General features: G+C 36.5%; 4 protein-coding genes and 3 long non-coding RNA genes across 12 annotated transcripts; 5 read left to right on the top strand and 2 right to left on the bottom strand.

The window, feature by feature from the left end:
* The first annotated feature begins 118,793 nt into the window (after nt 1-118,793).
* On the top strand, nt 118,794-119,598 carry LOC128557491 (uncharacterized). The gene has a single exon (XM_053544885.1). It carries the CDS (start codon nt 118,923-118,925, stop codon nt 119,370-119,372), a length of 450 nt encoding a protein of 149 aa, XP_053400860.1. The 5' UTR covers nt 118,794-118,922; the 3' UTR covers nt 119,373-119,598.
* A 42,740-nt stretch (nt 119,599-162,338) lies between these two features.
* On the bottom strand, nt 162,339-497,848 carry LOC123557401 (probable asparagine--tRNA ligase, mitochondrial). 4 transcript variants are annotated; one of them, XM_053543755.1, is made up of 12 exons: nt 497,709-497,848; nt 461,076-461,185; nt 426,898-427,018; nt 415,388-415,528; nt 369,372-369,452; nt 349,254-349,384; nt 331,813-331,945; nt 301,359-301,498; nt 279,955-280,021; nt 231,350-231,481; nt 180,481-180,605; nt 162,339-162,541 (listed from the first exon to the last, which is right to left on the bottom strand). In XM_053543755.1, exons 1-12 carry the CDS (start codon nt 497,841-497,843, stop codon nt 162,397-162,399), a joined length of 1,461 nt encoding a protein of 486 aa, XP_053399730.1. In that variant the 5' UTR covers nt 497,844-497,848; the 3' UTR covers nt 162,339-162,396. The 4 variants fall into 4 exon arrangements, with proteins under 4 accessions (XP_053399730.1, XP_053399731.1, XP_053399732.1 ...); XM_053543758.1 differs by lacking the exon at nt 162,339-162,541 and adding an exon at nt 192,241-192,285; XM_053543756.1 differs by lacking the exon at nt 231,350-231,481.
* LOC123551301 (uncharacterized) lies at nt 207,851-211,249 on the top strand. Its single transcript, XR_008371028.1, has 3 exons — nt 207,851-209,398; nt 209,702-209,880; nt 210,326-211,249. It is a non-coding gene; the product is annotated as an uncharacterized LOC123551301 (long non-coding RNA).
* On the top strand, nt 268,671-270,759 carry LOC128557099 (uncharacterized). Its single transcript, XR_008371032.1, has 3 exons — nt 268,671-269,077; nt 269,389-269,508; nt 270,625-270,759. It is a non-coding gene; the product is annotated as an uncharacterized LOC128557099 (long non-coding RNA).
* LOC123557402 (uncharacterized) lies at nt 287,303-290,829 on the bottom strand. The gene is made up of 2 exons (XM_045348850.2): nt 289,215-290,829; nt 287,303-287,437 (listed from the first exon to the last, which is right to left on the bottom strand). Exon 1 carries the CDS (start codon nt 290,153-290,155, stop codon nt 289,220-289,222), a length of 936 nt encoding a protein of 311 aa, XP_045204785.2. The 5' UTR covers nt 290,156-290,829; the 3' UTR covers nt 287,303-287,437; nt 289,215-289,219.
* A 96-nt stretch (nt 497,849-497,944) lies between the features above and the next one.
* On the top strand, nt 497,945-568,366 carry LOC123557404 (ragulator complex protein LAMTOR1-like). Its single transcript, XM_053543759.1, has 4 exons — nt 497,945-498,174; nt 550,794-550,864; nt 556,281-556,370; nt 568,207-568,366. Exons 1-4 carry the CDS (start codon nt 498,127-498,129, stop codon nt 568,349-568,351), a joined length of 354 nt encoding a protein of 117 aa, XP_053399734.1. The 5' UTR covers nt 497,945-498,126; the 3' UTR covers nt 568,352-568,366.
* LOC128557098 (uncharacterized) lies at nt 505,346-523,776 on the top strand. 3 transcript variants are annotated; one of them, XR_008371030.1, is made up of 4 exons: nt 505,346-512,104; nt 516,604-516,702; nt 518,117-518,326; nt 518,909-523,776. It is a non-coding gene; the product is annotated as an uncharacterized LOC128557098 (long non-coding RNA). The 3 variants fall into 3 exon arrangements; XR_008371031.1 differs by lacking the exon at nt 518,117-518,326; XR_008371029.1 differs by lacking the exons at nt 505,346-512,104; nt 518,117-518,326 and having other exon boundaries at nt 515,734-516,702.
* Nucleotides 568,367-576,716: the final 8,350 nt, after the last annotated feature.

The following is a 576,716-nucleotide window of genomic DNA, read 5'->3' as shown; positions in this document are numbered from 1 at the left end:
TTAGTCAATTAAAATTATAAATCTAAGAATCCGTTTTAACGGATACGAAAGTCTTACCTTCGAATGAAAGTAGTTGGAAAATAAATACTCGAGTCTCTTTCAGTACCCGCAAAAGTAAATGTCTTATTGTTAATAAATGTCAATGAAGTATTCCTTATTTAAGTAGTTCATGTAATTTAATATATAAAACATAGTGTCTAAGCAAAAAAAAATACACGTATCCCCTCCAGAGCTAAAAGAAGAAACACTTGAGGAATTGTTTCAAGATTTCTAGAGTCAACAGAATGGGTTTTCCACCCATTATTTTAAATGATGTAGATGAAGAAAACAAGATGTACCATGTAAATTCTAAAAATATGTAACGTACAAACGGCCACGATTCACTATAATCACCATATAATCAAAGTATCTGGTACTACATAAGCAAGTCACAAATGTTTGTTTGGTTAAGAGTCACAACATATTGAAGGTGTCCTCCGAGCATTGTTTAACACATGTACTGGTACCTTGGTAAAACCAGCGACCTTCTGTAAAAGCCAACTCGATGGCTTCCTCACACAAACAATTCAATAAACCAAGCGATGTTTCGAACTCACATCGGTGTGGGGCAAGTGGTTCGAAGTTAGCAACCTAGCTTCACCGCGGCAACAGACAGTCTATTTAAACTTAATAAGCATTTTCCTTATATTTTTTTCTACTTGATATTGACCATTTTTAGGTGAGAAAAAGTATAAACGATACTGCAGTTGACATAAGTGTATTTGTACTAATTGCTGACATTGAATTAAAGATGCGAAAGAATATCGATAAAGATACCGAAACTTCCACAGTACATCTGAGTACAGTTTTGTTTCATTTATACAATTCTTGTATTCTCTTAAATTGTAATGCTGTCCATGTTACAGCAGTTATAGCAGTATTGCCTATAACATTTTTCATAAAAAGTTTGAATTTTTATTTTAATACTTAGTTTGTATTCTGAAAAGTTTAATCATTTAAAATCACACGATAATGTGCGAGTCATTATAATTCTTGAAATGGTTTTAACTTGAATATTTCGTAAGATGCATGCTTCACTATGTTTGATATGTCGAGACGAGGTCTTCAGGATTGCGTGCTGGCAACTCTCGGCTGAACACTATTGACATTGTGATTATCAAAGCTTAATATATCATAGACTTGCTTATGAAATTGCCCACTAATATTTCTAAGTCAATTTTCTGGTCTATTGTTTAGGAGGTAATGTCTGATGAAAGAAATGCTGTCATTCTAGACACTTTATCAATATGAGACATATATAGATATCTGCGTAAAGTTTCGAAAGCTGATTTACTCTGGACATCAATACCGGACACATCTTTATTATGTACTTATTTTCGTGTTCCTAGTTTAGAACAATACAATAAATAAAACAATAATAAAACAATACTGTAAATAAGCGTATGCACTTATAATAATTTTAGAGAGATTGACAGGACAATCATTAGGTGTATATAACCAGTTGAAAACTGATCGTTGTAGCTTACCTTAAATTCAGACATATTCAATAATCATCTTTATCTAAATTTGAAAATATTTTCCTATGCCGCCAACAAAAGAGAAACATAATAATAGAACTGTGTTGTCCGATTATACTGACAGTTATTATCTGGAATAAGTAACCGCTCTGACGGAGAGTGTTAAACAATTTACCGAAGTTCAAAATAATAAAATAAATATAAAAAAGTTTAAATAATCATAACAAATGTTGCTCCTTATTTGGAAACACAATTTCAGACTCAAAGGTATATAGTTAAGGATGTAGTGTTTGTGCGTCGGTGCGGGTGATGGTAGTCGAAAAAAAATACAGAAATCTTCCAAGTTGTTTAATTTACATTTCCGATTCTTTTTAAGTCGTAAATATTACTTATTTTGATGACTTTATGATGAGTTTCAAATCTTTACACTTCTGTAAATTTGACTTCACGTGGAACGGGCCTTTGCTAATGTTGCAACAAATCATGGCCAGATCCATTTGTATGTATGTTGTGTATATTGTTTGTCTACATAATATTATCTTAATCTAAATAAAATACATGTACAATAAAATATCATTAAACTGGATTAATTCTCTTAATTAAGGAGGTAGGTTACCTTGTTACCAGGGTAAATTCAGATTAGTTAAACCGCATTTTTTGTATTTCATGTAATTTAATGTTTTAACTGCTACAAACTCCATTTCGTTTATCTCTGTCCCTTCAAGTACAATTTTTATCCAGGTTTGAAGTACATGACCCTCCAAAGGTATTTTATATTGAAAGAAGAAGGAAAATACGGATATTTAACACTTTTCAGTGTACTTCAGTTTCATTGTTATCCGTAGAAGTCTGCATAATTGATAATTTTATTAGTATGCGCGTTAGCTTTCTAATATAAGCTAGAAATGTGCGGGGCTCGTGTTTCCACGGTAATGCATTTTCTCTCATTTTTAAACAACTATGTATGAAAACGGGTTTTTCGACGGCTTCAGTGCCATTCTGTTAATGACCAACATGGAATATTTCGGCAATATTATTAACAAAATACCAAGCACTTTACATGGTACCCTATTTTTCTTAAAGTTTAAAGTAACCATGGCAACAGAGATATTTAAAATAGCTTATATCTTGCTTTTTATCGTAATTTCTTGTAAAAAAATATTAAATAAAATATTCTTTCTTGTTAATGTAGCTTTAAAACATCTTATTTCTAACGCAAGTAATATTTTCGTCTTATTTGCATTTATCTAAACAAATTTCACAGCAGTACCCTTCGTCTGACATTTTTTTTATGGAAAAATCGTTCTGCATGCTACTATTATTCTCATGGATATTGTTGAAATGCAAATAAAAAGCCGACGCTGAGTTCCTTAAATAGACCAGTGTCAACGCTTTTGAATTTTACATTTAAATATATAGGTCACGGGCTTTGTTTCTATTGTAACATCAATTTAATTCAAGAAACCACAATTTTCTACTGAAATTTGAAAAATTTTAGAGCTTAGTTTTAGTATATAAGTAACACATTTTCAACGGAAACTGAAAAATATGTATTAAAAATCAAACTGCCCAATTTTTATTTGAAAATGGCCGTAATAAGTAACCTTTCATCCAACTGTATTCCCAATAACATCAGTTACCATCATCCATTTTCTTACATTCCGCATATTTCAATATAAAATGCACAGAATTACGTACTTCCAAAAGCTATTAATTTTGCGCGGTAACTGACACGTAACGACATGGCGCCAATGACGTCATTTTTGTGGGGGGAAAAACTATCGTTCTGAGTTTTACGCTTCATTTCATTAGAAAAATCAACGTTCAAATTACTGCGAGACCTCCGAAGGGTTTCTCGCGATTTCCACGGTGAACAGCTAACGTGCTTTGGCCAGAAGCCTTCTCGCATTACAAGATTTGCATTTTGATCTGCTGCGACATTTAGGCGTACAATAACTTTATTCGGCGACCTGCGCATAGGAAACGTCCGAATAGTGAAGACTTTAGGCCTTTGTTCAGCTTCGTTTTCCTGGTTATGGAAGCCACCCATGGAAACAAATTTGTGAAATCTGTCAATATTTAGTGATTTCTTAAATCAAAGCAGCACACAAAAGTGCTTTGTTCTTTTACGTTTAGGATGCTGAAAGTCAAAAGTACTATTTTAGCGTTCATGTGTTCTCTGTGTTATACGCCACGAAATTGAACGCAGATAATCTGTGGTAGAAGGGGACCCTGAAGCGTCAACGGTGTGTTTTCTACTCGTGCCCTTGATACGGCTTCCATCCCATCACATCCCGACAAGTTATGTACCCCAAGATCCTTGGGTGTTCCATTTTATGAAGATAACTGAGGAATAACGTCAATTGCATCATTGTACGTACAAATAGTATGGCTGCTAGATGAATTAACATTACCGAATATATCAAACTCAGTAGGTTCATTGTACAAGTCGTCATTCTGCAGGCTACTAAGTCTATTATCATCTTGAACCTGGAACAAAGTGTTATACTGAGTGCGTGAGATCGACAGTAAGTTGTTTGTGTCAATAAAAGTCTCAAGGCCACTGACACGTGTTTCAATGTCCTTCACTTTTGATCTTCAAATTCCCTTTTCTGATCACAAAGTGCAGATTCAGACTCTAGCATACATCTGCGCACTTGTTGGCCAATTTCTAGTATATCCACCTTGATGTTCCCTAATACTGCCTTAACATAGTTCATTTGCTCTGTTCTAAGTATGTTACTAGCATGAAGTGACTACTTCAGCAACAGTAGGCCTGCTTGTAACGTTGAAACAGTGTCTTTCAACAAGGCCACTTCATTTGCACGCTGACAAGTTATGGAAGTCCGACTAGGAATTGATTTAGTCGGTACCTCCGTCAACGTTGGAGCCGCCACTGATACTACTCGGGCTCTTGATGTGCTAATCATATCACGTAGTATCACATAGTATTCCCCTTCAGCAACAGTTATAATATTATATATGTCTTTGGCAAGTTTAACAATCACTGGATCGCCTTTACGCGTAAAAACTCTACGTTTCAGCTCAGCCTGCAGGCCAAACGGGAAATCATCGTGTTCCTGTTAAAGGACTTCCAAATATTCTAGCCGGAGTCTCTCTAAGTCAGGTTCACTGGACGCACAGATTCTTAGAAGCTGGGTAATAAACATTTCTTTCGGAAAATCACAATATAAAGTTCCTAGTTTGTGGTATTCATTAACACTACAATAGGTCAAATCAGTTGAAGGTGCAGATTTTTCAATATCTTTATGTTGCGACAAAAAGTCTTGCTCTTCTGAGCTTACAGAGACAGGCACCTTAACTTCAGTGTTATCATCCATTAACGTGGGCTCAAGCTCTACAATCAACTTGTTACAAAGCAAGTTCGCCATCATAAGATTTAAATGATCACAGGCTATTTATATAAGCTACACAGCACACTAGAACAGTTATATCATTAGATTAGCCAGAGGCATAAATCCTGTCTCTAGGTAAGCGGATATCTGGTAAGCAAACTGTTCACTATCCTTTGTTTTCTTTATTTCTCTAAATTACAACAATATTACATCCTTTAGTCCAAAACCAACTCACGATTATCTCGATATAAAAATATCCAACATTACTTTATAATAAATCTATTTAAATCCAAATTTGTACAGAGCCATAAATATACACCTTCACACCACGATAACCAAACACGTAATTACTGATGCCCAGTTTGGATTCAGAACAGGTCATAGCACCACCGATGCTATATTCATTTTGCAGTCTTTGATAGATATGTATAAAAGCAAGAATAAACCTTTATATGCGGCTTTTATTGACTACCAGAAAGCATACGACAAAATATACAGAAATGGTCTCTGGTATAAACTTGTAAAAGAAGGCTTTGACGGGAAAATGTTAAGACCATCGTTTCATGATGAAATTTCGATGTAATATCGCGTTTTCGTCATCGTACCATCGCGTTTTCACCATCGTATCATCGTACCATTGCGTTTTTATCATCGTACCATCGCGTTTTCACCATCGTGCCACCGCGATTTCATCATCGTGCCATCGCGTTTTCAGCATCGTGTCATTGCGTTTTCACCATCGTACCATCGCGTTATCACCATCGTACCATCGCATTTTCACCATCGTACCATCGCCTTCCGGTGTTCATGTGCAGTGGTACAGTATATGTGTCAGTAATATACAGGCTTGATATAATCTCATTTTCACATTGCACTATGTACCTTCTACGTCCTAACAGGAATAAGCTGAGTTTGAATAATATCATGTGACTGTTACACCCAGCTTTTTTATGTACTTTCGAACATAAAATACAAAGGACGTGGCCTTGAAGATTTAACGCAGGTTTAATGAACTGAGCACTGAACATTTTGTAAAACATTTTGCAAAACAGCAGAATCTAAATGTTAAATTTCTTCTCACAAAATACATTGAGATACATTCATCTATTGTTGACAAAAATACAAGTGTACGGAACTACGCATTTCTAACCGGAAGGCGATGGTACGATGGTGAAAACGCGATGGTACGATGGTGAAACCGCGATGGTACGATGGTGATAACGCGACGGTACGATGGTGAAAACGCGATGGCACGATAGTGAAAACGCGATGGTACGATGGTGAAAACGCGATGGTACGATGACGAAAACGCGATATTACATCGACATTTCATCATGGTACCATCGCATCATCGCGATTTCACCATCGTGCCATCGCGTTTTCACCATCGTACCATCGTTGTTTCATCATCGTGCCATCGCACCATCGCGTTTTCATCATCGTACCATCGTACATGGCGGTTTAGGATTCACTAAAAAGTCACGATTGTCCAAACAGAACACCGTAATTAAGCGATACGCCCCAGTGCCTACAATCGCATTTAGACTTATTATATGGCTATTGTGAACAGTGAATATCGAGAAATCGAAAATCATAGTTTTCAAAAAGTGTCATTGGCTGGCCGTATTTATCCTCTGTATTATGCTACTCATTAGAAGTCTGTGGATTTTCAAAAGCAGAAACACTTGAGAGACTGCATAGAAAAATTATTATTAAGTTGGTTTTGAATGTAAAACGAGTAATTTAGCCATATATGGTGAAACAGACAGATATCCGTTGTGTATAACATGGAAATGTAGAATACTGAAATACTGGTTTAAGCTTGTAAGTACTAAAAACTGTATTACTGGATATATTTATAGCGCTATGTTAGAAAGTTTCGAAAACGGCGAAAAGAATTGTAGTTTACCAATTATTTTCATATATGTGGCTGGAAAACACCTACGTAGGCATTTCGTGAAGATGAAAGTTTAATGTGTTATATGTGAAGTATATGATATGAGTAGTTCATTGATGCCGGTAGTCACAATTCTAAGGTCAAATTAAGGTCAAGAAATTAGGTCAAAGGTCATTAAGTGCAGTTTTTACTAATTTCACTTATTTGACATCATATCTTCGCCATTTTGATGAAAGAAGTGAGCAAAAATGGTATTTAATTGAAGCCAATGTATTTAACTATGAAATAAAATCACTATATGCAAATTAGCTCATTTGCATATTAACTAATATTAATGAAAGCGACAAAATCGTACAAAATTACGATAAAAATTGGCATGTATGTACAGCTGTACAATATTTATTGTCTTATGTATAATTTGCATGATTTGAAAAACAGAAAGGTAACAAATGATATGTGGGATACTCATTTCTTGATAAACGCAATTGTTTATATCGCCATCATATGTGTTTTATGTGTAGATACTGCTAGAAGTGGGTGGGTTGAGTTGACTTCGTACCAACAGTTATCTTTAGCATAATTGTGTAGTTGTTTTCACAAAAGCAAGGCAATTCTTTTGTATTAGGTACATATCTGCCGGCTATTTCAAACTGTGAACCTATGTCACACAGCCAATATGGCTGCCATTTTTTTTTCAAAATGGCGACCAAAACAACCACCAAAGGTAAGTATGTTCAAAAGTATACATATATATGAGCGTTTACATAAGTTTTAATGTAATTTATTGCAATATTAAGATTGATAAATACAATTGATAATACGACCATACCCCATGTAGGCAACCTCAGATAACCACAATGGCGCTCATTTTTCAAAATGGCTGCCAAAAAAAAAGTTAACGTTTCTTTGCATACATTATAGATTTTACATAGTTGTTTTATGTAGTTTAGCATAGTATTGTGATTGGAAAACATTACTATTTTAAATCAGGTTGACACCATCTCAGACAACCAATAAGACAGCCACTTTTCACAATGGCCGTCAAGAAGTCAGTATGTTCAGTTTTTCTAATATACTGGAGAATGTACAAAGGTTTTATGTAAGGTTTTGCAGTATTTTGACGGATAATTAAACAATATACTATTTAAAACATACATTGGGTTTACAGACAGGATTGCCTAAATTGGTATCAATAGTATACTTGGTATAACGAAATATGTATTTCTTTGGCATATCGGCAGGCAAACTTGGCTTTTCATACATGCCACTATGGATATTCTTAGGATACTTAATGTTGTTGGATTTAACGTCGCACCGACACATGATAGGTCATATGGCGACTTTCCAGCTTTAATGGTGGAGGAAGACCCCAGGTGCTCCTCCGTGCATTATTTCATCACGAGCGGGCACATATTCTTAGGATACAGACAGGCAAACTGTGTATAAGTGATATATATATTCAGGCCATTTTTTTTGGAATCATTTGTTTACAGACACGTCATCCGAGCCTAAAATTGATGCCACTATCGTTATCGAGGGTTTACAGACATACCACTCTGAGTATCCTGCGTATACAGACTGGTCCTACTTGCTAAACATACAGACATCTAGGGAAAACGTGGCTATACATATAGACAACAATAGGTAGCCTTAATACAGAGACAGATAAAATGGGTATCTCAGTTATACAAGAAAATTATCCTGGGTATACATACATGTGCATTCCACTATGGGTATCTTAGTTAGGCAATCATTCACTCTGTGTGCTTTGTGCATACATAATAGCCACCCTGGCTATACATACAGTCCACGTTGGGTACCTTGGCTAGGAATACAGGTCATGGGTATACAGAAAGCCTAATATTGTTGCCACTATCGTTATCGAGGGTATACAGACATGCCACTCTGGGTATCCTGTGCATACAGACAGGTCATATTGCCTACTCATTCATACATACTGACAAATACTAGTATACTAAATAACAGACAGGCAATTCTGGGTATTCTGGACATACAGAAGGACCAACCGAGTTTCCTTGCAACTCTGGATATTCTGGGTATACAGGCATGTCATCCTGGCTTTACAGTTGTATATAAAGGCTACTAAGGGTATCTTCGAATTACATACACACCATTCTGGGTATCTTGGGCATATAGAAATGCCATCACTGCTATACATTCAGGTCACTTTGGATGGCACTGGTATACAGACAGGTTTCCTATGTATCCACAGTTTAAAGCCATGCCACTCTGTGTAGCTTGGATATACAAACATGTCATCGTGGCCATTATATACTGTCCATTATGGATATCTTACATATATGATATATTTTACATAATAAGCCTTTCTGGGTAAAAAAATAGATATACAGGCAGACCATCGTTGCTATACACTAGGCCAGTATATGCTTTGAGTATGCTTGGTATATAGACAGGTCACCTGAGTGCATCCTAGGTAGGCCACCTTGAGTATCCAAAAAATCCTGACCGTTCACCACTATGAATATCCTGGGTATAAATACATGCCACCGATGTACCCTAGGTATAAAGGCAGCTCTATATGGGTATCTTTGGTATTCTGTCAGGTTTTCTTAGCTATAAATACAGGCCAATATTGGATCCTGGGTACCGCTATTTGTAAACTTGCTATACATAAAGACCACTCTGGGTATACTGGGTACATAGGTCTTCCTGGTTATATATACACAAAAAACTATGGGTATCCTAGGTGTACAAACAGGCCTCTCGTGGTACCCATTGTATAAATACAGGCTATTTGGGCTGTATATGTATGCCAATACGGATATCCTTGATATACAGAAAGACCGGCAATGTATCCAAGGTAGACAGGTCACTCTGGGTGATATGGATATACATACAGGTCAGGTTAGCGATATAAACAGATATACTTTGAGTGGCCGTGGCATAAAAAGAGGCAACTATCGGTACCTAAGGTATAGATGCAGGACATTTTGGGTAACTGGGTTATACAGACTGACAACATGTGTATCCTCTGTATACAGACAGACCATCATAGTTATTATATATGCCAGTTATTTATACTAATTACGCTTCACAACTTTGCATCGATAGCGTAAAATAATGGATCTAAGTTTGCATGCATACAAAGGATACCACGGGTGACATGTATGACTGTATTCCTATAATACCCAAAGTAACATATCATATACTAATGTGGATTGCAAAACGAAATGTGGCAGTTAAATGTGCAAATGCTACCGATCCAACCAGGTTTGCATGTTTTGAATGTGCATGCGAGGCTATTTATATACCAACTGTAGAAATGTACATGGCAACAAGGACAATAAAGTTGTGACATTTTTAAAACAATGTCCGATGGTATTGTGTATAGAGAAGACTATGAGCAAGATTGAACTGTGTAAACTACGTTGTGCAGTATTTGTAGAAGTGTTAAATACTAATTATATAATATTCTTAATGCATGGAATATTTACAAGCTTTACTTGGACATTTATAAAACTGATACAATTCTTATCAATGGTTAAGAACAGATATATGTGTACTAAATGAACGTTTTAAATGCATATTTGATACATTCAATTAATATTCATGAGTATGCAAATGAGCTGAAAAAAATATAAAATTAATATTAATGAAGAACATTTTTCCAAATTCAAAATATCTTACTATCTCAAAATATGGTTTATATTTGAGAAATGTAAATATTGTCAGTTCTTTTAATATTTGTTTTTTTAATGATTAATATACCCCACCCACTTTTGACAGTATTTACTCTTGCAAACAATAAATAATGCTACAAACAGATATATATTTATATAAAGTAATGTTTCAAATGTAATATTGCTTATTTTTGTCCATTTATAAACACAAATAGTGAAGATTTGATCTTTGTATTATTTGAAAATAACATTTTTAATGAATTATCTGCTCATTTTCTAAGTTATCATAAATATTCATAAGTATGTAAATGACAAAATTTTTGATTAAGGGTTTGTAGATAAATATACAAAGTCCTGGCTTCATTTTGATACCAATGTTGTTATATTCTACACCAATAAATGACCAAGATACAAGGTATTATATGTGACACACATGAAAATATGCACCGAATGACCTTTGGCCTCGTTTATTTCACTATAAAGACCCTCTCAAGCGTGACTACCGGGCAAGTCTTTCTTGTGACACCTTGTAGATAACGTTTAACATGGTAGTCGTCCATCTTCAGAGAATGCCTACGCAAGTCACAATTTTGAAAATTCTAGGTATACTGTTGGGTATATAATGTTAAAATGTTATTGAATCATTTAGGTTTTGGTGAAGTGTGGTTGTTTCCCACGTCAAAATGTTAACTGTTTCATGTCAGTTCTCAAGGCAAGATTGTTGGATAATTTTATTAATAAATGGCAGTTAGGAATATGGAAGCACTAGTTTGATACTCTTTAAAAAATTGAAAGACTGTTTTGAATTATCTCTTTATTTGCTAATAGTTGAGAATTATAAATTATCAAACATTAGATTATCTTCACACTGTCTGAATATAGAATACGGTCGGCACAGAAACATTGAAAGGCAAAATAGACTCTGTGAACTTTGTGAACTTTGTGACAAGCTTATAGTGAAAGATGAGTTTCATTTTACATTAGAGTGAGATGCATTTAAAGTAGTACGAGCAGAATATATTCAAAGATATTACAGACAGAGACCAAATATGTTTAAGTATGTGGAACTATTGAAATCAGGTAACAAACGTTTATTGCATAAAGTGGCATTATATCTAACCAAAGCTAAGAAAAGACAGAATTTATTAAATCGTGCATATGAGAAACACTCTCGCATAATTACATGACTCTTTGACTAATTTAAACATGTGTTATTGAATCTGTATGTTATTACTATGCATATGCTTTAAATTTTACTTTGTATTGGTAATGTCAATATGCTGTATATGCATACGACTTGAATAACTATCTGTTCTGTTCTGTTGTCACTTCCAGTGATAGCTCATGTGTTTATGATAGTTTATTTACTACAGTCATTCCTGATAAAATGCTCTACACTACATTTCAGAAACAGAATTTCCATATTATATACACCTAAATAATTAGATCTATTATGCATTGTAGTGATCAAAGATAATAATAAAATTTAATTGATATCTTGGCAAAATGATATATGTGCACAATTAAACATCTAGTGCGAAGTATATCATTACATAAGACTTTTTCTTCATTAGTAAGGAAGAGCAGCATTTCCATCAACGTTCAAATATTGAACACTGCTGAAGAATGGTGCGTGATTGATCTGAAAGTATTAAAGCTCTGTGGTGATTTTTGACTGCAATAATTTATTTTTATGTTAAAATGTTCATTTCAGTATATGAACAGTAATCTATACTGTATACACAGGCACAAGAGTTAATATATAATTTAAACCAAAAGTAATCTACAACCATAATTTTCAGTGTTCAAATCTCCTTAGAAATTCATGGTTTGGCATGCAGGAATATAAGGATCTTAGGCCTACATGCCTGCCTGTGTAAGACGGGTTTTTACCTACCCGAGGGATAGTGTGGAATGAAAAACCTTAGCGAGGTTTTTTATCCAAACTGTCCCGAGGGTTGGGAAAACAGCTGTCTTACACAGGCAGACATATAAGATCATTTTTCTTGCCTATCATGCTCAAAATAGATCGTGGTGACAAATAGATTTGGGTATTTCCTTGCATTACTTTCATAGTTTATGACCTCATAATAGTGCCAGTACTGTGTGACGTCACAAAAGTGCACGCTATATTAGACAAGGTATTTCCCTAGGGAAAGACAGGAATATCTATCCCTGGCGCGTACTCAGACAAATGTATACTTTATCCTGTCACCTGCAGTATTTTCGACCCGTATTTATTTCTTGATATACCGTCAGTTGACACGTGGCCAGTGATATACGGTCAGTTAATCATGTGACCTTATGATCGATATTGTTGTCATAAGAAATTTTGCATTGAAACCATCACCATTGTGTTGGAAATGTCCGAACTAAGAAAATGAGTGGTCAAGTAATGAGTTTTTATTCAAAAACGAAGAAGTTATTGCGATTTTGTCGGTGATTACGTTATTATATAAGTGACGTCATTACGAATATGACGTCATTAAAACGGTTGTCGCACACTTATTTTTTTTTAAATAAATTGCTTAATATCGGAAAATGAAGTAATGACAAGATAAATAGAATAATAGGTTAGTGCCTAAGATGGAGAAAGTTTATCTGGCTCGGCTCCGGTCGTTATCAGGTTCGCCTTCGGCTCACCCGATAACCTCCTCCACCTCGCCAGATAAACTTTCTCATCTACGGCACTAACCTATTATTCTCTATTTCCCCGCTAGGTAGGCAAGAATTGCAAAATTTTACTGGGGAAGACCCCCATACCCCCATCATAATATTACAACACTTTCTCAAAATAAGACAACCATTTTATTGAGAACAGCTCTCGAACATAACGGTATTTTTCATTTTTATCTCTTTATAATAAAAATTTCTTTTAAACTACAAACTTATCTTCAGGTAGGAAAACTAAAAAACTTGCGAAACTTCAGTTGACTTTTCCTTAAAACTCAACAGAATGCACGATTTAGTATTTAAATTCCAAAATATTGCAGGATGAGGTTCCTCCTCGAATATAGTCTCCTCCACCCTCCTGTAATCATATACATACACACATATATAATACTGTGTATACATTATCTGACCCAGCGCACCCATGATAGTTCCTAAAACACTGCAAGCATACCTGAAGTCCAGTGGAGCAGAAAACCGACCCACTGTCTTCTGGTTATACAAGATATTTTGCTTCTTCTCCCTTTCTCTACCCAGTAGACTGCTTGTACCTTGTATTAGATCAAGACAGCTATCACCTTTGTTTTAACTAAAAGAAAATATTATTCAAATAAATGGGTGAACTTTATCAGACACTTATTGCTTGCATTTACATCAGATACATGTCCAGAGGCCAGGGCAGGTATAATTATTATATAAAAAAAATCAAAAAGTTGGAAGCGTACATCTCCAAATGTAAACAAAAATCTTCGGTTAACTCTGAAAAAAAAGATTCTGTCTTTCAAGTTCTGAAAAAAGATCTGACTTTCATAGGGCAAAAAAAAAATTCTTGGCTCCAAGTAAAATCCCAGGCCCCCACAAAAGTTCAAATGGTCGGCCCCTAAGTCACCAATTCTTTGTTTACGCGAACAACACTCTCAATGCCAAGGTGTTTTCTTTGTGTCCTATTTAATTATGTTCCTATTAATGATGAAATTCTGTTTTAACAGTTTTAAATTGCCATATTGCTTTTACCTTTAGGACTTGAGCTATCTATCATGATACTAGTTCAAATTCTTTGTCCTGGTTTCAAAGGGCAGGAGAACTACTTTTCTATAGAAACTTTACGTGTACCTGATAAGTGCACGTTTAAGTATCCACTATATTTGTCGAATAGTCGTTATTGTATTACTACATATACATATGCTCATTTCGTTATGATGTTACTACATATAACCGGTGTAGCTAGTGACTTCCATGTAGCGAAATTACATGACAGCCACTAACTTAACACATTTATTATTGAAATTACATTATTCTGTGGTCAGTTGTTAAAGGCTGATTCTAATTAATTGATAGACCCCTGGTGCTCATGTTTGTTTCACAGCTGTTTTCCCTTTATTTTCAAGTTATTTTGTCTCTCCCACAAAAAGCAATTTCTGCATTTTTGGAACTAAATGATTTTGGAGTTTGAATTTACAGGGTATTAAATAGGAAATATCTTGCCATCTTGCCACGATTTTTGATTTTTAGATAAACTGGATACATGTACTCACAGATCTTATAAGATTTAATGCATAATAAAGATTCTTCTTCATGAATTTATTATTCTAAAATATTTCCTTTTGTTCTCTGTTTCAAAGGGTTTACACAAATGAGCAATGTCATCTACAAAACTATTACTGATAAAATCACTTGACAAAAGTGTAATTAGAAAAATAACTGTAAATATTTCTTGTCCTCTCAATTAAATTCTAGGTGGTGATAAATTTTAACGGTTGTGGCAAAAGCATATTGACTGACAGTCTGTTTTAGAGGTGTTGTTTGAACACTGAAACATAAAATATGACAAATGGCTATGAGATTTAATCAACAAGATTTAATAAACGTTTCTATGTTCTTTAATAATTCAGTTGTACTTATTTCAGTATTTCTACTTATTTCAGGTACAGTATTTCTACTTATTTCAGGTACAGTATTTCTACTTATTGTGCTAGAATGGCAGTTTCAGTTTTTATATCTTATTTGTTGGAAGTTTCTGGTACCTGTGTGCAGATAATTGAAATAATTTTGAAATTAAAATTTTATCTGGCATAACTCTTTTTATCAGATATTCCTCCATTTCGAAAGACCACAAAGGTTTATCTGTATAAAACAATGAAATCCTTTTTTAAACATAGGACCATACTTAAAGAAATCAAGAGTGATTAATGAAATAAACGATAAGGTATCAAACGCCTTCTCAAAATCAGTCTGTCATCATTAAAAGACCTGGTATAATTTTTTTCAGTGATATGCATTATATCATATATTTTCGCCTATAAACCTTCCTGTAAATATCCTGTTTGATCTGTATTTATCAGGATATAGTCATCATTAAAAGACCTGGTATAATTTTTTTTCAGTGATATGCATTATATCATATATTAAACGTGAATTTTCGCCTATAAACCTTCCTGTAAAAAATCCTGTTTGATCTGTATTTATAAGGATATAGTCATCATTAAAAGACCTGGTATAATTTTTTTTCAGTGATATGCATTATATCATATATTAAACGTGAATTTTCGCCTATAAACCTTCCTGTAAAAAATCCTGTTTGATCTGTATTTATAAGGATATAGTCATCATTAAAAGACCTAGGGCCGTATTCATAAAGCATCTTAAGTATAAGTTTTGACTTAAGTTTAAGATTTTACTTAAGTTTGTGGTGATTTCAACTTAAGTCTAAGTAAAAACTTAAGTTCCAGTCATAAAACAGCTAAAACTTAAGATACGTAAGAAATGACTTAAGTCAGAAAATAAAATAGCGTGGTGAGTACGATTAAAGTGTTGTTTTCAGATAAAAGCACTTTAAACATAATTGTGCATGTTGTATCTGTCTGAAATTAATGTTGTTTTTTTAATGTTTTCGTCCACAATAAAAAAAACAAGAATTACTTATTAAGTTGTTTTATGAATAACAAATATACTTAAGTAAAATAAATTTCTAACCTAAGTAATACTTAAGTAAATAATCAATTTCTTATACTTATACTTAAGATGCTTTATGAATACGCCCTCTGGTATAATTTTTTTCAGTGATAAAAATTATGCATTATATCATATATTAAACGTGTATTTTCGCCTATAAACCTTCCTGTAATAAATCCTGTTTGATCTGTATTTATAAGGATATCTAGTACCGATTCAACCGTTTTGCTATAGATCCTGAAGCTAATTCATATACAGTGTTCAGTAAAGTTCTCCAGCTTTTTAAGTACTGTTTAGGTTTATCTCCTTTAGATATACAAATAATAATGCCTTGTTTTTGTGTAGTTGACAATTCACCTGTCATAAAAGCATGATTAATTGCTCTTACAAACAAAATGTCCAATTTGCTTCCAAAAAACTTTAAAGAAATTTTAAGTAAACGACCCCGGACTTTTATCATTGATGTTTCAGAAACCTCGTTATAAGAAAGAAAACCTTTTAAACTGTTTAGGTGTATTTATATCGGTTAGATAGTCATCTAGATTTTTCACAATAATATTATCATCCTTAGCATATAATTTTTTATAGTAGGTTCCAGCTTCTTTCAAAATTTCTTGCTGATTGTATATAACAGTTCTGCCATCCTTTTCCAAAAAAGGTATAGTTTTATTAGTATAATGTTGTTTTTTTTCTAAATCACAAAAATAGTTTGACGGTTTCTCTCCGTCATCTATCCATTTAGCTCTAGAACAAATAAAGTATCCTCGCAATTTTTCTTCTCTTAAAGTTTGTAATTCTGTTTGAAAGACAGGAAATCTAATTTTTCTTCAAGTTCTTTCATTTTGGAAATTAAATAATGTTCCCTGGTTTTGCGATCTTTATTTTGTAACTAGAATATGGAATAGTCTGTCCTCTTATCTTCATTAAAATATGTTTTTTTAAAAAAGCTGATCATTGCAAACAATCATTTCTTATTCCGGCAAGATTAGATAAACAGGTAAACAGTACTATAATTTAACTTCGTCTATTTTTTTTATTATCCCCCGACGAAAGTCGGAGGGATATAGTTTTGGCGTTGTCCGTCCGTTCGTCCATTCGTCCGTCCGTCCGGAGCCATATCTAAAAAATGGTTGGGAATATTTATTTAAAACTTCATATACATGTTCATCACTATGAGTTCTTGAGGCCCGTCAAGTTTCAGTCAGATTGCCCAAGTAACACCAAAGTTATGTTCCTTAGAAATTTCTAGTGTTAACTATATAGGGTACTATAAATATGGCAATTTCTGCATCATAATTTTTTATATATTTGACCTAAAACTATGAATTTAGATCACCATAATGTGGTTGTGTACACACAATTTCGTTCGGATTTATATGTAAATTAAGAGTTATTGCCCTTTAATTGTATAAAAATCCACATATTTGTACATAACAAATTTACCATTTGGCAGAATTTCATTAAATTTCTTTCATTCTTTCATTCTTTTCCATGAAAATTTATTGTTAACATGTGAAGTTGTGTACCCACACCTGATCACCCCATTACCTTGATTACATCCCTCCCTATCCCCGACCCCCCCCCCCCCCCACTCCCAAAAAAAAATAAAAAAAATCCTTATTTAAATTTTTTTAAACAAACTTCATATACATGTTCACTACTATGAGGTTATGGGGCCCATCAAGTTTCAGACAGATTGCCCAAGTAACGCCAGAGTTATGGCCCTTAGAAGTTTCCAGTGTTAACTATATAGGGTACTATAGATCTATAGATATGGCAATTTCTGCATCATAACTTTTGATATATTTGACCTTGAACTATGAAACTTTAACAGAATTTAGAGAACTATAATGTGGTTGTGCACACACAATTTCGAACGGGTTTCTTTTGTAACTTTAGAGTTATTGCCCTTTAATTTTCTAAAAATCCACATATTTGTACATAACAAATTTACCATTTGGCAGAATTTCATTAAATTTCTTTCATTCTTTTCCATGAAAATTTATTGTAAACATGTGAAGTTGTGTACCCACACCTGATCACCCCCTTACCTTGATTAGATCCCTCCCTATCCCAGACCCCCCCCCCCACCACTCCCAAAAAATAATTAAAAAAAATCTGCAGAATCCCGAGGGATTGGTTGGTGCCCGAGCCGTCAGGGCGAGGGTACCAACGCATTCCGAGGGATTCTGCAGATGTTATAAACGAAATGAACATGCGCTAACGCTATTCTAACATAAAACGCGCAAAAGCTGATAAATGAATACAATGTCTAATTCTAATCACTTCGCTTGTTTTATCTATGAATGCCAGGATTGCACCTATGATTTATATTACATGGAATGCAAAATATGAGGTAAGGAATGAGTTTTTTATTGTCAAGAATCCTTTGTAACTGAAATCTTGTTATATTATCTGAATCAAGCAAGGGCGTAGGAACTTACCAAATCAGTAAATATCTGTTTTAACATAACTGTGTCATTGACAGATATAATTAGTTGCAGTATAGAATATTAGGTTAACGTACTACCCTACTGAACTTATAAGTTAATCCCTACTGAACATATGTAGCAAATTCTGCAACATGTAAAATACTAAAGTGAACGGAATCTAATCTCCAAAGACTCTGTCCAAGAATCTATCAGAGAATGGCAGCATTTCACTTAGAATAAACAGACGATATAATCCCAGTAACTTGGGTATTGGCGCGTACGAGAATTAAGTTTTTACTATGTAATAAACATCGACATTGTTATAGATAATTCCTCGTCCAATCAGATTTCATAAATTGCATTTGTTTGGCAAAAGGGATTCGGGGATAAGTTTGTTTAGGTTATTTTTAGATAAGAAAATCCTCGGATATTTGTTTTTTCCATGTAAGAAGTTGGATTCATACCTAAAGTCTGTCATACCTAATCTTGGACCTTCGATAATTTATTTAAACTGTATGAAAAATTGTCAAAAATGGTATTGTTAATACCAGAAGGTTAATATCGGCATGAAATATTTCATTTTGTTGAAAAAAATGTCAAATGAAGGAAAATCAAGATTTTGTGATTTTCCCCATCATAGACATGTTGTAACATCCATTTCATTCCAAGATGGCGGCGTCCATACAAACGTCATTTGGGGGTTTGCTCAGAGTTAGCGACGTCTGATCTACTATTGTTGAATAAGAGACGTTGAAGAATAATACTAACTTGTGCAAAGCCTTTTTGATTTCAGTTATTCCCGTTTCACTTTTTCAGCTTTTTTATGAAATTGTGTTTTTACTTTTAAAATTGTTAGCGATGACGCAAAATAGATGCATGTGAGGTGCGTATCATTGTTTCAGCCATTAATAATTGAGATGAGGACAATGGTCTCAGAAGTGGTTCATGCATCTCATTTAATTTATTTTCATTATGGGTGAATGATGAAATGTACGGTCTCATGGCACAATTTGCGTGCTAACTAGACGCTTCACAAAAGCTTTTTCCAATAGTTATTGTAATCAACAAAATTGCCTGTATATGGGCCTACTTTATAACAAATATTCTTTATAATTCTAAAAAAAAAACACAACATAATATCAATTCCATCCTCGCGTCTTTCGTTCTCCATTTGGTGAAATTTCAAAGCAGAGCGGCACGGGATTCCAATTGAGGGGGAAAAAATAAATAAAAACTTTGATTTAACACTGATTGAAGTGAGGTTATTCACCAAAATTTGTGCCGCCGCGTGACCTAATGCAAAATCTCGCGTGACCAGTGGCCCCGAATCAAGGTACTCCGCAATTTTAAGGACCCCGACGATATGCATTTGAAAAGTACTGTGATTAAGATATTGATTTATATGCATAGTTCAGTTATTTACCTGAAGTTCTTCAAAATACTGTTTAAATATAGGGAGTGGTAAATAAGCAATATAAAATAACTCATCCAAAAGTTTAGGGAGTGGTGTATGTATCAATAGATTAAATATATTTCGTTACTGGAAAAAGGATGAATGTATATTTATAACTTGAAACAGGCAGAAAGCAATAGTTAAAGAGAGTAAATTAATTGTTTTTAACCTCATTTTAGGTTAATTGAATGCATACTTTTCGTATGTTCAGGAGCGAATTGAAGAGCCCGTAAGTTGTATATCTTGTTTTACTAGATTAAGGTTATAATGCAGTAATTCGGTCCAAAATGTGCTTCCGTGGTGTAGTCGAAAGAAGTCCCTAATAAATAGATCCTAATTTTTCCATTTTTCGCGCATTTGCGCGTAAATCGGGGGCCAAATGGGCATTATATCACTCGAATGAATTTTACATAAAATAGGACACGTTTCATGCTGATACTCGCATGTTTTCGAGTTGTTTACTTGAAAACGAAAGCAGGGTGTTTATTCTGCGGACCGCTTTCTGAAATGCGGCAATATGAGGGTACCTGACTTCAGCTGACTTGCATTTCACTGCATACTATTCAACACCCCTTTTTCTTTTCGTTTTCTTGAAGCAAATGTATGGATATCTTGTGGAAAATAGGTCTACGGCGTAGTGAAAATCTAGAAAGTGTAACAAAATTGGTCTGAAGTAGCTGAATTTTATGTGAAACAAAGAACAATTTCTTTTATTGGTATATAGCCTTAAATGTCTAACAAGATTTATATTTCCTATCCGCCATTCGTGTTTAAATATTTCAATAATACTATATATATTTTTCTTTTTTACCTTAATAGCGGATTTCTCCCGTTAAAGCAACAAACAGTAATGCTTTCTGTTTTTATCGAATAAGTATATCATTAAATGACGAAAAATGTTTCCTTAATGGGTCAATTATATTAGTTTCAGAAAGAACACTTTAGGTATCCCAACTGTCTGGTCATTTCCTTTTCAATAGGTATGAAGGACAAAGAGTACTAGACGCGTGGCCACTACAGTAACATCAAATATTAAGCTCCTTACACGGAGTCGTAGCGTGAAAAGTAAATTTAGATAAGCATAGACCCCGCGTGGTGAAAGCATTATTCTCTTCAAGGATTTGTAGCATAGACCCCGCGTGGTGAAAGCATTATTCTCTTCAAGGATTTGTATGAATGATACTTCTAGAGTTAGTAACTAAAACCGAAATCTAATTCGCCCTTTCTTTGTCTCGTTTCAGCTGGACCAAATCCTGGAAATATTGAAATAGTTCTTTTGTATGTAGAACTTGAAAATTTTTTTATCAAATTTAAATCATAGTTGTTATCAACGCGAAAGCATCAATCTGCGAGATGAGTTGATATGTCTTTAGCATTCGTTTGTTGTTTTTACTTTAAAACGCGATAATAAACGGATCATGGATACGTATCGAGCACTCGTATTATACCCACTCTTTATTCGGTGTAATCCTCTTAACAAAAGCAGTCCTTTAATGATATTGAATATAACGATAGATACTACAGCCGAAAATTGGTACCCGACTGGGATTTATGAACGTTTAAATAAAACAGGGTGTCTTAACACTTGGTTTTGCAGTAACTCTGATTCCAGCAGGTATGCAAATTTTGATTCCATACCTCATGCTTTTATTTCGATGTAAATGAGATGTGGAACCAAAATTTGTAGTCCTGTTTGGCGCCATATACTGTGTTACCACATATACCTATACTGTGTTGGTGCGCCGTAAAACCCAAATAAATAAATAAATGATACCCCAGTTGTCCTCCAGTACAGTAATCTAGTTTCATTCCCTTATATTTTAGACAGTCATTTTGTGACTCTCGCATAAATGATATATAACAATGCTGAACATTTTCCTGCATCTGCGTATATATTTAAAACTGTAACATTTCTTTTAAAAAATAAAAATTCATCTGGATAAATCTTTACATGCTTCGGAAGTCTGAAAACGACCAGGGCGGAGAACTTAATGTTTGTATAACAATAAATGGTCTTACTAATGGCCGACACAACTCTTCTTGTATTGAATTATGCACAAAGACATATGCATGAAGAAAATGAAATACTAGTAATATCCTGTATATGTATAAAGGAACACGTCTCCAAATGAAAGCTAGTACATCGTGTACTAAGCCGTTAAATACATACAGCAAAATCTATTAAATACTAGTATAAAAATTGCTTTAGAGCGTCAAAAACGGTCATTGCATTATTTGTGATAAAGTTTACAATAACCTGCTACCTAACATCGCCGCAATTTTTTTTATCCTGCGCCAAACATCGCCTTTTTCGTGTATATGGCGTATAAAAATCTTCACTAAAACACCGATTTAGATTGTCAATTTTGTCTATACACAATAATGTGAATCAATGAAAACCAGATCCCTTCCAGGGTTTGAAGATAGAAAGAGGTATTCTGAATAAAGAAAGACCACCACACACAGATGGCTAATACACGGCCAGACTTTCATTGCTTTGCATATTGAACAGAGGATTTTTTTTCTCATTTCCGAGACAATAAGCTTGGCATTACCCTCAATAAATAGCCTAACATTCTATCTCTTTGTCTGCCAAATATCCCGGCGAAATCTCCATTACTTCCGAAAATACGAGGTGTTCAAGGCGGATGGGTAGACCACAAATGTTCTGTCTGATACCACATGATTCGCAGGGAAGGTTCTTACTATTATAAGATGTTCTGTCTGACACCAACATTTGATCATACGTTTTCTTGCCTTTTAATAGTTCGCTCGGTTTGCAGTCTTTTGTCGAATTTACGCGTGTTTTCGGCTATAACTGTTCGTTAAATTCATTTTTCTAAAATATAGCAATTCACCGTAAATCGGTCGAGAATGTGCCTTCATGGTGTAATTCAAAGAAATACTCATAAAAAAAAGACCTAAAATTTTCATTTTTGGCACTTTTGCGTGTAAAATGGGGGCTTATTTCATTCGCAGAATGTGTTTTCAGTAAAATAAGACAGATTTCGTGATAAATTTCGCGTGTTTATGGCAAATGATTCACAGAGAAAACGAAAGTAGCGCCTACTTCTAAAAAGTCTTAACTCATATAACGCAGCTGCTAAATGGCATTTTGTTATGTTAGTAATTATATTGCACATTAGTCAAGTTGGTATGTTATATGAGGTAAAAGTCGCATGTGGTCAGCAATTAATCAAACAATCGATATTGTCATTTGATATTTTGTATATATTTAGGGAAAATGTAGTTAAAGAAATCTTTCATGCCTTCAATCAAAATGTAGGTGTATTTGGTACGAAAGAACATGGTGTTATTTCTTGGAAGTAGATTTAGTAACATAATCATGGTTCAAAACATTAAGCTTACTTTTCGTGTATGTATTCAAACGGATGGGCAAATCAATAGTATATTTTAACTAAACATTCAGTTTCTATTACTGTCTAATGTCAAAGTGATTTCATGGACCTACCCAAATCAAAATCCCGGGAAAAATGCTGTTAAAAGTCCAGAACGAACATTAAAGAAACAAGATACACCGTAATACGTTCAAACTGTATCTACCGCACACTGCGTTGGAATCATTTTCGGTCGATTATATTATATGCCTGCAATTAAAATTCACTGATTACTAAGAAATAGTTGTTGTTTGACAGTGTTGTACTTACGATTTCGCTTTGTACAATATTTTACCACTTTTTTATGGAAATTCTGCAAAAACGGCAGTCCCTCGTCAAACTATTACACTGAACAAGTGTTTGTGGCTGGAACAGTACTCATGTGGGCTCCCGTCTCACTGGTTGTTTCCATGTAGATAGTCGTGGGAATTTACTTCTTAACATTATGTTTCGCAATTATGTATTTGCAGTAGAAGGTATGAATCGTTATATTGGTGCACTTTACAGTAACGTGCCGCATAATAGTTTGAGAGAAACTCTAGTCGCGTACGCTAATAGGCTGCGAGTTCGCTCCCAGGGGCACATAATCTTTTATTATTATTATTTTTGAATTATTTTCATATTTTTTTCAAGAATAAAAAAAAATCATTAAAAAAAAAAAAGATTATCCTCAGCAGGGAGCGAACACGCGGCCCTGACAAAAACAGAGTTTTCTGAACCGAAGCCTCAGCTTTCTATGCCACTGTGGCAGCTGAATTTTAGAGTGAGTATTTTTATTTTTACCACTGATGATATCGTCAGTGTCCAGGTTCTGTTGGTAAATTTCTGTGCGCAACAATCAAGCTCGGAACTATTTACGCATTCCTAGAACAAGAATATGCAGAAAAGAAAATTGTTCCAGTTTTAAAAAATATGAAAATGTATATAAAATTTTAAACGGATTTTTATACAGTTTCATAGACCAGCAAGTTTGTCGAAAGTGTAGAGGAAGAAATTGATACTGCCGCCGAAGTAGATAATAAAGTTTTTATTATAACCACTGATGATATCGTCTGTGTCCAGGCTCTGTTGGTAAATTTATGTGCGCAACATCAAGCTCGGATCTATTCCTAGGACAAGCAATTCGTGTTGGTTTTTGCTCGGAGTAAGTTGTTATTCGTTGTTGTTTTTTTGGCATGTGCAGAGCTTCCATCTTGAATTTGTGTGCGAATAACGTCATTCAATTATGCGTCCTTCCGAGTTATTACGAACTGTCATCGGAAAGACCCGCCGATTAAATTTTGTCATCCATACAACTAAATGGCGTTATGCGGCGATTATTTTTCGAAGGATAAAGTGTCAACATATTCCAAATATATGCTGTTTCTGTACCATTTAAGGAGCTCTACAATCTGACAATGTTTCATGGTCTTCTTTCTAAGGAAAATAATGATAAACAGAGAAATGTGGGATTTAAGCCATATAGGACTAATGACTTAGAAAAAGCCCATAAGAATTATGCAGAAAAGAAAATTGTTTCAGTTTTAAAAGTTATAAAAAATTTAAACGGATTTTTTTACAGTTACATAGACTTGCAGTCCAGCAAGTTTGTCGAAAGTGTAGAGGAGGAAATTGATACTGCAAAGTTCAAAATTGACGAATGTATGGCTAGAAAGGAGCTTAGCACTTGTAAAAATGGTAAAGCATGTGGATACGACCGTGTTAATTATGAACGTATTGAAAACGGGGGCGATTTACATATATCCACTTTGACAAAACATTTCCAGAAAAATGTCAGATATTTGTCATGTTCCAGAAGGAGTTATCACAACACTTTCTTTTCAAAAGGAGGGAATAAAAGAAAGAATGATCCAAGTAGTTATAGTCATCTCATCATGCTCAAATATCCTCACACTATATGAAAAGGTAATCTCGAGATCAATGCAGGGTGGGTTCCAAAAAGGATTCAGTTGTACAATGATATCATTCCTGTTGCGAGAAAGTATTAACTTCGCTATAGAAAATAGATTGAAACTTTACGTCTGTTTTCTTGACGTCCGCCAAGCTTTGACAGGGTTACACATTCAACTGCTCATGTTAAAGTTATACAACGTATTTATAAAATATTATCAGACATGTTCACAAACGTGAAAAAATTGTGTTAGAACTCAAGGCATAACATCGATTGTTTCCAAATAGCACAAGGCACGCGCTAAGGTCAATGTCTGTATTTACTCTTTGCGAATGACATGATGAATATCATTGACTCAGCTGAATATAGTTTTAATGTATATCAAAATTCCCTATACTTTTCGCCAAATAACTGTGAAATTATTTTTTGTTTTATTTTTTGCTTATATTTCTGTTTATATTTCTCATCTTGTGTAAAAGATATGTCTATCATAGTGTATTCATTAGGCAAGCACATACAGGAGCTGATCCCATGCTATTATAATTGCATGAGTTTTTCGTTGTGAATTATCCTGTCTCAGCTCTCACACTGTCAATGTAGCACATTCACGGGGAAAGAGCCAACATAATGTTGTAATTGTCCTGCGCCTGCTTAAATTTTGCCCTCGAAATCTTCCGTATGCTAAACCCCACCCAGAGGAAAAACTATATCGCGATCACTTCGCTAGAAAAATATTTAAAGGCGCAAAACCGAATGGTATACACATATTGTGCATGGGCTACATACGTGGTGCATTAATTTTTTTAAACTCCTCAGATTTTGAGCTTAAATGGTACCTGGATAATGAAACGAACTGGAAATACGAGCAAAGTATTTGTCGCATCATTTCAAGTATTATATCTGTGACCTCGGGACAATTAGAAACGAACATAGCGTAAAGGACACCTAATAGTAATGTTTAAAAAATGGCATATGCTTGGTGTATTCTTAAAGCTGAACGTGTATCGCAGTGTTGCAATTTTTAAACAAGTTTTACCGTGCCGTTTTTTTTATATATATATATTTTGTACAATTTATGGTACTTCAATCAAAAATAACCTTGGGGGGGGGGGGGGGGGGGGGGGGAACTGTTACACGAGACTCGGTTGTGGAGGATATCACGTAACAGATTTAGGATGCTGCTGCTACAGTTTTCCTTGATAACGTTACAGCATATGGAGGATAATAATTGCTGGCGGTGGTTTGTTTGCCAAAGAAATGGTAAAGATTTACTTCTTTTTTTGCAAAAAAAAAAAAATGAATTGTATTTCTAGATCAATATATGTACGTCATTTGAGACATCGCTAAACACAGCATATTGAAGTCTATGGAGTCTATGGAGCGTTTATGACAGAATTTGAAATTTTGATATAAAATTATCAAAAAGGAATTGATTAAAAGATATTTCAACCATATTTTATGCTCATTTGCATCGATAAAAATTCTCTTCAGGCATGCACTTATACGAAGTAGAAAAATTACTTTGGGTCTAATTTTTCGTGGTTTTATAAAATGTTACAGTTTAGCATGTTACAGCTGCGGGGTGCTACTTCTGGATGTGTTACAGATTTAGAATGATATTTTTTTCTTCTTCAGGATTATGCAGTTAGATGTAAATACTGCCACACAACATTTATTTCGTCATTTGAAGAAGTCAGGCCCATCTGTTTATTTGATCTTTTATATTCCTAAATCGACTAACGCTTAACCTAACCATTTACCACTCCGATTTACATAAACTATAGACTATCAAACCTAATTATTTATATTGTATGTAAAATTGTCAAAAATGGCATCGTTAATACCGGAACGTTAATATCTCTAGGCACTTTTTTCATTTTTTTTGAAAAAATGTAAAATGAAGTTAAAATTCAAAATTTTATGTTTTTTCCCCATAGACTTGCGTTGTAAAATGACGTGACGTCCATTCCAAGATGGTGGCGTTCATACAAACATTTGACGTAAATTAATACAAGTCAAATCAAGTGCGTATCATTGTTTCAGCCATAGATAACAAATGATGCGCTCAACCTATATAATGATGCTGTTTTGATATATTTTAATTTGAGACGACGGCCTATATAAGGGACTACGTTATTTCCTTTATCTTTAACAATAACATAATATCTATTTTATGAATTCCATCCTCGCGTCTTTATTTCTCATGTTTGATCGTTCAGTCAAATTCAAAGCAGAGTAGCGGTATGTTAAAGCATTTTTGTGCTATTGATAGGCATGGTAGATCTATAGACGAAATAAAAATATGACCTTTTGAAGGGGTATTTTGTCCTTCAGCTTGAGATAAAAGAAGCAAGTTCAAGCGTGTTAGTTACTTTCATTTTCGATGGTATAAAACACACGTGTTTCCCCCACCGCCAAAAAGTGCGTATACGAAACATTTACTTCTGGTTCTATTACAAACAATGGGTATGATGGGGGAAGTACATAGCTACGCGCCAAAAACTCATTGACAGCGACAAAAGAGTGTTTCAATTAAAAGTGGTTTGTGGCAATTCAAACTTCATATATATTCAGTCGAAAATTTCATAATTGTGGGAAACTAGCCTATTAAATACATATATACATCTACCCATTTCATTTAAAAAATAAACTGGTAAAAATGAAGGTACTATCAATTGTAACTACTGCAAAATGTAGATCTACACAGAATATCAGTGCGGTCATGTATATGCCGAGATATAGTTACATGCCAAATGGAGTTTCATTGTATATGTCATACGAAAGTTCATGAAGCTTCAAATTTAACATGCTTTTAACAGCGATATATTTGTTGTTTGTTTTTGTTTTTTCGCTTGGTTTTACGTCACACCGACACAATTTAGGTCATGATGGCGATTTTCCAGCTTTTGAAGGCTGAATATCAAGACCCTAGGTGTTCCACCGGGCATTATTTCATCACGGAAGAGAACCTAAGTGGATCTACAGACCTTCCGAAAGCCAGCTGGATGGCTTCCTACCATAAAAGAATTCTGCACACTAAGGGACGTTTCGAACCTACGGCGTATAGGGGCAAGTGATTCGAAGTAAGCGGCCTCAACCACATTGCCGAGAAGCCCCCTTAACGGCGATCAATTGAAATACACTCAAAATGCCCAAAAACTGATAAAAATCTAATTTAAACATTTTACAAATAAAGCAACAAATAGATTAAAACTTAAACTTCCCATTAGATTTGACACTGATCTTGTGTTGAAATATCCCACCAATAAATTAGTTATATATCGATGACTTTTGTTTTCTTGCATAAAAACTACTTTTTGTACCCCCCGACAACAAAGTTGTAAGGGGGGGGGGGGTATACTGGTTTCAGGTTGTCTGTCTGTCTGTCCGTCTGTCTGTCCGTAGACACAATCTTGTGCGCACCATCTCTCCTCATCCCCTTGACACAATTTAATCAAACTTCACACAAGTGATCAGTACCAACAGTAGTTGTGCATGGGGCATGTTAGGTTCTTACAGAAAAAAAACTTGCAGAGTTATGGGACTTTGTTTTTTGTTACTATACTATATACATAGACACAATCTTGTGCGCACCATCTCTCCTCATCCACTTGACACAATTTAATGAAACTTCACACAAGTGATCAGTAACAACAGTAGGTGTGCATGGGGCATGTAAGGTTCTTTCAGAAAAAAAATTTGCAGAGTTACGGGACTTTGTTTTTTGTTACTATACTATATACATAGACACAATCTTGTGCGCACCATCTCTCCTCATCCACTTGACACAATTTAATGAAACTTCACACAAGTGATCAGTAACAACAGTAGTTGTGCATGGGGCATGTTAGGTTCTTTCAGAAAAAAAATTTGCAGAGTTACGGGACTTTGTTTTTTGTCACTAAACTATATACATATTTATTACATAGACACAATCTTGTGTGCACCATCTCTCCTCATCCCCTTAACACAATTTAATGAAACTTCACACAAGTGATCAGTAACAACAGTAGTTGTGCATGGGGCACAAAAATTGCAGAGTTATGGGACTTTGTTTCTTCTTAACATACTACGTACATACAGTCTGCATATGCAGTCTTGTGCGCGCCTAATCTTCCGAACCCTTGTACACAATTTAATGAAACTTCACACAAGTGATCAGTACCAACCCTAGTTGTGCATGGTGCATGTTACGTTCTTTTAGATAAATATTCTGCATAGTTATGGGACTTTGTTTTTTGTTACTAAACTGTATACATACAGTCTATATACATACAGTCTACATAATTATGCAATCTTGTGTGCGTCAAATTGCAATGTACTGTTGTCAGTGCATGCGGGGGTACATTCATCACCTTTAGTGATAGCTCTAGTTTTACTTGATCCGTCCATGTATTAACGGGAGAAAAATCGTGTGCAAACAAGGCAATTCACGTGCTGTTAATACATGATTTTTACTTTTGAAATGCTTTGTCAGCGATGTATATATGTATTTCTGTGCAGATTGACATCTGGTATCTGCGTCTTGTTTCTTCGATAATATTCTCTTCGTGTAGCATAAAAGATGCTATCTAATCCATAGTCTGTTTTGCTGTATCAGTTACCAAAACCAAACGCACTACCCCCAAAAATGTACGTACTCGCTCCACCCTTGTTTACACCCCTTTTAGAAGTCGGAGTCGATTCATTTTTTGTTGATAACCGTGAATGTATAAGAACTGCGTGTAACTTGCGCAATTGTTTGTTTTTAGGAATCATTTTAATGATTTTTGTAAGTATCAGTCGGATTGTTTTTATCTAATTTCGCGAAGAATTCGGATAAAACATTTGAAAGCTTGTCACTACGTTCGTACTCATCCGTACTCTAAATGTGTTCGTACTCAAAATAATTTGAATGTAAAGTTATTTACTTTTGAAATTGTGTTCCTGTTTACCAAATTTTTAAGTGATATGTAAAAATATGAGTAATTTTATGCTTTATTACAATAATGACAGATTAAAAAATTGGTTAAAAACCTTCATTACATGCTTTTGGAAGTGTTGTTGATTTCTGGGCCCTGGTTATGTATATTCAAAACATGTTTACCGTTTCCAAGAACATCTGAATGGTAATTAAAAATGTACCGGAGTCGTAAAGTCATCATATATGTGAAAACAATGCATTTAGTCGTCGTGTAATGTTTTTTATGCAAGAACTGCGAGAATACACGTTTGTTTTGTGTATTAAAGTCTGCAGAAGCTCTTGAGATGTTTATGACCTCGACCTTCGGTCTCGGTCACAAACAATCCCGCAGGCTTCTGCAGATGTTAATACACAAAAAAACGTGTATTATCCCTACATTGTCGTTTTATTTATAGACATCCTTTTTTTATTTTAAAAATAGTAAATTTTGATGCGACTACACGCTTTTAGAATATTAGATGAAATTCAATAATCCTCGAAACTTACAATTTGAAATGATCTGTAATAAATAGAGGATATTTGTTTGTTTTGAGTGAATATGGAATATATCTCACTGAGAAGTGCGAAAATTTCAAATACGCGCTCGTGAAAATGTGAAAATTTTCTCACTTCGAGGTGAGATATATTCAATATCCACGAAAAACAAACACATTTTCTTTTTATTTTATGCTCAATTACGTTGAGATGTGCATTTTCCTGCAATTTTTATCTCAGCGCGGGAAACAGACGCGCGTAAACAGACATGACGTCAGACGTGTTGTGACGTTAGAAAGACGCACACAACATAAAGTTCCATATTATTTTATTTTTTGCTGCATAACGTTATGAAATTCTCATTAAGTGAAATAATTTGAATCGAGAAATATACTATAAAGAACAAAGTTCGACTACAATTTTCATCCTGTTTTAAGCAAATAATTTAAAATTCATACACAATGTATGAGGGGGCGGAGCTATATCTCTCATAGTGTGAAAATATAGATTTCATATTTTCACAGTGTGAGTGATGAGATATAAAAATATTTAACTGATAGAATACTATGGAATGATATTTAGGTAAATATTACACAATGCCTGCTGACTGTTACAATTTACTCACTGACAATCCCATTGTGCTTACTGGTATAGTAATCATGCATGCTGGCACCTTTAACACGCTTGTTGACAATGATACACGCTTGTTGACAATGATACCATGCTTGCTGACAATGATACCATGCGTGCTTGAAGTTACAACTTCTTTGCTGCTTAGACCCTGATGTCTATATCATATTTTCATTTGGCAAAATGACAGTGCCGTGTACCGTATTGGAATATTTCAACATGTTATGGTTATACTGGTTAATCTGTAATGCATCCAAGAACGAAATTCACGAAGTGATCGACCAGTAAGAAAAATGTCATCAGGCACTAGGCAGAATAGGAGTTAGCATAATGTCATTTCAAAAGTATATGTCACATTTTGATAACAGGGGGCGCTATGTTCAAGTGGTCGTGCTTTTCCGTACTTTGAATAATTATTTGCCGGAAAGATTATCGAGGATATCCGAATATGTATAAAGATCTAACAATAGTTACTTCCCCTTTTTGCAAATCGCCATCTGTCTTAACTTTATTATCCCCCGCCGATGAAATCGGGAGAGGGTATTGAAATGGCGTTGTCCGTCCGTCCGTCCGTCCGCAGCCATTTCTCAGTAACTAGCAGGTAGAATTTCATGAAACTTGAAATAAACATGAACCAACATACTGCGATGATGCCCGTCAAGTTTTTTTTAGATTTATCAATTTCCGTTAGAGTTATTGCCCTTGATTTAATGAAAAATGCCCAAAAATGTCCGTCCGCAGCCATTTCTCAGTAACTATCAGGTAGAATTTCATAAAACTTGACATAAACATACAATAGCATACTGCAATGATGTCCGTCAAATTCTTTATCGGATTGGTCAATTTTCCTTAGAGTTATTGCCCTTGATTTAATGAAAAATCTACATCTGCAGCCATTTCTCAGTAACAAGCTGGTAGAATTTCATGAAACTTGAAATAAATATGAACCAACATACTTCGATGATGCCGTTCATTTTTTTTTCAATTTGTCAATTTTTCTTAGAGTTATTGCCTTTTAATTGTTTAAAAATCTACAGATTTGTACATAACAAACCAACCATTGGTAGAATTTCATTAAACTTCTTTCATTCGTTTCCATGAACATTTAGTATAAACATGTGAAGTTTTGTACCCACACCTGGTCACCACCTTGCCTTGGTCACACACCCTCCCCCTCTCCCCTCCCCCCCCCCCCGCCCCCGCAAAAAAAAAAATCATTCCTTTTTATTTTTTTATTTTCAAACGTTCCATGAATATTTATTAGCATGCAGAGTTGTACCATTCCCCCACCTCACTCTCCACTCGTCCTTGCCCGCCACCCCGATCATACGTCCCCATCCCCCAACCAGTTTTTTTTTTTTTTTTTTTTTAATTTTTAATTTTTATCAATATCTATAATCAACAGGTGAAATTTTGCATCCCACCCCGCTCCCACCCCCCCCCCCCCCCCCCCCCCCCCCCCCCCCCCCCCCAAAAAAAAAAAAGAAGCATTCATTTTCTGTTAAAATGATTTTGACGAAATTATTTGCTTCTTAGTAACATCCTTAACTTTTTGCCAGTTATATTTGTTTGCCATTCCTAACCTCAAGCCCTTTCGGCGGGGGATACCAATTCATCGAATTTGCTTGTTTATTTTTAATGTTGCGTTTATTTACAAGTGACGTGTTATATAAATGGAAGACTTACAGTTTGAAATTCCTGAGATTTCACAAATTAAACTGGCTGTTAAGGACAGAATTTTGCAGATAATGTGTCAAACTGTCATTTTGAACATGTAGAATATGAACTTGAGTCAGTGATGACTGTTCTGACACTTAGCCAAGAGCTAATTAAAATCCGTTATAGGCCGGATATTCCCGTGACCTTTCGTGAAAACTACAAACTTGCGCCCCCTGGTATCAAAATGTGACGTGCAATGTTGCACTTTGCATAATGCTTACTTTCAACTTGCTTAGTGGCTGATTGCATCTTTCATATTGGGTGGTCACATCGTGTATTTTCTTCTGTGAGCATTGTAACTGTGCAATGTTGCTTATATACAGTCCCGGCATGTTGAAATATTCCAATAGGGTACACGGCACTGTCATTTTGCCAAATGAAATTATGATATAGACATCAGGGTCTAAGCAGCAAAGAAGTTGTAACTTCCAGCACGCGTGGTATTATTGTCAGCAAGCATGGTATCATTGTCAACAAGCGTGGTATCATTTTCAACAAGCGTGTTACAGGTGCCAGCATGCATGATTACTATACCAATAAGCACAATGGGAGTGTCAATGAGTAAATTGTAACAATCAGCAGGCATTATGTAATATTTACCTAAATATCATTTCATAGAATACAGTATTTCATTAGTTAGCATAAAATAAATGTTTATATTTTTCAAAAATATTTATTTCTGTGAAATACAACTATTAATACAGAACTTTTGTATTATTCTTGAACTTTCTATGTGACATTTATCTGTCCAATTGTATTATGTGAGTCGGTTTAAACATGAATTTCAGTTTAAACATGAATTAAATGTGAGGCAACGTATATCTTTTGTTGATCTTTGACAGTCATTTCGGGTATTCTAACTAACAATTTTAGATCTACACGTTACAGGTAAGAAGTAAAAATGTGGAATTAATAAATCTATAACGCACCTTTCGTAACGAGTAACGTGACGGTTGTTGGTTTTTGTCGATGACAGAAAAATCCACTTTTTACTTTTTTATTGAAATTAGCAGTATTGATATGTAATAAAGGAAAAATTTAATTCTTTTGTCTCATATTTAGGTCTGGGCTCAAACTTAAAGCAACCCGAACCATCCCTGCCTTTGACTTAAAATTTATCCTTGTAGCCAGACCGGCACAGCCGACAGTTAATTTACAAATACCCTCTTTAAATTCGGGACTCAGTTAGCTTCAATAATAATACTAAATTAATTGACATTGGGATAGCTTTGCGTAAGAGAGCCCACATATCGTGCCGCCTATGCACTTGATCGCTCGAGATATTCAGTGACGTCATATATTGTATGACATAATCTACTGGTCCAGTGCCTAAATCCGGACGGTGCTTAATAATTCGGACATCTTTAAAAACGCTTTACGGTTGTCATTATTTACTGGAATGAACATGATCGACGCAGACGAACGCTTTGATGACCAGTTGTCAACAACAGTGTGTGGATGTAAGTATTTCCAGAAAAAATAAATTTTCAATCGAACAGAGACGTCTGCACTGAATCTGACTGCTTTGTTTCAAACAAAGTCGTGTTCATTATTATTTTTTGTGCACAGATTCGTTGCATTTCATACCGAAATAGTGTCCGAATATTTACGGCTTTTACTGTGGATGACGTTTTCTATGATGAAATCAGCAATATACGATTTTCTGCATAGATATTTATAAAGAACCTAAAATTATACATTTGAAATGTGATGCAAGTGCGGTTGCGGAATGCAAAGTTATCTTCATAAAACCACCAAAAGTTTCCGGATTTAGGCACTGGACCAGTATTGAAATTAGAACTGCGTTTGAAAAGTTATTGTGTCATGGCGAGTTTATTTAAAGGATGCTGGCTTATTCTAAGAAGGCTGAAGCAGTTGACGATTTTGTACAGGTTTGTCTTGGATTATGCATTTGGAAAATACTGTGATTAAAGATATTGTTTCATATGCATACTTCAGTTATCTACCTGAAATTCTTCGAAACACTGCCGCTGATTGACTGGATAAATTTTCGGATGATAGATTTTTTGTGTAAAACTTTGTGTATTGAACTGGACATCGATTGGAAGGATTTAAGGATAAATGGAATTATGATTAAAGGAATTTTTAACAGTGAATAGATCTTCTTAATGGCAGGATTCTTTCGTGCAAAGTAAGTTCTTTTTTCTAATTTTCATTTTTGCACTTTTCAAAACGTCGTTCCTTAAGACTATATTGTAGATAATACTAGACTCTGTTTGAAACTTACGGGAGGAAAATAGCTAGATTCTCTAAGTGTAAAAAAAAAGTGTGAAACGTCCCCGAGTAATATCACGTGAAATTTCCCGAAAATCTCCAAAATAGAGATTTTTTGGCAATGGCGACCAGAAATAAACAACAGCGAATTTCCATAGAGAAAATGAAATTTAGTCGCACGGGAAAATCAGACGATTGTTGCAAAAATCCTTGGAATTCCCGAGGGTGCCTTTCACAAAAACATGTTTTATGCTCTTTGATCCCGTTCCATTTCTTCATATCAGTCCAAAGTTGAGGTCCAAAATTAGGTGGGACAGAATATAATACATGTAATGAGGTGTTAATGGTTATGCGAGCTATTTAAACACACTGTACAAAATCCAGTAATTAATTTATAGGTTTAATATGTTTAAAAATTATTGCTTACTGTAAACAACACCGATAGTAATATTACCACATAAACGAATTCCAACAAGCGTTTCAGTTGAACATTTTGAGGAAAGTCTCAACAAAAATGTGCATCTGAACACAATGTAATGGCGCACCTTGTTTACACTACTAATAAACTCGCAATTCTCAAGTTAGAAAAGTGTCAATTTCCAATATTTGTATTTTTAACAATAAAATTTGTATATAGATCCTTCGGAAGCAAAGAATGCAACCAAGAAGAATAATAGCAGACTCGGTTTGATTGAGTCTGTTCATGAGAGGTAATGTAATGTGCAACACCTCTTACGCCCCCTAGCATCGGCATAAGCGGAACACAACATATGTTGAATGGACTCTATGATCCCAAAGGAACAAAAATATAACAACACTAAAGCAGGCATGTTTTCATGATTATGAGGCATATTATATTAATCTACAACTGAAAAATGACTGAATGATCATGATGTGTGCTGATATTGGAGACAGTAGTAGTTGTTTTGGTTGTTTTAAAATTGAATGAAACATTAATTTCATTGTAAATATTTTTGTTTGCTTTTAGTTTAGGAACTGTTCTGTGTCTTTTATCTATGTAATTTATGTATAATATATTCCTAGCCTAATTTTACCAAGATGAGATCTCATTTGAAAAAAAAAAATCACCTGTCAATGTCACAAAGGCCTGAATATGGAAACCCGTTTCTGATAAGTATGTATAACCCAGAATGTTGAAACTTCATAGGAAGATTGGACATGTAGAGTTGATGACCCCTATTGATTTTTAAATCAATAAAGTTATGGTCACAGGAACCAGCACTTTGAAAACAGTTTCCAACCAACTACTCTAGAATCATTTGACCCAGAACCTTCAAACACGATGATAGGAATTACAAAGTCAATGACCCTTAATGTTTCTGGGGTCACTTGACTTAAGGGTAAGGTCAGAGGGGGATGAAGATGGAAAAACTCTTTCTGGATCAATAACTTGAGAATCACTTGACCCAGAATATTGAAACTTAATAGGATGATTGGACATGCAGAGTAGATGACCCCTGTTGATTTTGGGTTCACTCGATCAAAGATCAAGGCCACAGGGGCCTGAACATGGGAAACGGTTTACTTGAGAACCACTTGACCCAGAATTTTGCAACTCCATAGGGTGATTGGACATGCCAAGTAGAAGTTCTCTATTGCAGCCAATCATTAGTGTCTCTTTGTCTTTCGCTCCTATCCCTCTATTGTCTTCTTGCCTATTACGTCTATGCATTGGGGGAATAGGAATACAGGAGGGGTAAATATTGTTCGATGATGGATGTCGGTCGGTCTGTAGACAAATCAGTTTCCGGATGATAACTGGAGAACGCTTGGCCCTAGGATCATGAGATCGGGAGATTTGTCATGACCAGCAAATGACTCCTATTGATTTTGAGTAGGTCAAAGGTCAATATCACATAGACAATAGAACTTTTTTGCCAGAGAATCACTATTATCATGCCCATTACCAGAAGCTGTCAGCCGCTGCCCACATCAGTTCTCTCAGTGCTTTGATTTTCTTCCGTTATTTTCCAACACATTAGGTACGCTCATTCTAATCTGGTTTTGGAAGACATTTTATGACCCATTGTTTCTGGTAAATCATTATTTTATAACCGTAGTTTAATGATCTCAGCACAAAGTATGTAAATGTTAAAACTTGTCTACGTAATATTTAGCATTATTTAGGATATTTTTCCTTCATCCAGAAAACATTTAGTAAACATTTTGGATTTGTGCATGTTTTTGAAGTTCTCTTGTAAACTAGCTGTCCACTGCCCAAACACATTTACCTGTTCTCTCCTCCATAACACACTATGTTGATAAATATAATGAAAAGCATTATTACTGAAAAAACTTCTTTGAGAAATGTGCTCTTCTACAAAAAAGAAACTGGTGAAATCATAGACAACAAATAAGAGACATTCGCATTGCATCAAAGTCGATCCCAATTTGATACCCATTGAACAAATCTAGCAAGTAATACTTAATGAACGACAGTGTAATCTCCAAAAGACTAAGACCAAGCATCTTTCGGGGAATGTCTGCCTTTCTTTTGGTATAAACAGATGATTTAATCCCAATAACTTCAGTAGTGGCGTGTACGAGAATTAAGTTATTACTTTGTAACAAGCATCGACATTGTTATTGATACTTTCTCATACAATTAGATTTGATAAATTGCATTTGTTTCGCGAATGTGATTCGGGATAAATTTGTTTTGATTATTTGTAGAAAAGAAGATCCATATGGATGCTTTTTTTGTACGTGGACTTCAACGTTAAAGACTTCAATATTTTCTATATACGGCAACTGATTAATCTATGAATAATCAGATGTTTGTGATAGATACCATCGTCTGCAATATTATTGAAATTGTCGAGTTCAAACTGAAATGAATCGTACCTTCGAGATTATATTTCCTTACCTGGAAGGAATTTTATATAATTAATTAGCTTGTTTTTATCACTTTTTAGATCAGTTAAGTATCTTTTTATTCAAAACTAAACGTCATATTTGTCGCTCTGACGACATATTAACGTAAATATCGACTGCAACGTTAAACTGATCTCCACAAATTATACACCATTTCAAAGATATTTTTAAATGAAAATATGATGAGAAACAAGCAAACCGATACTTGTTGTTTGAACAGAACGATTTACGAAAACAGTCTGACGGCCGTGAAATCATGGTTCATCAAAAATGGACGTCAATGGTCGTGTTTGAAGGTTTGCAGAGGAAAAAGTTACAGAAATATAAAAAATGTAAAATACGCATTATATGAGGAATATGTTGGATTTTAAATTAAACAAAATTTCGAAACGGAACCCAACAACTTCAAATTAGGCGCATTCCACCTTAATGAAAATAAAACGAGACGAAAGGACATCACGATAAATGTTTTCATTGCACGTAATCAAGTTGATAAGAAAAATATTAATTATTCGAAATTTTATAAAACTATATTAGTTTCCGCCCATTTGATATTTCATTCATCGGCATATCTCATACTCCAGTTCTTCCTCAAGATAAATGTTTTGGTTCTGACTCCAAAACCGACTTATGGGTCATAAGTGCCATGTCAGGGAGCAATAAAATGCTATAAAATACACCTTATAAAAATTTATATTAAATACAATATTCCTGTGTGTAACTGATTTGTTTTATTTATCCTTATGCATATTAATGAATTAAATAGTTGATATTTATGCAGATGTTCTTGTACTATATTTTCTTGTTTTATTCTTTGAACTATAATACATTTATTTATCAAGTTATACAGCAAAATAATATTTTTAAAACAAGACGATTTAATGTATCGAAATAGCTTGTCATATAAGTCATAATTACGTATACCGACTTAAGTGAAATTGTAGTTACAAATGCCATTACTACCTTTCTCCATACATACGCTATAAAAGTAGTTCAGTACTTTTATGAAATTCAAGGGTCAGAGAGTGAACAGATCGATACCATTTATTTAGCATATGAATGAATGTGAACATTTATGATTTGTAAATGAAAAATATTGCAGGGATTATAAGTTCTTGTAAAGAAATTTGTCTACGCGTTGTACTACGCGTTTTACGACGTAAATGTTTATCACGTGACCAAGGCCAAGAACACATGATTCTGGTTCAGCGCTATCTTTCTCCATACATGCGCCGTAAAAGTATTTCAATACTTACAAGGAATTGAAAAATATGAAAGTAAACAGATCGATGCAATTCATTATGGATATTCAATACTACTGTTTGCAGATCAAATTGCCCCTTCAACTTTTTTCAAATCGATAGAGTTGCACGTTTACGTCACAATAGCTGTGAACCTGAAGCTCTTTTTGGAGTAACCCTGACAGGTTAACCCCGCCTCATCCGCAATAAATTATTCATTCACCTTGTCGTGAATTTTTTTTTCTTTACCTTGACGTCACACAAAGCACGAGCTCTGATATTTTCGAAGTATCGCCGTACTTGCATACATTGTAAATTTAAGTGCAATAAGATGATAAATTGATGACTGATAGTATGGTTATCTTTTAAAAGTAGAACTATGTTCAAATGAAAACAGCGTTTTTTGTTTGTTATGACAATTATTATCGACGAAATTTCCAACCACGCAAGGTATATAAGGTTTTATAGAAAGGTATCATTGAACCTTCAAGCACGTAACACTTGTAGGCCCTAGATCTAATTGTCATATCCATAAAAACAGATTTATTTGATATTCAAACTTTTGCAGTCTTCCGTAGCTTAACTGTCGCAGATCTAACTCCATTATAGATTTTTTTTTTTTTTTTTTTTGTGGGGTTTACGTGTATGTGAACTTATCTACTATTAATTTGAAGTCGTTAAAACACTATTTCAGTTATTTACATACAGACAGTTGATAAGCATTGTCTTCGTTCAAAGAACCAGTTATAGACTCACATAAGTCAAAATAATTCGATGTTAAGTTTGTTTTATATTTGTGACAGTCACTCTAAAAGGACCAAAATAATTGAGGATAAATAACAGCACACCGTCATGTAAAGTTATTGTTTTGTTTTTTTCGCTTGCACTGTATGTGTAACGTTAATCGTGTTAAGGGGAATTATGATAATTTAACTTTTACATAAATTAATGAGGAATTGAATCCGCCTTTTGATAAGTCTAAATTAAATGAGACCTCGAGAAGACCGATTTTACATTTTGATATTTTACGTTGTCTACCTAAAGGGGATATCGACCAGTCAAAAAATAAACAATATTCAACTCTTGAGTACAATTATTTGGACTACCTTTTGATACATGTAAGTTTTATTTGAATTTATCTCATATTCGCAACAAAATCAGCATTTCAACCCAAATCTAGCGATGACAATTTTTTCTAGTGGAGAAAACAACTCGTAACTGTTTCCTAGGATCTCGTGAAATTAGTTAGACTAAGACTCACATATTCCGTACGAAATTGTCGACTTTTTTCAACTTAAGAGGCATGGTCGATTCTTGGATTCGAACTTATGCACTTCAATCAATGATGAGCGAATCCAACAACTCGAGTCAGGCACGTTTTATAATTATAGTGAAAACTACTTCTTCTTCAATTAAGTTTATTTATACTCGCTGCCGGGTACAAGCCCATATGAGCGAGAATATCTGCGCCATCATCTTCATCGTAGAGTGTCGACGGGCGTCTTTTCATGCTGATCTGTCGTAATCCTCTCGGAGTACCATGTTCTGCGTTCGTAGACAACTCTGAACTGAGGAAGGTAAACCACCCTTCTTAGGACCACTGCTCCCGCCCTTCGTTGCGACTCCAACCGCTGACCTCAATATAATTATGATGACTTCCGGTGGAGCCGCATGCCTTCTCCGCGATGTGCGCGTGGCGGGAGCTCAGGAGAAGAGTGAAAACTAAACACGAGAACTATTATTTAAAAGAAAATTCTGCAGCAAAAGGTACTGAAATTTAGGCAGAAAAAGGCCTGTAATGTATAAGGGTATCTTTTTTTTTCACATACACACTACCTAAATATAATGTGCATTGTGGCAAGATTCATTTAAATTCTAAATAAGGATTAGATCTGGTACATCTGTTACAATCCGGTTAAACACCCATTCCAACAGTATTTATATTTAAATCATCATTTCTCGGTCACACAGCCTATGTAAACAAGTTCATTCAGTATTTTTTTACTAGTATCGGAAAGGCGGAGTTACCTGTATAGACGAGATCCAAAAATAGCTTCAGCATCGCTGATTTTGTGACGTAAAGATACAAGTCTATCGATTTAAGAAAAGGCGAAAGGGCAATTTGATCTGCAAACAGTAGTAAATGTTTTGTTTGTTTGTTCGTTTTGGGTTTAACACCATTTTTCAACAGTATTTCAGTCATGTAACGGCGAGCAGTTAACCTAACTAGTGTTCCTGGAAACTGTACCGGTACAAACCTGTTCTCCGCAAGTAACTGCCAACTTCCCCACATGAATCAGAGGTGGTTTCAGACACAATGTCGTTTATCAAATCGTCACGGAGAACATACGTCCCCGCCAGAGGATCGAACTCACGACCCCGCGATCCGTAGACCAACGCTCTACCTACTGAGCTAAGCGGGGGATTATTTTTTAAATAGAAAATGTGGTTTTGATCGGATACACTTGTAAATTTCATAAATGATTTGATTTTTGACTACGCGTTGAACTACTTTGATTACGCGGTAAATATTTGTCTTGTGACCAAGGCGAATAAAACACGGAAAATTATATTAATCCGCTAAAAATATAAATCGTCGGTAGCACCAATCTTTATAACGTGAAAATCACGTATATAGATTTTTTTATGAAGTATTTGCAAAAAAATAGTAGTTACTCATAACTAAAAATGCCATTTGGGCCCTTTTCTTATATATTACTGATATGATGCTAGTCTTGCCAACCCTCTTGTGGTATTTTGTTAATATGCTGCTAGTCTGGCCCAATTATTTTCAAGTGCGCACACAATTCTATTAAGTAATTCAGTTGTAGAAAATATTGGGCCTTCAACATACTGATTTTTTAATCTCACTTTATTTTATATTTTTTGTAAGATTTTTTAAAATTTTTTACAGTTTTAAAAATTCGTTACACAGTTTTGTAAGATTTTTTAAAATTTGTTTCACAGTTTTCTAAATAAATATTTTAACATTTTCTCTGGTTTGTTCTCTTATTGATTTTGGTGCCGAGGTCAACGCGACCTTTAAAGCCTTCGTCTGATTTTACTGATGATCAGACTTCATAGATACAGACATTGGTTCCCTATTAGATCTAGAGCAAGTTATAGATTGTGATTTGAGTAACCTTTACTGACTTTGGTCTGGATGTGGGTTACATTTTGGGTTCAATGAGTTCAAAAAACTGGAAGCATCTAGTGAAATATTGCAAAATGATGGAATCTTTTCTTGCCTGGTTTCTCCATTTAAATGTATACCAGTTCAGTTACGCTTCACTACAGTCCTCTCAGGGCTTTGATTAAATGACTCTTAGAGATAAAAAGATAGTTTGTAACATTTCACACTTCTATGATATATCTAAATGCGATACACGGAGGATTAAAATACTTTTCACATATCCAACTGAGTTAATTTGGGCCTCTTGTATTAATTTCGCAATAAGATTATTTTTTGAAGTCCCAATTTTTTCTATCCTTAAGAACCTTTGCGTGTAAAGAAACTGTAAAGGAAATTTCTGTGCCCCTTTTTTTTTACTCCCATACTATAACCTGCAGCCTTTTTTCACATCAAAAATAAATTTATACTTTACATATAAACGTTTTAGCTACTTTTGGTGTTTTTACTTGTATTTCATCAAATTATTACCAACAGGTTATTAATTTTAATCATCCGCTACAAAGTGCATATTTTTTCATACCTTTTACTTTTAGCTTTCAACTAGCTTTAATATGAAGTATATTTATAATGACTTTGGACATGAATGTCTATATGTCTTCTGTTTAAAAAGATATTTTCATTGGAAAATATATTTTTTCACAAGGTCAATGTTTTATGTGCTGTTATTATTAGCATAACAAGAGAGCTGTATATAAAATATGTCCATGCGAATAGTTGGATATTACATTTAAGCATAGAATTGCATATCAAATTACGATGCCCTTCTTTCACTTTCTAAAATGTTTGGAACAGAGAAGTTAGCAAATGTGCCAAAAACAGCATCTCAGCGTTCAGCATACATAATATATATAAGTCATTGTTTGATTCAATTACATCATAAAACTTCTCCATTAACGTTTATTTGTTCTAATACAAACACGTTACCCCACTAGACTAGCTCATATATATTTTTGAATTTTTATTTTTACAACAATATAGCCAGTCTATATCTTAGGTCCAATATCATGATAATATTAGAATCAGTTCTCTGAGAAAATCTGTAAATTTGACTGGCATTTGTCACAATAACATGAATAACATTGAAAAAAATCACATTTTTTTTTAATTTTGTGACAAATTCGTTATTATCAGTCTAGTGGCTTGTATAAACCTTGCCATATATGATGTAAATCTTGTTACAATTATGACTTCATATATATTGAAGTATAGTATAAAATGCATTATGGTTAGTGCCTTTATTCTTAGTATTTGTGTTTCAGCAGATTGGAAATCAGTTCATCAAATAATATAAAACTTTAAAATATTTAATATTCACATTAGCTTCCATTTTGACACCCTTCGAACAGTACTTATAGTATCTCAATCTCTATATGTATTTTATTCGTGACTCTTCAAACTAGTCATTTTTGGTTTTGTTATTATACAATTTACACTAAAATTTTTACTACACATACATTATGTTAATTGAAGAATACCTGTAAGGCCTCACCAAATTAAAAAGTTGTTCATCGGATTTGCCGCTCGTATATTTTCAGAAACACAAAAAAATATTTTTTTTTGTTTTTGGCTTGCGCTCGCCCCTTTGAAAAAAATCAATCCAAAATTCTTTGCTGCGCTACTTTTTACGGACGTAAAAGTGTATAAATGCTTATAATTTCAGTCCTAGATTGTTCTCAAATGGATTTTAATCAAAATATATACATACTACGCACACATCGTCTATAATAAATCATAACACTTATATTTAGTTGCATTAAAGTTGTTTCCCCTTTATGCAGTTACGCCATTTTCTTCAAATGTTTACCAAATTACATGCTAAAAAATCGATTTATTTCATTGAAAACTGGATGAAGAAAAGCTTACTAATTTATTTGATAACATCAATCTACATTATTTTGGTAAGGGTAAATACTTACTGATGCATGTCTATCTGTTTCCTGTTTTTCCTGTCCAAATGATCAGCATTTGGCGTGGAAGAGTTGGTGGGGTAAGGAATTTACATTATGAGTTGTTTTCAGAACCGTTTCGATTTTCAAATTTTCCAATAATTTAGTTGACTAATGTTAATGCTAATGCACGTAAATCTCCATTTCAGACTTTAATTGAGACTTTGTTTCAACAAATTTAATATGTTATGAAAGTTTGAAGTTAGAAAAAGAGCTGTAGGCTACAAGAAGACATCAGGCTCGACTTTTCTGAATTAGAGCTTTGCCAGTAAAAGGGGCATGATAGTCAGAAGCTTTGAAAGTACAGAGCTATTGGTCATTATATAAAACTTAATATTTGATGTATCAAAAACTTTGTAAAGTGAGCTAAGAATGCTACATTTTCATAGCAGTAAATATTCAAGTCACATATGTATGCGATAAGTATGGTGTAAGGTTATGCATTGTTGTTTATTACATATTTTCTAACAGCATTTTCAAAAGCATGGATTATTTGATTACAGTGTACTGTTTGACACTGTTATTACATTTTTTTCACGAGTTTGCTTTGTTAGGCATCTGCAGGTCGGATTTTCTCAATCCCTGGGGACTTACTTTTTAATTTAAAAGGGCTATGCATTCTATTTTAAGGTTTTTATTAGTCAGCCGAGAGCCAAATGAAGATAAATATATTTCTTCGCTCTTCGCTCGCTCCTGATTTTCTCAAAAACCCAAACAAATATTTAAATTATTTTTTCGCTCGCCGCCTCAATTTTTTCAGAAAAAAAATCCGATAAACAACTTATCAATTTGGTGTGGCCTAAGGATCGAATGTAATCTAGCAAGTAACAACTATAACTATTAATTATTACGTAGCAAAAAATACTTTTGTTTAAACTACTGACTATGTAGCAAAATTAGCCACTTCTATATCTTTATAGTTATTATGTTACTAATACATCATACATTACAATTCTCCAGATCCTTGCATTTAGTTTCTAGATGTTATACAGTTGTAACTACGGCGTGTTGACTGAGTTAGGTTGTATTGTTTGATCTCTTGTACATAAAATGTGAAAAAATGGCTGTAAGATTAGATCAACAATTACAGAAAAGCTAATAAGCGTTTCCCCTCGGATTCCCATTTGGATTGAGATTATAATATTTTGACGTGTTACTTGTCACAGATGTCTTTTTTCTGTCTTACATAAAACTCAACTCACAGAAAAAAGCAGTATTCTTTGACTTTTTATTTTAATTTGGGTCGAACAGCAAATTACCTGTTATATAATTTTGCAACTTCTTTGTACACACACAATAATAAGCTTAATGAATTCGTAAAGATCGTGTTTACAACAGAATAACAATAACAGTAACAGTAGAAAAATATTAGCTCCCGATTTGTTTTGGTTTGATGCCTGCAATATATTAAGTTCTCGACAAGAAGTAAACCCAAAAGATTCAGTTGAAGCATCCACCAGAAAATGACTGAAAAAAAATGTTGATATAATCCAAAAACTCCCGGACTGCCATTATCACGAATTAGTAATGACTTTGTAATAAGTATCGACTTGTTGTCGATAATTTCTCATTCAGTTAGATCTGATAAATTGCATTTGTTTGGCAAAGGCGATTTGGGATAAGTTTGTTTTGATCATTTGTCTGAAAGACAATCAAGGGAAGTCTATTTCATACTTAAGGATTTTTATCCATATATGACAACAGAATCATGATTTAGGCTCATCGTTGTAAATATCATTGAATATCAATGTTAAAAAACCTGAAGTGAATCCAACATGAATGTGTACATCTACCTTTTCTTAAGCGACATTGATTACTGTTTGAATTTTATTTGGATAATGGCATTGTGGAGGCTGTCATGTTAAATATGTTAAAAATCATAAAAGATAAAAGGTAAGGGTATAGATATCCCAGACGCACAGAGCACCAAATTTGTAGTACGGTTGCTTCGAAAATCCAACAAGTACATTATAAATATATGCAAAATACAGAAAAATGGGGGTGGGTGGTAAGTGGTAGATAGAAGGGAAGCACGCACGCACGTGCACGCACACACACACACACACACACACACACACACACCAAACACGCCACGCGCTGACGCACACACACACACACACCGGCGGTCAAAATTATCAATAAAAGCGTAGCGATTAATTGTAGAGGGGTTAGTCACCAAACATGCACTGTGCTGAACGATTTTCGCATTATATCCCCTGTTTATCAATTTTTTGACACATTTTACAAATATTTGATTAAATGCATGATGTTTGATTTTTCGAATTGTGTAAAACCATGTTTTAGAAGTGTTTTAATGTTTGTAATATATTTCTTTTAAAGTTCAGACGATCTGTAGTAGAATTTAGTGAAAGTCTTCCGTAGTTTATGACATCGGTTACCATGTTCTAATAAATGAAGATTTCTATCAGTTAAATCCTCTAAGTTGGAGCAAGCTCTTGCAAAACGAATAAGTTGTGAAATATAGACACCGTATAATGTCGCTCTCCATCAAGGTGGGGGAAGTTGACACTTTCAAAATTGAAATCGTCTCTTTTATCATATATTTTCGTTTCTAGATTCACAATTCGAGGGTTCAATGCAATAAGGGCGTATCTACATATGATTATTATATGTAGATACGCCCTTATTGCGTTGAACCCTCGAATTGTTAAAACAAGTCTTTGGTATCAGCCTTGTTAAATTGTAACTCTTGGATAAATGTGTTTCACCATTTCTGAAAAATATAGGTTGTCCACATTTAAAATATCATCAAGGTTCCTCGAGGTTCCATTAAAAGCTTCGATAATACGTGTCTAAGTGGACAAACTGAGCATGAAATCTCGTTCAGTATAAGAATAAATCAGCAATGAATGCGAATACATGTTTTCTACAATACAGACTTGGGAAATGTAAATCTGACACACGGTCTTAAGTAAAAGAGTAATATATATGTGTAAGAAACTGTTTTAATTATTGAATCACTTATGGGAAATTGCTTACTTGTTGCGCTTGTTAAAGTACTGTATTTTACGTCAAATTTGACGACGTGAAATTGACGCTATGAAATCTTTACTTGAAGGTCATTTGAAATCCGCTCAAGCCGGTGCTAGGGGGAGTGTTATGTTAGTGTTGAACATGAACATACTCGATCAAACTGAGTCTGCTATAATTTTGCTTCGTTACATTCTATGCTTCCCAGGGCATGCTGCATGAATTTTATAACATAAATATTAGAATAAGTATATACACAAACATAAAAATGACACAACACAAGATCATTCGATCAGTTTTCAAATATGGTACAGAGAAATGGTCAAAACAATTTATACAAGACTTCAGCCATACAATGCGATCAACCAATAACGCAATACTTTTCGATCTTAGGTCTTTTGCCGATCTGATTACGTCAAGCATGTAGACTCAGTACTGATCTCAGTATAACCTTAGAGGTGTACTAGAAAGAGGTTTGTGCAGACTCTTGCATCTCACGAGTAACCATTGGAATTATTTCAGTTTGTATAACGATGATATGACTATGTTTATCTTTGTTTAAGAACTTCGGTGTTTTGGACATGTGTTGAATATAGTGTTTAGGAATGCAACTAACGAAATACAGTCGAGTTGTACGATGACTATCCTACTTACAAGGGAATATTACTGTTACGTAGTGTCTGATAATTTTCTTGACTTCTTGGCTTTCAGTAATGCCGACTATTGTGAAATAGTAACTGTAGTACATGATTTGATTAAACAAATCTAGATACCAATCTAAATGGGGATTAACTACCTTTATCTGAAACATTTGGAAGAATACATGGGCCAATTCGTTTCACTCAACCGGGGTATTCCGGGTCACGTGGGCGGCTAGAAAAAATATATCGCCAGTTTATTAATAAACGAACGTTCCGGCGTACGCCGGCCACTTCAGCTGCAAATACAAATAAATAAATTTTCAATTTATGATGATTTCCTCTTGTGGCCTATTCTACATAACTTAGCAAATAGTTCTTGCAGTATCTTTCTACATTTAACTGGTACTAACCCAAATTTCCAAATGTTTACCCGATTTTATATCGCGAAAATATATGATTTGCAGCTTTGCCTATCTCGCAAGACCGGCGCACATTGGCGTACGCCGGATAGACCCGGGCAGTGTCGGCAAGCCAAACGAACGCCAGTTGCATGCGGCGAAACGGCGTACGCCGCAAAAGTGAAACGAATGGGACCAATATCTACCAGTGTATGCGCCGAGTGTTGGCTGCAAAAAATTTAGCTCTGACATTGTTGGATTATTTTGAGAAAAAGAGTGACAATTAACATTCTGATTTTTGGCAGAGGTGACTATTAATGTATGAGAAGCTGTTTCTACAATTATAAAACGGAATATTCATTAAATACAGAGATATAGACAAAAATAATTGTATATATATAATCTTACATGAAAATTTTATAACCTGGATTTACATAGTTTTAGTGAACAACTTCTCAAAGGATAAACTATTACAATGTGCCTAATTCAATATAAAAGGGGACAATTATTGGATTTTAGAGTATCGGGAAAACATACAATACCAGACAAAGGAGCTTTAACAACATTGAAACATTTCAATCTCTTGAAATATAGAGGTGCCCGAGGCGGAAGGGAATAAGGAGATTTGTGTATGGGACACAAATAAAGGTGTAAAACTGGACAATTTGAAAACTTTACCTGAGCAAATCCAAACTGTAACTCTAAATAAAAGAATCAATACACCAAAACAAGATGATGGAATTAGAAATCTCACTTCAATAAAATATGAATCATTAACTGTATTGAAAGGCCAGGCCAAATTAGACATATGTTGTATCCATGCAAGATCAGTCAAAAACAAAACTGCATCATTGTGTGATTTCATCCTCTCAAACAATTTGATATTGTCGCAATCACAGAAACTTGGCTAGGTTCTACTATAGACTGATAAGGCATGCATTAGCGGACTCGTACCATATGAATACCATATAAAACATGCCCCCCCCCCCCCGTCCTGGTAATAGTGTACAATGTACCGACGCTGAAGAGATAGTAGAGGCATATACCACTGGACTCTCGGTGCTCATTGATAAGCATGCACCATTACGAACAAAAACGATAATGCAAAGACCTATATGCCCGTGGTACACGGAAGAACTTTCACAACTTTCACGACGCCAAACACACCAGACGAAAACTTGAACGGAAATGGCGTACTAGCAGACTTGAAATTGATCATGAAATATACAGAAACCAGTGTGCTGTTATGAACAAAATGCTACGAAAAGCTAGAATTGATTACTTCTCGGACAAAGTTTCATCCTGCGGACGGGACAAAAAGAGTAAAACATCGCAGGCCCTTGCACAGGAACTTAGTGATTCTTTATTGAAAAAGTTGAAGGTATTCGGAACAAAATAACATCACAAATTCAATCAAATTCAAACACAGACGATAAAGAAACGGAAACGCAATCGAACACTGATATTAGCCGCTTAACGAATTTCAGTCCAGCATCAGAAGAAGAAGTCAAACAGCTGATTAGCAGTTCACCGAATAAATCATGTGAGCTCGACCCGATTCCTACTTGGCTTTTAAAATCATGCACAGCCGAACTTTCACCAGTTCTAACAAAAATAGTGAACTTATCATTGGAATCTTCAACCGTACCAAAATCTTTCAAGAGAAGAAACAAAATCTTGATGAAAATATGTTGAAGAACTACAGATCAGTGTCAAATTTACCATATGTTTCCAAAATTGTAGAAAAAGTGGTCAACTCTCGCATTGAAGAACGTTTGACACAAAATAATCTGCACGAAGAGCATCAATCAGCATACAGGAAATTCCATTCAACCGAGACGGCCTTAGTGAAAGTACAAACTTGGGACAATGCTTGACGCGAGATTAGACATGGAACAGCACATAAACTCGGTATCCAGATCGTGCTATGGTCAGATCAGACATATTGGTCACATAAGAAAATATCTAACAATTGACGCAACAAAATCTCTAGAAAACTCCCTAGTAACATCACGGATGGACTATTGTAATGTGCTGCTGCATGGAATACCGAAAACAAATCTTAAAAGACTACAGCACGTTCAAAACACAGCAGCCCGCCTCATCACAAAATCGTCCCGCTATGATCATGTTACGCCTATCCTGAAAGATCTCCACTGGCTACTTGTAGAGTACAGAATCAAATTCAAAATCCTAACACTTTACCTATGAAACATTACATAACAAAGGTCCAGTATATATCAAGAAAATGCTGAATTTGTACCAACCAAAAACGAGACTTACGATCCCAGAATGGTTCACTAAGACTGGAGTTACCTACGAACATTCGAACAGCAACTTATGGTGACAGACGTTTTGAAACAGCAGCTGCAAAGCTTTGGAACGCACTCCCTCCAGGAGTAAGGGATTCAACATCATTGCGTTCATTTAGAAATACGGGAGATAATTTTTGAGATGACTGGACGAAATCTCACACTTGTAAAATGGAACTGTGATATTGAAAGTGTGGTATTTCTTTTTGATACAGCATATGATGACACCATTAACCGGGTGTTTGAACCTCGATATGCAGCTCGTTTGGGCGTACAGATGCTTTAAGCACTGGTATTGGCAATAGGGGTAAAATGACCTCAAGTAGAGGGGTGCAGTCATATGACTGTTTGTTACAATAAGGCTGTAATTATTATCATTGTCATTATTTATATTGTTATAATAACTATTGTTATTTATTACTGTGTACAACGCCATTGAATATATCATTTAACCGGGGGTTTTGAACCTCTATATGCAGCTCGTCTGGGCGTACCAGTTGCTTTAACATTTTTATTCGTCTTTATATATTGTGTTTAATATGAAATGTGCAGCAAATAGACTGGTTAAAACAATGTAGACAAATTGTTGTTACTATTTTATCAAAAATGCCACTTTTATGTCTCATTTGTCATAACTGAAGACGGGAATCTTTGAGCGGAAAATGATTTAATTAGCAATAAATTACAAAAGCTCACAAACATTGTCGTCTGTTGCACAGACTCTATGAAACCAGCCTCACACGATTAGCTCTTCACGGCAGAACGTTTACAAGAGATTCCTATAAATATTGAACTGTCCTCTCTTGACACTTATTAGACTTTTTTATAGTTGTTCCTATATCTCCATATTACAGTTTTATTTCAACAACGTTTAAAGTATATGTGTTGTACCCGATGTAACTTTACATATTCTGTCATACTTATTTTACTTTATTTTTATACTAATCCGTTTAATGGTAGTTTCGTAGTAACTTGGCAGTTTGTGGACATCACTAAACGGGCCTGTTTAAGCAGCTGCTAATTTTCTTTTGGCATTTACAGAAAATTACATATTGCTTTCATTTGTTACCATTTTAAGATAATGTTTTGTATAAATCCCACACGATAACTTAAACGATAACATGTTTGATAATTATGATTTTTCTTCATTAAAACGTTTCAATACTTTCTAGAAAATATTTTTGTATAACATTACATTATTACTTAACTTCTATCATTGACAACCTTTTTGTGTTCAACGATGCATGAGAAACATAACAATGCTGTCGTTTGAATTATCGTGCGGGAATAGTAACTATCAGAACGTACAATATTAGATAATTAAGAAATCTGTTAACATTTAGCACATTTCACATATGAGCTGCAAATTTCTTGCTTCAAAATGTTTTCTCTTTTAGTACATCGTTTGGTATGTATTTTAAGGAATTGAAAGAATATTTCACAAACTGTGGGCACAAAATTTAGTGTTTTTTGTCAAAACGGCTATTTCGTCGGTATATGAATTTGTTGAATTCAAAAGTTGAAGGGCATTTCTTTTCATTGTTAGAATTAAATTTCATAGCCGCGAAATCCATGAAAAGTTATTCCCCAACGAATATAATGATTATCACAGTACAGAAACTGTATCGAAATACATTCTTCCTGCAACCTTGGAAAACTGTATCGAAATACGTATACATTCTTCCTGCAACCTGGGATAGTACAGAAACTGTATCGAGATACGTATATACATTCTTCCTGCAATCTGGAAAAACATAGTACAGAAACTGTATCGAAGTACGTATACATTCTTCCTGCAACCTGGGATAGTACAGAAACTGTATCGAAATGTACACATTCTTCCTGCAACCTGGGAAAACATAGTACAGAAACTGTATCGAGATACGTATATACATTCTTCCTGCAACCTGGAAAACATAGTACAGAAACTGTATCGAAGTACTTATACATTCTTCCTGCAACCTGGAAAAACATAGTACAGAAACTGTATCGAAATACGTATACATTCTTCCTGCAACCTGGGATAGTACAGAAACTGTATCGAGATGTACACATTCTTCCTGCAACCTGGGAAAACATAGTACAGAAACTGTATCGAGATACGTATATACATTCTTCCTGCAACCTGGAAAACATAGTACAGAAACTGTATCGAAGTACTTATACATTCTTCCTGCAACCTGGAAAAACATAGTACAGAAACTGTATCGAAGTACGTATACATTCTTCCTGCAACCTGGGATAGTACAGAAACTGTATCGAGATGTACACATTCTTCCTGCAACCTGGGAAAACATAGTACAGAAACTGTATCGAGATACGTATATACATTCTTCCTGCAACCTGGAAAACATAGTACAGAAACTGTATCGAAGTACTTATACATTCTTCCTGCAACCTGGAAAAACATAGTACAGAAACTGTATCGAAATACGTATACATTCTTCCTGCAACCTGGGATAGTACAGAAACTGTATCGAGATGTATACATTCTTCCTGCAACCTGGGAAAACATAGTACAGAAACATTCTTCCTGCAACCTGGGAAAACAAAGTACAGAAACTGTATCGAAATACGTATACATTCTTCCTGCAACCTGGGATAGTACAGAAACTGTATCGAGATGTATACATTCTTCCTGCAACCTGGAAAAACATAGTACAGAAACTGTATTGAAATACGTATACATTCTTCCTGCAACCTGGGAAAACATAGTGGGAAAACATAGTACAGAAACTGTATCGAGATACGTATATACATTCTTCCTGCAACCTGGAAAAGCATAGTACAGAAACTGTATTGAAATACGTATACATTCTTCCTGCAACCTGGGATAGTACAGAAACTGTATCGAGATGTATACATTCTTCCTGCAACCTGGGAAAACATAGTACAGAAACTGTATTGAAATACGTATACATTCTTCCTGCAACCTGGGAAAACATAGTGGGAAAACATAGTACAGAAACTGTATCGAAATACATATACATTCTTCCTGCAACCTGGGAAAACATAGTCATGGATTTACAAACATTCATCAAATGTACTGTGAAAATGAGTGATGTAGCTTGGCAAGGATGAAAATGTATAATAAAATTATCGACGCACTTCTGTTACAGAAGAAAACGTGTACAATGAGTCACTTACTGTACATTTTCGATGAGACAGACTACATTTCCGACAACATATATTTATATTAACACTGGCCGGATTTCAAAGTGTTGAAATCAGCATTTAATAACAAATTTTTACTCTGCTGCTAAATGATTTTCGTCTTTCTCACTTTCCAAAAAACAAAAGCATGTCTTTAATACTAATCTGATAACATACGTAAGTCTTCGCAAATCAATCTAGACATTTAGTGATTCTATCATAAACAGCAATATATTATCGTATTCTGCAGTGTCAGTCGTGTCGTGACGATTAAAAGAAACAGTAGAAATTGTGTGCAGCAGACTAAATTGTTTGATCTTTCTCGTAAATTCTTGTATTGATGGTATACACTGTTTTCGTCTTCCACAAGAACAACCCGGTGATATAAGACCATTTTGTGTCGATTCGCCGTAAAACCCAACTCACTCACTCCACAAGAACATTCATTTAATTTTCATGCATTTGTTTATTATCTACGATAGAATACACATACTAAACGGCAATGGCGGGACTAAACCTACATTTGCATAAGGGCTTTGCCTGATTGCTTATATGCTAAATATCAGTTAGGGAACGTAATTGCCGTTCATCAAGTTTTTTTTATTATACACCATTTCTAACCAGACACCTATATAATGCCATGTTGTTCGATTATTTGTGAACGCATTTCATTCAAATTTTATAATTTAACACATTAGTCCCGGTAATTTAATCCCAGTTGATAAACATATAACGCATGGCATAACGTAAACTTCGAACAATTTTCGACTGGAAAAAGTTATGACGGCTAGCTGTCTACTTTGCTAAACCAACTATTTATTCACAGTGTTGACGTGGTTGATAACGGCATCACATCTACCATATATGATAATATGTGAAGGTCCCTACATAATTGTTAAAAGGTTAAAGTACTTAGTTCCCAAAAAAGTTCATTTAGGTCAGACAGCCTTTAATTATCAGGCGACATGGAAGCACTCGTGAACCTGCTAAATATAGGTGTATACAAGAAGCGTTCGGCACACCATTCTTTTTTTTTTTTTTTAAGAAAGTGAAAGTAGATTGATTCTCGGTGACTACTATGTACAAATAATTCACTTAGATTCATTAGAAGGAATGTAAATAAAAGAACAAAACAGGAAAGTATATGTGGCTGTACTTATCAATTATTTTGAGCGGGATTACAAAACGCAGTGCACTACATGGGCCGGTGCTCCGTCTTGCAGGAATTCCATACCACGTCCACCGGCTCGAAGGTCCATACCATCAATATTTCAACCTCGACGTCTCTACACTCGCATCCTTCGGTACAAGTTAAACCGATTCTCGTCCGTGAACGGGACATTTGTCCACTCAGCCCTTGTCATAAGCTGGTGCCGGCGGGCCCATCGTTCCCGTTGTTGTCAGTAAAAGTTCCCTTTTCGCGGAGCTGCCTGGCGACTGTTTGTCGACTTACGTGTCTAGCGTGCGTTCCATTGCTCGCCCTCGCAGTGCATGTCGCGGTCTTAAACCTGTAAATCTGATTTAGTTATCCTAACCATTACAATTTTAATACATAAATTATGGGGTTTTTTTCAGGGTGAATAGAATCCTAGAATAATTAAATGAAAATAAAAATCGATATTTTTGCTTACCAAGATTTTCTCGTACAAAATGTTGAAATTGTGTACGTACCAGGCGCAAAATCGCTGGATCAGCGCAGCTAAAAGATTTTATAATTTCTGTATACAGCTAATGTTGTCAAACAACTTTATGTTTAGTTTCAAACTTATACATTGAATGGAATTAAAAAATCACAAAAACAGGCGTCACGAAGCGCGAAAAAAGTTTGAAATCGACAAAAATGCCAGTTTCTGATCTCGTGTGTCTTATTTGAGGACATCTGACGTCAACTGTCATACACTAGCGAATATGACATTTATTTTGCTCCAGATCCTGCTTATGGCCCGTTGGCAAAGGCCAAAAAAATATACTATCGGAAACTTTTAAGTGTGGATGTCGGTCTGAGCAAAATGTCAATAAAATTTAATGATGATTTTAAAAACGTTGGTGTCTAATGAATACAATTTAGCATTGCACAGGGATAACGCTGATTTGGATGTTGAAAAAGAAATTTTATCTTTTCATGCCTGAAGTAATCAATAATTTACTTTGGTTTTCAAATAATGCTACGCTATGTATTACATAAAATGTAAAACGTAGGGGTTGATGTACACTCGCAACACATTAGTACATTTACTTACGCAAGAAATCTTAAGAAATTCTTATCCTTTATAAAGGAACAGAACCCTCATGCTTACAATAAAGAAAACAACATGAACGAATAATTAACTAAAAAATCAGATACCTTTGCACCTTAATGTCAGTTGGCCAAACCAATGGTTCATGTTTCATTTCTGGGCGATTTGAATACTGACAGTAGTGGAGTAGGAATGATGAAAGTATTGCAAAAGCTGATACAACCGCAAAATTTTCAAGGAAGTTCCCTATAGGGAACATCAAAAGGTAAGCAGATCCAGCAACATGTCTTTATTCAAGATGAGAGCTATTTCATATTAATCGGAAATTATTATACATATAGTTAATGCCACCAAAATTTTCATATTTTGATGACTTTAATTCTCTTCTAGGCTAGCTTAGGTCTTTTAGTAGTCATTATGTAAGTAGTAATTAAATCACCCAAAATTTAAGTTTGTTAAACTACCAACAAAGTAGGTTCTTTAGTTACAAATAAAATTTGGAAAGTAGATCCCTCGGAAGCACCGAGAAGAAGGCAAACCGTGTAAATTGCAGACTCGGTTTGAGGTTATAACACACTAAATAGTTGTTGTTCTTTATTCTATATAAAATTGACCTATTTCCAATGACCGCAGCACACATCAGGACCCATTTTAAATTTCTGTAACTTACATTTTCTTGAAGAATATTGTCAGTGCTAACTAAAAATCAAAAGAAAAGTGGGGGTCATGTTTGATGCAAGAAAAATAATTTCAGTCAAACACACAAACTGCAAAATCAGCTAAAAAATGAGACCCCAAATTATACTGGTGGTGTATGATCTAAGTTTCCATGAACAATTTTGTCATGGTGTTATTTCATGATCAAAATGCTATCTTCATGTCAAGCATAGATCTGTCATGTGATTTTACCAAAAAAAATGCAAAGAAAATAAGGAAAATAGCTCTACACAGCGAAAAAACTGAGGACTATTTGTATCCGCCATTATGCGACTACCATTTTTTTTCGCGCCATTTTTCTATTTAGTGTCTGTATGCCTTGATTGAGCCTGTTCATGGAAAATGCAACACTGCCCACGCCCCCTAGCACCGGCAGTATTCAATCTTCAAATCTAAAGCAATTAAAATCAGTGATCCCGAAAACTATTCAAGTTAAGATGGCCACCATTTTTCAAATTTCCAAATAACTGCCTGAAGGAATTCGATCAAACATGTACATATGAAAGAGGTATAGCTCTTCAAAAGTCAAAGCTGTAACAGAAATCACCTGATATAGATGTAAACATGTTACAGAGGATTTACCCGATCACAAAATGACCACCTGAAATCGGTTACACGTACAAATATTGATGAGCTACTAACTGTTTAAATATTCAGTATATTAAACAAATCAGTTTTCAAGGGATTGAAATTTGGTTATTCAGATAAATCTTATGAAGATGCTGGCCACCAGAAATAAATTTGCAAATACAGTCGAGTCCACTTAATACGAACTCGCTTAATACGAATTTTCGGCTATAACGAACAACATCCGGATGCCCCGGCTGAGTCCTTCTATTTCTTTGTAAAATTATTTCGGTAATAGCGAACTCGCTTCATACGAATTTTCGGAAGATACGAACACATGTTGGAAGTCCCAATGAGCTAAAATGTTATAAGTTTCCATTTTTTGATACGAACTTATTTTAGAAGTCGGCGGCCATTTTTTATTTTTTGCTACGCTTGATCTTTTAACAGTTTGAACCTTTACAGTGCTAATATTTAGTCGAAGTGATTATCACCTGTATTTAATAAATTCATAATAAAGAGATTAACACTATGTATGCAGTTATTTTATTCATTACAATCGAGTCCAAGTAATAATGTCTTTAGCAATTCAGCGATTATCGCTTTCATTTGTTATAAACCCTTGACGAGTCAATACATTTGTATAATAAAATTTATTTTTCATATATTTTCACGTGTTTCAGTATGAATTTTGTTGAGTTATTTCATTGCAAACTGAACACACTCACTTAATCAGTACTTAACCTACTAATGAGCATCTATCCATTACTGTTTTTGTTTATTTATCGGACGCCATTCACCGGAGATACTGGTGATACTACCCAACTTGCTCGGGCAAATTACCCGAGTCATACATTCGTTAATACGAATTTCGTTTGATACGAGCACATTTCCCAGGTCCCGAAGAGTTCGTATAAAGCGAGTTTGACTGTATACATAATATTATGTATATACTAAGTAGTCGTTGCCTGTAATAGAAGTCATCTAATTTTGTTAAAATAATTTCAATTGAAAACTACGTTACCAATATGAGCTACTTCTCTTGTTTGTAATTACGATGGCGCCATTTTCAAAATGCATAACGTAACAAGAGCTGTCTCCATAGGATGACACATGCCCCCGATGGCACTTTGAATGAATAGAGTTTAGGACCTTTGACCTACGGAGCTGGGTCTTGCGCGCGACACGTCGTCTTACTGTGTCACACATTCATGCATAGTTATTTTAAAATCCATGCATGAATGACAAAGATATGGACCGGACATGCCCATCAATGCACTATCATGAAAAATGACCTTTAACGTCTAAGTGTGACCTTGACCTTTGAGCTACGGACCTGGGTCTTTCATGTGACACGTCGTCTTACTGTGGTACACATTCATGCCAAGTTATTTGAAAATCCATCCATCGATGACAAAGATATGGGCCGGACACGCCCATCAATGCACTATCCTTTAACGTCTAAGTGTGACCTTGACCTTTGAGCTATGGACTTGGGTCTTGTGCGCGACACGTCGTCTTACTGTGGTACACATTCATGCCAAGTTATTTGAAAATCCATCCATCTATGACAAAGATATGGACCGGACACGCCCATCAATGCACTATCCTTTAATGTCTAAGTGTGACCTTGACCTTTGAGCTACGGACCTGGGTCTTGCGCGCGACACGTCGTCTTACTGTGGTACACATTCTTGCCAAGTTATTTGAAAATCCATCCATCGATGACAAAGATATGGACCGGACACGCCCATAAATGCACTATCCTTTAATGTCTACGTGTGACCTTGACCTTTGAGCTACGGACCTGGGTCTTGCGCGCGACACGTCGTCTTACTGTGGTACACATTCATGCCAGGTTATTTGAAAATCCATCCATCGATGACAAAGATATGGACCGGACACAAAAATTGCGGACAGACCGACAGACTGACAGACCGACAGACGGTTCAAAAACTATATGCCTCCCTTCGGGGGCATAAAAAGACATTAAAATGATATAATTTAAATGCTGCTTTTATTTGAAACTAAACATGTTAATCTGAACTTTTATTCAAAGGATTTTGAATGTAGCTACAATGTAATATTAGTTTGTATAGGAATGGCTGCCTGATAGATGTTATATATACAGTGTATCCTAGTAAAATAATGAGAAATAGAGAATCGAACATATAATGAAATTGTTACTTTTTTTAAAAAAAAAATCATTGTACAAACAGTGTTTTTTTAATATTTGAATGCATTAATAAAGTCTATGTTGAAAACCAAACTGAATTTTTCTGTCACAGTTCAGCTAAGTATTTACGATCTTTTTTAAAGTACAAAGCGCTATCTGATTATACAAACTGAAATGAACTCTACAAGTATGGAAATCAAGAGATTTAGCGTATCATGGAAAAATTCTTATTTTACAATATCTTGTCGTGTCGCGTATTAACTTCGAAATAGAAACAAAAGGAATTCCATTAAAATACATTGACGAACTAGAAATGATAATGAGTAACTTTTATCGAATAATAAGAAACCTTTAGTGTCCAAAAGTACAATTTTACTAGACAAAGAAGACGGAGGTCTTAATATGCGTAATATTCCTAATATCTATGAAGGTCTAAACTAAGATGATTTATAAAATAATACATTCGGATCCATAAAACTGGAATGCAATTGGCAAATACTATTTACAATCATATGATAAGAATGTTTCACAACATTTTTTTTTCTCTGTAAATGCTCCACAGTAGAAAATATGATTGTATCAAGGAATATTTGGAACTACTATAAAGCAGCATTAAAGCATTGGGCTAAATTAAGTTACTGCTCAAGTCCAGAAACAATAGCGGACATAGGAAATATGTATATTTTTGGCAATAATGAAATAAAAATCGCGGCGATCCTTTAAATTTCGAATCATTTTTAAAGAGTAACATCATTTCGTTAAAACAAATCTGTGATTTTTCCAGAAATACTTTTATTTCATCTGAAAACTTGTTAAAATTATCAAAAAAATAAGCGTAACTCGATCTCCAATGGAACATTATTAAATCGAGCATTCCGAAAAAAATATATTGCAGCACGGATTTCGGAGCTGATAAATTATCAATTTATCTAGACGAACTGCAATTAAAAGCCGGAAAATCTAAAACTAAACCAAATATCCGCGATATTGAACAGGAAAAGGTTAAATTCAAGTCGGAACATAAATAGGAAAACGCGCTTATTTAATAGCACCCTACCCTGGGAAAAAATCTGGATTCAGATTCCACCTTCTTACTCTTCAAAAAAGGCGAAACAGTTTCAGTGGAAATTTATACATATGGAATACAAATCAGATGGGAAATGTTTCATATTATAAACAACACCCGGAAACTTTAGTACATTTGATATGGGAATGTGACTTTGCCAAAGATATTTGGAATGTTTTGACACAGAAATTTCCGGACCTTTTTTTTAAACTTAATTCTCAACATTTTTCTCTAAAAGTCACTCTACTTTTCGGCTTATAATGAACGGCCTCCTTTAAAGTTATAATCCTGTTCAAAATCACCGTTAAAAGAAAGCAAATAACTTTGTAGATTTGTAGAAAAGTCTAATGAACAAATTCATCCGTTAGTTAGTCTTGGACGGCCAAATATTATTGAGATATTTAATGGCCCGCTGGTCCCTAATTAACTCGCCAGGCATCGCCGATTTCTGTAAATCAACGAAGACAGTGTCACGTGACAAAAATTTAAATACGTCGAAAACAACAATGGCTGATTCTGCGTGATAGGATTTTGTGTAAAGACGGTGGATAAATGTAGAAATTTACAAATATTTTGCTTTTCTCTGCCATTTCTACAAAAATACATTTATGTTATCAAATTAAGCCTGTTGTTTAATAAAAAGAAAGGCAGTTTACCAGAAAATACGATACGAATGTGCTAGGGGTTGTTTATGTCTTTGGCAAGGTTCTAAGAAAACCAAACGGACAAGACAGACAATGATGGCAGGATCTTCCAAAGTGAGATGTCAATGCATAAAACCAAGAGAACAAACCAGAGAAAATGTTAACATATTTATTTAGAAAACTGTGTAACAAATTTTAAAAAAATCTTACAATCCAACAGTCATGGTCAAATGAACTGAATGCAAATTTACATGAAAAGCTATTGAGCATCTGTTTTATACAAAATAAAAACAAACCACTATTCTTTGTACTTTTTTAATTAAAGTGAGTTTGACATGAATAAGAAATAATTTATTTAAACTGACAAAAGATGTGATACAACTGTTCCTGTAATGGATAAGGCTGTGACTTTTTGCATACTGGTCTTTCATACTGATACACTGATCAGAAATAAGAGTGAAAACTGTTGTGGAAAAAAGTTAGCTTCCTGACAGCTTTCCCCCCCCCCCCCCACCCCCCCACACTTATTTGGAGGATATTGGAGGGGGTAATTTACAGATAAAAGAAACGGTGGAGGGGGAAAGAGGGGGTGTATTTAGTTTATGTAGTGTGGAAGCAGTTTTCAAGCTGGGGAAGGGTGTATTTCATATGACAATGGGAGGGAAACGCACGAACTCGTCTAGACATGTTGTTGTTGTGTTTCTTAAAATAGATTTAGCGTGGCTCTTTGTACGGTCCCGTACGAACAATCAATTCATCTACATCTGCACGATAGTCCCCACAGATGATAAAAACATATATTTCAGGTTAGAACAACAGTAATCTAGGCCACTCCTGAACTCATTAAGACGCGCGTTAGGAAATACCACGGACACGAGCAAATAAAGAAATTTTAAGTCAATAAGTCAATATAATTCCAATATGTATCTAGAAATTCAATAAATCCACCTTTTTTTCGTCGCCATTTTCATCAAATATTCAAATGCTTATAACTTTCTTATCTTTTAGCCGATTTTGAAAATTCTTTCACTCCTTTAAAGGATTTAAGAAATCCTAGCAGATGGAATTAACATAAGAACATCGTTGCCTTTCCCTTTAATCACTAACGCATCTACGTCGCACAACTCAGTGTTTGATCCATTTCCGGCATCTCAGAGACTTGTTCGGACCATACGATGGGGACTTCATCATCATTTACAGAAGAAACAGTTGACGTCGGCGCGGTGACTGGTAATTTCAGTTTATTTTAATATCCGACTCCAGAGCACCGCTGATACCATTCAAAATCAAGCAGATCGAAGCTAACATCCAGGTCTTTCTCATTTTCATTCATAATTATTGCAGTATTCGCTACAGAACAAACCGAAAATGACCCGGCTCTTAGTGATTACAATGAATAAAGCTACCATCGCCTTGGAAGATAGGTGAGCGGGACTCGTTTTAACTGGACACTTTGACTCTACCAGGTAATCAGGTTTGGGAGAACGAGGTACAAAACAAGATGGCTGAATTAAAAAAAATGAGAGAAAAATACGTAAAAAAAGTGTATGGAAACGAGCAAAAACAATGTAATTAAAATATAATTACTACAAAAATACAGAACATATAGTTTTACAAAAACAACAGGTAAAAATGGGCAAAACAAGCAAGCCAAATCGTCCAGAAGGGCCGACATCTACAAAAGTGGGTGGGGTACGAGTACGTCCACATTTGTTCAGAGAGACCAATATCTCCAACAACCCCTACAATCAGTTGTTGATTCACCCCGAAGAACTCCAACTGGTATTCAACAATATTTCACTCCATTTTATCATTCTATGGTACCCCCAGATCCCAACACCCAAATTTTGATTGAAATGTTTCACAAAATGGATAGCAGACTTTTTCACATAGGGCAGAGTGTCTCAAAATTAAATGTAATTGAAAAAGAAAGTGAATTCAGATATATAAATGAACAATTCAATGCTCCAATTACAGATGAAATGTCAAAAATGGTAAATGCCTTGAAAACTAATAAAGCTAGTGGGATTGATGGAATCTTAAATAAGCATATAAAGATGTCTTTCCCCAAAACTAAGCATATATTTTTGAAGTTGTTCAATGTTATTTTTAGTACTGGTGTAATTCCTGATGCATGGACTATTAGGAAAATTAATCCTACATACAATCAAAGTACTGAAAGTACAGAAAGGCTGGCTACCACAAAACACTGGATGAAATCTGTGTGGGAAAGATGTTTGCAAAATCTTAGATATTATGGGTTTTCCATATCAAACTAAGGCGATCATAGGGTATTGATGTGATGAACCATCTTGATTAACTTGTGAAGGTAGTGTAAGGATATTCAAGACTACAGATGGTGAAAAAATACACTGTGTTTGCTTCATTGGGGATAACATAATTAGTGAGACAAACGGCACATAATGCTCACTTGGGAATCTGAAACCACAAAAATTAATATCTTACAAAATAGTCAGGTTCCGAGAACGTAATCCAACCAAACCACATAGGATAATGAACGAAATTTATAGTTTATTCGAGAAACGTAGTTTATCAAAATTAAACCATGGTTTACGGTCGATATATTAGGATTAAAAAATCAACCATGAATTTCGGATGTGAACCTGCGTTTACGAATCTTGAACCCCTGTATTGTACCCCGTCTAGGTTTATGATCTAGAACCATAGTTTACAGACGTGACTTGTATGGAAATCGTCCAATAATTACATGAACCCAGATTCACAGTCGGAAAACTAGGATTAACGATTGATAAACTAGGTTATTCAAACTTAAAAGCATGTAAACGTATTCTTTCGAGCGAAAACAAAAGATAACGTCGTAAACCATAGTTCACACTCGTAAACATATGTCCACGTTTGTAAGCCCAAGTTAAAGTTCAAACGAGAAACCTAGTTTATCGAACGTAAACATGGATTCAGCGTAAACTATGATTTATGCCTGTTGTCCTATGTTTTCCCACGAAAATATATATTAGTATTCGATAATCCTAGTTTTTCGACCAAGAATGTAATTATTAGATTGCCGCGAACCATTGTTTATGGGCGTCAACCTATGTTTACGACCATGAACTTGAGTTTACGAGTTGAACCATAGTTTACGAACGTGAACCTAGGTTTACGTTAGTAAAATTGGTTTCTCGAACAAAACTATATTTCTTGGTCGTAATCCTATGTTCACGAGCCAGAACCTATGTTTACGGTCGTAAACCCATTTTCACTGTCGCAAACTCAAGTTCTCGATCGTTTACATATGTTCTCGTTCATAAACTGGTTTACACTCGTGAACCCTTGATTACGCCCGCAAACATAGGTTCACACTCATGAACTTAGATTAACGACCGAAATTCATAATTCAGTTGAAAAAAAGCTAGTTTAAACCTAGGTTCACGGGCATAAACTATGGTCACCGCCCGTTATATTATGTTTCGCTCGAAAATATCGGGAAGTATTCGAAAAATTTGGTTTTACGTTCGAAAAACCTAGTTTGTCGATTGTTGACTCTAGTTTTTCGATCATGAACCTGGGTTCACGTTATTATTGGGCAATTGGCGTGCCATATCCGTTTATATATGTTTATAAAGAAGCAATAATAAACATTGAGGGACATACTATCAGATAAAGTATAAAGGTAGCAAACACAACATCTATACTTCGATATGCAACCCCCCTCCCCACCCACACACATACACAAACACATTTATGAATGTATGAACACTGATCAGATGGGGTGATTTTCTTGTCGGTATGAGGGAATACCACTAAAAACAGGACTGTTAATGATAATGGTCTTGTCCTGTTCCTTCCCTAATACGATAATTAGGAAAATTGCCGGACCCGTAATAGTGTACCTCCTTTTTTTGAAAAGTATTCCATTCCTACCATAGGCTGCTTTAACTATTTTTTTCAGGAAGGCGTAGGTTCAAGCACCACTAGGACCAATCTTTGTTCATTATATTTCTTCTTTCTAGTAAGAAAAACTGTTGTTTTTTTACAATACTTATTATCATTGATTTGTCGTACAAAAGCTGACATTTTTCATTTGATTAGCCATTTTTTGCTGTTTAAATTGAATTTAACCTGAAGAGTGAATGTTTAGACATCTTTGAAAATACTTTGTTACATTTTGCATAAGATCTTGATTTTGCATCTACTCTTTAGTTTACAAAGTTTGGAAGAAATGTAGGTAAGTTTTACTTCTGCCCTATGGTTCTTTTTGAATGCAGAGATCAAGGCTATAATTCTTAAGAGTTGGAACTTAATTTCTGTCCGATTAAATTCTCTTACTCGAGGCTCTCAAGAAAAATTGTTATCGACAATTTTATTTTGTGTTTTATAATTGTTACGCAATACTTTGAGGTTTCATTTAGAAACATATGAGGTAAAATGACTTCTCTGCGATCGTTTTGCGCAATGCCTATCACTCTGAAACTTGTCTCTGTTTCAGCTGGAGGAAAAAACATAATTTATACAAGATTTACAAATAAAAGAAACAATCAAACAACAATACGGTAAAACACGTTTAAAGATGCAAACACAGTGCGAAACAGTGTTAAATTCAGGACTGTATCAATTAATGCATTTGTTAAACATTACCGTTACGGGTCCACTATCTTAATAGACCCTGAAATACAGCTGAAAATGTGTGTTAAAACAAAAATCGCTTACATCTACACCCTTTAAACAAAATGGTGACAAGGCACTTTTTGCAATATATCTTTCAGCATTCGCCAGAATGTTTCTAAAATGAATTTAGTATAGAAATAGCAAAAAAGAAAAAAAAGAATGAAAAAATATATAGCATGGTCACTCTTTAGACATACAACTCGTAGAATATGGTCATTTGTTCCTTCTCACGTTACTGTGGCAATTCCACACAGCGATTACGTCCCTTAGTACCTGATAGCAAATGATTTGAAAGAATAGAGTCTTACAACTTTAGCTTTAAATATAAGACCTGGCATAACTCGTATCACTATAAGTTCATTTTAATTGATATTTCATATTTCTCATTTTCCATGTTATGTCAGGTCGTCGAATAATGCGCAAGGTAACTCAAATCGACAATTGTTTCTCGGAACCAGCGTTTGTTTAATTAGCTATTTACAGACCGGGGTCATAATCTATAACGAAACGGTCAACAGTGTTGGGTTACGAAAAAGTTCCATTCATACAGACATTTCATTCATAGGGGCGAATTAATTTACCATCATTATGTTATATTTTCTAATATTATCTTTCAAGTATTTACCGTTAGAAAAATAAAACATTAATATAACATGTTAAAGCAAATAGATTTACTGAAACAGGTAAGTTTAACAATCTTTATACAACTCTGTTAAACTGATAAACGTGGCGAACTATTTGAATTGCGCATGAAATGGTTTTGTGTTGTCAGTCTCAGCACCTCTGAACTTTTGTTGAACTTTGCGGAATTCCGATTTATGGTTATAATAGTCTGGCGAATAAATTCACCAGCCTAAAAATAAAGGTGACCCTTGTGATCCCGCAAATTACCGCCCTATTACGTTACTTAGTTGTCTTGGTAAATTATATACCGGAGTTCTAAATAATAGATTACAGAAATACATAGTTGAAAATGATATCATCAATGAATATCAAGCAGGGTTTCGGAAAGGGTATACAACAGCAGATGATATGTTTGTACTATCATCTCTTATTGATATTCTACGTAATACACGGCTACTAAACCCTAGCGCCACCACCCAAAAGTGGTGATAAGAGAAAGAGCTATCGACATTTCCGTGGTGCAGCTATCACCGGTTTCAAAATGTAAACAGGTGAATAAAATTTATATTTTACGTTACATTTTCGTTGATATAAATTATTTCAAAAATCGGTGAATGTAGTGCTGCGTAAGAACATAATTACTACAGGTTGACTGTAATTTCGTTAAGATATAATGTACATTGTGGTGCCAAGAATTTTTCTCCTGATTCCGACGTTTGTAAATTTTGACATCTGTATGCATTGACATCTGTATGCATTTCAGCTAAATGTCAATGCATAGACACACTATATGAACATTATCGCGCTTGCAAATTGTCAACATGTGTATGGTACTCAAACAAACATACCGTATTAACAAAATGTCCTGTAAATGAAATACACCAGCATTTTTAAAAGTGGGGGCGCTTTCACATCAGTGATGGCGCTATATAGTAGTGGGTGGTGGCCATTACTCAGTACAAGATCATTTAAATATGAACCTTGTAATACATGTTCAGCTAGAATTTGTACGGATCATTACTATGACATTGTTTTCAAATCCTGCTATTTATGAAGCAGTTTGGATTCATTCAAAAACTACTTTTAAGGGACCCTAACTCCACAAAAAAAAAATCGAGGATACGCACAACAAGGCTTCATAATATCATGTCTGTGAAGTTCCGTTCAAATCCTAGCAGAGCATTTTGAGAAGCTAGATCAGACTATATGAAGACGGACAGACGGACGTACATGTAACGAAGGCAGAAAATGTATCAATTGAAATGGGAAACATAGTTTATGGAACTTTTGTAGAATTACTGTCTTTTTTAAAAGAAATCTTATTCTAAGTATATGTATATTTTGGAGAGCTCTTGATAAAACACTTTACTCATGCTTGGTTAAAGTAACTCTTCTAATGTCTTATGAGAACATTCCTATACTAACATTCATTTAAATTGTCCCAAATTTAATTACTTCCTAAACAAGCATAGAACATAACCAAGACTCAGTTTCATTCAGTCTGTTTATATAATACTTGAATGACGTTCTGTCATGAAAAAGGTGAGCTACTGTAACAGTTAATGAAATAGAAGTATGTCTTGAGAAGACCCCCAGGATTTACAGCACATTCACAGTTCAATGTCCACATCAACTTAAGCCGACAATGTCTAATACTCGCTGAGTGACACATTTTATCGAGTATAAAAGATTTTCTATGGATAATTGATATTACATAATCATTTTATGTGTGGTAAAACGCATTATTGAGATAGCACTCGTAGTTGAGTCAGACGGTAATGATGTATGACAAAGTAGTATGTAGCGGCGTAATGTATGTAGGCATTCTTATTTCCCCACAGCATTTATGTGTTCAAGCATTAGCAATGAAATGATCGCAATATTCATTTACTAATTCTCTATAAAATATTGAGAACATTTTCTGTGTGACTTACGCTGTAGAGTTTTCTTACGTATTCGAAATTACATATGCTGAAATATACTAGCAGGATATGGAATATATCCTGTCTCCACGTGATGTCTATTGACCAATAGAAATACAAGAAACTTGTAGGAGGCAAGATAAATATCAATATTATTCTGTGTGGAAAATCATTAACTGACTTTGAATAATTACTGTCGTATCTTCTTGAACTAAGTTAAAAATATCTGTGAGATTTTCCCAAAAATCTTAAAAGGTTACATGAAATAAATCAAACGCAGCTGTTTATATACCGATTACATGTTTCATTAGTCTACGCCCAAGACTATTATTAATAAGACATTTTCGGAAAAATAAAAGGCGAGTACACGAAAGGACAAAATTGCACATTTGTCGTGTGTTCGTGTCGGCGGGTCGAACACACGAAAACACGAAAAGTCGAAAACTGCTTATTTGTCGTGCGTTCGCCTTACAAATTATAAAAATACATTTTTCAAGACAAAAATGTTTCAATCATAAAAATATTTCAGTTAATGATTTTCCACACAGAATAATATTGATATTTATCTTGCCTCCTACAAGTTTCTTGCATTTCTATTGGTCAATAGAAGTCACGTGGAGACAGGATATATTCCATCTCCTGCTAGTATATTTCAGATATAAATTTTGATTAAAACAGAATGGCTGTCACACTGCTGGCTTAATTGAATCAAGCCAGATTATTTGTTAGCCACCAACAAGCTCTCGCCTGATATGGATTTCCTCGACAGCGTATATCCCGTATCCTGTCACCAACAAGCAGTGTAACTAATAATATTTTGGATGAAATATGTCATACCGGAAACACAAACAGACATGTTTCTTATATCTTGAAGGTAGAAGTCAAGCTAAAATTGACAAGTGGAGGGCAGATATAAGGATGGGTTTGAAACTTTAACGGTATTTCAAACAAGAATAAATTCAAACAAGATCTGCACCATCGTTCGCCCATCTTGTCCGAAAAACGAAACGACACGGTTGACAGATGGCAAATCCGTTTAGATGTTGTGACTACAGTTTAGCTTACAGTTGGCAGGGATGGAGAAAGGGTGGAGTAATGCCTTTTTATTACTGGCCGACGTGGCCGTTGTATGCCGGTCTAAACGAGAAACAAAAGCCATATTTCTCGGTCAAGAAAAGCCCAAGCTAGTATGCACTTGAATGACTCTACTAGCGATTCAAATATTTACAATTACTGGAGGAAAAAGAATATTGTGTTACAGAAGTTATAACATACACTGACATTTTTTAAAAAGCAGGTACACTCTACTTAATCTTGTCAAATCAATTCTGTTCAATAGGAGACAGACTGAACATAGGATTTCGGGAAATAAGCAATATGGTCACTAAGTGCATTTCATTTCAACCAATTACTATATAGAAAGAGAAATGAGTTAGGATGTTACATCGTATTACAGGAAGTGCAAAATGGTATTGATAAGATGAGCGTGTCTATACTAACAGAGATGTCTTGAGTGTCTCTTATTAGACAATCCGAGCATATTTAGTATCAGCAATTAGTTTTCCTCTCGGATTAAACATATATCCGTAGTAAAATGTTTTTGCTATGAAACAAGTAAAAAATATTGCTTGGTAACCCTCCTTCTGAACATTTTTTTAAAAATGTGTCACATAGAACAAAAAAAAAAGAAAATTCTGGAAAAAAATCCTAACTTTTAAAATAATGTTAACACCCTGTCTGTCAAGTATTTGTGATGAAACCTTCCAGAATTTCTAGAATCCCATACATTCTTAGCATAAAACTGCTGTTCTTTTCACTTTTCGGTGGGTGTTTTAACAGGAGAGAAAATCACAAAGTACACTTCTGGAAAAATGCAGAATAATCCAGACTTTAAAAATGCACCGGGTTTATCAGTAGTTGTGATGGAACCTTCTTAGAAACCAATACATTCTATCGGTTCCGGAAATCAAACTTATGACTTTCAGTCAATAATTTAAAATGAACGACTCCAACAGCTCGACCACGAGTCAGTCGTGTTTTATATTGTGAAAGATAAACACGAGACACATTATTTCAAAGAAAAGTCTGCAGCAGGTTCCGTTTTTTTCTTACATCCACGCGACCTAAATGTTGTGTACATGCTCAACGTAACATTTTGTGGCAAATTCATTTACACTTTAAATGACGATTAGTATATCAATCACTTTTCGGTTAAACACCCGTCTCAAGTCTCAACAGTAATCTTGTAAAAGTCTAACGTTAGCAAGTTCATTCAGTGTATTTATCGACTTGTTGCGTAAATTAATCTCACCTCTTGCTGAAAGGGCGGAGTTACCTATATAGACGAGGTCCAAAAATAGCTGCTTTTGTGGCGTAAACAAATCGATTAAAAAAAGGCGATGGGGCACAGTAGTAAAATCACCATCCCGGCTATTCTGTTAAATATCTATCAGATGTGATCTAAGGAATGTTCTTCATACGCGGACGTCGTCAAAACTCTGGTCCGTTATCACTAAGCAGGGTTGTCGTAACATTTGGCGCCATTCCTTTAGCCTGTTCATGCAAAATGAACTTAATAATTTTCAGTAAGATTGAAGGATCTGGATCAGTTGTAAAAAGTAAAATGTTGTCAACAAATAAAATAATATACATAGACAATAACTCTATGTCTTTATATGTCAGTGTTAGTATTGGCAAGCATATCGTTGATAAACAATATAGAATGTAAAAAGGAGATGAGATCATGGTTATCCTTGCTTTAAGCCAACTGCGACACATCAAAAAAGTTAGGATGATATTTTCATACAACATTTTACGGTACTGTATATACTTTTAAACAGTTTTCAGTTGACGCCCGACTGAAATCATTTTATCCACAATGCGTCTCTTAAAATAATATTAAAGCTACTTTCCACAAAACAATGAAATTTCGTTATAGAATTTTGTTTTTAAATAATTTTGTTTTCAATGTTTAAGCAACGCAAATTGCCAAAATCGGCACATTTTTCGATGGGAAATAACCAGAAAACCACTAGTCGACGACACATGCAACAATAAAAACACAGTTATCCTTGGCGTACTCGCAGACATCTATTTCAGGATCTTGGGCCGTTAGAAACGATTATGTGGAAAAATAATTAACATTTCTTAAACCAAAACATACAAAATTACGGTCAAATTATCTTACTAAAATCTCGCAGTACTATAGTGCTTACGGTGTTTCCTTTGTTGACTATATTTACAATTGGAGATTTTTTGACATTTCACGTTTTAAACTCCATGTTTACAGCGATTACAAAATTAAATATAACTATTGCTATTTGCATAGTCTGAAATCGTAACTAAATGATATAAATGCTTACAATTCCATGGACGGTTAAAGATATGCCCCTTTTTCGATTTTTATATTGATTCATTCAAGCTGTTGGATTCTTGAGCGTTGCTGTCCTCCGACAGCTCTTGTTCATTCATTCAGACAACTCTGATAAGATTCACGAATTTTCAACGCCGTGTTCTTAATGCGCATTGCGCTCTTCACGTGCGGTAAAAAGGTCGAACATAATATAAAAATTATCATCGTTTTACGAACTGAGTTGTCACATTAAACAAGATGTGTTTGTAAAACACACATGACCATCCCCCTCCAAGCTTTGACGCCTGCAAGCAAAAGCATTCTTCAGTTATCGATCAGAAACCGTTTTCAGTCTTAAGATCACTACGACCATGACTGACGCATAAAAGGTTAGATCTACTGACCACAGGCAATCGACTAGGTTGGCTACCGACTGGATAATCTTTTTTTTTTTTTTTTTTTTTTGTAATAATTCTGTAAAAAATTCTGACTTCATCAGTCCTGGCTCTGATTATCTCGTATGTTTTGAGAAGGTAAGGGAAATAAGTATACAAAATTTGAATAGCCTCATGAGATAGGCTCCTTCCAACAAAACATACGGTCTGAACACAGACTAGCAATCGACGCCTGTATATGCAAAAGTGTTATCAAGTGAATGATCGACTGTAGGCCAAATTTTTCTTCAGTCATCGATCGGAAACCGTTTCAGTCTAAAATTCACGACGATCTTGAGCTTTGACATAATGACCCTAAAAACAATAAGGTAGGTCTTCTAGTAGATAGTAATGAAAATAAGCAATAGTTAGTTCCTACAGCCCCTTCGCATATATAAGAGTTTTGAATTGTTGGCGGCCATCTCGACAGCCATTTTGGATTTTCTTGAAAGATGTTCTGATCATTTCTACAGAAATTTTCTTTAAATCTCTTGTGTACACAGACACTCCTTCGATGATTTGACTACAGCTAATACGTCGCGTGCAGAGAAAATAGAGGTCAAAGAGGGTTTTGAAGAGTCTAAAGTTCAAACAAGTTTTGCCATTTCTCTTGACTATGACGATTTTTCAAAGCACATGGCCTACATTTTTATAACAACAGATGTGTCGCGTTCAATACCGGGACTCCTAGCTCAAATGTCAACGTCACTAGGGTTAACATCTTCATTTCCAGACTCAGCGGGAGTTGTAGTTCCGACTTTCAAACTTTTAACAGTAACTTAATACCACAAAAAATGAATTTTGTTTTGTGTCAGGTGATCAAGGTCACTGAAACACAAATGGTTTTGTTTTCATCAATTTTTCATGAATATTTTAGTTATATTTCCACTGAAATTGTGTAAAACTAGGATATCATACATTTATTAGTTTGAAAAAATATAACTCTGGATATCCAGGTAAGCATTTTCAAGTTGAACTTTTCTTCATTTAGATAAACTTCATTTTATTTCTTTTTCCCTTTATCGCCATTGTGTCAAAATTAATTTAGTGTTTACCAATCACATGCGATACAGTTTCAAAATTCCACAGAATTTATTCATTTTGGTGTTCTTTACCTGTACAAATCCAAGAAGTGTCTTCTAGCTTTTCTATTTAGAGGTACATTGCAGTAGGAAAACACAAGTTTTGAAAGTCGCCTCGCTCCCTTCATACATTAGGTTTCAAATATATTGATAATGTCTGACATTTTTCAGTGTATAGTTTTCATTATTATTTTCCTTTAAAATGCACAAATTTATCAATGCAGTTTATTTTATAGTTTTCTCACCATTGTTTACATAGTACTATATTAAATGATTATTATCACTCTTTCACTAGTTTCCCGCATTTTTATTAGCCCGATTTGCTGCGTGTACATTAATTATACATGTATATACATGTACTCTGATTTGACCTAGTCACCTAGTATTTTTTAGCAAAGATGAACCTGGTTCAAAATCTCCAAAGAGTTTCATAACACAAATATCAAAAAAAAACTGAACGACGGACGACGTCGGACGACGACGGGTATGTTCTACTAAAATAGCTCACCGTGTGCTAAAATTTAGATGCACAAACTCCTCATGTTGAATAACATTCCTATATAAATTAATGTCGGTCATACGTGGTGATATGTGTATTTTTTCTGATGAAAGACGGAATCCAAATTTATATCCCTTCTAAAAAGCCATATATTACCACTTTGGATATTAACTATCATTGTGGATTTAAAAACTTATCTTTAAAGAGAGGATTTATATATTTTCGATATACTAAATTCAGTTTGGATTCTGTGAGGAATGTGGAATCATTACTGATTTAGATTTAACCAGGACAGGAATTGGACTATTCTTGCATATAAGATTGAACTTAACAGCTAGTTAATATGTTTAAGGTATTTGAATGGTTACTTTTTCGAAATAAATTCTGTTATTGTTAATAGTTGCTGTTTTTTTTTTTTTTATTAGACATTTGCGAATTAAGACGAAGTGGACTGTGGACGATCGATATTTTAAGGGGGACATCTCTTATATTTAAATTATATTATGAGCAGACGAAAATACATGTCCATAATAACGATAAGGTGTGTCTTATTATCCCCTGCTGAATGATTTGTTTGTTTGTTTTGGGTTTAACGCCGTATTTCAACAGTATTTCAGTCATGTAACGGCCGGCGGGCAGTTAACCTAACTAGTGTTCCTGGATTCTGTACCAGTACAAACCTGTTCTCCGCAAGTAACTGCCAACTTCCCCACATGAATCAGAGGTGGAGGACTAATGATTTTAGACACAATGTCGTTTATCAAATAGTCACGGTACGCCCAGCCCGAGGATCGAACTCGCGACCCCGCGATCCGTAGACCGACGCTCTACCTTCTGAGCTAAGCGAGCAGGTTCCCCTGCTGAATGAGAAGGGATATTGTTTTAACGTTGTCCCTCCGGATGTTCGTTCGTCCGTGCGTCTGTGCTTCCGTCTGTCAGAAATTGAAAATGCTTATGATCTAAAAATTATCCAAAAAATGTTTCAGCTAGAAGCACCAGACCTCAAACAATTATAAAGAAACACACGACCTTTGCTCATTCGTAGAATTATTCTCCTTGACCAAGAAAAACAGAGTTTTTGTATGAAAGAAAATGCTATAATTAAAAAATTATTTCAGCTAGAACAACCAAACTTAATGTAAGTATTAATTAGCACATGATCTTTGCTCACAAACAATATTATCCTCCTTGACCTAGTAAAATCAGGTATTTTCCCTTAATTTGTTTGCAATAAAAAAAATGAAAATCCTAATAAGTAAAAAAGTATTTCAGCTAGAATCACGAAACCTTGCATAATTATTAATTAGCAAATGGCCTTTGCTTATACATAGAATTATCCCTTTTTACTCAGTAAAAACAGAGTTTTCCCGTTGATTTGGTAAAAAAAAGAAATTGGTTAAAATTCAAACAAGTACTTAAGCTACAATCACCAGACCTCAAATAATTATTAATTAGAACATGATCTTTGCTCACACGAATCCCCCTTTATGCAGCACAAGCAGACTATTTGCCTTGATTAAGATTTGGTAAAAAATAGGGACTTTCGACAGTATCTAAATAACCTATTCATGGATCTTCATAAAACTTTACATACAATTTTATATAGATCATTATAAGGCAGTGGTACACACGTAATTTTGTCAGGATTTCTTCATTAACCAGAGTTATTGCCCTCTGATTATTTTACATTCCATAACGTCCAACATAACAATGCGACTTCATGAAATTTAACATTAATATAGATCACTACAGGACGCTGATGCATGCGTACCTTCATCAGAATCTCTTCAGTAACTGCAGAAATATTGTCTATTAATTGTTTTAAAAATTCATAAATTCGCACAAAACAATATATACGTTATCCATTGATAAATCCTCAGGAAACTTATAGATCACTACGGAGTTTTTCCCCTTCATTTTGTACAAATAATAGGAAACAACAAAACGTTGGACGGTCCTTTTGTACATAACTTGTGTATATCGTGAAATAAATATACTTCAAAATATACTCCCCTCATTCACAAAAGAACTTATTTAGCGAGGGATATAAATTCACTGAATTTTATTGTTATGCCATTATTTTGCATAGGGGAAATTATAGATTTGGGGATTATAGATTTAGTTTTGTCTGTCCGTCCTTGAACAATTTTTTATACATATTACCAAATGTTTGTGGTCTAACACGTTATTGAAATGTTCTTCAAAATTACAAGTCATGCATCTGAGACAAAGTAGTCAAGTTAAGCTAGAGTGATCGCCCAGTTAACCGTCTGACTTAAACAGTTTCGCTTTGATAACAATAATGACCAAATTGTATTGCGACTTGGTCAGAATCTTTGTCTTAACAAAATGACGGACGACATAGATAATAGGTTGGAAGAGTGTTAAGTATCATTTCTATTATATATTATCTCCTAGATATCAGTGTTCCTATATTTATAAAAAGAAATGTTCAGCCTCAGTTTCATGTATAAATATGACATCTAGAGTGTAAAGAATGTTTTTCTACGATTTCATTTACTGTCCTAACGTTAGATGACAAAGTTTCAAACTTGACCTAGAATAAATAAAGGCAAATATTATGACTGTGTTTCATCAGGTAAACTATTGAGTCTCAAGGTGTTTACAAGACTTGCTTTGTTATTTGGCTTAATGACCTAGATGTTCACCCCGTCTCAAAGTTAACCTACATTTCATAAAGGCAAACCCTGTCGAAATTTTCTCAACACAACATTCTGACTACGTTTCATTACGATTGGACTAAAATTGCAAGCGCGAGGGTTTTAATCGTGAAAATATGAAAGACGTACGACGACGGACGACACAGTGCTTCCGCAATAGTATATACTTACATCGTAGGGGTATATATTTGAATAACATTCCAAAACAATTTTATGCCGGTCGTTCAATACTTTTTTGCGATAGTTGTTCAATACTTTTAGGTAAGTGTATCAAAACTTTTCTCTGACCGGCAGTCGGACGGACGAACAGACGAAGCCAAATCTACATACCCTACCCAGGGACTCCTCTGCCATTCGCCAATGTAGCCAAATACTATAAATTCAAAGAACTGGCTACAGATTTTTGAAAGTGGGGACAGGATTGTTATTAAAATGTGGCCAAATTTCAGCAATTCAGATTCAATTTGGCACTTTCTCTTAAAAAAAAGGCTACAACTTTATAAGACCAATGGGAAGCCATGCCTACCGCGTAGTAGTGGCATAATAAGCCAGACGTATCAATGTAAGCACATTTTCCCACCGCACATAATATAATGATGTTGAGATGGCCCCCGTGAAAAATCAATCACCTTAGGTGTTCACACTCAACTTCGTCTTAAGGAGGTAGGTTACCTTAATAGTTGTATGTGCGCATGTCCAACCGGAAGCTAACGTGACGATTTACGACAACGTTTACGACAAACTAAATGTTTTTGTATATCCATTCTTCCGAAAACAAATCTGTCTCCGATTTGATGCTTTATGGTTTAATAATGCAAAAATAATGAATAAATTGCCACAGAAACGCTTCAAAACAATGTTGCCTTAAAATGACATCATTGCCGTCATGACGTTACGTGTCAGTTACCGCGCAAAATTAATAGCTTTTATTTTGAAAGTACGTAATTCTGTGCATTTTCTTTATTTGAACTATTTTCAAACAGCCATTATTGGCTGAAATATTTGTATGAGTCCATTTGCTTTGAATAATAAACAATATTTTGCTTCTTTTATGTAGTTATATTGAAATGTTATGCGGAATGTAAGAAAATGGATGATGGTAACCAATGTTTTTTGGAATATAGTTGGGTAAAAGGTTACTTGTTACGGCCATTTTCAAATAAAAAACTAGCAGTTTGATTTGTAATACCTATTTTTCAGTTTCCGTTGATAATTTGTTACTTATATACTAAAATTAAGATCTAAAATTGTTCAAATTTCAGTAGAAAATTGTGGTTTCTTGAATTGAACTGATGTTACCATGGAAACGAAGCCCGTGACCTATATATCTAAATGTAAAATTCAAAAGCGTTGACACTGGTCTATTTAAGGAACACAACTTCGGCTTTTTATTTTCATTTCAACAATATCCATGCGAAAAATAGCAGCATGCTGAACGATTTTTCCATGAAAAATGCCAGACGAAGGGTATTGCTGTAAGTATTTTAAGCTGTGAAATTTGTTTGAATAAATGCTAATAACACAAAAATATAATTTACGTTAGAAATGATGTGTTTTAAAGCTACATTAACTAGAAAGATAATTTTATTCAATATTTTGTAAAAGAAATTACGACAAAAAGCAAGATATAAGCTATTTTAAACATCTCTGTTGCCCTGGTTACTTTAAACTTTAAGAAACATAGGGTACCATGTAAAGTGCTTGGTATTTTGCTAATAATATAACTCAAATATTCCATGTTGGTCATTAACAGAATGGCACTGAAGCCGTCGAAAAACACGTTTTTATACATAGTTGTTTAAAAATGAGAGAAAATGCGTTACCATGGAAACACGAACCCCGCGACATATACATTTTTATCTTATATTAGAAAGCTAACGCGCATACTTGTAAAATTATCAATTATGCAGACTTCTACGGATATCAATGAAATTAAAATGTACTGAAAAGTGTTAAATATCCGTATTTTCCTTCTTCTTTCAATATAAAATACCTTTGCAGGGTTATATTCTTCAAACTTGGATAAAAATTAAACTTGAATGGACAGAGATAAACGAAATTGAGATTGTAGCAGTAAAAACATCATATTACATGAAATACAAAACATTTCTTCGGTTCAACTAATTTGAATTTACCCTGGTAACAAGGTAACCTACCTCCTTAATTCGCAAATGTCTATTACCACAAATTGTAAGTCACAAAAACTGCTGAGGCCGAGAACACAAAATAATTTCAAATAGTTCCGTGCTGTATATTAATTTTACCATTAATTTGTTTAAGAAATAATATATCTCATCCAGTGATTTGTCGTTGAATAAATCATTGTTTGGAGTTCAGATGCGAAGGAATTATATCACGAGGGCGTAGCCCGAGTGATATAATAATACGCATCTGAACGACAAACAATGATTTATTCAAGAGCAAATCACTAAATGAGATATATTATTTCGATTCTAACACGTTACCAAGGACTTTAAAGTACATCCTTGACGGCATTTATTAAATATTTGCCCGTTTTCAATTGGTTTCTTTTCCAGCGCGCCGCTATATGCCGTTTAACGCTATGACGTAATATTGTGACGTCAGAACAGTGAATTGTCGTATAATAATTCACTGTTTACAGTCTTCTTTGTTTAATAGGAAAATGAATTGGATCGTGTAAGAATTAAAGATAGTTAAACTTACCTGTTTCAATAAATCTAATTTTTCAACCATTTTATAACCATGATTTCTTTTAAAGGAAAACTATTTGAAAGTAAAAACAGCTCTTTATAAAGGCGTTGCTAATTACATATTCAAACTTACTACGCGTTCCTCCATTAAGCTGCTTGTTCATTAACTTTTGTAATGCTTGCGATCAAGTTTATTTTTAGACTGTGGGATAATCTATTTTAAGCAGAAATAGTGGTTAAGTTCTTACTTAAAATCTTGCAATAAGAGTTTTGTCAACAGTTTTATAAATATATCTATTTACGATTCTAAGATATAATATGAAATAAGGCAAAGCCTCTGAGCGAGCGTAGCTTAAACGGCAAAGAAACTATTCACTGCTTAAAACAATTCCGAGATCCTATTCACTTGAAAAGAAACAAACATTTAGTGTCATTATACCTGCAATAGCGAATATAATACGTTGCAAAATTTATGGAAAGCCGGTGTCACGGTGACGTCATTACCTGTTTGTGGCGTTCTTATGGCTTTATGCTTATTTATGACATTTTATCCCATTTTCTGGCCAATGCTTGATCTTTTAAAAGAAAATCATATTTTTTTCTACCAACTGGAAATTTTTCTTGCATTATTTTTGAGTGATGGATAATATTCAGCAATCAAATGAAGTTCTGTATTCACTGCCAACAAAGCATCTGTCCTCTAGGGACACGCACTTTGTAAAATAAAAGCAAAATTGAAATTATTTCCATAACATAACTTTTTAAAAAATAAAGACACCTAATGAACATAGAGATTGTAACTCAAATATAAAATAAAAAAAGCAAACAATTTTCCCGACTTTGACGGAAGTAGAACAAAATGGCAGCACCCAAAATGGCGGCGCCCAGACGAGAGGAAAATTTTCAGCTACATCACTTTGCCCCATTCGGCACACCTTTGTTTATATATTCGCCTACACATTGCCGTAAGGCGAGCTACGCGCTCGCTATTATATATTTCATGGTATTAGAAACATCGAAATAAAGAGTGAGATACCAAAGTTACTTTAAAACGTAATGGACTTTTCCCCAGGCATAATCTATTGTTAGATTTCCTTAGATTATTTAGGGTTTTCCGTGTTCTATTTTAGGCTATATGCGACTAATGATAAAAGCCGTACCGTTTCTTCTACCTTTATATTGTGCTATGTATATGTATATATGTTTATAGGAATTTATTACTGAAACCGAAACTGAATAATTTGATTAAACGCCTATTTCTATACAGTAACATATTCAATGGCGTGTACATAATATCAATAATAATAATAATAATAATGATAAAAAATTTTTTTAGACAAACTCTAGTCATGACCGCCCCCTGCCCCCTGAGACCCCTTACCCCTATTGCCGGATATTAGTGCTTTGGCATTCAATTCATAATTTATTAGAACTTGATAAAAAAAAAATGCAAGTCTTTTCAACCTGATTAATGTTTATACATAATTTTGGGAATGGCATATCGAAGTAAAGATGTGTGTTTGTTACTTATATATTTTATCTGATATTATAAATGTCCCTATTTTTTAAAAGTAAAATATCATTATAAAAATCGCGAGTAAAAGCAGTGAGCTTCCTCACATTACATATATATATATATGTAGAAGGCCATACTGGAAATAAGTTGTATGTATACTATCAATATGTCACCTTCTTAAAATAAAGTTATTATTATTATTATTATTATTATTATTATTATTAACGTTGACTGAAATTAATGTAAAATAGGCAATATAGTTATCCAAATTCAACAGTAAAAGCCGAGAGTTTATACATAAACGGAGACTTAATTTGGCAACGTAGGGAAATTTATTTGTTTTGAGTGAATATGGAAAATATCTCACTGAGAAGTGAGAAAATTTCAAATATTTTCATGAGCGCGTAGCGCGGGTAAAATTGTGAAAATTTTCTTACTTCGAGATGAGATATATTCCATTTTCACGAAAAACAAACAATTTTTTTTATCTTATGCCTAATTACGTTGAGATGTGCATTTTGCAACAAATTGTAATCTCAGCGCGGGAAAATTTGAATCGAGAAATATACTATAAAGAACAAAGTGCGACTACAATTTTCATCCTGTTTTAAGCAAATAATTTGAAATTTATACACAATGTACAATGAGATCGACATTTACAGTGAGTGATATATATCTCACTGATAAAACAGAGTATTTCATCTGTTAGCATAAAATAAAATTACTTACTTACAATGTATATGCAAGTCTATATTAAACTCAATGATTCAACTTGCCTTGGAACCATGGTTGAGGTTAAGGATACAAACGCAGCAGAAATGGTTTAAATTTACCATAGTTGTGTTTGCCACAGACGGTTACAACATGATGACAGATTGTGTCTATAAGTTTTACTTCGTCTATATTGTTTAAATATGTTTATGTGTACACATCCATACATACACTGCCATGGGGTTGCGGTTTGATGCGTTCTTGGAACATGACTTTTCCTAATAGATATTAATCCTTGTCTTCTTTTTACAGAATCCCAAGTGAGGATTGCATTCTGTGTGTCTCACTAATTGTGTTATCCTCAATGAAGCGAACACTATGTGATTTTCACCATCTATTACCTGTAATATCCTAACCATACCTTTCTCAAGTTAATAAAGATGATTCCTCTCAACAGTACCTTATACTCGCCCTAGTTTGATACGGAAAACCCATAATATTTCAGATTTTGCACATATTTTTCACACAGAGTTATTTAGTGTTTTGTGGTAGCCAGCCTTATCGTACTATCAGTACATTGATTTGTTACTTTCAGTATTTTAAAAAACCTTAGACAAATTGGGGACTCGTCCGGGCTAGAACATTCATTACCAGCAGCTATCAATATTTCGTTTAATACTGGTAATTTTGTGATGAGCTATCCAAAGAGGTATTCCAGTTAGCTAGTAAATCTGATTTACTTCTACTTGCCAATAAAATAGAAAAAGTGGGAAAAAAAACACAAGTCGCCCAACATGATATAAATGTTGCAGACTGTTTGATTGAGCCTGTTAATGGACTGTAGTGGAACTGCAAGCTACCGGTCACGCCCACCAGCCCTCCAGCCCAGGATAAAGCAGAACTCAACATTTATACATGTTATAAGTACCAGAATATAATTTAGATAGTATTCATACGGCGGTGCACGTGGAACTACGATGATATACAGAGTTCAATTCCACGAAAGGAGGCGTATGGTCCCAAGAAAAAGTAACGGTTTTGCCCTTACCGAGAAAACAATGGGCAGAACTTAACAAACTAGAATTTAGAGAGGGTAGCTGATGTTATGTAGTCTGCATGTCACAAAAACTACCAAACGACAACATGAAAAAGCAGGCATCATATCCAAAGGCTGATTTAAAGCACAAAAGCATTTCTGAAGTAAAGTCATCCATGGTCAGACAAGAAATTAAGAATATAATTTTTCGATATTTGATGGATGAAGGCATTTTGTTTCAACCGCTAAGTCACTTATTGTTGAAACTCAGTCTGATTAACAGAAATGCAAATAAAATTGAATTTGAAGAAAGAGAAATCGAGAGAGAAGAAAGAAAATGCAATTAGAAGATTAAATGGAGAGAGAAGAAAAAGAAAGGGAAAAGGAGAGAAAAGAATAACGAATTAAAAATGAAAACGTTAGAACTGGCAAGTAGAAAAACAGAGCCTGCTTCGAATTCTTCTTACTTATCACATATCATGCCCCGTGTTCACATTTTTTGGTCTCAGCTGAGTTTGAGTCTGAAATTTTAATATCAATTTTACTAAAACTTCAAGGTTAAATTCCAACTGAGAGTGACCATCAATACTGAATAGCCACTTGAAAACAGTTAGTTTTAAACATGCTGTTTAGATATAAATGACAAATTAAATTCCGTTATCAAGCTCAGCTGAGACTGAAAATGTTTTGTGTACACGGGGCCTGGTAAGTACCAACTTTTCCAGAAAAAGAAAATGATAAATAATTCATGCATTTTCAAAAAGTAGCGGAAAATCTTAAATGAATCAGGGAAAACTAGAATCTTCTGTTTCAAAGTGTCACAGCTCATGAAATTTACACACAGCTTGTCTGTAGATCATTTTATATTGTTGAATTCATGTTATAAAGCTTGTTCCTGGGGCTTAACAGATTGTAAAAAGGATTCTGACCCGACCCATGTTGAAAAGACCCAGTTAAAGAGCGGTTATTTGATAGGTGGTGTGTACATCAAAGAAGAACTTGTGAGGCAGCTAATGTGAATTAAAGAAAGTTTAAAATGTGTATTGGCACCGAGGTTAAAGCTGTCTTGGATGAAAAATTTGGTACATTGGCTGATGATTATTTATACTTTAACTCATAAACCAAATGTTTTCAAGAAAAAATCATCTTTTTCACAAAATACATATAGGTTTTCATCTGGTAATAATTGTAATGAAACTATTGAAAACCATTGTATCTACCTACTTTGCAGCTATTTGGACACATTATCTTCGAATGCTTCGCTCTTAAGAAAAGGCAGAAAAGAGAAAATGGCTTTAACATAATGCTATTTAAAGATGAATGTCAGATCAAGTATTAGTTTTCGTGAATCTAAATATTGAAAGAAACAAACAGAACAATAATTTATTTTCTCGCATTTTGTCTAAACTATATATCTCATATTAGTGTGATTACATTTTCAAATAAACAAAGACTCCAGATGATCAATGATGTAATGTCAATGAAGTAAGAGACACTGTCAAATTAAATCAAGAATTTATCAGTAATGTAAAATATAGTACTGAATTAGTATTATCTTCAAGATTTGTTTGGTACTAAAACATACCACCATACTTGATTAACATTTCTGAATGGATCTGGCACAGAACATTGTGCATAAAACAAATTACAGGAACGTCTTTATATCAGTTTTTACAGATATGCAGATGAACATAAAAGGAAATAAGAGTCGTAGAAATTAAACGTAAATCAGTTTTGTCAAACCGCAAACAAGTTTCTAAGTACATACATGCAAGAGAAGGCTATAGATATTGGCCAGCTTTACATACCTAATGATCATAAACAAGCGCACAAACTTTCAAAGGAGTTGTTCTTATGGTATTAAAGGCACTGACCTTCCAGATTTTGGCTAAAAATGAACATTGGAACATGAGTTTTTCTTTATTAAGAGAAAAAAACATGTCCAAGTCGGGAATCGAACCCGGGCGGCTTCCTCAGTGTCTTTAAAGGCCTAGATCTTGGCACTGGGCCAGGGAATTTCTGTCTTCATAGCACATTTAGGGGCTAATGACTCTAACAGTATGGATCCAATAAACAGGGATCATTGTTTATTTGAAAGTCAGTCTACCCTATACTTGTGAGAAGAGGAAACAGCGTATTTAATTATCAAATTTTTATTTAATAATTATGTGATCACTTTAAATCATATCTTTTTTTGTTCAATAAAAAGAAACTTATTTAGGAATATATCACAAATTTCACCATGCTTTCACACGGCTACTAAACCCTAGCACCACCACCAAAAAGTGGTGATAAGGTAAAGAGCTATGACATTTCCGTAGTGCAGCTATCACCAGTTTCAAACTGTAAATGTTTACATTCTGTCCTATATTTTAATTGATGAAAATTATTTTAAAAATCGGAGAATGTAGTTCCGTGTAAGAACACTTTTACTACAGGATTAAAATATTATAAAAACTGTGGTGTCAAGAGCTTTTCTTCTGATTCGCGAAATTGTACTTCTTGATATCTGTCTGTATTCCAGCTGTAATTTGATGCAAAGACACACTATAAGAACATTGTCGCGCATGCAATTGATCTAAATATGTACGGTACTTAAACAGGCAAACATTAGCAGTAATGAAATCTCCCTTACAAGAAATATACTAGTATTTTTAAAAGTGGTGGCGCTGTCGCATCATTGATGGCGCTATACAGTAGTGGTTGCGCTGTGACTATGGTATGCGCTTTCAGTTCAATTGCGGCTACCAACGTACAAATCTACCTTGTTTAAGATCTGAACAAATTGAACAGTTTTATTTCTCATATAACCAAAACATCTCCAATAAAATAAATCACACACAGAAAAGACAACAATTCGTAGCTAAGCATTTCCGAAATAAAAGTGTCTACCACATAATGTTTCCTATGGCCACCCCCACCCCCCCCCCCCCCCACCCCCGAGAAATGTATCGTTGCATCGTTGTACATATCTAATCAGCTGAACTCCATCTGCCTTGAATCATTTTATTACATTTAGATACATGTAACATCAGCATAGGGAATTTTCCTGGTTGCGACTCCAAAATGACAGAAACTCAATTTTTACATTTTCTTTTTCAAATATTTCCAGAACATCTATTTATACTTCTGAAAAGGTTTTCTTTTTTGTTAAGAAGGATGGAATCAATCGACTTATCTGCCTAATTAATGACAGTCTTCACATGTCCTAAATTAATACAATTAAGTGTCGCATTCCTCCATTTTGCTAATATTTTCAAGTACTTCTCCATAGTCATTGTCATGGTTGGAATCGTCTCATTTCTTGAAGTATTTCTTGATTTGAAAGTAGCTACGCTTATAAGTCATTCGATCTTGCACTTTTCAGTAGAGACAAGCCATGAACATAAAATTATTGAAGTTTATCACCGTGTCCAATGTATACGTCGCATTTACGGCGGGTACGCTACATACGTTCCACTACCGGCATTTCCTGTTCACGTCAATTTACTCGAATGTTTGAAGAAACTGGAGAATTACTGGCCAACACCACATTATCATGGGGAGCGTGAATGATCTTGCAGCTCGTACTGAATATATCGCTTCTTTAAACTCGTTGAACTTCAATGAAAATAAGTAGTTTTTCTTACCTCACCATACAGGATGTTGACAAAATCAACAGGAAATGCCGGTAATGGAACGTACAATATACCGTGTATGTAGCGTACCTGCCGTTAATGAGACGTATAACGCTGGACACGGTGTTAAAGTCAAAAATAAATAGAGGATATTACATGAGTGTCTTTTCGTTTAATAAATTCAGTGTGGCAAGTCACAAATGTAATGTTCTTTTTATAACATGTCAGCTTTTCCACCCGAAATATCAAAACTTCTACTTTCCTTTACTATATAAACAAGTCAATTTGACCAACGTCTCCGATACATAAAGACGTCGACGTCAAAAGCTTTATTACACTTGTATTTATTTTAACTAATGGTTATAATCCTGAAAATACAGTGAATATGATATGAACGACTTCACTCACTTGCACAGAAACTCTTAGTTTTTCCAGAATATTCTTAATCGTCCAATTGAAATATTATTTTTAATTACCTCCTTTGGGATTTAAAGGTTACTGGAATATCTATTGATATATCAAAGCATTACTCCAGTTATCATGCAACGACTCCTTATTTATAAAAACAGCTCTTATATTAAATTTATGAAAAAACAAAATTGTTTATACTTGATCTTGGCATGCTAATTGCCTTAAGCCATAATTTCAATAAGCAAAAGATATATTGTGTTTCATCAACTATCTTTCCATTTTTTTTCAATTCCGTATGGGTGTTTATGGCAAACAAATTAGTTGGTTTTTCATTAATAATTATCACAAGACTATTAACCAATTTGTGAATATGCCGCATATTACTTTTCCCTGAAAACCCAGACTCATTTAAGGCCAACTTCCTACCCGGGAATGGTTTTCATGCACCTCCTATGATCATAATTTCCTTATTATACTATTGAAGTTATAATGTATTTGAATTAGCAACTTGATATTCCATTACAAAGCAAAACATATGGCCTTTCTTCGGTTGTTTTTATTAAACAGACCTCATGCATGTTTTTGGTAGAACAAAGCAAGTGTGCGGGATAATCAACGAACTAGAATTGAGCGAAGAAATGTAATTAATTTCAATCAAACTATCCTTGACAGTTTGTCACAATGTTCTTACCGCTGAATTTAAAATATCTTATGTAACACAAAATGTTAAATGGTTTTATTTCCAGTTCTGTTTTCAAAAACAAAATGGGTCGTGCTTATTTACACCTAATTCACCAATTGTCGATAATTATTTAATTCCAAGAAAAAGACGCTGCAAGTTTCCAGATTTAACATTAGTAAATAAATTAGATTCTACATAAATATTGGGATTTATATGAACATTATTGCACTAATAAAATAAATATGTTGTCTTTACACTGGCATAAAATAAAGAAGAATTGTTTGTTATCAGTAGATATCGAAATATATCATCACCGATAAGGGAGACAATTCTGATATTTTCACTCAGGCTCCGCCTTCGTGAAAATATTCAATTGTCTCCCTTATCGGTGATGATATATTTCGATATCTCACTGCAAACAAACAAATATCCTCTATGTATTATCATTTTTAACTAATGGCTTTATTACCCTCCCGCAACGTCAAACATGTGATATATCTGGATATGGAACACTGACTTTTCGCACCTTCTCTTGCCAGGGGCAGACAACTCATATAAAGGATATTTTCAGCAAATTTCTTCTTAAATCGTCATATTTCGCTCATTTTTTAATAAAAGTTTAAGATTTTGGGGATTTAAGTGTTCTGTGTTAATATCTTTCTGTTTATAGTAATAAAAGCATGCTTGCTCTCAAGTTTATTCATGCACAACGACTTCCGTTATTTTGATAAAAACGCTCTTAGTAGTTATATTTTTTTAATGAAAACTAACAAAATTGTTATATAATTGATCTTTATAGGCATGCAAAATTGAAACAATATAAATAAATCATATATTTCAGAAAAAGACAAAAGATATTATTTGTGATTTATATACAACTATCAATCCTTCCTTTTTTTATCAAAATTACCGTAAAATGGGTGTTATATCAATACAAAATATTGTTTTTCAATACAAAATCCTTAACACAATACTATTTACAATTTTGTGACATTATCCGCGATCAAATATATCATTTTTCTGAAAAACATCAGTTAACTCAATTTAAGGCCTACCTTCCGTACCCGGGGGAAATGGTTTTCACCTTAGCATGATCCATAATATTTCCTTATTATCACCTATTTATCAAGTTATTAATTGTAGCTTATGATAAGCAGAACTCTAGTATACATTATCAAAAGCAAAAACATATGGCCTTTGCCTACAAACCACCGCTATCAGATATCTAATTACAACAGGAGGTCCATCATGGTCAAATGATTTTATTTTTTGTACAAAACATGGGTGAGTAAGGCGAATAATCATCAAATCATAAAATATTGTCAATGAAATAGTAAATAATTTCAAAATCAAAGAGATGTCCTTGTAACAGTTGTGACACATACAGAATGAAATTTAAAAGTAAGTACATTACATGTACACCATGTTCAGGAGAACTGTCCTGTATGTCTACTTCAGTTCTTCCAAACACAAATGTGTGTGGCTTCATTTACACTAATTTTCTTTATCCGAATTGTCCGATAACTTATTTTTCCAAGAAAAAAGAACCGCTTGCAAGAGTTTCCAGCATTTAACATTGTCAAATGAAATTATAGATGCATACTATACTTTAGCAGTGCATTTCTTAGTTATGAAAAGCATGTATTGACATTTATATCAGATAATAAATATGTTGCTATATTTTATCAGTGAATAAAATATAGGCAGGAGTTCGGACGCATAGTAATTAAATCATGAGTAAATAGTACGTAGCACGAGTGATTTAATAAATCGCGTCCAAACGTTTGCCTATATTCTAGCATAAAACTGCTGTAATTGTCACTTTTTGGGGGTGTTTTAACAGGAGAGAAAACGTGTGTTAACAGAGAGATTCTCGCGCTCGCGTGCTGTTATAACACCTTTTTATATATGCGCGTTCCGTGGCAAAGCGTAAACGTATTACGGCCCCAAAACGGATAATTCAAAAGGAAATGACGTCAACGTGAAAAAACAACGTAAACTTTACAGCGCATTTCATGGAAAATTAATGACGTTGAGGGACAATATATTCATTTACTTGGTTTTTACGCGTTTTATGCTAGAATAGCGTTAGTGCATGTTCTTTTCGTGTTATAACATCTTCAGAATCCCTTCGGGTACCAACCAATCCCTCGGGATTCTACAGATGTTATAACACGAAAAAACATGCGTTATCCCTATATTATTCTCTGATAAAATATATAAACATATTTATTATTTCGATTCTAAAACATTTTTTAGAAATATCCTGAATTATGTTGAACGCATCATTTCATTGTAATTTCCAAATACAGACTGTGATTGGACGCGCTTGTTTACATAAGTTTGTCATTTCGTAAGTCATATTTACCGAACGCATTACCTGTGGAGAAGCTAAGTATATTTTATCGTAGAATAAAGTATTGGGTGGTTTCCCTATATGTTTGTACAGACATCACAATGTTGCAGGTCGTGTTAGAACATTGACAAAACAAAGTGGCTATATATTATATATCAAAGAAGGGGTGATACAATTACAGGAAAATCTCACACGTAACGCCGATGATTAATAGGCAAAAGATAACACTAAGTATTTTAAACATTTCTCATATATAGAGGATATTTGTTTGTTTTGAGAGAATACGGAAAATATCTCACTGAGAATGAGAAAATTTCAAATAATTCCATGAGCGCGTAGCGCGAGTGAAAATGTGAAAATTTTCTCACTTTGAGGTGTGATATTCTATATTCACGAAAAACAAAACAAATTTTCTTTTTATTTTATGCTTAATTACGTTGAGATATGCATTTTGCAACAAATTTTAATCTCAGCACGGGAAACAGACGCGCGTAAACGGACATGACGTCAGACGTGTTGTGACGTTAGAAAGACGCACACGACATCAAGTTCCATTTTATTTTTTTATTTTTTTTGCTGCATGCGTCATTAAATAAAATAATTTGAATCGAGAAATATACTGTAAATAATTTTCATCCTGTTTTAAGCATATAATTTAAAATTTATACACAATGTACGAGTAGATCGGCATTTACAGTGAGTGATAGATCTATGCAGTGAGTGATATGGATTATATTTCACTGATAAAACACAGTATTTCATCAGTTAGTATAAAATAAATGTACGGAAGTTATAGCTGAGTTTTAGGTCACCTGAACACACTTTGCAGAAGTGCTTATTTCATGTTTATTTGCAGATTTTCATCTATCTAGCTTAGAACAATCAATACAAATACGCCTAGATATATTACTGAAAATACCATAAATGTTTATTAATTACAAGACGACATTTATTTCTACACTGATCTGTCTTACTAAGAACCTACAGATTAATTTTCATCATCTGTTTGGTCATAGTGGTCACTTGCAGCTTCAACATCTCGTAGGCCATCTATTTCCTCACCATTTTGTACGACTTCATATAAAAGTTGCCATATCGAATTTACAAAGTTATAGGTTTTCTTTTTGTATGCTTTTTGTTGGAAGTGGTCAAGTTCGATGTGACTATAATAGTGCGATCAGAAAAGAAAAGTATGGAAAATACTGAAAGGTTATGGCAAATATTGGAGGCTGGAATGATCCACGTTATCTTGCAGTCAAACAGGAAAGGGCAAATGGTGGTGAATGGGCAATTCAACATCGCAGAGAAGTCATGCCTAATTGTGTTCTTCAGCAACTTCGTAATCTATATCCAAATCCAAAAGGAAAATCTTACATGGACCACAAATGGGAGTGACATCAAATGTATATGTGAACATACCCATATAAAAGCCAATGCTATTTCACTGAAAAAAACCATAATAATACAAAACTAATACAAGGAAAGATACAACATATTTTAAGTTATTTGAAAGATGCGATGTGTGTAGAAAAAAGATCATTGTTGTTTATGAAACAAAGTTTACATTGTACCATTTATTAGAAAGTTAAAGTAAACTTAAACTGTCATTTTTATACATTTCATTCCATTATTGTGAAAACTTAAGGTATAAAGCTATACATATTCATTTTAGCATAAAAGTAATTCTCTGATCTTTCTAAAAATCATATTCTATGATACAAAGAATAATTACATGTACATGTACACAGCTGAGAATATTTGGCAAGTAATACCTAGTTCACATTTGGCCTGCGATGCATCTGCGGAGCTAGTAGGCTGCCCGTACCCTCCTTTCCGCAGATTCACGGGCTCCGCAGCCTCTACGATTTTGTTTAGTGAAAAGTTATACAAGTTTGAAAAAATCGTAAGCCCGTAAGCCCGTAGACATGTCGCAGGTGGCATTGCACAATCCCCGCATCTTTAGGAGGCCGCGCGCTGATCGTGCAGCCAACGCACGATTTTCCGTGGACATGGTACCCAAAAGTTCGCGGAACCTTCTCATGGCCCTCGCACAGCTGCTGCAAGGTTGCTGCTTGCTGCCCGTGTGGTACCCGTGAAATCGTACGGATATTAAGCAATCATCGCATGGCAACCCTACAGCGTCCGCTCCATTGCCGTGCGGTGGCCTTGATATGGACAAAACATTTTTCAGATGGTTATATATATTGGCTCCAACATGTTTTTTCATTATTCGTCTCCTCAGAGAAATGATAGTACCATTAAGACTGAGAGCGGCATACCTGCGGTTGCAGTTGCGGCAGGTCAGGAGAAGAGAACAGGCAATTGTTACAAGCCTCGCCGTCCCTGATGAGCAGCAGGCCCGACAGAGGTACAGAAAGAGGACGGTGTGCGTGAAGCCCTAGCTGTTGAGACGGGTCACGCTGGGACACTACGACACCCTGATGCAGGAACTGATGCGGGAATCGCATGGGGACTTCAATACTTACCTCAAAATCGAGCCACCCATGTTTCGGGAGATGGTGGACGGACTAATTAAGCTATCTTCTCCGCGTAGCCTCTGCATGCACGGAAGCAGTATGGGCGTCGTACGATTTCCGAGACTGCCCGGCAACTGCACTGAAATTGCATTGATTTCCACATAACCTCCGCGCCGCGTCCCGTACGGATTTCTCCCGGCCTTCCCCGAGAGCCTGTACAAATCAAAGTACTGAGAGGACTGATGGGGGCAATGCATTGCAGTTTCAAGACTTGATGTAACCCGTTCGTGTCAGGGAAGTACATGCAGGCATTATATAATGCCCTTGAGTGTGACAAGAAATTGAGTGGTCACAACGTTAACAGTGCACAACAATAAAATTTATTAACTTTGTGTTCAATACACTTCTATATTTTGTTCAAAAGGTAAATATAAAAATCTAGTCTGGTTCAATAGCAGTTGTTCATCGACAAACGAAAACCTTTCATTGCCAGGTTTGATAAAATAAAAAAGATAAAGCTATACAATGTATTTCAATTTCTTCAGTACTTCTGTTTGCACTCTATGTCCTGACATCATGTGTTCTTAAGAGTCTAACAGAAACAGACAAACTTTGTAACACTTTATGAAAGTTTGGAAAGAAAGTCAAAGTATTCCAATACGTGAAAGTTTAAAGGAATAGGATTTCCTTGAACTGACATTGAAAAAATCTAGGCTATGTTTTCTAATGTGTACAATACTTATCAATTAAAAAAGTCAGGAATGTTTTTTTTTTTTGCTTTTTTGTTTTTTTGTTACAAATAAGCATCATTTGAATAAGGAGTCGTCATTAGTTAACACACAAACACCTGCAAAAATATTTTTATAGATCTACCTTTTTTTCATTCCAACTATTGCTAAAGTTCAGTAACTGTTTTCTTAAAAATATAAATGATATATGATGATATTATTATTCATATTGTTTGTTATGTTTGTTGATCAAAATAACATTGTTTCAATTTTAGGTTATTTAATATACACCTGTATTTCAAACTAACAATATCATAATATAGAAATACAATAAACACTATGAAAACCGTGATTCGTCATATCAATGAATCTACCGAACTGGCGTATACAGTAAGGTTCGAGTAAATTAGGATACGAAACTCCCGTGGAACAAGATTTCTGGTGGTTCTGCCTTCGAATATCACCATCAGAAACCATTGGCACCCTCAGATAGATGAAATACATTAAACTGGTAACATAAATGTACATCTGCAGGGATGATTACCAAGAAAATGAGGTCAAAATATAACGGGCACCTGTGGCAAGTTATCATCGCGGAATGGTGGATTACCTCCCATAGCAAAAATTGCTCGGTCAGAGAAATGATGAAATACGTATATGTACACGCAATTATAACAGTATTTAGCGCACTTTTTGCGCTAAACGATAATTTTCCTGCGGATAAATACCAGTTTGATCAGCGTATAGGGCGTTTCTTTTTTAGCTCACCTGAGCACGAAGTGCTCAGAGGTGAGCTTTTGTGATCACCCTGTGTCCGTCGTCGTCCGTCGTCGGCGTCGCATCGTCGTCAACAATTTAACTGTTAACACTCTAGAGGTCACAATTTTGGCCCAGTATTAATGAAACTTGGTCAGAATGTTACTCTCAATAAAATCTTGGGCGAGTTTAATATCGGGTCATCTGGGGTCAAAAACTAGGTCACCAGGTCAAATCAAAGGAAAAGCTTGTTAACACTCCGGAGGTCTCAAATTTGGCCAAATGTGAATGAAACTTAGTCAGAATGTTACCCGTAATAAAATCTTGGACGAGTTTGATATTGGGTTATCTGGGGTCAAAAACTAGGTCACCAGGTCAAATCAAAGGAAAAGCTTTTTAACACTCTAGAGGTCACACTTTTGGCATAATCTTCATGAAAGTTGGTCAGAATGTCAACTTCAATAAAATCTTGGACACGTTTGCTATTGGGTCATCTGGGGACAAAAACTAGTTCACCGTGTCAGATCAAAGGAAAAGCTTGTTTACATTGTAGAGGCCGCATTTATGACTGTATCTTCATGAAACTTCATCAGAATGTTAATCTTGATGATCTTTAGGTCCAGTTTGAATCTGGGTTATGTAGGATTAAAAATTGGTCACCAGGTTAAATCAAATGAAAAGCTAGTTAACACTCCAGAAGCCACATTTATGACCTTATCTTAATGAAACTTGGTCAGAATGTTAATCCTGATGGTCTATAGGTCAGATTAAAATCTGGATCAGGTGGGATAGAAAACTAAGTCACTAGGTCAAATCAAAAGGAAAAGCTTTTTAACACTCTAAAGGCCACATTTATGACTGTATCTTTATGAAACTTTGTCAGATTGTTAATCTTGATGATCTTTAGGTCAAGTTTAAGTCTGGGTCATGCCGGGTCAAAAACTAGTTCACCAGGTCAAATCAAAGGAAAAGCTAGTTTAACACTCCTGAGGCCACAATTATGACCATATCTTAATGAAACTTGGTCAGAATGTTTATCTTGATGATCTTTAGGTCAAATTTGAATCTGGGTCAGGTGGGGTGAAAAAACTAGGCCACTAGGTCAAATCAAAGGAAAAGCTTGTTTACACTCTAGAGACCTCATTTATGACCATATCTTAATGAAACTTGGTCAGAATGTTAATCTTGATGATCTTTAGGTCTATAGGTCAGGTGAGCGATACAGTGCCTTCATGGCCCTCTTGTTTTAAATAAAAATCTGGGAATTAATATTTTCTTCAGTCCTTTTTCAAGGATTTCCCCAATCTGACTAAAGTACATCTCCTATTACGCTACGCTTAGGATCTGACAACGAGCTACTGATAGCCTCGTTCTGACGACCCTTCCGCTAACAAATCAAAAGCTAACTTACAACATTCTGCAAGCTTTAAAAAGCCTTGGTTTTTGATATCTACAATTTTTATGTCGAAAGATATCAGATAACCGGTTAGCTCAGTCGGTAGGGCACTTGCTCTGTAAGCGAGAGGTCCCGGGTTCAAGCCCTGGATTGACTGCAAATTATCTTACTCTTTGACATTCGAACAAGTTACCTGGTTGAAATAAAAATAGATTTGCGAAAATAAAAATAGCAATATTGGAAATCCAAAATATACAGAAGACGAATGTGAATGGGTCGTTCTCAGATCTTCGTTTAGAAGATCAAGTACTTTAGTCAGATTGGGATTTCCCGAACATTATAATTATGTTAAACACGTCATATACATAATGTTCTGATCTTTAGACTAAAGAATCGGCACATGTTCAGTTTGGAAAATGCTGTACTTTTCCAGAATAAGCGCGTTTCTATTTGCCCTATTGTGAGGTCGAATTTCAGGAAAAGGTAAACAAAAAAATATCTCTCCTGATTTGCGGTGGCGTGTTGGTTCCAACTGAAATTACTGCATGCCCGCAAGATTCTGATGCCATAACTTTTGACAACATCTCCATGGATTCAAACCTTCCCTAGATGACATGTATATTCAGAGTGCTCTCTCCAATTCACAGTACATATCCATATCGACGCACTCTTTGCGAAATCTGCTATATCGGCGGTTTCTTTGCGTCGGCACTGGCTATTTTTTGCTATAAACAGTGCCCAGGTCGGTATGGGAGGCGAAAATCCGGCTGCCATCCATGATCATAGGTATGTTGCTCAAAATAAGTAGAGCACGGAACATAAGATTGTCTTCTCCATATTTTATAGTGTTTACTTTTTAATTATCAGCGATTTTGCTCGCAACTCGATGAAATTTGTTGATGCTGTACTGACATGGAACACTAGTCCGACTTTTTCCACAGTCTTTAACCAGCTTTTGCTTTGATATCATACATATCAAGCGCACTATTTGTATTCATTTATCAATATTCTTCCAAATAATAAAGATAAATAGGCCGAAAAATGGATTTTTTCAAAAACCACTTACTTTCCGGGTTTTGCCGTGGCACCGGCGGTCTCTCTGCACTGTCTGCATACCAGTTTTTAGCTCACCTGAGCAATGCTCAGGTGAGTTTTTCTGATCGCTCGATGTCCGGCGTCCGTCGTCTGTCGTCCGTCCGTCGTCTGTCTGTCGTCCGTCAACATTTAGCTTGTGTATGCGATAGAGGCTGTATTTTTCAACTGATCTTCATGAATTTTGGTCAGAATGATAACCTTGATGAAATCTAGGCCGAGTTTGAAAATGGATCATCTCGGGTCAAAAACTAGGTCACTAGGTCAAATCAAAGAAAAACCTTGTGTATGCGATAGAGGCTGTATTTTTCATTAATCTTCATGAATATTGGTCAGAATGATAACCTTGATGAAATCTAGGCCGAGTTTGAAAATGGGTCGTCTCGGGTCAAAAACTAGGTCACTAGGTCAAATCAAAGAAAAACCTTGTGTATGCATAGAGGCTGTATTTTTCAATTAATCTTCATGAATATTAGTCAGAACGATTGCCTTGATGATACCTAGGCCGAGTTTGAAAATGGGTCATCTCGGGTCAAAAACAAGGTCACTAGGTCAAATCAAAGAAAAACCTTGTGTATGCGATAGAGGCTGTATTTTTCAATTCTTCTTCATGAATATTAGTCAGAATGATAATCTTGATGAAATCTAAGCAGAGTTCGAAAATGGGTCATCTGGGGTCAAAAACTAGGTCACTAGGTCAAATCAAAGAAAACCCTTGTGTATGCGATAGAAGCTGTATTTTTCAATTGATCTTCATGAATTTTGGTCAGAATGATTGCCTTGATGATATCTAGGCCGAGTTTGAAAATGGGTCATCTCGGGTCAAAAACTAGGTCACTTGGTCAAATCAAAGAAAAACCTTGTGTATGCCATAGAGGCGGTATTTTTCAATTGATCTTCATCAATTTTGGTCAGAATGATTAACTTGATGAAATCCAGGTCGAGTTTGAAAATGGGTTATCTCGGGTCAAAAACTAGGTCACTAGGTCAAATCAAGGAAAAACCTTGTGTATGCGATAGAGAACGTATTTTTCAATTGATCTTCATGATTTTTGGTCATAATGATTACCTTGATGAAATTTAGACCAAGTTCGAAAATGGGTCATCTGGGGTCAAAAACTAGGTCACTAGGTCAAATCAAAGAAAAACCTTGTGTATGCAATAGAGGCTGTATTTTTCAATTGATCTACATGAAATTTAGCCAGAATTATTATCTTGATTAAATCTAGGCCGAGTTCGAAAATGGGTCATCTGGGGTCAGAAACTAGGTCACTAGGTCAAATCAAAGAAAACCCTTGTGTATGCGATAGAGGCTGTATTTTTCAATTGATCTTCATGAATTTTGGTCAGAATGATTGCCTTGATGATATCTAGGCCGAGTTTGAAAATGGGTCATCTCGGGTCAAAAACTAGGTCACTTGGTCAAATCAAAGAAAAACCTTGTGTATGCGATAGAGGCGGTATTTTTCAATTGATCTTCGTGAATTTTGGTCAGAATGATTACCTTGATAAAGTCTAGGTCGAGTTTGAAAATGGGTTATCTCGGGTCAAAAACTAGGTCACTAGGTCAAATCAAGGAAAAACCTTGTGTATGCGATAGAGAACGTATTTTTCAATTGATCTTCATGATTTTTGGTCATAATGATTGCCTTGATGAAATTTAGACCAAGTTCGAAAATGGGTCATCTGGGGTCAAAAACTAGGTCACTAGGTCAAATCAAAGAAAAACCTTGTGTATGCAATAGAGGCTGTATTTTTCAACTGATCTTAATGAAATTTAGCCAGAATAATTACCTTGATAAAATCTAGGCCGAGTTCGAAAATGGGTCATCTGGGGTCAAAAACTAGGTCTCTAGGTCAAATCGAAGAAAAACATTGTGTATGCAATAGAGGATGTATTTTTCAATTGATCTTCATGAAATTTGGTCAGAGTGATTGCCTTGATGAAATCTAGGTCGATTTTGAATATGGATTATCTGAGTCAAAAACTAGGTCACCAGGTCAAATTAAAGAAAAATCTTGTGTATGCGATAGAGACTGTTTTTTTCAATTGATTTTTAGAAATTTGGTCTTGATGATTGCCTTAATGAAATCTAGGTCGAATTTGAATATGGGTCATCTGAAGTCAAAAACTAGGTCACTTGGTCAAATCAAAGAAAAAACTTGTGTATGTGATAGAGGCTGTATTTTTCAATTGATCTTCATGAATTTTGGTCCGAATGATTGCCTTGATAAAATCTAGGTCGAGTTTGAACATGGGTCATCTAGGGTCAAAAACTAGGTCATATCTAAGAAAATGCTTGTTTTATCGCAAGAGACCAATTTTTTGGTCCAATCTTAATGAAAATTGGTCAGAATATTTGTTTCCATGAAATCACTAGGTCAAACATGTTTTACACCGTTATGTAGTGCTGCTTAGGTGAGCGACCTAGGGCCATCTTGGCCCTCTTGTTTGATGCACAGGCAGGCTCTCTGCATAACGCACAGAGAGGCTCTATGCTAATGACTATCTGGAAACATTATAGCTTAATTAATTTGGTGTGTTTATCTGACTTTTTATAACTGCCAACCTGTTTATAGCAAAGAATCGCCGGTGCCGACGCAAGCAACCGCCGATAAAACATAATTCGCAGAGTCTGCCAATATGGATATGCACCCAGCAATTGTGTATTAAATTTTAGTAACTATCTGAAATTCAATTCATTTTTATTCAACTTCTGTAGACAAGACATTTTGATTAACGATTTACAGCTGATTTCGAGATCAAAATATATAATTGTAAATAATAAACAATCACGAATAAGGACGGTCCGACCAGGTACATAAATACCTTTAAGCTTTAAAATGTTCTTAATAGTTGATGTAAAACAGAAGTAATCTGTTCATAGTTGATTTTACGAATTCGAACAATGAGAGAATAAAATCTACTGACGATTATTAGATTAGATAATAATTACAAAAAATTAAACTGTCAAATTAACCCCCCCCCCCCCCCGCCCCACTCCCCTCCCCCCGCCCCGAACCAAATAAGTCATAAATTCAAACTGACGAATAAGTAATGATTTTTTCTACCTATTGTATTTCAATTAAACCACTGTTTTTTTTTATTTTATCTTTATTATTATTAACTTTTACGTAGTATTAATTTTTATAAATAACATATCTCTTGAAAATATTTTCTTAGACATGCGAAAAGTATTTCATTTCAGCACTCTATTGTCTGAAATAATATTTTAGAAATAACACCTGCACAGAAAAGATATTTTAACACATTTCGAATTGGGATCTATAGGATGTTGCCGCATATTTATAGATTCGCCTACTGATAAACGGTACTGATCGCCGCAAACTGATAAATTTTCTCCATAAGGCACAAGACCACAGTTACTTGCCCTTGGTTGACCACAATAAGGAAGTGCTTACTCGGAAAATAGTTCCTCTGTTTGATGGTGAATATTGGTGAAAAATTGAATGAAAGACATGCACTAAAAGGCATAATTTAAGAGAGGAGATGTGAAATAATAGTAAGATGTGAATTTTGATAGGATTAAATTGTCTGAATATGCAAAACCGGTCACTTGAAGAAGACAGATTTTGCCTGTTTGCAGCCGTCAAAAGACTTTTTACCATAGGCGTATGATTTAGGTAAACATACTGAAACAAGGCAGCTAAATCCCCCGCCACTGCTATGGATAGTGAAAGGGTAAAACCTTTGATTTTAGCTGTGACCTTGACCTTGAACTGACACGGCTGACTCATGAATTCTGCACAACGTCTTGATGAGGTGATCATTTGACCAAAGTTTCATGAAAATCCTTCAAGGGGTTTAGGAGATACAGAGCTGAAACCTTTGACCTTCAGTTGTGACCTTGACCTTGAGTTGACATGGCTGACTCATGAGTTCTTGATGAGGTGATCATTTGACCAAAGTTTGATGAAAATCCTTCAAGGGGTTAAGGAGATACAGAGTGGACACCAAATGGAAGGCTCAAACCTTCGACCCTTAGTTGAGACCTTGACCTTGAGCCTGCATGACTGACTCATGGGTTCTGCACATCGTCTTGCTGAGGTGATCATTTGACCAAAGTTTTATAAAATTCCTTCAAGGGGTTTAAGATATATAGAGCGGACACAAAATGGAAGGCTCAAACCTTTGACCTTGAGTTGTGACCTTGACCTTGAGCCAGCATGGCTGACTCATGGGTTCTGCACATCGTCTTGATGAGGTAACCATTTGACCCAAGTTTTATAAAATTCCTTCAAGGGGTTTAGGAGATATAGAGCGGACACAAAATGGCAGGCTCAAACCTTTGACCTTGAGTTGTGACCTTGACCTTGAACCGACAAGGCTGACTCATGGGTTCTGCACATCGTCTTGATGAGGTGATCATTTGACCCAAGTTTCATGAAAATCCTTCAAGGGGTTTAGGAGATATGGACCGGACACGAATTTGTTACGGACGGAAGGACGGACGGACGGACGGAAGGACGGACACAGACCATTCCTATAATCCCTCCGCCACGGCGGGGGATTAAAAAGGAGCCGGTCAACCCATAATTTCTTGTGGCTGGAATTTTTTCTCTTGGATAGTTCTATTCAGTGCAGGTAATTTTTTTTGGATTGGAATGCAGACAAAATTGCAATATTGTACAGTGTCTATATAGAACATATAGTAAAAATAACTGTGGTCTTTGGCCTGATATAGCGTGAAATGGAGAGAGGGTGACCCACTTTAAAATTTAATATCTTTTTCAGTTTTGCTTGTATTTGGATGAAACTTTTACAGGTGACAGTTATATGATGTGGAAACCTGACATTTCATTGATTTCAAGAAATTCTAATTTTTATTTGTATTATTTAATATTATATAATCATTATATATTTTAATATGTAATTTTTCCAGAAAATGTGACAGATTCTACTTTCACTTTGAATGTTTGGCTAATTATAGCCCAGATATTTTTTGGTACACAGTCTACAGCCTCATTTCCATTTCTGGAGTTAAAAATGGAGGCATTTTTTGAAAAATACACAGAAATAATAGACATTATATGTTATTATAAATAAATATAAATGTTTAATCTTCATATCATTGTTTGGATTTTACTGTAAACAGTAAAATTTTGTCCTGATGTTCATGTTTAGGACTTATATGATATGTAGATCAGATTTCATTTAACGTGAAATTGTGTTATAATTAATTATGTTCTTTTGCAGAGCGTACCGTTTTGAATTTTTGAAATACAATGTCGAGGACGACATTTTCACAAAGGAGGGAATAAAGTCATAGGTCATAAAATAAGAATTGTCAAAGGTCTATAGTATCAATACAATTTATATATTATATTCCAATATTTTATGATGCATTCTCCTCTACGACCTATACATCCCAATACAATAATCTACTGACGGATGCCGTACCATACTAATCCTATAACGTTATATAACCTTCCCGTGAACCCCTTTGTTATTGTTGTCCGCCATTATCTAATAGATAGATAGATAGGCATTGTATTGCAATAAATATATTATATATATATATATATATTTTTTTTTTTTCAGGTACGTTCATATAATATGTAACACACACTATATATGTAATGTCTTAGTTAAGGTAGTTCTGCACGTTTGATAAACCGGAAGTGATGGCGTAACGTCATTTATCCGGAAAACGTAGAATAAAGTACGGAAATGAAAATAATTTATTGATTTAATCGAAACCTGTGAATAATTTATTACAATGGCACTGTTGCTTTATTACTAAAGTCAAAATATGATATTAAAATATATGACACGTTAAAAAATTCAAAAAATGTCTTAAAATTAGCGTGAAATGTCCGGTTAACTTTAATCTTGGTTAAATACCTCAAAAATAAGCACACGGACCTATATATTTTATTTCACCAAACTATAGGCCATATATTCATTTACAACTGTGAGAAGTTTCATCAAAATCTACATTGTAGAAAAAATTCTATTCGCGAATATGTTATGAAAGTTATGATTTTCCCATAGACTCCAATTATGAAATATTGCGTGAGGTCCAAATTTTTCAAATCAGTCTAGCAAAAAATCAAGCACATGACCCTATCTTTTTTATTTGCTGAATTTCCTAGGTATAATCTGAAGTTCTGAAAAATCAGAGTTTAATCAAATTCTACATTGTAGAAAAAATTTCGATCTAAACGTGCAGAACTACCTTAAGTCATACATTGTTTTATACTGCAGTTGTATTATGCTTTTAATGAGAAATCGTATGTAATGTTTTACGTGAACATTGTTATTGTTGTCCGCCATTATCTAATAGATAGATTGATAGGCATTGTATTGCAATAAATATATTATATATATATTTCCAGACTTCCTCATACAGAACCCATATTACATAAAAATCCCCCGTGACAAAAAAAGGAAAGATTATCTCTTTATGTCAGAGGGAAGCAACTAACGAGGCCTCTGATTGGTTAAAAAAGTATATGGTATTCCGCAGTGTATATCTACCATGTAAAGTGATCTCACATTGGTGCAAAATATGTTGGATGTGTTTGAAAACTATCTTATTTCATAAAATAAAACTGTAATCCATGATTACTGGCTAAAATAATATGAAATGATGCATTTTGTGTGAGAAATATGCATGTTTTATCAGTAGGGCATTTTTATGAAAAATAAAAAAAAAATCACTGCCGGACTATGGGTAACCGAGTTCAAAGAGAAAAAAGTGCCCAAAAGTGATAGTCAACAACTGCAGTTTTTCGATAGTTCTTGGATAGTTCTTTAAACCTGAGTAGGTGGCATCAAAAGTTTAAATGTTAGGAAAGGCCCATGACCGGAAACATTACAATGTGGGCCTATGGAAATTCAGTTGTTTCCCTACGACCAGAAGAGTTAATGGGGAGGTAGCAGACAAAACAACAAGACACACATGTCAGACAGTAAGACATACAAGTTGTAGTGATAGCAATCTGGTGCATGGATTACTACGACAGGATTTTCCCGTGTTTAGAAAACGTGCTTTCCCGTGCTGGAAAAAAACTCATCTTACACCTCGGGTCACGTGCTGAAAATATATGAATGAATGCGTAAATTTATACGCTACTATATTTATATATTTCTTGTATTAATTGAAGAATCCGGTACGCAAGAAAAAGAATTTATCACTAGTTGAAGGTGCGAATGGAAATATCGGGCAGAGCCTCGTTACTGCCTAAATAGTTATCGTATTTCTTGTATTAATCGAAGAATACGAGCCGGATATTTCCATATGCATCTTCAACCAGTGCAAGATTCTTAAAGTAAGCCATGCAACAAAATAGTATGTTTGGGAAACCGAAAAGAGTCTGAAAGAAAGAACAAGTGGACACTTACATGACATCAGACAGCAGATTGACAAGCCGATCAATCGCCATTTTGAAAGTCATACAGCTAGGGTAGTACTGCAAAAGTTGTTTCACCTTAAATCCGATGCCTGAGCTTTGCAAAGAATCTACAAACTGCTCTTTTGATAGTCTCCTTAACGTCGGATGGAGCAGTCGGATAGGCCAGATAGGTCAGCTTTCGTATGTCTTGTGGAAGCTCAGACAGACTTTCTGATGCATTCTACTGTCTTTCACAGAACTGGCAACGATGCAGCTCGGTTTGGTTTGGAGAAGGAACCCGTTTTTGTAAGTCTGTCACAAGCTTAGCATAATAATAAGTGGCTAAGTCCCAGAACACACCTTGCGCTTAACCTCGCAAAGACACTGCCAAATACGATACCTTTTTACTGTCTGACCATTTGTTTATTTGAGCTAAAGCTTCGAAATGGGCTTGATTGTCTAGCTAGGAGCCAGTCCTATCACGTGTTGCAGGTTATAACACTTCGTTTGGAAGGCATTGAATCGTTGACCTTTTTTGTTGCTGACGCTTAGGCCTGCCGTTTCGAACTTGTTTCACCTCTGATCAGTACGTTTAACCCTGTCTCGAAATCTGTCTTCTGTTTGAAATTAATGTTATTCAAATACTAGAACTGTTATATAAATCATTTCTTGGCATTAAATGAAATTATATACTAATAGAGGGTTGACATATGGTACAGACCTTTTTATTTACGAAATCTTTTGGAAAACATATTTCATAGCATTCATTTATCCTATACATTTCTCTAAGACTTTTAGAGAGTGCGGGCTTAACGATTCAAATGTGCATAACATACTTATGTGGAAATCATGATTTATTTAGCTTACAAATTAACGAAATAAAACCGAAAATTATTGTCCGCTGTACATTCTTATAATATTACAAGTCTTTACTTCCAGATTCCGCTCACACAATTAGTCCAATAAGTGTCATTGTTTTAAGGAATGTATCGTAATCGAAACAATATAAACTCCTTATCATGATCATCTGAATAAAGCAATGTCGGCGCATCTAACTGAGAGTTTATGCAGTAGACGAAAATGATTGCTCGCTCTGGTGATTTATTGTAAACCATTTTCCGCTCAAGATTTCCGTCGTCAAAAATGACAACTCAGACATTTAATGTTATATGTTTCTTACTGCTCTTGTCTCCGTTGATTAAACAGCCAAAGCATAAGTAAGTGCATGTACCTCTCGGAAATGTTTTAGCATCAATTTAATAACAGCATGATCTATACACAGTTACTGAAGTACAATGCCGATATGTTTCAGTTCAATATTATATATCAAGAAAGCTGGAGATATCGCTCAAGTGTTTAATGACTCCAATGCGGATGACGATATTGGACAATAGTAGGTCACAACTTGAACCTGAAAAGAAATATTGTTTAAGTAGCAGGTGATCGCGTCGTGTATGCAGCATAATATTATGTTTAAGCCTTTTGGAAAGCCTTTCACTAATAGATGGTTCTCGTGTTCAGCTGTGTTCGGGCTTTGTCTTCAAAATATTCAGGGTCAAAGATCATCACAAAAACAGCTTATTTTCAGCTTTTGAAACTTTGTGAATTGTACTTATAAAAGACAGTGTGTCTAGTTTTTATTTTGCTACCTAATCAAATATTTCTTTGACCTCATTTGAAGAAGTATGTACATGCAATTTGCTTAATGTATTTTGTTTCACAAAATTAATGAAGAATGCGAAATAAAATCTGCTATTGTAACGTATTACTTTATATTTGATTTTTGTGGGCAGCGAAGCGTGACCACAGATTTACCATACCACAAATTTACGGTCAAAACTCTTATCCGAAACCGAAGAACAAGTAGTTCCATGTCCTCCATAAATTCTACGTAATTCAAGTCTGTTTAATTTTCAGAAAGCTTCTGAGATTCAACTTTATAAAATATGCACTGCTTAAGTACGAATTTGTCGTAATCTATATTTCATAACAAAAACAACGCGTATAAAAATGAGCATGCTTGCTTTGATCACATGACTAAAACAATTCTTCATCACGTGACCAAAATAAACTGTAAATAACCTACGCAAATACTACAGTACTTCAGCACCATCCGCGTAGATCTATAATCGGTATTAAAACCAAGTTACGTCTTTTGTAAACGTTTTAAATTAAAACTCAGTTCCTGCTGGAAAAGTTAATATCGAAATTTTATTATTATAACAACACCAAAAAGCTTGTTTTGGTCACATCTAACTAGCACGGCGTGCGTTCTATTTTCGGATAAAATTGCACCCGTGTATCCGTTGAACTTTGTAGCGTAGAAATGAAGTTATGGAAAGATGTATAGCATGAAATCAACAGTAGAGGTGTTATCCTATTTATTTTTCATAGGGAAAGATACGATCCTTTCATAATATTTACGTAAACAATTTTTATTTGCACCACAAAGGAAAATAATTGCAGCCGTAACGGAGGGGGCGAAAAATTCGTACCTGTTTCCCGAAAATCCGAACGTATGCACTTAAATTGATTTAATATTACATTCCAGCTGGTGTTTGTGATTGACATATCATTAAAGGGTATAATTAATTCAAAACATAGGCCCCATCTAACGGTATCCTTATGGTATAGCATTATATAGTAAGAAAAGAAAAGGTAGGACACTTCCGAAACACCAAATCTGATTTGAAGCTAATATAGAACGTACGGTTCAAACGATACACTTAATTAATTGATATTATTGTAATAAACCTACGGCATAAGTTTAACCTTTATCACTACAGTATTTTTAAAGAAATAAGCGATTTTCCACGAACTTCAGATTTCTACATCTTCCCTGCTTGTATACATCCGGTTTGCAACGGAGTGAATTTGTAGTCCTTATTGCGGTGGTCAAAAATAAACCTTCGGTATCGAAGGTATAAAATTTCGTGAAAATAAATCGAAAAATTTATATTCTGTACCGGCTTGGCCCGATGTAATAATGTTGTGGTCACGCTTAGCAGCGCTCCTTAGTTGTTCTAACTGAATTGACATTTTTGTTTATTATTGTTTGTCGCTATTTTTTCATTCAGTTCTATTGAAGTAATGATGATGAAGGTATATAGCCGAGGTATATCGATTTTCCCGGTATCTGTCAAACTATACCTATTAACCAATGAAATCGCAGAGGATATTCGCACCGTAGATCCGGAAACAGCGGAGCAAAGCAAATGTTGGACTCGATTCAAAATGTAAAACATCGATTTTATAGCTATAATAGGACTTATTTGAATATTTTTTGTGGTAAATTTGTTAAAATTAATATTTCCAACTAACGTTTAAATTTTATTCTATTGAAATCGATCATATATTAATGAACAAGAGAATATGGGTATTCGGAAGTGTCCTACCTTTTCTTTTTTCTTACTATATAAATGCTATACCATAAGGATGCGTTAGATGGGGCCTATGATTCAAAAGAAACACTATATTTTAACAAATTCGCCTTTTAATCGCCGGTAGATCTGCGGTGTTTTCGTCCCCAAATATTCACGTTCTGGCGTACGTTTTCTTCTGGGATAATTATACAATAACGGAATTCGGAAGACTGCAATGAAATAATTTGAGATCATTCAAACTAAATAAGAAAAAAATCAGTTTTCAATATTTGAATTTGAACAATAATATTCGTACAAAGATCTTTTTGAAGCATAGAATGCAGCCAAGAAGAATAATAGCAGACTCGGTTTGATTGAGTTTGTTCATGAGAGCTGGAACAACTGATACGTATTAGACCTTCCTGATGAGAGGTAATGAAATGTGCGCCCTAGCGCCGGCTTAAGCAGAACTCTATTACACATATGTTGAATGGACTCCATAATCCCAAAGGACCAGAAATTTAACAACACTAAAACATGCATATTGTCATGATTATGCGGAATATTATATTAATCTACTGCTGAAAAATGACTGAATGCAACCTGAAGATCATATGATATGTGCTGATATTGGAGATAGCAGTAGTTGTTTTGGTTGTTTTAAAATTGAATGAAACATTTAATTTCATTGTAAATATTCTTTTATGGTTACTTTTAGTTTAAGAACTATTCTGAAGTGTTTTATCTATGTAATTTATGTATAATATATTCAAAGTCTGCTATTACCAAGATGAGATCTCATTTGAAAAATAAAAAAAAAATAAAAATAAAAATCACCTGTCAATGTCACAGGGGCCTGAACATGGAAACCCGTTTCTGATCATAACTTGAGGACCACTTGACCCAGAATGTTGAAACTTCATAGGATGATTGGACGTGTTGAGTAGATGACCCCTGTTGATTTTTTAATTACTTGATCAAACCTTAAGGTTACAGGAACCAGAACTTTGAAAACGGTTTCCAACCAATAACTTTAGAATCATTTGACTCAGAACCTTCAATCACGATGGTAGGTATTACAAAGTCGATGACACTTAATGTTCTGGGGTCACTTGACTTAAGGGAAAGGTCACAGAGGCATGAAGATGGAAAAAAAATCTGGATCAGTAACTTGAGAATCAGTTGACCCAGAATGTTGAAACTTCATAGGATTATTGGACATGTAGAGTAGATGACCCCTGTTGATTTTTGACTCACTCGATCAAAGATCAAGGTCACAGGGGCCTGAACATGGAACACGGTTTACTTGAGAACCATTTGACCCAGAATTTTGTACTTCATAGGGTGACTGGACATGCCAAGTAGATGATCTCTGTTGCAGCCAAACATAAGTGTCTCTTTGTCTTTCGCTCCTATCTTCTATTGACTTCTTGCCTATTACGACTATGCATTGGAGGACTAGGGAGACAACGGCATCTTCTAATTTGAAATTTAGTTGCCCTCATTCGAAGGAGGAGGGGTATATTGTAAATATTAATGTTTGATGATGGCTGTTGGTCGGTCTGTAGACAAATCAGTTTCCGGATGATAACCTGAGAACGCTTGGGCCTATGATCATGAGAGCGGGAGATTTGTCATGACCAGCAAATGGCCCCTATTGGTTTTGAGTTCAGTAGGTCAAAGGTCAATATTACGTTGACAATAGAACTTTTTTGCCAGAATACTAGCATAATAGATTATGCTTTGTCTAAGATCACATTTGATACGGATGTCATTTAAGACTGGTAAATGACCCATGATTATTGATTTAAGATCAATACACTAATTGTCCAGTAGGCAGTGACCAAATAATTTGTTCCTTCTTGTCAGTGAATTCATGCAAGTGCTCTACAAGCTCTTGTTATAACTATAAAAACACATAATTATCAATTAGTTCATGACCTTTGCTGTTATTCCCTCTGTTCTAGTAACAGCAGGGTGTTTCCCATTGATTTGTTGAAAAAATGCTTATAATTCAAAAACGATTTTGAGCAAAATTAACCAAACCTCACAAAATTTTCAATAAGCACACGAGCTTTGCTCATATATTATTTTATCCCCTTTGACAGAGTAAAAGCAGAGTTTTACCTCTTGATTTGGTAAAAGAAAGGCTGAAAACGCTTATTAATCAAAAGTAGTTTAACTAGAATCACCAAACTTAAGCTAACTGTTCATGCCCATTACCAGAAGCTGTCAACCGCTGCCCACATCAGTTCTCTCAGTGCTTTGATTGTATACAATTACAGAAAATATAAAATGCTTCTCTTATACTTTTGGACAGCAGCTGTAAATGTTTAGTAGATTTACTACAATACTATGTCTTAGAAACAGTTGTGAACATTTTTTTCGGTGGATTTACTTAATATCCATGTCGTTTTCAAATGTAGCAATATATCATTTTGTATATACTGATTTTGACATATTAATGGGGAACTACTTCCTTTTTTATCAATATATTTGGAAAGGTTCATTTTAAAGTTATAATCCTGTTCAGAATAGATTCCATAGCGAATACAGTTTTGCACATTCTTTTCGGCGGATTACTTCAAATGTAGCAATATGTCATTTTTTATAAAATGAGTTTGACATTTATATTAAACTATAGCCTGCTCACGGCAAGTGATTCTGCCTTTGCGACCAGTGCAGACCAAGATAACCCTGCACATCCGTGTAGGCTCATCATGGTCTGCACTGTTCGCTATCCAGACATTAAATTTTCAGTGCACACAACTTAGAATAACAAATAGGACTGCCCAGATTCCATTATAAAAATTTAGCAGGGTAAAGGTTAATGGGGAACGACTTCATTTTCTATCAATTTATTTCAAAGTTCCTGCTCAGAATAGATTCCATAGCGAGAAAGGTCATTTATTCTACAACGCATAAAACTTCCGTTAACGAAGACATTGGCTGGATAATTTAACTTGTAAATGGATAGATTCCGCCGACGGAGACGGATTTTTGATTTCAGTGACACAACCGCCATCATTCGGATACGTCCGGAAGATTTCCGTAAGGAGTCGGAAACGGCTAATTTGCATACGCTAAAGGAAATGGCTATTCGTACGGTCCCGAATATTGAAATAGCCCGGACGGCAGTTTTGTATTACATTGTAATGAAGTCATTCAACTGATATATTTTCAACTGATTACAAAAAGATGCCGTTCAGCTTAAAATTTGAAACTAAAAGAGTGACTTTGTCAAAACTGGGAAGAAGTATTACATTTATTGTATGCGCAGGATACCTGTCCTGCGCTAAAACAAATCCGGAAATTACGTCGATATTGTTTGTTAATTTTAACTTTTTTTATGTCATTATAGTTAAATATTGATAAACTTAAATGGTATTTTTTGTAAAACCACGAAAACATTATCTGCGAGCGAGGGCTGCTAGTCTTGCGCTTTTAGCAAATTCTAAAATGACGCGGATTTTTAAGTATATACTTCATTTTTGGGGCGATTAGCCCGAGAGTGAACAATACGGTTCAGATTCTCTTAATACTATATGCCTACAAGCAACAGTAAACAATCGCCCCCGAAATAGTCCTAACATTTCCACAGAACAGTAATAACATGTATGGCATGTACATTTGTATAGCTGTCCAGAATGCATAGAATACTATAATTTCTACGTGATTCTGTTAATGATTATGTCATGCAGCTCTCTGTTATCCTTTCAGATAACATTAGAAAATATTGCACAATGAAGGTAAATTAATTCGCCCCCTATGAATGAAATATCCGTATGAATGGAACTTTTTCGTCTTTGGTAATGTATAACTCAATGACATAATATACACACTGTAATATGCAGAGATAAAGCTAACAAATCATGCGAAATGTAAGACGTATTTAACAAAAATATACAACACATTGAATTAACATTTTATCGAAACACTTAGATAATGTTTATGTGTTAATGTTGTGTAAATCAAAGAGCTATCAAAATAAATAGATCGGCAACTTGAAAAGCATATAGAGCAAATCTCGCCAACATCCCGTGACTACTGAATGAGATCTCGTTTACCGGAAGTGATGCGTTCTCCACGCGCCATTTTGTATGCGAAAGCAATCATTCATCGGTAAATTAATTAAATTATCACCGTATGACCACACTTCTTTTGATGGTAAGAAACGTACGTGTACTTTGTGTCCTAAGACTATTTCACATTAAACAAATGTTGTTTTAGAAGCTAACATGTATTTTAATTGTAGTTTTAAAGGTACAAGTTGTAACTCCATGCTCGCCGATGTTTGTTTTTACTAAGATAACGCCGATTCACGCTCTGTCACGAGATCACGCGAGATTACAGCCAGATGCCATTCTGTGTATTTTAGGTGGCAGGGGAGTGCAAATTTGCGAATTCCACATTGACGTGTGGGTACCAGTGTGGAAATATCCATAGAAATCTCGTTTTTGCTTATTTTTCTTTGAAACTACTATGGACTATTGCAGATACTATAGACTACATAAAGACGACTCTTCAGTCCTATGCACCTGTCGCTTTCCATGCCAGATGTAGTGAAAATTGGCCAAATCACCCAAATTTTATAGACCAAAATTAGCCTAACCGGGCCTCACTTTGAACTCTGCCATTCATCCATTTTGTATTTTTAAATCCAATTTCGTAGCATATATGTATAGTGCGAACACAGATGCATACCCAGGTGGTGTGGAATGTGTCTCCCAACCACCACTTTATTTCCTTAATTTTCACTTGAAAAAAAGTGGATGGATAACAGCCGAGCGTCTGGCCGACTTTTTGTTCTGATGTTTATGTTTTAGCCCCAACCGGAAGTACGGAGCTAGGAATTTTAAAACACCCGCCATGTAGAATCATTAACCGTTCCTCATTCCCCAGATATATTAAAGAATTAATAATGATAAATTACCAGTAAAATATATATGCCTTTATATCTACCCTGTCCTGTTTATACAGAAAATCGACCGGGGCCAAACTACGAAACCGCTCCCCTGCCACCTTAAGTTTTTAAGATGTTTAAATAAAATAAAATGTAACCTGTCCTGAATCCTAACACACTTATAGTGATATCAACTGAACAAAAAGTGTTGCCGTACCTTGCAAGATAGCCGGTGAATAAGCCAACAAAAGTGCCCACCCCTCCACGCAAAAATCAGCCAAAATTTGCATTCTGAATCAAAGTAACCCCGAAAAACTATTTACTGCCTTTAAAGTTAATTTCACATGATATTTACATTTTAAAGCCTTTCAAATGTTAAAACCATGTACTTTTAACATAATTTTGGTATACAAATGCAGATTACCGTACTTATCCTATCGGGACACCTTTTAAAGGCCACCCATCCATCCTTTGGGGCCACCCCAGGCACTATATAGCTTAATGGCATTGCTAGATATAGACACATGTGTTGCTTTAAACAAAATGGCATGAATAGTCATTATCTAGGCACTAATTTCTTCTTTTGGCCGTTTTATGATATGAATCCTACTGACTGGGGGTCCTTAGCTTCATTATTATATGGCCACCTACTGCCATTTTGGGACTCGCTAGGCCGAATTTAGTACTCAGAAATGAATAAAAACCACTATAGGTTACAGTTCATTCCGTAATGGGTTTAAATACATGCAAAAAGTCAATATTTGAGTGGTTTGAAAATTTGTCTATTTTCCTTAAGGTGGCAGGGGAGTGCAGATTTGCGAATTCCACATTGACGTGTGGGTACCAGTGTGGAAATATCCATAGAAATCTCGTTTTTGCTTATTTTTCTTTGAAACTACTATGGACTATTGCAGATACTATAGACTACATAAAGACGACTCTCCAGTCCTATGCACCTGTCGCTTTCCATGCCAGATGTAGTGAAAATTGGCCAAATCACCCAAATTTTATAGACCAAAATTAGCCTAACCGGGCCACTGGCGCCAGATCAGAAAGAAAAATTGTCTGTACATATTATACCCTACCTAGGTATTCTATAAGAACCATGGTCGTGAACGGGAAAATATACTAACCCGTTTCAATCGCACATTTCATACCTTAAACACGCAGTGGGGTAAATGTGTACTATGGATATCAAACAAGTGGTAATTTATCTTCCATTGTGCACCGGTCACATTTTTCAATACATCTTATCTTAGAAAAACAACGCGTAGTTTATAGTAATTTCAACATTACACAAAAAACTTGCTTGAACTTCCCTGGTGAAGTTCCGTTCTAGATTACAAAACCATTCTGATTGGCTGTTGTAAAAATGTATGTCAATCGTCATTTTACTACACGTGTTCGCTAAAATGTGAAAATGCAGCAAAATGTGCAAAATGAATAAAATATACAGAACAGACGCAGACCAATGTACGATTTCAAATTAAAGATCATATACAAGATGAATTTCATTCATCATTTCGAGTTTTAGTGCAAAATTTTGATTTTTTTAAAATCTGTTTTTGTTTGTTTACGTTTCGCTAAACATGTGCGCACTGCCGTGACCTCTATACCGGATGTTCATTAGGGAAGTTCAAGCAAGTTTTTTCTGTAACGTTGACGAAAGCATAAAATATGTTGATAATCTCAGCAATATGGAATATTGAGACAATGTGACTGGTGCACGATGGAAGATAAATTATCGCTTGTTCAATATACTAGGTACCAATTCACCGAACTGCGCGTTTAAGTTGAGAAATGTACGATTGAAACGGGTTAGTGCACTTTCCCGTTCATGACCATGGTTCTTATAGAATACCTAGGGGTAGGGTATAACATGTACAGAGGCATTTTCTTTCTGATCTGGCGCCAGTGAACCGGGCCTCACTTTGAACTCTGCCATTCATCCATTTTGTATTTTTAAATCCAATTTCGTAGCATATATGTATAGTGCGAACATAGATGCATACCCAGGTGGTGTGGAATGTGTCTCCCAACCACCACTTTATTTCCCTAATTTTCACTTGAAAAAAGTGGATGGATAACAGCCGAGCGTCTGGCCGACTTTTTGTTCTGATGTTTATGTTTTAGCCCCAACCGGAAGTACGGAGCTAGGAATTTTAAAACACCCGCCATGTAGCATCATTAACCGTTCCTCATTCCCCAGATATATTAAAGAATTAATAATGATAAATAACCAGTAAGATAGATATGCCTTTATATCTACCCTGTCCTGTTTATACAGAAAATCGACCGGGGCCAAACTACGAAACCGCTCCCCTGCCACCTTATACTTCTTTGTTTAAATGGAAATGGGATTCCAGCGACTACTTCGTTATAGCTTATGACCACGGTCTGTAAATAGCTCATCAAACAAACACTTGCTCCGAGCCCAGTTTCATTCATAACAAATGTCGATATGAATTATAGTGCGCATTATTAATTATATGTTTAATAAAAGTATTACTTTTACTAGGTATGACTTTGCATACAATACAATAAATAATGAACACAAAATATGAATAATGTAAAAAGGAAGCATAAGTTTTAAAAATAAATTCTTCTAGATCAGTTGCTATAGGTTCAAGGGGACGTAAGCGCAGAAACATATCACCACATTCTACGAATTGTACTCCCGCCAATTTTCCTAACCATCGTATTAGGGAAGAAACAGGACTAGACCATAATCATTAACAGTCCGGTTTGTAGCGGGGTTCGAACCCAAAATTTCCCTCAGACCGACAATAAAATCGCCCCATCAGTACTTCAGTGCTTTGATTTAAAAATCTTGTCAATTCTATTTCTAAAGTATTTTAGAACTTAAGAGTGGCTTTCCTCAAAACATGAACGAAATGATATATTTGTTATTTGCGCAGGATCTTTCATAAACCATGTTGTCCTTAACTTAAACAGTACCTTCTGCAATGACGGATAACTTGTGCATGACGCCGGTCCTGGATAACCTGTGCATGGCGTCCGTCCTGAGCTTATAGCAAATCCTAAAATGACGCCGATATTTCAAAAATATTACATTTCTAAAACATCCTATTGTCTTTTAAATGCTTTTATAGTAGAAAATAAATATTAAAATAAAGCGTGTTTTTCGTCAAGACGTGAACGAAATATTAAATTTGTTATCTGCGCAGGATGCTGTCATAAGCTAATAGAAAATCTGGATTCAATATTTTGAATATCTTTCATATAAAACCATGTTAAATTTAACTTTGTTTCACCAATATATACCGCCGGTTTTTGTAAAATGAATGTACATACTGGGCGTTTAATGTTTTCATTATTTTATTTACATCGCACTTCACGGAAAACCGGATTATAAGCTATTCTGGTAGGGCAGCTCTGTGGTGTCATGCTTCTAACTAATGTACTGATGCTTCATGCAGGGGCTGACCTGCGTTTTATTTTTCATTTAAATTCGGACTATAATGACACACAATGTGAAAATTTACAAGTTTTATGGATAATGCTTAAAATATCGGCGTTATTTCATTTGTGCCGGTATAATGTTGTAAACTGACCCCCATAAAATAATGACCCCGGTAATTATTTTATATAGAATAATGACCCCTTTTCTATAATATACTGACACCCCTCATAAAATAATGACCTCCCCCCCCCCCCCGATTTTATCTATAAAATATTGACCCCCACCTAACCTATTACTAACATACTCTATATCAATTCAAGTCACTGTCGTGTTTCTATTGCTTATATTTGTTGTTGTTGTTGTTTCTGCTGCTGCTGCTGCTGCTGCGTCTACAGCTGACACAACAGCAGTAAAACTTAGAGGCCCCGTTAAGAAATAAACGTATATCTATTGAAAAATGAAATTTAAAAGGGTTTTCATTTGAATTATCATTATTGTACTTAAAGAGAAGTATTAAAGTAATAGAAGATATACCTAAGTCGTTTTAAGGTTACTATAAACCTTTAGGCCTAACTGGTGGTAATTTAAGGGATCGAGCAGTTAACATTCAAAATAAAAGCGAACACTTTGTCCCAGTGCTAGAGGTAGATGGCGGAGTTCCCAAATTCGGAACCACATTCCAGAAAAATATCACACACTAATAAACAATGACCTATTAGATGCTGCTTTAGTGCAGACGAAGCGTTACTATTAAAACTTGACAAAAGTGTAACGATTGTACTAACACGCCTTACTATGTAGAAGGGTTGCGGGGGTTATCTCAGGAGATGGATGCAAATATTTTCAATATAGTATGCGACTAGGGCGATGTCGAAAACAAGCTTAACTGATATTGTGAAACATACACATAATGAATCAGTGGAGAACTGTACAATTTATGCTAAATTTTGTTTAAAACATAGCATCTGATGAACAATTAAGGCGTGACATTTCGCACACCCTGGTACACCTGTAATGAAGTATTTCGACCCCCATAGAATAATGACCCCCGGTCATTATTCTATAGAAAAAGTGACCCCCCGGTCATAGTATTATGACCTCCAGATCATAGTACTATGACTCCCCCACGTGAAGTAAACTGAACCTCACGAAGAATATTGACTCCCATAAAAAAAACGACCCCGGTCATTTGGTCAAATTTAGTGATAACTCATGTATCTAAGGCCTAATTGCTGCATTTTATGCCCCCACTCGGGGGAGGGGGGCATACAGATTTGCCCTTGTCCGTCCATCCGTTTGACCATTAGCCCCAGATACCATCACTTGACACAGAAATCAGAGCATTCCGCAACAGGAAAAGGGATTCTATTTCTAGACGCTGTATCTTGGTGTATACATTTTTTTCAGGAAAATAACAATTCACAATACGTTCACAAAACACACCAGTGTCAATAATCCCTGCAAACTTCGGTATGAAGTAATTCTTCAGAAGAAAACTGCACAAGAAACTGCTAGCATAGAACTTAGTATTAACAGAAGTTGCAATACTTAGCAATGGCAGTAAAGTACGGTAGCGGCAACAAAAGAAAGTAGCAGTAGTAGTAGTAGTAGTAGTAGTAGTAGTAGTAGTAGTAGTAGTAGTAGTGGCAGTGGTAGTGGCAGTTGCAGTAGCAGCAGCAGCAGCAGCAGCAGAGGAATAAGTGACAGCAACAACAGCAGCAGGAGAAGAAGAGGTAGATGTACAAGACGTATTAGTGGAAGCAGGTATAGTAGTATCAGTACTAGCAGTTGTAGCAGTAGTAGTAAAAGTAGTAGTAGTAGTAGTAGTAGTAGTAGAAGAAGAAGTACATGTAGTAATAGCAATAGAAGTAGCGGAACCAGTAGTAGTAGTACAATCAAAATGTTAACTATTGGCAATGGAGGGTATTAGAGTTGTAGATCTAGTAAAATTGTCCGTTATGTTTGGTGGGGATCACTTTTTAATAGATATTATCGTCGAAAGTCTTTTTAGGAGCCGTTGTTTTACACGGAAAGAGCAACTTTTTTAAATAGAATAATGTCCGGGAATCGATATTGTATGAGAGTTCGAATGTAGTAATTTCGGCAGTGAGTATTTTACATGGAAGGAGTCACTTTTTTATAGAATAGTAACCGGGGTCGTTATTATATGAGATTCGAAGGGTGTCATCTTTAGGGAGTCAGTATTTTACTTGGAGGGGTCAGTTTTTCTATAGAATAATGACCGGGGGGTCGTTATTCTATAGAGTTTTCAAAGGGAGTCAGTTTTTTATAAGGGGAGTCAATATTTTACAGGAAAGGAGTCACATTTTCTATAGAATAATGACCGGAGGGTCGTTATTCTATGGGGGTCGAAATACTTCATTACACCGGCGCTCCCAAGTACAGGTGGCACTCCCACATACAGCGCTCGATAAGCGATTTTTGAGGAGCGGTGGTGTAAGTATTTCTTATTGTATGTCCGGTAATTCAAAACTTTTTGTAAAATGAAGGATATATGCGCCCTGATGAATAATTGATGACTATGTTCTGTGAGTGTCACAACATTTCATCTTGAAATCAACAAAATACGGCGAGTTAAACGTGAACGTTTGACTCAAAAATGTCAAATGTCAAAAAAAAACACGTAAAATACTCAGTAAATACTCCAAATGTATTCATTTTTGATACAGTATCGTATAGTCATGTCTTCCTACAATAACCAGTTCAAATTCCAAGACTTAATTTGTTATATTTAAAGAATGACTCGTTTTTAAAGATGGTAAGGGGTTTCAAAACGGCACTCACATGGCACAGGTGTGTATTTTTTTGACGCTCAACAAGAACAGCTAGAGAAAAGTCTTCGGAAATGTGGAAAAATCGTCAGCTCTAAGGCAACTACAACGGAAAAGAGTTATGAATCGGACTGGTTAGTTATGTGTGGTAGAGATAACACCATCAAAAATAGTCTGATGTTGGATTAAACAGTAGTTAATGGAACTAGTCATTATGTCTCATGTCTGCTCTTAAATCGGAATGACTCACATCAATTCCTGAGAGAGCCAAACAAGAACTCATTAATTGATAAATACATTGAGTTAATAAGATATTAAAATATGAGCGTCTTTCGAACCTAACAGACATTTTAACAAAATTCTATGGTGACTGATATATGCCATTCCGTCTTTCCGCCAATTCTGGGCGCCGATTTATAACGTAAATATCGACTTTCCGCTCAGCGCCATCCCCGCTCCCGCCATTTTTTATTCCTAGTATTTTCTCTACGGAGAATCACAGACCAAAAGTTTAGATTTAATATGTAAATCGTTGGGGGAGCCGAGCGAAAACTGGCTGATCAGCGGGCGCCGAGCAAGAAGTTAAGGTTTGAAAGGCATAACATTGGTGGGGTCGCCGAACGAAACGACGATAATTAGCCTTCTTAATTATCGGCACAGCCCCCGGGCACCCAGCCGCTTTACATCCTGAATCTCGCTCAACGCCAGCTTTCCCCCCCCACCCCCCCCTCCCCAACACACACCGCTAATAATCGTGTTTTCGCTCCGCGTCGCCACATGTTATCGCATTTTTGATTGCTAACCACTGCGCGTTTCATTGTAAGAGCTGTGAACAGACTATCCCGACCTTAGAAAATATTGATCAAAAATTATCCAGAATTGAAAAAAATCAAGAAATCAGACTGTCAACACTTGAGCAAAAAGTATCCAGGCTTGAATTAGGATCAAAAGATGTAATCCGTGAACAAATGAAGGGTGTTAAAGAAGATATTATGAAAGACTTTGAGGGCAAGATTAATGACATTGTAGATAAAAGAACTAAAGAGCTTGAGGACAGAAGGAGGAGAGAGCTGAATCTGGTAGTTTTCAAATCAGAAGAAGGAACCAGCCAAAATGGTCTTGATAACAAAAAATTTGATGAAGACCAGTTGAGAAAAATAGCAACATCTCTCGGGGTACCAAACTTGGAAATAGTTACATCATACAGACTGGGAAAAAAGGTTATCAATAAAAAGTCCATGAGAGTTCTTAAGGTCATACTCGAAGACAGAAAACAAAGAAAAAGTCTCCTAGAAAACTCCAAAAACATATCTGAAAAGGTGGAACCCAAATTTAAAGATGTAGTTATATTTAAAGATCTTACACCAGAGCAAAGAATAAAGAAGAGCAAAAAGAAAAGCTACGGAAGAGATAAATGACAAAAAAGAAACTAATGTATTACTAGCACCTCCATTACAGTCTATAGGTAACAGCCCAATGGGAAGTGCACGTTATGTCCTAAGCCAGGAAGCAAAAGACCCCTTCAGTCAGGATACCTTTGTCAGTACAGCCTATGAAAACACTATCCTGGATTTGGAAATTGATAGAAATGAAGAAACTATGGTGGGTGGTATAGATGTAGGTCAATGTAAGGGAACATCAAGGGCAGTGCAAGCAGGTGTGACTGACAGCAGTACGCTGCCCAGCCAAATGCCAAAAAATATAGACGTTTTATCCCCACAAACTGTAGAAAGTGTTTTTAATGTAAATACAAATTTTAGAGTGATAGTAGAACACAACAATGATCATAATTCCAGGGACTACCATATAAAATCGAAAAGTAATTTAATAATAATGTATACAAATGCAGACTGTCTCACAAAAGAAAAACTACAGGAAGTGATAATTATAGCTGAGGGAAAAAAATTGGATGTCCTAGCCATCACAGAGATATACCCTAAGAACTCTTCATTCGACTGCACACTTGAGGAAATGTATAAAATCAAAGGATATGACGCGTTTTTTGGTAAGAATGGAAACAGGGGAACTGTAATCTATGTAAAGAAAGAAATCCGGGCTAATATTGTGGAAGTTCCAATTCAATTTATTGAATCAGTCTGGATAGAAATCGTTCTGAATGGTAGTGACGTGTTACTCATTGGGTGTATATATAAAAGTCCAAACACTAAAAGGGAAAATGTTGAAAAACTTTATGAATTATTGGACTATATGTGTTCTTTAAATTATTCACATTTTTAACAATGGGGGATTTTCACGTTAGAAATACAGACTGGGAAGTAATGGCAACTGATGCTGGAGAAGAGCAGCCAGAATCAGAATTTGTAGAAAAAATAAAGGACTTGTTTTTATTTCAACATGTAAAGGAACCAACAAGATTCCGGGAAGGAAGTGAACCTTCACTCCTTGATTTGATCTTCACCAACGAAGAAGATATGATTGCTGACCTGGCATACCATCCAGGATTAGGTAAAAGTGATCATTTGACATTGACATTTGAATTCATATGCTACAAGGAAATAAGGGTAGATGTAACACCAAGATACAACTACAATAAAGCAAATTTTGCAGCAACTGAAGACCTTAACAGTGTAGAATGGGCAGTTATTGACAATCTAGGAATCCAGATGTCTTGGGAGGTATTTGTTAGAAACCTTACCAATAGTATTGAGAAACATGTTCCAAAGAAAATAGCTAATCCAAGACATGGGACAAGACTGCGGGCGCCATTAGGGAGAAGAGATCAAAATGGTTAAAATATAAATATAACCGGAATCATTTGTCATATAATAACTATAAGATAGCAAGAAATAGAGTTGGTAGTCAATTGAGAAAGCCAAAATATACTGGTCGGGGGCCACCAACCGGACACTTTTAGAGGTTTTTCGCCATTTTCTCTTTCATTTCCTTCATTACAACTGTGAAATTTCAAATGAACATAGTTAGGTGCACCCTCAAGAAGCAGACTTAATTTGTTTACCCCTAACGAATGATTAATGCCCTTTCCAGGGCCGAATGTAGGGTCAACTAAACTACTTACTTTCACTGCTTGGCAGTACCATATATCTGGACAGTTTTTTTTACAACTTATGGGAACCTCTGTACTGATGACATTTTGCTATGTAATGTAAAAACGAGTCAAAGTATTCATTATTGGCCTGAAAGATATAAATTTTATTCAGATTTTTTTGTTTGGAAAACTGCTATATGATAGTAAGAAATGCATGTGCGGATTTCCAAATCCCCCATGGTAGTTTCATGCTTCAGTATGAAGGACGAAATCAAAAAATGAAATTTCCTCCTCAATAAGTTATTTTTGTCAGATATAATTCCACATCATTGTTAAAAAATCAAATGTGTGTTTGACTTATAAAAGATTGCTAAAAATACAGCAAACTGTAGCAGCTACGAAACTGTCCGGTTTGGTGGTCGTCCGGATTTGGTGGTCCTCAACCAGTAAATGTTAAAAGAACATTGCAGATAGCATAAAATCCAACCCAAAAAATTCTGGAAATATGTCAAAACAAATTCAAAGTCAACATCAGGGATAAACACAATTTAAATTAATGGAGTAAAAAGCACTGATGACCTTGAAATAGCTGAAGAATTCAAGTCACTTCACATCGTTGTTCACCTTAGAAACTGAACCTGATAATACAGTAAATGAAGCCATCTTTGATATAGAAATAAATAGCCAAATTACCACGAAGATGATTCAAGAAGTAAACCCAGCAAAATCACAAGGACCAGATGAGATACACCCTAAAATTATATATGAATGTAAAGATACAATTTGCGGAACCTTAACAAGAATATTTAGAAAATCTTTAAGTGAAGGAAAACTGCCTAAACAATGGAAAGATGCCAACGTCGCAGCAATACATAAGAGTGGGAATAAAACTAACGTTGAAAACTATCGACCAATTAGTGTTACATCAATCTGTTGTAGAATAATGGAAAAGATCATTCGTAATGCCATAGTCCAACATATTGAAAATAGTGATCAACTGTCAAATCACCAACATGGATTCAGGAAAGGCAGGTCATGCACCACTCAATTATTGGAATGTATTGAAGATTGGACTACTGCAATTGATGAGAAGTATGACGTTGATATTATTTACTTAGATTTTAAAGCGGCCTTCGATAAGGTTCCGCACAAGAGACTGTTGAAAAAAATCTGGAGTATTGGTATTAGGGGGAATCTATATAATTGGATTAAAGACTTTCTGGACAATAGGCAGCAAAGGGTTCAAGTTGATGGTTCTGCTGATGACACCAAACTGTATTCAAGTTGATGGTTCTGCTGATGACACCAAACTGTATTCAGTCATAAAAAGTTTTGATGATGAAGAAAGACTACAAGATAATATCTTCAATGCGTGTGAATGGGCCTCGAAGTGGCAAATGTTGTTTAATGCAAAAAAATGCAAAATGATGCACGTCGGCAATAAACCATGCAATGAATACTTTATGAAGGATAATGAAAACAAAATAGTGAAAGTCAAACAAGTGAAAGAGTAAGAAGACCTAGGAGTAATCTTTGACGACAAGATGACATTTGATAAACATATAAACTCCAAGGTCAATATTGCCAATAGAAACCTAGGATTGGTATTCAAAAACTTTACCTTCATGAATAAAGAGATGTTTTTGCAACTTTATAAGTCACTTGTGCACCCCATCTCGAATATGCTTCAGTTATCTGGACACCAAGATTTAAAAAGCAAGCTATTTTAATTGAGAATGTACAGAGAAGAGCCACAAGAATGCTGAAAGACATCCATGGGTTAGAGTACAGTGATAGGTTGATACGATTAGGAATACCAACGCTAGAATATAGGAGATCTAGGGCAGACGTCATTGGGGTTTACAAACTTACGCACAAACTTGACATAACAGCCACTAACATGTTAACTGTCGGGGAAGAAACAAATACAAGAGGCCACAATCAGAAACTATTTAAACCTAGAGTGCGAGTAAATATTAGAAGAAATGCTTTTACGCATCATGTTGTGGACAGTTGGAACTCGCTTCCCAATAGTGTCATTGAAGCACAAACTCTAAATACATTTAAGGCTAGGTTAAATAGACACTGGACAGGCGATTATAAGTTTCATGCCAAATGTTACAACCCTTACTAAAATTAAATGTGAAGTGATAGGTGTTTTATCATGATACAAGTGACAGATAAGTGCTTTACAGATCAGGAAAGCTATAAGAAGCTAAATATCCATCAGTGTGAACAATTTTAAATTTTAACTGTGTTGTGTAAATAAATATATAGTGAATAATTGACTGAAAAAAGAATAAAAGTGAGTGAATTACTAAAATAAGCGATAAAACAACAAAAAGTGAAAACTGAATATTATGCTAATATGGGAAAACAATTGCCAAAAGGGCCTAAGAAGCTAAGTAGCTTAGCATCCAGAAGAGGATGTTCCGGCCTCAATGACTAAGTAACTAAGTAACAAGTAGCGTTAAACTTTTTTAATTCTCGTGTTTTTGCTCGACGGGGTCGCGTTGCGAATTGACGAAATGGTATAAATCAGCCACCGTAAAAATCTTCCATTTCTCTGTTATGAGTGTTTACTGGATCTTATATCTAATAAAAGAAGTAAAATATTATTCGTAAGAAGTTCGATTTAATTCAACATTTATTATAGGCTACATTCAATGTAGATGTATGGTAAGTTGTTAAAATTAAAATAAAGAAAAGAATAGAAAACTTGTCAGTCCGTTATAAATGAGTTTTACTAACCCTATAATCAAACATTTATTTCACACCCCCCCCAAAAAAAGAAGAAAAAAATAGCGCATGCAAAAACTTGCTAAGTGGAAACATTATACGCTAAATCAAGGACTTTAACCGCTTATGTTGTTCAGATATTTAAATCCAGCTACAGAAAGTTAGATTTTGCTTAACTTTACAAAATGATTGGCTTTTATGCAGTGTGGTGAACTTTAATATGTTTCTTGCAAGACCGCCCCGTATTCTTGTTGTTAAGATTTCAGTATCGACTTGGCTGTACATATATATATATCTCTCTCTCTCTCTCTCTCTCTCTCTCGTACGGATGCTCATAGCATTTTACTGGTACTCAAAAACGTTGAGATTGACCTGAAATATTGTTTAATAACGGCGTTTAACCAAATGCATACGAACACACAAACGCACGCAAGCACACACATATCTTGCAAACCTTACTGTCCACTGATCCTTCTGAGTCCCTAGCTACGACTGTTTTGAAGCACGTTTTTCATTTTTCACCGAAATCCCAGGACATATTAAATTTTAGCATCGATCAGTTTTCAAGAACCTTTTTAAATAAAAAATAATGTTAAAATATTGTAGCCGTAAGTTTTAACATAAAAAGATCGACTTCTAGGAGTCAGCTTTTTAACGGTACAAAGATTTATGATCGTACAGGCACCACACTGAGAGTAAACAACAAGGTCTACATTTCTGAAGACTTTTCTCTAGCTGTACTTGTTGAGCGTCAAAAAAATACACACCTGTGCCATGTGAGTGCCGTTTTGAAACCCCTTACCATCTTTAAAAACTGGTCATTCTTTAAATATAACAAATTAAGTCTTGGAATTTGAACTAGTTATTGTAGGAAGACATGACTATACGATACTGTATCAGAAATGAATACATTTGGAGTATTTACTGAGTATTTCACGTGTTTTTTTGACATTTGACATTTTTGAGCCAAACGTTCACGTTTAACTCGCCGTATTTTGTTTATTTCAAGATGAAATGTTGTGAAACTGACAGAACATAGTCACCAATTATTCATCAGGCCGCAGATATCTTTCATTTTACAAAAAGTTTTGAATTACCGGAGATACAATAAGAAATACTTACACCACCGCTCCTCCAAAATCGCTTATCGAGCGCTGTATGTGCGAGTGCCACCTGTACTTGGAAGCGCCGGTACAAGGGTGTGTTTCGTAGTGCTTAACAAATGTTGTGTGTTTTACTAGTATAATAGCCTAATTTCTAAACAGATGATGTGATGTGTTAAATCAAAAGTTCAGCAGCTTTAAGCTTACCTGAAAATTGTGTCTTACAGGGGACAGTGTCATTAAAAGGCACCCCAAAGTCCCAGACATGACCCTGTAAGCGACGTTACCCGATGGTTCACAACAATATCTTGTATAGATTGCTATTAAAATTACAACATTTATAAATCCCGCAAGGTCACTGCTTCATTGGCTTCTGACCAGGACCCGTATACATAACCATACCCAAAAAAAACAAGAGGGTCATGATGACCCTGGAACGCTCACCTGAGTAATATGAGCTACATGTTTCAAAATTAATGTCAAACTGATAATTTTTAGAATTTTTTTGGAAGATTTTCCGATGTACAATCAAGTAACCCCTGGGGCGGGTCCAATTTTACCCCGGGGGTCATGATTTGAACAAAGTTTGTGGAAGTCTACTAGGCAATGTTACATATCAAATATCTAAGATCTAGGCCTTCTGGTTTATTTTTAGCACATTTATGCAGATTTCTCTATGTACCATCAAGTAATCCCTAGGGCTGGGTCAATTTGACCCTGGGGGTCAAGATTTGAATAAATTTTGTAGAGGTCCACTAGACAATGCTACATGTCAAATATCTAAGCTCTAGGTCTTCTGGTTTATTTTTAAAAAATTTTGAAGATTTTTCTATGTACAATCAAATAACCCAATGGGGCGGGGTCAATTTGACCCCGGGGGTCATGATTTGAACAAATTTTGTAGAAGTCTACTAGGCAATGCTACATGTCAAATATCTAAGATCTAGGCCTTCTGGTTTATTTTTAGAATTTTTTTTAGAGTTTCCTATGTAAAATCAAGTGACTCCTGGGGCGGGGTCAAGATTTGAATAAATTTTGTAGAGGCCCACTAGGCAATGCTACATGTCAAATATCTAAGCTCTAGGCCTTCTGGTTTATTTTTAGAAAATTTTGAAGATTTTTCTATGTACAATCAAGTAACCCAATGGGGCGGGGTCAATTTGAACCCAGGGGTCATGATTTGAACAAATTTTGTAGAAGTCTACTAGGCAATGCTACATGTCAAATATCTAAGATCTAGGCCTTCTGGTTTACTTTTAGAATTTTTTTTAGATTTTCCTATGTAAAATCAAGTGACTCCTGGGGCGGGGTCAATTTTGACCCCGGTGGACATGATTTGAACAAATTTTGTAGAGGTCCATTTGGCAATGCTACAAGTGAAATATCTAAGCTCTACGTCTTCTGGTTTATTTTTAGAAAATGTTTGAAGATTTTCCTATGTAAAATCAAGTGACCCCTGGGGCGGGGTCAATTTTGACCCCGGGGGTCATGATTTGAACAAAGGTTGTAGAGGTCCACTAGGCAATGCTACTTGTGAAATATCTAAGCTCTAGGCCTTCTGGTTTATTTTTAGAAATTTTTTTTATATAAAATCAAGTGACCCCTAGGGTGGAGTCAATTTTGACCTCGGGGTCATGATTTGAATAATTTTAGTAGAGGTCCACTAGGCAATGCTACACGTCAAATATCTAAGCTCTAGGGTTTCTGGTTTTTGAGAAGAAGATTTTTTAAGATTTTCCTTTGTAAAATCAAGTGACCCCTGGGGCGGTGTCAATTTTGACCCCTGAGGTCATGATTTGAACAAATTTGGTAGAGGTCCACTAGGCAATGCTTCACACCAAATATCTAAGCTCTAGGGCTTCTGGTTTTTGAGAAGAAGATTTTTAAAGATTTTCCTTTCGGTTGCCATGGCAACCAGAGTTCAGCATGGAATTCAATTCTTTGAATAATTTTGAAACGGGGCCACCCAAGGATCATGCCTGTGTAGTCTGGTGTAATTCTGCCCAGTGGTTTTCAAGAAGATTTTTTTACAAATTGTTGATGCACGACGCGCGATGCATGACGGACGACAGACATCAAGTGGTCACAATAGCTTACTCACTAACTTATTCACTTAAAATAAACCTACTAAACCTAAAAACTGAGTTATTGAAAACATAGATATTATGGGTAGTCTTAGCTTATACCAAATTTTATTTAAAGTTAGGAATGATTGTGGACACGGTCCCTCGACAAGCACGTGTTTATGGTTTGAAGAGGCTTTGATGAAAAAAATCTTATTATGGGCGGGTTCTGAACCCACGACCTGTGGATCCGAAGTCCGCCTCCCGTCCTCTCAGACTCGACCATGAAGCTGTACCGGATGGTCATTTTAGACCTTATTCTGTATTAAAAGTTCAAGTTTCTGGTTAATCTGAACACTTTTACTCGGACAATGATGAACCGCTACAAACTTCACAACATTATACGAACATTTCATTAATATTGACGGTCCACGAACTCAATGGATTATTTTGGGGAGTACAAATATTTGGTGTGTTGAAAGATCAAGAAAATCCCAGATTATAACAGGGGTCAGTATTTAAAGAAAACAGATAATATTTTGTTGTTCTATAGGATAACAATTCTTCATTTTGCCTTTGGAGTCATGATATTATTAGGACAGGGTGTCATAATATGATGACCGGGGGTCATAATATTATGATCCCCAGTCATCATATTATGACAGGGGGTCATAATCAGGGGGTCATAATATTATGTCCCCGGTCATAATAATTATTACGGTTATGATATTAACTGGATAATTGGATAACTATTTTTTAAGCAATAGTGACCGAGGGTCGTTATTCTGTGTGTGTCACATCACTTCAGTTAGGACGAAGAGTAACCTCGATAGAATTAACGCTCTCATGGTCATCTTTCTAAGGAAAAATGTACAATTTCATTGCCTAGCAATGGGCTTTTTTGTGCAACTGGTGAACATTTAAGAATTCTTTTGCATGAATTGCTTATTTTTTTGTGTTAAATGATTTCTAAAACTACTTTTCGAATGCTCGTGAAAAGGGAAACAGAATGATAACTGTAAGTTTGTTATTGATAGTTCCATTATTTTCACTGTGTGGGGCGTTTAAACGTAACAAAACGCGCAATTTTGGGGATGCAAAAGCATCACCATACAAACTTTGGTGAGAGATTTGGTCTACGGAAACACTTGTCACTTACAGTGATTTTGCTTAGATATTTGGTTGGAGTTGCCGAGTGGTTAAGGTCGTTGACTCCTAATCCAGCGGCCCGGGTTCGATTCCCGGGCAGGGAAGCTGGAAATTGTGAAACACATGTTTCCCACTCAACTAGAGGAGTTCTGGTAAGCAACCCAGCGTTACTGGATTGAAACCCAGGCATCCTCGCCGCCTGAAAAGTAGCCAGTTCTGGCTATCTGAAAGAGGGCGTTAAACTGAATATGAATAATATGAATATGAACAAATTTATGAAATAGAAAATAGGGGTCTTACCGTGAAAGATTTTGTAACGTTGAAACTTGTGTTACATCGAATGATGTTTAGGCTACTTCAATGATGCACGCCATATAAATATTTGCTTCTACCGCATTTTGTGAAATATTTCACGGAAAGACCCCCTTTTTTAATTCATAAACTTGTTCGGAATTTTCCCAGCAAAAAGACTGCATAAGTCGTTAGTAAACTGTACCGTTTTCCGTCGACCAAATCGTTCACCGAAGCTCGTATGGTGCTACTCTAAGATCAAAAGAATCGCGCATTTTTTAAAACATTTAATGCCCATCATAGTGACATTTTATGAAATTTCCGATTGACAACACTGACTTGTATCATTCTGTTTCCCTTGTCAAGAGCATCCGAATGTTGTTTTTGAAATTAATCCAGTGAAAAAAAAAAAACCATTTTTTCTCCAGATATTTCAATTTTTCATTAATTGTACGTAACAGCCTTTTGCAAAACAAAGAAGGAATATAAAAGATCTGAATCGTACAAAATGAAGGAGAGGTGTCCTTGTATATGAATACCAAATATCAGGGCAATACGGTATCTTTACTTTTCGACCATTATTACGTCAACCGACGTCAAAGAAGACTGGCAAGCCACCTTAATTCACTCTGTTCTTCGAACTGCGGCGGCATAACAAGGCATCTTAAAAACCAGCTATATACCGGTTGAGGCCGAATTACGCATCCTCTTTTAAATACTTACCACCTTTGTGAGCCTTTAAAGGTGCATGACTTTTTGTTTAGAACATGTTTAGGATCTAAATCTTTTTGTTACCTATAAAAGTTTCATGCTTTCAAGTATTTCAACAGGCTTAAGTTTTATTTTTCCAAGATTCGATGAGATAGTACCTTTAACAGCCTCGTAACTTTGTGACATCGCATTATATGCAAGGTATAATGTATTATTATGTTACGCATACATGTATATAATTATTAATTTACCTTCTGTACAATGTAGTGTAAGCATTCTGGAACTTATAATAATGGTGATTTTGTCCGAAATTTTAGAGGAAACATCATTTTGTTATTGCATCCTACACGTTGCACTAATTTCGTAATAGCATATGAGCTTGCGTGCTCATTACGAAAAAAAAATGCTATTGACGGTAAAATAGTTCATTTTCTGGAGTGCAAATTGTTTACATGAGATCACAGAGTGATCTTGGTGCCCACCAATGTGCCATTTTTGAGTGTTCCAAATTTCAAGACTTGTTGACTAGCTCAAGGTCAAATTTCATTTCCGTACACAACACTGTGCATGTGGTCCAAATTCGAAAGCTGTAGCTTGAGTAATGTGTAAGTAGGTCATTAGATCAATTTCAAAGACAAAGTTCTTTCTACACAAAACTATGCATGTGCATCAAGTTTGAAGGCTGTAGCTTGAGAAATTTGAAAGTAGGTCACTAGGTCAATCTTAAGGTCAAAGTTTAATTCGGTACACAAAACTATGCAAGTGGTCGAAATTTGAAGGCTGAAGCTTGAGAAAAGTGTAAGTAGGTCATTAGGTCAAAATCAAGGTCAACTTTCACTTCAGAACACAAATCTATGCATGTGGTCCAAATCTGAAGCCTGTACCTTCAAAAATCTGAAAGTAGGTCACTAGGTCAATGTCAAGGTCAAAGTTTGTTTCGGTACACAATCCTATGCATGTGGTCTAAATTTGAAGCCTGTAGCTACAGAAATGTGAAAGTAAGTCACTAGGTCAATCTAAAGGTCAAAGTTCATTTCGGTACACAAAACTATGCAAGTGGTCCAAATTTGAAGGCTGTAGCTTGAGAAATGTAAAAGTAGGTCACTAGGTCAAAATCATGGTCAAATCTTACTTCGGAATACAAAACTATGCATGTGGTCCAAATTTGAAGCCTGTACCTTCAAAAATGTGAAAGTAGGTCACTAGGTCAATGTAAAATTCAAAGTTTTTTTCAGTACACAAAACTATGCATGTGGTCCAAATTTGAAGGCTGTAGCTTGAGAAATGTGAAAGTAGGTCACTAGGTCAAAATCAAGGTCAAATTTTATTTCGGAATACAGAACTATGCATGTGGTCCAAATTTGAAGCTTGTACCTTCAAAAATGTGAAAGTAGGTCACTAAGTCATTGTAGGTTCAAAGTTTGTTTCGGTACATAAAACCATGCATGTGGTCCAAATTGAAGGGTGTAGCTTGAGAAATGTGAAAGTAGGTCACTAGGTCAAAATCAAGGTCAAATTTTATTTTTGGAATACAGAACTATGCATGTGGTCCAAATTTGAAGCTTGTACCTTCAAAAATGTGAAAGTAGGTCACTTAGTCATTGTAAAGGTTAAAGTTTGTTTCGGTACATAAAACCATGCATGTGGTCCAAATTGAAGGGTGTAGCTTGAGAAATGTGAAAGTAGGTCACTAGGTCAAAATCAAGGTCAAATTTTATTTCGGAATACAGAACTATGCATGTGGTCCAGATTTGAAGCTTGTACCTTCAAAAATGTGAAAGTAGGTCACTAAGTCATTGTAAAGGTCAAAGTTTGTTTCGGTACATAAAACCATGCATGTGGTCCAAATTTGAAGGCTGTAGCTTGAGAAATGTAAAAGTAGGTCACTGGGTCAAAATTAAGGTCAAATTTCATTTCGGAACACGAAACTATGCATGTGGTCCAAATTTGAAGCCTGTACCTTCAAAAATGTGAAAGTAGGTCATTAGGTCAAAATCAAGGTCAAAGTTTTTTCCGGTGCACAAAACTATGCATGTGGTCCAAACTTGAAGGCTGTAGCTTGAGAAATGTGGAAGTAGGTCACTAGGTCAAAATCAAGGTCAACTCATGTCTAGGTTCATCTTGCCACTCAAAAATATACATGTGGTCCAAATTTGAATGTTGTAGTTATTGACAAGTAGATTTTTGAAGCCTGTACCTTCAAAAAAGTGAAAGTAGGTCATTAGGTCAAAATCAAGGTCAAAGTTTTTTCCGGTGCACAAAACTATGCATGTGGTCCAAATTTGAAGGCTGTAGCTTGAGAAATGTGGAAGTAGGTCACTAGGTCAAAATCAAGGTCAACTCATGTCTAGGTTCATCTTGCCACTCAAAAATATACATGTGGTCCAAATTTGAATGTTGTAGTTATTGACAAGTAGATTTTAAAAGCTTTTCCCTATATAAGTCTATATGAACCATGTGACCCCCAGGGCGGGGCCATATTTGACCCTAGGGGGATAATTTGAACAAACTTGGTAGAGCCACTAGATGATGCTACATTACAAATATCAAAGCCCTAGGCTTTGTGGTTTGGGCAAAAAGATTTTCAAAGTTTTTCCCTATATAAGTCTATGTAAACCATATGACACCCAGGGCGGGGCCATATTTGACCCTAGGGGGATATTTTGAACAATCTTAGTTGAAGACCACTAGATGATGTCACATACAAAATATTAAAGCCCTAGGCCCTGTGGTTTTGGACAAGAGGTTTTTCAAAGTTTTTCCCTATATGTCTATATAAACCATGTGACCCCCGAGGCGGGGCCATATTTGACCCCAGGGAAATAATTTGAATCATCCTGGTAGAGGACCACTAGATGATGCTTCAAACCAAATATCAAAGCCCTAGGCTCTGTGGTTTTGGACAAGAAGGTTTTCAAAGTTTTTCCCTATATAAATCTATGTAAATTATAGAAATAAACAAAGGGCCATAACTCACTCATAAATTGTTGCACCAGTCTAATTTTCAGCGGGACACAACTAGGGTACCAATACATCTTTCTGACTAAGTTTGGTCAAAATCCCCCCAGTAGTTTCTGAGGAGATGCGATAACGAGAAATTGTTGACGGACGGTCTTTATGTGACACCCCCATTGTTCTCTCCATTGTTCTATCAGTCACATAAAAAGAAAAAAGTCACATAAACAGAACGGAATGAATGACATCAAAGAGAAAGTACCGTTATGAAGTCACTTAACCATCATTTCGCGGGCACGGATGGACGGACGGAATGACGGATGGACGGACCATGGAAGCAGAGTGATTTGAATAGCCCACCATCTGATGATGGTGGGCTAAAAAGGCAATTTACACGTGGAAAAGCACAAGGTTTGATGCCACCCCTGAAAGTGATGTCAAATACCCTTAACCTTCATTATGTCACCTATATGTCACTCATATATACCTCCAAAAATAGGCAAAACAGGTGTGGGGTAGCCCAGTGGTTTTATTACCTGTGACACTCCTCGTCGTTAGAAATTATTCAAATTTCAGTATATTGTTGAAGAGACACCCTTCTTTGGATTTGGGGTATTTTTGTCACTTTTCAGGCGTTTTTAAGTAGAAAAAGTCAACAATTATATCAATATAAGACATAAAATCTTGAGCAATAATTATACCCCTTTATAACAGTCAAAGCCATTGCGCAATATGTTAACTAAGTTTCTGTTATGATACCAGTCACGACTTATATATAAAGTTGTAATGTGTTTTCAAAGAAACCAGGGAAGCCAGGACCACTTCTTAGAAAAAAACAAGGGCTTCAGTTGAATGACAGCCATATCTCCGCTGATGCCATTTGGAAAAAAGGCCATAACTCCAGAACGGGTTGAGCATATCTAAGATTTGTTTCTTCCTCCACAACTAAGCATTAGTAGTAGTAATCCCTGAAAGTTTGAATCAATTCCATCCATTAAGGAATGAGGAGTTGCAGTCACAAAAATTTGCAGTATATATATATATATATATATATAAGTTCAATTTCCAAGGAAGTATATATATATAAGAAAAAAGTAACAAAGGGCCATAGCTCCCGAACAGGTGGAGCAAATTCAAAATTTTTTTCTTCCTGCACAACTAGGCATCGGTAGTAGTAATTCCTGAAAGTTTGAATCAGTTCCGTCCAATAATGAATGAGGAAGTTGCGGACACAAAAATGTTGCACGGACACGGACGCACGCACGAATGGGTGCCATTACCATATTCTCCTCCGATGCCTATCGGCGGGGGATAATTATGTTGCAAGTGTACTTTAGATGGGTTTAGGGTTTGGGTTAGGGGATCGTAAGTCTATAGGGGATAACAATTCTATGCGAGGGTCATTTTTCTATGTGTGGGGGAGTCATAATATTATGAACAGGGAGTCACTATTCTATATAAAATAATGACCAGAGGTCATTATTCTATGGGGGTCAGTTTACAATGTTACACCGGAAAGTCATCCTCCACAGATAACAAAGTAGTATTATATTCATGTTGAAGTATAATGGAACAACAAAATTAAAATTTATAATTTTTTATTTGAAATAGTTGACTTATCCATGTTATGACAGGATATGCTACTAGCGCAGGACAGGCAATCAATGCATTTTCAGAGGATTTCTGCGCAAGCAAGTTTGTTAATATTTCTGCCCGAAATTAATCAATAAACGTTTCGATTTTTAGGTAAGTATAAAACCATGCCAAACAAAAAATTATAATCTATTCATATTTTATTTGGTTGATGTTTAATTTTGTTTAGTTGTTAATTGCTGGACGATACATGGTGGCATAACCAAGTTGAAATTAATAAGTATTGAAGAAAATTAGCAAAAACATCGGCGTAATTTTGCGATTTGCTGTTAGGGCAGGCAGTATTGTAATAAACCAATAAATAAAGAAATATGAGATTTATTGTTCCTTCTCTTGAGAACAAACACTTAGATTCGGTAAGTCACACTTAACTGAGCAACTGACCTCGAAAACTGTTGTCAATTACAAGTTGGCCAATCAAACTCCGTGACCTTAGAAATAACATCTGATGTTAAAATCATTCTTTCCTAATTGAGGCGACTCTCTGGCTGAACGCGCTCTGCGGATTACACATTACTAAACCCGAGGATGGAAAAGTGGAGTTGTTGAAACAAGCCAAACATTTCATTTGTCACAAAGGTTAACATACGTCGTTACCTTCGAATGCATGTTTAATATGTGAAAACAAACCCCACTGCGACCCTCTCATTGTGCGCAACAAATTCACGAATCAAATGCCCAGATGTCACATTCACGAGATTTAGGACAGAATCTACTAAATTACACGCTATTAAATTACATCTACTGAATTACTTGATCAATGTCCACTAAGTTTATTGTTTGCGAGGTCGTAGACTGTTAACGCATCAAATCACTAGTACATTAGGATCCCACCATATATCTAGCATAAAAATGACTAAATACTAGCTTTGAAGGGGTGAACATTTTACTTCCAAGAAGTCAGGCAAAAAGTAACTGATTAAAATCAAACACTTCCATAAAATATCCATTTTACATGTTAGAAAAAAAAAACACCAAGTTCTATACAATATCCACAATTCACTTTTAATTCCGCTACTGTCATAGTCTGCTATCATCTCTATAAACAGCCAGTGTTTCTTAATTGCCGTATTTACTCAAATGAAAGTGGTAACAAATTTACTTTTTTGTTGGATTTAACAACTTATGTTAGCGTAAATACTGTAGAAATAGCAGACTTGACATTTTTCTCAGGCAATAGAAAACAACATAGATCCTTTTCAATAGTTTTTTTTGTATTTTGGTGCAGAAATAAACGCCCCCTTGGTGCAAAATGTAACACCCCCGGGGCACTTAAATGCGAGATACGGAATGTCAATAAGGTAGAATGGTCTTGTCATTGCGTCCAATCCTAAGGTTCCACACACTGATGACCAATATTTAAAACAGACATTGCAACCAAAATTTTACAAATGATCATTATATATTTATACAGATGTGCCCTAGAAATAACTTTTATTATGCTTTAACTTGTGTAAGTTGTAACTTGGTAAACTGAGAACATACAGGAATTTTAAAATTTCTTTTGGCACAGAACCATATGTAGTTACAATTTTACCTGTTAAAGCGATTAACCCACACATTGTGATTTGTGATTTTTAGGTTGAAACCGCGAAGCGGTCGAGACCTATAATTACCGTATTCTGGAGCTTGCAAGAATATGGCCGAAGACCACAGTTATTTTTACTATATGTTCTATATAGGCACTGGACACTATTGCAATTTTGCATGCATTTCAACCCCCCTAAAAATACCTGAACTCAACAGAACTATTCAAGGGAAAAAAATCCAGCCACAATAAACATGGGGTTGACCAGCTCTTTTTTCCACCATTTTGAACCAAATCACATGCGTATGAAAAAACTCTCTAGATGGCCGCAAACAGGCAAAATATGCCCTATCAAAAAGTCATGTTATGCATATTCTGACATTCTCATTCTGTCAGATTGTACATGTACCTACTATTTCATATCTCCTCTATTAAATTATGCCATTTATTGCAGGTCAAAAATTCACCATCAAACAGAGGAACTATTTTCCGCGTAACCACTTCCTTATTGTGGTCAACCAAGGGCAAATAACTGCGCACTTGTGCCATATCGTTCTGACAGTTTTCACTAAAAGGCAGATTAGTCTGCCGTAAGGTATTTACCTGTTTTTCAGGCTAATCAACAGATATTTTATTGATATAAACTGTTCTCTGAACATTGTTCTACAGTCCGTTGATATTTTCATACATATGTAAATACAATAAAGTAAAAGAATGCATCATTTCGCACGAAAAATATGTTTTTAGGCCTGTTGACCCAACGATCATGGCTAATTTGAAAAGTGAAGGTGTATTCCTTTAAAACATTTCAGAAAACCCCGAATGTGACCGAAGCGCATGAAAATATGCCGATAAAAATAGTTCGAAACATATTATAAAGATTTCTCTAATTTAGCCTTAATATAACATATTGCACTCCTCAGTAAAAAACAGCATTTTATCTGAATCATTTTTGTACATGTATTTTCCTGCGATTCTTCCTACCTCCCAACTCTTACACAGTTCTTCGAGTGGCAAGGAAGATCACTGCGTAGGACTTTGCAATATAAGAAACTGTTTGATTTCGTCTAAAAATGGACTAATTTTTGAATTACCTCCCATTATTCTTAAATTTTTCCTATTTTAGTACAGCTTTGATAAAGACTGATTCATATTATTTATTTCCTATATCTAACTAGAAATTGCTTTTGTAAAAAAGCACATGTCTCCCCCAATGCAAAGTCCTATAGGCAAGAAGTCAATAGGGGTCAGGAGCGAAAGTCAAAGAGACACTGATAGTTGGCTACAATAGGGATCATCTACTTGGCATGTCCAGTCATCCCGCTAAATTTCAACACTATTGGCCTAGTGGTTCTCAAGTCACTGTTCAGGCTCCTGTGACCTTGACCTTTGATCAAGTGACCTCAAAATAAATAGGGGTCATCTACTCTGCATGTCCAATCATCCTATAAGTTTCAACATTCTAGGTCAAGTGGTTCTCAAGTTATTTTCCAGAAATGATTTTACATGACCAGGACCCTGTGACCTAGACCTTTAATAGACTGACCCCAAAATCAATAGGGGTCATCTACTCTGCATGTTCAATCAACCTATGAAGTTTCAACATTCTGGGTCAAGTGGTTCTCAAGTTATTGATCGGAAATTGTTTTCCATGTTCAGGCTCCTGTGACTTTGACCTTTAACAGAGTGACCCCAAAATCGATAGAGATCATCTACTCTGCACGTTCAATCATCCTATGAAGTTTCAACATTCTGGATCAAGAGGTTCTGAAGTTATTGATCGGAAATGGTTATCAATGTTCAGGCCCCTGTGACCTTGACCTTTAATGGAGAGACCCAAAAAACAATAGGGGTCATTTATTCTGCATGAACAATCATCCTATGAAGTTACAACATTCTGGGTCAAGTGGTTCTCTAGTTATTGATCGGAAATGGTTTTCAATGTTCAGGCCCCTGTGACCTTGACCTTTGATGGAGTGACCCCAAAATCAATAGTGTCATCTACTCTTCATGCCCAATCATCCTTTTGAGTTTCAACATTCTGGGTCAAGTGGTTCTCTAGTTATTGATCGGAAATGGGTTTTCAATGTTCAGGCCCCTGTGACCTTGACCTTTGATGGAGTGACCCCAGAACCAATAGGGGTCATCTACTCTTCATGACCAATCATCCTATGAAGTTTCAACATTCTGGGTCAAGTGGTTCTCTAGTTATTGATCGGAAATGGTTTTCAATGTTCAGGCCCCTGTGACCTTGACCTTTGACGGAGTGACCCCAAAATCAATAGGGTCATCTACTCTTCATGACCAATCATCCTATTAAGTTTCATCATTCCGGGTCAAGTGGTTCTCTAGTTATTGATCGGAAATGGTTTTCAATGTTCAGGCCCCTGTGACCTTGACCTTTGACAGAGTGACCCCAAAAACAATAAGGGTTGTCTACTCCAGCAGCCCTACAACCCTATGAAGTTTGAAGGTTCTAGGTCAAATGGTTCTCCAGTTATTGCTCAGAAATGAAGTGTGACGTGCGGACGGACAGACAGGGCAAAAACAATATGTCTCCCCCAGAGGGTGGGGGGGGAGACATAATTTTATCTTTTGATATTTTTTTCACAATTGAATTGAGTCAAAATATTTGTTTAAGTTTTACTATTTTTATTTTAATTTACCCTTACAGAAGCAAGCCTCTGTGGCGTACATGCTGCGTATTTGCTGTGTATATGCCGCGAACACAGTAGTACGCCAGAGGAGTACATTTTACGTACACCGCATGCCGTGTACATGCCGCGTACTATTTCGACGAGTACACAGCATGTACGCAGGAGGTCACTAGTACACTTCAAGTACGCAGCACAGACTCTGAAAATTTAAGGAGTACACTGCATGTACGCAGGAGGGACTTGTACAAGAAAATAGTACACTGCATGTACACCGCAGATACTTTGAAATTTGTGCAGTACACTTCATATACGTGGGAAAGACTTGTACAGTTTCTTTTGGCATTTATACTTAGTTTTTTATGCCCCCGAAGGGAGGCATATAGTTTTTGAACCGTCTGTCTGTCGGTCTGTCCGCATTTTTCGTGTCCGGTCCATATCTTTGTCATCGATGGATGGATTTTCAAATAACTTGGCATGAATGTGTACCACAGTAAGACGACGTGTCGCGCGCAAGACCCAGGTCCGTAGCTCAAAGGTCAAGGTCACACTTAGACATTAAAGGTTATTGCATTGATGGGCGTGTCCGGTCCATATCTTTGTCATCGATGGATGGATTTTCAAATAACTTGGCATGAATGTGTACCACAGTAAGACGAAGTGTCGCGCGCAAGACCCAGGTCCGTAGCTCAAAGGTCAAGGTCACACTTAGACATTAAGGGATAGTGCACTGATGGGCGTGTCCGGTCCATATCTTTGTCATCGCTGGATGGATTTTCAAATAACTTGGCATGAATGTGTACCACAGTAAGATGACGTGTCATGCGCAAGACCCAGGTCCGTAGCTCAAAGGTCAAGGTCACACTTAGATGTTAAAGGTCTTTTTTCATGATAGTGCATTGATGGGCGTGTCCGGTCCATATCTTTGTCATTCATGCATGGATTTTAAAATAACTACGCATAAATGTGTGACACAGTAAGACGACGTGTCGCGCGCAAGACCCAGCTCCGTAGGTCAAAGGTCCTAAACTCGAACATCGGCCATAACTATTCATTTAAAGTGCCATCGGGGGCATGTGTCATCCTATGGAGACAGCTCTTGTTTTTTATAAGTTAAAGTCTGAAGTAATCTTCATATACGCGGGAGGGACTTGTTCATTTTCTTTTGGTGTTTATACTTTGAATTTTTTTCGGTAAAAGTCTGAAGTACACTTCATGCAGGAAGGATTTGTACATTTTTTTTTTTTTTTTTGGAAGCAAGAACTTGATTTCCAAGTAACTTTTATCTTAATAGCATAGAATAGTTCAGATTACCGGTATTCTGAACAATGAAAATTTGCCATTTACTATTTGCAATGTTCATTTGTGAAGCTTACATCTTAGTGATTTCTGAGCTGCACCTTGCATGCAGTGTAAAAATATATTCTTTTTCATTTTGAATTAATCCTGGAGTTTTCTAACTTGGATAATTGAAAAGCCTTATTTGAACTTCGTTGCATTACATTTTGTAATACATGAAATAATTACCAAGATAATGCCTCAACAGCGCCCGAATGAGAAGAATTAATAGCTCACACTGTTATTTGAATACTCTTAAGCAAAACACCATTCTATCATGTTTTATAAAGGCTTTAATGCTCATTATGTTAACTCATTAAGGCCTCACCAAATTAAAAGTTGTTCATTGGATTTGCCGCTCGTATATTTTCAGAACGTTTTTGGCTAATTGCGCTCGCCCCATTGGAAAAAATCAATCCAAAATTTTTTGGTGTGCTACTTTTTACGGACGTAAAAGTGTATAAATGCTTATATAATTCCAGTCCTAGAAAATTGTTCTCAGACGGATTTTAATCAAAATAAATACATACTACGCACACATCGTCTATAATAAATCATAACACTTACATTTAGTTGCATTAAAGTTGTTTCCCCTTGATGCAGTTACGCAATTTTCTTCAAATGTTTACCAAATTACATGCTACAAAAATTGATTTATTTCATTGAAAAGTGGATGAAGAAAAGCATACTAATTTATTTGATAACATCAATCTACATTATTTTGGTAAGGGTAAATACTTATTGATGCATGTCACTTATCTTTTTTCTGTTTTTTTCTGTCCGAATGATCAGCATCTGCATACAAAAGTTGGTGGGGTAAGGAATTTACATTATCACAGCAGTTTCGCCACAAGAGTACACAGCATGTATGCAGCAGGAGTACACAGCATGTACGCCGCAGGACTCGAGCCAGGAGTACACAGCATGTACACCGCAGGAGTACACAGCAGGAGTACACAGCATGTACGCCGCAGGGGTAGTACACCGCAGGCTCATTTGCATGTGAAAAGTGTATGTGCCGCGTACATGCTGCGTACTATTTCCCGCATACTAAATTCCTCCAGCGTACATCCTGTGTACTATGTAGTCCACAGCATGTACGCAGCAAGTAGTACGCAGCAGAGCTCATCTGAATGTCAAAAGTGTACTACAAACGTACTATCGGTGTGTGTGCGGTGTATATCCTGCGTACTATTTAAAGCCCTTGATTTCAGTACACATCATGTACGCATCATATACGCTGTATGTACAAAGCAAGAGTACGCAGCAGGCCTTTTTCTTCTGTAAGGGTGTTTGACACGAGTAGGGATATTGCCCATTTGAAAAAAATATCTCAGTATTTCCTAGGATCGCTTCAAATTAGTTGGACTATATCTAGTAATTGAAGTGCCCTTCTGTTTTAAAAGGCACATAATTCTGTTGCAGCTTGTTGCAAATAATAGAACATTTGGCTGTTGTTACATAGGGAATGGAAATCTATGACCATGCACACGATTTTGTAATAAAAAGTTTATTGCGCAGGCGCCACTGGATGCATTGCTATTTCAACTGAACATGCTTTCATGTTACTAATATTATTATAATACAATAGCACTAAGTCTAGTTCAGTAAGTCGTTTCTTCTACACATGTGTATCGGACCGGCGGACCACAACGCACGCTGAGTGCGACCAGGTAAATCGCGTGCAGTCTTAGCACTTTTTATTTTTAGACTGCTTCAAAAATTGCTAAATGGTGCAGATAAACACGCAGCCAATTTTCATTAAACATATATACATTTCCTTTCCTGGGTATGAATTTACGCAACAATCGTCGGTAAAAAATACAAAGTGATGCGGTCATTATAACTATACGTCCATCTGAGTCTGATTACTACTTCCAGTCTTCCATTTTTACCGATATTTTCTCTCAAACTAGAATACCAAACCAAAGAATTAATATTGATAAGAAAAGATTCCATATGAAAACATATACATTATTTCATAGAAATCCGTCAAATAATTACTGCCTACTGAAGACATGTGGTATGCGATGTCATGAAAACTTTAGTCAAACAAAAAACATGTAGAGATAAAAGTAAGCTGTTAGTCGAACCCATCGACATAAATCTATTTGAAAGTTCTATGTCGACTTCAGTCTGGCATTACTGCTACTATGTACCCATGTTGTTTCTAGATTCCGAATTGTAGTAACCATCCATCGTGTGATCGCCCTTGTACTCGAGTGGTTAGTCGCTGACTTGAAATCACTGTAACCTGTCGAAGATGGGTTCGAGCCTTGCTACCGGCCATATCTCTTTATGTGAGAATGGTTGGCAGATTCTTAGGGAGGACGGGAGTCTTGTACTGGGTCTTCCCAGGAGCGATGGTTAGGTAAACTGCCCACCCGACATACAGGAAGAACTGTTGAAAACATGCGTTAAACCCAAGAAAAAAAAAAGAAGATTTTTCCGTCGATAGCAAATTTCTTGGCAAGGAAACTTACTTAGTCATGAATCCCGAATCAAGTTTTAATTCCCTATTATATAAAGTTAAATGAGGGAGTCCAGCACTTATTTTTGTTTGGGTTTAAACGTTGCATCGTCACATTCATAGGTCATAATTATGGCAACTTTCCAGCAAATAGATGGTAGGAAAACCCAAGGTGCCCCGCCATGCATTATTTTGTCATGAGTGGACACCTGGGTAGAACCAACAACTTTCCATACGTAAGCCAGCTGAATGACTTCCTCACTGTAACCGTATTATGCTACTTGAATGAACTCTAGTAAAATTCCACTACATCACGCTCTGCTGCACTGGTCAGCATTTCTGGATATTGTTGATTTCCCGCCTATAGCTTCAGTCCATCTATTAAAGTTGCAGTGAAAACACACTTGTGTTCTTAGCTTCTTTATCCCCACATTTGTGGTACATGGATCCTACAGAACTGTATTACTATTATAATACCAACAACACTAAAACATTACATGGTGTCAGAATAAAAACAGATTATTTATCAAAGCTACTGGATTAAGTGTTCTTATCACATTTGTGAAAATGGAAGGCATACCGTCTCCACAGATTAACTGGAACAGTTCAAACTTGCCAGATGAATGGCAGAAATTTGAAACGCACGCTAAGCTTATCTTCAACGGTCCACTCAGTGAAAAAACGGAGGAACAAAAAGTAAACTACTTACTTATATGGGTAGGGGACAGAGGAAGAGAAGTGCGCCAAACTTGGAAGGCCATTAGCGCCGAGGATGAGAAGAAACTAGACACATATTATACGCGTTTCAGGAATTATGTGCAGCCGAAGTTGAATCCAATTTTCGCGCACTATAAGTTTTACAACGAGTCCCAGGGCTCAGACAACTTTGACACATTCCTAACCAGATTGAGGATTAGAGTAAGGGACTGTCAATTTGACAAACCAGAAGAAATGATACGTGACAGAATTGTGTTCGGTACAAACAGTTCTAAGGCCAGGGAGAAATTAATTAACAAGGGCGACAAGTTAACACTAGACAAAACGATCCAAATTATGCAAAACATGGAGTACTGTCAGGAACAATTACGGACAATTGGTAAAGAAAATGTAGATGCCATCAAACAAAAACGTCCACATCACCGCCATCATCATCATCAACAACAACAACAACAGCGACAGGTTGATCGACGGAGAGCGACAACTGCCACAGAAGGAAACTGTACAAATTGCGGACAGAAGAAAAACACACAGAATCACACATTTCCAGCGAAAAATGCAACATGTCACAACTGTGGAAAACTGAATCATTTTGCCAGTGTGTGTAGATCTAAAAACAGAAGTGTTCATAATGTTAGTTCAGCAAATAGATTTAAATCTAGTGACTCAGATACTGAGGATATTACATTGCGAAAAAAGAGTTAATATACGGGAGTGTACGGGATCCCGTATATTACCCGTATACGGGAAGAAATACGGGAAAACTAAAATACGGGCGTGTACGGGGCTTGTATATCTAAAAGTCTGTATACTAATAAAATACGGATTTCCGTATACTATGAAATATGGAATTCTTAGTATACGATACCCTGTATATTATTGAAATACGGGATATTCTAAAAAGGGTTATTCTGATCGTATACAACACCGTATGTTCCCGTATATGTCTGGTGTACGGGAATACATAAATCCGTATATTACGAAAATACGGGATGTATATTTCCCGTATATGTTTCATATACAACCCCGTATATTTCCCGTTTATTCTAGATATACAGGATATGTATAGTTTGTATATTTCGAAAATACAGGGATTAAATTTCCCGTAAATTCTTTGTATACAACTCTGTACATTTCCCGTATATGTCGGAATTACAGGATTTAAATAATTTGTATATTTCGAAAATACGGGACATATATGTCCCGTATATGTTTCATATACAACCCCGTATATTTCCTGTATATACGGGGTATGTATAGTTTGTATATTTCGAAAATACAGGGATTAAATTTCCCGTATATTCTTCGTATACAACTCCGTATATTTCCCATATATGCCGGAAATATGGGATTTAAATAATTTGTATATTTCGAAAATACGGCACGTATATGTCCAGTATATGCTTGGTGTACAACTCCGTATATTTCCCGTATATGCCAGAAATACCGGATTTAAATAATTTGTATATTTTAAAAATACGGGACTTATATTTCCCGTATATTCTTAGTATACAACTCCGTATATTTCCTGTATATTCTGGATATACGGGGTATGTATAGTTTGTATATTTTGAAAATACAGGGATTAAATTTCCCATATATTCTTCGTATACAACTTCGTATATTTCCCGTATATGCCGGAAATACGGGATTTAAATCATTTGTATATTTCGAAAATACGGGACGTATATGTCCGTATATGCTTGGTATACAACTCCGTATATTTCCCGTATATGCCGGAAATAAGGGGTTTAAATAATTTATATATTTCAAAAATACGGGATGCAATCAATTTGTGTAGTGAAAATTATATTCTCCGGCCATTTCAAAGGTCAAACGTTTTGCATGTTTTCGAACTTGTATGTGTATGTAGAATGAATGTCAATATTGAAAGAAAGAAATGTTTAATACTAATATGACATGAACTGAAAAAAGCATTCACGGACCAAAACAGGTATAAATTTAAAATCAAACATGAATGAATCCATCATTTCATCTAGCGCGTTCCCAATTTATTTTAACATTTAATCTAAATAGCCGGTTGAGAAAAGAAAAGGATTAATCAATTCATCCCTATTTATTTGTAGTGATAAATACATCCGTGGATCATCGCCATTGTAAAAATCTAATGCAAGCATAAATTAACTCTTTTTCTGCACATTTCCAACGCTTGTGCATACAAAGCAAATATTTATAGAAAAAAAGAGGAACTAATCCATTTATATTTTGTACTGAAAAAATATATAAGACATGTATTGATACTTTACTTGTGAAAACAATTCTAATATTTTTACAGACGAAAAATAATCGATATAATGTGTCTGCGTCCAAAGATTCGAACAAACGCCTTTCGTTCGATTTAATACAGTATCGTCTGCTACCGACCGAATAGGTCGTTTTTTGTGTTTTTGTTGGGATTAACGTTGCGCTGACACACTTATTGGTCCTTTAGCGACTTTCCTGTTTTCTTGGTGGAGGAATACCCCAGGTGCCCTAATGTGCATTATTTCATCGTGACGAGCGAGCACCTGCTTAATGTCTTCCTCACATGGAGAATTTTAACACTCTGAGTGAGGCTTGAACCCGCATCGGTGATGGGCAACTGGTTTGAAGTCATCGATCTAAACCACTCGACCATGGAAACCCACTCCAGGTGGGTCGAGCCCGCCCGCTTAGCTCAATAGGTAAGAGCGTTGGTCTACGGATCTCGGGGTCGCGAGTTCGATCCTCGGGCGGAGCGTATGTTCTCCATGACTATTTGATGAACAACATTGTGTCTGATATCATTAGTCCTCCACCTCTGATTCATGTGGGGAAGTTGGCAGTTACTTGCGGAGAACAGGTTTGTACTGGTACAGAATCCAGGAACACTGGTTAGGTTAACTGCCCGCCGTTACATGACTGAAATACTGTTGAAAAAACGGCGTTAAACCCAAAACAAACCAAACCAAACCAGGTGGGTCGAATCTTTAAACCATTATAGCATTTTGGTAATAAAGAAAGCACATAATCTACCGAAGTCATTCAGTTTAATATAATTCAAAGAGCTATAAAATATGTATTTTATACCTTTTTGTTCAATGTTCACTTTCAACTGTTACTTAATTATAAATCATTAAGCGAAAAATATTTTCATATCCGTTGACTTCTGTTTCGAAGTAATTCTGCAGATTTTCTATGTATAGTACGGTGGCATAGCGAGGACATAGGAAATATTTTATTTTTTCTGTGCGCACGTGTTAGCTACCACATGCTTATGTGGTAATTCACACGTGCGCGGGTGATAACTATCACATGCGCAAGTGACAGCACGTTATACTACCATGTGCCCATGTGATAACTAACACGTGCGCGCGTGTTAGCTGATCAATGAAAAAGCAAGAAAGATCTGCAATTTTTCTAAATGGATGTCTTTCATAAGGAAGTGTTATCTATAGTTAGCTGTAATTTACGAAGTAAGTGTTTCTTGTTTTTGAAAAAAGGCTGATATCTCGATTAGTTTCGTTGGTAATATTTCACGTTCGCATGTGTCAGCTAACAACTGCGAATGTGATAGCTATCACATGCGAACATGTTAGCTAGTGTTAATCAACACATTCGCACGTGGTATCTTACATGTGCGAATGTGGTGCTAACACGTGTGCACGTGATAAATAAAATGTTTCCTATGTCCCCTCTATTCCACTGTAGTATACACTGTGGCAGACTATTTTATTTCTCATGGATGTAGGGTCCTTTAGTATTGACCTAGCACATGTGAATATTTCGTATATTTCCATAAATTCATTTTCAATGTCCAAACATAAATAGCAATACAGATATTACATATATAATTCTTAGTTGATATTATACTATCGCATGTGCAGGTAGCTGGGCGGCAAAGCGTTTAGCTGCCAATATCAGGGTAGTGGGGTTCGAGTTTTGGCCATACCTTTTCCCCTAAATTTATTTGCAAACTTTCCACTTATTTGTCAAACGCATCGTGATATTTATGGTCCATTTATTAAAAGTTATCGTATTCACCTGTTGTAAAAAAGTCAATTATTTAAAATATTCTAGACAAAAAGAAAGACACACTACCAGTCGAAAGCATACTAAAAATAAATACTTTAAGAGAAAAAATAAAATTTATAAAGATAAAACAGGTAGCGATAACATCACATTACTTTACTTTAAAGCAATGATAACCGTGGTAACGTGGATGGCGTGACACTGATTGACTGTATAAAATACAAATATTGCTTAAAATCAACGAAAACACTCGAAAAATATTGGCAAAGATTAATGAGTGTCTTTCATTAAATCAAATGATATAAGCATTTACACTGATTTACCCATCTCCAAGAAAATAAACTGTACATATAATTTCTGCCGAACGTTTTTACTGCAACACTAACTGATAATAATTGTATGCATATTAACTAAATCAGATAGATAGCCCTTGTACCCTAAGCCTGGTAATCCAGTCTGACAATTTCTAACATTTTTTCTACCTGCAAATTGACAATATCAGAAACTCGATGAATGCCAGTTAACACAAATTAGCGCAAATTAATTGGGATCTTTAATGCATAGATATTAGGTATCCAATCAGTTGCCAACACGCTTCGTCACGCTTCGCGCGTTCATATCCCGAAGCGATAACATCTGGCTCAAGTGACCGCACGCGATAATCTGTATATTGCATATTTCAGAGGGAAAGGAAGTCATGAGTAAGTACTTATTTGATTTATATGTTTTAATTTTTAATAAACTGATTTTTTTTTGTGACAAACCAGACCATGAATTACATTTCAATTAATCGGAAACACGGGTTGCCTTTTATTGCTTTAACAAATTCAGAAGCGTCAAAAAGGTCAGCTTAATTTTGTAATCTTAATATAAAAAAGAAATTCAGAATAGCCGTTAAATAGTTCATTCATTCATTCATTCGATTGATCATTTCTTCACAACTAATCATTTAACTATTATTTCATTCATACTTTCATCCGATAGTCTACAAGGATGTCAGTCACTAAATGTTGACGTTGCAAGTGTTTGAAATAAAAAAAAAATATTGTGCAAAAATCATTTGATGAATACCATTGTGGTTAAAGGAGGTTAAAGTTGAAAGGACAAAAACAACTCCAGATAGAAGTTTTATTTCGTAGAAGCTAGGTAGCCGAGGCTAGCTTTAAGAATGAATAAGGCGGCACGCACGTTCATTCATTCGATTAAAACTGGAATCTCGGAAAAGCATTAATAAAGTTAATAATTACAATCATTTATTTTTAAGAAAATGGGTACCGGTAATTTGACAAAATAACGCTTTTTTCTAGATGGCACTTTAATTTGCAAAAAATTACAACATCTCTTGCCTCTGTCTAGAGAGAAAATGTTTTTCTCTGCGAAAATATCAGTGTCAGTATGAAGAAATTAATACTATTACAGATTATTTTATCTCTACAGACTTTGTAAGTCTATGTAAGCAGTTGTGATGCGTATTTTTTTTTCAAAGTACAGTCGAATACCGTTACCTCGATATTCAAGGGACTGTAAAAATTGCATTGACGTATCCGAAGTTCGACGTAACGATATCGACTATCTGGGACTACTTTGTACTTGTGTCGGACATCTATATTTTCATAATATCCAATGCATTTTCAAAGGGTTTGAAAGCGGAAAGAAATAATATAAAATGTAAATACGATTTTAATTTTATTGACAAATAAAACACCTTATTTAAATAGTACATACATACATACATACATACATACATACAACTTTTTAATTTATCAAAACATATGTGTAGACATTCGCATTTTTATTCCTACCCTAAACAAGTCTGAATGTAGCCGCAATGTTCCTAGGTGAGTAGTCATTTTGACTGTGCTTCGATAACGAAAATTTGCCAGTTAAATACGCATATTATTACTCAACCCTAAATAGCAGATTTTTACTCCGTCGGACAGAAAAAAATATTTCATCCAAATTAATTGTTATATTGGAAAACAGCTTGCCCGCATGCACGCTGTTTTATAAGACTTATTATTGGGAATTAAGGTATTAGGTCACTAATAGAGAACCTCCTTTTTGAAGAGTATTTAATTCCTACTATAAACCTACTTTTACTGCAATTCTTAGGGGGGCGTAGGTTCAAGTCCTACTGGGTCCAAAATTTTTTTTCTTTATTTTCCTTTTTTACTAGTAAGTTTTTACTTCTTTCAAGACTTATTATTGATGTTTTGTACAAAAATGGAAAAGATGAATCTTATAAGCGATTTTTTGGTGTTCAAAGAGACTTTACTACTTAAACAGAAGGGGTAGAGTTACACATCTTTAAAAATATTGAGTTACGCACGGTGAAAGTTCTCTATTTTGCTTTCACTCTTAGATTATATATTGTTGAAGAAATTTAGGTAGGTTTTATGTCTTCCCTAAGGTTATTTTTAAATGGAGTAAGCAAAATTCAAAACAGAAACACATCATTCGACCTTATTTTTTCAATGTTGAAGTATGAATTCTGTCCCATTAAATCCGTTTACTTGAGGCACCATAGAAAAAATGATATTGACATTTTTATTTTGTGTTTTATAACTGTTTACCAATAGTTTGATGATTCTTCTATTGAAATTAATGGTGAAATGAGTTCTCTGCAAACGTTTTGGATAGTGGCTATCACTTTGAAATTTGTCTCTACTAGATCTTGAGGAGATACCATAAGTTATTCAAAATTTATAAAAAAACGGCACTGTAAAAGTTGTTTAAAATTTGCAAAATAGTGCAAAACACGGTTACCTTTCAGAATATACCAAGCAAATGCCATTTTGTAAACATTACTATTAGTGACCTAATACCTTAAATGCAATTTCCTAACATTTAAATTAGATTTAAAGGTTAAATAACAAACACACAAACTAACATGATTATGATTATACATCGCTGGACAACAATAGGTTGATTTTCACACCTTACACATAACAAGGATATTTTTGACAAGCTGTGATATCAACGAAACCAGGTGTAAAAACAGTACAGGTAAGTTGACGGGACTGAAAAATCTCATCGAGCTAAACAAAATATCAAGCTAATCATATCGAGGTAATGATAAATAATTACATTGAAATATATAGGGGAAAATCGGGACTGACTAAAACACATCGTGCTAACCGGAGTATCGAGCTAACCGATATCGAGGTATCGATATTCAACTGTATTATAAAAAAAGGTTGGTAATGATAAAAATTTATATTATGTAGAATTTGATTATTAATCTGAAAGTTATAAGAATTTTATAGTGACCTAAAATACATACATACTATAGATCTTTTGCGTTACCAATTTTTAGTAACATCTTTTAAACGGATAAAGCAGGAGAACAAATAATCCGATTTGTCGATTTCCGTACAAAGTGTTGTTGTTGTAACACGGGGGTGGGGGCTTTGTAATAGCTTTGGTCATTATAATTTTTTATCTGATGCATTTACAGGCAAACGGTTTACTAACGATGTACTTGAATGAAGTTTAAATTAATACTAAAATGAAATGCGGAACAAGTCGAATATGTATATAATACTTTATTTATTGTCAAATAAAAGTAATATTTAGTAATATGAATATGGTATCTAACATATTTAAAATCGTTACATATTATACATCTAAAACAAACATTTACTTTCAGGACCATACATGTACAAACAATAAGTAATTGCTCAGCTTAGTCTGTTATTTTAAATCGATTTTCAACGGACCATTTTGACATTTTAACAAATTAAAGTTATTTCCGATTGACTGGTATTTTTTCAGTTCTCTGTTTTACTCCATTTTACAGCTGTAAATCTTCAAATATGACCACAAACGTCTTTTTTTTCAGCAGGGCGCAAAATGATGTACTTAACAGGTTAACCATAAAACCATAAAATAACCTATCACTTGTAGTAAGTGGGTTAACATATTTTTATGACCCAGCTTGAAACAACACTGACCGGATATTTCTTATCCCCAGGCAATATTGTAATACATAATGAAATTTAAAGGGTGATTAAACATTTGACACAATTAAATTATCTTATTTTTAGTGTAACTGTATGCAATCTTGGAGTTAAAATAAATTTAAGAAATAACGCAATGTTTAAACGAATACAAAAAAGGCACTGGCCTCCAGATCATCCGACAAGAACAGAAAAAAAATATAACTGAGCCGTGCCATGAGAAAACCAACATAGTCTTAGTTTTCGACCAGCATGGATCGAGACCAACCTGGGCATCCGCGCAGTCTGCTCAGGATCCATGCTGTTCGCTAACAGTTTTTCTAATTCCAATAGGCTTTGAAAGCGAACAGCATGGATCCTGACCAGACTGCACGGATGCGCAGGCTGGTCTCGATCCATGCTGGTCGCAAACCCACTATGTTGGTTTTCTCATGGCACGGCATTATATATTTTTAGATACATGGATATTAATGGTGTATAATTATGCTACATATACTGACAGACTATAATGTTGTGGAAACACATGAGAATTAGATGTTTTAACTAATTTTTACGATAAAAATTGTATATTCAACGCGCATTAAACACTAAACCCTCCCTTGCGTTATAATTGGTAACGACAGTGGAAAACTTCTTTATTGCCGCTGCGGTCAGGGTTCGTTTCCCGGCGCGACCATCTTTTTTTCTATATATGACATTTTTTAATAGTTTATAGAAACAAAATGATTCCTATTTTAAGTTTCATAATGTGACAACTTCAGCTTAAAAGGTATCCTTGATGAACTGATAATTGTGCTTTTTAATCGAACCTCCTTTCAATATTTTACTCCGTAGATGTTATTTGTAGAATTTTATCGTCAAGCATATCCTGTGCATTTAAGGAATATTGATTAAGGAATATTAAAGCCTGTTTGCCTGGGGTCTATATATTTCGAAAAAAAAAAAAAAAACTGTGAGAACAATAAACATCTCGCGGGAAGGTCTATCTTTGCATGTCTACCGTTTTTCTGTTACTCTGGCCAGGCCTGTTCACGTGCACGAATAGACAAGTCATGCGCTCGTGCAAAACCAATCATTCTGAAAACAAAGTGGTCATTTATTAGGAATGAAATCGAGTATGTCTGTAAATTCGATCTTCAAACATTCAATCAAACTAGTACCATTTCTTTCATTTTACCACAGATTAGACATGTATACACTGTTACATAATTATTATCGAATACTAGTGTTCGGCAACTCTAATATGAAATAATGTAAATTATATTGATACCCTGATATTATTTATTATATTTTAGTTAGGTTAATCTATGAGATTTGGATAATTTTAAATCCAGATTTACAGATGCATTATATTTATTTGAACATGATAAAGAGATGGGACGTTTATGATGAATATTTTACTTGTCTAAGAATACACTGACCGCGAGATTGGAAATTCTGGAAACTCTTCAGATTGTTTAACCAAATATTAAAATGTTTAGAGGCAAATATATCGTTCAGAACTTGTTCAGTCACAAAGTTTAAAGAGATGTCTGAAATATTAAATTAAAAAAAAAAAGCTTAACAACGCGACTGTTATGCATTCTCATCAGTCAGATGTTCGTCAAAATCCCGGGAAACCACAGTAGACATCTGGTATGCGAGAATGCTGTTATGTCACTCTGATACACTTTATCCAAACTGTACAAAAGATTTATTGTGCATTTTGAATAAGTTCTAACACGGAGGATTGCGTAATGGCGGACAGGTTAAGGAACACTAATTTAGCATAGTTTACATTAACACTAGCGTTGGTTTAAATTATACGTGGCTGTAGTTTTGACATTTTGGTAGGAATAAAATGGGGAAGTATTATTTAGATCCCATTACCGCACTTTATGTGCTTTTGAAGTTTTGTGACAGGTAAAATCTCTCTTGAAAAAAGTCTCTCCCGTATTTATGTTATTACTGTATGTCAGTTTGAAGACAATTCATCAAAATGAGGTGAGGATTGACCGGACGTGTGACGGCACTATGAACACCATGCATTTTATATTAAATATAATTTGGGAGATAGATTTTAATGTAATATAACCATAAAATGCAAATAAAACACTACATAGATAACTTGTATTAAATATCAACAGGCACGTTTAATGATATCTAATTTCTTTTCGCGACGAAATGAGTATGGGCGTTCTGACACTTAATGATGTCATCATCCCTGCCCACATGTCATTTTATTTGTCATAATTTTCACATCATTTAATAGATATAATTATCAGTATCTATGAATTGCAAGAGTCCATTTTTTATAACTTTTAATGCGTGCATTTTTTTTATTCCAGGTTGACACAAGAGTTGTTTACTGGAATCAGAAAAACGGGACGACTGTTTATTTTCACGATAGAGAATATACTTATGTGTGAAGTTTCTATTAGTTTGATCAACAGATGCAGACAGACAGCCCAGATGAGCCATTCGTTCTCAGTGACATTCGTAACAACAGATAAAAGCTTTTACTTATTGAGATCAGGAAACTGAATATTTCCATGTGGTTCATCATTTGTAACCTGCTTACATATTGTGTTCAAGTACAGAACCAACATGGGTCTTTTTAAAGTACATCTTCGGACATTAGGAGGGGTGTACTGCTCTTTTTAGAAGACGGCAAATCGAAAAGCCTATAGCGGTAATCAGCATTCATGGGAATAACGAAAACATGTACAGACAATAGTAAAAGAAGTGATACTCAACTGATTTGTTGGGTCAACCGCGCAGAATTAAATGTTGGAATTGCTAGTTTTTCAATTAGAAATGAACATAATAATATTAAGAAATGCTTGATGTTATTGATTACTCACATTTTAATTCTGCTTATTTCATTTGGACAAGAAATGAAAATGATTCATAGCCGTTTGAAAAACTGATTTAAAAAGTATTTAAGTTAGGGCTGTCATTGATTGGGTCTTTGGCATATCGACGATACCGATATATCGGAAGGCAAATATCGACGATACATCGATATATCGATTATTAAGTTTGATTAACAACCTATTTGTCCATGGGCATGCTATATACATTCTTGTTAATGTTATGTTTAGTTTTATTGCCTACTTTTTATATTACTGTTTGATTGTGTTGTATTTGTATCTATGAAATAAATAAAATAAATGAAAATTATCTTCACTGTGCCTTCACTCCTCTTTTGCATTTATCCTATTTTACAACCTAGTGAACTATAATACCAGGCACTGGAGTCGGGTTTCAAACAGCTAAAATTCTGCATTTCTCTTCCACAGATATCTGCTTATTTAATAAATTAATTAATTTATTTATTTATTTATTTTCAATGTTTTTATTTATGTTTAGCCTGTTTCATACCCTGTCTAATTCTTAGCTTGCACTAACATTCGGTACTGGCACCGCGTGTTTTTTTCTTTTTTTTTTTTTCTTTTTTAACTTCTGCCCAAGTTTTCGATGGGCCTCAAGTTTGTAGCGTTTGACTGTTTGTTTGTTGTACTGAAAGGCATGTTTAAGCAATACCCTGTGTTTCTACGAACCCAAACAAAGCTTTTCTTTCCGTCTTTTGACTCTTTTTCCACTATTAAGCCAGCGATGGCTTCCTCTTCGGCCATCTTTGATTGTTATTGTTATGGGCACTAGCTAAATTCTGTACCTTTTACTGAGTGATCAGCTATACGCAAACAAGTAAAAAGCCGAGATTGGTGCAGACATTATGTTTTTACATGCACAAACAACGAAGTGACCTTTCAAGACAGAACAACGTAACTTTTTGCAAATAGATTCTGAAGTTGAGCTCTTTTTACTTTTACTTCTACCCATATAGGTAGTGCCGGCTAGTGGGAAAAGACTGCTACGGACAAGTTTAGACATGACCTTTTTTGACAACTTCCGTTTCTTACGGCACATTTTTGCAGGCAGAAAAAGTTGTTTTAGAGGGTCTGAGTGTTTATCTAGACAGTTTTTATTCTCTCTGTAAAATATCAATTTTTGAAAATGGGAATCGATAATCGATCGACCAAAAAATATCGTTGATAAATCGATATCGTTTCTATCGATGACAGCCCTAATTTAAGTTGAATAAATGTTAGTTTAATCTGACATGTCTCCAATTAATAACAATATGATTTTTTTCTCATACCCTGTCTTTGTCTTGCTTTTTTCTAACATACCGTATTCTGCTGTAGGTATCACCAACATTCATTTTGTCATCTTTCAGTATGTGCCCATATACAAAATCAGTTCACATAAAAGAAAAATATGGGATTTGTATACTACACATGCATATATGGGAAAAGTCTGGTAAATGTATCTTTTAGAAATACTGGTCTGTGAATTCCCCGAATACGAAAACCAAATTCAGTCTAAATGTGATACAAATATGGAATCTGTATACTCTGCATATCTTGCATAAACGGGGAAAAACCTGGCCCGTATATCAAAAACTACAGGTTCGTATATCCCCGTATATCAGATGCAAATACATTCGATATACGACACAAGTACGGGATCCGTATATTGCGTATACCATGGATATACGGGACTAGTCCGTAGCCCGTATAGTAAAAAGTACAGTTTTGTACTTTCCCCGTATATGACACAAGTACGGGATCCATATATTGCGTATACCATGCATATACGGGACTAGTCCGTAGCCCGTATATCAAAAAGTACGGTTTCGTATATGCCCCGTATATGACAAAAGTACGGGATCCGTATACTTAGTATATCATGCGTATATGGAAAAAATCCGAAGCCTGTATATTAGAAAATACAAGTCCGTATACGCCCCGTATATTAGATGCAATCACAGTCCGTATATGACAAAAATACGGGATCCGTATACTACGTATATCATGCGTATACGTAAAAAATCCGAAGCCCGTATATTAGAAAATACAAGTCCATATAATTATGCCCCGTATATTAGATGCAATCACAGTACGTATATGACAAAAATACGGGATCCGTATACTACTTATATTTGGAATATACAGGCTCGTATACGTGTTCCGTATATTCTAAAATACGGAAAGTATACGGGGAAAAAAAAGTCTCAAGACCCTTCGAATACATGAAAATGAAACTTATGTTAAAGCAGGACACGAATAAACACCATTTCTAGGGATTTTTTTTTTTTAAAGTTCGTATATTGCATATATAAGGGAAATATACATTTATGTATATTCGGTGTATACGGGATCCCGTATATGCATGATAAATATACGGACTTCCCGTATACTAGATGTTCCGAATACGGGATCGTATATTAGGTCCGTATATTTGTAATATACATCCCGTATACTCCCGTATTTTCGAAATATATGGGACCGTACACTCCCGTATATTGACCCTTTTTTTGCAGTGATAGGGAATTTTTCATTGATACGGTAAATTTTTCCTCACTTACTGAACGTGCATTTGTACAAGTAAATGTTGGCCCCTCCCACACCCCTATCAAATTTAAACTAGACACCGGTAGTGCGGTAGACTTCATTCCCTTAAGTCACTTTCAAAGACTTAATATCAAGCACCCTCTTGAGGCCCCTGATAGTCATTTGACCTCTTATACAGGGAATAGGTTACCTGTCTGTGGTATGCTCAACTTGCACATGAGTTACAAAGATAAGAGCTATCAGTCAAATTGCTATGTAGTAGATAGCAGTACTGTTCCCCTCCTGAGTTTACAAACATCAGTTAACCTTAACCTGATTCAGATAACCTGTTCAGTAGATGCTTCTGTGCCACTTGATAAACATAAGGTTATGTCAGAATATGGGGATTTATTTCAAGGTGTAGGGGTCATCCGGGGTGAAAGCAAATTGCACATTAGGCCAAACGCAATTCCTATAATAAACCCGCCCCGTAGAATTCCCGAAGCATTAAGAGATAGGTTAAAGGCCGAACTCCAGCGTATGGAGAAAGAAGGCATCATCACAAAAGTAACGGAACCTACAGATTTCGTTAATTCCCTTGTGATTGTTGAGAAAAAGTCAAGGAAACTGAGGTTATGCCTAGATCCAAAAAACCTCAATGACGCCATAAGGAGACCCCATTACCCTATGCGCACTATTGATGATGTGACATCGCGTTTAACCGACGCAAAATACTTCTCCATACTTGACATCACACATGCATACTGGAGCGTCAAACTTGACGAAAAGTCATCCTTCTTGACAACATTTAGCACGGTATTTGGCCGATACCCCTGGCTAAGACTGCCTTACGGCATCTCTGCATCAAGTGATATCTTCATGCAGAAAATTGATGAAATTTTTGAGGGACTTGAAGGACTTACTGCCATGGTTGACGACATTTTGATCTATGGAAAGTCTTGCGAGGAACATGACGCAAACTTGCGCAAAGCCCTTGAAAAAGCAAAATCAGTGGGAATTAAGTTCAACCCAGACAAATGTGTCATAGGTGTCACTGAAGTGCCATTCTTTGGACATCTGATCACATCGACTGGACTGAAACCAGATCCTTCAAAAATCGAGGCAGTAGTAAACCTCGAAGCACCTAAGACAAAGCAAGAGTTAGAGAATGTCCTTGGCATGGCTAATTACTTGCAGAAATTCGCGCCTAACTTGGCCGAGGTTACCAGTCCCATGAGAGCTTTGATAAAAAAAGACATAGAATTTATGTGGGACGTACCACAGTCGCAGTCATTTGACAAAATGAAGGAAATCATAACAAACAGTCCTGTGCTGGCCTACTTTGATTCCAAAAAGCCAGTGACGCTTGAGTGTGACAGTTCCAAATATGGCTGTGGAGCCGCCATTTTTCAAGATGGCCAACCGGTGGCATTTGCCTCCAAGACATTGACTGAGACTGAATCCCGCTATGCAAACATAGAACGAGAAATGAATGCAATAGTATTTGCATGTACCCGGTTTCATCAATATGTGTATGGCAGAACTGTAACTGTACACAGTGACAATAAGCCCCTGAGTGCAATCATGCAAAAAAATCTGTGTGCATGTCCTCCTAGACTACAAAGGATGCGACTGACACTGAGCAAGTATGACCTTGACGTCAAATTTGTACCAGGTAAAGAAATACCTGTAAGTGACCTGCTTTCAAGACAGCCTCTCAAAGAGAAATTTGAGAATGAAGGTTTTGACCTACATATACACACTGTACTCAAAGGTTTACACATTACTGACCGCAGACTTGAGTCATTGAAACATGACACAAAGAATTATGTAAACATGAACTTACTGAAGCAGACGATTACTGACCGATGGCCAATCTCCCGCGCAGAATGTAATCCTGCAATTGTGGAATTTTCTAACCACAGAGATGAACTCTGTGTAGCAGACGACCTGATATTCAGAGGCCAAACAATAGTAATTCCCGCCCCTTCAAGACAGCAGCTGATAGAATCAGTTCATCAAGGTCACATGGGTGTGGAAAAAAACCTACGAAGAGCCAAAGACGCACTATTCTGGCCTGGCATGGCGAAACAAATCACTGACTATGTTTCCCAATATGCCGTATGTCAAAAACACAGGTATTCAAATGCAAAGGAGCCTTTGATGTCACATGACGTACCAGACAGACCGTGGCAAAATATTGCCGCTGACCTATTCTCCTTTGACAACAAAGACTACCTTGTTACTGTAGCTTATTACAGTCGATACTTTGAAGTAGACGCTCTCCCAAATACTCAGAGTGTCACTGTAATAAGAAAACTAAAAGTTCATATGGCCAGATACAGCATATGCGACAAACTTGTGACTGACAATGGACCACAATTCTCTGCAGAAGTCTTCTCTGACTTTGCCCAAGAATGGGGCTTTTCACATGTCACATCAAGCCCCATGCATCCTATAAGCAACGGTCTTGCTGAGAAAACAGTATCCATTGTTAAAAGAATATTCAAAAAAGCACAGGAAAGTCGCAGAGACCCCTATCTGTCAATTTTTTGAATATAGAAACACACCCCTTGAAGTTGGGTTTTCCCCAAGTCAACTGATAATGGGTAGAAGAACAAAATCTATTCTGCCTATCACCAATGCCCAACTAAAGCCCAAAAGCATAGACCCAAAAATCGTGAAGGACAAAATGCAAGATATCAAACAAAAACAAAAATCTTGCTATGATAAATCAGCACAAAAAGTTGTAGAAATACACAATGACCGTTCTTACACAGTACAAACTAAATCAGGCGGTACATATCGCAGAAATAGGGTCAAACTGAATAAAACTAAGGAAAAATTCCCAAAAATTCAAGAATTTGCACCTAAAATTCTGGAAGACTCCCCCACAAACAACCCTTTATTGTGCATGTATATATTACATGTTCAGGCAGGGAGGTAAAACGGAACTAAAGATACTATAATGAGAACTGGATGAACAAATGAGAAAACGATTATGCATTATGCAGAGAACATTCAAAGACGTTATATGGAAATAAAATGCAGCAGATAAACTTTAATTATAACTGTTAATAAGACTTGTGCTAAAATTGTTTAAACTGAAATATACTACCTACTTACTTATTATTATTATTATTTCATGATTTACCATGTTTATTCAATAATGATATGTTGATAATTTAAACCAATGATAGTGACCTATCAATTATTATCATCATCTGGAAACAATCAATGTACATGTATTTAATAGACACAGGTTCAAAATTTCTCAACCTTTCAGAGAGAGGGAGATGTAACCGTATTATGCTACTTGAATGAACTCTAGTAAAATTCCACTACATCACGATCTGCTGCACTGGTCAGCATTTTCTAGATATTGTTGATTTCCCGCCTATAGCTTCAGTCCATCTATTAAAGTTGCAGTGAAAACACACTTGTGTTCTTAGATTCTTTATCCCCACATTTGTGGTACATGGATCCTACAGAACTGTATTATTATTATAATACCAACAACACTAAAACATTATACTCACATGAAGAATTCAATGCCCCGAGTGAGACTCAAACCCACTTCGATAAGGGGGATGTGATTTGAAGTTGGCGACTTTAACCACTCGGCGTTTGATTTCATGTACAACGGCTACAGGACCGAAAGTTGAATCGATGATAGGTGTAAATACATGTTCAATGTACAAAAATAAAATTCCAGTTGATTCAATCGCATGCTTACTAGATTCTCAAACACATAAAACTTTATTACCTACGGAAACATTTATGGGCCTCACAATGTCGCTTTAGGTAACGCAAAAATCGACATATTTTCGCAAGAAATCAACATATTATCACAACAAGTCGATATATTTTATTGACATATTGCATTCATTTTTCCAATGTTTAACCAGTTTTTCTCGTGATCCGTGTAAGCTATAAAGATATTTCGACATATAATGACGATATGAAACGACCCTTTCTTGATTTACTAAAGTGAGTTTTCGTAATATATAGTAATTGCTCTCTTTTGAAATATGGAATTTGGGTTTACAGGCCCATACGAAGTATTTTCATATTGGGTGGACATTTCCAATACCATGCTAGTAAGACAAATCAACTAGCTGGAAGTTTAATCAGTAGAATAAACACAATTTTGGAAATTATTTCAGGAAATGTTGCACTGACCCTGTTCCTAGAAGCCTGGCTTACCGCCAATATAAAGTGACGATAGGGCAGGTTAGACTGTACTTTTACAACTATAAATCAGCACTTTGTTTGCAATTTTTGGGAGCGCGATGTGTTAAAAAGCGGTCTAAAAACAACAGTAACGTTCATAATCCTTGATTCTGACAACACACTCTACCCAGTGCCGCTCGGATGAATAGTGCACGAGGCACCTGGGGTCTTCCTCCACCATTAAAGCTGGAAGTCGCCATATGACCTAAAATGTGTCGGGCGACGTTAAACCAACAAATAAATAAAAATAAATAAATGACAACACACACAAAAGATATATGAATGTACACAAAAAAAACAAGTTCCATATTTCCTGTCATGAATAAAACATGCAGAAATTATCGATGAAAAAGTATACACTATTCAAGCTGACCACTTATAGTATGTAAGTTCCTAATCCATGTGAGATGACATAGATAGCAGATAGTGTTACAAATACATTGGTCCGTCAAATGCAATGCAACAGATATTTTAGCAAACCCAAGCAGTCTTAATCTACTTCATAAAAAACTCAATATTTGATTTATTTATTTCCCTTAATCATCTTTTTAAAGAAATCCGACTGTATTCTAGATGTACTTCATAAAAATATTAAAACTTGTTTATATTTTTAGTTTAAGAAAGTGCTGTTATTTTCAACGTTCTTTAATAAAATACATGCATAAACAATGTTAAAACATAATCATTGTATTTTTTTTAAATTTGAATATTTACTTTTTATTACGAAATCCATGTTTAACCTAGATCTACTTTATGAAAAAAATTTTTGTTATTTAATATAAAAGTGTCTTGGTGTTCATTTATGAAATCCATAAAAATAGAAAAAAAAATCAAAGAACTGTTTCACTTTCACAACACCTGACGGATGTCTGTTGTGAAAGTAAAACTGTGGATATTTTACTGTGAGACTGTTTTTTTTTTCTAATTTTCTTTATCTGTTTATTTTGTTAGTTGTTGCTTTTTTTGAAAGAATATGCACTCAGAAAAGGTTAATAAAAATGTGTTATGTGCTAGTGATATGTTATTTGTTCACAGACAATCCAAACTGTGTATGACGTTATTCTCTGCTTCAAACTATCTGTCAACGAGTAGCATTAAGGCACTTACAAATTGCCGTAAACCAGAAATAAATTTTTAGTCTTGCTATTACTAGCAGCTCTGCCGAGTCTCTTTATAGAAAGGCAAATGATCCGGCGAGTGAAAATTTGGTGCCTAAGTACTCGTAAACAGCCTACACAGTGAATCCGCATTTTTTTCTAGAGACACTACACGTTTTTATTTTATGTTTATGTTCATTGTGTATTTGTATAATCTGCTTGACGAGACCCCTGATCCACGCATACATACTGAATCCTAACCAAACACACCTTTCCTACACCCCTGCTCACTGTCATTGAAGTGACTTTGTATACATATAGTCGGGTTAAGTCGAGAACTTGCGTTAGAAAATCAAGAAATGGATGGTTTATATCGACATAATATGTCGAGATATCATTACAGCTTACGTGGATCTCGAGAAAAAATGATTAAACATTGAAAAAATGAATGCAATATGTCAATTAAATATAACAACTTGTTGTGATAATATGTTGATTTCTCGCGAAAATGTCGATATTTGCGTTATCTTACACAACATTGCGAGGCCCATAAACGTTTCCGTAATTACCTTTATAATATGAGTTACGTATATAAACAGCGCATTTATGTTTAAATCAAATATTGTATTTTCAACCTGAAAAGTCCATGACCTAGCGACAGAAATACACATGTTGTTTAGGACATGTGTAATTTTACATGTATAAAGACATCTTTTGATCTTAAAACTTATATGCACCTGCTGACTAAATTTGCATTTTGTAGTGAGTGATTTCTTTTATGAATTTGTCACAAGGAAATGTTTATCAATTAAAGAAAATCTATTCTGTACCTTTCTGGATAGAGATTGTAGAAAATGTTTGACTTGAAACTGATTCTGAGACACGGCTAAAAACTGCAGTATCATCAGTTTTTAAAAACCGTAAACACATTGCATAACTGACTTTTCAGTTTTATGTGTTGTTTAGACAATTAACGGGAAAAACCCACATAATATTAAATCATATAAATGTACATAACTTGTCTCGCGTCTTGGGCGGTGTTTATGTAAATGACTGTTACAAAATTAGCCACTCACGATAAGAAAATCGATATCAGTCAGTCGCTCCATGTGTATGGTGCAAACACTGAATCGGCACACTATTCTGAAATTGGCAGTAAATAAACTGTTTTTGGACTTTGTTTGGCAAGGGCTGGCAAAAATTAAATATTCAGTAGCAGTAAAGGAATATGCAGAAGGCAGATTAAAAATGGTTGACATGTACACATACATGAAAAGTTTAAAACTTACCTGGCTTAGAAGGATGTTAAAGGGGACAAATAACAAATATTACAGTCTTACTGGTAATTTATTGAATTTGGAAAAACTATGCAATTGTGGAAGAATATCACAATGAACAATGGTGTGGCCAGCGGGGGAATGGTATAGTATCTTTTATATTTGATATTCCTAGGAAGCACTGGAGAAGTCTCTCAAAGCCCATTCCAAATCCACCATGTGTTACACTTCCATATCTTCGTAAATCAAGGTACCTAAATAAATAATCAACAGTTCATGAATACATCAACAATGATGACCCTATATCACTCACCTGTTAAATTGGCCTTGGAATCATCAAGATAAACATTCTGACCAAGTTTCATGAGGATTATGACTGGGTTATAAATGTGGTATCTGAAGCGTTAACAAGCTTTTCCTTTGATTTGACCTAGTTTTTGACCCAGTATGACCCAGTTTTGAACCTTGCATAGGAATTATCAAGGTAAACATTCTGACCAAGCTTCATGAAGATAAGGTCATAAATGTGGCCTCTAGGGTGTTAACAAGCTTTTTCTTTGATTTGACCTGGTTTTTGACCCCACATGACCCAGTTTTGACCTTGGCCTAAAGATCATCAAGATAAACATTCTGTGCAAGTTTGTATCGAATCAAAGCATAAATGGGGGTCTATCAGGGGCCGTAACTCTATGACTGGATCTGACGGTATCATCATGGAATCAAATTTCTATTTTTGTTAAAGATATCGTGCAAGTTTGTATCAAATCAGACCATAAACTAGAAATTGCTTTTGTAAAAAAGCACATGTCTCCCCCAATGTAAAGTGCTATAGGCAAGAAGTCAATAGGGGTCAGGAGCGAAAGTCAAAGAGACACTGATGGTTGGCTGCAATAGGGATCATCTACTTGGCATGTCCAGTCATCCCGCTAAATTTCAACACTACTGGCCTTGTGGTTCTCAAGTCACTGTTCAGGCTTCTGTGACCCTGACCTTTGATCAAGTGACCCCAAAATCAGTAGGGGTCATCTACTCTGCATGTCCAATCATCCTATCAAGTTTCAACATTCTAGGTCAAGTGGTTCTCAAGTTATTTTCCGGAAATGATTTTACATGACCAGGCCCCTGTGACCTTGACCTTTAATAGACTGACCCAAAAATCAATAGGGGTCATCTACTCTGCATGTTCAATCATCCTATGAAGTTTCAACATTCTGGGTCAAGTGGTTCTCAAGTTATTGATTGGAAATTGTTTTCCATATTCAGGCTCCTGTGACCTTGACCTTTAACAGAGTGACCCCAAAATCGATAGGGGTCATCTACTCTGCATGTTCAATCATCCTATGAAGTTTCAACATTCTGGGTCAAGAGGTTCTCAAGTTATTGATCGGAAATGGTTATCAATGTTCAGGCCCCTGTGACCTTGACCTTTAGACAGTGACCCCAAAAACAAATAGGGATCATTTACTCTGCAGGAGCAATCACCCTATGAAGTTTCAACATTCTGGGTCGAGAGGTTCTCAAGTTATTGATCGGAAATGGTTTTCAATGTTCAGGCCCCTGTGACCTTGACCTTTAACAGAGTGATCCCAAAATCAATAGGGGTCATCTACTCTGCATGATCAATCTTCCTATTAAGTTTCAACATTCTGGGTCAAGTGGTTCTCAAGTTACTGACCGGAAATGGTTTTCAATGTTCAGGCCCCTGTGACCTTGACCTTCAACAGAGTGACCCCAAAATCAATAAAGGTCATCTACTTTGCATGTCCAATCATCCTATGAAGTTTCAACATTCTGGGTCAAGTCGTTCTCAAGTTATTGATCGGAAATGGTTTTCCATGTTCAGGCCCCTGTGACCTTGACCTTCGACAGAGTGACCCCAAAATCAATAGGGGACATCTACTTTGCATGACCAATCATCCTATGAAGTTTCAACATTCTGGGTCAAGTTGTTCTCGAGTTATTGATCGGAAATGGTTCTCCATGTTCAGGCCCCTGTGACCTTGATCTTTGACGGAGTGTCCCCAAAAACAATAGGGATCGTCTCCTCCATAAGCCCTACCAACCTATGAAGTCTGAAGGTTCTAGGTCAAATGGTTCTCCAGTTATTGCTCTGAAATGAAGTGTGACAGACGGACGGACGGACAGGGCAAAAACAGTATGTCTCCCCCAGAGGGGGGGAGACATCATAAAGTCTCTATATGGCTTCAAAAGCCAAAATGGCCCTTTATGGGGTCATAACACAGGAACCCATGATGGGATCTGGCCAGTTTTTGAAAGGAACTGAGATATTATGCCAATACAAGTTGTATGCAAGTTTGGTTAAAATCCAATCATAAATAAAACTGGTTTTGTGCAGACAAGGCCAAAATAGTCAATTTCTGGCCCTTACAGGGGCCCTAACTCTTTAATCCATTGTGGAATATGGCTGGTTCAAGAAAGGAACCCAGATCTTATGGTGATACAACTTGTGCAAGTTTGGTTAAAAATCCAATCATAAACTAGAAGATGCTTTTGTAGAAAAGCGAATGTCTCTCCCAATGCATAGTCGTATAGGCAAGAAGTCAATAGGGGACAGGAGCGAAAGTCAAAGAGACACTGATGGTTGGCTGCAATAGGGATCATTTACTTGGCATGTCCAGTCATCCCACTAAGTTTCAACATTCTGAACCTAGTGGTTCTCAAGTTTTGAATTGGAAACAGCTTTCCATGTTCATGCCCCTGTACCTCTGCAACCTTGACCTTTGATCAAGTGACCCCAAAATCAGTAGGGGTCATCTACTCTGCATGTCCAATCATCCTATCAAGTTTCAACATTCTAGGTCAAGTGGTTCTCAAGGTATTGATTGGAAAGAGTTTGCTATGTTCAACCCCCTGTGACCTTGACCTTTGAAGGAGTGACCCCAAAAACAATAGGGGCCATTTACTCTGTAAGTCCTATCACCCAATGAATTTTGACGGTTATAGGTCAGATGGTTCTCAAATTATTGACCAGAAATAGATTTCCATTTTCTGTATTCTGCGACCTTGACCTTTAATAAAGTGACTCCAAAATTAATAGAGGTCATCTACTCTGCATATCCAATCATCCTATGAAGTTTCAACATTCTAGGTCAAGTGGTTCTCAAGTTACTGACTGGAAATGATTTTACATGTTCAGGCCCCTGTGACCTTGAACTTTAATAGAGTAACCCAAAAATAAATAGGGGTCATCCTACGAAGTTTCAACATTCCGGGTCAAGTGGTTTTCAAGTTATTGATCGGAAATGGTTTTCTATGTTCAGGCCCCTGTGACCTTGACCTTTAACAGAGTAACCCTAAAATCGATAGGGGTCATCTACTCTGCATGACCAATCATCCTATGAAGTTTTAACATTCTTGGTCAAGTGGTTCTCAAGTTACTGACCGGAAATTGTTCTCCATGTTCAGGCCCCTGTGACCTTGATCTTTAATAGAGTGACCCCAAAATCAATAGCGGTCATCTACTCTGCATGTCCAATCATCCTATAAAGTTTCAACATTCTGGGTCAAGTGGTTCTCAAGTTATTGATTGGAAATGGTTTTAAATGTTCAGGTCCCTGTGACCTTGATCTTTAACAGAGTGACCCCAAAATCAATAGGGATCATCTACTCTGCATGACCAATCAACCTATGAAGTTTCAACATTCTGGGTCAAGTGGTTCTCAAGTTATTGATCGGAAATGGTTTTCCATGTTCAGAACCCTGTGACCTTGATCTTTAACAGAGTGACCCCAAAATCAACAGGGGTTGTCTACTCCAGCAGCCCTGCCACCCTATGAAGTTTGAGGGTTCTAGGTCAAATGATTCTCCAGTTATTGATCAGAAATGAAGTGTGACGGACTGACGGACAGACAGGGCAACAATATGTCTCCAGGGGGGAGACATAATGAAACTGCTATTGTGAAGACAAGACCAAAATAGCCAATTTCTGGCCCTTTCAGGGTCCTTAACTTTAGAACCCATAATGGAATATGGCTGAATCAAGAAAGGAACCTAGATCTCTGTATGGTGATACAACTTGTGTGCAAGTTTGGTTAAAATCAAATTATAAATTATTATGCAGACAAGCAAAATAGCCAATTTTTGCCTTTTTAGGGCTGTAACTCTGGAACCCATGGTGGGATATTGCTGGTTCAAGAAAGAAACCAAGACATTATGGTGATACAAGTTGTGTGCGAGTTTGGTTAAAATAAAAAAATCATAAATGAAACCACTATCGTGTAGACAAGAAATTGTTGACAGATGGCCAACAGACATCAAGTAGTCACAAAATCTCACCTTGAGCCATTGGCTCAAGTGAGCTAAAAGCATCTTCCTTTTAAATTGGTGGTAATTCAAGGGCCATAATTCCAAAGTGCCTGGGCTGATTTGGCTAGTTATCGAACCTGGCCGAGGTCTTATGGTCAGACACATTCTGTTCAAGTTTGGTGAAGATCGGGTGAGAAATGTTCGACTTAGAGTGCGGACAAGCTTTGTGACATACAGACAGACAGACAGACACACAGACAGGAGTAAATCAATATGTCTCCCACACCACTGTGTGGTGGGAGACATAACAAGAAATATTGGTTGAACAGATGGATGCTCCCCGAAATTAGCATATTAAAAGAAGAAAAGTGGAATTTACTGACTGGGCACATATAAATTATGATGTTGAATAAACAGATAATGAAGAAAACATGTGCATCTCCTCTTTAGAGTGAAGAGTCCTATGAATTTTTGCTGAATTTCAGGCAGTGGTTGCTGAGAATTACTCCTGGCTACCATGGTGCTATAGTTTACTGTTGAATAATCAAAGGGCAATAAATCCATTAACAAGAGGGTCATCATGACCCCATATTGCTCACCCGTTAAACTTGGCCTTGGAATCATCAAGATAAACATTTTGACCAAGTTTCATGAAGATAGGGTCGTAAATGTGGCCTCTACAGTGTAAACAAGCTTTTCCTTTGAGTGGTGACCTAGTTTTTGACCCACATAACCCAGTTTCAAAATTGGCCTAGGAATCATCAAGATAAACATTCTTACCAAATTTCTTGAAGATAGGGTCATAAAAGTGGCCTCAAGAGTGTGAACAAGCTTTTTGTTTGATTTGAGTGGTGACCTAGTTTTTGACCCACATAACCCAGTTTCAAAATTGGCCTAGGAATCATCAAGATAAACATTCTGACCAAGTTTCATGAAGATAGGGTCATAAAAGTGGCCTCAAGAGTGTGAACAAGCTTTTCCTTTGATTTGACTGGGTTCAGAACCTGGCCTAGGAATCATAAAGATAAACATTCTGACCAAGTTTCATGTCGATAGGGTCATAAAAGTGGCCTCAAGAGTGTGAACTAGCTTTTCCTTTGATTTGACTGGGTTTAGGACCTGGCCTAGCAATCATCAAGATAAACATTCTGACCAAGTTTCATGAAGATAGGGTCATAAAAGTGGCCTCAAGAGTGTGAACAAGCTTTTCCTTTGATTTGAGTGGGTGACCTAGTTTTTGACCCCACATCACCCAGTTTTGAACTTGCATAGGCATAGGAATCATCAAGATAAACATTCTGCCCAAGTTTCAAAAAAAAGATAGGGTCATAAATCTTATTGTGACTTAAGTTGTGTGTAAGTGTGGTTAAAATCGAATGTTTAATGTCACTTCTATCACAAGAGGGCCCTGAAGGCCCTGTATCGCTCGCCTACATTCTGACCAAGTTTCATGAAGATAAAGTCAATAAGATTGGACCAAAAATGTGGCCTGAGTGTAAACAAGCATTTTCTTTCTTTTGACCTAGTGACCTAGTGACCTAGCTTAAAACTTGTCCATGGTTTCATGAAAACAAACATTCTGACAAAGTTTCGTGAAGATTGGAGCAAAAAAGTGGCCTCTAGAGTATAAATAAGCTTTTCCTTTGATTTTACCAAGTGACCTAGTTTTCGACCCTACAAGACCCAGAGTTGAAGTCATAGAAAACTTCATGATACCAAACATTCTGACCAAGTTTTGATTTGACCGGGTGACTAGTTTTTAAACCCACATGACCCAGATTCGAACTTGGCCTAGAGGTCATCAAGATAAACATTCTGACCAAGTTTCATGAAGATAGAGTCATAAATTTGGCCTCTAGAGTGTTAACAAGCTTTACCTTTGATTTGACCTAGTGACCTAGTTTTTGACCTCACATAACCCAGATTCCAACTTGACCTAAATATCATCAAAATTAACATTTTGGCCAAGTTTCATGAAGATACAATCATAAATGTAACCTCTAGATTGTTAACAAGCTTTATCTTTGATTTGACCTGGTGACCTAGTTTTTGACCCCACATGACCCAGATTCGAACTTTACCTAGAGGTCATCTAGACAAACATTCTGATCAATTCTCATGAGTTTCAAACTCAAAATTAGGTTTCTAGAGTGTTAACAAGCTTTACCTTTGATTTGACCCCACTTGACCCAGATTGGAACTTGACCTAAAGATCTTCAAGATTAACATTCTGACCAAGATTCATTAAGATATGGTCAAAAATGCGGCCTCGTTACAGTTAACTAGCTTTTCCTTTGATTTGTCCTGGTGACCTAGTTTTTGACCCCACATGACCAAGATCAGATTTGGACCTAAAGATCATCAGGGTTAACACTCTGACCAAGTTTCATGAAGATATAGTCATAGATGTGGCCTCAAGAGTGTTAACAAGCTTTTCCTTTGATTTTTTGACCTGGTGACCTAGGTTTTGACCCCACATGACCCAGATTTGAACTTGCTAAAGATCATCAAGATTAACATTCTGACCAAGTTTCATAGAGATATTTCATAAATGTGACCTCTAGAGTGGTTACAAGCTTTCCCTTTGATTTGACCTGGTGACCTAGTTTTTGACCCCAGATGATCCAATATCAAAATCGTCCAAGATTTTATTGAGGGTTACATTCTGACCAAGTTTCATTAAGATTGGGCCTAAATTGTGACCTCTAGAGTTTTAATAGTCAAATTGTTGATGACGGACAACGGAACACAGTACTGGGCAATCACAAAAGCTCACCTTGAGCACTTTGTGCTCAGGTGAGCTAAAATTAACAAATTCTGGCTCTGTCAGGGGTCAATCAAGGGCTGTAACTCCAGAAACTATGATTTGATCTGACCGATTAATCAAGAAATCCAAGATCTATTGTTGTTAAAGATATTTTGCAAGTTTGTATCAAATCAAACCATAAATAAAGTCTCTATATGGTTGCAAAACCAAAATAGCAAATTCTGGCCCTTTAAGGGCCAATAACTCTGGAGCCCATGATGGGATCTGGCCAGTTTTCGAAAGGAACCGAGATATTATGCCAATACAAGTTGTGTGCAAGACTGATTAAAATGGATTGCAAAATGTGGTCTCTATCATGTTAACAAGACAAAATAGCAAATTTTGGCCCTTTTCAGGGGCCATGACTTTGGAACCCATGATGGGATCTGGCCAGTTTTTGAAAGGAATCAAGATATTGTGCCAATACAAATTTTGTGCAAGTGTGATTATAATCAGTTGTAAAATGTGGTCTCTAGGGTGTTCACAAGAAATTGCGGACAGACGACGATGATGGACAGACGACGGGCAATCACAAAAGCTCACCGTGTCACTGCGTGACAAGTGAGTTAAAAATCATCCAACCAAAACACACAGATAATATGCGCATCTCCTCTTGACAGTAAAGCTTCCTATGAAGAAGCAGTGGCTGCTGTAAAATTCTCTGGACAAGAATTGTACTACTACTGTTTAATAATCAAAGGGCAATAACTGGGTGAAAAATCATTCGGCCAAACATGAAGATGCGCATCTCCTCTTAAGAGTGAAGCTTCCTATGAAGTTTCACTGAATTCCAACCTGTGGTTGCTGGAAATAATCCGGAGAGGAAATGTACTATAACATGTGCATAACCTCTTGATAGTGAAGTTTCCTAGGAAGATTTACTAAATTCCAACCTGTGGTTGCTGAGAAATACTCAGACAAGAACTGTACTATAGTATACTATTTTTGGATAATCAAAGGGCAATAACTGGGTGAAAAATCATCCAACCGGAACATGAAGATAATAAGCGCATCTCCTCTTGATAGTTAAGCTTCCTATGAAATATGGCTAAATTCCAACCAATTGTTGCTAAGAAATACTCCGGACAAGAATTGTACTATAGTATACTACTGCTGAATAATCAAAGGGCAATAACTCGGTGAAAAATCATCCGACCGGAACATGAAGACAAGGCCATAATTAAACAAGAGGGCCATCATAAGTCGCTCACCGGAGAAACACATCATAACAAACATGTTTGACCTAGTGACCCAGTTTTTGATACCACATGACCCAGTTTCAAACTCGTCTGAGTTTTCAAGGAGATAAACATTCTGACCAAGTTTCATGATGATTGGAGCAAAAATGTGGCCTCTAGTTGTTGTTTTTTTTCGATTTGGCCTAGTTACCTAGTTTTTTATCCAACCGGACCTAATTTTTAACCTGTCCGAAATTTCATTGCGACAAAATTTAATATTATGACTAATTTTCATTAAGATTGGACAAAAAATGTGGCCTGAGTGTAAACAAGCATTTTCTTTCTTTTGACCTAGTGACCTAGTTTTTGACCCCACATGACCTAGATTAAAACTTGTCCATGGTTTCATGAAAACAAACATTCTGACAAAGTTTCGTGAAGATTGGAGCAAAAAAGTGGCCTCTAGAGTATAAATAAGCTTTTCCTTTGATTTTACCAAGTGACCTAGTTTTCGACCCTACAAGACCCAGAGTCGAAGTCATAGAAAACTTCATGATACCAAACATTCTGACCAAGTTTTGATTTGACCGGGTGACTAGTTTTTAAACCCACATGACCCAGATTCGAACTTGGCCTAGAGGTCATCAAGATAAACATTCTGACCAAGTTTCATGAAGATAGAGTCATAAATTTGGCCTCTAGAGTGTTAACAAGCTTTTCCTTTAATTTGACTGGGTGACCTAGTTTTTGATCACATGACCCAGATTCAAACTGGACCTAGAAATCATCAAGACAAACACTCTGACCAATTCTCACGAGTTTCAAACTTAAAATGTGGTCTCTTGAGTGTAAACAAGCTTTCCCTTAGTTTCTGACCCGATATGACCCAGATTCGAACTTGGCCTAGAGGTCATCAAGATAAACATTCTGACCAAGTTTCATGAAGATAGGGTCGTAAATGTGGCCTCTAGAGTGTAAACAAGCTTTTCCTTTGATTTGACCTGGTGACCTAGTTTTTGACCCCAGATGACCCAATATCAAACTCGTCCAAGATTTTAGTGAGGGTAACATTCTGACCAAGTTTCATTAAGTTTGGGCCAAAATTGTGACCTCTAGAGTGTTAAAAGTCAAAGACGACGACGGACAAGGGGCGATCACAAAAGCTTACCTTGAGCACAATGTGCTCTTGTGAGCTACAAATTGTTTGTTTGTAGTGCTCCGACTCACCCATCAAAAGGGTCCCAACCTAAAACATTTTACAGCCATCCAGGGGGCAAAAAATTTTTTTTCATATGTTTTGGTCCTTTCTGATGCAAAATGCAATTTCCGCAAATGTTTTCCTGTCCAATTCATAATATGAAGGCGCTCGTCAAATCATTCAGCATTTGATATACATGACCACAGACTGCCGACTTTGTCCTTGTTTTGGAAGTCACAAATCATGATGCTAATGCAACAGCTGCTCAGACCTTCTGACTTCGCTTTTCTCTGAAGTGCTGTGTCGAGCTCTAAGTTTCTTATTACTTACTTTAAATATAATTTGAAGGAACTTAAAATGTACTTTGTGTGAACTTGACTCATGTTTACAAATGAAGTCTTTCAATTTTCGTTTAGGTTGGACCACTAGGCAGAGATAGACAATTTTCCTAGGGACCTGGTTTTTGTGCGTGACACTCCATCTCATGGTTGTGAATATTTGTGCAAAGTAATATTAAAATCCTTCAAGGATTGTTGAGTTACAGACTGGACAGGAAAAAAGCCCTTTTTGCCTTTGACTTCCAAGTGTGACCTTGACCTTTCAGCTAAGCTTGTTATAAATTTAAGTATGAAAGGGGCATAATTTGGTCAAAAATACAAATAAGAGTTATGGGGCTTGTTATCACACATGTAGATGATGATGATAAAGATACATTTTAAGTGTCAAGTCTTTATCTTATATTGCATTAAAGTTATATCCAGAAAGCGAAGATTGCAAAAAAACTTCAAGTACAAAAGGGGCATAATTCTGTCAAAAATACAATTAGAGTTATGGGGTTTGCAAACACACATGCAGATGATGATTATAAAGAAATATTTTTAATTTCAAGTCATTATCTTTTAAAGTACCAAAGATATGTCTATAAACAAAGTTTTCGAAAAAATTTAACACCTTGGTGACCTTGACCTTGGATATAATGGGCCCAGCCCCTTTGTTTGCATGCTAGACAATGTTTATGTAAAGTTACAGTAAGATATAAGCAATAGTAACAAAGATATGACAGAAAAACAAAAGTTGCCGAAAAACTTTAATCTTAAAAATAACCTAAGTATAACACCTTGGTGACCTTGACCTTGCGTATAATGGGCTCAGCCCCTACACATACTTTATTTGTATACTGGACAATGTTTATGTGATATTACAGTAAGATATAAGCAACAGTAACAAAGATATGACAGAAAAACAAAGGTTGCCGAAAAACTTTAACCAAGGAAGGTCATGCCGATGCCAGGGCGAGTAGAATAGCCCCCCTATTCTCCGAATAGTGGAGCTAAAAATTCCTATTAACGTTTGACCTCCAGTTGTGACCTTGATCTTTGAGCTAGGGGTCCGGGTTTTGCACATGACATGTCATCTCATCATGGGGAACATTTGTGCCAAGTAATATTAAATTCCCTTCATGGATGGCAGAATTATGGACCAGACAGGAAAAAAACCCTCAATTGTGACCTTGACGTTTGAGCCAGGGGTCCGGCTTTTATGCAAGACACATTGTCTCATCATGGGGAACATTTGTGCCAAGTGATATTTAACCCTTTCCCACATGGATACGTTTATCACCGTATCTCTCGATTACCGAACAGAAACGTATTGACCCGAGTCTATCGGTTCCCCGATAGAAACGTATTATACCGATTAACGGCCATTTGAACAGAATCGTTTTATCCCGTGTCTCATAATCAATCGCTTTATTTTCGTTCTTTTCCTAAAGAAACAAATTCCGGATGTTTACTAACTCAAAATATGGGATTTCGTCATCATTATTTACGTACAAGATCATGTGGATACTATTTAAATTTATCGAGTACTTTGCAAAGAAAGACACCGGGGTTTTTTCCTACATGTGCACGACGCTACGTCATGGAAAATTACTGAGAAAACTGCTTGCAACTGGCCGGTTCGCGGGCTTTCCTCGTTCTAAAAATAACAACCATTTAACATCAAAGTATTTTTAAATGTGTTAGGTCATGAAGGTCACGCGTGATACATGCCAATTTCCCCTAAACAACAATTTGTGTATACGATGGCTTGGAATTTATGGCCTTACATAACGGGAAGTGTTAATCAAAACAGAAGGACCGCGGCTTTCAAATATTTTAAGACACCCCAAGAGTTGATTGCTGCGGAAGTCACCCGTGATGTACCGACGTTTGATCATCAAAATATTACGTAATATTATCTTAAAATTTTTAATTTTTAGCACAAGAATACTGTAGTCGGTTACGAGTCTCGATCTCGGCGATCTTTTTGCACTTTCAGAAATTTTATGATCCGTTATTTTTGTAGTGTTATTCAGTTTGATGGTTGTTTTTTTATATAAATACTTACCGATTCCGATTCGGAAGATAAGTCTATTAACTATAAATCAAACTTTCAAACATCAAAATGAAATTGTATATGAATTTCAATGTGAAAGTAATCCAAAACAGAATTTTATGCCTAAAAATATATATTCCCGTACTTTAACACTTTATATCTTCGAAACTCAAAGAGAAACTACAATAAATTTTGTATCATCGGAAAGACAATTTAAATTGCTACAAACTTTATATTGACAAAAATAATGTCAAACTTACAGAAAATATTAAAATAATGACATTTTTAACATAAGTGTGTGTAATCACAAAATAATGCTAACACCTCTGTTCAGATAAGACAGTCACCTTTATCAGCCATATACCGATTATTGATTATTGATTATCACTTATCAGTGTTATGTAAAAGAGGTTACTTTGGCTTCTGTTCTGTGTGGTAAAGGGTTAAATCCCTTAATGAATGACAGAGTTATGGACCAGACACGAAACGGACCCTGTTCATGCCATGTTTACATTTGACTGCTAAGTGTGACCTTGACCTTTGAGCTAGGGGTCTGAACATTGTGCATGACACATCGTCTTATTATGAGGTACATTTGTGCCAAGTAATATTAAAATCCCTTCATGGATAAAAGCCCTGTTGACCTCTGACATCCAACTGTCACCTTGACCTTTGAGCTAGGGGTGTTTTGCGCATGACATGTCGTCTCATCATGGGGAACATTTGTGCAAAGAAGTATTAAAATCCCTTCATGGATGACAGAGTTATGGACCGGACACGAAATTGCAGATGGACAGACGGATGGAAGGATGGACGGAATGACGGAAAAGCGCATTCCTATAGTCCACGAAACTGGTTTTCAACCAAGAGAGATAAAGATAAGGTGTATCCAAACACTAAGTAAGTCTAATTTTAAGGAAACGGGGGCATAATTCATAAAATATTGGTGCACTTTGTGTCATATGATATGGGTGATGATGTGGAACAAATAATTCAAGTCTGAATCAAATTCATTTAGTAATAACTAAGATATAGTGAAAATGCATCAAAATTAACCTTAAATTCTAAATAAAAGGGGGCATAATTCATGTAAAATTGGTACCAGAGTTATGCCCCTTGTGTCATCTGATGTGGGTGATAAGGTGGAACAACTATTTTAAGTTTGAATCAAACCCATTTAGTAATAACCGAGATAGAGTGAAAGAACATCAAAACTTTAACCTGAAATTCTAAGTGAAAAGGGGAGATAATTCATGAAATATTGGAGCAAGTGTTATGGCTCTTGTGTCATATGATGTGAGTGATGATGTGGAACAACTATTTCATGTTTGAATTAAATCTATATGGTAATAACTGAGATAGAGTGAAAGTGCATCAAAATTTTAACCTGAAATTCTAAGTAAAAATGGGGGATAATTCATTAAATATTGGTACCAGAGTTATGGACCTTGTGTCATATGATGTGTGAGATGATGTGGAACAACTACTTTCAGTTTGAATCAAATCCATATAGTAATAATTGAGATAGAGTGAAAGTGCATCAAAACTTTAATCTGAAATTCTAAGTAAAAAGGGGGGATAATTCATAAAATATTGGTGTGAGAGTTATGGCCTTTGTGCCAGATGATGAGGAATAAATATTTTAAGTTTAAAGCAAATCCATCAGGTAATTACAGAGATAAGGAGAAAAAAAGAAAGTGGAAAAACATCTTTAACCAAGGTGGGGACGTGGAAAGACGCCAATGCTGACACCGGGGTGAGTAGAATAGCTCTCCATATGCTTCATATAGACCCTCCCCCCGGGCATGGCATATACTGACCCCAGGGTCATTATTGGAACATGGTAGAGAACCACTAGAGCATGCCACATACTAAATATCTAAGCTCTGGGCCTTATGGTTTAAGACAAGAGGCCATTTTTAACCCCAGAGAATAATCTGAACAGTCTTGGTAAAGGACTACTTTACGATGCAACATACCAAATATTAAAGCCCTAGGCTATGTGGTTTTGTGCAAGAAGATTTCAAAGTTTTCCCTATAGAAGTCTATGTAAACCATGTGACCCACAGCGTGGGGCCATAGTTGACCCGAGGGGGATAATTTGAACAAAGTTGGTAGAGGACCATTAGATGATGCTACATACCAAATATCACAGCCCTAGGCCCTGTGGTTTTGGACAAGAAGATTTTCAAATTTTTTCCCTATATAAGTCTTTATTAACCATGAGACCCCCAGAGCGGGGCCATATTTGACCCTAGGGTAATTATTTGAACATTCTTAGTAGAGGGCCACTTGATGATGCTACATACCAAATATCAAAGCCCCTGTGGTTTTGGACAAGAAGATTTTTAAAGTTTTTCCTTTCGATTGCCATGGCAACCAGAGTTGTGTATGGAATTCAATTCTTTGAATAATTTTTAAAGAAGACCATCCAAGGAACATCCCTGTGAAGTTTCATCATAATTGGCCTGGTGGTTTAGAGGAGACGCGGACGGACGGATGCTGGACTGTGAGCCTGCGGCTCAGATGAGCTATTAATCAAAGGGCAATAAGCGGGTGAAAAATCACCTGATCGGAACACGAAGATAATATGCGCATCTCCTCTTGGTAGTGAAGCTTTCTATGAAGTTTCGCTAAATTCCAAGCAGTGGTTGCTGAGAAATATCCAGGACAAGAAATGTACTATACAGTAAACCTCACTTATAAGGAACTAGGATATAAGGAACACTCGTTTATAAGGAACGGTTTTCAATTCCCTGTCTTATTCCTTCTTTATTCAATGTAAAAATCCTCGGTTATAGGAACTTGGTTATAAGGAACACTCGGTTATAAGGAACACTTTTTCTAGTCCCAAAGTACGGAATTCAATGGAAAACCCCTCGGTTATAGTGAACAGACATAAAGAATACTGGAAATAAACAGGAGAATCGCTGATGACGTCAGAGTAACGTCGGCACTTTCACGAGCTTTTATGCTCATGAATAAACACATGTTATTTCATTTCTATGATCTTTAGTTTGTTACTTCACAGATATGATAAAAAGAAAATAAATAATATCATCATTAACTTACTCGAGATTATGTTTGAGAGCTACATGTAATAGGTATTTCATGTTAACAATAGTAAACGAAAATCAGTCGTGGACACGGTCATGTCATACTATCCTAAATAAATGTGTTAATTACGCGTGATTAACAATGGCAAACAGTCCAGTTTACCAAATGTTCAATTGTAAAAATTATAGCAGGTGCTAAAATGGACAATAGCAAAACTATAGGTATAATTTACGCTTTAGTCTGTATGTATGGCGCCGTTGTCTAATCGTAATGCACTGTATGTCATAAACACTCTACTTTTAAATTTTAATTGGTAGAACGAATGTTCTAATTTAACATTTTTGTATTAATTATTTGAACATTTATTTTATACTAGTATTGATGCCTTTTCACATAACATGCTGTCGAGCAAGGTAAGAGCTGCAACATATCTTATAATCATAATGTAGTGCTCTCCTAAAAAAGAAGATAGAAATAGCCGACAAAAAATAAACACAAATCACGTCATTCTTACCGACGTACATTTTGGCTTAGTTTAGGTTTAAACGCCATGTTTCAACACTTTCAGTCATATACACGCAGTCAGTTTACCTTACCATCTCTCTAGGAAAGGACCGGTACTATACTCACAACTTCTTACATAAAGATTCATGGTCGACCCGGAGCCCTTTTCAAACGTCAGTCAAATAGTGTTCGCTATACAAATTGTGTTCGTTATACAAACCTCGGTTACAAGGAATTAATTCGCTATACAGATATAAGGAACCTCGGTTATAAGGAACAATTTTTAGAGGTCCCAAGCTGTTCCTTATAAGCAAGGTTTACTGTAGTATACTACTGTTGAATAATCAAAGGGCAATAACAGGGTGAAAAATCAGCCAACCGGAACATGATGATAATATGCCCATCTCCTCTTAATAGTGAAGCTTTCTGTGAAGTTTTGCTAAATTCCAACCAGTGGTTGCTGAGAAATATCCCAGAAGAGAAATGTTATATAGTATGCTACTGTTGAATAATCAAAGGGCAATAACTGGGTAGAAAATCAGCCAACCGGAACATGATGATAATATGCCCATCTCCTCTTAATAGTGAAGCTTTCTGTGAAGTTTTGCTAAATTCCAACCAGTTGTTGCTGAGAAATATCCCAGAAGAGAAATGTTCTATAGTATGCTACTGTTGAATAATCAAAGGGCAATAACTGGGTAGAAAATCATCCGACCGGAACATGAAGAATATATGCATATCTCCTCTTGGTAGTGAAACTTTCTGTGAAGTTTCGCTAAATTTCAACCAGTGGTTGCTGTGAAATATCCAGGACAAGAAATGTACTATAGTATACTACTGTTGAATAATCAAAGGGCAATAGGGTGAAAAATCATCCAACCACAACATGAAGATAATATGCGCATCTCCTCTTGGTAGTGAAGCTTTCCGTAAAGTTTTGCTAAATCCCAACCAAATCGGGCAGCAACCAATCCCTCGGGATTCTGCAGATGTTATAACATGAAAAAACATGCGTTATCCCTACACACATAGTTTTTCTTTGATTTGACCGGGTGAGCTAGTTTTTGACCCTAGATGACACATATTCGAACTTCATCTAGATTTCATCAAGACAAACATTCTGACCCAATCTGACTAAAGTGCATCCTCAATTAACGCTATGCTTTGGATCTGAAGACGTGCTATTGATAGCCTTGTTCTGACTACCCTTCTGCTAGCCAATCAGAGCCTTGCTTTCAACATTTTGAAAGTGAAAGTAGAAGTTTAAAAAATCTATTTTTAGCCTGAGTTTTTCATGTTTAAAATTCTTATGATGACCACATCATGACTGCGCTCTCGTGTTTTGAGAGGAATTATATGTCACAGTACGGACTTGGTCATGTAAGGTGTCAGGCAGCTGGTTAGCTCAGTTGGTAGAGCACTCGCGTCCTGAGTTCAAGCCCTAGATTCTCACCCTTAGACATTCGACGCTATTTTGATGGTTCAGCCGAATGCTTGTTGAAATGAATCGTCCGATTGGTTCAAATAAAAATAGATTTGCGAAAATAAAAATAGTAATACTGGAAATCCAAATATACAGAAAGATTAATGTAAATGTGTCATCCTCAGATCTTTGTTTAGATCAAGTACTTTAGTCAGATTGATTTTGACTAATTCTCATGAGTTTCAAACTTAAAATGTGGTCTCTAGTGTGTTAATACAGTTTTCCTTTGATCTGGCCTAGTGACCTAGTTTTTGACCCTACAAGACCCAGATTCAAACTTTTCCTAGAGATCATCAAACCAAATATTCTGACCAAGTTTCATGAAGATATAGTCATAAATGTGGCCTCTAGAGTGTTAACGAGCTTTTCCTTTAATTTGACCAGTGACCTAGTTTTTGAACCCACATGAACCAGGTTGGAACCTGACCTAGATGTCATCTAGACAAACATTTTGACCAATTCTCATGAGTTTCAAACTTATAATGTGGTCTCTAGAGTGTTAACAAGATTTTCCTTTGATCTGGCCTAGTGACCTAGTTTTTGACCCCACATGACCAAGATTCGAACTTTGCCTAAAGATCATCAAGATATATACTCTGACCATGTTTCATGAAGATAAGGTCATAAATGTGGCCTCTAGAGTGTTTAACAAGCTTTTCCTTTAATTTGACTGGGTGACCTAGTTTTTGATCCCACATGATCCAGATTTGAACTTGGCCTAAAGATCATCAAGACAAACATTCTGACAAAGTTTCATGAAGATAGGGTCATAAATGTGGCCTCTTAAGTGTTAACAAGATTTTCATTTGATCTGGCCTACTGACCTAGTTTTTGAACCCACATGACCCAGTTACAAACTTGACCTAGAGATCATCAAGACAAATATTCTGACAAAGTTTCATAAAGATTGGGTCATAACTGTGGCCACTAGAGTGTTAACAATGCAAATGTTGACGCACCACGTGACGACGCTAGGCGCGGGACAATGACCGGTCACAATAGCTCACCTTGAGCACTTTGTGCTCTGGTGAGCTAAAAATGCCTGAGCAGGAACCTCTATTAAACAGCCACTTGCCTTAAGTAGCCATTTAGCTTACTTCCCAAACTGAGTTTCTGTTCTAATATCAACTCTCTTAAGCAGCCACCTGCCTTTAGCAGCTAGATTATGCTGCTCCCTTGGCTGACTGCTTAACACAGGTTTGACTGTATATGTAGTTCTGTACAGAACCTTTTCTGTTCAGAGGAATTCACCTGCATATACTGATTTTGATGCATAAAATGGCAAAACACTTCCTCTTTGTTTTAAAGCAACAAAATATATTCACCACTGATAAGATGCTGTCATCCCTAATTCATCCAATCTTGATTTGATTACATCATATCTTTCCTCTCTCAGACTTCCTCCAATTAGTTCACCTACTTCTGGTACCAGTAAATCTACTGCAGCCACCTGAAATACACCGGCATACAATTATATTAACAACTCCTGCAGCCACCTGAAATACACCGGCATACAATTATATTAACAACTCCTGCAGCCACCTGAAATACACCGGCATACAATTATATTAACAACTCCTACAGCCACCTGAAATACACCGGCATACAATTATATTAACAACTCCTACAGCCACCTGAAATACACCGCATACAATTATATTAACAACTACAGCCACCTGAAATACACCGGCAATACAATTATATTAACAACTCCTACAGCCACCTGAAATACACCGGCATACACACTAATAAAACAATTAACTCCTACAGCCACCTGAAATACATCGGCATACAATTATATTAACAACTTCTGCAGCCACCTGAAATACACCGCATACAATTATATTAACAACTCCTGTAGCCACCTGAAATACACCGGCATACAATTATATTAAACAATCTCCTGCAGCCACCTGAAATACACCGCATACAATGGAAACATTAACTGTCTACTCCCGATGTAATATGTAACCGCGCAATACCAAATATTAACATCATTTGGCATGCCCTGATATCATAACCTGATACAATTGGATTTAACAAATATCTTCATGAGTACGTGAAATAACAGATTAAGCCAAACCTGAAATTAACAACGGCCAAATTAAAATAACCTTCTTACTAGCCACCATGAAATTAGCTATAGATATTCATTTAACAATTACAGACCTGAAATACAACCGGCATACAATTATTTGGACAAATCCGTAGCACTGAATACAACTGGTCTACAATTATATTAACAACTACTTAGCCACCTGAAATACACCGCATACAATTATATTAACAACTCTGCAGCCACCTGAATACACCTGGCATACAATAATATTAACAACTCCTGCAGCCACCTGAAATACACCCATACAGCCATGAATACACTAATTATATTAACAACTCCTGCAGCCTACCTGAAATACACCGGCATACAATTATATTAACAACTCCTGCAGCCACCTGAAATACACCGGCATACAATTATATTAACAACTCCTGCAGCCACCTGAAATACACCGGCATACAATTATATTAACATCTCCTGCAGCCACCTGAAATACACCGGCATAAAATTATATTAACAACTCCTACAGCCACCTGAAATACACCGGCATACAATTATATTAACAACTTCTGCAGCCACCTGAAATACACTGCATACAATTATATTAACAACTCCTGCAACCACCTGAAATACACGCACATAAACATCCTGACACGGGCATACAATTTATATTAGTATAACATGTTGTAGCAGCTACTGTAAATTTTTCAGCATATAATGTATTATTTAAATATCTATATCATATTTTTTTACTGAGTTTCATATGCAACATTTCTTTGTAAAACGTTGTACTGGCATTTCAAGTTTTGAATTTTATTATTGGTCATACAATATATTTTTATAAATTATATCCAATGTAATAATTATGTAAGGGAGTTTTACACATACATGTTCAACTGTACTCGATACATTACAAGATTTAATATTCCGATTAATTTACAATTCAAATTTTACACACTGACGACCGATTTCAATTATTAAAAGGGCTGCGCATGAACATAAGTGTACAATTATCATATAATAAAATAACACATGAGGCCACCTAATACTCCTGATAACAATTAACGTGTAACATTTTACCTGAGCATTCTGGGAAAATATCTACCCATTCAAATTAAATTGACAAAATCATGGCCTCGTGTTTTATTACGGCATTTACACATTTTTCAACAGACATACCCTACCAGTTCCCTGAATCTTACCGCATACAACTGTTTGAGTGTAAACAAGCTTTCTTTGTTGAGTGACCTAGTTTTAGACCCTGCATGACAATAATATTCAGATATTCTGACAGCACAACTCATGACAGTTCTGGACATGAACAAGATTTAACAACTTTCCTTGATTTATGGTGACCTGATTTTGACCCCATAACAAGTTTCGAATTACTAACTCATACAAGATAAACATTCTGCTAATTTATGAAAAGGTCCCTAATGCCTCCGAGTTAACAGCTTCATTTGATGGGTGACTAGATTTGACCATAGACCACGTTTCAAATTCGCCATAAATATTAAATAAACATTCTGACAGTTCCATGAAATACATAAAGGGGATCTAGTTGTTAACAATCCTTGATGCCACTGAATGACCGTTTTTACTTATATGAACAATCTCTACAGCACTGAAATACACCGCATACAATTTATTATCAACTCGCAGCCAACCTGAAATACACGGGCATACAATTATATTAACAATCCCTGCAGCCACCTGAAATACACCGCATACAATTATATTAACAACTCCTACAGCCACCTGAAATACACCGGCATACAATTATATTAACAACTCCTGCAGCCACCTGAAATACACCGGCATACAATTATATTAACAACTCCTGCAGCCACCTGAAATACACCGGCATACAATTATATTAACAACTCCTGCAGCCACCTGAAATACACCGGCATACAATTATATTAACAACTCCTACAGCCACCTGAAATACACCGGCATACAATTATATTAACAACTCCTACAGCCACCTGAAATACACCGGCATACAATTATATTTACATCTCCTGCAGCCACCTAAAATACAGTACAGCCAGTGCGGAACCTTCAAAAATCCTTTGACCCTCGCGGTAAAAAAAAATTACGGGTGTTCAGTAGTGATGGCCGGACACCTGATCGGCCCTCGCGGTCATGATCACAGCAGTTCGTGGTGGACGGTCATGAGGATTCGCAGTATTCATGCAAGTGACCATCGTGGTCAACATTTTATTTTAACATTAACTGTATAACAGTGTATGGTAGCAGTTAACTGTTAAATTTATCATCTATAATGTATTTATTATAAATATATCTATATCAATTATTTATTTTACTCGTTTACATTTATTGCACATTTCTTTTGTATAGGAACTTTGTTAACTGTGTCCGATATTTTCAATGTTTTGATTTTAGTTTATTGTCATTGACAATAATACTTTTTTCAATAAATTATATCCAAATTGTAATAATTATGTGAAGGGATGTTTTACACATACAATGTTTCGAACTGTGATACGTTGATTACATTCACAAGATACTTATATATAATTGCCTGTTATTTACAAATCAAATTTTGACACGTCGTCGACGTATTTAAATAGAAAGGGCTAGCGCATAAACATAAGTGTTAATTATCAAATAATAAAATAAACACAAGAGGGCCAAGATGGCCCTAAGTCGCTCCCCTGAGTAACACACAATAACAGTGTAAACATGTTTTACCTAGTGATTTCATGGAGACAAATATTCTGACCAATTTTCATTAAGATTGGACCAAAAAACATGGCCTCTTGTTTGTTTGTTTTGGGTTTAACACCGTTTTTCAACAGGCAGGCAGTTACCCTAACCAGTGTTCCTGGATTCTGTACCAGTACAAACCTGTTCTTGAGTGTAAACAAGCTTATTCTTTGATTTGAACTGGTGACCTAGTTTTAGACCCTACATGACCCAGATAAAAATTCATGTGATATTTCATGCACACAAACATTCTGACCAAGTTTCATGCACAACAAATGAACAAGAGTGTTAACAAGCTTTTCCTTTGATTTGATTGGGTGACCTAGTTTTTGACCCCATAAGACCAAGTTTCGAAATTAGCCTAGGAATCATCAAGATAAACATTCTGACCAAGTTTCATGAAGATAGGGTCATAAATGTGGCCTCAAGAGTGTTAACAAGCTTTTCCTTTGACTGGGTGACCTAGTTTTTGACCCCATATGACCCAGTTTCAAATTTCGCCTAGAAATCATTAAGATAAACATTCTGACCAAGTTTCATGAAGATAGGGTCATAAATGTGGCCTCTAGGTTGTTAACAAGATTTTCCTTTGATTTGACATGATGACCTAGTTTTTGACCCAGCATGACCAAGTTTCGATCCAGGCCTAGAAATCATCAAGATAATCATTCTTTGCAAGTTTGTATCAAATCAAAGCATAAATGAAACCTTTATATGGCTGAAAGGGCCAAACTAGAAAATTTTGCCCATTTCAAGGGCAGTAACCCCAGAACACATGATGGAATCTAGCCGGTTTTCAAAAGGAACTGAGATCTTATTGTGACTTAAATTGTGTGTAAGTGTGGTAAAAATCAAATATAAAGGTAAAAATCAAATATAAAATGTCACTTCTATCATGTTCACAAGGTAAAAATTAACAAATTCTGGCTCTTTCAGGGGTCAATTAGGGGCCGTTAACTCCGGAACATACGACTGGATCTGACAGATTCATCATGGGATCCAAGATTTATTGTTGCTGAAGACATTTTGCAAGTTTGTATCAAATCAAACCATAAATGAAGTCTATATATGGCTGCAAAAGCCAAAATAGCAAATTTTGGCCCCTCTGGAACCCATGATGGGATCTGGCCAGTTTTCGAAAGGAACAAGTCTGATTAAAGTTGATTGCAAACTGTGGTCTCTATCGTGGTCACAAGCCAAAAATAGCAAATTCTGGCCCTTTAAGGGGCCATAACTCTGGAACCCATGATGGGATCTGGTCAGTTTTCAAAAGGAACCGAGATATTATGCCAATACAAGTTGTGTGCAAGTTTGATAAAAATTGATTTCAAACTGTGGTCTCTATCGTGTTCACAAGCCAAAAATAGCAAATTTTGGCCCTTTAAGGGGCCATAACTCTGGAACCCATGAAGGGATCTGGCCAGTTTTCGAAAGGAACTGAAATATTATGCCAATACAAGTTGTGTGCAAGATTGCAAAATGTGGTCTCTTATCGTGTTCACAAGCCAAAAATAGTAAATTTTGGCCCTTTAAGGGGCCATAACTCTGGAACCCATGATGGGATCTGGCCAGTTTTCGAAAGGAACCGAGATATTATGCCAATACAAATTGTGTGCAAGTTTGATTAAAACTGATTGCAAACTGTGGTCTCTATCGTGTTCACAAGAAATTGTGAATGGACGAAATTCAAATCATAAATGAAGCTGCTATTGTGCAGACAAGGTTAAAATAGCTAATTCTGGCCCTTTCAGGGGCCATACCTCTGGAACCCATAATGGGATCTGACCAGTTCAAGAAAGGAACCGAGATCAAATGGTGATACAAGTTTGTGCATGTTTGGTTAAAATAAAATCATAAATGAAACCACTATCATGCAGACAAGAAATTGTTGATGCACGCACGCACGCACTGACAACGGATGAAGGGTGATCACAAAAGCTCACCTTGTCACTATGTGACAGGTGAGCTAATTAAAAAAGACATGTTAATTCGCTAGTGTTGAGGTCAGTTTACATAAAACACCAAGAATATTACGTTTTAATGCATAACCATAGCAAAACAACTGCTCTGTCCCATCAGGTTTCTGAAAGCTTTGATTAGTTCTAGTAGCCCCTAAAAGGCCAAGTGCCCCCATTTGAACAAACTTGGGAGAGGACCTTATAATAATGCCACAAACCAAGTCTGATGAAGATCCTTCTAGCGGTCCGTGAGAAGAAGTTGTTTTAAGGTTTTATTAATTTTGGCTCAAGCGGCCCCTAAATGAGTGCCAAGTGCCCCCATTTGAACATACTTGGGAGAGGACCTTATAATGATGCTATAGACCAAATTTGATGAAGATCCATTAGGTTGTTCATAAGAAGAAGTCTTTTAAAGGCATTTCTATTTCTAGAAGGGGTTAAGTGCCCCCATTTGAACAAATTTGGGAGAGGCATTAATTGTCATGTATAAGATGGACTCCTGATCATCCTTTGCTTGGACATTTCTTATTGTAAAACTTTTTCACTTTCTTCAGTACAGAGTTCTTAATTGTAGAATCGTCCAGTGACTGTATGACCAGATGGACAAGGCACTTGAACGACTTGCCCATAAGGCCAGAGTTCTTTGATTTTTCGTTACTCAGACCCGCCGACCCTATTTTCCGTCATTTTCGAAAAAAATAAAAATTGAATTTTCAAAATTATTTTCCGGCGATGACTGATGTTTTGCTGCATTCTGACGACGACGACAACGTAAATATTTGTCAGCGCATTATCCGTCAGTGTCATATAGGCGCAATTTCCGCTCAAATGGAAGCGTCTTCCGTACGTTAACAAAAACTTGAGTGAAATTTAAGATTGTCTTTGAACGATTTATGCGCGATGGAAAAGCGGAATATTTGGTTTGTGATCTAGTATACAGACAATAAAACAACGAATAACAAGTTCTGTAAAGGTTACGGTCAGTAACGGTGTCTGAAAAGGTTAGAAAAACATAGATTTACCCGACGTAAATAACAGCGGCAACATTGAATGTGAATTTGACATTCCTTTGGCGGTTATATATTACATGAGGATGAGGTATAGGAGCAACAAAGTGCTGCCAAACAAAGGAGTCATCCATTTCAGAATTTGGGTTGTTTTTTGTTTTTTTTACCAGGAGGGAAAGGGGCCCAGGCTTGTGATTTGGAGCAAAAACAGCTCGGTGTTTGGGCAAAGGGGGATAAAAAACCTGATGTAAAGTCAGTTTTTTGGGAAAACTGCATAATTTAAAAGATATTTTCTGAGGGAAGGACCCTATTATGAAGGGGATAAAACCCTGTGATATGCTTATGAAGACATATATATATATTACAAGTTGCCTGATTGGAGGTATTTATCTATATATTCCATTGCATACAAATCCTTTTCAGGGACCTGTCTAGCTACTTATGCTTTCAGTCATTTTCTGGCCATCGAATATAAAATAAAGAGTGGCCCGACTTTGAATCACTTGCCCCTAATCACTGTGGGATCGAGCCCCACACAGGTCATCATGTGAAAAAGATATCCAGCTGGCTGACGAAAGGTAGGCCATTCTACCCAGATGCCAATTCTTGCCTGAGATGATGCCGAGAGGAGTACCTGGGGTCTTCCTGCACCATTTAAGTCTGGAAAGTCACCATATGACCTATAAAATTGTGTCAGTGTGACTTATAGCACAACAAATAAATATTAAAATGTATTAAATAAAGATCTTGGTCAGAAAAGTTTATGAATTAAAAATAAAAGTATGCACATGCTAAAAATGAAACCAGCTGATCAGACCATTGAAAATTGCTATTCAGTCATCAATTTAATACTCGCCGAAGATGTTATGACTAAGGGCAAATAGTACCCATGCCCAAAGAGTGATTTTGTTAAAGTTTTTGAAATCATCAATTTTATGTTCAAGAATCAAGATAATAAAAAAGTTAAACACAGAAAGGTAATTTTGTTTGTATTAGTGTTAAATGCGTATTAAAGTAATGTTAAAATCCTTTCAGGCAACACATTTAAAGTGATCGCTTATCGTCTGTTGTTTTAGTAAATTTTACTGCCTTTTTTATTTTTATTTTTTTCCCTCCTCCTGTCAACATTTTCCTGCCCAAAATCCGAGTAACAAAAAATAAAAAAACTCTGGCCTAACTGAAGAAAACTGCGTACAACGTCTTTTTTTAACTTATGGTTCCCTTGGCAATACAGGGGCGTTTTTTTTCTTTTCCCTTCCATTGCTTATTATCAGTCCTTGTCTGTGGCTCAAAACATGTGCACCCAGGTTTCGTCACCTGTTAGCAAGTTAGAAATAACCTGACTATCACAACCTTTGTATGTTATCAAAAGTTCCCTGGCACATTTAAGGCATTGAGCAAATGAGGTAGCCACCTAACGCAAACCTTTCTCACGTCTAAATGCTTCTTCAGAATTGTTTGCACACTGCCTTCTGATACCAGTACAACTGGCTATATGTTTCACCGACAATCGCGCATCCTGTTCGACCACAGCTTTAATAACAGCAGTGGTGTTTGCCTTGGTAACAGAGGTTTTAGGCCTACCAGAACGGGAATCATCTTCGACAGATAATTTCCCAGCTTTAAAAGCTTTAACCCACCTAAAAACTGTGCGCACTGAAATGGCCTGAGGTCCATATATACCATACAATTCATCAAATATCTTGCTTTGAATCTGTATCAAGCCTAATACGGCATTTAATATAGCTATGAATTTCAGTCTTTTCGTCCATTTTGCAATGTGACAAGTAAATTGGTCAGTGTATATGACTGCATGTATTTCAATTTGAAATAACTCGGTCATTTGAAAAGCAAATAAACGGATATCGTTACCTATTGGACACTTCATTCAAGTGCAATGAAGCATTTTAAAAAATAATTTGGATAAAACTACGGAAGCCCATTAGTGACAGAAGTTTTTTGCAGGACCCTCATAACACATCTTCGGATATACAGTGTTCGTCTAGGAAATAATCGTCCTCCGACTTTGATATTAGTAAGCTTTCTTCCAAAGATATTGTAAGTCTTGGGACTTTGCCAGGTATAGTACCTCAGCAAGTTGACTCTTGATTTTTATAGAGATGGCTTTCAATTTTCGCAATGAAGAACCTCCAAATCTTTGGGTGGAAGTTAATGCTGATGATACTGAAGGTGAACAGGCCCCTGGGGACCTTCAGAAATTTTTTTCACATGCTCTGTTTGATGAATCAGCTGGTGTTAGTGAATATAAAATGTAGATTCTTTGTCGGATTTGCCAAAGCTAAAAGTGCCCGAGAAAGATGGTTCAGTGTTAGAATGTTTGGTAAATTTAATTAACACTGCATTTACTTCTCAGTGTGATTTGGAACCTTTGCTCAGAAGATACAGACTGCCAGAAAATCGTGACAAGGCTTCACCGCCATTAGTTAATCAAGAAATATGGAAAACATTAGATAAGAAGGCAGTCATCTTCAGGATTAGTCTGTACTAGGCATACAAAATCTAGTTATGAAGTTATCAAGCTTGTTGACATTATGAAGAAAGAGAAGTTCTTGAATCAGGAAATAAAAACATTGTTTTCTGATGTTATCACCATATTTGGTCAGATACAGTACAATTTAAGTCTGAGAAGGCGTGTTTTCAACAGATCGTATTTGAAAAAGAAGTATTCTTCTTTGTGCAGTAGCGCTATGCCTATAACCAAATTGTTTGGTGACGACATTTCGAAAGAGGTCAAGAGTTGTGACACATTGTCCTATTTAGGGAGTGAGTCTTCATACAACAGTTTCAGTTGGGATGTTTACCATTCCTGTGGTTGTTATTGTCTTGGAAATTATGGTAACACATACCAAAGTCAAGGATTTAGGGCTCAGCCATACCCTATGTGGGGCACATCATTTAAATTTGGCCAAGCGATTGGAAAATCTAGACCTCCTAGGAGGACAGCTACAGCTACCAGTGCTTCAGCTGCTGCCACAAACAGGCAGGAATAGTTGAGAAGGTAAGTTCTGTAGGGCAGATAAAATTTTGCATAGAAGTTTGAAAAAAATACATTTCTGACCCTTTGATTTTGAATGCTGTGAAAGGTTACAAATTGATTTCATTGAACAGCCATTCCAAAAAAAAGGGTTCCAAAAGAAATACCTTTTTGATTTATCTGATTCGTATTTCTCTATACCTATACATCAATTTTACCCCGGGGGTCATGATTTGAACAAAGTTTGTAGAAGTCTGTTAGGCAATGTTACATATCAATTATCTAAAATCTAGGCCTTTCGGTTTATTTTAAGCAAATTTATGAAGATTTCCCTATGTACAATCAAGTAACCCATGGGGCTGGGTCAATTTGACCCTGGGGTGTCAAGATTTGAACAAATTTTGTAGAGGTCCACTAGGCAATGCTACATGTCAAATATCTAAGCTCTAGGCCTTCTGGTTTATTTTATAGAAAATTTTGAAGATTTTTCTATGTACAATCAAGTAACCCCATGGGGCGGGGTCAATTTGACCCCGGGGGTCATGATTTGAATAAATTTTGTAGAAGTCTACTACTAGCAATGCTACACATCAAATATCTAAGATCTAGGCCTTCTGGTTTATTTTTAGAAAATTTTTGAAGATTTTCCTATGTAAAATCAAGTGACCCCTGGGGTGGGGTCAATTTTGACCCTTGGGGGTCATGATTTGAACAAATTTTGTAAAGGTCCATTAGGCAATGCTACATGTTAAATATCTTAGCTCTAGGAATTCTGGTTTATTTTTAGAAAATTTTTGAAGATTTTCCTATGTAAAATCAAGTGACCCCTGGGGTGGGGTCAATTTTGATCCCGGGGGTCAGGATTTGAAATTTTTTTGTAGCGGTCCACTAGGCAATGCTACATGTCAAATATCTAAGCTTCTGGTTTATTTTTAAACATTTTTTGAAAGTTTTCCTATAGAAATCTATGTAAAATCAAGTGACCCCTGGGGCGGGGTCAATTATGACCCCAGGGTCATGATTTGAATAAATTTAGTAGAAGTCCACTAGGCAATGCTACATGTCAAATACCTAAGCTCTAGGACTTCTGGTTTTTGAGAAGAAGATTTTTTAAGATTTTCCTATGTACAATCAAGTAACCCCATGGGGCGGGGTCAATTTTGACCCCGGGATCATGATTTGAACAAGCTTGGTAGAGGTCCACTAGGCAATGCTTCACACCAAATATCTAAGCTCTAGGGCTTCTGGTTTTTGAGAAGAAGATTTTTAAAGTTTTTCCTTTCGGTTGCCATGGCAACCAGAGTTCTGTATGGAATTCAATTCTTTGAACAATTTCTGTAGAGCTCATACATGCCATATTTTCAGATGGTCAATAAGGGAGATTTGCCTCAGCAGGGCTTTTTTTAAGGAATATTTGGGTAAAAATAAGGGAGACTTTTATTTGCTCATTTTTTACACGCTAAATAGCCGTTTTCATGAAAAAAATCATCAAGTTTTTTTACATTGAATTGATGAGTGGAGCCAACAGTTGAGTACAGAATGCATGATTATTACTTATAGCACTTAACTTAATCCAAGGAAATTCAGAATTCCATGAAAGTTGTTTTTGCTTTATGTGTTGATGCTTCTGCATCTGGAGAGAGTGATCTTTTTGACATGTTTAAGCATACAATACTCAAAAGATTGTGGAGATACCATGTCAAAACAGCCTTTTAAGGGCAGTCATTTCTTTTCATAAATGAAGTTGTTAAAACAAAAATGAAAGTTGTTCTTTTGCTGGATTGTCCATATTTAGATCAAACTACATGTATTTAACCTGGGAATTCTTCTCCCATTAATTATTGCAACATGACAATATCACAAAGGAATGGCAGTCAATTATTCGGGCAGTATGAATTGCAATTTATATCATAAAATTCACTTATCCGAATTCATGTTTGTCCGAAATTCTGTGTAGTCTGACATTAACTTGCCAATTTCATTAAGTCGTTGATTTTTTGCATTTTTAGCTTCTCTCATTAGATTAATAATCAGTGCATTTCATGCAGTGTTAGAAACACCATTGCACTATAGAGCTCTTGAGGAATAAACTGCTTGGTTTGAGTAAATCCGTGAACTATGACAATAAAGTTTTTCTTTCTAAGAGTAGAAGATTATGAACTAAATTGGTGGATAGAGAATATTAGAGTTAAATGGCAAGAGCATAAGAACTGATACAGTCTTGAGCCTGTACACATGCGTCATTTGATGGTTTTGGTGGTATAGACCTAGATACACAGTTGCACAGAAGCGGTAGATGGAGCTTTCAGCAGTCGCAATACAATATAAATTACCTGGAACTTCTTGCAATCTTTTATTCCTTACAGGCATTTTATAGTCTGTGAAATAGAAATTCAGTCAGATAATGTATCTGCCATAGCTTACATAAATGATTTTGAGGGTATGCAGTCTAGGGACATGTATGATTTGGCAAGGCATGTTCTAATCTCTGGCCTGGCCTGGCCCGGCCTGGCCTGGCCTGGCCTGGCCCGATGAGCCTAATTTCCGACTGAGCCGGGCCAGGCCAGGCCAGGCCAGGCCATAGATTTCAATTTCGTGAAAGTGATTTCTATAGCAACTTTAAAATCTGACTTTTGGAATAAGTTTGGATATTTCAGACATTGTATAAATACATTTTGAACCACCACTCTGTAAAATTATACACCTGGGAATAAGCCTGTAGCTAACAAAACTATTATGTCTAATCTAAAGGTGATGCCTAATTAATTGTTATGACTATTATCAGGGGATCTCCACCTCAATTGACCCTTGACTGGTGGTTTGGTTTTCCCCAAATTGAATAACCTAACTAATTTTATTATTTTGTCTATTGAGGATTATTTAGTACTGTCCGAAATTATTGAACTAGCACTCAAGAATATATTTTGTATGCTTCTGTAAAAAAAATTGTGCCCAAACATAAATAAAAATATAAATATTGAAAATCAAATAAAATATAAACATTTCTTTACTGCCAGGTCGTACATGCAGATAAAGTTGTGCTGATAAACGTTCAGCTGCCAATCTCGGGACTGTAAGTTCGAAACACCTGTTTGATCATTTTCATTATCATTTTTTTTTTAATTTCCTCCGTAAACTTAGAATGCAGGAAAATTACCACTTATCGTGATTTATTGTTCATTTATTGAAAGAAATACACAAATATTTGACATTATTCTACATACAAGTTATTACCATAAAATGTTGTAAGAATAAAACCAGTATCAATAAAATGACATTATATTGATTTAATGAAAACAATCTGAATTGAAATCGAACCCACGGTAACATGTGTGAAAGTCGGAGAACTTATCACTACGCCACTGTGCCATTGGTAAACTTTGCATGTTATTTTGGTCAATTTCGGTTACAAAAATGATGTAAAATAAAGAGTGGCACCTGTCAATACTAACGGACAACAACTTTCAATTTCTAAAATAATGCTACCTCCGTTCTAGAACCTGGGATAGTATGGTGCGGGGAAGCGATATATAAATTTTGTAGTTTAGGTTATACACATACTGAATATTTTTGTAAGATTGTTTTTATATTGATCTAAGTATGTGGAAAAAAATCATACAAATTCTTGTGAAACAGGCTCAAGAGCATCTTTTAGCATGAAATATATCACTTAGAAATAACATAAACACAATGCACCATTATTTTTTTGTGCAAGAAAAATATCAATAATCTAAAATGCCAACACCCTGACAATGAGTTAGAGGTCCCACAATTAATGAATATTATTTTCATTACTTTTCCATAGATTGAACATCAGCTTAACTAAACCAAACACATTAAAAGTTCAACTGAACAGTTAAAAGGTCAGCTAAGGATAGTAGGGACACAACCTGTAATTACAATTCCCAAAGAGATGTGTCCTCAGTGCATGTAAATATTCAGTTATATTGCAGCAGGTAAACTTATCAATGAAATTAGCCATTAGTTTTAAAACCAAGTGTTAAAGCTGACTTTAAATAATTTAATTACAGAAAAAATGGGTAGTTATCATTTAGTTACACCATTTTCTTCAGTGCAAATCTGTGTTTCAAATAAGATGAATGACGACTAATTAATGATTCTCCAGAGGACTGGTTGACATGCAGCAAGTAAACAATGCAGGTTAATACTGCCTGCTATTGTAATTGTATATTTAGATTTTATGCCATTCATTTGTCTATGTATAATAAAATCTGGCCTGGCCTGGCCTGGCCTGGCCCGGCCCAGTACAAAATAGAGCTCATCGGGCCAGGCCAGGCCAGGCCAGGCCGGGCCAGGCCAGGCCAGAGATTAGAACATGCCATTTGGCAAAACGTATTTGGGAGTGGTGTCTACACAGACAAATTTACATTTCCACCATTCATGTCCCAGGAGTATTGAATACTGCAGATTTCTACTCTAGGAATTTTTTCAGATTCCACAGAGTGGACTCTTAAAGAGAATTCCTATAGTTTTTTTCCTTTCAAATTCATAGATTTTTTTTAAAATCACATAAATGATAAGAAAATTTATGCTGAGAACAATGAACAAATAAAAACAATAGGTCACCAGGCTTGTTTCTGTGAAAAATTGTTTTGAACACACCCACTGTTGCTGAAACTGCCAGCATTTTTTTCAACATTTTCATGATTTTCTGCTTTTTTATAAATACCAACCAAAATAAACATCAAGACAGCACAATAAGGTTTTTTCTTTTTACAGATTTTATTATATACCTATTTGATATCATAGTCATATTTGTAATACTCTATCCTTAAAATAATGGGTACAAAAAAAAAAAAAAATATTGTTTCATATTTACTTTTGTGAATTTTTTCCAATTAGGTAATGTGAGACTTTTTTTTATTTCGTTTAAACGAAATCATTTCGTTTAACTTATTTCGTTTAAATGAAATCATTTCGTTTAAACGAAATAGTTATTTAAACGAAATGATTATTTCGTTTAAACGAAATGATTTCATTTAAACGAAATAACTTATTTCGTTTAAACGAAATAAAAAAAGTCTCACATTACCTAATTGGAAAAAAGTGTGTAACATGTCACTTTAGGGGCACCGTAGAAAAATACCCATAGTGAAGATTTTTTTTTTAATTTTGAAAAAACTCTTTCATAGAATATTTTCTTGTTTTTCTTGTGTATAGATAATTGTATTGTGAGCATAAAAATGGCTAAAAATGTATGGGTCACCAGGCTAAATTTTATATTAAGACCGCTATAGGGCCAGAGTTTTTTAATAATTTGGGTTACGGGAGATTTTCCAAAAATGAGCATTAGGAGGAGGGAATAAAAATAAAAATAAAGTAGGAAAATGTTAGCATCGGAAAAAAAAAAAAATAAAATGAAAAAAAAAAAAAAAAATTATTTTGTAAAAAATGCTACTGGCATACATGCCATAATTTTTCCGGACCTTTCCGTGATTCTGAGTTAAAATTTCCGGGATTTTTACCCTTTGTCCGGGACATACACAGTGACATTAGTATTCGTCTGTTTCAGGCATAAATATCATAAAATTATATGCAGTTTCCGGAGATAAACATTGTTCCCTCGCTTAGGAAATTCTTATAATTTGTTGCAAAATGTAGTCTAGCTTTCTAAGGGAGGTAAATAGGGCAATTTACGTCTATAGTTCGGCACGTGAATTGGTTGCGTTCCCGAGGTGAACTGAACTGGGAGACTTGCTATATACGAAGAATTAACCTAGTCATCGTGATTTAGAATCCAGCTTATTTGGTATCTTTTTAAAGCTTAAAAGTTTACCTAATTATTAATAAAATGGAATCCTCAAAGGAATGAAATAAATCTTGTAGATAAAATCGATATAAAATCGGGTTGAGTCAATTTTCAAGGATCGGCCGGCAAAGGCATTCAATAGTCAAAAGTTTAATTTAGAATATGTGTGACAATCAATCTACATTTTGAAAGATTACAACCTTTTAAAATAACTATCGTTTAATTGACCGTTATCAGCCATTTCTTCCAATCAAGGCTACATGTAGCTTCACCGCCTACGTGCTAACAACAACGAGATTTTTGGCTATTGTTCCTAATAATAAATTATCATAAAACTGTTACTGATTGCATAATTTTGTCAATTCATAATCAGGGTCATCAAAATAGCTGACTGTAAATTAATCTGGGTCATCAAAAGATCGCAGTGCGCAATATGAGTGGTGATCGGCGCTAGCTTAATCAACATGTGTCCCGCTGGAGGGCATGAAACTGATTATCGGATAATTTGGAAAGACAATGTGACACCGGTGACTGTTTACTGTGTTTTATTCATGTAAAATTCAACAATTTATAGGCCAAAAAAACTAGTTTTTTGGGGGGTTATTTTTGTTTTTCTGTATTTTTAATTTTCCGGGACATTTCAACACTGTCCGGGACACCGGGACGAGTATGTGATTTCCGGGACAATCCCGGACAATCCGGGATGATGGCCACTGGGTTAAAAGAAATTGTTGTTTCAGGCAAATGTAGATTCACAACACAGTCTAGATAAATCAGACAAGTTATTTTCCCAATTTGAAGCATTTTATTCCCACTTTCTTTATTAAAGCCTCCATGTTGTATGTTATAATATTATGTTGTAGAAACTATTAAATACTTGAAATTTTTTGCATGTTGCTTGCCTGCTTTAAACATATATATAGCTTGCTAATAAATTGAGACTAAACACGCCTGGCATTGTATTCTGTTTCTGGTGTTGGTGTGATTATATATAGTGTAGTGTAGTATTGTTGTCACATCCTATGCATATTGTGTTTCTGACCTTTTAACCCTTAGCACGCTAAGTTTCTAAAATGGACAGGTCCATTCATTCAATTTGGGTAATACCATTTATCATTCGAAGGGGGGGTTCACTCAAAATGTACTGACTGAATAGCGAACAGTGCAGACCATGATCAGTCTGCACGGATGTGCAGGCTGATCTAGGTCTGCACTGGACGCAAAGGCTAAACCAATCGGTTGTACCATTGTAAGGGTTAAGGAAGACGGAAATAACTTTTCACATTTTTCTTTTATTTCTCCATTTTCATTTATGCTCGACATGGGCCATTTTTCACTTACATGCCAGACAGTCCAAGCCTGTTAAGTGTGAGGGGTCTCTTAAAGTTACTGAACTCCATTTTCTGGCTACAACTTTGAAAGTAATTTGTGGTAGACTAAGATTTAAATTGCGAATTTTAAAAACAATCAGCAAAGGTACTACATTCAAACTTACACATACTTTTTCTTTAATAGTTCAAGATTTTGTAATATTGCTCAGTTTCAAATGTTTTAAATATTAAAAGTAATTGGTCCATATATTATGACGCTTCTTTTTTCTTACATAATATTATGTAATGTGTCATAATAAATATGAAAAAAACATTAGTCAATAAAAACACAATATGTTAAAAATTTTGACTTTCATAGTCAAATTTAGTATCAAAATAATTGTCTTTAAATCAGGATTATGTTTTTCATAATTTCAATATTCAATTTTGAACTTTGTTCCAAAGATCTTAAAACTCACAAAAAATTCTTATATATTTTTCATAAAATATTGTCTGGTATGTAAGGCAGCTTTTTAATCCTTGAATGTTGTTACTATCTTATGGCTTCCATTAGCACCTCTAATTCTGTCAAGGATATTAGTCTTTAGAATAGGCTTTCAGCTTTGTGTAAGTTGATAGGTTATCACCTTGTCAGGAATTAAGTTAATTGGTGTAAATCCCCTTTAAGCCACAGAATCCTCAAATTCTATGACACCTCCCACTCTGTACCATGTGACATTGGACCAATCATTACGAATTCCTTTTGGAAATGAACCAATCGGATTCTGACCAGAAAGCGAAGACATTTTTTAAAATACCTAAATTTTGGAGCCAAAGTATCATTCTTATGCTTTACTTTGGACGGAATAAATTTATGTTAAACTAGCACTGTCTTCGTCTTTCCAGGGATTATATAATCAAACATTTCACGGCTCCGACCGACATAGGTTCGCCTAGATCCGACCAAGAGGCGCTCATAATATTTCTGGTGGAGGTAACGATCCCTATGAATACGCCTCAAAACAGGCACTTCCTGAGGAGCCTAGATAATCCACGGAAAGGTGCTGCTGCAGGGTACTTTGTCTCGCCGGTGACGTCAAGACCACGCCGATCAAAGTCTGCAGGAGCTAGAGGCAGAAGGACAGCATCAACAGCTGAAGAACCTGAACCAGCACTTGTACAGCCAGTTACCACAGAACCCGAGGTACCATTAATTGTCTTTCCTGAAGAAGAACTGGAGATGGCTTCACACCCACATGTCAGCATTGTGACCTTCAGCGGCCAACCAGGTGAAAAAGGTGAACCTTGGCTTAAGAGATATACAAAAATTTGCAAATCAGTATATAACTATAACGATGCAAAGGTTAAGGCAACGTTCCCGTTCCATTTTACAGGCCAGGCGAAGACGTGGTATGACTCCCTGCCTGAGGAAGTAACAGACAATGCCGATGAACTTGTTAGAAAATTCCTGGCGAGGTTTGATGGTTCAGATGGTGGGTTTGCTGTGGGAATGGTACGACAGAAGCACAACGAATGTGTGCATGATTACACGACTAGGTTTCAAGATCTTTTTAATGACTCTGGTATGCCAGTCAAATGGATAATAACAAATTACGTAGATGGACTCCTACCACCTCTCCGCAGAATTGTTAAGCCACAAGAACTCGCTTCTTTGGACTCGGCACGACGTGCAGCTTTGAGGGCTGAGCAGAGTGAATCAGATAGTGTGGAAGTCAATGCCGTAAGCTCAACAAATACACCAAATGACAAAAAACTTGACACTTTAATTGAACTTTTAACACACCAAATGCACTTAAACTTGCAGAACCAGACAGCATCACAGAATAATCTAGGGCCTAAAAGAAGCAGACAAGAAAGAAGGGATACCCCTCAAGAAACAAGCCAGCAAAGTCAAAATCAAGGTAGGAATTCTTATATTTCTCGTAGGGAAAATAGGCATAAGTGTAAACTTTGCGACGAGACAGGTCACTTTGAACAAAACTGCCCAAACACTTCAGAAATTAGACAAATGTATTTGCAATCTAAACCAAGGTCTGACCAATAGGGGTGCGAGCCTGTTCATAGACTGATGTCTGTGAATAGGCACAAAGGGAATGTAAATGATGGAAACTTGGATTCTTTTGAATGTAAAACCCATGAAAATGAGTCTAATAGAACTTTAAGTGCTGAACATAGATTAGGTCAAAAATGTGATGAAGGAAGTACTTGTGAACAAAATGCAATGAACACTGACATACATTTAAATTCTAAACAGTCCTCAAACTCTAGTGTTGAATCTGAGATTAAAACTCATGTTTGTTTAACAACACCTTTACATAAGAACACTGTACAAGTTAGGGTATTAAGTGCTAAAACTCAAGCGTTAATAGATACAGGAGCTGGAGTTTCTATTATTTCAAAAAACTTTTTAAGAAAGGCAAATATAGATCTTAGTGCTTTAGAACCTTCTACGTTAACAGAAGTTACTGGTGTGAGTGGTAAGAAAATAAATGTGCTTGGCATGATTGAAATACCAATTGTTATAGGTGGTCTTTGTTTTCTATTTAAGTGTCACGTGTTGGAATCAGTTCATCATTCTTTGATTATTGGTGTAGACTTCCTTACCAAAAATGCATGTTGTGTTGATTTAGGGAATGGCAAGTTAAATATTAAAGAAGACTTAGTCTCTGTTTGCTTAACAATGAGCTCAGGTTGTGCTAAAACAAACAGACCTATCTGCATACCTGCTCGAAGCGAAATTGACGTTCCTGTTTCTGTAAGCAAGGCTTTTAAAAATGAAATAGTGCTACTGGAACCAGTTCCAACTGATAGGGAATTTAAAGCTGCTAGGTGTCTTGTCAAAGCTAAAAAAGCAAAAAATTCAAATGCAAAAAATCAACTGGCTACTATTAGAGTATTAAACCCAACCATGGAAGAAATAAATCTGCCAATTAAATATACTTTAGCCTCTGTGAGTAGAGTTGACATTGAGAATATTCTGCCCTTCGATGAATCCTCTTCAAAAAATTGTGAAATCAATGTTGTTGTGGATGATAAAGAATCAAATGTAGAACCTGAACAAAATGATAATATAGAGTTCCATATTTCAAATTCAAATCTTTCACCGGAGCAATGCTCACATTTGGAAAAATTTTTGAATCAAAATAAAGATGTTTTCTCAACATCAATGGCAACTTTGGGCAAAACTAGCCTCTTTACTCACAGAATTGAAACTGAACCTGGTGCTAAGCCTGTTCATATGAATTACTACAGAACAGGGCCAGAACAAAAAGCTGAAATATCACGTCAAACTAAAAATTTTGTAGAAACTGGTATCGCCAGTCCGTCCTCATCAGTTTGGAACAGTCCAGTAGTTCTTGTTAAGAAAAAGGATAACACTTTTCGTTTTGCCATAGATTACAGGAATTTAAACAAAATAACAAAATCAATTTCACATCCACTTCCCAGACTTGAGGGTGTCTTTGACAGCATAGGTGAATCTTCAGCGACCATTTTTTCAATGTCTTTCCAAATGCTCATGTCACAAGTTTTACGGGGCATACATTGGAAGTTTGTTCTCTGCTTCATTGATGATTTGATCGTTTTCAGCCGAAACTTTGAAGAGCATCTAGACCATTTAGATCAGGTATTTTCTAAATTAAGGGAGGCAAATTTAACTTTAAAGCATGAAAATGTCAATTTGGACTTGAACGTGTCATGTACTTAGGACACATTTTGTCAAAGGACGGCGTCTCTGTAGACCCTGCAAAAATAGAGAAGGTCAAAAATTTTCCTGTCCCTAAATCAAAAACAGAATTGAAAAGCTACTTAGGTTTATGCAATTATTATCGTCGTTTTGTCACAGGGTTTTCGTACATTGCCACACCTTTAAACAGGCTGCTAAGGGGAAATAAAAAAGGGAAATTCAAACCTGGAGAATGGACTGAGTCTTGCCAAATAGCATTTCAAAAACTTAAAGATGCATTAACATCTGCTCCCATCCTAGGATTTCCTAACATGAATAAAGAATTTTTCCTTTCCAGCGACTCTAGTGGTAGTGCTTTAGGTTATGTGTTGGGTCAAAAGGACGAAACAGGAAAAGAGAATGTAATTGCATACGGGGGTAGGGCTCTTTCCTACGATGAACGAAAGTGGTCTGTGACTGACCAGGAATGTTTGGCAGTGATTGAAGGCATAAAAGCTTATCGCCATTATCTATCACACAAAAAGTTCACGGTCTATACAGATCATAAAGCACTGTCATATCTAAATAGTATCAAAGACCCTAAAGGTAGAATGGCTAGGTGGATAATGTTTCTAGAAGGCTATAATTTCGACATAATACATAGGCCAGGCACTCAGAATGGTAATGCTGATGCAATTTCTAGAATCCCTTACGAAAATGAACAAACAGGAAATTTCGAAGCTGAAGATTCCCCGGCTGTCACTGATCAGACAACATAAAGTACTACTGTTGTAAATGATGCCATTTCTGATCAGTCTAAAATATCAGGTTCAAAACAACCATCTGAAAATCAGTGTAAGGCTGGTTTGGAAGAAACTACTCAGGAATCTTATGAAAATAAATATAAGTTGGACATGTGCTCTACTGCCCATGGGCCTGGAACACACATAAACTCAGTTAATGACAATGCAGCTGACAATGCATGTGTTGTTGAGGTAACTCTGGAATATGGTCAGTCAGAATTAGTTGGTGTGGTCGACAAGGTCGAAACAACCTCTGACTCTGAAATGGCCAAACTGCAAAGAGACTGTCCGCAGTTAAACTTTCTCATTGAGTTTTTAGAAAACAGGGTAATGCCTGATGATGAAAAGAAACAGAAGATGTGCATCAAAGCAGAACAACAGTTTGTTATTAAAGATGGCTTATTATATCATTATTATCAGCCAAATTTTAAGGGTAAAATAGATCCAACAGGTCATTACTTCTTTCAACTAGCTTTGCCACAATGTAAAATTAATGATATTTTGTATCATTACCATGATAGCCTAGCTGGCGGTGGTCACTTTGGAGTTACTAGGACATTTTTCAAGGTTAGACAAAAATACTGGTTCCCAAGAATGCATCAGGAAATAAAAAACTATGTAAATTCATGTAATTCATGTCAGCGTATTAAAACTGACAGGCGTCAACAGCCACCTCCATTAAACCCATTACCTGTTGAAGACACAATGAGCCGCATTCATATTGACATCCTGGGACCACTTCCAAAGACAAAGGAGGGCTACCAATATATCTTACTGATGATTGATAGTTTCTCCAAGTGGTCTGAGGCATTCCCACTTGTCAGTCAAAATGCGCAAGAAGTAGCAACAATACCTTACAATGAATTCATATGCCACTTCGGTGCTCCTCGTTCAATTCTGTCAGACAGAGGCCGGAATTTTATGTCTAAACTTGTTAGTGCCCTTTGTGAACTCTTTCAAATTAAACGATATTTCACAAGCTCATATCATCCGCAGACTAACTCTACTGTAGAGCGTGCAAATTCCACCCTCGCTAAAACCTTAGCAACATACGTTGATGAAAATCAAACAAATTGGCACAAGCTAATTCCCAGTGTTATGATGGCATTTAGGTCAACTCCAGCAACTGAGTCAACCAGTTTCTCACCCTTCCAATTAGTGTTCGGCAAAGAAATGACACTACCTGTCGATATTGGTTTGCTCCCCAAACCCTCCTTGCCTTCTCAAACTAAGGAATGGATTGTCTCACAAACTAAGTAAGAAGTGGGTTGGACCCTACATCATAACAAAACTTGGTCCAAATTTCACTTATAAGATAAAAAACTGTGACACTAACAAGGTACAAAAGCCTCTTGTTAATGCAAGCAGACTAAAGCATTACCAGGAGAATATTGGACCAGATTTAAATGTCCAGGAACAAAATGAAGCTGTGAATGATCCTCAGCCTGAGCATGATCAGTGGTTGACTGCAAACTCTGATGAGCAAAACCATCACCAACAAGCTCAGACTGATGAAAACCCTCAGTCTGTTGAGGCTAATGGTCCTCAGAATGTTCCTGTTCCTGTAGAGACTGACTGCACTCAGACTACTCCTCCCCAGCCTATTGAGCAACAAACTCAGCCACGAACAGTGACTGATGCTTGCCAGGTACCCAATAGACCTGAACCTACGAAGCAGCTCATTAGGCCCAAACGTGTTTTTAAGGTCAGTATGTACAAAGGTGAAAGGTGGTTAAAGTGTTATTTAGAAGGATGCAAGTATTCAAAATGGTATCGTGAATGTGACATTGACCCTGATTTTCTTTGTCAGTATTGGGAATCTTATACTAAGTCAGGTCGCAGACGCAAGAGGAAGGATAAATCTTTGGTTTTCTGGAGAAAGAGGCAGGCTGAAGAGTAATCTGATAGATATCAGGCATCCCTCACTTGATTCTGTCGCCAAATCCTAACTGGACCTGTTAGGTACTTTAGGCTGGTACCTCTAAATTCTAAATTGTTTTTTCCTGTTAGTGCCGTTGTCTGTAGAATATTGTGGCCAAATGTTCTGCTTTCAGTCCAACCCACTATCAGTCTTTTTTTTATGTCTTTTCAGATGGATTCTTGTTGAGTGCCTTTCTGATCCTAGTACTTGCTCTTGGTATCATGCCTGCTGCATCTGCCTCCAACATCATTCCCAGACTTAATTATGGAGTGATTTTCCAAAATGAAGCCAAGATTACACTCTCACGTGAATATTGGTTGCATACATATGAGATTACTCTGCCACAACATGTTAACCTTCCTTCAATTGGAACGTGCCACAAAGACAAGAATACATGCCTCTTGATTTCACATGTTCTCTCACAAGTAAATGCAATTCGACTGGAAACAGAAGCTCGACTCAAAAACACTCTGGGGACAGTTCATAAACTTGTACCCCATGCCAGTTTCGTTCATAAAACAAGGTCAAAGAGAGCACTACTAGGTTTCATTGGAAAATTTTCAAAAACTTTGTTTGGGACAGCCACAGTAGATGATGTGAATGTACTTGCCAAACATATCAATGCTTTAACTAAAAGATCAAAAAGTCTTGGAGATGCACTTATACAGCACAATCAGCATCTGAGCTCATTTATGCAAAAAGCAAATGAAAGAATGGATAACTTAATGCATGGCATACAACAAAATGAGGAAGCAATTCACTATCTTTCAACGCAGATTGAACAAACTACTTCAACTTTACAAAAAACCTTTGAGGATATGACTTTAGTTTTAGTACACCAGTTACAAAATGCTAATGAACTAAATCATCAACTGGATGAACTCAAATTAGGTATTGTGGATTTGGCAAATGGGAAATTATCACCTCTAATAATTCCTTTAGAAACACTTCAGTCTACTTTAAATGATGTACAAACAATATTGTCACAAAAATATCCTGGATTCTTTGTCGCAACCAAGGCTGCTTCAGAAATGTATCACAACTCTAATTTTTTGTACACCAGAAACAACTCTATTTTGTATATTACTATAAAAATACCAATTACTAATTTCGAACAGGCATTAGATTTGTATAAGGTAATCTCTAAACCTGTACCCATCAATGATACCTCAAAACATGCAACTCAACTACTCAATTTGCCAGACTATTTTGCTGTAAGTCAAAATCAGCAATTTTATGTCCAAATGTCTCAGTTACAGATAGATTCATGTAAAGGTACTCATCATAAGTACTGTCATCTAAATGTGCCACTTATTCCTGTTTTGAAAGACACTTGCACATTAGCTTTATTTGCAAATTCAAGAAATAAAGTTCATCAACTCTGTCAATTTAGATTTGTACATGATATAATTAAACCCGAAATAATTGAACTTTATTCGAATCAAGTATTGTTGTATAATACCGACATTTTAACCATGGAATGTAATGGTGAACACCAAATGGTGAAAGGGTGCCATTTTTGTATTTTTGATTTGCCATGCCAGTGTTCTTTAAGCTCTACACATTTTTATTTGCCGCAAAGACTGATATCTTGCCGTAATAATACTCAAAGGTATATTACTAAAATGCATCCTGTAAACTTAGTCCTTTTACAAGAGTTCTTTGATAATAAGCAGTTCCAACATATTTTTGCGGATTCAACATTTCAAAACCCTCTTAATGTGTCCGTGCCTAAATTTAAGTTATACGAACATGAAATGTCAAATGTACTTGCGGCAGATACAAAAGATCACTTAAATTTGTCAAAAATGGTTGAAATAGCCAAAAATGATGGTATTGTATTCCAGACTTTGGCAGAACCAATTTTAGATGGCCATGTAGCGATTCAGTCTGAATGGCCAGACCTAAATGGAATACTCATAATTGTTGCAATAGGACTTGCTGGAACTGCTACATTAATCTTAATATTTTTGTGCTGTAAAGTAAGGAAACTCTCAGCTGCTTTAATACTATTGCAACAATCTGTAAAAGTAAAAGCTTTACCAACAACGTTGCCATCATTTATCTATACTCATGTAAGAACAACACCTGAGACTAGCTTTTATTTTGAAATTCCATTGTCATGGGAACATGCAAATTTCATATTTTTGTTGATTAACTCAGTGCTTCTATTGACTTTATTTGTTCACATTTGCAAAATCAGAAAGACACCAAATTTGATGCTGGAAATTACTAACATGAAAGATTGTGTATTTGTTTCCATCATGACGCTCCCTTTGTGTCCTTCACATTCCAACATCACAGTTCCTGAGGGAATTTCTGATCTTAAAATATTTGGATCAAGTTTTAGACCAAAGCTTCATATTACTTGGTCAGGCTTTACTGTTGAAAATGAAATAACAGAAAAAGTAACCCAAGTTCCAGAAGTTGTAGCTCTCAACCCGTTTCAAGCATATAAGCTTGGTAAAGTTTTGAAAACACCATTCTTTGTTCATGTTCACAGTGAACATCATGGTTACCTGTCTCCAGTCGCTTTTGATAATGCATAACCCTACGAGAAACATACTGAGTTCCTACCACCAAAGTTTACTGACCAGTAAACTATTTTATACCTTTGTAAACTTATAATGTAGTACCATTTACCTACATTAAACTGCAGAATTTTTTTCTGTTTATATAGTGACATATAATGTCGTACAAGAAAGTGACATCAAATGTCGTTCTGCTAGCTATGTAGTGTCTAATGCATACACAATAAACCGGTCTAAAGGTTGACACTATGTCCCTAAAAAGAAAGTACTTTTATACTTTTGTGCACACTTGTATATATGTTGTTTTGATTGAGTGTATATCAAAATCCCCTTGATCAAAATCCCCTCCACTGAAAAATGACTGGGAGTTACAAAATCCCCTTCATACTTTTGCAGGGGGTATCATAATCCCCTATGTGATTTTCATTATAGATATATAGATATCAGTGCCCCAAATTAAATTATGTTTGCTAAAGGCATTGTATTTACGTGCTTTATGTAATAGACTTTTAAACTGTGTATAGTTGTATTTGAACTTGATGAAATAAGTAAAAATCACAGAGGGGATTATAATACCCCCTGCAAAAGTATGAAGGGGATTTTGTAACACCCTGTCATTTTTCAGTGGAGGGGATTTTGATCAAGGGGATTTTGATTGTCTCCCGTTTTGATTAGTTAGCTTGACTTGTATATTTTTCAACTGATTGTACATAGGTTAATTATAATGCTGACGCTTCTTTTTGAAAATAACTTTGAGGGTCCAAAGTTACAGAAGTCGGGAGGAATTATTATGACGCTTCTTTTTTCATACATAATATTATGTAATGTGTCATAATAAATATAAAAAAACATTAGTCAATAAAAACACAATATGTTAAAAATTTTGACTTTCATAGTCAAATTTAGTATCAAAATAATTGTCTTTAAATCAGGATTATGTTTTTCATAATTTCAATATTCAATTTTGAACTTTGTTCCAAAGATCTTAAAACTCACAAAAAATTCTTATATATTTTTCATAAAATATTGTCTGGTATGTAAGGCAGCTTTTTAATCCTTGAATGTTGTTACTATCTTATGGCTTCCATTAGCACCTCTAATTCTGTCAAGGATATTAGTCTTTAGAATAGGCTTTCAGCTTTGTGTAAGTTGATAGGTTATCACCTTGTCAGGAATTAAGTTAATTGGTGTAAATACCCTTTAAGCCACAGAATCCTCAAATTCTATGACACCTCCCACTCTGTACCATGTGACATTGGGCCAATCATTGTGAATTCCTTTTGGAAATGAACCAATCGGATTTTGACCAGAAAGCGAAGACATTTTTTAAAATACCTAAATTTTGGAGCCAAAGTATCATTCTTATGCTTTACTTTGGACGGAATAAATTTATGTTAAACTAGCACTGTCTTCGTCTTTCCAGGTATGTACAATCTTACTTGTTTAAATTTCAGTTTATTTTAACAAATATTGATGAAGTAATTTTTTTGAAAGAAGGCATTTGTTAAAAGTTGTGCCTCTGTTGATTTATTTTAACAAATAAATCTTTTTGTATCATCAAAATGTTGTCCAGCAATTTTTGCACTATTGTCAGCTGTAAACCTGTCATTTACTTAAATTTACTCTAATATTAAATGTGAGCTGATTAATTTTTGCATGTCAGATTAAATGCAAGGCTTATAGTTTGAATCCATTATAATTTGGAAGTAGGCTAAAGTTCATATCCATGGCTTAGAACTTGTATATTCTGATATGATGTTAAAGGCTCACAATTCTAGGTATTCCAACTATAATATGTTAAAATCAGGTTTCAGTGATATTTACTGGCAACAATTTGTAAATATTTTTAGTGGCAAGCATGAATACTGATCTTTGCTACATTTGGCTGGACAAGATGTTATTAGGCAGTAAAGCATCATTTATGTCATCCCATACGAAAAAGAAATTTAATAAAAGGTCAATAAAAGGCAAACAAAGGGCTAGCAAAAGGTACTTCTATGTTTTGTTAAAACCTTTTATAAGCCTTTCATTTAACAAAATACTAACAAAAGACTATTAAGGATTTTGTGAGTAATACATTTTGTTTACCTTTTGTTTCAGATACTGCCTTTTATTAATGTTTCATTACACTTAGAATTTGAAATTTACCTTTTATTAGCATTTGACTGGACTTATATTCTTAAATGTTGCCATTTGTTTGTATTTCATTCCACTTAGAATCAACACTTACATATTTTGTTTGTATTTCATTACACTTGCTTTCAAAAACAAGAAGTTTTGTTCATATTTCAATACATTTGTAGGTTTGGACGACTTGTTTCACAAAATCTAGCATAAACAAATTAGTTTCATATTTCATTGATATTGGCTAAATACTGCTGCTGCTGTTTTGAATTTAGAGCTACATCTACCATTCACTATGTTCTTCATATACATAATTACACTTCTGACGATTGCAAAGGTTTGTCAGTAAGTAAATGGCTACTGAGCACTTGCAAATGCATAATATTCTTTATCATACATAATCAGCTTTAAGAGAGACAATCTATAAACAGAGACCACTTAAAATAATAATTAAAACTTCTCCTGAAAAAACAATTCCAATGTTTTTCTCATTCCATAGAATTCCTTAGAATTTTTTAAGATAATGCAAAGTTTTCCTAGTAAGATTTTTTTTATTTAAATTGCAGCAAAGATTATATTGAAAATCTTAAGATCTGTTTGGATTATACTAGGTATCCAAATTAATTGAAATGAAACAAGGAATCTAACTAATTAAAATTTATGTCAATGTTTTCATTTTGTATATTAAAATGATGTTAATTAGAATTTTATTTATAATTAATATAACAAGATATATCATTGAAAATAGGTCCTATTTATAAATTATATAAGCTATTTATTTTTTGGTTACTGAACACCTCAAACAACAGCACCAGATAATAGGCATTAAAAGTCATTTCATAAGTACAACAAATTGTAAATGATATTATGCTTTTGATGTAATGTTACATCCTCATAAATGAATTAGTCTATTCTTTTGATGACTGGCAGTGATTAATTATCCTGCTTTTACAGCCACTTGATATACTGCTGTTCAATGTATACACATGTGTTAACACACAGAGATACAGCTTATCTGATCAAGATAAGGACCAATGAAAATACAGGCTTCTGAACCGTTTTACACCTGTACTGCAAAAAATAATCCCCATCTTTCTGCTTGTTTTTTTTTCTCTGAGATCTTTGCAAATGCTGTGAGCAAATAAATGGTCAAATTTTCCCATGAACTGTATACTTATATATTTTAAGAACATAGATATTCCCTTCAGTAACTATATATTGTACCAAAGAAAATGGCTCATGAGTACAAAAATTTGAATGTAAACAGGAAGTTCGTTGTTCATGTTGTTGGAGGTAAATGGAATAAAGCTAACTTGAAACTCTAAAATGCTTTTAGAGAGATATCAGGTAAGAGTTTCAAACTTTCTAATGTAAAATTTAAGTTTTACAGCTATATGTCACAGATCTTGAATAAATAGTCTGAAGCAGGACCTTTATTCATCTCAGTAGATTGAACTTTCGATCGCCTGGTTACAGGTAACTTTTTCAGGTAAATGTGAATGATAGATAATTTATAATGCTTCTAAGAAAACAGTTAAATATTCAATACTTAATTGTTGCAGTTCTCAATTATTTTTTTTAAAAAAGTACAAATATGTTAGTAAAATCACTCTGAACCTAGGACTTACAACAGCCTATAAACATTTTCAGATGAAACAGTACCTGTGCATATATCTAGTTATTAGAGGTATATGCCTATATGTATGAATTGATGTAGTTGGAGAAATCAGATCGCTTCAGTACATGACTATGCTACAGGATGATACAAGATCACAGACAGAAATTCGATCAAGGATCAAACATAAATTACATAATACTTCAACTAAATTGTAAGTTAAATTTGCAAACAGTCTTATACTATACAATTACTATAAAAGGTTGATAAATTGTTTATTTTGTTGGGGTTAGCCTCACACTGAATTTAAAGGTTGATCATAATACACCAATATTTTGTCAGTTCTAAATTCTAAAATTTCTTTTTACGATTGTCTGATAATAAAAAAAAAAAAACAACAAAAAACTTGCATTATTTTATGGTGAAGCAGATGAGAGATAGTACCCACAGATGGTGCTCTCAATATTTTCATTTCAGTGTCCAATAAATAAATAAATAAATAAATGGTTTTGATACATGTAGAATGTTTAAAACTGGCTTTAGAGTTGTCATTTCACATACTACTGTACTAAGTTAGGAATATTGTATTGCCTAAAATTATATTTTAATCGCAATTACTAATATAACTCATTTCTGTAATTATGTTATATCATTTTCAGAAATGAATGGCTGGAATGAAGTTCCTGACCCTGGTGATGATTTTGGAAAAGCAAAGAGACATTCTGATGCCACCTTGTATTGAGCCTGCAATACTCCAAAATGATTTTGTTGTATTCATAATTTTCTATCAAATAATCTTTTAGTTTAATTTTCAAATTTAAGCTAAGTGAGTTTTTATTATTCTTAACCACAAGTGTAAAAGCCGCTGGCAGATGTGTTATTCCCCTTTGAATTTTATTCTTTTTGTTTTTTATGAAACCCAGATCTGTCTCAACATTAGATTAAAATAATTTTGTAATGATACTATTTCTTCTTTTTTTGTTTTGTGTCAATATCAGCAATGTTTTCCAATGGTTTTCCATCAAACCTTTCCAAACTTTTGCAAAGAATTCTTCTAAAAAATTCCTTCAACTTTAATGCGATGATTTCCAATGTTCAAAGAGTTCCATGGAATTTCAACTGCATTTTCACAGGGCTGCTCCCATGGGTATGTGAGTTTAAATTTAAATTAATTTTCAGACTTTTTTTTTTCATGCCGTTTTTCCAAACTTTTCCATGGAACATGTACAGACGGGTGTTTTTGTGACATAAACACTTTCTAGTTTTAGTTTATGTTTGGGATCATGCAAGATATCTGGACAGTTTTTTTTACTTCAAAATAAAGAATTTATTTAATTCGGCAAAACAAACATTTTGGTTATCTTACAGTATTTGTTCATTGCTGTGAAATTGATAATTGCATGCATTTAAATAACTTTTTACATTATTCTTTTGATCATAAATATATGTATAAAAATGTATATATTGATTTGTCAATAGTGTTTCATTAATGTGTTCTTACGAAAACTTAAATAAAAGGCAATTGATGATATACCTTTTATTTATGTTTTGATAAAAGGTCTCTCTGCCTTTTATTCATATTTTGTTTCCTATATTTTATTTGCAGTTTGTTTCTCATATATAATGAATGTGAATGCCTTTTATTAGTATTTTGTTACTACCTTTTATTCATGTTTTGTTTCTTTGAAACAAAATATTAATAAAAGGTCTCTCTGCCTTTTATTCATATTTTGTTTCCTATATTTTATTTGCAATTTGTTTCTCATGTAATGAATGTGAATGCCTTTTGTTAGTATTTTGTTACTACCTTTTATTCATGTTTTATTTGCCTTTTGTTATCTCATTTGCATATCATTTGCTAGGCTAATAAAAGGTCTTCAAAACATAACATTTTATTTGCCTTTTGTTTCAGCCTTTTGTTACCCATTTTTTTTCGTATGGGATCATTTTGAACTTCGTACAAATTCGGTTGAAAGAGGACATTTTGTGAATCTGTCAAAATTATGTTTGTTTCTTTTGTTCAAAATTACATTTCGACTTCTATTAATACTTATGTGTGAATCCGACTTGTAAATTATGAACTGTAATGAAACAGATATATATGTTTATATTTAGTGAAAGATGTTACTCTGTTTTAATCGGTAACACAAGATCAAAAGAAGTAAATTCTCAAGCAATTTTCCCCAAAATTGCTTAATATGTTTTGGTACCTTTCATTTTTGCAAAGCCAGTATTCCCCATTAAACACTTTGAAAATGTATTGACTTAGGTACTAATCTTTGAAATGTTTGTGTCTAAAAATACAATTTACATTTGGTACATTTATGTTAAGGATTAAAATAATATACATTTGTATGACAATATAACGTATATTATCCATAAATGCATATTTGTCATTATGTAATGATCATTCTTATGCTTTACTTTGGACGGAATAAATTTATGTTAAACTAGCACTGTCTTCGTCTTTCCAGGGATTATATAATCAAACATTTCACGGCTCCGACCGACAAAGGTTCGCCTAGATCCGACCAAGAGGCGCTCATAATACATACATGGAGTTCAGTACCCTTTCAGGGCTTCCATTATGAGTCAGGACTACCTAACATTCAGATTATGGAGTCCCTCTTAGATTTTCTTGGATTCTTACATATTTTCACTTTGTACAGTTACCTTCAATACCATCATCACCATCATCATCATAATCATTACTATCATCACCATACTAATTGGTTCAGAACAGTGCATAAAGTAATAGAATTTACAGAAAAGGACCACTAGATTGATTAGAAAACATCTTATTTTAAGTTAACAAAAAATATTTTATTGTTTTTTAAATTTATAGCAACAGTCAGCATTTTATTAAAATCACCAGACTTACTGTTGTTCAGCTACAAAACGAAATTCCACTTAAAAAAATCTGAAGTACATTTTACTTGGAGTAGAATTATGTCAAATTATGCATGCACCTTGCAATACCCAACCAGTTAACTTTTATCCCACATCAAAGAAAATCAATAAAGGAAAATTTTGCCGACACTCCTTTTGATGTCAGCTGCCATGTGCTGGTCGAAATGTGTCAAAGATATCAGTTTTTAATAGGTCAGGAGACAAACTGAATGTTTTTTTTTTTCTAAAAATACTGTAAAAGGATTTATCATTGATGAAAATCCCAAGTACCGGTCGGAAAAAATGTATTAATTTAAACTGGATGTGAAATGTCATTTGCTAAAATATAGTTACTTGCTGAGGCTTTTGTGCTGAAATTATCGATATATTTTCCACAATTAAGTTACTTTGTCTTCCGACTTAGGAGCTTGTTTCACCAATTTAATCCAAGCCTTTTGTTGTCTGCAATTAACGCCTTCTAAACATGTCAGCTGATCTGGATAACGGTTTATATTTACGGACGTTCTCTATCAGACACGATACTTTCACACTGTCACACACTTCAAACACTGTCGGCAGTTTTTACGAGGCTGTCAATCATCAAGTGTTAAACCCCTTTGATTAGTTACGGGGCAGAGCTAGTCACGTCATTCTATTAAAGTTACGTCACGGTGTATTGATTTGGTCTTCCTTTGAGAATATCGGAAGTCCTTTGCACGCGCTGTGATATTTATTGTAGGTTAATAGACACTGTTTTATTTTCCACCACGGAAAGTAGATGCAAGCATCGGGGAAAATAAAAATAAAATCGCAATTTTGAATTTTATTTTTATTCGGATTTTGGAGAATTAGGACCCGGCGCTCCCGTAACCCAAGTTATTAAAAAACTCTGGTTTAGAATGTATAACCGGCTCATATTCGTGTCTTTATATATTATGACTGTTCTTACTCATTTTGGGGAATTAACACATACAACTCGCTTTCTGTGTTCTACTATATTTATTTTCAATATTTAATTCCAATCTCCATTTCCATCACTTGTAACTTTGCATTTATTTCCGTCAAACTTCTAACACTACTTCCTTCTATCATTACCTCTTTTTTCTAACTCCTCCACAACTCTTTTCATTCATTCTTCAGCCCTTAAGATTTTCATGTTTTAACACACCCTTTTACAAATATTAGCCAATAGACATGTAGCTTCCCATATCAATCATAATTAATTATTCTCATCCCAATATGGTTTCTGCTACTAGAACTCCCAGACTCAAAGAACTTGATAAGTAGGTGTTACTTTCTTTGAACCTTAATCAGGCATAACTATCCTCAATAGTTGGTCCAGTATTGTAGACACAGATTATATGCATCAATTTGTAACACCTGTATGGAACCCACATTCAAAGACTTATCAATTACTATCAGCCTGAAGCTAATGCTTTATAACTAATTACCTTTACATAAATCTCATTGTCTAAATGTTAAATGTATCTTGAATATTTATTTTAAACATTATATATAATTTATCGCATAGTGTGGCAATTTTCCTTTGATCTTTGCAGCATGTTATACATAGTAACACACATTATTACTACATGTTATACATAGTAACACACATTATTACTACAAAACTGTGCTGATATCTTACAAAACTGTTGCGATATATATCAACACGGAAATTTCTATGGAGTTTCATAAGAAAAAAAGTGTTCCGATATATATCAGCACAGTAAAACTGTTCCGATATATATCGGAACACTTTTTCTCTGTTGAGGTCCTATCAAGGGAGTATAATTTTTTCCTTTCAACGAAAAGAAGATTTTAGCTCCAATTTACAGTTCAGAGAAAGAATTGTCACAAACACCTACATTTATAAAGTAAAAGAATAAATGAACTAGAATATTTCAAAAACTTGATAGTTATTGCCAAATTCAGAAATACATGAAATATATGAAATTCTGAGATTTCTCAAATGTTTCTTTTTCTTTGATTTTTTTTACAAACAAAACAACAAGTTTTACAATATGTCTGGCCAATGAAATGCAAAGATTTAAAACCAATGCAGAAATTTGTTGGGTACTTTTATCTGGGGAACACATTTTCTTAAACAGAAGTTTTAGTGTTTCAGTCAGCGAGGCGCAGAAAGGGAATCAAAATAGTAAAAATAATAATAAACAAATTTAAATGAAAATAATATATAAATTTTAATGATAAACTATACGATAAAACAGTTATAATATGTAGTGCTCATGTGTTACCAGGCTATATCAGAGCTAGGGGTACAACTCGTTATTTTTCTCTTCACATATCTGTCTCGGCCTACCGGCCTCGACGATATGTGCAGAGAAAAATACCCTCGATGTACCCCTAGCTCTGATATATCCTGGTAACACACTCTCACACATACTATAACTATTACATAAAAATTTACATCATAAACATCACCCTGTCACACAGTGTGACAGGGTGATGTTTATGATGTAATTTTTTATATTATATATAATGTTTAAAATATTACATCATAAACATCACCCTGTCACAATGACCTTAAGGAGTCTTTTAAAAATCGTTTTGACAATGTCAGTAACCGTGCCAACTTGTACGCTAAATTCATTAACTTGAGTCAAGAAAACAACTCTGTTCAGCAGTATATCGAGAATGTGACCTCCTGTGGAAGACTTCTAAATAAAACTGAAGATGAAATAATGGACAGAATTATATATGGTATGAAGGCAGATATTAATATGCAGGTTATCATGAAGGAGCCTAAAACTATGGGTGAATTAGTGAAATTTGCTAAAATGGCGGAAGACGTATAAGAGGTATACGATGCTAGAATACCTCTTAACCAAACACCTGAATCAAATGGGCCAACGGGGCAGGACTCAACAGGCAGTCTATCTGGGCAACAAACCTACAGACAACAACAACCATGGCGGCACAACCCCTACAGAAGACAAGGATTTACTCAGAAACAGAAGAACAAGTGTATTCATTGTGGTAGGTGCAACCATTTGTCTTCTGATTGCTATTTTAGGAATGCCACTTGTCATATTTGCAAAAAAATAGGGCATACAGCAAGGGTACACCAGTTAGCTAGTAAATAGGGATACGAGCCTGTCCCACAAAATTTGGGGGATGGGCATAGTAGGGAAAATATAAATGATGGCACAAATATTGGGAAAGCCTACCAAAATCAAACTGGGAATGAGAAAAATTTAGTTGATGTAAGATTGGGAAAATTTTCAGTAGCTGCTATGTTAGATAGTGGCGCCTCAATTTCATGTATTACTTTATCAATGTACAAACATGCTGGCCTTAGTAAAGAGTTCCAAATGTCGGATTCTGAAATTAAACATGCTGAAACTGTGGATGGTACGTCAATGTCCATTATTGGAAAAATTAGTGTCCCAATGACGATTTGCAGGCTTACATTAATGCAGACCTTCTATGTTTTCAAAAAGCTTAATCAGTCTGTGATTTTAGGTCGGGACTTCCTAAAAGACAAAAAGGCCTGGGTTGATTTTGACAATGATATTTTACAGATTCAAGGGGGATTGGTGGAAACACAAATGTTTTCAAATCCGAGAAAAAGTAGTCTAGTGAGACTGATAAATAAAATCAGTATTCCTCCTCAATCATGTTGTATTGCTAAGGTCAAGGTCAAAAGTTCAAATGTAGAGGGATTAGCATTGGTAGAGCCCATAAGAACATTGCCCAATAAAAACCAAGTGATAGGAGCAAGGGCCATAACTGAGGTCAAAAGAGGTAAAACTTGTGTACAAGTGTTAAACCCAACAAATGACTGGGTGCATTTAAGGCAGTATGAACCAATTGCTCGAATTGATAGGATTGACAAATTTGCTGTCATTGAAGATTTTGATAAAAATGAAAGTTCGGTAGAAAATGAAGGGGACCAAGAAAATAATGATGCTAATGATGAGCAGCAATATGTTGACATAGCCAAGTCCATTGGTATAGATTTGTCAGAGGCTTGTTTAAGTGAAGAGTGAAAATTCAAATTGCTCAAATTGATAGGTCAAAATAGGGATGTATTCGCCACGTGCACTGCAGAATTAGGGCATACTGATATTTATCCTCATAGAATTGAGACAGGTAATGCTGCGCCAGTAAGAAGGCCTCAATATAGGATGACTCCTGAGCAAAAATTAGAAATTGAAAGGCAAACTGAGGACCTTGAAAAACATAATATCATTAGTAAGTCTACCACTATGTGGCAAAGCCCTGTTGTTCTTGTGAAAAAAAAATTACATCATAAACATCACCAGGGCTCCGGAAATTTTGATAACTCAATCGGTCCGAAACGAAAAGTCCTGACATCGCCGCTACCCCACCCACCGCATTCCCAATATTACATATTTTGTAAAACGTGATAGGGTAAAGAAATAAGCATGTCATGCATTAAAACTGAGTTACCAGTCACCGCGCGTTACCATACAATGAAGACAGTTATTCAGTGTTATGTGAGATCGTTACTTTGTTTAAATTTCGATGTTTTTCCGAGATAATACGAGGCATGAACACCGTGTGGGTAACTAGTCTAAAAGCCAACGCACGTGACTTCGATACCGTATACACGGCAGATACTTTGTGATGTTTCTTCATTTTTTGACGGAATTCTATAAAATACAATGTGTCAAAGTGAGTTACACGACACATATTCTCTGCTAAACAGCTTCAGTATTTAAAGAATACTCTGCCGCGGACCGAATGTGTACATTATTTGAACGCTGAGATCGAATTTCCCGCATGTATAGTACCAAAACGTCACGCGGGTTGGCCACGGATATTTCATTTCACTTACGTTGTACTTCAATAAGCAACTACATTTTATAAAGTTATATGTTCTCTTCTGATGTAAACAAAATTTCATTTTGAAACGTTTTTTAAAAGACCGATTTAATAAACAGTGCCACTCCGGTTTTCTTTATCATTCGTGGTTGCCCGTCCATTTTTTCCTTTTTTGTACAGTCGGGTTGCAAAGACGATTTTCTGCATTTGTTTCAACTGGAGCCCCAACAAATGAATCATGTAATTTTTTCAAATCAAGTAATTATAAAAATTATTTTTATCGGTTTTCCGTGTGATGTCTCATTAAATCAAAGACCTATAATGTACAATTATAGCTCTTTGATTAAATGCAGCGACCATTTGTTTGTTACCGTGATCAAACATAGCCTTTTAAAATAAACCATCCGTCGGATTCTAAATAAAAGAAGTGGATCCCCGTCGAAATAATTTTGATCCAGCCAGAAACGTTAAGAAACCAGTCAAAAATGTTTAATACACCACAGTCGGCTGTCTGCAAACATTAAAGGATGTGCCGCGCGAGCACTGATTGCGTCACGCGCTAATTACGGACCGATTATCAAAGTGACACTCAGACCGATTGACACGTTTATTGATTATCTGAAGGTGCGACCAACAATTTCCTACTTGTCAGGTGATCGTGTATTGAGATATCAGACCGAAATTTATACTTTTCTCCATTTTTACGGGACCGATTTTTTACGTTTTTTCACTTCACGAATCGGTCTGAAAAGTCAAAAATCGGTCCAAAACCGACAAACCGGCAAATTTTCGAAGCCCTGAACATCACCCTGTCACAAATACAACAACTGTTCGGACAGAAAATGGCGCGAACCTGGCCAAATTGATTACATGTATGTGTGCTAGAAGTTTAAAAAAAGTTTTAAAAATTCTTAATTCTTTCTAAAATTGAATACTAAATAATCTGAAAGGTGATACTGTCTTATCAGTACTAAGTCAATTATCTTACATTATATAAACAGCACTGTCTTTGTACTAAAATGCGATGTGAAAACACAACCACAAAAATAGCAAGATATATAGTAGACGCAACTTGACCGCGATGGTTGACCTTAGGCTGATTATTCATATCGGTTATTTCATTATAGAAACCAGCTTAGGGTAGCCGTGTATATTTATATGGAATTAGTTTGTATACAGTGCAGTATCAAAGTATATATACTTACATTTGATCAATTAAAACTTTCTAATACACTGATTTATATTTACACAAAATTATATTTCCTTTTTCTCATGCAGCTCGTGTTTTACGTACACTCCTTTTCAATAATAGGTTGTGCCTCATTATGTATTATAATGCAAAGTTCAACCATCGGGGTCAAGTTGCGTCCACTATACCTGTCAGGCATGATACTTGTCAATACAACATAAACCAGTATCAACATTTGATTACTGATAAAACTTACCAACAAGAGCTGTCGGATGACAGCGCGCTCGACTATTCGAAGAATTGATTGAAGAATGGGGTCAAAATATTTCCATAGTTTTTCAGACTAAACAAAAAAATGGATTAAAAAAAAAATGTTCCTATATTTGTGGATTTCGATTAGTCTTGCACTAACTGGCAATGTGTGACCATGATGGCAAATATGTTAAGTTATGTCTGGCAAAACATGGACTTATATGAAAAATTTAACTAATTTCCAAGTCCAAAAAGGGCCATAATTCAGTCAAAATAGTTGACAGAGTTATGTACTCTTGCCTAGAGATGGAAATCATGTTGATAAACTAGTGTTAAAAGTTTCAAAGCCACAGTTCAAATAGTTTTGACAAAACGCTGACTTGTTAAAAAAAAACTGAACAAATTTCAAAGTCCAAAAAGGGCCATAATTCAGTCAAAATAGTTGTCAGAGTTATGTACTCTTGCCTACAGATGGAAATCATAATGATAAACAAGTGTTTAAAGTTTAAAAGCCAAAATGTCAAATAGTCTTGACAAAACATGGACATATATAAAACAAAACCAATTTCCAAGATCAAAAAGGGCCATAATTCAGCCAAAAAAGACGAGAGAGTTACGTACTCTTGCCTATTGATAGAGACTATTATACTGAACAAGATATAAAAGTTTCAAAGCCATATGTCAAACACTTTACACAAAATATAAACTGGTACGAAAAACTTAACCAAGATTTCTAAGTCAAAAGGGGCCATAATTCAGTCAAAATGCTTGATGGAGTTATGTACTCTTGCCTACAACTGGACATTGTGATGGTAAACAAGTGTTGATAGTTTCAAAGCTTTATCTCAAAAGACTTTGTCAAAATGTGGACTGGTACGAAAAACTTAACCAAGATTTCTAAGTCAAAAAGGGACCATAATTCAACCAAAATTCTTGATGGAGTTATGTATTCTTGCCTACAACTGGACATGGTGATGGTAAATAAGTGTTGAAAGTGTCAAAGCTTTTTCTCAAAAGACTTTGTCAAAATATGAACTGGTACGAAAAACTTAACCAAGATTTCTAAGTCAAAAGGGGCCATAATTCAGTCAAAATGCTTGACAGAGTTATGTACTCTTGCCTATAACTGGACATGGTGATGGTAAACAAGTGTTGAAAGTTTCAAAGCTTTATCTCAAAAGACTTTGTCAAAATGTGGACTGGTACGAAAAACTTAACCAGGGTGTGACGCCGACGCCAACGCCGTGGTGAGTAGGATAGCTCTACTTATTCTTCGAATAGTCGAGCTAAAAATGTTATTTCATTCAAGATTCCTCATATTAAGATTGTAACATGTTTCAACAAATGTTGACTTCATTTCTGTCTTCCATAGAAAGTGTCGGCTGCGCAGAAAGATGCGCATAAAAAGCTATAGGAATTCCCTTTCAGCAAGACATTTTAGACAGTTTGTGCAAGCAGTTATTTTGACCAGATGTTGATCTTTTTGAGATCTGAAGGCTGAATTACAAGTTACTAAATTTGTTTCATGGTTTCCTGAACCAGGTGCAATGGCAGTAAATGCTTTCTTATTATCCTGGAGTAGCTCTCAGCCATATCTTTTCCACCTTTCAATCTTGTGGCCAAAGTGATCAATAAAGTGGTAATTGATAAGGTGGAAAGGGCCTTAATTATAGTCCCTTACTGGTTTACAAAACCAAGATTTCGAGTACTGTTACAAAACATGTATTTTTTTCCTATCAGGTTACCAAGGCACAGAGATTTGTTAGTGATGCCTTCACAATAGAATGTTCCACCCTCTACAAAAGAAGCTAAAGACGATTGGTGTAGTGGCATCAGGCAATCCTTGCAGAGTAAAGAAATTTAGAGAGAGAGCTTGTCAGTTTCATTACAATGTCCTGGTCTGGAAAAAGTGGTATTTCTGGAATTATATCAGGAGTTCCAGTCCATTTCGTTCGTTTGAAACATCTAAGAGGGGACAGTGGTTTTCTTTGAAAATCAAACATTTCAAAGATGAAAAACTATGTGCTATGCACACCTTATTATATAATACAAGAGGGTCATGATGACCCTGAATCGCTCACCTGAGTAATATGAGCTACATGTTTAAAATGGCAAACTGCTAAAATATTAGAAAATAGGTCAGTAGGTCACATTCATGGTCACTGAATGTCAGTTTTAATATCAGTGTGCAAAACTGTACATATCATCCAAATTTCAAGACTGTATCTTAAAAAAACAAGAAAGTAGGTCAGAAGGTCAAGGTCACAGTCAAGTGACCCCCTAATCACTTGGGGTCATCAGGTTATTATAATTAAACAGTCTAGGAAATATGATCTGATAATTTTTGAAGTATTTATCCCTATATAACTCATACAACAAGTGACCCCCGGGGCAGGGCCTCTTTTCAACCCAGGGGCATAATTTGAACAATCTTGTTAGAGATCCACTAGGGTATGCTACATACCAAATATCAAAGGCCTAGGCCTTGAACTTTCAGACAAGAAGATTTTTGAAGTGTCTTTTCTATAAAAGTCTATGTAAAACTTGGGACCCCAAGGGCAGGGCCTCTGTTCAACCCAGGGACGTAATATGAACAATTTTGGTAGTGGACCACTAGGCAATGCAACATACCAAGTATCAAGATCCTAGGTTTTGTAGTTTCATATAAGAAGATTTTTAAAGATTTTTCCTATGTAAGTCTATGTAAAATTTGTGATCCCCGGGGCGGGGCCTCTTTTCACCCCAGGGGCATAATTTGAACAATCTTCATAGAGGACCATTATATGATGCCACATGCTTAGTATTGAGGCCCTATGCCTTGCAGTTTTGGACAAGAAGATTTTTAAAGTTTTTTCCTATAAAAGTCTATGTAAAATCTGTGACCCCCGCAGCAAGGCCTCTTTTCAACCCAGGGGCACAATTTGAATAATCTTCATAGAGGACCATTAGATAATGTCACACGCCAAATATCAAGGCTCTATGTCTTGCGGTTTTGGACAAGAAGACTTTTAAAGTTTTTCCTTTTGGTTACCTGTGAAGTTTGGTGCAATTTTGCCCAGTGGTTTTCAAGAAGATTTTTTTAGAAAATGTTGACGGACACATGACGGACGACTGATGGTGCACGACAGACGTTGAGCGGTCACAAAAGCTCACCATGAGCCTTTGGCTCAGGTGAGCTAATAAAGAAGACTGAGTAAGTTAGACTGACTTTGAAGATATAGAGGATAATTGTTGGTTTCGGTGTAATATCACGTTATAATTTCACCGAGTGGGCACCAAAAGTGATATTTTCATGAGTGGCGCAGCCACGAGTGAAAATAACAACTTTTGGTGTTCACGAGTGAAATTACCGTGATATTACATCGATACCAACAATTTTTCTGTTTATTTTATGTCTAAAACTCTACTTTTGTTGTGTTTATTTCAATAAAATGTCGAAATTTGCGGGAAACTTTATCAGGAAGCATCGCAAAGATGACGTCATTTTAACGATGTCATCATCATATTGTTTCCGGCTTTCAGTATGCTCGGTAAACTTTTTGACGTTAACCCGGGTATCAGATTTGATAATTTTCACTGAGTGGCCAGTGAGTTTATCAGGATATAATTCACCGTTATATTTCGATAAACCACCGAAAAACATAAAATAAATTTGTTTCTTTAATTACTTTTAAAACTGTGTCTAGTTGTACTTTAGCTAGATGGCTTGAAGGCTTTCTGGAAAATAATGTCCCCCCGTTCAAGATTTAGTGTAGGATGGAGGGCATTATTTGAATAAAGCCAAAGGCTGAGCATGTATATCTCTTCAAGGGTTTTCCCTCTCTGCTATGTAAAGCAACAAAAAGATTCTTTAAATTAGGACACATGGATACAGTTGCTTCCGGTTATCAGTTCCGGTTGTTACACACATGTGCTAAGCAGTGCTGGGAATTTTAAAGTAAGTCCATAATGGAATGCTATCTGTACATGCTCAGCCTCTGGCTTTATTCAAATAATGCCCTCCATCCTACACTAAAGCTTGGATGGGGGGACATTATTTTCCATAAAGCCTTCAAAGGCAACAAAAATGATAGACTGGACATTTTCATGTGGGCTATGTACTCATGGGAGTATTTAAGTATTTATAGTGGACTCACTTCCTAGTGAGATATACTGCATATTCACTAAAACACAAAAATATTCTCTATGACAGATATATTAATGTACAGAAAAGAAATAAAAGTAAAATATCCAATTGGATTTCTTTCTGTTTTTTTTTCATACTGAAAAAAATCTGATTGGAAGATATTCCAATCAGAAAATCGTCCAAGCTGACATTTTTCAAGCAAAAAAAAAAAACTGGACAAAATTCCAATTGGATTTTAAAAGAATTCTCAGAAGACACCTATTTCAATATGTTATCGTTCTTACATACCATAATAACATTATCCAACTTTTAGAATTTGCGTTGCATTGCAGTGCTCTTGTTTTTATTTGGCAGATCCTTCTTTTGTTCACTTACAATATTTTTTTTTTAATTACTTCCCTTTTATGTTACTATAAATAGCTTATGTAGTAACTTTTTTATTATTGGCCGTAGGGAAAAACTGTGACCACTTTTCTGTGGTACATGGATGGTACCTCCAATTGTTAGGTGTATTTTGACACATCTGTACCTTGTAAGAATTTTTTTTTTCTTTTTGGTTAAATTTTCCCTATATGCCTATATAGAACTTTGAAAATCTTTTTGTCAGAAACTGCTGGTCCGTTTTCAAATAATTTTACACAGATGTTTCTTGGGTGACCCTCTACCAAATTCCTTCAAATAATTTTGATTCATTGAAAAAGTGGCCGCCTGGGGGAGGGGCTCATTTTCCCATATGGCTAAACAGAAAACTGCTTGTATGGTGCTACTGGCCTGATTTTGAAAATAATTCTATTTGAAGTAACTTTAAGAAAATTTCAACTATATTTTCTCAGAATTCTTTTGATTGATCTTGATTATGATTTTTTAGCTCGACCATTCGAAGAATAGGGGAGCTATCCTACTCGTGTCGGCGTGAGCGTTAGCGTCACACAAATGTTATAGTTTGCGTACCATCCAAATATTTCCAAGTCCCTTGAGATATTGCTTTCATATTTTCATACTTGTTTACCAACATGACCCAGTCTGTAAAAACGAGGAGGCAACCTATCAAGCTTTTGACGGAATTATGGCCCTTTTCAACTTAGAACAAATGTTAAAGTTGCGTACCACCCCAAATATTTTCAAAGTCCATTGAGATATTGCTTTCATATTTTGCATACTTGTTTACCATCATGACCCCAGTCTGTAACTAGAGCTATCACTAAAGGTGATGAATGTACCCCCTGCATGCACTGACACAGTACATTGCAATTTGACGCACACAAGACTGCATAATTACGTGGACTGTATGTAATACACGTATGAACAGTAAGTAACAAAAACAAAGTCCATAACTATGCAGAATATTTATCTAAAGAATGTAACATGCACCATGCACAACTAGGTGGTACTGATCACTTGTGTGAAGTTTCATTAAATGTGTGTAAGGGTTGGTAGATTAGGCTGCACAGATTGCATATGCAGCGTATGTACATAGTATGTTAACAAGAAACAAAGGTCCCATAACTCTGCAATTTTGTCGCTGAAAGAACTAACATGCCCCATTCACAACTACTGTGATACTGATCACTTGTGTGAAGTTTCATTAAATGTGTCAAGGGATGAGGAGAGATGGTGCGCACAGATTGTGTCTATGTTAGTACAGTAACAAAAAACAAAGTCCCATAACTACGCAAATTTTTTTCTGAAGAACCTAACATGCCCATGCAAACTACTGTTGTTACTGATCACTTGTGTGAAGTTCATTAAATTGTGTCACGGGGATCAGGAGAGATGGTGGCACAAGACTGTGTCTATGTATAAGATAGTAACAAAAAAACAAGTCCCATAACTTCGCAAATTTATTTCTAAAGACCTAACATGCCCCATGCACAACTACTGTTGGTACTGATCACTTGTGCTGAAGTTTCATTAAATGTGTCAAGGGGATGAGGAAGATGGTGCGCACAAGATTGTGTCTTGTATATAGTATAGTAACAAAAAACAAAGTCCATACTTTGCAAATTTTTTCTAAAAGAACCTAACTGCCCCATGCACAACTACTGTTGGTACTGATCACTTGTGTGAAGTTTCATTAAATTTGTCAAGGGGATAGGGAGATGGAGCGCCAAGATTGGTCTTACGGACAGACGGACAACAGACAGACAACCTGAACAGTACTACCCCCCTTACAACTTTGTTGTCAGGGGGTACAAAAAGGAGGAGGCAATTGTATCAAGCATTTTGACTGAATTATGGCCCCTTTTCGACTTAGAATAAATGTTAAAGTTTGCGTACCACCCCAAATATTTTCAAAGTCCATTGAGATATTGCTTTCGTATTTTGCATACTTGTTTACCATCATGACCCCAGTCTGTAAAAAGGAGGAGGCAACTCTATCAAGCATTTTGACTGAATTATGGCCCCTTTTCGACTTAGAATAAATGTTAAAGTTTGCGTACCACCCCAAATATTTTATAAGTACAGTGAGATATTGCTTTCATATTTTGCATACTTGTTTACCATCATGGCCCCAGTCTGTAAAAAGGAGGAGGCAATTGTATCAAGCATTTTGACTGAATTATGGCCCCTTTTCGACTTAGAACAAATGTTAAAGTTTGCGTACCACCCGAAATATTTTCAAAGTCCATTGAGATATTGCTTTCGTATTTTGCATACTTGTTTGCCATCATGACCCCAGTCTGTAAAAAGGAGGAGGCAACTCTATCAAGCATTTTGATGGAATTATGGCCCCTTTTTGACTAAGAATAAATGTTAAAGTTTGCGTATTGTTAAAATATGCTTATTGTAATGTTAAAGTTTTACTCATTGCTTATTTTATACTATCAAGCACTGAGAATAGTCGAGCGCGCTGTCCACTGACAGCTCTTGTTGACCTTCTTGTCCTTAGCTATTTTGACCTTGTCTGCACAATAGCAGCTTCATTTATGATTTGAATTTAATCAAACTTGCACAAAACTTGTGTCACCATAAGATCTCGGTTCCTTGATCCCATTATGGGTTCCAGAGTTATGTCCCCTGTCAAGGGCCAAAATTAGCTATTTTACCTTGTCTGCACAATAGCAGCTTCATTTATGATTTGATTTTAACCAAACTTGCACACAACTTGTATCACCACAAGATCTTGGTTCTTGTCTTGAACTGGCCAGATTCCATCATGGGTTCCACTGTTATGGCCCCTTAAAGGTCTAAAATTTACAATTTTGGCTTTTACAGCCATATAGAGACTTCATTTATGGTTTGATTTGATACAAACTTCCAAAATATCTTCAACAACAATAAATCTCTGATTCCATGACGAATCTGTCAGGTCCAGTCGTAGGTTCCAGAGTTATTTTATATCTGATTACCTCCCATGATTGTAATCAAAATGGATTTATATCAGTAAGTATTGATAGGACTTATTTGAAATTTCATTTTGTCATTAGTTGGACTGAGACAATCAGGGTAGATAACTAAGGACTAATTTTATGTCAAATTACCTCCCTTTATTTCAAATTAAAATGGGTATTTCTCCGTAACTAATGAAGATACTGATCTGAAATTTGACATATCTGTTCCTTGTAAGATTTTTTTTTTCTTTTTTGGTTAAATTTCTTCCCTTTGTTTTCCTGTCCTTTGGACTTCGATATTTTTTCTGAGGACTTAGATTTATTTTTAATTTCTTCCCTTTGTTGTTCCTGTCCTTTGGGCTTCATGTATGAAACTACAATAGCAAATTTTGGCCCTTTCAGGGGCCATAACTCTGGAACCCATTATGGGTTCTGGCCAGTTCAAGAAAGGAACCGAGATCTTATGATGACACAAGTTTTATGCAAGTTTGATTAAATTCAAATCATAAATGAAGCTGCTATTGTGCAGACAAGGTCAAAATAGCTAATTCTGGCCCTTTCAGGGGCCATCACTCTGGAACCCATAAAGGGATCTGGTCAGTTCAAAAAAGGAACCAAGATCTTATGGTGATACAAGTTGTGTGCAAGTTTGGTTAAAATAAAGTCATAAATGAAGCTGCTATTGTGCAGACAAGGTCAAAATAGCTAATTCTAGCCCATTCAGCGTCGATAACTCTGGAACCCATAAAGGAATCTGGCCAGTTCAAGAAAGAAACCAAGATCTTATGGTGATATAAATTGTTTGCAAGTTTGGTAAAAATCAAATCATAAATAAAGCTGCTATTGTGCAGAAAAGGTCAAAATAGCTAATTTTGACCCTTTCAGGGCCCATAACTGGCCAGTTCAAAAAAGGAACCAAGATCTTATGGTGATACAAGTTGTGTGCAAGTTTGGTTAAAATCAAATCATAAATGAAACCACTATCGTGCAGACAAGACATTGTTGACGGACGCACGGACGAAGTGTGATCACAAAAGCTAAAAACAAGAAAGTAGGTCAGTAGGTCACGATTAAGACTATTCAAGATGAGTATTGAAATCTGTATATCAAAAATTATACAGGTGGTCCAAATTTCTATCTTATAACTTCAACAAGAATTTTATCAAAAGTTTTTCCCTATACAAGTCTATTTAAACCATGTGCCCCCCTCCCCCACCCCCCAAGTTTTAACTCCAGGGGATAGTTTGAGCAATCTTGGTAAATTGTTTGTTTGTTTTGGGTTTAATGCTGTTTTTCAACAGTATTTCAGTCATGTAACGATGAGCAGTTAACCTAACAAGTGTTCCTGGATTCTGTACCAGTACAAACCTGTTCTCTTCAAGTAACTGCCAACTTCCCCACATGAATCAGGGGTGGAGGACGAATGATTTCAGACACAATGTCTTTCATCAAATCGTCACGGAGAACATACGCCCCGCCCGGGAATCAAACTCACGACCCCGCGATCCATAGACCAATGCTCTCCCTATTGAGCTAAGCTGGCAGGCGCAATCTTGGTAAAGGACTAATACACAATACTACATACCAAATATTAAAGTTCTAGACCAAGTGGTAATGTACAAGAATATTTTCAAAGTTTTCCAAATATTAAAGACTATATAAACCATGTGACCCCCAGGGCCGGGCCATATCTGACCCTAGTGGGATATTTTGAACAATCTTGGTAGAGGACCATTAGATAATGTTATGTATAAAATTTCAAAGCCCTAGGCCCTGTGGTTTTGGACAAGAAGATTTTCAAAGCTTTTCCCTATATAAGTCTATATAAACCATTGACCCCCAGGGCGGGGCCATATCTGACCCTAGGTGAATAATTTGAACCTTGGTAGAGGACCACTAGATGATGCTACATACCAAATATCAAAGCCCTACGCACTGTGGTTTTGGACAAGAAGATTTTCAAAGTTTTTCCCTATACAAGTCTATAGAAAACGTGATCCCAGGGTGGGCCATTTTTGACCCTAAGGGGATAATTTGAACAATCTTGGTAGAGGACCACTAATTGATGCCACATACCAAATATCAAAGCCCTTGGCCCTGTGGTTTTGGACAAGATTTCCAAAGTTTTTCCTATATTAGGCTTTATAAACCATGTGACCTCCAGGGTGGGTCATATTTCACCCTGGGGGGATAATTTGAACAAACTTGGTAGAGGACCACTAGATGATGCTACATACCAAATATCAAAGCCCTAGGCACTGTGGTTTTGGACAAGAAGATTTTCAAATTTTTCCTTTACAAGTCTATATAAATCATGTGACCCCCAGAGCGGGGCCATATTTGACCCTAAGGGGATAGTTTGAACAATCTTGGTAGAGGACCACTCTACCATATTTGACCATAGGGGGATAATTTGAACAAACTTGGTAGAGGACCACTAGATGATGCTACATAACAAATATCAAAGCCCTAGGCCGTGTGGTTTTGGACAAGAAGATTTTCAAATTTTTCCTTTACAAAGCTATATAAACCATGTGACCCCCAGAGCAGGGCCATATTTGACCCTAGGGGGATAGTTTGAACCATCTTGGTAGAGGACCACTCTACCATATTTGACCATAGGGGGATAATTTGTACAAACTTGGTAGAGGACCACTAGATGATGCTACATAACAAATATCAAAGCCCTAGGCCCTGTGGTTTTGGACAGGAAGTGGACAGACGGACGATGGACGTGAGCGATCACAATAGCTCATCCTGAGCCTTTGGCTCTCACAATAGCTCATCCTGAACCTTTGGCTCGGGTTAGCTAAAAAGCTGATGCCAACACTAATGACTGAACAGGGCGTCCGCTGCCTATCGCATTTGGAGCCAGTGGCTCAAACTTTGACTAAAGTGGCTAAAAAAAATCTCGAGTGGCGAAACATTATGGCTCCATATATATTTTCATTTTTTTCCCACGGTGTGTTATTGTGTATTTGATCCGAAAGCGTGGTTCCCGTTTCGCGCATCTCGGATATTCTCAGGCTTAGAAAAACCGATAGCAAGTAATCAGCTGATGCGATGACGCATGTTTTGAGTAATTTGACAGGTGTGTATATTGCATACTGTTGTGACACGCGCGTGCGAGTTAATTAGAAGAGTGTGGGGGAGACAGATGCGATCAATTATTAAAGAAAGCACATTTTCAATGGAAATGTTTGAAGTATCCGTTACTGTTTATTTTAATTGATCCAGTTATCGACGACCCAACCAATTTTATTGATCAAAGAGCGGCGACCCATTTGTTTTAAATGATTGTTTTCCATGCTGTTTTCCCCGACGATTTTTCGGTTCTTTTTATGAGATTAACTTAATCATAAACAATGTCGTCTGACATGACGCCACAGACCTGACCAATAAGTCTGTTAATATGACTATGGTCTAAAAATTTATTCTGATTTTCTGTTTTAAAGTTTATAAATGAAAACAGACATCTAAAATTTTTATCATGCAACAGAATAATCGCCAACTTGAGTGATAACTATTCACATTGATATGTATTAATTGAGACCTTTCTCAAACACTAATAAAGCCACTTAACGGGATTTTTCTTTTTTGTAAATCCTAATTTTCCTGTATTTTTAAACATAATTTAACTTTTAAATCCAAGTATTGAGTATCATCCAACACATTCTGTGACAAGATTGCATTAACATCTTGAAATAAACACAGGCACATGGTGGCTGAAGTTCAAACGAAAGGTGCCGATTGGCATTTGGCCTTTGATGTAGGATGAAAGGAAGCCCGGTTTGACAGCTAAATGTTGTGATGTATGTGATATAATTTGACCTAATTCTACAAGATCTGTACAATATGTGTATTACCTAATACACTTTTGATTTAAAAGGACTGAGACGATTTATGGATTTGCAGTTGAAGTGCTGTGAACTTCATTTCTTTTTCCTTACTTGAAGGAACTAAATCACAATTTGACATGCATACACATACTTCAGCTTGTGTTTAAAAGTGAAGCCTTTCAGTTTTCAAGCCTTAATTTTCACTAAACAGAGACTAAAAAAATAAGCATGAGAGGCTCCACAGCTGGTCAAAGTCACCCTCGTCTACACAGGCCTGGATTCAAAGGGGTGGGGGTGGAGGGGTTGGGAGGCCTATGCTCCCCTGCCCCTAGTGGCCCGAGAAGTTACCTTTATTTAACAAAGTTTTGACTAAAAAATGAACCAGAACCCACTGTTTCACACTTGTATTAAAAATATTCCTGGACCCTCTATCTTCTATACCTACCGCCAAGAAAATATAATACACAAAAGATATGACATTAAATAGATAGTAAGTGTAACAAGTGTTACATTGTTTATTTTATATACATATCCCATCTTTATGCATACAAAACAGACCACGGTTCTAAAAAAATGGATTGGCTCCAAAGAGGCTCCAAAATTTTGAAAGTGGCTAAACTGGTGGCTCCAACTTTTAAAATCCCAGAGAACGCCCTGTGCTCAGTTTGTTTTGGGTTTAACGCCGTTTTTCAACAGTATTTCAGTCATGTAACTATGGGCAGTTAACCTAACCAGTGTTCCTGGATTCTGTACCAGTACAAACCTGTTCTCCGCAAGTAACTGCCAACATCCCATCATAAATTAGAGGTGGAGGATGAATAATTTCAGACACAATGTCTTTTATTAAATTGTCACGGAGAACATACGCCCAGAGAACATACGCCCTGACCGGGGATCAAACTCATGACCCCGCAATCCGTAGACCAACACTCTACCTACTGAGCTAAGTTGGCGGGCGCAAAATGCTCAGATGAGCTTAAAATGGAGTAAATATATGTGCGTGTTCTACTGTCAATGTTACCAAGGAATAATGCAAATATTTGTGCATGTTCTATTGACAATGTTATCAATAAATGGGGTAAATATGACTGTGTATGTTCTATTGACAATGTTACCAAGAAACAAAGTAAATATATGTGCATACTGTATTGACAATGTCACCAAGAAAAGAGCACATATATGTGCATGTTCTATTGACAAACAACCTGTTACCAAGCAATGGAGCAAATTCTATTGATTTAACTCACCGTCTCTTCATCTTTATTTCTTCTAGCATAAAATGGTTTTAAACTTGTTGGGAAGTCTGTTACAAACACTGGAATGTTGTTACAATATTTCACCAGATATTTTTCATGCTCTTTGTGCAGATCACAGCCCCACTGTAATAAATGAAGTATCATGTATTTGTGATAAATGAAAGATGATCTTAAGTGGCTTTTTATTATCTTGCAAAACCAGTTCATTGTCATTTCAGGGGTCTAGCTAGGTCCAATTTTTTGGGAGAAGTCACTTCTCAACCTGGGGAGATTTAGGGAGAAGTGGGAAGATTTTTTTCTATCTCAACGCTGTTGAGTGATTCGAAAGGTGGCTATAATTTTCTTGTTTCTAGATAAAAAGCATTGATGTGACCATTCATTTTCTTAGTTACATCATTTCCCATACAGTGGTTATAGCCCGGCTTATAAATAAATAGGGGTCATCTACTCTGCATGTCCAATCATCCTATTAAGTTTCAACATTGTAGGTCAAGTGGTTCTCAAGTTATTTCCAAAAAATGATTTTACATGAACAGGCCACTGTGACCTTGACCTTTATTAGACTGACCCCAAAATCAATACGGGTCATCTACTCTGCATGTTCAATCATCCTATGAAGTTTCAACATTCTGGGTCAAGTGGTTCTCAAGTTATTGATGGGAACTGGTTATCAATGTTCAGGCCCCTGTGACCTTGACCTTTAACGGAGCGACCCAAGAACAATAGGGGTCATTTACTCTGCATGAACAATCATCCTATGAAGTTTCAACATTCTGGGTCGAGAGGTTCTCAAGTTATTGATTGGAAATGGTTTTCCATGTTCAGGCCCCTGTGGCCTTGACCTTTAACAGAGTGACCCTAAAATCCTTAGGGGTCATCTACTCTGCATGACCAATCATTTTATGAAGTTTCATCATTCTGGGTCAAGTGGTTCTCAAGTTACTGACCGGAAATGGTTTTCAATGTTCAGGCCCCTGTGACCATCACCTTTCATAGAGTGACCCCAAAATCGTTAGGGGTCATCTACTCTGCATGACCAATCATCCTATTAAGTTTCAACATTCCGGGTCAAGTGGTTCTCAAGTTACTGACCGGAAATGGTTTTCAATGTTCAGGCCCCTGTGACCTTGACCTTTAATGGAATGACCCCAAAATCGATAGGGGTCATCTACTTTGCATGTACAATCATCCTATGAAGTTTCAACATTCTGGGTCAAGTGGTTCTCTAGTTATTGATCGGAAATGGTTTTCCATGTTTAGGCCCCTGTGACCTTGACTTTTGATGGAGTGACCCCAAAATCAATAGGGGTCATCTACTCTTCATGACCAATCATCCTATGAAGTATCAACATTCTGGGTCAAGTGGTTCTCTAGTTATTGATCGGAAATGGTTTTCAATGTTCAGGCCCCTGTGACCTTGACCTTTGAGGGAGTGACCCCAAAATCAATAGGAGTCATCTACTCTTCATGATCAATTATCCTATGAAGTTTCAACACTCTGGGTCAAGTGGTTCTCTAGTTATTGATCGGAAATGGTTTTCAATGTTCAAGCCCCTGTGACCTTGACCTTTGACGGAGTGACCCCAAAATCAATAGGGGTCATTTACTCTTCATGACCAATCATCCTATGAAGTTTCAACATTCTGGATCAAGTGGTTCTCTAGTTATTGATCGGAAATGGTTTTCAATGTTCAGGCCCCTGTGACCTTGACCTTTAACGGAGTGACCCCAAAATCAATAGGGGTCATCTACTCTTCATGACCAATCATCCTATGAAGTTTCAACATTCTGGGTCAAGTGGTTCTCTAGTTATTGATCGGAAATGGTTTTCAATGTTCAGACCCCTATGACCATGACCTTTGAGGGAGTGACCCCAAAATCAATAGGGGTCATCTACTCTTCATGACCAATCATCCTATGAAGTTTCAACATTCTGGGTCAAGTGGTTCTCTAGTTATTGATCGGAAATGGTTTTCAATGTTCAGGCCCCTGTGACCTTGACCTTTGACGGAGTGACCCCAAAAACAATAGGGGTCGTCTACTCCAGCAGCCCTACAACCCTATGAAGTTTGAAGGTTCTAGGTCAAATGGTTCTCCAGTTATTGCTTGGAAATGAAGTGTGTGTGACGTACGTACGGACGGACAGGGCAAAAACAATATGTCTCCTGGGGGAGACATAATAAAATCATATATGAAACCTCTATTGTGCAGACAAGAAATTGTTGACGGACGGACGGAAGGATGACGGACAAAGGGTGATCACAAAAGCTCACCTATGTCATTATGTGACAGGTGAGCTAATAAAATAGTGACATAAAAAAGAGGAAGCATGTGTTTATAAATAGATTATATCGATTTAGAATTCTTCCGACTATAAATGCCTTTTCGGGTCATTTTAAACTTGTCCACACATACAGGAGAGATGCCTCATTTTTTTGCACATTTTAAATGTTATCTATTTTTTCTTGTGAATACGAACCAAAGCTCGTATTTATGTAATAATCAATACATATGTAGATCTTAATTTGAATTAAATACTTCTCTATACTTTTGCAGCGATATGTTAGTTGATATAAAATATAATGAAGAACAATGTAGAGTGGTTAATTTCACGACTATTTCACAAAAGAGCTAGGACTAAGGGACCACATATAAAATATTAAGAAAAGCAGACCCTAATTGTTAAAAATTCAAGGAAGGTAGATAATACTCTGTGTGTGTTTGTGCATGTGTGTGTGTGTGGGGGGGGGGGGGGGGGGGTAACCTATCCGAATATACTTTTTAACTGATGATTGAAACTGAACATTTGCGTATGTTTGAAACGGTTTCCTTACTAAATTTCAGTTTTTGGGGTGTTTTTACCTGTCAGAGATACATTATTTCATTATATAAATTTAATTTGTAGACTCTTACTTTTCTCAAAGCTATGCTCTTAAGATTACATTTCTGTCTCACTTTGTCAAAACAATTGTGTTATTGCACGTTTTATGATTTGTTTTTGTATTAAAATTAAAAAAAAAAATGTATTACTGTTACATCAACATATATATTTGTGTGACTTTAAAAACACACGGGTTAGGTCATCTAATGAGAAAAAAATGTATGATTGCTAAAATTTGTTTTTTTTTTTAAATTTCTATATGGCATTAACAATATTATTGTTTAAACGTTTGCTAGCTTTAAGTAACGTTTAAGCAAAAATAAGTTGTTGCGTTAAAAGCTTTGTTAGATGTATTAGTATCTCAATGCCTTAGAACATGCCCTCATAATCACAGAGCATAAGCGGTGTTATTATAACATGTTTTCATGAATTGCACAATTACAGAAGATCTAAACTGAAGATGTAATGTTGTATTTGACAGCAGAAATGCTTGAAATGTTTAATGTTTTCTTATAGCGGGGTGACTTTTATCTAACCTATTTATATCAAACTGTATTTCCCCAGTGAGATGATATACTGTGCTAGTCTGTCGTATGACTGTAGACAAAATATATATAAATGTACATTTTACATAGGTGTCAAAGTCCGCAAAGTACATGGCTATTTGGACAGGCTACCTCATTAGTATATGTTAAAATTGCTTCTGCATTATAAACGATAAACCTATGTACCATAGCTATGACATTACGTAAAGACGGAACAATTGCGGTATGGTAAATGTGTATGTTACTGGATGTGACCAACAGGAAAACTGCATTGTGACACGACATTAATACGTTTGCTGCAGCGTTTCCGAGAAGTATAACTCCCAAAATATGTAAAGTTAGACTGAATATTTCAAGTAGTAGTTATAAGATATACATCATCACCGTGGTTTAGAAATTTACATTTTGGTATGAAATAAATGTTTTTTGTTTAAAGTGCGTGTGAAGACTACTGGCCTCTATAAACTAAACACGCCCATATGTTTCATACCCAAAAGCCTCGGTTTGATTGAGTCTGTTGATGAGAGGTAATGAAATATGCAACACCTCTCACGCCCCCTGGCAGCAGCTTTAGCGGAACTCTATAACACATCAATTGAATGGACTCCATGATCCCAAAGAACCAGAAAATAAAACAACACTGAATCCACTAAACCACAGTCTATTTCTTAATGAAAGGGAATGTAAGGTGGACATAAGCATTTTTCTACATAACTTTGTACACTACAACGATTGCATTTGATGAAATGAAATGAAATAAATAGTTCTACCGAAGTTTGTTGGCTTTCCAAAACGGGGCTACAAATATCACAACAATTGGATGTACAATTGCTTAGACGTCTCGTCGTCATTCTTTTCGATTACACTGGACATAAGTCATAAGACACTTTCATGATGATGCATGCTAGTATAAATATATGCCATAAGTTGATAAGTTTATCGTTAAACAAACATAAAAGTAATGCAAAACTGAATCAGTGTAAACAATGTTAAAGAAAGACCAAACAAAAATGTATTTTTATGATATAAATAGCAGTTTAGCAGTTTCCATTTTGGTATGTACTACATGGGTGCATTTGAAATATGCACCCCTAAACACTTAAAATATGTAAAAAATTATACTCAAATGAACAGTACTAAGTTGCGATTTATTTCCTTAGTTAATCAAACTGTGTTTATATCTGACAAATGCATATTTTTAGATTGAATGAGTCACACAAAGCATGAAAAAGTCTTACAGAGTAACTATTGACCTATCATCTCAAAGGTCTATGACCATGGTGTAAATAAAAATCAACTCAGAAAAAAAAAACATAATTATTAGGTCACAATCTGTGTTGGCTTATAGTTTGATTTGTTATCTGAATATAAATATTTTGTTACGTTAGTTTGCAAAAATATACAGAATGATACACACATCATGACGTTACAAAGAGTAAAACAGTTTTGTTAGATTTATAGATACATTTCACTTAAAATATTACACCCCTGTCTTTATATAAGTCACACTGTTAAAAATATTGCATTTTAGTAAGATATATTAAAAACATTTTGGGTTCAGTACTTGCGCATCTGAGCTCTGAACTGTGATAAATCAGGTGAAAATCCACTCGAATGCCTTATTTATTTTTACTCTTACATGGTCATTGAAATGTTATGATAAAATTTTGTTAGGCTTCATTTATCAAAGTAGTAATAAACCAGATGTCATGCGACCATTTGACATCATAATGGACTTCATAATGCTGTCTTACCGGTCCGCTCATCAAACGTTGTTTATCCCAGATTCTAACACGACCCAATTCATTTTCCTAGCTGAATATTGTGTATTATTATACAACAATACATTTTCCTGACCTCACAATTATTATGTCAAAGCGTTAGATGGCATACAGTCGCGCAGGAAACAAAACTAACAGGAAACAGGTCAATATGAGTATTTGACGGATTGTTGTCAAGGATGTACTTAAGAGTCCTTGGTAACGTGTTAGAATCGAAATAATATATCTCATTTAGTGATTTGCTCTTGAATAAAATCATTGTTTGTCGTTCTGATGCCTATTATTATACCACTTGAGCTGCGCCCTCGTGATATTATTCCTTATTTCTTAAATATACAGAGATTGACTACATTTTCTTTGTTTAATTGGCAACCAAATCTAGCCATGTTAGAATGTGCTATTTATTTAATGGTAAATCGCTCGATTTTTATATATGAGATCGATTTATTAACTGCAACTAGACTAGTAAGACTTTGTGAAAACATGTACGATATAATAATGTTTGTATTTTTCTATGAAAGATTCCACTCAGTTATTCTTTTTGTGACCACGAACCTTTTAATCTAAATACATAAGCACCTGGATACTCGTAATTAACCAATATAATAACACATTAATCACAGTAACGCGACAAATATACACAATCTATTTCCATGTACCGATTACCTCCCTTTTAATTGCGTTAACTGATGTTTTTCAGAAAAATGCTATATTCGATCGCGGATAATGTGACAAAAGTGTAATAGGTATTGTCTTAAGGGTTTTGTTTTGAAAATGATTATTACATTACACACATTTTACGGTAATTTTGATAAAAAGGAAGGATCGATAGCTGTATATAAATCACAATGAATACTTTTTGTCTTTTTTTTGAAATATATTATTTATTTGTATTATTTCGGTTTTGCATTCCTATAAAGATAAATTGTATAACAATTTTGTCAGGTTTCATTAAAAAATATAACTGCTAAGAGCGTTTTTATCAAAACAAGAGCCATGTTACACATGGCTAATCCCCCCGCCGGGCATTTTATAATTGAAGGCTAAAGTTCCTGGCAAGTTAGTGTCTGAAAGTATTAATTTTGGGGAAAGCTTTGAAGAACCGTTTAGTTGTGGTCCGCATCAGGGGTTTTAAGATGTGGAAGAAAGAATAAGTCAGTAGTGAGGTGGTTTACTTCTAAATTTTTATTATATATTTTTTATTATGAAAAGAGATAATAGCTCATGTATGTCTTTTCTAATATTTTGGCTACTGTTAAGTTTGAAATGAAGGAATGGAAAAGCCCCAAATAAAACAGGGAGAACAAGAGTTTTCAGAAATGTCACATATCAACATGCCGCGTTCAAAGAATATTCTCTTTTTAACTACTAGCAAGCTGTATCTTGCAAAATTGGAAAATGTTAAGTTTATGTGGTTGTATTAGATAATACATTGGGATAATTTGTCGGGTTTTTGTTTTTGAAGTCCACAAAAAAAAAATCCTTACTCAGAATGTTAGTCAAAGGGGCAAAATTCAAACAACCGTTATTTTCTTATAAGGTAACAATTGAACACATTAAACATACTTATATTTAGATGTGACGTAACATATTCTATGATTTTGGGCTAAACCAAAGCAGATAACTGTCAGGGTCTGCTTTGTGGGTATTCCCCTACGTATGGGGCCTAACAATTAACTAGAAAGAATAGTCGTAAACAAAACAATATATGTTTTCTATTTATAGTAAAAAACTTAAAAGGTTTGAAGTTAATCTTTAAAAACACAAAAACAAAAAAAATATGAAATAACTCATATTTTTTTCAAAAATAGATGACTAAAAATGTTCAATATAAGTTATTTAAGTAAAACTAATTACAAAAAAAAAAAAAAATTGTCAAATAACAAAATTTATCAGGTAGAGGTTGGTCAAAATACACCTCAAAATTGGATTTAGCATGCTTGTTGTACTACAGAAAAGTGGTCTCAATTTTTCCCTACGACTAGTAATGAAAAAGTTACAATAAAAGCTATTTAAAGTAACAACAAAGGGAAGTAATTCTAAAGAAGGGAATTGCGCATGACACTTCGTCTCATGATGGTGTATAATTGTGCCAAGTTACATCAAAATCCCTCAATGCATTAAGAAGAAATGCTTCGGACAAAGTCATTCTTGTATCTGACCTTTGGCCTCTAAGTGTGACCTTGACCTTAGGCCTAGTGACCTGGATCTTGCGCATGACACTCCGTCTCGTGGTGGTGAACATTTGTGCCAAGTTATATCAAAATCCCTCTATGCATGAAGAAGAAATGCTCCGGACAAGGTTTTTATTCTTGTATCCTTTGATCTCTAAGTGTGTCCTTGACCTTAGACCTAGGGACCTGGTTCTTGCGCAAGACACTCCGCCTCGTGGTGGTAAATATTTGTGCCAAGATATATCAAAATCCCTCCATGCATGAAGAAGATATGCTCCGGACAAATTTTTTAAAGAAAATATGATAAAGGGGAATAACTAAAAAAATAGGCAAGGTAGAGTTATTGTTCTTGCACAATGCACTTCCTCCCAATGTGTTCTATCAGTGTATGAAGTTTGAAGAAAATCCCTTCAGTACTTTTGGGGTTATGCTCCGGACAAAATGTTTTAAGAAAATATAAAGGGGAATAACTTAAAAAATAGGCAAGGTAGAGTTATTGTTCTTGCACGCTACACTTCCTCCCTATGTGTTCTATCAGTGTATGAAGTTTGAAGAAAATCCCTCAAATACTTTTGGAGTTATGCTTCGGACAATTTTTTTTAAAGAAAATATGATAAAGGGGAATAACTCAAACAAGAGGGCCAAGATGGCCCTAGGTCGCTCACCTAAGAAACACTCCATAACAGTGTAAAACATGTTTGACCTAGTGATTTCATGGAAACAAATATACTGACCAATTTTCATTAAGATTGGACCAAAAAATTGGTCTCTTGCGATAAAACAAGCATTTTCTTAGATATGACCTAGTTTTTGACCCTAGATGACCCATGTTCAAACTCGACCTAGATTTTATCAAGGCAATCATTCTGACCAAAATTCATGAAGATCAACTGAAAAATACAGCCTCTATCACATACAGAAGTTTTTTCCTTGATTTGACCAAGTGACCTAGTTTTTGATCTCAGATGACCCATATTCAAATTCGACCTAGATTTCATTAAGGCAATCAACCTGACCAAATTTCATAAAAATCAACTGAAAAAAACAGTCTCTATCGCATACACAAGATTTTTCTTTAATTTGATCTAGTGACCTAGTTTTTGACCTCAGATAACCCATATTCAAAACCGACCTAGTTTTCATCAAGGCAATCACTCTGACCAAATTTCATGAAGATGAATTGCAAAATACATCCTCTATTGCATACACAATGTTTTTCTTCGATTTGACTTGTGACCTAGTTTTTGATCCCAGATGACCCATTTTCGAGATCAGCCTAGATTTTATCAAGGTAATCATTCTGGCTAAATTTCATGAAGATCAGTTGAAAAATACAGCCTCTATTGCATACACAAGGTTTTTCTTTGATTTGACCTAGTGACCTAGTTTTTGACCCCAGATGACCCATTTTCGAACTTGGTCTAAATTTCATCAAGGCAATCATTCTGACCAAAATTCATGAAGATCAATTGAAAAATACAGCCTCTATCGCATACACAAGGTTTTTACGTGATATGACCTAGTGACCTAGTTTTTGACCCCAGATGACCCATTTTCGAATTCGGCCTGGATTTCTATCAAGGTAATCATTCTGACCAAAATTCATGAAGATCAAATGAAAAATACCGCCTCTATCGCATACACAAGGTTTTTCTTTGATTTGACCTAGTGACCTAGTTTTTGACCCGAGATGACCCATTTTCAAACTTGGCCTAGATTTCATCAAGGCAATCATTCTGACCAAAATTCATGAAGATCAATTGCAAAATACAGCCTCTATCACATACACAAGGTTTTTCTTTGATTTGACCTAGTGACCTAGTTTTTGAGCCGAGATAACCCATTTTCGAACTCGGCCTAGATTTCATCAAGGTAATCATTCTGACCAAAATTCATGAAGATCAATTGAAAAATACCGCCTCTATCGCATACACAAGGTTTTTCTTTGATTTGACCTAGTGACCTAGTTTTTGACCCGAGATGACCCATTTTCGAACTCGGCCTAGATTTCATCAAAGTTATCATTCTGACCAATATTCATGAAGATTAAATGAAAAATACAGCCTCTATCGCATACACAAGGTTTTTCTTTGATTTGACCTAGTGACCTAGTTTTTGACCCGAGATGACCCATTTTTGAACTCGGCCTAGATTTCATCAAGGTTATCATTCTGACCAATATTCATGAAGATTAATTGAAAAATACAGCCTCTATCGCATACACAAGCTAAATGTTGACAGACGACGGACGACAGACGACGGACGACGGACGCCGGACATCGAGCGATCAGAAAAACTCACCTGAGCATTGCTCAGGTGAGCTAAAAATAGGCAAGGTAGAGTTATTGTTCTTGCACACTGCACTTCCTCCTAATGTGTTCTATCAGTGTGTGAAGTTTGAAGAAAATCCCTCCAGTACTTTTGGAGTTATGCTCCGAACAAAGATTGTTGTGGATGCACGGACGCACGCACGGACAGAGAGCATTTCTAATATCCCCTTCGCCTTTGGCGGGGGGATAATAATGGAAGTCGTTGTGCATGAATAAACTTGAGAGCAAACATGCTTTTGTTACTATAAATAGAAAGATATTAACATAAAACACTTAAATCCCAAAATTTTTTTAAATTTTATTAAAAACCGAGTGAAATATGAAGATTTAAAAAGAAATTTGCTGAAAATATCCTATATATGAGTTGTCTGCCCCTGACAAGAGAAGGTGCGAAAAGTCAGGTGTTCCATATCCAGATTTTTATTTGACATAACCTTCAATCATTTTATGTTCATGGCTTGCCTCTACTAAAAAGTGCAAGATTGAATGACTTATAAGCTTAGCTATTACTGTTTCATTACAAAATTCTGAAGTCAATTTAACGTAGTTAATACATTACATGTCGTTCTTTTACCAGGGGTGGTATAGTACGTCATCAACAGGTGCGCGCAACACTTCCCGATGCGGCTTTTTTGTGTCAAAACATCTCGATTCGGTGAGTTAACTTGCGATTATTACATTGATAACTAATAGATTCGGAAATGACATGTAGTCGAAAGTACCCGCACATGCGTCTAGTTTATCATTTACGTTTGCATTTTTCAAGAAAGCCTTCCGTTTAAGAGAACATTCGTGCACAATGCACTTCATGGAAACACTTCCCTATTCACCACACCATATTATGTCGAATAACAAGAGTTTACATGCATTTCTGATAAATCCAAGCATCGACGGGTGTTCTTTTATGGTAAACAGATGTCAGTGATACCTTGATTACTCATTGGAATCTAAACTTTCCGAAAAATCAGTAAACTAAAATTTCGCCTTCCCGATTAACCAACTGAATTGATGTCCTTCCCGGCTCACCAATTTCCAGCATGACTAACATCGGGCTGGTGCTCATGTAAATGTGATCACACTTGCCTGGAAGTTCTATTAATTCGAATAACTAATTGTTAGAGTGCTTGCACTAGATGGTCTGTAAACTTCATTTAAGCATTTGAAGATAATATTGAAAGAACGAGGCATATCTTGAACATATGTTGTATACTATAAACATGCATATGTATGATATAATTATGTTCTATCATGTCCTTGTATTTGTTATTTTAGGTACATGAAAAATGAAAAAGGAAACAAAACTTCTAGTCTGCATCAATGGAATTGTCAATATACGTTAAAAAGGAATGCTAAGTGATCTGCATGCAAGACATTATTGACATATTATATTTTCCAAAAGCTGTACGACATAATATTTGAGAAGTGGAGAACATCCTCTAACGGAATTACCCCAGACAAGGATTTCAACGCTCAACTAGGTCTCCGTACCAAACTTTGTCATGACTATGTTGGTTGCTGTTTGAAGGTATGGATATAAATAACTGATTTAATTTCAATAATGTTACAGTAGATAAACCTTAATAAGGGGTATAGTTAGATAGACACTTCGACACATGATAATATAAATAGAAAGTATTTTGGGAACCATTAGTTAACTTGTTACTGTAATTATTTTTTCATGATAACTATTTATGGCGTGTCATCGAAAATAGTCGAGTATGATGGCTTTGATTCGGAACTTGAGTTCAAGGCAAGACTCGATGAGACAAATAAGAATATGCATTGATAATCTGCTAAGTAAAGCAAAATTATAGTTAAATTATTATCATGTGCTGATTTTTAAAGTAGCAACCTTTTAATATATTTTTAAAGGTATAAAGTCGCACCAATGCAGTTTAGTTTTTAATGAAATGCTACTATTTAGTTTTGTTTCACATTTCAGGGCCACGTGATCATCACAATTGCTCTGGAAAAAATGAGAAATTACTGTATCGCGCCAACGAAATGTTCTTATTAAGGAGTTTTAGATGTGCGCAGGGAAAGACCAAGAGTGACTACAACCGAATTATAATTACCACGTAGTAGAATGGGACATTGAATCTACACTAGAAAGCGGTTGAGGATTTAACATTTTACTAATGTTCAGATTTTGCTTGCAAATCTTAGTGCACCCAATTACATGTTAAAACTCGAAGTGAGCTTGAACAGTGGTAGAACAATTTTACTTGCAATGTAAATTACTTTGCTTTTCTTAAACTGTTTAGTTGTTGAAAATGTTGTTGTATAAAAGATTATTTAAAATTGGAAATTTTACTGATTTTTTGTTTAAACCCTTACACAGTGGAAGCCGTTGTGACATAAACATACGCACATACACTTTCAAGACATAGCAATATCTTCCTTTTATCAGCTAATGTTATATATTTACACAAATCAACAAAGTAGATTTATTACTTGATTGTAGCAATTCTAAATTTTATACACTTATAAATATGAATATAATGAAAACGTTTCTTTAACTTTGGACGTAATTCTTTATAATTCAGCATTTAAAAAAATGAAATTCACCTTAAGTTTCATTAAGATCGCATATCTGACAAATTCTTTCCACATTGTATTCTTTAATTTTCTTCAATCAAGAAGCAATGTACATCTCTATGTCACATATTCTCAACAACTGGAAATATTCAGACACGACAGAAAGACGCGAAGTGAAGATGGACTGCCTAAACTTCAAAATCAACAAAAATCAGAATATAATAACTCTTGAAACCATTAAACTGGAAAATGTTGAGGTTTTGCGCAACTACACTAATTATAACTCAGAAATTTCATTAAAAACACACAAAACTTGATAAAGTGACAATGTAGTATAATCTGTGAACGTTTATTGACCGAAACATAGAGATAACAAGAATATTTACATTGTTGTGTTTTACCCGTTATGCGCATTAGTGTCAACTACATTTCATACAAAGTTTAATACTGCTGTTGCCTTTCATCAAAATCTGTCAAATGTAATTTAGAAGAAAGGAGAGGCACTGACAAGACTGTGACACAGACAGACAAAACAAAACATGTTTTAATAAAAAATCACAATTGTTTGAAGTCACACAAAATCACATTAAATTCCGTCTACAAAAGCTGTTCATGGCTAAATATTGTACGATAGTGGTCACACGTAACAGTGAGCTGTTTCAAACAGTGTCTGCACATATTGCCAGTGAGTGAACCTCAAACAACAACTACTTTTGTGGTCTTCATTTCTGACTTTTTCACAAACATCCTCAACAAGCGGGTATTGTTCTTTCTCCAATTCTGATTTTTTGACGTGTCATTTTATTCCCGAGAAATGCATGAATTACTATATGCAGTTTATGTTCATCTGTCTACGGAACCCCAAGTGTTTAGCTTCATAATTTAATTCTGATAAACAGAATATCTCAGGTGTTTCTGTTGTGATCTGAAAAAGAAAGAGTAAATCTGTCATAATATAGCCCTTGAAAGTAAATTAAACACTGTTTTTACTGACATAAACGTTCATTGCTAAATACTAGTTTTGCTGGTATGACAACCGAAGTACCATTCGTCAAAATCAATTGAAAGGCTACATATAATTAAGTCAAACACGATGCCACACGGGCGGTGAGCCGGGAAGTGCATCGTTTTACCTGGTGAACCTGGAAGGCGAAATTTTATATTACTGATTTCTTTGAAACTATAGATTCCAATAATTAATCAAGGTATCACTGACCTCTGTTTGCCATAAAAGAACACCCGTCAAGGCATTTAGTCATAAGAAATGCATGAAAACTCTTTTTATGCAATATAATATGGTGTGGTGAATGGGGAAGTGTTTCCATGAAGTGCATTGTGCTCGAATGTTCACTTAAACGTAAGACTTTCTTGAAAAATGCAAACGTCAGTGATAAACTAGAGACACATGCGGGTACTTTAGACTATATGTCACTTCCAAATCTATTTGTTACCAATGAAATAATCGCAAGTTTACTCACCGAATCGAGGTGTTTTGACATAAAAAAGCCGCATCGGGAAGTGTTGCGCGTACCTGTTGATGACGTACTATACCACCCCTGTTTACCATAGGTAACAAAATAAATGTGTACAATATTCCAATTAACCACATGGTTAATCAGCAATTTCTTTATAAAAAATTGTTTTTTGCTCTCGAACTTGCTGACAATTAAACACAAAGTGTGAAAGACGTAACTGCGGTGCTAATTGGCTGAACACAACCGACTGTAGTGTATCGGATAATTTGATTTACTTTCACACTTCTCGGGAAAATCTTGCAAGTACCTGAAGTAGGCGGAGCTTAAATTATGCTAATGGTGTGTGTTCGTGTATTCAACACTCATTTTGACACCGTGCAAATTGTCAACAGTCCGGGTAGCGTTAATTAGCGAGTGTGGACCACGCATGATTTCATCATGGGCAGGCACCTGCGTAGAAAAATCGATCTTCCATAAGCCAGCTGGATGGCTTCCTTACATGAAGAATTCAAAGCCTCAAGTGAGGCTTGAACCAACATCAGTGAAGGGCAAGTGATTTGAAGTCAGCAACTTTACCCACTCTGCCGCAGAGACTCCCCAAAGTCACCCGTCTAGGGACATTTTTCATATAACATATTCTTATGTTGTACTTTATATTGAATACGCTGTACCTCCATAACATGTGTCAGTGTGGGATGCAGTTTTAACAAGATGAAGTTTTTGATGTTTATTAAAAGATTGTCCAACTAGAAGATGCTTTTGTAGAAAAGCAAATGTCTCCCCCAATGCATAGTAGTAATAGGCAAGAAGTCAATAGGGGATATGAGCGAAAATCTTACTCTGTAAGTCCTATCACTCTATGAAGTCTGAAGGTTCTAGGTCAAATGGTTCTTTAATTACTGATCAGAAATGGATTTCCATGTTCTGGCCCCTGTGACCTTAACCTTAAATAGAATGACCTTAAAATCAATAGGGGTATTTTATGATGTTACACCTGTGTACCAAAATTTATGATCCTAGGCCCAAGCATTTTTCAAGTTATCATCCGGAAACTGTTTAACTGTTCAAGGTCATTGTGACCTTGACCTTTGACCTACTGACCTGAATGTCAAACTTGACCTGCATTTTATGATGTTACCCGTACCAAAATTAATGATCTTTGGCACAAGCATTCTCAAGTTATCATCAGGACACCATCTAACTGTTCCGGGTCATTGTGACCTTGACCTTTGACCTACTGACCTCAAAGTCGAACATGACCTGTATTTTATGATGTTACCCCTGTGTACCAAAATTTATGATCTTTGGCCCAAGTGTTCATCATCCGGACACCATTTAACTGTTCAAGGCCATTGTGACCTTGACCTTTGACCTACTGATCTCAAAGTCGAATCTGACCTGTATTTTATGATGTTACACCTGTGTACCAAAAATTATTTAAATCTGTCAAGCCCTTATTGAGTTTTTGTTTGGAAACCATGAAAACCAACAGACCGACAGACAGACCAACCGACAAGCTCACTCCTTTATACCCCACCCCCTCCCCCAAACTTTAATTGTGGGGTATAATAAAGACCTGTGACAGTAATGTTTCACTGGGCAAAGAATCAAGATTTGTAAACAGGGGCCATAGTTATGCCATTAGATTAAGAGGCTCTGCTAGAAGGAGTTATCAATCAGCTGCAGGTTATGATCCTAAGCAATATGGACCAAATTACGGGAATCACCAGTATAATCCTCATGTCTACAGAGGTCAGAATAGAGGTCAAAGAATGATGACCAGTCAGCGAGGCAGAAAGATGCCCACTGCTACTGTTACTTCTGAACAGTAAAAAAACTAGAGGTAAGCAGTGTACGTAGGTTGAAACATTATTTACCAGGGTGGCGAATCACGTGATCGTTGTACGTCATATCGCTATTCCGCAAAGAAGAAATTATCAACAAAAGTCATCGATTCAAATCTTTAAATCAATGTAAGTTTTTTTATTCCTCAACCAATTTCTATGAAATAGGTTGCATGTGAAGGAGAAAACAGTATTCTATCTCCCATGTTAATGGTTTCCTTCTAGACTGTCACTAAATATACAAACACCCTGGAAAACCTTTTCTACTCGGCCCGATCGCATTGGCTTATCCACCAAGAAAATGTTATTTTTGACATGTATTTTATAAAAATCCTGTCCCAGTGGTCATGTATTCGCAAAGAAAACTTCCAAAGTTTTCTACATTTACCCGAATGAAACATATTTAATACAAAATCAGAGTATCAATGAAAGGGAATACGTGTATTTTGTAAATATGCTAATCCATAAAGAAAACAATTTTACGCTAATCCACCAAGTCATTTTTTTCAGGAGCATGGCCGATCCAGAAACGGGTGATTTAGCTAACCTCTGTGGAACTCGTGGAAGAAGTTTTAAGTACAAAAGAAATCTATATACCCATGAGAAAGAGCATGCTGGTACTTTGCCGTTCCATTGTTGTGGAAAGTCATTCGCTTCTCACCAAATTCTATGACGACACAGGTAATAAGCATGTTTACACTAGTACAATTCGCAGACATATTAGTGATCGATCTGTTTGGCAACTGTTGGTATACTTTGTTACTGCTGTCCTTCAGTTTATAAACTACGAATCCAGGCTATATCTTATACAGTTATAAATCGAATTTTATATAACTTTATAAAGCCTGAGAGCATACGATGTACAGTAGGGCTGTGGATCGTCGGATAAGTGGCGAGTCGCGAGTCAGGGCCGACGATTCATAGTTCGAACCATGGATCACCAGCAACAACTTATAATGATACAAAAATGCAAGACTGTTCTGTAAGTACCGTTTCTTTATGGAATTTAAACTTTGCAGTTCTCATAGTGCTCAATTTTACAGTTATGACTTATGTTTAATGTTTTGCTCATTAATTAAAGTCAGATTTAGCTGGTGGACTTCATTAATGTTCGGCCATTATTGTTCTTGCAGATGAACGATATGACGCCAGTCATTAATATCACAATATTTAGTAACAGTTTCGCATTTTTTGATAAGAAAACTTTACTTGTTGGAAAGAAATTTTGTAATTTAACTTTTTATTGAATTTAATTTCTTAAATGATAAATGTTTATTCACTGTTATGACAGATTTCATATTGATTTTGGTTCGAATATAAGACCGATGCTAACTCTACCTAAGACATTTGTTTACATCCGGTTAAGAATCTGACAACGCGTTATCATCTTAGATGTGCAAGAACATTCATTAAAGACGTTCAATCTGTCTTTTATTTAGTTTTATTGATAGAATTTTACATACTGCACGTATTAAAGAAAAAGATCGCGATCCAACGATCTTGACAATGACGAATATCCGTACTCGAACTTTTGGTCGAATTCGTGGATATCCGAGTACTCGGATACTCGTTACAGCCCTAATGTACAGCACTGCGCTGACTAAATCAAATGTCAAGTCGCATCACGGGGGATTCAAACCTATTATATAGAGTTAAATACCAATATTTCGTGTCCGGTATATAGCTTACACATAATGTACATGTCCGCTAGTGTTGAAATATACCACACCATCCAGCATGCAGGATGGGCCTCGGACCTTGATAGGAATGAAATATACTTAGGAAATAAAATTATGTCTCTATATTTTATCAGGTGAATAATATATGGGCGGGACTTTGGATGCGTATTAATTGAATAACGAGTGCGTAGCACGAGAGCTTTAATTACTCGCATCCAAACGACCGCCGATATATTAATCATCGATAAAATATAGAAACATGTTTATTATTTCGACTCTAACACAACAAAATCCGAACTATGTTTAGTGCATTGCATCATTTCATTGTAATGTCAAAAACCCCCAAAAACACGGACGGCAATTGGACACGCTTGTTTATATAGGAAATGTTGCGGGTCGTGTTAGAACTCTTGTTTCTTCACGTAAAAGTATGGCTCTGGCGATAATTGTCACGTAATAAGTATTGTAATCATGGGTTCCATAGACACAATAGTCATCCATCATCCATGTACGTAGGGGTTAAACTCTGAAAAATTTAGAGGCTTGTAACATTTTTTTCAGTATCTCTTGTATAGAACATAGGTACTCAATTGCCAAGGACAGATTCTTTTATATCGAGGGTTCAAAGGTAAAAGGTGATAACGGCCATTTTGGCCGAAAATGACATTTTGTGATTTTTCAAATGTACTTAGTGTCCTTTATATCTGGCAAAATTTTTGAAGTAAACTTCAGTCCTTATTTGGGCAAAAATCAAAGAGGTATTTTGTGATAACTTCTTTTCAACAAACTTTGTAGAGGTAAAAGGTTGTAAGTGTACTTATTACCCTCCATTTTACAGTTGCTGAAGAATCTGTAGTGGAAAAAGGTAATAACTGATTTTATTACCTTTTACCACTGACAGAATATTACATTCATACAATCCACAGTGCACTATCTGCTATCTCTTTTTCCCATGAAATTTCTCGGCTTTTATAAGTCCTAAACGTAAAGTTTCAGTCGTAAACGTAGTGTTAACAGACATTTGTGGAAAGCAAATATTAGAAAAGAGCAGCGGTCGAAAGGACAGGAGTACACAAGTAAAACTGGGAAGACAATCAAAGCGAGAAGCGTTAAGTCAAAAGATTCCTCTAAGTGCAGATTCAAGTGCAACGAGAGTATAATCGAAGATGTAAGACAGTCAATATTCAGAACATATTGGTCAATGGGTGATTATACAAGTCAAAGGCAATTTATTTGTTGACCAGAAAAGATTTCAAAAAGGAGAATAAAACAAAGATCTCTTTCAAATTCTTTTTTCTTCACTGTTGATGACAAAAGGGTGAGATTGTGCAAAGACTTTTTCCTAAGACACTAGATATCGGCAAAAAAACAGTTCCAAATGCAGTAAAACAGAAGGCATCGGGGCTATTTGTTGGAAATGACAAGAGAGGGAAATCAGTACCTGGAAATAAAACCTCGGAATATCACAGATCATTTGTAAAAAAGCATATCGAAAGCTTTCCAACTGTTGATTCTCACTACACAAGAAAAGACTCCAACAGGAAGTATTTAACACAGGATTTAAGTATAAGTCGAATGTACTTACTTTATGTAGAAAAGTGCAAAGAACAAAACAGAAGCTGTGTTTCAGAGGCTGTGTACAAAAATATTTTTGTACAGAGTACAACTTGTCTTTTTTTCACCCAAAGAAAGATCAATGTCTGGTCTGTAATCATTATGACACTTAGAAGATGGAAGATAAACTAGATGTTGCAACAAAAACAAAATATCACGCACACCAAGAAAGGAAAAGAGAAAGAAAGTGATAAAGAAAGAGCAAGGAAAGATCCAAAATTTTCTGCGTCAGCATATGACCTCCATGTTGTACTCACAACACTGTGCAGTTTAATTGGAGAATTTTATTACAAGAGAAAACTGTGTTGTTATAATTTGTCATTCTATGATCTTGGGAATGGAAATGGGTCATGTTATCTATAGGACGAGACGCAAGGGAAACGAAGTTCATGCGAAATAGGAACGTGTGTGTTCATGTATGTGAATTCTGTTGCAAGTAAGACGTCTGGTATTGAAGAAGTGACACTATACAGTGATACGTATTGGGGACAAAATCGCAATCAGTTTGTAGCAAGCTGCTTAGTTCACTGTCTTCAAGAAATTCCCCATCTCAAAATTATAAATCAAAAGTTTCTTGAAAGCGGCCATTCTGAAATGGAATGCGATTCCATACATGCTTCTATCGAGCATGCAAAAAGCCTAACAAAAGTACATGTTCCATCTCAATGGGAAACAGTTATAACATTAGCATGGCACAAGCAACCATATACTGTCGTTCCCATAAAGTACACGGACATCACAGACTACAAGTGGTACAAAGACCAGAACTTTGGCACCATGAAAACCGACGTTTATGGGGAACGTGTTAACTGGCTGAATATAAAATGGATACAAGTTCGCAAAGACAGTGGACAAAGTATTTTTGTGAACTATGGATTTGATCCTAGTGATTTCAAGAAATAAAGTTGATCCAGAAAAAGAGCAGAAGCAAAGAGAAATCTCTCAAGGCGCCACGAAAGGCTTACAGAGAAAAGCTTCCAATATTCGCTACAAAAAAGGCAGATCTGTTGTCACTTGTTGCTTCCGGGACGATTCCAAAAGAATATGAATGATACTATCTGTCATTGCCCTGCAGCAAATCTGTGAAGGACAAACTTCCGTTACCTTCTGTTTGTGAGAGTGAAGATGACGTGTGAGGTTCATTAAATTTAAGAACAATAGTTCTCCCATCCAGTCGGACGACTGATATTATCAAATCGGCAACCATTCTATTAGAGATTTGTGTGAATAGCATGCCCTTGGAATTGATAAGTTCTGTCTGATAATATTAACGGACAGTGTAAAATTAATTTTTAAACATTATGAAACTTTATTTGAATGAGGTGTTTTTGAGCAATTGACTTTGTCAATCATTACTGGTGTACAACAGTACTGGTGTTTGTTTGACCTCAAAAGTTTGATAATATACATTTCAATTACACTGTACAATTAAAACCATGTAAAACTTTAATGTGTGTGAGGTTTTTTGTGAGTATTTTTCTAATAAGCTAATAATCATGTAGTTAGAAAGTAATACTTTGAGTTGGGAAATATTTCTGTGAATGAGAATATTAGGTTGTGTACAAGTTTCAATTTGTTACTATGTTTTGTGTTCTTAATGACATTACGCAACATTGTACCAAGCAGTGACATAATTATATCGCAACAATTATAAAACATCTTAATAATTCACAGAGGTAAAAGGCAGTAAGTGCACTTAACACCTTTTACCACAATTTGTCTATAACTTTCATTGATACCACTTCAAAGGTAAAAGGTGCTAAGTGCAGTTATCACCTTTTACCTTTCCGAAATTGTGGTTAGTCAGGATCTAAGTACACTTAGAACCTTTTACCTCTGTAAAATGCCACTATTTCATTTTATAATTTCCAAACAAACACTAATTATTGTTTGCAAATCATACCCTGCAAGGAAAGATTTACAAGATATAATCCAAAATAGTCAACAAATATAGAAAAATCAAAATTTGTATGTATATTTTTCGGAAATAAAAGTTTTACTAAAATTTTTGTTTTTTGCGTTTTTCTCAAAATGCTGAAAATGGCAGTTATCACCTTTTACCTTTGAACCCTCGAATTATATTATACAACAATATATAGACAGACGGACGCCATGAATTATGGGAATGGACATGGATGACTGGTTTCTATCCCAATAACGTCAGTTTTATGCGTAACCGAGCCCAAATGAATAAGTGGGCGCAGTTACACATACAACTGTCACATTGAGATATGAACCAGCTGAAAATGATTGCGCTTGTGTAGCCTTCTTTATGTATTTTATAGAGAGTAGTATCAGGAAATAATTAATCCAGGTAATTCAGCGCCTATGATTCTTTTACTATGTGTCTCACTTATTCTATTACAGGTGCAGCGTTCACAGAGAAAACAAACAGTTTGTTTGTACCACATGCCACAAAGAATTTTCTACACAATCAGGCCTAAATGAACAAGAAAGAAATGAAAAAAAAAGACCAGAAATATTCATGTGCCATTTGTGGACTGAAGGCAAGCAAGTACTCTGGGCTGTAGTCTCATATGGCAACACATCAAGAAGAAAAATGGAAAAGATGCCCTGTGTGTAATGCTGCGTACAAACATTTAAGTTCCTTATCTCGAGTAGCTGTTAGTACATGTAACTAATGTTTTATACGACGTATGTTTTAAACGAATATATATCAATATATCCTTGAAATATTTATCTCTGCTTTTACATTTTGTATCTCTCCATTTTAAAAACTCATTTCTGTAAATAGCAAAACCACTTTGCAAGTCAAACTGAACGATTATGGTAGCTGACTTGGTGGATTAGCGTAAAATTGTTTTCTTGGTGGATTAGCATATTCACAAAATGCACGTTTTCCTTTTCACTGATACTCTGATTACGTATAAAATCAACGTTATGAATCTTGTATCATAGTATGGTGACAAAGAGTGACAAGTCTACATCAAGGATATAAATCTTGTATCATAGTATTGTGACTGACAGTGACAAGTTTACATCAAAGTTATGAATCTTTTATCATAGTATTGTGATCGAGAGTGACAAGTCTACATCAAATGTATGAATCTTGTATCATAGTATTGTGACTGACAGTGACAAGTTTGTTTTGAGTAATTAGAAAACTTTGGAAGTTTTCTGTGCGAATACATGACCACTTGAACAGAATTTGTATAAAATACATGTCAAAAATAACATTTTCTTGATGGATAAGCCAATGCGATCGGGCCGAGTAGAAAAGGTTTTCCAGGGGGTTTGTATATTTAGAGACGGTCTAGAAGGAAACCATTAACATGGGAGATAGAATACTGTTTTCTCCCTCGCATGCAACATATTTCATAGAAATTGGTTGAGAAACAAGAGGGCCATGATGGCCCTGTGTCACTCACCTGAGTACTATTGCTCAAAATGATATGATCGTTTCAAACCAATCTCATTAGAAGCTGCTAAGGTGTATTCATTTAGATAAATAATAAAGGAGGTAATCTGTCATAAATTCAGTCAATATGTATCTTCACTGATTGTCCAAGTCCATCTGCTGACATAAATGAAATTTCAGATCAGTATCTTCATTAGTTACGGAGGTATACTCATTTTAATTTGAAATAAAGGGAGGTAATTTGACATAAAATCAGTCCATAGTTATCCACCCTGATTGTCTCAGTCCAACTAATGACAATAATGAAATTTCAAATAAGTCCTATAAGTACTTACTGATATAAATCCATTTTGATTACAATCAGGGGAGGTAATAAGATATAAAATAACTGGAACCTATGATTGGATCTGACAGGTTCGTCATGGAATCCGAGATTTGTTGTTGTTGAAGATATTTTAGAGGTCTGTATCAAATCAAACCATAAATGAAGTCTCTATATGGCTGCAAAAGCCAAAATAGCCAATTTTGGACATTTAAGGGGCTATAACTCTGGAACCCATGATGGAATCTGGCCAGTTCAAGAAAGGAACAAAGATCTTGTGGTGATAGAAATTGTGTGCAAGTTTGGTTAAAATCAAATCATAAATAAAGCTGCTATTATGCAGACAAGGTCAAAATAGCTAATTTTGGCCCTTTCAGGGGCCATAACTCTGGAACCCATTTTGGGATCTGGCCAGTTCAAGAAAGGAACAAAGATCTTATGGTGAAACAAGTTTTGTGCAAGTTTGATTAAATTCAAATCATAAATGAAGCTGCTATTGTGCGGACAAGGTCAAAATAGCTAATTCTGGCCCTTTCAGGGGCCGTTACTCTGGAACCAATAATGGGATCTGGCCAGTTCAAGAAAGGAACCAAGATTTTTGGTGACAAAATTTTGTGCAAGTCTGATTAAATTCAAAACATAAATGAAGCTGCTATTGTGCAGACAAGGTCAAAATAGCTAATTTTGGCCCTTTCAGGGGCCATAACTCTGGAACACATGATGGAATCTGGCCAGTTCAAGAAAGGAACCAAGGTCTTACGGTGATACAAGTTGTGTGCAAGTTTGGTAAAAATCAAATCATAAATAAAGCTGCTATTGTGCAGAGAAGGTCAAAATAGCCAATTGTGGCCTTTTCAGGGGCCATAACTCTGGAACCCATGAAGGAATGTGGCCAGTTCAAGAAAGGAACCAAGATCTTACGGTGATACAAGTTGTGTGCCAGTTTGGTAAAAATCAAATCATAAATAAAGCTGCTATTGTGCAGACAAGGTCAAAATAGCTAATTATGGCCCTTTCAGGGGCCATAACTCTGGAACCCATAATGGGATCTGGCCAGTTCAAGAAAGGAACCGAGATCTTATGGTGATACAAGTTGTGTGCAAGTTTGGTTAAAATAAAATCATAAATGAAACCACTATCGTGCAGACAAGAAATTGTTGACGCACGGACAGACGGACGGACGGATGCACAGATGACGGACGAAGGGTGATCACAAAAGCTCACCTTGTCACTATGTGACAAGTGAGCTAATAAAAAACTTACACTGATTTTAAGATTTGAATTGACGACTTTTGTTGATAATTTCTTCTTTGCGGAATAGCGATATGACGTACAAGGATCACGTGAATCGCCACCCTGTTTACATGTCTAGAAAGAGTATACTAATGACCCATGGATTCTAGAAACTGTAAGTGGGTACAAAACTGAGTTCAATCAGTATCTGTACCAGTCTCGTATTCCATTTGAAATACCTTTTAATGATGATCAGTGGTAGATCATACGTGATGAAGTTAATACTTTATTAAATAAAGGAGCTGTAGTTTATTCTGAGGATGAACCAGATCAGTACACCTGGACAATTTTATAGTTACAAAACCCAATGGCAAATTTAGACCAGTGATAAATCTCCGGTATTTAAATGAGTCTGTTCACTACTTTTATAGTTTATATTATGTGAATATATGTTTAAATGTGTATGTATATGTTTTGTTCTGTATCATTTCATCCTGGCATCATCCTTGAACTATAAAGTTCCACCTGCATTTACAGCGCAAAAATCTTACAGCAGGTGGATTGATGAGATTAAAGTATGGCAGGCTTTAACGGATCTAGAGAAGAAGAAAATGGGCTTGGCAATAGCGTTGTCACTTCCAGAAGAAGGACAAAACTCAGTTAGAGATAAAGTGTTCAGTGAAATTACAGTTGATGTGTTGAATGCAGATGATGGTGTTACCAAGCTGATAGAGTTTTTGGACAAAATATTCAAAAAAGATGAACTTAGTGAAGATTATGAAGCTTATGTTGAATTTGACAGATTCAGACGGAGCAAAGTGTCTTCAATGGAAGACTATGTTACAGAATTTGAGAAATTGTATAACAAGACAAAAAAGTTTAAAATGGACTTGCCGCAATCTGTATTGGCTTTCAAATTATTAGAATGTTCAGAGCTGGAAATGAAAGATAGACAATTAGTACTGACTGGTGTAAACTATAAAGAAGTTGATTCTCTTTTCACACAGATGTCTGCGTCTCTCAAGAAATTCTTCGGACAACAGGCTGCATCTAGTAAAGAAATGGCTGATGCTAGTGGGTGGGATTAAAGTTGAATCTATTAATATGATGTCTGAGGATGTAAACTATGCAAGAAATAAATTTGGAAAATATAGGGGCAACCAGAATTACAGAGGAAACTCAGCCAATAGAGGAAAGCGTTGGGGATACAAAGGTAGTTTCAGCCGAGGACGTGGTTTAGGTGAGAGCATAAACAATTCAAAGCCTGTTAATCCAGATGGACCTGATGGTTAACCACTACGATGTCTGAGCTGTGATTCAATAAGACATTTAGTTAAACATTGTCCACATTCTTATGAAAATATGGCTAGGCAAAGTGTTGAAAAAGCTGTTCTATTCAAAGGGAATAAACCCCAAGAAACTCTTGTACTACTGGCCGAATCAGCTAATTCAGCAGTGCTTGACAGTGCATGTACATCCACTGTTGCAGGTGAAACATGGATGAACTGTTACATGGACTCACTTGACACTTCTATTAGAAACAAAATTGTTGAACAGCCGAGTGATACAATGTACAAGTTTGGTGGAGGTACAGTACTGAAGTCAAGAAGAAAGATGACATTTCCATGTTCAGTTGCTGGTGTCGAGTGTGAAATACAAGCTGACGTTGTTGAAAGTGATATTCCTCTACTACTTAGCAAAGACTCGATGAAAAAGGCAAAAATGAAGATTGACCTTGAAAATGACAGTGCTTCCATTTTTGGAAGAGAAGTTCAGTTACAATGCACATCATCTGGTCATTACTGTGTACCAATAGATCAGGTCAAAGTTGATGTAGATGAAACATCATCTGTTCTGATATCAACTAGTCAGTCAAAAGATAAAAAGCATGTAATTGTCAAATTGCACAAAAAATTTGCTCATCCTTCAGCAACGCGTCTTAAGTCACTTCTTAGAGATGCTGGTGGTTACACAGAAGAGCATCTAGATTGTGTTGATGAAGTAACAGAGAGCTGTGAGATCTGCAAGCGTTACAAGAAGGCTCCAGCAAGGCCAGTGGTATCTCTTCCACTAGCAAGTGAATTCAATGAAGTTGTCACTGTTGACTTGAAAGAGTGGAAACCCAATGTTTACTTTCTTCATATGATTGATCTAGCAACTAGATTCAGCCTGTTATCAGAAGAAAAACTCCAGATGCGATTGCTGAGAAAATCATGACATTGTGGATTGGTAGTGACATGGGTCCTCCCAAGCGTTTTTTGGCAGATACAGTGGAGAGTTTGCTAATGAAATATTTCGTGACATGCGTGAAAATTTGAACATTGAAGTGATGAACACAGCTGCTTACAGTCCTTGGCAGAATGGTATCTGTGAACGTAATCATGCCGTGGTTGATGATTGCGTGGAAAAGATTCTGGAAGATCAACCAAGTTTGGATTTAGAAGTTGCATTGGTGTGGGCTGTGAATGCAAAGAACAGTTTATCTATGGTGTATGGATGGAGTCCTTATCAACTTGTGTATGGCTCTAATCCAAATCTTCCGGGTGTTCTCACTGACAAGTCTCCTGCGCTCGAGAATAAAACAATAAGTGAAAAATTTGCACGTCATCTGAATGCTCTTAACTCTAGCAGGCGTGCATTTATACAAGCTGAATCATCTGAAAGACAGAGCTTTAAGGCACAAAATCCGGGCATCAGGAGAGTGTTATCAGCATGGTGATAGAGTATATTATAAGAGAGATGACGATAACAGATGTAAAGGACCAGGGACTGTTATTGGACAGGATGGTAAAGTAGTATTTGTGAGACATGGGAGTATCTATGTCAGGGTACATCCATGTAGGCTTATAAGATGTGGTTCTGAATTCGGAATGGGTGAAAAGAATGCTGACATCGAAAATTCTGATAAACTCAATAAAAGCAAATTTTCAAATCATGAAAGTGACTTTGACAATAATGAGGAAAAAGAGACTGTCAGTGGACCACCCTCAGATAATGAAGAACATGAAAATGAACCTGGTCCAAATAGGCAAGTAGAGCCTGTCCATGAAGTTGAAACTGGGGCAACTTTACAAGCTGAGCCTGCGGTGAAGCCAAAGATACCAACAGTAGGAAAAACAATTATGTACAAGGAGAAAGGTAGTGACACATGGGTAAAAGCTAAAGTTATAAGTAGAGGTGGTAAAGCTACAGGAAAAAATTGGGCCTACTTGAATGTTCGAGATGAATGCACAGGTAATTCTTCTGGAAAAGACTTTGTGAAAGATATTGATGAATGGCAAAATTATAGTGATACTGAAGAAGTTAATACTGTTCATGTACCAATATCAAGGCATACTGAAGAAAGTGTTAAACATGCTAAGGAAGTTACTAAAGATAATCAGTCATTGATGTCAACGCGATGGGTAGTCACTGAAAAAGTAACAGAGAGTGGAAGAATCACAAAAGCTAGGCTAGTAGTAAGAGGCTTTGAAGAGCAAGGTGATGTTATGTCTGATTCGCCGACAGTACACAAAGAAAGTTTGAGATTGTTTCTTGCTGCAGCCTCCACCAAAGGTTATAGTATTCATACGATTGATATCAAAGCTGCATTCTTACAAGGGAAACAAATTGACAGAGAAATTTTTGTGCAACCCCCAAAGGAAAGTGGTCTTGATGCTTCAGTTGTGTGGAAGTTGAACAAATGTGTGTATGGACTTGTAGATGCTTCTAGAAATTGGTTTCTGAGTGTAAAGAAAGAACTAATTGAATTGAAATGTGAGCAGTCAAAACAAGATCCGGCATTGTTTTATTGGTTTCAAGAAGGGAAGCTAGAAGGACTGTTTCTTATGCATGTGGATGACTTCTTATGGGCTGGTAGTGAGCAGTTCAAAGATTCAGTAATATCAATTCTCAGAAGGAAGTTCTGTTTCAGAAAAGAATTGAATAGTAATTTTAGGTATATTGGACTCCATATTGAACAGGACTGTGATGAACAAGGTGGAATATTTGTACAACAACATGATTACATTGATGAACTGAAACCAGTGAACATGAAAACTGATTCAAGAAACGTGAAAGATCAAATATACCCTGAAGTAGTGGGCCAGTTGCATTGGATAGCAACGCAAACTAGGCCAGCTATTTGTTTTGATGTGTTAGATCTTGCAACAGGCACTCATTTGTGTGACACAAAACTACAATCAAAACTGAATAAAGTTATAAGGAAAAGCAAGAGCATCCAATACAAGTTAGCATTTCCATCAGTAGGTTCACTTGATCAATCTGAATTGTTACTTTTCACAGATGCATCATACGCTAACTTGTCTGATAAGGTTTCTAGTGCAGGTGGATATTTGATTTTGTTGAAAGGTCCAGATGGCAAGCTCTGTCCCATATCTTGGGCATCTAAGAAGATTAAGAGAGTAGTTAAGAGTACTCTGGCTGCTGAAGCTCTAGCCTTAGTTGAAGGGCTGGATGCCTGCTTCTTCATTAGAAGCATCCTACATGAAATTATAAAAGCAGGAAAAAGGAAAGTTATACCTATTAAATGTTAAACGGACAACAAATCCCTGAGTCAGAATATTCATTCTACCAAATTGATTACAGAGAAGAGATTGAGAGTAGATCTTGCTAGTATTACAGAAAATGTGAACTCAGGGGACATTGAAGTGATACGGGTTAAGACAAACAAACAGATTTCTGACTATTTGACTAAGGCCGGTGCAGACTCTAGACACCTTGTGGAAATACTCAGTAAATGGTGGACTGTAGTGATGTTGGTTACTAAATGACTAGAATGTATGAAAATTAAGGACTGTTGAGTTTTCACTTAAGTAGAAGTTCAGGACTTGTTCACATAAGCTACTTGTTCTCTTTGTTTACATGTTATTACTTTTTGCTACTTTTTGATTTCTGATGATTTTAAATGTAATGCTTGTTTTGTATGTATTTGTAGTGTGGTTGTTTTTATGTTTTACCTTGTAACATATTTAGTATTTTCATTACATTTTATTTTTCTTATTTGAAAGAAGACACGGGAATGTGTTATAGCTTATATTATGTGAATATATGTTTAAATGTGTATGTGTATGTTTTGTTCTGTATCATTTCAGTTGCTGGAGCCTTCATTATAGTGTAATCAATAAAGAGTAATGTGTTAATGTAGTTCGACTATTTTACAACTACGAGCATTTTAAACAGGAAACTTTCAAACTTGTCTTTGATCTTATGCAGGAAGGTGATTTTTTCACTAGTATAGATCTTAAGGATGCATATTTTTCTATACCTATTCATCTGGAATACCAGGAATTTCTTAAGTTTTGGTTTAATGGCTTCTTAATTACTAAAGTTCATTTGTATACCATTTGGTTTGTCATCGCCGCATAGGGTTTTCACGAAAGTCCAGATTTGAACTTGGGCTAAAGATCCTCAAGATCATCATTTTGACCAAGTTTCATGAAGATATGGTCATAAACATGGTCTCTGGAATTTTATCAAGCTTTTCCTTTGATTTGACCAGATGGCCTAGTTTTTTACCCTACATGACCCAGATTCGAGCTTGACCTAGAGGTCATCAAGACAAACATTCTGACCAATTCTCATGAGTTTGAAACTTAAATTGTGGTCTCTAGAATGCTAACAAGATTTTCCTTTGATCTTGCCTAATGACCTAGTTCTTCAACCCACATGACCCAGTTTCAAACCTGATCTAAAGATCATCAAGACAAACATTCTGACAAAGTTTCATAAAGATTGAGTCACGACTGTGGCCTTTAGAGTGTTCACAAGCTTTTCCTTTGATTTAACCAGGTGACCTAGTTTTTGATCCCACATGACCCAGGTTAGAACATTAACTATAAATCATCAAGACAAACATTCTGATCAAGTTTCATTAAGATTTAGTCACAACTGTGGCCTCTAGAGTGTTCACAAGCTTTTCCTTTGATCTGGCCTAGTGACCTAGTTTTAGACCCCATATGACCCAGTTTCAAAAACAGACCTAGAGAGATCATCAAGACAAACATTCTGACCAAGTTTCATAAAGATTGAGTTCCAACTGTGGCCTCTAGCGTGTTCATAAGATTCTGCTATGATCTGACCTGATGACCTAGTTTTTGACCCCACATGACCCAGTTTCAAAACTGATCTAGCGATCATCAAAACAAACATTCTGACCATGTTTCATAAAGATTGAATTACAACTGTGGCCTCTATAATGTTCACTAGCTTTGCCTTTGATTTGTCCGGGTGACCTAGTTTTTAATCCACATGACCCAGATTCGAATTTGACCTAGAGATCATTAAGACAAACATTCTGACCATGTTTCATAAAGACTGGGTCACAACACTGTGGCCTCTAGAGTGTTCACAAGCTTTTCATGTGATCTGCCCTACTGACCTAGTTCTTGTCCCCACATGACCCAGGTTTGAACTTGACCTAGTGATCATCAAGACAAACATTCTGACCAAATTTCATAGTCAAGTCAAGTCAAGTAAATTTTATTTACAAAGTCGGTGCAAATATTACAAATAACATAAGCTCTAGTGAGCGTTTAAAACCGACTTAACATAGCACATAACAAATAACTGGCATTTAAAAGTATTATGCAGGACATAAATTATATACATACATCAATATGAACAAACTTAAATATAAGAGATCATCGAGTATTAAAAGTCCATCAGTTAAATAAGTAAAATGTGCGGTGTCTACTTGTAGCAGTGAGCACAATGCCCAACTTTATAGTGCTGCCTCATTGGAACATCACGCTGTAGACACATGACATGATACCCCACCCAGTCACATTACAGTGACACCAGGCTGACCAGTACTAACACTACCCTCTTAATGCTGAGCGCCAAGCGAGGAAGCTACTATTACCGTTTTTTACGTCTTTAGTATGACGCAGCCGGGGATCGAACCCACGACCTCCCGCACAATACACATAATGAGTATCAGTTACCTATCACATAATTATCACAGAACATTATTTTGTAGTATTGATACTCTAGACTCGGTTATTACAGTAGTGATAATATCTATAAAACCCGAGAAATCCATGTTTATAAAAGTTGCTGTTAAATGTTAAAATAGAAAACGACAAGCATACAAAAGATGGCACAGTATGCAATTTACAATTTAGCAAAGTTGAGACATAAAGTGAGCACCCGTACATAAATTCAGACAACATGACTGCTTATCTACCGCAAGAACTGCACGAACAGTCAGGCCCATCCCAGCTAGCGATTAGGGAGCGGAACTGAGGAAAACTCGACGTATCTCTGAAATCTTGAGGAAGAGAATTCCATAACTTACTAGCACCAAATCTGAATGATTTTCTACTATAATGTTCTGTTTTAGGTTTTGGAAGTGATGTCATACTTTTATGCCTAAAATTATATGACGAGTGTTTGAACTTTACTAGATCATGCAAATAACTTGGATTTTGGGCATAAAGGATTTTAAATGTTTCCAAAGCAATATTCCTCATTCTACGAACTTTTAACATTGGAAGTCCAGATTTGACCAAAAGCTCCTCATATTGACTATGATAATCAGTAAAAATGAACTGGAGTGCTCCTCAATTTTTTCTACTTTTTATCCCCCATCGATGAAATCGAGAGGGGGGTAATTAAATGGCGTTGTCCATCCGTCAGTGCGGGCGTGCATCCGTCCGCAGCCATTTCTCAGTAACTAGCAGGTAGAATTTCATGAAACTTGAAATAAACATGAACCAAGATACTGCAATGATGCCCGTCAAGTTTTTGTTTGGATTGGTCAATTTCCCTTAGAGTTATTGCCCTTGATTTAATGAAAAATGCCCAAAAATGTCCGTCCACAGCCATTTCTGACAGTAACTAGCAGATAGAATTTCATGAAACTTGAAATAAACATGAATCAACATACTGCGATGATGCCCACAAGTTTTTGTTTGGATTGGTCAATTTCCCTTAGAGTTATTGCCCTTGATTTAATGAAAAATCCACTTCTGCAGCCATTTCTCAGTAACAAGCTGGTAGAATTTCATGAAACTTGAAATAAATATGAACCAACATACTTCGATGATGCCTGTCTTTTTTTTTCAATTGATCAATTTTCCTTAGAGTTATTGCCCTTTAATTGTTAAAAAATCTACAGATTTGTACATAACAAACCAACCAATCGGTAGAATTTCATTAAACTTCTTTCATTCTTTTCCATGAACATTTATTATAAATATGTGAAGTTTTGTACCCACCCGTCCCTAGATTTGCCACCTAATGCCATGCCACTTATTTCCATGAAAAAAGGGTGGCAGTTGGTGTAAATAGGTGGCATTAGTTGGCGTTTGGTGTAATTCAGCTCTTTTTTCCATCTAGGTGGTAAATTTGCCACCAAAAGCCACTTTATTTTGGTGGCATTTAGGTGGCATTAGGTGTAAATTTGAACATAGTTTTTCTTTATGGTGGCAGAAAGGTGTAAATTGGTGGAAAGTAGAACATAGCTTTTTTTATGGTGGAAATTGAGTGGCGTTTAGTGGAAAATAGGGACTTAGCAAATTTTCTTGATGGCGAATAGGTGGAAAAAAAACTTAGAAATTTTTGTGATGTTTGATTTAAAAGAGAACTGTAAGACACTGGATTACCCTGTACAAAAATCTTCACATGGACTCAGGTTGGAATCAAGGTATAATGCTAAACTTCAAACTTCAGGCCTAATTGACACGGAACCTGACTTTGCTAGAACTCTACATTGACAACAGCTCATAGAACACAAAATGCTCCCTGCCCCCTTGATGCATTTAGTAACTGTACAAGAAACAGAAATCACTTGGTCACTGTGCACTGGATATTTGATGTACTACCTTTAAACCAATAATTATGGGTCATTTACCAGTCACAAGTGACTTCTGTATCAAATGTGATCTTAGACAAAAGCATTCTCTAGTTATTGGGCAAAAAAAGTTCTAGTGTTCTGGGTCAATGTAACCTAGACCTTTGACCATCGACTGACCTCAAAATCAGTAGGGGTCGTCTGCCATTCATGATCAACCTCCCTATTTAGTTTCATGATCCTAGGTCAAAGAGTTCTCAAATTAACATCTGGAAACAGCTTAACTGTTCCAGCTCACTGTGACCTTGACCTTTGACCTACTGAACTAAAAAGCTTTAGGAGTTATCTGCTAGCTATGTTCAACCTTCCCATTTACTTTCATGATCCTAGGCTCAAGAGTACTAGAGTTATCATCTGGAAACTGTTTAACTGTTCCAGGTCACTGTGATTTTGACCTTTGACCTACTGGCCTCCAAGTCAATATGGTCACTGCTGGTCATGACCAACCTACATATAAAGTTTCATGATCTTAGGCCCATGTGTTCTTGAGTTATCATCTGGAAACCGATTGGTCTACATACCAAATGACCGACAGACTGACCAACATCTGCAAATCAGTATACCCAGGCTCCTTCTTCAAAGGGTTTCATTAAAATGAGAATAAGTCTATGCTGACTCTAGCTGGACAAAAATAATATTCAGAGTGGTATACAGAAAATTTGAATTTTTGTTATTTTGTGAGACAGAATATTTATTACTTATTATATCTTTGCATTATATTCAATGAAAGACAGAAAAAGGTGGAAAATAGGTGGCAACTAGTGGAAATTGGCTGAATCTGAAAAGATCATTTTTAAATGTGTCTGCAGTGTATTATTTCTGCCTGAGTGAAAGTTGGTTAAAGATAAGATTAACTAGAAAATGCTTTTGTAAAAAAGCGCGTGTCTCCCCCAATGCAAAGTTCTATAGGCAAGAAGTCAATAGGGGTCAGGAGCGAAAGTCAAAGTGACACTGATGGTTGGCTGCAATAGGGATCATCTACTTGGCATGTCCAGTCATCCCGCTAAATTTCAACACTCTTGGCCTAGTGGTTCTCAAGTCACTGTTCAGGCTCCTGTGACCTTGACCTTTGATCAAGTGACCTCAAAATAAATAGGGGTCATCTACTCTGCATGTCCAATCATCCTATCAAGTTTCAACATTGTAGGTCAAGTGGTTCTCAAGTTATTTCCAAAAAATGATTTTACATGAACAGGCCACTGTGACTTTGACCTTTAATAGACTGACCCCAAAATCAATAGGGGTCATCTTCTCTGCATGTTCAATCATCCTATGAAGTTTCAACATTCTGGGTCAAGTGGTTCTCAAGTTATTGATCGGAACTGGTTATCAATGTTCAGGCCCCTGTGACCTTGACCTTTAATGGAGTGACCCCAAAAACAATAGGGGTCATTTACTCTGCATGAACAACCATCCTATGAAGTTTCAACATTCTGGGTCGAGAGGTTCTCAAGTTATTGATTGGAAATGGTTTTCCATGTTCAGGCCCCTGTGGCCTTGACCTTTAACAGAGTGACCCTAAACTCGTTAGGGGGTCATCTACTCTGCATGACCAATCATCCTATGAAGTTTCATCATTCTGTGTCAAGTGGTTCTCAAGTTACTGACCGGAAATGGATTTCAATGTTCGGACCCCTGTGACCTTGACCTTTCAAAGAGTGACCCCAAAATCATTAGGGGTCATCTATTCTGCATGACCAATCATCCTATTAAGTTTCAACATTCTGGGTCAAGTGGTTCTCTAGTTATTGATCGGAAATGGTTTTCAATGTTCAGGCCCCTGTGATCTTGACCTTTGACGGAGTGACCCCAAAATCAATACGGGTCATCTACTTTTCATGATCAATCATCCTATCAAGTTTCAACATTCTGGGTCAAGTGGTTCTCTAGTTATTGATCGGAAATGGTTTTCAATGTTCAGGCCCCTGTGACCTTGACCTTTGACGGAGTGACCCCAAAATCGATAGGGGTCATCTACTCTTCATGACCAATCATCCTATGAAGTTTCAACATTCTGGGTCAAGTGGTTCTCTAGTTATTGATCGGAAATGGTTTTCAATGTTCGGGCCCCTGTGACCTTGACCTTTGACGGACAGACCCCAAAATCAATAGGGGTCATCTACTCTTCATGACCAATCATCCTATGAAGTTTCAACATTCTGGGTCAAGTGGTTCTCTAGTTATAGATCGGAAATCGTTTTCAATGTTCAGGCCCCTGTGACCTTGACCTTTGACGGAGTGACCCCAAAAACAATAGGGGTCGTCTACTCCAGCAGCCCTACAACCCTATGAAGTTTGAAGGTTCTAGGTCAAATGGTTCTCCAGTTATTGCTCGGAAATGAAGTGTGACGTACGGACGGACGGACGGACAGGGCAAAAACAATATGTCTCCTGGGGGAGACATAATGATAGATCAAGTTACAAGCTCCCACACAAGTGTATAGAAACAATCCCAGGTGGAATTTGGGTCAGTTAAGATTTATATATGCAGGCAAACATCAGGTCAGATGCAAAAAAATAGTTCTTGCCTTTTCTCTTAATTAATTGAAAACAAGAGATCACAGAGTGATCTTGGCGCCCACCAATGTGCCATTTTTGAGTGTTCCAAATTTCAAGACTTACTGACTACCTCAAGGTCAAATTTCATTTCTAACACAACACTGTGCATGTGGTCCAAATTCGAAAGCTGTAGCTTGAGAAATGTGAAAGTAGGTCACTAGGTCAATGTCAAGGTCAAAGTTTGTTTCGGTACACAATCCTATGCATGTGGTCTAAATTTGAAGCCTGTAGCTACAGAAATGTGAAAGTAGGTCACTAGGTCAATCTTAAGGTCAAAGTTCATTTTGGTACACAAAACTATGCAAGTGGTCCAAATTTGAAGGCTGTAGCTTGAGAAATGTAAAAGTAGGTCACTAGGTCAAAATCAAGGTCAAAATCTATTTCGGAATGCAAAACTATGCATGTGGTCCAAATTTGAAGCCTGTACCTTAAAAATGTGAAAGTAGGTCACTAGGTCAATGTAAAGGCCAAAGTTCATTTTGGTACACAAAACTATGCAAGTGGTCCAAATTTGAAGGCTGTAGCTTGAGAAATGTAAAAGTAGGTCACTAGGTCAAAATCAAGGTCAAAATCTATTTCGGAATACAAAATTATGCATGTGGTCCAAATTTGAAGCCTGTACCTTAAAAATGTGAAAGTAGGTCACTACGTCAATGTAAAGGCCAAAGTTCATTTCAGTATACAAAACTATGCAAGTGGTCCAAATTTGAAGGCTATAGCTTGAGAAATGTAAAAGTAGGTCACTAGGTCAAAATCAAGGTCAAATTTTATTTCGGAATACAAAACTATGCATGTGGTCCAAATTTGAAGCCTGTACCTTAAAAATGTGAAAGTAGGTCACTAGGTCAATGTAAAGGTCAAAGTTCATTTTGGTACACAAAACTATGCAAGTGGTCCAAATTTGAAGGCTGTAGCTTGAGAAATCCAAAAGTAGGTCACTAGGTCAAAATCATGGTAAAATTTTATTTCGGAATACAAAACTATGCATGTGGTCCAAATTTGAAGCCTGTACCTTAAAAATGTGAAAGTAGGTCACTAGGTCAATGTGAAGGTCAAGGTTTTTTCGGTACACAAAACTATGCATGTGGTCCAAATTTGAAGGCCGTAGCTTGAGAAATGTGAAAGTAGGTCACTAGGTCTAAATCAATGTCAAAGTTTTTTCCAGTGCACAAAACTATTTCATTTTGAAACACGGAATAATGCATATGGTCCAAATTTGAAGCCTGTACCTTCAAAAATGTGAAAGTAGGTCACTAGGTCAAAATCAAGGTCAAAGTTTTTTCCAGTGCACAAAACTATGCATGTGGTCCAAATTTGAAGGCTGTAGCTTGAGAAATGTGAAAGTAGGTCACTAGGTCAAAATCAAGGTCAATCTTGTAAGGCTCATCTGTGCACTCAAAAAATATAGCACTGTGGTCAAATTTGAAGGCTGTCTTACAAAATGTGAAAGTAGGTCACTAGGTCAAAATCAAGGTCAACTCATGTCAAGGGTCATCTTGCACTCAAAAATATACATGTGGTCCAAATTTGAATGTTGTAGTTATTGACAAGAAATTTTAAAAGCTTTTCCCTATATAAGTCTATATGAACCATGTGACCCCTGGGGCGGGGCCATTTTTGACCATAGGGTGATAATTTGAACAAACTTGGTAGAGAGCCACTAGATGATGCTACATTACAAGTATCAAAGCCTTAGGCTTTGTGGTTTGGACAAGAAGATTTTCAAAGTTTTTCCTTATATAAGTCTATGTAAATCATATGACCCCAGGGCGGGGCCATATTTGACCCTAGGGGTATAATATGAATAATCTTAGTTGAAGACCACTAGATGATGTCACATACAAAATATCAAAGCCCTAGGCCCTGTGGTTTTGGACAAGGGGGTTATTCAAAGTTTTTCCCTATATAAGTCATTATAAACTATGTGACCCCCAGGGCGGGGCCATATTTGACCCCAGAGAAATAATTTGTATCATCTTGGTAGAGGACCACTAGATGATGCTTCAAACCAAATATCAAAGCCCTAGGCTCTGTGGTTTTGGATAAGAAGGTTTTCAAAGTTTTTCCCTATATAAATCTATGTAAAATATAGAAATAAACAAAGGGCCATAACTCACTCATAAATTGTTGAACCAGTCTGATTTTCAGGGGGACACAACTAGGGTACCAATACATCATTCTGACAAAGTTTGGTCAAAATCCCCCCAGTAGTTTCTGAGGAGATGCGATAACGAGAAATTGTTAACGGACGGACGGACGGAATGACGGACGGACGGACCATGGACGCAGAGTGATTTTAATAGCCCACCATCTGATGATGGTGGGCTAAAAAAGAAGTTTTTATAAAAAGGGTGTTTTTACAATAGCTTTTCAACTTAAGGACTTGACACCTTCTTTAGCTGACCAAGAAAGTGTATGTGTGGAATCAATTTATCTGTGTAGTAATACCAAATTTTGAAATCTGGCATTTGATGAGTCAGCCAGGAAGAAAATGGAAACACATTGTGAGAGGTAACAATATTATATTGTTTATTTTTTTTTTAATTATTACTGTCTTTAACATTGTCTTAATTACTTACTCTTAACAAATACTTGAATTTGAAACAACATTTACCAAACTGCTTTAAATTAAAATCAACAAATCTCCTTTTATGTCTTAGGAAGTTTGGCAGATGGATAAATCCCAGATATATTTTCTGGAATATAGCTCAATCATGTTTATAACACTGCTTGTAAAATTGTATCATTTTGTAATTACATTTGTATTTACATTATTGATTAGCACTTAGGATACAATATGTACTTTAAACTGTTCATACCAGGTTCCTTCTGTGAAAAAAGTGCAACTTTGTGACATGATATGCCTTCCTGACTGTATATACCTGAGCAGCATACAGCTTATTACTGCATAAAAGAAACATATCAAAATAATTTTGAATCAGGTAAATATTATATGTTTTTATAAAAGCTAATGTTTAAATAACCCTTAATTTTTAATGAAATACACTAATTAATAGAATTTCCTGGCATATATATGATAAATATTAATTATAAATGTGATGAAAACCCAAGTGCTACTATTACCTTTTGCCAAAGGCGGAGGGATATTATTTTTGACGTTGTCCTTTCTTTTTTATCTGTCCGTCAGATTAACTGAAAATGCTTGTAATTGGAAAAATATTTTTATAGCTTTGTCTACAGAATCACTAAACCTCATGTAATTATTATAAGCTCATTAAAACTGCTTAACACTGCTCAATTATTTACCTAGTAAAAGAAGTATTTCCCCTTGATTTGGTAAAAAATGGGGATTTTCCTGTACCTATTGATGGAACTTCATGAAACTTTACAAAAATGTATATCACTACAGGACAGCATTGCATGTGCAATTTCCATCAGGATCACTTCAGTAACTAGAGTTATTGCCCTTTAATTGTTTTTAAATCCATAAATTCTTACATAACAAGTAATCCATTGATAAATATTCATGAAATTTGACACAAGGTGTAAATCACCTTTGAGCAATGGTGCTTCCACATCTTTCATCAATTCTCAAGTTCTTGTTATTGATTCAAGATGCATATATTTCCACAAAACAATGTAACTGTTTGAGTGAATAGAATTTTTTCTACAATGTAGGTTTTGATGAAACTTCTCACAGTTATAATAAAGATGTTGCATATTACTGTGAAATCATTTTTATTCGTGTAGGACGAATTTTCGCGTATTTCGCGCTAGAACGGATGCGTGAATTTAAGACTGCGCTGTGATTTTTTTTTCAATTTATTTTTCATTTATAAATTGAAAATGTGCGAATTAAAGCCCACACGAAAGTCCTTTTTACGTTTGCATGAAATTTCATGCCAGCAAATTTAAATGATTTCACAGTATTTTACATAGATTAAGTTTGACAATGTAGAGTTTTTTGTTATGTCAGTGAGTTAGTTTAGTCTTTCAATTTTATATATTTCCTAGAGGAAATTTACAAATTTTCTGCAAAATTATTCAGAATGTTAGAAAAATATATCTATTAATAGATGTATGGTTTGCTGTTACAGATTGTGTGCTGGAAAAATGGCCTTACATCCAAAGGAGTGAAATTTGGAGAGTCATTTGCCATCTACTTAAGCCATCCTGGAATATGAAGAAATAAGACTGCATTGACAACATCCTGATCCTCGTGTTCAGATCTTTTGTGATTTCTTGTGATGGGTCTTTGATTTTTCATAAAAATAAAAAATATATTAATATAATATGATTTTTGCTTATTACTGAGTTTTTTTCTGTTTCAGCAGGTGCAGCCGATTTCCACTAGTTGCCACGTATTTTCCTACTATTGCCAGCTATTTGGTGGCATTTAGTGGAAAATAGGACTGCCACCATAGTGGCGTTTTGGTGAAATTTTGTCCGCTTACTGCCACCTGTTAGGTGGCGATTGGTGGAAGTAAGTGGCGTTTAGTGGAAAATAGATTTTACACCATAATGGTGGCATTTTAGTGGTAATTCGTCTAAATACTCCACTTACTGCCACCATGAAGGTGGCTATTGGTGTAATTAAATGGCAAACAAATTTTCAACCATAATGGTGGCATAATGGTGTAAAACTGTCTAAATACTCCACTTATTGCCACCTAAAGGTGTACACAAGTGGAAAGAGGTGGAATTTAGTGGAAAACGGGTTTACCACTGTCCTGTTCATTTTTTCACCATTTTCGTGGCAATTTTAAGGTGGCATTTTGGTGGAAAATTGTCTAAATACTCCACCATTGAAAAGGGTGGCATTATAGTGGCAATTCTAGGGACGGGCACACCTGGTCACCACCTTGCCTTGGTCACACCCCATCCCTCTCCTCCACCCCCACCAAAAAAAAAAAAAAAAAAAAGGAAAAAAAAAATCATTCCTTTTTAATATTATTTTTTTTTCAAACCTTCCATGAAAATTTATTAGCATGCAAAGTTGTACTGTTCCCCCACCACCCCGATCATGCATCCCCATTCCCCACCCATTTTTTTTTTTTTTTTTTCATTTTTTACATTTTTAATTTTTAATCAATATTTATTATCAACATGTGAAATCTTGTACCCTCACCCGGTCATCCCCACTGCCCCCCCCCCCTCAACCCCTCACCCCAAAAAAAACCCATTCATTTTCTGTTAAAATGATTTTGACTAATGAAATTATTTGCTTCTTAGTAACATCCTTAAATTTTTGCCAGATATATTTTTTTGCCATTCCTCACCTCAAGCCCTTTCAGCGGGGGATACCAATTCATCGAATTTGCTTTTTTGGTATTAGTTTCCCCAGTGAAATGCCAAGTTAATGGACAATAGTTAAAATTTTATATGATAAATGAGTGGTACATAGTTAATCTACCTAATCTGTTCAAATATTTGCCAATTCTCTTCATAACATTTAATTGCCTTGAAGCTTTCCTAAGATATCAACAATGTGATTATTTAAACTTAACATAAAATCAAATGTGACTCCAAGTAATATGACTTCATCGTCACAGTGAATTTCTATGTCTTGAAAATTAAAAGTAAGATTTAGCGAATGCGTCTTTTTGCCTAGTGGAATATCCTGAAACTTTTCAGGGTTTGCTTTCATATGTTTTTTGAAAACCAGTCAATAAGCACAAGACTTCTCCTCCAACGTTTTTACAAGGTCACTTTCTGAGTTACTTGCATATGAAAGAGTAAAGATTGAGTCACAACTATGGCCTCTAGAGTGTTCACAAGCTTTTCCTTTGGTTTGACTGAGTGACCTAGTGATCTCTAGGTGGGAGGGAGGGATCTTAGTGATGGGTGAACTTTGCATGTTGATAAATATTCATGGAAGGTTTGAATTATTTTTTTTAAATGGGGAGGGTAGAGGGGAGGGGAAGGTGACCAGGGCAGTGGGGGTGACTGGGTGTAGGTATACAAAACTTCACAATAAATGTTAAATGTTCATGGAAAAATATGAAAGAAGTTTAATGAAATTCTACCAATTTGTTAGTTTGTTATGTACAAATAAATTATGTGGATTTTTTAACAATTAAAGGGCAATAACTGAAGTTACAAAAGAGATCCTGACGAAATTGTGTGTGCACTACCACATTATAGTGGTCTGAATTCAATTTAAGTTTCATAGTTCTAGGTCAAATATGTCACAAGTTATGAAGCATAAATTGCCATATTTAATAGTACCCTATATAGTTAACACTAGAAACTTCTAAGGGCCATAACTCTCATGTTACTTAGGCAATCAGACTGGAACTTGATGGGCCACATTTCCCTACAGTGGTGAACATGTATATGAAGTTTTATTTAAATATTCCCAACCACTTCCTAGATATGGCTCCGGATGGACAGGCGGACGGACGGATGGACAATGCCAAAACTATATCCCTCCGCCTTTGACGGGGGATAAAAAATGATTTTCCTAATATCCTTAGGAAGACAGGCACATTTTTATACAATCTCACCAGGCACGTGTATAATTTTGACATCACAGAAAGTGACGTCAGACGACCTTCAGCTTTTCAAGAAAAGAAAACAAGAGCTCGTTGAACACGAAATGCCCCCCTTGATGCATTCAGTAATTGCATAAGGAACAGAAATAATATGCTCACTGTAAACAAAGGTTCTACCATTCTGGTTTAATCTGACCTTGACCTTTAACCTATTAACCTAACAAGAGATTACAAAGTGATCTTGGCACCATCCACTGAGCCATTTTTGAATGTTCCAAATTTCAAGACTAGCTCAAGGTCAAAATCAAGGTCAAATTTCATTTCGGACCAAAACAATGTGTATGTGGTCCAAATTTGAAAGCTGTAGCTTGAGAAATGTGAAAGTAGGTCACTAGATCAATTTCAAGGTCAAAGTTCATTTCAGTAGACAGAACTATGCATATGCTTCAAATCTGGAGGCTGTAGCTTGAGAAATGTGAAAGAAGGTAATAGGTAAAAATCAATGTCAAATTTCAATTCAGAACACAAAAATATGCATGCAGTCCAAATTTGAAAGTAGGTCACTAAGTCAATCTCAAGATCAAAGGTTATTTCAGTACACAAAACTATGCATTTGGTTCAAATTTGAAGGCTGTAGCTTGAGAAATGTGAAAGTAGGTCACTAGGTCAAAATCAAGGTCAAATTTTATTTCAGAACACAAAACTCAGGTCAAAATCAAGGTCAAATTTTATTTCAGAACACAAAACTATGCAAGTGGTCCAAATTTGAAGCCTGTACCTTCAGAAATGTGAAAGTAGGTCACTAGCTCAATCTCAAGATCAAAGTTCATTTCAGTACACAAAACTGGACTTGTGGTTCAAATTTGAAGGCTGTAGCTTGAGAAATGTGAAAGTAGGTCACTATGTCAAAATCAAGGTCAAATCTTATTTTGGAACAAAAACTATGCATGTGGTCCAAATCTGAAGCCTGTACCTTCAAAAATGTGAAAGTAGGTCACTAGGTCAATAACAAGGTCAAAGTTTTTTTCGGTACTTCGGTACACAAACCTATGCATGTGGTCCAAATTTGAAGGCTGTAGCTACAGAAATGTGACATTAGGTCACTAGGTCAAGATCAAGGTCAACTCATGTCAAGATTCATCTTGCCACTCAAAACTATACATGTGGTCCAAATTTGAATAATGTAAGTTATGGACATGAAGATTCTAAGCTTTTCCCTATATAAGTCTATATGAACCATATGACCCCTGGGGCGGGCTCATATTTGACCCTACAGGGATAATTTGAACAAACATGGTAGAGAACCACTAGATGATGCTACATTACAAAATATCAAAGCCATAGTCTTTGTGGTTTGGACAAGAAGATTTTCAAAGTTTTTCCCTATATAAGTCTATATAAACCATATGACCCCCAGGGCGGAGCCATATTTGACCCTAAGGGAACAAGTGAATGAAGTATTGCCATGCAATACAAAGTCCCCTACTGGAAGGCACCTAATTTTCTCTACTGCAGTATAACATAATGAACTGATATCTGTCAATGTTGTATAAACAATATTGTACTATATATACAATTTGCTATAACAAAACACTTGGATTAAAATTTATATATATATAAAACCTATAGTTGTTTTCATATTGAATTTTTTTGGCTGATTATAAAAATGTTATCATGTAAGTTATTTATAGTAACAACAAAGGGAAATTAATCTTTAAAAAAAAAAAAAAAAAAAAAAAAAAAAAAAATCTATATAATATAAGTCCACAAGAAACTCTTTACCAGGTAGAGATAGGTCAAAATACACCTAAAAATTGGATGTAACATGCATGCTGTACCACAGAAAAGTGGTCTCGATTTTTCTCTACCGCCAGTAATAAAAAAAGTTACAATAAAATCTATTTATAGTAACAACAAGGGACGTAATTCTAAAAACAAGGGTGCCTCATGGTGGTGAACATTTGGTCCAAGTTACATCAAAATCCCTCCATGCATGAAGAAGAAATGTTCCGTACAAAGTCATTCTTGAATTTGACCTTTGACCTCTAAATATGACCTTGACCTTAGACCTAGGGACCTGGTTCTTGCACATGACATGTTGTCTCATCCAGGGGAATATTTGTGCCAACTGATATCTAAATCCTGCTTTGCATGACAAAGTTATAGACCGGACAGGAAAAAAATCCTCTTGACCTTTGATCTCAAAGTGTGACCTAGGGCACTGGGTGTTGCGCATGACACGTCGTCTCATCATGGGAAACATTTATGCCAAGTAATATTGTAATCCCTTGATGGATGACAGAGTTCTGGATCGGACAGGGAAAAAACCTTATTGACCTTTGACCCCCAATTGTGACCTTGACCTTTGAGCTAGGGGTCTGGGATTTGCGCACGACACGTCATCTCATCATGGGGAACACTTGTGCTAAGTGATATTAAAATTCCTTAATGAATGTCAGAGTTATGGACCGGACACGAAACAGACCCTGTTCATGCTATGTTAACATTTGACTGCTAAGTGTGACCTTGACCTTTGAGCTAGGGGTTTGAAAGTTGTGCATGACACATCGTCTTATTATGAGGTACATTTGTGCCAAGTAATATTAAAATCCCTTCATAGATGGGAGAGTTATGGACCGGACAGGAAAAAAGCCTTGTTGACCTTTGACCTCAAATTGTGACCTTGACCTTTAAGCTAGGTGTCTAGGTTTTGCGCATGACACGTCGTCTTCTCATGGGGAACATTTGTGCCAAGTAATATTAAAATCTCTTCATGGATGGGAGAGTTATGGACCGGACAGGAAAAAAGCCCTGTTGACCTTTGACCTCCAACTGTGACCTTGACCTTTGAGCTAGGGGTCCGGGTTTTGCGCATGACACGTCGTCTCATCATGGGGAACATTTATGCCAAGTAATATTAAAATCCCTTCATGGATGGGAGAGTTATGGACCGGACAGGAAAAAAGCCCTGTTGACCTTTGACCTCAAATTGTGACCTTGACCTTTGAGCTAGGGGTCCGGGTTTTGCGCATGACATGTCGTCTCATCATGGGGAACATTTGTGCCAAGTAATATTAAAATCCCTTCATGGATGACAGAGTTATGGACCGGACACGAAATTGCGGACGGACGGACGGACGGACAGACGGACGGACGGACAGACGGAAGGACGGACAGACGGACGGACGGAATGACGGAAAAGCGCATTCCTATAGTCCCCGAAACTGGTTTTCAACCAGTAGGGGACTAATAATTTGAACAATCTTAGTAGAGGACCACTTGATGATGTCATATACAAAATATCAAAGCCATAGGCCCTGTGGCTTTGGACAAGAGGTTTTTCAAAGTTTTTTCCTATATAAGTCTATATAAACCATGTGACCCCCGGGGCGGGGCCATATTTGACCGCAGGGAAATAATTTGAACAATCTTGGTAGAGGACCACTAGATTTTGCTACATACCAAATATCAAAGCCCTAGGCCCTATGATTTTGGACAAAAAGATCAGAAACCGTTTAACTGTTCCTGGCCAATGTAACCTTGGCCTTTGACCTAATGACCTCAAAATCAATAGGGGTCATCTGCTGGTCATGGCCAACCTAACTATCAATTTTCCTGATACTAGGCCCAAGCATTCTTGAGTTATTGCCCAGAAATCATTTTACTGTTCCTGGTCACTGTGACCTTGGCCTTTGACATACTGACCTCAAAATCAATAGGGTCATCTGCTGGTCATGACCAACCTCCCTATTAACTTTTGTGACCCTAGGACCAAGCGTTCTTGAGCTATCACCCGGAAACCGTTTTACTGTTCTGGGTCACTGTGACCTTGACCTTTAACATACTGACCTCAAAATCAACAGAGGTCATCTGCTGGTGATGATCAACCTCCCTATCAACTTCCATGATCCTAGGCCCAAGCACTCTTGAGTTATCATCCGGAAACGGACTGATCTACATTCCGACCGACAGACCGACATCTGCAAAACAATATACCCCTCCTTCTTCGAAGGGGGGCATAATGAAAGTAAACAGGCTAAACTTGAAAACAGAAGTTGCATTTGCACTGGTCTATAGTCTGGGGTCATGCACAGGGGTCGCCCCATCTAAATATATGCGCATATGGATTTCTTTTTTTCTTTTTGCTAGTGGGGAGTCAATTTTCAGCACTTTCTAATGACATGTCAGCTTTTCATCAAAGAAACGAGAGCTGTCTCCATAGGATGACACATGCCCCCGATGGCACTTTAAATGAATAGTTATGGCCGATGTTCGAGTTTAGGACCTTTGACCTACGGAGCTGGGTCTTGCGCGCGACACGTCGTCTTACTGTGTCACACATTTATGCGTAGTTATTTTAAAATGCATGCATGAATGACAAAGATATGGACCGGATACGCCCATCAATGCACTATCATGAAAAAAGACCTTTAACATCTAAGTGTGACCTTGACCGTTGAGCTACGGACCTGGGTCTTGCGCATGACACGTCGTCTTACTGTGGTACACATTCATGCCAAGTTATTTGAAAATCCATCCATCGATGACAAAGATATGGACCGGACACGCCCATCAATGCACTATCCCTTAATGTCTAAGTGTGACCTTGACCTTTGAGATACGGACCTGGGTCTTGCGCGCAACACGTCGTCTTACTGTGGTACACATTCATGCCAAGTTATTTGAAAATCCATCCATCGATGACAAAGATATGGACCGGACACGCCCATCAATGCACTATCCCTTAATGTCTAAGTGTGACCTTGACCTTTGAGGTACGGACCTGGGTCTTGCGCGCGACACGTCGTCTTACTGTGGTACACATTCATGCCAAGTTATTTGAAAATCCATCCATCGATGACAAAGATATGGACCGGACACGCCCATCAATGCAATAACCTTTAATGTCTAAGTGTGACCTTGACCTTTGAGCTATGGACCTGGGTCTTGCGCGCGACACGTCGTCTTACTGTGGTACACATTCATGCCAAGTTATTTGAAAATCCATCCATCGATGACAAAGATATGGACCGGACACGAAAAATGCGGACAGACCGACAGACTGACAGACCGACAGACTGACAGACCGACAGACCGACAGACAGACGGTTCAAAAACTATATGCCTCCCTTCGGGGGCATAAAAATATTTGAACTCCGAATAAACACAAATCCCACAGGGATCTGTAATGGAGCAAGGGTATAATATGGAGATTTTTGGAACTTCGTCAAATTGTTCAAAAGGTCCTTTCCTGATGTTATCTAAAAGTGTCAGTATATGCCTCACATGTTAGGTATTTCCATATTTGAGAGCTGCAGGCCTAGACATTTAAGAAATAGTTTCAAAATGAGTTACGTGTAATAAATGTTGATTCTACGAAAGCATGAAAGGTCATCAGATGCTAATATGTTTTATTACGTTACAGGCGTGGAAAGGATATAACAACTTTCCATCTTTAAGCTTACTGCCAAAAGTGCTTCAAAAAAATAGAACAAGACAGGACAGAAGCAGTTATAGTGGTACCATTTTGGCAAACGCAAGCATGGTACGTGCCGATCCCTTCTCCATCAGATCAGCGGGCCATGCTTTCAACTACCATCGCCACTAAAAACTCTATACTTGCCACACAGATCAGAAATAAAATGAAATTGGCATTTTTTTGGTTATCAGGAAATCCCTTAAATACCAAAGGAAGCAGCAGATATCATACTAAAATCATGGAGAAAAACTACTAAACAAGAGGCCCAAATGGGCCTAAGTCACTCACCTGAAGAAAATCTTAACAATCTGACTTTGCTTCCAACTAAGTTTGGTAAAAATCCTTTAAGCTGTTCGATTAAACGAAAGTTATTTAAAACAGGAAGCTGCGTTCAATAAACGCTTGATGCCCCCGGTGGCATCCTTGTCGATACAAAGCAACCTAAGTCCAAAACAAGGTCAAGTTCAAGGTCAAACTGAATGGTCACAGGTTACATTTGCATTAGTATCAAGTCATTCTAGTAAGGGATATTGATGCTACACGAAATGGTGCCATTTGGTTAACCAAGAGATGGCCCATACAAAGCAACCTAAGTCCAAAACGAGGTCAAGGTCAAGGTCAAACTGAGGTCAGGTGATGTTTGAAGATGTGGAATGGTCACAGGTTACATCTGCATTAGTATCAAGTCATTCTAGTAAGGGGTATTGACACTAGACGAAACGGTCCCATTTGGTTAACCTCGTACGGACGCATGAAAGGACAGACGAACGGACGGACAGGACAATCACTATATGCCTCCCGTATCAGTAGATGCCGGGGGCATAAAAAAATCTTCTATATTTTGCTGTCACGCACAAAAAATGTAGCGTACTTAAGCATGTATATTACTCACACCCGATCTTGTATCAAAATCTTGGGAAAAACACATAAATTGGAATATAATTATTATTATGAGGGGTGTTCGAAAAGAATTGCTTATTTTGATCTGGAACGTTCAAAATGTAAGTAATCACAACTTTCTTTATTTCATGCCCTCAAAGTACTTCCTATGACTAGAAATGCACAATTTCAGTCGATGAATCCACTTGTGTCACGGTATGCTGATTTAGGTATACTAGTACTAAGATCTTACTACTCACTGACGTCATTTCTGCCAATATAAATAATGACGTTTGCATAGTGACCTGTATCTAAACTATCAATACCATTAACTCTTGTCCTCATATTTCCTTTTGTTTGCTGGGACAGAAAGATGCAGCTCATTTCTATGTCCACCTTTTTTTCTTTGAAAAAGGCAAGGGATGAAAAGGATTCCTACAAATATGTTATGAACAGAAGTCATACTTTCTAACACCTTCAGCAACTTTGAAACTCTTGCTCGACTTAAGCTTTCTTTGCATGGTATCAAGGAACTTTTAAATAAAGCTCTTACAGTAGAAAGGAAAAATGTTTACCTTCAGTTTATAAACAAATTTGTCATTGTTTCTTTCCAAAACTTTGATAGCTTCTGTGTAGGTCATCCTGAAATGACAAATCAATACCATAAAATTGCTGTCATTTGAGGAAACAATTAGTTTGTATTAAATGTCTTTGATAGTCAAATATATTAACTTTTTGATAATCAAAAAATTCCCATAATATTTATGATCTGTTTGTTGTTTTTTTGAGTTGGCTTATGCTGAAAGCATTCTGTGATTCATTACTGTCGAAAGCATTCATGGATTCGTTACTGTCACCTGAATTCTCATTAAATGGACCAAACAACACAGTGCAGACATGTTGTTCCATTGGAATGTCTAGAACACCAAAGAGTTTATCACATGGATGAAATTAAAATATGTCAGTTTCATTTGATATGACCAGAAAACGATATTTATTGATTTATTTGTTGGGTTTAACGTCCACCAACACTATTATAGGTCATATGGCGACTTTCCAGCTTTGGTGGTGGAGGAAGACCCCAGGTGCCCCTTTGTGTATTATTTCATCATGAGCGGGCACCTGGGTAGACCTTCTGCAAGCCAGCTGGATGGCTTCCTCACATGAAGAATTCAACGCCCCAGGTGAGACTCAAACCCACTTCGATGAGGGGCAAGTGATTTGAAGCCAGTGACCTTAACCACTCGGCCAAGGAGGCCCCCCAAAAACGATATGTTTTGTCGAATTTATGAAGAATATTTGTGCCATACATAAATAAAACCATATATTTTCTTCAACGAGACCCTTCTGTGGATGTCTTGTTTAAAATATCCGTGAATCCTGATCACTTGATGGTGTTTCCTAATATCATATGTCATTCATGGCATTTATTGTTTTAGCTAAATACGACGGTTGTCCCAGAAAATTGTGAACTTTGTTTATTATTTCGAAAATAAGCCACACATCAAATAATTATTTCAACTGGTGTTATATCAATGTATACTCTCTAGGACTATAAAGTTTAAAATTAAGTATCTGTCATATTATTCGAGTATTTTTTAAATAATGGACGTCAGTCAGTGCTAGTCGGCACACACTCAGTTTTCCTCCTACAAAAAGAAGCGGCTTCCTTTTCAAATTCATGTAACTTTCCCATTTTACATTTTACACGATTAAAATTTATATCCTCGTTAATGGTAACGTGTGGCGCATAATTATGTTGCGTTTCAAGTCTTTGGTATCACTTACGTTAAAATAGTGATATAACTCTGAAAGTCACGGTCGCAAGCACTTTCAGATATGACTACATCAGATAAGTTTGTGGCGCAGAAAGTTTTCGAAGCATTTTGTCGCCCTCTCTTTGGATCACTCACTCAACTTTCCTTAAAACATTTGTACCACGTAAAGACAAAATGTCCTGCTTATATTTGCCTGACTTCCAGATTTTTCCACTTCCCGTTTTGTTTGTGAAGGAGTCACAATGCGACCTACACAATATTCTATTAATACTTCCTGCGCCGTGAACTTTTCTGACGTCGTAATTTCTGAAAGTTCGTGCGACTGCTACTTTCAAATTTACATCACCATTTTAAAGCAAGTGATGTCAAAGACTTGAAACGCAACATAATTACGTGCCACACATTGCAATTAACGTTGTTATAAATTTTAATCCTATGAGGTGTATATCGGGTAAGTTACATGATTTTAAATGGAAGCCGCTTCTTTTAGCAGGAGGAAAAATTAGTTTGCGCCAACTAGCACTGACTGCCGCCCATTATTTAAAGAATACTCAAATAATATGAGAGGTATTTAATTTTAAACTATATAGTCCTGTCCAGTATACATTGAAAAACCATCAGTTAAAATGATTATTTCATGCATCGCTTATTTTAGAAATAATAAAAAAAGTCTACGATTTTCTGGGACAACCCTCGTATATGCATGTATGGAAATAAAATGTGGAGTTCTGTTTTGAGGCGGACAGACAAAATATGTCTCATTTTCAAATAATGAATAATAATACAATTGGCGTTAAAACAACATGAAATCAAAGTAAAGTAGTACCATGAGCACTGAACCAAGGATACCGCATTCTTTATATAAAATAATAATTGGTTAAATACTTGTAACAAGAGCGCCGCCAAGCGGGGCAATATACACCCAAAGGCTTACATCATAGGATGGGAGCAAAATTTTAAGAACTTGACTGTTGTAGCCCCAAAGGACTGGAACAACAAAAGGAAAACTTCAAAAAACAAATTTAAGTCCACAAAAAAAAAATATTCAAAGTGTACAAAAAAATCCTTATCAGGTATAGGTATGTAAAAATACACCTTAAAATTGGAGGTACCATCTATGTTGTACCACAGAAAAGTGGTCTCGGTTTTTCCCTACGGCCAATAATAAAAAAGTTTCAAAAAAAACTATTTATAGTAACATAAAAGGGAAGTAATTCAAAAAAAAAGTTATTGTAAGTACAAACAAGAGCACCGCCTTGCGGGTGCTGACGCTCATCTGATTTTTTTTTGTGTAATAGAAATATTGTCCTACCCATGATTTTCTAAGTCTAAAAAGGGCCATCATTCTTGCAAAAAGCAGGATAGAGTTATGTTTCTTGATGTACAGTGTCCACTTATGATGGTGAAAAACTGTTGCAAGTTTTAAAGCAATAGCTTTGATAGTTTATGAGAAAAGTTGACTTAAACATAATACTCAACCAAGAAAATGATTTTCTAAGTCCAAAAGGGGCAATAATTATTGCAAAAAGCAAGATGGAGTTATGTTGCTTGCTGTACAGGGTCAGCTTATGATGGTGAACAAGTGATGCAAGTTTCAAAGCAATAGCTTTGATAGATTAAGAGAAAAAGTTGACCTAAACATAAAACTTAACCAAGAAATCTGATATTTTCTAAGTCCAAAAGGGGCCATAAATCTTGCAAAAAGCAGGACGGAGTTATGTTTCTTGCTGTACAGGGTCAACTTATGATGGTGAACAAGTGTTGCAAGTTTTAAAGCAATAGCTTTGATAGTTTAGGATAAAAGCTGACCTAAACATAAAACTTAACCAAGAAAACTGATTTTCTAAGTCCAAAAGGGGGAATAAATCCTGCAAAAAGCAAGATGGAGTTATGTTTCTTGATGTACAGGGTCAGCTTATGATGGTGAACAAGTATTCCAAGTTTCAAAGCAATAGCTTTGATAGTTTAGGAGAAAAGTTGACCTAAACATAAAACTTAACCAAGAAATCTGATATTTTCTAAGTACAAAAGGGGCCATAAATCTTGCAAAAAGCAAGATGGAGTTATGTTTCTTGCTATACAGGGTCAGCTTATGATGGTGAACAAGTATTCCAAGTTTCAAAGCAATAGCTTTGATAGTTTAGGAGAAAAGCTGACCTAAACATAAAACTTAACCAGGCAACGCCGACGCAGACGCCGACGCCGACGCCGACAACCGCTCAAGTGATGACAATAACTCATCATTTTTTTTCAAAAAATCAGATGAGCTAAAAAGAGATCTGCCAAATAAAAACAAGAGCACTGCAATGCAGAGCAATATACACAAAGCAGTCATATATGACCTTTGACTCCTAAGTGTGACCTTGACCTTGAAGCGAGTCATCCGGAACATGCCCTCTGCACATCGTCTCGGTGAGTGAACATTTGTATAAAGTTTCCTTGAAATCCTTCATGGGGTTCAAGAGTTACAGAGCGGACACGAAATTGCTAACAGACAGACGGACACCAGCGTCATAACATAATACCTCCCTTCGGGCGTATAAAAAGGAATAAGAATGTCAAAATGCAATTCTTCTCGGATGACATTGGCCTTTATTCTGTTGACAAAAAGAAACACTTAAACACTGTGTTCATCTACAAACATTATGGCATACAGACACTAAATAGAAAAATGGCGCGAAAAAAAATGGTAGTCGCATAATGGCCGATACAAATAGTCCTCAGTTTTTTTGCTCTGTATATTGCTATTTTCCTTATTTTCTTTGCAATTTTTTTGCTAAAATCACATGACAGATCTATGCTTGACATGTAGGTAGCATTTTCATACTGAAATAACAACATGACAAAAATTTTCATGGAAACCTAGATCATACACCACCAGTATAATTTGGGGTCTCATTTTTTAGCTGATTTTGCTGTTTGTGTGTTTGGCTGAAATTATTTTTCTTGCATCAAACAAGACCCCCACTTTTCTTCTGATTTTTATTTAGCACTGACAATATTCTTCAAGAAAATGTAGGTTACAGACATTTAAAATGGGTCCTGATGTGTGCTGCGGCCACTGGAAATAGGTCAGTTTTATATAGAATAAAGAACAACAACTATTTAGTGTGTTATAACCTTATAGAATATTAAAATAGTTGATACAGAAATCGTTTTATATAAAAGTATCTAATGTATCATTTTTTTCAAAACTGGTTACATGACCTTTGACGTGGAAACAACAAAATGTCCCCTCATCCAAACTTCAGTGCAGGATGAAGCGCATTATTGGAACAAGAGATCACAGAGTGATCTTGGCGCCCACCAATGTGCCATTTTTGAGTGTTCCAAATTTCAAGACTTACTGACTAGCTCAAGGTCAAATTTCATTTCCGTACACAACACTTTGCATGTGGTCCAAATTCGAAAGTTGTAGCTTGAGAAATGTGAAAGTAGGACACTAGATCAATTTCAAGGACGAAATGTGAAAGTAGGTCACTAGGTCAAAATCAAGGTCAAATTACACTTCAGAACACAAATTTATGCATGTGGTCCAAATTTAAAGCCTGTACCTTCAAAAATGTGAAAGTAGGTCACTAGGTCAATGTCAAGGTCAAAGTTTGTTTCGGTACAAAATCCTATGCATGTGGTCTAAATTTGAAGCCTGTACCTTCAAAAATGTGAAAGTAGGTCACTAGGTCAATGTAAAGGTCAAAGTTTGTTTCGGTACACAAAACTATGCATGTGGTCCAAATTTGAAGGCTGTAGCTTGAGATATGTGAAAGTAGGTCAGTAGGTCAAAATCAAGGTCAAATTCCAATTTGGAACACAAAACTATGCATGTGGTCCAAATTTGAAGCCTGTACCTTCAAAAATGTGAAAGTAGGTCACTAGGTCAAAGTCAAGGTCAAAGTTTTTTTTTCAGTGCACAAAACTATGCAAGTGGTCCAAATTTGAAGGCTGTAGCTACAGAAATGTGAAAGTAGGTCAATAGGTCAAAATCAAGGTCAACTCATGTCAAGGTTCATCTTGCCACTCAAAACCATACATGTGGTCCAAATTTGAATGTTGTAGGTTATTGACAAGAAGATTTTAAAATCTTTTCCCTATATAAGTCTATATGAACCATGTTACCCCCCAGGGCTGGGCCATATTTGACTCTAGGGGGATAATTTGAACAAACTTGGTAGAGAACCACTAGATGGTGCTACATTAATAATGCCAAAGCCCTAGGCTTTGTGGTTTGGACAAGAAAATTTTCTACGTTTTTCCCTATGTAAGTCTATGTAAACCATGTGACCCCCGGGGCGGAGCCATATTTGACCCTAGGGGGATAATTTGAACAATCTTAGTAGAAGACCACTAGATGATGTCATATACAAAATATCAAAGCCCTAGGCCCTGTGGTTTTGAACAAGAGGTTTTTCAAAGTTTTTCCCTATATAAGTCTATATAAACCATGTGACCCCCGGGGCGGGGCCATATTAGACCCCAAGGAAATATTTTAAATCATCTTGGTAGAGGACCACTAGATGATGCTTCATACCAAATATCAAAGCCCTAGGCTCTGTGGTTTTGGACAAGAAGATTTTCAAAGTTTTTCCCTATATAAATCTATGTAAATTATAGAAATAAACAAAGGGCCATAACTTACTAAAAAATTGTTGAACCAGTCTGATTTTCAGAGGGACACAACTAGGGTACCAATACATCATTCTGACAAAGTTTGGTGAAAATCCCCCAGGTAGTTTCTGAGGAGATGCGATAATGAGAAATTGTTAACGGACGGAAGGACGGACGGACTGACGGACGACGGACCACGGACGCAGAGTGATTTGAATAGCCCACCATCTGATGATGGTGGGCTAATAAAGCCGGAGGCCGAGCATGTATACACAGCATTCCTTCCTGGACGAATATTTATGTCGATCCGCACATTAAATGGTACAAATTACCCATTAAAAAATGGAATATTCCAACGCACATGCGCAGTATATAACCGGAAATATCATTCGGAAACCTTCATACCTTAAAACATAGTTTTTGTTGCAAAATAATATATATGGGTGAAGGGATAATATAAACATAGGGAGGGTGTATACATGCTCGGCCTCTGGCTTCATTCCAATAATGCCCTTCATCCTGCACTAAAGCTTGGATGAGGGGACATTATTTTCATAAAGCCTTTGGCTTTCGCATGTATACACAGCATTTTTAAAGGCAACAAAAACTAGAGATATGTGCCAAAAACAAGGTAATCATTATTTCACAATGTACCAAAATTTAATACACATGTCAATCACAACAGTTATTTCATACTAACACTACTGTAAAACAGCTTCCATATAAGACAATTGTTTCTTATCAAAAGATTGTCTACAGTAAAATGCAGCAGATGCAGAAGCACCAGTCTGTAAAAATGTGCCTTAAACACTTCTGAATTTATTCCTAATAACTCTAGTACCAACTTAAGCCACCTGGCTATAGTGTTAGAAGACACTTACCAAATGTTTGATAATACACAAAAACTGCTCTAGACAGCCTTAAGTTCTTAGTGGCTTTGATATAACACATTAAAGTGTGCATTGCACATAAAGCTTCACAGTCATAGTGTTCAATTCTTAATGAAAAAGAGTGACCCACTCTTGAAGTTTTTAACATGTCTGGAAATAAAAACACTACCGCTGTCTTTTCCAAGACCATATTATCAAGATTCATCGAAGTTAATGTCTGAGCTCTAGGTGCAGTCGCAAGTGCAATGAGAGCTACAACCTTTACTGTTAACATTTTGAGTGAAAGCTTATCAAGAGGCATCAAGGTTTTTAAGAATTTTAACACAACTGTCACATCCCATAGCACTACATATCTAGGTTTAGGTGGCTTATGATGAAATACACTTTTCATAAATCTAGGAATCAAGACACTTGTTTTACACCAATCATTCTTGAAAAAGGTCAAAGTTTGGAGAAGCATAGGTTTATGGCTATTTATAACTGAATAAGACTTACCAGACTTGAATAAGAAAAAAAAAAAACTTCACTACAACTTCTTCAGTTGTTTCAAATGGATCTCCAAACCTGATACGGTTCCAAGTATACCATGACTTCCATGCTGATAGATATTGCTTTTTTGTTCCTGTTGCCCATGATTGGAGAATGAAGTTTGCAAGTTCCGTCAAAATTCCTCTACCCTTAAGTGATTCCCGGATATTATAGTTGCGATCAGATTCAAACGCTTTCCAAGCAGATGTGGTTCTTGATTGTGCTGTAGTGTTAATAAATCCCTGTGACGTGGTAACCTAGTTGGAAAAAAACAAATATTTTCTAGGATAACACTGGGAACCACGATTGTGAAGGCCAAAATGAAAATACAAGTAATGCATGTTCTACTTTGTCTTGCATTACTTTGTTTACAACTCTACCCAATATGTTAAAAGGAGGAAATAAATATGGACAAAGTTGAGACCAGGACATGTTAAAAGCATTCACAAAATATGCCCCGGGTTCTGGAAGCCAAGTTACAAACTTTTCAAGTTTCGTATTTAAACGTGAAGCAAAGAGATCTACATCTGGACGAAAATAATGCTGACAGAGACGATCAAAAACATCTTGTTTAAGCATCCATGCGTTTGAGTTAGAAAAATTTCTAGAATAGAAGTCAGCAGTATTTAGTTTTCCTGGGATATGAATGGCTGATAAATAAATATCTCTTTGCAAACACCATTCCCAGATACTCTTTGCCAAATTGTCCATTGATACAGACTGCATACCCCCAAACTAATTTATGTATGCCACAGCAGACACATTGTCACACTGTACCTCAATATGTTTGTTATTATAGTTTTTGTACAAAGCCTGCAAGACATAATAGATAGCCAACAGTTCAAGGTAATTTATTGAATTATTTGACTGTTCCTGTGACCATCTAGCATTTGTATGAAGATCTGTAAGTAAATCAATACCGCCATATCCGGCCAAGCTGGCATCCGTTCTACATTGAATATCAACAGCCTTGCCTCTTATGAACTTACCATTCTTAAGAGCAATATTTTTAATCCACCATGATAGTTCAGTCAAACTTGCCTGAGTCAACGTAACTGGTAAATCAAAGTTCATGGAACCATCTAAGGCAAAAATCTTATTTCTCTCTAAGTTACGATAGTGAAGTTTTGCTTCAAAAACAGCAAAAAATGCATTAATTACAAGGCCAATAAATTATGCTAATTCACGAACTGTAATGATTTTCTTTTCCAGGAGCTGTTCTGCTTTGTGCAAGATTTTCTGCACCTTTTCAACAGATAGATATACCTTGAATTCAACTGAATCAATCAAAAACCCAAAAAATACTATCCTCTGGCAGGGTATCAGAATAGACTTGCTTTCATTTATCACAAAACCTAATGATTCTAAAATTTCAACCAATGTCAATGAGTTTTTAGCACAAACAACCTTATCTTGATTCATATTTAAGGAATCGTCTATGTAATAGGAACAACAAATATTCTGTTTCCTAAGCCAAGCAAAAATTGGTTTCAGAATTTTTGTAAACAAAAAAGGTGCTATGGAAAGTCCAAACGGCAAGCAAGTGAACTCTAGAAGCTTACCGTTCCACATAAATTTTAGGTATTTTCTATAATTTTGATGTATGGGAACTGAAAAGTAAGCTTCAGACAAATCTACTTTTGTAAAGTAATCATTCCTTTGAATCAAGTCTAAAACTATGGAAAAAGTTTCTTGTTTGAAGTGATTATAACTAACAAATTCATCGAGAAATTTCAAATTAATGACTGATCTAAACTTGCCATTGGGCTTAGAAACTATGAATAGAGTGGATATAAACTCATCTTTTTCATGGATAGATTCTATAACAGCACCTTTTTCCAAAAGATCTGACACTTCTTTGTTGACAATATTCCACTGATCACTATTAAAAGGAATTTTCCCAGGTATTTTTACCTGATAAGGTTGTTCTATGAAATCTGTTTTGTAACCCTGCACAGCATCAAGGATCCAGGGGTTGTCTGTAAATTTTTGCCATTGATTTAAATGAAACTGCAAATTTCCTACAGAACTAACCTTGTTTACTCCAGATCGTTTGGGGCCGTTGCTGTGGCAATTCTCCTGAACGGCCTAGGCCTGGACATACTTCGATATCCTGGTTGTCCTCTCATTGGATATGGCTGTGTTCTGTAAGAGGTATTGTACCCTCTACGAGAAAATCTGCCCCTACCACGAAATCCTCCACCATACAGACCATACAAGGGACTACGCTGAGTAAAAGAATTTCCCAAGGAGGAGAGATTGTCACAATTTTTCACTTCTTTAGAAATGTCATCCCCAAATAATTTGGTTGTGATAGGCATTGAACTTTGACACAAGCTAGCATACATCTTTTTCAAGAGAGGTCTAATAGCATATCTTCTCCGAAGAGACAAATTATACTGTACCTGGCCGAGGACAGTAAAAGTATCTGAGATGACCCCTTTTGCTTCAGATGATATGTTACCCTTGATTAATTCAGTCAATTTAATAACCGTTCCAAGGCCGGCAGCAACTAAATTTTGAATACCAACTAGAATTTTATCATTCATGTGAGATTTTTTATCTAGCACCTTCCAGACTTCCTGGTTAATCAAAGGCGGGGAAGCCATTTCACAGTTTTCGGGTACTTTATAAGTACTAATCAAAGAATCTGTCTCACAGAGAGCAGTACAAGAAGTACTAACAAGTTGTGCCAATTTGTCAGAAACCGGCTTACCTTTATCTGGTGCTTTCAGTTTTGGCATCGCACAGTCAATCTCCTCCAAAGAGAGATTATTATTATTGGGATTAGTAGTTTTATTCTGATCTTCAAATATGACTGCTGAAAATTGTTTTGAAAAATTTTCCTGCTCTTGCCCATAATTGTCATAAGATTCATCATCAGAAATATCAGCAGCATTAACCTGAACATGGATATTTTGTCTATTACCAAGAGCTGAAGTCTCTTGTTGGTCAACATCATCGTAATATGGCATTTCAACCTGTTCAGGAGGGGCCTGAATTCCAAGCAAACTCCTAAGAGATGCTACGTCATTTGCTGTAAGTTCTGAAATGTCAAACTAGAACTGTCACAGGAGTGACTCATACCCTACCATACGGTCTTGTCACAGAAGAATGGCAACCATAAGGAATCTTAAAAATACTTTGGAGTACTTCATCCTGGGCTTCCACATATAAGTAATACTAGTATAATACTAGTATAGTAATACTAGTAAATATATTGAATCTCTAATATTAGAGATACACTAAAAGTGAATACAAAAAAGTGTCTTACCAACCCATGTTACCACGGAAAAATGTTTTTACTTTTTACATAGGACTTATAATAAAAAAGTTAGAAAAATACCTAAAATATTGAAAATCTAAAAATAGGATTTCTAAAAATAGACTAATTCCTCTGGAATTTAAGGGGAAGAAACTCAGTACAAAGGTTAAACAAGAGCTGTCGGATGACAGCGCGCTCGACTATTTGAAGAATTGATTGAAGAATGGGGTCAAAATATTTCCATAGATTTTTAGACTAAACAAAAAAATGGATTAAACAAAAAATGTTCCTGTATTTGTGGATTTCGATTAGTCTTGCACTAAATGGCAATGTGTGACCATGATGGCAAATATGTTAAGTTATATGATAGGCAAAACATGGACTTATATGAAAAATTTAACTAATTACCAAGTCCAAAAAAAGGGCCATAATTCAGTCAAAATAGTTGACAGAGTTATGTACTCTTGCCTACAGATGGAAATCATGTTGATAAACTAGTGTTAAAAGTTTCAAAGCCACAGTTCAAATAGTTTTGACAAAACGCTGACTTGTAAGAAAACTGAACAAATTTTAAAGTCCAAAAAGGGCCATAATTCAGTCAAAATAGTGTCAGAGTTTATGTACTCTTGCCTAAAGATGGAAATCATAATGATAAACAAGTGTTTAAAGTTTAAAAGCCCTATGTCAAATAGTCTGACAAAACATGGACATATCAAAACAGAACCAATTCCAAGTTCAAAAAGGGCCATAATTCAACCAAAAAGATGAGAGAGTTACGTACTCTTGCCTATTGATAGAGACTATTATACTGAACAAGATATAAAAGTTCAAAGCCATATGTAAAAACACTTTACATAAAATAAACTGGTACGAAAAACTTAACCAAGATTTCTAAGTCAAAAGGGGCCATAATTCAGTCAAAATGCTTGATGGAGTTATGTACTCTTGCCTACACTGGACATTGTGATGGTAAACAAGTGTTTGAAAGTTTCAAAGCTTTATCTCAAAAGACTTTGTCAAATGTGGACTGGTACGAAAAACTTAACCAAGATTTCTAAGTCAAAAAGGGGCCATAATTCAACCAAAATGCTTGATGGAGTTCTGTACTCTTGCCTACAACTGGACCATGGTGATGGTAAACAAGTGTTGAAAGTTTCAAGGCTTTATCTCAAAAGACTTTGTCAAAATATGAAACTGGTACGAAAAACTTAACCAAGATTTCTAAGTCAAAAGGGGCCATAATTCAGTCAAAATGCTTGACAGAGTTATGTACTCTTGCCTACAACTGGACATGGTGATGGTAAACAAGTGTTAAAAGTTTCAAAGCTTTATCTCAAAAGACATTGTCAAAATGTGGACTGGTACGAAAAACTTAACCAGGGTGTGACGCCGACGCCGACGCCGTGGTGAGTAGGATAGCTCTACTTATTCTTCGAATAGTCGAGCTAAAAAAGGTTACTTCCCTTTGGCTTACATCAAAATTAACCTTAAATTCTAGGTAAAAGGGGACACAATTCAAGAAAAATAGTTTTCAGAGTTATGCACCTTGTGTCACATGATGTGGGTGATGAGGTGGAACATCTATTTTAAGTCTGAATCAAATCCATTCAGTAGTAATTTAGATATAGTGAAAATACATCAAAATTAACCTTAAATTCTAAGTAAAAAGGGGCATAATTCATGAAAAATTGGTGTCAGAGTTATGCACCTTGTGTCACATGATGTGGGTGATGAGGTGGAACATCTATTTTAAGTTTGAATCAAATCCATTTTGTAATAATTGAGATATAGTGAAAATACATCAAAATCAACCTTAAAGTTAAAGTAAAAGGGGACATAATTCATAAAAAATTTATGTCAGAGTTAAGCACCTTATGTCACATCATCTGGGTGATGAGGTGGAACAACTATTTTAAGTCTGAATCAATCCATTTAGTAATAACTGAGATATAGTGAAAATACAACAAAATTAACCTTAAATTCTAAGTAAAAGGGGACATAATTCATGAAAACTTGGTGTCAGAGTTATGCCCTTGTGTCACATGATGTGGGCACATGATGTGGGTGATGAGGTGGGAACATCTATTTTAAGTTTGAATCAAATCCATTCAGTAGTAACTGAGATAAAGTGAAAATACATCAAAATCAACCTTAAATTCTAAGTAAAAAGGGGCATAATTCATAAAAAAAAAAATGGTGTCAGAGTTATGCACCTTATGTCACATGATGTGGGTGATGAGGTGGAACATCTATTTTAAGTTTGAATCAAATCCATTTAGTAATAACTGAGATATAGTGAAAATACAACAAAATTAACCTTAAATTCTAAGTAAAAGGGGACATAATTCATGAAAACTTGGTGTCAAGAGTTATGCACCTTGTGTCACATGATGTGGGTGATAAGGTGGAACATGTATTTTAAGTTTGAATCAAATCCATTTGGTAATAACTGAGATAATAAATTTCGGGACGCGACGGGACGGGACGCGACGCAACGCGACAAAACTGACTCCTTTATACCCACCTCAAACATGTTTGGTGGGGGTATAATAATGGCTAGTCCAAAGACTTCTCCGAAGAGTTTTGGCCTTGTTTTTCAACAGTTTTTACCACCGACTTAACCTTTGGTTTCAAAGATTTACCTTTATTTTTGGAAATTTTTCCCTTGCCTAAGCGTCGGGAATATTTTGCATGCTTATTCTTTTTCGGTTCAATATCCCCTTCAGAAAATCCTGAAAAGGTTTCCTCTGAAGAGGACAAGCCCGAGACAACAACTTGTTCGTCGGACATCTCAACTTACCGAATAACTTACCAATTAACTGTCAAGAAACGAAACTTCCGTTGAATAATTGACTACTTAGTAAAACACGTGCAGTCACTTAACACACCAAGAAAGATATGAAGGTTTCCGAATGATATTTCCGGTTATATACTGCGCATGTGCGTTGGAATATTCCATTTTTTAATGGGTAATTTGTACCGTTTAAAGTGCGGATTGACATAAATATACGTCCAGGAAGGAATGCTGTGTATACATGCGAAAGCCGAAGGCTTTATGAAAATAATGAGATAACGACGGCTCTTAAGCAACCATAAAAGCATATTTCAAACGTAACAACGCGATTACCTTGTACGCATGTAAATTTTATACTTTGTGCTTGCGGATACTACAGGATTATTTTTGCCTTTGATTCCTGATTAACTTGAATTTGAAACATCACGTGTATAATATTGTTTTATTAAATGGTTAAATCTTATAAAAACCATGTCCTGCAAATGATAAACTTACATTAAGGGAACATCTGAAAGCTTTTGTAACATGACAAGCTTATGGCTAATGATTATGTTTATATAATTTATTGGCCTTTATTCATATCTGACCTTGATCTGAAGGTTTGAACCTGTTCCTGACCCTGAGGAAAAATTGTTGAATATTTCTGTACTGTAAAATGGAATTATACTTATGCAAATTTAAACAAATCTGAAATAACGGTGCAAAAGGCAAGAATCTGATAAATGTGTTAGGACATTGACAGGTATAGAGACGGACAGACAGACAGACTGTAATATAGAACTAGAGCTATCACTAAAGGTGATGAATGTACCCCCCGTATGCACTGACACAGTACATTGCAATTTGATGCACACAAGATTGCATAATTATGTGGACTGTATGTATATAGACTGTATGTATACAGTAAAGTAACAAAAAACAAAGTCCCATAACTATGCAGAATATTTATCTAAAAGAATGTAACATGCACCATGAACAACTAGGGTTGGTACTGATCACTTGTGTGAAGTTTCATTAAATCGTGTGTAAGGGTTTGGTAGATTAGGCAGGCACAAGATTGCATATGCAGACTGTATGTACATAGTATGTTAACAAGAAACAAAGTCCCATAACTCTGTAATTTTTGTCGCTGAAAGAACCTAACATGCCCCATGCACAACTACTGTTGTTACTGATCACTTGTATGAAGTTTCATTAAATTGTGTCAAGGGGATGAGGAGAGATGATGCGCACAAGATTGTGTCTATGTATATAGTATAGTAACAAAAAAACAAAGTCCCATAACTCTGCAATTTTTTTTTCTAAAAGAACCTAACATGCCCCATGCACAACTACTGTTGGTACTGATCACTTGTGTGAAATTTCATTAAATTGTGTCAAGGGGATGAGGAGAGATGGTGCGCACAAGATTGTGTCTATGTATATAGTATAGTAACAAAAAAACAAAGTCCCATAACTCTGCAAATTTTTTTTCTAAAAGAACCTAACATGCCCCATGCACAACTACTGTTGGTACTGATCACTTGTGTGAAGTTTCATTAAATTCTGTCAAGGGGATGAGGAGAGATGGTGCACACAAGATTGTGTCTATGTATATAGTATAGTAACAAAAAAACAAAGTCCCATAAGTCTGCAAATTTTTTTTCTAAAAGAACGTAACATGCCCCATGCACAACTACTGTTGGTAATGATCACTTGTGTGAAGTTTCATTAAATTCTGTCAAGGGGATAAGGAGAGATGGTGCGCACAAGATTGCGTCTACGGACAGACGGACTGACAGACAGACAGACAACCTGAAACCAGTATACCCCACCTTACAACTTTGTTGTCGGGGGGTACAACAAGAGCTCGTAGAACATGAAATGCCCCCATCCCCTGATGCATTTAGTATTTGCACAAGGAACAGAAACTATTTGGTCACCGTGCACTGGACGTTTGACGTACTGACCTCAAATCAATAATTGTGGGTCATTTACTAGTCGTATTAGTGACCTCTGTGTCAAATCTGATCTTAGACCAAAACATTCTCTAGTTATTTGTCAAAATATGTTCTACTTTTCTGGGTCAATGTGACATTGACCTTTGGCCTACTGATCGCATAATCAACAGGGGTCATCTGCTGGTCATGATCAACCACACTGTCAAGATTCGTGATTCTAGGCCCAAGCGTTCTTGAGTTATCGTGCGGAAACCATTTAACTGTCCTGGATCACTGTGACCTTGACCTGTGACCTACTGATCTCAAATCGATAGTGGTCATGACCAAGTCCTTCTTATCAAATTTCATGATCCTAGGCCCAAGCATTCTTGAGTTATCATCTGGAAACCCTAGACTGGTTTTTGGTCAATGTGACCTTGACCTTTCATCTACTAACCCCAACATCAATAGGGGTCACCTGCTGGTCATGATCAACTTTCCTATCAGGTTTTGTGATCATAGGCCAAAGAGTTTCTAAGTTATCATCCAGAAACGGTTCAACTGTTCAGGGTCACTGTACCTTTATGTTTGACCTACTAATCTCAAAATCAACAGGAGTTATCTGCTGGTCATGATAAACTATCCTATAAAGTGTCATATTCTTGGTCAATGTGACCTTCACCTTTGACCTACTGATCTCAAAATCAATAGGGGTCACCTGCAGGTCATGATCAACCTCTCTATTAAGTTTTGTGATCCTAGGCCCAAACGTTTCTAAGTTATCGTCGAGAAACTGTTTTAACTTTTCTGGATCACTGTGACCTTGACCTTTGACCTACAGACCTCAAAGTCAACAGGGATAATTTGTAGGTCATGTTCAACCTTCGTATCAAGTTTTATGATCCTAGACTTAAGTGTTCTCAAGTTATCGTTCTGAAACTATTTAACTGTTTCGGGTCACTGTGACCTTGACCTTTGACCTACTGATCTCAAAATCAATAAGAATCATCTGCTGATCATGACCAACCTCTTTATCAAATTTTAAGATCCTAGACCCAAGTGTTCTTGACTTATCATCCAGAAACCGATCGGTCAACATACCGACTGATAGACCGACCGACATCTGCAAAACAATATACACCTCCTTCTTCGAAGGGGGTCATAAAAATTGGTTTTCACAACCCATGAGCATGCCCTTTACTACTTATAACATTGTTTTTGGAAAGATAGCTGAACAAAACTATCCGAAAACCAAACTATACTTGTACCAGTATAAGTGTTGTCCAATTTTTTCTATAATTTGACAAGTTCAAGTGCCGTAACTCTCAAATATGCACATTTTTTTCATTTCTGACACCCTGACTGATTAATAATTTTCCTCCGACTACATTTCACATAAAATAATGGGACATTTGTATTACATAAATAAGTATATGGTGGGTTTTGTATACCAATGCCTTTATAATGATTTCAAGGGACAGAACTCTGACCCTTATAATTTACCAAAAAGGGTGGGTAGAGGTGGGTTCTACATCTAAAATGTTTCCTTATATATAATAGTAATGTATCAGATAAAGATCCAAACTCTTCTAAAAAGTGCACAATTCGAGCCTATTTTCAGTCTTATAGCCTCCACTATATATATATAGTAGAGAGAATTTATACAAAGTAAATCACTAACACACTTGTCATGACCAAGTCCTTCTTATCAAATTTCATGATCCTAGGCCCAAGCATTCTTGAGTTATCACCTGGAAACCCTAGACTGGTTTTTGGTCAATGTGACCTTGACCTTTCACCTACTAACCCCAACATCAATAGGGGTCACCTGCTGGTCATGATCAACTTTCCTATCAGGTTTTGTGATCATAGGCCAAAGAGTTTCTAAGTTATCATCCAGAAACGGTTCAACTGTTCAGGGTCACTGTACCTTTACGTTTGACCTACTAATCTCAAAATCAACAGGAGTTATCTGCTGGTCATGATAAACTATCCTATAAAGTTTCATATTCTTGGTCAATGTGACCTTCACCTTTGACCTACTGATCTCAAAATCAATAGGGGTCACCTGCAGGTCATGATCAACCTCTCTATTAAGTTTTGTGATCCTAGGCCCAAACGTTTCTTAGTTATCGTCGAGAAACTGTTTTAACTTTTCCGGATCACTGTGACCTTGACCTTTGACCTACAGACCTCAAAGTCAACAGGGATAATTTGCAGGTCATGTTCAACCTTCGTATCAAGTTTTATGATCCTAGACTTAAGTGTTCTCAAGTTATCGTTCTGAAACTATTTAACTGTTTCGGGTCACTGTGACCTTGACCTTTGACCTACTGATCTCAAAATCAATAAGAATCATCTGCTGATCATGACCAACCTCTTTATCAAATTTTAAGATCCTAGACCCAAGTGTTCTTGACTTATCATCCAGAAACCGATCGGTCAACATACCGACTGATAGACCGACCGACATCTGCAAAACAATATACACCTCCTTCTTCGAAGGGGGTCATAAAAATTGGTTTTCACAACCCATGAGCATGCCCTTTACTACTTATAACATTGTTTTTGGAAAGATAGCTGAACAAAACTATCCGAAAACCAAACTATAATTGTACCAGTATAAGTGTTGTCCAATTTTTCTATAATTTGACAAGTTCAAGTGCCGTAACTCTCAAATATGCACATTTTTTTCATTTCTGAACACCCAGACTGATTAATAATTTCCTCCGACATACATTTCACATAAAATAATGGGACATTTGTATTACATAAATAAGTATATGGTGGGTTTTGTATACCAATGCCTTTTATAAATGATTTCAAGGGACAGAACTCTGACCCTTATAATTTACCATAAAAGGGTGGGTAGAGGTGGGCTCTACATCTAAAATGTTTCCTTATATATAATAGTAATGTATCAGATAAAGATCCAAACTCTTCTAAAAAGTGCACAATTCGAGCCTATTTTCAGTCTTATAGCCTCCACTATATATATATAGTAGAGAGAATTTATACAAACTAAGTCATTAACACACTTGTCATGACCAAGTCCTTCTTATCAAATTTCATGATCCTAGGCCCAAGCATTCTTGAGTTATCACCTGGAAACCCTAGACTGGTTTTTGGTCAATGTGACCTTGACCTTTCACTTACTAACCCCAACATCAATAGGGGTCACCTGCTGGTCATGATCAACTTTCCTATCAGGTTTTGTGATCATAGGCCAAAGAGTTTCTAAGTTATCATCCAGAAACGGTTCAACTGTTCCGGGTCACTGTACCTTTACCTTTGACCTACTAATCTCAAAATCAACAGGAGTTATCTGCTGGTCATGATAAACTATCCTATAAAGTTTCATATTCTTGGTCAATGTGACCTTCACCTTTGACCTACAGATCTCAAAATCAATAGGGGTCACCTGCAGGTCATGATCAACCTCTCTATTAAGTTTTGTGATCCTAGGCCCAAATGTTTCTAAGTTATCGTCGAGAAACTGTTTTAACTTTTCCGGATCACTGTGACCTTGACCTTTGACCTACAGACCTCAAAGTCAACAGGGATAATTTGCAGGTCATGTTCAACCTTCGTATCAAGTTTTATGATCCTAGACTTAAGTGTTCTCAAGTCATCGTTCTGAAACTATTTAACTGTTTCGGGTCACTGTGACCTTGACCCTTGACCTACTGATCTCAAAATCAATAAGAATCATCTGCTGATCATGACCAACCTCTTTATCAAATTTTAAGATCCTAGACCCAAGTGTTCTTGACTTATCATCCAGAAACCGATCGGTCAACATACCGACTGATAGACCGACCGACATCTGCAAAACAATATACACCTCCTTCTTCGAAGGGGGTCATAAAAATTGGTTTTCACAACCCATGAGCATGCCCTTTACTACTTATAACATTGTTTTTGGAAAGATAGCTGAACAAAACTATCCGAAAACCAAACTATACTTGTACCAGTATAAGTGTTGTCCAATTTTTCTATAATTTGACAAGTTCAAGTGCCGTAACTCTCAAATATGCACATTTTTTTCATTTCTGAACACCCAGACTGATTAATAATTTCCTCCGACATACATTTCACATAAAATAATGGGACATTTGTATTACATAAATAAGTATATGGTGGGTTTTGTATACCAATGCCTTTTATAAATGATTTCAAGGGACAGAACTCTGACCCTTATAATTTACCATAAAAGGGTGGGTAGAGGTGGGTTCTACATCTAAAATGTTTCCTTATATATAATAGTAATGTATCAGATAAAGATCCAAACTCTTCTAAAAAGTGCACAATTCGAGCCTATTTTCAGTCTTATAGCCTCCACTATATATATACAGTAGAGAGAATTTATACAAACTAAATCACTAACACACTTATGGCACGCCAATTGTCCAATAATTACGTAAACCCAGGTTCACGGTCGAATAACTAAGATTAACGATCGATAAACCAGGTTTTTCGAAACGTAAAACAAGGTTTTTCTACTACTAACCTATATTTTCAAGCGAAAACATAGGATAACGCCGTAAACCATAGTTCACGCTCATAAACGTAGGTTCATGCTTGTACTGGGGTTCACGAGCGCAAACATAGGATAACGAGCATAAACATAGGATTACAAGCGTAAACATAGGATAACGATTGAAATCTGTAGTTCAATCGAGAAACCTAATTAATCAAACGTAAACCATGGCTTACGGTCGATATATTAGGATTATAAAATCATCTATGAATTTTATGTTTACGGATGTGAACCTATGTTTACGACCTTAAACCATTGTTTACAGACGTGAACCTATGTTTATGAACATGAACCTATGTTTACGAACGTGAACTTAGGTATACAAGCCTGAACCTAGGTTTACGTTCGATAAACTAGGTTTTTCGAACAGAACTATGGTTTTCGGGCGTAAACATAGGTTCACGTTCGTAAACTATGGTTCATGCTTGTGAACCCAGGTTTACGCCCATAAGCAAAGGTTCTTGCTTAATCGAAAAACCTAGTTTATCGAAAGTAAAATTGGGTTCAAGAGTGTAAACTAAAGTTTATGGCTGTTATCCTATGTTTTTGCTCGAAAATATAGGTTAGTATTCGATAATCCTAGTTTTTCGACCAAGAACGAAATTATTTGATAATTGGCTTGCCGTGAACCATAGTTTACGGACGTGAACCTATGTTTATGAACGAGAACCTGTGTTTACGACCTTGAACCATAGTTTACAAACGTGAACTTAGATTTACGTTCGATGAACTAGGTTTCTTGAACAAAACTATGATTTTCGGTCGTTATCCTATGTTCACGAGCGTGAACCTATGTTTACGGTCGTAAAGCCATGTTCACGGTCATAAACCTAAGTTCACGGTCGTTAACATAGGTTCTTGTTTGTAAACTATGGTTTACGCTTATGAACCCAGATTTACGTCCGTAAATATAGGTTCACGCCCGTGAACTTAGGATAACGACCTAATTTCATAGTTCAATCGAGAAACCTAGTTTATCGAACGTAAACCTGCCTTCACGAGCTGAACTATAGTTTACGGCCGTTATGTTTTCGCTCGAAAATATAGGTTAGTATTCGAAAAACCTGGTTTTACGTTCGAAAAACCTAGTTTATCGGTCTTTATTCCTAGTTTTTCGACTGTGAACCTGGGTTCACGTAATTATTGGACAATTGGCGTGCCATACACATTAGAGATAATTTGCATAGTAGAGAGAATTTATAAGAACTAAATCACCACCACACTATACCAGACCAATTACGGCAAAGCCCCTAGCAGTACAAACGAACATGTACATGCCACAGCAGGTCCACTAACCCAATAAGATAAGTTTTGACGCTGCTTTATACACTAGCCCCAATTGTACTACAGATTCGTACTGGTTTAACATTTGCATATATATACTCAAATCTCCGTTTTCATGTCTCATAAATCAGTTGTGACGTTTTAGTCTTTTTAACTGATTGGGTCCAGAAAAGCTATATTTTCTCTCTCTGAAAGTTAACTGGATCTAGAGGATACATTGAATATATAGAGATAGTTTGCATTAAGGGATATAATTAAATTCAGAACAGTTGACTTTCCCATACATGAGATCCGCTAGGATACAAGTTCATATATATATATATATATATATATATATATATATATATATATATATATATAGTTAGACTTTCCCTACCTTACATAGTGTCTGTCAATAAGGCTCTTAGCTATTATGCTTTGTTCAGGATTAGTGGAAGATTTCCAAAAGTAGTCTACCATTTCTGCATTTTTCTCCAACACATCACAACAAGTAGTCTTTACTAGAGATTCCATCTCCTGTATGATAATAAAGTTACTGTGTCAGCATCTTAAGGATATGTAAGGATTTCTGCCATTTTGAAAAATGTTACTTTAAATATTTCTTTCTAACAATATTTGTACCAACTAGAACTGTCACAGGAGTGACTTATACCCCAACAATACGTTCTTGTCACAGAAGAATGGCAACCATAAGAAATTTTATAGTAATATAACAAGAGGGCCATGATGGCCCTATAACGCTCACCTGAGTTAAGGTGCTGGCTTGAACAAATTTCTTTGCTAAAGTTTTAAAAACATGAAAGTAGGTCAGTAGGTCATATGCATGGTCACTTAAAGTCAGTTTTCAGATTAGTGTGCAAAACTGTACATGTCGTCCAAATTTCAAGGCTGTATCTTAAAAAACTAGAAAGTAGGTCAGTAGGTCAAGGTCACAGAAAAAATCCACTATTTTGGCTATTTCAAGGGCCATAACTCTGTAATGAGAGCTAAGATTCTCAAGAGGAATGCCAAGTGTGCAAGGTCACATCACGTTAAAGACTCCAGCAAGATTTCCTGAATTTACATCTAATACTTTTTGAGCTAGGCACATGATAAGGTGAAAAAGTGCATTTTTTTACTATTTCAGGGGCGATAACTTTAAAAATAGGGGGTGGAGCCAGACGGAAAATTAGAGGTGTGCAAATTTATATCATGGTAAAGATGTATGCAAGTTTTCAACCATTTATATTAAATACTTTTTGAGCTAGTTGTGTCACAAGGTGAAAATGTACATTTTTGACAAATTCAGGGGCCATAACTCTAAAAATAGGGGGCAGACCCAAATGAAAAATAGGAGGTGCACATGTTCATATCATGATTATGACTCATGCAAGGTTTCATGAATCTATGTCAAATACTTTTTGAGCTAGGCATGTCACAAGGTGAAAATGTGCATTTTTGACTATTTCAGGGGCCATAACTCTGAAAATAGGGGGTGGACCCAAATGAAAAATAGGAGGTGCGCAAGTTCATATCATGATTAATACTGTTGCAAGGTTTCATAAGGTTAAAATGTGCATTTTTGACTATTTAAGGGGCCATAACTCTGAAAATAGGGGGCCAGATGAAAAATAGGAGGTGCACAAGTTCATATCAGGATAAAGACTCATGCAAGGTTTAATGAATCTATATCAAATACTTTTTGAGCTAAGCATGTTACAAGTTCATATCATGATAAAGACTTATGCAAGGTTTCATCAATTTATATCAAATACTTTTCGAGCTAGGCTCATCACAAGGTGAAAATGTGCATTATTGACTATTTCAGGGGCCATAACTCTGAAAATAGGGGATGGACCCAAATGAAAAATAGGAGGTGTGCAAGTTCATATCATGATTAAGATTCATGCAAGGTTTCATGAATCTATATCAAATACTTTTTGAGCTAGGCATGTCACGAGGTAAAAATGTGCATTTTTGACTATTTCAGGGGCCATAACCCTGAAAATAGGGGTTGGACCCAAATGAAAAATAGGAGGTGCGCAAGTTCATATCATGATAAAGACTTATGCAAGGTTTCATCAATTTATATCAAATACTTTTCGAGCTAGGTGCATCACGAACCTCGGACGGACGGACGGAGGATGCACGGACGGTTACCCATACGATTCATGTATTAGGTGGTTATTCCATTGTTTGAAAACAACAGAATGACCACTTAAGGAACAAAAGAATTAAGTGGTTATGGAATGAATACAAAGGATTTCTATTGTCCTAGGCCACACCTCCTACCACCTAAGGTACCAATCGTGTGCTCGGACGGACGCACGGATGCACGGACAAGACCAAATCTATATGCCCCCACCACTCATGGGGGGACAAACAAGAAAGTAGGTCAGAAAGTCAAGGTCAGGTGACCCTTATCAATTGGGGTCATCAGATAAATATAATTAAACAGTCTAGGAAATATGATCTGATAATTTTTGAAGTATTTTTTCCTATACAACTTAAAGCATAGCAAAAGTTCCTTCTAGGGCATATCTATATAAATATATAATGATCATCTTGTAAATTTTGGTTGCAATTTCTTCTTTAAATATTGGTCATCAGTGTGTGGAACACTAGGATTGGACGCAATGACAAGACCATTCTACCTTATAGGCATTCTATAACCCCCGTTTAAGCGCCCCGGGGGCGTTACATTTGCACCAAGGGGGCGTTTATATCTGCACCAAAATACGAAAAAAATGTCAAGTCCACTATTTCCACAGTAATTACGCTAAAATAAGTTGTTAAATCCAACAACAAAGTAAATCCGTTACCACTTTTAGTTGAGTAAATACGGCAATTAAGAAACACTGGCTGTACACGTTGACCCGATTTGAACTCATAATGTCCACATATTATTGGAAAATGGTACACGCGTGTAGATTTTTTGAGAAGTTTATAGAGATGATATAGCGGACAATTAAAAGTGAATAGTGGATATTTTTACGGAACTTGGTGGGTTTTTTTCTAACATGTAAAATGGATATTATACGCAAGTGTTTGGTTTTAATCAGTTACTTTTTGAAAAATGTTCATCCCTTCAATAGCTGGTGATGGGATCCTAATTTACTAGTGATCTGGGCCGCCGTGATTTGATGTGCTAACAGTCTTTGACCTCGCACACAACAAATTTAGCAGTCATTAATCAAGTAATTTATGGCTGTAATTTAGTAGTATCTGTCCTAAACATCCGGGCATTCGATTCATGAATTTGTTGTGCACAATGAGAGGGTCGCAATGGGGTTTGTTTTCACATTATTTGACATGCATTCAAAGGTAATGACGTATGTTAACCTTTGTGACAAATGAGATGTTTGGCCTGTTTCAACAACTCCACTTTTCCATCCCCGGGTTTAGTAATGTGTAATCTGCAGAGCACGTACAGCCAGAGAGACGCCTCAATTAGGAAAGAATAATTTAAACGTCAGAGGTTATTTCTAAGGTCACGGAGTATGATTGGCCAGCTTGTAATGACAACGCCTTCAAGGTCAATACTCAGTCAAGTGTGACTTACCCATTCTAAGTGTTCCATCTCAAGAGATGGAACAATAACTCCTATATCAAGTGACCCATGGGGCAGGGTCTCTTTTCACCCCAGGGGCACATTTCGAACAGTCTTGTTAGAGATCAACTAGGCAATGATACATACAAAACATCAAAGGCATAGGCCTTGGACTTTCAGACAAGAAGATTTTTGAAGTTGCTTCCTATATAAGTCTATGTAAAACTTGGGACCCCCAGGGTCCCGCCTCTTTCACCACAGGGGCATAATTTGAACAATTTTTGTAGTAGAATACTAGGCAATGCAACACACCAAATATCAAAAGCATAGGCCTTGCAGTTTCAGGGAAGAAGATTTTGAAAGTTTTTTCCTATATATATATATCTATAGATGTAAAACTAGGGAACCCCGCGGTGAGCCTCTTTTCACCCCAGGGAAATAATTTGAACAATCTTGGTAGAGGCCCCACTAGATGATGCTACATACTAAATATCAAAGCCCTAGGCCTTATGGTTTTGGACAAGAAAATTTTCAAAGTTTTTCCCTCTATAAACCATGTGACCCCCGGGGCAGGGCCATATTTGACCCTAGGGGGATAATTTGAACAATCTTGGTAGACGCCCACTAGATGATGCTACATACCAAATATCAAAACCCTAGGCCTTGTGGTTTTGGACAAGAAGATTTTTAAAGTTTTTCATTTCGGTTGCCAAGGCAACCAGAGTTCTGTACAGAATTCAATTCTTTGAACAATTTTTAAAGAAGACTATCCAAGGATCATCCCTGTGAAGTTTCATCAAAATTGGCTTGGAGGTTTAGGAGGAGATGTTGTTTAAAGGGAAGTGTGGCCAGACGCCGGACAGTGAGGGATCACAATAGCTCACAGGTGAGCTAAAAACGTAAAAAAAAACTTACTTAAAAAAATTTATTTTTACTCGTCTTTGGAGTACTTCATCCTGGGCTTCCTTGGCACATATAAGTAATACTAGTATATGTGCCCAGGATGAGGGATGAGGTAAATATAAAAATCTCTAATATTAGAGATACACCAAAAGTAAATTAGAAAAAAGTGTCTTACCGACGACATGTTACCACAGAAAAATATATTTACTTTTTACATAGGACTAATAATAAAAAAGTTAGAAAAATACCTAAATATATTGAAAATCTAAAAATAGAATTTCTAACAAGGAGCTGCGTTCAAAAAACGCTTGATGCCCCCAGTGGCATCCTTGTCGATAGGTTTTGCACCTAAGTCCAAAACGAGGTCAAGGTCAAACTGAGGTCAGGCGATGTTTGAAGATGAGGAATGGTCACAGTTTACATCTGTATTAGTATCAATTCATTCTTGTAAGGGGTACTGATGCTAGACGAAATGGTCCCATTTGGTTAACCAAGAGATGGCCCATATAAAGCAACCTAAGTCCAAAATGAGGTCAAGGTCAAACTGAGGTCAGGTGATGTCTGAAGATGAGGAATGGTCACAGGTTACATCTGCATTAGTATCAAGTCATTCTAGTAAGGGGTATTGATGCTAGACGTAACGGTCCCATTTGGTTAACCTTGTACGGACAGACAAACGGACGGACGGGACAATCACTATATGCCTCCCGCATCAGTAGATGCTGGGGGCATAAAAATAGACTAATTCTTGGAATTTAAGGGGAAGTAACTCAGTACAAAAGTGAAACAAGAGGGTCATGATGACCCTGGATTGCTCACCTGAGTAATATGAGCTACATGTTTCAAAATGTCAAACTGATGATAAAATACTAGAGATGCTTTTGAGAAAAGCGCATGTCTCCCACAACTGCCCCTATGAAAAATGTTAGTTTCTCTGGATGTTTTAGACGAGTGGATCCAATTAGATGGTCTGGATGAGTGGATCCAATCAGTAATTCAAGGGCCATAAATCAAAAGTGCCTAAGTGGATTTGGCTAGTTATTGAACCTGGGTAAGGTCTTATGGCCAAACAAATTTTGTTCAAGTTTGGTGAACATCGGATGAGAAATGTTCGACTTAGAGAGCGGACAAGAGTAAAAAGGACGATTTTTCGATAATTCAAGGGCCGTAACTCTAAAATGCCTGGACCGATTTGGCTAGTTATCGAACTTGGCCAAGGTCTCATGGTCAAACACATTTTGTTCAAGTTTGGTGAAGATTGGATGAGAAATCTTTGACTAAGAGTGCGGACATGAGTAAAAAGGCCGATTTTTCGATAATTCAAGGGCCGTAACTCCAAAATGCCTGGACCGATTTGGCTAGTTATCGAACTTGGCCGAGGTCTCATGTTCAAACACATTTTGTTTAAGTTTGGTGAAGATTGGATGAGAAAAATTCGAATTAGAGTGCGGACAAGAGTAAAAAGACCGATTTTTGGTAATTCAAGGGCCATAACTCTAAGACGCCTGGACCGATTTGGCTAGTTATCGAACTTGGCTGAGGTCTTATGGTCAAACACACTTTATTTAAGTTTGGTGAAAATCAGATGAGAAATGTTCGACTTAGAGTGCAGACAAGCTTTGTGACAGACACACACACACACAGACACACAGACAGACTGGAGTAAATCAATATGTCTCCCACACCACTGTGTGGTGGGAGACATAATTAAGAAAGTCAGTAGGTCACATTCATGGTCAATGAAATTAAGTTTTACGGTTTGTGTGCAAAACTGTGTATGTCATCAAAATTTCAAGGCTGTATCTTAAAAAATAAGAAAGTAGGTCAGTAGGTCAAGGTCACAGTCAAGTGACATCATATTACTTGGGGTCATCAGGTAATTATGATTAAACAGTCTTGGAAATAGGATCAGATGATTTTTTAAGTATTTTTCCTATATAACTCACATAATAACTAAGTGACCCCAGGGTGGGGGCCTCTTTTAACCCCAGGGGCATAATTTGAACAATTTTGGTAGAGGACTACTAGACAATGCATCATATCAAATATCAAAAGCCTAGTTCGTATGGTTTCAGACAAGAAGATTTTTAAAGCTTTTTCCTATATAAGTCTATATAAAACTTGGGACCCCCAGGGCAGGGCCTCTTTTCACCCAAGGGGTACAATTTGAACAATTTTGGTAGTAGACCACTAGTCAATGCAACAAAAGCCTGAGCCTTGCAATTTCAGGCAATGCTACAAACCAAATATCAAAGGTCTAAGTGTTGTGGTTTAAGACAAGAAGATTTTTAAACTTTTTTTCCTATATAAGTCTTTGTAAAACTTGGAACCCCCGGGGCGGGGCCATATTTGACCCTAGTGGGATAATTTGAACAATATTGGTAGAGGACCACTAGATGATGCTATATACTAAATATCAAAGCCCTGGGCCATGTGGTTTTGTACAAGAAGATTTTCAAAGTTTTCCCTATATAAGTCTATATAAACCATGTGACCCCCCGGGCGGGGCCATATTTGACCCTAGGGGGATAATTTGACCAATCTTGGTAGAGGACCACTAGATGATGCTACATAGCAAATATCAAAGCCCTAGGCCATGTGGTTTTGTACAAGAAGATTTTCAAAGTTTTCCCTATATAAGTCTATATAAACTATGTGACCCCCGGGGCGGGGCCATATTTGACCCTAGGGGGATAATTTGAACAATTTTGGTAGAGGACCACTAGATGATGCTACACACCAGATATCAAAGCCCTAGGCCCTGTGGTTTTGGACAAGAAGATTTTTAAAGTTTTTCCTTTCGGTTGCCATGGCAACCAGAGTTCTGCATGGAATTCAATTCTTTGAACAATTTTGAAAAGGGGCCACCCAAGGATCATTCCTGTGAAGTTTGGTGTAATTCTGCCCAGTGGTTTTCAAGAAGATTTTTTTAGAACTTGTTGACAGATGAAGCACGACGGACATCAAGCGGTCACAATAGCTCACTAAAAAAAAGATAATATGTAGTGAAAATGCATCAAAATTAACCTAAATTCTAAGTAAAAGGGGGCATAATTCATGAAAAATTGTTGTTTGAGTTATGCACCTTGTGTCACATGATGCGGGTGATAAGGTGGAACATCTTTTTTAAGTTTGAATCAAACCCATTTAGTAATAACTGAGATAATAGATTTTGCGACGGGACGGGATGCGACAAAACTGACTCCTATATAGCTCCCCTCACAAACATGTTTGGTGGGGGTATAAAAATTAATGCTAAATCATCAAAATATGGCTAATAATGTACCAGTCAACCAAGCAGATTCTACTTGCTGTGAACATAAAACAAGAGCTGTCAGTGGACAGCGCGCTCGACTATTCTCAGTGCTTGATAGTATAATATAAGCAATGAGTAAAACTTTTAACATTACAATAAGCATATTCAGTCAAAATGCTTGATAGAGTTGCCTCCTCCTTTTTACAGACTGGGGTCATGATGGTTAACATGTATGCAAATTATGAAAGCAATATCTCAATGGACTTTGAAAATATTTGAGGTGGTACGCAAACTTTAACATTTATTCTAAGTCGAAAAGGGGCCATAATTCTGTCAAAATGCTTGATAGAGTTGCCATCTCCTTTTTACAGACTGGGGTCATGATGGTAAACAAGCATGCAAAATATCAAAGCAACATCTCAATGGACTTTGAAAATATTTGGGGTGGTACGCAAACTTTATCATTTATCATAAGTCGAAAAGGGAACATAATTCTGTCAAAATGCTTGATAGAGTTGCCTCCTCCTTTTTACAGACTGGGGTCATAATGGTAAACAAGTATGCAAAATATCAAAGCAGTATGTAAATGGACTTTGAAAATATTTAGGGTGGTACGCAAACTTTAACATTCTGTGTGATGCTCACGCTTAGGCTAACGCTCACGCCGACGCCGGGGTGAGTAGGATAGCTCCCCTATTTTTCGAATAGTCGAGCTAAAAATCACCCTTATTTTTAGCCAGCATTTGTCTTAATCTGATGTAACATGCACAATGGGGTAGGGTTCGGTAATTTCAGATATCTATTTACGTAGATCAGGTTTCGTTCTGATATTTTTCTGACTGATATAGCTACTACTGGAATACAAGTTTACAGATAGCACTTTATATTATCTAGGAAGAACAAGTTAAAACAAAAACAAGAGTGCCAGACTGTCACAAAATACGCCCGTCATCGAACTTGGCCTAATTCAAAGGACATAATCCAAGAGTGCCCGAGGCGATTTGGGTGGTTATCATACTTGGCTGGGATATTATGCCCACAAACATTGTCATCAAGTTGGTGAAGATCAGATGAAAACTGTTGCAACTTAGAGTGCGAACAAGGTTAAATTCGCAGTTTTTTGAGTAATTCAAGGATCATAATCCAAGAGTGCCTTTGGCGATTTGACTGATTATCGAACTTGGCAGAGATATTATGCCCAAAACCATTGTCAGCAAGTTTGGTGAAGATCGGATGAAAACTGTTCGACTTAGAGCAGACAAGGCTAAATTCGCAGTTTTTCGAGTAATTCAAGGGCCATAATTCAAGAATGCCTGGAGCAATTTGACTGGTTATCGAACTTGGCCGAGATATTATGCCCAAAAACAGTGTGAGCAAGTTTGGTGAAGATCGGATGAAAACTGTTTGACTTAAAAGAGCGGACATGCTTTGGACGCCGACCGCCCGCTGCCGCCACGGGTGTTCACATAATACGCCCTGCTCTTTCAGAGACAGATGTATAAAAATATCAAGGTTTCAGCTGAATTACAACAAAATCAAGGGGCCTATACAAATTCTAATACTTCTTGGGATTTTAATCAATTTGATTAAGATGATATTAAATGTGTCTGATGAAAAAACCGCCAAAGTACGTAATGCTTTACAGTGCTTCCTGCAACGTCCAAAAGTAACATTTCGTGACATACAAAGTTTAGTTGGTAAACTGAACTAGGTTACCCAGGTTGTTTACGGTGGTCTCTATCATATCCAACGCCTAATCGACCGTAGTAACACTTTGAAACAAGAAGGTCATTGATCCTAAAGTGCTCACCTGTGTATAAAACTTCAAGTGTGCTTGTATGAGTACAGAGTAAGGTTTCTTCTCTGTTAGCCTATATTATATACATGTAACAAACATTTTTAAACCTAGGGCAATAATTTAAACAATTATGGTAGACATTACAAATGTGATATCACACGCCAAATATCAAGGCTCTAGCTATTACTGATTCAGAGAAGAAGATTTTCAAAGTTTCTTATATATAAGCCTATAGTAAGTACATGTCAGACACGGGCGTGGCCACTTTTTTGACTTTAAGGCGATAATTTGGACAAGTATGGTAGAGAGTCAAACCCTTATATCACATGCCAAATATCAAAGCTCTAGAGAAAAGGATTTTTTAAGTCTGATACAGTGGAGCTCGCGATAAATTTCCATGCATTCTCGTTTATACAAGGCCGTGACACTAATGGTTTCACTAACGATTAATTTTGTGATCGACCAATCAAATGATGCCTAAATGGGATACGCGAATCGATAATCATTCAGCCAATCAGGAGCTTAGTGGGTGTGTCCAGTGAGTGGAACGATTACCGAAAACAAAAATTTTCTATGCCTTCTTTTATTTCCTTACATTTGCAATAGATTACTGCTTTAAAATGGTAAAAATAAAATATGGCTACACAATGTTCAAGTTTGCATCACTTTACAGTATAGTACGAGAATACATCTATACCTCTTTAAAGTGTGAAATATAAGAAATTATTACGAAAATAAGCTATATTCTTTTTGTTTTATATCTAATTTGATTATGTATTATGTCACTATCACTATTTTTTTCATCTGAGATGACCATCCAGGTATTTGCTACAAAAATAGCACTAGCAAATACTGACATTCTAGTAGAAATACAAGGAAATTCATTGATGCAAGCATCAAAGATGCCACCAAGTGTTGTGCCTGAAGTACATTTATTGCAATATGAGAAATCACCTAAGTCTGACTGGTTACAAATTATCAACATTAGCACATAATACAATATATGTTATAAACTGTTAAAAATATGAAAAATAAACATGATAGAAAAGTATTACCATGCAATACAAATCCTCTACCTGCAATGACACTGACAATGCGAGTAGGTGGTCCTTTTACATACAAAATTAAAGTAATTATTCCCTATTCACTGATGAAGTTTCATGGACCTTAGTCACCTACATTATAGATTTCAGAATGCAGATTATACACAGCATTTTACTGTTTCAGTTGCCAAAACAACCAAAAATTTTGTCTGAGAAAAGAATGATATAACATGAATAATCTCTATACTGGCCCTATTCACAAAGCAAATGTCATGAATCTTTCTTATATACTTTTGGAATATCATAGAATTCATTTTTTTTCCCGGAAGATCGGTAAACTTGAAGTCCTTGTTGAACCGTAAGGTTACTAGGAATACGTCAGTGTCTAGATTCAAATCTAATAATAGTATTTCAAGAAATTTAGCAAGCATAATAACCCACTGCCAAAGTATAGAAAATGTTTTAATGAAAATCTTTTTTTAAGTTAGACAGGAATGGACAGATACAAGAACAAACTATCTATAAAACTAAAAAAAAGAAAGAAACAAGTAACAAGATATAATACAATCAGAGCAACTGACTAGTCACATAAAATTAATGAAAATATAAATTCAACAAGGAAATATATTTGAAAGTCACTGATGCTTTGATAAGTTATGGTCCCATGGCTTTTGATATTTCGATCTAACCACACTTTAATTTGTCACTGACAAATTCAGCCAAATGATGGCCCTTTATTGCACACCTTAGTTGACAGTAAATATCTGTAAACAATGAGTATATGACACATAAGCAACAAAAAAAAAAAAAAAAAAAAAAAAAAAAAAAAAGACAAAAACAAACAAGAGCTGTCTCCATAGGATGACACATGCCCCCAATGGCACTTTAAATGAATAGTTATGGCCGATGTTCGAGTTTAGGACCTTTGACCTACGGAGCTGGGTCTTGCGTGCGACACGTCGTCTTACTGTGTCACACATTTATGCGTAGTTATTTAAAAATCCATGCATGAATGACAAAGATATGGACCGGACACGCCCATCAATGCACTATCATGAAAAAAGACCTTTAACATCTAAGTGTGACCTTGACCTTTGAGCTACGGACCTGTGTCTTGCGCATAACACGTCGTCTTACTGTGGTACACATTCATGCCAAGTTATTTGAAAATCCATCCATCGATGACAAAGATATGGACCGGACACGCCCATCAATGCACTATCCCTTAATGTCTAAGTGTGACCTTGACCTTTGAGATACGGACCTGGGTCTTGCGCGCGACACGTCGTCTTACTGTGGTACACATTCATGCCAAGTTATTTGAAAATCCATCCATCAATGACAAAGATATGGACCGGACACGCCCATCAATGCACTATCCCTTAATGTCTAAGTGTGACCTTGACCTTTGAGGTACGGACCTGGGTCTTGCGCGCGACACGTTGTCTTACTGTGGTACACATTCATGCCAAGTTATTTGAAAATCCATCCATCCATGACAAAGATATGGACCGGACACGCCAATCAATGCAATAACCTTTAATGTCTAAGTGTGACCTTGACCTTTGAGCTACGGACCTGGGTCTTGCGCGCGACACGTCGTCTTACTGTGGTACACATTCATGCCAAGTTATTTGAAAATCCATCCATCGATGACAAAGATATGGACCGGACACGAAAAATGCGGACAGACCGACAGACCGACAGACAGACGGTTCAAAAACTATATGCCTCCCTTCGGGGGCATAAAAAACACAAACAAACAAATGGAAATGGAAGTCAAAGGTTAGAATCAAGATGAGCTTATGAAATATTTAGAAATATTCTGACCAGTTGAACATGTGAAACACGCATTCTGAAATTACATCACTGTTTTATAATCAACAAAGAAAATAAGACAAAAAGGTTAAAAATAAGTTAACAGTGGCACTTCCCAGGTTTATTTCAACATATATATGCTTATTGATTCCTTTATTTAATTTGTTAATACGTGCTTTCAAGGAATTTTATGCAGGCAAAGTGTAATTTTCCGTATTTTTATTTTTTAATACATGTATTCTCTTCGAAGTTTACTGAAAAGTTATTGTAAAATACATGAATGCTCCCTTGTCTGCAATTCACGCGTTGCAGTATGGTATATCTGCGGTGTGTTCTATTTATAGAAAATGAGATAGGTAAGTAGGTCATGCTAAGGTCAGAAATAGAAAACTTGACTTACAGAGTAACCTCCCTTATCAATAAATCGGATCAACATTTTGACAAAATTTTAAATAAAAATATATTTTCTGCTCTACAAATAAGGAGAGGAAAGACAGGTAACATTGTCTTATATCACATAATAAGTTGCATTACATACATTTTTTATGTTTTCTTTTTGCCATTTTTTGTTTATTCACTAAAATCTATTGTGCAATATCGAGAGTCATTTTACAAACTATTCACTGTGTTCAGTTTATCATTCCGAAACTATTCATTACCATTTTTACAGGGTCCAAAATAAAAGTGTATCCCATATACTCGACGCCGCCTCCTGGCGGCGTCGAATCAAGAGGGAAGGCTGTATTTTGTGAAGTAAAAGCCAATGACAGCAAGCATAGTAATATGGGTTCATGACCGGGTCATTTTTGATGTAGTTTTACAGTAAACAAATCTGACAGGAAAAATCTTTCTTAGAAGATAAATGACCCTACTTTTCTTTAAATTTTCTGATGGTTTAAAGACTACTCTTTACAATGAGGTAAAGAGTTGTAATTTAAAATGGGCCTGGCTATATGTGACAACTCTGTAAACATTGTCTGTTTTATATAGAATATATAAGGGAGTAGGGTTTACGCTATTGTGACCTTAAATTTACCTACGTCAAACTCGACTACGAAAATAACTTAAAAAATGCAAAACTAAGCTTTAAAAGTATACATTTTCCTCCTATTTCAAATTTACTTTTCATATCACTCTAATGCTCATTTATGTACATACTTATATATGAAAAATAACTTCTCTAATAACGAAAAATAGCTTTTATTTGTCATTTCTGAGTCTTCTATCAATTTTATTGGTACATATACTTTATATTACCTATACATAACTTCGCTTAAAGGCCTAGGACTTGGCAGTGGGCCAAGGGATTCCTGTCTTCGTTAGCACAGTTAGGGGCTAATGACTTTCACAGTAATAATGGTTCCAATAAACAAGGGTCATTGTTTATTGGAAAGTGAGTCTACCTTATAAGTGTATCAATAAGTGAGAAGGGAAACAGTGTATCTTACTTAATAAATATTTGATAACTTTAAAAGTTATACTTATTTTGGCATTTTTTATAATGAAAAGAAAACTATTTGTTGATCAAACATCATAATAAATAGAAACTTATTTAAGAATATTTTACAAATTTCATTATGTTTTAGAAAAAAAAGCAAGTTTTTTATTTTTTTCAAGTTCTATCTGGGGGATGTGCACAATTTTAAAAATCAAACTACGAAAAGTAATGATATTTAATGCAAACGTATGTCATACATTTTGTTAATATAACCATTAGGTGTCAATCTAACAATATGTTCCCTCAATTAAAAGATACTGTCACTATAAAAAATCTTTAAATTTTTAATCTATAATTGACAAAAAATAACTTATCATTACTAGGTAATTAATGTAAAATCAGACATATACTAATTAATACAAGAGGCTTAAGTGGGCCTAAGTCGCTCACCTGAGGCTGACTTTGACCTAATTAGATCCTGCTTGTGACAAAGTATCAAATTTAAAAAAGAATTTAAAAAACTAAAAAAAAAAATTTAAATTAAAAAAAGATGTTTAAAAGTATTTCTATTTTTAGCTCTAACAGCCCCTAAAAGGGGCCAAGTGCCACATTAAACAAACTTGGGAGAGGACAATATAATTATGCTACATACAAAGTTTGATGAAGATCCATCAAGCAGTTCATGATAAGAAGTTGTTTAAAAGGTATTTCTATTTTAAGCTCTAGCGGCCCCTAAAAGGGACCAAGTGCCCACATTTGAACAAACTTGGAAGAGGACCATGTAATGATGCCACAGACCAAGTTTAACTAGAAGATGCTTTTGTAAAAAAGCGCATGTCTCCCCCAATGCATAGTCGTATATGCAAGAAGTCAATAGGGGACAAGAGCGAGAATCAAAGAGACACTGATGGTTGGCTGCAATAGGGATCCCCTACTTGGCATGTCCAATCATCCCACTAAGTTTCAACATTCTGGGCCTAGTGGTTCTCAAGTTATGAATTGGATACAGTTTTCCATGTTTGGGCTCCTGTGACCTTGACCTTTGATTAAGTGACCCCAAAATCATTAGGGTTCATCTACTCTGCATGTCCAATTATCCTATTAAGTTTCAACATTCTGGGTCAAGTGGTTCTCAAGGTATTGATTGGAAAGGGTTTTCTATGTTCAGCCCCCTGTGACCTTGACCTTTGACACAGTGACCCCCAAAAACCATAGGGGTCACCTACTCTGTTATTCCTATCTCCCTATGAAGTCTGAAGGTTTTAGGCCAAATGGTTCTCAAGTTACAAGTTACAAGAGGGCCATGATGGGCCTATAATGCTCACCTGAGTTAAATTGCTTGCTTGAACAAATTTCTTTGCTAAAGCTTAAAAAACAAGAAAGTAGGTCAGTAGGTCATATTCATGGTCATCGAAAGTCAGTTTTAAGATTGGTGTGCAAAACTGTACATGTCATCCAAATTTCAAGGCTGTATCTTAAAAATCAAGAAAGTAGGTCAGTAGGTCAAGGTCACAGTTGGGTGACACCTTATCACTTGGGGTCATCCGCTAAATATAATTAAGCAGTCCAGGAAATATGATCTGATAATTTTTTAAGTATTTTTCCTATATAACTCATATATCAAGTGACCCATGGGGCGGGGCCTCTTTTCATCCCAGGGGCATAATTCGAACAATCTTGTTAGAGATCAACTAGGCAATGATACATACAAAATATCAAAGGCATTATAGGCCTTGAACTTTCAGACAAGAAGAGTTTTAAACTTGGGACCCCCAGGGAAGGGCATCTTTCACCCCAGAGTCATAAATTGAACAATTTTGGTAGTAGACCACTAGTCAATGCAACATACCAAATATCAAAAGCCTGTGCCTTGCAATTTCAGGCAAGTTTTTTTCCTATATATGTCTATGTAAAACTAGGAATCCACATGGCATGGCCTCTTTTCACCCCAGGGTAATAATTTGAACAATTTTGGTAGAGAACCACAAGGCAATGCTACATACCAAATATCAAAAGCCTAGGTCTTGTGGTTTCAGACAAGAAGATTTTTAAAGTTTTTTCCTATACACGTCTTTATAAACCATGTGACCCCACTGGGCGGGGCCATACTTCACCCTAGAGGGATCATTTGAACAATCTTGGTAGAGGCCCACTATATGATGCTACGTACCAAATATCAAAGTCCTAAGCCCTTTTGTTTTTGACAAGAAGATTTTCAAAATGTTTCCCTATATAAGTCTATAGAAAAAATGTGACCCCTAGAGCGGGCCATATTATATCCTAGGGGGATAATTTGATCAATCTTTGTAGAGGCCCATTAGATGATGATACATACTAAATATCAAAGCCATAGGCCTTATGGTTTTGGACAAGAAGATTTTCAAAGTTTTTCCCTATATAAGGTTATATAAACCATGTGACCCCCGGAGTGGAGCCATATTTGACCCTAGGGGGATAATTCGAACAATCTTGGTAGAGGCCCACTAGATGATGCTACATTCCAAATAACAAAGCTCTAGGCCTTGTGGTTTTGGACAAGAAGATTTTGAAAGTTTTTCCTTTTGGTTGCCATGGCAACCAGAGTTCTATATAGAATTCAATTCTTTGAACAATTTTTAAAGAAGACAATCCAAGGATCATCCCTGTGAAGTTTCATCAAAATTCACGGACTGTGAGTGATCACAATAGCTCACCTTGGCTCAGGTGAGCTAATAAACCGGAAATGGATTTTCATTTTCTATCTGCTGTGACCTTGACCTTTAATAGAGTGACCCCAAAACAAAGAGGGGTCATCTACTCTGCATGTCGAATCATCCTATGAAGTTTCTACATTTTGGGTCAAGTGGTTCTCAAGTTACTGACCAGAAATGGTTTTCCATGTTCAGGCCCCTGTAACCTTGAACTTTAACAGAGTGACCCCAAAATGGATAGGGGTCATCTCCTCTGCATGACCAATCATTCTATGAAGTTTCAACATTCTGGGCCTAGTGGTTCTCAAGTTACTGAATGGAAATTGTTTTCCATGTTCAGGCCCATGTGACCTTGACCTTTGATCAAGTGACCCCAAATTCAAAAGGGGTCATCTACTCTGCATGTCCAATCATCCTATGAAGTTTCAACATCTTGGGTCAAGTGGTTCTCAAGTTATTGATCGGAAATGGTTTTTCATGTTAAGGCCCCTGTGACCTTGACCTTTAATGGAGTGACCCCAAAAGCTTTAGGGGTCATCTACTCCATAAGCCCTGTCACCCTATGAAGTTCGAAGATTCTAGGTTAAATGGTTCTCCAGTTATTGATCGGAAATGAAGTGTGACATAAGGGCGGACAGGGCAAAAACAATACGTCTCCCCCAGGGAGACATAATGAAGATCAATCAAAATTATAAAGGTATTTCTATTTTTAGCTCTAGCTGCCCCTTAAAGGGGCCAAGTGCCCCCATTTAAACAAACTTGGGAGAGGACCATATAATGATGCTTCAGACCAAGTTTGATGAAGATCCATCAAGCGGTTCATGAGAGGAAGTCGCTTCAAGGTATTTCTATTTTTAGCTCTAGTGGCCCCTAAAAGGGGCCAAATGCCCCCATCTGAACAAATTTTGGAGAGGAAGATATAATGATGTTACAGACCAAGTTTGATGAAGATCAGTCAAGCGGTTCATTGTAAGAAGTTGTTTAAATGTACTTCTATTTTTAGCTGTAGCAGCCTCTAAAAGGGGCCAGGTGCGCCCACTTTAAAAAAATTGTGAAAGGACCTTATAATGATGCTACAGATCAAGTTTGATGAAGATCCATTGAACGGTTCATGAGAAAAAGTTGTTTACAGGTTTTTCTATTTTTAGCTCTAGCGGCCCCTAAAAGGGGCCAAGTGGCACATTTAAACAAACTTGGGAGAGGACAATATAACAATGCTACAGACCAAGTTTGATGAAGATCCATCAAGTGGTTCATGAGAAGAAGTCATTTAAAGGTATTTTTATTTTTAGCGCTAACGGCCCCTAAAAGCTGGATAGAGGACCATATAATGACGCTAAAGACTAAGTCTGATGAAGATCAATCCAGCGGTTCATGTTAAGAAGTCGTTTGAATGTATTTCTATTTTTAGCGCTAGCAAAGTGCCCCCATTTGAACAAGGCAGTCTGAAAGACAGCTAAATCCCCCGCCACTGCTATGGATAGTGAAAGGGTAAACCCTTTGACCTTTAGCTGTTACCTTGACCTTGAACTGACATGGCTGACTAATGAATTCTGTACAATGTCTTGATGAGGTGATCATTTGACCCAAGTTTGATGAAAATCCTTCAAGGGGTTTAGGAGACACAGAGTGGACACAAAATGGAAGGCTCAAACCTTTGACCCTAAGTTGTGACCTTGACCTTGAGCCAGCATGGCTGATTCATAAGTTCTGCACATCGTTTTGATGAGGTGATCATTTAACCAAAGTTTTATAAAATTCCTTCAAGGGGTTTAGGAGATAGAGAGCGGACACAAAATAGAAGGCTAAAACCTTTGACTTTGAGTTGTGACCTTGACCTTGAGCCTGCATGGCTGACTCATTAGTTCTGCACATCGCCTTGACGAGGTCATCATTTGACCCAAGTTTCATATGAATCCTTCAAGGGAATTAGGAGATACAGAGCAGACACAAAATGGAAGGCACAATCCTTTGACCTTCAGTTGTGACCTTGACCTTGAGCTGGCATGGCTGACTCGTAAGTTCTGCACATCGCCTTGATGAGGTGATCGTTTGGCCAAAGTTTGATGAAAATCCTTCAAGGGGTTAAGGAGATATAGAGCGGACACAAAATAGAAGGCTCAAACATTTCACCCTAAGTTGTGACCTTGACCTTGAGCACCGGCATGGCTGACTCATGGGTTCTGCACATCGTCTTGATGGGGTGATCATTTGACCCAAGTTTTATAAAATTCCTTCAAGGGGTTTAGGAGACATAGAGCGGACACAAAATGGAAGGCTCAAACCTTTGACCTTGAGTTGTGACCTTGACCTTGAGCTGACAAGGCTGACTCATGGGTTCTGCACATCGTCTTGATGAGGTAATCATTTGACCCAAGTTTCATGAAAATCCTTCAAGGAGTTTAGGAAATATGGAGTGGACACGAAAGTGTTACGGACAGATGGAAGGACGGATGGAAGGAAGGACGAAGACCATTCCTATAACCCCCCACCACTTGTGCCAGGGGATTAACAAAATTGTGAGAAGACTTTATAATAATGCTACAGACCAAGTTTGATGAAGATACATTTAGACGTTCATGAGAAGAAGTCCTTAAAAGGTTTTTCTATTTTTAGCTCAAACGGCCCCTAAAAGCTTGGATCAAGAGAACAAACTTGATAGAGGACCATATAATGATGCTAAAGACTAATTCTGATGAAGATGAATCCAGCGGTTCATGTTAAGAAGTTGTTTAAATGTATTTCTATTTTTAGCGCTAGCAAACTGCCCCCATTTAAACAAAATTGTGAGAGGACTTTATAATAATGCTACCGACCAAGTTTGAAGAAGATCCATCAAGCGGTTCATGAGAATAAGTCGTTAAAGGTTTTTCTATTTTTAGCTCTAGTGGCCCCTAAATGGGGCCAAATGCCCCCCCACATTTGAACAAACTTGATAGAGGACCTCACCAGGATGCTACAGACCAAATTTGGTGTTATTCTGACCAGTAGTTTCAGAGGAGAAGATGTTTAAGTAAAAATGTGGACGACAGACCATCCCCTCTATACGAATAGCTACTATGCCCAATCTGGACAGTTTATGAATGTCAATTATCTTTTAAGTTCAAATATAATTTTCTAGTGTATTTAATAAAACAAAAAATAGACATGCATGTGCAATATTGTGTTACTGTAATATAGTACCCTATCTGTCCTTACTTCCCTTTTGCTACTTTCGAACAAGTTATCACCTTTGACTGGATTATCATACCTTTATAAATTGCATGTTGATGTATATGATATCGACCGGGTATGAGGTCTTTCTCTGTAGGAAAGACTTGCGCATGGGCTTCTTGTGAACACCAAGAGCACGAATTTTGAGAAGCCCGTGCGGAGGTCTTTCCTACAGTGAAAGGCCGATGAATGAGGTCGATATCCCACTTCGCACCGTCATTCCTTCTCAAACGATTCTGATGATATTTTATCACAGGCATTAGATCTATATAATATTATTATAACAAGCAAATTCGATGAATTGGAATCCCCCGCCGAAAGGGTCAGAATTGAGGAACGGCAAAAAAATATATCCAGCAAAAAGTTAAGAATGTTACCAAGAAGCAAATAATTTCATTAGTCAAAATCAAATTAAAAGAAAATGAATGGTTTGTTTGGGTGGGGGGTGGGGTGAGGATACAACAGTTAACATGTTGATTATAAATATTGATAGAAAACGAAAAATGAAAAAAAAAGAAAAAATTTGGGGGGGGTGAGGGTGAGGAGGGTGACCAAGGTAAGGTGGTGACCAGGTGTAGGTACACAACATCACATGTTTATAATAAATGTTCATGGAAAAGAATGAAAGAAGTTTAAAGAAATTCTTCCAATTGGTTGGTTTGTTATGTACAGATCTGTGGATTTTTAAACAATTAAAGGGTAATAACTATATGGAAAATTGACCAATCGAAAAAAAACTTGAAGGGCATCGTCGCAGTATCTTGGTTCATGTCTATTTCAAGTTTGATGAAATTCTACCTGCTAGTTACTGAGAAATGGCTGCAGACGGACATTTTTCATTAAATCAAGGGCAATAACTCTGAGGGAAATTGACCTATCAAAAAAAAACTTGACGGGCATCAGCGCAGTATCTTGGTTCATGTCTATTTCAAATTTGATGAAATTCTACCTGTTAGTTACTGAGAAATGGCTGCAGACGGACATTTTTTATCAAATCAAGGGCAATAACTCTGAGGGAAATTGACCAATCAAAAAAAAAACTTGACGGGCATCATCGCAGTATGTTGGTTCATGTTTATTTCAAGTTTCATGAAATTCTACCAAGTAGTTACTGAGAAATGGCTGCGGACGGACGGACGGACGGACGGACAACGCCATTTCAATACCCCCCTCCCGATTTCATCGGCGGGGGATAATAAACATGGAGATAGAAAGATTTTCCCGACACAGAAAGCATACAAGTAAGGAATTAATGTTATTTTTAGAAAATTACGTTAAAAATAAGCAATGGGGCTCAGGAAAGTCATCATCATCATCATCATCATCATCACATTTATTTCTTTAATCATCCTTCATCATCATTATCGCCACAATTATTTTCATCATCATCATCTTTATCATTACCGTCAAACTAGTATATCGTTTATTCATAGAAGTTATGGCGTGATAACTAGTTTATACATAATTTATTTAAGGTCGATTGTGAAGGAAGTTCTACAACTTATATTAATCACTGTCGACACCTCATTCCTGATGGAATCCATCGCCACGAGGGTATGAGAGAAGAGGCCAGTTTCCCTTTTAATGCTGAGCGCCAAGCAAGGGAGCTACTGGTACCATTTTTCACGTCTTTGGTATGATGCGGCCGGGGATCGAACCCGCGACCTCCCGCACTCGAAGCGGACGCTCTACCAATGGCGTGATAACTGTTCTTGTACTTAAGTTTATATAGGTGTAGGAAGTGGTAGTAGTATACATGTTAGGCCAAGAAGGTATGTTGCCCCATCAAATATTACCTGAAAGGTTTATGCAGGATAATAACCGTCTGCCTACCAAAAACAGTACTTCCATATCGGTAGACAGTATGAAACCTCAGGAAAGTAAAAATTACTTTCATTTTTTTATTTTTTTCGTGTCCAGAACTTTGTCATTTATGGCTGAATTGATCTGACGTTCCGAGCGTAAGACCCAGGCCCATAGTTCAAAGATCAATATCAGACGTGTAAGTCAAAGGTCATGAGGTCCTGAAAATGTATGCACATAGTGTTTTGATGGTCTTTTTCAAAGAACAGCGTTTTTATCTCTTTTCGTAAAGCACTTGTCTACATGTCCGGGCAAGAAGGTTGTAGAAAGCTTGAATGTCCAGTGCCGATTCGAAAACTGTCCCCCTACTTTGAAAAAAGTAATGCTTTAAAGAACCTGACTCTAAGTTTTGAAATGTATCCTCTTAGTATAAAGTATCGTCCTGAGTATAACTAACTAGAAAACTAATTAAATGGTTGACTTGATACTTCGCACATTTAAAGAAGTAAATGAGAGCATGTGCAGTGACAACGTATCATAAATGCAGCTGACATTTTTTAAAAGAAAAGATATATCCCTAGATATTTAAACATTGTTACATATAATGGAGCATTACTTGTGCAGTATATGAAATGCTCATAATTATAAAACACATTGAGGACAACTGCAACCATTGTTTGCCTTTATAATTAAAATCTGTGTAGCTTAGGATTAAATTTTTCAACTTTATTCAACTGAAAATATTGTTATGAGTGGAATAGGCTGGAAAATGGTATATTGTAAAACTTTTTTTGTCTGCCTCAGTGATAGAGCAGTTATTCTTCATTTTCACTTGTTATTTTGATTTCACATACATATTTATTCCTCTCAACTTTCACAGCTTTATGTGGAAATTATGATTTTTTTTTCTAATTTTAATCATGCATGCATGTAAGAAGAAATGTTAATAAAATTATGCACGCTTTTCTTGAAAATCCGACTTTTTTTTACCACTGACTATTTTATTAGGTAATCATGATCAGTCATGACAAAATCACCATAAAAAGCATGTTACTGAAACATATTTATGCTTTTAATAGATGCTTTTTTCATCACTTTTTTACTTTTCACGTGCTCAGGTCTGGGTCAGAACAGCTAGACCTCTGCACGAGAATTTTTTTGTTCAAAAAGGTCTTTCGGAAAAATATAGACCTCTGTCTAACAAAAGAAGAGGTATGTAAGTACTGGCACATGTATGTTAATCAAGTGTGCGCACTACAATAAACAATCAATTTAGCAATTATGGCGACAACTCAGTGATGGTAATCAATACAATTTTAACAAGAGGGTCATTGACCCTAAAGCGCTCACCTGTGTACAAGGCTTCAAGCATACATGCCATAATTTTTCAGAACGTTTCCGGGATTCTGAGTTAAAATTTCCAGGATTTTTACCTTTTGTCCGGGACATACACCGTGACATTGGTATTCGTCTGTTTCATGCAAAAATATCATACAATTACGTGTAGTTTCCAGAGATAAACAATGTTCACTGGCTTGTATTTATTTGCTGCAAATGTCGTCTAGCTTTCTAAGGGAGGTAAATACATGTACAGGTAATACACAGCTATAGTTCGGCATGTGAATTTATTGCGTTCCCGAGGTGAACTACTATATTCGTAGATTATAAGAATCAACCATGTCATCGTGATTTAGATTCTAGCTAATTTGGTATTATTCTAAAGCTTAAACATTTATCTATTTATCTAATAATTAAATTGAATCCTTAAAGGAATAAATTTAATTTTATAGATAAAAATCCACAATATAAAATATATGGAGTCGGGTCAATTTTCATCGGTCGGTCGGCAAAGGCATTCAACATTTTAATTTAGAATATGTGTGGCAATCGATCTAGATCTTAAATGATTACAACCTTTTAAAATAATTATCATTTAATTGACCGTTTTCAATAATCTCTTCCATAAAGGCTACATGTAGCTTTACCGCCAACGTGCTAAAAACAAAGAGATTTACGACTTTTCTTCCTAATTTAAGTATCATAAAACAGTTTAATCCTGTCAGTTCTTAATCAGGGTCATCATAATAGCTGACTGTAACTTAATCAGTGTCATCAAAAGATCGTCGCATGATCAAAGCGAGCTTAATCAACACGTGTCCCGCTCGAGGGCATGAAACTGATTAGGAATAAACAATGTGACACCGCGGACTGTTTATTGTGTAAAACTGAACAATTTATAGACAAAAAACAAGTTGTTTTTGGATTATTTTTATTTGTTCCTATATTTTTATTTTTTCCGGGACTTTTCAACCCTGTCCGGGACACCGGGATGAGTATATAATTTCCGGGACAATCCCAGACAATCTGGGACGTATCACATGTATGCTTCAAGTGTGTTTGTTTAAGTACAGAGTTAGGTTTCTTCTATGTAAGCCTATATAATATACATGTCACACACACACTTTTAAACCTAGGACTTTTACACTAAAAGACAGGACTTTTGATAGAAAATTTGTCCTGTTCACAGGAAAAAGACAGGACTTTTTCTAAAAGATACAGGTTGAAAGATCTGGTAAAAAATTTGAAACATGATCTTGTAATGGTCTAGTAAGTTTAATTAATTACATCCTGTACTGAAGACCCATGTTTTGTGAGAAACTGTTTCATTAAGCACATGTGATTGTGGTGTTGTCAGTGTAAAAGGAATATATTCTGTATTTCTGGTAAGTCAGCACTATTTCTGTACAATACTATATAAACTCCTTCGTTTAATGATTTATAAAACAATAAGTTATTTAGAAAAGTATTTTTCTATAAAATCAGTCAGAGCATTAAAAAGTGAAATGTGTTAGTACAGTTTAGGTTATCTGTACATGTCTGATCAAAGACAGTTTTACTCTAGTGAACAGATCCTAGAATGAGCTTTTTGCTCAATACAAAGCTCATAATTTGATGATTCTAAACTGAATAGATGTTTTGCCAAGAGTGCACATTAAGAGTCTAGAGTATATTTGAGCTGATTTATGATGTGCCAAGAAAATATTTCTGCTATGACAGGTTATATTGTTTCAATGTACATGATATATACTTTTTAAATACAAAATATTTTTTAATACATGTATTTTAAAAACAAGAGCTGTCACTAATGGTGACAAATGCCCCCGCAGCGCCTTGACTTTTGACCTGGTGACCTTGACCTTTGACCTGGTGACCCCAAAGTCAATAGGGGTTGTGTACTATATAAGAACTATTAGCATGTAAAGTTTAAAGGTCCTGGGTGCAGTGGTTCTCGAGTAAGGTGCCTTCATGCAAGAAGTTAACATTGGCCCGTGACCTTGACCTTTGACGTGGCGACCCCAAAGTCAGTAGGGGTCGTGTACCAAATAAGTACTATCAGCATGTGAAGTTTGAAGGTCCTGGGTGCAGTGGTTCGCAAGTAAAGTGCCTTCATGCAAAACGTTAATATTGGCCCCTGTGACCTTGACCTTTGACATGGTGACCCCAAAGTCAGTAGGGGTCGTGTACCCAATAAGTACTATCAGCATGTGAAGTTTGAAAGTCCTGGGTGCACTGGTTCGCGAGTAAAGTGCCTTCACGCAAAAAGTTAACGTTGTGACAAACGAACTAACGAACAAACGGACGGACAGTTGAAAACTAATATGCCTCCCTTCAGGGGCATAAAAATAATCCTTATATTCTTACTGTATATACTAATGAAATTTAACATTCAATTTGTTAACTGTATTTCCCGCCAAATGAAATTTCAAATCATGTTTACAAGGTATTCAATTACATGTCCTGGGGTGTCCTGAAGACAGGACAAGTGTCCTGAGATTTCCTGACATCAGGAATTCCTGGGATTTCCTGTAGACAGGACAATTCTCCTTAAATTTCCTGACATCAGGAATTCTCAAGACATTCCTGGGATTTCATGAGAACAGGACAATATATACTTATATTTCCTGACATCAGGAAATTCTAGGACATTCCTGGGATTTTCAGGATAGCAGGACAGCATAGGTTTCTTTGAATTCTGGTGTCCTGTTTTTTTCCTGTTCATAGGAAAATCCTGGGATATTGTCCCATACTCATTTACCGGAGTGAAAAGTCCCAGGACTATCCCAGGAATTCCTGAGGTATTTTCAGGACATTATCCCAGGATAGTCCGGGGACTTCCTGGGATAATCCCAGGATTTCCTGTTCTATTTTCGCACGGGGCTATTATTGATTCAGAGAAGAAAAGTGACCACGCCCTCTGGCAGCCATGTTTTTTGACGAATCAAAATAATTTGAACAATCTTGGTAGAAGGTCAGACAAGGACCATTTGTGTAAAATTATTTTAAAATCGGGCCAGCAGTTTCACACAAGAAGATTTTTAAAGTTTCCACTATATACAAATAGGGAAAAGTGACAACACCCTCAGACGGCCATGTTTTTTGATGAATCAAAATAATTTGAACAATCTTGGTAGAGGGTCACACAAGGACCATTTGTTATAAAATTATTCTAAAATCGGGCAAGCAGTTTCACACAAGAAGATTTTTAAAGTTTCCACTATGTACATACCCATGCGAAAATAGAACAAGAAATCCTGGGATAATCCCAGGAAGTCCCAGGACTATCCTGGGATAATGTCCTGAAAATACCTCAGGAATTCCTGGGATAGTCCTGGGACTTTTCACGCCGGTAAATGATAATGGGACAATCCCAGGATTTTCCTATGAACAGGAAAAATACAGGACACCAGAATTCAAAGAAAAGCTATGCTGTCCTGCTATCCTGAAAATCCCAGGAATGTCCTGGGATTTCCTGATGTCAGGAAATAAAAGTATATATTGTCCTGTTCTCAGGGAATCCCAGGAATGCCTTGAGAATTCTTTAAGTCAGGATATCCCAGGACAATTGTCATGTCTTCAGGAAATCACAGGAATTCCTGATGTCAGGAAATCGCAGGACACTTGTCCTGTCTTCAGGAAACCCCAGGGCATGTAATTGAATACCTTGTAAACATGATTTGAAATTCTGTTTGGCAGGAAATACAGTTAACAACTTGAATGTTAAATTTCAATAGTTTATACAGAAAGAATATAAGGATTATCACTTCCAATAAATGTATTAAAAGAGATGTTGTAGTTAAAAGGTATATATCATGTACATTGAAACAATACAACCTGTCATAGCAGAAATATTTTCTTGGCACATCATGAATCAGCTCAAATATACTCTAGACTCTTAATGTGCACTCTTGGCAAAACATCTAGGTGAAAAAACTACTATTCAGTCTAGAATCATCAAATTATGAGCTTCATATTGAGCAAAAAGCTCATTCTATGATCTGTTCACTAGAGTAAAACTGTCTTTGATCAGACATGTACAGATAACCTAAACTGTACTAACACATTTCACTTTTTAATGCTCTGACTGATTCTATAGAAAATACTTTTCTAAATAACTTATTGTTTTATAAATCATTAAATGAAAAAGTTTATATATATATGGTACAGAAATAGTTTGCTAACTTACCAGAAATACAGAATATATTCCTTTTACACTGACAGCACCACAATCAGATGTGCTTAATGAAACAATTTCTCACAAAACAGGGGTCTTCAATACAGGATGTAATTAATTAAACTTCCTAGACCATTACAAGATCATGTTTCAAATTTATTACCAGATCTTTCAACCTGTATCTTTTAGACAAGAGGGTCATAATGACCCTGGATTGCTCACCTGAGTAATATGAGCTACATGTTTCAAATGTCAAACTGTTGATAAAATATTAAGAAAGTCAGTAGGTCACATTCATGGTCAATGAAATTCAGTTTTACGATTTGTGTGCAAAACTGTGTATGTCATCAAAATTTCAAGGCTGTATCTTAAAAAACAAGAAAGTAGGTCAGTAGGTCAAGGTCACAGTCAAGTGACATCATATTACTTGGGGTCATCAGGTAATCATAATTAAACAGTCTTGGAAATAGGATCAGATGATTTTTTAAAGTATTTTTCTTATATAACTCACATAATAACTAAGTGACCCCAGGGTGGTGCCTCTTTTAACCCCAGGGGCATAATTTGAACAATTTTGGTAGAGGACTACTAGACAATGCATCATACCAAATATCAAAAGCCTAGGTCGTATGGTTTCAGACAAGAAGATTTTTAAAGCTTTTTCCTATATAAGTCTATAAAAAACTTGGGCCCCCAGGGAAGGGCCTCTTTTCACCCAAGGGGTACAATTTGAACAATTTTGGTTGAGGACCAAAAGACAATGCTACAAACCAAATATCAAAGGTCTAAGTGTTGTGGTTTCAGACAAGAAGATTTTTAAACTTTTTTCCTATATAAGTCTATTAAAACTTGGGACCCCCAGTGCGGGGCCATATTTGACCCTAGGGGGATAATTTGAACAATCTTGGTAGAGGACCACTTGATGATGCTACATACCAAATATCAAAGCCCTAGGCCATGTGGTTTTGTACAAGAAGATTTTCAAAGTTTTTCTTACATAAGTCTACATAAACCATGTGACCCCCGGGGCAAGGCCACATTTGACCCTAGGGGGATAATTTGAATAATTTTGGTAGAGGACCACTAGATGATGCTACACACCAGATATCAAAGCCCTAGGCCCTGTGGTTTTGGACAAGAAGATTTTTAAAGCTTTTCCTTTCGGTTGCCATGGCAACCACAGTTAGGCATGGAATTCAATTCTTTGAACAATTTTGAAAGGGGGCCATCCAAGGATCATTCCTGTGAAGTTTTGTGTAATTCTGCCCAGTGGTTTTCAAGAAGATTTTTTTAGAAATTGTTGACAGACGACGTACTACGCACGATGGACAACAGACATCAAGCGGTCACAATAGCTCACCTTGTCACTTCATGACCACCAAAGGAACATCATGGCCAAGTTTCTTCAAAATCCATTTTGCTTTTGGAGGAGATGTCGTTTAAACACAAATGTTGACGACGGACCATTTGACGCACGGGCGACGGACACAGCGTGATCACAATACCTCACCATGAGCACTTTGTGCTCATATGAGCTAAAAACAATAAAGTAGGTCAGTAGGTCAATGTCACAGTCAAGTGACCCCTAATTACTAAGGGTCATCAGGTAATTATAATTAAACAATCTAAGAAATATGATCAGATAAAACTTGGGATCCCCTGGGTGGGGCCTCTTTTCATCTCAGGGGCATTATTTGAACAATCTTTGTAAAGGACCACTAGGCAATGCAACATACCAAATATCAAAAGCCTAGGCCTTAGAGTTTCAGAACAAAATATTTTTTAAAGTGTTTTCCTATATAAGTCTATGTAAAACTTGGTACCCCTAGGGGGAGGCCTCTTTTCACCCCAGGGACATACTTTGAAAAAACCTAGTAGAAGACCACAAGGCAATGCCACATACCAAATATCAAAGGCCTAGGTCTTGTGGTTTGAGACAAGAAGATTTTTAAAGTTTTTTCCTATATAAGTCTATATTAACTTTGGACCCCTGGGGTGGGGGCCTCTTTTCACCCCAGGGTTTTAATTTGAGAAATTTTGGTAGAGGACCATAAGGCAATGCTACATACCAAATATCAAAGGCCTATGTCTTGTAGTTTCAGATAAGAAGATTTTTAAAGATTTTTTTCTATATAAGTCTATATAAAATTGGGATCCCCGGGGCGGGGCCTCTTTTCACCACAGGGTAATAATTTCAACAATCTTGGTGCCTCTTTTCACCCCAAGGTAATAATTTCAACAATTTTGGTAGAGGACCACCAGGCAATGCTACATACCAAATATCAAAGGCCTATGTCTTGTTGTTTAAGACAAGAACATTTTTAAAGTTTTTTCCCATACAAGTCTATGTTAAACTTGAGACCCCTGGGGCAGGGCCTCTTTTCACCCCAGAGGCATAATTCGAACAATCTTGGCAGAGGACAACTAGATGATGTCACACACCTAATATCAAAGCCCTATGCCCTGAGGTTTTTGACAAGAAGATTTTCAAAGTTTTTATCCTATACAAGTCGATATAAACCATCTGATCCCCGGGACAGGGCCATATTTGACCCTAAGGGGATAATTTGAACAATTTTAGTAGAAGACTACTAGATGATGTTTACATACCAAATATCAAAGCCCAAGGCCCAGTGGTTTTGGACAAGAAGATTTTCAAATTTTTTCCCTATATAAATCTATGTAAACCATGTGACCAACACCACCCCCAATCCACCCCCCCCCCCCAAGGGCGGGGCCATATTTGACCCTAGGGGGATAATTTGAACAAACTTGATAAAGGACCATTAGATGATGCCACATACAAAATATCAAAGCACTAGCTACTGTGGTTTTGGACAAGAAGATTTTTAAAGTTTTTCCTTTTGGTTGCCGACGGACGCCGGACAATCACTGACCATAAAAGCTCACTCTTGAGCACCTCGTGCTCAGGTGAGCTAAAAACAAAAAAAACATGTCGCATCTTCTTGTAGCCTTGTTTTTTACTGATGCAGGATGATCTGAAGGAATTTGGCTGTGGGTTACCCATGAAAAAAATTCTGTGCAATTATTTAGCACTGCAGTTTCTGACTAAAAGAATCTCAAAGTTTCCACTATAGATGTGTAAGGACAACCTGCCAACTCTCTGGCCATGTTTTTTATTGTAGCAAAAGGAAGGAATTTAGTAGAGGGTCACATAAGAAGCAGTTCTGAGAAATTATTCTGAATTCTGGGGAGATGTTTTGTACATTTTCCCCTTCAGTTACCATGGCAACCAGAATTCTTCACAAAGCCCTTGATGCCCGCCCAGTTAGCTCAGTAGGTAAGAGCATTGGTCTATGGATCTCGGGGTCGCGCGTTCGATCCTCGGGCGGGGCATATGTTCTCTGTGACTATTTGATAAACGACATTGTGTCTGAAATCATTAGTCCTCCACCTCTGATTCATGTGGGGAAGTTGGCAGTTACTTGCGGAGAACAGGTTTGTACTGGTACAGAATCCAGGAATACTGGTTAGGTTAACTGCCCGCCATTACATGACTGAAATACTGTTGAAAAACGGCGTTAAACCCAAAACAAACAAACAAACAAAGCCCTTGATTTTAAGAAATCTGAAGAGTCTTTTAGAGACCATTCCTGGGAAGTTGGATTGAAACTGGCTTTGCACTTTAGGTGAAGATGTTTTTTAAAGAATGAGAGACTGATGACAAATATCCAATAATCCTAAAAGCTCATCATGAGCACTTCTGCTGAGAGGAGGTAATGAAAGGCAATATTATGTGGATACCAAAGAGACAGAGCAATAATAATCATACTGCATACTACAGTCATAGACATGGTGAAACTTACCCTCAATATATCTGCTAGGTTTTCTGTGAATGCTATTTCTGCTTCTATCATGTAAAATTCAGCTAAATGATGTCTGCCTACTGAATTTTCAGCTCGAAACGTAGGTCCAAAATTATAAGCCTTTCGAAATGCACTGAAAAAGGTAATGGTAATATCAATATAAACACTTAAGTGTTGAAGTGTTGAGACACCCTTAGAATTGAGCCACCCTTAAAATTTGCATAAATAATGGAAATCATACCTAACATTTGGGACAGAAAATATCTTAGATATTTTTCTGTTCCTATAGTCTGGGGCACTATTGGGATTTCAAAATATGGTGGACTGATGCAACTAAGAAATCTATGAAAACTAATACCCAACAAATATTAATAATTTCACCCTGAGTACATTATTTTCTGTAAGGCCTTTGGCCTCACATGTACACTGATAGCATAACATTCCGTGCATTATTACCCAATCCGCGCTTTAAAAACCAATTCGTTTATTATTTATACATCAGGTGACCTCCCTGATATATACTGGAAGTAAACCCCCATTCACCATTCAAAGTTCCAGCGCCGCTATGGTAACTTGGTAAGAAAACCTGGTCTGTAAATTCCAAGTTGTGCAAAGACTGCCGCCCTAAGACATAGTCCAGGCTTATATTACTTATTCATTTTTATTATATTAAGTCTTTCTTTCTTTGGTCAGCAATGATTGACAAAGAAAATGAGGATGTTTTCCTCAAGAGATTTGGATAGTTTTTTTCAGGTTTTTCGCCCGAGTCGGTGGATTCTCCCATAAAGCCCTGAGTAAAGCCCGTAGTTTCTAAAAAAGTTTCAAATAAAAAGAAAAAAGCAGTCGTCGATACGTCGTGTGTCGACAAAATATCTAAAAATGGCAATAAATCTGATAAAAAGTCTGTCAAGCTGGTGAATACTAAACAAGAGGGTCATGATGACCCTGGATTGCTCAACTAAGAAATATGAGCTTTATGTTTCAAATCGTGGGCTGAGCGCGAAACTATTGTATCTTGTTCTTTATTCATATACAGTTACAATAGTTTCGCTCAGCCCTCGAAATGTCAAACTCAGATGCTCAAATATTAAGAAAGTAGGTCAGTAGTGTGCTCAGGCAAACTAAAAACAAGAAAGTAGGTCAGTAGGTCATATTCATGGTCAATGAAAGTCAGTTTTGAGATGGGTGTGCAAAACTGTACAAGTCATCCAAATTTCAAGGCTGTATCTTAAACAAGAGGGCCATGAAGGCCCTGTATCGCTCACCTGACCTACTGACCTAAAGACCATCAAGATTAACATTCTGACCAAGTTTCATTAAGATATGGTATAAATGTGGCCTCTAAAGTGTAAACTAGCTTTTCTTTTAATTTGACCTAGTGACCTATTTTTTCACCCGACATGACCCAGATTCAAACTGGACCTTGAAATCATTGAAATCAAGATTACCATTCTGACCAAATTTCATGAAGATATAGTCATAAATGTGGCCTCTACAGTGTTAACAAGCTTTTCCTTTGATTTGACCTAGTGACCTAGTTTTTGACCCCACCTAACACCGATTTGAATTTGACCTATAGATCATCAAGATTAACATTCTGACCTAGTTTCATTAAGATATGGTCATAAATGTGGTCTCTACAGTGTAAACTAGCTTTTCCTTTGATTTGACCTGGTCACCTAGTTTTTGATCCTACATGACCAAGATTCAAACTGGACCTTAAGAATATCAAGATTACCACTTTGACCAAGTTTCATAAAGATACAGTCATAAATGTGGCCTCTACAGTGTTAACAAGCTTTACCTTTGATTTGACTCGGTGACCTAGTTTTTGACCTGACATGACCCAGGTTCGAACTTGACCTAAAGATTATCAGGATTAACATTCTGATAAAGTTTCATAAAGACAAAATTATAAATGTGGCCTCTAGAGTGTTAATAAACTTTTCCTTTGATTTTACCTAGTGACCTAGTTTTTGACCCCACTTAACCAAGATTCAAACTTGACCTATACAGCCTCAAGACTAACATTCTGACCAAGTTTCATTAAGATATGGTCATAAATGTGGCCTCTACAGTGTAAACTAGCTTTTTCTTTGATCTGGTGACCTAGTTTTTGACCCCAGATGACCCAATATCAAATTGGTACAAGACTTTATTGAGGGTAACATTCTGACCAAGTTTCATTAAGATTGGGCCAAAATTGTGACCTCTAGAGTGTTAACAAGCTTTTCCTTTGATTTGACCTGGTGACCTAGTTTTTGAACCCAGCTGACCCAATATTGAACTCGTCCAAGATTTTATTGAGGGTTACATTCTGACCAAGTTTCATTAAGATTGGGCCAAAAATGTATCCTCTAGATTGTTAACAAGCTTTTCCTTTGATTTGATCTGATGACCTAGTTTTTAATCCCAGATGACCCAATATTGAATTTGTCCAAGATTTTATTGAGGGTAACATTCTGACCAAGTTTCATTAAGATTGAGCCAAAACTGTGACCTCTAGAATGTTAACAAGCTTTTCCTTTGATTTGACCTGGTGACCTAGTTTCTGACCCCAGATGACCCAATATCGAACTCATCCAAGATTTAATTGAGGGTAACATTCTGACCAAGTTTCATTAAGATTGGCTCAAATTTGACACCTCTAGAGTGTTAACAGTCAAATTGTTGACAACGACGATGGACGACTGACGACGGACACAGGGCGATCATAAAAGCTCATCTTTGAGCACTTTGTGCTCAGGTGAGCTAAAAACAAAAAAATAGGTCAGTAGGTCAAGGTTACAGTCAAGTGACCCCTAATTACTTGGGGTCATAAGGTAATTATAATTAAACAGCCTAGGAAATATGATCAGATAATTTTTGAATTATTTTTTCCTATATAACTCATATAAAAACTATATGTGATCCTCGGGGTGGGGCCTCTTTTCTCCCCAGGGGCATAATTTGAACAATCTTGTAAGAGAGTCACTAGGATATGCTACATACTGAATATCAAAAGCCTAGGCCTTGAACTTTCAGTCAAGAAGATTTTTAAAAGTTTTTTCCTATGTAAGTCTATGTAAAACTTGGGTCCCCAGGGCAGGGCCTCTTTTTACCCCAGAGGCATAATTTGAACAACCTTTGTAAATGACCACTAGGCAATGCAACATACCAAAAATCAAAAGCCTAAGCCTTGCAGTTTCAGACAAGAAGATTTAAAAAAAAATTTCCTATATAAGTCTATGTAAAACTTGGGACCCACGGGGCGGGGTCTCTTTTCACCCGTGGGCATAATTTGAAAAATCTTGGTAGAGAACCACAAGGCAATGCTACATACCTAATATCAAAAGCCTAGGTCTTGTGGTTTCAGACAAGAAGATTTTTAAAAAAATTTCCTATTTAAGTCTTTGTAAAACTTGAGACCCCGGGGCGGAGCCTCTTTTCACCCCAGGGGCATAATTTGAACAATTTTGGTAGGGAACCAAAAGGCAATGCTACATACCAAATGTCAAAGGCCTAGGTCTTTTGGTTATAGACAAGAAGATTTTTAAGTTTTTTCCTATAAAAGTCTATGTAAAACTTTGGACCCCCCGGACGGGACCTGTTTTCACACCAGGGGCATAATTTGAACAATCTTTATAGAGGACCATTAGATGATGTCACATGGCAAATATTGTGGCTCTACACCTTGTGGTTTTGGACAAGAAGATTTTCAAAGTTTTCCCTATATAAGTCAATGTTAACCATGTGACCAACAGGGTGGGGCCATATTTGACCCTAGGAGGATAATTTGAACAATCTTGGTAGAGGACCACTATGACGCTACATGCCAAACATAAAAGCCTTATGACCTGTGGTTTTGGACAAGAAGATTTTTAAAATTTTTCCTTTTGGTTGCCATGGAAACCAGAGCTCTGTATGGAATTCAATTCTTTGAAATTTTTTTAAAGACCATTCAAGGAACATCCCTGTGAAGTTTCATCAAAATTGGCCTGGTGGTTTAGGAGGAGATGTTGTTTAAAGGAAAGTGTGGCCAGACGCCTGGTGAGACGGTCAGCAATCACAATAGCTCACCCTGAGCATTTGGCTCAGGTGACCTAAAAACAAGAAAGTAGGACAGTAGGTCAAATTCATGGTCACTGAAATTCAGTTTTAAGATCAATCTGAAAAACTGTATGTGTTATCCAAATTTCAAGGCTGTATCATAAACAAGAGGGTCATTGACCCTAAAGCGCTCACCTGTGTGTTTATATAAGTACAGAGTTAGGTTTCTTCTATGTTAGCCTATATTATATACATGTCACATATTTTTTGAACCTAGGGCAATAATATGAACAATTTTGGTAGACATTACAAATCTGATATCGCACACCAAATATCAAGGCTCTAGCTATTATCGATTCAGAGAAGAAAAGTGACCACACCCCCTGGCAGCCACATTTTTTGACAAATCGGAATAATTTGAACAATCTTCGTAGAGGGTCACACAAGGACAATTTGTGTAAAATTATTTTAAAATGGGGCCAGCAGTTTCACACAAAAAAGATTTTAAAAGTTTCCACTATATACATATAGGGAAAAGTGACCAATTGACGAATCAAAATAATTTGGACAATCCTGGTAGAGGGTCACACAAGGACCATTTGTGTAAAATTATTCTAAATTCGGGCCAGCAATTTCACACAAGAAGATTTTTAAAGTTTCCACTTATACATATAGGGAAAAGTAACCACGCCCTCTGGCGGCCATGTTTTTAGACAAATCGGTATAATCTGAACAATCTCGGTAGAGGGTCACACAAGACCATTTGTGTAAAACTAGAAAATGCTTTTGTAAAAAAGCGCATGTCTCCCCCAATGCAAAGTCCTATAGGCAAGAAGTCAATAGGGGTCAGGAGCAAAAATCAAAGAGACACTGATGGTTGGCTGCAATAGGGATCATCTACTTGGCATGTCCAGTCATCCCGCTAAATTTCAACACTCTTGGCTTAGTGGTTCTCCAGTCACTGTTCAGGCTCCTGTGACCTTGACCTTTGATCAAGTGACCTCAAAATAAATAGGGGTCATCTACTCTGCATGTCCAATCATCCTATTAAGTTTCAACATTGTAGGTCAAGTGGTTCTCAAGTTATTTTCAAAAAAATGATTTTACATGAACAGGCCACTGTGACCTTGACCTTTAACAGACTGACCCCAAAATCAATAGGGGTCATCTACTCTGCATGTTCAATCATCCTATGAAATTTCAACATTCTGGGTCAAGTGGTTCTCAAGTTATTGATCAGAACTGGTTATCAATGTTCAGGCCCCTGTGACCTTGACCTTTAACGGAGTGGCCCCAAAAACAATAGGGGTCATTTACTCTGCATGAACAATCATCCTATGAAGTTTCAACATTCTGGGTCGAGAGGTTCTCAAGTTATTGATTGGAAATGGTTTTCCATGTTCAGGCCCCTGTGGCCTTGACCTTTAACAGAGTGACCCTAAAATCGTTAGGGGTCATCTACTCTGTATGACCAATCATCCTATGAAGTTACATCATTCTGGGTCAAGTGGTTCTCAAGTTACTGACCGGAAATGGTTTTCAATGTTCGGGCCCCTGTGACCTTGACCTTTCACAGAGTGACCCCATAATCGTTAGGGGTCATCTACTCTGCATGACCAATCATCCTATGAAGTTTCAACATTCTGGGTCAAGTGGTTCTCATGTTATTGACCGGAAATGGTTTTCAATGTTCAGGCCCCTGTGACCTTGACCTTTCATGGAGTGACCCCAAAATCGATACGGGTCATCTACTTTGCATGTACAATCATCCTATGAAGTTTCAACATTCTGGGTCAAGTGGTTCTCTTGTTATTGATCGGAAATTGTTTTCAATGTTCAGGCCCCTGTGACCTTGACCTTTGACGGAGTGACCCCAAAATCAATAGGGGTCATCTACTCTTCATGACCAATCATCCTATGAAGTTTCAATATTCTGGGTCAAGTGGTTCTCTAGTTATTGATTGGAAATGGTTTTCAATGTTCAGGCCCCTGTGACCTTGACCTTTGACGGAGTGACCCCAAAATCAATAGGGGTCATCTACTCTTCATGACCAATCATCCTATGAAGTTTCAACATTCTGGGTCAAGTGGTTCTCTTGTTATTGATCGGAAATGGTTTTCAATGTTCAGGCCCCTGTGACCTTGACCTTTGACAGAGTGACCCCAAAATCAATAGGGGTCATCTACTCTTCATGACCATTCATCCTATGAAGTTTCAACATTCTGGGTCAAGTGGTTCTCTAGTTATTGATCGGAAATGGTTTTCAATGTTCAGGCCCCTGTGACCTTGACCTTTGACGGAGTGACCCCAAAAACAATAGGGGTCGTCTACTCCAGCAGCCCTACAACCCTATGAAGTTTGAAGGTTCTAGGTCAAATGGTTCTCCAGTTATTGCTCGGAAATGAAGTGTGACGTACGGACGGACGGAAGGACGGACGGACGGACAGGGCAAAAACAATATGTCTCCTGGGGGAGACATAATTATTCTAAAATCAGGCAAGCCGTTTCATACAAGAAGATTTTTAAATTTTCCTCTATATACATATAGGGAAAAGTGACCACGCACTCTAGCGGCCATGTTTTTTTACAAATTGGTACAATTTGAACAATCTTGGTAGAGGATGACATAAGGACCATTTGTGTGAAATTATTTCAAAATCGGACTATCGGCTTAGGAGGAGATGTCGTTTGAAGTTTTTTCTATTTTCAGCTCTGGCAGTCCCTATGTGCAACCAAGCAGAACCGTTTGAACAACTTTGGTAGAGGACCACCCAAGGAACATCATGGCCAAGTTTCTTCAAAATCCATTCAGTGGTTTTGGAGGAGATGTCGTTTAAACACAAATGTTGACGACAGATAACTGGAAACACGCATGCACGCACGGACGACAGACACAGCGTGATCACAATACCTCACCTTGAACACTTTGTGCTCAATAGTGTTAACAAGCTTTTCCTTTGATTTGACCTGGTGACCTAGTTTTTGACCCCACCTGACCCAGATTTAAATTTGACCTAAAGATCATCAAGATTGACATTCTGACCATGTCATAAATGTGGCCTCTAGAGTGTTAACAATCTTTTCCTTTGATTTGACCTGGTGACCTAGTTTTTGACCCCACCTGACCAAGATTTGAGTTTCATAGCGATATTGTCATAAATGTGGCCCCTAGTGTTAACAAGCTTTCCCTTTGATTTGACCTGGTGACCTAGTTTTTAATCCCAGATCACCCAATATCGAACTCGTCCAAGATTTTATTGAGGGTAACATTCTGACCAAGTTTCATTAAGATTGGGCCAAAATTGTGACGTCTAGAGTGTTAACAATCAAACTGTTGATGGACGACGACGACGGACACAGGGCGATCACAAAAGCTCAAGGTGCTCAGGTGAGCTAAAAATCCAGCTCGAAAACTGGAAAGAAAGAACAAGAGCTCCGCTAAGCAGAGCAATATACGCCTGAAGGGTTATATCAAAGGAAGGGGGCAAAATTTAAAGAACTTGACTGTTGAAACCCAAAGGACAGGAACAACAAAGGGAAGAAATTCCAAAAAATATTATCTAAGTCCACAAAAAAAATCCTCCAAAGGTACAGATATGTAAAAATACACCTAAAAATTGGAGGTACCATCCATGTTGTACCACAGTAAAGTGGTCTCAGTTTTTCCCTATGGCCAATAATAAACAAGAGGGTCATGAAGGCCCTGTATCGCTCACCTGATCTATTGACCTAAAGATCATCAAGATTATCATTCTGACCAAGTTTCATTAAGATATGGTCATAAATGTGGCCTCTAAAGTGTTAACTAGCTTTTCCTTTGGTTTGACCTGGTGACCTAGTTTTGGACCCCACATGACCCAGATTAAACCACGACCTGAAGATCATCAAGATTAACATTCTGACTAAGTTTCATAAAGATATAGTCATAAATGTGGCCTCTAGAGTGTTAACAAACGTTTCCTTTGATTTGATCCGGTGACCTAGTTTTTGATCCCACATGACCCAGATTCAAACTTGACTTACAGATCATCAAGACTAAAATTCTGATCAAGTTTCATGAAGATAAAGTCATAAATGTGGCCTCTAGAGTGTTAACAAGCGTTTCCTTTGATTTGACCTAGTGACCTAGTTTTTTACCCCACCTGACCCAGATTTAAAAGTGGCCTATAGATCATCAAGATTAACATTCTGACCAAGTTTCATTAAGATATAGTCATAAATGTGGCCTCTACAGTGTTAACTAGCTTTTATTGACCTGGTGACCTAGTTTTTGATCCTACATGACCCAGATTCAAACTGGACCTTGAGATCATCAAGATTGACATTCTGACCAGGTTTCATGAAGATAAATCATAAATGTGGCCTCTAAAGTGTTAACAAGCTTTTCTTTTGATTTGACCTGGTGAACTAGTTTTTGACCCTAGCTGACCCAATATCGAACTTGACCAAGATTTTACTGAGGGTAACATTCTGACCAAGTTTCATTAAGATAGGGCCGAAATTGTGACCTCTAGAGTGTTAACAAGCTTTTCCTTTGACTTGACCTGGTGACCTAGTTTTTAATCCCAGATGACCCAATATCGAACTTGTCCAAGATTTTATTGAGGGTAACATTCTGACTAAGTTTCATTAAGATTGGGCCAAAATTGTGACCTCTAGAGTGTTAACAAGCTTTTCCTTTAATTTGACCTGGTGACCTAGTTTTTGACCCCAGATGACCCAATATCAATCTTGACCATGTTGGTCAAATCAAATTAACTCCTTGGTTACAATAATATATGCACGAACTTTGATAATAATGTGAACTATTTCCCGTTGTTGAAAAGCAGATTATATGATCAATTCATTCAAGATTGGAGTGAATCTATAAATGCTATGCCTAAATTGGACAGTTACTGTAAATATAAAACGTCATTCTGTTTTGAGGATTATATTGTGAAATTAAAAAATACTGATTTATGAAAATTGTTTACTTGCATGAGATTAAGTTCACATCAGCTGGAAATTGAGATGGTAGATATGATAATATAGATAGAAGTAACAGACTATGTAAGAGTTGTAACCAAAATGTTGTGGAGTCATATGAATATCATTTCATTCTTTGTTGTAGTAAATATACTGATATTAGAAAAAAGCACCTTGGTAATACACAATGGCCCACTGTCCAAAAATTTAGTAATTTAATGTCTTCGAAAAATGCGGTGGTGCTTAAGCTAGCTAAGTTTATTAAAGAAGCCACGCAATATAGAGTCGATACACTTAAAAACAATACTACATAATGTCACGTAAATTGTTATATATGTTTTGTTTGTTTGGATGTTTCCTAACATTTTTTTTTCTTCTGTAATTTATACGTTTGTTTATTGTATGCATACACTTTTACTTTTTTGAACTGTGTATGTATACATGTATCTGTATCAATTGTTAATATGCCATGTTCCTATTATATTTGTTAATGGCCAAAGGCATGTATAATGCCGAATTTGCCGAATAAACCTTGAAACCTTGAAACCTAATTATTAGGTTTAGTGACTAAAATGTTCACCCAATGATCACACTCAACAGAACTGAATAGGGATTAACACCTCTACCACCTGATTGTTGATACAACAATACCTGTCAGCTATTTACTGTCACTGTGAAAATTTCACAAACCCACTGATCAGTAAAAAAGCCAAAGTAATTGAAAGTAATTAGATTTAATTAACAATTACAACCCAAATCTAAGTCAGTAATTAATTAATTTCAATTACTTTGATTTAGTTTGTGCTTAGTTATTCATTATTTTCAATTAGATCAAAATTTGTAATTAATTATAATTAATTAAATTACAATTATAATCAGGCACATCCCTGGACACAACTAGGGTACCAATACATCATTCTGACAAAGTTTGGTCAAAATCCCCCCAGTAGTTTCTGAGGAGATGCGATAACAATAAATTGTTAACGGACGGAAGGACGACGGACCACGGATGCAGTGTGAACAATAATTGTCAGATGTTAAGTCAGTAACTTTGTTAATTATCTAAATTGAGCTACAAGTACATGTATATTATATGTAACGCTTTAGACTTCCATCTGTTTGACTTTGAAGTCCATGTGCCGATATGCATGCATTAAAAATCAAGAATTGCGTATTTCGGACTTGCAGATGCATTCTGATACACATTATAATAAGTGACAGCATATTGCAGAGGCAATACAGAACTCCCCTACAAGAGGAAAACTTTGTTAGTGTTCGTTGTTGTTGGCAACAGTGTTAGGACTAACAAGAGCTTCACCAAGCGGGGCAATATACGCCTGAAGGTTATATCAGAAGAGGATGGAAGCAAAATTTAAAGAAAACACAATTTTTTTTTCATGGCGGTCCCTATGTGCAACCAAGCAGAATCGTTTGAACAACTTTGGTAGAGGACCATCCAAGGAACATACATGCCAAGTTTCATCAAAATCCATTCAGTTGTTTTGGAGGAGATGTCTTTTAAACACAATTGTTGATGACGGACGGATGCACGACAGATGATGGACACAGCGTGATCACAATAGCTCACCATGAGCATTGCTCAGGTGAACTAAAAACAACAGTTTAATTATACACACAAAATGTAGCTTTTATGACAATATGATGATATATTTGCAACTATGCTGGACTACACAATTTATAGCATTCATACAACATTATACTGTGTCAGGCAAACAGAAAGGATATGAGCTTGCTTAACAGAATTATGTTCTACAGTCTTAATTCTATCAAAATTTTAAAACAATTTTGTTAATCAGACTTAATCACATAAATTTAAATTTTGGGATGTGAAATACAAAATATATTTTAGTGCTAACTGAAATATTTGTAAAAATAAATGCTTGGTCTAATCAAAAGTGAAGAAACTGCATTTGCCTTTTATTTGATTCTTTTTGCTTTTTCACCAACTGATTCTTCTGCTCTTGACTTCCCCTACTTTTCCCTGACTTTTGCCCTATTTCCAAATTTCCCTGACCATTTACAAAATTCCCTGACTTTTCCCTGACCTTGAAAAAAAAAATTTCCCCTGACTTTTCCCTGACTGTGGGAACCCTGATAATATGTCCCTTTTTCCAAAATGGGCATAAAACAAGAGCTGTCACAGGAGACAGCTGGGCACATCTGAGGAAACTAGAGCTGTCACTGGAGTGTTTAATGACTCCAATTGTGGATGAAGATATTGCACAATAGCCTGAGTCTATGTCAAAAATATCAACTTAAAGTAATAAGAGAGGTAAATATAAAATGTATCAAAACACTATATAAGTATATCCTAAGCAAAAAGGGGCATAATTCATTAAATATTGGTGCCAGAGTTGTGCAGCTTGTGTCATATAGTGTGGGTGATGATGTTGAACAACTATTTTAAGTTTGAATCAAATCCATTCAGTAATAACAGAGACAGAGTGAAAGTGCATCAAAACTTTAACCTAAAATTCTAAGTAAAAAGGGGAAATAATTAATAAAAACTTGGTGCCAGAGTTATGCCCCTTGCATCATATGGTGTGGGTGATGATGTTGAACAACTATTTTAAGTTTGAATCAAATCCATTCAGTAATAACAGAGACAGAGTGAAAGTGCATCAAAACTTTAACCTAAAATTCTAAGTAAAAAGGGGAAATAATTCATGAAAAAATGGTCCCAGAGTTATGCACCTTGCATCATATGATAAGGGTAATGGTGTTGAACAATTGTTTAAGTTTGAATCAGATCCATTCAGTAATAACAGAGATAGAGTGAAAGTGCATAAAACTTTAACCTGAAATTCTAAGTAAAAAGGGGAATAATTCATGAAAAATTGTGCCAGAGTTACGCATCTTGTGTCATATGATGTGGGTGATGATGCTGAACAACTATTTTAAGTTTGAATCAAATCCATTCAGTAATAACAGAGGTAGAGTGAAAGTGCACCAAAACTTTAACCTGAAATTCTAAGTAAAAAGGGGGAATAATTCATGATAAAATGGTGCCAGAGTTATGCATCTTGTGTCATATGATGTGGGTGATGATGCTGAACAACTATTTTAAATTTGAATCAAATCCATTCAGTAATAACAGAGGTAGAGTGAAATTGCACCAAAACTTTTTACCTGAAATTCTAAGTAAAAAGGGGGAATAATTCATGAAAAAATGGTGCCAGAGTTATGCACCTTGTGTCATATGATGTGGGTGATGATGTTGAACAACTATTTTAAGTTTGAATCAAATCCATTCAGTAATAACAGAGATAGAGTGAAAGTGCATCAAAACTTTAACTTGAAAATCTAAGTGAAAAGGGGGGATAATTCATGAAATATTGGTGCCAGAGTTATGGCCCTTATGTCAGATGATGTGGATGATGATGAGGAATAAGTATTTCAAGTTTGAATCAAATCCATCAAGTAATTACAGAGATATGTTGAAAAAAGAGAAAGTGCACCAAAACTTTAACCAAGGTGGGGACGCGGAAAGACGCCGACGCCGGGGCGAGTAGGATAGCTCTCCTTATACTTCGTATAGTCGAGCTAAAAAATAATATAGCAGACAAGAAAAATGACCTTAAACTTTGACCTCTGTGACCTTGACCTTTAAGGTAGGGGTAGGGGATCTTAAATGTGACACACTGTCAGGTTAAATTAGTTTATGTTTGTGCCAGGTTATTTGAATAGCCATGTATGCATAAACAAGAGGGCCATGAAGGCCCTGTATCGCTCACCTGACATATTGACCTACAGATCATCAAGATAGTTTCATTAAGATATGGTCATAAATGTGGCCTCTAAAGTGTTACTAACTTTTCCTTTGATTTGACCTAGTGACCTGGTTTTTGAACCCATATGACTCAGATTCAAACTTGACCTAAAGATCATCAAGATCAACATTCTGACTAAGTTTCATGAAGATACAGTCATAAATGTGGCCTCTAGAGTGTTAACAAGCTTTTCCTTTGATTAGATCCGGTGACCTAGGTTTTGACCCTACATGACCCAGATTCGAACTTGACCTAAAGATCATAAAGATTAACATTCTGACTAAGTTTCATGAAGATACAGTAATAAATGTGGCCTCTAGAGTGTTAACAAGCTTTCCTTTGATTTGACCCGGTGACCTTGTTTTTGACCCCACCTGAACCAGATTTAAACATGACCTATAGATCATCAAGATTAACATTATGACCAAGTTTCATTAAGATACTGTCATAAATGTGGCCTCTTAGAGTGTTTACTAGCTTTTCCTTTGATTTGACCTGGTGACCTAGTTTTTGACCCTATATGACCCAGATTCAAACTGGACTTTGAGATCATCATGAGTAATATTCTGACCAAGTTTCATGAAGATACAGTCATAAATGTGGCCTCTACAGTGTTAACAAGCTTTTCCTTTGATTTGACCTGGTGACCTAGTTTTTGACCCCATATGACCCAATATCAAACTCATTCAAGATTTTATTCAGGGTAACATTCTGACCAAGTTTCATTAAGATTGGGCCAAAATTGTGACCTCTAGAGTGTTAACAAGCTTTTCCTTTGATTTGACCTGGTGACCTAGTTTTTAACCCCAGATGAACCAATATTGAACTCGTCCAAGATTTTTATGAGGGTAACATTCTGACCAAGTTTCATTAAGATTAGGCCAAAACTGTGACCTCTAGAGTGTTAACAGTCAAATTGTTGACGACGGATGGACGACGGACACAGGGCGATCACAAAAGCTCACCTTGAGCACTTTGTGCTCAGGTGAGCTAAAAAGTATGGAGCAGACAAAAAAATGATTTTAAATATTTGACCTCTAAGTTTGACCTTGACCTTTAAGGTAGGGATTTGGGCCTTAAATGTGACAGATCATCATGTTACGGAGAATGTTTGTGCAAGTTTTTTTAAGTATCAATGCATTTCGATGCTGGAAAGTGAAACTGGGCACATCTGAGGAAACTGGAGTGTTTAATGACTCCAACGGTGGATGAAGATGTTGCACAATAGCTTGAGTCTGTGTCAAAAATATTAAGTAATAAGAGAGGTAAAGATTAAGTGTATCAAAACACTATACAAGTATAATTCTAAGCAAAAAGGGGGCATAATTAATAAGATATTGGTGCAAGAGTTATGCACCTTGTGTCATATGATGTGGGTGATGATGTGAAACAATACTTCAAGTTTGAATCAAATCCATTTCGTAATAACTAAGATATAGTGAAAATGCATCAAAATTAACCTTAAATTCTAAGTAAAAGGGGGCATAGTTCATGAAAAATTGGTGCCAGAGTTATGTGCCTCGTGTCATATGATGTGGGTGATAGGTAGGAACAACTATTTTAAGTTTGAATCAAATCCATCTAGTAATAACTGAGATAGAGTGAAAGTGTATCAAAACTTTAGCCTGAAATTCTAAGTAAAAAGGGGGGATAATTCATAAAATATTGGTGCAAGAGTTATGGCCCTTGTGTCATATGATGTGAGTGATGATGTTTAACAGTTATTCTAAGTTTGAATCAAATCCATTTGGTAATAACTGAGATATAGTGAAACTGCATCAAAACTTTAACCTGAAATTCTAAGTAAAAGGGGGAATAATTCATTAAACATTGGTACCAGAGTTATGGGCCATGTGTCATACGATGTGGAACAACTACTTTCAGTTCGAAACAAATCCATTTAGGAATAACAGAGACAGGGTGAAAGTGCATCAAAACTTTAACTTGAAATTCTAAGTAAAAAGGGGGATAATTCATGAAATATTGGTGTGAGAGTTATGGCCCTTGTGCCATATGATGTGGGTGATGATGAGGAATAACTATTTTAAATTTAAAGCAAATCCATCAAGTAATTACAGAGATAAGGAGAAAAAAGAGAAAGTGTAAAAAAACTTTAACCAAGGTGGGGATGCGGAAGGACACCGACACCGACGCCAGGGTGAGTAGGATAGCTCTCCATATACTTTGTATAGTAGAGCTAAAAAGGGGGGGGGGATAATTTATGAAATATTGGTGTGAAAGTTATGGCCCTTGCATCATATGATGTGGGTGATGATGAGTGATAACTATTTTAAGTTTAAAGCAAATCCATCAAGTAATTATAGAAATAAGAAGAAAACAAGAGGGCCAAGATGGCCCTAGGTCGCTCACCTAAGAAACACATCATAACAGTGTAAAACATGTTTGACCTAGTGATTTCATGGAAACAAATATTCTGACCAATTTTCATTAAGATTGGACCAAAAAATTGGTCTCTTGAGATTAACAAGCATTTTCTTAGATATGACCTAGTGACCTAGTTTTTGACCCTCGGTGACCCATGTTCAAATTCGACCTAGATTTCATCAAGGCAATCACTCTGACCAAATTTCATGAAGATCAATTGAAAAATACAGTCTCTATCGCATACACAAGGTTTTTCTTTAATTTGACCTAGTGACCTAGTTTTTGATCCTAGATAACCCATTTTCGAACTTGGCCTAGATTTCATAAAGGCAATCATTTCGACCAAAATTCATGAAGATCAATTGAAAAATACAGCCTCTATCACATACACAAGTTTTTTCTTTAATTTGACCTAGTGACCTAGTTTTTGATCTGAGATAAACCATATTCAAACTCGACCTAGATTTCATCAAGGCAATCACTCTGACCATATTTCATGAAGATCAATTGAAAAATACAGCCTCTATTGCATACACAATATTTTTCTTCGATTTGACCTAGTGACCTAGTTTTTGATCTGAGATAAACCATATTCAAACTCGACCTAGATTTCACCAAGGCAATCACTCTGACCATATTTCATGAAGATCAATTGAAAAATACAGCCTCTATTGCATACACAATATTTTTCTTCGATTTGACCTAGTGACCTAGTTTCTGAACCTAGATGACCCATTTTCGAACTCTGCCTACATTTTATCAATGTAATCATTCTGACAATATTTCATGAAGATCAGTTGAAAAATACAGCCTCTTTCGCATACACAAGGTTTTTCTTTGATTTGACCTAGTGACCTAGTTTTTGATCCCAGATGACACATTTTTCAAACTTGGCCTAGATTTCATCAAGGTAATCATTCTGACCAAAATTCATGAAGTTCAATTGAAAAATACAACCTCTATCGAATACACAAGGTTTTTCCTTGATTTGACCTAGTGACCTAGCTTTTGACCCCAGATGACCCAATTTCGAACTCGGTCTAGATTTCATCAAGGTAATCATTCTGATCAAATTTCATGAAGATCAGTTGAACAAGAGCTGTCTCCATAGGATGACACATGCCCCCGATGGCACTTTGAATGAATAGTTATGGCCAATGTTAGAGTTTAGGACCTTTGACCTACGGACCTGGGTCTTGCGCGCGACACGTCGTCTTACTGTGGTACACATCCATGCCCAATATTTTTAAAATCCAAGCATGAATGACAAAGATATGGACCGGACACGTCCATCAATGCACTATGTTGAAATATGACCTTTAACGTCTAAGTGTGACCTTGACCTTTGAGCTACGGACCTGGGTCTTGCGCACGACACATCGTCTTACTGTGGTACACATTTATGCCAAGTTATTTGAAAATCCATCCATGGATGACAAAGATATGGACCGGACACGAATGCACTATCATGAAAAATGACCTTTAACGTCTAAGTGTGACCTTGACCTTTGAGCTACGGACCTGGGTCTTGCACGCGACACGTCGTCTTACTGTGGTACACATTCATGCCAAGTTATTTGAAAATCCATCCATGGATGACAAAGATATGGACCGGACACGCCCAACTATCATGAAAAATGACCTTTAACGTCTAAGTGTGACCTTGACCTTTGAGCTACGGACCTGGGTCTTTCGCGCGACACGTCGTCTTACTGTGGTACACATTCATGCCAAGTTATTTGAAAATCCATCCATCGATGACAAAGATATGGACTGGACACGAAAATTGCGGACAGACTGACAGACCGACAGACCGACAGACTGACAGACAATTCAAAAACTATATGCCTCCCTTCGGGGGCATAAAAATACAGCCTCTATCGCATACACAAGCTAAATGTTGACGGAAGACAGACGACAAACGACAGACGCCGGACATCGAGCGATCAGAAAAACTCACCTGAGCATTGCTGAGCATTGCTCAGGTGAGCTAAAAAGAGAAAGAAGTTATTTTAAGGACAAGAAAAATGAACATATTATTAAATCTTTGTCAACTCAAGTTTGATCTTGGGTAGGTAGGGGTCTAGATTTTGCATGCAACACATCTTGTTATGGCGGTAATTTGTGCAGTTATTTCAAAATCTTTGTGCAACAAAGTTATATGTTGTACTCAATTTTGTGTACACACACAGGCAGTGGTAACACTTAGAGTTTGCTCCTCACCCCATTTTTTGATGGTGGTGGCATAAAAATACTAAATATTCACTGACCCAGTTATAGTCTCTAAATGAAGCTGACCAGACACTGTAAGGTATGTGGGGTGTCCAAAGAATAATTTACCATCATGATCTGACTGTTCATCTTGCCCAGAAGATACTTCTGTCGATACTGATACATCTGTCTAAAAATATAAGAAAAGTACATGTATTTATTTATTTTCGTTTCATGAAGCTATATGCTTACTATAGGTTTTTCCTTACAAGGAAATTACTACTGTTTGCAGATCAAATTGCCCTTTCGCCTTTTTTTAAATCGATAGAATTTTACCTTTAGATGCTGAAGCTATTTTTGGACCTTGTTTATACAGGTAACTCTGCCCTTTCAGTAAGCTTTTTTCCAATGTGAGGTAAGATTAATTTTACATATACACTGAATGAACCAGAAAGTTTAACCAGAAAGTAAAAGATATGATAACCCTCATTAAAATCTTAAATGAATGCACAGTTTTTGATCTGCAAACAGTAGTATACAGTCTATTATATACAGTCAACAGCTTGGGAGAGGGATAACGACAACAGGCCGCGCATGGTATTGTTATGCGCATGTGCAAATATCGTGTAAAAATAGCCATCTAAAAATAGCCATCCCAAATAAAAGTCTATTTTTAGATAACTAGCCCGTTTTCTGTTTTCAATTAACATCATGGAATCGGATGAGGAATTCACTATGAAGAATGACTTTTATCACGGTTTATTTGTGTCTATTGAGGCAGCAAAAAACGTCATTGACGACGTGAATATTTTACTTCTTCCTCATTTTCGGAAACAAGACTGAACACGGAATATATGAGTACTATAGATAAACATGCCCTAACTGTTGTCATTGTTTGGTAACAACAGCTGGAGCATTGTATATATCAGTACTAAAGTTAACCATGACCCTGCTGTAATGATAGCTAGCAACAGCTTGAGCAAGGGGATATAAGAGTACTACAGATAACCATGCCCCAACTGTTGTCATGGTTTGATAACAACAGCTGGACATAGTATATATCAGTACTATTGTTAACCATGTTTTAGCCGTTGTCGTGGTTCGGTAGCAACAGCGGGAGCGCGGTATATTTGAGTACTATAGTTAACCATGACCTAACAGTTGTAATGCTCCAGTAGCAACCGCTAGTTGAATCCGTCTGAAATATTTTTCCATTAAAGCTTCTTTTTGTTGTGGGCATACTATGCAAATGCGTAGCTCTGGGGCTGTGATGTATGGGTACTATAGATAACCATGTTCGACTTGTTGTCGCTGTTTGGTTAAGTACAGCTGGAGCATGGTATATATCAGTACTAGAGTTAACCATGATACAAAAGTTGTAAGCAACAGACGAAACATGGTACACATGTTGACCATGTTCTGGCTGTTGTTGTGGTTCGATAACAACTGCTGGATGATGGTCAATATGAGTACTATAGATAACCATGCCCTAACTGTTGTCATGGTTTGGTAACAACAGGTAGAGCATGGTATATATCAGTATTACAGATAACCATGTTCTGGCTGTTTCTGTGGTTCAGTAACAACAGTGGGAGCATGGTAAATTGTAGCACTATAGATAACCATGCCCCAACTGTTGTCATGGTTTGGTAACAACAGGTAGAGCATGGTATATATCAGTATTACAGATGACCATGTTCTGACTGTTGTTGTGGTTCAGTAACAACAGTGGGAGCATGGTAAATAGTAGTATTATAGATAACCATGCCCCAACTGTTGTCATTGTTTGGTAACAACAGGAAGAGCATGGTATATATCAGTATTACAGATGACCATTTTCTGACTGTTGTTGTGGTTCAGTAACAACAGTGGGAACATGGTAAATAGTAGTATTATAGATAACCATGCCCCAACTGTTGTCATGGTTTGATAACAACAGGAAAAGCATGGTATATATCAGTAAGACAGATAACCATGTTCTGACTGTTGTTGTGGTTTGATAACAGTGGGATCATGGTAAATAGTAGCACTATAGATAACCATGCCCCAACTGTTGTCATGGTTTGGTAACAACAGTTAGAGCATGGTATATATCAGTATTACAGGTAACCATGTTCTGGCTGTTTTTGTGTTTCAGTAACAACAGTGGGAGCATGGTAAATAGTAGCACTATAGATAACCTTGCCCCAACTGTTGTCATGGTTTGGTAACAACAGGTAGAGCATGGTATATATCAGTATTACAGATGACCATGTTCTGACTGTTGTTGTGGTTCAGTAACAACAGTGGGAGCATAGTAAATAGTAGTATTATAGATAACCATGCCCCAACTGTTGTCATGGTTTGGTAACAACAGGAAAAGCATGGTATATATCAGTATTTCAGATGACCATGTTCTGACTGTTGTTGTGGTTCGATAACAGTTGGAGCATAGTAAATATGTGTACTATAGATAACCATGCCCTAACTGTTGTCAAGGTTTTGTAACAACAGGTAGAGCATGGTATATATCAGTATTACAGGTAACCTTGTTCTGGCTGTTGTTGTAGCACATTTACCAGTGAGAGTGTTTCTTTCAATAAAGAGCATTGCAACGTATGAATTCCAAAAATGCTAAGATAAAAAGGGACAGAAAAGTGGAAAAAAACTAAAAGGTTAAAATTTACAGAAGGTAAACCTGGAAATGAATATGTTTCTATGACCTACATTTCCACTGTATAAAACTGAAATCATCAAGGAAAGGAGCTTCTATAAAATCTGATTTACTGCCGATCTACAATGCAAAACTTCCCATTATTTAAAAAAGGAAGGACCTTCTCTAGCTTTGTTCTGATGTTACAATATCTTCAGAATTCCATCAGTATTTCAAGAATATTCATTCTGAAAAAGCAGCCAGAAACTGCCTATCAGAACCAGACATGTTGGAAGTAAGTAATGACTGTGATATTGAATAGTTGTTAAAAGTACAAAAGAGTTGTTTTGTTTTAAGAGGTACTATATACTAGAAACAGATGGGAAAATATTCTTTTACTAATATCTAGAATGGATTGTTGAAACTTTATGTGGTGTAATTGTTTTCCAATTTAAGCATAATCTGTAATTTATACACATTTTACTCAACATTTCTATTTGTACTAAGTGCACATATTTCCTTAGTCTTTGTAAATCATGTCATAGGGTTTTGATAGTTTTGTTATAAGTGCACTTGTGACAGTATGGCATCCATAAAATCAACATTATTGCAATTTTTTAGAGTACTAAGTGCACTTAACACATTTGAATCTTCGAATTATTTTGCAGTTTGTTGTATGCCAGATTGAGTTAAGTACAATTTTACTATTAAACCAATTTAATTTTTGAGAAGTCTTCCTATATTATAACAACATTGTTGACTATGATATAACTAAATCATACCTAAATATTCCCATTCAATAAAAAGTTTTATGTGTCTAAAACCTTCTTTTGCGTTTCTCTCTACTATTTGAAAAATGGACTTATACCGTTCTGGCGTTAACACCTCGATATCGGTATTACAGATAAACATGTTCTGGCTGTTGTTGTGGTTCGGTAACAACAGCTGGAGCATGGTATATATGAGTACTATAGATAACCATGCTCCGACTTTTACAATGGTTCGGTAATAGCATCTGCAGCATGTATGATTCTGATACAGACAATGCTCCAACTGTTGTAACACAACCATGACAACAGTTGGTGCCTAATTATCTTTAGTACTGAAACAGATGCTCCGGCTGTTGGTATCGGACCATGACAACAGTCAGAGCATGTTTATCTATAGTACTGATACAAACAATGATCTAATTGTTTAAACAACCACGAGAATAGTTGGGTCCTGAGAATATATATAGTACTGATACAGACCGTACTCTAGCTGTTGTTACACAAACATGACAACAGTTGCGGCCTGTTTATCTATAGTACTAATATAGACGATTCTCTAGCTGTTGTAACACAACCATCATAACATTTTGGGCCTGGTTGGCTATAGTCCTGGTATGGTACAAACCATGCTCTAGCTGTTGTTATACAACCACGACAACAATTGGGGCCTGGTTACTTTTAGTACTGAAGGAAACCATGCTCTATCTGTTGTTACCGGTCAATGACAACAGGCGTAGCATGTTTATCTATTGTACTGATACAGAACATGCTCTAGCTGTTGCTACCGGACCATGACAATAGTTGGGACCTCGTTATCTACAATACTGATACAGATCATGCTGTAGCTGTTGTTACTGGACCATGACAACAGTTGGAGATATATAGTACTGATACATACCATGCTCCAGCTGTTGTAACGCAACCTTGACAATTGTTGGGGCCTGTTTATCTATTGTACTAATACAGACCATGCTCTACCTGTTCTTACACAACCATGAGAACAGTTGGGGCCAGGTTATCTTAAGCAATGATACAGACCATGCTCCGTCTATTGGTTCCGGACCATGACAACAGTCAGAGCATGTTAACCTATAGTACGGATACAGATCATGCTCTTACTTTATTTTACTTATTTTGTTGGGTTTAAGGTCGCACCGACACAATTATAGGTCATATGGCGACTTTCCAGCTTTGATGGTGGAGGAAGACCCAAGGTGACCCTCCGTGCATTATTTCATCACGAGCGGGGACCTGGGTAGAACCACCGACCTTCCGTAAGCCAGCTTGATGGCTTCCTAACATGAGCAATTCAACGCCCCACGTTAGGCTCGAACCCACATCGATCATGCTCTTACTGTTGTTACACAACCATGACAACCGTTGGGGCCTTGATATCTAAAGTAGTGATGCAGAACATGCTCCAACTGTTGTAGCACAACCATGACAACAGTTGGGGCCTTGTTATCTATAGTACTGGTACAGAAGATGCTCCAGCTGTTGTAACAAAACCATGAAAACAGTTGGGCCCTGGTTACATTTAGTGCTGATACAAACCATGCGCTAGCTGTTGTTACACAGCCATGAAAACAGTTTGGGCCTGGTTATCTATAGTACTGATACAAACAATGCTCTGTCTGTTCTTACCGGTCCATGACAACAGCCGGAGCATCTTTATCTATTGTATTGATATAGACCTTGCTCAAGCTGTTGCTTCCGGACCATGACAACAGCCATAGCAGGTTATTGTACTGATACGGACCATCCTCTGGCTGTTGTAACACAACCATGAGGGAAGTTGGGTCCTAGGTATCTACAGTACTAATACAGACCATGCTGTAGCTGTTGTAACCGGACCATGACAACAGCCGGAGCATGTTCATCTATAGTACTGATACAGACCATGCTCCAGCTGTTGTTTCCGGATCATGACAACAGCCGGAACATGTTTATCTATAGTACTGATAGATATCATGATCCAGCTGTTGTAACGCAACCTGACAATTGTTGGGGCCTGTTTATCTATAGTACTAATACAGACCATGCTCTACCTGTTCTTACACAACCATGACATCAGTTAGGGCCAGTTATCATTAGTACTGATACAGATTATGCTCCGTCTCTTGGTACCAGACCATGACCACAGCCAGAGCATGTTTACCTATAGCAGTTATACAGAACATGCTCTAACTGTTGTTACCCAACCATGACAACAGTTGGAGTCTGGTTATCTATAGTACTAATACAGACAATGCTCCAGCTGTTGTAACACAACCATGACAACAGTTGGGGCCTGGTATCTAGAGTAATGATACAGACCATTCTATAGCGGTTGTCACACAACCATGGCAATAGTTGGGGCCTTGTTATCTAAAGTACTGATACAGAACATGCTCCAGCTGTTTTAAAACAACCATGACAACAGCTGGGGCCAGGGTATCTAAAGTAATGATACAGACCATGATGTAGCTGTTGTAAAACAACCATAACAAAAGTTTGGGCATGTTTATCTAAAGTACTGATACAGACAATGCTCCAGCTGTTGTAACACAACCATGAAAGCAGTTGGGGCCTGGTTTTATTTAGTACAGATACAGATCATGCTTTAGCTGTTGTAATACAACCATGACAACAGTTGGGTCCTTGTTTTCTACATTGTATAGTACTGATACAATCCATGCTCTTTCTGTTGTAACCGAATCATGACAACAGCTGGAGCATTTTTAACCATAGTACTGATTTATACCATACTCCAGCTGTTGTAACACAACCATGAAAACAGTTGGGGCCTGGTTATATTTAGTACTGATTTAGACCATGCTCTAGCTGTTGTTACCGGTGAACGACAACAGCCGCAGCATATTTATCTATTGTAATGATATAGACTATGCTCTAACTGTTGCTATCGGACAATAACAACAGCCGGAGCAGGTTTATCTATTGTACAGATACAGACAATGCTCTTGCTGTTGTACACAACCATGAAAACAGTTGGGGCCTTGTTATCTATAGTACTGATACAGACCATGTTCTAGCTGTTGTAACACAACCATGACAACAGTTGGGGCCAGGTTATTGTTAGTAATAATACAGATTATTCTCCGGCTATTGTTACCGGACCATGGCCACATTTAGAGCCTATTAAACATATATTACTTCTACAGACCATGCCCTAACTGTTGTTACACAATCATGACAACAGTTGGGGTCTGATTATCTATAATACTGATACAGACCATGCTTTAGCTGTTGTAACCGGACCATGACAACAGCCGAGCATGTTCATCTATAGTACTAATACAGACCATGCTCCAGGTGTTGTTACACAACCATGACAACAGTTGGGGCCTGTGTATTTATAGTATTAATACAAACCATGCTCCACCTGTTGTTACCGGTCCATGTCAACAGCGCGGAGCATTTTATCTTTTGCACTGATATAGACCATGTTCTAGCTGTTGCTACCGGACCAACAGCCGGAGCATGTTTATATATATGTACTGATACAGGCCATGCTCTAGCTGTTGTAACACACCCTGACAATAGCTGGGTCCTGGGTATCTGTAGTACTAATACAGACCATGCTCTTGTTGTTGTTACACAACTATGAGAAGTTTGGGACTTGGTCATCTACAGAACTGATGCAGACCATGCTCCAGCTGTTGTTGGCTAACCATGACAACAGCCGTAGCCTGTTTATCTATAGTACTAATACAGACCATGCTCTAGCTGTTGTAACACAACCATGACAACAGTTTGGGCCAGGTTATCGTTAGTACTAATACAGATTATTCTCCGGCTATAGTTACCGGACCATGGCCACAGTCAGAGCCTGTTTACCTATAGTAACTGCTACAGATCATGCCCTAACTGTTGTTACACAATCATGACAACATTTGGTGTCTGATTATCTATAGTACTGATACAGTTCATGCTGTAGCTTTTGTAACACAACCATGACAACAGTTGGGGTCTGGTTATCTAAAGTATTGATGCAGACCATGCTGTACCTGTTGTAACACAACCATGACAATAATTGGGGTCTGGGTATCTAAAGTACTGATGCAGACCATGATGTAGCTGTTGTAACACAACCATGACAAACGTTTGGGCATGGTTATCTAAAGTACTGATACAGACAATACTCCAGCTAATGTAACACAGCCATGAAAGCATTTGGGCCTGGTTATATTTAATACAGATACAGATCCTGCTCTAGGTGTAGTCACACAACCATGAGAATAGTTTGGGCCTTGTTATCTACATTACTGATACAGACCATGCTGTAGCTGTTGTAACCGGACCATGACAACAGCCGGAGCATGTTCATCTATAGTACTGATACAGACCATGCTCCAGCTGTTGTTACACAACCATGACAACAGTTGGGGCCTGTTTATTCATAGTACTAATACAGACCATGCTCCATCTGTTGTTACCGATCCATGACAACAGCCGGAGCATTTTATCTTTTGCACTGATATAGACCATGCTCCAGCTGTTGTTTCCGGACCATGACAACAGCCGGAGCATGTTCATCTATAGTACTGATACAGACCATGCTCCAGCTGTTGTTTCCGGATCATAACAACAGCCGGAGCATGTTTATGTATAGTACTGATACATATCATGCTCCAGCTGTTGTAACGCAACCTTGGCACTTGTATGTTTATTTATAGTACTAATACAGACCATGCTCTACCTGTTCTTACACAACCATGACATCAGTTAGGGCCATGTTATCATTAGTACTGATACAGATTATGCTCCAGCTGTTGGTAGCAAACCATGTCCACAGTCAGAGCATTTTTATCTATAGTACTTATACAGAACATGCTCTAACTGTTGTTACCCAACCATGACAACAGTTGGGGTCTGGTTATCTATAGTACTGATGCAGACAATGCTCCAGCTGTTGTAACACAACCATGACAACATTTGGGGTCTGGTTATCTAAAGTAATGATGCAGACCATGATGTACCTGTTTATATTTAGTACTGATACAGACCATGCTCTAGCTGTTGTTACCGTCAATGACAACAGCCGAAGCATATTTATCTATTGGAATGATATAGACTATGCTCTAGCTATTGCTACCGGACAATGACAACAGCCTGAGCAGGTTTATCTATTGTACTGATACAGACCATGCCCTAGCTGTTGTAACATAACCATGAGAAAAGTTGTGTCGTTGGTATCTATAGTACTAATACAGACCATGCTCTAGCTGTTGTTACACAACCATGAGAATTGTTTGGGCCTTGTTACATTACCGATACAGACCATGCTGTAGCTGTTGTAACCGGACCATGACAACAGCCGGAAATGTTCATCTATAGTACTAATACAGACCATGCTCCAGGTGTTGTTACACAACCATGACAACAGTTGGGGCCTGTGTATTTATAGTAATAATACAGACCATGCTCCATCTGTTGTTACCGGTCCATGACAACAGCCGGAGCATTTTATCTTTTGCACTGATACAGACCATGCTCTTGCTGTTTCTACCGGACCATGACAACAACCGGGGCATGTTTATCTATTGTACTGATTTATACCATACTCCAGCTGTTGTAACACAACAATGACCACATTTGGGGTCTGGTTATCTATAGCACTGATACAGAGCATGCTCTAGCTGTTGTTACCGGTCAATGACAACAGCCGCAGCATGTGTATCTATTGTAATGATATAGATTATGCTCTAGCTGTTGCTACCGGACAATGACAACAGTCGGAGCAGGTTTATCTATGTAATGATACAGACCATGCTCTAGCTGATGTAACACAACCATGAGAAAAGTTTGGGCCAGGTTATCGTTAGTACTAATACAGATTATTCTCCGGCTATTGTTACCGGACAATGGCCACAGTCAGAGCCTGTTTACATATAGTACTGCTACAGACCATGCCCTAACTGTTGTTACACAATCATGACAACAGTTGGGGTCTGATTATCTATAGTACTGATACAGACCATGCTGTAGCTTTTGTAACACAACCATGACAACAGTTGGGGTCTGGTTATCTAAAGTAATGATGTAGACCATGCTGTACCTGTTGTAACACAACCATGACAATAATTGGGGTCTGGCTATCTAAAGTACTGATGCAGACCATGATGTAGCTGCTGTAACACAACCATGACAAAAGTTTGGGCATGGTTATCTAAAGTACTGATACACACATGTTCCAGCTGATGTAACACAATCATGAAAGCAGTTGGGACCTGGTTATATTTTAGTACAGTTACAGATCATGCTCTAGCTGTTGTACACAACCATGACAACAGTTGGGGCCTGTTATCTATAGAACTGATACAAACCATACCGGTCAAAGACAACAGCCGAGCAGGTTATCTATTGTACTGATACAGACCATGCTCTAGCTGTTGTAACACAACCATAAGAAGCGTTTGGTCATTGGTATCAATAGTACTAATACAGACCATGCTCTAGGCTTTGTTACACAACCATGACAACAGTTGAGGCCTTGTTATCTATAGTACTTATACACACCATGCTCTATCTGTTGTTACACAACCATGACAACTGTTGAGGCCTTGTTATCTATAGTACTTATACACACCATGCTCTATCTGTTGTTACACAACCATGACAACAGTTGAGGCCTTGTTATCTATAGTACTTATACACACCATGCTCTATCTGTTGTTACACAACCATGACAACAGTTGGGGCCTGGTTATCTATAGTACTTGTACAGACCTACTTTAGCTGTTGTTACCGGACCATGACATCAGTTGGAGCCTATTTATCTGTATTTATGATACAGATCTTGCTCTGACCATGACAACAGTGGGTGCATGGCTAAAGTAATTTCAAAACAGTACAAATAACGTTTGTAGAAAAAAAAATGATGCAAATATGATCAAATTCTGCACAGTTAACTTTTGTGTATACCATTCGATATAGCATTAATATTTCAAACGGTGCGTGCCGTGGAAAGAATTGTGATACCTTATCTTCATATATATGTCAAATATTGAAGCAGCCATTTCAATGTATGTTGCCACAAAAAGTAAACTTATGATGCCGTATTTTTTTCCTCGTAAATGACCTATAGGCTGCTCCATGAGGGATATGTCACTGGGTGAGAAAACTGTACAGCGTAACCAGAACTCGAACCCGGGGCCTTTCGCTTACTGGACGAACTCTTTTGACAGAGCTACCCGGTCCCTTACACATTTTATCCACTTTAAACATAGTTTGAATTGTAGAGAACGGCATTCATTTTTCTCGTTAGTTATCATAAGGGCAATGACTGTGAATTTAAAGGCTAAAATAACTCTAAAAGAGATATGTAAGATTAGAATTTTAATCATAAAACATCATAATTAGGTTCAGGAAATACATGCTGTTTTGCTTCCTCTGAAGTGCATGTCTAACTAAACAATTTTAACTTGAAAGCAATGATGTCTACAAAAGGAAACACTAAGTTACAGGGAGTTTTGTTGCATATGTTTTATATTCAAACATTATTTTAAATGTTCTGCTGGCGATTTTTGTTTATTTGTATGTTTGTCTACTTGCTTTACATGAATTAAATATTTTGAACCATACCTCAAAACTTTCTATTTCAAGGTAATTAATTATTTTGAACAAAATTGCATTAAACGTTGCAGTTTCATGGTGTAAGTGTAACCTATGTATATAAGAAAAAATATACGAATTCAAATTGCACTAACCAGTTCCAGTTAAATGAAACTACTACATCGTTATTTCATCCGCATACGTGTCCACTTGATAGTTTTCAAGGCCACATAAACGGAAAAAATGAGACAAATCAGGCTTATAATCATTTTGTTGTATGTTACATAACGTTGACAACCCTACTAAGTCATATTGTACGGTAGGATACGTCACAATATGGAACTTAAATGATATGTATAAATGTTGGAATTTCCGACATCTATAAAAAGTAACCAATTGACGCATGCACATTTTGCAACCATGCGCGGCCTGTTGTCGTTATCCCTCTCCCCAACAGCTTAGGTTTTGTCTTTCAAGGTTTAAACAGGCATTGAGAACAAGTTTACTATTGTATGTACATATAACTAGTACTTTTTATTCAGAGAAGTTTAACATTGCAAATGGATGAGGACACCCATATTGGAGGCGGAGGTTCAGCTAGCTTTTCTTCACTGTCAAACAAAGAAGGAACTGATTCAAGTAAGTCCCTGTGGGACTCAGCGATAGAAGCTTTTCTATGTTTAAGATTTTAAGGACGGTTGTAAAATGTGGACTCTATCCTGTTCACAAGAAATTGTGAACCAACTGATGAACAGACAATGGGTACTCACAAATGCTCACCTTGTCACTATGTGACAGGTGAGGTAACAAAAAATGAAATTGATTAATTAAACAAGAGGGTCATGATGACCCTATATCGCTCACCTGTTAAACTTGGCCTTGGAATCATCAAGATAAACATTCTAATCAAATTTTAAGTGATTTAAGTGGTGACCTAGTTTTTGACCCCACATGACCTAGTTTCGAACTTGGCCTAGGAATCATCAAGATAAACTTTCTTACCAAGTTTAATGAAGATAGGGTAAAAAATGTGGCCTCAAGAGTGTTAACAAACATTTCCTTTGATTCCACCAGGTGACCTGGTTTTTGACGTCAAATGACCAAGTTTCATGAAGATAGGGCCATAAGTATTGCATTAACCCTTAGCCTGCTGCAGGCGAATTTAACAGCCTTTGCAAACAGCTTGGAACCAGATCAGATGCCGATTAAATCGGCGTCTGATCAGGTTCCAAGCTGTTTGCTACTCTGACAATATTTCTTCCAGTTTTGGAGCAAATTGAATGAACTTTACAATTTTAGCAGACGACATTTCCAGCAGATGACAATTTATCTAGCATGCTAAAGGTTAAGATTTGTTTTGTTTTGATATTCAACTTCTTCTGCTATAATAATAAGTCTACTTTTATTTCATAAAGGTATCAGTTATAAATACACATGCAAGAAGTATATATTTTTTAATTTTCATAATATTACTTTAAAATTATTACTGTTCTACGTGTTTTTATTTTTCATAATATTACTTTAAAATTATTACTGTTTTATTAAGTGTACTACTGACTGAATCAAGAGAATTAACAATAATAATAATAACAATATACTGTTATTAGCCTACAGAATAAGACATTAACCCATTTTGTTACTCTCGCCCAGATCTTATTGACAGTATGGCATGAATTCCCAGGAGTATCATTTATTTTATAGAGAACTGTTCACCTTAAGAAACCTTCGAGAATCTGAGAAAATCTTAGGGCCAAATAAGTTCAGCCCATGTCCTTGAGCCCATCCCATCCCATCCCACGAGCCCATCCCATGAGCCCATCCCAGGTTTTCCAGGATCCCAATTCAGAAACAGTAATACCTGGGGAGGCTATAAATTTTGGTGCAATTAATTCATCATTGGGCATCATTTACCCTTCAGAGAATAAACAACTGGCTTGATGGGAAGTGTGCTCATTGCTCCAAAGACAATTCAGGGTGATTCAATTCCCATTAGACTAGTTAACACCTCTAACCGAAAAGTGAAATTATCAAAGGGGTCGTTATTGGGATATTTACATGAAACTAAACAGGAGGATTTATTGAGAGAAAATGTTGATTTAAATGACTGTGAAATATTGGACAATAATATCAAAACAAGTGAAAATAACATTAAACATGACATGACTAAATGGAGTAGTAGGTTAAAGGACCTGTACCATAGATCCTCTGAAAATCTCAATGAGTCACAAAAAGAAGCACTGAAGTGTCTATTGGAGAAATATAAAAATGTTTTTTCCAGTTCCTCCACAGATTTAGGGCCTACTTTATTAGTGCGACATACAATTGAGGTGGCAGAAAATGTTCGACCTGTAAAAATACCACCTAGACGGGTGCCAAAAGCGTTCGAAGGCCAAGAAGAAAAAACTAGAAAATGCTTTTGTAAAAAAGCGCATGTCTCCCCCAATGCAAAGTCCTATAGGCACGAAGTCAATAGGGGTCAGGAGCGAAAGTCAAAGAGACACTGATGGTTGGCTGCAATAGGGATCATCTACTTGGCATGTCCAGTCATCCCGCTAAATTTCAACACTAGTGGCCTAGTGGTTCTCAAGTCACTGTTCAGGCTCCTGTGACCTTGACCTTTGATCAAGTGACCTCAAAATAAATAGGGGTCATCTACTCTGCATGTCCAATCATCCTATTAAGTTTTAACATTGTAGGTCAAGTGGTTCTCAACTTATTTCCAAAAAATGATTTTACATGAACAGGCCATTGTGACCTTGACCTTTATTAGACTGACCCCAAAATCAATAGGGGTCATCTACTCTGCATGTTCAATCATCCTATGAAGTTTCAACATTCTGGGTCAAGTGGTTCTCAAGTTATTGATCGGAACTGGTTATCAATGTTCAGGCCCCTTTGACCTTGACCTTTAATGGAGTGACCCCAAAAACAATAAGGGTCATTTACTCTGCATGAACAATCATTCTATGAAGTTTCAACATTCTGGGTCGAGAGGTTCTCAAGTTATTGATTGGAAATGGTTTTCCATGTTCAGGCCCCTGTGGCCTTGACCTTTAACAGAGTGACCCTAAAATCGTTAGGGTTCATCTATTCTGCATGACCAATCATCCTACGAAGTTTCATCATTCTGGGTCAAGTGGTTCTCAAGTTACTGACCGGAAATGGTTTGCAATGTTCAGGCCCCTGTGACCTTGACCTTTAATAGAGTGACCCCAAAATCGATATGGGTCATCTACTTTGCATGTACAATCATCCTATGAAGTTTCAACATTCTGGGTCAAGTGGTTCTCTAGTTATTGATCAGAAATGGTTTTAAATGTTCAGGCCCCTGTGACCTTGACCTTTGACGGAGTGACCCCAAAAACAATAGGGGTCGTCTACTCTTTATGACCAATCATCCTATCAAGTTTCAACATTCTGGGTCAGGTGGTTCTCTAGTTATTGATTGGAAATGGTTTTCAATGTTCAGGCCCCTGTGACCTTGACCTTTGATGGAGTGACCCCAAAAACAATAGGGGTCATCTACTGTTCATGACCAATCATCCTATGTAGTTTCAACATTCTGGGTCAAGTGGTTCTCTAGTTATTGATTGGAAATGGTTTTCAATGTTCAGGCCCCTGTGACCTTGACCTTTGACGGAGTGACCCCAAAATCGATAGGGGTCATCTACTCTTCATGACCAATCAGCCTATGAAGTTTCAACATTCTGGGTCAAGTGGTTCTCTAGTAATTGATCGGAAATGGTTTTCAATGTTCAGGCCCCTGTGACCTTGACCTTTGATGGAGTGACCCCAAAAACAATAGGGGTCGTCTACTCCAGCAGCCCTACAACCCTATGAAGTTTGAAAGTTCTAGGTCAAATGGTTCTCCAGTTATTGCTCGGAAATGAAGTGTGACGTACGGACGGACAGGGCAAAAACAAATGTCTCCTGGGGGAGACATAATTATTCAACAACAACTTGAAATGGGAATAACTGAAGAAAGTAAGAGTCCATGGTCTGCACCTTTATGCTTCGTAATGAAAAAGGACCCACAAGGAGGAGTGCGCGTCGTTGTTGATTATAGGGGTTTAAATGATTTAAGTAAAAAATGTGCCTATCCATTGCCAAGAATTGACAGTTGTTTAGAAAGTTTGGGAGGAAATAATTATTACAGTTCATTAGATCTTTTGTCAGGATTTTACCAAATAGAATTGGATGAGAGAGATCGGGAAAAGACTGCATTTGGCACCAGCAGGGGCGGTCTGTATCAATATGTTACTATGCCGCAGGACCTTACAGGGGCTCCACATACATTTCAGTGGTGTATGGAATTAGTGTTTAAGAACTTAGAGTGGAGGACAATGATTATTTACATGGATGATATTTGTACTTTTGCTGAAACTTTTGATCAGGCATTGATTAGGTTAGATGAAATTTTAACCAGATTGGGGAAAAATAACTTGAAATTAAAACTAAGCAAGTGCAATCTACTCCAAAGGCACATAAATACATTGAGTCACACAATTGACAGTTCTGGAATACGACCTTCAGAAGAGAATGTTCAATCTGTGAGAGTGGCCTGTGCCACGGAATTTAACCGAACTCAGAAGTTTTTTAGGTTTTTGTAGATATTACAGACGTTTTATCAAGGGATTTAGTGCTAGGGCGTCACCACTTAATCGCTTAACAGAGGCCGGTCGAGCGTTTATCTGGGGACCTGAACAGAAAAGTGCTTTTATGGATTTAAAGTCTGCATTGACAGGCGAAGAAGTATTAGCATATCCGAAAGAGGAAGGCTTTTTCATAGTGGATACTGACAGTAGCAATTTCTCGTGCGGGGGTTGCTTGTCGCAAATGCAATGCTCAGATACAGCTCAGGATTATGTTGAAAAACCAATTATGTTTGCGAGTAAATCATTTGACAAAACACAACGACGTTATTGTGCCACAAGAAGAGAACTGTTGGGCGTAGTGACATTTATAACCCAGTTTAGACTCTTTCTGTTAGGTAGAGAATTTTTATTAAGGCCTGACTGTTTCAGTTTAAGGTGGCTAATGTCATTTAAGTCACCTACTGATCAAATGGCACATTGGCTAGAGGTTTTGTCACAGTATAACTTTAAAATCAAACATCGTAGTGGGAAAAAGCATATCAATGCTGATAGCCTGTCCAGAATTCCATGTGAACCAGAGGAGTGTCAGTGCTATGATGGGAATACAATACTTGAAAGTTTACCATGTAAGGGGTGTCAGACTTGTTTGAAGAAACACGATTCCTGGTCAGATTTTGCACAATTCAATGACGTTGTTCCATTATTCGATAAAAACTTGAATATTGGGAATCAGAATAGGCCAGTCATATTACGAGTAAAGACTCAAAATAGTGGGTTATGGAGCAGTATTTTTGTGCTCATGCAGCTGCAAATCATAAAGTTGATAGGTTGTTTCAATACACTTTTCCATGGATTAAAACAGACTGGGAAGTACTTCCGAAATGGCGTTCAATGACTTCGATTCCACGATAGTCTGGATTTAAATGGTGTACAAAGTGGAAATAGCTTCAGCTTTGGTGACAATAATGAGGAGGTGTTGAACAAGGACGTAAATTCTATACTGGATGAACATGTTGCATTATCCGAGGATGCAGCGCAAACATCTTAACTTAGGTTGTCTCAAATAGTTTAAGGAGGTAGGTTACCTTGTTACCAGGGTAAATTCAAATTAGTTGAACCGCAGTGGTTTTTTGTATTTCGTGTAATTTAATGTTTTAACTGCTACAATTTCAGTTCCGTTTATCTCTGTCCCTTCAAGTACAATTTTTATCCAGGTTTGAAGTACATGACCCTCTTAAGGTATTTTATATAGAAAGAAGAAGAAAAATACGGATATTTAACACTTTTCAGTGTATTTTGGTTTCATTGTTATCCATAGAAGTCTGCATAATTAATAGTTTTACTAGTATGCGCATAAGCTTTCTTATAAAAGCTTAAAATGTATATGTTGCGGGGCTCGTGTTTCCATGGTAACGCATTTTCTCTCATTTTTCAACAATTATGTATGAAAACGGGTTTTTCGACGGCTTCAGTGCCATTCTGTTATTGACCAACATGGAATATTTGGGTAATATGATTAGCAAAATACCAAGAACTTTACATGGTACTATGTTTTTCTTAAAGTTTAGAGTAATCATGGCAACAGAGATGTTTAAAATAGCTTATATGTTGCTTTTTATCGTAATTTCTTATAAGAAATATTATATAAAATTATCTTTCTTGTTAATGTAGCTTTAAAACATCTTATTTCTAACGTTAGTAATATTTTCTTATGAATTACAGTTAATTTAACAAATTTCACAGCTTAAAATACTTACAGCAGTGCCCGTCGTCTGACATTTTTATTGAAAAATTGTTCTGCATGCTGCTATTATTCTCATGGATATTGTTGAAATGAAAATAAAAAGCCGAAGCTGTGTTCCATTAATAGACCAGTGTCAACGCTTTTGAATTTTACAATTAGACATATAGGTCACGGGCTTCGTTTCCATGGTAACATCAATTTAATTCAAGACACCACAATTTTATACTGAAATTTTAACAATTTTAGAGCTTAGTTTTAGTATTTAAGTAACAAATTATCAACAGAAACTGGGAAATAGGTATAACAAATCAAACTGCTCAATTTTTATTTGTAAATGACCGTAATAAGTTACTTTTCAGCCATCTATATTCCCAATCACATCAGTTACCATCATCCATTTTCTTACATTCCGCATAACATTTCAATATAATTACATAAAAGAAGCAAAATATTGGTCATTTTTCAGAGCAAAAGACTAATAAAAAGAATTTCAGCAAATAATGGTTGTTTAAAAATAGTTCAAATAAAGAAAAGGCACAGAATAACGTACTTTCAAAATAAAAGCTATTAATTTTGCGCGGTAACTGACACGTAACGCCATGACGTCAATGACGTCATTTAAGGCAACAATGTTTTGAAGCGTTTCTGCGGCAATTCATTCATTATTTCTGCATTATTAAACCATTAAACATAAGATCGGAGGCAGGTTCAAGATTTATTTCCAGAAGAATGGATATACAAACACATTTAGTTTGTCGTAAACGTCGTCGTAAATCGTCACGTTAGCTTCCGATTGGACATGCGCACTTACAAATATCAAGGTAACCTACCTCCTTAACACAGTTAATTGTTCACCTGTCAAAATGGCCAAATTACAGAGAGCAGACCCAGATTTCGGAATTGTGATACAGTGGCTTGAAGAAAAATTCAGCAACAAACTGGTTACCAGTCAATAGATTTTTGTAAACGAGTTTCTATATACCATATTCAAAGCTTCGAACAGTGCCTTGAGTTACCCTTCGCATATTGATCGTGTTTCTACAAGTGATCGCAACACCACCGCCTTTTTGATTTTTTCTATTAGTTGCGCTTAATTTATATCCATTCTGGTTCAAGTCAAGTGCCCCCGTTTGAACAAATTTTGGAGAGGACCTTATAATGATGCTACAAACCAAGTTTGATGAAGATCTATCTAGCTATTAATGAAAAGAAGCTGTTTAAAGGTTTTTCTATTTTCAGCTCTAGCTGCCCCTAAAAGGGGCCAAGTGCTCCCATTTGAATGAACTTGATAGAGCACCTCGCCAGAATGCTACAGACCAAATCTGGTGTTATTCTGACCAGTAGTTTAAGGGAAGAAGATGTTTCAGCGAAAATGTGGACAACAGATGCCAGACCATCCACCTATACTAATAGCTCACCCTGAACCTTCGGTTAGGGAAGAAAACTAAATGAAAAACATTTTTTATAAAATCTTAATTCAGAGGTGGGGTTGTAATGTAGATTGTTGCAGTCTGCACACTGTCTCATCATCAAGTTCCTATATTCCAAGTTTCAAGTCAATACCATTAATATTTTTATGCTCTGGACACATAATATATGATGGGCAGATCTGACCTTGCTGTGACCTCGATCTTTGACCGACCACCCTGGTTCATTCACTCTGCACATGGTCTCATCACTACCTACCTACATATGAAGTCAACACCTTGAATGGTTAATAAGTTATGCTGCAGACACTAAATGTGGACAAATTTGACCTTTGAGCTCAATTTGTAACCCTGACCTTAAACCTTCAGATTTGGCTCATGTTCTCTGTAACAACTGATATTTGAGCTTGTTGAGAATCATTAACAAGGTGTCTACACACAAAGCTGACACAGACACAGGTGGAATCACAACTGCTCTGATGACCTCTGTCATGTCTTGCTGTTATGAAGATTTATCAATGCGAGAAAAATGAAATCAAGCTTGGGCTGTACCCTCAGTCGCTATCAGTTTTTCCAAGTCGATAAATCCTCATATTTACCTCAGTGAAATGCAACATTCATAACTATATCATTACGATTACACAATAAATCTGCTCTTATAGAGTCTTTGTTGACCATCTTGGCATAGTTTAAAGCATGAAGTCTGTACTGCATAAAGACTTTCTCTACTGTCCAATCTAATATTGCCCTAGGGTCAAAAAGGTACAAGGTATGTGGGCATAGGAAATAGAGATCAATATAACAGCACCTTTACTAATCCTACCAGGTGTTCTGTATTACAAAAGTGCTTCTATTGTGACATTTTGATACAAGCAAATCTGTATTAACTGCACTATTAGTTACTTACTGGTACTTCATTTTATTATTGGCTTGTTAAAAATTAATTTTTTACCATGTGCAAGTTGACAGAATCATAGGAACCATGTTTTGAGGGGTAAATCAAACACAAATGAATAAATCCTTAATGTTTTTGTTGTGCACAAAAGTATGATATTGTGTCTAAAACAGTTTTCATTTTCCATTCAATTGTGTAATTGCAAGGGAAGTAAACTTATAGATATCTCTGCTTATAAGTACTAGCCCAAGGCAAGAGTTGTCATTCTTTGTGGATCACAACTTTAAATTAAAAATTAAAACTTCTGTAATTGATACTAACAAAACTATCATAAACTTCACATTTGTGAAATCATTTTTGGTTATTTCAAGGACTTGGAAATCAATTTCTAGATTTTATTTAATGTATTACTATGATTGAAAATTTTAGGGTCTATCTCTAAACTATGGAATGTTATGGAACTTTTTTGCTCTAGTGGGACAGTATGGCCATTTATTTCACACACTGTTTATTTTTATGGAACTTCATGAAATGTACAAATGCTTTTTTAGAATGCTTACCTCAATACTGAAAGTTTCCCCAGCTCCTTCACAGTCATTGGAAGAAAGTATTGGTGTATGGATGAAGATATATCCTTGATCCTGTTAGGAAGAATTCAATAATATTAGACACAAAAGACAATATGTCAGTAGTGTTTCATTCAAGCAAGCAGTAGCAGTTCACGGATGAACAACAGATACAGTGTGATCACAAAAGCTCACCATGAGCACTGAACAACGGATACCGTGTGATCACAATAGCTCACCATGAGCACTGAACAACGGATACAGAGTGATCACAATAGCTCACCATGAGCACTGAACAACAGATACAGTGTGATCACAATAGCTCACCATGAGCACTGAACAACAGATACAGTGTGATCACAATAGCTCACCGTAAGCACTTTGTGCACTAAAAAGTTTGTATTCTGAATGAAGTTGTAATAAAACAGCTGAATTAAACACAATGTTGATGCAGTAATAAAAATATAATTTTAATATTTTTAACAAGAGGGTCATGATGACCCTGAATCGCTCACCTGAGTAATATGAGCCACATGTTTAAAATGGCAAGCTGATGCTAAAATATTAGAAATTGGTCAGTAGGTCATATTCATGGTCAATTTTAAGATCGGTGTGCAAAACTGTACATGTCGTCCAAATTTCAAGGCTGTATCTTAAACAAGAGAGCCATGATGGCCCTATATCGCTCACGTAAGTACCATTGCTTTAACCAAAAACAAAAAGAAACAAGAGCTGTCGGAGGACAGCAACGCTCGACTATTCAACAGTCTTGTCGATTGAATGAATACGAAAGTCGAAAAAGGGGCATAATTTAAAAAAAGCAAAATAGGGTTATGGAACCTGCATAGTGCTTATCAGTTCATGACAGTGGACAAGTGTGTGAAGTTTCAATCCATTCCCATTAGAGGGTACTGAGATACCAACTTACATAAATTATAAGAATTTAACCCAAAACTCCTAAGTTTAAAAAGGGGCATAATTTTGTAAAATGCAAAGTTGAGTTATTGATCTTTTGCACTGCATGTCATATCATGACAGTGAACAAGTGTGTGAAGTTTCAATCCTTTCCCATTAGCGGATACTGAGATACCAGCTTACATACAAAACCTTAACCAAAAAATTCTAAGTCGAAAAAGGCCCGGCATAATTTTGTAAAAAAGCAAAATAGAGTTATGGAACCTGTGCAATGCAAGTCAGTTTATCACAGTGAATAAGTGTGTGAAGTTTCAATCCATTCCCACAAGTGGTTACTGAGATACCAGCTTATATACAAAACCTTAACCAAAAATTTCTAAGTCAAAAAAGGGGCATAATTTTGTAAAAAAAGCAAAATAGAGTTATGGAACCTGTGCAATGTAAGTCAGTTTATCACAGTGAATAAGTGTGTGAAGTTTCAATCCATTCCCACATGTAGTTGCTGAGATACCAGCTTACATACAAAAACTTAACCAAATCGGGACGCGGACGCGGACGCAGACGCCGATGCGGACGCCGACGCGGACGCCGACACATGGGTGAGTCCAATAGCTCTACTATTCTATGAATAGTCGAGCTAAAAATTCTTACAAGGTACAGATATGTCAAAATGCACCTCCAAATCGGAAGTACCATCCATGTTGTACCACAAAAAAGTGGTCTCAGATTTTCCCTACGGCCAATAATAATAAAATTACTAAATAAGCTATTTATAGTTAAATAAAAGGGAAGTAATTCAAAAAATTTCTTGTAAGCGAACAAAAGAAGGATCTGCCAAATAAAAACAAGAGCACTGCAATGCAACGCAAATGCAGAGCAATATTCACACAAAACAAAGTCATATGACCTTTGACCCCTAAGTGTGACCTTGACATTGAAGTGAGCCATCCGAAACATGGCTCTGCATGTTGCTTCAATGAGGTGAACATTTGTGTCAGGTTTCTCTGAAATCTATCAAGGGGTTCAAGAGTTACAGAGCGAAGGGAAATTGCTAACCAACACACAGACAGACAGACGGACACCGAGGCGATAACATAATACGTCCCTGCAGGGTATAAAAAGTAATCGAGATCTTATGGTGATACAAGTTGTGTACAAGTTTGGTTAAAATAAAATCAAAAATGAAGCTGCTATTGTGCAGACAAGGTCAATATAGCCAATTTTGGCCCTTTCAGGGGCCATAACTCTAGAACCCATTATGGTATCTGGCCGGTTTAAGAAAGGAACCAAGACCTTATGGTGACACAAGTTTTGTGCAAGTCTGATTAAATTCAAATCATAAATGAAGCTGTTATTGTGCAGACAAGGTCAAAATAGCGAATTCCAGCCCTATCAGGGACCATAACTCTGGAACCCATTACGGGATCTGGCCAGTTCAAGACAGGAACCAAGACCTTATGGTGATACAAGTTGTGTGCAAGTTTAGTTAAAATCAAATCATAAATGAAGCTGCTATTGTGCAGACAAGGTCAAAATAGCTAATTACTCTGGAACCCATTAAGGAATCTGGCCAGTTCCAGAAAGGAACCAAGATCTTATGGTGATACAAGTTGTGTGCAAGTTTGGTAAAAATTAAATCATAAACAAAGCTGCTATTGTGCAGACAAGGTCAAAATAGCTAATTCTGGCCCTTTCAGGGGCCATAACTCTGGAATCCCTGATGGAATCTGGCCAGTTCAAGAAAGGAACCAAGATCTTATGGTGATACAAGTTGTGTGCAAGTTTGGTAAAAATCAAATCATAAATAAAGCTGCTATTGTGCAGACAAGGTCAAAATAGCTAATTTTGGCCCTTTCAGGGGCCATAACTCTGGAACCCATAATGAGATCTGGCCAGTTCAAGAAAGGAACCGAGATCTTATAGTGATACAAGTTGTGTGCAAGTTTGGTTAAAATAAAATCATAAATGAAACCACTATCGTGCAGACAAGAAATTGTTGACGGACAGATGCACGGACGGAGGCACGCACGGACGACGGACGAAGGGTGATCACAAAAGCTCACCCTGTCACTATGTGACAGGTGAGCTAAAAACAAGAAAGTAGGTCAGTAGGTCAAGTGACCCCTAATCATTTGGGGTCATCAGGTAATTATAATTAAACAGTCTAGGAAATATGATCTGATAATTTTTTAAGTATTTATTCCTCTATAACTCATATAAGAAGTGACCCCTAGGGCGGGGCCTCTTTTCATCTCAGGGGAATAATTTGAACAATCTTGTTAGACATCCACTAGGCGATGCTACATACCAAATATCAAAGACCTAGGCCTTGAACTTTCAGATAAAAAGATTTTTTTTCTCCCTATATAAGTCTATGTTAAATTTGGGACCCCCTCGGGGGCATAATTTGAACAATTTTGGTAGAGGACCACAAGACAATGCAACATACCAAATATCAAAAGCCTAGGCCTTGCAGTTTCAGGCAAGAAGATTTTTAAAGTTTTTTCCTATATAAGTCTATGTAAAACTTGAGACCCCCAGGACAGGGCCTCTATTCATCCCAGGATTATAATTTGAACAATACTGGTAGAGGATCTCAAGGCAATACTACATACCAAATATCAAAGGCCTAGGTCTTGTGATTTTAGACAAGAAGATTTTTGAAGTTTTTTCCTATATAAGTCTATGTAAAACTTGGGACCCCCGAGACGGGGCCTCTTTTCACCCCAGGGGCACAATTTGAACAATCTTCATAGAGGACCATTAGATGATACCACAAGCCAAATATCAAGGCTCTAGGCCTTGTGGTTTTGGACAAGAAGATTTTTAAAGTTTTTTCCTTTGGGTTGCCATGGCAACCAGAGTTCTAAATGGAATTCAATTCTTTGAAAAATTTTGAAAGGGGACCGCCAAAGAATCATAGCCCATGGGTTTTAAAAGATTTTAACATCTATGTTTTGCTTTTTGAATAGAAAATGTTCTCAGCAAATGAAAATAAAAGTTTGAATACCAGAAAAGTTGTTTGCATTGTCATTACAGTTTGTCCTAGTGTAAATCTGTGAAAACAATTATGGATAAAATGTGCCCCCATCCCAGCTTTAGTACAGGATGGAAGGCATTATTTGAGTAAAGCCGAAAGCTGAGCATGTATATATAGCATTCCATTCTGGACGTTTAAACCTTATCGCAAATTAAAAGATTTCAAATTTACCGCCTGATGAGATTGTTACCTGCGCATGCGCCGCACATCACCCACAATACACCAAATCCCATGAGATTCACAATTCAAAGAATATTTTTTGTTGCTTAAAAACATAATACAAAAAGGCTTACAACAACACACATTCTAAAAGGCTTCCATCACAATGTGACTCAAACTCACTACACTAAGGGCAGGGTATATACATGCTCAGCCTCCGGCTTTACTCAAATAATGCCCTCCATCCTGCACTAAAGCGTGGATTGGGGCACATTATTTTTGGTAAAGCCTTTCGGCTTTTTGCATGTATATATAGCATCTTTAAAGGCAACAAAAATACACAATTCAATGCCTTAAATTTATTACTCATCAAATAATCATTCATGACCAAATACAGCATCGTTGTAAGACACACCACTCTCAGAATGTCTACAATAATTTTTTTTTAAATTCTTATCCGACTTCCAGTTACCCTGCGAAATAATATTACTTATACTACAACCTTTACTATATGCTGCTGAGGCTGACGCCCCCCTATATGAATGGCCCTTGTAAATAGAAGTATCTAAACCAGAAAGTTCAAGCACAATTTTGAGCCATCTTGATAACGTACTAGTTGTTACCGCATCAAATGTTTCAAAAGAAACAAAAACTCTGTCACTTTTCCTCATAGAAGCCGTCTTCTGAACATAATACAACAAAGTATGCATTGCACAAATTCTCTCATCTTCAGAGAATAGCACTGTCCTGCTTTGGACATTTTCAGTATTTCAGAAAAGGTAAAGACAACTGCTTGTTGTTAAACAATCATATTATTTAAATCTAGTGCACATAAAGTCTGAGCTCTTGGCGCTGTTGCTAATGCAATCAAAGCTAATGTTTTCAGTGTCAACAGTTATACTTGGATAAAGGCATCAAGCTTTGCAAAAACCTTAACACAATAGACACATTCCATGTCATAACATATCTAGGCTTTGAGGGTTTATGTATAAACACACTCTTCATAAAACGAGAAATCAAAGCAGTTTCGTTACACCAAGAATTTCCAAAAAATTATAAAGTCTGAAGTAGCATTGCTTTGTGTATATTTATAGTGAACTTGAGAATCGAGCTTTACGGTAACGCAAGTATACTCTCACACTTGGTGATGGATTTTAAAAGTTTCGTCGGAAGTTCTTAAAATGCGCACCCTAGCGGACAGGTGCTCACAGGAAATGCTTCTTTCCGCAGTGAATACAGAACTTCATTCAACTGCTAAAAATTATTCATCACTCAACAATAATGCAAGAAAGATTTCCAGCTGTTTGAAAAAAAAAATTATTTTCATTTAAAAGATCAAGCATCGGCCAGAAAATGGAAAAAATGTCATTAATAAGCAGAAAGCCACGGGAACGCGATAATGACGTCACACCGGCTTCCCATAAATTTTGCAACGTATGATATTCACTGTTATAGGTATGGTGACACTAAATGTAGACTTTTTTTTCAAGTGAATAGGTTCTCGCGAAATTCTTTTGAGTAGTGGATAGTTTCTTTGTGACAAATGATGCGCTAAGTCCGATTTCTTTGAGCTCGCTTTGAGGCTTTGCCTTATTTCATATTAATAGAATATGACATACCACTTCTAAATAGATAGTACAAATAACTTAATACTACCGCTTCAGACGAATAAAATGGACTGGAAAACCTACTATTCCACATACACCACTTTTTCCAAGCACTGCCGTACTGCTTGCTTGTTCCTCCAGACCATGACTCTGTGATAAAATTTGCAACTTCTTTTGGAATTCCTCTACTCTGCAAGCTCTTCCGGATAGAACCACACCAATCATCTTCAGCTTTTTTCTCAAGGGATGAAACTTCTTGTTGTGGGGTAATGCCAGCAAATCTTGATGTCCTGGTAATCTGATAGGAAAATCAGACATATTTTCTAAGAGAACAGGAAACCAACTCTGCGTAAACCAGTATAGAACAACCATAAGAGCTTTGTCTACCTTATCTGATACTACTTTATTTATAACCTTCCCAATTAAATTAAAGGGAGGAAATAAATATGGAACAAACTGGTTCCAAGACAAGGAAAATGCATTTACAGCCATAGCACCAGGTTCAGGGCAAAAATTTGTTCAACCTTGATGCAAACACATCCACATCAGGTAAGAAAGTATGCCTACAAAGCCTATTAAATATATCTTGCTTTAACATCCACTCGGTTGAATCAGAGAAATTCCTGAAATAAAAATCTGCTGTATTCAACCTGCCAGGAACATGCACAGCTGAAATGTAAATCTGCCTAAGCAAGCACCATTCCCATATTTGTTTAGCCAACTTATCCATTTCTATAGACTCCATACCACCAAACTTACTGATATAAGATATAGCAGAAGTGTTATCGGACTGCACCTCTATATGTATGTCTCTACAATCTTCATAAAGAGCCTGTAAACAATAGAAAACTGAAAGGAGTTCAAGGTAGTTAATGCTTAGCATTAAGAACTTCTTCGTTATTCCATCTACCATTGGTATGAATGTCTGTTTCCAAGTCTATTCCTCCGAAACCTAGAAATGACGCATCATTTCTACACCGTTTAGATACATTGACAGGTCTTATTCTTTTCCCATTTTTATCATTAATCTTTGTTATCCACCATGTAATCTCCTGTCTACTAAATAAAGATAATCTTATCACATTATCAAAATCCATACTGTCTCTGAGGCCAAGAAGTTTGTCCCTTTCAAGAGCCCTATAATGCAAAGGCGCTTCCAATATAGCGTTAATAATAAGCCCAATAAATGAAGCAAGCTCTCTTAACTACAACTAAATCTGCCTTTAACAAAACATGAGCTTTGGACAAAATTTTTTGAACTTTATCATCTGGTAGGAATACTTTAAATTGCACAGTATCAAGAATGTAACCAAAGAATACTAATCTTTGACATGGTATCAAAACAGATTTTTTGCGATTTGATTTTGTTTGTTTGTTTGTTTTGGGTTTAACGCCGTTTTTCAACAGTATTTCAGTCATGTAACGGCGGGCAGTTAACCTAACCAGTATTCCTGGATTCTGTACCAGTACAAACCTGTTCTCCGCAAGTAACTGCCAACTTCCCCACATGAATCAGAGGTGGAGGACTAATGATTTCAGACACAATGTCGTTTATCAAATAGTCACGGAGAACATACGCCCCGCCCGAGGATCGAACTCGCGACCCCGAGATCCGTAGACCAACGCTCTTACACCTACTGAGCTAAGCGGGGAGGCTTTTTTTTTTTTTTTTTTTTTTTTTTTTTTTTTTTTTTTTTTTTTTGATTTGAAGTGAATCCTAAGCTTTCTAAAGTTTCTACAATAGTGACGCAATTATTTTGACAAACAGCCTTTCCTTGATTTAGGTTAATTGAATCATCTATATAATATGACGAACGAATATTATCTTGTCTGAACCAAGCAAAAATTGGACGTAATATTTTTGCAAACAAATATGGCGCAGTCGTGAGCCCAAATGGTAGGCAAACAAACGAATAAAGCTTATTGTTCCAAGAGAATTTCAGATACTTCCAATGTGAAGGGTGTATTGGGACTGAAAAATATGCATCTGACAAATTTATTTTTTTGTCATATAATCATTCTGTTGGACCAAATCAAGTAAAATATTAAATGTTTCTTGCTTGAAATGATTATATTGTACGAAAGCATTGAGATGTTTCAAATTAATGACCGGCCTAAATTTTCCACCAGGTTTACTCGCAATAAAAATGGTAGAAATATACTGATCTTTTTCCATTACTGACTGTACAATTGCACCCTTATTCAAAAGTTCCATAACTTCATTGTTTACAATTACTTTTTGATCCAAATCAAATGGAATCTCTCTAGGAATTTTATCTTGAACAGGCTGTTCAACAAAATCAATCTTGTACCCTGAAACTGCACCTAAAATCCAATCAGATCAGATGTAAATCTTGTCCATGTATCTAAACAAAATTGTGTTCATTCAACAGGACTTTCCCTTTCTGTTACTCCTCCTCGTTTGGGTCACGACTGAGTGATGCAGATGTAACAGTAGCTGTAGGATGTCTCCTAGGAGCCCTTGTTAGTCCACCAGACTGTCCAGCACCTCATACCGAAACACCCCTTGTAGGGTATGGCTGTTGGCGATATCCTTGTCCTTGATAACCACCATACTGAGGACCATTGAAGCCCTGTGGTACGAAACACAAGCTACCATATCCACGACAACCACAAAATCTACCTCTACTATGAATAGCCCCTCTGAAATTACTCTGATAGTAAGGATCCTTTCCCAAGAAAGAAATATTGTCACACGACTTCACTTCCTTTGAAATATCATCACCGAACAATTTAGTTGTGATAGGCATTGTCATATTGCAAAGAGAGGAATATTTCTTTTTCAAGTAAGGTCTAATATGATATCTCCTTCTCAAGCTGATACTGTACTGAACCTGACCTAAGCCAGTAATGACATCTGAGAATAAACTCTTTACTTCTTTAGTCATAGTTTATCTCTTTTTATGAAAGTCAACCAACTTAATGAGAGGCACCAAACTAGTACTCAACAAGTTCTGAATAGCTACCAATGCCTTGTCACCTAAGTGACCTTTCTTATCCATAAACTGCCAAACTTCCTGATTCACTAATGGCAGAATAGCTTTGTCACAATTAGCCGGAACTGGATATTTTGAGAACAAAGGGTCAGTGTCACACTGTTGTGTACACGCAGTGTTAATAAGCTTGGCTAGAGAATCACTTATTGGCTGCCCACGCTCTGGAATTTTCATTTTCGATAAGTCCCATGTGTAATCTTCACAATCACTGCTAGCGGTGCTGTTAGTAAGACTAAGTATCCCCAAACGCAGAATTTGTATCCAGTGACTGGGAAACCCATGAGACATGAGCCATAGTCACATAAAAATGAAAAATGTCTCATAAGTTTAAGTGCTGATGAGCCCTGTGTCATATGTCTAAATTGTATTGAATGCAAAAGGATGAAACTATTTAATAGTCAAATCTTACACAAATGAATGTATTCAGTGTGCAGATTCAAAGTGCTTCCAGTGTTTAAAAACATGTTTTAACATCGTATTTTATTCTAGACATCCATTTTTTGTCAGTTTTCAATATTGACAAGCTGTTACAGTTTTAGTTACTATATTTGTTTTTTACTGAGAGCTTCTTTAATATGAAATGTGTAAATACTACAATGCCAGTTCTTAGTTTACAAGTCGCAATTGTCCCATAGAAATTTCTGAATGTCACATAAGATTTATAAATGTCACATAATTTATTGTGTATGACGAGCCATTGTCCCATGGACAAAATTTCTTTCCCAGTCACTGTGTATCAAATCTGGATGCTTTGGAATCTTAAACCTTTTATCAGATAAATTTTCATTTTCATCTGAAGAAATATCGTTAGAATCTACTGTCACCCTAAGGTTACTACCTGGAAAATTCTGATCATAATAATCAAAATACGAGTCATCATAATAAATCCATCTCATAATAAAAATTGTCATTTTGATCAACAATTCCTAGCGCTGACTGAAGTCCCGCTATATTTTCTGGAGACAACTTGGAAATGTCAAACAAATTACTATTTTGACTCTGAGACTCACCAAGTGGGTCCAAAGTACCCGACCTTGAATTTGAACCTGAGGGTTTTGATTTTTTAGAGCCCGAAGGTTTAACACTTGTTTTAACAGCAGCCTTTCCCTTTACAGGACCCTTACCTTTTTTCTTTGGATCAATCACTACCGACTTCAATTTTGTAGAAGCTGGGGTTTTCTTAGTCTTGTTGTTGTTTAAGTCAGTGGGTGGGGGGAGGTCATCGGCTGAAAACCCCTCAAATTCGTCTTCGGAGGGGTGTAGACTTGTACGGTCATCATCAGACATACTTACATATATGTCAGGTTACCAGAAAATTACTTGAAGACCGAAAATTACTTAAAGACCTGAGAACTTTTTCAAAACTCTTTATAACACACCTATTTAAACACGTCGCAATATGGAAAGTGAATCTCGTGGGATTTGATCTATTGTGGGTGATGTGTGGTGCATGCCCAGGTAACAATGTCATCAGGCGGTAAATTTGCCTTCTTTTAATTTGCGATGAGGTTTAAACGTCCAGAATGGAAAGCTATATATACAAGCAAAAAGCCCAAAGGCTTTACAAAAAATAATGCCTCTTAAACGCAAATCCTATTCCAGGGAAAAGAAATTAGAAATTGTTCACTTTTATAAAACTATACATTATTTGCAATAAGATCAGTATGCTTTCATTATGTATAAATACTGTTATGCCCATGTCCATGTTTTACTTTCGTTTTCACAACTAAGGTAAGCACTGTCAATTTTCCAAATATATCAAAAATAGGCGCACACGGCTTGTCTATAAGCGCACATCAAATATAAGCGCATAGTTTTGGCCTAATTATAAGCGCATATCAAAAATTATAGGTGCATAAAAGTGGCACTAAAATTATTATAAAACTTAGCCTATATGATTATTAGTCCCCTACTGGTTGAAAACCAGTTTCATGGACTATAGGAGTGCGCTTTTCCTTCCATCCGTCATAATCTGTCCATCCCTCCGTCTGCAATTTCTTGTCCGGTCCATAACTCTGTCATTCATTAAGGGATTTTCATATTACTTGTCACAAATGTTCCCCATGATGAGACAACATGTCCTGCGCAAAACCAGGACTCCTAGCTCAAAGGTCAAGGTCACAAATGGAGGTCAAGGCTATCATTCTGACCAAATTTCATGAAGATCAATTGAAAAATACAGTCTCCATCGCATACACAAGGTTTTTCTTTGATTTGACCTAGTGACCTAGTTTTTGACCACAGATGACCCATATTCGTACTTGACCTAGATTTCATCAAGGTAATCAATCTGACTAAATTTTACGAATATCCAGTGTAAAAAGCAGCCCCAGTATTGTGTACAAAAGGCGTTTCTTTAATTTGACCTAGTGACCTAGTTTTTCATCCTAGATGACCCATATTAAAATTCTACCTAGATTTCATCCAGACAAACATTCTGATCAAATTTCATGAAGATCTGCAGGGACTGCGTTTTAGGCGAAGTTGAGCGATAACTTCGCTTTAAAATATTTCACTTCGCCCTTCCCGCCCAGAAAAGCGAAGTTAAAGTCGCCCTAAAATTGGCTGAAAGGAAAACATAATTGGCAATAAAGTGTGCCGAGATTATACATCTCAGTTATGTAAAGTCTGTAAACACAATACGCAATACACAGGATGTCACTGGGAGGCACGCGCGGCGAAACGTGTCCAGGACAACAATAGATGATCACTCAATTTCAGATTGACGCCGCAGTTTAGGCTGCTAATTGTTTGCATTTAATGTGATTGCAGTAAACGATAATTAAAGAATGAAAGAGTAATAATTGAAGTTGACCGAAATCGGAGATCAGAAAGTCCAAAAACTTCGTAAAACAGCGATAATTATCTTCCGAATTGCAAACCTAATTATTACGTATCAGCCGGCGCGTGCTAATTTACATACGACGCTCCGCCTACTGTCATACTTCCGTTTGTGGCGGCGAACAACACTGAAATTGAAATTCACCGAGATTTTGATTGACAAAGCAGAACCCGAGACGCATATCGCTGATCGAGCCGACGCACGGGACACTTTTTTTTGTGTGGGTCAAATTCGAGTTTTTCTCGCGGGTCAAAACACGGAACCTCGGGTCAACCAAACGCCCTCGGTACTTTATAAGGAGATGTCTTATCCAGTAATTCATGGTTTCTGATAAAAATCGTTTCGAAATTTTTATTGCCATCACAATGTAGACTACCCGTTACTCCTGACGTTTATTTTTCAATCGGGATCTGCTTACTAATCATTTTAATCTTCATTTCTCTTTCATTAAAAACATAGGTATAAGTTAAATATAAGGCCCTTGACAAACTATTAAAGGGGTAAGTTCACTAATGGTCAAAATTTGCCCAATCTCAGAAACAGATAAATTACACACATGTGATAGAGCAATATATACTCTGTTCAAATACCCGACTCATTTCCAACTGAAAGACATCATAATGGTTGCTATGGCAACAATGCTAACTACCTTAAAATGCGTTTTCATTGCAAAATTGGCATTTAATAATGTATTACTAAATAATAAACAATGTTGTTATAAACATTAACAACAAAACAATGATGAATTGCCAGTTGCTTCGATTTCCATCCTATCTTAGGCTATGTTGCTATGGTAACCATGCATATTTGAGACAAAACATTGTTTTAGTCCTCAATATGACACCAGTAGATGCTCTATACAAAATTAAGCAGACTAAGTTGTCAAGAAATAAATATCAGAATATTTTGTAAAATAGCAGACAGTCAAATAATTTGATGTTGTCATGGTAACAACAATGTCAATATCATTGAATATTTCACTTAGAGCTAAATTACACGTTTTTCTCGATCCTGGGACCTTCAGTACGTGAAGCGAGCGTTCTACCACTGAGCCACATGGACTACCAACAGTTACACATGTAAAACTAATACGTATTTCTAATTGGCCTTACCTATAGCAGTCGTCTGTCATTTCCGACGGAAAAACAATTTATGTGCGTTTTTATATGGTGTTCGTTATTAGGGTATACATTTTATGACATATTGTAAGATATTTTTATACTTTACATTTTAACTGAAATTAGGGCGATGCCAAAATTAACTGTATGGGGGTGTCAGACGGCAATCGAATTTTTTATTGACGGGTGGTGGGGTCCATCGGAAAATCATAATTATGGGTGGTGGAGTCCATCAGAAAATCATAATTATGGGTGGTGGTCCTCAGAAAAATCGTCTTTATGGGTGGTGGGTTGATTGTAAAAATATTAAAAATATGGGTGTGTGGGTGTTTGATCACCTCTCTTAATTACCTACGGATATTTTCCTTTCTTATTAACTAGAAGTCGCTACTTTACTGACCGCGATACACGGAACGCAATTTTGACATCACAAATTTAACAAATATTATCTTTTTTCTATTTCTGTTTATTAAATATTTCATTTTTCTGTCTAGTTCCCGTTGAATTTACAGTCAACGTCCTTAATCGCCGAAAGTTTGCCCATCAACATTGCCTGACGTAATAGAATCGTCACGGTCAGCGATTATTTACGATATCTCGCACTTGTGTAGAATTCAGTAAAATCCGTGAAGACAGATTGATAGTTCCATTTTTCCCGCCTTTCATTCACACTCGTGTATTCTGACAAGCACGTGACGTTTGTTATGCCACCAGTTACGGATGTTTCTCATACACTGTGAAAAGAAATAGAATAAAACTAAATGAAATCGAGACAGGCCGAAATGAAAACTTGCGTGAATTGAGTAAAAAAAAAATGCACGAAGATCAGTCGAATTTTTTTCATCCTCGTACAAATATTTTAAACGGGCGAACAGATTCCACACAAAATCGTCAAGTATAGTCAAGTATTTCAGTATATTTGTGAAGCACTAGCCGATTTGGAAACCTTTTTTACAAGAAAATGTGTAAGTCGCTGAGAAAACCAACATCATAATATTACAGTAATTCTCGTTTATAATTATGGGAAGTCACTGATGTCGCGCACAATCATATTTACTGCAGTATTACGCAAATGTTTTCTTTACTGTTAAATGCGGACTTACATGTAATTGAACTATTTCATACGTGGATACAGCTTATTTTCTCAGAGGGGGTCCGAGCCCCACCCCACTCCGCCACCCCCGTGAAAATTTTGAAATTTAGCGTTTCATTTTCTGCATTCTGGAGCATTTTAGGAACATTTAAGAACACCTTTCCACTGCAATTTTATATACAGTATACCCCTTTTTATGTGCTAACCTGTTAAAATGGGGGAAAATGATAGGCTGCGTTTTTTGAACGTGGCTTTCCCTGGTGGATATTCTTCCTTGTTTTTTTTTTTCTTCAAGCTGAAGATAGAATTCTTAGTTTCTTTTAGATTATTCATATAAACATGAATTATGTCAAGGTCGTATGATACAGCAGCCGCATATACTTTGAATGCGGTCCTAATATTGCCTTTTTCGAAAAAAAAATGTCTTTCCTTCTTCACTTCTTTCCTTTTATAAGGATTTTTCAGAGGGGGTCTGAACCCCCCCCCCCCCTTCTGGATCCGCGCATGTATTTGAACTATTTCACGCGCGGTTTATCTATTTCAGTTAATTCACTTGTGTATCACTGCAAAGTTAAACTATGAAAATAATAAACATCAATTTCTTTAAAATACTTGCATAACTTATGCTGAGCATGATAAAAGACAAAAGCCACGCATTCATATTTTGCCCACGGATTAATGCAAATGATAGACAGACCTATCATAAATAAGTGCATTCTTGCAGTTTAAAGTATTAATGACAAAGCCAGCATCGTAAAAAGAAAACTTTTTTAAAACTTTTTTTACGTGGAAGTAAAACAAATGTGACTTGCGTAATATGTCATATCTTTTCCTAAACATTACCATTCTTAAAAAGATCACGAGTTGTTACTTTAGCGTTTAGCCATTTAAAGGCATTGACCTCCAGATTTTCGCTTAAAGTTTAGGGGACTCTGAACATTAGAACACGAGATATTGTTTCTTATCTGTCTTAAATGTCAAATCGAGAGAGAGAGAGAGAGAGAGAGAGAGAGAGAGAGAGGGGGAGTACGAGATAGAGAGTACATGCTCGAGTTGTCCTGAAAAATACCTGAGGAATATATAAAGGCAGTTTACCAACACTATACCGATATTTTGAATGGAAGAAATCGCAAAAACAACTAATTCTTAGGTGTTTTTATAACATAATCTGTCAGTATTTAAATTTTAAAACCTTAAGAAATATAGCAATACTTTTCTGATATCTATTTTTTTTTGTCGTACGATCTGGAGGTCAGTGCCTTTAAAACAAGTTTACTAAAACATGTGCAGTGTGAAATCATTATTCTAAACACTGTTGACAAAATTTCCATAAATCATGTCCAAAAAAATGACAAGTCTCGTCGGCGTCGGGGCATGATACGTGTATGTTTTAATGACTCGACATGATTCTTTCGAAGCCATATTTCAGTAGAAACTGCTAGATAGATCTAGACATTATACATTTTCGTACATTGTTCGGAAGATTTTCCTAATGTTTGGTTGAACACACCTACATATATGAGCGTTAAGGTCATTGGGAACGTGAATAATAAAAGAATGACTATGCGTAAATATCGGGTCTTCCGAAGCAGACGTTTCTTCTTTATATTTTGGCGGGAAAACTGCACGCGCCTTCCATGATGCTCCTTCGGTTATGACCGCGTCCTTATAGAAAATTACGTATTGACGTTATATTTTTGCGTCACCAGAAACGTTCCTGTGTTAAAACTTTCATGTAATTGTAAACAAAATGCTCTATAACCAAACGAAAATGCATGCTTAAAAGCTTGAATTTATATCGTGTCTGTAGATCTGCGTCCGTGACAGGCTCTTATAATATTTTTTCATTCGAGTTCCTAATATTACATTTATGTGTTCAACTTTTAAAAAGAAAGGGTGTTTACCTTTAAACACTAACAGGCATTTTATGACAATTGTTTCCCCGGTAAACAAACATTTTTTATGGGTGAGCTTATAATAAATCAGGTGGGTTGGGTATAGATATTTTTCCACCTGGAAACGTATTTTATCAAATGTCAGCATCAGCGCATTTGTGTACCAAACTTATACATATACCATTTTGTTGGTATTTAACTAACCTTTCACTGATGAAAATATTTGTTTGGTACACGGATGCGCTGGTACTGAATTATTCATCTGAACAGTGAAAAAATAGCGAAAACTCAGGTTTTTTGGCGAAACTAGGGTTGGATTGAAGCGATGTGAATATTCACATACTGTGGATAGAACTGGTCTATTGATGTTTTAGAGCAGCTCTATGGTTAGTCTATTTGAAAGAAGACGTAAATGATATTTTTTTAAGTATTTAATATATTTGAAATTACAGGGCAAAATAGTAGGGTTAGTGAACTTACCCCTTTGTTGTTTGATAAAAATAGCAGACAAGTCTTTTAGTACATTTTGAAATGTGTTAAAGGGAGGTAATACATTTAACCAATTTTTAGATTTTTTATGTCAAAATACGTAGTTTAAAAAAATATTGCCCCTAATTTTTAAGTCTTTTATCTACTGATCAATACAAATAACATTTCATTGTAAGTTTGAGAGTTTTTTAAACTCTGCAGTTTGTCAAACAGAAGGATCTAATATAAAATTTTTAAACTCAAAATGCTCACATAAGCGAAAAAGCTGCTCTAGGAAGGAAGAAATCCAAGAAATATTAAGTATTGGTTATATGTGGAAAGATTTGTTGTGTCAAGTTGTCAAACATTTTTCAGTAAAACAGTGCAAATATGTACTGTATTGTTGAAACATTGCACCATTTTTACTTATGTCATAAAAAGATAATACTACAAATGGGACTGAATAAACATTATTATTGTTATTTAATGCATGTAAGCAATGTCCTGTCGCACGTTTGCCAAACTTCTCCCAAAATTTCAAAACTTCTCCCTATTTCCCCAGGAGGGAGAAGTCACTTCTCCCTAATTTTCCAGGCTAAGGTAGTCCCTGGATCTGGTGCAAAATGCAACCCCTATTGCATACACAAGGTTTTTCTTTGATTTGACCTAGTGACCTAGTTTTTGACCACAGATGACCCACATTCGAACTTGACCTAGATTTCATCAAGGCAATCATTCTGACTAAATTCTATGAATATCCAGTGTAAAACGCAGCCCCTATTCATTGCGTACACATGGTTTTTCTTTAATTTGACCAGATGACCTAGTTTTTGATCCTAGATTACCCATATTCAAATTCGATCTAGATTTCATCCAGACAAACATTCTGATAAAATTTCATGACGATCTGATGTAAAATGCAGCCCCTATTGCATACACAAGGTTTTTCTTTGATTTGACCTACTGACCTAGTTTTTACCCCAGATGACCCATTTTCAAACTTGACCTAGATTTTATCAAGACAATCATTCTGACCAAAATTCATGAAGATCAATTGAAAAATAAAACCTCTATAGCATACAAAAGGTTTTTCTTTGATTTGACCTAGTGACCTAGTTTTTGATCCCAGATGACCCATTTTCAAACCTGGCCTAGTTTTCATCAAGGTTATCATTCTGACAAAATTTCATGAAGGTCAGTTGAAAAATACAGCCTCTATCGCATACACAAGGTTTTCCTTTGATTTGACCCAGTGACCTAATTTTTGACCCTAGATGACCCATTTTCGAACTTGGCCTAGATTTCATCAAGATTATCATTCTGACCAAATTTCATGAAGATCAGTTGAACAAGCAAATTCGATGAATTGGTATCCCCCGCCGAAAGGGTTTGTGGTGAGGAATGGCAAAAAAATATATCCGGCAAAAAGTTAAGGATGTTACTAAGAGGCAAATAATTTCATTAGTCAAAATCAATTTAACAGAAAACAAATGTTTAATTAAAGAGTACATAATAAATGTATGATACTTTGATCCTGACTAAAGAATTTATTTTGAATGGTATATGTTTACTGTAATAAGCTTAGCTTTTAAAATTAAATGCAGTTAATTGAAATGTGAGCTTGAAGTTTAGGTGGAACGAAATATTGTCTTTGAGTGGTTTGGCACCAAGCATTGCTGTTTAACATGTACATTTGAACTTAAAAGAACAGAATGTCCTTAAGAGAACACAATCAAGTAAGATATCTTGAACATGGCTGGGGGCAAGCAGGGTTGTCAATAAGAACCGGTGGCCGGCCAAAATGGACGGTTCAAAAGGCATATGGGCCGGTTCAAATTCGCCAAAAAAAAAAAAAAAAAAAAAAAAAAAATCGGGCCTAAAACATTTACCCGCCGATTACAGTATTTTTAAAATGTTATCACGATATTCTGTCACAAAAATATAATTTGTATAAAGAACTCTCCATCCAGTCTAAAAATCGATCTTACCCGCAGTCGTTTCCGTTCATAATACACAGCGTGTCATCGCGGACGATGTTCAATCTTAATTGCCGAGCAACATGTCATATTTCATACACTGCCACGTGCCTGTCGATCTTTGACTTGAGTTAAAACACGCGATAAACAAATGACAGCTGTGGATGTAGAAAGCGTGACGTATTTTACCGGCAAAATTATTTAAGCTCCGCCTTTACAAATGATGATATACGTACGTCTTAACTGACGAAATCCAAGCTAACATCAAAGAGATGAAAATCATGTTTCACGGACTAAATTAATATTAGAGATCTACATGATGAAAAATATTCATCAGTTATCGTAGTTTCAAAGTTATATTTTGTAGCAAAAACTTCGGAAGGAAGAGTGATTGGACATCCACAATAATTTCCAAGAATTTTTAAATCATGAGTGACGGTCCCGATTTAAAAGAAAAGACAACAAAAAACAAAACAAAGAAATTATCCACAAGCTCCTTTATATTTAATAATCCAACATCGCTCATTACTAATCTGTAAACAACAATTTTCGGATATTTTCACACCTATTTACCCCTGTCGAGTGCTGTTTATTGCATTGTATAACAAAGCCAGGTGTTGATTATAATGTGTAACAACTGAGACAGATATTTAATTTCTATAAACAAGAGGGTCATGATGACCCTGGATCACTCACCAGAGTAATATGTTTCAAATGTCAAACTGATGATTTTTAGAATTTTTTTGGAAAATTTTCCGATGTACAATCAAGTAACCCCTGGGGCGGGGCCAATTTTACCCCGGGGGTCATGATTTGAACAAAGTTTGTAGAAGTCGACTAGGCAATGTTACATATTGAATATCTAAGATCTAAGCCTTCTGGTTTATTTTAAGCAAATTTATGAAGATTTCCCTATGTACAATAAAGTAACCCCTGGGGCTGGGTCAATTTGACCCTGAGGGGGTCAAGATTTGAACAAATTTTGTAGAGGTCCACTAAGCAATGCTACATGTCGAATATCTAAGCTCTAGGCCTTCTGGTTTATTTTTAGAAAATATTGAAGATTTTTCTATGTACAATCAAGTAACCCCATGAGGCGGGGCCAATTTGACCCCGGGGTCATGATTTGAAGAAATTTTGTAAAGGTCTACTAGGCAATACTACATGTCAAATATCTAAGACCTAGGCCTTTTAGAAATTTTTTGAAGATTTTCCTATGTAAAATCAAGTGACCCCTGGGGCGGGGTCAATTTTGACCCTGGGGTCATGATTTGAAAAAATGTTGTAGAGGTCCACTAGGCAATGCTACATGTGAAATATCTAAGCTCTAGGCCTTCTGGTTTATTTTAAGAAAATTTTTGAAGATTTTCATATGTAAAATCAAGCGACCCCTACGGCGGGGTCAATTTTGACCCCGGGGGTCATGATTTGAACAACTTTAGTAGAGGTCCACTAGACAATGCTACATGTCAAATATCTAAGCTCTAGGCTTCTGCTTTTTGAGAAGAAGATTTTTTAAGGTTTTCCTATGTAAAATCAAGTGACCCCTGGGACGGGGTCAATTTTGACCCCGGGGGTCTGATTTGAATAAATTTTGTAGAGGTCCACTAGGCAATGCTACATGTGAAATATCTAAGACCTAGGCCTTCTGCTTTATTTTTAGAAATTTTTTGAAGATTTTCCTATGTAAAATCAAGTGACCCCTGGGGCTTGGTCAATTTTGACCCCAGGGTCATGATTTGAACAACTTTAGTAGAGGTCCATTAGGCAATGCTACATGTCAAATATCTAAGATCTAGGGCTTCTGGTTTTCGAGAAGAAGATTTTTTAAGATTTTTCTATGTAAAATCAAGTGACCCCTGGGGCGGGGTCAATTTTGACCCCGGGGTCATGATTTGAACAAACTTGGTAGAGGTCCACTAGGCAATGCTTCACACCAAATATCTAAGCTCTAGGCTTCTGGTTTTTGAGAAGAAGATTTTTAAAGTTTTTCCTTTCGGTTGCCATGGCAACCAGAGTTCTGCATGGAATTCAATTCTTTGAACATTTTTAGAGAAGACCATCCAAGGAACATCCCTGTGAAGTTTCATCAAAATTGGCCTGTTGGTTTAGGAGGAGATGTTGTTTAAAGGAAAGTGTGAACGGACGGACGACAGACGGACGGACGGACGGACGGATGCCGGATGGTGAGCGATCACAATAGCTCACCCTGAGCACTTTGTGCTCTGGTGAGCTAAAAAAGTATTAATCACAATCAAATTTAGATTAGAAAATATATGTTGGCTTTACTTTTTTTTCTATAAGTTTTTGAAATAAAAAATACAGTAGTTGTCGCGATATCAGCCGAACGATGTTTGATAAATATTTCTCTAAAATCAGGAGGAAATGTCATGGTAATTTTTTATATCAGATACTGTCAAATGCTGTTAAACTAGCTTTGCACATCATAATTTGTCAAACACATCCTTTAAACTGGAGATTTGGTCAATGTCTACGAAAGTGTAGCAGTATCTGGATATACAATTTTGGATATCTGGATTTTGACTGAAAAAATCAAGGCAACCGTTTTTGATACGGACAGGCGCGGATGAGAATCAAACAGTTTATTTTCTATGCCTAAACTTGTATTATTTCTAACTCTGTACATTTTGTTTTGATGGTTCCAACAGTGACATTTTTTGTCATGCCAAACTGTAAAAATTCATCTGGGGAATCTTGTCCCACAAAAGAAATATGAGTACAGGTTTAATTCTCAGTAGAGTTTTGAATTTAGATATACAGTAGTGCAATAACTATTTGATATTGCAAAGAAGTACAATAAAGAGTTGAAGTGTGGTGACAAGTTAGATATTAGCATTTCAGGATTTGAAAAATGCTTTCATGAACGTGTAAACTCATTTTCATTATTATCTCCGAATTTACCAGGTGAGCTCATAAAAATGTGAAAATAAGGGTAATTGTACTTAAAAATGCAGTAGAAAAGATGTTCTTAAATACTTTCAAAATGCCCCAGAATGCAGGAAATGAAGCGCTGAATTTCAAAATTTTCCGGGGGAGCATGTCCCCATACCCCTCTAGCTGGCCGCCTACTTTTCTATTTCAGCCTGTGCAACAAAAACTTATTGACAACCCTGGGCAAGATTGGTGCAGTTACAACTTAACATGTTGAAGGTTTGAACATATTTTTAAAACAAGAGGACCATGATGGTCCTGAATCGCTCACCTCTTCCCACATGACCCAGTTTTGAGTATGACGTCGTTTTTTCTATTATTTGACATAGTGACCTAGTTTTTGAGCTCATGTGACCCAGTTTTGAACTTGACATAGATATTATCAAGATAAAAATTCTGACCAATTTTCATGAAAATCCACTGAAAAATATGGTCTCTAGAGAGGTCACAAGGTTTTTCTATTTTTTGACCTATTGACCTAGTTTTCAAAGGTACTTGATCCTCTTTTGAACTTTACCTAGATATCATCAAAGTGAACATTCTCACTAATTTTCATGAGGATCTCAAGAAAAATATGGCATCTAGAGGTCAGAAGGTTTTTCTATTTTTATACCTACTGGCCTAGTTTTTGACCGCACATGACCCAGTTTCGAAACTGACCTAGATATCATCAAGGTGAACATTCAGATCAATTTTCATGAAGATCCATTGAAAAATATGGCCTCTAGAGAGGTCAAAAGATTTTAATAATTTTAGACCTGACACAGTTTTTGACTGCAGTTGACCCAGTTTCAAACTTGACCTAGATATCATCAAGATGAACATTCAGACCAACTTTCATACAGATCCCATGAAAAGTATGGCCTCTAGAGAGGTCATAAGGTTTTTTTCATTATCTGCCCTACCCACCTAATTTTTTAAGGCACGTGACCCAGTTTCAAACTTGACCTAGATATCATCAAGGTGAACATTCTGACCAATTTTTATGAAGATCCATTCACAAGTATCGCCTCTAGAGAGGTCACAAAGTTTTTCTATTTTTAGACCTACTGACCTAGTTTTTGACCGCACATGACCCTGTTCCAAACTTGACCTAGATATCATCAAGATGAACATTCAGACCAACTTTCATACAGATCCCATGAAAAATATGGCCTTTAGAGAGGTCACAAGGTTTTTCTATTATTTGACCTATTGACCTAGTTTTTGAAGAAACGTGACCCACTTTCAAATTTGATCTAGATATCATCAAGATGAACATTCAGACCAACTTTCATACAGATCCGATGAAAAATATGGCCTCTAGAGAGGTCACAATGTTTTTCTATTATTTGACCTACTGACCTAGTTTTTGATGGCATGTGACCCACTTTCGAACTTGACCTTGATATCATCAAGGTGAAAATTCTGACCAATTTTCATGAAGATCTCATGAAATATTTGGCCTCTAGAGAGGTCACAAGGTTTTTCTATTTTTAGACCTACTGACCTAGTTTTTGACCGCATGTGACCCAGTTTCGAACTTGACTTAGATATCATCAAGATGAACATTCAGACCAACTTTCATACAGATCCCATGAAAATTATGGCCTTTAGAGAGGTCACAAGGTTTTTCTATTATTTGACCTACTGACCTAGATTTTGATGGCATGAGACCCAGTTTCGAATCAGATCTTGATATCATCAAGGTGAACCTTCTGACCAATTTTCATGAAGATCTTGTGAAATATATGGCCTCTACAGAAGTCACAAGGTTTTCCTATTTTTAGACCTACTGACCTAGTTTTTGAAGGCACATGACCCAGTTTCGAACTTGACCTAGATATCATCAAGGTGAACCTTCTGACCAATTTTCATGAAGATCTTGTGAAATATATGGCCTCTACAGAAGTCACAAGGTTTTCCTATTTTTAGACCTACTGACCTAGTTTTTGAAGGCACATGACCCAGTTTCGAACTTGACCTAGATATCATCAAGGTGAACATCCTGACCAATTTTCATGAAGATCTTGTGAAATATATGGCTTCAAGAGAGGTCACAAGGTTTTCTATTTTTAGACCTACTGACCTAGTTTTTGACTGCACGTGACCCAGTTTTGAACTTGACCTAGATATCATCAAGGTGAACATTTAGACCAACTTTCATACAGATCCAATGAAAAATATCGCCTTTAGAGAGGTCACAAGGTTTTTCTATTATTTGACCTACTGACCTAGACTTTGAAGGCACGTGACCCAGTTTCGAACTTGACCTAAATATCATCAAGGTGAACGTTCTGATTAATTTTCATGAAGATCTTGTGTAATATATGGCCTCTAGAGAGGTCACAAGGTTTTTCTATTTTTAGAACTACTGACCTAGTTTTTTAAGGCACGTGACCCAGTTTCGAACTTGACCTAGATATCAGCAAGGTGAAAGTTCTGACCAATTTTCATGAAGATCTTGTGAAATATATGGCCTCTAGAGAGGTCACAAGGTTTTTCTATTTTTAGACCTACTGACCTAGTTTTTGATGGCACGTGACCCAGTTTCGAACCTGACCTAGATATCATCAAGGTGAACGTTCTGACCAATTTTCATGAAGATCTTGTGAAATATATGGCCTCTAGAGAGGTCACAAGGTTTTTCTATCTTTAGATCTATTGACCTACTTTTTGACGGCACATGCCCCAGTTTCAAACTTGACCTAGATATCATCAAGATGAACATTCTGACCAACTTTCATAAAGATCCCAAGCAAAAGTTTACGGACGGACGCACGGACGGACGACGGACGACAGACACCGCGCGATCACAAAAGCTCACCTTGTCACTTTGTGACAGGTGAGCTAAAAAGGAATGGAAATATATATATATATATATATATGTTTTTTTTTTTTTTGAGGGGGTTGGGGATTGGGGGTGAGGAAACAAAACTTCACATGTTGATTATAAATATTGATGGAAAATTAAAAATTAAACAAGAGGACCATGATGGTCCTGAATCGCTCACCTATCCCCACATGACCCAGTGTTGAACTGAGTATGACATCGTTATTTCTATTATTTGACATAGTGACCTAGTTTTTGAGCACATGTGACCTAGATATCATCAAGATAAAAAATTCTGACCAATTTTCATGAAGATCCATTGAAAAATATGACCTCTAGAGAGGTCACAAGGTTTTTCTATTATTTGACCTAATGACCTAGTTTTTGAAGGCACGTGACCTACTTTGAACTTGACCTAGATATCATCAAGATGAACATTCTCACCACTTTTCATGAAATATCTCATGAAAAATATGGCCTCTAAAGAGGTCACAAGGTTTTTCTATTTTTCGACCTACTGACCTAGTTCTTGACCGCACTGACCCAGTTACGAACTTGATTTAGATATCATCAAGCTGAACATCTCACAATTTTCATGAAGATCCATTGAGAATATGGCCGCTAGAGACGTCACAAGGTTTTTCTATTTTTAGACCTACTGACCTAGCTTTTGACCGCACCTGACCCAGTTTCAAACCTGTCCTAGATATCATCAAGATGAACATTCTGATCAATTTTCATGAAGATCTCTTGAAAAATATGGCCTCTAGAGAGGTCACAAGGTTTTTCTATTTTTAGATCTACTGACCTAGTTATTGACCGCACGTGACCCAGTTTCAATCTATACCTAGATGTCATCAAGGTAAACATTCTCACCAATTTTTATAAAGATCCCATGAAAAATATGGCCTCTAGAGAGGTCACAAAATTTTTCTATTTTCAGACCTACTGACCTAGTTTTTGATCGCACGTGACCCAGTTTCAAACTTAACCTAGATATCATCAAGGTGAACATTCTGACCAATATTCATGAAGATCCATTGAGAAATATGGCCTCTAGAGAGGTCACAAGGTTTTTCTATTTTTAGACCTACTGACCTAGTTTTTAACCCCATGTAACCCATTTTCGAACTTGACCTAGATATCATCAAGATAAAACATTCTCACCAATTTTCATGAAGATCCATTGAGAAATATGGCCTTTAGAGAGGTCACAAGGTTTTTCTATTTTTAGATCTACTGACCTAGTTTTTGACCCCACATGACCCAGTTTCGAACTTGACCTAGATATCATCAAGGTAAACATTCTGACCAATTTTCATTAAGATCTCATGTAAAATATGGCCTCTAGAGAGGTCACAAGGTTTTTCTATTTTTAGACCTACTGACCTACTTTTTGATCGCATATGACCCAGTTTCGAACTTGACCTAGATATCATCAAGATGAACATTCTGACCAACTTTCATAAAGATCCCATGAAAATGTGACCTCTAGAGTGGTCACAAGCAAAAGTTTACGCACGCACGGGCGGACGGACGCACGGACGGACGACGGACGCCACGCGATCACAAAAGCTCACCTTGTCACTTTGTGACAGGTGAGCTAAAAAAAAACAGGAGGGCCATGATGGCCCTATATCGCTCAACTGTTATCATTGCACTTGAGGACAAGAAGGTCCTTAGAAAAAATACCTAAGTCCAAAGGACAGTAACAACAAAGGGAAGAAATTTAACCAAAAAGAAAAAAATATTCTGACAAGGTATAAATATGTCAAAATACACCTAAAAATTGGAGGTACCATCCATGTTGTACCACAGAAAAGTGGTCTCGTTTTTACCCTACGGCCAATAATAAAAAAGTTACTAAATATAAGCTATGTATAGTAACGTAAAAGGAAAGTAATTAAAAAAAAAAATTTTGTAAGTGAACAAAAGAAGGATCTGCCAAATAAATCTGATGACATATTATTAAATGAAATTTCAGATCAGTATCTTCATTAGTTACGGAGATATACCCATTTTAATTTGAAATAAAGGGAGGTAATTTGACATAAAATCAGTCCAGAGTTATCTACCCTGACTGGCTCAGTCCAACTAATGACAATAATGAAATTTCAAATAAGTCCTATAAGTACCTTTTTAACTGATATAAATCAATTTTGATTACAATCAGGGGAGGTAATCAGATATAAAATAATTCTGAACCTACGCTTGGATCTGATTTGTCATGGAATCCAAGAATTATTGTTGTTGAAGTTATTTTGGAAGTTTGTATCAAATAAAACCATAAATGAAGTCTCTGTATGGCTGCAAAAGCCAAAATAGCCAATTTTGGACCTTTAAGGGGCCATAACTCTGGAACCCATGAGGAATTCTGGCCAGATGGACGCATGCACAGACGGACGGACTGACGACGGACGAAGGGTGATCACAAAAGCTCACCTTGTCACTATGTGACAGGTGAGCTAAAAAAGTTACTAGAAATAAGCTATTTATAGTAACGTAAAAGGGAAGTAATTAAAAAAAAATATTGTAAGTGAACAAAAGAAGGCTCTGCATTAGTTACGGAGATATACCAATTTTAATTTGAAATAAAGGGAGGTAATTTGACATAAAATCAGTCCATAGTTATCTACCCTGATTGTCTCAGTCCAACTAATGACAATAATGAAATTTCAAATAAGTCCTATAAGTACTTACTGATATAAATCCATTTTGATTACAATCAGGGGAGGTAATCAGATATAAAATAACTCTGGAACCTACGATTGGAATCTAAGATTTATTGTTGTTGAAGATATTTTGGAAGTTTGTATCAAATAAAAACATAAATGAAATCTCTATATGGCTGCAAAAGCCAAAATAGCCAATTTTGGACCTTTAAGGGGCCATAACTCTGGAACCCATGATGGAATTTGGCCAGTTCAACAAAGGAACCAAGACCTTGTGGTGATACAAGTTGTGTGCAAGTTTGGTTAAAATCAAATCATAAATGAAGCTGCTATTGTGCAGACAAGGTCAAAATAGCTAATTTTGGCCCTTTCAGGGGCCATAACTCTGGAACCCATTATGGGATCTAGCCAGTTCAAGAAAGGAACCGAGATCTTATGGTGACACAAGTTTTGTGCAAGTTTGATTAAATTCAAATCATAAATGAAGCTGCTATTGTGCAGACAAGGTCAAAATAACTAATTTTGGCCCTTTCAGGGGCCATAACTCTAGAACCCATAAAGGAATCTCACCAGTTCAAAAAAGGAATTAAGATCTTATGGTGATACAGGTTGTGTGCAAGTTTGGTTAAAATAAAATCATAAATGAAGCTGCTATTGTGCAGACAAGGTCAAAATATCTAATTCTGGCCCTTTCAGGGGCCGTAACTCTGGAACCCATAAAGGAATCTGGCCAGTTCAAGAAAGGAACCAAGATCTTATGGTGATACAAGTTGTGTGCCAGTTTGGTAAAAATCAAATCATAAATAAACCTGCTATTGTGCAGACAAGGTCAAAATAGCTAATTTTGGCCCTTTCAGGGGCCATAACTTTGAAACCCATAATGGGATCTGGCCAGTTCAAGAAAGGAACCGAGCTTTTATGGCGATACAAGTTGTGTGCAAGTTTGGTTAAAATAAAATCATAAATGAAACCATTATCGTGCAGATAAGAAATTGTTGACGCACGCACGAGACGCATGGACTGACGACGGACGACAGACGAAGGGTGATCACAAAAGCTCACCTTGTCACTAAGTGACAGGTGAGCTAAAAAAAATGGGTGAAGGGAGTTGGGGAGGTGGGGGGCACGGAGGGCAGAGGATGCATGATCGGTAGTGGGCATGACTGGGTGGAGGAGCGAGGTGGGAGAATGGTACAACTTGCATGTTGATAAATATTCATGGAAGGTTTGAAAAAAATCTAAAATAAGGAATGAAAAAAAAAAACACTTTTTTTGGGGGGGGGGGGGGGAGAGGGGTGTGGACTAAGGCAAGTGGGTGACCATAGTTTCATAGTTCTAGGTCACATATGTCAGAAGTTATGAAGCAAAAATTGCTACATTTATAGCACCCTATATAGTTAACACTAGAAACTTCTAAGGGCCATAACTCTGGTGTTACTTGGGCAATCTGACTGAAACTTGACGAGCCCCATAACCTCATAGTGTTGGACATGTATATGAAGTTTGTTTGAAAAAAAAAATAAAAAAAGGAAAATAAGGAATGATTTTTTTTTTTTGCGAGGGGGGGGGGGGGGGGGGGGGGGGAAGGGGGGGGGGGGAAGGGGTGTGACCAAGGTAAGGGGGTGACCAGGTGTGGGTAGACAACTTCACATGTTTACAATAAATGTTCATGGAAAAGAATGAAAGAAATTAAATGAAATTCTACCAAATGGTAAGTTTCTTATGTACAAATATGTGGATTTTTATACAATTAAAGGGCAATAACTCTGAAGGTACATATTAATCCAAACGAAATTGTGTGTACACAACTACATTATGGTGATCTAAATTCTTTATAAGTTTCATAGTTCTAGGTCAATTATATCAAAAGTTATGATGCAGTAATTGCCATATTTATAGTACCATATATAGTTAACACTAGAAATTTCTAAGGGCCATAACTCTGGTGTTACTTCGGCAATCTGACTGAAACCTGACAGGCCGCAAAAAACTCATTGTGGCGAACATGTATATGAAGTTTTATATAAATATTCCCAACCACTTCCTAGATATGGCTCCGGACGGACGGAAGGAAGGAAAGACGGACGGACAACGCCAAAACTATATCCCTCTGACTTTCGTCGGGGGATAAAAATACAGCCTCTATCGCATACACAAGCTAAATGTTGACGGACGACAGACGCCGGACATCAAACGATCACAAAAACTCACCTGAGCATTGATTGGGGTGAGCTAAATTTTTTTTAAAAAGTCCACATAAAAATCCTTACCAGGCAGAGATAGGTCAAAATACACCTCAAAATTGGATGTAACATGTATGTTGTACTACAGAAAAGTGGTCTCAATTTTTCACTACGACCAGTAATGAAAAAGTTACAATATAAGCTATTTATAGTAACAACAAAGGGAAGTAATTCTAAAGAAGCGACCTGTGCATGACACTCCGTCTAATGATGGTGTACAACTGTGCCAAGTTACATCAAAATCCCTCCATGCATGAAGAAGAAATGCTCCGGACAAAGCTTTCATTCTTGTATCATTGGACCTCTAAGTGTGACCTTGACCTTAGACCTAGGGACCTGGTTCTTGCGCACGACACTTCGTCCCATGATGATGAACAATTGTGCCAAGTTACATCAAAATCCCTCTATGCATGAAGAAGATATGCTCTGGACAAAGTCATTGTAGAATTTCACCTTTGACCTCTAAGTGTGACCTTTGACCTCAAACCTAGGGACTGGTTCTTGCGCATAACACTCTGTCTCATGATGATGAACAATTGTGCCAAGTTACATCAAAATCCCTTCATGCATGAAGAAGATATGCTCTGGACTAAGTCTGTGTGACGCTGCTTGCCTGCCCGGCCGCCCGGCAGGGGCGTTCCCCATTTTTCAAACGAGCTTATAAAAAAGTTATCATGTAAGTTATTTATAGTAACAAAAATAACAAACAAGGGGGCCAAGATGGCCCTAGGTCGCTCACCTGTGTAACACACCATAACACACCAGAACAGTGTAAACATGTTTGACCTCATGATTTCATGGAAAACAAGAGATCACAGAGTGATCTTGGCGCCCACCAATGTGCCATTTTTGAGTGTTCCAAATTTCAAGACTTACTGACTAGCTCAAGGTCAAATTTCATTTCCGTACACAACACTGTGCAATGGTCCAAATTCGAAAGCTGTAGCCGGAGTAATGTGAAAGTAGGTCACTAGATCAATTTCAAGGACAAAGTTCTTTGTACACAAAACTTTGCATGTGCAACAAGTTTGAAGGCTGTAGTTTGAGAAATTTGGAAGTAGGTCACTAGGTCAATCTTAAGGTCAAAGTTTATTTCGGTACACAAAACTATGCAAGTGGTCCATCTGAAGGCTGTAGCTTGAGAAATGTGAAAGTTGGTTACTAGGTCAAAATCAAGGTCAAATTACACTTCAGAACACAAATCTATGCATGTGGTCCAAATTTAAAGCCTGTACCTTCAAAAATGTGAAAGTAGGTCAATGTCAAGGTTAAAGTTTGTTTCGTTACACAATCCTATGCTTGTGGTCTATATTTGAAGCCTGTAGCTACAGAAATGTGAAAGTAGGTCACTAGGTCAATCTTAAGGTCAAAGTTCATTTCGGTACACAAAACTATGCAAGTTGTCCAAATTTGAAGGCTGTAGCTTGAGAAATGTGAAAGTAGGTCACTAGGTCAAAATCAAGGTCAAATTTTATTTCGGAACACAGAACTATGCATGTGGTCCAAATTTGAAGCCTGTACCTTCAAAAATGTGAAAGTAGGTCACTAGGTCAATGTAAAGGTCAATGTTTGTTTCGGTATACAAAACTATGCATGTGGTCCAAATTTGAAGGCTGTAGCTTGAGAAATGTGAAAGTAGGTCACTAGGTCAAAATGAAGGTCAAATTTCATTTCAGAACATGAAACTATGCATGTGGTCCAAATTTGAAGCCTGTACCTTCAAAAATGTGAAGTAGGTCACTAGGTCAATGTCAAGGTCAAAGTTTTTTTCAGTGCACAAAACTATGCATGTGGTCCAAATTTGAAGGCTGTAGCTACAGAAATGTGAAAGTAGGTCACTAGGTCAAAATCAAGGTCAACTCATGTCAAGGTTCATCTTGCCACTCAAAACCATACATGTGGTCCAAATCTGAATGTTGTAGGTTACTGACAAGAAGATTTTAAAAGCTTTTCCCTATACAAGTCAATATGAACCATGTGACCCCCAGGGCGGGGCCATATTTGACCCTAAGGGGATAATTTGAACAAACTTGGTAGAGAACCACTACATTAAAAATGCCAAAGCCCTAGTCTTTGTGGTTTGGACCAGAAAATTTTCAAAGTTTTTCCCTATATAAGACTATGTAAACCATGTGACCCCCGGGGCGGGGTCATATTTGACCCTAGGGGGATAATTTGAACAATCTTAGCAGAAGACCACTAAATGATGTCACAAACAAAATATCAAAGCCCTAGGCCCTGTGGTTTTGAACAAGAGGTTTTTCAAAGTTTTTCCCTATACAAGTCTATATAAACCATTTGACCCCCGGGGTGGGGCCATATTAGACCCAAGGGAAAAAATTTGAATCATCTTGGTAGAGGAACACTAGATGATGCTTCATACCAAATATCAAAGCCCTAGGCTCTGTGGTTTTGGACAAGAATATTTTCAAAGTTTTTCCCTATATAAATCTATGTAAATTATAGAAATAAACAAAGGGCCATAACTCATTCAAAAAATGTTAAACCAGTCTGATTTTCAGGGGGACGCAACTAGGGTACCAATACATCATTCTGACAAAGTTTGGTCAAAATCCCCCTGGTAGTTTCTGAGGAGATGCGATAACGAGAAATTGTTAACGGAAGGACGGACGGAATGACGGACGGACGGACGGACGGACGGACGGAAGGACGACGGACCACGGACGCAGAGTGATTTGAATAGCCCACCATCTGATGATGGTGGGCTAAAAATATTCTGACCAACTATAATTAAAATTGGAGCAAAAATCTTGAGTATAAACAAGTATTTTCTTTGATTTGACCTAGTGAGCTAGTTTTTCACCCCAGGTGACCCATATTCAAACTTGTCCTAGATTTCATCAAGGTTATCATTCTGACCAAATTTCATGAAGATCAATTGAAAAATACAGCCTCTGTCGCATACACAAGGTTTTTCTTTGATTTGACCTAGTGACCTAGTTTTTGACCCCAGACTACCCATATTCGATCTTGACCTAGATTTCATTAAGGCAACCATTCTGACCAAATGTTATGAAAATCCAGTGTAAAATGCAGCCCCTATTGCATACACAAGGTTTTTCCTTGATTTGATCTAGTGACCTAGTTTTTAAACCCAGATGACCCATATTCGAACTTGACCTAAATTTCAGCAGGGCTATCATTCTGACACAATTTCATGAAGATCAGTTAAAAAATACAGGCTCTATCGCATACACAAGGTTTTTCTTTGATTTAACCTAGTGACCTTCTTTTTGACCCAAGATGAGCCATATTCAAACTTGACCTAGATTTCATCAAGGCAATCATTCTGACTTAATTTCAGGAAGATCAATTCAACAAGAGGGTCATGATGACCCTGGATCGCTCACCAGAGTAATATGAGCTACATGTTTCAAATGTCAAACTAATGATTTTTAGAATTTTTTTGGAAAATTTTCCGATGTACAATCAAATAACCCCTGGGGCGGGGCCAATTTTACCCCGGGGGTCATGATTTGAACAAAGTTTGTAGAAGTCTAATAGGCAATGTTAAATAATTATGGAATATCTAAGATCTAGGCCTTCTGGTTTATTTTAACAAATTTATGAAGATTTCCCTATGTACAATGAAGTAACCCCTGGAGCTGGGTCAAGATTTGAAGAAATTTTGTAGAGGTCCAGTAGGCAATGCTACATGTCAAATATCTAAGCTCTAGGCCTTCTGGTTTATTTTTAGAAAATTTTGAAGATTTTTCTATGTACAATCAAGTGACACCCAGGGCGGGGTAAATTTTGACCCCGGGATCATGATTTGAACAACTTTAGTAGAAATCCAGTAGGCAATGCTACATGTCAAATATCTAAGCTCTAAGGCTTCTGCTTTTTGAGAAGAAGATTTTTTAAGATTTTCCTATGTAAAATCAAGTGACCCCTGGGGCGGGGTCAATTTTGACCCCAGGGGTCATGATTTGAACAACTTTAGTAGAGGTCCAATAGGCAATGCTACATGTCAAATATCTAAGGTCTAGGCTTCTGGTTTTCGAGAAGAAGATTTTTTAAGATTTTTCTATGTAAAATCAAGTGACCCCTGAGGCAGGGTCAATTTTGACCCTGGAGTCATGATTTGAACAAATTTGGTAGAGGTCTACTAGGCAATGCTTCACACCAAATATCTAAGCTCTAGGGCTCCTGGTTTTTGAGAAGACTTTTAAAGTTTTTCCTTTCGGTTGCCATGGCAACCAGAGTTCTGCATGGAATTCAATTCTTTAAAATTTTTTAAAGAAGACCATCCAAGGATCATCCCTGTGAAGTTTCATCAAAATTGGCCTGTTGGTTTAAGAGGAGATGTTGTTTAAAGGAAAGTGTGGACGGACGACGGACGGATGTACAATGGACGGATGGACGGACGGACAGACGGCCGGACGCCGGACGGTGAGCGATCACAATACCTCACCCTGAGCACTTTGTGCTCAGGTGAGCTAAAAATATAGCCTCTATCGCATAAACAAAGTTTTTCTTAGATTTGACCTAGTGACCTAATTTTTGATCCCAGATGACCCCTATTCAAACTTGATCTAGATTTCATCAATGCAATAATTCTGACTAAATTTCATGATCAATTGAAAAATACAGCCTCTATCGTATACACAAGGTTTTTCTTTCATTTGACCTAGTGACCTACTTTTTGACCCCAGATGACCCATTTTCAAACTCGGCCTAGATTTCATAAAGGTTATCATATTGATTTAATTTCAGGAAGATCAATTGAAAAAAACAGCCTCTATCACATATACAAGCTTTTCCTTTGATTTGACCTAGTGACCTACTTTATGACCACAGATGACCCAATATCAAACTTGACCTAGATTTCATCAAGGCAATCATTCTGATCAAAATTCATGAAGATTAATTGAAAAATGCAGCCTCTATCGCATACACAAGGTTTTTCTTTGATTTGACCTAGTGACCTAGTTTTTGACCCCAGATGACCCCTTTTCGAACTCATCCTACATTTCATCAAGGTTATCATTCTGACTAAATTTCATGAAGATCAGTTAAAAAATACGCCGGACATCAAGCGATCAGAAAAATTGCTCAGGTGAGCTAAAAAGGGATTAATCAGTCCTATAAAAAAAATTCTATTATAAGTCCACAACTCTTTAGCAGGAAGAGATAGGTCAAAATACACCTAAAAATGTGATGCAACATGCATATTGTACCACAGAAAAGTGGTTTTGATTTTTCCCTACGACCAGTAATAAAAAAGTAACAATATAATCTATCTATAGTAACAACCAAGGGACATGATTTTAAAAACAAGGTGCCTTATGGTTGTGAACATTTGTGCCAAGTTACATCAAAATCCCTCCATGCATGAAGTAGAAATGTTCCAGACAAAGTCATTCTTAAATCTAACCTTTGACCTGTAAGTATGACCTTGACCTTAGACCAAGGGACCTGGTTTATGTGCAGGACAATCCGTCTCATGGTGGTGAACATTTGTGCCAAGTTACATCAAAACCCCTCCATGCATGAAGTAGAAATGCTCCAGACAAAGTCATTCTTAAATTTACCCTTTGACCTCTTAAGTATGACCTTGACCTTAGACCAAGGGACCTGATTTATGTGCATGACAATCCATCTCATGGTGGTGAACATTTGTACCAAGCTACATCAAAATCCCTCCATGCATGAAGTAGAAATGCTCCAGACAAAGTCATTCTTAAATTTACCCTTTGACCAAGGGACCTGATTTATGCACATGACAATCCGTCTCATGGTGGTGAACATTTGTACCAAGTTACATCCAAAATTCCTCCATGCATGAAGAAGAAATGCTCTGGACAAAGTCATTTTTGTATCTGACTTTTGGCCTCTAAGTGTGACCTTGACGTTAGACCGAGGGCCCGGGTTTTGCACATGACATGTTGTCTCATCCAGGGGAATATTTGTGCCAACTGATATTTAAATCCTGTCTTGCATGACAAAGTTATAGACTGGACAGGAAAAAATCATACTGACCTTTGATCTCAAGTGTGACCTTGACCTTTAAGCTAGGGCTCTGGTTCTTGCGCAAGACATGTTGTCTCATTGTGAGGAACATTTATGCCAAGTAATATTGTAATTGCTTGATGGATGACAAGAGTTCTGGACCAGACAGGAAAAAAAGCCCTGCTGACCTTTGACCTTCAATTGTGACCTTGACCTTTGAGCCAGGGGTCCGGATTTTGCGCATGACACATCATCTCATCATGGGGAACATTTGTGCCAAGTGATATTAAAATCCCTTAAGGTTTCGATGGAGGCTTTGAGAAACAAAAATCAAACAACACCAAATCATAGAAAGAAAGAGTTGTTTGACATGAAAATTGAACAGCATGTAAAACATGTATATTACTTTACGAAACAAGTGTCAGTATACTAATATAAACATTGAATTCTGGAAAAGGGCTGCCTAAAGGGGCTCCACTTCCGGACAGTTAAACGCCTTTAAAAACTCACCATTTTCAAAGAACTGTTACACATGTTTGTTTTGATGCATTTGCAATAGTGTGCGAGTGGTGAAATTTCACGTAACAAGGTGGAACATAGTTTTCAGCAATTGTTTATCTTTTTTTCTTTACAAATGGCATTCATTTTCAAAGGGAGACAACTTTTTCTCAAAGATTACTTAAAATAATCGAAAAAAGTTGTTTCCCTTTGAAAATGAATGCCATTTGTACTTAAAATAATCAGGAACAGTTGTCTCCCTTTGAAAATGAATGCCATATGTAAAGAATTATTGATAAACAATTGCTGAAAACTGTGTTCCACGTTGTTATGCGAAATTTCACCACTCGCACGCTATTGCAAATGCATCAAAACGAACATGTGTAACTGTTCTTTGAAAATGGTGAGTTTTTAAAGCCGTTTAACTGTCCGGAAGTGGAGCCCCTTTAGGCAGCCCTTTTCCGGAATTCAATGTTTATATCAGTATACTGACACTTGTTTCGTAAAGTAATATACATGTTTTACATGCTGTTCAATTTTCATGTCAAACAACTCTTTCTTTCTATGATTTGGTGATGTTTGATTTTTGTTTCTCAAGGCCTCCATCGAAACCTTAATGAATGACAGAGTTATGGACCAGACACAAAACAGACCTTGATTTACCATGTTAACATTTGACTGCTGTGACCTTGACCTTTGAGGTAGGGGCCTGAAAGTTGTGCATGACACATTGTCTTATTATGAGGTACATTTGTGCTAAGTAATATTAAAATCCCTTAATGGATGGAAGTCTTGAGTTATGGACCATACGGGAAAAAAGCCATGCTGACCTCTGACCTCCAATTGTGACCTTAACCTTTGAGCTAGGGGTCCGGGTTTTGTGCAAGACACGTCGTCTCATCATGGGGAACACTTGTGCCAAGTAATATTAAAATCCCTTCATGGATGACAGGGTTATGGACTGGACACGCAACAGACCCTGTTCATGCCATGTTAACATTTGACTGCTTAGTGTGACCTTGATCTTTGAGCTAGGGGCCTGAAAGTTATTCATGACACATTGTCTTATTATGAGGTACATTTTAACCAAGTCATATTAAAACCCCTTCATGGATTGGAGAGTTATGGACCGGACAGGAAAGCCCTGTTGACCTTCGATCTCCAATTTTGACCTTGACCTTTGAGCTAGGGGTCCGGGTTTTGCGCCTGACACGTCGTCTCATCATGGGGAACATTTGTGCCAAGTAATACTAAAATCCCTTCATGGATGACAGAGCTATGGACCTGATACGAAATTGCGGATGGATGGAAGGACTGACGGAATGGCGCATTCCTATAGTCCCCAAAACTGGTTTTCAACCAGTAGGGGACTAAAAAGCACCCACTACACTATATGATTCCTTTCTACAGCATTTCAATGAGAAGAAATCTGCACACTGCAGCTACAATAAATTATGAAGACCTACAATTTTGCACACTGTGAAAACAACACATTTTGAAAATTACAGGATTCACTTTCTATGTGAATAATTCATGAGTATTTTAAGAACATTAAATTCATTAAAAAATTCATGTTTTAATCTTTGAACATTTCATGAATATTTCAAGAATTTTGTGAATCCTTCAATAATTCTTCATCTTCAAGAAGTGGGACACACCTCACTTCATGAATAAAACTTCATGAAGTGAGCTCTAAGAATCTATCAAGCAAAGTTCATGAACAATTCTTGAAAGTATGAAAAATTCATGACTTCATGTTTTTCTTTTTGCAGGTGAATCATCCTGACATATGTCAGTCATTACAATTATGACAAAAGTTTGTCTGTGTGAAGTTAGCAGAATAACAGAATAGCAGAATGGCAGAATAATTCCAGCAGAACAGCAGAATAACTCCAGCAGAATAACAGAAAAGCAGAAAAGCAGAATAACTCCAACAGAATAGCAGAATAACAGAACAGCAGAATAACTCCAGCAGAATAGCAGAATAACAGAACAGCAGAATAACTCCAGCAGAATCACAGAATAGCAGAATAACTCCAGCAGAATAACTCCAGCAGAATGGCAGAATAACTCCAGCAGAATAACAGAACAGCAGAATAACTCCAGCAGAATAACAGAACAGCAGAATAACTCCAGCAGAATAGCAGAACAGCAGAATAGCAGAATAACTCCAGCAGAATAGCAGAATAACTCCAGCAGAATAACAGAACAGCAGAATAACTCCAGCAGAATAACAGAATAGCAGAATAACTCCAGCAGAATAGCAGAATAACTCCAGCAGAATAACAGAACAGCAGAATAACTCCATCAGAATAGCAGAATAACTCCAGCAGAATAGCAGAATAACTCCAGCAGAATAACAGAACAACTCCATCAGAATAACTCCATCAGAATAGCAGAATGATATGATTTCGTTTAAACGAAATAAGTTATTTCGTTTAAACGAAATAAGTTATTTCGTTTAAACGAAATCATTGCCCTTGAAAGGCTATTCAGGTAAGGATATATTGTAAAAGCACATATTTTCACTGGGTCAAAACCTCGCGAATGTAGCAAATATTAAACCCTCGCAAAAATTTCTGCTTTTACAGTATTTATTTATAAGTAAATCCGATGTGGATTAATCATGTTAATGTAGATCTGAGAAATTTTGTCTTTGTTACTTCATGTTCTTTAAGTACAAATACGTTCCTTAGGATTGCTGCGCAATTTATTTGAACTTGAAATATATATACCTAGGTTCATGATTATGGTTAAATTCCCTTCCTGAGAGAATGTAAACAGGCAAGTTAAGTGTGACTATACTCTGCCTTGTTAAGTTAAGATCCTAATTTATGCGTGCATACATGTATGTGTGTCTGTGCATCTATTACAGGCTTGCTATGCCCATGTCAGTGTATTACAAAAGTTTTCTATTCAGTCCACAAGGTAAGATATTTTCAGCGATGGTATGGATTGCATGATGAAGTCAAAACTTTGTTATATTGGTGTATTGGAAAGATAATTTTTCTCTGTTTCAGGATTAAAGAAGATCTTTCACTTGAAAATTTACAGTTTCTTCAAAATAAGAAGAAAATGTATGTACAGGAAAAGGACAAAGTTAAAAAAAAGATTTCGTTTAAACGAAATAATCATTTCGTTTAAACGAAATGATTTCGTTTAAACGAAATAATGATTTCGTTTAAACGAAATAACTTATTTCGTTTAAACGAAATGATTATTTCGTTTAAACGAAATCATTTCGTTTAAACGAAATAACTTATTTCGTTTAAACGAAATAAAAAAAGTCTCACATTACCTAATTGGAAAAAAAGTGTGTAACATGTCACTTTAGGGGCACCGTAGAATAACTCCAGCAGAATAACTCCAGCAGAATAACTCCTGCAGAATAACAGAATAGCAGAATAACTCCAGCAGCATAGCAGAAAAAATTTAGCAGAAGAGCAGAATAGTTATAGACAAAATAAAAAAGACAAAAAGGCTAACAGAAAGCAAAATAGCAGAATAACTCCAGCAGAAAGCAGAATAGCTGAATAACTCCAGCAGAATAGCAAAATAGCAGATTAGCAGGACAACATAAACAAGAGCACCGCCTTGCGGGTGCTGACGCTCATCTGATTTTTTTTTGTGTAATAGAAATATTGTCCTACCCATGATTTTCTAAGTCTAAAAAGGGCCATCATTCTTGCAAAAAGCAGGATAGAGTTATGTTTCTTGATGTACAGTGTCCACTTATGATGGTGAAAAACTGTTGCAAGTTTTAAAGCAATAGCTTTGATAGTTTATGAGAAAAGTTGACTTAAACATAATACTCAACCAAGAAAATGATTTTCTAAGTCCAAAAGGGGCAATAATTATTGCAAAAAGCAGGATGGAGTTATGTTGCTTGCTGTACAGGGTCAGCTTATGATGGTGAACAAGTGTTGCAAGTTTCAAAGCAATAGCTTTGATAGTTTAAGAGAAAAAGTTGACCTAAACATAAAACTTAACCAAGAAATCTGATATTTTCTAAGTCCAAAAGAGGCCATAAATCTTGCCAAAAACCGGGACGGAGTTATGTTTCTTGCTGTTCAGGGTCAACTTATGATGGTGAACAAGTGTTGCAAGTTTTAAAGCAGTAGCTTTGATAGTTTAGGATAAAAGCTGACCTAAACATAAAACTTAACCAAGAAAACTGATTTTCTAAGTCCAAAAGGGGCAATAAATCCTGCAAAAAGCAAGATGGAGTTATGTTTCTTGATGTACAGGGTCAGCTTATGATGGTGAACAAGTATTCCAAGTTTCAAAGCAATAGCTTTGATAGTTTAGGAGAAAAGTTGACCTAAACATAAAACTTAACCAAGAAATCTGATATTTTCTAAGTACAAAAGGGGCCATAAATCTTGCAAAAAGCAAGATGGAGTCAGTTTCTTGCTATACAGGGTCAGCTTATGATGGTGAACAAGTATTCCAAGTTTCAAAGCAATAGCTTTGATAGTTTAGGAGAAAAGCTGACCTAAACATAAAACTTAAACAGGCAACGCCGACGCCGACGCCGACGCCGACAACCGCTCAAGTGATGACAATAACTCATCATTTTTTTTCAAAAAATCAGATGAGCTAAAAAGACAAAAAGGCTAAATGTTTTTATTTAGACTCGCATCTGCATGAAAATTAACATCAGTGCTTAAGACTATTTGCAACAGGAGTATATCTTTAAAACAAACTGTCCAAAAAATAGAAGTTCACTACTTAGAGTGTCCTTAAAAGTTTTGAATTTTAAAGAAAAAGCAATTTATATAAAGTACAAGTTGCTGCTTTGGTAAGGCCATTTTTATTTTTTTTTTGTCTCCATTTTTGGACCTTACAGGTCATTTCAAATGAAATTTTTATAGGATTATTCTATGTTTTACCCAGAAAGTATATCAAAATATAAATGCTCATTGTTTTACATACCAGTTATTGAAATGTTTTTCTTTTTACAACAAAATGCTTTTCAAAAGTTTTTAAACAGTTTTCTCTTTTGATCATCCATATTGGTACATTCTATGGGCCAGCAACTGTTGGTCTAAGGTAAAAACAAGTTTTGCAATCAGCAGCCGAGGTGGAAAATACCCAATTCTGTTTGAGTGAAAGGTATAACAATGGAACAGACGTTTCCACGGAACACTATAACCTTTTTGCTGTGTATTTATGAGCCCTTTTCGCAGATATACGCAACAATTTTAAAGTAACGGAAACTGTGACGAATATGTCATAGTCACGATGATGAGCACTAAGTTCTTAGATCGTTTTGACAAGTTCCTAAAACTGTGTAGAAAATGTGAATACAATTAATACAGCAACATAAGGTTTATACCTATAGTTAGCTATATATCAATACAGGAACATTAGGCGGCACAGTTCGCTATATATCTGTATTTTACAGTGTAGCCCCGAGTGGTGTTTTTTCTACGATTTAAAGGCTCAAAGGGTAAGCGAAATAAAAAAAAGTTTCATTTCAGTTTTACAAAGTTGAGTTGAGCAATATTTTTTCTTTGAAACATCGCCAAAGCAAAAACAACTATTGTTTCCGTTTTTCATATTTTGCGCAATATATCTACGAAAATGACCCAAAATTTTGTCCAAAATTAGACTTTTACTACTGACTTCAATGGAAAATAAGGGTGGTAATATAAACGCTGCAAAAGGTAAGTGAAATAATGATCTTACAATTTCTAGAATTGTCATCATTTAGAGGAAAGATTAAATGAAGCAAATTCGTTAGCTTAAATCATTTAAAAGGCTTCTTTATTTAATGTGTCAAAAAAGATAATACCGATTATTAGAAAAATTGAAAGTTCGATATGAGTAAACAGCGTTTGTACAGCTATAACATTTACACTTCCTTTTATGTTAACATGCTCAAAGACCTTTAAATCGTAGAAAAAAACACCACTCAGGGCTACACTGTAAAATACAGATATATAGCGAACTGTGTCGCCTAGTGATGTTCCGATTGTCGCCGACAATCGACTGTCGATCATTGAATGAGCCAAAGTCGCCGACATCGATTATGAACTTGCATAATCGATTATTTGACACTTATGCTAGTTTTAAGCCTATTCGGGAGTTACGCGTCTTTTTGGTGGTATTTCCTCTTTAGGTTTATTTCTTTTCCACCCTTCAAAACCGAGGCAAAGCATACTGTATTTGATCAAAATAATAATGAAATCAAAACTATATTCCCCTATGCAGGGAAGACTATACCACCAGTGTGGAAGTAGTTTGGATTCTACAAGATATGTGAAGGTGCAACAGTGAAAGAAAATTAAACAAGAGGGCCATGATGGCCCTATATCGCTCACCTGTTATCATTGCACTTGGGGACAAGAAGGTCCTCAGAAAAAATATCTAAGTCCAAAGGACAGGAACAACAAAGGGAAGAAATTAAACCAAAAAGAAAAAAAAAATTCTTACAAGGTACAGATATGTCAAAATACACCTAAAAATTGGAGGTACCATCCATGTTGTACCACAGAAAAGTGGTCTTAGGTTTTCCCTACAGCCAATAATAAAAAAGTTACTAAAAACAAGCTATTTATAGTAATGTAAAAGGGAAGTAATTAAAAAAACAAAATGATTGTCAGTTAACAAAAGAAGGATCTGCCAAATAAATCTGTTGACATAAATGAAATTTCAGATCAGTATCTTCATTAGTTACGGAGATATACCAATTTTAATTTGAAATAAAGGGAGGTAATTTGACATAAAATCCATAGTTATCTACCCTCATTGGCTCAGTCCAACTAATGACAATAATGAAATTTCAAATAAGTTCTATAAGTACTTACTGATATAAATCCATTTTGATTACAATCAGGGGAGGTAATCAGATATAAAATAACTCTGGAACCTACGAATGGATTTGATTTGTCATGGAATCCAAGATTTATTGTTGTTGAAGATATTTTGGAAGTTTGTATCAAATAAAACCATAAATGAAGTATCTATATGGCTGCAAAAGCCAAAATAGCCAATTTTGGACCTTTAAGGGGCCATAACTCTGGAACCCATGAAGGAATCTGGCCAGTTCAAGAAAGGAATCAAGATCTTGTGAAGAAACAAGTTTTGTGCAAGATTGGTTAAAATCAAATCATAAATGATGCTGCTATTGTGCAGACAAGGTCAAAAAAGCTAATTTTGGCCCTTTCAGGGGCCATAACTCTGGAACCCATAATGGAATCTGGCCAGTTCAAGAAAGGAACCAAGATCATATAGTGATACAAGTTGTGTATAAGTTTGGTTAAAATAAAATCATAAATGAAGCTGTTATTGTGCAGACAAGGTCAAAATAGCTAATTCTGACCCTTTCAGGGGCCATAACTCTGGAACCCATAATGGAAACTGACTAGTTCAAGAAAGGAACCAAGATCTTATGGTGATACAAGTTGTGTGCCAGTTTGATAAAAATCAAATCATAAATAAAGCTGTAATTGTGCAGACAAGGTCAAAATAGCTAATTTTGGCTCTTTCAGGGGCCATAACTCTGAAACCTATCATGGGATCTGGCCAGTTCAAGAAAGGAACCGAGATCTTATGGTGATACAAGTTGTGTGCAAGTTTGGTTAAAATAAAATCATAAATGAAACCATTATCGTGCAGACAAGAAATTGTTGATGCACGAGCACACGAGACGGACGGACGGACAGACTGACGACGGACAAAGGGTGATCACAAAAGCTCACCTTGTCACTATGTGACAGGTGAGCTAAAAATGGGGATTGTCGTTTGCCGATTATGCTGTAAAGACCATAAATAAGGGTACCCCTCCCACGTTCGTAATGTAGGTTGATTTACTTCCTAGTGTTAATCAGCATTGTGCTTCTAGATATATATTTTAATATGCAGCTGTAGATGTATGATTTTATAAACAAGAAATAGTTATACATAGAAAATTAGAAATAAATAATTGGAGGGTATGAAGTTTGAACCAATAATAAAATGTACAAAGTGGAACAAAACAGCATTTTTTATTGAGGTGTGTTAGGTCTGACAGCATAGTCAGTTTCTCAGGGACTCCTGATAGTCCCACAGACTTTAACGTTTGGGTGCAAATCATATAAAAATGCCACATTATACTCAATAAATAAAAGATACTTTTTAATTAGCCACATTGATATGTGCATACAAGGGCTAAAACTTCACACACAAATTATATTACTCCTGCTAAATATATGCTAATACAGTTAGTCAAGGGAGCTAATGGTTAATACGTTACAGAAGGTTCAGTGTTAAAGTCCGATTATTTTCCGATTAATAGCTCGGAAGGCCTTCCGATTATATCCGATTAATCGATTATCATAATGCTGTCCGATTATCATCACTAGTGTCGCCTAATGTTCCTGTATTGATATACAGCTAACTATATGTATAACCTTATGTTGCTGTATTAATTGTATTCAAATTTTCTGCACAGTTCTAGGAACTTGCATATACTATTGAGTTGAGATGTCCATTGACTTAGCTTTTAGACAAAAAAGAAAATAAACCATAGAGTGTACCCCTATACATTTACCTACAAGTGTACCGGTGACAACAAAATTTCTGAATATTGAAGCGTACCGTTGCAAATACTGAACTGAAAGCAGCCTTTTATAGACATTTTTGCTATTAATTCCATGATTTTGTATTAATGCACAGAAACACTGCTTTAATTATCTTACAGAAAAGCTTTAACAGAAGAGTAAAAACGATCTAAGAACTTTGTGTTGATATCGTGCCTACAACACATTTGTCACAGTTTCCGTTACTTTAAGACAATTGTTGCGTATATCTGCCAAAAGGGCTCGTAAATACACAGCAAAAAAGAACAAGTGTCCCGTGGAAACGCCTGTTTCATTGGTATATCCTTCACTCTAACAGAATTGAGTATTTTCCACCTCGGCTGCTGATTGCAAAACTTGTTTTTACCTTAGGCTGACAGTTGCCGGCCCATAGAATGTACCGATATGGATGATCAAAAGAGAAAAATGTTTAAAAACTTTTGAAAAGCATTTTGTCAAAAAAAGCATTTCAATTACTAGTATGTAAAACCATGAGCATTTATATTTTGATATACTTTCTGGGTAAAACATAGAATAATCCTATAAAAATTTCATTTGAAATGACCTGTAAGTTCCAAACACGGAGACAAAAAAAAATTAAAAATGGCCTGACCAAAGCAGCAACATGTACTTTATATAAATTGCTTTTTCCGCTCATATTACTTGTCTTACAAAATTTTGAGAGTCTCACTTCTAAAATTGGATGATTATTCACTAAACCTTGAAAAATATTAGAAAAGAAAATACCTTTGTGGTGGTGATTTATATATGAAAGAGAAGGTTGTATTCACCATACAGTATTGTCATAAAACGCCATTCACATTTCAAAACTTTTAAGGAGTTATTCTGCTATTCTGCTATTCAGCTGGAGTTATTCTGCTATTCAGCTGAAGTTATTCTCCTATTCTGCTGGAGTTATTCTGCTATTCTGCTATTCAGCTGGAGTTATTCTGCTATTCAGCTGAAGTTATTCTCCTATTCTGCTGGAGTTATTCTGCTATTCTGCTGGAGTTATTTTGCTATTCTGCTGGAGTTATTCTGCTGGATTTATTCTGCTATTCTGCTGGAGTTATTCTGCTATGCTGCTTGAGTTATTCTGCTATTCTTCTACCTTACGCTAATGTTGATTGTGCGGGGTAATATGCGAGATGTATAATCTATAACGTCGGTCCTAAAGATGTAATTTTAACTGACAAAAATGGTTTTCTAACAAATTATGGTTACATGTTTACCACAAAATAGTTTAAGGCTAATTTTAATTGACATACAGATGCGAGGTAAAATGAAAAAGAAGTTATTCTGCTAGAGTTGTTCTGCTATTCTGCTATGGAGTAATTCTGCTATTCTGCTGGAGTAATTCTGCTTTTCTGCTGGAGTTTTTCTGCTATTCTGCTACAGTTTTTCTGTTATTCTGCACGAGTTTTTCTGCTATTCTGCTACAGTTTTTCTCTTATTCTGTAGGAGTTATTCTGCTATTCTACTGAAGTTATTCTGCTATTCTGCCATTCTGCTGGAGTTAATCTGCTATTCTGCTGGAGTTATTTTGCTGTTCTGCTATTCTGCTGGAGTTATTCTGCCATTCTGCTGTTTTTTTTTCTGCTATTCTGCTGGAGTTATTCTGCTATTTTGCTATTCTGTTATTCTGCTGGGGTGATTCTGCTGTTCTGTTATTCTGCTATTCTGCTGGAGTTATTCTGCTATTCTGTCATTCTCCTGGCGTTATTCTGCTGTTCTGCTTTTCTGCTTGAGTTATTCTGCTATTCTGCTGGAGTTATTCTGCTATTCTGCCATTCTGCTGGAGTTATTCTGCTATTCTGTTATTCTGATGGAGTTATTCTGCTGTTCTGCTATTCTGCTGGAGTTATTCTGCTATTCTGCTGGAGTTATTCTGCTATTCTGCTGGACTGCTGGAGTTATTCTGCTATTCTGCTGGAGTTATTCTGCTATTCTGCTGGAGTTATTCTGCTATTCTGCTGTTCTGCTATTCTGCTGGAGTTATCTGCTGCTGATTCTGCTGGAGATTCTGCTGGAGTTATTCTGCTGTTCTGCTGGAGTTATTCTGCTATTCTGCTGTTCTGCTATTCTGCTGGAGTTATTCTGCCATTCTGCTATTCTGCTAACTTCACACAGACCAAAAGTTTATGATTGAAACTGGCATGTACTTACCTGGAAGTATTTATGAATGGCCATGGAGGCAGTATTTCTCAACCTGAGTAGCTGACCATGATGCTCTGTCCTAGGTCGCAAATGCAGATATTGTCTTGTAAAATCCAAACTATAAGGGCTTTTTGGTTTGAGTGGATTTTCCTGGAAATAAAACAACAGCTGTTTCTAAAAACAAGATCACCTGTTGTAGGTAGCTGTGTGTGTATGATTGGAAAAAAGATCAATGCTGAAGGTCACAGAAAGACATGTAGCCGGTCTGAGTTCCATGACTTGACCTTCAATCTATGACGTCATCAAAATGGCAGCCAATTTTGTAAATATAACTGTGCATATCTTAAAATTAACTCAAGTTATACAGCAAACATTAATATTATCATCTTTCTATTTTATCCTTGAATATTTGTTGTCAATGTAATATCAATATCATACCCAAATGGGTTACCAGTAAATTTGCAGATTTCTGAATCCCTGCTCACATACTTATAATTTATTAGTATTATAGTATTAACCCATTACTGCCTACACGTGCCGGAGCGCCCCTATCTATTCCCGCATGGAAGCACCGCCGAGTGTCACTATCGATCTCTACATAGAAGCACCAACAAGCACAATTATCTATCTCCATATGCAAGCGCTACTGAGCGCATTCATTTTTGACATCGATTTGTTTATGTTTCTGAACGAACGACCAGTATGAATAATAGTTCACCTTGTGGACTGACATCTTATCTCAAATTCCAGGATGTAAAAAATACCTGTTACTATTTAAAGTTTAGACCTAAAATGACATCCCATCGTAGGACTCATAAGTCACATGTGCTGGTAGTTCCCCAAATTAACTGGTCAATATAAATGTTTTATTGAGCACCCTTTAAAAAAATATAGTCCAAAATTGTGCATTGATAAGTAGGCGGAAGATCCCAGATGACATGATGTAACAGGTAATTTGAATATCAGGCCCATTTTTCAGCCAATTATATTACCCATAAAGCATGCAGACAGGTGAGTGCGTGGCCTCGAAGAAGTCTGTTTACCTATCTTAACAAAATGGCTGCATCACGTAAAAGAACAATTGAAAAAAGTGTAAACAGTGATACATTTTCAACTGAATCTGGTTTTGATGGATTTTCGTCAAAGTCCAACATTAGCGTTGCCCTAGACCTGTCTGATTTTGACATTTCCGACTCTGATCTCGAGGATCAAGATCCTCCAGTGTTTGATGAATGGATGAGGAGATTCACCCCCCATTACGATACCTACTTACAAAAAAATAAGATTAACAATAATTTCTTAGCGTTGGCATTACAGTTAGAATGTTTTAGCTCGCAAACAAAAAATTTAAATCAATTACTAGTATACCCAAAATTATTTCCTACTTTTGCCAACCGGTCTGCCCCAGGGTGGCATTGTAAACCCTCTACAATAATGTATATACATGTATGCTTACAACCGGAATACATAATGCATACCACTCCTGTGAAAAATGTATTAATGGTAATTTAATAATTTTAAAATTAATTCTGATTTGCCTCAGGGTGTTATTATCTGTCCATGTTGATGTAAAATGTAACTTCTGGGATGCATAAAATGTACATGTCCTCCATGATATTTATTGATGAAAAGTTCAGTGCACCTAAGCATTTTCTAAACAGCTGCTGAAAGTTCATTTGTCATTAAATATTTTTGTTAATTACACATAATTGTTGGAATACGAATTATCTTCATATGTATACAGTTATTTAACTTATAAATTAATATTTTATGCAAAAGAAATAAATCAAAACTAATTTTTCTTGGTAAATTTTGTATTTCTGTCATAATCTCCCCTTACATTTTGAAAAAACTGTACAAGATAAAAAAAAAAAAACAAGAGGGCCATGATGGCCCTATATCGCTCACCTGTTATCATTGCACTTGAGGACAAGAAGGTCCTCAGAAAAAATATCTAAGTCCTAAGGACAGGAACAAAAAAGGGAAGAAATTTTACCAAAAAGAAAAAAAAAATTCTTAAAAGGTAAAGTTATGTCAAAATACACCTAAAAATTGGAGGTACCATCCATGTTGTACCACAGAAAAGTGGTCTCGGTTTTACCCTACAGCCAATAATAAAAAAGTTACTAAAATAAGCTATTCATAGTAATGTAAAAGGGAAGTAATTAAAAAGAAAATTATTGTAAGTGAACAAAAGAAGGACCTGCCAAATAAATCTGTTGACATAAATGAAATTTCAGATCAGTATCTTCATTAGTTACGGAGATATACCCATTTGAATTTGAAATAAAGGGAGGTAATTTGACATAAAATCAGTCCATAGTTATCTACCCTGACTGGCTCAGTGCAACTAATGACAATAATGAAATTTCAAATAAGTCCTTTAAGTACTTACTGATATAAATCCATTTTGATTACAATCAGGGGAGGTAATCAGATATAAAATAACTCTGGAACCTACGATTGGATCTGATTTGTCATAGAATCCAAGATTTATTGTTGTTGAAGATATTTTGGAAGTTTGTATCAAATAATACCATAAATGAAGTCTCTATATGGCTGCAAAAGCCAAAATAGCCAATTTTAGACCTTTAAGGGGCCATAACTCTGGAACCCATGATGGAATCTGGCCAGTTGAAGGAAGGAACCAAGATCTTGTGGTGATACAAGTTGTGTGCAAGTTTGGTTAAAATCAAATCATAAATAAAGCTGCTATTGTGCAGACAAGGTCAAAATAGCTAATTTTGGCCCTTTCAGGGGCCATAACTCTGGAACCCATTTTGGGATCTGGCCGTTTCAACAAAGGAACTGAGATCTTATGGCGACACAAGTTTTGTGCAAGTCTGATTAAATTCAAATCATAAATGAAGCTGCTATTGTGCAGACAAGGTCAAAATAGCTAATTCTGGCCCTTTCAGGGGCCATAACTCTGGAACCCATAATGGAATCTCGCCAGTTCAAGAAAGGAACCAAGATCTTATAGTGATACAAATCGTGTGCAAGTTTGGTTAAATTCAAATCATAAATGAAGCTGCTATTGTGCAGACAAGGTCAAAACAGCTAATTTTGGCCCTTTCAGGAGCCATAACTCTGGAACCCATAACGGAATCTGGCCAGTTTAAGAAAGGAACCAAGATTTTATGGTGATACAAGTTGTGTGCAAGGACGACGGACGACAGACAAATGGTGATCACAAAAGCTCATCTTGTCACTATGTGACAGGTGAGCTAAAAAACATCATTAACAAGAGGGTCATGATGACCCTGGATCGCTCACCTGAGTAATATGAGCTACATGTTTCAAACGTCAAACTGATGCTAAAATATTAAGAAAGTCAGTAGGTCATATTCATGGTCAATGAAAGTAAGTTTTAAGATCGGTGTGCAAAACTGTGCATGTCGTCCAAATTTCAAGGCTGTATCTTAAAAAACAAGGAAGTAGGTCAGCAGGTCAAGGTCACAGTCAAGTCATATTACTTGGGGTCATCAGGTAATTATAATTAAGCAGTCTAGGAAAAAGGATCAGATAATTTTTAAAGTATTTTTTCCTATATATCTCATATAATAACTAAGTGACCCCGGGTGGGGCCTCTTTTCACCCCAGGGGCATAATCTGAACAATTTTAGTAGAGGACTACTAGGCAATGCATCATACCAAATATCAAAAGCCTTGCAGTTTCAGGCAAGAAGATTTTTAAAGTTTTTTCCTATATAAGTCTGTGTAAAACTTGGGATCCCCTGGGTGGGGCCTCTTTACATCTCATGGTAATAATACGAATAATATTGGTAGAGGACCACTAGGCAATGCAACATACCAAATATCGAAAGCCTAGGCCTTTCAGTTTCAGACAAGAAGAGTTTAAGTATTTTTCCTATATAACTCATATAATAACTAAGTGACCCCAGGGCGGGGCCTCTTTTCATCCCAGGGTAATAATTTGAACAATCTTGGTAGAGAACCACAAGGCAATGCTACATACTAAATATCAAAGGCCTAGGTCTTGTGGTTTCAGACAAGAAGATTTTTAAAGTCTTTTCCTATATAAGTTTATGTAAAACTTGAGACCCTGTGGCCGGGCCATATTTAACCCTAGGAGGATAATTTGAAAAATCTTGGTAGAGGACTACTAGATGATGCTACATACCAAATATCAAAGCTCTAAGGCCATGTGGTTTAGTACAAGAAGATTTTCAAAGTTCTCCCAATATAAGTCTATATAAACCATATAAACGAGGCGGGGCCATATTTGACCCTAGGGGGATAATTTGAACAATCTAATGGTAGAGGACCACTAGATGATGCTACATACCAGATATCAAAGCCCTAAGCTCTGGTTTTGAACTAGAATATTTTCAAAGTTTTTCCTTTCAGTTGCCATGGCAACCAGAGTTCTACATGGAATTAAATTCTTTGAACAATTTGAAAGGGGGCCACCCAAGGATCATGCCTGTGAAGTTTGGTGTAATTCTGCCCAGTGGTTTTCAAGAAGAAATTTTTTTTATAAATGTGACGGACACACAACACACGACGGACATTGAGCGGTCACAAAAGCCAGTTTTAGTAGCAACATTTTACACATGAAAACTGTCCAATGAATAGAAAATGTTGTAATAATAGGATTTCTAACAGAGGGGTCAATTTATCAAATTTCACTAATATACCTCTATGCACACAGTGCAGATAAACTGATAAGACAGTTTTGATTATTGATAACCTGTCATAAACCATACACAAGAGATCACAGAGTTATCTTGGCGCCCTACATTGAGCTATTTTTGAATGTTCCAAATTTCAAGACTAGCTCAAGATCAAAATCAAGGTCAAAGTTCATTTCGGTACACAAAACTGTGCATGTGGTCCAAATTTGAAAGCTGTAGCTTGAGAAATGTAAAAGTAGGTCACTAGGTCAATGTCAAGGTCAAAATTTATTTCGGTACACAAACCTATGCATGTGGTCCAAATTTGAAGGCTGTAGCTACAGAAAAGATGAAAGTAGGTCACTAGGTCAATGTCAAGGTCAACTCATGTCAAGGTTCATCTTGTCACTCAAAACCATACATGTGGTCCAAATCTGAATGTTGTAGGTTATTGACAAGATGATTTTAAAAGCTTTTCCCTATACAAGTCTATATGAACCATGTGACCCCCAGGGCAGGGCCATATTTGACCATAGGGGGATAATTTGAACAAACTTGGTAGAGAGCCACTAGATGATGCTACATTACAAATGCGAAAGCCCTAGGCTTTGTGGTCTGGACAAGAAGATTTTCAAAGTTTTTCCCTATATAAGTCTATGTAAACCATGTGACCCCTGGGGCAGGGCCATATTTGACCCTAGGGGGATAATTTGAATAATCTAAGTAGAAGACCACTAGATGATGTCACATACAAAATATCAAAGCCCTAGGCCCTGTGGTTTTGAACAAGAGGTTTTTCAAAGTTTTTCCTATTTAAGTCTATATAAACCATGTGACCCCGGGGCGGGGCCATGTTAGACCCCAGGGAAATAATTTGAATCATTTTGGTAGAGGACCACTAGATGATGCTTCATACCAAATATCAAAGCCCTAGGCTCTGTGGTTTTGGACAAGAAGATTTTCAAAATTTTTCCCTATATAAATCTATGTAAATTATTGAAATAAACAAAGGGCCATAACTCATTCAAAAATTGTTGAACCAGTCTGATTTTCAGGGGGACACAACTAGGGTACCAATACATCATTCTGACAAAGTTTGGTCAAAATCCCCCTGGTAGTTTCTGAGGAGATGCAATAACGAGAAATTGTTAACAGAAGGATGGACGGACGGAAGGACGACGGACCACGGACGCAGAGTGATTTGAAGTGATTTGAGTAGCCCACCATCTGATGATGGTGGGCTAAAAAGTTGGATGCGAAATGAAATCTTCAGCGTACAAGCTGTTTATGTTCAATGCTTAGAACGCAAAGAGGTGGCGTCGTCAAGAATGATATAAAAATATAGCCTCTATCACATACACAAGGTTTTTCTTTGATTTGACCTATTTTATACTTAAGTTCATTCATATCACTCGGTTTGTTTCAAACTGAACGATTTAGCGGCTATATCCAGCTATAATACTCAGGTTATTCAAATTTGAAAAGAAATACACATACTGATAAAAACGGTGGAAGTTTTTATCTGAGTGTTAGATATGAATATAGTCAAAATCTTTGCCATATTTTTACTCTAAACATAAATAAATATTTTCTTTATTGGCTTCAATGCGTTCATTCTAGCTTTGATGGAAAAAAATATATCAGAAAATATATTTTAAGTAGGCAGTAGTTATATCCACTCCTTTTCTAAACCACAAGTAGATATTTAATTGTTTAAATATGATGACAAGAGATCATAGAGTGATCTTGGCGCCCACCAATATGCCATTTTTGAGTGTTCCAAATTTCAAGACTTATTGACTAGCTCAAGGTCAAATTTCATTTTTGTACACAACACTGTGCATGTGGTTCAAATTCGAAAGCTGTAGCTTGAGAAATGTGAAAGTAGGTCACTAGATCAGTTTCAAGGACAAAATTCTTTGTACATACAACTATTCATGTGCATCAAGTTTGAAGGCTGTAGTTTGAGAAATTTGAAAGTAGGTCACTAGGTCAATCTTAAAGTCAAAGTTTATTTCGGTACACAAAACTATGCAAGTAGTCCAAATTTGAAGGATGTAGCTTGAGAAATGTGGAAGTAGGTCACTAGGTCAAAATCAAGGTCAAATTTCACTTCAGAACATAAATCTATGCATGTGGTCCAAATTTGAAGCCTGTACCTTCAAAAATGTGAAAGTAGGTCACTAGGTCAATGTCAAGGTCAAAGTTTGTTTTGGTACACAATCCTATGCATGTGGTCTAAATATGAAGCCTGTAGCTACAGAAATGTGAAAGTAGGTCACTAGGTCAATGTAAAGGTCAAAGTTTGTTTCGGTACAAAAAACCATGCATGTGGTCCAAATTTAAAGGCTGTAGCTTGAGAAATGTGAAAGTAGGTCACTGGGTCAAAATTGAGGTCAAATTTCATTTCGGAACACGAAACTATGCATGTGGTCCAAATTTGAAGCCTGTACCTTCAAAAATGTGAAAGTAGGTCACTAGGTCAATGTCAAGGTCAAAGCTTTTTTCAATGCACAAAACTATGCATGTGGTCCAAATTTGACGGCTGTAGCTACAGAAATGTGAAAGTAGGTCACTAGGTCAAAATCAAGGTCAACTCAAGTCAAGGTTCATCTTGCCACTCAAAACCATACATGTGGTCCAAATTTGAATGTTGTAGCTTATTGACAAGAAGATTTTAAAAGATTTTTCCTATATAAGTCTATATGAACTATGTGACCCCCAGGGCGGGGCAATATCTGACCATAGGCGGATAATTTTAACAAACTTGGTAGAGAACCATTAGATGATGCTACATTACAAATATCAAAGTCCTAGGCTTTGTGGTTTGGACAAGAAGATTTTCAAAGTTTTTCCCTATATAAGTCTATGTAAACCATGTGACCCCCAGGGCGGGGCCATATTTGACCCTAGGGGGATAATTTGAACAATCTTCATAGAAGACCTCTAGATGATGTCACATACAAAACATCAAAGCCCTAAGCCCTGTGGTTTTGGACAAGAGGTTTTTCAAAGTTTTTCCCTATATAAGTCTATGTAAACCATGGGATCCCGGGGTGGGGCCATATTTGACCCTAGGGGGATAATTTGAACAATCTTCGTAGAAGACCTGTAGATGATGTAACATACAAAATATCAAAGCCCTAGGCCCTGTGGTTTTGGACAAGAGGTTTTTCAAAGTTTTTTCCTATATAAGTCTATATAAACCATGTGACCCCCCGGGGCGGGGCCATATTAGACCCCAGGGAAATAATTTGAACCATCTTGGTAGAGGACCACTAGATGATGCTTCATACCAAATATCAAAGCCCTAAGCTCTGTGGTTTTGGACAACAAGATTTTCGAAGTTTTTCCCTATATAAATCTATGTAAATTATAGAAATAAACAAAGGGCCATTACTTACTAAAAAGTTGTTGGACCAGTCTGATTTTCAGGGGGACACAACTAGGATACCAATACATCATTCTGACAAAGTTTGGTCAAAATCCCCCTGGTAGTTTCTGAGGAGATGCGATAACGAGAAATTGTTAACGGACGGAAGGACTGACGGAAGGACCACGGACCACGGACGCAGAGTGACCTGAATGGCCTACCATCTGATGATGGTGGGCTAAAAAGTTGGATGCGAAATGAAATCTTCAGCGTACAAGCTGTTTATGTTCAATGCTTAGAATGCAAAGAGGTGGCGTCGTCAAGAATGATATTTGACGTTATGCTAGATGGTGCTGAATTATGCCTTCTTGACCTTAATGTGCTATTTGAAAAAGAAATTCTAAACATTTTATTTGTTCTAGTTTATTACTCAGTTTGTAAGGTTTATATGTCGAATTGCCACCTTGTTTTGATCACGTGATTAACATCTCCGACTACTGAAGCTCGAAGAACTCTTCTTATTCCAGCAGATCTTCCGAACGGGACAAACGAACCCGCCAGTTAAACAATAAATTCATTTAATTTAACGAAATACATTTAAACGTGATTCAATTCATATGCATATCTTTGAATACTGCGAATAAAGAATAGTAAATTATAATTTATCTATATATTTTTTTTTTGTTAATAACTGAACCGATTCCAACATTTGTAACAATAGGATTACACTATATTTCTTTATTTTAAACGAACAATTATTTTTGTCTTAAGACGATTTCAAAACTTACTTGTGCGCAAGCGCATTGGGCCATTTTAGACTGGCTCACCATAATTTGCGCTAGAAAGTGAAATCTAACGCCCTAAAATTAGTAGATTAGTCTAAATCTTCCTAGTTTGAAAGCCAACACTATGGAGAGGTCTTGATAGACCTCTCCAATAAGACAAGGGAAGTAACACAGTCTAACAGATGTCTGTATCAATACCATGATCCACCAAGTGAATGCTAATCTAACAACAAGAGGACCATGATGGTCCTGAATCGCTCACCTATCCCCACATAACCCAGTGTTGAACTGAGTATGACGTCGTTATTTCTATTATTTGACATAGTGACCTAGTTTTTGAGCACATGTGACCTAGATATCATCAAGATAAAACATTCTGACCAATTTTCATGAAGATCCATTGAAAAATATGGCCTCTAGAGAGGTCACAAGGTTTTTCTATTATTTGACCTAATGACCTAGTTTTTGAAGGCATGTGACCCACTTTTAAACTTGACCTAGATATCATCAAGGTCAACATTCTCACCAATTTTCATGAAGATCTCGTGAAAAATATGGCCTCTAGAGAGGTCACAAGGTTTTCTATTTTTCGACCTACTGACCTATTTTTTGACCGCACGTGACCCAGTTACGAACCTGACCTAGATATCATCAAGCTGAACATTCTCACCAATTTTCATGAAGATCCATTGAGAAATATGGCCTCTACAGAGGTCACAAGGTTTTTCTATTTTTAGACCTACTGACCTAGTTTTTGACCCCACCTGACCCAGTTTCAAACTTGACCTAGATATCATCAAGGTGAACATTCTGAACAATATTCATGAAGATCTCATGAAAAATATGGCCTCTAGAGAGGTCACAAGGTTTTTCTATTTTTAGATCTACTGACCTAGTTTTTAACCGCACGTAATCCAGTTTCGAACTTGACTTAGATATCATCAAGGTGAACATTCTGACTAATTTTCATGAAGATCCATTGAAAAATATGTCCTCTAGAGAGGTCACTAGGTTTTTCTATTTTTAGACCTACTGACCTAGTTTTTGACCGCACGTGACCCAGTTTCGAACTTGACCTAGATATCATCAAGGTGAACATTCTGACTAATTTTCATGAAGATCCATTGAGAAATATGGCCTCTAGAGAGGTCACAAGGTTTTTCTATTTTTAGACCTACTGACCTAGTTTTTGACCCTACATTACCCAGTTTCGAACTTGACCTAGATATCATCAAGGTGAACATTCTGACCAATATTCATGAAGATCTCATGAAAAATATGGCCTCTAGAGAGGTCAAAAGGTTTTTCTATTTTTAGATCTACTGACCTAGTTTTTAACCCCACGTGAACCAGTTTCGAACTTGGCCTAGATATCATCAAGGTGAACATTCTGACCAATTTTCATGAAGATACATTGAGAAATATGGCCTCTAGAGAGGTCACAAGGTTTTTCTATTTTTAGACCTAATGACCTAGTTTTTGACCCCACGTGACCCAGTTTCGAACTTGACCTAGATATCATCAAGTTGAACATTCTGACCAATTTTCATGAAGATCCATTGAAAATTATGGCCTCTAGAGAGGTCACAATGTTTTTCTATTTTTAGACCTAATGACCTAGTTTTTGACCGCACGTGACCCAGTTTCGAGCTTGACCTAGATATCATCAAGGTGAACATTCTGACCAATTTTCATGAAGATCCATTGAAAATTATGGCCTCTAGAGATGTCACAAGGTTTTTCTATTTTTAGACCTACTGACCTAGTTTTTGATGGCACGTGACCCAGTTTCGAACTTGACCTAGAATTTACCAAGATGAACATTCTGACCCATTTTCATAAAGATCCCATGAAAAATGTGACCTCTAGAGATGTCACATGGAAAAGTTTACGGACGGACGCACGGACGACGGACACCGTGCGATCACAAAAGCTCACCTTGTCACTTTGTGACAGGTGAGCTAAAAAGCTGCGTTCAATAAACGCTTGATGCCCCCAGTGGCATCCTTGTCGATACAAAGCAACATAAGTCCAAAACAAGGTCAAGTTCAAGGTCAAACTGATGTCAGGTGATGTCTGAAGATGAGGAATGGTCACAGGTTACATCTGCATTAGTATCAAGTCATTCGAGTAAGGGGTATTGATGCTAGACGAAACGGTCCCATTTGGTTAACCAAGAGATGGCCCATATAAAGCAACCTAAGTCCAAAATGAGGTCAAGGTCAAACTGAGGTCAGGTGATGTTTGAAGATGAGGAATGGTCACAGGTTACATCTGCATTAGTATCAAGTCATTCTAGTAAGGGGTATTGATGCTAGACGAAACAGTCTCATTTGGTTAACCTCGTACGGACGGACAGGACAATCACTATATGCCTCCCGCATCAGTAGATGCCAGGGGCATAAAAATAGTCAGGCTTGCCCTAAGAGAAATGTAGCACAATATAAACCTTAAATGGTACTGAATGCTCATAGAAAATTGTCTTAATCCTCAAAAGCAAAGAACTTGACTTGCGTACCGTCAATTAACAAACATAATATGTTAAACCTACAACTATGAAGGTTTAAACAATACACAACTGATAAGGGCAGATAATTCCAGTGGAAACATCTAATTCCATTTGATTAAATCGATAAGCATTGCCCCAGTTCACGCGTGATAGGCAATAAAAGCATGATTCCATTTGTTGAAAATCTATTTAATTGTAGGTCTGTTGTAACTTACCTTATTATCACATTCTCCAATTAACTGTATGTTTGTAGCTTGCACTTCTACTGCTTGATCTGGACCTAGACTTCTGACCAAATCTCCTTCCACACGTACACTACAGCCAGCTGATAAGCAACTACAAAATATGAATAATAAGAGCTGTCATAGGACTGCAATGTTCAACTATTCAAATGCCTGGTCACAAAACAGGAGTGCCATGATGGCCCTAGATCACTCACCTTAAAGTTACACTGCTTGCTTGAACAGATCTGGAAGATGGTTATGCAAGGAAAATGTTTGGGAAACTAGAGGTGCTTTTGAGAAAAGCGCATGTCTCCCACAACTGCCTAATCATCTGAATAGTAAGTCTGTCTTTATACACTGTTACGTGTTGGAGTAAGCGGCCTATTTGGTATTCACATGTTGGAGTAACCGGCCTAAATCTGTGTATCGGTAATTATGTTCAAGGGCCATAATTCCGAAGTGCCTTGGCCGATTTGGCTAATTATCGAACTTGGCTGAGGACTTATTGGCAAACACATTTTGTTCAAGTTTGGTGAAGATCGGATGAGAAATGTTCGACTTAGAGTGCAGACAGGCTTTGTGACAGACAGACACACAGACAGGAGTAAATCAATATGTCTCCCACACCACTGTGTGGTATGAGACATAATTATTTTGAAATAGTGCCAGTGTTTTCTGACAATAATATTTTAAAAGTTTCTATGGGCGGGTATTTATTTATTCATTTTATTGGATTTAATGTCGCACCTACACAATTATAGGTTATATGGCGACTTTCCAGCTTTGATAGTGGAGGAAGACCCTAGGTGCCCCTCCGTGCGTGCATTATTTATCACAAGCAGGCACCTGTATAGAACCACCGACCTTTCGTAAGCCAGCTGGATGGCTTCCTCACATGAAGAATTCAATGCCCCGAGTGAGGCTCCAACCTACATTGATGAGGAGCGATTTTAAATCAGCGGCCTTAAGCACTCAGCCATAGAGACCCCTACAGGTGGGTAATGTGTGTGTGTGTGTGTTGGTGGGGGTGTGGGAGGTGGGGTAAGAGGTTGGTGGAATGATGACATAAGATACTAAGAGACAATAACACACAAAACAGTGTTAAAGTTTCACAATACATTAGGGCAAAGTGACCATGCTTGGCAGCATGTTTTGACAAATCATAAGCCATTGAGTCAGACCCGCACTTTAAATAATGAAATTTATTGCCCGCAGTAATACAAAAGAACTTATGACAGTTTTAAATAGCTCATGATAGTATTTATAATATATATATATATATATATATATATATATATGATTGATTTGTAAAGTATATGAAACAACAAGAATGTGAATGTTAATTTCCTTAACGCTAAATCATTCCCCTTTCTTGCATACCAGACGGGGATTTCTGGTGTTTTTACCGGTGCTGGAAAAATCCATCTTACACCCCGGGGTGTAAGATGACTCTCGTGCTTTAAATGACGTATTTTGAACTACGATTTATGTAGTAATTTATATTTTATTTAAGAAAACGGAATAAAAATCCAATACCTTGACAGTTCCTTTTTATTCCTGATGGTATATTTCTCAATTCAAAACACGTCATTTTATCAAAAAATCATAACGTTAAGCTGCAACTGATACATCAAAACCAGAACTTAAGGTTGTTATTTGTTTTTGAAACTTCATGACATCTTTCCTGTTTACGAACGTTGGTTTCCCGCGCTATGTTTAAATACGCTGCTACAAGAAAAAGTTCTAAAAAGAAAGCCGTTCTATTGATTTTATTTTTATTATTATATCTTGATATCGGTATGCAAGAAAAAGATTCTGTCACTGGTTAAAGTATCAAAATAACAACAAAATTAAAACAAGACGGTCAAGATGGCCCTAGGTTGCTCACCTGAGTAACACAACGAAACAGTGTAAACATGTTTGACATAGTGATTTCATGGAGACAAATATTCTGACCTACTTTCATTAAGATTGAACAAAAAATGTGGCCTCTTGAGTGTAAACAAGCATTTTCTTTTGACCTAGTGACCTAGTTTTTGACCCCACGTGACCCAGATTAGAACTCGTCCAAGATTTCATGAAAACAATCATTCTGATAAAGTTTTGGGAAGATGGCCTCTAGAGTGTAAACAAGCTTTTCCTTTGATTTGACCTAGTGACCCAGTTTTTGACCCCACGTGACCCAAAATTACACACCATCCAAAACTTCATGACAAACATTCTGACCAAGTTTCATGCACATCAAATGAAAAATGCAGCCCTTACTGCCTACACAAGATTTTTCTTTGATTAAACCAGGTAACCTGGATTTTGACCCCAGATGACCCAGATTCGAACTTGACCTAGATTTCATTATGAAAATCATTCTAATCAAATTTCAAGAATATCAAGTAAACAAGAGGGCCATGGGCCCTATATCGCTCACCTGAGTTAAGTTGCTTGCTTTAACAAATTTCTTTGCTAAAGCTTAAAAAACAAGAAAGTAGGTCAGTAGGTCATATTCATGGTCATTGAAAGTCAGTTTTAAGACTGGTGTGCAAAACTGTACATGTCATCCAAATTTCAAGGCTGTATCTTAAACAAGAGGGTAATTGACACTAAAGCACTCACCTGTGTACAAGGCTTCAAGTGTGTTTGTATAAGTACAGAGTTAGGTTTCTTCTGTGTTAGCCTATGTTATATACATGTCACACACACTTTTGAACCTAGTGCAATAATTTGAACAATCTTGGTAGAGGGTCACACAAGAACCATTTGTATAAAACTGGGCTAGCAGTTTCAAACAAAAAGATTTTTAAAGTTTCCACTATATACATATAGGGAAAAGTGACCACGCCCTCTGGCGGCCATGTATTTTGACGAATTAAAATAATCTGAACAACTTTGGTAGAGTGTCACATAAGGACCATTTCTGTAAAATTATTCTAAAATCGGGCAAGCAGTTTCACACAATAAGATTTTTAAAGTTTCCACTATATACAAGTAGGGAATCAAAATTATTTGAACAATCTTGGTTGAGGGTCACACAAGGACCATTTGTGTAAAATTATTTTAAAGTCTGGCCAGCAGTTTCACACAAGAAGATTTTTAAAGTTTCCACTATACACATATAGGGAAAAGTGACCAAGCTCTCTGGCGGCCACGTTTTTTGACAAAGCAAAATAATTTGAACAATCTTGGTAAAGGGTCACACAAGGATCATTTGTGAAAAATTATTCTAAAATCCGGCAAGCAGTTTCACACAAGAAGATTTTTAAAATTTCCACTATATACATATAGGGAAAAGTGACCACGCCCTCTGGCGGCCATGTTTTTTGACGAATCAAAATAAACGAACAATCTTGGTAGAGGGTGACATAAGAACTATTTGTGTAAAATTATTCTAAAATCGGGCAAGCAGTTTCACACAAGACGATTTTTAAAGTTTCCGCGATATACGTATAAGAAAAAGTGACCACGTCCTCTGGCGGCCATGTTTTTTTACAAATCGGTATAATTTGAACAATCTTGGTAGAGGGTGACATATTAGGACCATTTGTGTGGAATTATTTCAAAATCAGACCATTGGTTTAGGAGGAGATGTTGTTTGAAGATTTATAGCTCAGGCCGCCCCTATGTGCAAGCAAGCGGAACCGTTTGAACAACTTTGGTAGCGGACAATCCAAGGAACACCCATGCAAAGTTTCATCAAAATCCATTTAGTGGTTTTGGAGGAGATGTCTTTTAAACACAATTGTTGACGACGGACGCACGCATGGACGACGGACACAGCTTGATCACAACAGCTCACCCTGAGCATTACTCAGATGAGCTAGAAACAAGGAAGTAGGTCAGTAGGTCAAGGTCACAGTCGGGTGACCCCTTATCACTTAGGGTCATCCGGTAAATAATATTAATTAAACAGTCTGAGACATATGATCTGATAAATTTTGCAGTATTTTTCCTATATAACTCATATATGAAATGACCCCTGGGGCGGGGCCTCTTAATAATTCGAACAATCTTGTTGGAGATCAACTAGGCAATGATACATGCAAAATATCAAAGGCATAGGCCTTGAACTTTCAGATAAGAAGTTTTTCCTATATAAGTCTATGTAAAACTTGGGACCCCCTGGGTGGGGCCTCTTTTCAACTCGGAGGCATAATTTGAATAGTCTTGGTAGAGGACCACTAGGCAATGCAACATACCAAATATCAAAAGCCTATGCCTTGCAATTTCAAACTAGAAGATTTTTTAAAGTTTTTTCCTATATATGTCTATATAAAACTAGGGATCCCCTAGGCAGGGCCTCTTTTCACCCCAGGGTAATAATTTGAACAACCTTGGTAGAGAATCACAAGGCAATGCTAGATACCAAATATCAAAAGCCTAGGTCTTGTGGTTTCAGACAAGAAGATTTTTAAAGTTTTTTCCTATACAAGTCTATATAAACCATGAGACCCCCCTGGGTGGGGCCATATTTACCTAGGGGGATCATTTGAACAATCTTGGTAGAGGCCCACTATATGATGCTACATACCAAATATCAAAGCCCTAGGTCCTTTTGTTTTTGACAAGAAGATTTTCAAAGTTTTTCCCTACGTAAGTCTATAGAAACAATGTGACCCCCAGGGCAGGGCCATATTATATCCAAGGGGGATAATTTGAACAGTCTTGGAAGAGGCCCACTAGATGATGCTACATACTAAATATCAAAGCCCTACTAGGCCTTATGGTTTTGGACAAGAAGATTTTCAAACTTCTTCCCTACATAAGTCTATATAAACCAAGTGACCCTAGGGGTGGGGCTATATTTGACCCTAGGGGGATAATTTGAACAATCTTGGTAGAGGCCCACTAAATGATGCTACATACCAAATATCAAAGCCCTAGGCCTTGTAGTTTTGGACAAGAAGATTTTTGAAGTTTTTCCTTTTGGTTTCCATGGCAACCAGAGTTCTGTATGGAATTCAATTCTTTGACTTATTTTTAAAGAGGACCATCCAAGGATCATCCCCGTGAAGTTTCATTAGAATTGGCTTGGTGGTTTAGGAGGAGATGTTGTTTAAAGGAAAGTGTGGACGGACGGACGCCGGACGGTTGAGCAATAACAATAGCTCACCCTGAGCCTTTGGCTCAGGTGAGCTAAAAATGCAGCCCCTATTGCACATACACAGTTTTTCATTGATTTGATCGGCTGACCTTGTTTTTGATCCCAGATGACCCATATTCAACCTTGTCCTAGATTTCATCAAGACAAACACTGACCAATGCTCATGAGTTACAAACTTAAATTGTGGTCTCCAGAGTGTTAACAAGATTTTCCTTTGATCCATTCAAATTAAAATAAAGGGAGGTTATTTGTCAAAAATTCACTTCAGCGTTGTCTACCCTGATTGTCTGTGTCCACTCGATCACTTAAATGAAATCTGGAATCAATAATGCAAGTAGTTACCAAAATATGTTCATTTTAATTAAAGAAAAAGGGAGGTAATTTGAAATCAAATCAGTCCAGAGTTATCTACCTTCATAATCTGAGACTACTTGAAGACATGTACTTGAACTTGCAAGTCAATCACATATACACATGATCTGGACAGGGGAAGAAGGACAAGAGGGTCATTGACCCTAAAGCGCTCACCTGTGTACAAGGCTTCAAGTGTGTTTGTATAACAGGGTTCCCACTCTTTTCCGTCGAAATAATTCAAGGACTTTTCAGGACTTTTCCAGGACATTTTCACAAAATTCAAGGACTAATAGAGCACCTCGTGGTTCAAAGGTAGAGCGCCCAAACCTGATCCAGACATTGTAGGTTCAAGTCCCGTCAGAAGTGAAATTCTTTCACTGCCTCTAAGATCTTTAATAGGTGCTAGAACTTTGAGAAAATAAGTTAGAGCTATCCCTAAAGGGGATGAATACTTCTGCCTCGCTCACTGTCACTTGGTTAAAGTAGTACTGTTTAACTCAATCTTTACGCGCGATGCATTTATGCGTCGGTCGATTTTTATCTGTATACCACATGCCGCTTCTAGGCGGTGTTGTTACCTACATCTGGAAACCGCACGCCGCGTAAATGCGTCTTTACATTAAAAGCTCTGAATTCTGCGTGAGGCTTTCAGTTGTAGCATTTCATTGGTCTTAAATGAAATCTTAATGTTCTTTCTAATAAATTGGACCAATCAAATTTTTTGTTGCGTAACATTTTTAAAACATAAATAAAACTGGATGTTGTGAAAAAATAAATGTTTTTCGTTGAAGAAAGGTGTAAAAGCGAGCGTCTTTCGAGTTATAATTTGTGATTTCTCGAAAGCCTGAATATTACGAATGATTCTTTATATGATGGAAACAAAAAAAAAAGATAAGTAAATAAATAAATGAATAAATAAATCTCATTTTCAGCGCTGTAGTTTTTGTCTAAAATAGTTAAAATACTCATCTATTTTCATTTAATTACATCTTCATATTAGTTTACAGTTATTTTTAATGAGAAATAACTTTATTTTGATGCATTTTAATTGTCTTGATGCATATAACTGAGTAAAATCAGTGTTAGAAAATAACAATCATATTTATTTAAAAATATTTTAAGAATTGTTCTTATTTGTTGTTTAAATCCGTGCATGATAAAATTTAGCATTTTATAAATGTTGTTAAGCCTAAACAAAATCTGATGTTTTGTGTCTATTCAACAGTCTGTTGAAATGAATGTATTACACAGCTGCATGAAATTAACTTTGTTGCGTAGCTACTTCAATTTACTTACAAAGTGCAAATTCCATACCTATTAGCACATATTTGATGTCATATGTTACTAATTAACAACAATAGCCCAAGCAAAAAACTACAAAATCAATGTTATCTCTCAAAACATCTCTAGGTATTCAGGGTAGATCGGCTTATCAGCCTCCTAGGCGGCCGACAGATAAATATCAGCAGAGCAGAAGTGGAGATAACGCTTTAGGGCAGAATGAGTTAAGAGACATAATGAAAAAAATATCTATGTCCGAGTTATTTCCCCTTTGCTAGATTATCTTGTAATATGAACATCCTCATGTCAATATACTACCAGTCTGTAAAGTTTCAACAAAACCCTTTAAATAGTTTAGAGTTAGGTTTACAAGAATCATGGACAGACATAAATGGACAGATGGACAGAACTTCATCATTGGGTGCATAATACATGTAAATTTAATTAAACTAAAAAACAGGACTCAATTTTCACCAAGCATTTAAGACTTTTCAAAGTTGTCAGTAGGTTGCTTTTTAGATTGCCTTCTTGTGCTGATAAGCACCTTATGATTCAATTTTAAGGGTGTTCTGCAATTTTTCAGATGCATTTCAGTCAGTTTATAAGCATGGACAATGCAGTCATCTGGCAATACCAATTTATTGTCAATTTTCAGACTTTTGAGGTCGTATTTTACACTAGCTTTGCCAATTTCTCTTCTTTGTAGGAAAGAAATAATTTTTCAAAGTGTGCCACGTTTTTCTTTCATCTAAATCACCAGACGCTTTAAGAAAGACAACTCCATATAGACTAAGTAGGTGTAACACCACTAAAATCTCAACTGAGAGCGAATTCTTCAAGAACAGGGATAGCAATGCTGGTGTTTCTGTATTTAAATATGTTTGCTTTTTATGTACACTGGCAATATTGTGAGCATACAGAAAGAACAAAATTCCCGACTTTTTCCAGGTTTTTTGCTCTTTCTTTAAAATTCAAGTACTTTCAAGGTCTTGAAATGAAATGAAAAATTCAAGGACTTTTCCAGTTTTCCAGGAAGCGTGGGAACCCTGGTATAAGTACAGAGTCAGGTTTCTTCTATGTTAGCCTATATTATATACATGTCACACACACTTTTGAACCTAGGGCAATAATTTGAACAATTACAAATCTGATATCACACGCCAAATATCAAGGCTCTAGCTATTATTGATGGAGAGAAGAAAAGTGATCGCGCCCCCTGGGAGCCATGTTTTTTGACAAATCGGAATAATTTGAACAATCTTGGTAGAGAGTCACACAAGAACCATTTGTGTAAAATTATTTAAAAATCGGGCTAGCAGTTTCAAACAAGAAGATTTTTAAAGTTTCCACTATATACATATAGGGAAAAGTGACCACGCCCTCTGGTGGCCATGTTTTTTGACAAATCAAAATAATTTGAACAATCTTGGTAGAGGGTCACACAAGGACCATTTGTGTAAAATTATTCTAAAATTGGGCAAGTAGTTTCACACAAGAAGATTTTTAAAGTTTCCACTATATACACAGGGCTTTGGAAATTTGCCGGTTTGTCGGTTTTGGACCGATTTTTGACTTTTCAGACCGGTTCGTGAAGTGAAAAAACGAAAAAAATCGGTCCTGTAAAAATGGAGAAAAGTACAAATTTCGGTATGAAATCTCAATACATGATCACCTGCCAAGCAGGAAACTGTTGGTCGCACCCTCAGATAATCAATAAACGTGTCAAACGGTCTGATTGTCACCTTGATAATCGGTCCGTAATTAGCATGTGACGCAATCAGTGCTCGCGCGGCACATCCTTTAATGTTTGCAGACAGCCAACTGCAATGTATTAAACATTTTTGACTGGTTTCCAAATGTTTCTGACTGGATCCAAATCCTTTCGACAGGGATCCACTTCTTTTTTTTAGAATCCGACGGATGGTTTATTTCAAAAGGCTATGTTTGATCACGGGTAAAAAACAAATGGTCACTGCATTTAATGAGACATCACACGGGAAACCGATATAAATAATTTTTATAATTACTTGATTTGTAAAAATTACATGATACATTTGTTGGGGCTCCAGTTGAAACAAGTGCAGAAAATCGTCTTTGCAACCCGACTGTACAAAAAAAAGAAGAAAAAAATGGACTGACAAACACGAATGATAAAGAAAACCGGAGTGATGCTGTTTATCAAATCGGTCTTTTAAAAACCGTTTCAAAACGAAATTTTGTTTACATAAGAAGAGAACATACAACTTAATAAAATGTAGTTGCTTATTGAAGTACAACGCCAGTGAAATGAAATATCCGTGGCCAACCCGCGTGACAAAATGGTACTACACATGCGGGAAATTTTCGATCTCAGCGTTCACATAACGTACAAATTCGGTCCGCGGCAGAGTATTCTTAAAATACTGAGGATGTATAGCAGAGAATATGTGTCGTGTAATTCAATTTGATGCATTGTATTTTATAAAATTCCGTCAAAGAATGAGGAAACATCACAAATTATCTGCCGTGTATACAGTACTGAAGTCATGTGCGTTGGCTTTTAGACTAGTTAGGTACATGGTGTATGCCTCGGTAATTTTATCCTTGCAAGTATTTTCTCGGAAAAACATCGAAATTTAAACAAAGTAACGATTACACATTACACTGAATAACTGTCTTCATTGTATGGTAACTGGCGTTGACCGGTAACTCAGTTTTAATGCATGACATGCTTATTATCACGTTTTACAAATATGGTATATTGGCAATACAAGTAATGCGGTGGGTGGGGTAGCGCCGATGTCAGGATTTTCGTTTCTGACCGATTGAGTTCTCAAAATTTCCGGAGCCCTGTATATACATATATGGAAAAGTGACCACGCCCTCTGGCGACTATGTTTTTTGACAAATCAAAACATTTAAACAATCTTGGTAGAGGGTCACACAAGGACCATTTGTTTAAAATTATTTTAAAATCGGGCCAGCAGTTTCACACAGAAGATTTTTAAAGTTTCAACTATATACGTAATAGGGAAAAGTGACCATGCCCAGTAGCTGCCATGTTTTTTGACGAATTGGTATAATTTGAACAATCTTGGTAGAGGGTGACATAAGGACCATTTGTGTGAAATTATTTCAAAATCAGACCATTGGTTTAGGAGGAGACGTCGTTTGAAATTTTTTCTATTTTTAGCTCTGGCAGCCCCTATGTGCAAGCAAACAGAACCGTTTGAATAACTTTGGTAGAGGACCATCTAAGGAACATCATGGCCAAGTTTCATTAAAATCCATTCATTGGTTTTGGAGGAGATGTCGTTTAAACACAAATGTTGACGACGGACGACTTGACGGACGGAAAGATGCACGACAGACGCCGGACACAGCGTGATCAGAATGCCTCACCATGAGCACTTTGTGCTCAGGTGAGCTAAAAAATCCAAACAATGTGAAATATAACAATTTTTGTAAATCAAGGGCAAATAACTCTGGTCCTACTAAACTGATATAGCTCTTGGAACTCATCCATGATCTTTTAATCATACACATTCTGTGTAAATATTATTTGGATTGGTGAAGAAATGAAGTTGCTCGAGTGTAAACAAGGGAAAATATAGCAATTTCTGCAAAACCAAGGGCAAGTACCTCTAGTCCTAATGGTCAGATTTCACTCATAATTGATCTCATTTGAGATCTTATGCTCATACACATTCTGTATAAATATGATTAAGATTGATGAAGGTATGAAGGTGTTATAGTGTAAACAAGGTAAAATATAGCGATTTTTGCAAAATCAAGGGCCCATAACTCTGGTCCTACTTGTCTGCTTTTGTTCAAAATTGAACTCATCCAAGATCTTATAGCAGTACATATACTACATAAATATGTTTTGGACTGGTGAAGAAAAGAAGGTACTAGAGTGTAAACAACGTAAAATATAGTAAGTTTTGTAAATCAAGGGCACATAACTCTGGTCCTAACATTCTGATTTTGCTCATAATCAAACTCATCCAAGATCTTGAGGTCATATACATTCTATGTAAATACGATTAGGATTGGTGAAGAAATGAAGATGCTAGAGTGTAAGCAAGGTGAAATATATAGCAAATTTTGTCAATCAAGGGTACATAACTCTGGTCCTACCAGCCCGATTTTGCTCATAATCAAACTCATCCAAGATCTTGAGGTCATACACATTCTTTATAAATATGATTAGAATTGATGAAGAAACAAGAGATCACAGAGTGATCTTGGCGCCCACCAATGTGCCATTTTTGAGTGTTCCAAATTTCAAGACTTACTGACTAGCTCAAGGTCAAATTTCATTTCCGTACACAACACAAATCTATGCAAGTGGTCCAAATTTGAAGGCTGTAGCTTGAGAAATGTAAAAGTAGGTCACTAGGTCAAAATCCAGGTCAAATTTTACTTCGGAATACAAAACTATGCATGTGGTCCAACTATGAAGCCTGTACCTTCAAAAATGTGAAAGAAAGTCACTAGGTCAATGTAAAGGTCAAAGTTTGTTTCGGTACACAAAATTATGCATGTGGTCCAAATTTGAAGGCTGTAGCTTGAGAAATGTAAAAGTAGGTCACTAGGTCAAAATCAAGGTCAAATTTTATTTCGGAATACAAAACTATGCATGTGGTCCAAATTTGAAGCCTGTACCTTCAAAAATGTGAAATAGGTCACTAGGTCAATGTCAAGGTCAAAGTTTTTTTCGGTACACAAAACTATGCATGTGGTCCAAATTTGAAGGCTGTAGCTTGAGAAATGTGAAAGTAGGTCACTAGGTCAAAATCAATGTCAAATTTCATTTTGAAACACGAAACTATGCATATGGTCCAAATTTGATGCCTGTACCTTCAAAAATGTGAAAGTAGGTCACTAGGTCAAAATAAAGGTCAAAGTTTTTTCCAGTGCACAAAATTATGCATGTGGTCCAAATTTGAAGGCTGTAGCTACAGAAATGTGAAAGTAGGTCACTAGGTCAAAATCAAGGTCAACTCATGTCAAGGTTCATCTTGCCACTCAAAAATATACATGTGGTCCAAGTTTGAATGTTGTAGTTACTGACAAGAACATTTTAAAAGCTTTTCCCTATATAAGTTTATATGAACCATGTGACCCCCGGGGCGGGGCCATATTTAACCCTAGGAGGATAATTTGAACAAACTTGGTAGAGAACCACTAGATGATGCTACATTACAAGTATCAAAGCCCTAGGCTTTGTGGTTTGGACAAGAAGATTTTCAAAGTTTTTCCCTATATAAGTCTATGTAAATCATATGACCCCCAGGGCGGGGCCATATTTGACCCTAGGGGTATAATTTGAACAATCTTAGTTGAAGACCACTAGATGATGTCACATACAAAATATCAAAGCCCTAGGCCCTGTGGTTTTGGACAAGAGGTTATTCAAAGTTTTTCCCTATATAAGTCTATATAAACCATGTGACCCCCAGGGCGGGGCCATATTTGACCCCAGAGAAATAATTTGAATCATCTTGGTAGAGGACCACTAGATGATGCTTCATACCAAATATCAAAGCCCTAGGCTCTGTGGTTTTGGACAAGAAGGTTTTCAAAGTTTTTCCCTATATAAATCTATATAAATTATAGAAATAAACAAAGGGCCATAACTCACTCATAAATTGTTGAACCAGTCTGATTTTCAGGGGGACACAACTAGGGTACCAATACGAGATGCGATAACGAGAAATTGTTAACGGACGGACGGACGGACGGACTGACGGACGGACGGACCACGGACGCAGAGTGATTTTAATAGCCCACCATCATCATGATGGTGGGCTAATGAAGATGCTAGAGTGTAAACAAAGTGAAATATAGCAAATTTTGTCAATCAAGGGCATATAACTCTGGACATACCAATCCGATCTAGCCCATAATTGAAATCATTCGACGTCTTGAGCCCAAAAACATTGTGACCAAGTTTGATTAAGATTGCTCCAAAATTGTGGATGTTAGAGTGTAAACAAACTAAATGTGAATGGACGGACGACAGACATTCAGCGATCCTAATAGCTCAGCATGAGCCTACGGCTCAGGTGAGCTAAAAATAAATCAACTTTCAAATCACGAAAACCCATAAAAGCATTTCATAGTCCTTTTAATAATTACATGTGTATTGCACTGGCCTGTCAACAGCAGTCACAACGTCACATGGAATAAACATATTTCTTTGATTCGCTTAAAGTGTCGGCATGTATCAAAAGAAACAGTTGCCATGCAGAAATATTTTCCTGTTCTCAGGAAACCCCAGGATTATCCTGGGATATCCTGAGATTTTTTCAGCAAGGCTGCAAACAAGATCGCTCACCTGACCTATTGAACAAAAGATCAGATCATCAAGATTAACATTCTGACCAAGTTTCATTAAGATATGGTCATAAATGTGGCCTAGAGAGTGTTAACTAGCTTTTCCTTTGATTTGTCCTAGTGACATAGTTTTTGACCCCACATGACCAAGATTCGAACTTGACCTAAAGATCATAAAGATTAACATTCTGACCAAGTTTCATGAAGATACAATCATAAATGTGGCCTCTAGATTGTTAACAAGCTTTACTTTTGATTTGATCTGGTGACCTAGTTTTTGACCCTACATGATCCAGATTCAAACTTGACCTAGAGGTCATAAAGGTTAACATTCTGACCAATATTCATGAAGATATAGTCATAAATGTGACGTCTAGAGTGTTAACAAGCTTTTCCTATGATCTGATCTGGTGACCTAGTTTTTTACCTCAAATGACCCAATATTGAACTCGTCAAAGGTTTTATTGAGGGTAATATTCTGACAATGTTTCATTAAGATTGGGCCAAAATTGTGACCTCTAGAGTGTTAAAAAGCTTTTCATTTGATAGTTTTTGACCCCACATGACCAAGATTTAAACTTGACCTAAAGATCATAAAGATTAACATTCTGACCAAGTTTCATTAAGATACAATCATAAATGTGGCCTCTAGATTGTTAACAAGCTTTACCTTTGATTTGATCTGGTGACCTAGTTTTTGACCCCATCTGACCCAGATTTGAATTTGACCTAAAGATCATCAAGATTAACATTCTGACCAAGTTTCATTAAGATATGGTTATAAATGTGGCCTCTAGAGTGTTAACAAGCTTTTCCTTTGATTTGACCTGGTGACTTAGTTTTTGACCCCAAGATGACCTAATATCGAATTTGTCCAATATTTTATTGAGGGTAACATTCTGACCAAGTTTCATTATGATTGGGCCAATATTGTGACCTCTAGAGTGTTATCAAGCTTTTCCTTTGATTTGACCTGGTGACCTAGTTTTTGATCCCAGATGACCCAATATCAAACTTGTCCAAGATTTTATTGAGGGTAACATTCTAACCAAGTTTCATTAAGATTGGGCCAGAATTGTGACCTCTAGTGTGTTGACAGTCAAATTGTTGACGACGGACGTCGGACACAGGGCGATCACAAAAAGTCCTGAAGACTTTAACACTAAAATACAGGACTTTTGATAGGAAAATTGTCTGTTCAAAGGCAAAACAAAGATACAGATTGAAAGATGGTAATTAATTTGAAACATGATCTTGTAATGGTCTAGTAAGTTAATTACATCCTGGTGTTGAAGACCCATGTTTTGGGAGAAACACTTGTGCTGTGGTGTTGTTGGTGTAACAGGAATATATTCTATATTTGTGGTAAGTTAGTTAGCGAATTATTTCTGTATAAACTTAGAAATAATACTAAATATATTACTTCATTTCATGATTTTACAAAACATTAAGTTTGAAAAGTATTTTTCTTTAACATCAGTCAGAGCATTAAAAAGTGAAATGTGTTAGTACGTACAGTTTAGGTTATCTGTATATGTTTGATCAAAGACAGTAACTGTTTCACTCTAGTGAACAGATTATAGAATGATGAGCTTTTTGCTCAATATAAAGCTCATAATTTGATGATTCTAGATTACATAGTATAGAGATAGGCCCTAAAATTTTCAATGATAGAATTACATTAAATAAAGTCCTAGAATTAATTTCCAAGTCCTTGAAATAACCAAAAATGATTTCCAAAATTGAAGTTTAATTAACTTTGTTAATATCAATAACAGAATTTTAATTTTTAATTTAAAGTTGTGATCACAAAGAATGACAACTCTTGCCTTGGGCTAGAACTTATAAGTAAGATCTATTAGTTTACTTCCCTTGCAATACACAATGAGTGGAAAATGAAAACTGTTTAAGACACATATTACATACTTTTTGCACAACAAAATCATTAAGGATTTATTCATTTGTGTTTGATTTACCCTCAAGACATGGTTCCAATGATTCTGTCAACTTACATATGGTAAAAAATTAACTTTTAACAAGCACAATAATAAAACGAAGTATCCATAGTAAATAATAGTGCAATAATACAGTTTTGCTTGTATCAAAATGTCACAATAGATCCACTTTTGTAATACAGAACCACCTGGTAGGTATAGTAAGGTGCAATTATATTGATCTCTATTCCTATGCCTACATAGTAGTATTTTCACCTATTTTTTTGCCATGAGTGTACTTATTTGAGCTGACTGTGCCAAGAAATGAATATTTCTGCTATGACAGGTTATATAGTTTCAATGTACAGGATGGATGCTTTTTAGCTACAAAATATTATTAAATATTTGGAAATGATAATCATTATTACAATTGAAATTTAACATTCAATTTGTTAACTGTATTTCCTGCCAAAGAGAATTTCAAATCCTGTTTACAAGGTATTCAATTTCATGTCCTGGGATTTCCTGAAGACAGAACAATATTGTCCTGAGATTTCCTGAAGACCGTGAGAAAGAGGACAATAATTATTATTGTCCTGGAATATCCTGACTTCAAGAATTCTCAAGAATACTTTTATTTCCTGACATTAGGAAATCCCAGGAATTCCTGGGATTTTCAGGATAGCAGGACTGCAAAGATTTCTTGGAAGTTCTGGTGTCCTGTTTTTTTCCTGTTCATAGGAAAATCCTTGGTTGTCCCATTCTCATTTACCGGCGTGAAAAGTCCCAGGACTATCCCAGGAATTCCTGTGATATTTTCAGGACATTATCCCAGGACTATCCTGGGACTTCCTGGGATAATCCCAGGATTTCCAGTTCCTTTTTCGCAACCCAATTTCTGATGCACCTAGCTGTCAGTGTCAAAATGTCCACGAATTTCAGTAAAGTTATTTCTGTCACAGCAATTGTCTGAATTTGGATGTTTTAGAAATGTTGAAGAGGACAACAAACAACAGGATTCCATAGAATCAACAGATTCACCTGAAGCAGATAGTGTGACCAGTTCTCCCTAGTGAAAAAATCAATGGAATTCCAGTGGAATCTGCTATGTTACTGGAATACCAGTGGAATTACCAAATATACCACTGGAACTGGAATTTGAAATACCAGTAGAGGTGGAACTCCACCGGAATTTGAATTTGAAATACCAGTACAGGTGGAATTCCACTGGAATTTGAATTTGGAATACCCGAGTACAAGTGGAATTCCACTCAACTGAATTTCATGATTTGTGAATAAAATATAGCACCAGTTTTGGCAGAAAAATGATGGTTTTTATATAGTTTGAAATTCTGGATCAGATTTATGTGAATAGCATGGTATTAGCTACAGTAAGTGCCTTATATATGTTGAAAACAAAAGAAGTTTAAATCAATTATAAAATGTGATATTTTTTCTGTTTCTTTTATTCATATAATTCTAGTCAGATGCAGTCATATTTTTGTCATTGGTTTTCATGACTTTTATTCTTATACATGCAAATATTTTGATCAGTTCTTGAATTCCATGCTTCTTACTTTGTCAAAATATGTGTTTTTGTGCCCCCACTATCAGTGGTGGGGGGCATATAATCTTAGTCTAGTGTCGTCCATGCATCTGTACGTCCATCCGTTTGTGTATATGTGTGTAGGAAAAAAAAATGTGACGCGCCTAGCTCAAAAAGTATTTAATAAAAATTGATGAAATATTGCATAAATCTTTAACATGATATGAACGTGTGCACCTCCTATTTTTCGTCTGTCTCTGCTCCCTATTTCTAGAGTTATGGCCCCTGAAAAGGTCAAAAAAGCACATTTTCACCTTGTGGCGCACCAAGCTCAAAAAGTATTTGATATTGATGAGTCTAAATTAATATGATATGACCATGTGCACCTCCTATTTCTATTTTCCAGCTGGTAATGCACCCCTCTCCCAAATTCCTGAAATAGTGAAAAAGGCACATTTTCATCTTGTGATGATGCACCTACCTCAAAAAGAATTTCATATAGATTAATGAAACCTTGCATGAGTCTATAAAATGATATGAACTTCCGGGCACCTCCTACGTTTCGTGGCCATTGCCTATTTCTAGAGCTATGGCCCCTAAAATAGTGACAAAATGCACATTTTCACCTAGTGACTCACCTGGCTCATAATGTATTTGATATAAATTGATAAAAACTAGCATGAGTCTTTATCATGATGTAACTTGCACGTCTCCTATTTTACACATGATGATGACACATTAAAAGCAACATTGCAATATATATATTTACCTAACGCAAGGATTTAAGTCACATGATAAATGAATATCCACTGACAGACAGGGCCATCTGTCAGAATCGTCATCTGTCCAGTGTCCCTTGAATGCCTGCCAGCTGCAGTGGGAAAAATGCTGTCCATGCAGTGCATTTTTTACCATTGAATTTCATTAGATATCATTAGTACCATTTATTCATTGATTTACCATTGATTTTCATTAGATATCATTAAAGTACCATTTTTTTTCATTGACTTACCATTGAAATACAATCCATTAGAATTCTTCCTGGTGAGAGTTGTGGATGTAATTTAACTAGAACAAAAAGGATTTCCACTGCCTTTAGGGGTGGGGGTCATCAGCATTTCACTGGTATTGAGATGATATTCTGCTTGTATTCAGATGGAATTCCACTTTAAACTTGATGGAATTCTACTGGAGTCTTGATGGTATACCACTGGTATTTTAAGTGGAATTCCACTGGAAACCTGATGGAATTCTACTGGAATTTTGATGGTATACCACTAGTATTTCAAATGGAATTCCACTGGAAACTTGAAGGAATTCAACTGGAATCTTGATGGTATATCCCTGGTATTTTAAGTGGTATTCCACTGGAAACTTGATGGAATTCAACTGGAATCTTGATGGTATACCACTGGTATTCTGGTGGAATTCCACAGGTATCTTGGTGGAATTCCACTGGTATTTTTCAACGGTATTTTGGTGGGATTCCACTGGTATTCCAAATGAATGACACTGGAAAATAATCACTATTCCAGTGGAATACCAACACTATTCCGTTGAAAAATACCAGTGGAACTGAGATGGAATTCCAGTTGATGTTCCAGTGGTATTCCAGATGTTCATCTTCACTAGGGCTAGATTATATATTTTTATTATGAAAATCATTAAAATAACATTAAGTCATTATTTCATCAGAGTGCCAATACCTTTCTACAGTTTATTACTTATCTAGAAATAACTAGAACTGTCACAGGAGTGACGAGTACACCCACAATACGGTCTTGTCAGAGAAGAATGGCAAAGAGAAAGACACGGCCACAAGAAGGTGCACTTTAAATCGAACTTGACCTGTATTTTATGATGTTACACATGTGTACCAAAATTTATCTTTTGTGAGTTATTGTCTGGCAACCAGTTTGACAAACTTTAAGTTGGAAAGGGGCCATAACTACATATAAAATTGGTGGTTTGTAGCCAAAGTCAAACTTTACCTGTGTTTTATGATGTTGCACCTGTGTACCAAAAACATTTAAATCTGTCTAGGACTGTCACTGGAGTGTTTAATGACTCCGATGAAAATTGCACAATAGCTTGAATCTGTGTTAAAAAATATCAAATAACTAGAGCTGCTTTTGAGAAAAGCGCATGTCTCCCACAACTAATCATCTAAATACTAAGTCAGTCTTTTTATACTGTTTAGTTACAACAAATATACCTTTGAAGAGTAAAATGGCTGATTTTCAGTAATTCAAGGGCCATAATTCTGAAGTGCCTATGCCAATTTGGCTAGTTATCGAACCTGGGAGAGGACTTATGGTCACACACATTTTGTTTAAGTTTGGATAACTATTCGACTTTAGAGTGCAGACAAGAGTAAAAAGCTGATTTTTTGGTAATTCAAGGGCCATAATTCCGAAATGCCTGAGTCGATTTGGCTAGTTATCGAACTTGGCCGAGGACTTATGGTCAAATACATTTTGGTCAAGTTCGGTGAAGATCACGTGAGAAATATTTGATTTAGGGTGCAGATAAGATGAAAGGTTTTTGGTGCATGATTGAGAATGAATACTTCAGCATTTTTATGAGTCTCTAGTGATTCATTAATTATTGTCAAGGGCCTTAATTCCCAAGACCCTGGGCCGACTTGGCCAGTTATCGAACTTAACCAAGGACTTATTGGCAAACACATTTTGTTCAAGTTTGGTGAAGATTGGATAAGAAATATTCGACTTATAGTGCGGACAAGATTAATGGTTTTTGGTGCATGTTTGAGAATGAATACTTCAGCATTTTTATGAGTCTAGGTGATTCCTTAATTATTGTCAAGGGCCATAATTCCGAAGTTCCTTGGCCGATTTGGCTAATTATCGAACCTGACCGAGGTCTTGTGGTCAAACACATTTTGTTCAAGGTTTGGTGAAGATCGGATGAGAAATGTTCGACTTAGAGTGCAGACAATCTTTGTGACAGACAGACACACAGACACACGGACACACAGACTGGAGTAAATCAATATGTCTCCCACACCACTGTGTGGTGGGAGACATAAAGTCGTGTGGTGGGAGACATAAAAAGAGAGGTACAGATAGTGTATCAAGACACTATATAAGTATAATTCTAAACAAAAAGGGAGCATAATTCAGGAAATATTGGTGCAAGAGTTATGCACCTTGTGTCATATGATGTGGGTGATGATGTGGAACAACTATTTCAAGTTTGAAACAAATGCATTTCGTAATAACTGAGATACAATCAAATTCCGTTACCTTAATATTCAAGGGACTGCAAAAATTGCATCCACTTATCCAAGTTCGACGTAATGATATAGTCTATCTAGGACTACTTTTTTGTATCTGTGTAAGACGTCTATATTGTCATTACATCTCATGCTTCTTTTAGAGGGTTTGAAAGAGGAAGGGAATATATAAAATGTAAATACGACCTTAATTTCATTGACAAATGAAACATTAATTAGTGCATACAACTTTTTAAATATTTTTACCTGGTCTTTCCCCATGAACAGCATGCTCGCTAAAGTAACTAGTTATCCCCCTTGTTGGTGACCGGGTCCTTCCCTAAACTAGTCTAAACTAGCGATGCTTTTGAGAAAAGTGCATGTCTCCCACAACTGCCCCTATGAACAAGAGCCGTCTGATGACAGCGCGCTTGACTATTCGAAGCATTGATTGAAGAATGGGGTCAAAATATTTCCACAGATATTCAGACAAAAGAAATAAATAGATTAGACAAACAATGTTCCTGTATTTCTTTGATTTCAATAAGTCTTGCACTAAATGGCAATGTATGAGCTAATTTCAAAGTCCAAAAAGGGCCATAATTCAGTCAAAATAGTTATGTACTCCTGCCTACAGATGGAAATCATAATGATAAACAAGTGTTCAAAGTTTAAAAGCCATATGTCAAATAGTTTTGACAAAATATGGACTTGTATGAAAACAAAACCAATTTAAAAGTCCAAAAAGGGCCAAAATTCAGCCAAAATAGAGGACAGAGTTATGTACTCTTTCTTACAGACAGACACTATTATACTAAACAAGTGATAAAAGTTTCGAAGCCATATGGCAAACACTTTACAAAAAATATGAACTGGTACGAAAAACTTAACCAAGATTTCTAAGTCAAAAGGGGCCATAATTCAGCCAAAATCCCTGATGGAGTTATGTACTCTTGCCTATAACTGGACATGGTGATGGTAAACAGGTGTTGAAAGTTTCAAAGCTTTATCTCAAAAGACTTTGTCAAAATATGAACTGGTACGGAATATTAACCCAGATTTCTAAGTCAAAAAGGGCCATAATTCAGCCAAAATCCTTGATGGAGTTATGTGCTCTTGCCTATAACTGGACATGGTGATGGTAAACAAGTGTTGAAAGTTTCAAAGCTTTATCTCAAAAGACTTTGTCTAAATATGAACTGGTATGAAAAACTTAACCAAGATTTCTAAGTCGAAAGGGGCCATAATTCAGCCAAAATCCCTGATGGAGTTATGTACTCTTGCCTATAACTGGCCATGGTGATGGTAAACAAGTGTTGAAAGTTTCAAAGCTTTGTCTTAAAAGACTTAGTCAAAATATGAACTGGTACGAAAAACTTAACCATGATTTCTAAGTCAAAAGGGGCCATAATTCAGCCAAAATCCCTGATGAGTTATGTGCTATATTTGGCCATGATGATGGTAAACAAGTGTTGAAAGTTTCAAAGCTTTATCTCAAAAGACTTTGTCAAAATGTGGACTGGTACGAAAAACTTAACCAAGGTGTGACACCGACGCCGGCGCCGGCGACACCATGGTGAGTAGGATAGCTCTACTTATTCTTCGAATAGTCGAGCTAAAAATGACTAGTTTCTCTGGATGGTCTTGATGAATGGATTCAGTTAGATAGTGCCCCTATGAAAAATGACTAGTTTCTCTGGATGGTCTTGATGAATGGATTCAATTAGAAGATCTGGATGCGTGGATCCAATAAGTAATTTAAGGGCCATAATTCAAAAGTGCCTGGGCCGATTTGGCTAGTTATCGAACTTTGCCGAGGTCTTATGGTCAAACACATTTTGTTCAAGTTCGAAGATTGGATGAGAAATATTCGACTAAGAGTGCGGACAAGCTTTGTGACAGACAGACACACACACAGACAGACAGACTGGAGTAAATCAATATGTCTCCCACACCACTGTGTGGTGGGAGACATAATTCAGCAGTAATGAGTAGCCATTTGATTGTGTTTCAAGAACAAAAAATTGCCAGTTAAATACGCATATTGTTACTCAATCAAAAATGGCAGCTGTTTACTCTGTCAAAACAGAAAAATATTTCGAGAAAATTAATTATATTATTATTGTTATTTTGGAAAACAGCTTGACCGCTTGCATGCTGTTTTAGACTAATTATTGAGAATTACACATATAACTTGAAATAAAGACTAAATAACAAACAAAACAAACACACAAACTAACCTTATTATAACTGATACATCACCGGACAACAATTAGTTGATTTTCACACCTTACAAATAACATGGATATTTTTTGACAAGCTGCGATATTGACCAAACCAGGTGTAAAAATAGTACAGGTAAGTTGACGGGACTGAAAAATCCCATCGACCTAAACAAAATATCGAGCTGATAATATCGAGGTAATGATAAATAATACCATTAAAATATATAGAGAACTAGAATGTGTCTGTAGGACACAGGGTGTGCCCCCCACTGGTACATTTGTCACAAATAAGAGGAAATCATTCAAATGTTTGCAGTCTTAATGGGGTATAGCCTCAAAACAAGAGCTGTCACTAATGGTGACAAATGCCACCGCAGCACCTTGACCTTTGACCTGGTGACCCCAAAGTCAGTAGGGTTGGTGTACTCATAAAATACTATCAGCATGTAAAGTTTGAAGATCCTGGGTAAAGTGGTTCGCAAGTAAAGTGCCTTCATGCAAAAAAGTTAATGTTGGCCCCTGTGACATTGACCTTTGACCTGGTGACCCCAAAGTCAGTACGAGTGGTGTACTCAATAAGTACTATCAGCAAGTGAAGTTTGAAGGTCCTGGGTGCAGTGGTTCGCGAGTAAAGAGCCTTCATGCAAAAAGTTAATGTTGGCCCCTGTGACCTTGACCTTTGACCTGGTGACCCCAAAGTCAGTTGGGGTGGTGTACTCAATAAGTACTATCAGCATGTGAAGTTTGAAGGTCCTGGGTGCAGTGGTTCGCAAGTAAAAGATATTCATGCAAAAAGTTAACGTTGACCCCTGTGACCTTGACCTTTGACCTGGTAACCCCAAAGTCAGTAGGGGTGGTATACTCAATAAGTACTATCAGCAACTTAAGTTTGAAGGTCCTGGGTGCAGTGGTTCGCGAGTAAAGTGCCTTCATGCAAAAAGTTAACGTTGTGACGAACGAACGAACTAACTAACGAACTAACGAACGGACAGTTGAAAACTAATATGCCTCCCTTCGGGGGCATAAAAAATATTTATGAAATGGATTCATTATTCTATACCATACACTTTTTGACCTATGAGCATCAAAAACAAAAAATCCACTATTTTGGCTATTTCAAGGGCCATAACTCTGTAATAAACGCTAAAATTCTCAAGAAGAATGCCAAGTGTACAAGGTCACATTATGATAAAGACTCAAGCAAGGTTTCATGAATTTACATCTAATACTTTTTGAGTGAGGCACATAATTAGGTGAAAATGTGCATTTTTTACTATTTCAGGGGCCATAACTCTAGAAATAGGGGGCGGACCCAAATGAAAAACAGGAGGTGCGCAAGTTCATATCATGATTAAGACTCATGGAAGTTTTCATGAATCTATATCAAATACTTTTTGAGCTAGGTGTGTCACAAGGTGAAAATGTGCATTTTTGACTATTTCAGGGGCCATAACTCTAAAAATAGGGGGCCGAGCCAAACGAAAAATAGGAGATGCGCAAGTTCATACCATGATAAAGACTCAAGCAAGGTTTCATCAATTTATATCAAATACTTTTTGAGCTAGGCGTGTCACAAGGTGAAAATGTGCATTTTTGACTATTTCAGGGGCCATAACTCTAGAAATAGGGGGCGGACCCAGATGAAAAATAGGAGGTGCGCAAGTTCATATCATGATTAAGACTCATGCAAGGTTTCATGAATCTATATCAAATAATTTTTGAGCTAGGCGTGTCACAAGGTGAAAATGTGCATTTTTGACTATTTCAGGGGCCATAACTCTAAAATTAGTGGGGCAGAGCCAGACGAAAAATAGAAGGTGCACAAGTTCATATCATGATAAAGTCTCATGCAAGGTTTCATTAATTTATATCAAATACTTTTTGAGCTAGGCGTGTCACGAACTTCGGACGGACGCACGGACAAACAAAAAATCCACTGTATTGGCTATTTCAAAACTCTGTAATAAACGCTAAAATTCTCAAGAAGAATACCAAGTGTACAAGGTCACATTATGATAAAGACTCAAGCAAGGTTTCATGAATTTACATTAAATACTTTTTGAGTGAGGCACATAATTAGGTGAAAATGTGCATTTTTTGACTATTTCAGGGGCCATAACTCTGGAAATAGGGGGCGTACCCAGATGAAAAATAGGAGATGCGCAAGTTCATATCATGATAAAGATTCATGCAAGGTTTCATGAATCTATATCAAATATTTTTTTGAGCTAGGCGTGTCATAAGGGGAAAATGTGCATTTTTGACTATTTCAGGGGCCATAACTCTAGAAATAGGGGGCAGACCCAGATGAAAAATAGGAGGTGCGCAAGTTCATATCATGATTAAGACTCATGCAAGGTTTCATGAATCTATATCAAATACTTTTGAGCTAGGCATGTCACAAGGTGAAAATGTGCATTTTGTGTCTATTTCAGGGGCCATAACTCTAAAAATAGGGGGCAGAGCCAGACGAAAATAACTCTAGAAATAGGGGGCAGACCCAGATGAAAAATAGGAGGTGCGCAAGTTCATATCATGATTAAGACTCATGCAAGGTTTCATGAATCTATATCAAATACTTTTTGAGATAGGCGTGTCAAAAGGTGAAAATGTGCATTTTTGTCTATTTCAGGGGCCATAACTCTAAAAATAGGGGGCGGAGCCAGACGAAAAATAGGAGATGCGCAAGTTCATACCATGATAAAGACTCATGCAAGGTTTCATCAACTTATATCAAATACATTTTCAGCTAGGCCTGTCACAAGGTGAAAATGTGCATTTTTGACTATTTCAGGGGCCATAACTCTAGAAACAGGGGGCGGACCCAAATGAAAAATAGGAGGTGCGCAAGTTCGTATTGTGATTAAGACTCATGCAAGGTTTCATGAATCTATATCAAATAATTTTTGAGCTAGGCGTGTCACAAGGTGAAAATGTGCATTTTTGACTATTTCAGGGGCCATAACTCAAAAATTAGGGGGCAGAGCCAGACGAAAAATAGAAGGTGCACAAGTTCATATCATGATAAAGTCTCATGCAAGGTTTCATTAATTTATATCAAATACTTTTTGAGCTAGGCGTGTCACGAACTTCGGACGGACACACGGACGCACGGAGAAGAGCAAATCTATATGCCCCCACCACTCATGGGGGGGCAAAAAAATCGGGACCGACCAAAACACATCGTGTTAACCGGAGTATCGAGCTAACCGATATCGAGGTAACGATATTCAACTGTATAGTGAAAATGCATCAAAATTAACCTTAAAAATTCTATGTAAAAAGGGGCATAATTCATGAAAAATTGGTGTCACAGTTATGCACCTTGTGTCACATGATGTGGGTGATAAGGTGGAACATCTTTAAGTTTGAATCAAATCCATTTTGTAATAACTGAGATATAGTGAAAATGACCTTAAATTCTAAGTAAAAGGGGGCACAATTCATGAAAAATTGGTGTCAGAGTTATGCACCTTCTGTCACATGATGTGGGTGATAAGGTGGAACACCTATTTTAAGTTTGAATCAAATCCATTTATTAATAACTGAGATATAGATTTCGGGACAGGATGGGACGGGACATCATGTGACGCGACAAAACTGACTCCTATATAGCCACCCCCACCCCCCAAATTTAATTTAATTAGTAAGTGTTAGGCCACAATTTTTTTATTTTTTGGTTCTCGGGAGATTTTTGCCAGGATCTTGGGTAGGAGGAGAAAATAAAAATAAAAACAAGAGCTGTCACTAATGGTGACAAATGCCCCCGCAGCGCCTTGACCTTTGACCTGGTGACCCCAAAGTCAATAGGGGTCGTGTACTCAATAAGTACTGTTAGTATGTGAAGTTTGAAGGTCCTGGGTGCAGCGGTTTGCGAGTAAAATGCCTTCATGCAAAAAGTTAACGTTGGCCCCTGTGACCTTGACCTTTGACCTGGTGACCTCAAAGTCAGTAGGGGTCGTGTACTCAATAAGTACTATCAGCAAGTTAAGTTTGAAGGTCCTGGGTGCAGCTGTTCGCGAGTAAAGTGCCTTTATGCAAAAAGTTAATGTTGGCCCCTGTGACCTTGACCTGGTGACTCCAAAGTCAGTAGGGGCTTGTGTACTCAATAAGTACTATCAGCATGTGAAGTTTGAAGGTCCTGGGTGCAGCAGTTCGCGAGTAAAGTACCTTCATGCAAAAAGTTAACGTTGTGACTAACGAACTAACTAACGAACACACGGACAGTTGAAAACTAATATGCCTCCTTTCGGGGGCATAATAAAAGTGTTCAAATCGTCGAGTCGAGATGAAAACAAGAGCACCGCCTTGCGGGTGCTGACGCTCATCTGATTTTTTTTGTATAATAGAAATATTGTCCTACCCATGATTTTCTAAGTCTAAAAAGGGCCATCATTCTTGCAAAAAGCAGGATAGATTTATGTTTCTTGATGTACAGTGTCCACTTATGATGGTGAAAAACTGTTGCAAGTTTTAAAGCAATAGCTTTGATAGTTTATGAGAAAAGTTGACTTAAACATAATACTCAACCAAGAAAATGATTTTCTAAGTCCAAAAGGGGCAATAATTATTGCAAAAAGCAGGATGGAGTTATGTTGCTTGCTGTACAGGGTCAGCTTATGATGGTGAACAAGTGTTGCAAGTTTCAAAGCAATAGCTTTGATAGTTTAAGAGAAAAAGTTGACCTAAACATAAAACTTAACCAAGAAATCTGATATTTTCTAAGTCCAAAAGGGGCCATAAATCTTGCAAAAAGCAGGATGGAGTTACGTTTCTCGCTGTACAGGGTCAGCTTCTGATGGTGAACAAGTGTTGCAAGTTTTAAAGCAATAGCTTTGATAGTTTAGGATAAAAGCTGACCTAAACATAAAACTTAACCAAGAAAACTGATTTTCTAGGTCCAAAAGGGGCAATAATTCTTGCAAAAAGCAAGATGGAGTTATGTTTCTTGATGTACAGGGTCTGCTTATGATGGTGAACAAGTATTCCAAGTTTCAAAGCAATAGCTTTGATAGTTTAGGAGAAAAGTTGACCTAAACATAAAACTTAACCAAGAAATCTGATATTTTCTAAGTACAAAAGGGGCCATAAATCTTGCAAAAAGCAAGATGGAGTTATGTTTCTTGCTAAACAGGGTCAGCTTATGATGGTGAACAAGTATTCCAAGTTTCAAAGCAATAGCTTTGATAGTTTAGGAGAAAAGCTGACCAAAACATAAAACTTAACCAGGCAACGCCGACGCAGACGCCGACGCCGACGCCGACAACCGCTCAAGTGATGACAATAACTCATCATTTTTTTTCAAAAAATCAGATGAGCTAAAAAATGAAAGCACTGAAATGGCATTTATTTTTTATTTTTTAAGTGCCCCAAATATCAGCACATTTCTTTAAGAAACGTTCTATTCTTACAGTTTCTGCTCACTTATCTTCATATTTATTTTCTACAGTTTTATTTTTTCCTTTTTTGGATAAGTTTTAGAGCATTTCTAGTGATCACTTGCTTCATCTAGGTCAGAGGTTTGTTACTCATGCAATCTCCTGCTACTCCAAGAATATATTATGCACCTATGCACCTAAAAACATGAATAACTTAAACTGGGGTATCGAGTTCAATTACCGTAAAAGTACTTTTTTCTGCGGGAACTTTATTTCTGCGTTTTCTGCGGGTGACAGTAAGACCGCAGATTTAAAATCCGCAGAAAATTTTGCCCTAAGATGCTATGAAAACGACGACACAGGCATCCATTGTAATCCGGTTAAGTAGCGTTATCGGCTTTTGTCCCGCATGTAGCCTAAAGCAGAAGAATTAAGTTGAAAACTAGAGATGCTTTTGAGAAAAGCGCATGTCTCCCACAACTGCCCCTATGAAAAATGTAAATTTCTCTAGATGTTTTAGACGAGTGGATCCAATTAGATGGTCTGGATGAGTGGATCCAATCAGTAATTCAAGGGCCATAAATCAAAAGTGCCTGGGCGGATTTGGCTATCTATCGAACCTGGGTAAGGTCTTATGGCCAAACACATTTTATTCAAGTTTGGTGAACATCGGATGAGAAATGTCCGACTTAGAGAGCGGACAAGAGTAAAAAGGCTGATTTTTTGATAATTCAAGGGCCGTAACTCTAAAATGCCTGGACCGACTTGGCTAGTTATCGAACTTGGCCGAGGTCTCATGGTCAAACACATTTTGTTCAAGTTTGGTGAAGATCGGATGAGAAATGATCGACTTAGACACTGGACAAGAGTAAAAAGGCCGATTTTTTGATAATTCAAGGGCCGTAACTCCAAAATGCCTGGACCGATTTGGCTAGTTATCAAACTTGGCCGAGGTCTCATGGTCAAACACATTTTATTCAAGTTTGGTGAAGATCGGATGAGAAATGTTTGACTAAGAGTGCGGACATGAGTAAAAAGGCCGATTTTTCGATAATTCAAGGGCCGTAACTCCAAAATGCCTGGACCGATTTGGCTAGTTATCGAACTTGGCTGAGGTCTCATGGTCAAACACATTTTGTTTAAGTTTGGTGAAGATTGGATGAGAAATATTCGAATTAGAGTGCGGACAAGAGTAAAAAGACCGATTTTTGGTAATTCAAGGGCCATAACTCTAAGACGCCTGGACCGATTTGGCTAGTTATCGAACTTGGCCGAGGTCTTATGGTCAAACACATTTTCTTTAAGTTTGGTGAAAATCGGATGAGAAATGTTCGACTTAGAGTGCGGACAAGCTTTGTGACACACACATACACACACAGACAGACTGGAGTAAATCAATATGTCTCCCACACCACTGTGTGGTGGGAGACATAGTTAAGTAGAAACAGTAATATAATAGAACGGTGTTATTATTGTTTTGCTTTTGAATAAACCATAATAAAATTATCAACTTTGTTTTGATTTTCGTTCACCATTGATCGTTTTTTATGGTTTGAATGGTCAGATGGTTTTATATTGTACAATATAGACAGTGTTAACACAACCGTGTTGTTCTTGTGTTGTTGTTTTCATGTGTTTTGTTTTGCAATATGAGTATCCTAAATTTGCTGGAACCCTTCAAGGTGTTTTATTTTGCAGTGACTTGTTTAAATATTTTCATACATGCCGGTTTTTAACCTTTAGCATGCTAGATAAATTGTCGTCTGCTGGAAATGTCGTCTGCTAAAATTGTAAAGTTCATTCAATTCGCTCCAAAATTGGAAGAAATATTGTCAGAGCAGCAAACAGCTTGGAACCTGATCAGACGCCGATTTAATCGGCGTCTGATCTGGTTCCAAGCTGTTTGCAAAGGCTGTTAAATTCGCCTGCAGCAGGCTAAGGGTTAAACAACAGTCAGCTGTCAGTTTAAATTATGTGACAAACACAATCTATTGTATTCTTTGTATCTACTGTTAACTGATCCGTCTGGCGATTGTCATATTTAGCGTAAATTGCATGGGATTTGAAAAAGGCGTGATTAACAAAAATTATCATACCGTTACAATGCACAGATGAGAATGTTTGCAAAATACAGATTCAGGCATTTTTTATGTATGTATGGTGTAATGGTTTTATAAAATGACCTGCATGGTAAAACTACTCGATGTCTACCAAGCAGCTGCATGCATGTACATGTATTTATGCTGAATAAAACTTTATGTTGTCCCGCTGTTAACATCGTGCTTTTGTCATTTTTGCTTAGTGTTTCATGTTTCCCCATAACATTATGTGATGATGACGATGTTACATCAGTATCCGTCACATTTTACTTTAAAACTGGAAGACGACATAACTGTCAAAATAACAACAAAATACGTCTCTTTCTATCTGAAATTAATGAAACAAAGTTGAATACAGAACCGCAGAAATAAATTCCATCAACGTGAGAAGGAAGACACCGCAGAAATAAGGTACGCAGAAATTTAATACCCCCTCATTTTTGAAAAATCGCAGAATTTGGAGCCCGCAGAAATAAGTTTTACAGTTTTTTGGGACGTCTCCTATTTCGACATATGATTGGCGGGTAATTCAAAGGGGTTGTGCTGAAAGGGCGCTGAAGAAAAGCAGAAGGGTGGCGATTCGGGCAGAAGGGCGGCGCTTCTAGCGAAACAAACTTAACCAAGGTGTGACGCCGACGCCGACACCAGGGTGAGTAGAATAGCTAGACTATTCTTCGAATAGTCGAGCTAAAAATTGGACACAATGCACAAACATCAATCAGTTCTGGAAATTGTCCTCGGACCAGCCTCTAGAAAACAACAGGTCGGCATCAACAAAGCAGAGGGGAAGACAAGGAATGTACCCAATGCCTCCACCATGGATGTAAATATTTCAGAACCTCCTCAATACTTTTAGATGAAACTATATCGATAACGAATATATTTTTTTAAACTACTACACTCCTCCCCTCTCTGACAATTTGGAGCCAGGCATAAATGCATCATCCTTGCAATTTCTAGCCAGGCATAACTGCACATCCTTGCAATTTCTAGCCTGTTATCGCTCCCTCTGATCCAGGCCTACACATGCACACTGAATTATCCTCATCACCATTGTAGTAATTTGAGATGAATAACCCTTTTGACCTTGCCTTCTATAACCACGGTTAATACATAATTTTGCTTCAAGTGACATCTCCTAAACCACTTTGCCAATTCTGATCAAACTTCACAGGAATGTTCCTTGAATAGTCCCCTTTCAGAATTGCTTAACAAATTGAATTCCACACAGAGCTCTGGTTTAATATTTAAACAGTATGACAAATGCAGATTTAGTGGCATTGCAGTATGAAGCGTTTTTGCCAGGACAAGTACAGATAAGTGTACTTATATCAGCTAAATTTTAGCACAAATGCCTTAGATTGAGTAGTTTCGACTTATTAGTGCATACCTGTATTTGCGCAGTATCAGCTGTGCTAAAATAACCAATTGGCAGTATCTTTAACACCAATTTCCGATGAAATATGTGACCGCTGTATCAAACAGTTCTGCCCCGGACTATGTATACATTTTTTTTCTTTAAAAAATATTACTTAATAAAGTTTGCATAAATTATTATAGATAAAGTTGACAAGGCATTGTTAGTCTTTCCACTTTGGAAGGGTCAATCCTGGTATCCACTTGTGTTATCAAACATCATTTCTTTTCCTGCCAGGCTGCCAAGACACAGAGATCTATTAACTCTACCTCACAATGGTCAAGTTCACCCAGTACATTTGACAATGGTAGGAGCTGTTATATTGGGCAATATATCCAAGGTCAAGGGCTGTCAGAAGGACCTATACAAATCTTGTCGTCTTGGAGACCAGGAACAAGACAAGAAGCTGCGTTCAATAAACGCTTGATGCCCCCGATGGCATCCTTGTCGATACAAAGCAACCTAAGTCCAAAACAAGGTCAAGTTAAGGTCAGACTGAGGTCAGGTGATGTCTGAAGATGAGGAATGGTCACAGGTTACATCTGCATTAGTATCAAGTCATTCTAGTAAGGGGTATTAATGCTAGACGAAACGGTCCCATTTGGTTAACCAAGATATGGCCGATATAAAGCAACCTAAGTCCAAAATGAGGTCAAGGTCAAACTGAGGTCAAGTGATGTCTGAAGATGAGGAATGGTCACAGGTTAAATCTGCATTAGTATCGAGTCATTCTAGTAAGGGGTATTGATGCTAGACGAAACGGTCCCATTTGGTTAACCAAGAGATGGCCCATAAAAAGCAACCTAAGTCCAAAATTAGGTCAAGGTCAAGGTCAAACTGAGGTAAGGTGATGTCTGAAGATGAGGAATGGTCACAGGTTACATCTGCATTAGTATAAGGTCATTCTAGTACCTTGACCTTGACCTTTGATCTAGTAGGTCAAACAAGAGCTCGTAGAACATGAAATGCCCCCCTTGATGCATTCAGTAATTGCACAAGGAACAGAAGTTATTTGGTCACTGTACACAAAAATTCTACTGTTCTGGGTCAATGTGACCTTGACCTTTGACTTACGTACCCTGCAGGTCATGATCAACCTCCCTATTTAAAAGTTTGGTGAACCTAGGCCTAAGCGTTCTCAAATTATCATCTGTAAACAAATTAACTGTTCTGGGTCAATGTGACCTTGATCTTTGACGTACTGACCTCAAAATTAATAGGGGTCATCTGCTGATCATGATCAACCTCCCTATCAAGTTTTGTGATCCTAGGCCAAAGCATTCTCAAGTTGTCGTCCGGAAAAAGTTGGGGTCATCTGCTGGTCATGATTAACCTCCCTATCAACTTTCATGATTCTAAACCCAAGCGCTCTTGTGTTATCAGCCAGAAACTGTTGAACAGTTTTAGGTCAATGTGACCTTGATCTTCGACCTATTGACCTCTAAATCAACAGGGGTCATCTGCTGGCCATGACCAACCTTCCTATCAACTTTTATGATCCTAGGCCAAAGCATTCTTGAGTTATCATCCGGAAACCATTTAACTGTTCAGGGTCACTGTGACCTTCACCTTTAACCTACTGATCTCAAAATCAATAGGGGTCATCTGCTGACCAACCTCCCTATCAACTTTCATGATCCTAAGACCAAGTGTTCTTGAGTTATCATCCGGAAACGCGCCGCTGTTATTATTTAGTAACAAAAGCTCACCATGAGCCAAAAAAAAACAAGAGGGTCATGATAACTCTGGATTGCTCACCTGAGTAATATTTATAAGCTACATGTTTCAAATGTCAAACTGATGCTAAAACATTAAGAAAGTAGGTCAGTAGGTCACATTCATGGTCACTGAAAGTCAGTTTTAAGATTGGTGTGCAAAACTGTATATGTCATCCAAATTTCAAGGCTGTATCTTAAAAAACAAAAAAATAGGTCACTAGGTCAAGGTCAAAGTCAAGTCACCCCTAATTATTTGGGGTCATCGGGTAATCATAATTAAACAGTCTAGGAAATATGGTCAGATAATTTTTGAAGTATCTCATATAACAGGTGACCCCCGGAGCAGGACCTCTTTTCACCCCAGGGACATCATTTGAACAATCTTGTAAGCAAACCACTAAGGAATGCTACATACTAAATATCAAATGCCTAGGCCTTGAACTTCAGACTATAAGATTTTTAAAGTTTTTTCTATATATGTCTATGTAAAACTAGTAACCCTTGGGGCGGGGCCTCTTTTCACCCACAGGGCATAATTTAAACAATCTTGGTAGTCAATGCTACGTAACAAATATCAAAGGCCTTGGTCTTGTGGTTTCAAGCAAGAAGATTTTTAGAGTTTTTTCCTATATAAGTCTATGTAAAACTTGAAAACCCCTGGGTGGGGCCTCTTTTCATCTCAGGGGCATATTTTGAACAATCTTGGTAGAGGATCACTAGGCAATGCAACACACCAAATATCAAAAGCCTTAAAGTCTCGCAGTTTCAGACAAGAAGATTTTTAAAGTTTTTTCCTATATAAGTCTATGTAATACTTGGGACCCCTGGGGTGGGGCCTCTTTTCACCACAGGGTAATAATTTTAACAATCTTGGTACAGGACCACAAGGCAATGCTACGCACCAAATATCAGAAGCCTAGGTCTTGTGGTTTCAGGCAAGAAGATTTTTAAAGTTTTTTCCTATATAAGTCTATGTAAAACTTATGACACCCGGGTCGGGGCCTCTTTTCAACCCAGGGCCATAATTTGAACAATCTTCATAGAGGACCATTAGATGATGTCACATGCCAAATATCGAAGCTCTAAGCATTAGGGTTTGGACAAGATTTTTAAAAAATTTCCTTTCTGTTGCCATGGCAACCAGAGTTCTAAGTGGAATTCAATTCTTTGAACAATTTTTAAAGAGGATCATCCAAGGAACATCCCAGTGAAGTTTCATCAAAATTGGCCTTGTGGTTTAGGAGGAGATGTTGTTTCAATGAAAGTGTGGACGGACGTATGAAAAACCATACCTGAATCGAGGTCGATATGGGTGTTCTGTGCCAGTTTCATCACATGGTATGACCACACTGGATACAATTCATAAAACTATCAGTACAACTTATACATCACCTGTTGCCATCAAGCAACCAAGTCTCATATTTTTTTGCCTATCTTATGGACAACCACAGGACGCTATAATTTAATATATAATGGGTCAGGCATTCTAGAACAATATGAAACTTCTTATTCTATACTTGTTGTCTCATTTTCTACTGATTTCCTTAAAAAAAACGAAATATGTACCTGTCACACAGCTGAGAATCTGCAACAACTTGTAGACTTTTGACGCAAGTACCATCATTCAAATGAAAGAACGTAAACTTCTTCTGTTTTCTAAATGATTTTATCCAACCCTAAAAAGCAGAACAATAAAAAGGTTTAAAGCGTCACAAATTTCAACACAATTATCGACAAGAGGGCCAATTGATGGCCCTATATCGCTCACCTGTTATCATTGCACTTGAGGACAAGAAGGTCCTCAGAAAAAATACCTAAGTCCAAAGGACGGGAACAACAAAGAAAAGAAATTTAACCAAAAAGAAAAAAATTCTCACAAGGTATAGATATGTCAAAATACACCTAAAAATTGGAGGTACCATCCATGTTGTACCACAGAAAAGTGGTCTCGGTTTTTCCCTACGACCAATAATAAATAAGTTACTAAAATAAGCTATTTATAGTAACGTAAAAGGGAAGTAATTAAAAAAATAATAGTGTAAGTGGAAAAAAGAAGGATCTGCCAAATAAATCTGTTGACATAAATGAAATTTCAGATCAGTATCTTCATTAGTTATGGAGATATAACAATTTTAATTTGAAATAAAGGGAGGTAATTTGACATAAAATCAGCCCATAGTTATCTACCCTGATTGTTTCAGTCCAACTAATAACAATAATGAAATTTCAAATAAGTATTGTCATTGTCTCAGTCCAACTAATAACAATAATGAAATTTCAAGTAAGTCCTGTAAGTACTTACTGATATAAATCCATTTTGATTACAATCAGGGGAGGTAATCAGATATAAAATAACTCTGGAACATATTATTGGATCTGATTTGTCATGGAATCCAAGATTTATTGTTGTTGAAGATATTTTGGAAGTTTGTATCAAATAAAACCTTAAATGAAGTCTCTATATGGCTGCAAAAGCCAAAATAGCCAATTTTGGACCTTTAAGGGGCCATAACTCTGGAACCCAAGATGGAATCTGGCCAGTTGAAGAAAGGAAGCAAGATCTTGTGGTGATACAAGTTGTGTGCAAGTTTGGTTAAATTCAAATCATAAATGAAGCTGCTATTGTGCAGACAAGGTCAAAATAGCTAATTCTGACCCTTTCAGGGGCCATCACTCTGGAACCCATAAAGGGATCTGGCCAGTTCAAGAAAGGAACTGAGATCTTATGGTGATACAAGTTGTGTGCAAGTCTGGTTAAAATAAAATCATAAATGAAGCTGCTATGGTGCAGACAAGGTCAAAATAGCTAATCCTGGCCCTTTCAGGGGCCATAACTCTGGAATCCATAAGGGAATCTGGCCAGTTCAAGAAAGGAACCAAAATCTTATGGTGATACAAGTTGTGTGCCAGTTTGGTAAAATTCAAATCATAAATAAAGCTGCTATTGTGCAGACAAGGTCAAAATAGCTAATTTTGGCCCTTTCAGGGGCCATAACTCTGGAACCCATAATGGGATCTGGCCAGTTCAAGAAAGGAACCGTGATCGTATGGTGATACAAGTTGTGTGCAAGTTTGGTTAAAATAAAATCATAAATGAAACCACTATCGTGCAGACAAGAAATTGTTGATGGACGGACGCACGGACGGACGGACGGACGGACTGACGACGGACGAAGGGTGATCACAAAAGCTCACCTTGTCACTATGTGACAGGTGAGCTAAAAATATAGCATTTCAGTTATTAACAAGAGCTATTTGTAAAACATGTATGCCCCACAATGATGTCTTTCCCATTTTCAGTCCTGTGATGACTATGACCTGGACCTACAAAACTCCAAAATATTAGGGTCATCCACTTCATAAGCCCAATCATGCTATCGAGTTCCAAGATACTGGGTCAAGTGGTTCTAAAGTTATTGCGCGGAAACAGTTTTCAAGGTTCAGGCCCCTGTGACCTTGACCTTTGACTTACTGGCCCCAAAAACAACAATTGGTATCAACTCGGAAGTTTTGAAGGTTGTGGGTCAAGTGGTTCTCAAGTTACCATGCAGTTCAGGTCCTTGTGACCTTGACTTTTGACATATTGATCCCAAAAGCAATAGGGATCATGTACTTCATAAGCCCAACCATACCCAAGTTTGGATGTTCTGGATCAAGTGGTTCTCAAGTTATTGAGCAGAAACCATTATAAAGATTCAGGCTCATGTGATTTTGACCTTTGACTTCTTGACCCCAAAAACAATAGGGGTCAAGTTATTGAGCGAAAACCATTTTCAAGGTTCGGGCCCCTGCGACTTCGACCTTTCAGCTCCTAAACAATAGGGGATCATCTACTTCCTAAGCCCAATCATGCTACCAAGTTTGAATGTTCTGGGTCATATCGTTCTCAGGTTATTGGGCAGAAACTGTTCACTAAACGGACCGACTGACTGACGCTACCGGCAGGTGCAAAGCAATACTGTGATTTGAATTTACTTGCATGAAACTTCGCGCAAACCGCAAAAAGGACAGTTTCACATGGACATTAAGGTGAAATGCTCCCAAATTTCTTTGGCCTAATTTCGTCCTGATTTTATACTGTACAAAATTCAGGATATATGCGACCAAGTTCTGATTTTACTTTGTCGCCATATTGTTCGAGTTTTTTGCTATCTTGTCAGAAACATGACCCCTGAGGTCACTTTTCGTCCTACGCCCAGTTCCGAATGCTCTCAGCATTTTTCCTTTCCTGCACTCTGAATATCATATAAATGAAAAATGAAATATAATTGTCAGTTTGAATTTAGAAAATGCTACTCAATGGTACAAACTTCAGCGAAATAAGACTGACGCTTTAAAGACATCAGAGACGATATTGTGACGTCAGAACGAAAAAACTTACATCAAGTTTTGCTGCAAATTTTGCCTTAAAATCTAGTTTACAAACTAGAAATGTGTCCATGGGACACAGATGCCCCCACTACATGACAAAGGACATAAATTTTTTCCTAGGTCAGGGGCCATAACTCCTACAATACTGAATGAATCCAGATGTGAAACCCCAGGTGCACAACTGCAAATGCTGACCAACATTCCTTTAAACTTTGGTGACTCTAGGTCAAATACTTTTGGAGCTACACGCGACACTAGGGATAGGTACCGCCTTGAAAAAAATACCGCGGTGTACCACGGTTTTTTCCTAATTACCGCAGTATATACCAAGGTATATCACCATATTTATCGTAAGACTTACAGCTAAGGTAGTGGTCATAAAAATATTGAAAAACTCTCAGAAATACTTAATTTATTATGAGCAACAACGAAGACTAGTTACTTGACTAAAATTAAAGAAAAAAAATACACTGGAATATTAACTTGACTAATGACTAGTTAGATTTATGACCCTTAGTAATTTTTATCAGTGTGAAGTCATCGAAAGACGCCATATTGTCTCTAGGGAAGCACTGGGTCACATGTATATAGGTCGGGCTTGTTATGCCCCCCTTCGAAGAAGGAGGGGTATATTGTTTTGCAGATGTCGGTCGGTAGGTCGGTCAGTCGGAATGTAGACCAATCCGTTTCCGGATGATAACTCAAGAATGCTTGGGCCTAGGATCATGAAAGTTGAAAGGGAGGTTGGTCATAACCAGCAGATGACCCTTATTGATTTTGTGGTCTGTATGTCAAAGGTCAAGGTCACAGAGACACTGAATAGTAAAACGGTTTCTGGATGATAACTAAAGAACACTTGGGCCTAGGATCATGAAAGTTGATAGGGAGGTTGGTAGTGGCCAGCAGATGACCCCTATTGATTTTGAGGTCAGTATGTTAAAGGTCAAGGTCACAGTGACCCTGAACAGTAAGACGGTTTCAGGATGATAACTCAAGAACGCTTAGGCCTAGGGTCACGGAAGTTAATAGGGAGGTTGGTCATGACCAGCAGATGACCCATATTGGTTTTGCGGTCAGTATGTCAAAGGTCAAGGTCACAGTGACCAGGAACAGTAAAATAGTTTCCAGGCAATAACACAAGAACGCCTGGGCCTAATGTAGGAAAATTGATAGTTAGGTTGGCCATGACCAGCAGATGACCCCTATTGATTTTGAGATCATTAGGTCAAAGGTCAAGGTCACCTTGGCCAGGAACAGTTAAGCGGTTTCTGATCTTCTTGTCCTAAACCATAGGGCCTAAGGGCTTTGATATTTGGTATGTAGCATAATCTAGTGGTCCTCTACCAAGATTGTTCAGATTATTTCCCTGGGGTCAAATATGGCCCCAACCTGGGGGTCACATGGTTTACATAGACTTATATAGGGAAAAACTTTGAAAATTTTCTTGTCCAAACCACAAAGACTATGGCTTTGATATTTTGTTATGTAGCATCATTTAGTGGTTCTCTACCAAGTTTGTTCAAATTATCCCTCTAGGGTCAAATATGGCCCCGCCCCAGGGGTCATATGGTTCATATAGACTTATATAGGGAAAAACTTAGAATCTTCATGTCCATAACTTACATCATTCAAATTTGGACCACTTGTATAGTTTTGAGTGGCAAGATGAACCTTGACATGAGTTGACCTTGATCTTGACCCAGTGACCTACTTTCACATTTCTGTAGCTACAGCCTTCAAATTTGGACCACATGCATAGGTTTGTGTACCAAAAAAAACTTTGACCTTGTTATTGACCTAGTGACCTACTTTCACATTTTTGAAGGTACAGGCTTCAAATTTGGACCACTTGCATAGTTTTGTGTTCCAAAATAAAATTTGACCTTGATTTTGACCTAGTGACCTACTTTCACATTTCTCAAGCTACAGCCTTCAAATTTTAACCACATGCATAGTTTTGTGTACTGAAATGAACTTTGATCTTGAGATTGACCTAGTGACCTACTTTCACATTTCTGAAGGTACAGGCTTCAAATCTGGACCACTTGCATAGTTTTGTGTTCCGAAATAAAATTTGACCTTGATTTTGACCTAGTGACCTACTTTCACATTTCTCAAGCTACAGCCTTCAAATTTGAACCACATGCATAGTTTTGTGTACCGAAATGAACTTTGATCTTGAGATTGACCTAGTGACCTACTTTCACATTTCTCAAGCCACAGCTTTCAAATTTGGACAACATACACATTGTTTTGTACCGAAATAAAATTTGATCTTGATTTTGACCTTGAACAAGTCTTGAAATTTGGAACATTAAAAAATGGCTCAGTGGATGGCGACAAGATCACTCTGTAATCTCTTGTTAATTTAATAGGTTAAAGGTCAAGGTCAGATTAAACCAGAATGGTAGAACTTTTGTTTACAGTGAGCATATAATTTCTGTTCCTTGTGCAATTACTGAATGCATCAAGGGGGGCATTTCGAGTTCAACGAGCTCTTGTTTGAAGTTCGAATCGTGCACCCGTTTGATAAACAGTAACGTTTATGAAGGCTTCATCAGATCGTTTTCAAACAAAAAAGAATAAATTTCAACTCAACATTTTCCATACTATTTATTTCTTTTTTAATACGTGCAAATACATACTGGGATATTTTAAACTATCATCATTTAAACAAGAAGTCGGGACTCGCCGAATTTACCAGACTCAAAGTAAAAACAAGTGCGCCAATGACGTCATCCATCTATACAGAATAATCTGGAGGTTTTCGAAGGTTTTGATTGGGGATCACGCGGCCGATCATACATGTTCAATTGCACCATTGGGTGGTTATTTTTGGAAACTAATAATAGAAGCATGGGAATTCCAGAGATATAATTCGGAAAATCATGCATGGTGTCAACTGCTGTTACGGAAGGTTGCATAGACAATGTAAATCAAAAATAAACAGAAGTAGGGATAATGTTGATAAAATACCGGTATTCCCCGATGGTACCGCGGTATCGTACCACGGGAAGATGGTACCACGGTTACCGGTAATACCACGCACCTCTACGCGACACAACATTAAAATGATCAATTTTTAACTAAGTCAGGGGCCATAACTCCTACATGACTGAATGAATCCAGACGCGAAACCCCAGGTGCACAACTGCACATGCTGACCAACATTCCTGTAAACTTTGGTGACTCTAGGTCAAATACTTTTGGAGCTATGCATGACACAACATTAAAATGATCAATTTTTAACTAAGTCAGGGGCCATAACTTCTACACGACTGAGTGAATCCGGACGCGAAACCCCAGGTGCACAACTGCACATGCTGACCAACATTCCTGTAAACTCTGGTGACTCAAGGTCAAATACTTTTGGATCAACATGAAAGTATTGAGAGACATAATGGGAGATTTGCTAAGAAAGACAGTTAAAGAAAAAGTCAGATTTTTTTAAAACAAATAATAAATCCTAACATTCAGTGATTACGGACTTGTTCCAAAAAAAGGGATTGTAGATATGAAATATCTTGGTGAGATATCTAATAAAGGGTGTAAATCATGCAATTTAAAACAACATTTCGTATCTAAGGATATTATCAAAACTAGAAATGTGTCCATGGGACATAGATGCCCCCACTACATGACAAAGGACACAGATCAACTTTGGGAAAACAATACGTGCGACAAAACATCAAAATTACATTTTTTTCCTATGTCAGGGGCCATAACTCCTTCAATACTTAATGAATCCGGATGCGAAACCCCATGTGCACATGCTGACCAACATTCCTGTAAACTTTGGTGACTCTAGGTCAAATACTTTTGGAGCTACGCACGACACAACATTAAAATGACCAATTTTTAATTAAGTCAGGGGCCATAACTCCTACACGACTGAATGAATCCGGATGCGAAACCCCAGGTGCACAACTGCACATGCTGACCAACATTCCTGTAAACTTTGGTGACTCTAGGTCAAATACTTTTGGAGCTACGTGCGACACAACATTAAAATGACCAATTTTTTACTAAGTCTGGGGCCATAACTCCTACATGACTGAATGAATCCGGACGCAAAACCCCAGAGGTGCACAACTACACATGCTGACCAACATTCCTGTAAATTTTTGTGTTCTTAAAAACCACAGGGCAGAATTATACCAAACTTCACAGGAATGATCCTTGGGTGGCCCCCTTTCAAAATTGTTCAAAGAATTGAATTCCATGGAGAACTCTGGTTGCCATGGCAACCGAAAAGAAAAACTTAAAAAATCTTCTTGTCCAAAACTTCAAGGCGTAGAGCCTTGATATTTGGAATGTGACATCATCTAGGTCCTCTATGAAGATTGTTCAAATTGTGTCCCTGGGGTGAGAAGAGGCCCCACCCCGGGGGTCACAAGTTTTACATAGACTTATACAGGAACAAGAGGGCCATGATGGCCCTATATATCGCTCACCAGAGTTGATCTGGCCTACTGACCTAGTTTTTGACCCCACATGACAAAGAGTTGAACTTGACCTAAAGATCATCAAGACAAACATTCTGATTAAATTTTATAAAGATTTTGTAACAACTGTGGCCTTTTAGAGTGTTCACAAGCTTTTCCTTTGATTTGGCCGGGTAAACTAGTTTTTGATCCCACATGACCCAGATTTTGAACTTGACCTACAGATTATCAAAACAAACATTCTGACTAATTCTCATGAGTTTCAAACTTAAATTGTGGTCTCTAGAGTGTTGAAAACATTTTCCTTTGATCTGGCCTAGTGACCTAGTTTTTGACCCCACATGACCCAGATTCAAACTTGACCTAGAAATGATTAAGACAAACATTCTGACCCAGTTTCATAAAGATACAACTGTGGCCTCCAAAGTGTTCACAAGCTTTTCCTTTGATTTGACCAGGTGACCTAGTTTTTGACCCCACATAACCCAGTTTTGAACTTAACCTAGAGATCATCAAGACAAACATTCTGACCAAGTTTCATAAAGATTGGGTCATAAATGTGGTCTCTACAGTGTTCACAAGCTTTTCCTTTGATCTTACCTACTGTTCTAGTTTTTGACCCCACATGACCCAGTTTCGAACTTGATCTAGAGATCATCAAGGCTAACATTCTGACCATGTTTCATAAAAATTGGGTCACAAATGTGGTCTCTACAGTGTTCACAAGCTTTTCCTTTGATCTGACCTACTGGCCTAGTTTTTGATCCCACATGACCCAGTTTCGAACTTGACCTAGAGATCATCAAGACTAACATTCTGACCAAGTTTCATAAAGATTGGGTCACAAATGTGGTCTCTAGAGTGTTAACAAGCTTTTCCTTTGATCTGACCTACTGACCTAGTTTTTGATTCCATATGACCCAGTTTCGAACTAGATCTAGAGATCATCAAAACTAACATTCTGACCAAGTTTCATAAAGATTGGGTCACCAATGTGGTCTATAGAGTGTTCACAAGCTTTTCCTTTGATCTGACCTACTGACCTAGTTTTTGACCCCACATGACCCAGTTTCGAACTTGACCTAGAGATCATCAAGACTAACATTCTGACCAAATTTCATAAAGATTGGATCACAAATGTGGCCCTCTAGAGTGTTCACAAGGCAAATTTTGACGGACGATGCACAACAGACGACGCACACCGGACAATGACCTGTCACAATAGCTCACCTTGAGCACTTTGTGCTCTTGTGAGCTAAAAAAAACTTTAAAAATCTTCTGTCTAAAACCACAAGACCTAGGCCTTTGATATTTGGTATGTAGCATTGCCCTGTGGTCCTCCACCAAAATTGTTCATATTATAACCCTGAGGTGAAAAGTGGCCCTGCCCCAGGGGGTCTAAAATTTTACATAGACTTACATAGGAAAAAACTTTAAAAACCTTCTTGCCTGAAAGTGCAAGGCCTAGGATTTAAATATTTGGTATGTTGCATTGCCTTGTGGTCCTCTACCAAGATTGTTCAAATTATGCATCTGGGGTGAAAGGAGGCCCTGTCCTGGGGATCCCAAATTTAACATAGACATATAGGAAAAAAAAAATCTTCTTGTTTGAAAGTTCAAGGCCTAGGCCTTTGATATTTGGTATGTAGCATTGCCTAGTGGATCTCTAACAAGATTGTTCAAATTATGCCCCTGGGGTGAAAAGAGGCCCCGCCCTGGCAGGCACATAGGAAGCATTTTCAGATTGGAGGGGTACACATTTTGAAAATCAGCCAACCTATACAGACCCAGATCAAGGAAACGTTAAACAACATTTTTCTTTTTTCTTTTTTTTAGTGTGGTTAAAGGGAATTCCTATAGTTTTTTATGCGCACCTTTCTGTGCAGCCGACACTTTCTATGGAAAACTAAAATGAAGTCAACATTTTGTTGAAACATGTGACAGACAAATTGTTAAATATGAGGAATCTTGACCTACTGTTTAATATTTTAGCATCAGTTTGCCATTTTAAACATGTGGACGGATAGCTCAGTGGTTTGCACACTGGCCTTCCAATCCTGAGGTCAGGGGTTCGATCTCCGGCAGCTACTCTGGAATTTTCAGAAACGCTTTTCAGTGTTTCCCACCCAACTAGAGGTCAGGAACCCAGGCAATCCTTGCGTGTATCAGTGCTATATACTGGGCACGTTTAAGAACCAGGCCGTCTATTCGCAACGAGCTAGGCTAAGTTAGCCGGACAAGCCTGTATCTGATTTCTGATCTCTCTGTCGTGGCGGCTTTGTCTCACTCTGTCCCTCTGGTCAGATCGCTCTGTGTCTGTACTAGTAGAGGATGAATTATGCGCCCTGTGTGGCTGCATTTGAACTATGTAAAGCGCCTTTGAACATGAAATTGATCATGAAAAGGGCGCTATATAAATCTGGTATAATAATAATAACAAGCAAATTCGATGAATTGGTATCCCCCGCCGAAAGGGTTTGTGGTGAGGAATGGCAAAAAAATATATCCGGCAAAAAGTTAAGGATGTTAATAAGAAGCAATTAGTCAAAATCAATTTAACAGAAAACAAATGTTTAATTAAAGAGTACATAATAAATGTATGATACTTTGATCCTGACTAAAGAATTTTTTTTGAATGGGATATGCTTACTGTAATAAGCTTAGCTTTTAAAATTAAATGCAGTTAATTGAAATATGAGCTTGAAGTTTAACTGGAACGAAATATTGTCTTTGAGCGGTTTGGCACCAGGTGTTGTTGTTTAACATGTACATTTGTACATAAAACTAGAGCTATCACTAAAGGTGATGAATGTACCCCCCGCATGCACTGACAGTACATTGCAATTGACGCACACAAGATTGCATAATTATGTAGACTGTATGTATATAGACTGTATGTATACAGTATAGTAACAAAAAACAAAGTCCCATAACAATGCAGAATATTTATCTAAAAGAATGTAACATGCACCATGCACAACTAGGGTTTGTACTGATCACTTGTGTGAAGTTTCATTAAATTGTGTGCAAGGGTTTGGTAGATTAGGCACGCACAAGATTGCATATGCAGACTGTATGTACATAGTATGTTAGCAAGAAACAAAGTCCCATAACTCTGCAATATTTGTCGCTTAAAGAACCTAACATGCCCCATGCACAACTACTGTTGTTACTTGTGTGAAGTTTCATTAAATTGTGTCAAGGGGATGAGGAGAGATGGTGCGCACAAGATTGTGTCTATGTATATAGTATAGTAACAAAAAACAAAGTCCCATAACTCTGCAAATTTTTTTTCTGAAAGAACCTAACATGCCCCATGCACAACTACTGTTGTTACTGATCACTTGTGTGAAGTTTCATTAAATTGTGTCAAGGGATGAGGAGAGATGGTGCGCACAAGATTGTGTCTATGTATATAGTATAGTAACAAAAAAACAAAGTCCCATAACTCTGCAAATTTTTTTCTAAAAGAACCTAACATGCCCCATGCACAACTACTGTTGGTACTGATCACTTGTGTGAAGTTTCATTAAATTGTGTCAAGGGGATGAGGAGAGATGGTGCGCACAAGATTGTGTCTATGTATATAGTATAGTAACAAAAAAACAAAGTCCCATAACTCTGCAAATTTTTTTTCTGAAAGAACCTAACATGCCCCATGCACAACTACTGTTGTTACTGATCACTTGTGTGAAGTTTCATTAAATTGTGTCAAGGGGATGAGGAGAGATGGTACGCACAAGATTGTGTCTATGTATATAGTATAGTAACAAAAAAAACAAAGTCCCATAACTCTGCAAATTTTTTTCTAAAAGAACCTAACATGCCCCATGCACAACTACTGTTGGTACTGATCACTTGTGTGAAGTTTCATTAAATTGTGTCAAGGGGATGAGGAGAGATGGTGCGCACAAGATTGTGTCTATGTATATAGTATAGTAACAAAAAAACAAAGTCCCATAACTCTGCAAATTTTTTTTCTAAAAGAACCTAACATGCCCCATGCACAACTACTGTTGGTACTGATCACTTGTGTGAAGTTTCATTAAATTGTGTCAAGGGGATGAGGAGAGATGGTGCGCACAAGATTGTGTCTATGTATATAGTATAGTAACAAAAAAAAACAAAGTCCCATAACTCTGCAAATTTTTTTTCTAAAAGAACCTAACATGCCCCATGCACAACTACTGCTGGTACTGATCACTTGTGTGAAGTTTCATTAAATTGTGTCAAGGGGATAAGGAGAGATGGTGCGCACAAGATTGCGTCTACGGACAGACGGACAGACAGACAGACAGACAGACAGACGGACGGACAGACAGACAGACAGACAGACAGACAGACAGACAGACAACCTGAAACCAGTATACCCCCCCTTACAACTTTGTTGTCGGGGGGTACAAAAACAGATGTCCTTATGAGAACACTGGTAAGATATCTTGAACATGACTGAGGGCAAGGCTTGTGCAGTCACAACTTAATATGTTGAAGGTTTGAACATTTAAAAAAAAAAAAAAAAAAAAAAGAAATGGAAATATATATATGTATATATTTTTATTTTTTTAGGGGGTGTGGGGGTGCGGGGGAACTGGAGAGGAAACAAAATTTTACATGTTGATTATAAATATTGATGGAAAATTAAAAATGAAAAACAAGAGGGTCATGATGACCCTGGATCGCTCACCAGAGTAATATGAGCTATATGTTTCTAATGTCAAACTGATGATTTTTAGAAATTTTTTGGAAGATTTTCCGATGTACAATCAAGTAACCCCTGGGGTGGGGCCAATTTTACCCCGGGGGTCATGGTTTGAACAAAGTTTGTAGAAGTCTACTTGGAAATGTTACATATCAAATATCTAAGATCTAGGCCTTCTGGTTTATTTTTAGCAAATTTATGAAGATTTCCCTATGTACAATCAAGTAACCCCTGGGGCTGGGTCAAGATTTGAACCAATTTTGTAGAGGTCCACTAGGCAATGCTACATGTCAAATATCTAAGCTCTAGGCCTTCTGGTTTATTTTTAGAAAATTTTGAAGATTTTCCAATGTACAATCAAGTTACCCCGGGGTTCATGATTTGAACAAAGTTTGTAGAAGTCTACTAGGAAATGTTACATTTCAAATATCTAAGATCTAGGCCTTCTGGTTTATTTTTAGAAAATTTTGAAGATTTTTCTATGTACAATCAAGTAACCCCATGGGGCGGTGTCAATTTGACCCCGGGCGTCATGATTTGAACAGATTTTGTAGAAGTCTACTAGGCAATGCTACATGTCAAATATCTAAGATCTAGGCCTTCTAGTTTATTTTTAAAAAAATTTTGAAGATTTTTCTATGTAAAATCAAGTGACCCCTGGAGTGGGGTCAATTTTGACCCAGGGGTCATGATTTGAAAATTTTTTGTAGAGGTCCACTAGGCAATGCTACATGTGAAATATCTATACTCTAGGCCTTCTGGTTTATTTTAAGACAATTTTTAATGATTTTCCTAAGTAAAATCAAGTGACCCCTGGGGCTGGGTCAATTTTGACCCCAGGGGTCATGATTTGAACAAATTTTGTAGAGGTCCACTAGGCAATGCTACATGTGAAATATCTTAGCTCTAGGCCTTCTGGTTTATTTTTAGAAAATTTTGAAGATTTTTCTATGTACAATGAAGTAACCCCATGGGGCGGGGTCATTTTGACCCTGGGGGTCATGATTTGAACAAATTTTGTAGAAGTCTATTAGGCAATGCTACATGTCAAATACCTAAGATCTAGGCCTTCTGGTTTAGTTTTAGAAATTTTTTGAAGATTTTCCTATGTAAAATCATGTGACCCCTGAAGCGGGGTCAATTTTGACCCCGGGGGTCATGATTTGAACAAATTTTGTAGAGGTCCACTAGGCAATGCTACATGTGAAATATCTAAGCTCTAGGCCTTCTGGTTTATTTTGAGAAATTTTTTGAAGATTTTCCTATGTAAAATCAAGTGACCCCTGGGGCAGGGTCAATTTTGACCCTGGGGTCATGATTTGAACAAATTTTTGTAGAGGTCTACTAGGTAATGTTACATGTGAAATATCTAAGCTCTAGGCCTTCTGGTTTATTTCTAGAAAATTTTTAAAGATTTTCCTATGTAAAATCAAGTGACCCATGGGGCTGGGTCAATTTTGACCCCGGGGTCATGATTTGAATAACTTTGGTAGAGGTCCACTAGGCAATGCTACAAGCCAAATATCTAAGCTCTAGGGCTTCTGGTTTTTGAGAAGAAGATTTTTAAAGATTTTCCTATGTAAAATCAAGTGACCCATGGGGCGGGGTCACCCCGGGTGACCAAGGCAAGTGGGCGACCAGGTGTGGGTGCACAACTTCACATGTTTATAATAAATGTTCACAGAAAATAATGAAAGAAATTTAATGAAATTCTGCCAAATGGCAAGTTTGTTATGTACAAATATGTGGATTTTTAGACAATTAAAGGGCAATAACTCTGCAGTTACAAAAGAATTCCATACGAAATTGTGTGTACACCACCACATTATAGTGCTCTAAATTCTGTTAAAGTTTCATAGTTCAAGGTCAAATATATCAAAAGTTATGATGCAGAAATTGCCATATTTATAGTACCCTATATATAGTTAACACTAGAAACTTCTAAGGGCCATAACTCTGGTGTTACTTGGGCAATCTGACTGAAACTTGACGGGCCGCAAGAACTCATAGTGGTGAACAGGTATATGAAGTTTTAAATAAATATTCCCAACCATTTCCTAGATATGGCTCCAGAAGGACGGAAGGATGGATGGATGGACGGACGGACGGAAAGACGGACGGACGGAAGGACGGACGGACAGACAACGCCAAAACTATATCCCTCCGACTTTCGTCGGGGGATAATAATGTGGCTCATATTACTCAGGAGAGCGATTCAGGGTCATCATGACCCTCTTGTTATAAATTACATCAAAATTTATTTCAAATATGACCAATTTCTATAACTGAATTGCCCGGGCGCTGTGGATGAAAACTGATTTCGCGGACGTCTGAACTGCCATAAAAAATACTGTAAAAAGATCGCAAAGTTTGGTATTGTTTTTGAAAAGATCAATAAATAAATCAATTAAATGTATAAATCTGAACAGGTTGATGCAAAAATCGGGCATTATTAACCTTTAGCCTGCTGGCGGCAAGCTATTCTGCCTTTGCGACCAGTGCAGGCGGATCATGGTCTGCACTGTTTGCTATTCAGTCAGTAAATTTTCAGTGAACTTCCTTCAAATAATAAATTGTATTTCCCAAACTGAATGATGGACCAGTCCATTTTAGAAATTTAGCAGGCTAAGGGTTAAAGCAAGAGAATCGAAACAATGTATGAAAACTTCTACGGCGTTTAATTGTGCCCCTGATAAATTCATGAGTTTCGGACGCTTAAATTTCGGATAAAAATTTAAAGGCGACTTTTTTTCACAGCACAGTTTGTACTATATTTAGAAATAGTCAAAAGAACTTGTAAAACACTCATTTTACTAAATAAAACACTCATTTTACTAAAATGTTCTTTAAACTGTGCTTTTTTGTTCTATTTGTTTTGAAGTTTGAAAATAGAACTGAAATAAATGAACTTGAATTTTAGTATTTGTTTTTGTTTGCAGGTAAAATGAACTTTCATCTGCCATCTTCCTTTGGCACCAATGTTGGCTTCAGTGGCTCCTCTTTGGCTCCAACTTTTGCCAAATGGCGAGTGTTTGTGACAGCTAAATAATATCCAGAGCCGTCCCTGATTTTTATTTTACACTGCTCGCTAACGTTACACAAATTCACAACATGTAACCGGTGAATTGCGGAAAAAACTGGGGTATTGACTGGTTCACCGGTCGGCGATTTGACACGGTACATACTACACCGCTGTTTTTGCTAACATAGGATTTCAGCTAATAAATGTGTTTGGTTTGAAACTAACACTGTTTTACCGATTTACTGATAAAAACCAGCAAGATTATCAGGTATTCGTCTGTGTTTATTATATTTTACAAGTAGAGTGCAGAAATATGTCTGAATTTGGTGTGAAAATGCAAACTACAACTGTTTACTGCCAACGAGATATCAATTAATTTAGATTTAAAAACTTACTTTATCAATGTCCACCCATTTTTTTGCATCTTTTGGTCCAATGTTACAGTTTGACCTGTCACAATATACAAGAGGGCCAAGATGGCCCTAGGTCACTCACCTGAGTAACACACCATAACAGTGTAACCATGTTTTACCTAGTGATTTCATGGAGACAAATATTCTGACCAATTTTCATTAAGATTGGACCAAAAAATGTGGCCCCTTGAGTATAAACAAGCATTTTCTTTGATTTGACCTAGTGACATAGTTTTTTACCCCACATGACCCAGATTCATACTTGTCCAAATTTTCATGAAAACAAACAATTGGACAAAGTTTCGGAAAGATTGGAGCAAAAAAGTGGCCTCTAGAGTGTATACATGCTTTTCCTTTGATCTGACCTAGTGACCTAGTTTTTGACTCCATGTGACCCAGATTTAAAATCATCCAAGACTTCATAATAACAAACATTCTGACCAAGTCTAATGAAGGTAGAATCATAAATGTGCCCCATAGGGTGAAAACAAGCTTATTCTTTGATTTGACCTGGTGACCTAGTTTTCCTTTAATTCAGGGGCAGTAACTCTAAAACCCATGATGGAATCTAGCCGGTTTTCGAAAGAAACCGAGATCTTATTGTGACTTAAGTTGTGTGTAAGTGTGGTTAAAATCAAATATAAAATGTCACTTCTATCATCTTCACAAGGTAAAAATTAACAAATTTCTTTAAATGGTCAATCAGGGGCCGTAACTCCGGAACCTATGATTGGATCTGACAGATTCATCATGGAATCCAAGATTTATTGTTGTTGAAGATATTTTGCAAGTTTATATCAAATCAAACCATTAATGAAGTCTCTATATGGCTGCAAAAGCCAAAAAAGCAAATTTTGGCCCTTAAAAGGGCCATAACTCTGGAACCTGTGATGGAATCTGGCCAGTTTTCGGAAAAGAACTGAGATATTATGCCAATACAAGTTGTGTGAAAGTTTGATTAAGGTTGGTTGCAAAATGTGGTCTCTATCCTGTTCACAAGCCAAAAATATCAAATTTTGGCCCTTGAAGGGGCCATAACTCTGGAACCTATGGGATCTGCCAGTTTTCGAAAGGAACTAAGATATTATGCCAATACAAACTGTGTGCAAGTTTGAATAAGTTGATTGCAAAATAAGGTCTCTATTGTGTTCACAAGCCAAAAATATCAAATTTTGCCCCTTTAAGGGGCCATAACTCTATAACCTATGATGGGATCTGACCAGTTTTCAAAAGGAACCGAGATATTATGCCAATACAAGGTGTGTGCAAGTTTGATTAAAGTTGATTGCAAAATGTGGTCTCTATCGTGTTCACAAGCCAAAAATAGCAAATTCTGGCCCTTTAAGGGGCCATAACTCTGGAACCCATGATGGGATCTGGCCAGTTTTCAAAAGGAACCGAGATATTATGCCAATACAAGTTGTGTGCAAGTTTGATTAAAAAATGGTTGCAAAATGCGGTCTCTATCATGTTCACAAGGAATTGTGGACGGACGGACGATTTTGAGGGCGATCAATAGTTTGACTAACTGTCGTTCTAGCTTTTATTCTCTTAATATTTGTAACATACTATTTCTTTAACAACTGTTTCTCTGACAGGGCCGCCTAGTGATAGTCTCTAACCATGTTGCTAAAGGGTTAACCCAACAGCAGGGCTGTTGGAAGTGGCCTATAAACCTACTATCACTACACTTTTTCCCCTTTACTTTTCAGAGCTTACCAGCTCTCCAGAATGTTTTTCCGATAAAATACTTGCAAGCTCTCCAGAATGACATTCTATGCCCACTGCTTGAGTCCGTCAAACACTTCTGACACCATTAAAGTAAACCCTGGGAGAGACAATACCAAGGTCCCTTCTGGGGCTTGAACCCTAGTCGAATTAATCTGATGCATACAGTTTGTTTTATATTGTGACGGTCAAACTGTAACGTCGGACCAAAAGATGCAAAACAAGAGTGCCAGAATGTCACAATATACGCCTGTCACAGCAAATTTCTTTACACTAGCACCTGAATTTGCAAATGGAATTTTGATTTTGTGGTAGTAATTATTGTAATTGTAATCCCCCCCAAAAAATTGTAAGTCCACACAAAAATCCTTACAAGGTATAGAGATAGGTCAAAATACACTTCAGAACTGGATGTAACATGCATGTTGTACCACAGAAAAGTGGTCTCGATTTTTCCCTACGACTAGTAATGAAAAAGTTACAATACAAGCTATTTATAGTAACAACAAAGGGAAGTAATTCTAAAGAAGGGACCTGCGCATGATACTTCGTCTCATGATGATGTACAATTGTGCCAAGTTACATCAAAATCCCTCCATGCATGAAGAAGAAATGCTTCGGATAAAGTCATTCTTGTATCTGTCCTTTGGCCTCTAAGTGTGACCTTGACCTTAGACCTAGGGACCTGGTTCTTGGGCAAGACACTCCATCTCGTGGTGGTGAACATTTGTGCCAACTTATATCAAAATTCCTCCATGCAAGAAGAAGAAATGCTCCAGACAAAGTTTTCATTCTTGTATCCTTTGACCTTTAAGTGTGACCTTGACCTTAGACCTAGGGACCTGGTTCTTGCGCACGACACTCCGTCTCATGATTGTGAACAATTGTGCCAAGTTAAATCAAAATCCCTCCATGCATGAAGAACATATGCTCCGGACAAAGTCATTCTTGAATTTGACCTTTGATCTCTAAGTGTGACCTTGACCTTAGATCTAGGGACCTGGTTCTTGCGCATGACACTCCGTCTCATGATGGTGAACAACTGTGCCAAGTTTCATCAAAATCCCTCCATGCATGAAAAAGATATGCTCCGGACAAAGTCATTCTTGAATTTGACCTTTGACCTTAGACCTAGGGACCTGGTTCTTGCGCATGACACTCTTGTCTCATGATGGTGAACAACTGTGCCAAGTTTCATCAAAATCCCTCCATGCATGAAGAAGATATGCTCCGGACAAAGTCTGTGGACACCGCCCGACTGCCCATCCGCCCGCCCACCCCCCCACCAGGGGCATTCCCATAATACATCCCATTTTTCAAATGGGCGTATAAAAACGAGTGGAAATTGAGTTTTATGAAATTTGCATTTTAACACCAAATTCAGACACTTGTCTGCACTCTACTTGTAATACATAATAAACACAGATGAATACCTAACAATCTTGCTAGTTTTTATCATTAAATTGGTAAAAAATATGTTAGTTTCAAGCCGAAACACATTAGCTGAAATCCTATGTAAACAACAGCGGTGTAGTATGTACCACGTCAAATCGCCGACCTGTGAACCAGTCAATACCATCCCCGTTTTTTATCGGAATTCACCGGTTACATGTTGTGAATTTGTGGAATGTTAATGAGCAGTGTAAAATCATATTTTTCATGTTTTTTTTTGTCTGTAACAATGAAATTAATAGAACTCTTCTAAATTCACGAAGGTATAATCCAAACAACAAAATGCAAAAGAAAAGTCAAAGGATCCATGCATTATATTTCACATGATATATTTTGTCTTTAATTAATGGTATTTTTGCAGGGCTAAAAAAATATGACTGAATTTAACCACATACAAATGTATAACATAAATAATGGATTTTCAAAAGGAAAATAAAACATGTTCGCGCAAAAATGGTCTTACGCGAGACTGAAATTCAGCGAGTTTGTGGGAAATTTCCATATTTAACCGAAATGTACCCGTATTTTTTAAAGCAGCATGCCTCCAGATTTGGCTAAAAAATAATCTTTCTTTCAAATTGAAGTTTTGGTCATATTATGAACATTAGAATATGAATTTTTGTTTCTAAAATATTTTAAAAATTCCAAATCAAGAAAAAAAGATGACCGCGTCAGGAATCGAACCCCAGACCGCCGCGGCAATAAAGACATTTTCCCATCGTCGTAACCAATAGCGCTATAGCTGAAGTAGTGAATAATGACTTCAAAATATAGATATTTATAATCAAGACAGTTTACCTGGAGTAAAAGCGTGACAAACGCTTTTCGATTTTCATCGTAAAAAGTAGTAAAAACAGCAAATTCTCATGTGTTTCCGTAACATAAAAATTGTCAGTAATTAAGTTTTAAAGCCTCTTAAGAAATATAGCATTTATTTCAAGATATCTAAAAACAAGAGCTATCACTAATGGTGACAAATGTCCCTGCAGCGCCTTGACCTTTGACCTGGTGGCCCCAAAGTCAATAGGGGTCGTGTACTCAATAAGTACTATCAGCACGTGAAGTTTGAAGGTCCCGAGTGCAGTGGTTCGCGAGTAAAGTGCCTTCATGCAAAAAGTTAACAAACTTGTAAAGAAAACGTTGTGACGAACTAATGGACGAACAGTTGAAAGCTAACATGCCTCCCTTTGGGGGCATAAAAATTTTTGGGGGCATAAAATTTTTATTTTTTTTTGTTGTAGAATGATCTGGAGGCATGCCACTTTATGACAGAATTCATTTGTATATAAAGCTACAGTCACACATACGGATATGTCCGTGCGTTGAGGTACGGTGCGAATGGAATTGGTCTGTGGGGGGGGTGGGACACGGATAAGTACGGAGCATTACGTCTTAGTATGGGAAAAATGGTGAGAAACGGGGAACAAAAATATACAGGATGTCTTTTGTAAGTGATCTACGTTTTACTGCGCCTGGCAACTTGCCCAGCACATGGATGGGTTTGCGGTGAATTACGTTGAACTATGTTTTACTGCGCCTGGCAACTTGCCCAGCACCAGGACGGGTCTGCGGTGAACTACGTTGAACTACGCTTAAGTACATGCTCTCTGCACATCGTCTTGGTGTGGTGAACATTTGTGTCAAGTTTCTTTGAAATCCTTCAAGGGGATCAAAAGTTACAGAGCGGACACGAAACAAACTGATATGACTTTTGACCCCTAAGTGTGACCTTGACCTTGGAGCGAGTCATCCGGAACATGCGCTCTGCACGTCGTCTTGGTGTGGTGAACATTTGTGTCAAGTTTCTTTGAAATCCTTCAAGGAGTTCAAGAGTTACAGAGCGGACACGAAACAAACTGATATGACCTTTGATCCCCAAGTGTGACCTTGATCTTGAAGCGAGTCATCCGGAACATGCGCTCTGCACGTCGTCTTGGTGTGGTGAACATTTGTGTCAAGTTTCTTTGAAATCCTTCAAGGGGTTCAAGAGTTACAGAGCGGACACAAAACAAACTGATATGACTTTTGTTCCCTAAGTGTGACCTTGACCTTGAAGCGAGACATCCAAAACATGCGCTCTGCACGTCATCTCTGTGTGGTAAACATTTGTGTCAAGTTTCCTTGAAATCCTTCAAGGGGTTCAAGACTTACAGAGCGGACACGAAATTGCTAATGGACAGACGGACGGACGGACAGACGGACACCAGCGTCATAACATATTAAGTCCCTTTGGGCGTATAAAAAAGGGATCTGCCAAATAAAAACAAGAGCACTGCAATGCAGAGCAATATACACAAAGCAAAGTCATATATGACCTTTGATCCTTAAGTGTGACCTTGACTTTGAAGCAAGTCATCCGGAACATGAGCTCTGCACGTCGTCTCGGTGTGGTGAACATTTGTGTCAAGTTTCTTTGAAATCCTTCAAGGGGTTCAAGAGTTACAGAGCGGACATGAAATTGCTAACGGACGGACATCGGGGGTATAACATAATACGTCCCTTAGGGTGTATAAAAAGAGACAGAATTGATCAATTTACGTGATATTAAAATCAGCGTGAGAATTTCACAATGGTAAATATTTCAAACATTGCTTCTATAGGTGCCTCAGATGGTTAAAGTCACTGACTTCGAATTCCTTGCCCATCACCGGCGTGCAACCGAAACATCGCTTGAGGTGTAGAGTTCATAATGTAAGGAAGCCGTCCAGCTGACTTATCAAAGGTTGGTGTCTCTACCTAGATGCTCGCCCGAGTCTGAAAAAAATGCCTGGAGGGGCACCTGGAGTCTTTCCCCACGAACAAAACCTGGGAAACGTTAATTGTATTGTTTCGGTGTTACTCTAAGCCCAACAAAATAAAATTGATAAACATTGTTCTTTGTTTGATTCTTTTTATATAAATGAATATGCAAAAGGTATTTGTTTGTTTCAGTTTAACGTCAAAATATATAATAATACTATTATACATCAACAGTGAACGCCACATGCATTATATTTTCACGAGGGGGTTAATGCTTTGATGCTACATGTAAAACAAACATATTTCCTTTTTTATTATTATGTTCAGTGGTTTTAACTAAATTTTACCGATTTTGTACCTCCTTATCAACCAGGCAGTCTGAAAGACAGCTATATCCCCCGCCGCTGTTATGGATAGTGGCTCAAACCTTTCACCTTGAGTTGTGACCTTGACCTTGAGCCACCATGGCTGACTCATAGGTTCTGCATATCGTCTTGATGAAGTGATCATTTGATCCAAGTTTCATAATTATCCTTCAAGGGGTTTAGGAGATACAAAGCGGGCACGATATGGAAGGCTCAAACCTTTGACCTTGAATTGTGACCTTCAGCCGACATGGTTGACTCATGGGTTCTGCACAACGTCTTGATGAGGTGATCATTTGATCCAAGTTTCATGATTATCCTTCAAGGGGTTTAGGAGAGGCAGAGCAGACACAAAATGGAAGGCTCAAACCTTTTGAGTTGTGACCTTGACATTTAGACGATATGGCTGACTCATAGATTCTGCACATCATCTTGATGAGGTGATCATTTGATCCAAGTTTCATGATTATCCTTCAAGGGGTTTAGGAGATACAGAGCGGACACGAAACGGAAGGCTCAAACTTTTTACTTTGAGTTGTGACCTTGACCTTGAGCCGACATGGCTGACTCATGAGTTCTGCACATCATCTTGATGAGGTGATCATTTGACCCAAGTTTCATGATTATCCTTCAAGGGGTTTAGGAGATACACAGGGGACAGGAAATGGTAGGCTCAAACCTTTGACCTTGAGTTGTGACCTTGAACTTGAGTCGACATGGCTGACTCATGGGTTCTGCACATTGTCTTGATGAGGTGATCATTTGATGCAAGTTTCATGATTATCCTTCAAGGGGTTTAGGAGATACAGAGCAGACACAAAACGGAAAGGCTCAAACATTTGACCTTGAGTTGTGACCTTCACCTTCAGTTGTGACCTTGACCTTGAGCCGACATGGCTGACTCATTGGTTCTGCATATCATCTTGATGAGGTGATCATATGCCCCAAGTTTCATGATTATTCTTTAAGAGGTTTAGGAGATACAGAGCGGACACGAAATGGAAGGTTCAAACCTTTGACCTTGAGTTGTGACATTGACCTTGAGCTGACATGGCTGACTCATGGCTTCTGCACATCGTCTTGATGAGGTGACCATTTGACCCAAGTTTCATGAAAATCATTCAAGGGGTTTAGGAGTTACAGAACGGACACAAAATGTTACGGAAGGACAGAAGGACGGAAGATGAAGGACGGACGGAGACTATTCCTATAACCCCCCACCACTCGTGGCGGGGGATTAATAAAATGTCTATCGAATACATGCAATGCCCCTGTGAAAGTGCCAGATATACAAGAGCTGTCACAGGAGACAGCGTGCTCTACTATTTCGATGCTGGATAGTGAAACTGGGCACATTTGAGGAAACTAGAGCTGTCACTGGAGTGTTTAATGACTCCAATTGTGGATGAAGATATTGCACAATAGCCTGAGTCTATGTCAAAAATATCAACTTAAAGTAATAAGACAGGTAAAGATAAAATGTATCAAAACACTATATAAGTATATCCTAAGCAAAAAGGGGCATAATTCATTAAATATTGGTGCCAGAGTTATGCAGCTTGTGTCATATAATGTGGGTGGTGATGTTGAACAACTATTTTAAGTCTGAATCATATTCATTCAGTAATAACAGAGACAGAGTGAAAGTGCATCAAAACTTTAACCTAAAATTCTAAGTAAAAAAGGGGGAATAATTAATGAAAAATTGGTGTCAGAGTTATGCACCTTGTGTCATATGGTGTGGATGATGATGTTGAACAACTACTTTAAGTTTGAATCAAATCCATTCAGTAATAACAGAGACAGAGTGAAAGTGCATCAAAACTTTAACCTTAAATTCCAAGTAAAAAGGGGAAATAATTCATGAAAAATTGGTGCCAGAGTTTTGCACCTTGTGTCATATGATAAGGGTAATGATGTTGAACAATTGTTTAAGTTTTAATCAGATCCATTCAGTAATAACAGAGATAGAGTGAAAGTGCATAAAACTTTAATCTGAAATTCTAAGTAAAAAGGGGAATAATTCATGAAAAATTGTGCCAGAGTTATGCATCTTGTGTCATATGATGTGGGTGATGATGCTGAACAACTATTTTAAGTTTGAATCAAATCCATTCAGTAATTACAGAGGTAGAGTGAAAGTGCACCAAAACTTTAACCTAAAATTCTAAGTAAAAAGGGGGAATAATTCATGAAAAAAATGGTGCCAGAGTTATGCACCTTGTGTCATATGATGTGGGTGATGATGTTGAACAACTATTTTAAGTTTGGATCAAATCCATTCAGTAATAACAGAGATAGAGTGAAAGTGCATCAAAACTTTAACCTGAAAATCTAAGTGAAAAGGGGGGATAATTCATGAAATATTGGTGCCAGAGTTATGGCTCTTATGTCAGATGATGTGGATGATGATGAGGAATAAGAGAAAAGAAATGTGGAGAATAATTCATTTTACCCATAGAACTTGTTTCACAAGCGACCTAAGATAAATCTGTGTAAACTAGCCATCTTTGTTGTTATTACTTAGATATATTTTATGTTTCAGGGGTCACGCTGTCGATCACCACTTGAGCCATTTGCGACAAAAAATTAAATGTGGCTCCAAAAACTTCTAGTTGGCGAAAATGGCCCGAAGCTATGTCGGTCTGCAAAACTAAGTATTTTGCCTGTTTCACAGTGTTTACAGACCAAAAGGTGTGAAAAATCGATAATCTGTGTAGACAAAACTTGTATAAAAGCAACATCCGTTATTGACAAAAGGGAGCCAATTTGCAATAAATTTATTTGATTAGGCAGTCAACTGGTGATAGTTAGTTTACTGAATAACATATTGGATAACTGTTGTCATTATTTTGTGTGCTTGATAGGATTACATCGGCGGTCGGCCGTTACGATCTATAGCATTGTTTTTATTATTGCCGAGGCTTAGTTTGGGCAAAAACAAATAAAAAATACTTAAAATAAGCAGAAATTGTAAGTACTGAACAGGTCTGATGATTGTACAAACAGTTAGTACAATGTTTGGTACAACAGTGTGCTGCTTTGAATCAAAAGCTACTTTAATTGCCCCTTTTGTTTGCAAAATTAACGTCACACCCGTTCACTCTTAGTCAAGCTGTTATATTGATACTGATGTCTCTCTTACTTTTCATTTATACTTGCTATAAAACAAATAAAATATATATTGTTCCATTCAAAGATGTCTAATTTTCAAAAGTTTTCAGTTTTGTGTGTTGGTGAGGTTGCTAAATATCTGATACAGCTTTTGTTAATATAATTGTGCATATTTCTTAGCTGCAAGGTTTTCTCCATCATTTTGTCTGTGTACTCTGTCCTTCATGAATCATCTCAAGTGGAAGAAATTAGAACACCCGAACGTGATTTGCACAGAATATGTTGTAACATGTCATCAGATTAACAGGTGCACAATTACATTATACCCAAACGTTGTGATTTTTGTTGTAAATTAAGGACATAAAACATGTTAACAGTTCATATATGGCTTGTCCCCACACAAAACTCAGTTCTTATATAGTTTATGCTTTGCGTAGTTATTTAAGACATATACAGGTGTACATTTTTGTTAAGTGTTATGACATACACTGGATCCATTTCTGTTACACAAATATTCAAAGTAGAGCCTATTAACTGTCATAAGCCTAAAAAGTAGGAATAAAGCAAAACTAACAAGGCAGTCTGAAAGACAGCTATATCCCCTGCCGCTGTTATGGATAGTGGCTCAAACCTTTCACCTTGTGTTGTGACCTTGACCTTGAGCCACCATGGCTGACTCATAGGTTCTGCATATTTTTTTATCGTCTTGATGAGGTGATCATTTGATCCAAGTTTCATGATTATCCTTCAAGGGGTTTAGGAGATACAGAGCAGGCACGAAATGGAAGGCTCAAATCTTTGACCTTGAATTGAGACCTTGAACTTGAGCCGACATGGCTGACTCGTGGGTTCTGCACGTCTTGATGAGGTGATCATTTGATCCAAGTTTCATGATTATCCTTCAAGGGGTTTAGGAGATACAGAGCGGACACAAAACGGAAGGCTCAAACCTTTGACCTTGAGTTGTGACCTTGACCTTTAGCCGACATGGCTCACTCATGGGTTCTGCACAATGTCTTGATGAGGTAATCATTTGATCCAAGTTTCATGATTATCCTTCAAGGGGTTTAGGAGATACAGAGCGGACACGAAACGGAAGGCTCAAACCTTTGACCTTGAGTTGTGACCTTGACCTTGAGATGACATGGCTGACTCATAGGTTCTGCACATCGTTTTGATGAGGTGATAACTTGTCCCAAGTTTCATGATTATCCTTCAAGGGGTTTAGGAGATACAGAGCGGACAAAAAATGGAAGGCTCAATCTTTTTAAAATACCTTGAGTTGTGACCTTGACCTTGAGCCGACATGGCTGACTCATGAGTTCTGCACATCATCAAGATGAGGTGATCATTTGACCCAAGTTTCATGATTATCCATCAAGGGGTTTAGGAAACACACAGTGGACAGGAAATGGAAGGCTCAATCCTTTGGCCTTGAGTCGACATGGCTGACTCATGGGTTCTGCACATTGTCTTGATGAGGTGATCATTTGATCCAAGTTACATGATTATCATTCAAGGGGTTTAGGAGATACAGAGTGGACACGAAATGGAAGGTTCAAACCTTTGACCTTGAGTTGTGACCTTGACCTTGAGCCGACATGGCTGACTCATGGGTTCTGCACATCCTCTTGATGAGGTGATCATTTGACCCAAGTTTCATGAAAATCATTCAAGGGGTTTAGGAGATACAAAGCGGACACAAAATGTTATGGAAGGATGGACAGAGACCATTCCTATAACCCCTCACCACACGTGGTGGGGGATTAATAAATGAAACATGCTAAATATTTCCAAAAAAAATCAAATTTAAGTAGTAGTTATATCTCTACAATGCCAAGGAATGTTTTTTCCAATTTCTTTCAATTCATTGCATACATGTGGATACCAGAAAATAAGCTGTGCTCAACTTTTGCCTTTAATGTTATTTCTATTAATATATATTATATAGTTTATTTTGTCATCAGTTTTTGCAGCTGTAAACAAAGAGTTCTTTCTAAATTTCTGTTTTTAATTAAACAAGGCAGTCTGAAAGACAGCTAAATCCCCCGCCACTGCTATGGATAGTGAAAGGGTAAAACCTTTGATTTTAGCTGTGACCTTGACCTTGAACTGACACGGCTGACTCATGAATTCTGCACAACGTCTTGATGAGGTGATCATTTGACCAAAGTTTCATGAATATCCTTCAAGGGGTTTAGGAGATACAGAGCTGAACCTTTGACCTACAGTTGTGACCTTGACCTTGAGTTGACATGGCTGACTCATGAGTTCTTGATGAGGTGATCATTTGACCAAAGTTTGATGAAAACCCTTCATGGGGTTAAGGAGATACTGAGTGGACACCAAATGGAAGGCTCAAACCTTCGACCCTTAGTTGTGACCTTGACCTTGAGCTGGCATGGTTGACTCATAATTTCTGCACATCATCTTGATGAGGTAATCATTTGACCCAGGTTTTATAAAATTCCTTCAAGGGGTTTAGGAGATATAGAGTGGACACGAAATGGAAGGCTCAAACCTTTGACCTTCAGTTGTGACCTTGACCTTGAGCTGACATGGCTGACTCATAAGTTCTGCATATCGCCTTGATGAGGTGATGGTTTGACCCAAGTTTGATGAAAATCCTTCAAGGGGTTTAGGAGATATAGAGCGGACACAAAATGGAAGGTTCAAACCTTTGACCCTAAGTTGTGACCTTGACCTTGAGCCGGCATGACTGACTCATGGGTTCTGCACATCGTCTTGATGAGTTGATCATTTGACCCATGTTTTATAAAATTCCTTCAAGGGGTTTAAGAGATATAGAGCGGATACAAAATGGAGGGCTCAAACCTTTGACCTTGAGTTGTGACCTTGACCTTGAGCCGGCATGGCTGACTCATGGGTTCTGCACATCGTCTTGATGAGGTGATCATTTGACCCAAGTTTTATAAAATTCCTTCAAGGGGTTTATGAGATATAGAGCGGACACAAAATGTCAGGCTCAAACCTTTGACCTTGAGTTGTGACCTTGACCTTGAACAAACAAGGCTGACTCATGGGTTCTGCACATCGTCTTGATGAGGTGATCATTTGACCCAAGTTTCATGAAAATCCTTCAAGGGGTTTAGGAGATATGGACCGGACACGAATTTGTTACGGATGGAAGGACGGACGCAGACCATTCCTATAATCCCTCCACCACGGCGGGGGATTAAAAAATCTTCAAAACATTTTCATTGCATTGTTTGATTGTAGAGATATAGAATATACAGTTCCAAAACATACATCATTTACTTGTTTTTACATTAAATATTAATAAAATGTAAGATTGATAGTGTTATGTGATATAACACATTAATAAGTGTGAAAGGGATGACACTGATTTTGCAAACACAAAGGATGAAGGAGCTTTTATCTGAAACAGTGCATTATTGTACCAAACATCATCTATACCAAAGCAATAATAACAACAAGCATTGGTACTTTACACTAATTTATATTAGGTTGCTTGTGAACCAAGTTCAATGGCTTAAATAAATTATTCAACAAGGATTTGAGAAAAGAGGGCCAGCCATATTTCATATTAATACTGAGTGCCTGGTACAATTACGTAAAGCCTATGGTATGACGCTGCAAGTAAGCGAACCTGTGACTTCTGGGACACAAACCTGATGCTTAACCACTAATGTTTCTAAGATCTTCAATGCTAAAGGATGGAACCATATCTCAATCGAACTGCTGAATCTCGTAATTCACTTGTGTAGTAAAGTGTAATTGTTTTATGAAAAGGTTTGTTGTTCCTGTGTAGGTTAACAGGTTTTTTTTCAGAAACCTATCAGGTGCTGATCCCGTGTGCTTTCTTTCATGGACTCTTAAACACTTCTTTGAGTTATAATTATGTGTGATCATTAATACTATTGTGTTGGAATAATTTTACAATAGAAAAATCTCAATTTAGCAAACGTGCTACAGAGTGTTTCATTTAAAAAATGTTAAGAGCGCAATCTTTAAAAAAAGCAAACAGTATTTTTATAGCACTGTATACTTTTATTTGAGGACTATAGGAGTGTTTATTTCATGGTACATCCACTGTGAATATATGCAAAACTCGATAAGGTCCAAGTATATGATGTCAGATCAACAACAGCAGGATCACATTGTTAAACAAGAGCTGTCTCCATAGGATGACACATGCCCCCGATGGCACTTTGAATGAATAGTTATGGCCGATGTTAGAGTTTAGGACCTTTGACCTACAGACCTGGGTCTTGCACGTGACACGTTGTCTTACTGTGGTACATATTCATGCCCAGTAATTTTAAAATCCATGCATGAATGACAAAGATATGGACCGGACACGCCCATCAATGCACTATCATGAAATATGACCTTTAACGTCTAAGTGTGACCTTGACCTTTGAGCTACGGACCTGGGTCTTGCGTGCGACAAGTCGTCTTACTGTGGTACACATTCATGCCAAGTTATTTGAAAATCCATCCATGGATGACAAAGATATGGACCGGACACGAATGCACTATCATGAACAAGAGGACCATGATGGTCCTGAATCGCTCACCTCTTCCCACATGACCCAGTTATGAGTATGACGTCGTTTTTTTTATTATTTGACATAGTGACCTAGTTTTTGAGCTCATGTGACCCAGTTTTGAACTTGACCTAGATATTATCAAGATAAAAATTCTGACCAATTTTCATGAAGATCCGTTGAAAAATATGGTCTCTAGAGAGGTCAAAAGATTTTAATAATTTTAGACCTACTGACCTAGTTTTTGACCGCAGTTGACCCAAATTCAAATTTGACCTAGATATCATCAAGATGAAGATTCAGACCAACTTTCATACAGATCCCATGAAAAGTATGGCCTCTAGAGAGGCCACAAGGTTTTTTTATTATTTGACCTACTGACCTAGTTTTCTACGGCACGTGACCCAGTTTCAAACTTGACCTAGATATCATCAAGGTGAACATTCTGACCAATTTTTATGGAGATCCATTCACAAGTATGGTCTCTAGAGAGGTCACAAGGTTTTTCTATTTTTAGACCTAATGACCTAGTTTTTGACCGCACATGACCCTGTTTCGAACTTGACCTAGATATCATCAAGATGAACATTCAGACCAATTTTCATACAGATCCCATGAAAAATATGGCCTTTAGAGAGGTCACAAGGTTTTTCTATTATTTGACCTACTGACCTAGTTTTTGACAACACGTGACCCACTTTCAAACTTGACCTAGATATCATCAAGATGAACATTCAGACCAATTTTCATACAGATCCCATGAAAAATATGGCCTCTAGAGAGGTCACAAGGTTTTTCTATTTTTAGACCTAATGACCTAGTTTTTGACCGCACATGACCCACTTTCAAACTTGACCTAGATATCATCAAGGTGAACATTCTGACCAATTTTCATGAAGATATCATGAAATATATGGCCTCTAGAGAGGTCACAAGGTTTTTCTATTTTTAGACCTTTTGACCTAGTTTTTGACCGCACATGACCCAGTTTCGAACTTGACCTAGATATCATCAAGATGAACATTCAGACCAACTTTCATACAGATCCCATGAAAAGTATGGCCTCTAGAGAGGACACAAGGTTTTTCTATTATTTGACCTACTGACCTAGTTTTTGATGGCACGTGACCCAGTTTCGAACTTGACCTAGATATTATCAAGGTGAACGTTCTGACCAACTTTCATGAAGATCTTGTGAAATATATGGCCTCTAGAGAGGTCACAAGGTTTTTCTATTTTTAGACCTACTGACCTAGTTTTTGACGGCACGTGACCCAGTTTCGAACTTGACCTAGATATCATCAAGGTGAACATTCTGACCAAGTTTCATAAAGATCTTGTGAAATATATGGCCTCTAGAGAGGTCACAAGGTTTTTCTATTTTTAGACCTACTGACCTAGTTTTTGACGGCACATGACCCAGTTTCGAACTTGACCTAGATATCATCAAGATGAACATTCTGACCAACTTTCATAAAGATCCCATGAAAAATGTGACCTCTAGAGTGGTCACAAGCAAAAGTTTACGGACGGACGCACGCACGGACGCACGCACGGACGACGGACGACGGACACTGCGCGATCACAAAAGCTCACCTTGTCACTTTGTGACAGGTGAGCTAAAAATGACCTTTAACGTCTAAGTGTGACCTTGACCTTTGAGCTACGGACCTGGGTCTTCACCACGACACGTCGTCTTACTGTGGTACACATTCATGCCAAGTTATTTGAAAATCCATCCATCGATGACAAAGATATGGACCGGACACGAATGCAGTATCATGAAAAATGACCTTTAACGTCTAAGTGTGACCTTGACCTTTGAGCTACGGACCTGGGTCTTGCGCGCGACATGTCGTCTTACTATTGTTCACATTCATGCCAAGTTATTTGAAAATCCATCCATCGATGACAAAGATATGGACCGGACACGAAAATTGCGGACAGACAGACTCACAGACGGTTCAAAAACTATATGTCTCCCTTCGGGGGCATAAAAATCTCTGATTTTTCCTTCTATTATAAGCCACGTGTTGAAATGTACAGCAGTCTTCGCGTTATAATGTGAATCTGTTACTGATTAGAAACTGAGTGCTGGTTAGCAAACACATTTGTAATAGACAATACGTGAAATTGTGGTAATTAATACATTTTCTTAGTTCAGTATTATGTCAGTATCATTCCAATAACGTAATTCTATCATTTCAAGGCTTTTTGTGGATGTAAACTATCTTACAACTATGCCATTGGTAGTCAGAATGAGAGAAAATTGAATACCTTTAGTCTCTCTGCTTTCTGCACTGAACCTTACCCAATCATTTTGGGCACTGAACCTTACCATGAAAATTAAAATTGAATTTTGATGAAATTTAAAGTTTATTTAGCATAGAACAGATAGCTTTGGGTAAATATTTATAACAAAAACCTACAGTTTATGACAAAAGTGCATATAGTCGTGAATATTTCGAGAAAAGTACTATTTTAGCAAAATGCACTAAACCTTATCCTACGATTTCAGTTAGATTTTCCCTCGATTCGAATCCTGTGACCAGCATTCATGGAGAACTACAAAAGCTTTTGTGTAGCCACAAAGACTGGTATGTTCCAAAAATTGTGTAGCATGTTGATAGCTAGGTGTTTTTCTCCAGCATTTTTCAAAAAACACAGTATTTAGGAAAATCTTACCTTTTCGTGCAGTGATGCCATTTTTGTTGTTTAGGTAAGGTTCAGTGCAATTCCCCCCCTTGAGTACGCAGTCATGTGAAGTTACTGGTTTTATCACTTGCGCATATTTAGCGTGTAGACACACATGGTAAACATTAATCATGTTCAGTAGGAATTGAATCCCCTTTTGATACATGCAAGTTTTATTTGAATTTATAAATATGGCCAATTCGTGACATAATCTGCATTTAAACCTATAGCATGTAAAGCGTCAGCAGCGATGAAAATTTCATCGGAAATTGCTTCCACTATTTTGGTCTTTCGAGTGTTTGACACGAGTGCGGATATTGCACAAATGAAAAAATTATCTCAATATTTCCTAGGATCACATCAAATTTGTTGGACTAACCACGTAGCTAAAGGGTTAACCCAACAGCAAGGCTGTTGGAAGTGGCCTATTAAACCTACTATCACTACAGTTGGGTGAAAGGAATACAGGCCGACTCGGACCATGGCTGATTCAGACCAAATTTACTTGGCTTATTCGGCCCAAATTGTTTTCCTGACACTGATGTCATGAGAAAAATAATATTTATGAGTATTAAGTTTAATGTCTGATGCAAAGAATAATTAAAGTCCTTATTTAAATGCATAAATGATGCATTATAGTTTGTCAAAACTTCTTACCTGCTTGTACGGTGTATATTTTATGTCCTTACTTCAAGTCATTATTGACTATTAAATCAAGGAAGTGTCTAGCCGTCCGGTAACCGGACGACTAGCTTGCGTTCTAGTCGTCCGGTTACCAAATCCTCAGGGGATTTTCTAGTCGTCTGGTAATTGATTTCTTAATGAATAAGTAATGATTTTATATAGTTTTAAATGTTATTTACTTAAAATATCAATACTTATCTGATTTTTCAGTCGATTAAACGCAAGAGATCGTGTTTGTTTACAAATCCGTTGATATTCTATTTTTAGAAATGATAAAACATTGATCGCCGAACGTCCGTATAGTATGCTATTTTGTAAAAAGTTATGTTTTTTCTAACGGCCTAAACTTTAATTATTGAAACACAAATTTATATATATTTTTTGAAGAATGGAAAGCTTAAAAAAGCAATTCATTCATTAATTTTGACTATAATTATTTCAAAATAAAATGGATTAATTATGAACGCTTAACTACTGTTTTTCTTAAAGTTTTGAACATCACGCTGCCGCTTTTGAAATTAGATGTCATTAAAAACAGTTATTCATTAAAAAATATTTGAATACTAAAATATGAAAATTTGAAAGTACTTAAAAACTGTTTTAATTTTGAAAATCCAGTGAAAAAGTTGTTAAAATTTAAAAATTCCGTTCCCATAAAAGCCTCCAGATGAACAGATTTTAATAAGTGACGTCACGTCGATCTCGCTGTTATTGAGTTCGGCAAACATCCATTTTATCGGCTGAATAATGCAGTGATTTATTGTAAATGTTTATAGTATGTATTTACACAAAATTTTGTTTGCAGATAAGGCCAGAGTTTTTTTATTTTTCGTTTTACGGGAGCGCCGGTCCTAAATATTGCAAAAATGGAATAAAATTAAAATTCATTTTCCCGAGTTTTATTTTATTTTTTCCGCCGGTCGGTTGTTTACAGCCCCAAAGAAAATAAAATTAGTGTATTTTCGCCTGGACGTAATTTCACAGGAAGGGAGTTTAACGCGTGCAAAATATCGTGTTTTGCCGTACATTTATCGGCATTAACAGGGTGTAAAATTCCACTCACCTGCTCGCATTGGCAAGTCTGAGTAGGACGAGTGGACCTCGCTGTGTACTCGACCGATCGGGCGAGTGGTTTTTTTACGTCCTTACTTTACCAAAATTCAGAAATTACATCTACAAAACGTCAACAAACTTTGAGATGGTTCAGTCGCTACCTTGATTGACTGGAATTTACCCGCGAATCGTAAAGATATCAAAACGTCATGCCGGTAATTTTCCATTCCACAAGCGCGTGTGACCTATCGTAACATCTAATTTACATCGACACGTACACAAAAACCGTGCGTAGTGCATTCATTTTTTAATATTTTCGCTTCAAGTTTTCAACACCCCTTGAGAAATAATACTTTTTGAATTCTATAATGATTTTAATAAGATATCGACAGAAATGTAGGCAAAATTCTATAAAAACGGTAGAATTTTCATATAATCATTTGTAAAAATTCAAACAGCGCGATCTTAGTTACTTATTTCTTTCTAAAAGTAAATAAATGATGAATACTATGGGCTAAAAATTCAGACTTTTTACCAGAAAGTACAAAAAACAGAATAAAAAAAATCTTAAATAATGAAAAAGCGGCAACGATTACAATACATGGAGTAAGACGATTTTTGGCAAACAGATTTCTGTTAGTGCGGCAGAATAGGTTACGTGACCTCGTGAACGTAACTAGAAATGCGATTTTAAAATAAAGCAATGTGATGTCACTGCGGTTTTTAATAAGTTCTAAATGAATCTTTGTACATGTATTTTTTTTCCAACAATTTAAAAGTTTTTCTTGTCAAACAATAATGTAAATTCCTTGAGGGCAAATAGGTCACAGAGGTAGGATATCCACTATAGTAACTATCGTTTGAGACATTTACCTTTTATACGGGATATAGCTCATTCGCTTTTGATAACAAATTAAAGAAGAAATTTTTTATTGATTTCTGTTTCTCAGCAATTTTAAGAACCGATGCGGTACGATCAGACAGTGATGTGTTACATGGCGCGAAAACATGACGTAATGCCATGACAATCTCGAGGAAAAATACCGCTTTGATCTCCGCTTCAGATGTCAAGATACTGACACACTTCTTTTAGCTCTTAGAGGGGGCGTAAATTGATCATGAAAACAAGGTCAACATTACTCAGTTTATCACTGAATAATTACCGATAATCTTTGACGTTTTTTCTCTCTCTTTCTACACGTGTGGATGGACGATGATTGTGTCCAATTTTTTTTAGACACTTTTCAAAATATATATTTTTCGGGAAATAATACTATTGTACATAATACTCCTTTCATAAAAGTGACAGTATTAAAAGTATTAAATTGTCTAAAGATTGTCTTACTCGCATTTTGTTTTCAATAGATTCAATTTACAAGTTTGCCATAGAAAGGTAATAAAATATCAAAGGTGCTTTGACATTAAATTTTATTCAAAACATTAATTGTTTGCAGAACAAATAATGTTTGTAACAGCAGATTTGTTTTACATTTTTATTTCAATGGTGACCCCTCACACTTTACACAGGCTTGGGACTGTCTGGCATAAAGCAGCTGGTAGTGTTGGCAAAATCTCAGACAGATGGTCCATTTCTTTTGTAACTTCAATAGAATTCATAAGTGTATAAAGAATAATAAAGAATACTTTTTATTGGAGACAATATTTTGACAAAAAGTGATGCAACTTCAGTACTTGAACTAAGTGTAGTATAAAAAGGTGCAAATTACAGAAGCAACTTCAGTACTTGAACTAAGTGTATTATAAAAAGGTGCAAATTACAGAGTTAAATGAGGTAAATTTTCACTTTTTGCTAGATTATCTTTCGTTTTTCATCACTGAAAAAGAAATCTTGCCCTCTGCACTATGACTGTTATTCAAAGTTATTAAATACTTTATTTTGCTGATAAAATCCAGTATATTTATGAGCTGGCATAAACTGTAAAGTTAGCTCGTTAAAGATGATATTGGTGAAAGATACAATAAGAAAAATATTATGTATAAAAAGCAGAGGTTACACAGCAGAAGATGCAAGCAAACCAAACCAACAAAACTACTACACTACTAAGCCACTTTATACCAGACGTGTTTAGTCTCTACTTGCTGTCACTGAAATTTACTGTGGCTGTTGTAACAGATAAAATAATTTTTGTCTTCCACTTAAATTTTTAAGTAAAACAAGCTTTCTGAATTTTAAAGACTTGCCAGTGTGAGTTACAGTGCCTGAAGCAGTTTATTCACAAGCATGCATGAAAATGTTATTCAATGTTCATCCTGTATAAATGGCTTTTCTGGTCTTAAAACATAACAATACATCACAATATTAAATACTGTCCAGACACAAACACAAGTAAACAAAACTTGAAACGAAAGTTCATCAAAATAAAAAAAATCTTAAAAAATTCTATTTTATTTTTATTTTTTTCCGAGATACTCATTTTCAAGCTTTTTATTTTTATTCCCTCCTCCCCCTGCTCATTTTTCAAAAATCTCCCGTAAAACGAAAGATAAAAAAACTCTGGCCTAAGTATCGATATCTTAAGTAAGTAACATTAAAACTATATAAAATCATGTCTTATTCATGAGGAAATCAATTACCGGATGACTAGAAAATCCCTTGAGGATTTGCTAGCCGTCCGGTAACCGTACGACTAGAACGCTGGCTAGGCGTCCGGTTACCGGACAGGTAGACACTTCCTTAAATCAAAGTTCGTGGTTTGAATCAGCCAAAATATATGGTCATTATCTACTTTTATTCAAAGTATGTGGTCCGAATCAGCCAAAATATTTGGTCCGAATCAGCCATGGTCCGAATCAGTCTGTTTCCGGTGAAAGATGTAGATGAACACGACTTTATGTGCACAAGACCTGAGAAAAAAGGCAAAATGTACCTCTGTTGACACTGAAAACCTTCCATTTTTACGTGTTTGATTAAAAATGTCATAAATTGACTGTTTCCCTGTCGAATAACGTCTGTGTAAACAGAGTCTTTGTAAACTATTCAATTTGCTTAATCTTGTATGCATTTCTGTTAATTTTACAGGGCGCTGTCATGTTTTAACTCCGCACATAAACAACAGCGTTTTTTTTTTCGAAAGTGAAATTAGTTTGACTTGTAGATTGTTTCAAATAATGCTTAATAACTCTACTGTACTGGTATACGATTTTAAGTTTCCATCAAGAAAATATGCATTTTTTGTGAATTTATTTATTTTTGTATTCACTCCGCGAGCACACCGGTCATGTGAGTTTACGATCTTGAACATCAACAACCGCACCAAATGCTGATCTGAAAGCTTGTCACGCAATATGGGGTGCTGCGAAAGTTGTTTAAAGAGTTCTTCTAAAGATTATGATGTAAGTGTTGAAAAATTACCGTCAATGATAGAAATTAATCCGCTGTTAATATGTCATAGTATCCGAATTGTTGCTATTCGGATAGAGATAAAGGACCTCGGACATTTGCATATTCAGAATGCCTATCCAATTAAGTAAAAACTGACCTAGGGCTAGACTTTTGAAATAGCATAATAAAGATAGTTAAAGATCAATTCTTGATATATTGGACTAAATTTTACAACTTTGTGAACAAACAAGATGACTTTGTAGACATAATTCTCATTCTCATTTCTATTGAAATCTGAACATTAGGGTCGGTTCGGCTAATTCCATACACCTTAAATAAGTATTTACGGCGCCGTGTAATGTTAATGATGCATATCGGTGCTACCGCTAAAAACACGTTCAGTGAAACTAACTTTCTGCTCCCAGTTGGTGTTTCTGAAAGGAAGTGTCTAGGGGTTTGGATCCGTACCTCTAGATTCTGATACAAGATACAAGAATTTAAGCTTTATTTTACATCGGATACAATATAACAAATTAAAATTAGCTCATGAGCTATTTTCGGTCAAACATAAGGCAGCTAAAAAGGAAAACATAATATTGTGCTTTAAGCATGTTGAAAACATATATGCTTGTTGAGTAAGATATTAAGGCATCGCCACAGTCACAACTCAGTATCAGTTCATATTTTCAGGCCGAGTATTTTTCTCTTGAAAATTGCACTAAAGCCTTAACAGCTGGTCAAATTATCATCAACATAAGAAGCATATGATGATTTATAGTACATATGCCGCTTGTAAAATATTTGAGTCTCATTTAGACCGAAAATTTACCTCAAAATATTGAAATTTTATGTGCAGTAGAACTCCAATATAAAAAATATTACAAAGACAAAATTTAGTTAATTTCATAGTACAATATGTATACTGCAAACTCCTACGGATTTTTGTCGAAATTGTTCCTGGTTATTGCATTAGACACAAAAAGACAACCCCATGTAAATTTAATTTAAAATGTTGTTTGTACATGCATTACTGACCACAGGTAGCCAGGTAAGCCTATACATAATCCTATAATATCACCTGTTTATATACATGTAAATTATGTGTGAACAGATAACACAAATTGGATAAATTGATGGTGTTGGGAATTTTGTGTATAATTCAGTAATCAGGTAAAATTTCAAAATAATTTCTGAAGACTTTATTCTTCACGGTCTGCTTTACAATTGGCTGTAATTATCTTTGAAATGTATTGAATATATATTGAGTTTGACTGCAGATAAAATTGCAAAATTTTGTCATAAAAAATATCGAATAAAGGCATAATACAGGTAGTGAAATGCACATCCTTCTACTTGCATATGTTCACATAGATATTTAAAACATAATTATAACAAATTTATTGACTTTATAGTTACCACTTAGTCATCTTTTATTTTTATGAAAATTTGCATGTAAAATTTTGAGTCAAATGGCTGCCACTGTAGGCTATGCCTTAAGGGATTTAGATTAAAACAACTAATTTCTATGAAAGGTTTAAAGTGTGCATAAGACAAATTAGTAATAAAGAAAATTCATGAAAACATAAAAGTAACAGTAATTATTAATATAGCTACTATAATAATTCTAAGACATAGATCTATTCAAATAAGACAAATATAACACATTTATAGAATTAGAACATAAAAATAGTAAGTATTAAAACTATATAAAAGTGGATTAGCACATAGAAACATTGACTAATTTATAGCTTAAAAACAAACATATTTACAGTTACATGCTACGAAAATAACCTATGAAACTAATAAAAGAAACAGACAACATAAAAAACAGATTTGGGTATCGCCCCTGAAAATGTATCGCGATATTATCATGATACTTTTGGTTGTATCGCGATAAGTATCACGATACTTACACATACTGAATGAATTTTTTGGACTTAGGCCAGGGTCCATGCAAGGGGAGAATTTCGCATGATTAAATATAACTTTACTGACCCAAACCTGAATTCTGTTAATTATTTACTCTGTTTCATGAGTTCTGCCAACAATAAATGTTACATTATTCAGGCATCACATTGGGTATTTTTTCTCTGAGCTACAACATTTTCAGAAACAATAAAATTACAAAGCCAACAAGTCAACTGCAAAGCACATAGCATTGATCAATGCTCTTGTAGGACTAGACTAGCTCCTAGACTATGATATATCTTTTTACATTTTAATGATTGAAAGTAGTGCACTGAGCCAGTCTATATCCTATGTCCAATATCATCTAGATAATTTCAACATCAGTCCTATGTGAAAATCTCTAAAATAGACTGGCTTTTGTCTCTATGAAATTGAATTTACCTAAAAGGGAAAAATATAGAAATATAGTTATTATCAGTCTAGTGGCTAGTCTATTGTAGGACTTATAGCACTCCAGAAACTATTTTTTCTGATCTTTCTACCCTTCCAAAATCTATTTAAAGATATCAAGTTTTGTCAACTTACCATTTTTATAATTATTTGCCATTTATAAAAGGGGTTTTGAAGATTTTTTCTTAAGCAGATCACATTTTAACATTGCCTAAAAGAGGGTGGGATTTGACACTTTTACAAGTTTTATTCTCGAAAAATGTTCCAAACTAAGAGCTGCTTTTGCAACAGTTGTCATATTTTTCTTGAATTCAGCCTTTTATCATTAAGAGTGCACTAGAAACTCTTGTTGTAAATGACAGAAATCTCCGAAAATCACGGTCGTGAAAACTGCCATGGTGACATATATGTAAAACGAAAGTTAGAATTTTAACATAAAAAAAAACATGATGTTTCAATAAATTTTATTGTTAGTTCAAAATTTCAAGGATGTGATTCTTCCTTTTTTCAGCTGATTTCCTCTTTTTAGACAGAAAATTTTGAAAAAATTAATGACAGATTATATATAACTCAACCCCATCCTCTAAAAAAAGCAGCTTTGCTACAGAGTAAAAAGTTGAGTATATCATATTTTTATTCCATATGACTTATAATTACATGCATGGCTTCGGAAATTTTGATAACTCAATCGGTCCGAAATGAAAATCCTGACATTGGCGCTACCCCACCCACCGCATTCCCAATATTACATATTTTGTAAAACGTGATAGGGTAAAGAAATAAGCATGTCATGCATTAAAATTGAGTTACCAGTCACCGCGCGTTACCATACAATGAAGACTGTTATTCAGTGTTATGTTTGATCGTTACTTTGTTTAAATTTCGATGTTTTTCCGAGATAATATGAGGCATTGACACCGTGTGCGTAACAAGTCTAAAAGCCAACGCACGTGACTTCAATACCATATACACGGCAGATACTTTGTGATGTTTCCTCATTCTTTGACAGAATTCTATAAAATACAATGCGTCAAAGTGAGTTACACGACACATATTCTCTGCTAAACAGCCTCAGTATTTAAAGAATACTCTGCCGCGGACCGAATGTGTACGTTATTTGAACACTGAGATCGAATTTCCCGCATGTATAGTACCAAAACGTCACGCGGGTTGGCCACGGATATTTCATTTCACTTACGTTGTACTTCAAGTTATATGTTCTCTTCTGATGTAAACAAAATTTCGTTTTGAAACGTTTTGTAAAAGACCGATTTGATAAACAGTGCCACTCTGGTTTTCTTTATCATTCGTGGTTGCCCGTCCATTTTTTTCTTTTTTGTACAGTCGGGTTGCAAAGACGATTTTCTGCATTTGTTTCAACTGGAGCCCCAACAAATGAATCATGTAAGTTTTTCAAATCAAGTAATTATAAAAATTATTTTTATCGGTTTTCCGTGTGATGTCTCATTAAATCAAAGACCTATAATGTACAATTATAGCTCTTTGATTAAATGCAGCGACCATTTGTTTGTTACCGTGATCAAACATAGCCTTTTGAAATAAACCATCCGTCGGATTCTAAATAAAAGAAGTGGATTCCCGTCGAAATGATTTGGATCCAGTCAGAAACGTTAGGAAACCAGTCAAAAATGTTTAATACACCGCAGTCGGCTGTCTGCAAACATTAAAGGATGTGCCGCGCGAGCACTGATTGCGTCACGCGCTAATTACGGACCGATTATCAAAGTGACAGTCAGACCGATTGACACGTTTATTGATTATCTGAAGGTGCGACCAACAATTTCCTACTTGGCAGGTGAGGCCATAATTAAAAAATTGTTTGTTTGCAGTGCTCCGACCCAGATTTTTAGGAGTGGGTAGGTAGGTAGGGATTTTTTTTTTTTTTTTTTTTTTTTTTTTTTTTTTTTTTTTTTTTTTTGTAAAGTCAGTGTACACAAATTTTCTCAACAGACATTGAAACATATTCATGAATTTCAGAGAGTAAGAACATACATGGCAGACAAATTCTATTAAACATTTATTAAACCAGATCTTTCATTTTATAATAATTAATCAAAATTGAAACTGAATGATAGTACTTTGGATATAGACCAAGAATGTAACGAACGATCTGGACACTCTGAACCCTCATTCCTTAAAACCTTTTACAGGACAGTTGTTCTGACTTCATGCAGATGCTGTCAGACCCTTAGTGTATGAAATAATGGCCTTTGTTGCATTTTGGTCTAAGTTTTGAGTACTCAAATGTCATCATTCTGGATACAGAAAGAGACAGAAGGTTTATAATGACCTCACTGTAGGCCTAAGCTGTCCAACCTGTTTTTGGCGAGATGGGGGTGCGGAAGGTAGGCAAAGAAGAATGTTTGCTGCCATCCCCCTGGAAATGTTAAAAATATTAATGAAATTGTGGCCTCTGTTACATCTCTTGACAGGAATAAAATAGCGGCCTCAGTTACAGTTTTTGACAGGAATGAAATAGTGGCCTCTATTACTTCTTTTGACAGTAATGAAAGGGCGGCCTATGCTACCTCTATTAATGAAATAGTGGCCTTTTTTACCTTTTTTGATGATAGAAATGAAATGGTGCCCTCTGTTTACATCTTTTGGTAGGAATGAAAATAATAGTGGCAACTGTTACATCTTTTGATAGGAATGAAATGATGGCCTGTGTTTCATCTTTGTTAGGAATGAAATGATGGTAACTGTTACATTTTTGTCTAAATTTTGCGTGCACTGATATTATTTATCTGGACACAGGAAGTGTTGTTGCATATGATTATCCACATTCCAGTCCAAAATTTGGCGGTAGGTATAGAAGATCGAATTCCAGAATATTTTTTAAATACAAGTTTGAAATGGTGGGTTCTGATACATGTTCAACTGTGTTAAATAAAGGTAACTTCTCGGGCAACTTGGGGCAGGGGAGCAGCATATAGGCCTCCCAACCCCTTAACCCCAACCCTTTGAATACAGGTCTGTGTAGAAGAGGGTGATTGTGACCAGCTGTGGAGCTTCTCATGCTTAATTTTTAGTCTCCATTTTAGTGAAAATTAAGGCTTTAGAATTGAAAGGCTTCACTTTTAAACACAAGCTGAAGTATGTCAAATTATGATTTAGTTCCTTTATGTAAGGAACAAGAAACGAAGTTCACAGCACTTAAATTGCAAATTCATAAATCATCTCAGTCCTTTTATAGGTAATACACAAATTGTACTTGTAGAATTAGGTCAAATTACATCACACCCATCACAACATTTAGCTGTCAAACTGCTTCCTTTCATCTTACATCGAAGGCCAAATGCCGATTCCCATCTTTCCTTTGAACTTTGTCGACAAGTGCCAGTGTATTTTTCAAGATGTTTATGCAATTTTGTCACCTAATGTGTCGGATAAAACTGGGATTTAAAAGTTAAATCATGTTTGCAAGGAAAGGAAAATTAGGATTTACAAAAAAAAAATCGAGGTATGTGGCTTTATTACGTGTTCGAACAAGGTCTCAATTAATACATAAAAATGTGAATAGTTATCATTCAAGTTGCGGATTATTCTGGTGCATGATCAAAAATTCAGATGTCTGTTTAATTTATAAACTTTTAAATGTTGAAACTAATCAACAGAAAATCAGAATAATTTTTTAGACCGTGGTCATGTTGACTGACTCATTGGTCAGGTCCGTGGCGTTGTGACAGACGACATTATTTATTAAAAGAATGAGTAGGGATTGACGGCAAACCGATACAAACAGGTCATATACGGCAGAAACATTTGTTTATTGGAAAACTGTTTATCAAATATACATAGGTCACCGTAAAATCATGTGAGAAAGACTAAGTAAAGATGTCTGAGCGACTTTCTCACTCGGATCGGAACTTATGACTTCCGAAACACGTGCGAAGACGGCAATATGGTCGCGTACACTAAACGTTGAATGATCTGCTGTATATCAAAATACGAAAAGGAAAACGTCTGCTGAAAATGCATTTTGCATCAGAAACTATCAAAACATATATAAAAAAAAATTGCCCCCCTGAACTGGCTAAAAAAATTTTTGGGTCGGGACGATTTTGATGGGTCGGTCGGAGCACTGCAAACAAGCAAATTTTTAATTATGGCCTGATCGTGTATTGAGATATAAGACCGAAATTGATACTTTTCTCCATTTTTACGGGACCGATTTTTTTAGTTTTTTAGCTCGACTATTCGAAGAATAAGTAGAGCTATCCTACTCACCACGGCGTCGGCGTTGGCGTCGGCGTCACAGCCTGGTTAAGTTTTTCGTACCAGTCCACATTTTGACAAAGTCTTTTGAGATAAAGCTTTGAAACTTTCAACACTTGTTTACCATCACCATGTCCAGTTATAGGCAAGAGTACATAACTCTGTCAAGCATTTTGACTGAATTATGGCCCCTTTTGACTTAGAAATCTTGGTTAAGTTTTTCATACCAGTTCGTATTTTGCCAAAGTCTTTTAAGATAAAGCTTTGAAACTTTCAACACTTGTTTACCATCACCATGTCCAGTTGTAGGCAAGAGTACATAACTCCATCAAGCATTTTGGTTGAATTATTGCCCCTTTTTGACTTAGAATTCTTGGTTAAGTTTTTCGTACCAGTCTACATTTTGACAAAGTCTTTTGAGATAAAGCTTTGAAACTTTCAACACTTTTTTTACCATCACCAGGTCCAGTTGTAGGCAAGAGTACAAACTCCATCAAGAATTTTGGCTGAATTATGGCCCCTTCTGACTTAGAAATCTTGGTTAAGTTTTTCGTATCATTTATATTTTGTGTAAAGTGTTGACAAATGGCTTTGAAACTTTTATATCTTGTTCAGTATTATAGTCTCTATCAATAGGCAAGAGTACATAACTCTGTCATCTTTTTTGGCTGAATTATGGCCCTTTTTGAACTTGGAAATTGGTTCTGTTTTGGTATATGTCCATGTTTTGTCGAGACTATAAAATTATTTTGACATATGGCTTTTAAACTTTAAACTTTTGTTTATCATTATGATTTCCATCTGTAGGCAAGAGTACATAACTCTGACAACTATTTTGGCTGAATTATGGCTCTTTTTTCGACTTCGAAATTTTTGTCAGAACTATTTGAACTGTGGCTTTGAAACTTTTAACACTAATATATCAACATGATTTTCATCTGTAGGCAAGTGTACATAACTCTGTCAACTATTTTGACTGAATTATGACCCTTTTTGGACTTGGAAATTAGTTAAATTTTTCATACAAGTCCATATTTTGCCTAACATATAACTTAATAACATATTTGCCATCATGGTCACACATTGCCATTTAGTGCAAGACTAATCGAAATCCACAAATACAGGAACATTTTTTGCTGAATCCATTTTTTTCTTTTGTCTGAAAATCTATGGAAGTATTTTGACCCCATTCTTCAATCAATTCTTTGAATAGTCGAGCGCGCTGTCATCCGACAGCTCTTGTTCACTTCACGAATTGGTCTGAAAAGTCAAAAATCGGTCCAAAACCGACAAACCGGCAAATTTCCGAAGCCCTGATTACATGTACATTTCTCTGTATGATCAATTCAGACATTACTCAACATAAAATGAATAAAAAAAAGTGTTCATTTTTTAGCTCACCTGTCACGAAGTGACAAGTTGAGCTATTGTGACCGCTTGATGTCCGATGTCCATCGTGCGTAGTGTGTTGTGCGTCAACAATTTCTAAAAAAATCTTCTTATTAAAAACCACTGGGCAGAATTACACCAAGCTTCACAGGAATGATCCTTGGGTGGCCCCCTTTCAAAATTGTTCAAAGAATTGAATTCCATGCAGAACTCTGGTTGCCATGGCAACCGAAAGGAAAAACTTTAAAAATCTTCTTGTCCGAAACCACAGGGCCTAGGGCTTTGATATCTGGTGTGTAGCATCATCTAGTGGTCCTCTACCAAGAATATTCAAATTATCCCCCTAGGGTCTAATATGGCCCCGCCCCAGGGGTCTCATGGTTAATATAAACTTATATAGGGAAAACTTCACAGGAATGATCCTTGGGTGGCCCCCTTTCAAAATTGTTCAAAGAATTGAATTCCATGCAGAACTCTGGTTGCCATGGCAACCGAAAGGAAAAACTTTAAAAATCTTCTTGTACAAAACCACATGGCCTAGGGCTTTGATATTTGGTATGTAGCATCATCTAGTGGTCCTCTACCAAGATTGTTCAAATTATCCCCCTAGGGTCAAATGTGCCCCGCCCCGGGGGTCCCAAGTTTTCCATAGACTTATATAGGAAAAAAGTTTAAAAATCTTCTTGTCTGAAACCACAACACTTAGACCTTTGATATTTGGTTTTTAGCATTGTGTTATGGTCCTCAACCAAAATTGTTCAAATTGTACCTCTTGGGTGAAAAGAGGGCCTGCCCTGGGGGTCCCAAGTTTTATATAGACTTACATAGGAAAAAGCTTTAAAAGTCTTCTTGTCTGAAACCATACGACCTAGGCTTTTGATATTTAGTATGATGCATTGTCTAGTAGTCCTGTACCAAAATTTTTCAAATTATGCCCCTGTGGTTAAAAGAGGCCCTGCCCTGGGTTCACTTAGTTATTATGTGAGTTATTATTATAGGAAAAATACTTAAAAAATCATCTGATCCTATTTCCAAGACTGTTTAATTATAATTACCTGATGACCCCAAGTAATATGATGTCACTTGACTGTGACCTTGACCTACTGACCTACTTTCTTGTTTTTGTGCCCCACCATGAGTATTTGATATAAATTAATGAAACCTTGCATGAGTCTTTATCATGATATGAAATAGCGCACCTTCTATTTTTCATCTGGCTCCGTCCCCTAATTTTAGAGTTATGGCCCCTGAAATAGTCAAAAATGCACATTTTCACCTTGTGACACGCCTAGCTCAAAAAGTATTAGATATAGATTCATGAAACCTTGCATGAGTCTTAATCATGATATGAACTTGCGCACCTCCTATTTTTCATCTGGGTTTGCCCCCTATTTTTAGAGTTATGGCCCCTGAAATAGTCAAAAATGCACATTTTCACATTGTGACACGCCTAGCTCAAAAAGTGTTTGATATAAATTGATGAAACCTTACATGAATCTTTATCATGATATGAACTTGCGCACCTTCTATTTTTCATCTGGGTTCGCCCACTATTTCCAGAGTTATGGCCCCTGAAATAGTAAAAAAATGCAGTTTCACCTAATTATGTGCCTCACTAAAAAAGCATTTAATGTAAATTTATGAAACCTTGCTTGAGCCTTTATCATAATGTGATCTTGCACACTTGGCCATTCTTCTTGAGAATTTCAGCATTTATTACAGTGTTAAGGCCCTTGAAATAGCCAAAATAGTGGATTTTTTGTTTGTGATGCTCATAGCTCAAAAAGTGTATGGTATAGAATAATGAATCCATTTCATTTTTTTTTTGAGGCTATACCCTATTAAGACTGCAAACATTTGAATGATTTCCCCTTATTTGTGACAAATGTACCAGTGGGGGGGCACACCCAGTGTCCTGCAGACACATTCTAGTTTAAGATACAGTCTTGAATTTTTGATGACATACACAGTTTTGCACACAAATCGTAAAACTGAATTTCATTGACCATGAATGTGACCTACTGACTTTCTTAATATTTTATCATCAGTTTGACATTTGAAACATGTAGCTCATATTACTCAGGTGAGCGATCCAGGGTCATCATGACCCTCTTGTTTGTCATATTTTATTGTCTTATTTTTATTAGCTCACCTGAGCACAAAGTGCTCAAGGTGAGCTTTTGTGATGACCCTGTGTCCGTCGTCCGTCCGTCGTCAGTCGTCAACAGTTTGACTGTTAACACTCTAGAGGTCACAATTTTGGCCTAATCTTAATGAAACTTGGTCAGAATGTTACCCTCATAAAAATCTTGGACGAGTTCGATATTGGGTCATCTGGGGTCAAAAACTAGGTCACCAGGTCAAATCAAAGGAAAAGCTTGTTAGCACTCTAGAGGTCACAATTTTGGCCCAATCTTAATGAAACTTTTTTTTTTTTATTTCAGCCCACAAGGGGCCCATTTATTATCCCCGTCCATGATGTGATGGGGTCGGGGACCCATCCCGCATCACATCTTACAGACATAATATAAACATAGATATAAGTTAAAACAAATTTCAGAGCATAGTATATACTTAGTGTAGTAACAATGTTATCAAACTATTCAATACCTAGTTCACAATGATTTATAAATCGGTTTAACTACAATACCTAGTTCACATAGGTTAATCAATATATTTAATGCCTTGTTCAAAAGGATTAATCTTACAAAATAGTTCTAAAAATTTTCAATCCTAGAAACAGGGGATTTTTTAATAGAGAGAGAGAGGTATTATCAAGCAGCTTATTTATCTGTCATAAAACAGACCAAAATGGATGTCAATATGTAATTTTTAAGCCAGTCTTATTATTTCTCTTAGTCTATAAGCCTCTCATTAGAGAACAAGAGGTCCCAAACAGAGAAAGAAAAGGAAAAAAGGGCCTCTGCCAATCTTAATGAAACTTGGTCAGAATGTTACCCTCAATAAAATCTTGGATGAGTTCGATATTGGGTCATCTGGGGTCAAAAACTAGGTCACCAGATCAAATCAAAGGAAAAGCTTGTTAACACTCTAGAGGTCACAATTTTGGCCCAATCTTAATGAAACTTGGTCAGAATGTTACCCTCAATAAAATCTTGGACAAGTTCGATATTGGGTCATCTGGGGTTAAAAACTAGGTCATCATGTCAAATCAAAGGAAAAACTTGTTAACACTCTAGAGGTCACAATTTTGGCCCAATCTTAATGAAACTTGGTCAGAGTGTGACCCTTAATAAAATGGTGATCTCAAAGTCCAGTTTGAATCTGGGTCATGTAGGGTCAAAAACTAGGTCACCAGGTCAAATAAAAGGAAAAGCTAGTTAACACTCTAGAGGCCACATTTATGACCATATCTTGATGAAACTTGGTCAGAATGTTAATCTTGATGATCTATAGGTCATACTTAAATCTGGGTCAGGTGGGATCAAAATCTAGGTCACCAGGTCAAATCAAAGGAAAAGCTTGTTAACACTCAAGAGGCCACATTTATGACTGTATCTTTATGAAACTTAGTCAGAATGTTAATCTTGATGATCTTTAGGTCTGGTTTGAATCTGGGTCATCTGGGATCAAAAACTAGGTCACCAGGTCAAATCAAAAGAAAAGCTTGTTAACATTATAGAGGCCACATTTATGATTATATCTCCATGAAACTTGGCCAGAATGTTAATCTTGATGATCTTTAGGTCAAGTTTGAATCTGGGTCATATAGGGTCAAAAACTAGGTCACCAGGTCAAATCAAAGGAAAAGTTAGTTAACACTTTAGGGGCCACATTTATGACCATATCTTAATGAAACTATCTTGATGATCTTTAGGTCAATAGATCAGGTGAGCGGTACAGGGCCTTCATGGCCCTCTTGTTGTGCATGCTACAGACAAATAGTTTTGGCATTTTGTGTGAAATGTCCTTATAGACATATACAATGTATATAAAAAATAAATGTTTACCTGATATTTAGATTCTTTGTTTCATGTCATTTAATTCGAATACCCATGTGTTGGGATAAAAATCAGTCATCATGAAATAATGATTTTCATAAATTTTTTCCATGTTTCTCGACTTAGAATTTTTTACTGCTTCCCACCTTACAACTGGAATGAAATTTTCTAAGTCCAGCTTTCACAGAAAAAGCTTACGCAAGCTTGCAAATAAAAAAGCTTGCACAAGCTTGCAGAATTCTGTATGTAAATAAACGCAAGCTTGCAGTAGTCATGATCAGCATTTACAAGTTTGTCACAAGCTTGCAAGCATTCATTTTGGTTTGGGATTGCTCAGGTGAGCAATTCAGGGTCATCATGACCCTCTTGTCATGTATGGCATGTAACATAGATAGCTTACTTTTATAGAAATATGAGAAAATCAAAGAAAACAATTACAGGACTGTTAGATGCATGACTGTGTTATCATGTATAGCAGGTAACATAAGGTAATCTGGCCGAATATAGGTCGCACTCGTGTATAGGACGCAGTGAAAAAATATCAGCAGAATTCTGGAAAAATGCTTATACCCACTTATCACTTATCCGAATTTATGTTTGTCCGAAATTCCCTATAGTTTTTATGAACTCGCCAGTCATTGTCGATGTTTTTGGATGTTGTGGCAAGTATTTAAATTGAAAAGTATAAACTCTTTGTAAGCACTAAACTGCCGCATCCTCTGACCACTCCATGAATATTGACGCCAGTGAAAACGCAAGTACACTTTGGCAGGTGGCGGTAAAATGAAGTAATTTTAAGACTGGTTTGCAAATTGTTTTGAACATTACGGATCAACAACTATGATCATATTGGATCAGTCTAAAATCTGGCATGCACATGTTTACAGTTGCCTCCGGGTATGATTAAACGGTTAATTGTTTGCAGATTGTGACAGTAGGTGTAAGATAGTAATGCTTCGGGCTTGAATTTCTCGATGAACAAGAGGATTATAGACAACTATCAAAATTATGTTTGAAGATTAGATAATCGATTTCCGGACTACCTGATATTTGAGTATTTTAATGCAAAATATGTGAAAACACGCAGAGAAAGTTTTACACAGGTCTTGTTAAAAACTTAATGATCAGTTACAGAAATGCGTTGTAAAATATATTTTAATGAAAAACAGCATTTATTTATCTTTTTACTTCTAAATTTTACATTTTATACAAAAGTAATTTAAGACGCCGGGTCCCGATACTGGCTATAAGCTATGCCCGAGTCATTGGTATTTACTCCCCTTGAATTCTCTTCAATATAGAGGTATGCAGGGTAAACAAAGATCGATTTTCTTAATTTTTGAGTCGGGGGGAAATGTTTGGTCTTTTTCTATCCCCATATATAGGACGCATCAGTCCTTCGAGACCAGAATCTCGTAAAAAAATGTGCGTCTTATATTCGTAGGATGACGGTAGATAGCTTACTTTTCTATTGCACTGGTATAACATGGACATGATTATGATTCATCATTGTTGTTCCTTCTCTTGAGAACACTTAGGGCCGGTAAGTCACACTTGACTGAGCAATTGACCTCTAAAGCTGTTGTCTTTATTAGCTGGCCAATCAAACTCTGTGACCTTAGAAATAACCTCTGACGTTAAACTTTTCTTCCTAATTGAGGCGACTATTTGACTGAACGTGCTCCGCGGATTACATGTTACTAACCAGAGGATGATTGATTGATTCTTTTATTTCCTCCATTCTTGAAGAGTATAACAAATGTACAGACAGATAGACATACATCAGCAAATTTACTATTGTTACCTTCAAATGCATGGTCAATATGTGAAAACAGACCCCATTGCGACCCTCTAATTATGCGCAACAGATTCACGCATTGAATAGTACACTACATGTGGAAATGGATTGACCGGGTCAAAGTGTACCTATACACACTGGATAACCAGCTATCCTGAAGCCCGCTGGAAATGTAACCCAGCTGTAAATCAGTAGGTAAAGTTTTTCATTTATTTCTATTAAAATGAAGCCAATTCTTGCAAATCAACTTGACAGTTTTGTCAAGGAATGACCATGGCTTACATTTACAATTTCTGGGCCAAATACGATCGTTAGGTTTTGAGATATTCGCTAACAATTTCTTCAGTTTGAAAAAATCGAGCAAAAATCCAAACGCCTCAGTCACAATCAAATGCATACTTTTTGGGTGCTCCATGTTATACACCCAAATTTAAAAGTGCATGTTTATATATTCTGTCTCCAGCACTTCAGGAGTTACATATCACTACCCAGTTGCAGGTAAAACTACTATCAGGTAGCTGATGTACATATAAAACGAACGCCATGCTGTCCAATAACAGAAAAAAGGCCAAAATTCAGCGTTATATTGTTTCACCTTAAAAAATGTGCTTTTTGTCTTTTCATTTTAATTAAAACTTGAACCAGCAAGACCTTTTTGTGCTGTTTGGTTTACAGGAAAATTCGTCTTCTTTCAGCTGCAAGTTATTTTAACTGTCTATGTCACCCACAACAGAAGATCTGTACTGAAGACTGACATGACTGTTTTGTTATATATTTTGCCTTTTTGCTCTTCCCCATATCAGATAATGTGATTTCATTATGAAATAATTCTTTTTTTACTGTCTTATTTGTCTCTGTGTGAACTTCAGTCTACCTTCTTCTGAAAATAATAGCATTCTTTCAGGTGGAAGTTTCTTATCTCCTCAAATTTGACTCTGAACAGACAATGATAAATGCGCCAATTTTTTTGTCCTGTCCGTAGACACCTATTTTCTTTGTGAAGGATACAATATTAGAGTTTAATCACTGTTGGTATGAAAGCTGCTAGGATAGTGTCTAAGTTGATAAACATTAGACGGAATTAAACTGGGTTATATAGATATAAATAGTTGTTGAATTGCAAAATGTCTTGTCCGTAGACACATGTCTTGTCCGTAGACACTAAAGAAATGAAGGTTTTTTTGACAAATATCATTTATAAAATCATACTGGAGCTATTTATCAAGTTTCAATAATACACCACACTTAATGTTTATATAAAATATAGAATAAATATATTTCTAATGAAACTTACTTCTTCCAAATGCAAAATGTTACCCATTTATTCTTGTGTGTACAATCTGAATCTGAGAAGTACAATGGATATAGAATATGTTTTAATCTTATACATGACTTATATAAATGTTAAAAGCTATCAAAAAAGGAATAATACATTTCTTTCTAACCCTCCATTTGTTATGGCAAAAACAAGGCATGCAATGAGGGTGTCTACGGACAAGACATTACGCAAATACTATTCAATATATTTTCTGTTTTCAATAAAAACCAGCACTGGACCTTAGAAATATATCAAGAGTTCTTTGAAATAAATCAAGAGACTCTGAAATGCAAAAAAAAATCAACATTCTTTTACAAGTTAGTAGTAAAACAGAAAGAATGAGAAGATAGAAGCAAAATCATTTGACATTTGGTCATATTCTAGTGGAGTATGGATCTATTGTTAGACATGGTGTGGGCTGTCCACTTTCAACTTAAACATTTTGTTATTTATAATCCACTCAAAATGGCATATTTCTGTGCTCTTCAGGGCCAAGATATAATGGTGATTGGTTTTCAAGATTTCATTCTATTCATCTGCCTATCAACTTTTATTCTGTAACTGACTGAAATCACATAAAATTGAAGCAGTTTAAATCATCTTAAAAAAGAAATTACAAGCAATTTACTAGTGATTACTGTAGTCTCCTTGCAGCTTTCTCCCTTTCAAAAATGAGAGCTATTTAGATTTGTTTGTTTTTGGGGGTTTAATGCCCTTTTTCAACAGAATTTCAGTTATGTAACTTAACAATTGTTAATTGATTCTGTACTGTACAAACATGTTCTCTGCAAGTTACTGCCAACTTCCCCACATGCATCAGAGGCAGAGGACTAGAATTTTCAAATCATAGTTTGATTTACGATTGGAGTTACTAACATTTGTTCTGTGGACAGTATTTTTCCAAGAAAATGATATTAATATAGGTGATAACATGAAAAAAGAAGTAAATGTGATAAAAAGATAGTTAAAAAAACTTTGTCTCTGGTCATACTATCTTATATAATGGAAAAAGGTCAATATTAATAAAAAATATTACTGGCTAGAAAAAGAGAATGTATCTTGGGAATTTTAAGAAAAAAGCATAAAATGTAAGTCATTAGCTGACTCAAAACTAAGTGATAAAAACTTATCACAGTGAACATTTAATTATTCTGTAAACAGGTTAAAATTCACAGGAATTTTATTTTGCAGGACTACTTAAAATATTAGTACGAGTTATGGATCTCACAGAATAAATGTCATATGAGTATTTTACAACATACAGCTATTTAAGCAGTCAGCAAGGGAGTTTGTTTCATTAGTTTTCCATTTAAGACACAGTTGTAATCTTTTTAAGATGTTGTTCTTAGCTATAAGTTTAACAAGTTCTTACTACTTTTTTAATGTTTCTACTTTAATGAACATGTTTAGATGAACTCATAGAGTTCTTCATGTTAAACTTTGTGTTTATACTTTTTTACCATTTCTTGATTGATATGGTTGATAACAGCATGTAAATAATTTGCCTCAACAAAGTCTAGTCAGGTGGTTTCTTCCACCATCCAATTTCAGGAAGATTGTGGTTTATTTTGTTTAGTTAAGGTTAAAAGTTATTACGGATAAATAAACATAGTCTAAATGGTGTACATAACAGGCTGCAAGGTCAGTTCTTAAGCTCATTAAATGCATGAGCATTGATCAGAAACATTATTATTCTATCTGTCTTTTAGACAGAAATTATGGTCAAATGTCTTGTCCGTAGACACTTAGCTGAAGGAGATTTTTAACAGCCTATTTCAGTGAGGATCCTTCCAAGTATCATTATTTTTAGTATATAGTGAAATATGAAAACAATTAGTCCTAATTTATGTAAGCAATAGCACAGAACTTGTCACATAATGACATTTTGATTTAGTCACAGTTGTTCAAATCCTTCAATTATTCAAAGACACATTCCCAAGACCGTCAATTATACTTCTTTTCTTAAATTTGTTTGTTATTTACTTGTTCTTGATCATTTTAAACATAAAAAGTTCAACAGAACTAAAATACTGTCTTCTAAAACCTATGTAGAAAGCACTTGGCGATGATGTCTTGTCCGTAGACTTTTTAGGTAAATTTCGGCTTTCATTTTAAAATTGCTATATCTCTGCCAAACATAGTCGTAATCACAAAAATGAGACCATTATTTAAAGAGAAATGACTGAATGTTTAGAAAATAACATAACTGAGTTGAATAAATGCATTTCAAAAGGTATGCAAAAACTGAAAGCAAGTAGAAAACAAAAATTTCTAGAATTTTAAACTTCAAAAGAAAATAACTACAAATCTTTGTGTAATTTATTAGTTTTTTGGGTTTTCTACATTACTTTTATGTACCTTATCATGTGGTAACAGTTTTGATGGGTCTCAAAGAGTTATTTGAATAAAACAGTCCTTTAAAAATGGTCATGTCTGTTTTATTTTTTCCCTGAAGATTCATCTTTATATCGAAAAAAAATATTGTCGAACTATCAGACAGCGACAACTACCATTGTTTTTGTAGAACCAAGGTATATGGTAAATTAACATTTCAAAATAAAAGAGTTTTACAAAGTTTTATTTTTGACCCCAAGTGAAACAAAAAAATGCATTTGATTGTGACTGAGGCGAAAGTTTTGCGCAAATTGTTTTGTTTATGAACAACCTGTGAAAACTTTCATCATCTGGTTTAACAGATGTGTCCTTTCGGAACACCTGTGTAAAGTTTCCGGGTTCTACGTTATTCCTAAAAAAGTATATTAGCCGTTAAATAGACGTGGTCGAGAAAAAAAGACTGTCGAAAATGGCCGCTAGTGCTGTCGTTGAACTCGGATGTTAACATTTATAGACTGTCCATTAACTCCGATGATTTTGAATACTTTTGTATGTAAAAAGTATTACTGGCAGTGATTTGACGGAAACGTAATTATTTTTTAAAATGGCACTTTCATTTCAAGAGGCTTTAGGTCTATATACCTTCACACCCGGGCTGAATTTTAACCTAGTTCACGCGTTCTTGCCATTTTACTGCCATGCAAAAGCCAACCATATATTTTTGCAGTTATACCGATATTGCTATTTTGCCAGCTTTTGATGGTGGAGGAAAACCACTACAGGTGCCCCTGGGCTACTACAGAAAGTAATTTCACCTCGGGTTTTGCAAGTGCAAATGATTGCTTCTGGTCGTCAGTCCTTTGAATTTCGTTTGAAGAATTCAGTATCTTTAATGAATCTCAAATGCCTGTTCTTGTTTTGAAAAGTGTTCTTAGTGCGGTGCTTGATAGGTGTATAATCTTATTTGCTCATACATAATTATTTAATTGCTCATAATGTAAATCTGCCATTTTGTTTTATTCATAAATCACACTGGCCATAGCTTTCGCAGATGCGGTGGTTCCAACGCAGCGGCGGTGGAGGATTCGTCGCAGAAGCGGTGGAGAAATATGGCCGTCTAGCTTTATTTTCACTGTCAACGGTAAGTTTTCTAATGAGTTTTCCCATATCTTTTTCCGGTTGAATGAAAACAACCAGTGAGACAGGAGCCCAAATGTGTACTCTTCCAGCCACAAACCCTTGTTTAGTGCAATTCTTTGTCAGTAATGTAAACACTTCTGTACAGTTTGACGAGGGACTGTCGTTTTTGTAGAATTTCCATCAAAAATGGTAAATTCTTGTACAAAGCGACCCCTGAGCACGTTTACATCAAATCGTAAGTTTGTCAATTTCAAGCAACAACTATTTCTCCGTAATCGGCGAATTTTCATTGCCGGCATATAAAATGATCAACCAAAAATTATTCCAACGCAGTATGCGGTGATTCCAACCCAGTATGCGGTGGATACAACTGCAACGCATTACGGTGGATCTTTTTTTTTTTCAATGTTCATTTGCATCACATCGTAAGTATGACACTGTAAAGCAACAACTTTTTCTTCGTAATCAGTGAAAATACGTTGCAGGCTTATAAAATGATCGATTAAAAATGATTCCAAAGCAATATGCGATGAGTGCAATTGGAATGCATTAAGGTGTGTCTGATTTCTAGAATGTCCGTTTCTGTTTTCTAAATGAACTGAGCTGCACTTCTAACGTGATTTGACTTTGGATCTCCATTACATCACTGACAAAATTTTATGATGGTAACAATGTGTCAAAATTTAGAAGTCAATTACATGATTCCGTATTCATTTCGCCGGTCCATATAGTTTGTGCTACGCCAGTGGTTCCTTACTGGCTAAAAATCCTGTAAAAATATTTTCTGATGTAACTTGATAAACACTTATTGAATGACATTCTGTCAAAAAAGACAAATGTCAATAGATCTGTCTGTTGAGCGGAACACTATTCAAAAAATGTATTCTGTTGACTTGCACTTCCATTTTCTTTAGATTGAAAAATATATACCCGATAATCATATTCTAATTTCAGTTATCCTGTTTTACGAATCTTTGTTTACCTGTTTTATTAATCTTTATGTACCTGTTTATCATATTTACTTAAAGATACATTTTTATTGTATTTTTTATAGAATATATAAGGTAACATACTAATTCTTACTCTTCATTAAATTCATATCTGGGGTATATTCTCGATTAAATTCATATCTGGGGTATATTCTCGATACAAAGCTAAATGTTCCACATTTAAACAAATTATAGGGCTAGGGCTAGTAGGCCTGTTTTTACAATATTTCAAAAGACAGAAGCGTCGGATCTCACCTCAAATGTATAAAGCCTTTTCCTGTTGTAAAGAAAATTCAGATCGCATTAATGGTGTGTCATATAAGTTCCTGATGTAAACTTGCGGGTTATCTCTCTTTATTTTCTTAAGCCATTTGTAGCAAAGCAGTCGATTCTGATATCTTGGATTTAAATATTTTAACTTTACAGGTCTGTAATTTATCGTAGCTTTATGATAGAATGTAGATCCCCTCACGTCAGGAAAATCACTTCCTTAGTTATTTGTGAACACATAACAAACACACCGGCCGTCAGGTACAAAATGCAATGTGTTATTGAATGCGTAGACGTAGCAGATGCGGATGGTTTCGGTTTTATTTGTTAGTTTGCTGTTGTGTCAACATTCCTTTTGGAGAACAGGTTGCAGACTTTTGTATTGATTATTATTGTAACTCGTATGCCAGAATTTAACTCGGCCGAATTTAAAAGTATGTTTTTTCCCATTCGTTGATAAACTTCCATCCAAAATTGGTTTTATAGATATATATTCCTAAGGTGGCATAGGCCTATTTTTGTCACGAGATAGCTTGGTAGCTATCACGATAATATTGTAAACTTTTCCAGAAACATTTCAGAAAATAATTGGTTTCTAGATATCTAATTCATTTCCTGAAAGTATTATAGCTGGTGATACTTGGTAGCTATCATGATAATATTTTCAATTTTCTTGTAAAGATGTTCATTTTTTTTTTTCTGAAGACGTCGCAGTTTTTCTTGTTTCGGCGCGATTTCCTACACTCATATTAAAATACACTGGTAAAGAAATTTTGGCAATATAAAGCGTTTATTGGTAAACTACCATCACATAATATTTTATTTCCGATTGAAAATTGAATAACTCTTACACAGCAGTTTTACTTTCTTTGTGATACAATTTTCTCCTGTTTAAGTTATATTACTGTATTCGTCCGAGAGACTCATGGCGTTTTTTTCTATTTTCAGGATAATCGTCATGGACAGCCATGCTTATGTAGAATGTGGAAAGACATTTGTGTCCGACAAGTGTTTAAAAGTACACTCCAAGAGTCATCAAGGAATAAAGCCTCATAAGTGTGAAATCTGTAACAAAAGGTTTGTCAGAAAAGATGTCTTTAATAACCACATAAAAGCGCACAACACTTTAGATCCATCATTCATGTGCCAAACTTGTGGAAGGTTCTTTACCAGGAAATCGTGTCTGGACAGACACACACATTCACACCAGCCACATAAAATGCATGAATGCAATGCATGCAAAAAAGTATTCCCATCAAAGTCATCTCTAAATAAACATTCAAGGACACACGAGGAAAAGAAGGAGTGCCAAAAATGTAAAAAGTCATTCTTTCACCAAGATGATCACGTCAGACATTGTGGGAATGATCCCAGATACTTCACATGTGACATATGCAGGAAAAGGTTCAAGCAAAGGCGCTATCTGTCTCAGCATATTAGATGTGTGCACAATGAGCCGGAACAGTACGAATGTCAGAAATGTGGAAACAAATACAGCCACAGGGCTTCTCTGCACTATCATAAGAAACGCTGCACTTAAGATTTGATCATGCCGCAAGATGGAGAAAAGGCGTATTGTTTTAGTCTATCAGTCTGTTGGCCATGTAGTTAAACTTCTATATTTGCAGTAATGATTGGTGGACTTTGATAACCTGCAGACCAAACTCATACACGACGTCTTAACATAAATATATGTTACTAGCCAATGTTTTTGCACATATATGTACTCTTGTTAGGTAAAATATACTTCATTTTTTATCTCTCAGACCTTAAAACGAAGAAAAGTAATTTATCAAACAAAGTATGTAATGTTTGTGTATGTAGTGTTTTTTTCCAGATAATACTAAATATCATTAACATATAAGATATACGCTCGCAACAGTTGAAACTGCCAATTGAGAAATCAGTTTACTGTTTTCCCTACTTCCAAAACGGGAATCTTGTACGTAGATGTAGTCACTTGTTTCCGCTCAGAAAGCAAAGTCCATAGAGTGTATGGGAAAACCATTGACAATATTTTCGCGAACACAATATTTTTGGCAATGTAGGTTTCATCAAAACGTTTCCCAGACTAGATATTTTCTGACATATTTGCATATGATAGTGATTCGCGTATCTCAAGCCAAATGTAAGACACATTTTTGATTTTTAGCTCATCTGATTTTTTGAAAAAAAATGATGAGTTATTGTCATCACTTGAGCGGTTGTCGGCGTCGGCGTCGGCGTCGGCGTTGCCTGGTTAAGTTTTATGTTTAGGTCAGCTTTTCTCCTAAACTATCAAAGCTATTGCTTTGAAACTTGGAATACTTGTTCGCCATCATAAGCTGACCCTGTATAGCAAGAAACATAACTCCATCTTGCTTTTTGCAAGATTTATGGCCCCTTTTGTACTTAGAAAATATCAGATTTCTTGGTTAAGTTTTATGTTTAGGTCAACTTTTCTCCTAAACTATCAAAGCTTTTGCTTTGAAACTTGGAATACTTGTTCACCATCATAAGCAGACCCTGTACATCAAGAAACATAACTCCATCTTGCTTTTTGCAAGAATTATTGCCCCTTTTGGACTTAGAAAATCAGTTTTCTTGGTTAACTTTTATGTTTAGGTCAGCTTTTATCCTAAACTATCAAAGCTATTCCTTTAAAACTTGCAACACTTGTTCACCATCATAAGCTGACCCTGTACAGCAAGAAACATAACTCCATCCTGCTTTTTGCAAGATTTATGGCCCCTTTTGGACTTAGAAAATATCAGATTTCTTGGTTAAGTTTTATGTTTAGGTCAACTTTTTTCTTTAAACTATCAAAGCTATTGCTTTAAAACTTGCAACTCTTGTTCACCATCATAAGCTGACCCTGTACAGCAAGCAACATAACTCCATCCTGCTTTTTGCAATAATTATTGCCCCTTTTGTACTTAGAAAAATCATTTTCTTGGTTGAATATTATGTTTAAGTCAACTTTTCTCATAAACTATCAAAGCTATTGCTTTAAAACTTGCAACAGTTTTTCACCATCATAAGTGGACACTGTACATCAAGAAACATAACTCTATCCTGCTTTTTGCAAGAGTGATGGCCCTTTTTAGACTTAGAAAATCATGGGTAGGACAATATTTCTATTATAAAAAAAAAATCAGATGAGCGTCAGCACCCGCAAGGCGGTGCTCTTGTTTTACATGTTTTATCGTTTGATGTCGTATTATAATCTAGAAAGATAGTAACATTGCTGTTGTAACACATTTACACACCAGTTGCCATTGATTCATAAAATGAGCCGTGCCATAACAAAACCAACATAGTGGGTTTGCGACCAGTATGGATCCAGACCAGCCTGCGCATCCGCGCAGTCTGGTCAGGATCCATACTGTTCACTTTCAACCCTACTGCAATTAGAGAAACCGTTTGCGAACAGCATGGATCCTGACCAGACTGCACAGATGTGCAGGCTGGTGTGGATCCATGCTGGTCACAAAGCCACTATGTTTGTTTTCTCATGGCATGGCTCAAATGATTTTCATTTCCATCAGCTGAATCAAGGTTTTATTCTACTTTAAGCTATCACTTCCGGTTTAACAACTGTGCAGAACTACCTTAACACAGTGTTGACCACAATGTACACAACAGCGTCTTTTAGAATGGGCGACATCGGATCATTTTGTGTTTCTACTGATTTGAAAATAGATGCCTGTTTTCTATATTCAGCAATAGCAGACTTTCATCATTGTTTCTCCGAAGGCCTGAAAAAAATGTTTCCGGTAACATGCTTCATAAATTAGGGCAGGTAGGGCAGGTAGAAATGAGTTTTTAAAATTCGTTTTATTAATTGAGATTTTTTTTTTTTTTTTTGAAAATATTTTTTGTGTCAAAAATGAATACAGATAAGGGGGTAATGCCTTAAAAGCATCCATAAGTTGATTTTCAACATCAGTGACCATGTTTAAAGCATGAAAGTGCAGTTCTCCCCCAGGGCCATAAAACATTTAGGGTCGGGCCAAAAACTTAGGGTAGATCGAGATACCGGAATCAATCATTTTTATACGCTTAAAGTAAAAATGACGAGAAGTCATTTAATTCAAGTTTCGTTTTATTGTCCAATATTATATAAAAGAGACACTGTATCAATTTGTTTTCATGTTCACCATAATGAATGTATTAAGGACTGATTTTGAACTAGCATTATACCAAAGGTAGAGATGAAAATTTGCAATTCTGTCCATTTTGTAAGAAAATACATTTTAACAAGTGTGTTATTGCATTGTACCTTATACTCCAGAGAATAAGATTTTGGCCAGAACATGTTTTATTAAAAATTGATACTGAATGAACATTACTAAAAATAAATGTTTTATACATTTCAAATGATAGTTTTTTCTTCTAGGATTATTATAACAGTAGCTAGATCTGGGATGCTGTATTCAGCTCGAGTGAATTTTTGCCAGATTGGATCTCACGAGGCGAGGAAGAGTCTAGTGTGATCCAAGCTTGCAAATTCACTGAGAGCCGAATGCAAAATCCAAGATCTAGCTACTGTTATAATGACTTTTATTATAGTCCTATTTAAATTCTGTAAAAAATACCGACATGTATTTCACAATTAGATATAAAGTGGTGAAAAAATTATTGTACATTTAAAATTCCGTATTGTTCCTTCCGTATTGCATGCTGCCGAACTACTTTCTTTAAAATGCATGACCTGGCAGACACAGTTTTATATAGCTGAAATATAATCTTCACTTAGTTCCATTTTAATACCGACATTGAGTTTTTGCGCGCGCTATTTATAGAACTGTGTCAGGTTGCTAGTTCATAATTGGTCATCATCTTAATTAATATTTTTAATCATCAGTATCCGACGTTTGATTTCGCTGATTAGCTATAAACCAGAGCATGGTTATGTTTGTAATCAGTGTTGAAATGTTATGCAAAGTTTGTTAAAAAAACACGTGCGTAAATTGTCATAAATCAGTGCTGAGACTTTTCGCCACAGAACTGAGGAGCGGAGTCCGTACAGTCTTGCTAGGATCCATGCTGGTTGCTTTCAAAGCCTCTGTTAGCGAACCGCATGGACCCTGACCAGACTGTACTATGTTGGTTTTCTTATGGCGCGGCTCATTTCATGAGGACCATTCCACTCCGTGTCAACGCTAACTTCCACGCGTTCGCGATGACTTTTCTAGTCTTACTACGCGGTGTTCATCTTTACAGTTCGCGGAATGCTAGATGATATGTCACAAGATCACAATGGAGGTACGCGATATCATTTCGCAATCACGATTGGTCTAATATCTTGCGATTTGCGATCTTGATTTTCGTGTTTAGTCATCGAGATCTGAAGCTTCGTACGGAAATTTGGAGAATTGGCGATTGTCTTTGATAAAGGAATATTATATTTAAATGTTCATATTTGGTAAATTCCTGTAGATTGCATTATAAAAGAATTTTGACCGTTATGTCTCATTTTTGTTATTTTTTTTCTGTAATCCGACATATTCTAGTCAGTGTAGATATCACGGATTAATGCGAGTTTTTCTATTGTAAAATGGTTGACTAATTATTTTGAAAGCTCACTTGTGTGTTTTATTCTCTAATGAAACTAAATAAACCAGTTTATAAACATTCAAGTTTTATGTATTTTCTTTTGCCTTTCAGAAGAATACTAACACATGCTTTAATTCTGACCCTCTGTCTCGTAATTTACAACTAAAAGTATTTATTTCAGCTTGTCCATTTATTGTTCAGATTTAAACGTTAAATAGTTACAGCCGAAAATAAAAAAAAATAACAAAAAAAAACAAAAAACAAAAAAAAAACAACAACAAACAAAAAAGTAAGCTTCAATAGTTTGGAACCCTTAACAGTACAATCATGTCATTCTGAAAAAACATTATGTTTCTGGGAAAATATTCATCATTAGCTGTTTAACTTTAATTATGTACTACTAAGAGCACGCACATATTATTTCAAATAGTATGTTATATGTCGGTGTTCTCTTCTAATACGAGAGATTTTCTGTAAGGCAACACTTTCGATTCATCACATTTGTGAAATTCTCTTCGCATTGGCAAAGTCCTCTTTGGTGGCGCATCCAGGTCTGATGTAAGTCCATCTAGTTTCCGTCGGGCCTTTGTTCTTCTTCTTTCGGGATGGTCAAATGCATGGTCCCTGAAAGGAATGAGGATAAATGATGGTAAATGATATGCATCTATTATATAAACATGTAATTTTGCCTGGTCAGTTTCCCATAACCACTCCAGATGTTTTGATCAATATAGTACCGAGGGTTACAGTTTATATAGTATAGTTTTGGTAAATAATTATGTTGCTGATGTAGTCGACAGAAGAAGTATATAATAAAATTCTCGCGATAGCTTGTATACAGTTACGGAAACGTTTGTTAGACTGAAATTGAAGAGTTTTGCTTCAATAATCACATACTGTTTGCTCACCTGCTAATCTATACAACCAAATTAATTATCATATAATAATCATATATCATTAATTATATGTAGATCGTACTCACGTTGGATCTATTGTTCTTAACACGTCATCTTGATGTGACGTAGATGCTGAGAGTATCATTTGTTCGGTCGGTTGATCCGAATCATCCGAGTCGTCGTCAAGAACAAGAGCTGTTACCAAGCACTACAGGGTATACTGAGGATCGCGCTGTTTTCATGAAGAATCCCCTGCGATAATTAACATCGATCAGCATAAGTTCATAAGACTGTGTATATCGTGTAGATCTACATCTTTTTTTGTATTTCTACAATACTTTAGTAACTCGTTTATATATATCCACTTCACATTATCGTTACTTTTATTATTGTTCTTATCGTTGTTCTTCTTGTTTATTTAGCATTCGAGTGAAGAAAATAGTACCTGGTTGAACCTCTACCTTCCTAATTTTTTATAATGAATCCGTCTAATTTGGACAGTGCCATAATAGTAGGGTGACTATAGCCAAAAAAGAGGCATATTTCAAGGGGTAGGTGGTCACAAAAGTATAACAAAGGATGTTATATACCAAAATGTTGGTAAATGTCTGAAGTTTATGATTCTGAAAAAAATATTTGTTTCAAGTTGGTGCGGGCCAAGAAATCCAAGATGGCGTCCAAGATGGCCGCCAATTTTGTCGCATATGACCAATATTAATTAAAATGGGTCTTTCCTTTCCAAAATGCATAAAACATTTATATTTTTCATATATCATTCAAAGATTTAGTCAGTTTAAAATTTCTGTCAAAAAAAGGTTATTGGATAGTTCAAGGTCAAGGTCAAACTCAAGGTCAAACCCGTAATTTAGCTGAAAAAATGTATTTTGAGTATATATCATTTTCATTTTTTTCTTTGTATTTTATTTACCGGTTATCTATCATCACACTAGGCAACAATAATGCATGTAAAGCATTTTCTACATAGCAGAACTCTCTCATGTTGGTCGCTGTGGAGTAATTCAGTATGGCATCCAAGATGGCTGACATTTTCGCAAAAATGTGCTCGGAACAATAAAATATTACATCTTATTTCTTTCACTTCAAATCATCTAATATAATATATATATATAATATATTAAAACAAGCAGAAAATAAAAACATCTCAAAATTTTCAAGAATGTTTGTTAGAGCGTTCAAGGTCAAGGTCAAGGTCAACACTATCAATGGCACTTTTTTGCATTCTGAGTACATATAATCAATATTCTTTATTAAAGTTTGACCTAAGTTATACCTCAAAGCAACATAAAGTAAACTGTATTAGTTAAATAACAGAAATTTCTCAAGTAATGTACATGGAGAATTACAAAACGACATCCTAGATTACCGATATTATCAACAAAAAATGGAAAAGAAAACCGTAAAATGTTATTTGTTATATTTGCTGTTTATCATCATAAGAGATATCAGGGGAAAAAACAGCAAATGATGAATTATGTTTTGAAATCTTCACAGACATTTTTGAAAAACTCCCAAGGTTACAAGTCAAATTCAATACCAAGTCGCGTCGCTAAAATGTCATTTTGATGTTCCGAAGACCCTGGGAGACATACAGTATTTAAGAGTCTTTCGATCACTCAATTTTGTACATTCAACTTCACTTACAGTGATCCAATTCAAATAAAACTGTATGTCAATATGAAGTGGTCATGTCCATATTGACAGAACTTTCGTGTTTTATTTGTTTTGAGATATTCCCCATTTTTTCTGGATATATTCCTATTATAACTAAATCAGTAGGGTAATTCGTCCTAGAAACGAATTTGCCCATAACCCGAATGGATTCGTCCCAATGTTTGACGCCCATGCCTTAATAATAACCTCAGTTCTTCGCTGCCCCCTACTTTTCCGGGTTTCGGGTATTTTGATTCAATGGCAGCTTTTATTAATCGTCCCTCAGTCTTTCTCACCCAGGCGATGTCGTTGGTGACTTCAAGTCAAAGTTACAAAGCGGGAAAATTCAATTTTTAGCTCACCTGTCACAAAGTGACAAGGTGAGCTTTTGTGATCGCGCGGCGTCCGTCGTCCGTCCGTCCGTGCGTGCGTGCGTGCGTCCGTAAACTTTTGCTTGTGACCACTCTAGAGGTCACATTTTTCATGGGATCTTTATGAAAATTGGTCAGAATGTTCACCTTGATGATATCTAGGTCAAGTTCGAAACTGGGTCACGTGCCTCAAAAACTAGGTCAGTAGGTCTAAAAATAGAAAAACCTTGTGACCTCTCTAGAGGCCGTATATTTCACAAGATCTTCATGAAAATTGGTCAGAATGTTCACCTTGATGATATCTAGGTCAAGTTCGAAACTGGGTCACGTGGGGTCAAAAACTAGGACAGTAGGTCTAAAAATAGAAAAACCTTGTGACCTCTCTAGAGGCCATATTTTTTATGAGATCTTCATGAATATTGGTCAGAATGTTCACCTTGATGATATCTAGGTCAAGTTCGAAACTGGGTCACGTGGGGTCAAAAACTAGGTCAGTAGGTCTAAAAATAGAAAAACCTTGTGACCTCTCTAGAGGCCATATTTTTCATGAGATCTTCATGAATATTGGTCAGAATGTTCACCTTGATGATATCTAGGTCAAGTTTGAAACTGGGTCACGTGGGGTCAAAAACTAGGTCATTAGGTCTAAAAATAGAAAAACCTTGTGACCTCTCTAGAGGCCATATTTCTCAATGGATCTTCATGAAAATTGGTCAGAATGTTCAGCTTGATGATATCTAGGTCAAGTTCGAAACTGGGTCACGTGTGGGGGTAAAAACTAGGTCAGTAGATCTAAAAATAGAAAAACCTTGTGACCTCTCTAGAGGCCATATTTTCATGAGATCTTCATGAATATTGGTCAGAATGTTCACCTTGATGATATCTAGGTCAAGTTCGATACTGGGTCATGTGGGATCAAAAACTAGGTCAGTAGGTCTAAAAATAGAAAAACCTTGTGACCTCTCTAGAGGCCATATTTTTCAATGGATCTTCATGAAAATTGGTCAGAATGTTCACCTTGATGATATCTAGGTCAAGTTCGAAACGGGGTCACGTGGGGTCTAAAAACTAGGTCAGTAGGTCTAAAAATAGAAAAACCTTGTGACCTCTCTAGAGGCCATATTTTTCAATGGATCTTCATGAAAATTGGTCAGAATGTTAACCTTGATGATATCTAGATCAAGTTTGAAACTGGGTCACGTGGGGTTAAAAACTAGGTCAGTAGATCTAAAAATAGAAAAACCTTGTGACCTCTCTAGAGGCCATATTTTTCATGAGATCTTCATGAATATTGGTCAGAAGGTTCATCTTGAATATCTAGGTCAGGTTTGAAACTTGGTCACGTGCGGTCAAAAACTAGGTCAGTAGGTCTAAAAATAGAAAAACCTTGTGACCTCTCTCGAGGCCATATTTCTCTATGGATCTTCATGAAAATTGGTGAGACTGTTCAGCTTGATGATATCTAGGTCAGGTTCGTAACTGGGTCATGTGCCATCAAAAACTAGGTCAGTAGGTCGAAAAATAGAAAAACCTTGCGACCTCTCTAGAGGCCATATTTTTCACGAGATCTTCATGAAAATTGGTGAGAATGTTCACCTTGATGATATCTAGGTCAAGTTTAAAAGTGGGTCACGTGCCTTCAAAAACTAGGTCATTAGGTCAAATAATAGAAAAACCTTGTGACCTCTCTAGAGGCCATATTTTTCAATGGATCTTCATAAGAATTGGTCAGAATTTTTTATCTTGATGATATCTATGTCACATGTGCTGAAAAACTAGGTCACTTTGTCAAATAATAGAAATAACGACGTCATACTCAGTTCAACACTGGGTCATGTGGGGATAGGTGAGCGATTCAGGACCATCATGGTCCTCTTGTTTTAATTTGTAAAACTTTATTTGTCTAGAATTTCAAGTGACGCTTGATCCCTATTGACCGTAAGCTGTTTTGTATTATGTTATTTTAACATCTTTATGAAATTTGATTAATCTTTATATATGTAAGAAGAAACCATGTGTATTCAACTCTTCTTAGAGATTCTAGATACACAATCCAATTAAAACTGTGTTGCTAGCATGATCTGGACACGCGTATGTTATCAGGACTTTATTATCCAAGTATTATTTCTTGAACTTGGCCATATTAGAACTACCGCTGTACCTTGTATATTCACCTTCTAGAGTTTCATTTAGATTCAAATAAAATATGAAACATTGCCAACATGAAGCGGACATAATAAATATCTTTTTTTTTTAATTATGCCTCTTTTTAAGAATATTACAATTACATCTATACATTATATATATGCACTGAACTTTACATACAGTTTACATCCAATTCAAATGGAATTTTCATGGTTTCCATCATCAGCAATATGACAGGCAATTACTATTGGGAATTCTTATATCAGATTGTTTAGGGTTTGCTCCTATTTTCAATTTATATTTTATTCTAACAAACGTTTTCAGTTAAAATGTGTCAAACAAGGTTGGCATCAATCTTGTTAGTATGTAAGATACACATGTTTTTTTTCAGTATCTTCATAGTAATTTGATAAACTGTTATTTCAGTGCCTCGTAAAGTAAACTGTGTTATGGTATTAATAAAAACATACAGATAATTATTTTCATTTGTTAAATAAATAGTGTTAATTCAGAATCTTGAGAAGATTGCAAGTAATATGTCAAAATGAAACTCTAAATTATTCATTTTTAACGTTTTTGCTAAAATTTCTGTTAGTGTTCAGGGCAATTTTACAGATTATTTATGGGTTATTTTATGCCATTCAGCAAGAACATCTACATTTATTGTATTTCTTTTTCACTTGATCCCTTTTCTAGTAGACATATTTAATATGAATATTCCCTTTTCTAATCTGATACGTTTTGTTATGTAAATCAGTAAGTTACAGACCTCAGTGTAAATTCAAAGGTTTGGCAAAAGCCAATTTGTCTAGGGGGCTGGTGAGGCCTTAATGTGTGTTGGATCTACCACTAGATTTTTAAAAAAGTATTTTTGTCTATTATGTAATAAATGAAATGTCAGAACATTTTAAAACATGGGAAGACGTTTCGGATTTAGTATTTTGGTGAAAGTAAATGAAAAGATAATGTGTGTAAGTTAATTGGAAAATGAAGTGCATTGCAAAATTGCATGATAGTCACAATAACTCAAACACCAAACAGTAAAACAGTAAGTACATCTATTTATAAATATAGGTCTTTAACCAGTATACAAATGAAAGTTTGATCTCTAGAAGAAAGTTTTGTTTTGACAATAAAGTAGTCAGGTTGCTAGAATAATTATATTTTAAATGGACCTGCAGCCATTTGCTACATTTGACACTAACCTGAAAATGATTTAGACTGTCTGCCTTTGCTTCTCAAGATCTGTGTCTTATTAGTAATACATGTAGTGTATATTCGAAGGGGTTAGATACTGACAAAATACTTTTTCCTAAAGACTAACGGTTTTTGTTGTCTCAGAAACGCAATTTTGCACCATTTCTGTCTAATAACAAATTTGATTGTGAAGGAGTATTCCATTATTATGTCTCCCCCAGGAGACATATTGTTTTTGCCCTGTCCGTCCGTCCGTCCGTACGTCACACTTCATTTCCGAGCAATAACTGGAGAACCATTTGACCTAGAACCTTCAAACTTCATAGGGTTATAGGGCTGCTGTAGTAGACGACCCCTATTGTTTTTGGGGTCACTCCGTCAAAGGTCAAGGTCACAGGGGCCCGAACATTGAAAACCATTTCCGATCAATAACTAGAGAACCACTTGACCCAGAATGTTGAAACTTCATAGGATGATTGTACATGCAAAGTAGATGACCCCTATCGATTTTGGGGTCACTCCATTAAAGGTCAAGGTCACAGGGGCCCGAACATTGAAAACCATTTCCGGTCAGTAACTTGAGAACCACTTGACCCAGAATGTTGAAACTTCATAGGATGATTGGTCATGAAGAGTAGATGACCCCTATTGATTTTTGGGGTCACTCTGTCAAAGGTCAAGGTCACAGGGGCCTGAACATGGAAAACCATTTCCCCGATCAAAAAAACCCAAGAGAACCACTTGACCCAAAATTTTTTAAAATTTCATGGGAGATTGTACAACAAAGTAATGACCCCAAATCGTTTTGGGGACACTCCTTTAAAAGGTCAAGGTCACAGAGGCCTGAACATTGAAAACCTTTTCCCGGTCAGTAATTTTGAAAACCACTTGACCCAAATGTTGAAATTTAAATGGGATGTTATTTCAGGGCAGAGAAAAAAACCCCTAAAGATTTTTGGGGTTTCCCCTTCCTTTGAAAAAGGTTTTAAAAAAAAGGTCAAAAGGGGGGCCTTTTTGGAACTTTTGAAAACCCATTTTTCCGGTTTTCGGGTAACTTTAAAAAAAGAACCCCTAGACCCGGGGGGAATGATAAAATTTTCATGGAAAGATTGGAAATACGGGTTAAGAACCCCAAAAATTTGGGAATTTTGGGGGTCAATTCCTTTTTAAAAAGGTCCAAGGGGGGCCCACAGGGGGCCCGGGCAGGGGCAAACAACCAAATTTCCCAATCCAATAACTGCCCCAACCTCAGGGCCCAAAAAGTTGTGGGGGTTTTTTCAATATGGGGGATTTTCATGGCCCCCTTTAAAGAAAACCCAGGGGTTTTTGGGGTTCACCCGTTATAGGTAATCCAGGGGCCAGAAACATTTGATAAACCCAAGGAACCCCGAGGAAAAACTTAAAGAAACCCACTTAAAACCCAAAGGAAGGGTTGTTTCATAGGAAATTTGATTGAACATGCAGAGTAAATGACCCCAAGGTTTTGGGGGGAAAGCCCTAAAAAGGCCCAAGGCCACAGGGCCTTTTTCCAATTAAAATCTTTTTTAAATAATTTGGGAAAACCACTTGACCTACATTTGAAACTTAATAGATGATTGGATTTTCCCAAGTAATGCCCTTATTTTTTTTTAGGCCCATTTGCAAAGGCAAGGTCCAGAAGCCTGAACAGGGGACTTGAGAACTACTAGGCCAAGAGTTTTTGAAATTTAGCGGGATGATTTGGGCATGCCAAGTAGATGATCCCTACTGCAGCCAACCTATCTCTCTGACTCACTACTCAATAAATAAATCATCAGGTTTTTGAAATTTCTATACGCAATTTGTCCAAAACTTTAAACGCCCGCCTTTGCCCGCTGTTACTACAAAAATAATAAAATTTAAAATGGATTTTGTCCATACCCCCACTAGTTTTTTAAAAAAGGTAAAACACTAAATGGGTAAAAAGGTACTTGTTGAACAAAGCAAGACTAAAGGGCTTTCATATTGCCAAGTGTTTGGGGGTTTGGGACACATCATCAGATGGAGGGAGTATGCGTACAAAAAGAAACACAAAGAAAAAACAAGATAAAAGAAACCCGAAAGAGTAAACCCAAAAGTTTTTTTTTGAAGTAAATATCCCCAAATTTAAAAACCCGGTCACAACCCAGCACATTCCTGTAAAGGGTTTTTAAAAAAACAAGGTCAAATAAAATTTTTTTAGATATGTGTAAGTTTATTTGCCTTTTATGCATATCTTTGACAAAACAATGTTAAGGGCCATAACTCTGGTCTAGTAAAGTGAAATGTCAAACAAAACTCCATATGCTATATAATAACTCTATGTCAAACACATTTTAGATCTATTTGCAACACAAAACTTTTAGACCCTTTGTGCAGATTTTGACTCAGTCAGTTGTAATTGTAATCTGCAAGAGTAAAATAACAAACATTACCTCAGGTGCACAAATACACTACACTAGTATATACTATATAATATTTCTTTAAGATTTCAAGATGTTAGATCAAATATGTTTTGAGATACATGTGAAACCAAATTTTAGGACAGACGCAAAGACAAAGGTAAATCCCTTTCAAAGAAAAAAGTAGGTAATGGCAAAACAAAAAAGATTTTTATTTCGTTAAATGTATCTAGAGGCTGTAAAGAGGGGGTTGTGTGATATTATATCGCTTCCAAACATCACCATTTGCAGTGCTTCATAAAGGGAGGCATTAATATCATGATAACACTTTTCAAGGCCAGGGGAGCGGTGGTCTAGTGAATAAGGTGTCGGCCGCTCAATCCAGGGGTCGTGGGTTCGAGCCCCATTGGGGTCACGACCATGACTTCTCATATGACACCAGTACTGGTTTTCCCAGGAAGCGGACTCGAGAGTGGTTCCAATGAGCTTGAAGCTTTCATCACAATCGAGCTAAAACAAATTAGTTTAAACTAAGACCACGATTTTATGCTCCCACACCCCCAATAATTTGGGTGCCATTAGATTTACTTATGTCTGTATGTCTGTCTGTCCAATCTTGTAGTATCCGTTTATCCTCTCTGCCCAATCCCCTCCCCCGCACGTATGAAGTAATTGCATCTTGGTATCAATTCCAACTAGGAAGCCTTCAAATCTGATAAGAGAATATCCTTTTATTTGCTGAGAAGGAGGTGGAAAAACTGCGAAATCAACATCTTTCAATAGATATTCCCGTAAATCAAGCCACCTGACGACTCTCTCACTTGCAGATAAAGCTGGTTCATCTTCTGCTTCATACCAGCGACGGATCAGACTACATAATTCTGCTTCATTTATTTCCTCGTTTTTCATCATTTCATCTTCGACTTCTTTTGAAAAGTGTGTTCTTGCAAATGCATTGCTCTGTTTATCTGTCAAATCGTCTACCATTGCCGGAGTAAGATTAGTCGTAAATGACGAAGCGACTTTTTTCCAAGCGTTTGCAGATATATTTTGAAGCCCAGTTGTGCTTGTCCTGATTCTAAGGTTTGTAAGTAAATGATGTGAGTCAAGCGTCTTGCACAATATATCATTTGTAGCTCTGTAAAATTCAGGAAATGAATACTATTCAATTTGAAAGTCGTAATTGTCAATCTTCAAGTTACAGCATGGTGCGAAAGACATTTTAGCCTGCCACTGGTGTAATCTCGCAGGATATATGTATTGCGCATATGCAATATTTAATACCTGTTTAGGAACAGATTTACTGCGTAACACTTTTTCGGCCATTTTCTTAAGCGTGGGTATCTTTTTCACCCTCATTTTAAGAGATACAGTTGTACTGTTACCGAACAATTCACATAACAAGTTTATCATTTTCTCCTTTTTCCAATTCCCTTTTGGCTGAATACATATTGTTTCAAATTTTGATTTAAGCACATTAAGTATGGCAGTAAGCTCTTCTTTTGTAAGAACTGTCAGTTTGGTAGCTGATGTCATCAATACTTTGAGTTCATCAGTAGACGACTTGTTCCATTTGTCATGACGTTTGCATTCCTTTAGTTTTGAAAGAATATCTTTGTTATCAGCTTGATTTAGCTCATCCTTTAAATTCAAGACATTGTCACTCATATCGTTTTCATTTCGTTCACTGGCTACAGCATCAACTTCTTCAGATTCTTCGGCTACGATGCTGGAGCTTTCAGCTGTTAAAATTTGATTTATGTCCTTTGATATATTATTCAGCGTAGCCAATAATTCCGAATCCCCGCTTTTCTCTACTGCCTGAATGACATTATCTGGAATCCAGTTAAAGTTTTCACCCAATGTTTCACTGTCGTCGTGTAAATCTTCGTTATTTTTGTTGTCGCTGGTTGCTATTTTCTTCCAGTGTTTAGGGTTTCTGTTTGTTCTGACTTTTTCAAATGCACAATCGGTCGATGATACTTCCAATCCGTTTGTATGTTTTTGTATGTCAATCCCAGAGTTAAGTACAACCTGCATATTTGGTTTGTTCAAATGTATTAGTTTATCAACTATTTCCTTCTTTTCATTTTTGTAACTTCATTCCAGACGTCTTTTTGGAGCTGTAATTTCGTTAAGGGCTTTGATTCATCATCTCGGACCATAAATTGATACCACTGGCCATCAAACGCTAGAACTGGTATATCAATTCCTGCCATTTTACATTCTCGTAAAACATCCTCTGTTGCAGCTCTTAGCTGTTCGACATTCAATTTGTAATCTTTTAACCCATAAGCAACAATCATTGAATTCGGTAATTCAGCTGACCAAAGTCTGTCTTTATTGGTCAACACCCAAACCATAACCTCATTTGCTTTTCTTCTACATAGTTGATTTCCATTCTGAATACAGTCACTTGATTCATTCAGAGTAACATTTAGGTCTGAAAGTACATCATCAAGGCTTTTTTTTTGGTACAACTGAAGTTCATTGATTTTCTCAAAATAAGCTGAATGCCAATTTGAACTGCGACTTTCTTCTCTGTATCTTGTCGTTTTAGCGGAAGGTATCTCTGCCAATAGTCTCACATTTGTTTGAGAAAATGATATCAGCTTCTTCTTAATATCCGTTGTAATTGGATGCTTTCGTGTTGGTCTTACACAATCTTCATATCCATAAAACACTTCAGTTTGTTCTTCAAGCATCATATATAGGTCTTCATCATAATCAAGTTCGAAAAATGTGGAACTTTCTTCTGTGTAGCAGGCAAATATCATAGACAATACATTTAATATTAATTAATATTGCGGTATACAGTAGTAAAGTGTTTCACTGTTTGTCTTAGGATAAGGACATTTTATTTCTATTGCTGCGACATACTTATCAAAATCATCATCTATACATCTACGAAGACTACCATCAGGTGACACTGCCATTAGTGGTCTGCTCGCTTCTGTCTTTCCACCTATTAGGCAGCATCCCGCTTCAAAATACGATGGGTGAAAAACGGGCAGAAACTTCCCTACTAATGTTGCCACAGCATTCGGCTCATTTTTGTTTCCATATTTGAAATATTTTTTTACTTCTTCAGACGGCTCAGGTTCCTCTTTTCCAAGTATATGGACATCAAAATGTTGTTTTTGAAGAGATAAAGTACGTAGGCCTAAGGCATTGTGTAAGGTGCTTCCAGTTACGGGAGCAAGTTTTCGAATGTTGAGCCATTCTTGGCATCTTTGTTTCACCAAACTGGTTGGGACCAGTTTTTCTTGCATACTGAACGGTTTTAATATGTACATATTGTTTTGTTTACGTGGATCTACACTATCAGGTACATAGGAATTTGAATCATTTAGTATACTTCCTATTTCACACAGCTTTTCTTTATTTGACAGAGTGCGTGAAATAAATTGTTTAACTCTGTATAGAAATGCTTGAATACTACTTATAGCAAAGATATATTTTGACGTTTTCCATTCAGGACCAGCTCTTTCCTTTAACTTATCAAGTCCATATTCTTGTTTCCGTTCCAAAATTCTAGCTTCTTTGAGTCTTAGAGTTAAAATAAGAAGCAGTGCCCTTAACATATCAACAATATCATTCTTTTTAGAAGCTAAGTCATTTTGATTAAATTCTTTATTGGCTTCTTGACAGTTTTCTACGAATATCTTGAGGTCCTTGATAAGTGTTTCCTCTTTATCCAGCCTTTCTTTCTGTTCAGACAATGTTGGAGACTGTTCGTAGCCAAACATGTCAACATCACCATATTCATTGTCAAGTCCAGCGGTGACTTTTTTTCCATCTAAACACATCATATTTACTTTACTTAATGTACTCTTACCAATCGCTTCGACAGCTTTGTGGATTATTCCGGTGTAACGGTCAGTTTTTTCTCCAGTCAGTTTTTTCCCCGGGGAAAAAACTGACTAGTTAGTTTCTTCCCCGGGGGAAAGAATTGACTAGTCAGTTTTTTCCCCGGGGAAGAAACTGACTGGTCAGTTTTTTCCCCCCCCTAGTCAATTTTTTCCCCCCAATCGCAACTGGTTACTCTTGATCATTCTTATGGGGGGAAAAAACTAACTAGTCAATTCTTTCCCCCCTCATCAAATTTCCTGGCTAGTCAGTTATTTCCCCTGTTAGTGAATTGGAACTGGTTATTCTTTTAACTAGCCTGTTTTTTTCATTTCCGATAGTCGGTTTTCATTTAAATTGCATATAAAATAAGAAATACATGTATGTTTCATATTTTGTGTAAATTAAAGAAATGTTTTTAAATGAACTTATTTTAATTTCTGTTGTATTTTTAATTTGCCTTTTTCCTCTTTCAATTTCTTCTAAGGTAAGGAAATTACTGCTGGTCAGTTCTTTTCCAACGTAGCCAGTACTTGACCAGTAAGGTGGGGGAAGTAAATTGACCAGTCAGTTCTTTTCCCTCTTACGGAGCCTGTACTTGCTCTGTTAGGTGGGGGAAGATTACTGGCTTGGGGGGAAAGAACTGACCAGTCAGTTTCTTCTCCCCACACCACAGGTCAAGTACTATCTATATATAGGGGGGAAAAAACTGACTAGTCAATTTCTTCCCCCACCTGACAGGTCAAGTACTGGCTGGGGGGAAAGAACTGACTAGTCAATTTCATCCCCCTCCTGACAGGTCAAGTATATGCTAGGCGGAAAAGAACTGACCAGTCAATTTCTTCCCCCACCTGATAGGTCAAGTACTGGCTTGGGGGGAAAGAACTGACTAGTCAATTTCTTCCTCCACCTGACAGTTCAAGTATAATGCTAGGGGGGAAAGAACTGACCGGTCAATTTTTTCCCCCACCTGATAGGTCAAGTATATGCAAGGGGGGAAAGAACTGACTGGTCAATTTCTTCCCCCACCTGATAGGTCAAGTATATGCAAGGGGGGAAGAACTGACCAGTCAATTTCTTCTCCCCACCCGAAAGGTCAAGTACTGGCTAGGGGGGAAAGAACTGACCAGCCAATTTCTTCCCCCACCTGACAGGTCAAGTACTGGCTTGGGGGGAAAGAATTGACTGGTCAATTTCTTCTCCCCACCCGACAGGTCAAGTACTGGCAAGGGGGGAAAGAACTGACCGGTCAATTTCTTCCCCCACCCGAAAAGTCAAGTACTGGCTTAGGGGGGAAAGAACTGACCAGTCAGTTTCTTCTCCCCACACCACAGGTCAAGTACTATCTATATATAGGGGGGAAAAAACTGACTAGTCAATTTCTTCCCCCACCTGACAGGTCAAGTACTGGCTAGGGGGGAAAGAACTGACTAGTCAATTTCTTCCCCCTCCTGACAGGTCAAGTATATGCTAGGGGGGAAAGAACTGACCAGTCAATTTCTTCCCCAACCTGATAGGTCAAGTATATGCTAGGGGGAATCAACTGAGTGGTCAATTTCTTCTCCCCATTCAACAGGTCAAGTACTGACTGGGGGGAAAGAACTGACAGGCCAATTTCTTCCCCCACCTGACAGGTCAAGTACTGGCTTGGGGGGAAAGAACTGATTGGTCAATTTCTTCCCCCACCTGACAGTTCAAGTATAATGCTAGAGGGGAAGAACTGACCGGTCAATTTTTTCCCCCACCTGATAGGTCAAGTATATGCAAGGGGGGAAAGAACTGACTGGTCAATTTCTTCCCCCACCTGATAGGTCAAGTATATGCTAGGAGAGAAAGAACTGACTAGTCAATTTCTTCTCCCCACCCGAAAATTCAAGTACTGGCTAGGGGGGGGGGGGGAAATCTGACCGGTCAATTTTTTCTCCCACCTGATAGCTCAAGTAGATACTAGGGGGGAAAGAACTGACTAGTCAGTTTCTTCCCCCACCTGACAGGTCAAGTATGCTAGGAGGGAAAGAACTGACAGGTCAATTTTTTCTCCCCTACCGAAAGGTCAAGTACTGGCTAGAGGGAAAAGAACTGACCGGCCAATTTCTTCCCCCACCTGACAGGTCAAGTACTGGCTTGGGGGGAAAGAACTGACTGGTCAGTTTTTTCCCCCACCTGATAGGTCAAGTATATGCAAGGGGGAAAGAACTGACCAGTCAATTTCTTCCCTGCAACTGACAGATATTAAATAGTAATGGCAATCAAACAGAAGTTTAAAAATTTGATTTGACAAAAAAAAACATTGATTAAAGTTACAAAAAAAGAAACATATAGGTTTATTCAAATGAAAAACAATACCCGTTTCATCTGAAATTTAAATGGAACATGAATAGACTCTTGTATCCCAAATAACAATACCGAAAGAATCCAGTACTTGAAGGGAAAACTTGACTAGGGGGAAAGAACTGACTAGTCAGTTTTTTCCCTGGGGAAAAATCTGACTAACTAGTCAGTTTCTTTCCCTATCAGAAAACTTATTCCAAGGGGGGAAAAAACTGACTAGGGGGGGAAGAAACTGACTAGTCAGTTTTTTCCCCGGGGGGAAAGAATTGACTAGTCAATTTTTTCCCCGGGGAAAGAACTGACTGGGGGAAAAACTGGGCTGTTACACCGGGTTTTAGAGTTGAAGGAATTTCTGATTGTTTATTGTCCACAAAAGTATTTCTAGATGGAATAGCAAAATTTATTTCAGATGACATTGGGTCCAGCTTTCCACGCCTTGTGTTGTTTGATAAAAACGTACCTAAGCCGCGAGGCCTGTTCATGAAACATAAGAATTTACCTTGAAACAAACGGTACCCTGCCCTCCAAAAATCCTTAGTCACCTTCCAAAACCTCATCTCATGTAAGGTAGAACAACTGTACCACTTAACTGTCTTCAGCCAAAGAAGCAGAGCAGTGTTATGTAAGGGATATTTGTTGTTCTTCACAAGGTTAAGAAACATAGTGAAATAGTAAAGAATCATCGCCTCGGAAAGTTTTCTAAGAACTTCTTTATCAGATGCTATTTTTAAGAATTCCTTTTCATCTGCAGATGCTTCCTCAGACATTTCGTCAAATAAAACATTGTCATTCATTTCTTGTTCTCTAGATGCATGAACTCATTCTTTATATTTTGACGGTGTTTGAATAAGTTGTTTTTTTTGTTGACTTTTTGGCACTTGAAGAAGATGTTAAAGGTCTCTTATATTTGATTGGCGTTGTGAAAGATTTTAAAGGTGAATGAAGTTTTTTTCTTTTAATTGCTGTATCATTGCTTTCTGATTGTCTTTTGTAAGTTGTTTGTAATCTGTTTCTTCGTTTATTTTTCAGTGTTGAAACAAAAAATCTTAACTTTTTCCGCGACATTATGAAATCTTGTTGTAAACTCTGAAAAGAAAAGGAGAGGTAGAGATAAATAAGTATATTTGTAAAGAGACTTAAGACATAAAACACAGCAGCTCAATGACATTTGTTATGGCATGCTACGTATTAATCAGTGTATTATAAATAAGTCAAGTCGGCGTGTTATATGATGTAAAAGTGTCCGCATTTAATCAAACAATCCATATTGTCATTTTATATTGTGTATAAATTTGTGGAAAATGAAGTTCAAGAAAACTTTCACGCATTCATATAAACAATAATTGTTGAGATGAATTTGGTATGAAAGAACATGTTACGTGTTATCTTTTTGGCAGTAGATTTAGTAACCTGATTATGACTCAGAATAGTGATCGTACTTTTCGTGTATGCATTCAACAGAACGAAAGTGAAATTCAGTAGTATATTATCATTAAACATTCAGTTTCTATTGCTGTCTAATGTCAAAGTCATTTTAAGGACCTATCCCAATCAAATTCCAGTAAAAGAGTTGTTTAGTTAGGTTATAAGTCCATAACGAACATTGAAAAAAAAAAGATCCACCGTAATGCGTTGCAATTGTATCCAGCGCATACTGGGTTGGAATCACCGCATACTGCGTTGTAATCATTTTTGGTCGATCATTTTATATGCCGGCAATGAAAATTCGCCGATTACGGAGAAATAGTTGTTGCTTGACATTGACAAACTTACGATTTGATGTAAACGTGCTCAGGGGTCGCTTTGTACAAGAATTTACCATTTTTGATGGAAATTCTACAAAAACGACAGTTCCTTGTCAAACTGTACAGAAGTGTTTACATTACTGACAAAGAATTGCACTAAACAAGTGTTTGTGGCTGGAAGAGTACACATTTGGGCTCCTGTCTCACTGGTTGTTTTCACTCAAACGGAAAAAGATATGGGAAAACTCATTAGAAAACTTACCGTTGACAGTGAAAATAAAGCTAGACGGCCATATTTCTCCACCGCTTCTGCAACAAATCCTCCACCGCCGCTGCGTTGGAACCACCGCATCTGCGAAAGCTATGGCCAGTGTGTAAATACCTTTTCAACAAATACCAGTTTATTCGTGGTCTAAAACTGTGAGTTGTTGATGTATAGAGGCAAACGATTAAAATGATTGTTTCAAATCTAAATAAGTAGAACTTTGCAAAATGTCACATGACTCTTAATCAGTTATTTCTTAACATGGCAGCCACATGTAGCTTTAATTAACATATAACAAGGTAGATTGGAACTCTTCTTTGCTATACATGCCATATCTCCCGCCGGGAGACTTTTTCTCCCGTATTTTCAGTATATCTCCCGGTCTCCCGCCGGGACATGAAAACGTCCCATAAAAAAATAAATTCAGAAAAAAGTCCTCTGTCGAAAAATCATATCTCGGACCCAATGCAGACCTTTAGAAAATACTTGAAATTCAATATCGAGTAGCCCGGAAATACTCTTCAAATATAATTTTCATAGTTGTCTATAATGTGCATGCGAGATTTTAGACTGATTCAATAACATCAAAGCCACTGATCCGTAGTTTTTCAAAACAATATGTAAACCAGTCTTAAAATTACGTCAATTTACCGCCACCTGCCAAAGTGTACTTTCGTTTTCGCTGACCTCAATATTTATCGAGAAACACTCTTTTTCCCATATTTATCGAGCCATCAGAGGATGAGACAGGTCAGTGCTAACACCGAGTGTATGTTTCTCAATTTAAATACTTGCACAACATGCAAAAAATCAACAACGACTTAACAAAATTGGCGAGTTAATGTCATACTGCACAGAATTTTGGACAAACATGAATTGGGATAAGTAAATTTTATGAAATAAATTGCAATTCATACTGCCCGAATAATTGACTGCCATTCCTTTGTGATATTGTCATGTTGCAATAATTAATGGGAGAAGAATTCCCAGGTTAAATACATGTAGTTTGATCTAAATATGGACAATCCAGCAAAAGAACGACTTTCATTTTTGTTTTAACAACTTCATTTATGAAAAGAAATGACTGCCCTTAAAAGACTGTTTTGACATGATATCTTTTGAGTATTATATGCTTAAACATGTCAAAAAGATCACTCTCTCCAGATGCAGAAGCATCAACACATAAAGCAAAAACGAAGTTCCTGATTCAATCTTTCATGGAATTCTGAATTTCCTTGGAATAAGTTAAGTGCTACAAGTAATAATCATGCATTCTGTACACAACTGTTTGCTCCACTCATAAATTCAATGTAAAATCAAAGCCTTGAGATGTCTGGTGGTTGCGGGTTTTGCTAGAGTTATTTTCATTTTAAATGCCAATCTATAAATATACATGTATAAGAAACAAATACTAATGTGCCCCATAACTAAGATAAACTCTGCCTGACCTTACATGAACAGCTGGAAGTCAGTGATGTTACCTTGGGCTGGAATACCTAATCATTGACAGATCTTATATAATCTAAACAGCCAGTGTGAATGGATAGAGGATGAATAAGAACTACTTGATCATTGATAATTCATCCGCATTGTTCATGAATGGGATTACTTTGTGTAGCACATGAACAAATTCCTTTGGATGTGATTTGGAATCAAATAAAGATGCTACATGATTGTCAGAAATACACTTAACTTTGGTAGCGGGATAAACCCGCAACCAAAAACTTGATAATTTTCTCATGAAAACGGCTATTTAGCGCGTAAAAAATGAGCAAATAAAAGTCTCCCTTATTTTTACCCAAATCTCCCTTAAAAAAGCCCTGCTGAGGCAAGTCTCCCTTATTGAACGTCTAAAAAAATGTCATGTATGCTTTGCTTGTTTACGATCTTACACAGTCAGCTATCAAATAAAACCGCATGAAAATAAAAGTTCTACTATACAACACAATATATTTGAAATTTTGTCTATGCATGTAGGAATTGCCAGCCTGACACAAAATACTTATTTATAGTTCTGTGTTAAAGATTTTTTTTTTGTTATACTGACATTGGAGGTGGTCATTAATGAATGGGCCTCACTAATACTTGTATCATCGGTAACACATGTTTGAAGTTTAAAAATAAATACTTAAAAATCAGTCCATGCATGTAGAATCAGAGCCTGGACAAGACACTGCGGGCGGACGGATGGACGAAAGGAACAAAGCAACTTCTAGACTCTAAACCAAAAGACAATGATAATGAAATCAACCAGAATTACTCGACATGGCAATAAGGACCATACATAAGTATATACAAACTGTTTACTGACTGCAAGTATACACATTTTACACAAATGAAAGATGAAAGAAATCGCAAAAACACAGACAGACTAAACAGATACAAAATATACATAAAGAAGAGACACCACGGGGCATATAACATGTTTACAAGACAGTTTTTTTTCGGCGTGCCGTATTAAGCATGATTTTATGACTTCGTATGACCTTATGCCGCCTGAATAATGTACCAATTGGATTGCTTGGTAAGGTATTCTCGGTATTTTCAGCCATAATGAGAGATTTTGTAAGAGTGGCGCTGATTGGAGGAAAGGCTGAAAATGCTTCACTCTGAGTCATGTGTGACACTGAGTGAAATGACAACGCGTTCGTCATCTATAACCTCTGTAAGTGCAGCACCATCGGGTTGTATGCGTACCACTTGAACAGGTGTGCGTAACCAAATATTTCATCTGCTCATTCCCGAACATATTTTCTGTTTTGTTAAGTTTTCTTGTTGAGCTACCTGTCCAAAAGTACAAGGTTGAGTCTTCTTGTACGAATCATTCCGGACTTCCACTGCGACCGTTCGAATCTTGAAATTATACGATGCCAGTGAATACTCTTAAATAATTTTCATAGTGATCTATATGAAAATGTCAGATGTTAACTTGATAAATTCAAGTCAAAGTTCACACTGGTCACGTGTCTTCAAAAACATATGTAACCAGTTATTAGTCAATAACTGAAAGAACTTTGTTTGGACCTCATTTCTACGAGAAAATTTTTCATATTGTATCTCATCAGAGATAAATGGTCAGTGTACACCTTGTATGTTTCTAATTAAATTCTTGAAACATGTAAAATCACCGTGTCATAATGGTCATTATGTCATACTAAAATGGAAAAATACTTGGACATCTTTTAGAGCCATAAATTTTCAATGATCTTCCTGAAAATTGTCAGAATGTTCCCTTGATCATATTGGTCAAGTTCAAAATGGTCACGTGGGCAAAAATAGGTCCAGTAGGTCTAAATAATAGAAAAACTTGTGACATCCTCTAAAGAGGCTTATATTTTGTTTACAATTATTTCATGAAAAATTGTCCTTAAAGATGTTCACCTTGAATGATATCTTGAGTTTCAAGTTCGAAACGTCAGTGGTTAAAAAAACTTAGGTGCAGAGATCTAAAAATAAAAAAACTTCTGACCTTCTATGAGTCTAATTTTTGAATAGTTAATTTTCATGAATATATGTCGTCAGAATGTTCCACTCTATGAAATTCATGTCAAATTCGAAACTGGTTCATGTGGTGGGTTCTAAACTAGTCATAATGGATCTAAAAATTAGAAAAACAACTTGTGACCCCTCTAGAGGCATAATTCTCATGATCTTACATGAAAGCTTGGTCAGTATGTTACCTTGGTGAATACTATCTTACAGTTTGAATAATCTGGATCACATGCGGTCAAAAACTAGCTCGTAGTCTATAATATGAGTAGAATAACCTTGTGTACCACTATGAGCCAAATTTTTCAATGGATTCTAATCAATGAAAAATTAGTCAGAAAGTACCTTACTTGGATGGATATAAGTCACAAAAGTATCGAAAACTGGATCACTTTGGCGTTAAAAACTAGGCAAATAAATTTTATAAAATTTTAAAAAACCTTGTGACTCTCTTAGAGTGCAAAGTATTTTTCATGAGATCTTCAAGATATATCGGTCAGAAATGTTTCACACTTGATTGATATCTAGTCAGTTGAACTTGGTCAGCTGGGACACAAAAACTAGTCAGTAGTTCTGTAAAAATATTGAAAAACTTGTGACGCTCATTAGATGGCCATATTTCTCAATGGATCATTCATTGAAAATTTGAAGAAATGTTAATCAGCTCTGCATGTAATCTAGGCTGGTTCGTAACTGGGCGGACGGATGCAAAAAAAATTAGGTCAGTAGTCGAAACAATAGAAAAACCTTTTGACCACTGGCTAGAGGCCATAATAGTATTCAACGACTGACGAATTCTTTACATGAAAATGAGATGAAGAAGTTGACCTAGATGATATACTGAAGGACAACGATTAAAAGTGGTTCACATGCCTTTAACAATAACTATGATCCTTAGGCAAATAATGATAAACCTTGTGACTCTTTAAGGCCATTTTTTCAATGTCTTCATGAAAATGCAGAATTTTTTATCTGATTGAGACTAAGGTCACATGTCTCACAAACTAGTCATATGTCACAATAAATGAAATACGTCGTCATATAACTCAGTACAACTTGGGTCATTGAAGTGGGGATAGGTGAGCGATTCAGGACCATCATGGTCCTCTTGTTAAGTTTCCTTCCCTTAAGTTTTGTTTTTACGAAAAGGTTATTTGTTTTATACAGTCATTAACTCTTACCCTGCATTACAGCAACAATTTCTAACCAGTGCAAATCATTACTAACCTGCAACAACATGTCCAATACTGTTAAATTTTAGACTCTAAATTTTAAATTAATCTTTCCGGTGAAAACAGTACTGTACATAAATTATTCTGAATGATAGACAAATTTGATAATATGCTGAAGTAAGGTAAGGGTTCATGTTGCTTCCAACAATTCCAGAAATAAAGTATAGAACGTATTTCAATATTGTTTGCTTACTGTTACCATCTTTTAAGCAGCAAAGGCTTAAAGTGAGCTTTTGTGATTGTTTGGTGTCCGTCATGTGTCCCTCCACAATTTCTAAACACAGTCTTCTTCAGAACTACTGTCCTCATTTATACAAAACTTCACAGAGGCCCCTTTCAACATTGCCAAAAGATTTAAAATACAGGTTTCTGCCCATATATAACTTGTGCTTCAGTTACATCACGCCGACCATCTTTTTTAAAGATATTTCTTGTTACTTTTATACAGCTGTATTCTCGATAGCCGACAGCTGACTTCAACGACTGCTTATTTCAAATACAGTGGCCGTTTTCGACAGTCTTTTCTAACCATGCCTTTTTAACGGCTAATATACATTTTAGCTCACCTGTCACAAAGTGACAAGGTGAGCTTTTGTGATCGCGCGGTGTCCGTCGTCCGTCCGTCCGTGCGTCCGTAAACTTTTGCTTGTGACCACTCTAGTCAGTAGGTCTAAAAATAGAAAAACCTTGTGACCTCTCTAGAGGCCATATATTTCACAAGATCTTCGTGAAAATTGGTCAGAATGTTCACCTTGATGATTTCTAGGTCATGTTCGAAACTGGGTCACGTGCTGTCAAAAACTAGGTCAGTAGATCTAAAAATAGAAAAACCTTGTGACCTCTCTAGAGGCCATATATTTCACAAGATCTTCATGAAAATTGGTCAGAACATTCACCTTGATGATATCTAGGTCAAATTCGAAACTGGGTCACGTGCCATCAAAAACTAGGTCAGTAGGTCAAATAATAGAAAAACCTTGTGACCTCTCTAAAGGCCATATTTTTCATGGGATCTGTATGAAAGTTGGTCTGAATGTTCATCTTGATGATATCTAGGTCAAGTTCGAAACTGGGTCACGTGCCATCAAAAACTAGGTCAGTAGGTCTAAAAATAGAAAAACCTTGTGACCTCTCTAGAGGCCATATATTTCATGAGATCTTCATGAAAATTGGTCAAAATGTTCACCTTGATGATATCTAGGTCAAGTTTGAAAATGGGTCATGTGCCATCAAAAACTAGGTCAGTAGGTCAGATAATAGAAAAACCTTGTGACCTCTCTAGAGGCCATATTTTTCATGGGATCTGTATGAAAGTTAGTCTGAATGTTCATCTTGATGATATCTAGGTCAGGTTCGAAAGTGGGTCACGTGCGGTCAAAAACTAGGTCAGAAGGTCAAATAATAGAAAAACCTTGTGACCTCTCTAGAGGCCATATTTTTCATGGGATCTGTATGAAAGTTGGTCTGAATGTTCATCTTGATGATATCTAGGTCAAGTTCGAAAGTGGGTCACGTGCCTTCAAAAACTAGGTCAGTAGGTCAAATAATAGAAAAACCTTGCGACCTCTCTAGAGGCCATATTTTTCATGGGATCTGTATGAAAGTTGGTCTGAATGTTCATCTTGATGATATCTAGGTCAAGTTCGAAAGTGGGTCATGTGCCTTCAAAAACTAGGTCAGTAGGTCAAATAATAGAAAAACCTTGTGACCTCTCTAAAGGCCATATTTTTCAGGGGATCTGTATGAAAATTGGTCTGAGTGTTCATCTTGATGATATCTGGGTCAAGTTCGAAACAGGGTCATGTGCGGTGAAAAACTAGGTCAGTAGGTCTAAAATTATTAAAATCTATTGACCTCTCTAGAGGCCATATTTTTCAATGGATCTTCATGAAAATTGATCCGAATGTTAACCTTGATGATATCTAGTTCAGTTTCGAAACTGGGTCACGTGCGGTCAAAACTAGGCCAGTAGGTATAAAAATAGAAAAACCCTGTGACCTCTTTAGAGGCCATATATTTCATGAGATCTTCATGAAAATTAGTGAGAATGTTCACCTTGATGATATCTAGGTAAAGTTCAAAACAAGTACCTTCGAAAACTGGGTCAATAGGTCAAATAATAAAAAAACCTTGTGACCTCTCTAGAGACCATATTTTTCAATGGATCTTCATGAAAATTGGTCAGAATATTTATCTTGATAATATCTAGGTCAATTTCAAAACTGGGTCACATGAGCTCAAAAACTAGGTCACTATGTCAAATAATAGAAAAAACGACGTCATACTCAAAACTGGGTCATGCGGGAAGAGGTGAGCGATTCAGGACCATCATGGTCCTCTTGTTCAAGAATAACGTAGAACCCAGAAACTTCACACAGATGTTCCGAAAGGACACATATGTTAAACCAGATGATAAAAGTTTTCACAGGTTGTTCATAAACAAAACAATTTGCACAAAACTGGATTTTTACTCGATTTTTTCAAACTGAAGAAATTGTAAGCGAATATCTCAAAACGTAACGATCGTATTTGGCCCAGAAATTGTAAATGTAAGCCATTGTTATTCCTTGACAAAACTGTCAAGTTGATTTACAAGAATTGGCTTCATTTTAATAGAAATAAATGAAAAACTTTACCTACCGATTTACAGCTGGGTTACATTTCCAGCGGGCGTCAGGATAGCCGGTTATCCAGTGTGCTTAGCTTTGTATTCTTATTGCCGTATTTACTCAACTGAAAGTGGTAACAGATTTGCTTTGTTGTTGGATTTAACAATTTATGTTAGCCTAAATACTTACTTGAGTAAGGCAGTATACTGAAACAACATTGTTCTTTTTTAAAATCTTACTTTTTTTTACTCTTTTGGTACAGAAATAAACGCAACCTTGGTGCAAAATGTAAAGCCCCCAGGGGCGCTTAAAAACTAGTTAAGTTTCTTGTTGACGATAGTCCCCACCTGGAATGGATGGAACAACTTATATCCAGCCAAGCCAATGGCAGGCGTCATTTGCATCTCCAGCATCCAGTCAAGACCGATACTGTTGGAAACAGTACCAAAGTTAATCACCCAGCACTGAACACTAGTTAGGAATCAAACTTTGATCGCTGGCGTTGTAATCCAGAATGCTAACCAGTGCGCCCCTAACTCCCTGATCAAACTGGGGATACGGAATGTCAATAACGTAAAATGGTCTTGTCCTTGTGTCTGATCCTGGGGATCCACACACTGATGACCAATATTTTAAACAGACATTGCAACCAAAGTTTTACAGATGATCATTACTGGGTATATATTTATATAGATGTACCCTAGAAAGAACTTTTGCTGTGCTTTAACATGTCAAATGGTGTTCACTCAACAATTTCACTCTATAAACAGATTGTCTCCCTTGTGTAAAGTGGGTTCTACATATGGCCATCAGACTTCATAACATGTTTATCTGTGGTTATAGTGTGTTTTATTTGACCTGGCGGGTCAGAGTTAATCTCTGGCTTATGCAAATAATGGTAATCTCAAAAAACGAGCAAAATAGGTGGTTACAATGTAAGGTAGATAGCCAGTGAATAAGAAATCAGGTCGCCAAATATACTGTATAACTTGCACAATAATGCAGTGGACCCCACTCCGCCAGGTCAATTAAAATGGATTATAGTATATAAACCCTGTTGTGTCTATATATTAGGTCACAGTCACAGAATAATTAAGACTGAAATTTACACACTGAGTTAGTGAGTTATCCTGGACAGGCTATCATGGAGGTGGTGACGGGGGCATATATACACAGTTAGTGAGTTATCCTTGACAGGCAATCATGGAGGTGGCGATGGGGGCATACACACCCAGTTAGTGAGTTATCCTGGACAGGCTATCATGGAGGTAGGGATGGGGGCATACACACTCAGTTAGTGAGTTATCCAGGACAGGCTATTATGGAGGTGGTGATGGGGGCATACACACCCAGTTAGTGAGTTATCCTGGACAGGCTATCATGGAGGTGGCGATGGGGGCATATACACCCAGTTAGTAGTTATCCTGGCAGCTATCAGGGCGTGGGCATTACACCAGTTAGTGTTACCTGGACGACTATCATGGAGGTGGCGATGGGGGCATATACACCCAGTTAGTGAGTTATCCTGGACAGGCTATCATGGAGGTAGGGATGGGAGCATACATACCCAGTTAGTGAGTTACCCTAGACAGACTACCATGGAGGTGGGGATGGGTGCATATACACCCAGTTAGTGAGTTATCTTGGACAGGCTATCATGGAGGTGGGGAGGAGGCATACATACCAGTTAGTGAGTTTCTGGACAGACTATCTGGAGGTGGGATGGGCATACACACCAGTTAGTGAGTTATCCTGGACAGGCTATCATGGAGGTGGGATGGGGCATACATACCCATTAGTGAGTTATCCTGGCTATCAGGAGTGGCGATGGGGGCATACACACCCAGTTAGTGAGTTATCCTGGACAGGCTATCATGGAGGTGGGGATGGGGGCATACATACCCAGTTAGTGAGTTATCCTGGCTATCATGGAGGTGGCGATGGGGGCATATACACCCAGTTAGTGAGTTATCCTGGACAGGCTATCATGGAGGTGGGGATGGGGGCATATATATTTACAAACAGGTCTTGATTCATTTTAGTGACCAGACTTTTGAATTGTCAAGCGGTGCTGGCCTCTAACAGCTCTTGTTTTCAAAGCAACCAGGTGAATCAAAATAATGGTATTGAACTCCCATATTAGAACAGATTTGTTAAAACTCCTTAAACCTGATCAAACAGATAGTGGCAGCTTCTCCTCATCTGAAAGTGAATTTAATACTTTGTGTACTACAGTTTCATGAGGTATTATATCTTTCCATATGTGAGGTGGGGATATTATGTCTTGTGTGTGTCAGTCCTGTCTGTCTATCCATCTGTTACAAACATTTGTCTGGATTACTCCTCTGATATCTCCTAGGGATTCAATTAAACTTTGTGGGAAGATGTAGTTTTATATATTTTCAGCATTTCCATGTTAAATCATCTATGGAGTTACATTGCCTCTTAAATGTCAGTTTTTGCAAGCATTTGCATTTATATATATATATATATATATCCCGTAGCTCGGAGTAAGCATACCTTAGCCTGCTGGAAGTGATTCTGCTTTGCGACCATCAGACCAAGATCAGCCTGCAATCGGGAGTCGATCTGGTTGCACTGTTCGTGTTCAATCATAAATTTTCAGTAAACACTATCAATGTAAGTATGCCCAAATGTGGAATGAGACTTTCATTATAGAAATTCGCAGGTAAGTAAATTATACAATGATTCTGTGTCGCAATTCCATTGTTTGAGTTAATGTCAAGGTCACAGTTCTTGAGGCTGAAAATGGCTTTTGCTCCATAACTGAATAAGAATAACCATGGACCTACAGCTGTCACATTTTATAGTATGATTATAAGGGTCATTAGTTAACTACTGTGGTAGGTGTCTTTTGGTCACAGTCTTGGAAAGGAATTCACATAAGCTATCAGCTTGTTTTCCAATCCATGTATTTGACCTGTAAAAATTTGTTTTACATGTTATGTGTATGTTGTTTCAAAATAAATATTGTTTAAACTAAGGTCACAGTGAACTCGAGAGTGAAAGTCATTTCAGAACATTTATAATATGTGTAATGAAATAATTTTACAGATACATTCTACACTTTTGCAGGAAGATGATCCAACAGAACATGATCCTCTGATTACACCAGTCAATGGACAGCCTGCCACACAACAGTTTCGGTATTAATCAACTTCCTTCTCAGTTTTTGAAAGAAAAAAACTTAAAGCATTAATTTAAAAGAAAATTTGCTTTGAGAAGATAAATTTAACCTTTACCATGCTAAATTTCTATAATGAACTTGTCCATCTTACCAAAAAGATACTGACTGAAAAGCGAACAGTGCAGATCATGATCAGACTGCACGGATGTGTAGGCTTATCATGATCTACACTGGGCGCAAAGGCAAAACCAGTCGTGTCCAGCATGGTAAGGGTTAAGAGCTTTTAGCTGATTGGAATCATCCTTGTGTCTGCTAGTCTTACTTTAGAAAACCAGTACTGCTGTCATATAATCTGTGGACTGAGATATTGATTCAGGATCCCTAGTATAGATGGGTTAATGGTCCATGTCTCATCATGCCCAGTAGGTTATGACCTATAGAGTGAGTGACAGATACAGTATCCCCTAGTATATTGGGATTAACTATAAACTCGCTATACCTGTACTCAAACGCAAAAGAAAGTGTGCAGTTTCTTTTTCTGATAATTATAGTTATATCGGTTATAAATGTTTCATATGTGTATCATGTGAAACAGGCCTGTCATTGTGTTGAGCAATGGCTACATCGGTCAGTATTTGGTTAAATGTTACGTAAAGTCCCTATACAAGCTATACAAGGTGTTGCATGATTTGCCCGTGCAGTGTCTGGACAAATGTGAAATTGGTCAAATAATCTCTCATTACTTCTTACAACTTGTATGAGTAAGAAATGAATATTTTCAAAACTCACAATGCCCAGACTCTCTCAGCGTCAACATATTGACTGTAATGTTCTTATTATATATGAACATTTCAGACCCTTAAAGGGATTTGTTTTCTAAATGACTGACCCAAGACAGGATTGTTTAACACTACGTTTATTCACTACAGCTGATACAAGATAACTGATTTACAGTATAATACAAGCATGTATACATTCTTAGAACAGCACGGTGTATACGTATATCAGATCCCTCTCTGTGGAAAATGAGAAAACGGATCCCTTTCTGTTCGCGCACAGGACACTCGTGGTAAACAATGAACTCCAACGTCAGTGAGCTCGGAAAATCGAAAGTTTCGTCGTAAACACATTTTTATACGCCCGTTTGAAAAACGGGACCTATTATGGGAACACCCCTGGCGGGCGGATGGGCGGGCGGGCGGCGTCCACAGACTTTGTCTGGAGCATATCTTCTACATGCATGGAGGGATTTTGATGAAACTTGGCACAGTTGTTTACCATCATGAGACGGAGTGTCATGTGCAAGAACCAGGTCCCTAGGTCTAAGGTCAAGGTCACACTTAGAGGTCAAAGGTCAAATTCAAGAATGATTTTGTCCGGAGCATATCTTCTTCATGCATGGAGGGATTTTGATGAAAGTCAGCACAATTGTTCATCATCATGAGACAGAGTGTCATGCGCAAGAACCAGGTCCCTAGGTCTAAGGTCAAGGTCACACTTAGAGGTCAAAGGATACAAGAATGAAAACTTTGTCCGGAGCATTTCTTCTTCATGCGTAGAGGGATTTTGATATAACTTGACACAAATGTTCACCACCATGAGGCGGAGTGTCATGCGTGAGAACCAGGTCCCTAGGTCTAAGGTCAAGGTCACACTTAAATGTCAAAGGATACAAGAATGAAAACCTTGTCCGGAGCATTTCTTCTTCAGGCATAGAGGGATTTTGATATAACTTGGCACAAATGTTCACCACTACGAGACGGAGTGTCATATGCAAAAACCAGGTCCCTAGGTCTAAAGTCAAGGTCACAGAGGCCAAAGGTCAGATACAAGAATGATTTGTCGAAGCATTTCTTCCTAATGCATGGAGGGATTTTGATGTAACTTGGCACAATTATACACCATCATGAGACGAAGTGTCATGCGCAGTTCCCTTCTTTAGAATTACTTCCCTTTGTTGTTACTATAAATAGCTTATATTGTAACTTTTTCATTACTAGTCATAGGGAAAAATCGAGACTACTTTTCTGTAGTACAACATGCATGCTACATGCAATTTTGAGGTGTATTTTTTCACCAATCTCAACCTGGTAAAGATTTTTGTGTGGTTTTTTTTTTTTTTTTTTTTTTTTTTTTTTTTTTTTTTTTTTAAGATTAACTTCCCGTAGTTGTTACTATAAATAACTTATATTGTAACTTTTTTATAATTGACTGTAGGGAAAAGCCAAGACCACTTTTCTGTGGTACAACATAGATTTTACTTTCTAATTTTTGGTGTATTTTAAGGTATCTCTACCTGGTAAGGAGTTTTTTGTGGACTTAGAAAAACAAAAGACTTACAATGATTACTAAACAACCACAAAATTAAAATTCCATTTGCAAATACAGGTGCTAGAGTAAAGAAATTTGCTGTGACAGGCGTATATTGTGACATTCTGGCACTCTTGTTGTGCATAAAAAACATATGAACCACGGAATGACGTAGCTATATACCATTGCTTTTTTATCGTTACATTTATTTTATCAGTTGACACATTTAGTATAAATGAAGATGGAATGTAGCCAGAGGTACTGGCTTGGATGAACATCGTGCGATGTTTATGAAACTTAAATATGACTTTCCTTGAATATAGCAAGTATCTAATACCTTAGATGTGAAGCTGTTGATCCCATCTTATTTGTAAATACACAATCGGCTCAGTTTTGCCTCACAGGATCCCTCTTGACTCTCTGCACACGGCAAAGGAACCCTCTTGGACACAGTTAAATTTCTATCGCCACTGGTGCCCTCTCAATTTAACTTCAGTGTTAGAGTTATGAGATGGTGTTCGTATTTAAAAGCACCACAATAATTATAGGTTATTAGCTATGCACAAGTTTTGCAGCGGAAATAGATTGCATGACTTGAGGAGCGTAATATTCTTCCGCTAAAGAACGAGTGCATATTTACCGATGCAAAGATGATAACCTTTTTACTACATATGCATACAGTGTAATGTAATTACTATAAATTTGTTCAATAGTCTGAGTAAGATTGACAATACTGAACTGAAAAAAAAATTAATGCCACGACACACATTCAGTTACGTCACGCATCCGATATGAAAGTCAGGCGTCAGTGTATGGAAAAATATCAATGTTTCCGGTACAGATTTGTGTGCCCGGGCAGACGGGGGATTGTTATAGTACAGATGTGTCACTGAACGCCCCCTTTTCAGACTAGCTATGCATGAATGGCCCCTCTTTGTATCAAATCAAATTATACAAATTCACGTTTAAAAGTTACTTGAGTATAGGTAGATGATAATAAAATTTAAGTATGCATGTTATGTGAAATTGCTGATTTATTTTCAATTTAAAAGCATATTAACGGAAGAAAAGATGTTGTTTTGAATAAGAATACTATCTCAAAATTCTAAGATTGAAGTTAAGGGTGCCGGTTCTGATAGAAAATTTTGTCGAAGAGGGTTCCTGTGCCAGATGTAGAGAGTAGAGAGGGATCCTGTGAGGCAAAATTGCACCGACTGAGAGGGATCCCGTGCATTAACGAAATCGAAAGTAGGGCGTTTTTAAGTAAACATGATGAAAATATCCGCATAAAGTGTATTTACAAGTAAGATGGGATCAACGACTTCACATCTAAGGTACTATATATTTGCTATATTCAAGAAAAGTTGTATTTAAGTTTCATAAACATCGCACGATGTTCATCCAAGCCAGTACCCTCCGTTTACATTCCATCTTCGTTTGGACTTGTGTCAACTGATAGAACAAATGTAACGATTAAAAAGCAATGGTATATAGCTACGTCATTCCGTTGTTCATATGTTTTTTGTGCACAAAAATGTGTTTAGGACGAAAATTTTGATTTTCCGAGCTCACTGATGTTGAAGTTCATTGTTTACCACAAAGAGTGTCCTGTGCGCGAACAGAAAGGGATCCGTTTTCTCATTTTCCACAGAGAGGGATCTGATATGCATATACACCGTGTACAGGCACACTATACACTAGTGCGGTGCAGGAGGGAGGAGTTACATTTCATGAATGAGTGACCATTACACATATTGAAGCTTCAATGATGCTTAGTGGAAGTGACTCTGTCGATAATGTTTCACGGGCATTTAATTGCCACAGAAATACAGCAAGTAAACTTTGTGCCAGGTTCCAGCAAATAGAAACAGTTACCAATCGTCCTAGAACCGGCAGGCCTTTTGTAACTAACGTCAGATTAGACCGTCATTTTGAACTGACGCACACCAGGCGTCGTTTCCAAAGTGCTACAACAAGGCAGTAGAGAATTAGCAGGGACGCCGTTCTGAAGCATCTGTGTAATTGTGTTCAGCCTATTAGACCATCTCCGTTGGCAAAGTCGTCAGTGGGATAGAATTGTCTTTTCTGATGTATCAAGGTTTAACCCGAGTCATCATGATGGGAGGGTGAGGGTATTTAAGAGGAGAGGGAAGCGATTTGCTGACGCCTGTGTTGTAGAGAGAAAGAGGTTTGGCAGGGGCAGTGTTATGGTTTAGAGCGTGATCATGGGAAACAAGAAAACTGATCTGGGCAATGTTAGTGGCAATCTTAATGCAGCCAAGTACATTAACCAGGTGTCAAGACCAGTAGCTGTTCCATTCATTAATCAGCATGCCCCTGCCACATTGATGCACAACAGTGCAAGTCTGCATACGGCATGGCTAACGCAGTAATACCTAAATGCAAATGGCGTTAACGTCTTGCCTTGGCCTGCTGTTTCTCCTGACCTCAACCCAATCAAGCATATTTAGGATCTTTTTGGTCCTGGAGTTGGGTCAAGACATGTCGTCAACAATTTGCAGGAGCTACAATGCTCTGCAGATCGGATGGAACAACATTTCTGCACACGTTGTACAACATTACGACAATTCCATGAGATGCCGTATTGTACAGGTTATCCGACAAACTGGTAGCCATACCCTGTATTAATCAAATATTCACAACAAAACCATTGAGAGAGCTGCAAAACGTGATTATACTCGCAATAACATCAATATCACAGTTTGCGTATTTTTCATTTTGACCATTGACACATGTTATTGAATTCTGTACATCTATAGAAACCGCTATTTTAAAAAAGATTACTTGGGTATATGCTAAACAGTGGTACCAAACATCATATAATTTCTATACTGGATATCCGGCAAATTAAGAAAAATCTCCATGCACACTTTCTTTGCGTTTGAGTATATTTTGATAGTTCTTCAACAGTTTGACTACATGAAAATGTAAGTAAATGGGAAAATGGGTGTAATAAATTCCCTATCACTGTATACTGTTAGAGGGAGCAATCAAACTGTCTGTTTGGAGGTTGATGGTTCTGCCTACAAATCTTTCTCTGTCAGAAGTAATTAACAGGTCTGTAATCATAGATAATCTCAATGTTATATAAATACATACTTCAGAGAGTCACAGACAATTCCTCAAGCACCAGAACAACATCCTGAAGGTGATGAGAGGTCAGCATTGTCAAGGATTTTACACAAGACTGCAAGGTGTGTAACAAGGCATGTGTAAGCTTGTAAGGTATTAAACTGCAGTGAGTTTGTAAGGTATTGAACTGCAGCGATAAATATACTAGATACAGCAGTGATAATTATGTCTCTCCCCTCCCCCACTGTGGGAGACTTATTTTTCCGTCCATCCATCTGGCAGTGTGTCTATGACACTTCATTTCTGATCAATAACTGGAGAACCATTTTACCTAGAACCTTAAAACTTCATAAGGTGGCAGGGCGTATGAAGCAGACGACCCTCTATTGTTTTTGGGGTCACTCCATGAAAGGTCAAGGTCATAGGGGCCTGAACATGGAAAACCATTTCCAATAACTTGAGAACCACTTGACCCAGGATGATTGGACATGCAGAGTAGATGACCCCTATTGATTTAGGTTTCACTCTGTTTAAGGTCAAGGTCACAGGGGCCTGAACATGGAAAACCATTTCCGATCAATAACTTGAGAACCACTTGACCCAGAATATTGAAATTTAGTGGGATGATTGGACCTGAAGAGTAGATGACCACTATTGATTTTGGGGGTCACTCTATTAAAGGTCAAGGTCACAGGGGCCAGAACATGGAAGTCAATTTCATATCAGTAATTTGAGAACAGTTTGACCTAGAACCTTCGAACTTATAGAGTTATAGGACTTACAGAGTTGATGACCCCTATTGTTTTTGGGGTCACTCTATCAAAGGTCACAGGGGCCATCAGCCATCAAGCCTCATTTCCGATCATTAACTGGAAAATCATTTGACCTAGAAACTTCATAGGATAATAGGACTTACAGAGTAGATGACCCCTCTTACTTTTGGGGCTACTAGATTAAAGGTCAAAACCAACTTGAGAACCACTTGACCCAAAATGTTGAAACTTCATAGGATGATGGGACATAATCGAGTAGATGACCCCTATTGATTTTTTCGTCACTTTGTGAAAGGTCAAGGTCACGGAGACCAGAACATGGAAAACTGTTTCCAATCAATAACTTGAGAACCATTTGTCCCAGAACCTTCACACTTATTAGGCTGATAGCACTTACAGACTAGATGACCCTTATTGTTTTAGGGTCACTTAACTTTTTGCATGAAGGCACTTTACTCGCGAACCACTGCACCCAGGACCTTCAAACTTCACGTGCTGATAGTAATCGAGTACACGACCCCTACTGACTGGGGTCACCAGGTCAAAGGTCAAGGTCACAGGGGCCAGCGTTAACTTTTTGCATGAAGACACTTTACTTGCTAACCACTGCACCCAGGACCTTCAAACTTCACTTGCTGATAGTACTTATTGAGTACACGACCCCTACTGACTTTGGGGTCACCAGGTCAAAGGTCAAGGTCACAGGGGCTAACGTTAACTTTTTGCATGAAGGTATTTTACTCGCGAACCACTGCACCCAGGACCTTCAAACTTCACATGCTGATAGTACTCATTGAGTACACGAGCCCTAGTAACTTTGGGGTCACCAGGTCAAAGGTCAAGGTCACAGGGGCCAACGTTAACTTTTTGCATGAAGGCACTTTATTCGCGAACCATTGCACCCAGGACCTTCAAAGTTCACATGCTGATAGTACTTATTGAGTACACGACCCCTACTGACTTTAGGGTCACCAGGTCAAAGGTCAAGGTCACAGGGGCCAACGTTAACTTTTTGCATGAAGGCACTTTATTCACGAACCACTGCACCCAGGACCTTCAAACTTCACATGCTAATAGTACTTATTGAGTACACGACCCCTATTGACTTTGGGGTCAACACATCAAAGGTCAAGGTCACCAGGTCAAAGATCAATGCGCTGTGGGGGCATTTGTCACTATTAGTGACAGCTCTTGTTAATGATTAGTATACCCCACCCACTTTTGACAGTATTTACTCTTGCAAACAATAAATGATGCTACAAACAGATATATATTTATATAAAGTAATGTTTCAAATGTAATATTGCTTATTTTTGTCCATTTATAAACACAAATAGTGAAGATTTGATATTTGTATTATTTGAAAATAACATTTTTTAGCTCACCTGTCACATAGTGACAAGGTGAGCTTTTGTGATCACCCGTCGTCCGTGTGTACATCAACAATTTCGTGTCTGCACGATAGTGGTTTCGTTTATGATTTTATTTTTACCAAACTTGCACACAACTTGTATTACCATAAGATCTCGGTTCCTTTCTTGAACTGGCCAGATCCCATTATGGGTTTCAGAGTTATGGCCCCTGAAAGGGCCAGAATTAGCTATTTTGACTTTGTCTGCACAATAGCAGCTTTATTTATGATTTGATTTTTACCAAACTGGCACACAACTTGTATCACCATAAGATCTTGGTTCCTTTCTTGAACTGGCCAGATTCCATTATGGGTTCCAGAGTTATGGCCCCTGAAAGGGCCAGAATTAGATATTTTGAACTTGTCTGCACAATAGCAGCTTCATTTATGATTTTATTTTAACCAAACTTGCACACAACTTGTATCACCATAAGATCTTGGTTCCTTTCTTGAACTGGCGAGATTCCTTTTTGGGTTCTAGAGTTATGGCCCCTGAAAGGGCCAAAATTAGCTATTTTGACCTTGTCTGCACAATAGCAGCTTCATTTATGATTTGAATTTAATCAAACTTGCACAAAACTTGTGTCACCATAAGATCTCGGTTCCTTTCTTGAACCGGCTAGATCCCATAATGGGTTCCAGAGTTACGGCCCCTGAAAGGGCCAAAATTAGCCATTTTGACCTTGTCTGCACAATAGCAGCTTCATTTATGATTTGATTTTAACCAAACTTGCACATAACTTGTATCACCACAAGGTCTTGGTTCCTTTCTTGAACTGGCCAAATTCCATCATGGGTTCCAGAGTTATCCCTTCACACACAGAACAGAAGCCAAAGTAACCTCTTTTACATAACACTGATAAGTGATAATCAATAATCAATAATCGGTATATGGCTGATAAGCGTGACTGTCTTATCTGAACAGAGGTGTTGGCATTATTTTGTGATTACACACACTTATATTAAAAATGTCATTATTTTAATATTTTCTGTAGTTTGACATTATTTTTGTCAATATAAAGTTTATAGCAATTTAAATTCTCTTTCCGATGATACAAAATGTATTGTAGTTTCTCTTCGAGTTTCGAAGATATAAAGTGTTAAAAGTAAGGGAAATATATTTTTAGGCATAAAATTCTGTTTTGGATTACTTTCACATTGAAATTCATATACAATTTCATTTTGATGTTTGAAAGTTTGATTTATAGTTAACAGACTCATCTTCCGAATCCGAATCGGTAAGTATTTATATAAAAAAAACAACCATCAAACTGAATAACACTACATGAATAACGGATCGTAAAATTTCTGAAAGTGCAAAAAGATCGCTGACATCGAGACTCGTAACCGACTTCAGTATTCTTGTGCTAAAAATTAAAATATTTTTAGATAATATTACGTAATACATCGGTACATCACGGGTGACTTCCGCTGCAATTAACTCTTGGGGTGTCATAAAACATTTGGAAGCCGCGGTCCTTCTGTTTTGATTAACACTTCCCATTATGTAAGGCCATAAATTCCAAACCATCGTATACACAAATTGTTGTTTAGGGGAAATCCGCATATATCACGCATGACCTTCATCACGTAACACATTTAAAAATACTTAGATGTTAAATGGTTGTTATTTTTAGAACGAGGAAAGCCCTGCGAACCGGCCAGTTGCAAGTAGATTTCTCAGTAATTTTCCATGACGTAGCTTCGTGCACATGTAGGAAAAAACCCTGGTGTCTATTTTTGCAAAGTACTCGATAAATTTAAATAGTAACCACATGATCTTGTACGTAAATAATGATGATGAAATCCCATATTTGTACCCCCCGACAACAAAGTTGTAAGGGGGGGTATACTGGTTTCAGGTTGTCTGTCTGTCCGTCTGTCCATAGGCGCAATCTTGTGCGCACCATCTCTCCTTATCCCCTTGACAGAATTTAATGAAACTTCACACAAGTGATCAGTACCAACAGTAGTTGTGCATGGGGCATGTTAGGTTCTTTTAGGAAAAAAATTTGCAGAGTTATGGGACTTTGTTTTTTTGTTACTATACTATATACATAGACACAATCTTGTGCGCACCATCTCTCCTCATCCCCTTGACACAATTTAATGAAACTTCACACAAGTGATCAGTACCAACAGTAGTTGTGCATGGGGCATGTTAGGTTCTTTTAGAAAAAAAAATTGCAGAGTTATGGGACTTTGTTTTTTTGTTACTATACTATATGCATAGACACAATCTTGTGCGCATCATCTCTCCTTATCCCCTTGACACAATTTAATGAAACTTCACACAAGTGATCAGTAACAACAGTAGTTTTGCATGGGGCATGTTAGGTTCTTTCAGAAAAAAATTTTGCAGAGTTATGGGACTTTGTTTTTTTGTTTCTATACTATATACATAGACACAATCTTGCACACAATTTAATGAAACTTCACACAAGTGATCAGTACAAACCCTAGTTGTGCATGGTGCATGTTACATTCTTTTAGATAAATATTCTGCATAGTTATGGGACTTTGTTTTTTGTTACTATGCTGTATACATACAGTCTATATACATACAGTCCACATGATTATGCAATCTTGTGTGCGTCAAATTGCAATGTACTGTGTCAGTGCATGCGGGGGGGGGGTACATTCATCACCTTTAGTGATAGCTCTAGTTTGAGTTAGTAAACATCCAGAATTTGTTTCTTTAGGAAAAGAACGAAAATAAAGCGATTGATTATGAGACACGGGGTAATACGATTCTGTTCAAATGGCCGTTAATCGGTATTACACGTTTCTGTCGGGTAATCGATAGACACGGGTCAATACGTTTTTGTTTGGTAATCGATAGATACAGTGAGAAACGTATCGTTGTGGGAAAGGGTTATGGCCCCTTAAAGGTCCAATATTGGCTAATTTGGCTTTTGAAGCCATATAGAGACTTCATTTATGGTTTTATTTGATACAAACTTCCAAAATATCTTCAACAACAATAAATCTTAGATTCCATGATAAATCAGATCCAATCGTAGGTTCCAGAGTTATTTTATATCTGATTACCTCCCCTGATTGTAATCAAAATGAATTTATATCAGTAAGTACTTATAGGACTTATTTGAAATTTCATTATTGTCATTAGTTGGACTGAGACAATCAGGGTAGATAATTATGGACTGATTTTATGTCAAATTACCTCCCTTTATTTCAAATTAAAATGGGTATATCTCCGTAACTTATGAAGATACTGATCTGAAATTTCATTTATGTCAACAGATTTATTTGGCAGAGCCTTCTTTTGTTCACTTACAGTATTTTTTTTTAATTACTTCCCTTTTACCTTACTGTAAATAGCTTATTTTTAGTAACTTTTTTATTATTGGCCGTAGGGAAAAACCGAGACCACTTTTCTGTGGTACAACGTGGATGGTACCTCCAATTTTTAGGTGCATTTTGACATATCTGTACCTTGTAAGAATTGTTTTTTCTTTTTGGTTAAATTTCTTCCCTTTGTTGTTCCTGTCCTTTGGACTTAAATATTTTTACTGAGGACCTTCCTGTCCTCAAGTGCAATGATAACAGGTGAGCAATATAGGGCCATCATTGCCCTCTTGTAATGAATTATCTGCCCATTTTTTAAGTTTTCATGAATATTTATAAGTATGTAAATAGAAAATCTTTGATTAAGTGTTTGTAAATAAATGTACAATGCCCTGGCTTCATTTTGATACCATTGTTGTTATTCTACAAAATAAATGACCGAGATACAAGGTATTTTATGTGACACACATGAAAATATGCACCGAATGACCTTTGACCTCGTTTATTTTACTATAAAAGGCCTCTCAAGCATGACTACCGGGCAAGTCTTTCTTGTGGCACCTAGTAGATAACGTTTAACATGGTAGTCGTCCATCTTCACACAATGGCTACGCAAGTCCCAATTTTGAAAATTCTAGGTATACTATAGATCAATCTATAAGCAGATAAATAAAAAGGGAGAGTACCCAAAATCATTCCTAAAATGGCAAAATGAGTTACTCATTTTACAAGTTAATAATATACCTAATGATATACGACATCGTTTTTAGAATTACTAAAGACCCAAAATTAATTTGGTTTCAGTATAGGATAAACCACAGATTTTTAGCCACAAATTACTTATTAAAGAAAATGAATATAAGTTCGAAAATGGTTCATCTGGGATCAAAAACGGTCACTAGGTCAAATCAAAGAAAAACCTTGTGTATGCGATAGAGGCTGTGTTTTTCAATTGATCTTCATGAAATTTGGTCAGAATGATTGCCTTGATGAAATCTAGGTCGAATTAGAATATGGGTCATCTGAGTTCAAAAACTAGGTCAATAGGTCAAATTATAGAAAAATCTTGTGTATGCGATAGAGACTGTATTTTTCAATTGATTTTCATGAAATTTGGTCAGAATGATTGCCTTGATGAAATCTAGGTCAGCTTTGAATATGGGTCATCTGGGGTCAAAAAGTAGGTCACTAGGTCAAATCAAAGAAAAACCTTGTGTATGCGATAGAGGCTGTATTTTTATGCCCCCCTTCGAAGAAGGAGGGGTATATTGTTTTGCAGATGTCCGTCGGTCGGTCGGAATGTAGACCAATCCGTTTCCAGATGATAACTCAAGAACTCATAGGCCTAGGATCATGAAAGTTGATAGGGAGGTTGGTCATCACCAGCAGATGACCCCTGTTGATTTTGAGGTCTGTATGTCAAAGGTCAAGGTCACAGTGACCCTTAATAGTAAAACGGTTTCCGGATGATAACTCAAGAACACTTGGGCCTAGGATCATGAAAGTTGATAGGGAGGTTGGTCATGACCAGCAGATGACCCCTATTGATTTTGAGGTTAGTATATTAAAGGTCAAGGTCACAGTGACCCAGAACAGATAAACGGTTTCCGGATGATAACTCAAGAACGCTTAGGCCTAGGGTCACAAAAGTTGATAGGGAGATTTGTCATGACCAGCAGATGACCCGTATTGATTTTGAGGTCAGTATGTCAAAGGTCAAGGTCACAGTGACCAGGAACAGTAAAATGGTTTCCGGGCAATAACTCTAGAACGCTTAGGCCTAGTGTCAGGAAAATTGATAGTTAGGTTTGCCATGACCAGCAGATGACCCCTATTGATTTTGAGGTCATTAGGTCAAAGGTCAAGGTCACATTGGCCAGGAACAGTTAAACGGTTTCTGATCTTTTTGACCAAAACCATAGGGCCTAGGGCTTTGATATTTGGTATGTAGCACAGTATAGTGGTCCTCTACTAAGATTGTTCAGATTATTTCCCTGGGGTCAAATATTGCCCCACCCCGGGGGTCACATGGTTTATATAGACTTAAATAGCAAAAAATTTTGAAAAACCTCTTGTCCAAAACCACAGGGCCTAGGGCTTTGATATTTTGTATATGACATCATCTAGTGGTCCTCTACTAAGATTATTCAAAGTTTTCCCCTAGGGTCAAAAATGGCTCCGCCCTGGGGGTCACATGGTTTACATAGACTTGTATAGGGAAAAACTTTGAAAATCTTCTTGTCCAAACCACAAAGACTATGGCTTTGATATTTTGTAATGTAGCATCATCTAGTGGTTCTCAACCACGTTTGTTCAAATTATCCCTCTAGGGTCAAATATGGCCCCGCCCCAGGGGTCACATAGTTCATATAGACTTATATAGGGAAAAACTTAGAATCTTCATGTCCATAACTTACATCATTCAAATTTGTACCACATGTATAGTTTTGAGTGGCAAGATGAACCTTGACATGAGTTGACCTTGATCTTGACCTAGTGACCTATTTTCACATTTCTGTAGCTACAGCCTTCAAATTTGGACCACTTGCATAGGTTTGTGTACTGAAAAAAACTTTGATCTTGAGATTGACCTAGTGACCTACTTTCACATTTCTGAAGGTATAGGCTTCAAATTTGGACCACATGGATAGTTTTGTGGTCTGAAATTAAATTTGACCTTGATTTTGACCTAGTGACCTACTTTCACATTTCTCAAGCTACAGCCTTCAAATTTAAATCACAAACATAGTTTTGTGTACTGAAATGAACTTTGATCTTGAGATTGACCTAGTGACCTACTTTCACATTTCTGAAAGTATAGAGTCACTGGACCTATGCTCGCCCAGGCACATGCTCGCCCACTTTTTATTTTGATGCCAGATTGTGTAATAAAGATGCAAACTTTTATCACATGTGTTGTTTATTTTTTGTACCCATTGTGTCCCACTTTCTGTCCTCACTTTTGAAGAGTTTCCGGTTCCGGTCAAGGTCGATAGCAGACGAAAATAAAAGTGAAAGTGAAACCAAAAGTGAAAGTGGCCAAAAAGAAACATGACTTAAAATAAATATTTTCAAAAACACTGGTTAAAAGCTGTTGCAAAACTAGAGGTTACACATAGTATGAACTTTTTATGCTGTTTATTTTCAAACTATCAGACAAAATAATGGTTTTATATCAGCAAATATTCGTCAACTCCGGGCTGTCAAAATTGTTTTCGAAATGCTGCTTCCAGGGCAAAAACAATTACAGACAATTTTACCGTCATCTTTCACATCTAGTTTATTTATGTAAAATATGTTGTTGATGCAATTTTGTGATTCGTCTGCATCCTACCTATAAATTCTAGGCAAGAATGCTGCATCATTAGTTTTTACAGTAAATACGTTTTGATAACTTCTATTGTATAACTATCATGCTTTTTGTGGGAGTGAATATGCTTTTGAGAATACTGATAGATTAGACTAAATGTTTATCATGCCATTTAATACATAAATGGTTTTCTTTTAAAAATATACCACTGGGCGAGCATGGGTCCTGTCCACCTGGAAAAACGATGAAAACAGTATAGTGGTGTTATGCCCGATTTTCAAAGTCCCGGATGTAAGTGTTTACTATAAATTGGGTCATCTTAATGGGGCAATGCCTGGGTAGAACTAACGAGGCAAAGAAGTTTATATATAGTATTACAATAAAAATATTGCAATTTTAATGCCTTTTCTGGGCGAGGACTGGTCCAGTCAGTCTAGGCTTCAAATTTGGACGACATGCATAGTTTTGTGTTCCGAAATAAAATTTGACCTTGATTTTGACCTAGTGACCTACTTTCACATTTCTCAAGCTACAGCCTTCAAATTTGAACCACATGCATAGTTTTGTGTACCAAAATGAAGTTTGATATTGAGATTGACCTAGTGACCTACTTCCACATTTCTGAAGCTATAGGCTTCAAATTTGGACCGCATGCATATTTTTGTGTTCTGAATTGAAATTTGACATTGATTTTTACCTATTACCTACTTTCACATTTCTCAAGCTACAGCCTTCAAATTTGAACCACATGCATAGTTTTGTGTACCAAAATGAAGTTTGATATTGAGATTGACCTAGTGACCTACTTCCACATTTCTGAAGCTATAGGCTTCAAATTTGGACCGCATGCATATTTTTGTGTTCTGAATTGAAATTTGACATTGATTTTTACCTATTACCTACTTTCACATTTCTCTAGCTACAGCCTCCAAATTTGAAGCACATGCATAGTTCTGTCTACCGAAATGAACTTTGACCTTGAAATTGATCTAGTGACATGCTTTCACATTTCTCAAGCCACAGCTTTCAAATTTGGACCACATACACATTTTTTTGTACCGAAATGAAATTTGACCTTGATTTTGACCTTGAGCTAGTCTTGAAATTTGGAACATTCAAAAATGGCTTAGTGGACGGCACCAAGATCACTCTGTAATCTCTGGTTAGGTTAATAGGTTAAAGGTCAAGGTCAGATTAAACCAGAATGGTAGAACTTTTGTTTACAGTAAGCATATAATTTCTGTTCCTTGTGCAATTACTGAATGCATCAAGGGGGGCATTTCGTGTTCGACGAGCTCTTGTTCAATTGATCTTCATGAATTTTGGGCAGAATGATAACCTTAATGAAATCTAGGCCGAGTTTGAAAATGGGTCATCTGGGATCAAAAACTAGGTCACTAGGTCAAATCAAAGAAAAACCTTGTGTATGCGAAAGAGGCTGTATTTTTCAACTGATCTTCATGAAATTTGGTCAGTGATTGCCTTGGTGAAATCTAGGTCCGGTTTGAATATTGTTTATCTGAGATCAAAACTAGGTCACAAGGTCAAATTAAAGAAAAAACTTGTGTATGCGATAGAGGCTGTGTTTTTCAGTTGATGTTTATGAAATTTGGTCAGGATGTTTGCCTTGGTGAAATCTACTTCAAGTTTGAATATGGGTCATCTGGGGTCAAAAACTAGGTCACTAGGTCAAATCAAAGAAAAACCTTGTGTATGCAATAGAGGCTGTATTTTTCAATTGATCTTCATGAAATTTGGTCAGTGATTGCCTTGGTGAAATCTAGGTCCGGTTTGAATATTGTTTATCTGAGATCAAAACTAGGTCACAAGGTCAAATTAAAGAAAAAACTTGTGTATGCAATAGAGGCTGTGTTTTTCAGTTGATGTTTATGAAATTTGGTCAGGATGTTTGCCTTGATGAAATCTACTTCAAGTTTGAATATGGGTCATCTGGGGTCAAAAAGTAGGTCACTATGTCAAATCAAAGAAAAAACTTGTGTATGTGATAGAGTCTGTATTTTTCAATTGATCTTCATGAATTTTGGTCGGAATGATTGCCTTGATGAAATCTAGGCCAAGTTCCAAAATGGGTCATCTAGGATCAGAATCTAGGTCACTAGGTCAAATTAAAGAAAAACCTTGTGTATGCGATAGAGACTGTATTTTTCAATTGATCTTCATTAAATTTGGTCAGAATGATTGCCTTGATAAAATTTAGTTCAAGTTTGAACATGGGTCATCTAGGGTCAAAAACTAGGTCACTAGGTCAAATTAAAGAAAAATCTTGTGTATGCGATAGAGACTGTATTTTTCAATTGATTTTTATGAAATTTGGTCAGGATGATTGCCTTAATGAAATCTAGGTCGACTTTGAATATGGGTCATCTGGGGTCAGAAACTAGGTCACTTGGTCAAATCAAAGAAAAAACTTGTGTATGTGATAGAGGCTGTATTTTTCAATTGATCTTCATGAATTTTGGTCAGTATGATTGTTTTGATAAAATCTAGGTCGAATTTGAACATGGGTCATCTAGGGTCAAAAACTTGGTCTCTAGGTCATATCTAAGAAAATGCTTGTTTAATCTCAAGAGACCAGTTTTTTGGTCCAATCTTGATGAAAATTGGTCAGATTATTTGTTTCCATGAAATCACTAGGTCAAACATGTTTTACACTGTTATGGTGTGTTTCTTAGGTTACCAACCTAGGGCCATCTTGGCCCTCTTGTTCTTTTTACTTACTTTTGTGTTAAATGGTTAAAGAATGAAGTTGAAAAGTAAATACAGTTAGAGGTTGAAAACGTCCTGTAAGTCCAAAACATATTTTATGCTTGCACGCCCAGTTTTCATAGAAAAATTGGTCAGTCGCAGAGGGTGCAAAAAACCCTCAGAGAAAACATGTTGTGGGAACACTGTCATGTTCAAGTGGGATGATTTTATGAGATATTGCCCTTTGACTATTCAGCTTTAGTATACTATATGTGCCCTAAGTCAGTGAATTCCACTTTTGTTCTTTTAACATGCAATAATCATATTACAGGGAGCATCCATTGGTTTTACTGATATTTCTTGTTGCAAAAGGAGCTCTATGTGGCAAACTAATGAAGTTGAGGGTTTTCTGACATAGACTACTAATGTTTTTGATTTTCTGTTTATAGTGATACAGTAGATGTATCTGCAGCTGAAGGAAGAGGTTTAGAACAACACGAGTTTCATGATAAAGCTAGGCAATATAGGTTTGTAATAATTGATTTTGATAAATCCATTATAAAGAAATTAAAAGTTTATACTTGTTCATGCTGAATTTTGCTCAAGGTTTTTATGCACCCATTTTGAAAACGAGGAATATGTTACAGAATGGTGTTGTTCATCCATCAGTAAACATTTTCCATTTTCAGACGTATTATGGGAACGCCCCTGGTGGGCGGCCGGTTAGCGTCCTCAGACTTTGTCCGGAGCATATCTTCTTCTTGCATGGAGGCATTTTGATGTAACTTGACACCATTGTTCACCATCATGAGACAGTGTGTCATGCGCAAGAACCAAGTCCCTAGGTCTAAGGTCAAGGTCACAAAGGTCAAAGGTCAAATTTCAAGAATGACTTTGTCCGGAGCATATCTTCTTAATGCATGGAGGGATTTTGAGATAACTAGGTCTAAGGTCAAGGTCACACTTAGAGGTCAAAGGATACAAGAATGAAAACTTTGTCCGGAGCATTTCTTCTTCTTGCATGGAGGCATTTTGATGTAACTTGGCACCATTGTTCACCATCATGAGACAGTATGTCATGTGCAAGAACCAGGTCCCTAGGTCTAAGGTCAAGGTCACAGAAGTCAAAGGTCAAATTTCAAGAATGACTTTGTCCGGAGCATATCTTCTTCATGCATGGAGGGATTTTGAGATAACTAGGTCTAAGGTCAAGGTCACACTTAGAGGTCAAAGGATACAAGAATGAAAACTTTGTCTGGAGCATTTCTTCTTCTTGCATGGTGGCATTTTGATGTAACTTGGCACCATTGTTCACCATCATGAGACAGTGTGTCATGCGCAAGAACCAGGTCCCTAGGTCTAAGGTCAAGGTCACAGAGGTCAAAGGTCAAATTTCAAGAATGACTTTGTCCGGAGCATATCTTCTTCATGCATGGAGGGATTTTGAGATAACTATGTCTAAGGTCAAGGTCACACTTAGAGGTCAAAGGATACAAGAATGAAAACTTTGTCCGGAGCATTTCTTCTTCTTGCATGGAGGGATTTTGAAATTACTTGGCACAAATGTTCACCACTATGAGACAGAATGTCATGCGCAAGAACCAGGTCCCTCGGTCTAAGGTCAAGGTCACACTTAGAGGCCAAAGGTCAGATACAAAAATGACTGTCCAGAGCATTTCTTCTTGCACGGAGGGATTTTGATGTCATTTGGCATAATTGTACACCATCATGAGACAGAGTGTCATGCGTAAGAACCCTGTTCCTAGTTATGTCTCCCCCATATTGTTTTGCCATGTCCGTCCGTACGTAACACTTCATTTCCAAGCAATAACTGGAGAACCATTTGACCTAGAACCTTCAAACTTCATAGGGTTGTAGGGCTGCTAGAGTAGACGACCCCTATTGTTTTTGGGGTCACTCTGTCAAAGGTCAAGGTCACAGGGGCCTGAACATTGAAAACCATTCCCGATCAATAACTAGAGAACCACTTGACCCAGAATGTTGAAACTTCATAGGATGATTGGCCATGAAGAGTAGATGACTCCTATTGATTTTGGGGTCACTCCGTCAAAGGTCAAGGTCACAGGGGCCTGAACATTGAAAACCATTTCCGATTAATAACTAGAGAAGCACTTGACCCAGAATGTTGAAACTTCATAGGATGATTGGTCATGAAGAGTAGATGACCCCTATTGATTTTGGGGTCACTCTGTCAAAGGTCAAGGTCACAGGGGCCTGAACATGGAAAACCATTTCCGATCAATAACTAGAGAACCACTTGACCCAGAATGTTGAAACTTCATAGGATGATTGGTCATTAAGAGTAGATGACCCCTATTGATTTTTTGGTCACTCCGTCAAAGGTCAAGGTCACAGGGACCTGAATATGGAAAATCATTTCCGATCAATAACTAGAGAACCACCTGGCCCAGAATGTTGAAACTTCATAGGATGATTGCACATGCAAAGTAGATGACCCCTATCGATTTTGGGGTCACTCCATTAAAGGTCAAGGTCATAGGGGCCTGAACATTGAAAACCATTTCCGGTCAGTAACTTGAGAACCACTTGACCCAGAATGTTGAAACTTAATAGGATGATTGGTCATGCAGAGTAAGTGACCCCTAACGATTTTGGGGTCACTGTGAAAGATCAAGGTCACAGGGGCCTGAACATTGAAAACTATTTACGGTCAGTAACTTGAGAACCACTTTACCCAGAATGATGAAACTTCATAGGATGATTGGTCATGCAGAGTAGATGACCCCTAACGATTTTAGGGTCACTCTGTTAAAGGTCAAGGCCACAGGGGCCTGAACATGGTAAACCATTTCCAATCAATAACTTGAGAACCTCTCGACCCAGAATGTTGAAACTTCATAGGATGATTGTTCATGCAGAGTAAATGACCCCTATTGTTTTTGGGGTCACTCCGTTAAAGGTCAAGGTCACAGAGGCCTGAACATTGATAACCAGTTCTGATCAATAACTTGAGAACCACTTGACCCAGAATGTTGAAACTTCATAGGATGATTGAACATGCAGAGTAGATGACCCCTATTGATTTTGGGGTCAGTCTATTAAAGGTCAAGGTCACAGTGGCCTGTTTATGTAAAATCATTTTTTTGGAAATAACTTGAGAACCACTTGACCTACTATGTTGAAACTTAATAGGATGATCGGACATGCAGAGTAGATGACCCCTATTTATTTTGAGGTCACTTGATCAAAGGTCAAGGTCACAGGAGCCTGAACAGTGACTTGAGAACCACTTGGACAAGAGTGTTGAAATTTAGCGGGATGACTGGACATGCCAAGTAGATGATCCCTATTGCAGCCAACCATCAGTGTCTCTTTGACTTTCGCTCCTGACCCCTATTGACTTCTTGCCTATAGGACTTTGCATTGGGGGAGACATGCGCTTTTTTACAAAAGCATTTTCTAGTTTAGAATTACTTCCCTTTGTAATTACTGTAAATAGCTTATATTGTAACTTTTTAGCTCACCTGTCACATAGTGACAAGGTGAGCTTTTGTGATCACCCTTCGTCCGTCATCAGTCTGTGCATGCGTCCGTGTGTCCATCCGTCAACAGTTTCTTCTCTGCACGATAGAGGTTTCATTTATGATTTTATTTTAACCAAACTTGCACACAACTTGTATCACCATAAGATCTCGGTTCCTTTCTTGAACTGGCCAGATCCCATTATGGGTTCCAGAGTTATGGCCCCTGAAAGGGCCAAAATTAGCTATTTTGACCTTGTCTGCACAATAGCAGCTTTTTTTATGATTTGATTTTTACCAAACTTGCACACAACTTGTATCACCATAAGATCTTGGTTCCTTTCTTGAACTGGCCAGATTCCGTTATTGGTTCCAGAGTTATGGCCCCTGATAGGGCCAGAATTAGCTTTTTACCTAATTGCTAATGTGACCGCTTGATGTCCATCATCTGTCGTGCATCGTCCATCGTCCATCAACAATTTCTAAAAAAAAATTCTTGAAAACCACTGGGCAGAATTACACCAAACTTCACAGGAATGATCCTTGGGTGGCCCCCTTTCAAAATTGTTCATAAATTTGAATTCCATAAAGAACTCTGGTTGCCATAGCAACCGAAAGGGAAAACTTTAAAAATCTTCTTGTCCAAAACCACAGGGCCTAGGGCTTTGATATCTGGTGTGTAGCATCATCTAGTGGTCCTCTACCAAAATTGTTCAAATTATCCCCTAGGGTCAAATATGGCCCCGCCCAGGGGGTCACATGGTTTATATAGACTTATATAGGGAAAACTTTGGAAGTCTTTTTGTACAAAACCACATGGCCTAGGGCTTTGATATTTGGTATGTAGCATCATCTAGTGGCCCTGTACCAAGATTAGTCAAATTATCCCCCTAGGGTTAAATATGGCCCCGCCTCGAGGGTCACATGGTTTATATAGACTTCTATAGGGAAAACATTGAAAATCTTCTTGTACAAAACCACACGGCCTAGGGCTTTGATATTTGGTATGTAACATCCTCTAGTGGTCCTCTACCAAGATTGTTCAAATTATCCCCCTAGGATCAAATATGGCCCCGCCCCGGTTGTCCCAAGTTTTACATAGACTTATATAGGAAAAAAAGTTTAAAAATCTTCTTGTCTGAAACCACAACACTTAGACCTTTGATATTTGGTTTTTAGCATTGTGTTATGGTCCTCAACCAAAATTGTTCAAATTTTACCCCTTGGTTGAAAAGAGGCCCTGCCCTGGGCGTCCCAAGTTTTATATAGACTTATATAGGAAAAAGCTTTAAAAATCTTTTTGTCTGAAACCATACGACTTAGGCTTTTGATATTTGGTATGATACATTGTTTAGTAGTCCTCTACCAAAATTTTTCAAATTATGCCCCTGGGTCACCCTGGAGTCACTTAGTTATTATTTGAGTTCTATAGGAAAAATACTTAAAAAATCATCTGATCCTATTTCCAAGACTGTTTAATTATAATTACCTGATGACCCCAAGTAATATGATGTCACTTGACTGTGACCTTGACCTACTGACCTACTTTCTTGTTTTTAGCTCACCTGTCACAAAGTGACAAGGTGAGCTTTTGTGATCGCACAGCGTCCGTCGTCCTGCGTCCGTGCGTAAACTTTTGCTTGTGACCACTCTAGAGGTCACATTTTTCATGGGATCTTTATGAAAATTGGTCAGAATGTTCACCTTGATGATATCTAGGTCAAGTTCGAAACTGGGTCACGTGCTGTCAAAAACTAGGTCAGTAAGTCTAAAAATAGAAAAACCTTGTGACCTCTCTAGAGGCCATATATTTCACAAGATCTTCATGAAAATTGGTCAGAATGTTCACCTTGATGATATCTAGGTCAAGTTCGAAACTGGGTTACGTGCCATCAAAAACTAGGTCAGTAGGTCAAATAATAGAAAAACCTTGTGACCACTCTATAGGTCACATTTTTCATGGGGTCTTCATGAAAATTGGTCAGAATGTTCACCTTGATGATGTCTAGGTCAAGTTCGAAACTGGGTCATGTGCGGTCAAAAACTAGGTCAGTAGGTCTAAAATTATTTAAATCTTTTGACCTCTCTAGAGGCCATATATTTCATGAGATCTTCATGAAAATTGGTTTGAATGTTCATCTTGATGATATCTAGGTCAAGTTTGAAAGTGGGTCACGTGCCCTCAAAAACTAGGTCAGTAGGTCAAATAATAGAAAAACCTTGTGACCTCTCTAAAGGCCATATTTTTCATGGGATCTGTATGAAAGTTGGTCTGAATGTTCATCTTGATGATATCCAGGTCAAGTTCGAAACAGGGTCATGTGTGGTCAAAAACTAGGTCAGTAGGTCTAAAAATAGAAAAACCTTGTGACCTCTCTAGAGGCCATACTTGTGAATGGATCTCCATAAAAATTGGTCAGAATGTTCACCTTGATGATATCTAGGTCAAGTTTAAAACTGGGTCACATGCCTTAAAAAACTAGGTCAGTAGGTCAAATAATAAAAAAACTTTGTGACATCTCTAAAGGCCATACTTTTCATGGGATCTGTATGAAAGTTAGTCTGAATGTTCATCTTGATGATATCTAGGTCAAGTTTGAAACTGGGTCAACTGCGGTCAAAAACTAGGTCAGTAGGTTAAAAATTATTAAAATCTTTTGACCTCGCTAGAGGCCATATTTTTCAATGGATCTTCATGAAAATTGATCTGAATGTTCACCTTGATGATATCTAGATCAGTTTCGAAACTGGGTCACGTGCGGTCAAAAACTAGGCCAGTAGATATAAAAATAGAAAAACCTTGTGACCTCTCTAGAGGCCATATTTTTCATGAGATCTTCATGAAAATTAGTGAGAATGTTCACCTTGATGATATCTAGTTAAAGTTCAAAACAGAGTCATGTACCTTCGAAAACTAGGTCAATAGGTCAAATAATAGAAAGACCTTGTGACCTCTCTAGAGACCATATTTTTCAATGGATCTTCATGAAAATTGGTCAGAATTTTTATCTTGATAATATCTAGGTCAAGTTCAAAACTGGGTCACATGAGCTCAAAAACTAGGTCACTATGTCAAATAATGGAAAAAACGACGTCATACTCAAAACTGGGTCATGTGGGAAGTGGTGAGCGATTCAGGACCATCATGGTCCTCTTGTTTATTTTTGGCAGTAGGGAAAAAACGAGACCACTTTTCTGTGGTACAACATGGATGGTACCTCCAATTTTTAGGTGTATTTTGACATATCTGTACCTTGTAAGAATTGTTTTTTCTTCTTGGTTAAATTTCTTCCCTTTTTTGTTCCTGTCCTTTGGACTTTTGGCTATATAGAAAACTGATTTTTAAAACAATTTTACACAAGACTAGTGTTCCTTGGGTGACCCTTTACTATATTCCTTCAAACAATTTTTATTCAGCGAAAAACATGGCCCCTAAGGGGTTTTGCTTATTAGTCCCCTACTGGTTGAAAACCAGTTTTGGGGACTATAGGAATGCACTTTTCCGTCATTCCGTCATTCCGTCATTCCGTCCGTCCGCAATTTCGTGTCCGGTCCATAACTCTGTCATCCATGAAGGGATTTTAATATTACTTGGCACAAATGTTCCCCATGATGAGACGACGTGTCATGCGCAAAACCCGGACCCCTAGCTCAAAGGTCAAGGTCACAATTGGAGGTCAAAGGTCAACAGGGCTTTTTTCCTGTCCGGTCCACAACTCTCCCATCCTTGAAGGGATTTTAGTATTACTTGGCACAAATGTTCCCCATGATGAGATGATGTGTCATGCGCAAAACCTGGACCCCTAGCTTAAAGGTCAAGGTCACAATTGGAGGTCAAAGGTCAACAAGGCTTTTTTCCTGTCCGGTCCATAACTCTCCCATCTATGAAGGGATTTTAATATTACTTGGCACAAATGTACCTCATAATAAGACGATGTGTCATGCACAACTTTCAGTCCCCTAGCTCAAAGGTCAAGGTCACACTTAGCAGTCAAATGTTAACATAGCATGAACAGGGTCTGTTTCGTGTCCGGTCCATAACTCTGACATTCATTAAGGGATTTTAATATCACTTAGCACAAGTGTTTCCCCATGATGAGACGACGTGTCATGCGCAAATCCCGGACCCCTAGCTCAAAGGTCAAGGTCACAATTAGGGGTCAAAGGTCAACAGTTTTTTTCCTGTCCTGTCCATAACTCTGCCATCCATGAAGGGATTTTAATATTACTTGGCACAAATGTTTCCCATGATGAGACGACACCCAGTACCCTAGCTTAAAGGTCAAGGTCACACTTTGAGATCAAAGGTCAAGAGGATTTTTTTCCTGTCCGGTCTATAACTTTGTCATGCAAAGCAGGATTTAGATATCAGTTAGCACAAATATTCCCCTGGATGAGACAACATGTCATGCGCAAGAACCAGGTCCCTAGGTCTAAGGTCAAGGTCATATTTAGAGGTCAAAGGTCAAATTCAAGAATGACTTTGTATGGAACATTTCTTCTTCATGCATGGAGGGATTTTGATGTAACTTGGACCAAATGTTCACCACCATGAGGCACCCTTGTTTTTAGAATTACGTCCCTTTGTTGTTACTATAAATAGATTTTTATGTAACTTTTTTATTACTGGCGGTAGAGAAAAATCGAGACCACTTTTCTGTGGTACAGCATGCATGTTACATCCAAATTTTAGGTGTATTTTGACCTATCTCTACCTGGTAAAGAGTTTCTTGTGGACTTATATTATTTTTTTTTTTTTTTTTTTTTTTTTTTTAAAGATTAATTTCCCTTTGTTGTTACTATAAATAACTTACATGATAACATTTTTATAATCAGCCAAAAAAATTCAATATGAAAACAACTGTGGGTTTTTATATATGCACATTTTAATCCAAGTGTGTTGTTATAACATATTTTATATGTAGTACAATATTGTTTATACATCATTGACAGATATCAGTTCATTATGTTATACTGCAGTAGAGAAAATTAGGTGCCTTCCAGTAGGGGACTTTGTATTGCATGGCAATACTTCATTCACTTGTTTTCCCTATATGCCTATATAAAACTTTGAAAATCTTTTTGTCAGAAACTGCTGGTCTGTTTTCAAAATAATTTTACCCAAATGTTTCTTGGGTGACCCTCTACCAAATTCCTTCAAATAATTTTGATTCATTGAAAAAGTGGCCGCCACGGGGAGGGGCTCATTTTCCCATATGGCTATACAGAAAACTTCTTGTATGAAACTACTGGCCTGATTTGAAAATATTTTTATTTCAAGTAACTTTAAGAAAATTTCAACTATATTTTCTCATAATTCTTTTGATTGATCTTGATTATGATTTTTTGACCTTCTTGTCCTTAAGTGCAATGATAACAGGTGGCGATATAGGGCCATTATTGCCCTCTTGTTTATTACTAGTAGTAGGGAAAAATCAAGACCACTTTTCTGTAGT

The sequence above is a fragment of the Mercenaria mercenaria genome, chromosome 5 (assembly GCF_021730395.1).
Source record: "Mercenaria mercenaria strain notata chromosome 5, MADL_Memer_1, whole genome shotgun sequence".
NCBI lineage: Eukaryota > Metazoa > Mollusca > Bivalvia > Venerida > Veneridae > Mercenaria > Mercenaria mercenaria.
The sequence above is the reverse complement of the archived record's forward strand: the minus strand, read 5'-3'. Positions and strand labels throughout refer to the sequence as shown.

Bases quoted from the DNA above. Each gene is read 5' to 3' on its own strand.
- LOC128557491 (XM_053544885.1), top strand. From the start codon at position 118,923: ATGAAGGGTGTTAAAGAAGATATTATGAAAGACTTTGAGGGCAAGATT.
- LOC123557402 (XM_045348850.2), bottom strand. From the start codon at position 290,155: ATGCCATATTACGATGATGTTGACCAACAAGAGACTTCAGCTCTTGGT.
- LOC123557401 (XM_053543755.1), bottom strand. From the start codon at position 497,843: ATGCATACAAGATTAAGCAAATTGAATAGTTTACAAAGACTCTGTTTA. The intron at 369,453-415,387 runs GTAAGTACATGC...TCTTCCTAACAG, and splicing joins CCATTCATAAATACTTCCAG to GATCAAGGATATATCTTCAT. The intron at 349,385-369,371 runs GTAAGCATTCTA...TTATATTTTTAG, and splicing joins GGGAAACTTTCAGTATTGAG to ACAGATGTATCAGTATCGAC.
- LOC123557404 (XM_053543759.1), top strand. From the start codon at position 498,127: ATGGGGTGCTGCGAAAGTTGTTTAAAGAGTTCTTCTAAAGATTATGAT. The intron at 498,175-550,793 runs GTAAGTGTTGAA...ACACTTTTGCAG, and splicing joins GTTCTTCTAAAGATTATGAT to GAAGATGATCCAACAGAACA. The intron at 550,865-556,280 runs GTATTAATCAAC...TACATACTTCAG, and splicing joins CCTGCCACACAACAGTTTCG to AGAGTCACAGACAATTCCTC.